The sequence below is a fragment of the Labeo rohita genome, chromosome 18 (genome assembly GCF_022985175.1).
Source record: "Labeo rohita strain BAU-BD-2019 chromosome 18, IGBB_LRoh.1.0, whole genome shotgun sequence".
Lineage (NCBI taxonomy): Eukaryota > Metazoa > Chordata > Actinopteri > Cypriniformes > Cyprinidae > Labeo > Labeo rohita.
Genome location: NC_066886.1, coordinates 6,808,654 through 7,385,369, shown reverse-complemented (window position 1 = coordinate 7,385,369; position 576,716 = coordinate 6,808,654). Strand labels below are relative to the sequence as shown.

Sequence of the window (576,716 nt, the reverse complement as noted above, 5' to 3'; positions counted from 1 at the left end):
CAAATACCAAAAAAATGTGATTATAATTTAAACAGACGTTGGAAAATTCCACAGAGAAAATACATTTTAATTCACATTCACTGAATATGATGGACGTCTTCACTGTTTTCACATCAAATACTGGTAACTGCTGCTATAGAGGGTTTGGACTTACATCACAATTTGGTCAGTTACCCGGATTCGCAGCCATATTGGCGATACTCAGATGTAAACAACAGCATGGATTGCACAGTTAATGTACTACTGAATATGTTGTTCTGCTAATTCATGCTGTCTAAACCATGGAAAAAAATGTGGAAGCTGCTAAATCATATAGAGAAAGACTTAGTAAACAGGAAAGGGCGCAATATTTTGACAAACTAAAGTTAAAAGGTGGTAAAGATACGTAGCAGCAGTATTAATTAAGATATTAGCCTAATATTTCACATACCTGATTGGAAATTATAAGAACAAACACTAATGATGTCAAGATTCTTGCCCTGGAAATCCTGGTTTGCCAACTACAAATGCTTTTGTTCCTCAGACAGTTTTTTGCACTCTCCTCCTTGATTTGTTTTCACTTTTGGCAGTCTGTAGTACTCCAAATGTTTTTCCCAGTCTGACCGATTAGTACAGCCCAAAACATGACAATAATTGACCATTTTCAGCAGCAATCATCAGCAAAATATGCGAGTTTCGTTCAGTTCAGTGGCATTGTTTACATTATGTGCCGCCAATATGGCCAATTATTGACGCGTCCAAAACACTTTATAGGACGCATTACACCTTGTATACTCTTTTAAAACCACAAAATATTCAAACTTTGCAGAGAAGTTTACTAATAATGATAGACACTGCTTCATGAAACATTTGCGAAAGATTTGTTTCAAAACAGTGAATCATGCCAGTTCATGGAGATGGCCCCCTAGCGGTGAACCGTTGAACCAGCAAATTTTTACAGCAATTTTTTTTTCTTTAATAGCGAGGGTATATTTGTACTAATAGCCAAAAATACACTGTACCTACACTGGATCAAAAAACAATTTTTCTTTTATGTCAAAAATCGTTAAGATAATAAGTAAAGATCACATTCCATAAAGATATTTTGTAAATTTCCAACTGTAAATATATCAAAACATAACTGATGATTGTATGCATGGCTAAGAACTTCATTTGGACAACTTTAAAGGTGATTTTCTCAGTATTTTGATTTTTTGCATCTTCAGATTCAACATTTTCAAATAGTAGGTTTTGACGCTGGTTTAAGCTGGTCCTTTGCTGGTTTATGCTGGTCCTTAGCTGGTTTAAGCTGGTCCTTTGCTGGTTTTTGATGGTCATGTTGCTGGTCAAGGACCAGCATGAACCAGCAAAGGACCAGCTTAAACCAGCATCAAAACCTACCTAACCAGCATTCCAGCATCAAAACATACCTACCAGCATATGCTGGTTTTTTCACCAGGGAAGCCCTGCAAATGAATAATAATAATAATTTAAAAAACTTAATATTTAATGGTATTTTATTATTTTAATTGCATTTGATATATAATACTTTCAAATTAACATTTGCAATGGGTTTGTAAAATGTTTTTGTAAAATGTAGATACATAGATAGACAGATAGATAGAATTACAGAATGATAAAGAGATAACTAGATAGAACTACAATTACACACTGGGGTTAAAAAAACAGCCTTCATGAAAAGTAATTTAAATGATGGGGGTGATCTATCACTTTCAGGCCGGTCTGTAATTTTCCTCATCAGAGAAGCATTTATCATTAAAATGTTATGTCTAGCTAAGTACACGGTAGCTGATATTTCCTATATCTACATTGGTTGCTATAGTAATGACTCTAGCACAATGCTGAAAGATTTTCCTCTACGACATCTGTGATTAGCTGTCAGCATGGAAATGGAGTACAGAAAACTTGAAATGTTCCTTCTGTTCATGCCGATCCATCAGGACATTTTACTGTGGTTCTGACCTCAGAAAGCATATCAGATAAAAATAAGCGTTCATTCACCATTCAGTACACAGTAAAGGCCTCATGTGAGGCATTTCTAAAACAGATGTAGACATTTCTGATAATGAAACAAACTACTAGACAGTAGGCGTTCAATCGGAAATGCATTTCTCAACATTCAGATGTCAAACTATGTATGCATTTCATGTGGTTTTTGCTGATCAGACTACAAACAACTAAACAGACTCTAGATGGATAAACAAAAAGAAACAATTTTTGTGGCCTGTCTGAACAAAGGCAAAGAAACCCATCTATTTTCTCAGAAGGACAGACTAATGGCTTGTTACAGCTGACTCCTTTGTTCCCATGCAGTCTGGCCTGTGATTGCTCTCGCTCTCTCTTCTTCTCACTGTTTCCATGCTCTTTCAGAACTGAGAGGCTTGTGGAAATTGCTCCTGTGGGTACCATTTCACTCTTCTACTGTTAGGTGTTAGTGCTGGAAACGGAGACAGTAACTGAGCTTGTTTAAAAGCACAGATGAAAAAAATGTTGAATAAACCTTTGCTTTACATTTGTATATTTCACAAAGCAACATGTGATTCATAAAGTACACAAATGCTTTTAAGTGAAGTGATTGCTAAAGTGTGTTTACACTGAATCGACTGGCACATGGCATGTTTTTGATGAAACGTAAACTTTTTCTTGCTGTCAAACAAAATCAGTGTTTTTCATCTGAGGAGCTGAATAAATATCACCTATAGCCTCTTAACAGCTTGTCAGTAAACATCTGCAAGCATTTTCTTGCAAATCCACATTTAAATAATCTAATCATTTGGCGCCATCAAGTGGAGGGTTAAGGTAAACTCAAGTGTAATTCTTAAAGACTACAATATATATATACACACACACACACACACACACACACACATATATATATATATATATATGCATTTTTTTATTATTTTATAAATAACTTTTTTATTTTAGCTAGTTGATAAAGCGACATTTCTCATTATTATTATTATTATTACTATTATTATTATTATTTGGTAATCTCATGTACAGTACTAGCTAAAACTTAAACTCAAAAACAAAAAATAAAAACAAAATAAATAAAAACATTTCGAAAAATATAAAATAAACTATGTTAGTAGCTCAATGATGCTAAAATATCAGCATGCCAACAAATAGATAATTAATTAATTATTTATAAACAAAAATACAATCTAAACGATACTAGAGAACAATGTTCAGAAGTAAAACAACTAAATTTGCCAATAAAAACCCAATAAATTAAAATGTAAAGAGCCACAAACAGATGTCTAAAAGAATAAAATGTATCAATAAATAGCAATTTGTACCATTTATCCTGATCTCAGTGCATGCTGGGAACTCAAGTCATAAAATACAATTTACATTATTAAAATCATTACAACTATATAAATTATGAAGAATTTACGTAATTAATCTAATGAAAGAAATCAAGCCAAAACCTCTAAAACAAAGTAGAAATGGCCTTCATTACTGGCTTAAACTGTGACAAGTCAAATGAATGAAAAAAAGGTCAATATAACAAAATAAAGAATAAATACAATATATATTTATTTCCCACATTTAGTACTTCAATGGTGGGCAAGAAGTCAGGAGGGGATGTTATTAATTCTGCAGTTTACTAATCACCACTTCCTTTGCACAACCACAAACCCCCACTAGCCAGTGCTCACGTCACTCTTTCTTTTTTGAACGCGCATAACCACAGGTGCATGTGCAACTGTGCAATTACTATTGTCAAGAAAGTAATTCAGAGAAACAATGCCTTGGAGAAAATGGAAATATTTGCATATTTGTTTTTAGACACAAAATGCTGACTAATGCTAAGATGTTCACATTTATACTGCAACATGTAGTGCAGGTAAGCAGCTCTGATGCACATTCATAGAAGGGTTAGTGCATTACAGACAGGAAACCCAACATGGGCTGTGTTTCTCAAAAGCATCATGAGCTAAGTTGATCGTAAAGACCACTGGTGGCAATGATTCAAAAATCTACTCACAATGCTTTTGGGAAACACTGCTGCTAAATGAACTAATGTAGTTGTGCATAAACATGACTGAGGAGTCCAAACTACCAGGGCCTACTACTAGTAATAGGCCTAGTCAACCATCTGTACAAAAATAATTGATATCCACCTTATTTTTCAACCCGGAAGTAAGCTGGTTTCTGTGAATGTGCAAGACTTTCGGTTCATTAGTTACAGTCGAGAAATAGTGAAAAGAATGACAAAGTGCAGTAAACGGTAAAACTCCTTGCACTACAAACGTGTGTGCATAATTAAGATAATTATTTAAAATAATATGGTAAGACACACCAGTTGACAATATCAAGCAGCAAAACGAATTGTTTTGTACAGCTAAAAATAGCTGGAAGTGAGACTGGAAGCCTTGCACACAAAATTAACAAATGGCCACGCCCACTTTTACTTCAAAAATAAGGTGGACATGCTGCAATTTCTCAATTCTAATATTAAAAATATTAGCTCAGCACAGAAGTTTTAGTATTTGATGCTACCTTAAAATATATGTGTATTATATGTGTAAAATGTTTGTGCCTTAAGAAGAATCTACTTAAATAACCACTAGATGGCACTGTACAGATTACAGATCTTCTTCCTTCATATTAGAATAAATATAGAATCTATATTAGTATATGTGTGTGTGTACCTACTTAACCATACAGTATTTTAGACAAAAAATTGAGTAAAACCTGATAAAACCACTAAAATCCTCTCTTTGGGGACGTCTTCATTTATAAAACTGATACAAAAATAAAGTAAACAAAGTTATTCTAAAATTGTACAAATTCAGAAAGTGTTCTGTAAGGGGTAGGTTCAGGTGTAGGGTTAGTGTAGGGCAATAGAAAATACGGTTTGTACAGTATAACCTGATAGCACACGTAGGCCTACATAATGGAGACGTCTATTTGCATTTACATCTGCAAGACATATTATGTAGAGTGTTTGCTCATCTGAAATATGTCTATAGGACGTCTCCTATCAGATGTCAAATAGACGTCTATTAGATGTCTATAAGATGTTTATGGTTTAGAATGTATGTAAAACTGACATCTTACAGATGCAGACGTACGTGGGCTATCTGGGTAAAAACCATTACACATATGGAATGCCCCCCTTTCGATAGTAAATGACAGTAAACATGAGTATGAGTACTTCTTTTAAACCTACTTTAAATAAAATACTAAAAAACAAGCAGACAACAAGTTATTATTTGTAGTAGTAGTATTGAATAAAAGAGTAAAGTTCGAAAACAAACTTTGAAGTTGGCTTGAGAAAGTCAGACAAGAAGGTTAGAAAAAGTTTTGATAGTTTGAAGGTTGAAAGTTTACAGTAGTTTGAAGTTTAAAATAGTTTAAAAGATTGACGTTTGAGTGTTTTGAAGGCAATAGAGTCTATTAGAAAAACAGACCCTGGTGAAAAAAACAGCATATGCTGGTAGGTATGGTAGGTATATTAGGTAGGTTTTGATGCTGGTTTAAGCTGGTCCTTTGCTGGTTCATGCTGGTCCTTGACCAGCAACATGACCAGCAAAAACCAGCAAAGGACCAGCTCAAACCAGCTAAGGACCAGCATAAACCAGCAAAGGACCATCTTAAACCAGCATCAAAACCTACCTAACCAGCATTCCACCATCAAAACATACCTACCAGCATATGCTGTTTTTTTCACTGGGGAAAGATTAGCATGCTAGCATGTTGCTAGTATGTTTTATAAACATAATCCTGACATGAATGAAAAATTCCAGCTAAATTCCAGCTAAAACCAGTTGATTTAGCAAAAAGCCAGCTATAAAACAATTAAAAACAGCTAAAAACAGCTAAACCCTGCTGAAAAAAACAGCTAAAACCAGCCAACCAGCTTAGGTCATCCAGCCTGGTCTTAGCTGGTCATCAGGCTAGTTTTAGAGGTTCTTTCGGCCACTTCCTTAGCTGGTCAGGCTGGGAGACCAGCTAAAACCAGCTACTTCTATCTTAAACCAGCTAAGCCTAGGCTGGTTTTACCTGTTTTTTTTTTTTTTTTTTTTCATCAGGGAAACCATCTGATTTAACAAAGCCAGCTAAAATCCAATTAAAACCAGCTAAAACCAGCCCAGGCAAGTTGTCTAGTCTTAGCTGGTTTAGTCAAGTCTCCAAGCTTGACAGTAGACCAGCCTGACTAGTTAAAAAGGTGCCAAAACCACTTTAAAACCAGTCTGGAAGACCAGCCAACGCAGCCAATCAGCTAGATTAAAAATAGAGTGGAAGCTTAAATGAGTCTAAATGGATTAGAAATAGTACATAGAATGACAAATAGTACATAAACTAGCGTCTAATTGGATTTTATTAACATTAATGTCTGTCATTTGGAGCTTGATGAGTCTTGGCTCATCTAAACATTCCGTCAGTGTAAGTCTATGGTTTTTTAATCGTCATTTTTAGGAAAACCTTGAGTCCTATCAGTTAGAAAAGATAATAGACACACTCGGTCAGATCAGTCTGAAGATCTGGGGTGAGTTTGGAGTTTGTAGAGTTAAATCTAAAAGAGAAGTTAACGTTTTTAGTAAGAATATTAATAAGTTTAAATAGTATTTCAGTCAAGCCAACTCAGTTATTAGTAATTTTATGAATAAGTCACTTATAAGTGGTAGACAGACTTCCGTGTGCGTTCTTCTGTTGCTATAGAAACAGACGGATGCAGGTCCACGTGGACGCGAGTCCCTCCCTGTGAACGCGCAGAAGTGAGTTATTGATCAAAGTTGTCGGCAGCTTTGTGCAGTCGTGAGTGTTTAACGCGAACAGCTTCAGTTTCAGAATCGCTCAGTTAAACTTTACTCTCAGTTGCTTGCTGAAAATTTCTGGACTTAATCTTAAATTGTGGAACGTTTCACACTTAACACTACTTTTCAACAAGAGGTTGTCGCTTCATGGGTGGACTTTGTGAAGTAACATCAGCGGCTGCCTGTTTAAAGGTACAACAAAGTTATTTTTTACCGTCATCTGTCTGTTTAACTTGACCATTTCTGTGTTATGTGCTGTGGCAACTTTGAACAGGAAGTGTGAAAGAAAGTGTTAGAAGGAATCTCCTACTGAGAGGAGGAAACAAGTGTTCCTGTTTTCATCAGCTGCTTGTAGAGTTGCGTAGTGTTTTTCATGTAGTACATGACTTTTCTTTCCACTACGGTCCATCTGTGAAAGTGCATTGGCCTTGTCTTTGTCTCTGACATTGCATTTCACTTTAAGTGACTTTCAAGAGCTGTATATTTAGTGACATGGCATTTGTTTTGTTCCTTTTAAATTTAGAAACTATTCAAGAGTTGATTCACTAAGCAAAGCAGCATTGTCTTCAGCTGTTGTAGGTGTAGTCTAACTGGACTGACAAGAAGTACTTTTCATTTGAGTTTTGATATAACAAAATGTTTGCATAGTGTAAGATGAATGTACAGTGGCACCTAAACTTCTGTATGTGGATGATTTGTGCTAAACTGCAGAAACACAGATACAGGCTGTATTAAAAAAGCAAATAGCATCTATTTGTAAATTGTTTTTAGATGTAATGTGTGACCCTGGACCACAAAACCAGTCATAAAGGTCAATTTTTCGAAATTGAGATGTATACATCTTCAGAAAGCTGAATGTGTAAGCTTTCCACTGATGTATGGTTTGTTAGGATAGAACAATATTTGGCCGAGATACAACTATTTCAGTATATGGAATCTGAGGGTGCAAAAAAATCAAAATATTGAGAAAATCGTCTTTAAAGTTGTCCAAATGAAGTTTTTAGCAATGCATATTACTAATCAAAAATTAAGTTTTGATATATTTACAGTAGGAATTAAAAAAAAATATCTTCATGGAACTTGAACTTTACTTAATTTCCTAATGATTTTTGGCATAAAAGGAAAATCAATAATTTTGACCCATACAATGTATTTTTGGCTTTTGCCACAAATATACCCCAGCGACTTAAGACTGGTTTTGTGGTCCAGGGTCACATATGTGAGTGAAGCTAGTCTGTCCATGCACCTGAACATTACACTGTTCTCTTTATTGACGTGAGAATAAGCATAGATAAAGTTTTTATGCAAAGCAGTAGTGGTGTTCCTTCTGAAGGAAGTTTGCAGAGGGAGGTTTGTCTAAGATCAATTTTCTTTTGTATTTTCATGAAATGTGGTAAATATGTATATTACAAAACAAAACTTTACTTTTTGAAGATCAAACAACCCTCTGTAACATACGTTACCATTCAAAAGTTTGGGTCAGTAAGATTTTTTTTTTTTTTTTTTTTTTTTTAAAGAAATTGATCTTTTTATTCAGCAAAGATGACTCAGAAGTGCCAGTAAAAATATTTATAATGTTACAAAAATAAATACTGTTCTTTCTATTCATCAAAGAATCACGTTTTTCACCAAAACATTAAGCAGCACAATTTTTCAACATTGATAATAATGAGAAATGTTTCTTGAGCAGCAAATCAGCATATTAGAATCATTTCTGAAGGATCATGTGACACTGAAGACGAATAATGATGCTGAAAATTTAGTTTTGCATCATAGGTATAAATTATATTTAAAATATATATATGAAATAGATGACAGTTGTTTCTATTATAATAATTTTTCACAAGATACAATACCAGTCAAAAGTTTTTGAACAGTAAGATTTTTAATGTTTTTTAAAGAATTCTCTTCTGCTCACCAAGCCTGCATTTATTTGATCCAAAATACAGCAAAAGCAGTAATATTTTAAAATATTTTTACTGTTTAAACTAACTGCTTTCTATTTGAATATATTTTAAAATGTAATTTATTCCTGTGATCAATTCAAAATTTCCAGCATCATCACTCCAGTCTTCAGAAATCATTTTTTATATGCTGATTTGCTGTTCAAGAAACTTTTACATTATTATTTTTATTATTATCAATAATTAAAGCAGTTGAGTACTTTTTTTCAGGATTATTTGATGAATAGAAAAATCCAAAATTAAGTGTTTATCTGAAATAAAAAAAGCTTTTGTAGCATTATACACTATATCATTCAAAAGCTTGGAGTGAGTATAATTTTTATTTTTTTTGGAAAGAAATTATATAGAGTAATAATTCTATTTAGCAAGGATGCTTTAAACTGATCAGAAGTGATGATAAAGACAAAAATAATGTTACAAAAGATTTTTATTTCAAATAAATGCTGTTCTTCTGAACTTTCTATTCATCAAAGAACCTAAAAAAATCTACTCAGCTGTTTTCAACATAATACACGTTTTTTGAGCAGCAAATCGAATATTAGAATGATTTCTGAAGGATCACTCGAGTAATGATGCTAAAAATTGAGCTTTGAAATCACAGGAATAAATTACACTTTAAAATATATTTAAATAGAACGCAGTTATTTTAAATAGTTAAAGTTTTTCAAAATGTAGCTGTACTTTGGATCAAATAAATGCAGGCTTGGTGAGCAAAAGAGACTAAAAAAACATTAAAAATCTTACTGTTCATCTGCGCCATTAGCCTTGCGGTTAGTGTGTCGACATGCAGCCCAACTGCGCTCACGGCGATCCGAGTTCAATTCCCGTTTTGAGGTCCTTTGCCAATCCTGTTGCCCTCTCTCTTCCCACTGCTTTCCTGTCACCTCTCAACTGTCCTATCTACAAAAATGCATAAAAAGCCCATAAAAATAACTAATAATAATAATAATAATAATCTTACTGTTCAGAAACTTTTGACTGGTAGTGTAACTGTATGTTCGGTCAAATAAATACAGCCTTGGTGAGCAGAAGAGACGTTTTTCAAAACACTGAAAAAAAAAAAAAAACTTACTGTCTCTGATGAATGGTAGAGTATTGTATAGAGTCCATACATATCATTTGTAACTTTAATTTATAATGCGGGTGGGGCAGTTAAACTTTTATCTGAACTTCGCTGCTTAATTTTTTTACTTGGTTGAAGTTCACCTAATATTGTGTTCTTGCCTGTGTCATAATCTTGGTCTCTCTTTAGTGGGCTAGTATGGAGTTTGTGATTGATGGTTAGGGTTTACTCAGGCTACTGAAAGCGTCATTCTGTGTCGCTGCACTCAGAAGTTTGAAACAGCAAACTTGTGGCTTTCCCGGTCAATACCCAGAGGAAATGCGCATCACCACTCTCGTATCTGTGGCATGGCTTGTCGGCTCCCATCAATCCCATCAACTTTTAACCTGTGGTCACTGCACAAATAACGTTTGTATTCCACTAAATAAGAGAGACGTGCATTCCAGTCCACTAGTTTCTGCTATTCTCAAAGCCGAGGACGTATTGCTTTTTTGCCTGCCCAAGTGTGTTTTTTTTCCCAACAAGACCCTGATGAAATTCAGATGTTGTACGCAAGTGCCACAACTAGTTTATAAGGGCTGATTCAGCCATAAAGTTCAATTTGAAAAGTTTGGGAGAGGCATGACATCAGTTTTTACTAAGAACCCATCATGAGGCCTTTTTAGTGACTATATATGTTTATTACAACCTTAAAAATAGGCTTCAAAGGATTGTTTTTGCAGTGATGCCATATAAGAACCATTTTTGGTTCCCCAAAGAACATTTTTGATAAACATTTAAAAAAATCTAAAGAACCTTTTTTGACTATGCCTACACTGTAAAAAACAATTTGTTGAGTCAACTTAAAAAAATTTGTAACCTGGCTGCCTTAAAATTTTAAGTTCAGTCAACTCAAAAAAAGTTTATTCAACTTGAAATGTTAAATTATACTAAGTGACAACTTAGATATTTGAGTTGAATCAACTGAAAATTTTAAGGCAGCTGGGTTACTTACCCATCTGTTAAGTTTAGCAAACACAAATAAAAAAAAAAGTTGTTACTTGTATAAAGAACCTTTATTTTTTAGAGTGTACTAAAGAAATACAAGTACATATTATTTAATATATATTTAGTGCTTTAAATTATTCACGTATTAATGGATTGAAATTAAACAATAGACAATTACCTCTAATATTTGTAAGTCTTAAATATAGGCCTAGCTATTATAGTTATAAAATTCACATTTTGCTGAAAATAATGTCATGCTTTTCAAAATGAAGGTTAGTCACCGTTTTATCGCCTGTGTGGCAATTTTTAGGAAAAACAAATATTCAATCAATATGGAACCTAGATAACTTATCATGAGTCTTTGACCACCTTAAAATGTGATAAGCATAAAACATTTTGCTTGCTTAGCACATTTTTACACAAACATAACTGTAGGATATGGCTGACTGTCTTCCAAAACCTTACCTGCGATATTACAGCCAACTAACTCAATTTGTAGGCTGTCAAGAAGCTGTCACAGAAAAGTTGTCAGAAAGATGTGATGCTTTGCATGCTAATGGGCTTTACTAACTTTGAAATTACTTTTGTGCAGCAGAAATGCAAAGTAAGTTTAATTTTTCTTGTTAGTCAAAGAAAAGCAATATTGCACACGTTCAGGCTGTTATGACAGGCAAACAAAAGTGTTAATCAAAACGTCTGCCAAGAAACCCAGGGGTGCAGTCATTATCATAAATTTATTTCTTATTTATTCTGCTTTATTTTTCTGCTCCACTTTTGAAGTTCTTGGGAACACACTAAAGTGAAACACACTAAAGATTTAGAAATACTAGGAACCGTTTGATTTCTAGAGGATTCTTTGCATTAAACTCTTTCTGCTTACAATGATTTGTCATTCAAAGATGATTTTTGATAGTACTTCTGTGGTCACAGCTGGCTTTGTCCTACTAGCTATCTTAAGAACAAGACATACTAGGGAACAAAACATCATATTGAGGTCAGATTATTTGACTTGATTAGTAAACTACAGCATGGTGACATTTTTAGTTTAGACAACAAAAACATTTCATTTGTCACTTAAATTAACATGAAGTAACTTAAGTCAGCGGGGTAACAAATTATATTAAGTTGAAACAACTTTTTGAAATATTTTTTTTTACAGTGTGGAAAGTCTCACACTCCATCTTAGCATATTACTGTGAGTTTAGGTTTATTATAACGTTCATCTGGGAACGCAGTTTCATCAAGTTTGTAAGGTGAATAATTTATAAACCTATGCAAACACAGGAGATTACATCAGTGTCTTTCTCTATTATGCTAAATAACATTGCAATTTTAAAATAAAAGTTCAAACCCTCACTCTGAGTTTACATGTTTTAATGTCCACATATTCAATAAATTACAGTGGGTTCAGCATTTCTGTCTTAAAAACATGGCCAAATATTAAAGGTTAATGGACATTTGAATTAAATGTTGTTTCACGAGTTCACACTTGCATATAATAAACAGAGTAAAGGTTATGCGTATTTGGCGTGCTGTCCGGGAGAGGGCTCCGAGCTAGGCATTTTAGCCTCCCCGCCCCCGGAGAAGGAATGGGCTAAAGGTGAGGAGTCGGGGTGGTGGAGGGGTGCTGCGAGATGAGAAAAATGACGATAAGACTGGTTTGGTTATTTGTAGGGATTCTCTCGTGCTGACTGGATAGGGAATGTGATTGCAGATGATGAATTGGCCGTGTTAATTATCTGTGCGTGCTCCTCCCGAAATTTGTTAATCACTTAGTCAATATTAAATAACGATTAGATCACACAGTCAACTGTAAAAACATTTGTCAGGCCGTTGGCACTCTCTGCAGTAATTTATTGTAATGTGTAATGTATATTAGCTCTATTGTTTATAATACATGGTTATGTATTTTAACATTTTTGTTCAGTAAAACCATATGTGACCCTGGACTACAAAACCAGTCATAAGGTTATTTTTTTTTTTAATTGAGATTTATACGTCATCTGAAAGATGAATAAATAAGCTTTCCATTGATGTATTGTTGTTACGATAGGACAATATGAAGCCGAGATACAACTATTTGAAAATCTGGAATCTGAGGGTGCAAAAAAATCTAAATATTGAGAAAATCGCCTTTAAAGATGTCCAAATTAAGTTCTTAATATGCATACTACTATGCATATTAGGAAATTTACAAAAGATCTCAATGAAACGTAATCTTTAATTAAAATCCTAATGATTTTTGGCATAAAAGAAACATCAATCATTTTGACCCATCAATGTATTTTTTGGCTATTGCTACAAATATACCTGTGCAACTTAAGACTGGTTTTGTGGTCACATGATTACTTGCTTTTGATACTTTATTTGAACTAATTGCTATTATATATGCATTTCGAGTTATTTTAAAGGCCATTGTTTACTTAGGTCTATTTTTATTACCACAAAAATAACTATAGTAATCCAAATACTCGATTAATCTTCAAAATAATCGTCTGGTTACTCGATTACCAAAATAATTGCTAGTGACATATCTAAGTAGTATATATCCTATATATTTAAATAGTATTTTTTGCACCATAGTAAACAAGTCCTGTAACTCCAGGGTCTCCTAGCGATCACTTTGTGGTTTCCCCTCTTTAATATTATTAGCTGTTAATGCAGTAATTTTATGATAACTCAGCTGTGACACACATAATGGGTTGTAAATGCAGTGATGCTTTCTGTGAATTCAGAAAATGGACAGTTCATGACCGTCTGTACTTCAATAACCCGAATATTCACCTCTATCTTCCTGTCTTTTTTACGTTCTTTCTTTTCCTGTGCCAATCTCAGTGCTCTCGTTGTCTAATTAAAGAGGTGGTTGCTAAGAGATGGCGCTCGGCGGCACTCTAAGAGGATGTGATGTGGTGTAACTCAAAAGCTTTGTTCTCTCTTCTCTTCTGTCAAGGGCTGACCCATGTGAGGAGAGTGGAGTTCGCACACACATACATACGCACACACGAACACACACACACATGGACGGCATGGCTTCTTTCTCCAGCACCTGTGGCTCCAAGGTGGACCGGGCGTCCCATCATAGAGGTGAAGACAGGCAAGGGACGCCCAGTGACAGCGACTGCAGTGCTGTGCTTGAGAAGACCAGAGAGTTTTTTCAGATTTGTGACATCGAGGGCAAAGGCTTCATTACACGACGGGACATGCAGGTAAGGATGTTGGGAAGGACGTCCATGTCGTTTGTTATTAGGCCTGGAGTTTTATTGGTGAAGAAGACCAAAAACTCCACAAACTGTCTGGAGTCATCCGGTTTTCCTGGCATTGTTTCAGCTACAAACCATGAGCTAATTGAGCTAATTTGTGTTTGCTCACCCTTATAAATTGTTTACTTACAACAGAACACAAGCAGCAATCTGAATAAAGTAATTAACTGACAGCGAAACCTAATTAAAGGCATAGTTTGTTAAATATCTAATTGGTAATTTGTTGTGAAAAAGCAAAGTTAGTAGTACATTTCATTTTTTTCTTTCTTTTTTTGCCTTACACAAAAAAAGGAGTTCTCACAGTCATGGAAAACTTGGAAATATCAAGATTTTTTTATATTTTATATTTTTATTTTAATAAAATCGTTTGTTATTAAAATACTATAGAAATCTTTAAATTATTTTAAGCTCTAAAAGACTTGAATATTTGAATATTTATAATATAATTATTAGAATTATATATATTTCTGTATATAGTTATTTTGGATTGATTTTATGTTAAAAGTTAAGTCAGCTGCATTTTTAAAGGCATATCTCTATAAATAAATAAGCAGGTAGGTAAGTAAATAAATAAATAAATAAATAAGCAAACTTTATCTGCAAAATTTGTTCATACATTTTTTTTTCAAGTGTGTATTTATTTATTTTTTATTTTTATTTTTTATGTATGTTTTCATTATTTATTTTTGAATGATTTATCCAGGAATCACAAATGACTGAAAAATTCCATGAAAAGACTTGGGAACACTTTTTTTTTTTTTTTTTTTTTTTTTTTTTGGACATTTTACCATTGTAATCCTAGTTTTTTTGTACATTTGTTTGTTGTCTGTTTATTATTTTTTTAAATTGTTTTTTTGTTTGTTTGTTTTTTTCTGGACTTCATATAAATACCATGGTACATTACTACAGTAATAATTCAGTACCCTCATATATTTTATATCAAAATACCGTAATATGGCATGAGATACCAATTAATTAATTAATTACTTAATTTTTAAATAACACCACTTGGTCATATCTATCAATCATCAATAAATGCTGTTATGATTTATAAAAACTAAGAATTTTCACTATTCGAGACACTTGTGAGACTATCCTAAATTTGTGGTGGGCATTTTGAAACCACCCCTTCAGTTGTATTATTGTGCAGATTTGATCACCTCTTAGATTTTCCATTCATTGCACAGGTTTCCTTTGAAGTCTGGCTCTCGGGCCTTGCTCTGAAGAGCCTTTTTCAAAAGCATCACACCTTTGATCCAGTGTCTATGGAAAAAGCATTAATAAACATTGGTTCCTCATCTTTATTTAAATGATGCCTTTTGTTATCTCAACCCATTTGGAATAAATAGATCTCACAAATCCATACGTAATTAAATCTTTCTGTTAAACGATTGTGTATATGCTATTGTGAAGATCGTGACAAAACATTTACGTCTGTAGCAAAGTAACTTGCATCATGGCTCCACCGCATGTTGGTCTGGCAGAAAGCGCTGACAACACTGTTGGGGTTTCAAAGAGCAGCATTTTGTAAACCTTCAGGCTGTCAGAAAAAACCACAGGAGTTTTATTACTGTTTTTAGAAGCTGTCACTTTGGTTTACCGGAGGAACTGGGTGACGCCTTGCAGTTTGTGCTCATTTTTACGCAAATGTTTTCACACGTCCATCGGCGTTTACAACTGACTTTTACAAGTACAGAAAAAGCCACGCTAAAGTCACACAGAAAAGTATGTTGTGTTTTATGGGACATCCGATCCCAGAGCATATTTGAGCAAACATGTGTCAGGTTCCCACGCAGGGTGTGTTATTTGCGTTCTAAGAATAGTAGTTCTTACTGTGTGTTAACAGGGTTGATCACTGAAGTCTACAGCCTGAGTGTTATTTAAAGGTGTCAAACATCAACCTAGTTTGAGATGTTACTCTGGTAACCTGGTAAAACACTGGAGAATATGTGGTTGTGTTTGGTTTTGTAGTGACATTCAGTTCATACCTTATAAAAAGGTATGAACTGAAGGTATGTGTGTTTATTCATATATATATATATATATATATATATATATATATATACACACACACACACACACATACAGTGCACAGCATAAATAAGTGCACCCCCTCTGAATAAATCTAAAATATGTATTTTCTTAATGATCACTAATATAATTAATGGAAAGATGGCAAAATTTAAATGTATTAAACATATACTTAATAGAAACGACAAAATATATGCCAATATTATCTGTAAAATAACTAAATTAGCCAGATTTGTTTAAACGAAGGATTGTGTACTACTCTGACCCTTCTTGCCACTGAGTGTACAAATGCTCAATAATGCAGGAAATGAGGGGAGGGTAGCATCTTCTGTTTCAGGTTTTTGTATTACATCACACAGCGGTGTGTGAAATCATAGCAGCGTTGATAAAGCACAACTCCCTCACACCTTCAATCCTCATACATTCCTATATAAGAGCTTTACTACCACTGAACATCACCTTGGCAACCAGACACTTCTCAGTGTACTCCTCCTCTAGCAACAGCAGAACATTTTGGATGCTTTTGAATGACTTGGTCTCTTGAGACCAGAGTATGGATTCCCAGAAGTCTATATTTTGAAGTCTATAAATATGGGCCTTGGAAGTGGTTAAATGTGTTTATGGCTTTGTTTAAATGAGCTTTGGCTGCAGTAGGTAAATCTAGTGGTGACAACAACCATGCATGTCACTTCTGCAGGCTGCATCATACTCTGTAAGATAAAGTGTCACTCTCTTCATAGCTTTTCTGGCTCTGAGACACTTGCATGCATTTCTCCTGCTCTTCTTCTAGCAAAAATTCACTCATCACTAAATGAACATGTAAAGTGAAGACCTGATTATTTCAGGAGCCTTGTCACAAGTCCATTGTTTTTGAAAGTCGGTGTTACTTCGTACTGCGTAATATTTTTACACTTAAAACGATAATTTGTTACTCCTCTTGTTCCGCTGTCCTCTTTTATGCTAAGAAATAAGTCACCTGGCAGTTTTTTTCCCCAAGTGGTTTCATTGTTGCCAGCTTTATGTCTAAGTATGATTCAGTGGACTAGATAACACAAGTTTTGGTTCAATACACTTAACCGTTGATCAAAAATAGCCTTAAACCTACACTTTTTTGTTGTTTTTGTTTTGTTTTGTTTTATTTAGTAACTTTTAGGCGGGTGTACTATTTTTTGCAACACAACATTTAACACTTTGATAAGAATGGTGACATGTAATCTCTCCAAAATTGTGTCATTTTTTTTGTCACATCCATAACACATGATTATTTCCTTTTTTAGCATAGAAAACTCATGCATAGACGTATATTTTTCTGATGTTTAGACTCTATCAACAAGGGTTTATAAAAATATAAACAAATGGTTTAGTATATATAACACATACATTTTCTAAGCATTTATATGTCACATCCATAATGCAAAATGTCACATCCATAATGTTGGACTTGCCCTTGCTTTTCATAACATGTCTTTTTCATTTGTCATGTGCTGTAGAGGTTAAATGGAGAGCTTCCTCTTAATGCTGAGGAACTTGAGAACGTCTTTGACACTCTGGATGCAGATGGCAATGGATATCTGACCTTTGAGGAGTTCTCCTCCGGATTTAGTGAGTTATATATATATATATATATATATGTGTGTGTGTGTGTGTGTGTGTATACGTGTTTTCAATTATTAAAACATCTGATTAATGTGGTATGTTATATTTTGTTTTGTCTGTATCATTTAAAAGTTCGCTAATCTACTTATGTCTCCCATTCAGGTGAATTTATGTTTGGTCCAGGTGTGATGTCAGTAGATCCACATGCAGGCAAGGAGCCAGTCTCAGGAAAGACTCCAGAAGTGCTGTATGAGAGCCAATGGGAGGAGAGACTAAGCATAGGAGAGGATGAGGAGGAGAAACACTTCTGCATGTTAATGGAGAACTTGGGGGCAAGCAACATCTTTGAAGAGTGAGTCATTTATATATAAATATATATATAAATTTTCTCTATTAAAGTTTTTTTATTCTGATTATTTTAATATCTACTTTAAGTTTGCCACGAAAATAGCCTGCTGATATGGTATTAAATATATAAAATAATCAAATAAATAAACAGACAGCACAATCCCAAAGGAAGACACCTTTGATAAAATCAAGGTTTTTTTAATAAAGGTCGATACTTGTCTTCACATTGACCATATGGTGCGTTGAGCCTGTTTTTGTAACACATGACCGAATTCAGTTTCAGCGAACTACCGCCACTCGTAAAAGTCAAACGGTGATGGTGGAAGACGTCAATTATAAAAGTTAATCCTTCTGACTGACTGTAATCCTATGTGTACAGTTATTGCTTTTTCAAAGGGGAGTTGACAGTTTGGATTAAATTCTGATTACATCTCATACAGTCAGCTTCTTTTGATTGTGTGATAAAAGCAGCATTCTGGTTATTTTTTTATTTCTTTTATGGTATTTCTACAAAGGAGACCTATTGGTAGTGTACGCATTTTTCTGCAATAGAAAAGACTGTGAATGTCTTTACTAAAAGCCTCTATGATTCTGAATTAATGCATTTCCAAGACCAAGGTTACTGTACTGAAAACGCTGGTGTAAAAATTAGTTTTGAATTTATCCGACTGTGGCCTTTGTACAATTATAGTTATTTTTAACAGTGGCGCACACTTCTTTTAGAGTGTGATACAAGATAGTATACTAGATAAAACTTACTGCAAAAGCATCACTGAGTTGTCATTTTTTCTCCAAGCAATAATTTGGTGAGATAAATGATGCAGTAAGTGTGTTGTGATGTCTTAGTCCAGAAGAGGTGCGGAGTCTTTGGGTGCAGCTCAGAAGAGACGAGCCTCACCTCCTGTCCAATTTTGAGGAGTTCCTTGCCAGGGTCACTTTTCAGATCAAAGAGGCCAACCAAGAGAAGAAAGAGATGGAGACAGCCCTTAAAAGGTCAGATGTCAATTATTTTAGGATGTGAACATTCATACATTTTAAAGGGATGTTAGTTTTATAGACTGTTGTAATGGAAAAAATTAAAATGTTTAATATTTAGACACTTTAGACCAAGTAGACCATTTAGAACGAGTATATATATATAGATAGATATATATATATATATGTATATATGTATATATACATATGTATGTGTATATATATATATATGTATATATATATGTGTATATATATATATATATATATGTGTGTATACACTGTGTGCAGAATTATTAGGCATGTTGATATTCTGGTCATATTTTTTTTCCAAACACATTTTACCAATTCCAAACCACATCAGTCTTAATAACTACTGTCAATTTTGTATTTAATCATTTGTAAGTGATATATAACTGTCCGTGAAGGCTGGAAGTGAAAAACTCCTTATATTCAGGTGTGCATAATTATTAGGCATGTTTTCTTTTACAGATAAAATGAGCCAAAAAAGATATTTAACCCAGACTGAAAAGTCCAAATTATTAAATGGCCATGAGAAGAATGCAATACTAATGCATTACAAGAATTTGCAAAGTTAAGGCTTGACCATTGGACAGAGAAATGCTTGTTGAGTCTGCATGGTCAGAAAAAACAGGTGGACAAGAAAAGATGCATATTAACTGCAAAAGAATTAGGAATTAAGGTGAAGAATTAGGTGTGACACCATCAGGAACCGTTTAGTCTCCAGCGCCACCATTTTCCAGAACTGCAACCTACCTGGAGTCTTCAGAAGTTCAATGTGTCAGGTTCTCAGAGATTTTGCTTGGTAAAAAATCCTAAAAAATGCCCCTGACTTAATAAGAATAACAAGCTGACGTGTTGTGAAATACATGAAGACAGGTTTTTTTTTTTATTTTTTTTATAGGCTTTATAGACAGATAAGTTGAGAGTGACTCTTGAAGGACAAGCATCACATTCTCTTGTACCTCTGATTCAAGAATTCATCTTCCAAAATCTGGCAGTAAGTTTTGGGAGTTCATGTTTAGTCTCCTATCCTGAAAAGTCTGACTTGAGGAGATGGACTAAAATGAACTCCCAAAACTTACTGCCAGATTTTGGAAGATAAATTCTTGAATCAGAAGTACAAGAGAATGTGATGCTTGTCCTTCAAGAGTCACTCTCAACTTATCTGTCTATAAAGCCTATAAAAAAAAAAAAAAAAAAAACCTGTCTTCATGTATTTCACAACACGTCAGCTTGTTATTCTTATTAAGTCAGGGGCATTTTTTAGGATTTTTTACCAAGCAAAATCTCTGAGAACCTGACACATTGAACTTCTGAAGACTCCAGGTAGGTTGCAGTTCTGGAAAATGGTGGCGCTGGAGACTAAACGGTTCCTGATGGTGTCACACCTAATTCTTCACCTTAATTCCTAATTCTTTTGCAGTTAATATGCATCTTTTCTTGTCCACCTGTTTTTTCTGACCATGCAGACTCAACAAGCATTTCTCTGTCCAATGGTCAAGCCTTAACTTTGCAAATTCTTGTAATGCATTAGTATTGCATTCTTCTCATGGCCATTTAATAATTTGGACTTTTCAGTCTGGGTTAAATATCTTTTTTGGCTCATTTTATCTGTAAAAGAAAACATGCCTAATAATTATGCACACCTGAATATAAGGAGTTTTTCACTTCCAGCCTTCACAGACAGTTATATATCACTTACAAATGATTAAATACAAAATTAATAGTAGTTATTAAGATTGTTGTCGTTTGGAATTGGTAAAATGTGTTTGGAAAAAAAATATGACCAGATTATCAACATGCCTAATAATTCTGCACACAGTGTATATATATATATATATATATATATATATATATATATATATATATATATGTATATATATGTATATATACATATGTATGTGTATATATATATATATATATATATATATATATATATATATATATGTGTATATATGTATATGTATATATGTATATATACATATGTATGTGTATATATATATATATATATGTGTATATATATATATATATATATATATATACACATATATGTATGTTTTGTTTTTTGTAACATTATAGATGTATAAAAAAAAATACATACATACATATATATATATATATATATATATATATATATATATATATATATATATATATATGTATGTATTATTATTATTATTTTTTTTTTTTTAAATCAGCAAGGATGCATTAAAATTGTTTAAAAGTTATGGTAGAGACATCTATAATGTTACAAAAGATAACAAAATCTCAATACTTTTTGGCTTAAAAATGTATTTATGCTATCTTTCAAATAAATACTACTTGGTTTGATATTTTATTTATTCAGTGGCATTCATACATTTTTTAGCATCAGCTCACTGTATGAATCCCATGTTGGTTGACTTAACAGTCACATAGTACTGTATCGTGACTTGTAATAAGACCCAGGGGACGGATGTGATGCAAGGACTGTGTAAGTTGGCTTTTGCATAAATTTTCCACATTTGAGCCTGACCATACAACTGGTAACAGAGTTGGCTTTTACTATGCTCCAGAAGTTCATTTTCTGAGCATGAGCAAAGGTTAGATTTTGGTGCAGAGGTTGGTTTGCAGCATTCTATTAACTATTAAAGGATATATGTGACCCTGGACCACAAAACCAGTCTTAAGTCGTTGGGGTATATTTGTAGCAATAGCCAAAAATACATTGTATGGGTCAAAATGATTGATTTTTCTTTTATGCCAAAAATCATTAGGAAATTACCTAAAGATCATGTTTCATGAAAATATTTTGTAAAATTCCTACTGTAATTGTATAAAAACTTAATTTTTAATTAGTAATATGCATTAGTAAAAGCTTCATTTGGACAACTTTAAAGATGATTTTCTCAATATTTTGATTTTTTGCACCCTCAGATTCCATATATTCAAATAGTTGTATTTCAGCCAAAAAATTGTCCTATCCTAACAAACCATACATCAATGGAAAGCTTATTTATTCAGCTTTCAGACGATGTATAAAGCTCATTGACCCTTATGACTGGGTTTGTGGACCAGGGTCACATATTACAAGCAAGCCATTTTTTTTTTTCTAAAAAATTCTAATGATAACATTAAATAATGTGTAATGCATGCTTACATTATTATGAGGATCACTCTATTTTCTAATATATTGATCCCTTCAATTCATAAAAGACAACATTTGTGACCCTGGACCACAAAACCAGTCATAAGGGTCAATTTTTTTTTGAATTTATACTTAATCTGAAAGCCAAATAAATAAGCTTTTCATTATTGTATGGTTTGTTTGGATAGAATATTTGGCTGAGATACAACTATTTGAAAATCTGCAATCTGAGGGTGCAAAAAAATCAAAATACTGAGAAAATCGCCTTTGAAGTTGTCCAAATGAAGTTCTTAGCAATGCATATTACAAATCAAAAATTAAGTTTTGATATATTTATGGCGTCACACCGACAGAGGCCGCTCCCATGATAGTTGATTGACATGAGCGTCTTACCTCAGATCAGCTGTAACAGTCCGACCTCCATTGTTTCGATGCCGGAGCAAGGATGTAAGTTAGACAAGAATATCTCCGATTGAGCGATTGAGGTGTTGTGTTGCTGGATGTAATAATGAACATAGTGGTCGTCATTTACTCCCAACATCTGAGCCGCTGAGGAAGCAGTGGATTACGTTTGTTTGTGGAGGGAATTCGCCTCCCTCATCCCTCAGAATGGGATGATTTTTGCAGAGCTCATTTTGACAAGGTAAAAAGGGTGTTGTTTTACAAAACCATTGAGAATTTTTAATCAAAGTATGTTATAGACTTTTCATTCTTTAGACTTTCCCTAAAGAATCATATCAACTTGTGGAAAATAGGCATCTGAGAACCCCTTTATAACAGGTTTTGTGGTCCAGGGTCACATTTATTCTCTTCTGATCAAATTGGAAAAAATGTACTGAGGCTTGATAGTCATGTCTATTGTGGCATTTAAAGATAAATCTTTGAAATATGTCAGTCTGACCCGCTACATGAACATGGCATAAAAGGTAAAATCACGCTGCTTTTTCTTCCAGAAGATTTCTCTGGCTGCCTTTGTCACCTGATTTGTATCTTTATTATTCTCTCCTAGCAAACCAAAAAATAGCCATGGGAATGAGTTGACAAAAGATAAATTGCTTCTGAATTAAATGGCAGAGAATAATGCCTTTGAATGTTCCATGTACCCAGTGAATAGTGTTTCATTCTTTCATACGACTAAGTGACTTAAAAGCTTTTTGAATGATCATGACATCTTTTATAGGAAAGCGGCGACACATGATGATGAAATCCAGCGGCTGTATGAAGAAATGGAGCAGCAAATCAAGAATGAGAAAGACAGGATAATTTTAGAGGTAAAATCACATGTCCAATATTACTTATTATGAATTATTCAAATTGGAATCATTTGAATAAACCCCAAACCTTAGGTTTTAAAGGGATAGTTCAGCCAAAAATGAAAATTCTTTTGTGAATAGTGGCAGAGAATGACACAGAAGAGAAGAAATTGTTGAATAAAGCCATTATTTTTGTTTTCTTTGTGCATGAAAAGTATTCTTGTAGCTTCATAACATGGATGTCACATGGACTATTTTAACGATGTCCTTACTACCTTTCTGCCTTGAACGTGCTAGTACCGTTGCTGTCTATGCAGGGTCAGAAAGCTCTTAGATTTCATCAAAAATATCTTAATTTGTGTTCCAAAGATAAACAAAGGTCTTACAGATAAGAAACTGATAGAATTTTCATTTTTGGGTGAACTATCCCTTTAAATGTGTTACCATGTACTTCAAATTGTAATAATTTACTTAAAGGAAATTAATGAAGGTCTATAAAAAGGTCTATATGTAGAGACCAGAATATCTTCAAGATTTAGGGAAAGGATCTTTTTACTTGGTCCAATAAAGAACCACCCAGAAGACCCACTGTCATCATCGAAACTAATTAAAATAAATACGATTCTGAAAAGTTGTTACACTCGCAATATCATATGTGATCCTGGACCACAAAACCAGTCATATGGGTCAATTTGTTGATATTCATCATCTGAAAGCAGAATTAATAAGCTTTCAGGACAATATTTGAAAATCTGGAATCTGAGGGTGCAAATCAAAATATTGAGAAAATCACCTTTAAAGCTGTCCAAATTAAGTTCTTAGCAATGCATATTATTAACCAGAAATTAAGTTTTGATACATTTATGGTAGGAAATGTACAAAGTATTTTCATGGATTTTAATATCCTAATGATTTTTGGCATAAAAGAAAAATTGATAATTTTGACCCTGCTACTAAAGGTTTTGTGGTCCAGGGTCACATAATAAGTTATGATTCTACACTAGAAACACTAACTGTTACTCTGTACCATGGTAAACTGTATGGGTCATGTGATCTCTGTGTTCTCCAGGATTCTGAGCGTTTTTTGTCTCGCAGTCAAGATTTGGAGCATCAGCTTTCTGCTAAAGAGAAGGAGCTGGAAAATCTTTCAAACAAACAGAAACGGGTGGGTCACAACAAATTCCTTTGCTTGTCACCAAACCAGTTTAACTGGTAATATTTATAAAGCCATTGCACATCTATTCACTATTTGAATAATTCATTTTATGTAGAGTAATGCGTCTAAGGAAATGACAACCAACTGCAGTTAAAGATGTTTGAATTGGAATTAGAGAGTGAGATCATTTCCTGAGTGAAAGGTCAAGGAAAGGCTGAAACTTGAACTCAAGAACAAACTAGCATCTATATTTTAAGGACTTCGACTTAAATGAGTCTTAATGCTCAGAAGTTGCTCATGTATTACTGTCAGATTGTGTAGCATTGATCATTTGCAGGAAATTTGTGTTCAACTTTCAAAAAAACACATCTGACTGTGCTGACGCACGCAAAAATAGACGTTGATCTGTACATGCAATAAACAAAAACCCAGCATAGCCTTTTAGTGCTAATGAATGAACAAAAAGTAACAAAGCTTCCTTTGCCTCTTTGATTACAAGCTTCATTTTCTTCTCTGTGCATTTGTAAACAGCTAAAGCGAAGTAGTTTCTTTATTGTGCTCTTTGCTGCAATGCAACTTTGCAAACAAAACTGCTTTTCTGCTGTGGGGAGCTGAAGTGTTGTTCTGTATGTTTGGGTATAGATGTGGTATTGTGTCCTATTTTGTGTCTATATTTAGCAGCATAGCTGTTTAAAAGCATGTAAGAGCTTTCTTATCAATTCATTCCTCCCACAATATCCCATCCAAACATTCACATTAACACTTCCAAGGTTATCCTTCCAAGTTCTTGATAGTGGTGTAAACATGCATGGTTGGCATCTAGCACGATTTGTTTCAAAGAGATTCTTGTTCTTTAGTTATTTTTATGACAGCTTATGTGTTGATTGTTTTATTTACATGTGCGTTTTGGTGTTCATTAGCTGGAGCATCAGTGTCGAGAGCTGCACAGCGAGCAGCGGGAGACGGCCGTGGAGAATGTCAAATTAAAGCAGTATAATGAGGACTTGAGCCGAGAGCTGGAGAACACCACGCAGGAGCTGAGTCTGGCCCAGGAGCAACTCATGCTGCTGCAGGAACAGGCCTCACGTCTGCACGAGGAGAGAGAGATGTGAGGATTATATGACTATTACTGCTATGACGATATGCGCTACATACATACAATATAGTAAAATAAATGTATTAATTTGAAAAAATTAATAATAAAATAACATAAAATAAAATAAAATAGAATAAAACAATTGTAATACATTAACAGTTTCTTTTTCCAAATTGCCTACTATTTTTGTAATTATATATTGTCATTTATTTATTTTTTGTTATTTTTGTAATTCTTATATTATATATTAACTGTCTCTAATAATTATATTATTTTTACTATAATATAATATAATATAATATAATTAACAAGTTTATTACAATAACAGTTTAATGACATTTTTATTAAAATATTATTTTAATTTGTTCAAACTGTATCAGGGTTAGATTTCTCACCAAAATTAAATAAATAAAATAATAAAATGTAAATTATATATATATATATATATATATATATATATATATATATATTTTTTTTTTTTTTTTTTTTTTTTTTTTTTTCACCCAAAACTGTCATTCCCTACAATTATTGTAATTCTTTTTTGTAACTGTCATTATTGTCCTATTTATTTTTCATTATTTTTGTAATTATCATTATTTTTTATATATAATATAATATTATATTATATTATATTATATAATAAACAATTATATTTTTTATTACAATTTAATGACATTTTTATTCAAATATTATTTTTACATAGTGTTCAAAGCATATCATGGTCAAATTTCACAATAACAATTAAATTAGATATTATATATATTTTATTATTTTTTTCCCCCAAATTGTCATTCCTTACAATTATTTATTTTTCATTATTTTTGTATATATTATTTTCTAATAAAGCAATTATATTACAATAATAATTTAATTGAATTTTGCATTTTGCATACATTTTAAATTGTAAATTTTGCATAAATGTAATTATTTTTTGCAATTGCCATTATTGTCCTGTTTATTTTTCATTATTTTTGTAATTATCATTATTTTTTATATAATAATATAATATAATATAATGCAATATAATGTAAAGTAATGTAATGTAATATAATGTAATATAATATAATATAATATAATGTAATAAACAATTATATTGCAATAACAATTTAATTACATTTTTATTCAAAAATTATTTTACATAGTGTTCAAAGTATATCAGGGTCAAATTTCACACCAAAATTAAATAAATAAATAAATGAAATGTATAACATTTAAATTTGATATATATTTTTTTTATTATTTTTTTCCCCCAAATTGTCATTCCCTACAATTATTTATTATTATTTTTGTAAAAAAAAAATTTTTAATAAAACAATTACATTACAATAACAATTTAATTACATTTTTATTAAAACATTATTTTCACACTGTGTTCAAAGCATATCAGGGTCAAATTCCACACCAATTAATTTTGTAATTATCATTGTTTTCTCCATGATTTTTATTTAATACAATGATATACTTATTGAAATCATCATAAGTTTAGAAATGCATCACAGTTTATTTCGCATTACATTTAAAAATATTTTTATGTATTTTGTTATTTATTTAAACTGGAGTCTAATAATGACAAAAATATTATCAATTTTTTTTTTCTTAGGGAGATTTATAGGGTTACAGAAAGCTTGCAAAGAGAAAGGGCAAGTCTTCTCAAGCAGCTTGATTTGCTAAGGTAAGAAACAACTATAAATGAGGGGGCATGTCTGTATATTTAATCAGATTTCACATGTGTTCTGTTTTATTCCTCCTAGGGAAATGAACAAACACTTACGAGATGAAAGAGACATGTGCTATCAAGTATGTTCTTATGGATGTTATATTAGACATTGTACATTAATACAGATCCTGCATTTGCCAATTTCAAGTCATTGTTTGCTGTCCTTTAGAAACCAAATCCTTCTGCTGCAAAACTCTCATGGAAACAGAGGTCTGAATCAATTACCATGAAGTACTCTGAGCGGAAGCAGTCATCTAAGAGGTACGGCTGTGTGAAAATGCCATCTGTACACTCAAGATGAAAAGATACAGTGGATCTGCAAAATCAAAAAGCATCTGACTCTCCTTTAGACTTGAGTTTAATCAAAGCATATTGTGAAGATGTTTTCTTGATATGTACAGTTCGAGTAATCAGAAAGTACTACTCCATCTTGCTGATGTCATTTTGGTGAATCAATATAAGCACACATGTGGCTGTTGTCTTCTCCAGCGACGAGGATGAAGAGGTTCTGTCGCAATCTAAGCGGAAGAACGTGATTGGAGTAAATGGGCACAGCGTGGACCTGGAGGACATGGTAGATGGACGTCCTCCTTCAAAACACCAGCTCCAGAGGATCATCTCCATCGAGGAGGACCATCTTCCTCAACTCCTTCAACAGGGTTATCAAGCTCAGCTCAGGGAATGGAGTGAAGATGAGGAGTTGGAGGAGGGCATGGACCTGCAGATGAGCAATATTTACCCCACAACCAGCACTCCTACCTCTGTTTCACCTCCTCCAGGAGTCGCACCCACACCCACCTCACCCAGGGGACAGCCTGTGGGCAAAGAGACAGTTCAGTCGGTGAGAAAAAACACAATGATTTGGACAGAACCTTGGACATTTGTGAAGGTTTCAAAATGAGTAAACTAAACATAAAGGTTCTTTTTGGGCATCATCGATGAACCTACATTACCAGTCAAAAGTTTTTGAACAGTAAGATTTTTAATGTTTTTTTTAAAGAAGTCTGTTCTGCTCACCAAGCCTGAATTTATTTGATCCACAGTACAGCAAAAACAAAAATTAAAAAAAAGTATATATTTTTATTATTTAAAATAACTGTTTTCTATTTAAATATATATTTTTTTAATATTTTTAATTTATTCCTGATTTTAAAGCTGAATTTTTAGCATCATTACTCAAGTCACATGATCCTTCAGATCCTTATTATTATTATTATTATTATGTTGAAAAGACATAATAATAATAGAAAGTTCAGAAGAACAGTATTTATCTGAAACAGAAATATTTTGTAACATAAATGTCTTTATCATCACTTTTGATCAATTTCAAGCATTCTTGCTAAAAGTATTAATTTCTATAATTTCTTTCCACCAAAAAAAGTAAAAATTATACTGACTCCAAGCTTTTGAATGGTATAGGGTATAATATTACAAAAGCTTTTTATTTCAGATAAATGCTCATCTTTGGATCTTTTTATTCATTAAAGAATTCTGAAAAAATTTACTCAACTGTTTTAAATATTAATAATAATGTTTCTCAAACAGCAAATCAGCATATTAGAATGATTTCTGAAGGATCATGTGACACTGACGACAGGATTAATGATGTTGAAAGTTTAGCTTTGATCACAGAAATAAATTACATTTTTAAATATATTCAAATAAAAAGCAGTTATTTAACATAGTAAAAATATTTCACAATATCCCTGCCTTTGCTATATTTTGGATCAAATAAATACAGGCTTGGTGAGCAGAAGAGACATCTTTAAAAAACATAAAAATCGCACTGTTCAAAAACATTTGACTGGTAGCTTATAAAATCCATGAAATATTTTGAGTGCGCAAACTTTTTTTTTATAGTGGAATAAAGTTCTTTAGAATATTGAAATGATCAAAAAATGTTTACTACTTGGGTGTACAATATGAGCAGTTTGATCTCAGGGATCCTCCTTATTAAAGCTTTTCCCCTCTTTTAATGGTGTTTTTTTTCTTCTTTCAGGAGGAAGGGGCCAGTTCAGGCCCAGATCGTCTGTTTAAGATTGTTATGGTGGGGAATTCTAGTGTGGGAAAAACATCTCTTCTACGTCGCTTCTGTGACAACAGTTTCCACACTGGTACATGTGCTACTGTAGGTAAGTGGACTTCCTTTTCACATGTACGAGTGTCTATGGATAATTTCATTTATTTAAACTAAATAGCCCTCAACATTAAGTCGCTCATTCACCCAAAATGAAAACTCTGTCATTAGCGGCTTACCATTCTTGCTGCTCCAAAGCTATTTGTTTGGGTGTGAGTCCACAGCTTGTTTCACAATGGGGTGGCGTGCTGTTTTGTCTGTTCGTTCTCCATTTGCTGATGGCAGCAACACTGTTAATGATCAATATTCAGTCTCACACAAGTCTCTGCACTATTTCTGCAGTATGATCATATGACCAAAATCTTATATCACAATATTTTATTTAATTGTATTGATATACAGTTGAGATAAAAATAAAAAAAAGTTTAAATACACCTTGCAATGTTAAATATTTTACCAAAATAAGAGTGCTCATGCAAAATACATGTTATTTTTTTATTTAGTACTGACCTGAATAATATATTTCACGTAAAAGACGTTTACATATAGTCCACAGTTTATAAATGACCCTGTTCAAAAGTTTACATACACTTGATTCTTAATACTGTAGTTACCTGAATGATCCACAGATGTGTTTTTTTGTTTAGTGATAGTTGTTCATGAGTCCCTTGTTTGTCCTAAACAGTTAAACTGCCTGCTGTTCTTCAGAAAAATCCTTCAGGTCCCACAAATTCCTCATTTTTTCAGCATTTTTGTGTATTTGAACCCTTTCCAACAGTGACTGTATGATTTTGAGATCCATCTTTTCACACTGAGGACAACTGAGGGACTCATATGCAACTATTACAGAAGGTTCAAACACCCACTGATGCTCCAGAAGGAAAAACCAAGCATTAAGAGTCGGGGGTCTAAACTTTTGGAACAAAGTAAAGATGTGTACATTTTTCTTGTTTTGCCTAAATATCATATTTTTTTTCATTTAATACTGCCCTCCAGAAGCTACAGAAGATACTTGCATGTTCCCCAGAAGACAAAATAAGTCAAAATTACCCTGATCTTCAAATTCCAAAAGTTTTCACCCCCCGGCTCTCAATGCAGTTTTGTTTTTATTTATATTTAGCTGGTTTTAAAAGGTTATCAACAACTTGGTATTGACTAAATCTACAAATCAATTCCGTCTGGTCTTTAGGGCTTGTGTGTGTGGAGCTGCTTCTTGGATGAACAAAAAAAAAAACACAAGCATAAATGGCATAAATTAAATGGCAGACTCCTTTCCTTCTCCTTCAGACTGACTGCTTTCATTTGTGTGCCGTGTGCAGGTATCGACTACAGTGTGAAGACTCTGACAGTGGACAACAGCCAGGTAGCCTTGCAAATGTGGGACACAGCAGGACAGGAGAGGTGAGTGGTTTTATTGATGTTTCTATTAGATTTATGGTTCTATTAACAATCCTAATTAATCATAATCAGTATGTTTTCAGAGTCCTAATTGTTAATTGATCACTCCATTGCGTCTTTTAACTACAAAAATAAGTGAACGCTAAAGATGGTTTCGTTCTGGGAATCCACCGACAGGTATCGCAGCATCACCAAGCAGTTTTTTCGCAAGGCTGATGGTGTGGTAGTGGTGTATGACATCACGAATGAGCTGACTTTCACAGCAGTGAGGCAATGGCTGGCCAGCGTGCAGGTGAGTGATTCATTTCCACTTTCTTTATGGATAAAAGACTCCATTTGAATGATAACTACCTGATTCTGACTAGTAATAGCAAATATAGCAATTGGCAGTTTCGCTAACTGTTCACCCTCCTCTTCTCTATTAGTTTTAATTAGTGGTACAAGTGTGATTTTTCAAAAGGCTTTGATGTTAATTATCTATTGGTCTTTCGGCCTGAATAAAATGTTTTTCAGTTTTAATGGGAAATGGTTATCATTTTCCACATTACAGGAAGGAGCAGGTGAGGACATTCCCATCATGCTCCTGGGGAACAAGACCGATCTAGACAACCAGAGAGAGATTCCTCTGGGAGTGGCAGAGAAATTAGCCAAGGTGAGTAAATCTGGGCCCTGGAGTGGCACTAATGGATCACCATTAAACATTTTAAGCATGGCGGTCTTCAAATGAGCATGTAAAAGTGTTCTGACTCAGGCCTAAATTAGCTTTCAGCCAAGAGGAAGTTCTTTTTCCTTTCCGTGTGTACTTTCAGTGAAGATGCATGAAGTGGCTTCCTGTCAGTTACTGTTGCATGAACTCAGCAGATAAAGAACCACACTGAATGGCATTCAGTAAAATGGCCCATTAGGCTAAAAGTATCTTATTTTGCCATTTTCTTTTCACTCTTTCAGGACTTTCAGCTGATTTTCTATGAGTGCAGTGCTTTTTCAAGCCACAATGTGACCGAGTCCATGATTCACATGGCAAGGTAAGAGGTTAACCAGTTTATTTTTTAACCAGTTTTCTTTTTTTAAGTTCTTTCTAAAATCAGTATACAGAAGTATTTAAGTATAGAAGTTGGTCCACTTCAGCAAAACTTAATATTTTCAAACATTTTATGCCACCAACCTTACTTTACAAGCATAAAATCCATTTTTTTTAAGCCTTACTGTGGATGTTTTAAGCATGTGTGTTCTTGTGTTAATATTAATGAAAAAAAAATATATATATATATATATATATATATATGTGTGTGTGTGTATATGTATGTGTATGTGTATGTGTATATGTATATGTATGTGTATGTGTATATGTATGTGTATGTGTATGTGTATGTGTATGTGTATGTGTGTGTGTGTGTGTGTGTGTTTATTTATATATATATATATATATATATACACATATATACACACACACACCCACACACATAAATTATATACACAAACAGATTATAATAATTATAAAAAATACTAAAAAATGTTTTTAAAGTGACAAAAATGATACAAAATCACTAAAACTAAAATCATGAAAAAAATGTAAAAAAAAAAAAATATATATATATATATATATATATATATATATATATATATATATATATATATATATATATATATATATATATATATATATATATATATTACTAGAAATAAATTAAAAAGCAAAAATTAAACAGATTATAATAATTAAAAAATAATTTAAATAATTAATAAAAAAAAATAATTTTAAAAAGTGACAAAAAAATGATGCAAAATTACTAATACTAAAATCATTAAAATCAAAGTGAGATACTATATATATATATATATATATATATATATATATATTACTAGAACTAAAAAATCAAAAATTAAACTGATTATAATAATTAAAAAATAAATACAAAAAATGATCAAAATCTAAATTATATATATATATAGAGAGAGAGAGAGAGAGAGAAATGATATATATAAATTATTAGAACTAAAACTTAAATAAAAAAATTATAATAATAAATGATAATAAATAAATACAAAAAAAATATTTTAAAAAAGTGACAAAAAATGATACAAAGAGAGAGAGAAAGAGAGAAAGAAACATTATATATAAATTACTAGAACTAAAACTGAAATAAAAAATTAAAGATTATACTAATTAAAAAAAATAAATACAAAAAAAATTATATTGTAAAAAAAATACAAAAATACTAAAACTAAAATCTAAATTTTACATATATACATATACATATACATACGCACACACACACACACACATATACAGGGGTTGGACAGTGAAACTGAAACACCTGGGTTTAGACCACAATTAGTATGGTGTTTGGCCTCCTTTTGCAGCCAATACGGCATTATTTCATCTTGGGAATGACAAATACAAGTCCTGCACAGTAGCCAGAAGGATTTTGAGCCATTCCTTTCGCAGAACAGTGGCCAGGTCACTATGTGATGTTGGTGTATGAAAACATTTCCTGACTCACTCCTCCAAAACACCCCAAAGTGGCTCAATAATATTCAGATCTGGTGACTGTGCAGGCCATGGGAGATGTTTAACTTTACTTTCATGTTCATCAAATCACTCTTGTCACCAGTCTTGCTGTGTGTATTGGTGCATTATCATCCTAATTAGGGATGGCGAAAACTAAAAAATTTCTTGACCGACCACCGAGCCTCATTAGCCGGTTGAAACCGGTTAACCGATTAGTTTAAAATATGGTACGCTATTTGAAATAACAGCCATTTCGAGCCGCGCCTGCAATTTCGCAACTCTGTCGCATCTCTCTGCCGCTCTGCCTCCCGCACACACACACACACACTGCCACTCACGTCACTTTTTTAAAATCCCCTACAGCGCGAAACATGAGTCCCGCAAACGCGGCGCCGAAGAGCTTGTTGTATGTAATCGTAGGACAAATGGCTCCTTAGTTTCAAATGGTTTGGGTACAAGGTGATCGCTTTGAAAATAAAGGCGTTTGTCTAGGTTAGAAGCTCATTTGAAACATTGCCACGGCTCATTTAAGAAAATGACAGCTCCGAAGAGACGCCGCTCTAACCTCGAGTGTTTTAGCCTGTTGCCTTTACTTTTCGCGAACCCAAACGCTGTGACCTCGCGCCAAATGTTTTTATTGGTTTATTTAGTACAAACAGGCGAGTTATGAAAAATTGAGTGTGAGGGATAATTTGTTCACTTAACACAAAAAGATGAGGAATGAGATGGCTAACTGTAGTAGCGTATAGTCCACTGTCTATAATAGCCTAATTTAGATATCACTTTTTTTTTTAACCGACTACCGACAACTTTGACCGGTTAACGTTGATACGGTCAACCACCGGTCAAACGGTCATCGGTTAACATCCCTAATCCTAATACACGGCACCACCTTCAGGGTACAATGTTTGAGCTATTGGGTGCACATAGTCAACCTTCACACTCTGCTCTTATTGGTGGAATGTGCGATCAGTAAAGACTGGCCACCAGGCTGCATAAATATAGCCATGAAACCTCCAACACTATATTGGCCAGTGTTTCAGTTTCATTGTCCAACCCCTGTATATATATATATATATATATATATATATTACAACTAAAACTGAAGTCAAAAATTAAACATTATAATAATTTTAAAAATTACAAAAAAAAAATACAAAACAATTAGTAAACAAAAGTAAACAATTTCAAAATACTGATACATACTATAATAATATATAAATTATAAATAATAATAATAAATAAAACAGACTTTTGCCATCACGCTTCTTAATACCTGTCCAACTGTATAAAACAGCTAGGTTATTCCCAGGTACAGTTTTTATTTTTGTAGTACTGCATCTTACAAGATGTGCAACTTTTTTCTCTCTGTCAGAGTTCTAAAGGAACAAGAGGACAGAGAAAAAGAGAAAACCGTGTCACTAGCAGACAGCCATGCTAAAAAGAAGTCCTGCTGCTAGTAGAAAGTCACCCATAAACACTCACAGACTTTTTGCTTCTGCATTTTAATGGTTTGGTGTTACTCCTTATCTGTTTTTCTTCATCTTATGTTCCTGTTTTCTCTCTTTGTACGGCTACTGTGGAGTTCAAAATGTTTGGTCTTTTTATACACCAGTACCTCTTTATAGTGTGAAACGGATGAGTTTTATCATAACAGTTAGATGCAGGGCTTTAAGTAGAGCACTATAGTTTCGTACATTACTACAGTCAAACATGTCCCTATTAAGGTTATTTAAATCACCAGTCACACTATTGAAGTAAACAAATCTGTATTTTTGTATTGACAATTGTTGTAATTTATCTTTTTAATATGAAGGTCTAAGAAAGTGTATTTTAGATGAGCAAAATAAGCTCCTACACGCTAGTTTGTTTACAGCACAGTCATTTGCACAAATGTGTTATTTATTACTTATGTGATGAATTGAAGATATTGATATATTTCTTTATTATTCCGACATATTCTGAAAAATGGCTCTATTTGCTATCATCAGCATGAATATTTTTAATACACTGCCAAGAAGTAAACATACAGTTTGCATAAGGATTCGTTTTTAACAGGGTTCAGTGTTGTACTGAATAAATCATTTATCTGTTGAAATAGAGTTAGTCTAATATTGATTTCAGGTCACTTTTTGATTTTGTGCCAACAGTAATGTGTATATGTAGTCTGTATTTGCAATTTAATGCAGTCAGTGTTAAACCAGTGCAAAATGTCTCAAAGCAGTTGTTGATGTTCACACTTATTTTAAATAATATAAAATGCATTAATTGTCCACCAGGCAGTGGATTTATGCACATCTGTGATGAGGTCTACTGTATGCTGTGTTTTTCACAATGTGATTCTTGATCTGTAACTTGAGTTTTCATATTGATTCACACATAATTACTGGCAAGTTTCTCTATCACAGCTTCTGTATGACCACTGGGCAAAATGACACTAGAATTGAACGCAATGTGGATGTTTTAAATAAATAATTTCTCACTTATTTGGTCTTATAAATGTTACAGCTTTATTATGTACATGTGTAATGTGTAAATACTAAATAGAAATGTATATTGAGTGAAATGTTTAATAAAGAATACGATGTTTGCATTAATTCCAGGTCGTTCTTTCGGGGAAATGCCAAGAGGCATTGCATGCCAGCTAACAATAAACACAGGAAAACAAGAATTCAAATATTTACGCCTTTGTTCTGAAAGCTTCACAGGTTTTACCAGTTTAAATAAACTCTAATGTTTAAAATTTAGCGTGGCATATTTCATGTTGCCCTTATGAACAAATGTACAAAAATATACCTGCAAGCAGCGATTACCAGGGTTCAAACACTTTAAGGCATTTAAGCACAAAAAAGACATTATGTAGCAAGCCTGTAACCACCTAAATCAATGATTTTAAAAAAGCATTTTTGGCAAATCCAGGTAATGTACTACAGAAATATGTTTTTTATTTAACGTTTATGACTCTTACAGCAGCAGCTGTGGTCTAATCTCCTTAAAACTTTACATGCTTGTTTAGAATCACCTGTTGCATTTGTTTACCAGGTTTTGTGAAGTTTTGAGTTTTCATTTAGACTTTATAGGATTTTGGGTACGTTTTGATAGACCCCTTTTCTAAACAATGCCGTTATAGCTTACCAAAGGGTAAATTCCAATATTTTTTGATAGTTTTTGATAGTTTTTTTTTGATAGGACTAGTTCGTAAAAGTAGTTTTTTTTTTTTACATCTTCTCAATCATTTAACAAATGATTTGATTGACAGCAGTGGTTCTAGAGGCAAAGTTGTCCAGAATGAGGATTTTTTATCATATGATACAAATATCGCATGTATGTGCGAAAAATGTACAATCGTTTATGACCTTGAAAATTTGATATCGCAATCTCCACGTAAAACTGTAAGTCATAGAGACTTGAAACTTGGGGGGGATGGTAGTACTCACACCGCCTACAATGTGACCAAGACTTGCAGCAATCAGCCTGATGGGGGCGCTCATAAGAAATCGCACATAACTGATAAACCATCAGACGCAGACTCAAGTGTCATATCATTGGAATCCATGGCTCACGTCGTGTCGGACAAAATGCATGCATTGATTTTATTGTGAGCAAAATTTTCGGATATTTTTTATTCTACTTTTGCAAACTATTTTGTAAGATTCTCTGAAGAGCAAATAACAATAATTATCAAAAAAGGTCTAACTTTCGACTTCAACAAAAGGGACGCCAAAACATTTGAAAGGGGCAGGGCTACTTTTAGTAAAATGCCTGTAACTCCTAAACTGAATGAGATATCTCCGCCTAAAAATCACTGAGCGTGGCCACTTGGTGGCGCTATTAGAGGGAAAAAACATGAAAATGGTTATAACTGCGTAACCATTTTGTCCTTTCAAGATGAAAATCGGTGTGCTCGGTCTTGGTCCAAAGTGCCACAAGTGTCTATAAGGACATTTGCGTATCTCAAAAAACATGCCCGCTATTGGCCGATGAAGTTTGAGCACCTGTTAGACAAGGTTACTGGAGGCCTATCGGAATGAAACTTGGCGGGCTTGCGTTATCCTTGGCGGGATAACGCATTTTTAAAGGTCATAAACGATTTTACGTTTGCACTTTTTTTTTTTCGCACATATGCGCAATATTTGTATCATATGATAGAATTCTTCATTCTGGACAACTTTGCCTTTAGAACCTATGATGTCAATCAAATTGTTTGTTAAATGATTGAGAAGATGTCAAAAACCTACTTTTGTGAACTAGTCCTAGGTTTTTTGCTCAGTCTGGAAAAAAAAAAAAACACTGCAGTACAATTCTCTGCACTCTCTAGATCAATAATTATCCAAAAAATGTTGACATTGTGGGTCAAATTACAGGTCACCCTGCTTGGCCTCACTTCCTTTCCTTTTCTTTTTTCCTTTAAGAGGTCATTTAGAAAAAGGGGCCTGTCCAAATTTACCCCAAATCCTATAAAGCCTAAATGAAACCTCAAAACTTCACGAAACCTGGTGAGCACAAGCGACAGGAGATTCTAAACAAGCATGCAAAGTTTTAAGAAGATTGGACCACAGCTAGTGCTATAATAGCTATAAACATAAAAAAACCCATCATATTTCTATGCTTAATTATCTGGATTTGCCAAAAATGCTTTTTTAAATAATTGATTTTGGTGGTTACAGGCTTGCTAAATAATGTTTTTTTTTAAATGTGCTCAAATGCCTTAAAGCGCTTGAACCGCAGTAGTCGCTGCTTGCAGCTACATTTCTTCTCTTTGTTTCCCAATAGTGGCTAATGAACCGGAAGTCTCACCCCTGTAGAGAAGTAAATAGGAAAATGAAGCCAAAACCCTTTAGACTATTTAGAAATCCTGGCCAGCATAAAGAGGACGTATGGTCACTCTAAATACGTCAGACTTGTCATTTTTTTAATCATCTTTTTACACCCCCTTGTGGACTACAAGTAGTACTACAGTTAGAGCACTAAGTATTACACCGCACGTTAATGGACAAATGACTTTTATTTGCTTCACCATCTCACATCACCAACGTTTCATAAATGTTCAGTCTTTTTTGTTTCACTTTCATGTTTTTATCACAACAGCAACATGTCATCATAAACAGCCAAATATGCTTTCAATAAGGCATGCTATTGTACACCTAAACATTTTACTTAGCTTTAATTAGTTTACTATTTTCTTGATAGATGCTCAAATCATGGCAGAATAATCAACACCTCAAATTTCAATACCAAACACCTTATCAGTTGAAAATACAATATTGGATGAGGAAAACATTCTTTGCACAAAAGATACAGATAGTCACACTTCCCAATATTGCACAATATTCCAGCAAGGAATCTGATAAATACTACCTATAGAAAAACAAACTATGAACAATAAATATAACGCATAATGAACAATGTGCTTTGCAAGTGAACTGAATGTCTTTGGTGAGGACTTGAACAGTATAATCAGCTGTGGCACAGGGGTCACAGATGGACCGGGACGATCCCAGTCATGCCTTGGCAAAGACTCTAATAAGAGCACAGGTGAAGAGCAGCAGGTGCCATCTGAGTCCAGCTCATCAAGATCTCACCGCAGACAGAGCCAGCATTTCTCATGCTATCTTTATGTTGATATGTATCATGTGCTTTTTCTCTTTCTCTGTGCTCAGTTAGCAGATGCAAGTGGAAATGTAAGTATCACACATCTAGGATCATAAATAATACTAACACTACATATTGCAGTCTCATAAAGCTACTAGAAAACAAATTTACATTTTCAGCACATCACTGTATTGCAGTCTTGTGTACTCTCGTGATTTCCATTATTCGCTTCTGATTCGTTTTCCTCTACGCAAGAAACATTTGTTGGTTTATAACTGCCCCAAATCTTTTATCTTTTATGATTGATGTGTCATTCTCAGGAAACGGTGTTCACATGTTGTTTTATATATAAATAAAGGGTTACTCCACCCCAAAATGAATATTTTGTCATTAATCGCTTACCTCCATGTCCTTCCAAACCCGTGAAAGCTTTGTTCGTCTTCGAAACACAATTTAAGATATTTTGGATGAAAACCGGGAGGTCCCATGATTGACTGAATAACTAAGTAACGAAATTAGTTACTTTTTCAGGGAGTAACGCAAAATTGTAATGCACTACTTTTAAAAGTAACTTTCCCCAACACTGGTCTTGACAGTGGTATTTACCTGGCAGTCAATGGGACAGTCAAAATCCTCCCAGTTTTCATCCAAAATATCTTAAATTGTGTTCTGAAGACGAACGAAGGATTTAGGGGTTTGGAACGACATGGGGGTAAGTGATTAATGACAAAGTTTTCATTTTTTGGGGTGAAGTAACCCTTTCAATAGGATGCAGAACCTACTGATCTTCATATTATAAAATTAAATTCATAGTGTAATCGGATTTCATCAAAACCTGATTTAAATCTATGAGATTACTCTACTACATTGAAATAGTCCAGCACTGATTAAATTTAAATGAATTATTACTATATAAGTGGAGTTATTCTCTTAATATCATATGTTACATTGAAATATTCTTAATGCCTTTGTTTTGGAAGCACAACCTTCAATATGAAACATCTTAACTCACACTCCTAATGTAAATGCAAAGTAATCATAAACTAACACTTAAACATTCATAAGAGCATGACATTCTTTTGTTTGCAGTGGGGTGTTGTCATAGTTGGCCCCTGAACAGTCGGAGAGATGGCGCGCTAGTGCAGGCTAGAGTTGGTGAAGGCAAGGCTGCTATTGCTAGAAGTGCCACCCCGCTCCAAAAACACTGGCAAGACTCCCAGAGATAACAACTTCTGTCCTGGTCTTTCTCATTCTTCATCTCTGTCTCTTCCCAGCAGTGGGGCTGTAGCTGTGATCCGGAGCGGCCCCTGCCACTGCTTCTCTGAGTGCTGTCAGAAACCGTCTCTCGCCACTGCTGGATACTTAACGCATCTTGTAGTCGTGAGCGATAGCGGCCTCACAGAGCTGACCTTTAAAATCCAGCTCAAAGGTAAAGTCCAAATCACGCTGGATAGATAAACAAAAAGCAGAGATGTGAAATCGCATTATAATTATAATATATATATATATATATATATATATATATATATATGTATATAGGAAAATTGCATTGAATTATACAGTATCATTAAAAAGTTTAAGGGAATGTTTTTTTTTTCGAAAGAAGGTAATACTTTTATTCTGCGAGGATGCATTTAAAAGACTTTTATAACATTACAACAAAATTCTATTTCGAAATTCTATTCTTTTAAACTGCTAAAAAATTCAGCTTGAGACATGACAAATAAATTTTTTAAATGGTAATAATATTTATAAAATAAATAAATAATATACACACACACACACACACACACACACAAATATATATATATATATATATATATATATATATATACATATAGACCCAAAAACTTTTGAATGGCACTGTATATTTATATATACATATATATACATATATATATATATATATATATATATATATATATATATATATATATATATATATATATATATATATATATATATATATATATATATATTTACAAACATGGAAACATGTTTTTGGCTATACTTGTATTAACCAATGACTGTTTCTAAAGTAATAAATTAAATTAAATCAAATAATAAACTTTTGAATGGCAGTGTATATTTTAAAAATAAGGAAAACATTTTTTAGCTATACTTACATTAACCAACCGACTAGTTTTAAAATAATAAAATAAAATAAAATAAAATAAAATAAAATAAAATAAAATAAAATAAAATAAAATAAAATAAAAATAATAAACTTTTAAATGGCAGTTTATATATATTCTTAAAAATATGGAAAACATGTTTTTGGCTATAGTTATAGGAACCAATTGACAATTTTTAAAACAATATAACCAACCCGCTATTTTTAAAATAATAAAATAAAATAAAATGAAATGAAATAAAATAAAATAAAATAAACTTTTGCGCGGCAGTGTATATACATTTTAAAAATATGGAAAACATGTTTTTTGGCCATACTTATATGAACCAACTGACTATTTTTAAAATAATAAAATAAAATAAACTTTTGCATGACAGTGTATATATATTTCACAAATACAGAAAACATGTTATTGGCTATACTTATATTATATATACTTATATATTTTCGAAATATGGAAAATATGTTTTTGGCTTTATTTAAAAAAAAAAACTTTTGAATGGCAGTATATATTATGATATGGCAGTATATATATTTTTATATATATAAAATATGGAAAACATGTTTTCATGCTTATATTAATTGACTATTTTTTAAAATAAAATAAAATTAAATAGGGTTGTGAAAGCATAATATTATTAATTAGGTGGTTTCTTACTGCATTCTTCTCATTTGGCTTCATGCTGACCGTGCCGACTATCTCCTCTCCTCTTTTCACAGTCAAATATTCTTCCAGATAAAACACTGTCTGCTTCCAGTGTGTGTATGGGGCGTCTGGTGCTATGGCAGAGTAAACAGAAGAGAAAATATATACAATAAAATATTAAACACATAACACACACTGTTACATGGCTATCTGAAACACCTGATTCTGATGGTCAGTTGCAGGATTTGGAGGTCAAATATAATGCCCTCTACTGATCACTCCATGCCTTCTTTCTCCTTAGCTTATATATAATTTAAACTTAAATATCCAGATCTATATTTCATGTCCAAGTATATAATTATTTCATAAGCAGCCGTGCAGTAAGAAGGATAAACTACAGTGTGCAGTGTATGATCAGTATTACAAAATATCAGAATCTTTATCATCCTGTCTGTTTATTTTGCAAATAGACATAACGCTATACAACATAACAAAATACAACAGTGAATCTTATACTAATGCTGACAAATTCACTTCACAAATTCAGATTTTCAAGCTTTCCCAGACATAAACCTCTGTAAGCCTGTATTTATTTCAAGACCGCTGACAAATAAGATGCAAACGTTATGTGTGTGTGCAGTAAGGACTATTAAGTTTGTGTCTGAGTGTTAGTTTTCTTGCCAAGGAAAGATCACTTGTGCTTCCACCCATGAGGAAACAGTGCTGACTGGCAATACGCCAAACCTCAAAGGTCAATAGAAGTTAACAGAGCCCTCAGATCAATGTGTCTGGGAATCACACAGCACCTTACAACACTGCAATTTTAACATCCATGAATCAGGTGCTCTCGACTATACAATACATCAACAGAAGAAAAAAAAAACAGTAAAAACCACAGCAGTCAGACATAACCAACAGAGGCCGCTACTCGCCATTGTGTTAAACTGAATTTAACTAAACAAGAACAAGAGCACCATCGTCATGTCAGCTTCAAAGTAGGTACATGACAACACATATAAACTCCCTAATATAACCTCATACACAAACTGCGTTTAACATCGCGTTTTATGAATAGAACTAGATCACGTGTGACATAAGTGTTATCCCTGGTGAAAAAACCAGCATATGCTGGTAGGTATGTTTTGATGCTGGGATGCTGGTTAGGTAGGTTTTGATGCTGGTTTAAGCTGGTCTTTTGCTGGTTTATGCTGGTCCTTGACCAGCAACATGACCAGCAAAAACCAGCAAAGGACCAGCTTAAACCAGCTTCAAAACCTACCTAACCAGCATTCCAGCATCAAAACATACCTACCAGCATATGCTGGTTTTTTCACCAGGGATCCTATCTGGCAAACGTCGTGGAACGTAATTAATAGGCCTATTAATGAGCAAACTCAGTAAATGCTTCATGTTAAAGAATTAGTTCACTTCCAGAATAAAAAATTCCTGATAGGAAAACATTCCAGGAGTTTTCTCCATATAGAGGGTTTGCAGTTATGTCACCATTTGGTCAGTTACCCGGATGCGCTGCCATATCGGCGATACTTGGATATGAACAACAACATGGATTGCAGGGTTAATGTACTACGTTGTTCTAATTTATGCTGTCTAAAATGTGGGAAAAACGTGTGGAACCTGCTAAATCATATAGAGAAGGACTTAGTAAGCAGGAAAGGGTGCAGTATTTTGACAAACTAAAGTTGATAGGTGAAAAAGATATGTACAAGCAGTATTTTTTTAAGATATTACTCTAATATTTAACCTACCTGACCGGAAGTGATAAGAACAAACACAAATGTTGTCAAGATAATTGCCCTGGAAATCCTAGTTCAGTTTGGCCAGCTACAAACGCATTTTGTTCCTCATCTTTTTTGCACTTTTCTCCTTAATTTGTTAAAACTTTTGTAAGCCTGTAGTACTTTAAAGGTTTTTACTGGTCTGACCGATTAGTATAGCCCAAAACATGACAATAATTGACTATTTTCAGTAGTAATAATCAGCAAAATATACGAGTTTTATTCGGTTCCATGGCATTGTGTATGATCAGTCCTGCCAATATGGCAAATTGTTGGCGCGTTGTGAAAATACTCTATAGTGAACTTTAACGGGGATCAAGGTCCAAATAGTAGTTTCAATGCAGCTTCAAAAAGCTCTACACGATCCCAGCCAAGGAATAAGGGTCTTATTTAGTTCAACAATTGGTCATTTTCTTAAAAACAAAAAACAAAGCATAACCACAAATGCTTGTCTTGCACTAGCTCTGCAATGCGCATGCACGTCTTCACGCATTGCGTAATCACGTTGGAAAAGTCACATGCAGTTGGTTCTTTGTCTTTGTACTTTGGTTCAAAAAGGTAAGGAAGGTGAAAATTCCATTTCATTTTCTCCTCCAACCTCAAAACTGTCCAACATCATTGTTTTACCTTTTTTTGTAAAGGGCTTTCTTTGCATTGTCGCTTTATAAACACTGGGTCGGTGCTTCCGCCTACATCACACTTGCGTGATTACGTAATTACGCGTGAAGTGGAGCTAGTGCAAGATGAGCATTTGTGGTTAAAGAGTATATAAATTACTTTTTTTGACAGATTGTTTCGCCAGATAAGACACTTATTCCTCGGCTGGGATCGTGTAGAGCCCTTTGAAGCTGCGCTGAAACTGCAATTTGGACCTTCAACCCGTTAGTCTCCATTAAAGTCCACTATATGGAGAAAAATCCTGGAATGTTTTCCTCAAAAACCTTTATTTCTTTTTGACTGAAGAAAGAAAGACAAGAACCTCTTGGATGACATGGGGGTGAGTAAATTATCAGGAAATTATTATTCTAGAAGTAAGCCAATTTTTTAAGTATAGACTCCAGTTTTACATGTGAGGTAGTTTATGTGCTTTTTATGTAGCTGGTTTTCATTTTAGAAATCTTTTTACCTTATTCTTGGCGGCTGTTTTGGTTGAATGTAATGTCTTTGGAAGTCCTATGTCAAATCTGAGCCACTAGAGGGCAGACATCGACCACAAAGTACACATTCACATACACCACTGTGCCCCATGATGCAGAACATAGAGGTTTTAAAACAGGACACCTGTAGAGAAGCCAGTCTTTTTATGACACTTGGTGAATTCGATATTGAAGTAGGTGACCAGAGCGTGGACATAATCATTCCTCTGGATCTGCAGACAGAAGGAGGAGGTGAAGGATAGTTCCTCTGGCTTCACTGTATAAATATCCACTTCCTGAGAAAAGATTGATAAAAAGAAAAGTTGCTATTTCATGGTCTAAGGAATTTAATGACATTCTCAGTTGGGTTTCCTTTAAAGGAATAGTTTAGCCAACAATGAAAAATTGCTGAAAATGTACTGACCCTAAGGTCATCCAAGTTATATCCAAGAGGCATTTTAACTTTAAACCATTGCTTCTAGCCAAAATAAATGTGAATTTTCCTCCAGTGGAAAAGTCCATCCCCTGTTGCCCTCTCACATCAACATCCACTGATATGTTTGTTTAGAACTATTCTGGACTGTTTTCGCTTACAAACAGTGGTTATCTGTGCCTATTTCTCTTCTGATTCAGACAAGAGGTCTTTATCACTGGATTTTAGCTGGAAACAATGGTTTGAAGTGAAAAACATAAAATAAACACAGCTTATTACTTTACAGAAGGCTAATTGATGGACTGAAGTCATGTGGATTAATTGTTGATTGTTTTTATCAGCTGTTTGGAATCTCTTTCTGACAGCACCCATTCACTGCAGTAATCCAAAATTTCTCCAAATCTGTTCCAATTGTGAATCAAACTCATTTACATCTTGGATGGCTTGAGGGTAGGTACATTTTCAGCAAAGTTTCTTTCTTTTTTTCTGAAATGTCATACTGTACTGCTAGCATTTCAGTAATCATGTTAGGATGTTATTACTGCTCTTGGATCAGTACGTTCAGACAGCTGTTTCAGACTCCATCATTTCCCGACAGTAAACTGAGCCCTGCCTCCACCACTGATATATTTACCTGAACAACAACAGGAAACTGTTATTTAAGTTTAAAACCTTTTTCTCTTTCTCTGTGGTTGTATATTCCTCTCACTTCCATTAGACATCAAGTCTCCCATTTATAAACGTGTCCGATCTACTTTCGATTAAATTATAAAGATGAAAGTTTGAAATGGGGCATTAATCACTATATCAAACAAACCAATAGTGTGTGTGTGTGTGTCACACTTCTATTCACCACTTAATTTAAGTGCTTTCATCCATTATGTCCCAGCTCTGCTTCATTTGGCAGATCTAATCTTTAAAATAAGTTACTTTATAGAGACTTTAAAGAAAGTCTGGAGTAGAATAGGCCGAAATATCAAGATATAATTTCCTCTAAGGTCAGTTCAGGACATCAGTAGAAAAAGGAACAGCTTCAAATGGTATATGGCCAATGAAATGGCACTTAAAAATGCATAAATGTCATCCAATTAGATTTGAAATTTCTCTTATTTTAAGGAAAGACAGCAAAAGTGTGTATATAGTAATATAAAAGTAATATATATTATTAAATAAATAATAATTTAGTCTTTAAATAAACCATTAATATCTTTTATAAAAGAAACATAACATTTGTAAATTAATATAATCTTTTTCATTGATTCCATATGTTATAATGTAGTGAAAAATTAATTAATCAGATTTTTTTATATTGGTGCATCCTTTTTTGCTGGTAATTGCTAGTAGTTTTGAGACAAGGCTAGCATTATTTGATTGTACATTTTGGTTTGATATTATGTTGATATTAAAACTGCATGATGTAAACTCACAGTTGCGAGAAATTAAAAAAATGTTGGATGAAAACTCGCAATTTAGATTTTTTTTCATGCAATTGCAAGTTTGTATATTGCAATTCTGACTTTTTTTCGCGATTGCGAAAAACTCTGAATTTTAAAGTCGTAATTCTGAGTCATAAATTCTGAGACATAAAGTCAAAGTCACAATGCTGACTTTTTTTTCTAAAAATTGCATGATATAAACTCATTGCAAGAGATAAAGTAACAATTCCGAGATAACTTGCAAATCAGATTTTTTCTCACAATTGCGAGTTTATTTCTTGCCATTTTGTTTTTTTTTTCCTCATAATTGTGAGATATAAACTCGCAATTTTGAGAAATAAAGTCGCCATTCTGAAAAAATAAATGCAGAATTGCAAGATATAAACTCACAATTGAGAGATATGAACTTTTTTGTATCTTTTTTGTATCTCGCAATTCTGACTTTTTTTCTTGAAATTGCAAGTTTATTTCTCGCAATTCTGAGAGATATTGCAAGCTATAGACTTGCAATTGCGAGTTATAAAGTCCAGTTTTGAGGGAAAAGGTATAAAGATATTGATAATGCAAGATATAAACTCACAATTCTGATTTTTTTTCTCAGAACTGCAAGTTTATATCTTTCAATTCTGACTTAATAACTCGCAATTGCGTGTTAAAAAGTCACAACTGTAACATATAATCTCGCAATTCTGAGAAAAAAGTCAGAATCGTGGGTATATATCTTGCATAACTCGCAACTGCTTGTTCGCATCACGCAATTCTAACCTAATTTTTCAGAATCGCGAATTTGTATCTCACGATTCTGACTTTATAATTTGCAATTAAGAGTGTATATCTCACAATTCTGAGAAAAAAAAGTCATAATTGCAAGATGGAAACTTGCAATTGCTAGAAGAAAAGTCCGAATTGTAAGATTAAAAAGTTGCCGTTACCTTTTTTGATGTTTTATTCAGTGGCAGAAACAGGCTTCCATAAATTGTTTTCCAGCTCTGATTTACACAAAAGTTTTAAATTGGATTAGTTGTGACAGAGCTACTAAATTCATATCTGTAAACGCTGAAATGCCTTTTGTTTCAAATATATTTCTTTCATATTATCCTTGAGCAGTTAAAATGAGAGGTTAGCAGATGCATTTCACAGTCCATCTGTGGAGCCATAAACTTTCCAGGCTTGATGAATCCGATTCAACCAATAATCATCTCATCAGCACCTTCTCCTTTGGTTTATAATGAAATGAAATTGCATTTCAACGGATCATTATGTAACTGTCACACTGAGTGATACAGCTAATGATCAGTTACATACTAATGCTGCTGTATTCTCTGTGGATCTCACTTGATCTTCTCGTCTACCGCACACGTGGTGTGAAACACGAGCATATGTGATTTCTGTGAAGTGTAATGGCTGACCTTGATCAGGCAGGCGTTGGATACCACTTGTTTGGAGTCCACGATGTCCACCAGTGGCTCTTTCATTGCTACGTTCCTGATGCAGGTCATGTCAAAACCATAAACGTTCTCCCACCCTGCTCAAACAGAATGTTTTTCACATAGGATTTTAAACTAAAAGATACGCTAAAAACGTACGATTGTACGAAACATGGCTATATTTGGATAGATGAAACCCCCTTGAAGAATATGAGATGTTTGTGTGTCCATGTTTTGGACTCACAGTGAATCTTGAAGTCCTTGTACTGTCTGTCTTCAATGGCCACCACATATAGAGCAGCCCTGTCTGGAAACATCAGACCTCCAGGTTTCTAAAGATGAAGAACACAGAGTGTTTGTTCATTCTGTTGGAACACTGGCTGTATATACAGTACACAAGTGCTTTCTGTACTATCAAACACACACATAAACACTGACCAGCCATTTATCCCTGGCGTAGATGACCGTGTTGAGCATGGACTCATAAAAAAGGCAATAACCCATCCACTCTGAGATGATAATATCCACCTGGTCTACCGGTAGCTCCGTCTCTTCCACTTTCCCTTTAAAGATGGTTATAACTGGAACACAGACAAATAAGGCCACAGAGACACTTGACAGATCCTTTCTACTCTTTGAATTTTTAAGGCCAGTTAAAAGATGTGGGTCAAACCGTGCGTGCATGCGAGAGAGACTCCAGCTAAGATTGCAGCATCAGCTTTTGTTGAACTCTCAAGAAAGGATACCGCAGTGGTCTAATGCCTGATTGAAAATGGAGCATCATGTTATAGTCATGACTTGTTCTAACTAATAGAAAGAGCCTTAAACTATTGGCAATGTGCTGTTTGCTTGCTAACCAAAGGCTAACTGAAAACATGAACGGGAAATGTTTAATTTGACCTTTGACATGTTTTCACGACTTTGAGTAATCACACTGAAATTTTTTTTTCCCTCTTGGGCCATTCTACAGAATTGGTGCAAACTTCTGTCCCACAACCAAGAAACACATCTAAAAAGCATTTAAGTATTCAAATCTCAGATGTTTATTAAGATCCTTATATTATCTATTGAAACCAACAATAATATTTAAAATATTAGTAACCCTAATAAATATAAAATCATCATTTATTGGGTACTTTTAATTGGGAGGTGGCAGTCCTGAACCCTAACCCCTAAATTTCAACTTATGAAAATGATCTTGAACTAATTTTTGTATTTTTTTCCATAGTTGTTTTTATAAGTATCTGTTTGATTCTTTTAACAAGTGAAGTTTAAAAAATATATATTCTATATTTTCTTTGTAAATTATGAAATTTTATGTAAAAAATGTGTCCTGCATTTTTCATGTCACTACTGAAACAGTGTATGTTTTAGTCTAGTGGTCGATACTGATTTTAACTAAACCCATAAGTTTATGATCAGGAAATATTCCTGTTTACCCCTCTCTCATAGCTATAAGGTGTGAGTACATCATCATTTTGAGGTAAATGTGTTCAAAAGTCTGAAAAAATCTGTGTGTAACTTTAAGTTTAACGTCAGCACACTTTTTTGGGAGTTATTCCTTAACATTTAGTTTTTATATGTATACCACTGTTCAGAACTGTGCTAGCTAACCAACCATGTGCTGATTAGCATCTTCAAAAGTATCTAAAATTGTCAGTACCAAAACATTTGGTGGAGTTTCTGTAGTGACATCTTTGTTTTTTAGGTGTTATCCCATAGAACTGTCACTACGAAACATGTCATCATTGTTTCAGTAGTGACAAAAAGTAACAAAATCTTCATATTTGGGGGAAATAAACAAAATTTTAGTACAGTTATGCAATTTTTTTTTGTATTTTAGTATGTTTAGTGTTTTAGTATCTGAGTTAATATTCTGTAATGTGATGTGGTCACTACCAAAGCTTCACTGACACTACCGAGAATGTGGTCACTGAAACATGGGATGTTTTGTCAAAAATCAGTATGATCAACTTTTTGCCTTTTACAAAGAAAAAACGGATTTAAAAATCAACAAATCTCATCAATTACACTTGAAATATTGTTAAAAATGTAATTGTTATGGATTTACCTCTGAAAAAAATGGTAATAAAAGAGCAAACAAATATATATTTACAATCTAGATGCAAGTAAAATCTTAATAGATCAATATAACCCTTCTTATTACTGTGTTTCAGTAGTGACAAATTTGGGGAGAGGACAAAAATTTCAAAACTTTCTGAAAATACAATATGAAAATTAACTGCACAATTACTAGAAATGTGTACCTTGGATATTATACAATTTGCATACATTTTTTTTCAAGACGTTTCCAACTCTGACTTTAGACCAATTCAATTAAATCATTTTTTAAAAAAGTAAAGTAACATTTAAGAAGTTTATCATGCATATATACTGTATTTTTGTATTTTGTCTTGTTTTCCAGTAAACCATTAATATATCCAGTAATATATTTTGTTTTGGGGTTAGGAAGGGTTTTTATTTGTTTTTTGAAGGATATTAATATTTTTATTCAGCAAGTATGTTTTAAATGGGTCACAAGTGACAGCAAAAACTTTTAGATTAAAAATATTAAGCAGTACAACAATTTTCAATATTGATTAATATGAAGATAAGAGTTTTTTGATCAACAGATCAGTGCATTAGAATGATTTAATGTGACACTAAGGACTGGAGTAATGGCTGCTGAAAACTAGAGGAACAAATTACATTTTGAAATATATTAAAATTGACGACTGTAATATTTCACATAGTGTTGTTTTATTGTATTTTTGCCATGGTAAGCATGAAAGAAAAAGACAATAGTGATGACCCCAAACTTTTGAATGGAAGTGTATTTTTACTGGAAAAGAAGACAAAAATACTGATTAACATGCCATTTATAAAGCATAGTGAATTTACAATTTAAATTCTCTCTTAATATTCTGATACTGCAGAGGTTTTAAATTATGTATATTTAGGGGGCTGAATGGAAGAATGCTCGACAGCCACTCTTTATCCTGTCGATGTCTCATCCTATTTGTCATTCTGTTTTTCTCACACACCCACACAAGCAAGCCAACTACACAGCAACACACACTCATGCAATATCTACACACATCAAATCTGCTTACCACTGTCCAGATGATTGGCCTTGATGATTTTCTCGGAGTATTCTGATATGCTTGAGCATTCAATCTGAGGGGGGAAAAAAACAGAGCAATATGAGGATTTAAACTTTCTAGTTGGTTAATTCTGTTAGATCTTCTCTAGCCTTATAAGACTGAAATTGATTAATCTGATTTGAATCCCCGATGAATAAAAATAAAAAATCGTACAGACTCCGAACTTTTGAACAATAACGTATCTTGTTTTTGATCTGTTACACAGACGTTGTCCTTCCCCTTACAGTCTCTCAACACTGAGGCCTTCTGATTCTTGCAACCTACAGTCCTGCCCATTAGACATGTTCCTCTGATCAGCCTCCAGCCACCCAAAGAGCCCTATTTAGTATTCACAAACAGTCCAGATTCCTGTCCCGTTGTCAGACAGAAATATACGTAAACGAGCACACAGAGTAACGGGTCTGTCAGTGGCCCGAGGCTAAAGGGAAGAGGAGAGATTAAGTAGGAAGCCGTCAGCTGTATAAGTGAGAGGCTGATTCCAGACAGCACAGAATCCTCTGCCTCGTGACGTCCCTTGTGTTTTCCCAGCCATCGTTAGTGTCCATAGCCATCGCCGTCAACTCAAGTGTAGCACATGGAGTCAGTCAGCATCGCTTCAACGGACAAATAATCGGAGCCGTCGCTTTCTCCTACATGGCAGGCCCACCTGTTTCTGGAAAAGTTTCACGTACTGCAGTGGGTCAGCATTGAGTTTTAAAGTAATCAGAGAAGCCCTTAACACAGTCAGCACATTTCCATTTGCAGAAGAAAAGTGCTTGATGTATATGATCAAGGCGAGAGGAAAGTGCCTGGGTCTGAGATGCGGTAAACAGAGATCAAGGGCAGAACTTTGCAAACAAGGCAACTTTAAATATGATGATTTTATCTCATTTTTTCAATCACAGTTTGAGTTATCTGATGGAAATATCAATTTTAGTAATTCAGCAGCTGCTAGCATGCTTTATATGTTCATTCAGAAATTTTTTGCTAAGCACAAATGCACTTTTCCTGGTTCAATACTGTACGTTTTCACATAAAATCACAGTAATGCACTTTCAATGTAAGACTATGACTCTGCATCAGGGTAAATGTTAAAATACTGTAGATACTGTTTCGAAAACAGCTTAAGATGGCAGAATTATGTTAACATGCTCAAAATGATTTTTTTGATGTTCACTTTATTTAAACAATTCATTATGATTCAACACTATTGTATCAGGTTTCTCATTCAAGCATATTTCATGTTAAACTTACTGTGTCTCAAGTTCTCATGTTCTCATAAGTTTGTCAATATTCTCATGACAATTTTATGAAAATAAATTAAGCAAGTTTTGAATGGTGTGTGTACAAAGTGGCTGTTATATACGAAAAATATATGCTGGTAACACAAAACCAGGAGTTCATCCATCTAAAACAGCAATTAAAAACTGCTAAACAATTGCTAAACATTGCATTTCAAAATACCATGCATTTTTATACAGACGAGTAATAAAAGCACAAAATTGTAAGTCTTATACACATCTTGTGTTTTACAATAATGTAATTTTTTTTTTTTTTTTTGCAAAGCAATGAGTCAAAATTAATTTGTGATTAATTTGCAACCGTTATATGTGCATGTTACATATGAAAGCAATAATTATCTAGTTTTAAGCCTCACTGACATCCATAAAGTCAAGAGCTATAGTGGGTCTTGAATATTTTATATTTACATGTATGAATTTGGCACTGTTATCCGAAGCAGGTTATATTGCATTTTATAGCATACATTTTATCAGTTTATAAACTGAACCCATGATTTTGGCTTTCCTAACATCATACTCAATTTTTACATAAGTCATACAAAATGTAATATTAATTCTAAATAAAATTTTTTAAAACATAACATAACTACTCAGTTTAAAAGTATTTTTATAAAATAAACATATTTAAATAATATAAATTGTTAATTAACATGGTATTTATTAGTAGGACTTAAAATACACTATTTCCCATACTTTTGGGTTAAAGAAAATGTCCGTAATCAATGGATAATGTCCTGGCAGAAAATTACCAGTACATTTTACTTTTTCTACAGATGTTGTTTTTATAATGTATTATTATTCTAAAGAGCTATAAACATGTGCTTTTTGTCTAACATACTGTAAACTGGACAAAAAAAATCCTGAAGACTTACAATAAAGAACAAACAAGAACCATATATTCACCTAACTTTTCAGTGCTATAAGATATTTCCTGTGAAATGTGCGAGACTTCAAATTCATTAGCCACTGATAAATAACAAGAATAACTACACAGTAAACTGTTAAACTATTTCCGCTATTTTTTTTACATTGCATGTTTTTGATTATGATAAAGAATTACTGAAGGATTAGTTCACTTCCAGAATAAAAATTTTCTGATAATTTACTCACCCCATATCTTGTCATCCAAGATATTCATGTCTTTTAGTCAAAAAGAAATTAAGGTTTTTGAGGAGAACATTTCAGGTTCTTTCTCTGGACTTCAGTGGTATCCAACGGGTTGAAGGTCCTAATTGCAGCTTCAAAGGGCTCTACATGATCCCAGCTGAGGAATAAGGGTATTATGTAGTGAAACAATGGGTTATTTTCTAAAAAAAAAAAAAAAGTATATACTTCTTATCCACAAATGCTCATAAAATGCACTAGTTCTGACTTCACGCATTACGTAATCAGACTGGAAAGGTCACGCACGGTTAGTTCTTCGTCTGTGTACTCTGGTTTAAAAAGTTAGGGTAGAGTGAAAAGCTCCATCTCAATTTCTCCTCCATCTTCAAAATCGTCTGACATTTTTGTTTTACCTTTTTTTGTAAATGGCCTTTCCAACGTGACTATGTAATGCGCAAAGTCGAGCTAATGCAAGACGAGCATTTGTGGTTAAAAAGTATTGTTTCACTACATAAGATTCCTCGTCTTATTCCTCGTCTGGAATTGTGTAGAGCCCTTTAAACCTGCATTGAAGCTGCAATTTAAACCTTTAACCTGTTGGCTCCCATTGAAGTCCCCTATATGGAGAAAAATCCTGGAATGTCTTCCTTACAAACCTTAATTTCCTTTCACCTGAAGAAAGAAAGGCCAGAGTACTGTGGTAGAACATTTTGCACTGGCAAACATCACTCACATTTTCCTCAGAGAATGTAATTGCTTATATTCTACTGTACATTGCAATTTCAAGCAAGTGGTATTTTTGAGTTTGTGATGAGAACTGTAACACAGACACTGAGGAGAGTTTTCGCTCTCTGGCATTTAAATATGATGGAGCCATTCAGAGATTGTTCATTATCACGGTGCAACTGGATAAGAGCAGCGAGGTGCAAATCATATCAGCTCAATTACAGCAGAGACCACGGCTCAGACAGACACCCGCACGCGGCTCGGCTTCCCGAGGTAGTTCGCTCTCTTCTGAAAACCGAGAAAAGCTCTCAGAACATTCTGTCCCAAGAGGTTTCCAGGACACATAAAATCAAGAGTTTCTCTCTCTCTACGTACTCTAACTTGGCTTAACAAGCTTTGGCTTTAGTTCTCAAAGCGAAAGTGCAAAACAAGCACCACATGGTTAATGTGGCCTTTCTGACCTTTACTGCTTTTTCCACTGTCTCTTTCTCAGATTTATCCGAAGAGCCAATTACCACAGCCTCACAATGTAGTGTGTTAGAGCCTGATATATCAGCACGGCCAATAAAGGCTGCCCGCTAAGAACCTTCACTAACCACTGGGGAGGAATGCATTGAGAGGGAGAGTTCTGAATGGACAGGAAGTGAGAAAGAGAAATGGAATGAAATCGGGGGAATTGCAAGACAGAAAAACAGAAGGGGCCCCTTATAAAAAAGTACTATGATGGTGTTATGGTATAGTGCTGGTATGATAGTCCGATTACATGCATGTATAAATATATACTGTACGTATACCAAAATAAACTATTTATACTATTGATTTTACTGTAAATCTCCTTGAAGTAATGTAAAAATTAACTTTAATGGAGTATTATGCCAGCAAAAGTAAATGTAAAAATGAGAAAATTAGCATGCAAAATTAATTATCTAATATTGGCTGATATATAATGAGCGAATGAATATATAATGAATAATTAATGAGTTACAATGTGTATCTATCCACCTTTTTCTTCAATGCAGATGTAAGCCTATGGGCAAGACTTCCGGTTCATTAGCCGCTATAGGAAATGACGAGAAGAATAACAACATGCAGTAAACGCTAAAACCGTTTGCATTACAAACCAGTGTGTTCATAATTAAGATAATACATTAAAATAATTAAAAGTAAGACACACCAATTTGCAATATCAAGCAGCAAAACAAGCAGTTTTGTACAGCTAAAAATAGCTGGAAGCAGATGAGACCGGAAGTTAGACCCATAACATTTACAAATGGCTGCGTCCGCTCTTACGGAAGAAATACAAAAACGTGTATATAAAAAGACTAGAATAACATATATGTTGTTATGGCCTTTAACCAGGTGATTTTCTTTTTTTGAACTGCTTTGAACTTATATTTAGTATCCTTATGAAATAAGTAGGTGGTAATATGTCATCATATTTCCCTACAAAAGAGGATTATTCGTTTGCACCTTCAAAAGCTCTTGGTGCGACTGCCACACATGATGCTATTTTGAGCTGTGCGAATCGTTCCAGCAGGGTAGGAGGCTACAGGCTCATGCGGTTTTAGGCATAAGGAGGGCCGCCCTCTTACCCCATACACGTGCTTGGCTCCGGCCTTGGCAGCAAACATGGAGAGGATGCCAGTACCACTCCCCACGTCCAGCACGATCTTGTCCTTGAAGATGTGTTTGTTATGGTACATGGAGTTTCTGTATGTCAACGTTCTCACTTCATCCTTTAGCATTTCCTGTACATTAACACACAGATATGCAAACACATGGTCACACTTTATTTTAAGGTTCAATTCTCACTATTAACTTTTCCTAAATAAGCTCCTAATTTGCTGTTTATTAAAGGGATAGTTCACTCAAAAATGAAAATTCTGTCATTAACTACTCATTCTCATCTCGTTCCAAACCTGTAAGAACTTTGTTGATCTTTGGAACATAAATGAAGGTATTTTTGATGAAATCCAAGAGCTTTCTGACCCTGCATAGACAGTAACACAACTACCGCTCAGTTGCGTTGCTGTCTTGCTTTTGTAAAGGGTATATAAAATATTGAAACGCACCCAATGAATTATTTAGTCTTTACCCTTAAGCAAAAATGTACCAAGGTATTATTTTTTTGGACACAGACATATCTTGGTATATCTTATGTATTACTCAGTTTTAAAACACAGCCAACAAACTATAATAATAGGAGTTTTAAAGATGTTTAAAGCCTTGATTTTTTTTTATTTGATACACAGAACTTTAAATTATCAACATAACCAGTAAATATGTTCTTACTAGGACATAGTATTAGGAGATATAGATTGGCAACTGATATTTATATGTATTTTATGTAGTCTGCTATACTGTTTTAAAATTCACATTACAAGACTTGTATCTTACTTTCTAGCTGTATTACATTAATATACCTTTAATTTTAGCAATATATGCCTAATAAATAATAATAAAAAACTATGAATATTTAAAAAATACTATAAAGGTACTATAAAACATTTTATCTGAATGATCTACATCTGTGTTTTTTGTTTTTTTTTGTTTAGTGAAAGCTGTTCATGAGTCCCTTGTTTGTCCTGAACAGTTAAACTGCCCGCTTTTCTTCGGAAAAGTCTTTCAGATCCCACAAATTCTTTGGTTTTTCAGCGTTTTTGTGTATTTGAACCCTTTCCAGCAATGACTGTATGATTTTGAGGTCCATCTTTTTACACTGAGGACAACTGAGGGGCTCATATGCAACTATTACAGAAGGTTCAAACGCTCACTGATGCTCCAGAAGTAAACCCAATGCATTAACTTTTTGAATTTGAAGATCAGGATAAATTTTCACTTATATTGTCTTCTGGAAAACATGTAAGTAAGATCTGTAGCTTCTGAAGGGCAGTACTAAATGAAAAAATAAAAATGAAATTCAGGCAAAATAAGAAAAATGTACACATCTTCGTTCTGTTCAAAAGTTTTCACCCTCCAGCTCTTAATGTGTCATTTTTCCTTCTGAAGCATCAGTGAGTCTTTGAAAAGATGGATCTCAAAATCATACAGTCAATGCTGGAAAGGGTTCAGTTACACAAAATGCTGAAAAACCACAGAATTTGTGGGACCTGAAAGATTTTTCTGAAGAACAGCAGGCAGTTTAACTGTTCAGGACAAACAAGGGATTCTTGAACAACTATCACTATAAAAAAAAAAAGCTGTGGATCATTCAGGTAACAAAACAGTATTAAAAATTAAGTGTATGTAAACTTTTGAACAGGTTCATTTTTATAAATTCAGCTATTATTTTCTCTTGTGGATTATATGTAAATGTATTTTATCTGAGATATATCTTATTCAGGTCAGTACTAAATAAAAAATATCATGCATATTGTATAATCTCTCTTATTTTGGTAAAATAATTAACATTTTGCAGATTCTGCAAGGTATATGTAAACTTTTGACTTTGTCAGCCTATACTGGGTATATATGGAATGTGATAATTAAATCTAATCAATAAAACCAACAATTTAGACATTATAGGTGTGTTAAAAAATACCTATACTAACAAAGCAACATGATATTGTCTTGGTTTTTTGGTCAAGATTCTTATTTTGTAATACTTTGGAGTACTACTACATGGTACTTTAATAAGATATTCATTCACAGCTGTGGATATTATTAGCAATACTGTACAAACCAAAAACAAGATTCTACTACACGGATCTCTTACAACCTGTGCGAACATGAAAAACTCACTGTCACCTCTACAGCATGTCTGCTCCCATCTATGCTGCTTTTTGGATGCACTCCTCTGTCACACTGAGATGAGGGAAGGGAAAAAGATCTGACCTATATACTAAAAATGAGTCTGAACAAAATTAATCTTGCAGGTCTCGCCTGAACCTCCTGTTCTCCGCGCTCTCTCATCCTATAATTCAATGACACCCCCCACCCCGTCTCTCTCCTGCTCCATTTCTCTGCATACTCTGCATTATACATAACACCCGGGATAAATCAACATGACTGATGTCGATTACCACGAGTACTTATATCCTACATCACATGTATCAGCATCGCTGTTAAATGCAAGCATCTGCTGCTCTGATGTGCTCGTACCTCATGAATGCCGAAGTGAGCGTACGAATCAAAATAGTAATCCCTTGAGGTCATTTCGTCGGGGTTGAGGAACTTGGCCATTTTTCCTCTGCCTGGGCAGCTGGGTAAGCTGGCTGAGTGAGGGGTGTGAGGCGCGTGGGATGGGTGTGTGGGACGCTGGGCATGATGGACTGATGACACTGGTTTGGGCAGAGGAGATGGCTGGACCGACTGGGATGGGGCGGCACTCAGGGGCTGTTGCTAAAAGGGAGGAAAAGAGAAGTTCAACAGATGAATCTAATAAAGAAATGCTAATTTATTCACCGCAAAATAAACAAAAAAGAAGATGTTGGTATGATAATGTGAAAGAATAATGACAACAATACAGTAGCACCCAAAAAAAAAATTGTTTATGTGTAAACCATCCTTAAAATGTAAACATTGAACTAAGAAATATGTACGGTTATAATGCAAAATAAATACATAAATTAATAAAAAAAATAATATATATATATATATATATATATATATATTTAATAGTTTAAATTAAATTATTATGAAAACCTGTTTCCACCATGGAATAAAAAAATAAAGAAAATTATTACATTTTACCTCACAATTTAGACTTTTTTCCTTGTAATTAGATTCTTAATAATAAGATTTTATATCTCACAAGACTGTATTTTTGTACTTGTTATTTATTTATTTATTTTTTACATTTTTTATTTCATGGTAGAAACAAAACAAAAATGTGTAATGCAAACTTTGCGAGAAAAAAGAAATAATTTTTAATATATCTCGTAATTCTGACTATTTTTCTCAGAATTTCAAGTTCATATTAAGTTCATATGAAACTAAGAAAAGGTCTAACATGCTTTTTTTCATATGCTATTTCGTTTGACGTGTTTCTGATGCAATAACATTCAATAACAAGTGTTCGAATGCTTATCAGAGTGACTGTATTATATAAATGTAAGGTGTTTATAGATTATTTGGGTAACAATTTGCAATAAGGTTCATTAGTTAACATTAGTTAACTACATTAACGGACTAAGAATTAAGAACACTTCTACAGTACTTATTAATCTTAGTTCACAAGTTGTGTTTGTTAACATATAGTTAATGCTCTGTGAATTAACATGAACAAACAATGGATGACTGTATTTTTTTAATTAATATTAACAAAGATGAATATATAGTGTAATAAATGTATTGTTCATCGTTCGTTAATGTTAGTTAATAGAAATAACTTATGTTAACAAACGACACCTTATTGTAAAGTGTTACCATTGTTTGTTATATTACGGTATATATTTTTGTTGTTTTGTTATATTACAGTATATATTTTTGTTGTATTGTCATTTTAGTATTATTTTATTTTATTTTATTTTATTTTATTTTGTTTTGAAACATGACCTGGAGTGTTGTTAATGATATCACCCTTCAAAAAGCACACTGAACAGTCTCACTATATTCAGTGCTCTTTAAAAACTGTCCTCTAGCATTTGTCTCTTACAATTCTCAGATCTGGCAGAGGCAGTTTGTGCCCTATGAGCAAAGGGAGCACAGGACAGTTAGACTGGCGTGGAAACGACTTAAGACAAGCATTGCATATGGTGAGCCTCTCGGACTCTGATTAGCACATCTACATCCTGCAGAGAAGCTTGGCTCTTCCTCTACCTCGCAGAGAAAATACTAATGAACTGTTGTCGCACATTACAGACAACAAACGGGTATGAAACTGTCATTAGAGCCACTGAAAGCTTTGACATGCATAAAATATTTGCTATGTTTCATATATAATAAAATAATACATTTTATAATACTTTCTCTTTTCTTTTTCTTTAAAAAGGGTCCTGGAGTTGGTTTCAAAACCCCTAATAATTTTTTGTCATATTGAAGCACAAAATTTAATCTTTGGCCCTAATATCTAATATATCTCATATTGCAATATTGTGATAGTGAAGATATGTGTCCCTTTTTTTGTATTTGCATAAGCGTACCTATATTTGCTTGTGGGTGTGTATGTGTGTGTGCAGCCTCTCGGCTCAGGGGATTTAAAATAATGAGTGTCAGCAGAGGGGAAGAGCAGCTGTATCAAGAGGCATAAAGGTGTTCGGATTGCATCTATTAGAATGATAGGAGGGGGAACACATGTCCTTGCCCCTTCCAGTCAGCTAACAAATCTCATTCGTATTCTATTTTTAACCTCAACAAATGGTACATTTCGGCAACACTCCACCTTTCAACCATGCTCTTGAGAACTATAATAGTTTTTTCGTGGCATATCTAGATTGATGTGTGAGAGGAAAAATAGCTGCTCTTGGGAACCTTCACAAATAGAACTGCCAGCATTTTTCTAGTGTTAGTTTATGACAGGAAACACCTTAAGAGTTGTTTTGCATTGCATAATGCATATCTAAATCATTAATGTGTTCAGAACAGCTCTTATGAATTTTGCAGATTTATGGGCAGCCCTCTCTTGCTTTGGCTGGGCATTGTGTAATAAAGCTCCAACTGCCAGTGTGCATTTCAGAGCTAAGTGGTGGTTTCTCAAGCAAGAACCACAACTGTAAGCTCCTGACCTTGCAGAGCACAACAGCTCCTTTTTTGAAAGGGTATAAAAGCTTTCAAACAATTGCATGCAATTGTATATCCATTGGAGAACATTTAGATGCAGTTATTCTGTCAACTAGGAAATTCTGTGTCAACTCAACCAGAGGTTCTTGGCTACAACGAAATGCATAAATGCAAGGCAAAATATTAAAACAGACAGACTAACAGCCCTAGTGCAAAGCAGTCTTCAGTGTACCTGCTATTTTGGGAGAGGTTTCAGAGGTCAGGCAGCATCCATCAAAGGGTTTTAAAGATCCCTCGACATTATACGGTGACCTACTGCTGCACTGAACTTTGAGGAACTTATAAAAAAAAGCTTCCCTTTCTTCATCCTGTAATGAACATGGATTAGATTTCATGCTCAATACATTCCAGCTTGCTAATCCCTCATTGAGGATTGCATAAAGTTCAAGGCCACTAATGAAACTGGAATTCATCAAAGTGTTTTGCACAGTGGCAGCGCTGGATTGCAACCTCACTAACCTTTCCGTCCCATGATTGTTTCCACTCCTTGGTAGTCCTGAGAGTCCTGATGACTCAGATATTTAGCTTTCTGCCCTACTATAAACAGACTTCACTGGCCTTCACTGCCCTCCACTAAAACTCTGGCCTCAAGCTGATATGGGACACTCAGGTGTGGGCACAAGGCCAATTCCGATTTTAAGATTTTAAGATGTCTTCCTCTATACGACAATGCAAAGTGATTCCAAAGTTATCACATAGTGCTTGTGATCTCAGAAACAAGGTTTTAAGTCAATAATACAAGTGCAGTTATGTAAATGCTTTATATTTAAGCATGTGGCTATCTTTAACTTCCACTGGGGTGGGACCTTTTAAAAAGGTGCACTTTTATAAATGTGCATATTGATATCTTATAAATATATTTTAGTACCTAAAACCAGCCTAAACTGGGGTGCGTTTCCCAAAACAATTATAGTTGCAAGTTCAGGTCATTACCAACAGAGTTCAATGGAACTCGTGACCATAGTTAGCCAATGATGCTTTTGGAAAAAACACCGCTGGTTGGCTCGTCTTAGCTGGTTTTAGCTGGTCTCTCAGCTTGGCTAGGCTGGTCAAGCTGGTTTTAGCTGGTTGTTCCAGCTGGTCTCCCAGCCTGACCAGCTAAGTCCAGCCTGACCAGCTAAGGAAGTGGCCAAAACCCCTCTAAAACCAGCCTGCTGACCAGCTAACACCAGCCAACCAGCTTATGCTGATTTCTGAAGTCAAACTGTCTTAAATAAGGGCATCAATGAGTATTCGACAATAGGATATGTGACCCTGGACCCTGGTCATGAGGGTCAATTTTTTGAAATTTAGATTTATACATCATTTGAGCTGAATAAATGAATATGGTTTGTTAAGATAGGACAATATTTAGCCAAGATACAACTATTTGAAAATCTGGAATCTGAGGGTGCAAAAAAATCTAAATATTGAGAAAAATCACCTTTAAAATTGTCCAAGTGAACTTCTTAGCAATGCATATTACTAATCAAAAAGTACGTTTTGATATATCTATGGTAAGAAATTTACAAAATATCTTCATGGAACATGATCTTCACTTAATATCCTAATGATTTTGCCATAAAAGAAAAATCAATAATTTTTGACCAATACAATGAATTGTTGGATATTTCTACAAATATACCAGTGCTACTTACGACTGATTTTGTGGTCCAGGGTCACATACGTTCAAACAAAGTTTAGCTATATAATCAAGGTAATTTTTAACCAAAAGTTATGTCAGGTTAGTTCAAGTTGCCACATTTACATATCAGTACAAGATCTTGTGCATGTTAATTATTTTTTTTTTTTTTTAATTATTATTGTATTTTCCCCACCTTTTTCATTTGTGCTTTCAAGGTTTATTTATACTAAGTTTACAATATATTTAAAATATTTTAATATTGACTTATATTAAAGACAAGTTTTTCAGGACAATGTCAAATATATATATATATATATATATATATATATTTTTGACATCGTCCTGAAAAACTTAGATATATATATAAATATAAATATAAATATATATATATATATATATATATATATATATATATAGTGAAAATAAGCTCTTTTTCTAAAACAGCTGTTCTCCCCGTCGCAGGTGCAGCACCAAGGACAGCGACCAGACTCCGCAACCCCTAACCCAACGATCACAGAACATTAGCAGCTTTGCTCAAGACACTAATTACGAATCAATCACTAATTAGTCAATTCGCTTACCCTTTATACAAAGTGTCTAATAGACAGTACACTTATTACGGGAGCAGTCCCTCTGGAGCAATAGATCACTCAATAGATTACTCAATTACTCAATAGATTAACCTTTGCAGAATTTGAACCTACAACCTTTTGGTTGATAGCCCAGAATTTTAGCCAGATACGCAGCCTTTAATTACGCAACCAACTTGAAAGTTCGCACAGGAGTGGGTTTACAAACTTGTCATGTATATGTAAATACATTTAACAGCAGCGTTTTTAAATAATATTTCATAACCATAAAAGTTAGCGAACACGTTATTTTCACCAGAACGTTTGTGAAAATAAGCGTAGAACAGAAGGCTCGTACACCTGCTAAGGTAACCATAGCAACAGAACGCGTTTGGACGCTTTTCGTTAGCACCGTTATTGACTAAACACAAATACGGTCTGTTAGCACTTTATTTATTATAGATTTACATGTTATTAAAAATGTTTTCTTAACAAAACAAACAAAACAAAACAAAACAAAAAAAAAAAAAAAAAAAAAAAAAAAGTGAGGCGACCTGTGCTAGGGATTGTTTGCGCGAGAAAAACCTCATCCATTTAAGGCGCGAAAAATAGCTGTAGAAGTTCGTTAAATGCCGTTGACCAACTTAAAAGTTCAGTATATAATTCGTGACATAAACACGTCGAAAACTCAATACCTCGAACGTAGTTGATTTTAAACGCAAACTATGATCTACTAAGGCTTCGTAATTCAAAATAATAACAATATATTTATTTTCTCGTTAAACTTGAACGGTTAACCCACGTCGCTTACCTCAGTGCTCTCCGAATCCGCCATTTTTCTCCTGAGGAGCAAACAGCGGGAGGAGTGTTTAATTCCCATAAGAGCCGATGAGATCTGCTCCGGATCGTGCGATAAATGAATGACAAAAACCTCTTCAGAAGTCTTCAGAAATCCTGCAGCCTTTGCGTAATTACCTCAGCTTCAATTCGAATCACGTTCCAGAAGATAAACGAGCCCTAAAACTTGTTGAAAGCCCTCCTGAATCCATGGTATAAAAGTTACCTACAGCAGCGGTTCCCAAAGGAGCGCATGGCGAACTCTCCATATCGTCGGTAAAATATAATGAAGCTACTTATAAAAAAACGTCCCATTGTTCCATGACTTGAGTAATACGAGATCAGCTGATCAATAAAAGTGTTAATCGTTCATATCTTTTGGGTCTGGAAAAAAAAGTCTCTTTAAGTAACCCTATTGAGATCCCTCTTGCATTATAGCCAGGTATTTTAGTGAGGCAAGAAATATTGCTTTGCCTGCTCTGAAATCGTCGATCACTGATGAGATTCTCTTACGTAGGCTGTGTATAAAAGTGGCTCAAAGACGTTGCTCCACGCTCCAAAATGGATCTTCAAAGATTTATGGTCCCTTTCAGAAAATAGCGAACGTTTAAAGTTCCTCCTATGACATGCTGAAGGATCTTAAAGGACAAACCAGTTGGATTCCTTTAAATGGACCAGCAGGAGCCAATGAGATGTGTGCTCACCTCGCCTCCATCCTCTGACCGGCTGAATGTGATGAGGAGCTGAGCAGGTCCCAGTGCTGCTGCGATACGGAAGCCCCCCCACACACGGTAAACTTCAATTAGTGCACACACACATAAGAATCTACTTAAATTAGCGGAGGAGAAACACATCTGGAGTTGTTCATCAGTTTCTCTCTTTCTTTTGCATTTAAATGTGCAATTAATAATTAATTCATTAATTAATTCATATGAATTTAAAGGTGTTATACATACGATTAGCACTTTAAAAACATTATTAAAATGTTTACAGTCACAGCTAAACAGAGACATGTCGGTCTTCTGAAATGGATGTTTGTTTCTGTAGTTTTATTGTGGGTTGCATGTTGATATAAATATTTATTTAGTAGTTTTTTCATTACTAATTATATAAAGCTGCATTTTATTTATTTATTTATAATTAAAACTATGTACATAATGAAACGATTAAGAATTTTAATAAATGTTATTAATGTTCTTTATTATATATTTATTTTTATTGCTTTCGTTTTATTGTGCACTGCCCAATAAACATTAGTATTTAATTTTTCTTTTAATAATCGATAATTTGTCATTATTAATTATATAAAGTGTTATTTCTATGTTTATGTATGTATGTGTATAATTAAAATTATATATATAATGAAACAATTAGCAATTTTAAAAAAAAAATATTAATACAAATACTTTTATATTTATTTTTTTATTTTATTGTGCACTGCCTTGTTGACATTAGTATTTTATTTCATTTATTTTTTCTTTTAATAATCGATCATTTGTCGTTATTAATTACATAAAGTGTTGTTTATTTATTTTTATTTTAGTCTACAATCACATAAGCTGAAAAGTCATGTCAGTCTTCTAGAAATAGCCATGTTGACATTTAATTTATTATTATTATCATTATTGTTGTTTGTTAATAATTTATATTTTTATTTATTTATTTTGCTCCTTTATCATTATTAAAATGTGTACAATCACATTTTTTTCTTTTGAAATATTTTTCTTATATAAGTGTTTTTATTTTCATTTATTATTATTATTATTTTTATTATTTATTCTTTTTTTTGGCAATGATTCTTTTGTCATTACTAATCATATAAAGCTGCATTTATTTATTTATTTGTTTATTTATTTATTTATAATTAAAATTATATACATAATGAAACGATTAGCAGTTTAGAGAAATATTCATTTTAAAAAATATTTTTATATTTATAATTATTGCTTTTATTTTATTGTGCACTGCCATGTTGACATATTTAATTTTATTTTTTTCTTTTAATAATTGATCATTTTTGTTATTAATTATATAAAGGTTTATTTATTTATAATTGAAACTATATACATAATGAAACAATTAGCAATTTAGAGAAATATTAATAACAAATATTTTAATATTTATTTTATTGTGCACTGCCATGTTGACATTAGTATTTTATTTTCATTAATTATTATTTTTTTCTTTTACTAATCGCTCATTTGTTGTTATTAATTATATAAAGGTTTATTTATTCTAATTACAAAGTTTTGTACATAAAGAAACAATGACTGAATGATTGAAATGTTTACAATCACGTAAGCTGAAAACTCATATCAGTCTTCTAGAAATAGCCATGTTGACATTTCCTTCATTATTATTATTTGTCATTATTAATTGAGGTAATATTATTATTTTTATTTACTTATTTATTTATTTTGCCCCTTTATCAACCCTCTTTATGCTTAAGCAGTGTCCCCATATTTACATTATATCTCTCATATTCTTTTTTAACACCGTAGTATATCTTCTAAACCTGCTTGGCTCCGCTTTGAATCTTGTTGCCCATGATGTTTAATGGAGCTCATGGTTCAAAGAGCTAATGACAGCAGGGTGGAAGTAACATCCACTCTCTCTTTGTACTGCGCTGAAGAGCTGCTGTTAGCTGTGATGTTCTATGAATTACCTCTCTTGGCCTTATCAGATCGCTCTCATCTTACAAAGTGCAGTAATTTAAGATATAGCCCTCTCATCTCCCAGCATAGGTGTGAAAAAAGCAACACAGTGGAACAAACAATAATGGTATTCTCAACAAAAGATCCCTTGTGTTTGACCTTGATGGATGTGGTGGATACGCCATCTTTCAACTGCAGAATATATACAATAATGTCTGTGTCATTGCATTGAATGTATTATGCAACATGATGTTGAATGCTATTTTAAACTGCATTTATAATATTTCAGAGAACTAAATATAGAAATGGAGTGTGGGAAATGAGTGTGGGTTTTCGAGTCTTTAATTATAAAAGTAGAATGATTATTGTAAGTCACTTGAAATAATCTGGCTTTGCTTTTACTTGCATATTAAGATAAGAATTGCAGCAGCCAAGAATTTTGAGAGCCGCATGAGGGAATATTCTGCACTCTTTTGAGAGCTGTGGGAGTTGTGGTGCTAGAACAGGAGCACGGGCTTGTGGGTGTTTCGGGAAGATTAAGCCGAACTGTGCACCAAGTGGGTGGACAGGCGCGGATATGCCAGGTTTTTACGCAATCTCAGAGTTTACACAAAATATATCACGCTGACTGCCACCATCCAGGCTGAAGGAAAATAAGTTTGTGTATAGGTGTAAAGAGGCAGGATGAATTTTGGTTTGTCTACATGAGTTCAAGAGAAGAGGAAGACTATTTGATGCTTTAATGGTAATTCAGAAAGCGTTGGCTGCTAGGTTTTTTGGTCATTTGTGGGGTTTGTGTTGAAGAAAGTCATGCTCCAGGTTCAATGGGTTCATCTCACACTTCTCATGAGCGCCCCCTGGTGTTTAGTAACTCCATTGGCACGTATGGTGCAAACCATAATTTGCTGTTGATAAGTTAACAAGTCGTTAATAAGATATTTCATTATGAATATTGAATGAAAAAAAAATTGTATAATATAATATAATATAATATAATGCAATCATTTAGTTTAAATTATATTAAAATAAATATTTAAATATTAAATATATATAATAAATATATTTAAATATTTAAATAAATATTATATTGTTCTAGGTGTGATTATTAGATATTATTAGTTATTAAGGGAGACAGAAAATTATATTTTTAACAATAACATATTTGATTTCCTATAAACACGAATTCAAATACCAAAATTTATAAATTTTAATATTATGATATGATAAAAATTAAAAATAAAAATTATATTATATTATATTATATTATATTATATTATATTATATTAGGGGTGATTATTAGATATAATTAGTTATTAAGGGAGGAAGAAAATTCTATTTTATAAATTATAATTATTGATTTTTATTTCATGCCAAAAATTATTATATTAATTAAAGATCATGTTCCATGAAGATATTTCGTAAATTTCCTACTATAAATACATCAAAAATTTTTGATTAGTAATATGCATTGCTAAACACTTAATTTGGGACAACTTTAAAGGTGATTTTCACAATATTTTGATTTTTTTGCACCCAGATCCCAAGTTTTCAAATAGTTGCATCTCAGCCAAATATGATCATATTCTAACAAGATTATTTAAACTTATATATTCAGCTTTTGTATGATATATAAATCTCAATTTCATTATATCATTATTTATTATATTATCAATGGAGGTCATTATAGATATTATTAGATACTAAAGGAGAAATACTATTTATTTACAGCAAGATATATGATTCTCTATGAATATACCAAAATAGGCATATCTGTATTTACCAGTGATGTTCGTTTTTATGCATAACCAGCCATGGCACCTGCTAACCCACAATTGAGCCATCAATCTAAGCCCAAGAGAGCTCTTATAATTGGATGATTGGCAGTTGGATATGGCATGTGTGAAAGCTCATTAAGCTTGTTGCATGTGGCCAGTGTGATGAATGTAAGTTTTATAATTTGTTTCCATGGAACTATATTGATGTAAAACACTCGAGACACGAACCCAAAGTGTTTCTATTTAAAGAATGACATCAAGGCTGTACACCAGCTGTAGTAGTTTAGCCAACAGAGTTGGTTCTTTGGGATCACTAATGCATTTGTTCTGACCTTTTAAAAGACCAATGACATTGTCACTATTACCTAAAGTTCTGGTCTGTTTTAAAACCTTTGTTTATTCATCACGTCCAAACCAATGGATCCTCTACAGTGAATGGGTGTCGTCAGAATGACAGTCTAAACAGCTGATAAAACATCACATTAATCCACAAGTAATCCACACAATTCCAGTCCATCAGTTAACATCTTGTGACTTTAAAATCTGTGTGTTTGTAATAAACAAATGCATTATGACATTTTAAACTCTTTTGGGTTGTAAACGCTGCATGATTTGAGCATAATTCTCTCCAGAGAAGACAACTTTTAATTGATGGACTGGAATCATTTGGATTACATGTGGATAACTGTGATGTTTTATCAGCTGTTTGGACTCTCATTCTGACGGCACCCATTCACTGCAGATGATCCATTGGTGAGCACGTGCTAAATTTCATCAAATCCTTTGAAATTCTGGTGAAGAAACAAATTTTTGGATTTAAATAAACACTCTCTGAACTGTTTTTTTTGTTGTTGTTGTTGTTGTTTTTTTAAGCAAGGCAGTGCTGATACAGTAGAACATTCTGTATGTTGACAAATCTAATCCATGCATGGTAAACAAGAACATTTACATACTATATTTTTCACAGTTTCAGCAAGGTTGGTGCAACACTTAGTAATTAAGGAGTGGAAAAAAGTTCTGAGTTGCGTCAGAGTGTTTTGTATCCTCTGTGCTTTTTATTGTTATTATGAATCTGTACTGTATGCAATCGACTGTCGCAAAACCCAAATAACAATTCAGCTTATTAGCAGTGTGGCTTGGTGTTAATAGAGTGAAATGTCAGGTACTTTTGAAGAACCCCCTTTCACAATAGGGGCAAGCTGCTCTTGTTTATCAGTAATTGACTCTTCTGTGCATACTTCTTTTTGAGCTGCTGCAACAGTGTTGCGCTTTCATATTTGCATCCTTTGTGCTTTTATCTTGTGAATATTCGAGTGTTTGAAATGATTTATCAGTTCCTTTGACAAGCAGGAGTGCATACAGTGCCTCACAGAGCAAAAATATATCTTGAAAGCATTTGAGCTGTTGCCTTCAACATAACAAATATATCAGTGTGATCAGAAATTGAACTTTTCCACAAGAAGTGAAGAAGTAAACTCAAAATGCAGTAGCAACTGCACACATCCACTCAGTACAAGAGGATAATTGTCATTCAGAAAGTCTTGGCAGAGTGGATGGCATCCATTCGCCCCATAACCTATGCCCAGCTGCGACTTTGAGAAATATCGTTGTCTCTCTGTCTCGAGCATATATTTAGCGTGGCAGCCCCATTGACACTGACTAATCTGTCCCTGCAGGAAGAGCCAGCTGAATGTGTGTGATGTAAAGGCCATCTAGTCTAGTATTTTTCACCCGTAGACATGTGCTCTGTTCCAAAACTACTGATCTGTCTCCACTGGCGGTGTTTTAAGGCATCATAAATGCATCCCGAATGCGAAGGCCTTGCGAAAGGTGTATATCTTCTAAAGAGCCATTCACAAAGTAAACATTTTTCCGTTCTCCTGCATTACTTTTAAAGCACATATTTTCCCAATTCCACTGCCTGTGTTCTGTGAGACTGATATATTTATTGTAAATGTATTTTTCATGCAATGGCAAAAAGTTTCCACCTTATTCTTCAATGTGGAAGAAAGCCTATGGGCAAGACTTTTGGTTCATTAGCTGCTACCAGTAATCAGTAAAACTGTTTGTACTACAAACCAGTGTGTTCATAATTAAGATAATACATTAAAATAATATTGTAAGAGACACCAATTTGCAAAATCAAGCATTAAAATGAGCTGCTTTGCTAAATATAGCTGGACGTGGATGAGACCAGAAGCCATATCCATAAAATTTACAAATGGCAGAGCCCACATAATTAAATAAATAAATGTATTATTAATTATATTAAAATATAAGTTAATTAAATAAAATTATAATAAATTATTATTATATGAACTTATAAATTAAAGAAGTTCACTTCCAGAACAAAAACTTATTTTTTAATTTGCTCACCCCCTTGTCATCCAAGATGTTCATGTATTTTTTTCTTCAAACGTAAAGAAATTATGTTTCTTGAAAAAAAGATTTCAGGATTTTTCTCCATATAGTGGACTTCAATGGTGCCCGTGAGTTTGAACTTCCAAAATACAGTTTACATGCAGCTTCAAAGGGCTCTAAACGATCCCAGCCACGGAAGAAGGGTCTTATCTAGTGAAACGATTGGTTATTTTCAAAACGAAAATTACAATTTATATATATTTAAACCTCAAATGCTCATCTTGTCTAGCTCTGCGCATCTCGGTTCAATACAGTTAGGGTAGATTGAAAAACTCCCATCTCATTTTCTCCTCTAACTTCTCTAACAAAATCGTCCTACATTGCTGCAGAAGTACCGACCCAGTGTTTACAAAGTGAATGCGCAAGGAGGGTCAAACACCTTTACAAAAAAGGTAAAACAGAAATGTTGGACGATTCCGAAGTTGGAGGAGAAAATCAGATGGGAGTTTTTCAACATACCCTAACTGTATTGAACTGGGATGTGCAGTGTTCACACAGAGATGCTTCTTTTCTGCTTCTTTTTACTTCTGGAGAGTTGCTCTTGTGAGATTTTCTTTAAGATTCAGTAGTCAGGAGTCTGCAGGATGAAGATGTTAGTGCCACTTTGAGTGATTCTGCTGATCTATCTAGTTCGTCTTTGCTACAGATGCAGGGATATTATATAAATGATACTTGTCAAAAATTGCAAGAAAACAGATTTGCTGTCAAAATGGAATGGCATCTTACTTTTAATGCCAAATTTTTTTAATAGCAAAATAATGCCCAGACTTCCTGCAGCAGGAACACTGTTAGTGTTAATGGGGCTTTAGGAAACAGTTGCCTATGTAGGCAATAGACAGCAAGGTAGCTCACTAGGATTTGGAACACAGCCATAGACAAAATGCAAACTCATCGTTTAAAGTGCTATATGGATTTGCATCAATGCACATCCTGCTTTCTCTCTCTCAGTGTGTGTGTGTTTGTGCTGTTTGATGGAAGGAGTCCAGGTGGCATGTTACTCTCAGGTTAATTAGACTGCTGTTGTGTCATGTTTAGCAGTTTGTGAGTGTGTATGCCTGCGTGCATGTTGTGTGAGTGTGTGTGTGTACCCACACTGGAGTGTGTTACCTTGTGGCATTGACATTGTGATGTATCTGACATATTTAGCACTAGGCATCTGGCCCTGGTTAATGGTGTTAGAGAGAGAGGGCTGGGGATTGTGCAAAAAAATCTCTGCAGCTGGTGTTACCCTGCAGTGCTGGTGCTGATTCAAACCGTATATACATGCAGAGAGTGTGCTGGAATATTGGATTTAAAATCAGACCGGAGATTTCATAAGACTAACGAAGAGATGTGATGAATATGGCATTTGGTTATTCTCACTTTCTTTCTCTCCCCCCCATCTGTCTATTTTGGTATGTGACTCTTTTCCTCTCTTTACACTTTGACGGGGTGGGATTCATATTTAATGATCCATGAGAAATGGGCCACTGCAGAGCTAACCTGAGAAAAGAACAGCACTCTCTTCAATAATACAGTCTGCCGTTAGCCTTTTTCAGTCAGGCAGGAAACCTGAGGTAACGCAGCCACAGTAGATCTCTGAATCAAATCTGTTTGACGGCTGTAAGCGTATAGGTGAAAAGAAAAGTCAGGGCTTGCCTTTACCCTAAATGACTTCAGATACAAGGAAATTTTCCAAAACAGCAGTATGTCCAGTGTTGCACATCGTGGTGCGTGACTAAAATAAAAAATGCACTGGGTATATCCAACTTTTTCTTGAACAAAGAAGTACGCCTATGGGTAAGACTTCTGGTTCATACACCATAGGGAAATAACGAAAAGAATAAGAACGTCCTGTAAACTGCAAATTGTTTGCACTACAAATCAGTGTGTTCATAATTAAGATAATACATTTAAAATATTTGGTAAAGCACACTAATTTGCAATATCAAGCAGCAAAACGAGTTACTTTGTACAGCTAAAAATAGCTGGATGCGGATGAGACCGGAAGCCTGATCCATAAAATTTACAAATAGCCGTGCCTGCTCTTATGGGAAGAAAAAGGTGGATAAATTTCGACCACTCATTTCCGCATTGACACGGTTGACAGCTGTTATTGTACAATCATCGTTTTAGACTAACTGTAATACTGTATAATATTTCTGTTTGAACCGAAAGCATAAATATATCTATGGAATGCTGGTTTAATAGCATTTCATTCACTGATGCTCTTCACTCGCCGGCAACCCGCCAAAATAAAAGCATATATATATATATATATGTGTGTGTGTGTAAAGAAAAAAAAGAAATAAAAAAATTTAAATATTACTAATGTATTGTATTTAGCATTGTAAATTATAAAATGCACTGTAAAATAATTGTAAATTTATTTCATATTTATTTTTTATTTTAAAATATAATAGTATTAAAAAACTTTATTTCTTATTTTGTTATTTTATAAAAAAGTGCAATAATACTACTATTATATATATATATATATATATATATATATATATATCAAACCAAAAGGTTTTTTTTTTTTTTTTGCACAACATTATATTTCTGCTAACTAAAGCAATATACAGCTGTAGTTTTTATTCTTTCTATTTCAAGAAGGCATTTGTATGAACTACTGTACAATGGAACCATATTCACAAAATATAATAAATTTCTAGATTAAAACATTTATGTGACCTTGCCTCAAGTCATGTGACTGAGTAATTTGTTCATGTGATTGGCTACGATTATAGTTTGTTTCAATTTCCAGTTTCCTTTAAATTGATTTTATTTTCTTGAACACATGGGATAAAAACACTGCTTTATTCACAAGTTGTTTTGGATTTTTTAGTTCGTTTTACATTTTATGTCACACAAATCACATAGCAGTCTTTACTCTATGATATATTTGATTACTTTGACAAAAATATATGATTTGATTGCTTGTAATTTTTTTTATTTACAATATTACTATTTATATACACTACTTTTCAAAAGTTTGGGGTCAGTATGATTTTCATCATCGATTTCATTTCATCAAACAAATGCTGTTCTTTTAAGAATTCTGAAAAATATTGAGCAGCACATCTGTTTTCAGCACTGATAATAATAAGAAATGTTTATTGAGCACCAAAATCAGCATATTAGAATGATTTCTGAAGGGTCATGTGACACTGAAGGCTGAAGTAATGACTGCTGAATATTCAGTTTTGCATCACAAGAATAAATTGCATTATAAAATATATTAAAACAGAAAATAATTATATGGAATTGCAATAATATTTCACAATATGACTGTTTTTACTGCATTTTAATCAAATTAACTTTTAAAACTCTCCTTGACTCCTCTGAATAGTAGTGAATGTTATGAGAGTTTGGAGGTTTTGCATTTACATCAGAAATGATCTGAGATGAAGTTGAAAAGATCTAAAGTTGAATTTAGCACCATTCTGTAGATGAAACAGAAATCAGGTTGTTTTACGGTTTCGATCAGATACAACCTTTCGCATTTACATAAAAAACACACCACACACATGCCTTTTACATGCCTGTTTCAAATCAGTGCAGCATAGTTTTACCAATGCAGTTGTCATAGTGACCTACTTGTCACTAGGACTCGAAAACTTCCCTAGTGAATGTAATGCCAGCGAGACAATTTTTCACAAAAAGTGTCACATTCTGGCGTCCGCCTACCGAGCCAGCAGATTTCTCCACCGATCCTTAGAGTGCACGGATCAGTTGCTTTACAATCTGTTCATTCTGAGACACTTAATACAACTGCATTTACTGAAGAAAAACCCATCTAGTATTCAAAAGTGCATGACCTCACTGCTTGCGTTTGGAAATGATCCCTAGAGTCATAAATGAATGTTTTCTTGTGTTTTATTCAGAGGGCATAATGGACTTAGCTAACACTGTTCAGTAGCATTTTCTTTGATTTTGGGGAAACGTATCAACATGCTATATCTTGCCTTCAAAAGGGTTTTCGTAACAAAAAAGTTTGATTCTACCAGAGGCAGATCTCACACAGTCATCTTGCAAAATCTGATTGAAGCCGTCAAGCCAAGTTCACACCGAATTTGCAACGCCCCTTTTCTAATTATGATTCTCTTTATAATAAATCGCTTATCTGAGTGTTTTCATTTTAGGCCCAGGATGTGTGGAAATTGATTGGGTTCTGTGTTGAAATAGAGCCAGCTGTTTGTTTTGCAACCTCTATCATCTTTGATCTTCATCTCATTATGGAGAAAATGAGGCGAGGACAGATTAGTCCTGTGTGCTCAGCTCGGTATTCTGAGACAAGAACTTCCATCCTCTGAGTTCATTTGTTCACGCTGGGAAAAATGAAGATGACTCCACAAAGAGGTCTGGAAAATGATATGTGTGGTGCTGTTTAGATATGTGGATACATAAAAGTGAACATTACATTCTAAGTTTAGCTCCTTCTTATCCATTAACGCTAAAACAATAAGTGTAAGATTGAATCTCTTTATTAAGAAAATGCAGCGTGTTGAAATTATAGCTCCAGGGGGCACAACACAACAGCATTAGCCGAGTAAACAAACAGCTCTAGTCTTCAACAGAACCACATAACGTGAAACAAAATGGCTCTCTTTCAATTAAAATTACTTTAGACACTGCAACTGCATAAATACACATTAATAAAAGCCAAATGTTGGTTTTATGAAGCAACTTTCCTGAGCTGAAATGAAAACTAGCAGACTGGAAAAATGTGCTATATTATATTATATTATATTATATTATATTATATTATATTATATTATATTATTTAATGAAATATTCATATTTATTTGTTTCTTGCATTTTTCCTCAGTATGCATGGCTATTTTTGAATGGATGTAAGGCAAGACACTACAGGTGAATAGGGTAAAAAATTAATTGCTTTGCAAACTGATAATTGCAAACATTTGCAAACAAGTGTTTTTTTTTTTTTAAATGTTAGGTTTAAATATGCAAATGAGGCATTATTTAATGAAATGACAATAATTAGTTCATATAATAGTAACTAATTTGCATAAACATTCTTGTTTAATTTTTTTGACATATTAGAGTCAAATGTTTTTACACAGGGAATTTTATCATGCCATAATTCAGACAAAAAAAAACAGACAGAAAACAACATTTTTTTTTATTTTTTTTTTTACAATTTTGGGGGGAATAAAATGTTATTGTAATAACCTTCAGGATATAGACAGGAATAAAAACGTAAAGTTTGGTGTGTGTAAGTGCTACTGAAGTAGAGATTTATGGCTCAGTGAAGAAGAAAAAGCTAATTTTGAGAAAATGGCCTTTAAAAATATGTATTGTAATTGAAATCTATTGACACAAATAGATAAAGTGCTATAAAAGAAACACTTAACAGTGTCTTTTGGATGTTTTCTTTCCACTAGTCTGAAAAAAACACTTTATGAAAAAACAAAAAGCTTAAAATCTCAAACTTGACGGTGCATGAAAAAACAGCGTTTTTGCCTACAGTGTCTCCCCTTAAAAGAGAAATATTATTTTTGGTTTTAGATGGTGTAGTTTTCATATCTACTAGTAGCGGTTGTTGTTATTATTGTGGTTATTATGACTGTTGTGCCTAGCAGTAATCTAACTGTGAGTATATCTCTGGGTAACAGGGATCACTAAAGCTGATTATTGCTGGCTTAATTGTTCCATGAACATATATTGGAAAACTAATTGTCCAAGGTCTAGTCGCATCAATGGGACTGAGTGTGATCTAATTGTGCAATCAATAATTCACTAATGCTATTGCATTCATTACATCACATTAAACTGTCTCTCTTGGGGATTCTTCTAACAAGTTTATGTGGCAGAAGAAGTCGTCCTATTTATTTAAACAGTAGATTTCCATCCAGTACATTAACTCTGAGCATCCAGGGTGGTCCTGAGCACTTCTGATGTTTCTTTATTTTGAGGCAATCCAGTTGTATTGTCAATAATAGTGTAGTGCTTAAGTATTTGTAGTGTAGTTTTTTTTCTCTCTGAATACAAGAATATTTTACAAAGATTTAATTTCTGTAATTAAAAGGATAGTTCACTCAAAAATGAAAATGATCTCATGATTTATTCACCCTCAAGCAATCCTAGGTGTATATGACTTTCTTTTTTCAGGTGAATCCAATCGGAGTTAATGGCAGTTAATGGCAATAATGGCAGTGAATGGCTGTTAGGATTTTGAAGCCCAATAAAGTACATCCATCCATCATAAAAAGTACTCCACACAGCTCCATGGGGTTAGTAAAAGCCTCCTGAAGCAAACTGATGTGTTTTTGTAAGAAAAATATCCATATTTAAAACTTAAAATTGTAATCTCTGGCTTTCACTGACTTTCATATGCGCATTTACAAGAAAGTGGCGTTCCAGTGGATGATGTTGGACGTAGGTGTAGCGTAAGCTCTGGTGAAAATATGCTAGTCTTGCGAGAACCAAGTTTTGTAAACACACCCAAAGTAAGCAAAGCAAAGGAAAACAAGTCTCCTCTTGTTTTATATTGAAAACCTCTGACATTTTTCTTTATAAAGTCCTCATTTTGTACTTTTAATTCATGACCGGCATGGGCGTAAATTTCATTTAACAGTAGGGGGGGACAATAAATATAAAATTTCTCATGAGCAATTTTTGAAGGGGACACAAATAATACAGTCAAATTGTACTTATAAAGATATGTCCCCACAGTGAAAAACTTTGCTTCTATCATTATTATTGTAGCATGGAGACTGCGCCATTATGGTTATTTTCAAAGTTTTTCTCAGGTTCAATGACAAAGCAGATTTTTCTTCAAAACTATTTATTGCATTGTTTGTTATGTTGTTTACAGTCAAGCCATCAACATACAATAAAATTTAAACATGACTGTTATTGTGAAAAAGATATATAAAATAAGTAATGTTTTGTAACAAAATCAGTTATTAAATAATATGGTAATTCAAATTGCTTTACATAAAGAAAGTAAAACTATCATAAAAAATAATCACAACAATAAAAACAAGGACTTAAAAAAAGGTTTAAAATTGTATTTAAAATTAATTAAGACACTTAGAACGGAATAGATATTGATTATACAAAAAAATACAGTGGGGTCAGTTCGGACGTAGCACAGTGCTCATTTAGTAAATGCACAGCTAAACAATATGCTAATTGTGGCCGTTAATGTTAAGTTAACATTATGCCAAGTCGTCACAAATAAAACAATGCATGGGAAACGGCTTTGTCGTGTTAGTTGTAGTGCACTATGCAACAAGCTATTGTAAACAAGCTAACGTTAACTAGATAAGTAATAATTTAATCGCTAATATAGCAGATTCATGGAAAATTACATCGGTAATCAGCATTTTTGCCGCAACTAATTTATGAATGAGTCTGCATCAACTACATTAAAGAGAATCGCTTTATTTGAAGTGAATAAAATACCCTACTTACTCAACATTAATTGAGCCGCAACCACACCCCTGACTTGAACTGGGAAAGCAGTGGGCCAAACCACTGTGAGGATGGGGAGGGGGAACTCAACTGTTTCTAAATGCATTTTTTGCGGGGGGTTTTCTCTACTTACACAATTATTTTAGGTATACATACATATATTTTTCACAATAGAGAGTGTGATTTTTTTTTTTTTTTTTTAATTTTTTTTTTTTGGGCGGAGGGGACATGTCCCCCCCCATCCGAGGGTTGTCCCCCCCGTCCCCCCCGGGATTTACGCCCATGATGACCGGTGTTTTGTTTTGCTCTTTCCTTTGCGTTTGCGCATTCATCACTTTTCACCGGAATGCCACATAGTTAGCGGAAGCTAGGTATTATGGCCTATTAAGTTTTAAATTTTGATATTTTTCTTACAAAAATGCATCGAAGGCCTTTATTAACCCCCTGGATCTGTGTGGAGTACCTTTTATGATGTATGGATGAACTTTATTGGACTACTGAATAATAACACCCATTCACTGCCATTATAAATCTTGGAAGAGCCAGGACATTTTTAAATATAACTCAGATTGGATTTGTCTGAAAGAAGAAAGTCATATACACCTAGGATGGCTTGAGGGTGAGTAAATCATGGGGTAATTTTCATTTTTGGGTGAACCATTCCTTTAATGGTGTTGTATTGTATATGTGAAGTCAAACACGCTCTCAAAACGAATTGCTGCCATTTTACATTTAGCGAATTGGTGGCTAATCGTTTGATCTCATTTATGTTTTTGTATGATCTGTTAACTCCCCATTGACAGCTACTGTAGGTTTTGAACCTTTATGCTTACTTTTTTTCTAAAAAAACTCCTCATTAGGTGACAACACATTATTTAACAGGTTAGTTGTCCCAAAAACTAAACACAAAAAAAGATATTTTGAAGAGGGATAGGAACCAATGTTGGTGGCTATATAGTGGCCCTTAACCAACATGTGCATTTTACATCAATGTATGCTCATTTTAGTAAAAATGCTTACGGCATCCAACCCACCATGCTGCCTTTTACACCTTTTGACATTTACTGCAATTTAGCAGCGGTCAAGTTTGTCCTGAGGCATGTGATGTTTTTTTAAGGTAGTTGTATATTTAGCGCTCACCCGTAACAGCCACACAATCACAAACCATTAGAGTCATAGTGCTTGACAGAAACAATGTAGCATCCAACAGTGTTCAAGGTTCACATCTTTCCATACATATGAAATTAGTTCCCCTCATGTTTACATTTATAGCTGCTCTACCTCTACCATCAGGTTTGTTTTAGACCATTCCATAGTTTCATATTCACAAATGACTCAAACAGAGCCAATATTCTTCAGCGGTGTGACAAGTAGGCAATAATTCAGGGAGCGCAGATGAGCTGCAAATCCATATTTGCCTTGATGGCACAGATGCAGGTAGCCTTACTGGTTGTCAGACATTTCTGATGTTCTCGCCCACATCTTGGCTATGCGAGACAGCACAGTGAACAAGCTGGAGATTGAAGTAAATTGAAGTCTCGTGTTCTTCCAGCTCACTGTCCCATAGTGTAGCTGCACTGAAATGAGACATGATTAATTGTCATACCGGCTACAGGCAGACAAACACCAACTGTCGATGACAGAGATGGATATTTCACAGATTCCACATCCTGAAGACAAAACGTAAACAAGATTTATTGCATGTAAACATTAGATGATCAGTAAACATAGCCAATAGTGTTATGAAGTTGTTGGGGGACATAAATTCTTGAAGTTTTATTGTTTTGTCATCTATTGACCCTGACGTCGTCCTAAACTTGTATTCATTTCTTCTTGTGAAATACAAAAGGCGATATTTTGAAAAATGTTTTAGTGTTTTTTTTTTTTCATTCAATGAAAGTCAATGGGGACTAGAACCCACATTCTTCCAAATATATGTATTTGTGTTCTACAGATAAAAAAAAGAAGGTCATACAAGTTTAGAGGGACATGAGAGTGACATTTTTAGGATGAATTGTTCCTTTATGACTGAATTGTCCCTCTGGTACACATAATGTGGTACCAGCTTTTAGTTTATTTTTAGTTAGACAACTTTTTCCTGTACACATTTCTTTGAAAAGAAACAACTCGTAATGTTCTTTTATTCAACCTGGTTCTGCAGTGTGTTTCCTAGAAGAGAGAAAAAACACAACAGAAAGAAATATTTGTCTATTTATTACTTTTGTACTGCTGTTTCATGGCATCTCTTTCATCACATCCAATCTAAACAGCAGACTCCCAACTAAAACAGATTTCCAGACTACAAAAACAATGAGTAGCATGCCGTTGGCTCCTAAAATCAAATGGTGGTTTAGTTCTCATTTGATTTGGTCATTGTAGAGATCCTGATTGAATATGTGCCATTTAAATGTCACTCTGCTTCCCTTTTGGGGAAAAAAAGGTCAGATTATATATTGATTATGGTTTCAACGTGGTTTCATTTAAAGTTTTAATCTACAAACTATGTTTCCCCTAGAATCGATTTTTAATATTGTTGGGCCACTAAACAATGAATTATTTTTGGTGAAATATAAAAAAGAAATTGTTGAATAATGTATGTTTTCTTAGTGCCCACAAGTATTCTCGTAGCGTCATAAAATTACAGTTGAACCACTGATGTCACATGGACTACTTTAATGATGACCTTACTACCTTTCTGGGCCTTGAATGTGGCATTGCTGCAGGGTCTGAAAGCTCTCGGATTTTATCAAATACATCTAAATTTGTGTTCCAAAGATGAACGAAGGTCTAATAGGTTTGGAATGACAGGAAGGTGAGTAATTAATGACCAAATTTTCATTTTTGGGCGAACTGGCCCTTTAATAAGTGTGATTCAAGCAGCTAAACTCATGAGTGTGGATCTTTTTGAATGGTTCATAAGAGTCATTTGTTTGTGAAACTAATATTTTTTGCTTGTAGGAAACATCCCACTTTATAGAAATTATATCTGAGGCAAAATTAGAGTTAAGACCAGATTTTAAATTTAAAATGTTTTTTTTTTTAGTTGCATTTCAATAATTTTAGTTGCAATCATTTCTTTTAGAAAACACCCCGCTATAAAGAGATGATATTTGACGCAAAATTAGAATTAAGACTAGATGTTAAATTTAAAAGGATTTTTTTCTGTTGTTTTTCAACTATTTTAGTCGCAATATAGTTTCCTTTGCCATATTAATGTAAACGCGGCTGCAGTGGAGGTTAGTTCACCCAAAAATGAAAATTCTGTCATTAATTACTCACCCTCATGTTATTCCAAACCTGTAAGACCTTTTTTCTTCTTTAGAACACAGATTAAGGTATTTTTTATTACATCTGAGAGCTTTCTGATGCGTTGTGGTACTCTTGTGAACGCGCGTTGATTGGCACGGAAGATATTGTTGAATAAAGTCGGTATTTATGTTTTCTTTGCACACAAAAACTATTCTCGTAGCTTCATAAAATTACGTTTGAACCAATGATGCCAAATGGATTATTTTAACAATGTCCTTACTACCTTTCTGGGGCTTGAACGTGTCAGTTGCGTTGCTTCTATGCAGGGTTAGAAAGCTCTTGGATTCATTAAAAATATCTTAATTTGTGTTCCAAAGGTGAACGAAGATCTTACAGATTTAGAATGACATGAGGGTGAGTAATTAAAGGAGAAGTCCACTTCCAGAACAGAAATTTACAGATAATGTGCTCACCCCGTTGTCATCCAAGATGTTCATGTCTTTCTTTCTTCAGTCATATAGAAATTATGTTTTTTGAGGAAAACATTTCAGCATTTTTCTCCATATAGTGGACTTCTATGGTGCCCCGATTTTGAATTTTCAAAATGTAGTTTAAATGCGGCTTCAAACGATCCCAAATGCGGTTGTAAACGATCCCAGCCGAGGAAGAAGGGTCTTATCTAGCTTTATTTTCATTTTAAAAAATACAATTTAAATACTTTTTAAATCTCAAACGCTTGTCTTGTCTTACTCTGCCTGAACTCTGTATATGCTGAGAAATCTCCAATTGTATTTTCTCCCTCAACTTCAAAAATAATTTCAAAATCATGCTACACTGCTGCAGAAGTACCAACCCAGACTTGAAAAGTTGCAAAATGAACATGCAAAGAAGATCAAACACCCTTAACAAAAAAAGTGATATAGGACGATTTTAAAGTTGAGGGAGAACATGAGTTTTTCGACATATCCTAACTGTCATGAACCGGAAAAAAAGAGTTCAGGCAGAGTAAGACATTACTCGTTTGACATTAAAAAGTATATAAATTTGTATTATTTTTATGAAAATAACTGATTGTTTTGCTACATAAGACCCTTCTTCCTCGGCTGATCATTTACAACCCCATCTGGGATCGTTTGAAGCTGCATTTAAACTACATTTTGGAAATTCAAATTCGGGGCACCACAGAAGTCCACTATATCGAGAAAAATGCTGAAATGTTTTCCTCAAAAAATTTCTTCACAACTGAAGGAAGAAGGACACGAATATCTTGGATGACAAGGGGGTGAGTACATTATCTGAAAATGTTTGTTCTGGAAGTGAACTTCTATTTTAATGCCAGAATTTAGATTTTTGGGTGAACTATCCTATTAACAGATCCGGACGTTCCAGTTCCAGGTTCCATTGGTTGTCAAAAACAGAACCGGGAAGAACTGGTTCTCAAATCCCTGTGTGTATTTGTGAGGATAACGTCCAGGGGAGGGGATTGGATCAACGTTGATCTGTAGATTAGAGATTACAGCGGTGCCGTGTGTCTGACAGGAGGCCAGTGCTTGGGTTGACAGCCCTGTTATTAACCAAGTCCAAATGAAGGGCAGATAACTAAGTCTGGCTGAATTGGATCAAAAATGATTAAAGGGATTTGTGTTTTTCCTCAGGGAATTCATGAATCTCGGTTGATCTAATTAAAGCATTTCAAATTGCCATATCATGATCTTCAGATATTAACTTTAGACATCTTCTAGTCCTGTGATAAAAATCAATAGATTTTACAAAATGATCAATAAGAAGTGACCTCCTTTTCTTCTCATGTTTCCCACTGTGCAACAATCAAAGCCTTGTCAAAATATCAGTTACACAACTGAATGTTTTGAACAAGACTGCACTAGCTTTTTTTTATGAATCTGCGAATGTTTTCTCCCCCCACTGTCCTCTGGGCTTGAACTGGATTAACACCCCTGGGTGATTGTGTGAGTTAAGATGCGCATGATTTCTCAGCCATTTGTGATTTATTGCTGCGCCATTATCCGTGGAGTGGCATTATGGAGCGCTTCCTGATGGTTGAAGCCTTTGAACTTCAGCTCGAGGCAGGAGGAGTCCTATCTGGAGCGTGCTGATAAAACCCTCGATCGACTCGGCAAATCTGACAGTGCTGTCAAACACTCTCTGGGACTCCGCCATCACCTAGCTAGCAAGGACACCTGGAACTAAAAGGCTAAGAATACCACCTGAAACGGCTAAAAATAAGTCCATCTGATGGCTAATATTTCTTGTCCTTGTGACATTTTAAGGGCTGCAGAGTCTCACTCGAAGAGAAGCGAGTTGCATTTGGCACGGTGTGTGTAAAACGAGTGGAGAGGAAAACGGCTGTGGAAAACATTTTAATGTTTTACAGAAATGTTCTCTGATGCCATTTGTCTATCAGGGTCACCTAAAAAGTTTTTCAGTCTTTTAAAAGCCTATTTAAAAAGACATAGTTCACTTAATTTAAAGGAGAAGTCCACTTCCAGAACAAAAATTTACAGATGATGTACTCACCCTCTTGTCATCCAAGATGTTCATGTCTTTCTTTCTTCAGTCGTAAAGAAATTATGTTTTTTGAGGAAAACAGGAAAGGATTTTTCTCCATATAATGGACTGATATGGTGCCCCGATTTTGAACTTCCAAAATGCAGTTTAAATGCGGCTTCAAACGATCCCAAATGAGGTTGTAAACATTGAAAAGTATATAAATTGTACTATTTTTATGAAAATCACTGATCGTTCCTCTAGATAAGACCCTTCTTCCTCAGCTGGGATTGTTTACAACCGCATTTGGGATCGTTTGAAGCCGCATTTAAACTGCATTTTGGAAGTTCAAACTCAGTCCACTGTATGGAGAAAAATGCTAAAATGTTTTCCTTAAAAAACATCATTTCTTTACGACTGAAGAAAGAAAGACATGAACATCTTGGACTTCTCCTTTAATCACTTTCATATCGCTATATATTATGTCACTATATAATAATATACTTCACATAATATATAATTTATTAAGATTTTCTTATAGAATTTTGATGTTATTTTCAGCAGGGTTATTATATTCAACTAAAGCTAAAATTAAAACCATTAAAAATGCATTTTTGTAAATTTAAAAAAAAAAAAAAATAAATAAATATTTACATTTTTTTTATTTCGCTATTTGCCAAGGCAACATTTCGTATTTAATAGTAATTTAATTTAACTTGATAACTAATAGTAAATCTGAAATTAAAAAGTAATAAATAATTATATAGACATATAGTTAAGGTCAGACGTTTGCAGAATCCACAAAATGTTAATGGTTTTAATAGTAATTTAATTTAACTTGATAACTAAAAGTAAATCTGAAATTAAAAAGTAATAAATAATTATATAGACATACAGTTAAGGTCAGACGTTTGCAGAATCCACAAAATGTTAATGGTTTTACTAAAATAAGAGAGATCATACAAAATGCATGTAATTTTGTATTTAGTTCTGACCTGAATAAGATATTTCACATGAAAGACATATACATGTAGTCCAAAAGAGAAAATAATAGTTGAATTTATAAAAATGACCCTGTTCAAAAGTTTACACACACTTGATTCTTAATAATGTGTTGTTACCTGAATGATAAACTTTTGACACCAAATGTATATAACAGAATAAAATAAAAAATAAATAAAAAATGAAAACAATACACAACAAAAATTAATAAAATTTGAACAAAAATTAAAATGAAAACCCCAAAAAATCTTTATTTGTTTTTATTCAAAATAATAATAAAAATTATAATAATATCTCAGTGGTGCTAAAATAATATTGAGTATCTGCCATATTCCTTGCTTATCCTGACAAAAGATATTTTGTTTTGCATTTACAAAATTCAGTATCAAAATTATTTTTATTTTTCTTATTTTACTGCATCATCATCTTTATCGTTATTATTATCTAAAAGTGATTTGTCGGTTTATTATGTTAACATAACGTTAACTGTGAAAAGTATAAAATTAAGCAGGGTTAAATATTTAAATAGATTGACAGCACTAATTAAGATTATTTGCACATAAATTGGTTCATTAATATGCATCACGCTCTGTTGAACTTTCATAATAATTGACTTCTATTTTCACAGTATCCTTGTTTTTTGTTTTTCAAATGTAATCCAAAAAAAAATGAATGGAGCATGATTGTGGGGAGGCAGGATTCCTATCAGTGAAATAATAAACTGCCAGCTGTGTTTGTTTTTGTCTAGCGAGGGTTTGGATGCTTTACAGAGGCTGAGCAGAATGCAGGCCTTCATCAGACTGTGGATGTCGATGCCATTACTCGCTTCTGCTGCTGCCGCACTCATGCGGTGGGCCATGTATTGTGGTATCACATTTGATCACTTATGTTATCTTGATGTTATGAGGATGTTTGTGCAGATGGGACCTCCTATGCAACTATACAATTCACAGCGGCAGCCTACATCAGCTATAGAAATTGAATTTGACTGCTCATATTCACAGGAAACCAGGAGAGAATTGCATATTTATTTCAAGTTTGATTTTTGTTTCACAGGGTTGTGTTTGCATACACCAACTCCCAAAAATATGAAATGCAATTGCATTTGATAGTATCAAGTGGCGTCTATTTTAGATTTCATGCAAAGTGTTACACAAGAATCCATTTGATGGGGAGTGTCTTGACTCGTGATTATTAATTAAATGACTTTATTTGCTGAAACACAAGTATGGTAAGCAGATAGAAGCCTTACACATCCTTGACCTTGATTCAAATTAAGTTAAAAGTCACTGCAAGAATAGCTAAAAAAAGAATGTTCTAAATGTGATCAGTGTCTGTCTCCCTAAATAATAACGAAACATAAACCCATCATACATCCATTTGCGCCACAAGGCAGGGTGTACCACTTTATTCCTTCATGCAGCATGTGAGAGTGCTGTCGTTTGGTAGAACCAAATGTGTTTATCTGCTTCTAATGGTTGGAATCTCTCTGCATCTCAGTGATGGGAAAGAAAAGCCACAAAGCTGTTTGACTGTCAGTCTATTCTTGCCTCTGGTGATGGTGGTTTGAACATGACAGTTCCCACAACTTTAAAGTGGTTGTTAGTTGCCCTTGGATTTTTTGATTACGAAATTCAAGGATTTTCCTCTTGTGATACCTCCATAATGTGCGGTATAGTGTCACGCACTCACACATCGCTTCTAACTTTTCCTTCACGTTCCTCACTGACTCATCCCAAACTTGTTGGGAGATTTAGACACATCTCCACCCATTTCTTTTTTTTTTGCTAATTAAAAACTTTCCAGCCCTGTGGAGAAAGATTTATGAGCATTCATGTAATGTCTGCATCTTCTCATGAATATTTTTGTGTGTGTGTGTGTGCAAAATTTGCTCTTTTGTAGTTCAGGAGATTTGATGAAGTTCTCATTCACGTTTCTTTTAAAGAGACAGTTCACCCAAAAATGGAAATTCTTTCATTAATTACTCACCCTCATGTTGTTTCAAACCCGTAAGACCTCCGTTCATCTCTGGAACACAAATTAAGATATTTTTGATGAAATCCGAGAGCCTTCGAACCCTGCATAGACAACAATGCAACTAACACGTTTCAATTTCAATAATTACAAAGAATGAACAAGTCACTAATTGAATTAAAAATGAAATTCTGAAGTAAAAATCATTGTACAGTGTTCATTTAGATTATTTAACTAATTTATTTAGTTACCATTCTCTGATATTACAAATCTATGGCAGAATGTGGTTACATGAGCATCTTTGTGTAATGAGTGAGTCACTGAATTATTGAACTGTTTTGTTTAAAAACATTTAAACAAGTAGATGCTTCATTAAAATGTGAGTATTTTGAAATTTGTCTACAAATCTGCTGTGAGCATTATTAATATACAGCGCCTTGCAAAATTTAAAATACTTTTTCCCCACATCAATCTACACTCCATACACCATAATGACAAAGCAAAGAACAGCCTTTTAATATCTTTGCAAATGTATTAAAAAGAAAATGCCTAAATCATTACATTGCATAAGTATTCATACCCTTGTCTGGGACAGTTAACATTTAGTTCAGAAGCATTCATGTTTCTTATAGATGTTACTACACTTTAAGTGCAGTTAACCTGTGGCAAATTCAGTCGAATTGGTATGATTTGGAAAGGCACACATGTCTTAATAAAGGGTCTAACAGCTGAAAATGCACATCAGAACAAAAACCAAACTCTGAGGTCAAAAAAACGCCTGTAGGCGTTCAAAGATCCGCTGAGTTGTGTATACTGAAGGTATTCAATATTTTACACATTTCCTCCCACCATGTTTAGATGTGCAAATGAGGTGTCACTACACAATGCTATTTTCTGATTGTACAATTGAAAAATAGCTTTGCTTTTCACAGTACTGCAATAGTACTGTGCCATTTCCAGAATTACTTACTGTCTTGAGAGCAGTGGACCTTGTGTAACTCTCCTCCCAGCAAAATGGAGCCACTCACTGTATTTGACAGGGCCCGTAATGAGTTCCCTGGGAGACGGGGCTACATATCAGACCGGCCTCATTAACACCTCATCATGCAGATGGGCATAGAAGCTCCATTCCTGTTCTCTTGCTGTCTGGAGGACATCTGCTGGAAGCTGCTCGAGGGCCAGACAGGTGGCATTCCGGGCCCCCGTGACATTTTGTTCGCTGACATGTCATTTTGATGATGACACATCATTTCACTCGATCCCTCAGCTCCACGCTTGAAAAATACAGTCCTCGGAAAACACTCTCTTTGCTTAGCCTTTTCCAGTCTGAGAAACATATAGTCATTACCGTGAGGACAGAGAGAGTGTTGTCTGGTGGTTCCAGTGTGGTCTGCTGAGCTGCTGCCTGTAGCTCTGTTATTCTCTAGTTTATTAGAGAGGGTGTTCAGAGCGTTGGCTACTGCACAAAAGCAAGTTTTCTTCTCATATGTCTTTTACTTTTCAGCATATTTTTTTCTGCTTTTTCTGTATAACCTTTGGGATTGTAGGATTGCAAGTATTGCAGGCTCTTGTATAATAAATTGCTTGTGATGTCCTCATTTGAGAGCTACTTTGAATAAAAGTGTCTATTGAAAGACTAAACATACAGTACATTCAGTAGACACTTTTATCCAGAAGTCTTGACACCAAAATACCTTATTTATTTTCTTAATATACATTTGTGATCTTACTGTGCACAATTCATCAGTAAAAAATTGAACTGTAATTGTTCATAAGAATGTGCCTAATAATAACTTGTCCGTTAATAAAACTTTTTTGGTTGATGCCAACTTCTTTAACAATAGGTAATATATTAGGTATCATATACACTACCAGTCAAAAGTTTTTTAATGTTTTATTTAAAGAAGTCTCTTCTGCTCATCAAGCCTGCATTTATTTGATCCAAAGTACAGCAAAAACAGTACAATTTTGAAATATTTTTACTATTTAAAATTAAAAATTCTATTTAAATATATTTGAAAATGTAATTTATTTCTGTGATCAGAGCTACATTTTCAGCATCATTACTCCTGTCTTCAGTGTCACATGATCCCTCAGAAATCATTTGTGTGTGTTTTTAAAGAAATGAATACTTTTACTGTTCAAAGATGCATTAAACTGATCAAAAGTGGCATTAAAGACTTCTAATAAAGTTTTCTGATTAATCAAATCAATAATGTACTTTTGAACTTTCTGAACTCTGAAGAACTCTATTCTTCAAAGAATCCTGAAAAAAGTTTTCATTTAGAAAATATGATGTTTCATGAGCACCAAATCAGCATATTAAATGATTTCTGAAAACCATGTTACACTAAAGACAGAAATGAATATTTATTAAAATGGAAAACAATTTTAAATTGTAATAATATTTCAGAATATTATGTTTTTTTATTTTAAAAAAATACTGTTTCTGATCAAATAAATGCAGTGTTAGTAAGTATAACAGTTATTTCAAAGTCCCACAATACATTATTCTCTTATTGAATATCCATTTGATAAATCAGATTATGGAAACAAAAACCTTGCAAACAACATTTCATTTTAACTTTAAAGGATGATTCTAGGTCTACAATAAAACTATTCATAATTCCAGAGTTTAAAGTGTATACTCTTAGAACTAAAGGTACTTCACGATGCCATAGAAGAACCTTTAACATCTGAAGAACCTTTCTGTTTCACAAAAGGTTCTTTCTGGTGAAAGAAGGTTCTTCAGATTATAAAAAGGTAAGAAAGAACCTTTGACTGAATGGTTCTTTGTGGAAGCAAAAATGATTTTCTATAGCATCGCTGTGAAGAACCTTTTAAAGCACCTTTACTTTTAAGAGTGAGTGTAGCAAATAAGAAGAATATAAATAAATTAGCTATAAAGGCATGCAAAATGAGTTTAATTTGAGCATCAGACAAGCAGTGATTTTCTTCGGTTTGTTTTGCTAGTTTGGAAAGGCTGACTTTGTGCTCTGTTGTTACTTATGCAAATTCAAGCTTTATTATTTCTTTTAATGACTCTCATAAGATCAGATTGTTTTGCTCTTTGTTTTTTAAAGAGGCAAATGAGAACTCCAGACACATTTGACCAAATCAGATCCAGTAATTGCATACACACTTGGCAACAGCTTAAAATGCTTAATGAAAGGTCATCGTTCACAAAGAGACACGATCTGGCTCTAAAACTAGAAATATCTAAAAATCTCTCAGCGTGTGTGTGTAGTGTAATGAAAGAACTTATGTCTTTCTCTGACAATAACGATCTTGGTCTTATTCAGGAGAGAGTGCCTTTTAATACTCATTTCTGTAGGGATGGGGAAATTTAATTTCCACTCTGCCCCTCAGTCATTTCCACATCTTTTCAATTTTTTATTATTCTAATTAAAAGCTGAACTCCAATCTGAATTTAAACAAGTTAAATATAGAGACTGGCTATTATGAGATACTATGCACAGAAGAATGTCTGAATGCATCTGTTTAAAAACTACAGAGCTTGAGTAAATGCTTTATTTTATCTGAAAAGTCTCAATGCATTAGTGGATTTTATTTTGTCAGGATGTGCAATCATGTGGAACTGAATTTTATTTCATTTTGATCTCCTTCTATAAGCCGCTTTATTAATCTTGTTAATGAAAAGCAGTCAAATTAACCTCTTATTCATCACTTTCCAGTTCTCCTCCCACTCTTTATCTCCCATTCCACAGTGATGAACGTTAAAACTGTCATAAGCCTTATTGCTTCTAGTATAAATCAATTTTCATCCGATATTATTCCCCACCTTATTTTGACAGGCTTTTAGCCATGACACCAGTGTCTGCACTATCAAATTGCTTTAAATTTTGAGGCAAAGTGCAAGCACAGAATTAACACTGCTGTCTGAACCAATCTCACGGTTTATATCAACCACTCATATTTCATTTTCATATTTTCATTTCATATCTCATTTAGGGGGCACAGTTGAGAACCTCTAACATTTGCAGCTCTCAAGTATTCTGCAAATGTATTGTGTTTTGTCAGACCAATGTCAGCTTGGTTGCAAAATAAAGATGAGTGCAGGATCTAAACACAGCAACTTGTGTTTATTAAACAAAAAGAACTCCTGAACAGAACAACCAAACTTACATGCAATGAGAACTGAAAAAGAACAGAAAAAAACAGCTAATCTTCTACTGTACAGATTATACTAAAGCCTTCCTTTCCATTAATATCTCTATCTTACAGCAACATTTGAAGGTTCAAAGTAGGACCACAAGCCCACCGCAGTCCAAGCATTACCCTCTGGTGACGGACAGAACATTTTCCCTGAGTCTCAAAGCCCTGATGTTTCAGCCTACATAATCAGTAGGGCTCCACCTGTTCTTAGACAAATGAGCTGACAAACCTTTTGCCGTCCTCTTTTTCCAAAATAACTTAAGGGAAACTAAAAAGTAGGGGAAAAGAAAAGCAGAGGAAAAGAGAACAACCTCTGCAGTTGGGCTAAATATAGAAGGACCTAAATGTGACACATGCTGCTGCTGCTGGAGCACTGTATGGAGATGAGGCTGAGGTTAGGATTCGCTGCTACTGCCAACTTCCTGTTCCTATATTAAACTGGGCAGAGAACAAAGAAGAGAGCTATAAGCGGTCATACTTGATACAGACTTATCTACTGTAAGAGGACAACAGTATTTTAAGCTCAAAAACTGCAATAATGCAGCACTGATGCACCATACAGTGCATCCTTAGTCCTGTACAGTCAAGGTCAAAAGTTTACAGACTTTGCAAAATGTTAATTATTTTACCAAAATAAGAGGGATCATACTAAATCCATGTTTTTTTTAAATTTAGTACTGACCTGAATAGGTTATTTCACATAAAAGAGGTTTACAAATAGTTTACAAGAGAAAATAGATCATTTATAGGTCATTTATAAAAATGACCCTTTTCATACACTTGATTCTTTATACTGTTTTGTTACCTGAATGATCCACAGCTGTGTTTTTCTTTGTTTAGTGATAGTTGTTCATGAGTCCCTTGTTTTTCCTGAACAGTTAAACCGCCTGCTGTTCTTCAGAAAAATCCTTTAGGTCCCACAAATTCTTTGGTTTTTCAGCATTTTTGTGTATTTGAACCCTTTCCAGCAATGACTGTATGATTTTAAGATCAATCTTTATACACTGAGGACAATTGAGGGACTCATGTGCATTTTGAGCTGGGGGGTGTTAACTTTTGAACAGAATGAAGATTTGTACTTTTTTTTGTTGTTTTGGCCAAATATCATATTTTTTCATTTAGTACTGCCCTTCAGAAGCTACATAAGATTCATACATGTTTCCCAGAAGACAAAATAAGTTACATTTACCCTGATCTTCACATTCAAAAAGTTTTCACCCCCCTTAATGCATCATCTTTCCTTCTGGAGCATCAGTGAGCATTTGAAACTTCTGTAATAGTTGCATATGAGTCTCTCAGTTGTCCTCAGTATGAAAAGATGGATCTCAAAATCATACAGTCAGGGTTCAAATACACAAAAATGATGAAAAACCAAAGAATTTGTGGGACCTGAAGGATTTTTCTGAAGAACAGCGGGCAGTTTATCTGTTCAGGACAAACAAAAAAAAAAAAAAAACACAGCTGTAGATCATTCAGGTAACAACACAGTATTATGAATTAAGCATAAGTCAACTTTTGAACAGGTTCATTTTTAAAAAAAAAACTATTATCTCTTCTAGACTATATGTGAACATCTTTTATGTGAAATATCTTATTCAGGTCAGTACTAAATGAAAAAAAATAACATGTATTTTATATGATCTCTCTTATTTTGGTAAAATAATTTACATTTTGCAGATTCTACAAGGTGTATGTAAACTTTTGACCTCAGCTGTAAGTCTAACTTGCCTTGTCAGTGAACCTGAATTAAAAGGATCAAAAGTGTTTAGCTTCTCTGCTCTCAGAAAAGTCAATTGAAAACACTTGTGTCTTCAAGCAAACTCTGATAATCTTCCCTCAGTAGTGAAATTGCATCAAATGTGTTTGTTTTAGAAAGAGCAAGTTGTGTTTGGATTAAATGTGTTGTATGTCTTGGCAAATCATCTCAGTAGCACTACTCACTCAGTGTCTTTTCTTTCGACCTGTGTGGTCTGAGATCTAGGTTGGGCTTCCTGTTTTTACATTGTGTCAGTCTGGCAAACATTAGATGTTGCAGTATCAAACTCCAGTGAATACTGTAATGTTCTACCAATGCTGTCATTTAAAAGGACATTTTAGTGTAAGCCTTTTCTTCGCTACGGAGTCAGAAAATCTATCCGTGCATTTAAAAAGTGGTCTCTTGGAGCTAAGGTTACGCATCAAATGTTTCTAATGCATTTCTAGTTTCCTGTCCACGCAAATCCTGAAATCTTGTAGAAGTGCTTCTTTGGCTTTGCCTTTTACGACATGTAATTAAACCTGGTGCATCTTTAATTAGAAGTGATTTGTTTCTTTAAGGGGTGCTTGCATGTGTACATGCAGCTAGACAAATAAATCAAGAGGCTGCCAGTCACTAATTTACCCTTATTCTTTGATCATATACAAATCTTAATCTAGTTTAAGCAAAAGCCTGATGCCTTTTTTCCATAGCAGTCCACAAAGGGCTCCCTTACACCAAAACCAAAAAGGGCTATATAACCTAGAGCTATTTATATTCAAAACATTTAGATTCAATCATAGTTTACCACTAAGTTGGGGTTTGGTATCCAACCGTATGTCAGTAACCTGTCAGGATGATGACAAGATTCTACCACCTCTATCAACTGAGTCAAGATTGCAATCATTATTTTGAAGTATGCTGGGGTCTTTCCATATCACTGTGCCTGGGGTGTATTATTGCCTGAATGTTCAATGAATTTATTTACAAACAAAATGTGGTTTCAATTTCTTTGTTCTAGTGCTTTGCAAACTATATTCTTAGAAACTTGAGTTTGCATGTTTTTTATATTCACAAATGACTGAAGTAGATTGAAACAGCCTTGGTCAAAATAAAGACTGCATGCACAGCACAAAAATAGTCTAAGATTTAGCAAATAATGCTTTTTTATTTTAAAAAAACAGTGGATGAGCTAGATTAATGCATTTTTGGTTCAGGTAGGTTTACAAAAAATAGTTCACATTTGGCCTCTTCCCAGCATGCACTGGAGCATGAATTGTTAATACAGTTACATTGACTGCTTGATACATTAATTTACATTTTTATTGATTTAGCTGTCATGTTTAGTAACATGTTTTCTTGTGATGCCCAAATTTGTTTGTTCCTCTGTTAAAATGATAATTTAGTTGCTTGTTACCCTTATCACGATTCATGTATCAAGTGTTGAGATCTGTATTCATGTGGTGCTTTAGCTGTTTTGTGGCATTTATATTTCACATACACAGCTTTTGATGATGATTCCTGTCATTTTTTTAATTAATCATTTTAGTTTTTATTGAAGCTCTGCTTAATCTTGCACTTTGGGTTAGGGTTAGTGTGTTTTACAATAATATACTAATTCAGTCTTTCTACTTTAAAATTTCACATTTATGTAATGTGCTACTTGGATTTATTTGTAATTATTTGTGATGATTACTAACAATTCATAACAATTTTAATTTTTGTTCAATGTGCAATCATAGCAAGCTTTAAAGGAACACTCCACTTGATGAAAAATCGCAACTTTTCATTTTCCGTCAGTCTTAGTACACAATGTAATTACAGAAGAGTCAAGTTTTCAATTGGAAAAATGTCGAAACTCTTTGGTCATTTTTGCCCGAGATGCTAACGGTCTAATCGGATTCAATGATCTATGCTAAGCTATGCTAAAAGTGCTACCGCCAGACCCAGAGATTGGCTGAATGGATTCGAAAATGGTAAAACTTTAACTGTTTAACTCTAGGGGAGTTGGAAAATGAGCCTATTTTCAAAAAAGTGGAGTGTTCCTTTAAGTCATGACAACTTGACATTCTAGATTTAGTCAAGAAAAAAAAGCAAATTTTTAACTTTATTAATCACCTAATTTAATGACGAAGTAGATGTGCTAGATTGCTTTTACTTCTCTCTCTTAGAAACAGATGCACAACCATCTGATTAGGACAGACAGCGGTGATGAAGCGAGTACTGATATGACAGAATAAAAATAAAGTAAGATTTCTTTATTAGCATTTAACATCTGTCAGAAACATCTTCATGCGTTAACAATCCCACTCTTTTTTTCCTAACCTCACTGTATTATATATCTTTACTGATTTCTAGCTCACTGTCTTTGAACTCTGGCTTGAAATATTTCTTGTAGCATGCTTTACATTATTGACCGTGTGCCTACCGTTCTATAGTCTTCTGTTCAATTCTATTTTTATCCTCAAAACCACCGCTATATGGTTATCAGGGCAGCTACAGATTGCTTTCATTTACCCTGAATAGACCTTTCTCGCCACAGCTGGTGTATCTTTCAAGAAATAGCAACATCTGATGAGACAACGCTGTGTTTGTGAGAACAATATCTGGGTTGGTGGGATTCTTGCTCTATCAATCAATGAGGTCACAGAGAAATAAGACTCAGTGTTTTTTTTGAGACCTGGGATACGGGTGGTGAGATGCCACAGAAAATCACAGTGTTTGTGTGTTTATTTAGTTAACCAGCCACTGCATGAAAACAAAAAGACTGTTTAAGAGACTGACCCTTCAAATTGATCTTTAAAGTAGTAGTTCATTTCCAGAACAAAAATTTACAGATAATGTACTCACCCTGTTGTCCTTTAAGATGTTCATGTCTTTCTTTCTTCAGTCGTGTTTTCTGAGAAAAAATATTTTAGGAATTATCTCCATATAGTGGACTTCTATGGTGCCTGTGAGTTTGAACTTCCAAAATGCAGTTTCAATGCAGCTTCAAAGAGCTCTAAACAATCCCAGCCAAAAAATAAGGGTCTTATCTAGCAAAATGATAGGTCATTTTCTGAATTTTTTTTTTTAATTTATATACTTTTTAACCTCAAATGCTCATCTTGTCTAGCTCTGCCATACGCATGCGTACTCTGTGCAGTCCCTTTCAAGACAATTAGAGTAGCCTGAAAAACTTGCATCTCATTTTCTCCTCCAACTTCAAAATTGCTGTTTTAACTTTTATTGTAAAGGGCGTTTGACCTTCATATGTTCACTTTGTAAACAAAGTCGGTACTTCTTCTGTACTTTGGGTCAGTACTTCTGCAGTGATGTAGGATGATTTGAAGTTGGAGGAGAAAATGAGATGGGAGTTTTTCAACATACGCTAAATGTACTGAACCAGAATGCACAGAGTACACGAAGCGCTAGACAAGACGAGCATTTGAGGTTAAAAAGTATATACATTTTTATTTTTGTAGAAAATAACCGATCGTTTCACTAGATTAGACCCTTATCCTCAGCTGGGATTGTTCAGAGCCCTTTGAAGCTGCATTGAAACTGCATTTTGAAAGTTCAAACTCACAGCACTATAGAAGTCCACTATATGGAGATAATTCCTGAATTGTTTTCCTCAAAAAACATTATTTTCTTCACGACTAAAGAAAGACACAAACAACTTGGATGACAACGGGGTGAGTACATTATCTGTACATTTTTGTTCTGGAAGTAAACAACTCCTTTAAGTTGCTTTAGAACTTTGTGTATGTATGTTTATACATTTTAATCTTAATGCAACTCATTATTTATTCGAACTGATAACTTCTTGTATGTTTTATTATAACCATCAAAGCTATTTTTTGCCATTTTCTAAAGGAACTGGTGGTTGATACTCCCAGTTCCCCCTCTAAAAAACAAAAGAACAACCCTTTTAAAAAAAGGATTTGAACAAAGAGCTCCACGGCCCCAGAGAGCAAGAAAAAGAGTAAGAGTCACATGTGGACCCATTCAGTGAAAGCTAGTTAATTCTCCTTTAAAAGCCAGACTTCCAATGTTCCTCTTCCCAAAACCCCGTTACCATCTCACTTTCATTCCCTCACCGCCAATAGTCAACCGAAAACGCAATTTCAATTAAATCTGTCCTCTCCTGCTCATATTTCCATCTCTCCTTGTGTTGTCTCCCCAGATTAGCATTTATTTTCATCTCCATGCCTTTTGGTCTCGACTCAAAACGTGCTGTTAGTCTATCAAAGCAGTGTTATGGAAAGTGCATATTATACCTGCTGTGATTACATCAGTAAAAGTCTCAGTGTTTGCTGTGTTTAGTTATTCACAAAGAAGCTGATTGCAGATTTGTACAAATTACATGCTGGTTATTGCATATGGAGAGAATGATTTGTTTGTAGTTTGAGTATTACATTCACATTATGCATGTTGTTTGCTACTACAGCAAGAAAGACACTCTTTTTTTGGCCATTTATATCAGTATATAGTCCAGTAGACCCAATATTGAACTGATAACTAATATTGACATTCTTTAAAGGGATAGTTCATCCAAAAATGAAAATTCTGTCATTCTCACCCTCATGTCATTCCAAAGCTGTAAGACCTTCGTTCATTTTTGGAACACAAATTTTTAATGAAATCTGAGAGCTTTCTGACCCTGCATAGACAGCAGTGCAACTGACAAGTTCACTTGTCAGAAAGGTAGTAAGGACATTGTTAAAATAGTCCATGTGACATCAGTGGTTCAACCGTAATGTTATGAAGCTATGAGAATATAAAAAAAAACTTTATTTAACAATATCTTCTCTTCATTGTAGTACTCTCCTGAACATGCGGCAAAGACACGGAAGAGAAAAAAAATGTTGAATAAAGTTTCTGTTTTCTCATAGCTTCATAAAATTATGGTTGAACCACTGATGTCACATGGACTATTTTAATGATATCCTTTATACATTTTTGGGCCTTGAACGTGTCAGTTGCATTGCTGTCTAGTGCAGGGTCAGAAAGATCTTGGATTTGGAACGACATGAGGGTGAGTAATTAATGACAGAATTTTTACTTTTGGATCAACTATCCCCTTTAAGAGTTCTTGTCTGGCCCTGATTAGGCAGAATAGTTTATTCTTCATATAAATACATCTTCATATAAATAGATACATGAACTGTCTCTCTGGGATACTTCTTATTCCTGTGGTGGCCTGGAATTAATTTGACATAGAAATCAAACCGACCTGTTGATGCGAGCATTAAGTTGCTTTTGTTTATGCTAATGGTTAATTTCAGTCATTGTTATTTAGCTCTCTGGGTCTTTTATACAAACATGTTTGACTGGAAGCTACTGAAATGTATGAATGGTTTTGCCTTTATTAAATGATTGTACACCTCATAAGCTTTTATTCAGTGAGTCAGACATGTAAACAGCCAGTGTGTTTGTGTTTAGAGGAGGGTGGTATATGTGCAACAGATGAGGCAGGGTTTAATGAGACTGGGCTTTAGCTGCGAATGAATGAGACTCGGGGGATATAACTAGCTTTATGCTTGAAGAAGAGGAGGCCTGGCTTTTACGCTAATATGATGCATACATGCCAGCAATTCTGGCAGCTGAAGCTGTTTAGCATTGATAAAGTAGGGGACAGGATGTTCTACCGTTCTTAAGGAAATGTTTGTGTGTTTTGTGCTGAATCTTGTTTGCAAATTGCAATATCTCCTTTTCAAGTTCCTGAATGAATGCAGTGTGCTAACGAAACAGACAGGGCTCTCCAGGGCTAAACTTGTTTTGGTTTTGATGGATTAGAGTGTTTTAAAGCTGTCCGAAGATGGAGTTCAATATTGTAAGAATTTATTGGTGTATCAACACTGTGTTTTAGCTTCAGAAAGAGCCTCTGTGTTTTTTATTGTAGCACTTCTTATATTAGGATGAATCACTTGTGTTGTTAAAGTTGTTTTTGATAAAACTGTCTGCTTTTGAATAAATGTGAAGTAACTTTTCAGATGAACATCCAGCTGTCTAAGGTTTACAAAGGTCAGAGTCTCTCTTTAAAACGTGAGGTTATGGCCATTTTTTTTATAGATACATTTCATTGTTTTTTTTTTTTAAACTAATGGTTGTGAGAAAATATTTCATCATTTTGAAGTTTCCTATTGCGTCTACCCTGGGAGCCCCTTAGTAGCTTTGTGCAACTGAAATTTTTCATCGGCCAGAAACAGCAGAGCGGTGGACAAAATTTACTGTTCAGGAAATTAAAACCAGGTTCATTTGAGGGCAATGATTTTTCACTGTAACATAAGATTGGTATCCTTAATTTAATGTACTGTCTTATTGTCGTTAAGTAAGCTCCGGTGAATGCTTTGGCTAATTGCTTTGGGTTTGCTGCTGTTTTCAGAACAGTCAAGGATATTCATCGAAGGACTTGTCAAATTAAAGTTGGGATGAGGAAAATAACATCAAACCATAGGAAACACAATATCCTTAATGAGAAAGAGAGACAAAAGGGAGGTAGAGGATATTTTAAGTCTTGATATTTTATTACAGAAAATAATGAATATAAAGTCCCAATCACGTCTTGGAATAATAAAATAAAATAAAATAAAAGCAAGTAAGCAAGTAAATAAATACACAAAGCAGAATATATATATATATATATATATTACTGTACCTTTAAATTCAAATCACATCACAGTAATGACTCTTAAGTGTATTAGAATAGCAGAATGTTTGAATTAGCTAAACTAGCATCAGTGGTCCTTTGAAATTTGATCTTAAACCACTACTTAGGTAATTGGAGACACAGAGAGCTAGACAGACAGAGGAAATAGAGCTACATCATAAATGACAAAGGGGTGAAAGTATTGTAGAGGTCTCCAGTCCCCCCAGGACCCCCATCAGTTAGAGGCCTGTGGGACGGCCATCCAGAGCTCAGACTAATTTTACCATCTGAAAGTGTGATCCCTGTTCTCCTGCACGCACTGACACTGGGCTGCTCAGAAGGGGAATAGTCTTTCACTATGAAGTGGTGTGTAGCCTTTTAAAAGTGGTTTACACAGCGGGTGTGTGCTTTGATCTTAGAGTCATTAGTGTGTGTGATGGACTTCATACTGAATGTCACCCTCAGCTGTTCAACAGGCTGTTAAAGACCTCAGTGATGTCATGTGATAATTACCCCTGTGCTTTGTTTTGATGTGTTTCATCTATCTATCTATCTATCTATCTATCTATCTATCTATCTATCTATCTATCTATCTATCTATCTATCTGTCTGTCTGTCTGTCTGTCTGTCTGTGTCTATATGTCTATCTTTCTGTATCTATCTTTCTATCTATCTATCTGTCTATCTGTCTGTCTGTCTGTGTCTATCTATCTATCTATCTATCTATCTATCTATCTATCTATCTATCTATCTGTCTGTCTGTCTGTCTGTGTCTATATGTCTATCTTTCTGTATCTATCTTTCTATCTATCTGTCTGTCTATCTGTCTATCTGTCTGTATCTATTTATCTGTCTGCCTGTCTGTCTGTCTGTCTGTCTGTGTCTAGCTGTCTAACTGTCTGTATCTATCTATCTATCTATCTATCTATCTATCTATCTATCTATCTCTCTATCTATCTATCTATCTATCTATCTATCTATCTATCTATCTATGCATCTGTCTGTCTGTGTCTATCTGTCTATCTATCTGTCTGTATCTGTCTGTATCTATCTATCTATCTATCTATCTATCATCTATCTATCTATCTACCTGTCTGTCTGTCTGTCTCTATCTGTCTATCTGTCTGTATCTATCTATCTGTCTGCCTGTCTGTCTGCCTGTCTGTGTCTAGCTGTCTAGCTGTCTAACTGCATCTATCTATCTATCTATCTATCTATCTATCTATCTATCTATCTATCTATCTATCTATCTATCTATCTATCTATCTATCTATCTGTCTGTCTGCCTCTAGCTGTCTGTCTATCTATCTATCTATCTATCTGTCTGTCTATCTGTCTGTCTATCTATCTGTCTATATCAACTCTCATTGAATTTAAATGACTTCCAGGTTTTTTATTTGCTGTCAGTGTGTATGAGGCTTTACACTCCACTCTTTTCTAGGTTCACCAAGGTCAGAGGATGATAATGTCAGCATGTTCTTCTGTGGTCAACAAGTGACTCTTGTTCTGAGCCTCTGAAACAGACTTAAAAGCTTCCTGCTGGGCCACACAAAAACACACATGTAGCCACACATGTGTACAATGTATGACCACAGATGGCATCACACGCCCCAAACAAACATACATATCCTATTCTTGTATACTTAGATCCACAGACACATATGGACATATCTAAAATGCTATTAAGAGGAAGGTAGGAACAGCTAGATGCTGTTTGAAGTCTTTTCAGACACATAAGTGTGTAATGAACAGAAATGACCTTCCTTGGCCTAATGTGAGTTAGAAAAGAATTGAATGTCATAAATTTTGGGCCTGATTAACAGATGGAAAGCAGATGCAAGACTAAATTAACGACATACAGCAGCAAGGATGAGAGCATGTGTTATTTGATTTAACCCATCAGCTATTTCATCAAAGAGAGATTTTATATTCTGTGGCCAATACTAGCTTTCAAGCCAAGTCACCTTCAAGACTCTTTTCTTTTCATGTATTCATTAATATCTTCTGTCATTTAACATCTTTGATGAAGTAATGTGATCTTGGGTTTTATTAGGCGAGGGGGAAAATGTGTTCTTTGTAACTATATTATGTATATTTTGAGCAAAATTTCATTAGATATAATGGATTAAGAAAATCCTTACCATGATTCACTATCACTATACTAAGCCTATAGTACTGATTTATATATTACGGCTGTTGAGATGCATTTTAAGGGAAATTGCATACTTGTTTACATCATATCCATAAAAATTACTGGCTTTCATAGTTGATGAATAGTGCAGTAGAATACTGTATATGTTTATATCTTTCGAATATCCGTTTGTTTGGTTATTTATTTTCAAGGTTAATGTTGTTTAATGGCATTTGCACCTTAATTTCCTCTTCAAGTAACTTTTATGCTTAATCAGTTCAATTCTTTAACCGGTAGAGGAATAAAAGTTGCACGGTGTAGTTTTACAATCCCATCTAAACTGGCTAATTTTAAACATATGAATATGACCACTATAACTAAACAATTTTGTCCAGTTAACAATGAATATGAAATTACTGACATCACCATGAAGTACTGTAGGTAAAAGCAGCTGCATTTTCAACATTGCTTCATAATATAATGATCGCATACTAACATGTATTCCAGTGATGGTTTTATTTGGTGTACTCATGATTTACAGTAGCTATACAATTACTGTACATCTGGATTTATCCCAGTGGGATGTGACTACAGGGAGTCATGAACCAGCCTCTGATCTGAAACAAATGGCAAAACGCTTGTATTAAATTGACTTTAAGAAGCATTCAATTATACAGTGATGAAAATTATAGATTTGCCTTTCAAACCAGCTTTAACAAACTGCACTAAAACTACAGTTATAATTTAGTTTAGACCCCAGGAAAATGCCACTGGGAGGAAATTCACAAAGAACGTCTATAAAGAACAACCATGAAAGGCTTGTTTTTTTCCATCCGCTCATATGGTTTCAGTAAGATCGGATATCTCCTGAGATCAGATGAGGACAACAAATGATCACCTTTAAACAAATGGATTATAACTCTGAAATTCATCCTGAGGTTTTAAAATCTTTATTTACCTTAATTTGAAACATTAAATATGTTATTTTATTCCATTTGTCACTTCAAAAGTTTCTTAGATGTTGCATTTAAAGTATCTGCACACAAGCTTTTTAAAAATTAGATTAGCTTAATCTATAGTATTAATTAATTGTGGTTCTGTGCTTTCTCTACTAAATCAGTCATTTCCTGAAGCCCTGGCCACCTGACTGCATAATTTCAGCTTGAAAACTCTCAGTATAAGCAACTAAAGACCATTAATGCTTGTATTTCCCCAATGAGGAATTCAGGTTGCTCTGCGTATCACTTATCTAAACCACTATAATGGCTGAGTTGGTTAGCTTTCCAAGCAAATCATTGCCATATGACACAGTGGCCGTATCGTTGCAAGGTGGGTAGCTTTAGGTGCAGGGTATAAAGTTTCATCGCTGTTATTGAGTATTCACCCGAAGGTTCACATGTGTGTCTGTTTAAACAATGACCCTGTCATCAAGGGCTGACCGATGCATAACTTGCTCTGTTAGACTCGGTGGAAACAGCTTGATTTAGCATGATTTAAAATAATAATCCAGTATACATTTATAAAGTGCTGTATGTAATTTTTGACTGTTTTAAAGCATAAAAATACCTTAGATAGTTAGGAAACATGCTAAGTTCACATACTTGGTTCTCCAAAAACAATGCAACAGCCAGTTATTCTACTTTGAAATGTGTGTTCCGTTTCGGAATGTCTGTTTTTGTTTTGGTTTGTGTGATTCCGCTCACTGTTAGTGTGAGTTCACAATTCTGAGAAATAAATTTGCAATTTGAGATACAAATTCACAATTCTGACTTTTTTGTCACAATTGCAAGTTTATTTCTTGCAATGCTGACCTTTTTTTTCAGAATTGTGAGATATACCCTGATAGCACACATACATCACAGAGACATCTATATGACGTCTACGTCTAGTACATCTGCAAGACATATTTTTTAGAGTGTTTGCTCATCTGCAATATGTCTATAGAACTTTCCTACAGATGTCAAATAGATGTCTATTAAGTGTCTTTGAGAGGTTTATGATTTAGAATGTATGTAAAACTGACATTTTACAGACGTCTGTCAGATGTTTGTACACAGCGGATGCTTTCCAAATCAAGTGATCTTTAATAGACATCTTGCAGGCATATGTGTGCTATCTGGGTACACTCTAAAGACTATATTTATGGAAGCCAGCTGCTGCCACTGAATTAAAAAAAAAAGGTACTTGCAACTTTTTTCACTTTTTTTCCTCAGAATTGCATGATACTAACTCACAAATCTAACTTTTTCTAAGAACTGCAAGATATACATGCAATTGAGAGTTATAAAGTCAGAATTGTGAGATGTAAACTGAGAAATTCTGAGAAATAAGTTAGAATTGCGTGTTACAAACTTGCATGTGCAAGTTACAAAGTCAGACATCTTGCAGACATACGTTTGCTATCTGGGTAAACTCTAAAGACCATGTTCTAGGAATTTATATATATGCTTAACTTGCAATTGCTAAGAAATTCTGAAGAAAAATGTCATAATTGCAAGATATAAACTCACAAAAAACTCACAAAAGTCAGAATTGTGAATTTATATCTCGAATTGCGACTTTATTTTTTCAAACTTTGTAACTCTCAATTGCATGTTTATATCTCGCAGTTCTTAAAAAAAATTCGAATTGGGACTTTGTATCATGCAGTTCTGAGAAAAAAAGTCAGAATTGTAAAAAAAAGTCGCAATTACCTTTTTTTTTATTTAGTGTACCCATTTCAACTGCTAGCTGTCAATGTTACATACACTCAACAAATTGTAAAAAACAATTTGTTGAGTCAACTTAAAATAATTTGTTACCTGGCTGCCTTAACATTTTAAGTTCAGTCAACTCAAAAAAAGTTTATTCAACTTGAAATGTTAAATTATACTAAGTTACAACTTAGATATTTGAGTTACTTCAACTTAAAATTTTAAGGCAGCTTTAACCCTACTTACCCATCTGTTAAGTTTAACAAATACAAATATCTAAGTTGTTACTTAGTACAACTTAACATTTCAAGTTGACTAAACTTATTTGAAATTTTAAGGCAGCAGGGTAACAAATTATTTTAAGCTGACTCAACAAATTGTGTTTTTTTTGTTTTTTACAGTATACTGCACCTTTAAACAACAGAGTGCTATCATAAAAAATGCTTTTCTTAAAGAACATATGATTGTTTGTTTCTCATGTAAAAGGGGTTGCTGGGTGTATTGTGGGGTTGCTAGGGTGGTGGTTAGGTCTTTGTGGACAAAGGGGTTTTATTGGTCAAAAGAGCCAAACCTTGTCGGTTGTCCTGGGTGATTAGGGTCCTGTAGAAAAAAAAAATTGTATGAGCAATAGTAATAATGTTGCTTGCCTCAACAAAAAACACGAATGGCACTGCATCAGTCCATGTATTTGTACACTTTAAGAGGTTGGGAATTCAGGGAGCTGGGAGTGTACAGTGAATCTCTTTCTGTGTGTCTCTGTTTAAGAAAACGAGAAGGTGATTTTGAATGGCCACAGCTTTAGGCAAAAAATAAACTAAAGCAAGAGACAAATAAATAACCAAACAAGGAGCGGAACAAGGAGAAGAGAAGTAAAACTCTATTCTCTCAGTTTCTCTATGACTTTATGCTCTATATAAGAGCAGATCCTAGTGTTTGCTGATTGCTTCCACATGCCGCTAAACACACACAGGCGATAGGGAGCAGACTTTCAATGTGTGCCTGTACATATGAATGTGCCTATTAAGAGAGGTCTCTGAGACTCTATTAATCTCACACTATGTCGCAGGCAGCTTGGACGTCTGGTGGCTTCATCTGTTTTGACCTATTGGGATGAAAGAATGTGCTTGCTTTATTTGGAGACTTGAATGAGAGAAATTTTTGCATTTTTCTCTTCTGCAGCTACGGCATGACTTGTCTAAATGAATTAACCTGCCGTTTGGCACAAGGATTTTGATTACGATCTTAAATTATGACTCGTTGTTTCTCACATTGAGAAAATGATATGTGTTAGTTTCGTTATACAGTCAGCAGTAGGTTGTCAAAGGAAATTGAATTATTTAATAATTCAATATGACTTTATTCATTGCCATTTAAAGTGCAAAGAATGAACTTGCATACCTAGTGTCATAGCACTTCAGTGAGAAATTGTAGAAAGAAATTGATCCGTGAGTTCAAATCACACATTCATTTTCCTTCAAATGGAGACAAGACTATGGACCTGGAATAAAAACAGGCAGCAATTTGTAAGTCAATACAAAGGTCAATTTTACCTCATCATTGCTGTTCCCCAGCAAACGAGTGCAACATCATTAATAACAATAGATCTTCCAGAGAGTGAAAGAAATCTTGAATAATGCTTGATGAATAGCGTTTTATATGTAACGTCACTTTGCCTTTTATTAAGCAAACGATTAATCACAGTTAATCACATACAAAATAAAGTTTGAGTTTGCCAGATATATGTGTGTGTACTGTGTGTAATTATTATGTATATATAAATACACACATATTAATGTGTATATTTAATGTATATATTTCACAGTACACACACATATATTTGGCAAACTAAAACTTTTATGTATTTTTTGTATGCGATTAATCACGATTAATTGTTTGACAGCCCTAATTCAAAGTCATTTAATTTAAATAAAAATAACGAAATGCTCTTTGGAAAATATTGCATTTAATACATCTTATTTTTCATGCAGATCTGAAATAGAATTACTAGTGGATGGGTGCATGGAGAGTTTACCTTTCAAGAAGCTATAAAACAATAGGCTAGTGTTAGTTTGAACCTTTTTTAATCTTAGACATGAATCGACACAATATCTGTAGTTTGTTTGAAGCTGGAAAGCAGATGTATATACTAATACTAATTGGTTTGTGAATTACTTTTTATTTTTGCAATAGCTGAAGATGTAAAAAGTGGAGTACAGTATGCACATGATCTGTGGAGCTCATTAGCACTGCTGTATGCTGTATTGAAGAAACATTCCTGAAAAAATTTGTGACTAGTGAAGTGTTTTTCTCATAGAGGTCAGACTATAAGCCATGTGGACTGCATGTGTTATGCATGTGATAGTTGAAAAAGCAAATTAGTCTCTCTGCTCTTTGTTCCCAGTCCCATTTCTTATCTAATACCTCTTATATATGAGGAATTGCAGCGGATTTTTCTTGATTCATAGTGCAATTACATTTTTCATTCCCCATTCAGTGTGTTCCAGCTATCTCGTAAACCCTTTCTTTTCTAATGGATTGTATTTGGAGGAATGACCGAATATGTGGTTAACATCATTTTATATTTGTTGTTGGGCTCTATATGCACCAAAGAACTTTTATTCACGTTTCCAAAACTCATTTCACGTTGTGAGTAGTTGGTTTGGTGGATGATTCTAATGGATTTTTTTTTAAAATCCATCTTATTTATTTTGAGCACCGCAGCTTTCAAAAACAACTAAGTTTCTCATCAAAAAGATCACAATAACAAGTAAATGAAACAAAATGAAAAACAACATATTGCTTTGTCCTTCTGACCTTTTTTCTTCTGTATCTCAGATGTTACTTCAGAAAACTCATTACGTTGGTAACGAGAGGCCAAATATCCTGTAGTGCTTCATTATGGAATTGGTACTGTCACGGGGGCGGAGCAAAGCGACAGACACAGTGGGCGTGACGTCAGGCCTCGGAGAGGCTTTTATTAAACAATAAAACAAAGTGTCCAAAAAAGGGGGAAAAAGTGTCCAAAACAAAAGGGGGATCTGGTGTCCTCGAAGTGACGGGGTTCCGTGAAGGAGGGGTAGTGTTCCAAAAGGGAAGGGTCCAGGTAAGGGGCGGAGTCCGGCGGCCGCACGCGCTCCCCGCTCAGGTCCGGGGTGCGAGGGGCGGCGGCTTCTCTAGCGGCATCGTCCTCCTCCACCTACGCGGCGCTTCTGGGGGATAACACGGCCCGGCATCCTGGCCCGTCAGCCGTTACGGGTGCGGTCCTCATCCGGACCCGCGGGGTCCGGCAACTCGTCCTGCGGCGCTGGTTCCCTCGTCAGCCCTTCCTGGACCCACGAGGACACCAGCGTGCATGCACGGGGAAGAGACCGGTCTCCTGAGGAGAGGCGCGCTCGGCATTTTAACAGCGGCGGTGATGAGGCTTCATTCACATCAGGTGTGCCTCATCACACGCCGCCAGACCTGGATGTTTCGGCGCCCCTCCTCCTCCCACACGCCCACTCCCGTCGGGAGCCTGGTGAAGGGCGGCGATTACCGACGGGGTGCAGCTGACAATAAGGGGGGGAGGCAGTCGACTCGTCACATTCCCCCCCAAGCGACATCCCCGTCATCCGGTCGCCGCCCACGCAGGAGTGCTACCTTCCTCAACCAGGCTCCAGCGGTCGGAGTGGGCGGGGATTCCTCTCCGGGCGACTCCCTCTCGCAACGCCACCGGACCGGGGACAGAGAAACCGGAATTTAGTCGACAGCCTCAACCAACCGCAGGGTAAGTGATATTAAATGAAACAAGTCACTTACCCCTTTAGCGGCTGGGAGGCCGTCACCGTCGTCTCTCCGTCCTCCGGGTCCGAATCTCCATTGACTTCTTTTGCGAGCGAGAGGGGATGACGTCACCAGGTGATTCCCACTGCGCTGCCTAAGCTCCGCCCATGCCCGCATTCTCCACCACTTGTCACGGGGGCGGAGCAAAGCGACAGACACAGTGGGCGTGACGTCAGGCCTCGGAGAGGCTTTTATTAAACAATAAAACAAAGTGTCCAAAAAAGGGGGAAAAAGTGTCCAAAACAAAAGGGGGATCTGGTGTCCTCGAAGTGACGGGGTTCCGTGAAGGAGGGGTAGTGTTCCAAAAGGGAAGGGTCCAGGTAAGGGGCGGAGTCCGGCGGCCGCACGCGCTCCCCGCTCAGGTCCGGGGTGCGAGGGGCGGCGGCTTCTCTAGCGGCATCGTCCTCCTCCACCTACGCGGCGCTTCCTGGGGGATAACACGGCCCGGCATCCTGGCCCGTCAGCCGTTACGGGTGCGGTCCTCATCCGGACCCGCGGGGTCCGGCAACTCGTCCTGCGGCGCTGGTTCCCTCGTCAGCCCTTCCTGGACCCACGAGGACACCAGCGTGCATGCACGGGGAAGAGACCGGTCTCCTGAGGAGAGGCGCGCTCGGCATTTTAACAGCGGCGGTGATGAGGCTTCATTCACATCAGGTGTGCCTCATCACACGCCGCCAGACCTGGATGTTTCGGCGCCCCTCCTCCTCCCACACGCCCACTCCCGTCGGGAGCCTGGTGAAGGGCGGCGATTACCGACGGGGTGCAGCTGACAATAAGGGGGGGAGGCAGTCGACTCGTCACAGTACCAACAATAAGAAGTCTTCTTTCCACACTAGTCACTTCAAAGCTGTGCCATTTTTTTAGGATTAAAATACTTTCTGTTCCAGCTCGATATGCAGAGATGACTATAAATATGCAATTTATATAATGTGAGCAGGGTCATACATTTCGCATGTGTTAAAATATTTTTCCTCCAGTTCTCAAATCTCATTTGCAATTGCAAAAAGTACACTGCTTTGTGATCTGTGACAAGATGCAAAAGCCAATGATTTTTCATGCCATTGATGTCAAATCTCACATACTTTGTCTAGAAGCTTGAGATGTTAATTTGTGCAAATGGGAGTTGAAAGCTGCTGGAAAAGGGGGAAAAATCATTGAATAGCAATTTAAATGTTGGTGTCCTTTTTCCTTTTGGAGCAGTGTGAACATTCTTCAAAAAATTTCCTTTTGTGTTTCACCCAAAAAGGTTTAGATGACATGAATGTGAATAAACAATGACTATACTACACTCATGCAGCACATAGATTAGCTATAGCTTTTCTTAGTGATTTTACAGTTATTTGAATCATTTCCAAGAAGCATAACCTAATTGCTGAGTTTCTGAATATGAAATCTTATGCCTTTAATATATTCTACATCTCACATACCTTGGACATGTAAATTATATATTATATTTATCACTCCATTGGAGAACCGTGGCCCTTTCCATTAAGCGTAGGATGAAGTGAACCATTTGGCTTGATGCTCATGGAGCTAAAAGTAGATTCGAGGCATCACGATCTAACGAAGCCATCTGTACCAGCGAGGCACAGCGCTCATATCTCAGAGCTGTCCGTTGGCTGTCTAACACAGCTCATTATTGTTTGTATATACGCTACTGTATGTTTACGGCCTGTGATTATCCAAGCACAGCTGCCAAGGTACACCAGTGATGTCCAGATGGCTCAGGCTGTCTTACTCGTGCAGACTGACTGTCATACGCCATGTGTGAAACTGAGAGATGCTTGTTCTTCCCTTTTCCTCAAGGGAAAGGGTGACATTTAAACAGTTTAACTTTATGTTCATGCGACATAGAATATCTATAACATAGTTTATCAGGAGGAATTAATCTAGAAGTTTCTTATTTATGTTCTCTCAGATATGCAGATATTGACATCGGAAAATATTTTTAATCTACCACAATACATTCTTTAAAATGAACAGATTACAGATTAGATAGAACCTAAAAGCAGCCAAAATTGCACAGTCGCTTGATAAAGAACGAATTTCGATTCAGTTCGATTCATTCATTTTTTTCTAAACTTTTATTTTTAAGAAATTATTGTGCTTATTTTTTTTTTTATAGGGGTTCAAGCGCATAGCGCTGAAACCCTATTATAATTGTTAGAATGGTCACGGATGAGTGATTTCCACGTAAAACTGATCATGCAGACCAAACCGTAAGACGTAGAGACTTCAAACTTGGAGGGATGGTAGTACTCACACCACCTACATTGTCACCAAGGCTTGCCCCAGTCAGCCTGACGGGGGAGCTATAGCGAACAAAAGTACAAAATCACTCATAACTCATAAACTGTTAGTCGCAGACTCAAGTGTCTTATGTTGTTGGAATCCTTGGCTTACGCCGGATTTGTCATAAGCCTGGCGAAATTGGGTATTTTGGATTTTTTTGAAAAACCTACTTTTGCGAACTAGTCATATGTTCCGCCCAATTGGAACCAAATCAGTGCAGAAAGATTCTGTAGAGAGTGAATATCAATAATTATCATAAAACCGTTTGAAAGGGGTGGGGCCACTATTAGTAATATGCCTGTAACTCCTGAATGGAATGGGGTATTGTCGCCAAACTCAGAGCATGTATGTATGATTTAAATGTGAGGTCACAGGAAAAAATTGCGAAGCTTAGCCACTTGGTGGCGCTATTGGAGGGGAAACACGTAAAAATGGCTATAACTGCACAACCATTTGTCCTTTCAACATGAAAATCGCTCTGCATAGACTTGGTCCAAAGTACCACAAGTGTCTATAAGGACATTTGCGTATCTCCAAAAAGAACATGACTATTAGACCTATTAGACAAGGTTAAGAGGCCAATCAAAACAAAACTTGGTGGACCTGTTTGACTCATGGCTCCAAAGGTCTGTGAGAATTTTGAAAGAAATTGGCCACTTGGGGGTAATATCACATTTTCCAAGGCCATAGACCAGCGGTGGCGAACTCCGTTCCTGGAGAGCCGCAGCCTTGCAGAGTTCAGCTCCAACCCTAATTAAAACTCACCTGCCTGTAGCTTTCTAGTAACCCTTCAGACCTTGATTAACTTGTTCAGGTGCGTTTGATTATGGTTGAAGCAAAACTCTCCAGGACCGACATTCGCCACCCCTGCCATAGACAACTGCACATTGTGGTTTTTCACACATACATGCAATGTCCTCATTCTGGACAGCTTTGCCACTAGAACTACTGCTGTCAATCAAATTATTTGTTACATGATTTAGAAGATGTAAAAAAAAAAATAATACTTAAAGGGGTCATCGGATGCTAAGTTCACTTTTTCATGTTGTTTGAACATTAATGTGTGTTGGCAGTGTATGTGCAAATCTACCCTAATCTGTAAAAATAACATACACTTTTTCAAATCGAGCCATTCTCAGATGCCTCAGACCAGCTGTCACAGTCCAGTAACTTTCCTTGTTTCGAAGATGGTCATTCCACAGAGAGAAGAGAGGGGCAGGGTGAGCAGAGCTCATTTGTATTTAAAGAAACAACCCCTTAGAATGAGATGATTTTTGCAGAGCTCATTTTGACGGGTAAAAAGGGTGTTGTGTAACACTACCATTGAGAATTTTTGATCAAAGTATATTAGAGACTTTTCATTAAGACCCTAAAGAATCATATCAACTTGTGAAAAATGGGCATCCGACGACCCCTTTAAAATACTCCTAGGTTTTTCATGCAGTCTGGAAAAAAAACACTGTGGTACAACTCTTTGGACTCTCTAGGTCAATAATTATCAAACAAAAATGCTGAAATTTACCATTTGGGAAGCTATAACAGGGTCATTTAGAAAAGGGGCCTGTCCAAATTTACCCAAAATCCTACAAAGCCTAAAGGAAAATTCAAAACTTAACAAAACTGAGCACATGCCACAGGTGATTCTAAACAATCATGCAAAGTTTTAAGCAGATTGGCCATAGGTGGCATTATAACAGTCATAAATGTTAACAAAAAAAAAAAAAAAACAACAACAAAAAAAAAAATAATATTTATATGGTAAATATAAAAAATACTTCCTTAAATGATTGATTTAGGTGTTTACAGGCTTGCTAAATAATGTATTTTTTCATATGTGCTGCTTGCGGCTATATATATATATTTTTTGTAATTGGCCAAGCCAACAGCCTCTCAAATTTCCATTATACATAACAGAAAATATGACTGAACATACCTGCTCCCTCAACAAAGCTTAAAAACAGTGACATACAGCACAAATCCTCTGTGTTGAGTCAGTTGACTTCTCTTTTCCTTTTACACTTCATTACTTGCTTTATTAAAGTCACTCACAGCATTTCCTTCCCCAAACTTACCAAATTACCGCATCGACACAGGAATAACTCAGTCCCTGTTCCCATGGTAGCCATAACATGCAAGCTTGCAGGTTGTTAACAGCCATTTTAGTGACCAACCCACCTCGTTTTACAGGGTCTAAGATTTTTCACAGCTCTGTGGTGCAGATTATGTTCAACACTACACTGCTAATGCGTGCCTGCAGATATGGGGACTAGGTTTTACTGGGCATTAGATTTCTTGTCCGGAAATAGAAATTTCTGACAAAACACAAGTGACAACAATGCTTTCTCCAGATCCATGCACTTGCACGAACTCCTAAATCATATATTTTTAAACTCATTTTTACATCATTTTTGCCAGGGGTCTCAGTCATACACAAACACACACTGTTTAACATTAAAAACTACTTCTAAACACAGCAGACCTTTTGACATTTCAGTTATTTGACAAAATGATGGAGAAGAGGCGAGGTTTGTTTATGTGTACGACCGGTCGTAGCAAGACCATCAACTGTGTTTATTTGTTTTTAATCACCGTATGTGTTTACAGTGCCTTTGTGCTGTACTCAGAGTGTAATTGCTAAAATGTGCACTTATGCACTGTTCATTATGATTTGTCTTTGATAGTATGGCGACGTGTCCCCACCAGCTTTTTGTTTGTGTTATACTTCTTTTTTTATAAATGATATAAAACTTCAAAAGGAAAGCTTGACTGGATTTAATCAGTGTAATAAAGTTTTTTTATTTTCACCATTAACATAGGGGGTAAAAACACAAGGGTGGAATTAATTAGTGACTGTGAGGGCAGAGAAACTGTAAACCTAGTAAACCGTGGGCTGCACGAGGGCTGAGTGGCCGTAAATTTGTTTAAGCAGTCATGTGCAGTCATATTGCTTTTGCTCTCAAGCTATTTGTTGTGGAAAAAGTGCACTTAAACATATTGATTGTATACTTGAAATCTAAAAGTGTATTCTGTAACAAGTTTAAATAAATAATACAATTTTAATCGGTTTAAAAGAGGTTTTGGAAATCGTAATGGATACTCACCTTCAAAATATTTAGTCAACAATATATATGTGTATATATATATATATATATATATATATATATATATAGTTCAGATGCAAAACCAGCTAAAAGCCATCTCGGTCAAAAATGAGATAATGATACTGAGTGAATGCTCTCGACACATATTATACGTCCATCAAATACTTTTTCTTCAAACTCGTTAAAAAACCAGCCTCAGCCCAATCAGAAATACTGGTACTTACATAGAAACCTATACATCTGAGCCTGATAAAAATGCATTTTTTAAAGAAAGACGTCAGATGGATTTAGCTGGTTTTGCATCTGAACTCTTCATATATATATATAAGATTAAAATGTTAAACTTAAAAAGAACAGTATTTATTTAAAATGAAAGCTTTTCTAAAAAATATACTGTCCAAAAGTTTGGGGTCAGTACTCTTTTTTTTTTTAAAGAAATTAATACTTTATGACTGGAGTAACAGCTAATGAAAATTCAGGTTTGCATCACAGGAATAAATTATATTTTAAAGTATATTAAAATAAAAACCATTATTTGATATAGTAATATCATTTTGCAATATTACTGTGTTTTTTCTGTATTTCTGATCAAATAAATGCAGCCTTGATGAGCATAAGAGACTTTAAAAAACATTGCAAGTCTTACTGATCCCAAACTTTTGAGCAGTATGCAATTCTATATATTTCTAACTAATATTTCTGTGGCAACTAAAATGTTAATTACCAAGAAATATTTTCAAATAGTAGTAATAAAAGAAAAAAAAAGAATAAATAAAGAAATATTTATTAATTAATTATTAATTAATTTTAATTAAAAAATAATAATAATTAATTGTAACAGTTCTAATTATATACTATATTAAATATCAGGTATATATATCACATACATACCATATTTTTCTCATTCTACTACATAATACAGTCTAAGCAAAGTAAAAATGTTTCTAACTTCCATCTTGCACGTTGAAATTTTTCATTTTTAATTGTTTGTTGGTTTTTAGGTTTCATGTACTTGTACACTGTGTCATTTAAAGATTTCTGGAATGAGCCCATAAATTCCAACTATCTGAACCCCAACAATTTAAGTCTGCAGTAGTAAAAACAGTGATATTTTATTACCTCCGACAAAATGCATTGGCATCTTATGAGGGCATTTATCATGCTAATGGTCTTCCAACTCCAGCTCTCACAGGCTGTGCTTATACTGCCAATAAAGTCAGCTTTGCTGTGAGATAAGCTTGAAATGAGACTATTTTCACACTCCAGGGTCTGCGAAACACCGGTGTGTGCCCACCTAAAGCAGGTGCGAGTGTGACCTCCAGATCATTCCCCCTCCAGAACAGCCATTGTTCGATCTCACCTCAGAACCCTGTCACCTCATTCAGCCTTAAACCTTGTGCATGTTGAGCAGTAATGATCCACACTGGGGCTCAGTCTCAATAAAGATAGTTTGTAGGGTAAGGTCAAAAGCGATATAATATGAGCTTTGATGAAGAGCATCATTGTCTTTAATGATTGTGATTTGTGCATTACCACTAAAATGTCCTTCAGTGTTTTTTTTTTGTATCTCACTCTCGTTTTCCACTTACTGCCATGCGCAATAACAGCACCACAAAAACCATTCGATCGAATGTTAATGTGTGACTTGAGTATTAGCCTAATGCTTTTAACAGCAGCGTAATAGCACAAGCGTCAACCGAACAGGCAGCCGTTGTTCACAAACAGCTCAATCTTAAAACCAGGGAAATTGAGCAATCTAAGCATGTAATTGAATATGACCAAACTGATTTAAGGAGCCGTTTGACCAGCCTGAAATGAATCCCTGCGGGTGTTTGAACGGCTGTGAAATCAACAGTTGCTGCTGCAGATTTTAGCACATCTTAAGTAGGGGGTTAAACCAAGGCCTGGTGTGGAACCACAAGATTACTCCATCCCAAACACATGGCCGGTGTGCGGTCAGAGGATTAGGTAAATGCTCACCAATACTGCTGTAGGAGACACTGTGGGCTTTGACTGAGGTTATAGATGTGATTCGAGTAAATGACAAGTTATGCTGTGTAAGTGGTAAATGACAAGTTATGTTTTAATATCAAGGATTTGATTGTTTGTAAAGCAACTAAACGCACTTACAGTGTTTGGATATGATCACTGATGATATAATGTTTATATTGGATATGTTACTGTAATGTTTTCCATGTGTCATTTTACCCACTTTATTAAGGTCACACTTCAACACAAAATAAAGAAACATGAAATAAAGGTTTTTATTACATTTTAAGACCCTCAAGTGAATTCCTTTTTTAAATTATTTTGTGATTTTAAGAAAAAAAGTCAGAACTGTGACATAAACATGAATTATGAGTCATAAACATAGAATTGTGAGATAAAAATGCACAGCTATCAGAAAAAAGTCTGAATTTTGAGATTTAAACTCAGAATTTCAAGATATAAACTCGCAATTGTGAAAAAAATCTAGAACTGTGAGGTTTATACTTAGGATTGTGGGTATAAACACAGAACTTGTAGTTCTGAAAAAAAAAAGTCAGAATTGGAAAGTATCAATTGCAAGTTTATATCTTGCAGTTGAGAGATATACAATATTCACAAATGTGAGGAAAGGTCAGAACTGAAAGAAAAAAAGTAATAATTACCTTGTTTTTATTTTATGCCAAAAACACAATTTAAAAAAAAAGTCAGAATTGTGAGATTTAAACTTAGAATTGTGGGTATAAACTCAGAATTACAAGATATAAACTTGTAGTTCTGATAAAAAACTGATAAAAAAAATTAACTATTGATTGCAAGTTTATAACTTGCAATCGAGAGATATAAACTTTTAAGATAAATCCAGTCAGAAAAGTCAAGAAAAGTCAGAATTCTAAGTTCGCAACTGTGAGGAAAAGTCAAAATTGTGCGGTTTAAACAGAAAAGATTTGAAATGTCTGGATTGTAAGTTATAAATTTGCAATTGAAAAGAAAAAGAGAAAAAGAAAATGAGACTAAGACTCAGACTTTTTTTGTGAGATTCACCCATTACTGTATTTATACCAACTGTACTTGCAAGAATCTTACAATATTCCTACTTTGAACAAGGTAATCTGATGATTAAGTATTAAATCACATAATAAAATTGCCTCTATTCACCAGCTCTGTAGCAAGCAAAGTAACACATGGGTTGCCATGTTGTGGTAATGGTTTTGCAGTAGCCAACTGTTTTTCACATCGAACACAGAACGCACAACATGTCACATGGCATAACGATCAGATCAATCACATTTTGTGCACCCATAGTAATAAAATACAGCATGCATTACATTGCATTAAATTGCACTTGCACACTGACACAGTGTATTAATAGGGTGGGATTTAATAAAAGCAGAAAATATATGGCGCCACTGGTAAATACCAGTCGGCTCAATATCACAAAAAGTGCATTACCTAACCATTATGTTTTTCATGTCTCTCAATCCATAGGTTGCTTTTAAGGCCTCGTGTGCATTTTCTTGCGTTGGGTGAGTAATGGGATGCTAAGTGAATGGAGTTTATATAAGGTCTCCAGTTCTATCTGTTGGCAGACACAAAGACAGAAGACACCTTCCACCTGAGTCGCACCATCTGAAATGGAGGCCCGGCTTCTACAACAACAAACACGCCACGACTGGATAGCGGTGGGATTCAGATTGATGTGATTTGCCTGATTGTTGCTGATTAAACCAATCACACCCAGAGACATTGTGATATAGGTGAAGACATGCTTTTTATTCTAATGTAAGTATATTGTCTAGAGAGGGAGTGTAGATGTCATGGTTGTCCTATGCGTGATACTCTGCTTTGGTGATGGATCCATATACCTGAGTAGACTGAATGCACCATAAAAAACTTTAATTATTGCAATTGATCTTAGACGCAAGAACTGCAATTGATCTTGTAACCAATTCTTCAACCGGCAGCTGTGGGAAATCAAATTTTCATTGATCGTTTGAAAAGATTTGGATGTATTATGTAAACATTTTGTAACTTTCAGAACTCATAAAGTTTAAAAAACATGAGTTATTGCTAAATTAAATAGCAAAACTTTCTGAAACTTTCTGACAGCAAGCAGGTGCACATCTGTGCATATTTACAAGTCAGCGTCACCTGTTTGGTGTTAGGAAACCTGGTCTGCTCAATCATGGAAAGGTAATGAGAAAATATATGCTATTTTTCCTAAACAGCAGGATACTATAAGAGAAAAATGTGGGAGAGTCCACCAAATCTTTGCTGTTCCTAGATGTTTACACTACCAGTCAAAAATGTTTGTTCTTTGTGCTCACCAAGCCTGCATTTATTTGATCCAAAGTACAGCAAAAACAGTGGAATTTTTACTATTAATATTTTTACTATTTAAAATAGCTGTTGTCTATTTGAATATATTTTAAAATGTAATTTATTCCTGTGATTTCAATGTTGAATTTTTAGCATTTTGCTTTTACCAAAAAAAAAAAAAAAAAAGTTTTTAATATTGATAATAATAAGAAATGTTTCTTGGTTTCTTAATCACCAAATCAACATGTTGATGCTGCGTAATGATTTCTGAAGGATTATGTGACACTCAAGACAGTTATTTTGAATTGTAAAATATTTTAAAATATTTCAGTTCATACTTGGAAATGAACAAGTAATGTATGACACGACCCCTATAAGGTCAATAGTGAAATTTAAAATGTTAAGAATATTACTGATGTTAATCTAAATTGAACCACTGAACGAGTCTATTCGAACTAGCAGCGTCCACTCATACAGTGTGTAAGGTCCCATAACAGCTTAGCTCAATTAGCCTGCTCTTGACTAATCTAATGATTACGCTTATCATTAACTGGCCTGTCCAGTCTCATTCCTCAAGGGTGCAATAGGTCAAGAGGAAAACATTGGCTTTAAATTCACAGAGGTGGTATGTGTATGTTATAAATGCAGTGAGTTTCTTTTAGAGGGCACAAGTGTGTTTACAGTAATGACTTTGAAATGAGGCGGGTAATTGAGCTCTGTTTCCAGTCGCTGTTCCAGGTGTAAACCTCTGTGGAAGACAATTAAGTCATTAGTTCAATGTACCTGAACAGAGACCCACCACACGTTAACTGATTACACCATCCAGCAGGACTGATCAGTACCAGCAGAGCACAATGCAAGCGACGTCATGGTCATTGATTTGAATATCAGAAAACGGATGTTGTTGAATAGAATCATTTGCTAAATGCATTAATAGAAATGCATAATAACTGAATGTAAATATTTCACTATAAGTAACTGACTGCATTAAAAATAGCTAATACGTAGCGCCAGTAGCTCACCAAGTGCAGCCATTTCTTGTCATCAAAATAATGGCGCCCCCCATAGTCCAAAATATGTATAAAACGATATGGATTTTTTAAATAACGTAAATCTTTCATGGGCTTTCTACTACATATTTCAGTAAGAGACATCATCTAATGTATATTTGATGTTTATGTATGTTTATATAAGTTTGGGGTCGTTAAAAATTTGGGATTTTTTTTTATGTTTTTGATTATTAGGGGTTCAAGCGTGCAGAGTGGCCAAGGATCAGCAATCTCCACATAAAACTGATCATGCAGACCAAACCATAAGTCGTAGAGACTTGAAACTTGGAGGGATGAGTGTACTCCCACCGCCTACAATGTCACTAAAGCTCGCCCCAATCGGCCTGTGCTACAGCGATCCAAAGTACAAAATCGCTCAGAACTCCTGAACCATTCGCTGCAGGCTCAAGTGTCTTATGTTTTAGGAATCCTTGGCTCATGCCGGACAAAACACATACCTTGGATTTGTCTGTCACCATGCAAAATTTTAATGGTATTTTGTGTTTTTTGAAAAAATTATCTTTGTGAACTAGTCTTAGGTTTTTTGCCTGATCAGAACCAAACCGGAGTAGGAAGATTCTCTGGAGAGTGATTATCTACAATAATCAAAAAAAAGTTGAACTTCCGACTCTCTGTCGCAAAGGGACGCCAAAATGTCCAAAACGCGCAGGTCCAGCTTTACTGAAATGGCTATAACTATTGAATGGAATGAGATATCTTCACCAAACTTACAGTGCGTATGTAAGAGCTAAATCTGAGGTCACATGAAAAGAGTCGCAGAGCTTGGCCACTTAGTGGTGCTATAAGAGGGCAAAAAACATAAAAACAAAAATCGGTACATATGCTCTTGGTCCAAAGTGCCACAGGTGGCTATAAGGACATTTGTGTATCTCCAAAAACATGGCTGCCAAAGGCCAATGAACTTATTAGATAATTAGCACCTATAAGACAAGATTAAGGGAAGTCGACTGGAACGAAACTTGGCGGGCCTTTTTGACTCATGGCCCTAAAGGTCTGTCAAGGCCACTGGGGGCAATATTGCATTTTTTTAAGGGTGTAAGTAATTGTCTATTACGTTGTGGTTTTTCACACATACGCACAATATTCATATCGTGCGATAGATCTCCTAATTCTGAACAACTTTGGCTCTAGAACTACTGCTGTCAATAAAATTGTGTGTTAAATGATTGAGAAAATGTATAAAAACCTACTTTTGTGAACTAGTCCTAGGTTTTCTGGCTCGATCTGGAAAAGACCACTATAGTAAAACTCAAAACTTCACAAAACCAGGTGAGCATATGCGACAGGTGATTCTAAACAAGCATGCAAAGTTTTAGGGAGATCGGACCACAGCTGCTGCTATAACAGTCATAAACATGGAAAACATTATATATTTCTATGGTAAATGCCGTGGATTTGCCAAAAAAAAAAAATTATTATTATTATTTTTAATGCATTTAATGCATCCTTGCTTAATAAAAGTGTTAGTTTCTTTTAAGTGCTACTTTAATCTAAATTCACTGTTTAAGGGCGTAACAGAACTACAACTGAAAAATCTAAATCTCTTTACCATGTGCACTTCTAATGACTGTATTTGTAAACTCCACCAATGTCCCATGTCTCCTCATGATTAAGGAGAGATACCTCACCAGAATCATTACTGTCGTCCTCTGCCAGTGCTCCTTTACAGGGCCATTTATAAAGAAAACTAACAGGAATGATTACATTCGGACACTGACTATCAGGCTAATTTAAGGATGAGCGAGTCAGCGGAATCCAATACACATGTGTTGTAAATGTTCTGTGGCGCTGATTTTAGGGACACTGATGAACATGCAAAAGCTGTTTCAGCTATGGAGAACACCAATTAAAGTTACTTCCACTAGAAAAGAATGAGATGTATAATACAGGCATATGTAAGCTATATATACATGCACTGCAGCAATAAATGTCTTGCTGATTGAGTATGCAGTACATCACACTTCTATGCTGCATGGGACAAAACTGCCTTCATGAGCAAATTCTTTTTTAATGCTATCTGTAGGGAAAATCCTAAACAGATGAAAAACAATGAGATGATGTAAACAATGCACAGCGGGACTGAAACAATTTGTAATACTAATGTTGAAGTCTGAGTTGCAAGAGCATCGGGTGATTAATTTATACAAGCTACTGTGCAGCAGAGTTTTTAGTACATTGTGCTATTAATACAACCCAGACAGCTTTCTGGATCTGGATATGGAATGGATGCTACCCTGACAGTACATAACACTGATTCAGGCCAGTGGCTGGCACAGTTATGAAATAAAATATGGCTTAACATCTTTGATTATAGACAGATATTTCATTAGCCATAAACTAAGCATTATGTTTTTGTATGCATTCATTTATACACTTCTTTACACAAACCCATTAAACAGTTTTATGCCAAGGAACCACAGTTTGTAGTAATAGCTGGCACATTAACAAAAATGTTTATTTATGTGCACTGCCTCGGTTAATTGAAACGAAATGATTTTTCTGATTATTCTTCAACGCAGGACTGGGTGAGATTTCCTGTTCCTGTAGCGGCTTACAGGAAATAACGAGAAGACATTTAGCTGAAAGCAGCAATTACCAAGGTTCAAGCGCTTTAAGATATTTAAGCCCATATGAAAAACGACATTATTATTCAACAAGCCGGTAGCCACCTAAATCAATGATTAAAAAAGCATTTTTGGCCTGGTCAAATCCTGGTCATTTACTCTAGAACTATGATGTTTTTGTAACGTTTATGACTGTTATAGCACCAGCTGTGGTCCGATTTTCCTAAAACTTACTTGTTTAGAATCACCTATCGCATGTACTCAGGTTTCGTGTTTTGAGTTTTCGGCTTTATAGGCTTTTGGGTATATTTGGACACGCCCCTTTTCTAAACGACCCCGTTATAGCTTCACAAAGGGTAAATTTAGCCTTTTTTGATAATTATTGTCCTAGAGAGTCCAGAGAATTGCACTGCCATGTTTTTTTCCAGATTGAGCAAAAAACCTAGGACTAGTTTGCAAAAGTAATTTTTTTTTTACATCTTCTCAATCATTTAATAAACGTTTGATTGACAGCAGTGGTTCTAGAGGCAAAGTTATGAATATTGTGTGTATGTGTGAAAAAACGCACAGTATACATAGTTTATGCCCTTGAAAAATGCAACATCGTCCCCCAGTGGCTGATTTATTTCAAATTTCTTACAGATCCTTAGGGCATGTTTTTTAGAATAACCACTTGTGTAACTTTGGACCAAGACTGTGCATACCAATTTTCATGTCGATAGGACAAATGGGTGCATTGTTATAGGGATAGCTTGGTACCATCATTTTGGCTTCGGTACGATACCAGACTGTGATACCTGGGTATCGATACTAAATCTATACCATAGGCGACAAATAACGAGCCTTAAAAGATAAGTGAATTGAAAACAATTTAGTAAGTAATGTTAACATACTTAACATATTAGTTCATTGATCATTTATAACTAATTATTGACCTAGATTAATAAGTGCTGTAATACTGTTAGGTCAGCTTACATAATGAATTCTAACAAAGGCTGCTTTACTGTAAAGTCTTATTCTAACAGTCAAAGTAATCAAAATCATGTTATCATCTCTCTCTCTCTCTGATGGTTTTCAGATTTCAGACTCAGATAGCTAAAGAAAAAGCATATGGTTTACACATGATTTATAGCAATGCTTGCATACAGGTGCAGTAAGGTCAGCTCGTTCACCTTTATCATCTGTTATGTATGCAAAATAATGCCAAATTTAACTTCTGTTGTCTTTATGTACTAGTATCGAGCGCGTTGATGGAGTTTCATCTGTTTGATAATCCATCGCGTTGTTCTGTTGTCACGTTTTGTTTCGCAGCAATTTGGGAAGAACTTCGGAACAGCAGCATATAAAAAGCTGAATTGATCAAAATTATATTATCGAACCGTCTTACCGGTATTTTTCCAATACCGGTATACCACGCATCCCTACATTGTTATGGCCGTTTTTATGTTTTTTTCCCTCTTATAGCACCACCAAGTAGCCAAGCTCTGCAACTTTTATTTCCACGTGACCTCAGATTCAGCTCTTACATGCATGTTGTGAGTTTGGCGAAGATATCTCATTCCGTTCAAAAGTTACAGCCTATTTAGTAAAAGCGGCCCTTTCCATTTCAAACGTTTTGGCGGGCATTTGTGAGGGAGGAGTTCAACTTTTTTTTAGTAATTATTGAAACGTCCTGCACTGGTTTGGTTCCGATCGGGCGAAAAACATAGGACTAGTTTGCAAAAGTAGATTTTTAAAAAAAAAAATGCAAAATACCCGAAAATTTCGTTTTGTGTGTTTTGTCCGGCATAAGCCAAACTTTCTGTGACATAAGACACTTCAGCCTGTAACGAAAGGATGAGGTCCTCATCAGCCCGATTGGGGCTTGCCTTGGTGACTTTGTAGAGGATGTGAGTACTATAATCAGTTTCAAGTCTCTACGACTTACGGTTTTATCTGCACAATCATTTATCTGCATTCTTATGGCAAAAATAGGGTAGAAAAAAAATGTTCTAAGAACAAAATTGAAAATGTTATTAAAATTTTAGAATGTCTTTTTGATGTTTTTTTTAAAAAAAAATTCTTGGTTATGTGAATTTTCCATTGTATAATTTTGTAAACATTATGGGAATGTCACTTTTGAATGTTCACAGAACCATCTGAAACCAATTAGTAACATTTAAAAAGGTTCCACAGAGAGTGTAGGCCTATAAAGACTAGATAACTTTAAATTAACGTTCTTTTAACATTACTGGAAGATAACTTTTTGCCAGAACGTCCAGCCAAAGTTCTGAGAACGTTCCCTGTTGGATTTGTAACCAATAAATACTCCTCTGGGATAGCATATCTTATATAAATAACATACCGTTTAATTTATATAAGCTTCAAACGTTGAAATGCACGCCAAAACTTCATATGGCAAGCATAAGACTGTTTCATTTCTCTTCAGGATATTTAGTGAAAGCAGAGAACGTGACCCTGTTAAACTTCATCCATAAAGAGAGCAGCAGTCACGCCTGTAGGAGTCAGTAAACCTCTTCCAGCCGCTGCGCTGCATTTCCGCTTCCACTGGACTCAAGAGTCCCTGCAAAAAGAGCTGTGAGGGGCTCAGAAGCACGACAGGGTTCGGTATATGTCAGAAACACATTTATGCCTCATAGTAGTGACTCCGAAAGTTTGTAGCTCAGTCGGAATGCAGAGTTAAAGGGAACGCGGAGGAAAGAGTTTCACCAACTCCAAACTTTGTTTTGGTCTCTGAGTGGTTGACAGAAGCTTCCAGGAAAAGACGTCGGACAGGTAAGAGCATGTAATGTAATGTAATGTACACTGATAAAGGCTCATGATGAATGAGCTTTATTGTGCACTGGTGACGATGAATACTTATATGTATATCGATTGTTTTTTTTGTTTTTTGTTTTTTTAATCTTCTGAGGGCTCTTTAAGGCTATTTACCTGTTGAAAAAGTTCTACTGATATCTTTGTGCCTTTGATGTGATGATTAATAGCCTTAAAGAAACATTTACGAAGTTGCTTTGAGAATGGAAAAAAGAATGTTACAATGTAACTGTTTGCTGAAATTCTAAGTCCACTAACAATGTAAAAATGATTTTAAAAAAGGGGGTTTAAAATGATACAGTTAAAAACCTGTTAATTTGTTAACTAAAATATTCTATTTTACTAAAATGTTTTTCTTTCAAATATTGAGAAGTAAGAAAGGATGAAAGGACATATATAATGTATAAAATATTTCAATGTATTACGTATAATAATTAATACATTCATTCAGATAAAGCATATCTATCTATGAATCATTTTCATTAATCATTTTATTCACTTTTTTGTCTTTTTACAGTATAATATACAGGGTATATTCTAAATAAGCAATGGTAACATTATAAACATTTGGATATGAACTACTGATCTGTTAGGACTTCTGATCATTTAAGTTTATATATTGCCAGAAACAGTATTATACAATGTAGCATGTCATAAAATGTTATAGGTGTAAAGAGAGTTGTAAGAGTCTGAGATCTTAGCTTGACAAGAGGGAGGAATGTTAGAGCGCAGACGCAGAGGTATTTCAGGAATCAAAGCTTAAATTCAGAGCTCTTTGAGAGACAACAGCTGAGCAGAGATCAATATGCTCTAAAGTGGCCAGTGGAGACAATATCTACTTCAGTCGCATGTTTTCAGCTGTCACATCACATGCACGGTCAAACCGAGACTTATAAAGCTCACAAGGATATTCGGAATGATTTAGCCAAGCTGAATGATTGATTCTGGTGTTTTATCAAATGTTTCTCATTTGGGATAGTTTCCTTTAAACCTTATTGCCCTGCACACTTAATGGCCCTATTTTGAGGAATGCTGAGGTTATCTGATGCCCCTTTTAGAGCCGTTCGTCCACAGCAGGACATTTTTGTCCTTGCGTAAACAGTCTCCCATTCTGGTTTTGTGTCCATGTGGTCTCAAACCGGCCGTTGTGTTTACAGTCTAGAAGATCAGCATGTATCCCTTTGACCCTGACCCTCACGTTCCTATTCTGCATCCTGCCTGGAGCAGGCGGTCCCCATGACCACTGCTCTCCAAGGCCTTCTGCCGGGGGAACACATGTGGCAATATCCTCTGCGCTGCAGGGAGGGCACGTGGCACAAGTTTTTTGTTTTTTTTTGTGGCTGATGAGTCCCCTCCCCAACAGCTTCATCGTCCTCTCTTTTTAAAGAGGCTGTGATTAAACTCACCACACCGAGTTTTTGGTCTAATCAAACCCTTCTGCTGGATCTCATTGTTTTTTAGCTCTTTATTGGAGTTCCCGTTGGAAGATTAAAATGTCGATATAACAGGCATCAAAGCTTTTCATTGTGGATGCTCGGAATGAGTATCGCCAGTTACGCCAAATGAAAGCGTATGCTGTAAACAATGATTTTACAAAGTTTTAAATAAAACAAAGATTATAATATAACACTGATGTCTATGGTAGTGATCAAATTGGAGTAAATCTCCCTTTAAAAGTAACTTGATGCTTAAAATAAAGATTGTATCAATTACGTTAGTAGGTGGCGACAAGTGACCGCTAAAAAAGTATTTGTCCTTGAATCATTTAGTCAAGAGATTTATTCAAAAGCACTGATTTATCCAGTAATTAAGCAAGTGGAGGCTTTATGAGTGAGTCGTTGAATTGTTAACTCCAGATTTGTTCAAAAACGCTGATTCATCCAGTAATGAAGCAAGTGACGTTTCTGTGAGTGAGTCATTGAATCGTTTACTGAAGAGATTTGTTCAAACATACTGATTCATCCAGTAATGAAGCAAGTGAAGTTTCTGTGAGTCATTGACTCATTCATTCAGGAGATTTGTTCAAAAATACTGATTCATCCAGTAATGAAACAAGTGAAGTTTCCGTGATTAAATGAATCATTTATTCAAAATATTTGTTCAGAAATGTTAATTAAATCAGTAATGAAGGAAGTAAGGTTTCTGTGAGTTAGTCATTGAATCGTGTATTCAAGAGATTTGTTTAAAAACACTGATATATCCAGTAGGGAAGTAAGTGACGTTTCTGTGAGTGAGTCATTGAATCATTTATTCAAGAGATTTGTTCAAAAATGCTAATTCAACCAGTAATGAACCAAGTGAACTTTCTGTGGGTGACTCATTGAATCATTTACTCAAGAGATTTGTTCAAAAACACTGATTCATCTGGTAAAGAAGCAAGTGAAGTTTCTGTGAGTGAGTCATTGAATAATTTTTTCAAGCAGTTTGTTCAAAAACGCTAATTCAACCAGTAATGAACCAAGTGAAGTTTCTATGTCATGGAATCGTTTACACAAGAGATTTGTTCAGAAACACTGATTCATCCAATAATGAAGCAAGTGACGTTTCTGTGAGTCATTGAATAATTCATTCAAGAAATTTGCTTTAAAATGCTAATTCAACAAGTCCTCATTTAAATCATTTATTCAAGAGATTTGTTCAAAAACGTTAATTGAAAGAGTAATGGCCAAGTAAACTTTCTTTGGGTAAGTCACTGAATCATTTACTCTAGAGATTTGTTCAAAAACACTGATTCGTTCAGTAATGAAGCAAGTGAAGTTTCTGTGAGTCATTGAATCGTTTACTCAAGAGGTTTGTTCAAAAATACTGATTCATCCAGTAATGAAGAAAGTGAATTTTCTGTGAATGAGTCGTTGAATTATTTCTTCAAGAGATTTGTGCTAATTCATCTAGTAATTCATCTAGCAAGTAAAGTTTCTGTGGGTGAGGCACTGAATCATTCACTCAAGACATTCGTTCAGAAACAGTAATGAAGCAAACAAAGTCTTTGCTTGAATCATCGAATCATTCTTTCAAACCAACTTAAAAAATGATATATATGTAGTGGTGTGTGCAAAAATGTGGGATTCCTCCAAAACCGTACAGCTCTAAACAGCTCTAGGTCTTTCTAGTAAAGTAAAAATTGTTTCAAAATAAATCTTACACTAATCTTTTTTTCCAGTGTACTTGTTTTGTGATTCACACTTTGGAATAAATGAATCATACACTAGTGTTTTTTGTACTAGTGTAGTTTACATCATCTCTAGCTCTAACTCATCATGCTTAATTAATTGCTTTGTTTTTCCAGCCTGATGTTCACGAACATTCCCATTATCTCCAGCCGACTACACAACTACAACATCTACACGTTCTGACACCCACACTGAGTCCACAGTTGTTAAATCAACAGTTTTGTTCTCCCTTTGACCTCATTGACTCATTCGCCCAGTGCCAGGCTGTTCAGTGCGGGGTAGGATCACTGGCCACAGACAGGAACAAGAGCTGCTCTGTGCCTCTGTGAGTACGGGACAGCATCGGCCTTATAGTTCAAGCTATGACTTAGCAGAAACAGAAGAAAGCTCAGCTTAACACTTCACTTACAGCTGTGTGACATAAGCACAGATAATGACATTTTGAGCAGTTAGTCTGAATGGCATTTGGGCTCTGTGACATCACTGATATAAAGTAGATGTCATGGTATTAGATAATGTGGAGCGGACAATATACAGTACACTACAGGTTTGGAAAACAAACAAAATCTAAATATTAACTGAATTCTCATAAATTTGTTAATGAATTTTTTAGAAATTTATTTTAGAGGAAAATTTGTGGAATGCATCCAAGCATGGCTAAAATGTGTTGACCAGAGCTAGTGTATATTTATAGGCATAATAATTTCTCTCTACTCTGTCCACTATCTTGGCTGGTGGGCTGTTTGCAATGCATTCTGGCATTGCCTTTTTTAGATATTTTTTAGACAGCTCACTAAGTATTAAAATGACTCCAGTGTTTCCCCTGCCATTATATTAAAAAATAAATATTACAACAAGATTAACCACCTAATTGTAGAAAAAACACTACAATTATTGTTAAAAGTTTTTTTAACAGAAAATTCACACAATTTTTCTTCCATGTATTAATTTTAAAAGAAAAACCTCTGTTTGTTTGGCAACAAATAAAAGGGTTTAATTTTCGTTGATTAAAAAAAATGTTTAATGCCTTCATTTGATTATCAGAAAAATGAAAACGCACACGAATTTCTGAAAAAAGAAAAGAAAACAATTGTAGGGCCCTATTGTTCAAAATGTTGAAACTGTGATTTTTGGACTTATTTTTTCACTGAAATAAATGTTTTTGTTATTACACAGAGAGTAAAGTACCGAAAAAAAAAAGTACCGTACCTTTGGTATCCTCCCCCCTCCACCTCCAAAACTGGAATCCTAGGGGAAACACTGTACTCTGTTGACATGTGCACTCGATAAGACATTTTCAGTTCTTTTATCAATCCATCCATCCATGTAAAATGACATTTGAAGTTAATGGTCCCTGATCCCAATTCTTCTTCTTTTTCCCCCCCTGTAGATATTCTATTATATCTCAGTAGCATAGTTCAGTTATGGTGGTAACTATATGGCAAGTACATTCTTGTCTATATTTTGACGCTGTGACTCAACCACATGCTGTTGTTTACAGTCTTTCTATTTTGGAGAGCAGACTGTTCTAGTTACACAGGAAAAAAAAAAAAAGAGTTTTAAATATTACACTTTGTGGCCCAACATGAATTCCTAAGAATGTGATGTTGATAAGGTTGTTTTTTCATAAATGTGTTTGTGCATGTGTCGCAGGGTAGATAACTCACCGATGCCTATAGTGGTTGTGGCATGTTTTTTACTGAGTCAAGCAACCCTGTTTCAAGTATGTTATTTGTTCTATGTGTGCTTGTTCCAATTAAATGCTCTAAGAGAAGTTGCCCACATGTTTAGCGTTTCCCTGTGGAGAAAACCTTCCAGTCAGTTTTTCATAGGCAGTTGAAAGCAATTGTTCTTCGTGTGGGTTTACATCTGTTTTGACCTTTTTCAGCAGCACCGCAGTTGATGTGTTAATGTGTGCCTTACACACCTCTGTGATGTTTGGGTGTTTTGGTGTTCAGGTTGGTTTCCGAAGCATTTCTGTGCAGTTGTAAGGTGTTGTGAGTGTTGTAACATGTTTCATGGAGTTTCTAGGGTGATCTAGTTGCTGTATAGGTTGTTAAATGACGCAAGTTTGACCCAAGTCTGGCTCTAGTCTTATAATAGCACACCACTCAACAAGCAGTGTGATTTGAGACATTATTCATGCTGGTTGCCCAAAGGTGCAGAGGTTTGTTCAGATACCTAAACTTGTCTTTTCAAGCACAACTAATAACTAGTAATTCTGTGTACTTGGCAAATGATGATGTTTTCATGGTTATATATAACTTGAAATTGTTCTCTGTTCCTGGTTTTTGGTATGTTCAATTCAGAATTAGGCCTGCAATAATAAGTAATATAATAAAGTTCAAATCTTTGGGGTTGGTAAGCATTTTAATGTTATTGAAAGACATCTTTTATGCTCAACAAGCCTGCATTTATTTGATGAAAATACAGTAAAACAGTTATGTTCTGAAATATTATTATAGTTTAAAATAATGTTTGCTTTTTATATTTTATTGTAAATTTTAATGTCATGTTTGTCAATGTTTAATTATTTTTGTGATGCCAAAGCCGAATTTTAAGAAGTCATTACTCCAGTCTTCAGGAATCTTTGATGAATATAACATCAAACTAACAGCATTTTAAAAAAAAAAAAAAAAAACCTTTTGTAACATTATAAATATCTTAGAATGAAAGTGTAAGTTTCTTTAAAATAAATGATTTAAATAATTAATAAAATTTGATAGTCCTGTGCAATGAATAAATAAAAGTATTTGTTTACATAATGTGTTCACTGTGTAAGTACACACATACAGTAATATATTCCAAGAATATTTACATGTACTTATTTTTATGAATATAATTCATATTATATATAAATTTATATATTCATATATATCATTTTTCTATATTTACCATTGTCATAAAAGCATGACTGATGAGGCAGTAATAAAACAAAAAAGAAATTATGTATGCAAATATCCATTTAAGAGTCATATTATGGAAAACAATAAATTAATTAATTAATTAAAAAAATGTGTGTGTGTGTATATATATATATATATATATATATATATATATGTGTGTGTGTGTGTGTGTGTTTATATATATATATATATATATATATATATATATATATATATATATGTATATATGCATATATATGTGTGTATATATATATATATATATATGTGTGTATGAATTATATTCATAAAAATATATACATGTAAATATATATACATATTTTCAAAATATATACTGTATGTGTGTGCCTCTATACATAATAAATATACACAGTAAACATATATATTATATAAACAAAAAATATTTTGAAAATATAGTATTTACATGTATATATTTTTATGAATATAATTTTTATTATATATAACTTTAATATATAAACACAACATATTTTTCTTAAAAATATCTATGTGTGTATTTATATGTGAATATATGTGTATTATATAAACAAAAAATAATTTTATATATATATGAAATATATATATGTAAATGTGTATATGTGTATATGTGTGTGCGTGAATGTGTATATATGTGTGTGTGTGTGTGTATATATATATATATACACACACATACACGTATATATACAGTATTTTGAAAATATAGTATTTACATGTATATATTTTTATGAATATAATTTTTATTATATATAACTTTAATATATAAACACAACATATTTTTCTTAAAAATATCTATGTGTGTGTATTTAATATGCTTAATGAATATACACAGTACACACACATATATTATGTAAACAAACTTTTATTTTGGATGTGATTAATCACGATTAATCGTTCCACAGCACTAGAATTTGAACAGTAGTGTGTATTGTAAGGAGACACATTTCGGTTTATTTGGAGAAAGATTTGAATGGAACTGGAAAGATTGTCTGAAGTGTACTCAGTGCTAGAAGCCATATCACGTCAGCTGACATTTTTAAGTTTTGTGTTTCACAAAAGTTATGACAATTATATTCCATCAGGCTCCTGGTACATCTGACACCTATAGAGAACATTGACTTACATTGCTGTAATCCAAAGCATATGGATTCTTCTGATCAGACTGAAGTGTGACTTTTATAGTCTTTAGGTTGGCTTTTGTCCATTGCATCATCAATTCAACAGCACGTTCTGGTGGGTCATGTTTTATTGAGTTGGAAATTAGATCATCGTTAGGGAAAAATGACCAAGAGCGGAGATCTTTGAGCCAAAGGTTCCAGTGCTGCCTTCCATCCCTCTGTTTCTACTCCTGATATGGAGGCCAAAGCAGTGTGACAGTTTGTTCAGAGCGTGTTTGAGGGCACATATGATGGTGTCATAGACAATACGAGAGTTTGACTAACTGGAGCCAGATGCCTCAGACTTTAGCCTTGGATGTGTCACGCTGCAAATTGAGGGAAACCACACGCACCATTGCAACAGACAGTTTATTGCAAGGTTTTCAAGGAAGGGTTATTATGAGTCATTTATTTTGGGGGATTTCTAATTGGATCTCCAGCCATAAAACACGTTTTCAGAGTCTGTGAGATGTTCACTCCATTAATATTTTCAATGTTGCTTGTTTAATTTCCATTTCTTACCATTGTCCATTTACCATTTCTTTTGGAATTCTAAAATTCTTGCTTTTTACCCTGCCGTCCCAATCAACCTGTTGAGTTCGTATTGCAATAATGACTTTACGGTTGGCCATACCTTTTATGGTACTTCTACAATAAGTAAATCTTTATTGTATGTAGGGATCCATGATAACCAACCCAGTATCATGAGATTATGTAGCTGTTTTACAAATTGGCAATTTGGTTCGAATTCATGCAATCTGATTAGTGCATGATTTTTAAAGGGGAAAAAAGCAAGGAAGAAGGTCCAATCTCAACCCTAAACTTAACCCTCACTGGGGCGTAAACGGATATTATGAAAACCTGTGAATAAGACTCTACAAATTCATGTGAGCCAATGTGCTTAAAGGATTAGTTCACTTCCAGAATAAACATTTCCTGGTAATTTACTCACCCTATGTCATCCAAGATGTTCATGTCTTTCTTTCTTAAGTCAAAAAGAAATTAAGGGTTTTGAGGAAAACATTCCATGATTTTTCTACAAATAGTGGACTTCAGTGGGAGTCAACGGGTTGAAGGTCCAAATTGCAGTTTCAGTGCAGCTTCAAGGAGCTCTACACGATCCCAGCTAAGGAATAAGGGTCTTATCTAACAAAACGATTGGTCATTTTCTGGAAGAAAATACAAATTTATATACTTTTTAACCACAAATGCTTATCTTGCACTAGCTCAGCTTCACACAATTATGTAGTCACACTGGAAAGGTCACGTGTTGGTTACGCAATGTGAAGCTGTAGATGCGCATTGCAGAGCTAGTGCAAGACAAACATTTGTGGTTAAAAAGTATATAAATGTAAATGTAATATTTATTTATTCATTTATTTATTTCAGAAAATGACCAATTGTTTCACTAAATAAGACCCTTATTTAGGGTTGGGTGATATGGCCAAAAAGACTATTACAATAATTTTTTTTTTTCATATCAGTTGATATTGATAATTATCATAATAAATGTGTAAAAAACAGGTGGTTAATTCTGGCTTTAAACTATTCTTTATTGTCAGAACATGACACACTTCAAAAACACTTTTTCCAGTAATTTTTCCTTAACAAAATAAATATCTTAATAGAAAAAAATAATTTCTTAGTTCTGCATGTTTTAATGAGTAATATTGTTTCAAATTAAGAAACAGGTTTGTGTTGCCTGATAATGTTAATGAAGTTTTTCTTTAGTAGTTTTTTTTTTCTCTAGTTTAAGACTAATTAGCAAAACTACTCTTTCAAATATCAACAATTTTCCCAAAATATGAATTGAATGTGAAAAAATGGACTTCTGTACCTAGAAATGCATGTAGAGTGGTGCATGTGAGCACAGTGGGATGGAGAATGGGGCCCTGGAGAGCCATCCTCACTACCTGAATGAAACCCAGCTAACTGCACACAAAGGGACCTTATTGGCAAGGCATAACCATCCCTTGCGTCCCTCTCTGCCAGCACTCTGTTCAAAAGCACTTTTGTGAGGCTCTACATAGTTCAGGCCTTTTTGGAATTACTACCTCACTGTGGCGATTAAAGACGTGGATAGCTATTACTTGGCCCGGTCCACTTCGCTGTACTATTATCACTGGGAATTTGATTCTTTATTCTTAACAGACAGGAAGTGAGTAGTTTGAGAGCGTAATGTACGGTGTGTGCTGTTGTTGACATGTTCAAACCTGTCGCTGACAGTCTCGGCCCACCAGTAACTGATAGTATTTCGCTTATCAGATAGGCAGCTTTGTACAGTCGTTTCGTGAATGCATAACAAATGTGTTTTCCCTGTTTTGCCTCAGCTTTACCTCTTAAAAAGTGCAAGGCGTGTTTTTGGATCCTTTCCTGGCCCTCCAGAAGGCCTGTTAGATCTTAAGAGAGCAACTGAAGGCGATTTGTTTGGCAGCTACACGGCCACGTCTGTCGACCTGATATAAACCATATTTGACGTCGCTTTAATGCAGTCATTAGCGTATCAGAAGGCAGCAGAAAGCTTTTTGATTGCCTCATGTCCCTGCAGAGCTGGTAGTCCTGGGCCATTTATTTCTCAATCACACTAATTCATTCCTGAGGTTTCTCCTGTATTACTGGACATACGGTATTGGCAGATTGAATGCTTGCCATTGCTCACCCTGCGAGTTTCCCAAGAGATTGCCTTGTCATTTAGTCATTCGGACACTTTTTTAAATGTCATTCTTTATTACAGGAACACATCTGAAAAATACAGAGATCATTTTTTAGATTTAGTTGTCCTCAGGTGAACTTTTTCAGGTCATGTGGAATTAGATGCTATACGAACCATTTCTGCTCAAGTGAGTTGTAATATCAATACCATATTCTTCATACTTTGTCGCCATGCGGTACATGGCATTCGGCACGAGTCTGGAACACTTGAATGCTGAGTTCCTATTTTTTTTCCTTCCCCTTTTCCTCTTTTTAAGTGTGTTTCTTTTGGCCTAACCTTTGTGCATGTGTATGGACCTTTGGATTGAAGGATAGCCCACTATATCATTTTTTTGATCATATGCCTGCATTTTTATGCCCTGCAAACATAAGCATTTGGATTTCTGTGGCATTGGTTGTGAATTCTGCTTGTCGGTGTTATTTTTGTTTTCTTGGCGGGCAAAAAGTATTCTTGTAGCTTCAGTTCTTGTAGCTTGTTGGTTCTCGAATTACATCATAAAAGATGAACGAAGGTCTTACGAATTTGAAATAACAGGGGGTGAGAAATAATGACAGAATTGTCATTTTTGGGTGAGCTATCCCTTTAAGAACAGTCTGATGTTCCTGCCTCTATTTAAGAGTCTAAAGGCACTTAACATTGACTTCCATTGCATGAGTCAGTGTTTAATTGGCTACACTGCATGGAAATTCCAATAGTGTTTGTTACTGCATAGTTTCCTGTAAGACTCATCAGAAATTATTTATATTACAATCCTTAACAGCATCAAAGATATTGGGCATTACGTGACATTATGTAAATGTTTTGTGTCTTTGAGAAAGCCTGTATTTGAACTGAAAGTAAACAGGTTACAAAATTGTAATTGTATTTTAAATTCAAGGAAGCTGAGTAATTGTTGAAGCTGCTATTGTGTGGCTCTAGGCGACATGAGGTGGTTTATCAAAGCTCAAGCAATCTAGTTGTTTTTCTCAATTCGTACAAAAGTACATCAGCCAGACCTCAAATTGTGGGATTTACACCAATGCCTCCCAGCAGAACAGCCGTGGTTGGTGAAATCAGCTAGTATGTGAGGTTGTACCACAGTTTGATTAGTACACGGGCCATAGTTTTTCTTGGAAGACCTCAAAAAGGTTGCCTTCATAAGAGTTTGCGTCAATTCTGTCTGATGGACTGTGGTGAACTGTTGGCTTGGTGAACCACTAACCAAAACTGCTACATTAGTTTTACAATCACACCGTAACACAATCTGTTTGATTGTTGAGAGATAATGTGCTTTTAAGTCAGTCTGCAGCAGCTGATGAATTTCAGGTGACAGACTCATGGTCTTGATACATTTGCAAAACTGAAAAGTTCAGTGCTTTTTTTTTTTTTCCCTCCCCTTTTCCTCTTTTTTTTTTTTTTAACACTAAAGTAATTTTTTAGCCTTTGCACGATTCCTTATTATGGTGCATAAATGGCATCAGATAATAATACTGGATGATTACCATATTCATTTACTACACTTTTAAAAAATAAAGTTTCCAAAAAGGTGTTTTTGCAGTTATGCCATAGAAGAACCATTTTTGGTTCCCAAAAGAACCGTTTTGAAGAACATTTAAAAAATCTAAAGAACCTTTTTCAACTATAAAGAACTTTTCTGCGTTTGAAAGGTTCTTTGGATGTTCAAGGTTTTTCATAGAACCATTGATGCCAGTAAAGAACCTTTATTTTTAAGAGTGTATAGTATTTCCTTTAATGATTCTTCAAAGAATACCTTGTTTATTTTGTTGCGCATGTCTAAAAACATTGTATTTCAGCAGTATCATAAAAAACGCCAATACAGTGATAACGTCTGTATGTGATTTGGATTCATCCAGTTATAATGATTTTATTTTCTTGATTTTTTTGTTTGGTTTCTGTTAGATCCTGCAAACTGTGTATTAGAAATGTCTTGTCTGTGATGCCCATTGAAAGGCAGTAATTATGTACTATGTGCAGACTCTAAATTTAGACCTGATTGATATGCATAACAGGGTCAGTCTAATGTGTTCTGTAATTCTAGCCTGGTTTTCATGTCAATCATTAGCCCTTGTTTCAGTAATCCATTTTCATTTTTAAATAGCTAATAGATGTATGTCAATAAAGCCAGTAGACAGATTGCAGATTTTGCACAATGTGTAAAGAATATTTTGTGCACAGCTCAGCTCAGCACAAATGACTGATTCATTCTTTAAAAGATATTGCCAGAATAAAGACGATCAAGCAACCATGCAATATAATCCAACAAAAGTGATATGTATTCAACCCTATTGTTGAGTTCCACGATCATGATTTCAGTTTTTTTTTTTTTTGAGTGTGTATAGTTTTCTCTCAGGTTTTGGGTAAGAAGTCTGCTCTAGTCCTGTGTTTTGGAATGCTCTTCATAATTGCTATGTTGCTTTGGCTGTTTCTGGAGAGATTGTTTTCTATTCATAGGTGTGGCAGCGTATAGTTGTGCTATGCAATTTCGCCTCTGACAGTCATCATGGAGATGTAGGGCAGGACGTTTCAAGAAGTAACATACCTCCACTAAGTATAGAAAAGCATTCTCAGTCCCGTTTTAGTATAAAACTCACTAAGGTCAAATGAAACTAGATTTACTCATTCTACTCATGCTTGCTGAAATCACTCCTACAGTTCTAGGGTGTTTGTGGTGTTTATGAGGTTACTAAATTCTGTCATTAATTACTCACCCTCATGTCATTCCAAAACGTTCCCGTAAAACCTTCATTCATCTTCAGAACACCAATTAAGATATTTTGGATGAAGACTGACACGGAAGAGAAGAAATTGTTGAATAGAGTCGTTATTTTGTTTTCTTTGTGCATAAAGTATTCTTGTAGCTTTATAACATTACGGCTGAATCACGGTCACATGGACTATTTTAACGATGTCCTTACTACCTGGGCCTTGAATGTAATAGTTGCATTGTTATTTATATAGAATCAGAAGGTTCTCGGATTTCATCTCAATTTATGTTCTGAAGATGAATACATTTCTTAAGCATTTGGAATGACACGAGGGTGAATAATTAATGACAGAATTTTCATTTTTGGATGAACTATTCCTTTAAGTAAAAAGAACCAAGGCCTTATGCTATTCTAACCCTTAGATAAGGAAATTTACAAAACATTTATGTTTACACACCTCATTTTTGAGAGAATGTGCAATAACAAATGCATGTACACTGTAAAAAATAAAAAACACAATTTGTTGAGTCAGCTTAAAATAATTTGTTACCCTGCTGCCTTAAAATGTTAAGTTCAGTCAACTAAAATAAGTTTATTCAACTTGAAATGTTAAGTTGTACTAAGTAACAACTTAGATATTTGTGTTTGCTAAACTATGGTAACAGATGGGTAAGTAACCCAGCTGCCTTAAAAATTTTAAATATCTAAGTTGTCACTTAGTATAATTTAACATTTCAAGTTGAATAAACTTTTTTTGAGTTGACTGAACTTAAAATTTTAAGGCAGCCAGGTTACAAATTATTTTAAGTTGACTCAGCAAATTGTTTTTTACAGTGTAGGAGACATCTTCTTATATTATTAAATAGTTTTATTAAAAGAAATTACACATTTTAGCTTTAAGCTAAACTATATTAGTCGCACCGTTCCATAGTTTAAATCCCTAGTAGTTCTGATAGTGTGCTAGCTAAGAGCAGCATTTAATATGCTTATAATAACCACTTTTCACTTTGTTGTTTTGTTGATTAACTTCATTTTAAGTGCCTAACGTGGCAGATTTGAGGCCGCAAGACATTTAAAACATAAAATACCCAGTTTCAGTGTGGTCGTGGCGCGCTCTCTGCTACTACTATTTTTCATGTGGTTCACGTTTAGTGATGCCTGCTGTTGACCTACTGTTGTTTGAAAAGAAAACATTTAACTCACATTTAACAACAGAGCACAATGCAAATTTTGGACTTACTAATGGAGATCAATGATATTACTAAAAACAAGTCTGGGATAACATTTGATCTATTATTTGATGGCTTGAATAAATGTTAATGTATTTGTCTCTTGGAGAACAGCCGGCTTTCTGTCTTTCCGACATGAAACATTTGTGATCGTGATGGACTGAAGCCCTGTTTTTACAGCAGTGGTTTAACCAGCTCCAGATGCAATTCCATAAATCTTATCACCTCTTTTCTAAGCCTTTTAAAACTTATTCAGAAGCTCTTATGCAAAGCCAAGAGTGCCCCCCTCTCTCTCTACATAGATTTATTAGCTGTGGTGGGGTGTGCAATCTGCCCAGTTTGCCAATGTGAGAGGAAAACAGCTGGACTAGTGTGAACTTTGCTGTAGATCTGCACAAGATGAAGAGTGGCACTTTGGTTTTCCAAAAAAGAAGGAAATAAATGGGGAAAATTATAGATGCATTAATTTTAAAATAAAAACACAGCTTTATATTTGATGAACACATAATTAAAACCACTGATTTATTTACATTTTATTCTTTAATTTTTATACTTTTAATATTTTGTGTCAAATGCAGTGTCATTCGTACGTTTAATGTGGATTAAATTAAAATTAAAAGTCCACATGCATGGCTTCTGCACAGGAAATTCTTTTATTAAATATTTTAACATTTGTAGAATATGCTTTCTGTTCACTCAGCTCGGTTTAAACATATTTTAACATTAATATTTCCTTCAAACTAAGCATAGAAATGTCTGCAGATTCTGTTATGCAGCACTTTTTAAATGACATCTTATTTCTTGGAAATAAGAGTTAGAAAGTCTATAGGGCAATTGCTCGTATTTAATTAAATTTTTGGACTTTTAACTTATTTTATAGCAGTTTCATATTCAGAGCAATTAATAAAGATGGAATCACTCAATAAAACCTTATTTTTGGATGAAACAGATTCTTTGTTCCATTGCTTAATGTCATCATTCATTTCTAAGTTTATTTTAACATTTAAAAAGTGTGATCTTTAGGATTTAGAATGTTTAAAGGAGAAGTCCACTTCCAAAACAAAGATTCACATATAATGTACTCACCCCCTTGTCATCCAAGATTTTCATGACTTTCTTTCTTCAGTCGTAAAGAAATTATGTTTTTTGGAGAAAACATTTCTGCATTTTTCTTCATATAATGGACTGATAAGGTTTGGAACTTCCAAAATGCAGTTTAAACGATCCCAGCGGCTTCAAACAATCCCAAATGCGGTTGTAAACAATCCCAACCGAGGAAGTAGGGTCTTATCTAGCGAAACGATCGGTTATTTTCATTTAAAAAATACAATTTAACCCTTTAACTGTGTGTTACAAATTATGTAGGAAAAGTAATAGATTAATATATGTCAAGAGTGCAACGTAAAATAAAAATCTACATCATAACATGAGATCTGACCTTTGTCACAAAAGACTTTCTTCGTTGCCTTTTCCCCTATCACGTTTTAGAAATCATAAATGATAGAAATTATATAAATTATATATCAGTTCAAAACTTAAAATCTCAAAATTCATCCTTTGAAAGACATTTTAAAATCAGACATTGCATTACCACGGAAAATGTACATCAAAATCATATCACAAAATGTTTTCATTCATGAATTATAAAAATTTAAATCTGGATAGTGCATTATGTCTGTGTTCAAAAATGGGAGTGACAGTTAAAGGGTTAAAGGAGAAGTCCACTTCCAGAACAACAATTTACAGATAATGTACTCACCCCCTTGTCGTCCAAGATGTTCATGCCTTTCTTTATTCAGTTGTAAAGAAATTGTGTTTTTTGAGGAAAACATTTCAGCATTTTTCTCCATATAATGGACTGATATGGTGTCCCGAGTTTGAACTTCCAAAATGCAGTTCAAATGCGGCTTCAAACAATCCCAGCCGAGGAAGAATGGTCTTGTTTACCAAAACGATTGGTTATTTTTATTTAAAAAATACAATTTAAATACTTTTTAATCTCAAACGCTCTTCTTGTCTTGCTCTCCCTGAACTCTGTGTATTCTGGCTCAAGAAACTCCAATCGTTTTTTTCCCCCTTAACTTCAAAAATCATTTCAAAATCATCCTACATTGCTGCAGAAGTACACTCTTAAAAATACAGGTGCTTTGAAAGGTTCTTCAAGCAGTGCCATAGAAGAACCATTTTTGATTCCACAAAGAACCATTCAGTAAAAGGTTCTTTAAAGAACCATCTCTTTCTTACCTTTTTATAATCTCAGGAAACTTCTTTCGCCACAAAGAACCTTTTGCAAAACAGATAGGTTCTTCAGATGTTTAAGGTTCTTTATGGAACCATTTAGACAAAAAAGATTCTTCTATGGCATCGTGAAGCACCTTCATTTTTAAGAGTGTACTGACCCAGACTTTTCAAACTGAACATGCAAAGATCAAGCACCCTTAACAAAAAAGTTAAAACAGCGATATAGGATGATTTTGAAGTTGATGAACATGAGATGGGAGTTTTTTGACATACCCTAACTGTCATGAACTGGGAAAAAACAGAGGTTGGGAAGAGCAAGACAAGACTTTTGAGTTTGAGATTAAAAAGTATTTAAATTGCATTTTTTAAATGAAAATAACTAGATAAGCTAGATAAGACCCTTCTTCCTCTGCTGGGATTGTTTACAATCACATTTGGGATCGTTTGAAGCTGCATTTAAACTGCATTTTGAAAGTTCAAACTCGGGGCACCATATCAGTCCATTATATGGAGAAAAATGCTGAAATGTTTTCCTCAAAAAACAACTTCTTTATGACTGAGGAAAGAAAAACATGAACATCTTGGAAGACAAGGGGGTGAGTACATTATCTGTCAGTTGTTGTTCTGGAAGTGGACTTCTCTTTTAAGTAGTGGGCAACACCATCTATGTTCACGTTGTGAGTGTTTTTATTCTGACTTTTATTTCATCTTTCGCATTTTGTAAATAAAATTCTCATGTCAGCTTTAAAATGATCTAAAGCCTCTAGTCCACGCCTGACTGCTTTTGACAGCAGTTATATTTTTTTGCACCTGAGGTTTCAGCCATCTGGCCACACTGCCGTCCACCGCTACTGACCTCCCATGAATGATATCCTCATAGTGATGACCGTCTTTAGCCACTCCATCCCTCATTTCTCAGCGTGGTGAATAGCCTGTCTGACTGATTGATATGGCGTATCCTTGGAGAGATCGCACTCGAATAAAATGACACGACACAGCTGTATATCACCGTTCAAAGTTGGATATTGCTGTCGAAAACCATTTTTGATGTGAGCGTAATTCAGCATGGTTGGCGATTAATCTCTCTTTATATATTATTCTGTCTCTTCTGTATTACGCTTGGAGTGTTTCTACTAGCTGTGCAAAAATAATTTAAATGTATGTGCTGCATACATATATTTAAATAGATTTTGTATGTTTTATTTTTAATAATGTCCTTATATTTAATCATTGTTTATTTTTTAAAATTATTTTTTTGTATTTATTATTTATTTATATTAATAAAATTCTTTCTTTATTTACTTTATATATATTAATTAAAAGTTTTGGAATTTTAAGGGTTTTTTTTTTTTTAATGACTCTTATGCTTATAAAAGCTATATTTGTTTGATTTAAAAATACAAAAAAAAAAACTGTAAAATTGTGAAATATTATTGCAATTTAAAATAATTGTATTCTATTTTAATATACTTTAAAATAGAATTTATTCTTGTTATGCAATGCTGAATTTTTAAAGCTGAATCACACTGATTAAAGTAGTTTGATTGATCTAACCCATAGGGTTTGCATGTTTCACATATGTATTTTGTACAATTACTGACTTAATTAAGTCCGCTATAAACACATTTACAAGTTGTGTTCAACCTCTGCCAGTTGTTCCATGATATAGTTGGGTGGGGAAATGAATGATCTCTCTCAGATAATGCATAGAAATTTTTACACAAACCTTATGTGACTGTCTCTCATCCCATGATGCTTTGCTGCTTCATATGGGAGATTGAATGTCTACTGGCTGGCTTTGGCAGGATGTGTTGTGATGCATTGGCTGTGTTTGGATAAGACTTTCAATGAGGGGGAACTGAATGAGCTCCACACCCATTGTCCGGCGCTCAGCAGCAGACCAATGAACAGAGGGTGTCAAGGAGAGGGCACGCAACTGCGCTGGTGTGTTTACTGAATATAAGCCAAGTATAAGCAACACTGATGGTTGGTCTTCAGAGGGTAAAGGAGAGCAAATAGATGGAAATATTTACCACAATCTAGAAATACAGGACTGCCAAATTCGGCAAAGTGTGACCTAAGCATCAGTGGTTTTAACACAAGACTGTGTTGTTCTGCTTGAAGGTGCTTCCTGCATGCATTGTTCTAGTAATTGCTTTCGGACAAGGTTAACAGGCAGATGCTCGCCTACACAAGTTTATTAGTCGGACTATTTATATCACTTGCCCTCTTTATCTGCCAGTTAGCCTTGTTTTCAGGGTCGTTTTGTTTTATGGAAGGTTAAAATGAATGTAAAAAGATGATTTTTTTTTTTTTAAGGGGTCATATCAGTCAAATTTTCCTTCCATGTTTTGAAATAATAGGAGTTTGATTTATAATAAGACATTATTATTTTTATTGATCAGCTGAAATTAAGTCTGAAATATGTATTTGTATTTTTTTAAACCGTTTTAGATCTGTTTTGTTTGTGATTCCCTTTAGTTTTGAACCACATGTATAATTAATACAATACTATTATTATTATTATTATTATTATTATTATTATTATATTATTATTATTATTATTATTATTATTATTTATTGTATTATTAAAAAATAGTAAAGCAGTCATTTAAATTAATATTTAAATTCATATATTATATAAATTATTCATTATAACTTTATATTATTATTATTATTATTATTATTATTATTATTATTAAAATAATTGCACAACATTTTATGATGATGATTTAACAAAAAACAACAACAAATAATAATAATAATAGTTGTTGTTGTTGTTGTTAATAACTAAATTAATAATAATAATAATAATAATAATTATTATTATTATTATTATTATTATTAATGATTGCACAACATTTATTATTAATAATTAAAATAATATTTAGCAACAACAAATAACAACATTATTAATAATTGTTGTTGTTAAATAACTAAAATAATAATAATAAAAATAATAATAATATTACTGTTTATTAATTAATTTATTATTATTATTATAGCAACAATATAACAACAAATAATAATATTGTTAATAATTGTTGATGGTAAATAATTAAGTTAATAATTGCTGCTGCTGTTAAATAACTAAATAAAAATAATAGTATTATTATTAAACAAAGATTGCACAACATTTTTCATTATCATTATTCATTATTTGACAACAATTAATACAACAACAACTAATAATAATAATAATAATAATAATAATAAAATAAATAAGTAATAATAATTGGTGTTGCTGTTAAGTAACTAAATTATTATTATTATTATTATTATTATTATTATTATTATTAATAATAATAATAATAATAATAATAATAATAATTTGTGTTAAATAACTAATTATTTGTATTATTAATAACAACAACTATTATTATTATTATTATTATTATTATTATTATTATTATTATTATTATTATTATTATAGTACCTCTGAAGGTCCCCAGTGTTAGGAAAGGTTGCCAAAATTTAATTGTAGACTGTAAAGGTTTGCACACTGCAAGATGGATTGGTTTGTAAATGTGTCTTTATTTAATACAGGCTTTGAAATAGGCTATTATTGAAGGATGGGACAGTGCAAATTGTATTTGTCCCAACAAGAAACTTAGCATAAACGTAGCATAATAAATGATTTTTTTTTTTTAACATGTTTTTGCACAAAAACTTTTTTTTAGCTTTTATAGGTACAATTATTTAAGGAAAATGAGTCATATGACCCCTTTAACTTTTAAAGGCCTTTTCAGTTTTAGGAGGTAATATCATAGCTGAAAAAGAGATTTCCATTGTAGTCTGTAATTGTATTTAAACATCTCTGCGTGTGTCCCAAGTCCACAGAGACACTTCCAGAATTCTCCCTCTGGTGCAGGAACAGAGTGTTCTGTTGTGTGACACAGCGTTTCCCAAACAGGATCAATACAAACAAGGTTAAGCAGAATAAAAATTACTGTCGCTGTTTCTGTTTTTAAAACCGCACACTGTGCAGACCTCTATTCCAAGCCACAACAACTACAAAAAAACAACCCAAAGTCATTAATGATATAGGCTTTCACTGGAAAATTCCAAAATAAAATGTAGGAATGGTTCTATTAAAAATGCCACGTATGGCGCTGTACTTTTTCTCCCGAAAGACAGAGAATAATGCAAAGGGATAACAAGGCAGTGCTTTGCGGTTGAGCTGTAAATAAAGTATTCGGGCATGTGCTGCGACTCAGGACAGGCTGTGGGCATAGGAACGTATACCAGGATTCAAGAAAAGGGGGAAAAAAGGAAATAAAAATGGTCCACCACAGAGTCACACAGCAGCTGCTGAGGGGAAACTCGTGCTCGTCCAGTCATTCAGTATGATCGCATGGAATGCAACCCGGCTCTGCTTTTGGTCCTGTCTAGTTTAGCAGCACTAAAGACAGACGCCTACAGGATATTGATCACATACCACACAGTTTGCTTTGGGTCAAATATGAATGCCTCACTGCTGTGTTCACCTTTGTCAGAATGAGCGAGGTGCTTGTCATCCAAGATGTTCATGTCTTTCTGTCTTCAGTCATAAAGAAATTATGATTTTTGAGGAAAACCTTTCAGGATTTTTCTCCATATAATGGACTTTATTGGTGCCCCGATTTCGAACTTCCAAAATGTAGTTTAAATGCGGCTTCAAAGGGCTCTAAACGACCCCAGCCGAGGAAGATGGGTTTTATCTAGCGAAACGATTAGTCATTCTGATTTGCTGCTAAAAAAGCATGTAATATTATTATGCTGAAAACAGCTGAGTAGAATTTTTTTCGGGTTTCTTTGAATAAAAAGTTCATAAAAACAGCATTTATCTGAAATAGAAATATTTTGTAACATTATAAATGTCTTTATTATCACTTTTGATTAAATTAAAGCATCCTTGCTAAATAAAAGGTATTCATTTCTATAATTCCTTTCCCCAAAAAAAAAAAAAAAAAAAAACCTGACTGACAAGCTTTTAAATGGTATAGTGTATAATGTTACAAGCTTTTTATTTTTGATAAATGCTGATCTTTGGATCTTTCTATCCTTACAAAAAGTACTCAACTGTTTTAAATATTTATGTTAATATTAATAATAAATATTTCTTGAACAGAAAATCAGCATATAACAATGATTTCTGATCATGTGATACTGAAGACCAGAGTAATGATGCTGAAAATTTACCTTTGATCACAGGAATTAATTACATTTTAAAATATATTCAAATAGAAATCAGTTATTTTAAATAGTAAAACATTTTTGAATTTTATTGTGTTTGCTGAATTTTGGATCAAATAAATGCAATGGTGAGAAAAGACTTCTTTAAAAACATAAAAAATCTTACTGTTAAACTTTTGACTGGTAGTGTGCATACATTTTTTTTTTTTGTTTTATTTTTTATATTAATTCTTTATTCATTTAGTTCGCTTTTTACTTTTATAATTTTTTTTTGCTTTATTATATTTACTCTTTTTATTTTTTTTTACTTTTGACTTATTCATTTATTTTATTGTTTTCAATTATTTTTTTACATTTACTTATTTAGTTACCTTTTTTCTTATTTCAGAGTGAAGCAGGATATAAGAGTTAACTATGTTAAAAATCTATTTAGTATTTTAATATTTAGTATATGTATTGCTATTTGACATCTTCAACTTATATGGTTGAGTCTAGTATAATAGTGTATTTAGAAACTGCATCTTTTCTAGACTGGCTTTGTTATTTTTTTTTACCATACTTTCAGCATTTTGATCAATATTTGGTTCAGTTTGTTGAAAACAGACTATTATAATGCTATGGTCTATTGATTTGTCCCATCAATTGTAATATGAGCCCATCTTCACCACATTGGTTTTCATAGGCTATGACTGAGAAAGGTTTCAGGACCATAAAGCACATGTGGAACACGGAAAACCATTTTGTTGGGAGCCATGTGGTATTTTGTCATGCATAAAGTTCGCAGGGCATTAAAATTGTAATATTGTTGGTACGATGTCCTAAAATAGAAGCTGTTATTTGATTTTAACAGCACAGCCCCTGGTCAAGAAAATGATTTATGCTTTTAATGCTCAAATTTTTATGGATCAATGAATTCACTGCTGCCAACAACAACAACCTGCACGTTTGAACAGTCAGAGTTTCCCCTTCATCCTTCAGAGGAATAACCAGAGGACTAAAAATGAGTTGTATTATTCTTTTTTTTTTTTCCCAGCACGTTTGGTTCCACATCCTCTCCCACCTCCATCAATTTCCCTGTCAAACCTGATGAGAGCACACCATGTTCTTTTAAATCAACGGTCAGAAGTGACCTTGACTCTTTTGTAATTATTTTTTGCACATGACCTACTTATTAAGAATTTGGTTTCATTAAACATTTCCCCTGTAAACCAATTAAGAAAATGGGTTAGTATGCCCTGTTGAAAAATAACATAAGGGAGTTATTAAAGTAATTAGGTCATAATCAGATTTTCATGTGTTTTTCTTTATTCATACTGTAAGCGTCTGTGGACTTTTCTGTGAATGGGACGGTTTGCTGAAAAACTACGGCGTGAGACTGTGTTGCTTCCAATCAGGTAGTCTCTTTGGGCCAGTTTCCATTGTGGAAAGGAAACAGGTTTCCGGTTTTCTCCACTTGTTCTCCTCTGCAGGGAAAGTTTTACTTACATAGCATTAAAAATTGAGCAGGACAATATTAAAGTGCATCTCGGTAGGGTAGTAATTAATGTCTTATGTAAGCGGGGTGTTTGAAAGGATGCAGTACAAATCTTAAAGTGTCAGCAAAACACTAGAGGCTAAATTAGACATTAGCTTATAAATTACAATAATGCATTGAGGTCAGGCTCAAAGTGAATGTTAATTTGGTGTAATTTAATTTTAAAAGTGCCCTTGGTGCAAAGGTAAGAAAAGTGTCAAGGCTATAAATGGATTTAAAGTGATCGTTTACCCAAAATATGCATTTTCGTGTTCTAGGATGATTTGCTTTCTTTTGTGAGACAGAAAAGATGATGTTTTGAACAATGTAGTTGGTTGGTGAACTGGTTGTAATGGAGTGAATGGCTTAAAATATGCAAAATGACCATAAAATCATCATAAATGTCTTTTATGGTATAACATATAATTCCTTTGTGTGAGGGACAGACTGAAATTTAAGTCATTTCTCTCTTAAAGTCTTGATATCCTCATGTTGAATCAACCTTTTGAATTGGATCTTTTTAATAAATCATTTGAACTATTTCACATAATCAATCTGAATTATTTGTTCACAAAGATTGTAAGTGAATAAGGACTTACTATTGGATGACTTAAAGGGGTCATCGGATGCAAAGTTCACTTTTACATGTTGTTTGAACATTAACGTGTGTTGGCAGTGTATGTACACATCTACTTTATAATGATAAAAATCCATGCAGTGGTTTTTAATTCATCTGTAATTTTTCAAATTGAACCATTCTCAGATGCCTGTCGGTGTGGTGTCACACCAACAGAGGCTGTTCCCACGATAGTTGATTGACATGAGCGTCTTACCTCAGACCCGCCTTAAATCAGCTAAAAAGTCCGATCCATTGTTTTGATGCCGGAGCAGGGATGTAAGTTAGACAAGAATATCTCCGATTGAGCGATTGAGGTGTTGTGTTGCTGGATGTAATAATGAATATAGTGGTCGTCATTTACTCCCGACATCTGAGCCGCTGAAGATGCAGTGGATTACGTTTGTTTGTGAAGGGAATGCGGCTCCCGATCTACATATATCCGTCTATGTTCACATAAATCATTCGTGATCCAGCTTTACTTACAGCAGAAGTGAGTATAAGGGTTTTTTATGGATCTCTGCAATCACCTTTCCTAATAACATGCTAGTAAGCAAGTTTCGCGGCTAAAGTAAACAATCTCTCATCATTCCACAGAGAGAAGAGAGGGGCGGGGCAAGCAGAGCTCATTTGCATTTAAAGGAATAATCCATCAGAATGGGTTGATTTTGCAAAGCTCATTTTGACAAGGTAAAATATGTGTTGTTTTACACTACCATGGAAAATTTTTAGCCAAAGTATATTATAGACTAAAGAATCATATCAACTTGTGGAAAATGGGCATCCGATGACCCCTTTAAAGGATTAAGAATAAAAATTACCTAATAATTTACTCCAGTATTTCATCCAATATGTTCATGTCTCTCTTTCTTCAGTTAAAAAGAAATTAAGGTTTTCGAGGAAAACATTCCAGGATTTTTCTCCATATAGTGGACTTCAATGGGAGCTGATGGGCTGATGGTGCAAAATGCAGTTTCAGTACAGCTTCAAAGGGCTGTACACAGCTGAGGAATAAGGGTCTTATCTAGTGAAACAATGTTGTTTTCTAAAAAAAATAACAAAAAAAAAAAACTACAAAATACAAATTTATGTACTTTTTAACCAAAAATGCTCATCTTGCACTAGCTTGACTTTGCACATTACATAGTCATGTTGGAAAGGCCACACGTTATGTAGGCGGAAATACCAACTAAATGTTTACAAAGCGAACGTGCAAAGAAAGTCAAACACCCTTTACAAAAAAGGTAAAACGATGTTGGACAATTTTGAAGTTGGAGGAGAATATGAGATGTTTTTTGGCCTACCCTACCTTTTTGAACCGAAGTACACCGGCGAAGAACCTTGTCAACGTGATTACATAATGCTTCGTAGACATGCATCGAAGATTTGTGTTTCAAAACTTTTTTTTTTTTTTTTTTTTTTAAAGATAAGACCCTTACATAAGACCTAGATAAGACCCTTATTCCTCAGCTGGGATCATGTAGAGCCCTTATGTAAAGCTGCATTGAAACTGCAATCAACCCACTGGCTCCTAGTGAAGTCCACTATATGGAAAAAAACCCTGGAATGTTTTCCTCAGAAACCTTAATTTCTTTTTGACTGAAGAAAGACAGACATGAACATCTTGGATGACATAGGGTGAGTAAATTATGAGAGTTTTTATTCTGGAAGTAAACTGATAATTTAAAGAAAATCCTTTTTAAACTTTGTAGTGTCATTCCCCATGAAAAATAACCAACTTCATTCTCCAAAACATCTAATTTGTATTCCTACCCAAAAAAGTAAGGCATTAATGTTTGAATGAAAAAATGTAAATTGATGGATTTTCATATTTTGGGTGAACTATTCTTTTGTTAAAAGTTAAAAAGGAGTCTAGAAAGCTTATGTATTCACGCGCACACACACACACACACACACACACACACACACACTCACAATGTGTTCTGTCAGGACTGAATGCTGACAAAATTGCTGCTAAATTTAAATCCCAAAATCTGCTGAGAATATAGATGCCCTGTTTGGTATGCTGGACTGGCAGGTTTCTGAAGATTCTGATTGCCCACTGTGACGGTGGTTCCTGAGGCAGGTAACCAAAGTGTTCACTGCCTGGAGCTGAGACGCATAGTAACATTTGGCTCTCTGTACAGCTGTGCGAATGGGCATTGCCAGGAAAGAGACCTACACCCAGGCTTTGTCAGGTATTTGTACTAGGAGGGAAAGCTAATGAAAGCAGTTTCAGAACAAATTAAAGTTGATCATTCTTCCTCTACAACTAAAAGTTGATGGCAACTTTTTGCAGTTTGAAAAAAAAAAAAAGGCTGGAAAACCACAGCTCCAAAAATGTTCATTTCATTTTCTCACCACAGGTGACGTTTCGAGCCGTGTGGCTCTTTATCAGACAAACCTTTTGCAGTTTGCAATGTGATCAAACACATCATTTGCGCTTATTGATGTGTTTGTTGTTTCTTCAGATGCTTCAGATTAAGGGTTAAGGTCAGGTTTAATTGAAATGGAATGCTGAATTAAATTACAAAAGGCACGGAACAAACAAACAACGAGAGGCTTGTAAGTGTTTCGGGTACCTTGAGGGCAACTCAAGTGGTTTGCATTTAGCAAAATTTCCATTTCTGCTCTATCCAGTTGGGGCCTTGCACAAGTGTTTTTGTTGGATCCTCAAGTCATATTATGAGCAATCAACATTTACTTAATATTGTCAGATAAAAGAGCTTGATGAATGCATTAACACAAAAAACATTAACACTTATGTGACCCTGAATCACAAAACCAGTCAATATTTGGCCAAGATACTATTTGAAAATCAAATCAAAATACTGAGAAAATTGCCTGTAAAGCTGTCCTTATGAAGTTCTTAGCAATGCATATTATTAATTAAAAAATAAGTTTTGATATATTTACGGTAGGAAATTTACAAAACACCTTCATGGAACATGATCTTTACTTAATATTCTAATCATTTTTTGGCATAAAAGAAAAATTGATCGTTTTTGACCTGTGCAATGTATTGTTGGCTATTGCTACAAATATTCCCATGCTACTTATTACTGGTTTTATGGTCCAAGCCTGTGTATTTTATTTTTATTTTTACCAAGGTACATTATCATTTCTGTCTGTTATTTTTCTTTAATGAGTATTTTTTTGTGTCAGTATCAGGGAAGAATGACACAGAGCCTTCCTCTTGAAAGCTTCCTCTGCCTGTCTCTCTTGAGGGTATGAATTATTCAGCATGTAATACAAAAACAACTGAAGTTTCTTCTGTGGCTTAACTAGTGAGAAAATAGAGTGGAGGAAGTTATCAGCTTAGGAAATGTTTTTGTTTTAAATGCCAAAATATCTGTGATATTTGCGCTCAACCCTTCAGCCACTTTGTCTGCGGCATATAATGGAACAGAGCTAAGCACTTCCCGCAGTGGGGGATGATGATGGTCTATGAATTACATTTGCCAATTTTGTTCGTCCTCATGTCTCAGAATTAAACTTTTTGAAAAGAAACATGGATGGCCCCTGAGGGACCATATGAATGTAAAAATCTGTTGTTCTTACCTTTGACTCACCTTCGCAAAACTACTTGAATCAACTAGAATTCATTTTCAAATCAGCATGTTATACATATATTTAGTGCTGGGCAACAATTAATTGCATCCAAAATTAAAAGATTTGTGTACATAATATGTGGGTGTGTACTGTGTATATTTATTATGCATATATAAATACACACACAAGAAAAGTATGTTTATATATTGAATATATTTATATATAATATAAATGTAAATATATACATGTAAATCCATAATATTTTCAAAATATATACTGTATGTGTGTGTCTTTATGCATAATAAATATACACAGTGAGTACACACATATATAAACAAAAATGCGATTAATCACGATTAATTGTTGCCTAGTAATTTCTTTTTGTTTTATTACTGCCTCTTCACTCCAATTCTTATTCTTCAATGATAAATAGAGAAAAATGAGCATATCATGTTAGATTCTTTTATTAGATTCATGCAGGTGCCTTCATCGTTTGGGAAAACAACTATTCAACTACAAACTAGGTCAGTCATACTCTAGTGCCTTGTATTAGCAAATAACACGCCCTGAAGTGCCAATTTTGGAGCTTTTGGAGAATTCATGATCAGGTAACATTTTTTTTTGTTTGTCTTGTTTTTGTATTTTTTTGGGGATATGAACTTTGTTGCGTTTACCTGCTAATGAAGACCTAAAGTGGCTGTATCAGCTTTGTTAGGAAAGGATATGGCGATCTTTATCGCACTATGGACACCAGGTTTGACTCAGTCTTAATGGCTATACGTGTTTAGTTTAAAGATTCCTTTCCATGTAGCAGACACTTTTCATCCAAAGCAATTTAGTATCCTGATTGCAGTTAGCGTCCCCCTGGAGAAGGCGGCCGAGGACACAGTGTTGATTGTGATGGCAGTAATAAAGCCTGCAACGTTTCTGTTAGCAGTCCATGTTATTAACCATAATGCTCTTGTTTTCTTTTTTCTTTAACCTGATGTGTTTGCTTTCGCTGTGTCCAGCCTCCAAAAGATCACGTTCAGAAATTGGACTTAACCTATTGACTACTTTATGTATTCTCTTCATAAAGCTCCCCTTTCAGCAAAGCTCTCCAGTCTGCTCTAATGTTTTCATTGCAATTTTCAGTGAGGGTCAAAGTTGATCTCATGTCTTTCAGCAAGAAAGGTTTCTACACGATCAATGTTGCCAGTCTCTCTTGTGTATGAACAGAGGCAGTGTGCTTTTAGTTGAGGTGAACATGGAGACTGCATTAGTTTCTGTTTGCTTAGTGGTATGTCCCAAATTCACCTTTCCACCTTATTTGCTTTAGATTTTCTGGTTGCTCTTTTATAGTGGCAATAGCAATATGATTGTGCTATTTATTTATTTATTTATGTATTTAATATTTTGAAGATAAGTTTCTCATACGGAAGCTCATTTTCGCCACTGAATAAAAAAAGATGGAATTGCTACTTTATATCTCACAGTTGTGACTTTTGTTCTCAGAATTGCGGGTTCATAGCTCACAATTCTCACTTTTTTTTCTCAGAATAGCAATGTATAAACTCGCAGTTCAGTTTTTAAAAAAATCAGAACTGCGGGTTCATACAATGCTGTTCTGAGAAACAAAAATGTCAGAATTGTAAGATTTAAACACTTCTGAGGAAAAAAGTCAGTTTTGAGATATAAGCTCACAATTCTGAGAAATAATATCAAAATTTCAAGATACAAACTTGCAATTGTGAGTAAAAAAAAAGTCAGAATTGTGAGATATAAACATAATATTTTGAGAAAAAGTCAGAATTGCGAGTTTACATCACAATTCGGAGAAAGCCAGAATTGTGAGATTTAAACACTTTTGAAAAAAAAAATTGTGAGAGAAACTCACAATTCTGAGAAATAAAGTCACATTTTTGAGATACAAACTTTGGAACTTTGCAATTGGGTAGCTGACGTATCAATGTGTCCTATGGTGTGACAGAAACAAAACAAAACAAAACAGTGGTTAGTGTGCCGACACATAGTGCAACTGTGCTGCCGGCGACCCGAGTTCGAATCCCGTCTTGAGGTCCTTTGCCGATCCCACCCCCTCTCTTCACCCAATGCTTTCCTGTCTGCTCTCAACTGTCCTATCAAATAAAGGCAAAAACCCCATAAATATATATATATATATATATATATATATATATATATATACTCTCTCATGCTATTTGTAACTGTAAGAATGAAGATACATATTTTGCATGTTATTTGTATGTTAAGTTTTTTTTTTTTTCTAAATTTTTCCTATGTCACACCATAGGACACAGTCCAATTTTTATTCGTCAACTACCCAACTGCGAGATATAAAGTCAGATTTGTGAGATATAAACTCACAGTTGCAAGAAAAGTACTATAGTGAAAAAGTCAATTGTGAGATATAAACTCACAACTCTGAGAAATAAAGTAAAAATTTTGAGATACAAACTTAAAATTGCGAGTTACAAAATCAGAATTGCGAGATACAGACTCACAATTGCGAGAAAAGTCCGAATTGAAAGTTTATACCTCTCAGTTATGAGAAAAAAAGTCAGAATTGTGAGATATTACCTTGTCGACTTTTTATTTATTATTCGATGACAGAAATGGGCTTCTATACTCTTAATGTTCCTATGCTCACCAGAATGGATTTAATCGATATAGTAAAACGCTAATACCATTTTTTTTCCAGGATTCTTTGAAAAGAAATGTCAAAAGAACACCTTTTTTAAGTATTTCCGTCTCTTTTAATCAATTTATTACACCCGTTCTGAATAAAAGCAATCATTTCTTTTAAACGTAGAAAAAAAACAAGTTTGGCCCCAAACTTTTGAAGAGTAGTTTTACATGCCTAATAATAATAATAATGTTGCCAGAAATCAGTTAACATACACATTGAGTGTACTCAAATGTGCATTATAATACTGTAAAACTGTGCATCACCAACCTATTTCCAGGTTTTTCTTGAACATTTGTTCTTTAAGTTGGAGTAGTTATGTAAGAGTTTCCATTTCTGTAATATCTGCACCATTGATCTATAGCAGGTAGATCCTCCTGGTGCCATTTATGCGCTTTAGGCTTTTTTTTCTTGTTTTCAATAATGTTTTAAACAGATACTGTATTAGCACTGGGGTGTGGGGGGAACCCAAGAAGGGCATTTGGAGAGTAAAAACATGACTAATAATAAACCTTACATCCTCACAGAAGGTATTTATCTCTGAACATTGCCAAAATGCGTTTTCATATAATTTCTCCAGCACACAAACACAGTACCGGTCTATAAAACTTTTTCTCTTGGGGTAATAAAAACATTTCCAGCATAAATTGCGCTTGTTCTTATTGGAATCAAATAAACTGTGCTATTTAGATTGCAAATGTTCAAAGTGTTGCTTGAGTTTATCCACAAGTAGTCGGCAACCCTCCCTTTGTGCGAACTTTCACTCGAGGAAGTCTGTCATCTGTAGCGGAGTTACACAACTGAATCCAAGTTATATCAATCCTGTTTTCCATGTCTGGGGCTGCAGGGCCCATTTCTCCTAATCTCGCTTCTAAATTTGGAGAGAGCGCAGGATGATGTGCCTCTATCAGAGTGAGTCAGAGAGGTTTGATTATGAGATATAATAGCATGTGTATCATAGTGAGTGCTCTTGGAGACAACTCTTTGCTCTGATCATTTTGTTAAGTACACATCTTGGATGTTATGTGAGCTGTGTTTCCGACCGCTGTACATTCTTTGCCACATGTACTATCTCCAGTTAGGGAGTCAGCGTATTGACACGAACCCCCCCATAGCATGTGTCGGATGTCCAGGCTTGATTTAGCCAGGGTGTGGAAGTACAACTGGCTGATTCCATAGTGGTTTCTATGATTCAAGCTGTGTTTTTCCTGGCCTCTCACTGACCCTCTGCATGGATGTATCTTCCAGAGCAGGAACTCTACACGTGATCTGGGCTGGATTGAGTCTTTGACCTTAATCATATTTGCCTGTGGGTGTGCTCAACTGTTAGGGATGAGTGAGATTCTTAGGGCTTTATTCACTTGGGATGATATGATCATAGGATTGATGACCAATACCTCAGATTTGAAGGCCAAGAAAGTGCATTTGCATATACTCAAGGCTCTAGTAAATGCCTCATTCTGTGTTAAAGTCACAGTAAATGTAGCAGAAGTTTGGTTGAGTTTAACCTCAATAACTTTTCCTCATAAGAATGTGGAGGCACTTAAGCTTGTGCTTGTGCTTATGTGAGATATACAGTTAAAGTAAAGTTTACATACACCTTGCAGAATCTGCAGAATGTTAATTATTTTTACCAAAATAAGAGGGATCATACAAAATGCATGTTATTTTTTTTATTAAGTACTGACCTGAATAAGATATTACACATAAAAGACATTGCATATAGTCCACAAGAGAATAGTTCAATTTATAAAAATTTACCCTGTTAAAATGTTTACATACACTTGATTCTTAATACTGTGTTGTTACCTGAATGATCCACAGCTGTGTTTTTATCCTTCAGGTCCCACAAATTCTTTGGTTTTTCAGGTTTATTTAAACCCTTTCCAACTATGACTGTATGATTTTGAGATCCATCTTTTCACACTGAGGACGCTGACTTTTCAGAAGGAAATACAATGCATTAAATGCATTTAAATTTGAAGATTAGGGTAAATTTAACTTATTTTGTCTTCTAAAAAAAGTTTGATATTTAGGCAAAATAAATAATTCTTTTCAAAAGTTTTCACCCCTGGCTCTTAATGCATATTTTTTTATTGTGAAGCATCAGTGAGCATTTAAACCTTCTGTAATAGTTGCATCTGAGTCCCTAAGTTGTCCTCAGTCATTGTTGGAAAGGGTTCAAAAACACAAAAATGCTGAAAAACCAAAGAGTTGATGGGACCTGAAGGATTTTTCTGAAGAACAGTGGACAGTTTAACTGTTCAGGACAAACAAGGGACTCACTAAACGAAACAAACAAAAATAAAACCGCTGTGCATGATTCAGGTAACAACACAGTATTAAGACTCAAGTGTATGTAAACTTTTGAACTGGCTCATTTTTATAAATTCATCTACTATTTTCTCTTGTGGGCTATATGTGAACATATTTTATGTGAAACATCTATTTCAGGTCGGTACTAAATAAAATGTATTTTGTATGATCCCTCTTATTTTGGTAAAATAATTTACAATTTAACTTAGATTTTCCTGAGCAGAGTTACAGTGTAGTTTCCTTGTAGTGAGTGCCATCTAGTGATGACAGGCTGGCAGTATCTTTCCAAAATCTTATGTGCAATCCCACAAAGCATTATTGGGCTCAATGTAGAACTGAAGAAAATGTGTTTTTAATTACATAAAAGCATTACTTTGGGTTTAAACTGTGACAGTGCAAAAAGTGTCCTGAAGAAAAGTGTGCTTTAACTTAAGTGATCAGCCTAATGAACCATAAAATAGCATCATAATTCCACAGAATATAATGTAAGGGGGCTGAGGCATATCTAGGGACCAAAATATCATAAATGTCATCTTGTTCCAATAAGCAACCACCAAAAAACCCCCCAGCTGCAACTGCATATCAATGTTGTGGCAACCACTCACAACACAATATAGGATCATCTTTTTTTAATTATTAAAAGTAATCCAAACTTGATTTTTGGTAGGAAAAAAAAGATAATTTTAAGGAAGTCCTCAATTGTCATATCTATGTTGTAGTTTTTTGTTGACTCTATGGCTTTATTGTGAGGTTAGAGTTCAACAAGCTATTGTAAGGAATTGGAAATGCTTTAATTTAGGTTAAATCATGTCTTTAGCTATGTGTGATGTTTGTAGTAAAGATATCATCTAGCAGAACCTCTGCAGCTTGTGCAAAAATCAATACCGCTCAAATTGAAATCTGTCGGCACCTCTGTTGTAGTGCTGCAGGAAGCAGTCGAGGTAATTGGAAACTTCAGAGGCAGCACATTTGATATTTGTGCACAGGCGAGGAACTCCCACGGGCCATTTATTCATATCATATCATGGGCACAGGATGGGCATCCCTGGCTCAAAATCAATGTGATTGTTCGATTACACTGAAGACAAATTATCCTTCTTATTAGACGCTTATGAGTGATTCCGATTCCATTCACTAGAGGGCAGCATACAGTTTGGGTTCAGTAAATGAGCTTGACTATAATCTGCACTAGCATACTCATAATATAGCAAGGCAAGTCACTAATAAATAGGCTACGACATTGTACCTATTTGTCCTCCCATCTAACATCTGTTTAACAAGCTGTTTCCACTTTGCAAGGTCCTTCTTCATTATACTTGCAGCCAGACGAATGAGACAAGTGTAAGTAGTCGAATTAGACTAAATCAGTGCTGGGAAAGGCAGATCCATTCATTAAATGGCTTAAAGGAATCGTTCAGCCAAAAATTAAAATTTGCTGAAAATGTACTCCCCCTCAGGCCACCCAAGATGTAGGTTGTGTCTTCATAGAAACAGATTTGGAAAAATTTAGCATTACATCAAGCTCACCAATGGATCCTTTGCAGTGAATGGGTGCCGTCAGAGTCCAAACAGCTGATAAAGACATCACAGTAAAAAAGTGCACTGAAGAAAAGTGTGCTGTAATTCAAGTGATCAGCCTAATGAACCATAAAATAGCATAATAATACCATAGAATATAGTTTGAGGGATGAGGCATATCTAGGGACCAAATTATCATAAACATCATTTTGTTCTAATAAGCAACCACCAAAAATGACTGCAGCTGCATATCAATGCTGTGGCAACCACTCACAACACACTGTAGGGTCATCTTTGAAAGAGTAGTTCAGCCAATAATGAAGATTTGCTGAAAATGTACTCACCTTCAGGCCAGCCAAGATATAGTTTGTTTCTTCATAGGAACAGATTTGAAAAAATGTAGCATTACATCGTGCTCACCAACAGCTGTCCAAACAGCTGATAAACACATTACAGTAAACCATAAGCAGTCAACCCAACTTTAATTAAATAAAAGCATTACTTTGAGTTTAAAGTGACGGTGCATAATAATACAATAGAATATAATTTAAGGAAGGATGAGGCATATCTAGGGACCAAATTAGCAAAAAATGTCATCTTGTTCCAATAAGCAACCACCAAAAGAAGCGGCTGCAACTGGATATCAGTGCTGTGGCAACCACTCACAACACACTATAGCCGGGTGGTGAACTCCGGTCCAGAAGAGCCGCATCCCTGCAGAGTTCAGCTCCAACCCTAATTAAAACTCACCTGCCTGTAGCTTTCTAGTAACCCTTCAGACTTTGATTAGCTTGTTCAGGTGCAATTAGGGTTGACCCAAACACTGCAGGGCTGCGGCTCTCCAGGGCCAACGTTCGCCACCCCTGCACTATAGGGTCATCTTTTTTTTTTTTAATGATTAAAAGTGACCCATACTGTTCATAAAATTTTAAAACTTGGTCTTTGGTAGGAAAAAAGATAATTTCAAGGAACTCTTCACTTGTCTTATCTATGTTTTAGTTTTCTGTTGTCTCTATGGCTTTATGGTGAGGTTAAGAGTCTAACAAGCTGTTGTAAAGATCTGGAAATGCTTTAATTTACGTTAAATCATGTCTTTAGCCATGTGTGATGTTTCTAGTAAAGATATCATCTAGCAGAACCTCCATCCATTCATTAAATGGCTTAATGGAAAAGTTCAGCCAAAAATGAAATTTTGCTGAAAATGTACTCACCTTCAGGTCACACAATATGTAGTTTGTTTCTTCATAGGAAAAGAAATCGTGCTCACCAGTGCATCCTTTGCAGTGAATGGGTGCCGTCAGAGTCTAAACAGCTGATAAAAACATCACCGTAATCCATAAGCCAACTCCAGTCCATCATTTAATGTCTCATGTTTTAAGTACATAAAAGCATTACTTTGAGTTTAAAGTGATGGTGCAAAAAATGCACTGAAGAAAAGTGTGCTGTAACTTAAGTGATCAGCCTAATGAACCATAAAATAGCATAATAATACCATAGAATATAGTTTGAGGGATGAGGCATATCTAGGGACCAAATTATCATAAACATCATTTTGTTCTAATAAGCAACCACCAAAAATGGTTGTAACTGCATATCAATGCTGTGGCAACTACTCACAACACACTATAGGATCATCGTTTTTTTATGATTAAAAGTGACCCAGACCGTTCAAAAAATTTTGCAAACTTGGTCTTTGGTAGGAAAAAAGAGCATTTCAAGGAACTCTTCACTTGTCTTATTTATGTTTGAGTTTTCTATTGTCTCTATGGCTTTATTGTTAGAGTCCAACAAGCTATTTTAACAAACTGGAAATGCTTTAATTTACGTTAAATCGTGTCTTTAGCTATGTGTGATGTTTCTAGTAAAGATATCATCTAGAAGAACCTCCGCCCATTCATTAAATGGCTTAAAGGAATAGTTTAGCCAAAACTAAAAATGTATTCACCCTCAGGCCACCCAATATGTAGTTTGTTTCTTCATAGGAAAAGATTTGGAAAAGTTTAGCATTACATCATGCTCACCAATGGATCCTTTGCAGTGAATGTGTGCCATCAGAGTCCAAACAGCTGATTAAAAACATCACAGTAATCCGTAAGTAATCAACCCAACTCCCGTCCATCATTTGATTTCTTAAGAAGCGAAAAGCTTTGTGATTTATAAGAAACATCCATCATAAAGATGTTTTACCTTTAAACCTTCAGTTCTGGCCAAAATATGAGTCCATAGTCTATAATAACGCATCCTCTAGTGAAAAAGTCCATCACCTGTTGTCCTCTGACATCAAAATCCACTCACATTTTTGTTTACATTTAATTTGTAAATATTGTGCATCTGTGCATACTTCTCTCCTGATTCAGGCTAGACAACTTTTTCACCATAGAGGACTCGTATTTCAGCCAGAAGCAAAGTTTGACATTAAAAACATTTAATGATTGGTTTGTTTATTGCAAACATGCAGCTTTTCACATCACAAGATGTAAACTGATAGAGAGTTGATATTTTTATGAGACTCATTCTGACGGCACCCATTCACTGCAATGAATCCATCGGTTAGCAATTGATGTAATGCTTCATTTTTCCAAATCTGTTCTGATGAAGAAATTCATCTACATTGTTAATGACACGAAGATGAGTACATTCTCATTTTTTGGATGAACTGTTCCTTTAAAAACAGGGCGAGACCCTTCCCTTGACTTTGCTAGTGGTCTCAGCATCTGGTCTGCATGTGATAGCTAGATTGAATGCGTGCGAATGCGACTTGTGATCGTAGCTCCCACAGCCAGCAAGTGTGTGTGTGCGCATCTGAGTAAGAGTAACAGAATCCCAACGTGATGCGCCGGGATGCTTTAACGGAGTAAATATAGCCACAGCGGGCAGGGCGAGAGGCCCTCATTGCCCCTGACTCTCCTTCCCAAAGAGTGAGAGGAAATCGCCACTCTTACAGTATTAATCGCCCATCTCGACATACTTCGAGGCAGGATGTATCGTGTTACGGAGCATCCGTACGATTTGGAGCCCGATCATTAATAAATGCATTGAACTGGTGTGGTCGTCTTTGCTTTTTAGGTAGGTCCACACATCACTTTGGCAAATCAGGATGCGGCTCTGTTTTTTATTGCTTTGCATTGGTTAATGAAACCCGGCTGCTCCTAAATTGGTCCTGAATTAAGGCCACCCAGCGTCTCCGGGCTGCATTACCTCAACCAGCAGGTCAAGGCTCGTGACTGACTGCATACAGCCTGGAAGGATTGATTGGCGAGCTGCAGGTCATAGCTATGTTGATGATGCCACGGTAAGTCTATTATTATCACCGCCGGCCAGATCACCGTTCCTTTTATGGGCTCATTAAATGTGTTGAGTCGTTATGGTCGTACATCAAGGTGACTCAAGGGAAGGGTCATATTTTTTCAAGTGCGAAGGTTCATAGTCAAATATCTGCTGATGCTAGGCAGGATTTTTTATTTTTATTTTTATTTTTGAGTCTTGGTCTTTGAAAGTATGTTTGTTAAAGAGTTACAGCACGCATGGATGCGTTTATCAAACTCTGTTGACATCCTCTGTAATTCAAAATGCATTAAAATATATTTATTAGCCCATTAGGTTGCACTTGGTAAACAGCATCTGTGCTCGCTTTAGTTGTCAAACGCTCTTCCAGCTCCAAATGAACTTCTTGATCAAATGACAGGAAGCATTTTTGATCGTATGACAGGAAGTCATTTTTTATTTGATCATATGCAGTGAAAATCTCATTTGTAACTTTTAGATTTAAGTATAAACATTAAAAAAATCCTTCAGACTACCCTTCAAACTTTTGGGGCCTCTAAGAATAAAGTTCATGAAATATCTCTCTTATGCTCACAAGGCTGCATTTATTTGATTTAAAAAATACAGTAAAATGAGTAATATTCTGAAATATTATTACAATTTAAAATAGCTGTTTCTGTATCAGCAAACCTACATTTTCAGCAGCCATTGATCCAGTCTTCAGACTCACATGATACTTCAGAAATTATTCTAATTTGATGATTTGATGCTCAGAAAACATTTATTATTATTATAAAAATTGTGCTGCTTAATATTTTTGAGGAAGCTATGAAATAGAACTCTTTTGTAATATAAATCGTTTACTGTCACTTGATCAATTTAATGCATCTGTGCTGATGATAATTATTAATTTCTTTTTGTTTTATTTTATTTTAGAAAACGTTCACAACAAATGAGTTTTGTGCAGTTTCGAACATGTGATTAAACCGCCATGATTTGAAAGAAAATGTCTAATAAATATTGTGATAAAAATAATACTAAAGAATTACAGTAAAATATTCAAGTACTAATATTTCTTATTTATTCATTTTATTTACCTCATAATAATAAATAAAATAATAATAAAATATTTATTATTTTACAGCGATTTTTTTTCAAATAGTAAAATTTCTTATTTTAATAATAATAATAATAATAATAATAATAATAACAATAATAATAATTTTCTTAAATATTTAATTTACAGTGATATTTTCAAGTAGTAATAATTCTTTAGTTTCATGTTTTTAGTTATTAATAATAACAACAACAACAACAACAATAATATTCTTAAATATTATTTTATTTGAGAAAACATTCACAATAAAAATGTTTTGTGCAGCTTCATACATGTGATTAAAACAGCATGATTTGAAAGAAAATGTTTCTAATTAAAAATAATAAAAAAAATTCAAGTATTAATATTTCTTATTGTTTAATATTTTTAGTTCATCATCATCATCATCATCATCATCATCATCATAATAATAAAATATTTTTGATTTTTTTTATATAATAATTATTGTTTTGTTAAATATTTAGTAAATATTTGTTAATAATAATCACAACAATAATCAAAATATATTTTTTAAACATTTTATTTTACTGTGATTTTTTTTATATTTTTATAATATTTCTTTTGTTTAATATTTTGGTTTATAATAATAATAATAATAATAATAATAAAAATTGTTTTAAATACTTAATTTTACAGTTATATTTAGTAGTAGTATTTTTTATTTTGTTTAATATTTTATTTAGTTCATAGTAATAATAATATTAATAATAACAACAACAATAACAATAATAGTTGTCTTAAATATTTAATTTGCAGTGATATTTTCAAGTAGTAATATTTCTTTTTTTGTTTAATATTTTAGTTAATAATTTTTATTTTATTTTATTTTATTTTATTTTATTTTATTTGTTATGCAGTCATTGCAAGGAACCACAATCTCCCTGTTTTCCTCTGCAAGGTCAGTTGCATGGCTCTTTTCCACGTGTAGATTTTTCCTGTGGTCTTATTCTGCGGTAGCATTTCTTAGAGCACTGGGTTTTGGTATGTTCACAGGGAGCAGGCGAATTTGCCTTATCATTTGCTTCCCAGCATGAAGGTAACTGCATAACTGGGATCGAGTTGCATGTAATACCAGTCTTTGAAATGATGAAAGACACCCATAAAGTTGGAATCTTGTTGCCACAGAAATCCGTCACACATGTTGGCCGGGACTTGATTAATACCCTTGTGAAAATTCTTCTCAACATGACTGGGGTTCGTTTCTGCAAACTGAGCATGCCATTTTAAACCGAATCAAGAATTCCTCTATAAGCACTCGGGGCGTTTATCGCCTTCCTTGGTTTCCTATGGCCAATGATACACTACCTGATAATGATCTCCACCCGTTCAGAGCTTTAAAGTCCTCAGCATGGAAACATCTAGTAGTGTCCTCTATTAAGAATAGGCATAAATATGCAACAATATGTTCTTCTATTCGGAAGGTCTGTCAGGACTCATTAAGGATGGCATGTGGCCATTGTAAGGCCGTTTTGGACCAATAGCTTGGGAATCTTTAGAATCTTGATGTTTTTTAAGCAGCAAGTCAGAATATTAGAATGATTTCTGAAGGATCATGTGACTGGAGTAACGATGCTAAAAACTCAGGTTTGAAATCACAGGAATAAATTACATTTTAAAATATATTAAATACAAAGCAGTTGTTTAAAATAGTAAAAATATTTCAAAATTGGTCTGTTTTGGCTGTGCTTTGAATCAATTAAATGCAGCCTTGGTGAGCAGAAGAGACTTCTTTAAAAAACATTGAAAAACGTTTGACTGGTACTGTATGTATAATTACATAAGAGAAATGGTAAAATATATATGTATATGTACATAAAGAGAAAAGCTATTCAAAATGTGTTTTTAATGTTTTTTTGTTATCCTATATATAATATATTTCTGACCATGCTAGCAGTAAACAGTCCTTATTGTTGATTGTGATTATTTTTGTTCTCTTGGCAAGGAAGCTCTTTTGGCAGTCACAGCTATCAGTGACTGTTTTGCAGTTTGTAGGTAAATAATAAAAGCTTTAATTAATTAAATAGCAGTGCTCTGAAAAGCCCTTCTTTCATTGTACTCTATTATAAAGCACTGAAAGGCAGTAATTAAAGCTCTGCTTTTCTTGGCTTTAAAGTTTGGTGGTTTCTAAAGTTGAGGCTCTATGCTGATAGCCTGAAGATTGCAGGTATAATCCATTGGAAGAGAGATCTGTAAGCTATAGAGCTACCTGTGTCCTCTATCATGATTGTGCCTTTGAGGGAAGAAGCACTTAAACCCAGGTTTCTTGAGGTGACTTGTCCCTGCAATGTACTGTAAGTCACTTTGGATAAAAGCATCCGCAAACTGACTGGTAACTACAGAACATTGTAGCAAACACTGTGGTCTTCTACTCTGTGTTTCCAACATGAGACAGAAGCGCAATCTGTCCTTGGTTGAGAACATCAGATGTTTCGGAGTTTCATAACTTATATTGAGAAATGTTATGTGAATATCCACCTTACAGCTCAAGGTTTATAGGAATATTACTAAAGTGCATAAATGTTTTAAAGTAAAAGTTAAAAAAAAAACAAAAAAAAAAAACCGATTTGTGCAGTTTCGAACATGTGGTTAAAACTGCACAATTTAAAAGAAAATGTAAAAATTGTTATTTAACAATAGTAAAAATAAAAAAATACTACACAATGTGGTCTAAAATATCAAAAATATTTATTTTACAGTGATATTTTCAAGTAGTGATATTTATTTTGTTTTATTTACAATAATAATAATAATAATATTAATGATAATAATAATCTTAAATATGTACTTTACAGTGATATTTTCAAGTAGTAATATTTCTTTATTTTATTTAGTTAATAATAATAATATTAATAATAAGAATTGTCAAAAGTATTTATTTGACTAATTTTCTAGTAATATTTCTTATTTTGTTTATTTTTTATTTATTAATTTATTCTAGTAATAGTTCTTTTGTTTAATATTTTTTGTTAATAAACATTTAGTTAATATGTATTAGTTAATAATAATCATAATTGTCTTTAATTTTTATTTTACAGTTATATTTTCAAGTAGTCTTTTGTTTAATATTTTAGTTAATAAATAATAATAATGTTTTTCTTATTTATTTTACAGTAATATTTTCAAGTAGTAATATTTCTTATTTTGTTGGATGATTTTAGTTATTAATAATAAAATAATTGTATTAAATTAACATTTTACAGTGATATTTTCTAGTAATATTTCTTATTTTGTTTCATATTTTATTTAGATAATATTAATGTTTGTATTGAATATTTATTTTACAGTTATATTTTCTAGTAATATTTCTTATTTTGTTTCATATTTTATTTATTAAGTAATAAAATATTTGTCTTAAATATTTATTTTAGTAATATTTTTAGTAATATTTCTTATTTTGTTTAATATTTTATTTAGTTAATAATAATAATAATAATAATCTTAAATATTTATTTTACAGTGATATTTTCATGTAGTAATATTTCTTATTTGTTTGTTTTATTTATTAATTAATAATAACAACAACAATAACAATAGTAATTACTAAATAAAAATACAAATAGAAATAGTGCTATTGAAAATTTTTACTGTAAAATATTTAAGAAAAACATTAATGTTGTCAATAATAATCATAATAATAATAATAGTAGTAATAATAATAATAATAAAAACTTTGATTGGTTTGGCTCTTTTAAAGTGTCCAGGTAGTAGTATGTGTAAGTTTGTGGAGTCGTTGACCTCTGTTGACCTTTGTTCTCTCTCCGCTAATGCAGCTCTTCACCTCCGTTCTTTAAGCATCTCCATCCATAAGAGTCTAGACGGGTTTTCACTTACTCTGTGTGATGCCGGGGCCGTAGGTTTGTGCTGTTTATAGCCGTCTCACTCCCAGACAACAGCCCTGTATTCCTTTAGAGACTCCCTGGGTGGCCACTCTACTTGACAGTACATTTCTCGTCTAATCTTTATGCTCAGCAGGGGATGTGAGGGTATGTCAGAGGCCGTTGTCGTGAATCACTTCGACTGTGTGTATGTGTAATGATTACGGTCGCAACCCGCCGTCCCGGTTTTCCACCTCTGGTGTACCTGCTATCTGTCACTTACATCTTCGCAAATGATTATTCATCATCCATTTCATTTCAAGTTCAAGCGTGCAATGTAGAGGTTGGAAGTTTTGTATATTTTATGATTATTCGGACATGCTGATTTAACTTGTCTCTTTCCGCTTTCCGCAAGGTGCCTTCTCACTCCTGGCCTCCTTTTGATCAGAACTTGTGTTCTCTGCTCTGAAAAGTCCATTACTTGAGTTTTTTGTAAGATGGTAATATACCGCAAATCCAGAAATGGGACATTTCAGCAAGATTGACGGTCGTCTCTACGTACTTTGCTCATTTCATTCACTCACTCACTTTTCCTTAATGGTGTCCCAGTCTGTCACTATAACACCAGAGAGCTTGCAAGACTTATGGGTAATGCAGACGAGAGTCGATGATGAAAGCATAAGTCGAGATTAAGTGTGAATCCTGCAGTTGCAAGATGGGAAAAACATTGAGCCTTGACGTTCTTACCTGCTGTGAGGTTCTTGTAAACGTTTCGCTTCTCCTGACAGACATGGTTTTGCTTGTCTTGTTTTCATTGTGAAACTCTGACTCATTTTTGTCACTAAGGTTTTTAAAGCACAAATAGTGGCCAGGTGTGTGCCTGAGCATCTGTAAGCATGTGAACGCTGACAGGATGTAAAGTTAGAGCTGCGATCTGCGTTGTGGCACGTTACTACGCCATTCACTCTGAATTAATGGTGAGAGTTAATCATTAACAGTTGCCCATCAACCATTGCACTTTTCCACATGCCTCCCTCCTAAGGGTGTCTGAGATATTTATATCATAACATTTTTGCTTTGGTTTTGAAAAATCTTGGTTTGACTTTGGTTGGTTACAATATACTACCTTTGGAAATGTTGGAATTAATAATATTTTTCAAATAAATTAGTGTTTTTATATTTAGTCAGGATACAGTTGAAGTCAAAAGTTTACATACACCTTGCAGAATCTGCAAAATGTTAATTATTTTACCAAAATAAGAAGAATTTATTAATGACCTGAAATTTCACATAAAAGACATTTACATATAGCCCACAAGAGAACATGGTTGAATTTATAAAAATGACCCCATTCAAAAGTTTACTTACACTTGATTCTAAATACCATGTTGTTACCTGAATGATCCACAGCTGTTTTTTTTTAGTGATAGTTGTTCATGAGTCTCTTGTTTGTCATAAACAGTTAAACTGCCCACTGTTCTTTAGAATAGTCCTTTAGGTCCCACAAATGCTTTGGTTTTTCAGCATTTTTGTATATTTGAACCCTTTCCAGCAATGACTGTATGATTTTGAGATCCATCTTTTCACACTGAGGAGAACTGAGGGACTCATATGCAACTATTACAGAAGGTTCAAACGCTCTTGTAGGAAAAACGATTCATTAAGAGCTGGGGGGTGAAAACTTTTGAACAGAATGAAGATGTGTACATTTTTCTTATTTTGCCTGAATGTCATATTTTTCTTCATTCAGTACTGCCCTTCAGAAGCTACAGAAGATACTTACATGTTTCCCAGAAGACAAAAAAAGTTAAATTTACCCTGATCTTAAAATTCAAAAAGTTTTCACCCCCCAGCTCTTATACATTGTGTTTCCTTATAAAGCATCAGTGAGCGTTTGAACCTTCTGAAGTAGTTGCATATGAGTCCCTCAGTTGTCCTCAGTGTGAAAAGATGGATCTCGAAATCATACAGTCATTGTTGAAAAGGGTTCACATACACAAAAATGCTCAAAAACCAAAGAGTTTGTGGGGCGTAAAATATTTTTCTAAAGAACGGCTGGCAGTTTAACTTGAGGACAAACAAGGGACTTAATGAACAACTAGCACAGTATGAAGAATGAACTCTATGTAAACTTTTGAACGGGGTTATTTTTATAAATTCAACTATTATTTTCTCTCGTGGATTTAGATTTTTGAAATATCTTATTCAGGTCAGTACGAAGTAAATAACATGATTTTTGTATGATCCCTCTTGTTTTGGTGAAATAATTAACATTTTGATTCTTTGAGTTCATTCAGTAAAGGATTCGTCAGACTGGTTCAAACCCGTTTGTGAGTCATTTTGAATGATTCATTAGAAGAATCGGTTTAGTCAGTGCGTAAATTAATATACTGGGTGCTTAGACATTTTCTTGGTATTATTATGCAATATATGTTCTTTTCTCATCATATTTTGTTAAGTTAAACCCACATTCACAACTTGGATATAAGATTCAAACAATAAATACCGTTTTGGCGCTCTTGAACGTGACATGACAGATCGCTTCAGCGGCCTCAGTTCAAGCAGCACGCATGAATCGATCGTCTCATCCGCTATACTGCTAAGCTAACTTTAGTTACAGCGCAAAATGAAAATGAATGGACATCAAAAGCTATGTTGAAATATACAGTAAAACATACTGAAATGTTTAATGTCTAATGTAACCGCCTTTTAACCGCGGCAAGACCTCAATGAAACAGCCCGTAAACAACATGTTGTACAATGCTGTACGTTTACCTCAGGAAAGGCATTCATTGTCCGTAATTCGTTAGTTCTCTAGAAAAAATAATCCTAGAAAGGAACATTTTGCTAAATATATGAACTTCATTATATATTCATTATGTTTTATGTTTTGAATTCAATGTTTTGTATAATTTATTCAATCTATGTTTGAACAAATCTGTCATGAAAGCGTTTGATACTGTTTAAATGTTTATATTTCAACAATGAGCTGCAGTAGAGGCATAATTATGTTGATATAAAAACTGTTTCTCATTTTCAGTTCATTTAAACGCACATTCACAACTTTAAAAAGCTTATTTCTTTTACTTTGCTGGTTGACAAATTTCTGTCGAACTCAACTTCAAGTTCAGATGCCCTGTTTATGACAGAGTCACTGTCCATGAATTGAGCAAAGCCAGTTATGGGGTCTGTCCCCGGTGACCTGTCCTGGCCTAGCCTGTGTATGTGCGTGCGTGTGTCAGAGACAGATTTCATGAGCTGCCATATGCTCATGAGGAATCTCGCCATGGCCAAGTCTACATTTACAGGCTGCTATAAAGCCATTTGAGGGATAAAGGGAACCGGGAGGTCGCTGGACTGTATCCGGTATCTCTGTGTGAGTGTACTAAATAAAAGAAAAGGAAAATGGAGAACCTCTAGTGTGGAACTCAGTGTGTAGTTTTGCACCTGCTTGTTGTGAGAAAGCAAGGCATAAATGAGCAGGCAGCATCAATCTCACAGTTCATCAAGTCGGCCCTAAGCCTATCTCCTTATCCCACAGAAAGCAGCCATTCCTTTATTTCATGCAGGGCCCATACTTTAAAAATGGCAAGGGAACGATCGGCTGCTTAAAATGGTGCATTAGGAAGCATATTACCTCTTTAGTTGCCAAATTACATAATCGCTCGATAAAGATGGATGTTCAGATAGGGTGTAGTTCATTGAGTTCAGTGTGTTTACCTTTGAATAACAGTCACTGCTGGATAGTTTTTACTGGGAGTGAGTTTTCCCAGTTTAATCAAGTTTAATTTTAATGCACAGATATTGCTTATTAAATCCTAGGATTGATCTTTCAGTTACGCTTTTTTCAGTTGATGCGTGAATAAAATGTAGCTAAATATTATTTGTAGCAAGCCCCTTGCAATAAACATTGTACTTGGTTGCATTTAATGAGAAACAAGTCGCGAGAAACAAGTTTTGACGCTCTTTGATCTGATCACTGTAGCCGCCTCAGTTAAAGCAGCAGTTTATGTTTTGATTTAATCTCTGTTTGAATAAATCTGTCATAAAAAGATTTGTTAGGTTCAGATGTTTTAATTTCATCTAACTGGCGTAGAAACTTCATTATATCTTTATAGTTTATATAAAAACTTTTATGTCAAGTTTAAATGTTTGTACATAAATATTTAAACATTTATATATTAGAAAATTAATTATTATATCTAAAAATAAATAGCCTAGCAATAAATAGTACTTAGTACTTATAGTACTAAGTGAGATAGTTCCATGTATAGTTTACATTAGATGAGAGAGATTTTTTTTATTTATTTATTTTTTTCCTGATGTGTATTTAAAATACTTCCATATGAATTTATGTCGAATTGATTCGAGATCAGAATCAAATTGTGAAATGTTTGTATTATCGCAAATGTTTATAGTTAGTTTCTGCATTTGTATACATTTTAGTCCCAGTCTGAAGCTCTGTCTTATCCCTTTGTTTCTGTTATAAGCTCGATCTGTCTCTGGATCCATTATGCTTTCTTCGTTTACAGCGCTGCAGGGTCGTTGTATGACACTTCATGCATCTACCTGAGCTCTGTGTATTAATGCTTGTGCCTGTTTAGACTCTCTGCAGCGATCCCTCAATTCAGCCCGCTGCCCAAACAACACACAGCGCTCAGCCGCTGGGGAGACGCTAACAAACTCCAGCAGAGCTCTGTACTGGGGGTGCGCCTTTAATTCATCCTGGAAAAGTTGTCCCTTGAGAACAGGTGGCTGTGTCAGCCACACAGAGCTTGAGGTGCCAGAGGTCATTACTAGCTGCTTTATTGTCCACAGCAGTCTGTGAAGGGACTTGTGGCGTGTGCTGCAAAATCAAGGTTATGGCCAGGGGTCAGATGACATGGGCTAGTGCTATGTGGCTCCACAGGGCAACTAATGAACTGTCTGAGGCAGTGAAATGCCTTCTGGCATGAGAGAGTGCATTACATGTGCATCTAGTGGTTAAATGCTTAGGTTTATTTCTTTCCTCTTTTGCATATTTATATGATTGGGCATGAAAGTGGCAGTAGTGATTAATCATAAAAATTGCGTGATTGGACGAAAAAGCATTTCATTTTTAATACTTTGATTTGGGAAGTTGGGACAGAAAATGAACGCAGCCTGCATTTTTACTTGCATTGTAAATGTTTAATTTCAGCTGGGCTAAAACACTCATTTGTCTTTTTTAAATTTAAATTCTTTAAACTGAAACTTTTGATTTTGACTGAGAGTCCTGGATAATGTGATTAAACAGCAGAGCACAATGCAGTGGTTAAAGGATTAGTTCAGTTTGAGAATTAAAGATTTCCTGGTAATTTACTCACCCCTTGTCCACCAAGATGTTCATGTCTTCTTTCTTCAGTCGAAAAGAAATTAAGGTTTCTGAAGGAAACGTTCCAGGATTTTTCTCTATATAGTGGACTTCAATGGTGTGTAACTGGTTGAAGGTCCAAATTGGAGTTTCAGTGCAGTTCAAAGGGCTCTAAACGATCCCAGCCAAGGAATGAGGGTCTTAGCTTGAAAAATGATTAGTAATTTTCAAAAAAAAAAAAAAAAAAAAAAAAAAAAAAAAACTGTATATACTTTTGGGTATGGTTTGAATTTTATCAATTCCGATTCTGCTTGTCGATTCTGATTCTTTTCGATTCCCACTTTCGATTTTCAATGTATTTAAAAAATGATATCAAACAGATTTATTCTGTGTCTCTTCTTATGTTGAATGATTCAAGACATTTTAACAGCCCCTTTCGCGACCTACTAGGGTAACAGCGTAATCGATAAATCTTTATTTGAAGTGTCAAATTACTTTCAAAAGGTGATTTAGCTCCTCTATTTTGATTGCTAACGTGCAAATCAGAGTTAATATCCGAACTATGAACTTTCATCCTTGTACTTCCGTGATTATTTGAATGTTTGTAACAGAAATAATGATACTGTGTGGTTGAAAAGACTGTGAAGCTGTCTCATTCATATACATGACAGCTGCTTTCTTCAGGTCTGCAGCAGCGAAAATGCACGTTTAAATGTTCAAATCACATTGATGTCGCCATCTTTAACAATCTGTTAAAATAAAGTGCTTTTTGTCATGTTGGTGGTGACACCTCTTTTGCAACATGTTTAGCTTATCACAAATATTATGCTTTTTCGGCCTCTGATCACAAGTGTAGCCAAATTTAGGAGCGCTTAGTTTAGCGAGCAAGGTTCTGCCGGATCGCCAAGTCGGGTCCTCACAGATGGGGGAAAAAAAGCAGCAGACAAAGGAATCGATAGGCAGAATCAAAATTTTACTACAAGTATCCGATTCCTGAACCTAAGTATTCGATTCTGGAATTGGAATCGATTTTCGATTCCAAACCCTACTTTTTAATCACAAATGCTCGTCTTGCACTGGATCAACCTCATGCATTATGTAATCACCCACATGTGACATAGGTGGAAGTACCGACCCAGTGTTTACAAAGTGAACATGCAAAAAATGAAACGTTCTTTACAAAAAATGACGGACAGTTTTGAAGTTGGAGGAGAAAATGAGATGCAGTCTTTCGTCGTACCCTGCCTTTTTGCATCCACATCAGAGAGCTAGTGCAAGATGAGCATTTGTGGTTAAAAAGTGTATACATTTTTATCTATGTATTATTTTTAATAAAATGGATGATCGTTTTACTAGATAAGACCCTTATTCCTCAGCTGGGATCGTGTAGAGCTCTTTGAATCTGCATTGAAACTACAGTTTGGACCTTCAACCCTTTGACCACCATTAAAGTCCACTGTATGGAGAAAAGTCCTGGAATGTTTTCCTTTAAAACCTTAATTTATTTTCGACTGAAGAAAGAAAAACATGAACATCTTGGATGACATGGGGGTGAACGAATTATCAGGAAATTTTTATTCTGGAAGTGAACTAATTCTTTAAAGACGTCTGAGCATTGCAGATGTAAATATAAAATACCGCAGATGGTGCTTGAAGTCAAAATGACCCACATGCTCATCCCTTTTCTGAATATGATTAATATTATAGTTTAGGTCTTCAGTATTCATCTGCTCTATTCTGACCTTTCAGAGTTCTTTCAGTATTCACAGTTTGACTTCTCAATAGCACTTGCCTTACCAGATCCAGTAAGTGGAAGCTGAAATCCACATCTTGTCTTCTGACAGATATGCTCATGTATTTATTGTTTTCATCTTTTTTTAAATTAATCTCCTTATCTCTCTCGTGCCTTGAGTGCTCGTCCCCTTATTTAGCCCTTGTTGTGCTTTTCTGTGGCACTCAACTCTTTAGCACACAGCTATCATGCTACCAAGCAGGGATGTTTGAATCATGGGTAACGAGCAGCCAAAAAGCTGCTATTTATAGCGCCTGCCCCACAGCCTTGGAGCGGCATGTCAGAATAACGTAAACCTATTAATCTTTTTTCTCTGCTTGTTTAACTCGTACTTGTTCATCCCAATACCCATTCCTGTAGAATTTTAAATAAGCATGAGTATTGATGTATGTTATTATCTGCTTGCATACTGCTGTGAAGACAGTGCTCTAAATCTCTTCTCAGGCTGTTCCACCACTGGTTAGGTAAATTGTTTCCTCAGCACACAAATCACGATCATCTGGTACATACACTGACTCGATTTTCATTCAAGCCTTTCGTTCATCCTCTTTAATCCTTTCAACCTAGAGTCTATTAGTTCAAATAGCGCTTGAGAAGTACACTGGGACATTTTTTTTATCCCACAATGTACAAAGGCTTACATCCCAGTGGAAACTAAGCAAGGGCCGGTTTGTTTTATCTGAAGAATAGCTCAGTGAGTAACCGAAGCTCATTGAAAACAATTTCCCCCTAGTTCACGGAGGAACTCTGGGAGGCTTGTGCGGTGATGTCATGCTGCCTTTAGGATGATGGGCCGTATCAGGGCTCTCGCAAGGTGCTGACAGCTCATCCTGTAGTTATGCCACACTCGCTGCTCACTGTACAGTGCCACGGCGAGTGTCTGAGCGGGATCAGAGGGGCTGAATATCTTAGGCTTGTTGGGGGATGGGGAAAGATTCACAGCTGCTGTTCACTACTCAGAATTCCACTCAGAATTCCACCGGCTCCTCGACCATTCACATTTGTGTAGAATTTGGCCAGTGGTTGGAATCTTGGCTAAGTTGCAGTTTCAGGTGCCAGCATTTGCACGGGGATCAGGAAGGAAATTCCTTGTAAAAGGGGATGGATGGTGCGGCTGTGGACTGGTGTGCATTTTCAGAGCTGACTGCTGAAGTGCCTTTCCTTGATTACGTTATTACAGGAAAAATTATGATATAAAACTATGGATTTGTGTTCATTATGTTTATGATACACTACTGGAGTTGTCAAAAGGTACCGGGTTCGATACTTTCGGTACTGAAATTTTAAAAACGCCCATTTCCCGCTTACATTCGAGCGCTGTTGAGTCGATTTTTAAACATCGCTGATTGGCCATAGTGTTCACGCGCTCAACAGACATGACTGTGATTGGCTACAATGATAAACGGGAGCGTTTGAAAGCCAATCACAGTCATGTCTGTTGAGCACGTGAACACTATGGCCAGTCAGCGATGTTTAAAAATCGGCTCAACAGCACTCAAATGTGAGTTTTTAAAATTTCAGTACCAAAAGTAAAATTTCAGTACCGAAAATGTCAGTACCTCTTTGATCAATAAAAAAAAAGAACAGCATTAATTCAAAATAGAAATCTATTTTACCAATATTTGTCTTTACTATCACTTTTTACCCATTTAACACATCCTTGCTGAATAAAAGTATTAATTTCTTTAAAAAAATTTTTTTTACTGACCCCAAACTTTTGAATAGTATTGTATATTGTAGCACAAAAATTCTATTTTGAATAAATGCTGTTTATCTTTTTATCTTTTTATTTATTAAAGAATTAAAAATAAAATATTACATGTTCCAAAAACTATTAAGCAGCACAACTGTTTCCAAAGTTGAGTATAAATAAGCGTATTAAGATTTCTGAAAATCATATGACAATGAAGACTGGAGTAATGATGCTGAAAATTCAGCTTTGCTTTACAGGAATAATTGTATTTTAAAGTATATTAAAATAAAAAACTGTTAAATTGCAATAATATTTCGCATTTTTTCTGTATTTCTGATCAAATAAATACAGACTTGATGAGCATGAGAAACTTCTTTAAAAAACATTAAAATCTGATCCTAAACATTTGAACTGCAGTGTTCCTGTACATATATTTTCTGATAAGGTTTCTGATGATTAGATTTCTGAAGGATCATTAAAGACTGGATTAATGGTTGCTGAAAATACAGCCATCACAGGAATAATCACTTTTTAAAATGTATTAAAATAGAAAACAATTATTTTTAGTTCTTACTCTATTTTTAATCAAATTAAAGCAGCTTGGTTAAAATAAGAGACTTCTTATAAAATAATTTAAAAATCTTACCAATCCCCAATGTTTTGAAAAGTAGTGTGTATATATTATTGATTAATGCAGCTCTTCATTTAGCTATTAAATCCATTTAAAAACGAAACAAATTGAAATTACACAGACTGATGGCTTCACCGGAATCACATACCATCAGTTGCTAACCTCAGAGCCCATGGTAGTTCTGTCTGATGAGATTTATACAGATTTGTTAAAAATCAATATCTCTACAGACAAAATGAACAGGGATTTTGACTTCAAGAACCCAACTGTTGCACTCTGTTAGCCATGCGCTGTTATTTTATTGGCAGAGATCCTAATATACAGTGAAAAATGCATGCTGTTTGTTATTTCCAAGGTCAGATGCTAAGCTGTAAGCTTATTTTGCAAAAGGCTCAATGTAAACTTTTGGACAGCGCTGGTATGATGAAAATTATAATAAGATTTGTGAGTTTTATAACTTCAGTGTAATATTTTTTAAATGACACATGGTCATGCATATGTCATGCCATATGCCATATACACACATTTTTATTTTTTTCCCCCCATCCCTGATCTTTCCAGTACCACTCTTCACATCTCTATCTGAAACACAACAGCAACAGAGCCTGTGTCAAAGGTGACTGGCTGCTTTGTGGCATAATTATAAAGCAGAAGGGGAAGACAAGGATCGCCCGCCCTCTTACGCCCACCCCACTCCACGGGGTTAGTCTTAATAAAGATTACCTTCAGATAAGCCTGCGTTGCCTCGGGTATGTTGGGTGCAGTTTGAGGATGCGATCTCGTCGGCGACAATAAAAAGCTAATCACAGATAATCACCTCGCTGCAGGCAGTCAGCGCCTATATCTTCCCTTTCCCTGAACTATTGAGTTTGCGACGTACGGGAGAGGCTTTTCAATCAGCCCACCATCTGCTGCTCAGGTGCACACAAGCCGCACTTTATTTTGACTGTTTTCTGAAAAACACTTTCATAAAGGAGACGTATGAGTAATTGACAGAAGAGACTAGACAGTATTTGTGTAAACAAAAGCTTTGCTTTGTCTGCTTTTCTTTCTTGAAGAGCTGTTTTTTTTTTTTTGTGAGCTTCAAAAGCTTAGCTTTTTTCAGCATATACCATCGAACGAAATACAAAGAGGCATTGAGAAATAGAAAAATCAATGAGCCTTTTGTGAAATTATTTTTTTCAGGATTAATTCGTCCGTATAAGTCTTTTCCTTGCCTCTTTTGTTCGCTCTCTTGTTTTATTTCTTCACGCTCTCCTCCATTATAAAAACTGGATGAGCTCGCGGCCACAAACCGTTAATTGCCTCTCATACATAAAGCCTCATTCTGGGTTTAATGTGGCACTGTATCCTCAACACGCATCCTGGCCATGACGCTAGACAACCCTCTGGTGCTTTTTCCCTTTGCATAATCTTAACAGGCAAAGCCCTCGTTACATCCCCGCAGCTGCGGGGACGTCACTCATAGCACTAAGAGTTTATTCTTTTTTCTTCTCCACAGCAGTTGGCAAACTTGAGTCCTCACTTCCCAATCCCCCCCGTAAACGACATAAGAGCAGACATTTACATAGCCCATTAGGAGTGGCTCTGAATGGGAGAGTCCGCAATGTTTAATGGAAAACATTCTATTGCAAATGAATATTTTATGGAGAGGATGCTGTTGACATGTTGTGGGCATGCTGTGCTACTGTGGCGTACATTACTCGTGTTAGACTGTGGTGAGCGCTCTTCTACTGACAGCAGATTAGAGAGTCACCCATCAGAAATGTTCATGTCACCACAGGACTGTTGCTTGATGTCTTTGATCAAGCTTCAAATTGGTGAATTGATATTTTTTGATTTAGCAGTTGATGTTAGTACATTTGAAACAGAATTGTGGATTTCAGTATTTTGTGATCATGCAGTACACTACATTTTATCAATCCATAGTTTATTTTATTTTATTTAGTTTTATTTTATTTTATTTTGTAGTTCTTTTCTTTTTTTCTAGTTTTTATACAGCACAAAAGCTTGTGTAGCACAGGCTCTGGGATGCGCGTCCACGACACTATGTACTATTGAATCACGTCGAAAGGTCATGCAGAACGCGCAAAGACTAAGGAAGTGCATGTAAGTCAAACGCTGTTTACAAACAAAAAGGTCTGATGATGTCAGACGATTCTGAAGTTGTAGAAGAAAATGAGTTTTTCGCCATACTCTACCTTTTTGAGCCGGAGTACACAGACGATGAACTTACACGTGATTCGTAGTGTCGTTTACGTGCATCCCAGAGAACTGTGCTACACAAGATTTTGTGTTTAAAAAGTATAAAAAATTTTATTTTTTTGAAAAAAAAAAAATGACCGCTTCGCTAGATAAGACCCTTCTTCCTCGGCTGGGATTGTTTAGAGCCCTTTGAAGCTGCATTTAAACTACATTTTGGAAGTTCAAAATTGGGGCACCAATGAAGTCCATTATATGGAGAAAAATCCTGAAATGTTTTCCTCAAAAACCATAATTTCTTAACGACTGAAGACAGAAAGACATGAACATCTTGGATGACAAGGGGTTGAGTAAATTATTTGTAAATTGTTGTTCTGGAAGTGGACTTTATCAGATCGGTTATTTTCATAAAAAAAAAAAAATACAATTTAAGTACTGTGACGAGTCGGCTGCCTCCCCCCCTAATTGTCAGCTTCACCCCGTCGGTAATCGCCACCCTTCACCAGGCTCCTGACGGGAGTGGGCGTGTGGGAGGAGGAGGGGCGCTGAAACATCCAGGTCTGGCGGCGTGTGATGAGGCACACCTGATGTGAATGAAGCCTCATCACCGCTGCTGTTAAAATGCCGAGTGCGCCTCTCCTCAGGAGACCGGTCTCTTCTCCGTGCATGCACGCTGGTGTCCTCGTGGGTCCAGGAAGGGTGCGTAAGGGGACGAGCGCTGCCGATAGGATGGACTAGCTGCCGGACCCGCGGTCCGGACGTGAGCCGCATGGAAATGGCTGCGGGCCAGGATGCCTGGCCTTCTCACCCGCCTGAGGAAGTGCCGCCGCTAAGGAATGGATGAAGCCGCTAAAAGAAGCCGCTACCCGTCATATTGCCGCGGACCCTGGTGGGGAGCAAGTGCGGCCGCCGGACTCCGCCCCTTACCTGGACCCTTCCCTTCTGAACACTGCCCCTCCTTCACGGATTCCCTTCACGTCGAGGACACCAGATCCCCCATTTATTTTGGACACTTTTTCCCCCTTTTTGGACACTTTCTGTTTATTGTTTAATAAAAGCCTCTCCGAGGCCTGACGTCATGCCCACTGTGTCTGTCGCTTTGCTCCGCACCCGTGACAGTACTTTATAATTTCAAACGCTCATCTTGCCTTTCTCTCCCTGAACTTTGTGTATTCTCTGTGTATGGCTCAAGACAGTTAGGGTATGTTGAAAAACTTCAATCGTATCTTCTCCCTCAACTTCAAAAATCATTTCAAAATCATCCTACATCGCTGCAGAAGTACCAACCCGGTCTTTGCAACATGAACATGCAAAGATGATCAAACACCCTTAACAAAAAGCGATATAGGATGATCGCTGAAGTTGAGGGAGAACGTGAGATGGGAGTTTTTCAACATGCCCTAACTGTCGTGAACCGGAACAAAAAGAGTCCAGGCAAGTAGAGACAAGACAAGACGAGAATTTGGCATTAAAAAGTGTATAAATTGTATAGTTTTTATTAAAATAACCGATTGTTACGCTAGATAAGCCCCTTTTTTCTTGGCTGGGATGGTTTACAACCGCATTTGGGATCTTTTGATCTTTTTAAAATGCATTTTGGAAGTTCAAAATCGGGGCACCATAGAAGTCCATTATATGGAGAAAAATGCTGAAATGTTTTTCTCAAAAAAACATAATTTCTTTACGTCTGAAGAAAGAAAGAGATGAACATCTTGGATGACAAGGGGGTGAGTACATTATATGTGAATTTTTGTTTTGGAAGTGGACTTCTCCTTTAAGACTAGCCACAGTTCCTAAAGCCACTTTGGAGCTGCATTGTGATATCAACATATTGTAAAGACATGGAAGATAAGAAGTACTGTTCTTGTTTCGAGTTACCCGATGCAACCAAACGGCTGCCACTGAGCATGTCTTCCATCACTCAGCACTTGATGTCTGGCCCGTGTTCAATGCCACAGTCGCCGGCTTGCATTGAACCCATCTCCTTTACTGCATAGATTGCCATATGCTGAGAAGTTGATTCTATGATACTGTACTTCACACTTATGATACTGTAAATACTTAAAGTTCTTAAAATGTAATCTAAAGTAGAATTTACAGAGACAAAGCAGATTGATTCTTTTTGTTCTGTAAAAGTCAGTGACTTGATCGATAACTTGCGACAGAGTTAACCAATTTTAAATCCAACATTTAAAATTGGTCTATAATCCAAGAAGATTATAGACCTCTTTAGTTACTTCCAAGATAAAGGTTAAAGACTAATCAGATTTTCTTTTTCTCTCCAAAACTGTTTATTTCCATAACTGTGGTGTCAATTTTTATTTTTTAGTTCTTTAAGACTCAGAGATCTTTGAGTAACAGTTGAATCCCCCATCTAACATTCCACAAGCATGTCGTAATGTTCCGGTGTCCTTCATGCTCTTCCTGCGTGAAGAACGAGGAGGAGAAAGTCCGAGCATCCTGACCTTAGAGAATGACTGCAGCTGTTTGGGATTTAGGTGTAGTAGCCTTCCCTATGGAGCTGGATTATTAGAACTGCCTCGGAGACCGTATAGTGAGCTAGATTGTGGCATGGCACTGATGGATGAGAGCGTGCACACGTGAGCGCATCAGCTTGTTGACTTAGCGTGCTTGTGTCTGTGCTGTGTGCAAATGAACTGATGCGAACAGCTGTCGATCCCGTGTTTGGCACCAAAAAAAGTGCACCAATCTGTTGTTTGTACAGTGTGCGTGCAGATATGACCTCGGCAGGTCGTATCAAGAGTGGCATTATTTGCACGAATTCCCTGCGCCTTGCTCAAGGAGCTTTTCACAGCATAATCAATGAGTCTTACTCCTTCACATCAATAGAGCACGGTGCATATCACTTACAGATGTGCTAAGCCTGCCCCTCTCCGGCTCATGTCCGTACTCCGCTGAATTTTCAACCCATATCGGATTTGTTTCTAAGCAGATGCACGTTCTCTCGAGAGCTGTCCTGGAGCACCCTTCTGTACCTTGACGCACAGCTTCTCTGACAAGGACAACTGCTGTTGTCCTCTAAGCCCCTCTACTGCCCAGCATGCACTGCTTGAGATGAGCTTACAAATCAAGCCCCATACATTTTAATTCTCTTTCCTTTTTTAGTCATCTTATACTTTCCATTTTTTGTGAAAAGAACAGATCTCAGTTCATTGTGAAAAGGTCACATCGGTCACTGTTTCGTATTTACCCTTGAGGCTATAATCTTGCAGCACTGAAGCTCATTTTGATGATGAGTGGTTTGAGTTAACAGACAATCGGCCTTTCAACCCCCACGCAGCTCTTCTGCTTGGTGTAATGAGCATGTGCTGTGAATTTTTAAAGATGTTCAGTTGTCATTGGACTGCTAAGAGACAGAAGTCCACTTCCGGAGTGCTGCGGATTGTTAGAATAACATCGGAATTGAGTAATGATGTCTCTGAGTGCACTCCTGTTTATTGTCCTTGGATCAGTGTTGATTGAGACTGGTTTATATAGCAATTCTAAGTATTACGCAGAACAAGCTGAATTTCATTTACTCTAATTGCGAATCTTTATGTATTGTATTTACTTAATTTTGCTTTGATGTTTTAACCCTTACTTTATCACTTGAAAACCAGTTTTACTGATTGCATGGGTCTAATTGAGGAAATTTCACTCAGCAAAAGCACACAATGGCTGTTATTTCATGTTTGCCTAAAATGGCTAATGAAAGAGGCCTTTCGTTCCTCGCGCAGTCGAAAAAGACTTTAACCACCCTGTTCTTGTCAGATTCTTCTCAAAAGATGAACAGTACGACTTTAAAAGCAAGGTTTCGCAGCTTTATAATGAGAGACTGTGTCCAAAGAGATTTTGGTGAGGGCGAATGCAGCTTTGGTCGTGCAGATGAAAGACTAAATTCAAAGAATGTTCTGGCACCCTGGATAGTGAAATGGATTGGTGATGTCGATCTAGTGTGTGGAGAGCAGGAATGATTGGGAAACGTTTGGATCGTCTTTAGCAGCCCCACAGCTGCATTTGTAGCTCTCTTAGATGGAGTCTTTCCATGTAATTTAGGGAATGCCGCAAAACCGTTTCTCATCTTAGGATGGAAATGGAAGGTGGAGGTGGCGCTGTTGTAACTCGCGCTTCAATAGGAGAGAGGTGGCCCAAGCTGTGCGTGCATGCGTGTGTGAGATTGGGGTTTTAAATCTGCTTGTAGACATCTTCTGCGCCCCTCATCTTAGCCGTGTTATAGAGAGCTATCATTCACTCAACACTGCCACAGCTGCTTTATTGCGCTCACTGTATCCTGTAGCCTGCAAATGAATCCTCGACTGAATGTGTTTGATTGTTTGCTTCTGAATTCACACGTTTGCCTTTTATCTCATTCCTCATCAAATTTTTAGACGCAAATTTACGAATTTGTACAGTTTTTAACCATTTCAAGCACTTTTTTTGACCTTCACTAGTTTGTTTTGAATATAATTTCATATTTAAATTAAGCAAAATAAAACTGCAAACATTTCATAGTATTTTAATAATATGAGGAAATTAATTCTAGAACAAACTTACGTGGTTGTTGATTAATATTATTTTTCTTCAGTTAATATTATTTTCCCTCCGACCTTGGTTATGTCAGTAGAAAGGAAGATATTAAAATGAATTATCTTTGACATAACAAGCACTAATGAATTATGCACAATAAGTCCAAGGACTTTCATTAAATAAATTAATTAAAAATTATGAAAATAAAAAAGGTACATATATACGTATACTAGTCAAAATTCTTGAATAATACGATTTTTTAAATGTTTTTTTATTTTTTTATTTTCTGCTCACCAAGCCTGCATTTATTTTTTTTAAATGTTTTTCTAGTTAAATATATTTTAAAATGTAATTTATTCCTGTGATTTCAAAGCTGAATTTTTAGCATCATTTCAGTCACATGATCCTTCAGAAATGCTCAAAAAATATTTATTATTATAATTATGTTATAATACTCCGTTATCAGCCGAGTAGAATTTTTTCAGGTTTCTTTGATGAATAAAAAGTTCAGAAGAACAGCATTTATCTGAAATATAAATCTTTTGTAACATTATAAATGTCTTTATCAGTACTTTTGATCAAATTAAAGCATCCTTGCTAAATAAAAGTATTAATTTCATTAATCCCCACCCCAGAAAATGATACTGACTCCGAGCTTTTGAATGGTGTAGCGTATAATCTTACAAAGTTTTTTATTTCAGATAAATGCTGATATTTGGATCTTTCTGTTTATCAGAGAATCCCGGAAAAAATTTACTCAATTGATTTAAATATTGATAATAATTATAAAAAATGTTTTTGAACAACAAATCAGAATATTAGAATGATTTTTAAAGGATCATTAGACACTGAAGCCTGGAGTAATGATGCTGAAAATTTAGATTTGATCACAGGAATAAATTACATTATAAAATATATTCAAACAGAAAACAGTTATAGTATATAGTAAAAATATTTCACTTTTTTTATGTGCTGTACTTTGAATCAAATGCAGGCTTGGTGAGCAGAAGAGACTTATTTAAAAAAACATTAAAAATCTTACTGTTTAAAAACTTTTGACTGGTAGTGTATATGCTGGTGTATATAGTCTACTTTCATAATTCATAAATATGGTGTGTGTTTGTGTTTCAGGAACCTGCTTTCTGTGAATTCCCCCTTTGTTTTGCGGAGGCAGCGGCCAACCTTCATTTGTTGTGAGCAGGACGGGTAAGACCACCATTTCCAAAAATACACCAAATCAAACAATGTTCATCAATATACTCAAAATTCTAGCTGTATGAAAGTAAGTGCCACTTTCACTCACTTTATTGATTAATGCATTGTCTGGTCTTTTTTTCTCTAAAATGTTCATGTGTCTTAGTTGAACCTGGACCTTTGTATTTTTTGCATGATTCTAGTTAAAGAAGCACAATTTATGACGCCATTGTTGTCAGATTGTATTTATAACCGACTTGCCCCAATGAAAACTTTTAAAGATGCTGGGATGACATTACATTAATGATAGTTTATGACACGCCTTAAGAGTTTCCTCTAAATGAGAAACATCCATTCGGATTTAAGCGATATACCAGACTGGCCTCAAAGGATCATAAATTACATAATTCTCTGATTAGCGTTGAAATCTATTAAAATGATGTCTTACCATACCATCACATAATGCTGACATGATTTACAGAGATTCTCAAACGTATCTTAAATCATCTCTCGCTGCCTTCCTGTACTCTATGAATAGCCTGACCCTCTATAGATAGTCCTGCATCTCTTGATTGGGCCTCATACGAGACTCATGCTCTGATATTTGACGACATGGTTGCCTCGCTCATAGTGCTGCTGCTAGCGGTGCGCTTTGTAAAAATAGTGCATGTGATCTAACAGGACCTCTCACTCTCTCTGGGGCTCCTTAAATGCAAAGCAAGTGTGTGTGTGTGAAAAGGTGCTCTAGTTGTTCTCCTAAGCGCCCGAAGGCCGGCACATCAAGGCTAGTGTAGCCAAACAGGCCGGCTAAAATTAGTGTGAGGCCAGATAACCTGCAGCAGCGGATCAAAGGCGAAATGAACTGGCCGGCGTCAGCATGGCTAGGGATACATTTATGTGTTTGTGTGTTTGTGTGTGTGCTTGCTAAACGTCAAGTCAGTGTTGTTACCAAGCATGCATGTAGACTTAACAGACTGTGATGTGATAGAAGTGACATACTGGTTGAAACTGAAGGTTGGTAGTTGCTGTCCTGGGATAAGATTACAATGGTATAAACATGTTTTTTTTGGACTAAGGTAATGCCATATTCTATGAAGTGCCTTGGAATGGCATGTTAATTGCGTGGTCTGTAAACGATAATCGTAGAGTTGTCATTTGTATTTTAGTAGTCAAAACATATTAAGTCGTCAATATTTAAAAAAAAAAAAAAAGTATAACATTTTCCACAAAAATACTTAGCATCAAAAACATTTTTCAGCTTCGATAATAATCATTATTCATAATTGAACACCAGTCATAATTGATAATAGAGCACAAATATAGCATATTAGAATGATTTCTGAAGGATCATGTGACACTGGATTAATGTTGCTGAAAATTCAGCTTTGCCATAGGAATTAAATTACATTTTAAAATATATTCAAATAGAAAACAGTTATTTTGAAATGTAAAAATATATTGCAATATATTTCTGTTTTTAGTGTATTTTTGATCAAATAAATTCAGCCTGGGTGAGAAAGAAGAAAGGAAGTGAGCAGTGAATGTTTTTCTGTTTTACTTGCCAATATTGCATTTTGATTAACAGTAACAACATAATAGTGAGCAGCGGTTCTGTTAGGTGTGTTTACATTGCATGCTTCAATGTACAGATCTGATATTTTGACAGATGTTCAGTTCTTTCCTCCCTGTTTACATTCACTGAACCACCTGCGTTTACATTAACATCTTGACAAGACAGGCGTTTTGACCGTAAAAGTGCATTTGACTGTTTACATATGTACTGTATTTGTATTATCATGAGATGATACTTGATTAGTCTTTAAATGTTTTTTGTAGCCTGCATTATATTTGTTGAATGTAGTGAATTTTGTAATAAAAATGGTACTTTGAAAACTGCAGTAGAGGTGCTTGAAAGAAAATGAATTGGGAGATGCATCTTCTCAAAGACTGTTTTACCATGCTGCAAATGCTGTACGCTAAAGAACAGCGTGCAGAAACCGTCTCTGAACAGTTACAGTTTAAATTCATCCCTTTTAAATTCACTGCTCCTTTAAATTATTAAAGCTGGAAAACAGATGTAGGCTGTCAGACTACAAGTTTTCCCATTTCTAGTACTGCCTAGTCTGATACCATCAATGGTACTATTACACTATGTTATTGTTTTGTAAGGGTGGCTTGATCTCTGTAAGTAGCAAGCCATGAACCAATGCTTTTGTGCCCTTGAGAAAGGCACTTAACCTCAGGTTATTTCAGAGGGATTGTCCCTGTAATAAGTTCTGTAAGTATACTGTAAGTGTTGGCTAAATGACTATTGCAGGGCATTTCCTGAGCATGTTTGAGGACTCATTTTACATTAGGCTTTTGTGTCAGGATGTGGTCTAGTGGTGTGATGTGCACACGCTCATTTATATATACCTATCTGTTTTCATGTGTATTCAGCTGGTGGATCAGCATATTGACAGCGGAGGTCACTTAAATATCACCATCTCTGCGTTGCGCTGCCTGTTCCGCCCTGACCACAGGCATGCGGCACAGCTCCGGCCGCGGTACAGGGAGGTCACACGTAACTCAAACCCAGAGAGGACAGAACCAAACAAGGCCTTCTAGAGGCAGTAGTATCCTTTTTAGGGGGCTTTCACACTTGAGCGTTTGATCGGACCATAGCTTGTTTGATGTTGTTGTGTTTTGGAATTCCAGTGTGCATCAGTGAACCACTCCCGATTCTGCTTGAAATGGGTTACTCGCTGAAGTTAACCTCTATTGATGATGTGTGTTTGACACCTGTGGATTTTTTTAGAAAATAAAGTCTCTTAAAATGTTTTTTTGACACTTTTAGTACACTTTTACTTTTTATTTTCTTTAAAGGAAAAGTTCACTCCCAGAACAAAAAATTCCAGATAATTTACTCACCGCTTTGTCATCCAAGATGTTCATGTCTTTCTTTCTTCAGTGTAAAGAAATTGTTTTTTGAGGAAAACATTTCAGGATTTCTCTCCATATAGTAGACTTCTATGGTGCCTGTGAGTTTGAACTTTCAAAATGCAGTTTAAATGCAGCTTCAAAGGTCTCTAAACAATCCCAGCGGAGGAAGAAGAGTCTTATCTAGCGAAATAATCAGTTAAAAAAAAATGACAATTGATATACTTTTTAACCTCAAATGCTTGTCTTGTCTAACTCTGTGTGTACTCTGTGTATTCTGGTTCAAGACAGTTAGGGTAAGTTGAAAACCCCTATCTCATTTTCGTCTCCAACTTCAAAATCTTACTACATACTACATGTATTTACTTACTACATGTATTTTGTTTAATTACTATTTACTTTGTTTAGTTACTATTTTCGAAAATAAAATACAATATTTTCATGCTTAATTTAATGATAATGTCTTGAGTGGAAATGATGCACAAAATATTCTGGTGTGATTTACATCACTTTCTTCACTCATACACTTAGGGGGAAGAAAGGAAGTGGTGTAGGATTTCCTTTAAAGCAGTCAGAAATTGCTAAATGATTGTAAATAATTGGGAATGTGCACTATGATTCATTTCAAAGTCATTTTTTTATCATAATTTTTAATTTTTTAATTTTTTTTTCTTATTTTTTTTTTTATTGTCATAAATTTAAGTATGCAATGATTCATTTCTTGATGATGGATTTTTATAGTTGGGGATTGGAAGTATAAGTCTACAACTACGCTCTTCTTTCTTAAATTAACCATTTTGAAGAACATTTTAAAAATCTAAAGAACCTTTTTCCACTATAAAGAAGCTTTCTGCATTTGAAAAGTTCCATGGATGTTTAGTGTTCTTCATGGAATCATCAATGCCAATAAAGAACCTTTACGTTTAAGAGTGTAGGGTAAAACAAGATACATAAAACTCTCTATTGGGAGCTCAATGTGCTTCTCTGTCCACTTAACTCATATTTTAATGTTTCCTTTCAAAATTAAAAATACAATAACGTCCAAAGCTTGACTCAGCTCTGTTTTCTAGATATTTATAAAATTAGCAAAAAAAAATAAAAGGCACAGTAAAAGTTTCCAAATTCAAGAAATATTTCAATAACACGTTCAATCTGGCGTCTTCTCCATTAATCATTTATTTTCTAGCTCCTGCTAGTACTCGTGGTTGTACTCGCATCGATGAACAGTACAGTGTGAAAAGAGACTTGCGGACGCAGGGGAATCGACCCAAACAGTCGAACCAAGTGTGAAAACAGCCTTATACGCCATTTGCATTTAAATTTACCTCGAGCACTTTGTCTCATGGACACTTGCTCAAGGGAAAACGGCCGACTCTGCTTAATTGGGTATTGATTGACTACGTTTCGGCAGGGGAGACAATGAATTACCGTCTGGAAAAATGGCGGAGAGGCCCTAGACACAAAGACAGGCGGAAATACTCATTCACTCAGCATTTATTTATACAGCTGAGTAATTAATGATGCAGGAGGAGATGCCTGATTGGGCTAAAGATTCGTAAGATTGTGTTTATTTGTGGATGTCATGATGCAGCAGCAGCGTGCATGATTGTGGTGCAGATCGGTGATGCTTGAGCTAGAAATGGTCAAGTTTTTGTTTGTGTAGAAGAGAGAGTGAGAGAATGGAAAGGAAGACAAACGCGTGTGCGTTACCCTCTGAGGATATTAATTTGGCCCTAAATTGGTTCCCTGCATTGGTTTTCATTGTCCTGGGAGTAGTGATGAAGTTTGATACGCTTGCGTGGTCATGCTCATTTAGGCACAATTTAAGCAGACTTGTTCATTCGCACTGGCACAGCAACTGAAACCGTTTAAACACCCTATAGCTTTTGTCTGTTTATGTAATACATTCACGGTGGAAGAACAAAATGATAATAAATGGCAAAATGATAAACTGACAGCTAATTTTCATTGTCGTGAGTTTAATTAGCACTCATTGAGTCAGTCGGAGCACAGGAGAGTTCACGTCTTTGTCTTCACAATGCTCAAATGAAGCTGTATACCAGCTTCACTATTTCTCAGTGCCAGTCCATTTCCATTTTAAAAATATACAGGGGAATTTGTGCTGGAACACAAGGTTAATTTCTTTCGTGCTTCTGTTTTGTAGTACCCTCAGTGCATCATCCAAATGCCTGAAATTGAAAGTGAAATAAATGGCGCAATATGTCTGTTTTTATTTATTTATTTTTAAGCTATGCAGACATTAATTCATGTAATAATAGCTGTCTTTGCTCTCACGGTCTGTTTCGCGCAGGTGCTTTTTGTTGCTATTTATCTTAATCAGCCTTTTGTAATAGGATTCCGTTTTAAGCCAATTTGTTTGAAACAAAATATTTTTGTAGGTAGTATACAGAGATAGGAACAAGGACATACACAATTGTAGAAAGGTGTTTTTTTACATACTGAATTTTAGTCTGTCTCTCTCTGTCTGTCTGTGTATTTATCAGCTGCAACCATTTCCATCATGTTTAGCATATCAAATCCAATCAAAATTTCTGAAAAGTAACCGTTGCACTTCTTATATATTTGTTCGGTTATCTCTAAACGTCACTTGCCCTAGATTCTTCCAAAATCATGAGGCATGATGCACTGGAAGTGTGCGTGAAATCACTTTCTTATAACGACACTGACTGGGATTGGCAGCTGCATTCAGTTTGAGACACAGCCAGGATGTCATAACAGAGTTTAAATCATTTGATTATGAGAAATGGCCACACGCAGTCTCTGACACACACAGCTTCTTTTATTAGAGTTAGCTGGCATCCTGCTGTTTATCTATTCAGTAGTGCTCATGTTTACCCAGCCTGTTTCTCAGCAACAGCCATCAATATTACAGGATTATAAATACGGTTTATATTTTAATAACCATGCGATATTGGCTATTTTTATATTGTCCGGGGAATGCAATACTTGACAGATGAAAGGTGTTTTATCTCAATTGATTTATATTCTAATTTTGTTACTTGGTTATTCATAACAAGCGATAAGCATGTGGAAATATGTAACATTTATAACACTAAAATTGGAAAAAGAAAACACTTTTTTTTCTTCTCTGCACTACAGTGTGACTGTGCCTTTAAGATAGCACACAACTTTCTAAAGCAATGTCGTTTGAAAGTTGCGGAAACATTTCACCAGCCCGGTATGTGCAGTGATAGATAAAAGATTGTATTCTATGTCTCATTATTTCTTTCTCAGTTCTCCTCCGTAGGAGCAATTGCTCCAGTCCCCCATGCTGAAAGGACCGCCTCTCTCCTGCAATTGCCAGATACAATTCGATTGTGGCATTCTCTAAGGACTGAGTTTGCCTTGTATTGATCTGTCACAGACTAACATCCATGGCCCTTATTGGACGCTTTAGCCCGTATGTATTACAATATAGCATCTGTATAGCACGCGTCCTCAAGATAGACACGACAAGGAAAAAATTCTGCACAGCAAGTGATAACGTCTTATTTAACATGTTGGAATGGGACCATTTTTAAAGTTGTCAAATCGATTTATGCGTTACTGTATTTCAGAGAATTGGGGGAAAACCTTTTTGCGCAGGGAGTCTAATATAGTTTCCAATCTCGCGGTCGTATTAGATTGACTGCTGATAGAATAAACCCCAACTCTGAAGTTTGTGCAAAAACAATAACGGCTGGCAAAATAACAGGCTAGTTCCTGCCGTGGGTTCCGATTGACTTTTTATAACCTGCAGTGGGAGAAGTTTGTTAAAAGAGACCTTTCTCACTTCACCTCTGTTTCACCTCACTTTCGGACCACCGGTGAGATGACCTCTGTCACCCTGTGCTTGAGCTCCAAGACTCATCTCACACCTTTCTGACAGCACAGTTGCACATTTCCTAACAGGAAGGACTTTTTTGTGCCAATGATTTGTCAATCAGACCTTTCAGAGATGAGGACATCTTAATGTAAAACAGCTCTTGACGATGAACTGCAGAACCTCATTAGTATTTTAGGCAGGTTTTGTTTTTGTTTGGTTTATGCTGTACTCAAATGAAACCTGTTTTGTGTGAAGGGTAGTTTTCAAAGACAAAGTCTGGATACAGAAAACTCAGAAATAATCTATTAAGTCAGCCTTGAAGCAAAAGAAGGTGGTATTACATTATCACTTTAAAGGTGGTATTTTATCATTTCTCTCTTTAATATTTATAGACAACTATAAGTCATTCTAGGTTAGAAATCCTAGAATATGTAATGTAAACTGACTTAATCAATGGTTTGAGTTTAGGGCAGATGTATCTGTTTGCCTGACCAATGGCAGATTTGAGAAGTGGTCTATGTGTTGCTGCTGATGCAAAAATTACACAAATTAACTTTAAAAATAGAGCTGGGAAGGGACTCGGAATGAATGTTAAAGCTTGTTTGATTCTGTATTCTAGATTGGATGTCACACAGAGTTGTTCAGGCGGACAGACAGTGGCATTAGTAGTGGCAGCTGATGGGCATTGGACATTATTGCATTTTTAATTTGAAAGGAAACACATTAAAATGTGAGTTAGGTGGACAGAGAAGAGCGCAGAGCTCCCAATAGAGGATTTTATTATGCAGATCGCATCCAAAAGAAGGTGACACAGAGTGGTAATGTTGTTAAAGGAATAATTCAGACAAAAATTACAATCTGTCATCATGTTGTTCCAATTTGTAGGCTTTTTCTAAAGAAGCAGCTAACAGAGTTTGTACTATTGACGTCAAGCATGGCGTGACCCGCCATGTTTGAGTAGATGTAGACTGCTGTTCAGAAGTTTGTTTTTTCAAGATTTTTACTGTTTCTTATTTTTACTGTTTCTTATTAAAACTGCATTTATATGGTCAAAAATGCAATTAAATTTTAAAAAGACATATTTTCGGCAACTGTCAGCTGAAAAACAATATTTGAATTAGTTAAAACTATAATGTTTACAAAAAAGTTTTACAAAACAGTCACTTTTGATAAATTTAATGCATCACTGATGATTAAAAATATTCATTTCTTTAATAGTAGTAATAATAATAAAAACATACCAAACCTTTAAACAGTAGTATAGTTTGGAAAAAATATAACTCTAAGTCTAAGACATAGCATGAATAATTTCTCAACGTACTTTAATTTGACTGATTCAAGCTTTTAACTTATTAGAAGATGGGTGATTTTAAAATAGATGGTAATCAGTATGTGGATGGCATAGGCATTTCTTTTTCTTTCTTTCCTTGAAGCAAATTACATGCAGTGTGGATTAGTGTATCATTTTGGATAATAACCACACATTTTGACAGCAAGGGGCCATTTGATTAGTACAGTGATCAACCACAAACTGTAAGTATTTTATAAGCGAATCTTTGTAAGAATGCCAATTAGCTTGAAAAAGGTCAGACATGGTAGGACTTTATGGCCTGGATGTTGTTTCTATTGATCAGTTAATTCTCGTTTCATTAGGAATTTTCAATTCAATGTCTATTAAAGTTTCTCATAATTATTCAGGTGAAAATTTTGTCTAGATGTGTAGCAGTGTAGCACATAGACGGTGTGGCTAATATTCATTTGTGATTATTATTTTAAAGGTCATTTTATTGAGATTGCAGAAATGTCCTAACATTGGAATTGGCACTGAAGAATTCTGTTTTCTGAGGCGGTAAGCGGCATCCTTTATGAAGACCTGTTCTGTCTGATAAGAAATGGCTATTAGCCAACAACATTTAGCGCTTAATGGTGTTACATGATGTTTAGAGGTGGGCAAATCTGAAATCAATATTCCTGCATTTATATACTGCTGTTCAACAATTGTGCCTGAGGATATCTTGTTTACGTTTGTACTCAAAAACTTTTGAATGTCTTGGTAAGATTTATTGGGACTGACCTCACAAGCTTTGGCAAAGCCAGCAACTAGATCTTCATTGGTGTACAAACTGGTGTACAAATAAAACCTTTGCAATCTTTGCAAACCTACAGATTTTGTTGCATTTAAACATTTTGCCAGCTCTTGACATTGTGCAATGTGAGTTAGACAATCCATGAATGCATTTCACACAAAAATGAGCATTGTCATCATTTACTTATTCTAATGTTGTTCCAAATCTCATTTAACTTTAAAGGAGAAGTCAACTTCCAGAACAGAAATTTACAGATAATGTACTTAACCCCTTGTCATCTAAGATGTTCATGTCTTTCTATCTTAAGTCGTAAAGAAATTATGTTTTTTTTAAGGAAAACATTTTAGTGGACTTCTATGGTGTCCCGAGTTTGAACTTTCAAAATGTATTAAATACGGCTTCAAACGATCGCAAATGTGATTGTAAATGATCCCAGCTGAGGAAGAAGGGTCTTATCTAGCGAAACGGTCTGCTATTTTCATAAATAATACAATTTATGTACTTTTAAATGTCATACGCTCGTCTTGTCTTGCTCTGCCTGAACTGTTTTGTTCTGGTTCATGACAGTTAGGGTATGTCAAAAAACTCCCATCTCATGTTTTCCCTCAACTTCAAAATGTTCACTTTGCAAAGACTGGGTCGGTGCTTCTGCAGCAATGTAGGATGATTTTGAAATGATTTTTGAAGTTGAGGGAGAAAATACGATTGGAGTTTTTCGACATACCCTAACTGTCTTAAACCAGAATACACAGAGTTCAGGCAGAGACAAGACGAGCGTTTGCGATTAAATGAGATTTTGAATTGTATTTTTTTTTAATGAAAATAACCAACCATTTTGCTAGATAAGACCCTTCTTCCACGGCTGGGGCCGTTTACAACCGCATTTGGGATCGTTTGAAGCTGCACTTAAACTGCATTTTGGAAGTTCAAACTCGGGGCACCACAGAAGTCCACTATATGGAGAAAAATCCTCAAAAAAAAAAAAACAATTTCTTTGTGACATGAACATCTTGGATGACAAGGGGGTGAGTACATTATCTGTAAACTTTTGTTCTGGAATTGGACTTATCCTTTAAGGGTTCAGACAGCACTGGAACCCGTAATTTGTAAAATAATTAATAAAAATTCCTTGTCACAAGCAATGTTTACATTATAAGCACAATGAAAGCTGCATGTACTACATCCTAACCAAGGTTTTGATTTAAAACTGTATTCACACATGCATAAATCTCTTTTATGTAAAAATATGTATAGGACAGTTTTATCAGCAATGTTTATTCTAACGTTGACAAAGTCTCTCATTTAACCTTGATATGATTCATGAATTAAACTTGTGAGCATATAGCAGAGCATTCTTTGCATCTCATAGAGATAAAAACTGTGCTGAGCTGCTAATGAGACTGAATTACAAATTGCTATTAGCAGTGTTTCTAAATCTTGACATCTTTGGTTCAGAGCACATTGATGAAACTTAATCCTAGGTTTAATAATCAATTATCACAATATTTCTGGATGCACAAGGTGCAGCGTGACTTCCAAACACTATTTGTCATCACATCCAGGGGTTTTTGCACCGGAGAATGTTTTCATAGTTCCTGTAACCATTGGTGGGAAAACACGCTTTTTGGCACGTTTGCACAGCAGGAGCTAATTAATAATTTTAGGAACACCTTTTGGAGGGACTAAATTACCGCTGACTTCAAAGTAGGGCCTTGCCTAGTACAATAGGAACTACTACTGACATGAATAAACGCTGATTAGCCGAACACATTCCATACGAAACACTGGGACCTGCAGTTTTTAAAAAGAAAAATGTAGCAACTGCTCAAACTGTAGATGGGCTGATGCCAAGGTCCAGGCACTTCTTCATTCTTCATCCTCCAATTGTTGACATTGTTGAATGCCTCGCTTAAGTGACGCTGTCGGCTGGCTTATGTCAGTTCAGAGTTCCCACCGGCAGTGCAAACACAACCAGGAAAATAGTCTTAGGGGATAAAGTAGTTCTCAGGGGACCGTCCTGGTGGCTAGTTCCTATAACGGAGTCCCTACCTGGTGTGAAAGCCCTTATATATGCTGCAGTGCTACCAATGTTGGTTAATCAAAGCAAGAAACTACAAGGAGAGAAACACTTTGATGCCACAGTGAACGATAAGGCTTGCTAGGTGAAAGGAGTATTTTGAAATTCTATGATGAAGGGCTGCAGTGTCTTTGCACCTCATGGGAGTGATTATTTTGTAGCTTTTCAGTTTTTCCATCCAATCTTTAAATTGCACACTTGATCTTTAGACAATAATTGGTTCTATTTTGACAGTTAGACGTTTATCCCATTGATTTGGGGCTTAAAGAAAAGGGAGAAAGAGAAAGAAAATGGCAATAGTGCAACAAAAGGATATGAAAAGAAAGCTCTAATAAAACCAACACAGCTAAATCGAGGGAGACGCAGAAAAACAAAGAAAAGCCAAAGAGTCAAAAAGGACATTTGTGATCAGTGGAAGTTTATGGGAATATGGCTTAAGGCGAAATGAGCAGTAATGGCATCTCCTTGTCGATGTGCCCTCTGTGAGAGTACCGGGCCAGAACAGAGTTGAGACGACCTGTTTACACAGTCCTGAGCACAGCAATGGAAAATGTACCTGCGTGGGAAGGTGACGCCTCTGCAGTAACCTTCACAGCATGCAGATTGCTGAACAACACCACTCCCATTGTTGCTGTCCTAGTGTAGATGATGGCAATTTGTGTTTGTGAATGGTGATCTGAATGTGAAGAATATTTAGGCACATGATCACATGTTCTGTCATTATATCTACAGGTTCAGTCTTCTACATATCTGTCATTCTGTTGTTCTGTCATTGTTCTGTCATTGTATCAGTCGTTCTGTAATTTTATCTATTGAGTTCAAGCATTGTCATCTATCTGTAGTTTGTGCAGTCCATTTTTTCTCTCTTTCCAGTGTTCTATTGTTCTGTTATTGTTAGTCTGCCATTCTTTTGTAACATTCTGTCCTGTTGTTCTATTTGTTCTTTCTGTTGTTCGGATCATTCTGTAAGTTGTTATCATTCTCTATATACTCATCTCTATATTCTATCGTTTTATAAATGCCGTTCTGTCATTGTTCATCTGTTTGTCAGTCTAGCTGTTGTTCTGCCATTGTATCTGTCAGTCATTCTGACATTCTTTTTTTAATCGTCTACTTATATATCTGTCTGTCGTTCTATCCATCTATTGTTCTCTCGTTCTATCTGTCATTCCATCTATCATTTTGTCAATTGTTCTATTGTTCTGTCATTTTATCTGTCGTTATTTATCATCTATCTATCTGTCTATCTATCTATCGTTCTATCGTTCTATCTATCATTCTATCTATCATTTTATCTGCCATTGTATCTAGAGCATTCTATCTTTCTATCATTCTGTCTAGAGTTCTATCATTCTTTCTGTCTATCTATCTATCTATCTATCTATCTATCATTCTATCATTCTATCGTTCTATTGTTCTATTGTTCTATCTGTCGTTCTATCTATCGTTCTATCTATCCACCCATCTAGCATGTATAGTGTGCTAGCATTCTATCAATTGTTCTACAGTTGTTCTGTCTGCCTGTTGTTATATTTATCTGTTGTTCTATCTATCATTCTATCATTCTGTGTAGAGTTCTATCATTCAATCTTTCTATCGTTCTATCATTCTGTCTATCATTTTATCTGCCATTGTATCTAGAGCATTCTATTTATCAAGCATTCTGTGTGTCTATCTATCTATCTATCTATCTATCTATCTATCTATCTATCTATCTATCTATCTATCTATCTATCTATCTATCTATCTATCTATCTATCTATCTGTCTGTCTGTCTGTCTATCTATCTATATCATTCTACTGTCGTTCTATCTATCTATCTATCTATCTGTCTATCTATCTATCGGCCTATTAGCCTATCTATTGTTCTATCTTTCATTCTATCTATCTATTGTTCTACCATTGTTCTATCTATTGTTCTGTCATTCTCTTTGTCGTTCTATCTACCTGTCGTTCTATCTATTTATTTATCTATTTAGCTATCATTCTATCGTTCTATCATCATTCTGTCTATCATTCTATCTATCGTTCTATCAATTGTTCTGTCATTCTGTCTATCGTTCTATATATCTATCGTTCTGGCGTTCTATCTATCATTCTATCTATCGTTCTATCAGATGTTCTGTCAATCATTTTATCTGCCATTGTATCTATCGAGCATTCTGTCTATCGTTCTATCTATCATTTTGTCGTTCTATCTATCATTCTTTCTATCTATTATTCTGTTGTTTTATCGTTCTAGCTATCTTGTTCTATCTATTTGTCATTCTTTCTCTTTATCATTCTATCTGACGTTCTGTCGTTCTATCTATAATTCTGTTGTTGTATCTATCATTCTGTCGTCCGATCTATCTGTAATTCTAGGATTGAACAGATGCAGTGAGAGGCTTTGACAACATCAGCAGTGAAGATGTCAGGGTGTGGGTGAGACTTCCCTTGGAACAGTGTGTAGTTGGAGGAAGGAGATAGGCACGTCCGTCCGCCATGAGCTGCTTTTGTCTGCTGCTGATCTGCGTCAAAGAGGATTAGCTGTGTTATGACATTAAAGTTGAAACGACGTTATCATCTGTAGCTGACAGGCAGGATTTGCTCTCTAATCGGACTACTAATGCACAGGGAGGTGAGACATCGTTGCACTGTGATTGGAGAAGGATTTTTTTATTTATTTGTTCTATTTGCGTTCGAAGACCTGCCTTTTTTATTTACTTAATCCACTCAACGGCCGCCGGCCTCAAAATGTAGACATTTCTATTGCACTGATCTCAAAGACCTTTTGTGAAGAAACAACAATTACCACATCCAGGAAATGGAAAGGGTAATTGTCCTCCTCAGCTTTTTTATTCAACAGTGAAATTTGAATTTAAATACCTGCACGGTACCAAAAACCCCCAGCGTTTTTGCATCAGCAAACACTTGAAGTGTTTTCTTTACTTAATCTCACTCTAAAGTTCCTTTCACCTCAGGGTTTGCGACATTTAAACGGATGTCCTTTCTTCTCACCTCTTGGAATTCTCCGGCGTGCCGTTGCCGCCTGGCCTGCTGCTGATAAATAGTCTTATATTTTTATAACTAATGTTTTTATGGTGGTAGACCACACAGAGGGCAAAGCAGCACCTTTTTAAATTTATCTAGTCTCAAATGGTGAAGGCTTCAGCGAATGTAAAACGCCGTACCTCACGGATATGTCATTATACAGGCAAGGGGGCTCACTGTAAATCACACACACCATAACCTTGATGTCTTTGTAAAGGCAATAAAGCTCTGGCTGTTTGTTTGTAGATGGGTGGGGGTGTTGGAGGTTAATTTTGGTGCTTCACATATCCCTGCAAGTAAATGTAAGTTAGTGGCGGGGGGGTTTGATTTCACCAGAATGTAAATCGGTACTTGTCAGGTCCACATGAATTTAAAAGGTATTTTTAGGAAGCCAAAGAACAGTACATGTACAAAAGGGATGGAGTCTTTTCAAAAGGTACACCTCTGTACCTTATTTATCTCCAAAAGGTGCATCTTAGTATGTTGAAGGTACACAGTAATACCTCTAGTGTACATATTAGTATCTAAGTAGTTTATATTAGCACCTTTTGAAAGGACACTGCCACCGTTACAAATTTTGTACATTTTTTTTTTTTTTTTTTTTTTTTCTGAGAGTGTTAGTCGTCTACCGATACTGTCACAAGGCAATAATACAGCACAAAACACTGTGACACTAAGGTTTGTTTATTTTTGCAACAGACGAGTCTCCAGTGCACTTTATTTCGAAGAGCTGTTTTTTTGTGTGATCTGACTCATACAAAAACTAGTAATGAAATGACACCATGAAGTTCCACCCCTAAACCTGTCCCTCAGGGGGAAAAAAAATCAACTCATTGTGCTTGAAAATATGTGATTCTGATTTCTGAAAATTATGGGTTTATTAAACAGCCCAGTATAATAAAAAAAAAGTAAGTACAAAATGGTCGCAAATTATTTGCACAGCAGTTTTTAAAGCAAAACAGATAGAATAGGCATTAAATAGAGGGCTTAATTTTCCCTGAAACAGTTGTGACCATGTTTTATGTTTTTGTTTGTGTCACGAAAGTTTAGAAATGAAACATCTGGTGAGTGGCGCTAAAAGGTTAAAGCTCTATCGCATTTGAAATTAACATACCACTCATACTAAACATTAAAATAAGCAAAATAAGCAAACGTGAGATAAATATGCATTTGCTGAAGTAACCATACCGTTTTAGCTTTCATACCAGGAAAGGCATACATATGGAGCTGGTTATGTGATGCGAATATTAAAAAAAAAAAGTATTTTGAGGTCTAAACGTAGGATTGTATATGGAACCATGCAAAAAATAAGTCTGTAATTATCGATTATCTGCCCCGTAATCATAATTTGTATGAAAAGGAAAAAAAGTTGTTGGTGTTTTACTACAGATAGTGTTCATTTCACCTGGATACATAAGCCCTATTTGGACGGTAATTGTTTATGTGGGCATCTGTAAAAATAAAAAAAGCATTGTACCTGATAAAAAAAAATGATGGATTTACATGGTGTTTTTTTTAATTTATTTTACAGTGGAGAAGTGAGTTCTGTGATCCAACAAATCCGGGAAAGCGTTGCTCACGTGGTCAGTCACATGATTATCTTATTTATTATTTGTGTATGATTATTTTGATTATTTAAATCTTCTTTTTGATAGGAAATAGGAAAATAGACACGCTTTAGTTGTATATAATTAGATGCTATATAGTTATGCATTTTACTGTATATAAAACACATTTTTAAATTGTATTGCATACATGCTGCTGCCATAATAAAGACCCATTTCGAATGTTTACATGTTTTTTTTCCTCTTTCTGCTCCCACTTGCTGTGGTGGAGCAGTTATGAAATATTGTTCTTAGGGCTGGGCGATATGGCCAAAAAACTACGATAATTTTTTTCATATCAGTCGATATTGTTAATTATCACGATAAATGTCCATTTTTTTTTTTCTTTCAAACCTTAAAGGCATATTTTTTGCTACCGTGTAAAAGTTATAAAAACCAGACGGCTAATTGCTAATTGTGGCTTTAAACTATTCTTTATGGTCAGAAAATGATTTTTCCTCGGGCAGTAAAAGATAAACACAGACATTCTGGATTCGAATGGCGATAGTCACCGACTACCCCCTATAGTAGGGCTATAGTGTGCTTGGAATGCTACCAGTGTAGAGTCTTTTATATGGTTCTAATAAAATTAGTAAGTGTTTTTTTCCTGCTACAAGTTGAATCATGTACACCACCACTAAGCCAAATAATATTCAAAATGGTTTCTTTTTACTTAATTCAGTTTCTTTTTTATAGACCCTCTATCTGACCCATGAGTTTTAGAAAATGTACTGTATTTATTTGTCAAATGAAGTCGACAATATCACCCACCAGGCTTAGTAACTGTATGGTTTAATCTGGAGGATGGGGAGGTTATAAAAGTACAATTTCAAAGCGCCACACTGGGTTACTGCAGGGCCATAAAGACGTTCCTCTGATTTAGACTTACTGCAGATTTGGGCCTCTGTGCCACATTTTAGCAGCAAAGTTTGTTGCTTTTAAAACACCTTAGTCCTAGTATTAGTATGCCGTTTGCGTCTGGCTAACTTTTGACTGGACTAAAGACCGTGATGCAAGCTTAAAAAGATATGCTTAAAGCTTTCAAAGAACAGAACAAAATTGATTTTTCTTGAGTCATTTAGCCAGGCTGCAACACTAATAGCTTTCCATTAAGTCACTATGCCCTCTGACTGCAGCCATTGAAGTGCCATTTGGCACACAATTAATTAAATGAAAGTTCGTGTCAACACAACATTTGATTTATAAACAAGCATTATTTATTCTGATCGTGAGACCGTTTGGGCTTTGATTAATTTTGATACTCAGGTTGCTATTACTGAGCAAATAAGCCGTGTGGCTTTTATGCGTAGGCAATGGTGATGTGTCCGTTTGTAAGCTGTGTCGCTCCATTAATCTAGCAAACAGGCAGAAGTTCTGTCACATGACCATAAATGTAGAACAGAGTTGCGTGTCAGAATAAATGACGGGTCTTTAAAGGTCTACATATGATTTTTATCTATTTCTTTTTGCCCACATGTACAGTGCGTTTCTGGATCAGTGGTTTCACACCTTAAGTTTTGCTTTGCCCTTTTGTAATAGCCTCCGGTGGTCCTTGTTATTCTTTTTAGAGTGTGAGGATTGTGTCCAGAGGGCTTTGTCAAGGCCATCACAGATCACTCACACACTCATCCACCCGCTAGAGGACCTATTAGCCCACCACTGATCCTGGAAAGACCTCGTGCTCCCATTCGATTTAAAACTGTGGCTTTTCAACCTGCACAGGAGTATGTCATTACTTACCCATTTCATTATTTCAGAGTGTCCATTAGTTAAAGGCCTCACTCATTAAACGCTCCTTTTTTGGTTTTAATAAGCCAGTTTTAAATGGCTGCTTCACTCACCTGTAGCCTAATCGCTTTTTGAGTGATCTAGGATGATTAATCCACATGAAACTGGAGCGAGGACATTGTTTCATTACAAGGCAATCTTGCAAATAGCATTATGTCAAGTGTGATATTTTTCTTTGAATCGGTTTTTCCAAAGACAGCCACACAGGTTGTCCCAGGTGGTGCGTCTGCGAGTGGGAGATTATGTGATTCTGATGTAATAATACTTGAGTCTTAATAATGGAATACAGGTGTGCATGTGTGTGTGCGGTGTGGTGACTGTTTATTGTGGCTTTCAGCAGTGTGAATGGTGGCTGGACTGATAAGATTGTTACTTTTTTAATTCGCACAGAGAGAAAAGGACCACAGCAACTGCAACAGGTACTCAAAAGCAGACATGCATATAAATAGAAAGAGAGAAAGTTGCAGCAAAAAGAACAAGAAAAGAGCCTCATACACACATTCTTGACAGCAAATGTTGTTCCAGAAGCCAGGAAGCAAAATTATGCTGTCTTCTAAGACGCCTTGTTTTGACCATATTCATTGGCAGTGTCACATGCATGTGTTGCGACAAGCTGATTAGAAAAAGCATCCAAGATTATTATAAGCACTTCAATACCAAAAAGTATCAATTAGAAATTTGTAAATTTTATTTATTTATTTATTTAATTTTTATTTATTTTTATTATTTAAATATTATTTAAATTATTTATTTTGTCTTACTTGCTAGTGCACCATATGGTTCAACAGTAAAGTAAATTACAGAATTTACTAGAAAAATTTATTTGAAGAAAAATTATTTAATTGTGTCTTTACTATATTGATTATTAAGATGATTAAAAGTACTTTATTCATGACCAAAAGGTATTACTAAGAAATTGTTCTACCAAAATTTAATTTAATTTAATTTTTATTTTATTTACAATTCTCCACAAGCTTCACAGATGGACCCTGGGCATACTATTTTTGCAATTTTTTATTTTATTTTATTTTATTTCACAGTTCTCCACAGTCTTCACAGATGGACCCTGGGCATACCTTTTCACAATTTTAATTTTATTTAATTTTATTTAATTTTATTTAATTTTATTTAATTTTATTTAATTTTATTTTATTTTATTTTATTTTGCTCTGTCTTGCTAGCGCAACATATGGTTCAAAAATAAAGCAAATCACAGAATTACCCTGCTCAAACTATGGTACTGTTCTAAAAAGTGTGGTCAATTAACAGTGAAAATAAAAAGTTAATTTTAGTTATTAATAATACATTTTAGCTTTAAATTGAGCCTGGTTTGAATAACAATTATGTTAAATTACATTTGCATTTGGAAAAATCCTGTTGATTAACTTCAGCTTCTAATAAATACATTTTAGCTGTAAATTGAACTTGGTTTGTATTGCATTTCCATTGTAATGTTAGCCTCAGCTGTCATTTGTATCTCATCAACCTTGGATCTACCTTTGCACACTATAATCAATCTATGCGAAATCATCTCAAAATCATTAAGCAGAGCTTCAGCTGATTTCCCTTCATTGCTTTTTTGCTTTTTTTATAGGAGCAGCTGATTGACTTGAGACGTGCGAATAAGAGGGTGACGAACTCTGTCCGTTTACTGAAAACCCTTTGACAGGTAAATTAAAGACTCTGGTGTTTACATTTTCTTCCGTAATAAGCCATTTAATTTAAGTTTTAGCCCATCCTGGGGTCTCTGCAGACGTGACATTGCAGTTTCTTTCCTCAATTCCTTGGCTCTCATCCCATCTCCTCTTTGTAGTCTTAACTTCCCCTCCCTGTGCATGTGGGGTGAAGTCAGGTTAACACATGAGGTGATCTGGAGATGGATGAATCTGCCGCCGTTTGTTGGCTTTCATTTTTGCCACTGCAGTGGAACGATCTGATCTTTCATCACACTTTCTTTCTTTCCGCGTCCCTCTCCTCCACCGCTATTTCCAGCTCTTCGTCGACACAACACAGATGCTCGCACTCGGCAGTGCGTCAGCCCTATCTGTCTGTGTGTGTATGTGTGTTTGTTTTTAGCAAAGAGCCTGTTTGTTGGTTTGTTGGTGTATGTGCTTTTTGCGTTTGTCTTGCAAGGCCACTGACAGAACAGATTAAAAGCATGTTGTACCTCAGGGAAAGAACAAAAAGTAACCGTCTGTCTGTCAAAAGGATTGACTTCCTTGTCATACACAGGTATTCTCTCCAGCAGTTCCTGTTCTTTTTCGACGCATGAATCACAGGCTGAATGTTATTTTGGGTAATTCGTACCTGGGAGGTGCCATGCCCTCAGTGTAAAAGGTGATGTGGTTTTTATAAAACCATGAACAAATGCAATGAGCATGGGGTCTGAGAAACAAAAAATATAGGTAAAAACAAAACAAACAAACAAAAACCATTACTTGATGGCTTCCTAATTTTATGTGATTTGTAAATAAAATTCAAAAACCAAATTAAATTGGCTGTGGCTAGGTCAGATGAAATTATAGATTTTTAATGAATTATGTTAGAAAAAAAGTGAAATATTATTATTTTTTTTATTTATTTCAAATTTTAGAAATTATACTTTATTAATAAATTATATTTGTAATAATTATTTAAATACAGTTGAAGTCAAAAGTTTACATGCACCTTGCAGAATCTGCAAAATGTTAATTATTTTACCAAAATAAGAGGGATCATACAAAATGCATGTTATTTTTTATTTAGTACTGACATGAATAAGATATTTCACATAAAAGATATGTACATATGGTCCACAAGAGAAAATAATAGTTGAATTTATAAAAATGACCCTGTTCAAAAGTTTACATACACTTTTCTTAATACTGTGTTGTTACCTGAATGATCCACGGCTGTTTTTTTATTTTGTTTAGTGATAGTAGGTCATGAGTTCCTTGTCTGTCCTGTACAGACAAGTACGCTGTTCTTCAGAAAAATACAGTTTTTTAGCATTTTCGTGTATTTGAACCCTTTCCAACAGTGACTGTATGATTTTGAGATCCATCTTTTTACACTGAGGACAACTGAGGGACTCATATACAACTATTACAGAAGGTTCAAACGCTCACTGATGCTTCAGAAGGACACACAAAGCTGTTGTAGGAGTAAAGACTTTTTGAATTCGAAGATCAGGGTAAATTTAAGATATTTTGTCTTCTGGGAAACATATAAGTGTCTTCTGTAGCTTCTGAAGCGCAGTGTTAAATGAAGAAAAAAAAATGTTTAGGCAAAATAAGAAAAATGTACACCTCATCATTGCATTCAAAAAAGTTTACACCCCCGGCTCTTAATGCATCGTTTTTCCTTCTGAAGCATCAGTGAGCATTTAAACCTTCTGTAATAGTTGCATATTAGTCCCTCAGTTGTCTTCAGTGTGAAAAGATGGATCTTGTAATCATACAGTCATTGTTGGAAAGGGTTCAAATACACAAAAATGCTGAAAAACCAAAGAATTTGTGGGATTTGTGTGTGTCAAGTGTATGTAAACTTTTGAAAGGGGTTGTTTTTATAAATTCAATTATTATTTTCTCTTGTGGACTATATGTAAACATCTCTTATGTGAAATATCTTATTCAGGTCAGTACTAAATAAAAAATACCATGCATTTTGTATGATCCCTCTTATTTTGCATGTAATCTTTTGACTTCAGCTGTATAATGCTTATTTTTACACATGTATTATTGAATCTCCAGGACCCCAAATATAGTTATTTTCAACGTAAAAAAATAAATGCATTAAATGTAAATTAATATAAAAACATTGCCCAAAAAATATTGCCCAAATCTTTGGAATAATTGATTCTGATTGGTCATTTGTGGCATACAGTGATCAAATTATTCTAAAATAATGACTATCATCCAGGACAGTCTAACCAATGGCAGACCAACCTGCTTGAAAATCATTGTTGTGTTTGCAGTTGGCACAAATTACAAACGCCACCTTTAAAAAGACATTATTTCTGTTGCATCAGGCCTTGATGCAGGAAAACATTGCATTTGATTTGCATGTTAATGATGTGTTTGTACACTGGATGGTGGTTCTTCAGAACTAAAATACATGATTAATAAGTGAAAACCACAGTACCGTTACATATGGACGGTTTGCTTGTAGAATACAAGACACAAACTTGCTGTGTATTTTTCCACTTCTTTGGCTTAAAGCTATAACAGATAATTTGTGCTCTGCATTCATCACACCATTTGGGCCAATTCTACCTGTCTGCCATTCGCTAAATATTTTAAGTTGTAAAATGATGTGTTAACATATCTGAGTAGCAGAAATAACCTTATAAAGTGATAAAATTGCATAGCTGATATGTAAAGGTTCAGTTTGATTCAATAATATTTTGGTTATATTTAGCTGTAATCGCATATCAGACCATAACTGTCAGGTATTTACCTCTCTTAAGGTATAAACAGGATGCATTACACTTTAGTTTACTCAAGGTAATGGAGAACACAAAGATGAAGGAGAAACATCAAACAGGTATGAATGAAATCAAAAAATGTTCACCTCACTAAAAAGGGCTTTTGGTATTGAAGTGGTGCACATTAAGGGAACTGTGTAAAGGTTTGATGTGGGGCAAAAAGCCTGATGGAGTGAACCTCATGCCCAATCACTTCAAACTGTCATTTCATATCTCCAGAGACGAGTCAGAGCCCTTTAGCCTCGAGAATCAGTTTTAAATCAGTCATTACTGTTTTACCTCAAGTGAACCTGAGAGAAGAAACATGTTCCTTCCCTCAGTTTTTTGTATGGATAAAGCTACGAGGAATTAAATTAAAATCGAATGGGATTTCAAGAGGCTGAATGCTTGTGGAAATGATTTATGCCCCTTTGTACTGCCACTTATAAAGGATGCCCACATCTTTGAGATCTTCATGCCACAGTCTTCTGTTTTGAGGTTGCAAATATGGTTTCTTTCTAATAGTGTTTTTTGTCTGTCTAGAAAAGGTCACCGTCATTTTTCCACTGTGTGTAAGGTGTGGAGACATTGCTAAATGAGCGGTTTACAAAGCGCTACGCCCACCTCCCTGTTGTTGTTCTCCTGTTAGACGACAGGTCTGCGGGGTCATGTGAGACCACTGTGCTTGCTTTCACATCATGTTGTAGCCTATTGTTAAAAAAGAGCTCTTCGGTGGCACCTGTGTCAGTAAAGAAATCAACGTTATTTATGAGTGAAGCTAAATGTCATTGGACTCCCTTTAGAGGCTGTGATGACGCATGTCAGCGGTGCAGCTTTGTAAATTCTGCAAGGTTTTTTCATTTTATTTCTAAATAAAATGTCTTCTGACTGCCATTGTCAGTCTCTCTCTATTTTTTCCTCTTTTTAAAAGTTGTGAAAATCTATCTTGAAGTTTTTCTTTTGCTATTTGAGCAAATGGGAATGCAAAAAAATATTTGATGTTGTTCTCTGCTCACTGCTATAAAAATTTACGCAATCATGATGGCTTCTGAGAAACTCAGAAATGTGAAAAGGGTCCATTTTTTGTTATTATGGTCCCCAAACCCATTTTTTAACACACATTTTGCAATAATGTTCTGAGAAACAATCACATTTAAGTGATTGTATTTGCATGTTTCTGCAAATTCACAACTGGCACATCAGATTTGACATGATGATTTCAAATTAAGTCAGATGTTGTTGGCTCTTGTGTCTTGAACCATCATGACACAACAGGTTTAACAGTGCTGTTTGTGTATTTTCAATTACAAACACAGTCAGGGTGAATGATGCATGGTTTTTAGCGGTACATTGCATTACCAATTTTACGAGCCCTTTTCTAAAAAAGCACTTGTGTTGTCGTGGATGCATGTGTTACTGCTGTGAGTCGTTGCTCCAAGGATTTGTCTGTATGTGCATCATTTGCATAAAAATGTCTGATTGGATGAGATGCAGTCAAAAATGTTTGCTTTAAGGTTTTGAAAAATTGGGGTAGCTCAAACATTCTGGTCTGCTAATTGATATCTGCTGAGTTCTCTTGAACTCGTCTTTTAGATTTGCATATGAGGCACTTTGATGTATTGGGCAGTGCAGCAATTCATCATAATCATTTGATGCCCTGTCAAAACATTTGTAACTGGCTTGATTTGGTTCATGGGATTACTAGTTGATGATCCCTGATTTGGGCATTTATTAGTTAGGATGTGTCATTCATTGGTTTGATCCGTCTTGTTAGATTTCAGCTTTGATCTCACTTGGTATGAGGACTTAATTTTACCAAGACAAAACAGACTATTTTAATGTCAGCTCTCATTCATGTTTCTGCAAATTCACAATTTTTAATTGTATTGTGTGTATTAATAATATTAATAATAATCATTTTTCAACATTCAGTTGTTTCAATTTAATTGGTCAGATTTATGTATTTGTATGTGTTTATGTAAATGCTGTATGCATGTATAGTACACTACCAGTCAAAAGTAAGATTATTAATGTAAAGTCAGAAAGAAGTCTCTTCTGCTTACAAAGCCTGTATGTATTTGTTCCAAAGTACAGCGAAACAGTATATTTTTGAAATATTTTTACTATTTAAAATAACTGTAGGGGAAGAAATTATAGAAATTAATACTTTTATTTTGCAAGGATGCTTTAAATTGACTAAAAGTGACAATAAAGACATTTATAATGTTACAAAAGATTTCTATTTCAGATAAATCTGAATTTTTTATTCAAAGAAACCTTAAAAATATATATAGTCCACTGTATTCAACATAATAATAATACATGTTTTTTTGAGCACCGAATCTTATATGCATATTAGAATGAATTCTGAAGGATAATGCTACTGGAGTAATGATGCTAAAATTCAGTTTTGAAATCACAGGAATAAATTAAATGATAAAATGTATTCGAATAGAAAACAGTTATTTTAAATAGTAAAAATATTTCAAATTTTTACTGTTTTTGTTGTACTTTGGATCAAATAAATGTAGGCTTGGTGAGACTTCATTAGAAGAAAAAAAAACATTAAAAATGTTACTGTTCAAAAACTTTTGACTGGTGTGTGTGTGTGTGTGTGTGTATATATATATATATATATATATATATATATATATATATATATATAGACTACTGTATATACTACAGTTCAAAAGTTTTGAGTCGGTAAGATGTTTTTGAAAGAATTCTCCAGTATAATTCTCCAGTGCTGATTTGCATTTTTGCAGAAACTGTGATTAAAAAGGTTTTCAGGATTCTTTGATAATTATAAGTAATAATGTAATTTATTTTAAATGATCTTTACTGTCACTTTTAATCAGTTAAATTTTTCTTTACTGAATAAAAGTGTTCATTACTTTGACCGGTATTTTAATTTGAAAGAACATCTGACCTTCTTCTAGAACTTAAAGCTATATGTCCATAAATTAGATGGGGTTTTATATCCCTAAATTTCAGTGTGGTCTCAGTTTATAGACACTGACTACAGTATCTCGCCCACAAAGGGAAGGAATTTTGTATCAGCCTCCGTTTGCCTCTATGCATACTTATTATTGTTATACAAGATCTCCAGGTTAGTAGTTTATTTGTTTGAACTTGGTTAATTTAGCTGGTATTGAATGTGACATTGTTTTTATTAAATCATTCAAATGAATTGATTGAGAGGTCTGGTAATTAAACCTTTTATTAAGGAGCGTGAGATGGAAAAGCTCAGTTCAGGCCTGCTCAGAAAAGACGTCAGTGATGTCAAGTGATCAAAACCCCATAGTGCGCTTATGAAAAGCGGTATATCAACTACATTCTGAGTGGTCAGCTATGACTCTTTTATACCTCCCATTATAGGTTTTCAATTCCCTGCCACCTCCTCCTTACCAAGCTTAATTTGCTCTTAATAGATTTAATTAGCTTTGGAACATGGCCGGGCCAGACCCAGCAGGATAATTATGACGCAGTTGGTGGTACAATGGAGTGGATGTGCAGGATTGAGCCTCACTGGCCCAGTGGTGGAGGAGATGGAAGAATGAAAGCACTATATTGTCAGAATTGACTTACGGCTGTACTGATGTTACTTCTCTCTCTATCCTGCCCTCTCTCAGTGTTCTTCTTGATTCCATCTTGTTGGCAACATAGAGAGCCATTGGCCATGTCCAGAGTCATCACCGTCTAAATGTCCTGATAGATTCAAAGTGATGTACCATCCATCAGAAAATGTATTGAATTGCTACTGTCAAGACAGACTTGACAAAGGCGATAGACACGCTCTAACTTTAGTGGTTTCTCTGAGGACATTTTCTGTCTGAAGACTACCTATACAAGGTATGAGGCCCTGCATACCTCTACAAACTTTTTGAGCCAAGCCAAAAATATGCAGTTGCAAAATATAAAATGTGCTCAGTTTTTCAGTGAAAAAAAAAAAAAATAATAATAAATGAGAACTGCAAACATTTTTGCAAGGCATTTATTTATGTATTGTATTTTTTAAAAAATAATAATTTATTTTCCTGATGCCATTTTGGTGCATATAGCATACAGGTTTTAGATCGTGTATATATACATTGTAGTAGGGCTGTAGCTATCGATTATTTTAGATATTGAGTATTCTTCCGATTATTCTATCGATTAATCGAGTAATCGGATAACAGGTCATTTTTCTTTATTAAAGAGCAATACTAACTATACAAGACAAAATAAGATAGGCTGTTTCCTTTTTAGAAAAACTAACATTTTTATTGCTGAAATTGCATACATTAATAACCATGAAAACTAAAGCCATTTAATGCTTTTTTTTGCCAAATTACCTTCAAAATGCAAATACAAATATATATATTATTGATGATTTTTTTGTATTCGAGTTACTCAAGTTACTTGAGGAATCGTTTTAGCCCTACATTGTAGATTTTGTTTTTCCATTATTAATGTCTTTTAAAACCATTTTTAGGTAATTTATTAAAAAAAATCAGTCCTTTGTATAAATAGGCCATCTGCTGGCAAATAGTCAAGACAGAAATTGCCGCACACTTGAGTTGATTTATCCATCTAGTACTCGAGTAGTCAAAATGACCAAAATGCTCATCCATTGCTTCTACCAACCATAGGATTGTAAATTATCAACAGATTTTAGATTTTCCATTTCATGCTCAGGTCGCCAAAGACATTCATAATGTTAAATTTTTGTGCGCTTGTTTGTCATTCAGGGCAGGCTTCAAGCGCAAACCAGAAATCCATGCAGCATTTCAAGCAGCGGTGAGAACATACAGCGTGAGTGATTGATGACTTCCACGCTCTGTAAAATGATACGGTCCCCCCACCTCACCATCATACCTGTGATATTGCATTGCAGATTGTCTCTGCATTAGTAATGGGGTGAATATAGCCATAAATCCAAGGTTCTTCTCACCTCGTAGCATGTTTCTCACAGTCTTTAACATGTTGTCATTAACTTTCCAGAACAGTTTTTTTTTTTTTTAATGTATCACAGATTAAAATGCAAATTAAATTCAGCGTTGAGCTCTGTTTCCGGTCATGAATGTGTGCCTACGCAATCATTTTCATCAAGGAGAGATTTAGTCATATGCCCACCGTCTGTTCACTTTCTGAGGGGCGGGTGTTTTTGTTCAGCATAGATGATTTCGAGCAGTTCACTGATCATTTATACCTTTTAACTCTTGCTTTAAAAAAAAAAAAAAAATCCCATTTTTCCTTGTCAGTTTATACCTTTACTTCTTGGATCTATTAGTTCTTTTGTGTGTTCCTGTGTCCAGTAATATTTTATCCCAGATACAATTAATAAAAAAAAAGTTTAAAATGCATGTTTTAGGACAGTTAAAGGAGAACTCCCCTTCCAGAACAACAATTTACAAATAATTTACTCACCCCCTTGTCATCCAAGATGTTCATGTCTGTCTTTCTTCAGTCGTAAAGAAATTGTTTTTTGAGGAAAACATTTCAACATTTTTCTTTATATAATGGATTGCTATGGTGCCCCGATTTTGAACTTCCAAAATGCAGTTTAAATGCGGCTTCAAACGATCCCAAATGCGGTTGTAAATGACCCCAGCCGAGAAAGAAGGGTCTTATGTAGCGTAACGATCTGTTATTTTGATAAAAAAGAATACAATTGATATTTTTTTTTTTTTTTTATGCCAAACGCTCATCTTGTCTTACTCTGCTTGGACTGTTTTTGTTCCGGTTCGTGACCGTTAGGGTATGTTGAAAAACTCCAATCTCATATTCTCCCTCAACTTCGAAATCATCCTATATCGCTGTTTTACCTTTTTTGTTAAGGGTGTTTGATCTTCTGTGCATGTTCACGTTACAAAGACAATCTGAGTTTTTCGACATACCCTAACTGTCTTGAGTCAGAATACGCAGAGTTCATGGAGAGAAAGGCAAGACGAGCGTTTGAGATCAAAAAGTATTTAAATTGTATTTTTTTAATGAAAGTAACCGATTGTCCTCAGCTGGGATCGTTTACAACCGTGTTCGGGATCATTTGAAGCCGAAACTCATTTAAACTGCATTTTGGAAGTTCAAAATCGGGGCACCATATCAGTCCATTATATGGAGAAAAATGCAGAAATGTTTTCCTCAAAAAACATAATTTCGTTACGACTGAAGAAAGAAAGAATGAACATCTTGTATGACAAGGGGGTGAATACATTATATGCAGTGTTGGGGAGTAACTAGTTACATGTAACGGAATTACGTAATTTAATTACAAAATAAATGTAATTGTAATTAATGTAATTAAATTACAGTTACTTTTGAAAAATGCCAGTGATTACAAAGGGGATTACTTCTGAATTTTTTCACACACCCACCCCCACTTACAGATTTAATTGACTTCTTTTAAATTGCATTGGCTGCTCTAAAATGAGACACCAATGTTTCAGGAGTTTAGGACACAGAACAGGACACATGCTTATGCGATAACTGTTTTATTTTCTAGTTGGGTTTACGCATAAACTTTATTTTTTAAGATTGTTTTTTTTCCAAGGCATTGTTAGATGATAGTGCTTTCTGTCATAACTATGCAAACATTTGATTTCAAACCCAGTATCATAGCTATTAAATTATTTCTTGTTATGATGTTATTTATATTATGATCTTGTTATGACATATAGCATAACTGCGCTCACGGTGACCCGAGTTTGATTCCCGCCTCGAGGTCCTTTGCTGCTCCCCTCTCTGCTCCCAGCTCTTTCCTGTCATCTCTCTACTGTCCTATCACAATAAAAGGCATAAAAAGTCCAAAAATATAAGTAAAAAAAAAGGCAGTGCTTTATATGCTTGATCATTTTTCTTGGCGGAAGCTTTGCCTTTTGTTAGCTAATAAAATATTAAAGCTTAATTCAATATTATGTGTGCAATTTCTTAATTCTGTCATCATTTTTTTTGTACATTGTAATGGATTATAAGATAACAAACTAGTACTAGTACTTAATTATTTATGTGGTGAAATGTTGTGTAAGAAAACTGGTACTGCACTGTATCCCTAAAATGTCTATTTTGAACTTGCCATTTGCTAGCAACTGATTTTTTCACGGAAGCTTTGCGTTCAAATATTTCAACTCAGATCAGTGTTTCGGGTCTAATAATTTTGACACAAAACATCTAATAATCTATCAAACAGCTGTGTAATAAGTGGGATAATGTACATTCAGCCAGTTGTTATCGCAAAATACAGATGTATATTATCCCTTACTTATTATAGTCTTAATTCAAGTGATAAAGGATTTTGAAAGTCTGACAGTGATCAGTGTTGAGTGCTACTGTAAGTTTAACTCTGCCTGGTTTAAATGTTTCAAAATGATTAACAGTTGAAAAAATTAGAAATTTAGAAAAGTAATCAAAAAGTAATTAAAAGTAATAAGTTACATTACTTTAATAAAGTAATTGAAAAGTTACACTACTTATTACATTTTAAATCAAGTAACTTGTAATCTGTAACCTGTTACATTTCCAAAGTAACCTTCCCAACACTGATTATATGTGAATCTTTGTTTTGGAAGTGGACTTCTCCTTTAAGATTATTCTTTAGTTTGACATTTTGACAATTATGCTATACTCTATGTATATTAAGTGTAAAAAAGTGTTTTTACATTATGGTAATGTTTCTCTATTAAAAAAAAACAGTTACAAAAATAATAATGTAATGAGAATCAGCAATGACAATAATGGGAATTTAAAAAAAAAGGGTAAAAACTTTGTCACTGCAATACCCTTTATCTTAGTATCACTGAGATACTATTATAGTTTTTAATATTTTAATTCATTTGTATTCTTATTTTCTGTCTTAAATTGTTCATTTTAATTAGAATGTTTTAGTATTTTTTTTTAAAGCTGTTTGTTTATATGCACTACCAGTCAAAAGTATTTGAACAGTAAGATTTGTAATGTGTTTTTAAAGAAGTCTCTTCTGCTCACCAAGCCTGCATTTATTTGATCCAAAGTACAGCAAAAACAGTATGATTTTTACTGTTTAAAACAATTGTTTTCTATTTGAATAAATTTTAAAATGTAATTTATTCCTGTGATTTTAAAGCTGAATTTTAGCTGAATTATTATGATGTTGAAAACAGCTGAGTAGAATTTTTTCAGGTTTCTTTGATGAATAGAAAGTTTGGAAGAACAGCATTTATCTGAAATAGAAATCTTTTATAACATTATAAATATCTTTATCATCGCTTTTAATCAATTTAAAGAATCCTTGATAAATATCAATTTCTATAGTTTGTATAGTTTTAAATTACTGACTCCAAGCTTTTAAATGGTATAGTGTATAATGTTACAAAAGCTTTTTATTTTAGATAAATGCTAATCTTTGCATCTTTCTTTCCATACTTTTGTTTTACTACTGTTTTAAATATTGACAATAATGATAAAAAAAAATGTTTCTTGAACAGCAAATCAGCATATTAAAATGATTTCTGAAGGAAAACACTGAAGACTGGAGTAATGATGCTGAAAATTTAGCTTTGATCACAGGATTAAATTACACATTTAAAATACATTTAAATATAAAGCAGTTATTTTAAATAGTAAAAATATTTTACAATATTACTGCTTGTGCTGTATTTTGGATCAGTGGATAAATGCATGCTTGGTGAGCAGAAGAGAATTCTTTAAAAAAAACATTAAAAATCTTACTGTTCAAAAACTTTTGACTGGTAGTATGTATATATATATATTTTTTCTATTTTTTTTTTTTTTTTTTTTTTTTTTTTTTATCAAGATAAATGCAAAAGATTGTTTTGTGGTTTTCGTTATAGTTCTATGTACCTATTATAGCACTAGTGCAATACATCTTAATTAGTCTTAAAAACATGCTTTGTTTTCTTTTGGTAAAATATATGTATTTTTCACCTTTAAATTGTAGGGAAATTGTAGCATCTGATCTGCTAGTCATGTTGTAGAGGAAATCTGTGGAGTGCACTGGGAAAGACTTCAGATACTCTGGTGTTATGATTGGAATACTAATAATGGCTGAAGATGCAACTGACTTCGCAGTCCTCACCCTCGGGGGCCAGTGCCGTGAGACCAGAGTGAGAGTACATGGCTGCATTAGAGTGCCGCTACCTCCTGTAACCTTGAGGCTTGTTGGCAAGTTGGTGCACAGTTTTGCTGCTGAGGATTTAAACATAACTATAAATATAAGGCTGATGGCCACCCCAGAGAAAAGTGAGGTGGTGTGGTCGATGAACTTGAGTACTGCATCTTGATGCACAGACACTCTGCTCATGGATACACAGTATGCACAAGATGTTTTCCCCCTCTCCAGCACAATAGCTTTAAGGGCTTTATTCCCTTGTAAGCATCTGTGTTATGTGCACAATCAATCAATAAGACAATGTGAAAGACGAACAAGGCTTTGTGTGAATGAAAATGGCAAAAGTGCTTGTGGCAGATTATTTGGTGGAGGAGAAATCATGAAGGATGCACATGTGCAAATACAAGGATGAGAGACATAAAGAAGGACTATAAAATAAAAGAAAAGCTGAATGTATGCAATATGCAGCTGTTTTCTAAAGCAGCAACTTTCATGAAACTTAATATGCTGTCCGCTCTACAAAGTAACCCTCAATGTACAAAATTGTCTCTTTAAGGGTACTGCCCCAATGTGAAGCTGTTGTACCCTGAAGGTAAATTGTGCATGTAGCCAACTCATTATGTTTTAGAACAGGGATATAGTGTGAGAGTAGACAGGAAACACCAAGTAGATTGATCAGACATGAAGAGATATTCAATTTCTAGTCACCTGCACATGAGCACTGCCAAACAGCATGTCAGAGCACGTTTGTTACCCACCAGGCCCACAGACAGTTCCCCTGGAGCGTCCTGGGTTCAGACGTTTTGCTCAAGGGTAGTCTCAGCCTCAGGGTGCCATGCCTGCAGGACGTTGTGGACCCATTAAAAGCAGTGCACACAGAAGAGTGTCAAGTAGTGTCCAAAATCATTGGTGAACTGATTTTGAACTTCCAAAATGTAGTTTAAATGTGGCTTCAAAGGGCTCTTAAAGTATACAAATGTTTATTTTTAATAAGATATAAGATAAGACACTTCTTTCTCAGTTGGGATTGTTCAGAGCCCTTGAAGCTGCATTTAAACTGCATTTTGAAAGTTCAAAATCGGGGCACCAATGAAGCCCATTATATGGAGAAAAATCCTGAAATGCTTTCCTCAAAAATTTCTTTACAACTAAGGATAGAAAGAAATTAACATCTTGGGATGACAAGGGGTTAAGTAAATTAGTTGTAAATTGTTGTTCTGGAAGTGGAGTTCTGCTTTAATGTGTAATGTTACTTTTTTTTTTTTTTAAACAAATTTTGAGCTCTAAAAGATTTTCTGAATTTTTAAAATTCTTTTGCTTTAGACGATCTACAAATGTTAAATCTTAAAAAAAAGTTAGTTACCAGTGCATTTTTCTTAAAAAAAAAACAAAACAAATAAAATAAAATAAATGGAAATATCGCTACATAAGACCCTTGTTCCTCAGCTGGGATCGTGTAGAGCTCTTTGAAACTGCAATTTGGACCTTCAACCCATTGACCACCATTGAAGTCTACTTCTTAATATGTGCATCAATGTTTTCCTCAAAAACCTTAATTTCTTTTCAACTGAAGGAAAAAAAGATATGAACATCTTGGATGACATAGGGGTGAGTAAATTATCAGGACATTTTTATTCTGGAAGTGAACTAATCCTTTATTTTTTTGGAATGAGACTTGACCACTAGAAAGTGGTTTGCCTCTGCAAAATTAGTTTCTTTAAGACTATCGCACAAGTACAGTCGTGATACAGTAGCTCAAGGATACAGGATGTGACCCTAGAGGTAGCAGACCTAATCTTCACCCCTAGTCTGTAACACCACCTCCTCATAATGGAGACTTATCCACTGTATCGCACATTTAATGAATATTAAGTACCGAACGCTTCGAATCAGCAATCCATATCTGCACATGAATCTGCAGTTACAATCCATCCCATCATTAAACTCTCCATCAACCTCTCTGTCTCCCTTTAATGATCCTCGTCTCCTTTCTTTCACACTCTTCCACCTCCATCTGGTCAAGGGCTTTCTTCATTCAACCTAACTCAACCTCGTTCATGCACATGGGGCTCCTCTGCTATTTCAAAACTTTCAAGAGTTTTCCCTTGAGTAATGAGTGTCCTTGCTGCTTTCTGTGACACGCTTGTGTACGTATGTGTGAAAGGGACCAAAACCAAAAATAAACTTGAGGAAATTGATGAAGTGGGCATTCAGTTGGTGTTCTCTGAGGTGACTGATTTTAATGATCTGACGAGATGGCGAAGCCTGTCCGTGTGCATGTATTACAGACTCTATCATAGATCATTGAGTAGAGGAGAAACAGACAGAAAGAGAAATAGGGAAGGGGGGAAATGCATAGCAGCTGTTCATTAAAATGCAGTTGGGGCTGCATTTGGACCCCAGGCGGAATGCCAGATTTGCACATCTGAAGCCTCTGGCCCAGATTAAACTCTCACCACTTTGCGTTTCTGATTTGCGTTTTGACAACGGCTCCAATTACCAACATTTTCAGGGAGGGTTAAATACATCCGCCTGTGTGAAAGCTCACACCCTCTGTTGCCTGATCCTTGCGCTTGGGTTTGTGGTAGAACGTAGGCACTGAAGCGCAGATTACAGCACAATAGTCATGTGCTGTACACTTCCTCGGTTCTCTGTCCCAGCTCAAACTCCTCTGAGCTCAGTTAAATTGCTGCTTTGCTTAACTAGAGTGCATTTATTAATTAATGGAGCTTAATAAGGCATGCAGCTCATCAGACGGTTTATGCTACAGACATGAAAGCTACATTATTGTGTTGCTTGTTTAGGAGATGCATTCTATTGCTTTTCAGTGTGATTGCACTAATGATTTTGCATAACAATCAACAAACAACTTCATAGAGGCCAGTAAGCTAGTAACCAACAAACAGTGCATTATAGCAATTGCACGTTGGAGAGTTGGGAAGGTATTTTATGTTTTTGTAAGATATGTCATATGTGCATCAAGGCTCAAAAAACAGTAATACTGTGAAATATTTTTGCAATTTAAAATGATGGTTTTATATTTTAAATGCATTTTAAAATACTATTTATTTCTGTGATGCAATGCTGAATTTTCTTCAGTCTTCAGTGTCACATGATCTTTCAGAAATCATTCTAATATGCTGATTTGGTGCTCAGGAAACATTTCTTGTTATTTTCAACTTTAAATAGTTGTGCTGCTTAATGTTTTTTTTTTTACTTTTTTGCATGAATAGAAAGTTTAAAGAACAGCATTTGTTTGAAATAGAAATCTTTTATAACATTAAAAACGTCTTTGCTAAATAAAATATTTATTTATTTAGAATTTAATTTATTTTATTAAGAGTCTTACTGACCCTCTTACTGGCAACTTTTAATTTGTAACTTATTTTAAAAAACACATAAAGATATTAGCAGTGTTTTGGCGAAATCAGAATTCAAGGGATAGTTCACCCAAAAATATAAATTACCCCATGATTTACTCACCCTCGAGCCATCCTGTGTATATGACTTTCTTCTTTCAGACAAATACAGTTGGAATTGTATTAAAAATGTCCTGGCTCTTCCAAGTTTTATAATGGCAGTGAATGGGTGTTGAGATTTTAAAGGCCAAAAAAGTGCATCCATCCATCATAAAAAGTACTCCACATGGCTCCAGGGGGCAATCAATAAACACGACTCTGTCATGTATGTGCGTACAGCACAGTAGTGCAGTGTGCAAAAGCTGGAGATTACGGTTTATAAAGCTTTAAATATAGATATTTTTCATACACAAACACATCGATTCACTTTAGAAGGCCTTTATTAATTCTCCACAGCCATGTGGAGTACATTTTATGATGGATGGACGCACTTCGTTGGACTTCAAAATCTCAACAGCCATTCGCTGCTATTATGAGGTTTGGAAGAAGAAAGACATATACACCTAGGATAGCTTGAGAGTGAGTAAATCAAGGGGTAATTTTCATTTTTGAGAGAACTGTGCTTTTAAAAAGTTTAAATTGATTTTAAATTGAATTGGCAGCGCCCCCAGGAAGTTGTATTGGAAGAAGAATTTACTTTATTGTGACTCAGAGAAGTTTGAATTGCATATAATTCATTCTGAGAGATTAATCTGTTTTTGTGCTAAACAAAGTGTCACAGTTCTGACTTACTTAAGTCTCTTTTTGCTCTTTTCCCCTTGCAATTTGTATGCCTTCCTCGTCTCTTTGCTTTGCTGTCTGTAGACGTCTTGGTGTCTTCTAGGTATGCACACAGAAAAATGCTAGGATGTATTTGAATATAAAGTGGAAAAGACACTGAAGACTGCCATAATCTCTCAGCCACTCTGTGTGTGTCACAAGGGGGGCCTCATGAATACTGTAGATGTCAGACGGAGAAATGACAGCTTGGTTTTCTCAGTGACTTGAAACTATTCGGATGCTCTTCCTCTGGACAGCATCACACCCACTCGCCCTTCTGCTCAGTGTGACTGAAATCAAGACTGAGGAAACTTCTCCTTGAGAAACAGAGCCATTATTCTGTAAATGGTGCCATGCAGAGAGTCTATTTTGAACTTGTTTTTGTTGTGTTTGTGTTTGTCTTTCTTCAACTATTGGCTTTCTAGAAAATAAACTCCCTTTAAATTGTCAAGGCTGTTTTCACAGCTAGTGGTTTAAGTGTCATAGCTTAAAAAACTAAATCTTATATACAGTTGAAATCAAAAGTTCACATACATCTTGCAGAATCTGCAAATGTTAATTATTTGACCAAAATAAGAGGGATCGTACAAAATACATGTTATTTTTTATTTAGTACTGGCCTAAATAAGAAATTTCACATAAAAGACATTCACATTTAGTCCACGAGAAAATAATAGTTGAATTTATAAAAATGACTCTGTTCAATGGCTTACAAATATACTTAATCATTATGAAAATACCCAAGATGGCTTGAAAAACACAGATAAACCATATATTATTGCAGACGAGTGTTTATTGTCCTTACATTTCATCATTCGAAACGTTTAATGTTATCTTGTTTTTATTTAGTTACAGCAGTAGTGATGCCTTTATCCATATTAGAGATTTCCTGGCTGGAACATCATCAGTGTTTTCTCTTTGACGCATGTGGATTTTCTGCACGAGGGCGCCCTCTGGCGTCCAGTATAAATGAAACCCATCCTATTTTGCGTAAAAATCAATGTAAAAATAATGTACTTATCTTTATTCTGTTCAAAAGTTTACACCCCCGGCTCTTAATGCATTGTTTTTCCTTCTGAAGCATCAGTGAGTGTTTGAACCTTCTGTAATAGTTGCATATGAGTCCCTCAGTTGTCCTCAGTGTGAAAAGATGGATCTCAAAATCATACAGTCATTATTGGAAAGGGTTCAAATACACACAAATGCTGAAAAACCAAAGAATTTGTGGGACCTAAAGGATTTTCTGAAAGGATCTGAAAAACAACGGGCAGTTTAACTGTTCAGGAGAAACAAGGGACTCATGAACAACTGTCTCTTTAAAAAAAAAAAAACCAGCTGTGGATCATTCAGGTAACAACACAGTATTAAGAATCAAGCATATGTAAACATTTGAACGGGGACATTTTTAGAAACTCAACTATTATTTTCTCTTGTAGACTATATGTAAATGTGTCTTATAGCTGAAATGATTTTTTTTTTCAAGTACTCGATTTTAAAAAATCCTCGATTGCATTTTGCCTGTGTCGAGTAATCAGCAAAATACAGGAAATGGTGCATTCCACATGTTAAACCCATTTAAAAATCACAATAAAGCATAATGCTATTAAGAATTCACAAATGCTACGATTCAATTAAATATATATATGCGATGCAGGTTTAACATATGCGCTTTAATTATTAACATTCCTGTATGTTATATAGCCTACATGTGTCTCAACACAGCTGCTTTCACAGTAAATGCTGTTACACAAATCATTTACATGTGTGGAGCATCTTAAACTGCATCTCTGCATGTTGTTGTGAGTTTGGGTTTATTATAACGTTCATCTGGGAACGCAACGTGTGCTGTTTCATCAGATTTGTAAGGTTAATCGTTTATAAACCTACGCAAACACAGGAGAATACATCGTTATCTTTAACAATATGCTAACTGTTCATCGCAATTTCACAATAAAAGTTTAAACCCTCACTCTGAGTTTACATGCTTTAATGTCCACATATTTAAGAAATTACAGTGGCTGTAGCTTTTCTATCATACAGAAATGGCCAAATAATAAAGATTAAGTGGAAATTTGAATTAAATGTTGAGTCAATACTAAACAGATTAGATCATGCAGTGAAGTGTAAAAACAATCGTCAGGCTGTTGGCGCCGTCTGTAGGCATTTGATATAAAGCATAATGTACATTAGCTCTTTTCTTTATAATGCCTTATGTATTTTAACAATTTAACAGTTGTTCAATAAAACCATATGATTACCTGCTTTTGACACTTTATTTGAACTATTATTGCCTCATTGCTAATATATATGTATTTTAAGTAATTTTAAAGGCTATTGTTCACTTAGGTCTTTCTTTTTACTAAAAACAAAAAATACAAAAAAAAAAAAAAAAACTCACTGATTAATCGTCAGAATAATTGACAGATTACTCGATTACCAAAATAATTGTTAACCAAAAATTTTACTAAATAAATAATTTTCATGCATTTTGTATGATCCCTCTTATTTTGTTAAAACAGTTAACTTTTATGTATGTATGTAAACTTTTGACTTCAACTGTATTTACTCTTTTGGATTTTTTTTGTTTTTAAAATAGAAAGTCTACAAAATTTACATAAAGTATTTGAAAACCACCAGCCAAAATCCAAGACCAATTTAATCTGACCTTCACAGGTTACCTACAAAAAATAACACTCTTAGTTGAATAAAAATCAACCCCAGGGACCTTAAAGTACTCAAGGTTAAAGAGACGCCCGTATGTACTTTCAAACAACAACAGCATCTCTTGTCGTGCATTCAGTCTGCCTAAATTAAGTCTGCAGCCATCTCTTCCATTCGTCTTGGGACCTCTGAGACCTCAAAATGGGGTGCCCTTACGAAAGTAAACACACGGCATACTGCACAGCACTGTGCCCTGTTTATCCAACAAACAATTAAGCAGTAACATGAGCACAGAGTTTCCATCTCTTCTGTTTTCCCAGAGGCACAGCCCTGGCAATATGGCAGGGGCTCCAGTGTCTCTCAGCACTTGTATACAGCATCATTGCAGCTGCGGTTGCATCGCCTTGGATGGATTAGGCCGTAACCTACTCACTCACGGTTCTGTTTGACGTATGTGTACATCTGCAGCTCCTGCTTTTTAAATCTCACAGAGACCTGTTAAAAAAAAAAAACGTTCTTTGCCAAAATAGTCATGTCACAACCGGCTCCCTGTCACACATTCTGTCTTCCATTCTCACACTTCTTCCTCTTTTTCCCACTTTCTCTTTTCCAGTCTCAGATGGCACACCCTTAGACCTCCCACAGTCTGTTAACTGACTGCCTGATGCATATTGCACACAAAATATACAAGATCTGGCTGTAACTTCCGTTTCTGATGCGGTTGGCTGACTTTATGCAACATTGTGCTATGTTTACAAGGTGCCGGCTGATAGAGTATAAAGTTGTAAGGAAGAAGTAATGATTGGATTTGCCAAAGTTTCCAAGGTTAGAGACATTTAAAGAGAAGTTTTGAGGCACATATAGGTAAACTAGTCCAAGGGCGCAAATATTTTGCTTTATATAATTAAATAATAAGTAGTTCTGTTTGCCATTCAGTTATTATTATAAAGAGCATGCAAAAACAAAATAATTCCTTTAGTCGCATGTTGGTTTTGCCAAAATAAACAGTGAAGTGGACTATTATGACGTTTAGTGTAATTTATATACAGTTATAGGATTTATTGTTTAATTTTTTTATTTTTCAGATTTATTTATTTACATTTTACTAATTTTCTTTTTTCTAATTTTTATCTTTTTTTATTGTAAATGTTTTTATCTAATTTTAGTTATTTTAGTTCTTTAACTTAAAGTTGCAAGGTATTATTAAATTCTAATTTTTTCACTTTTATATTTTTTATTTCAGCTGTATTTTGTTTAATGAAAACAATAATGGTTTTAGTTTCAGTTAACAACACTGAAGTGAAAAACGTGGCTTTGTCAGTGTTATTCATTCTCATAAACCTTTCTCCAAATTATTTGGAGGCACACCATAGCTGTTCTCTCCCAGAAAAGGTGCTCTAGTCTGGGTCAAAGCCCTGAGGTCGTAGAAGGTGTGATCCTTGCCTTATTACATGCTGAGAGTCTCCTTCCTCCAAGTAAGCTCCTGCGAGCCCTATTGTCTCCCTGCAACAGCTGCGCTTGACAAAGCCAATAAATCACTGCCTTAATGTGAGATTCTGAGGCCTGCGTTCACTCCAGCAGTGTGAGAATTCACCTCATCTCTCTCATCACCTAGAGAGCCGAACTGCGTTCCTGACCCCTCTGCGTCTCCGCTTAGTTTGATGTCATTCTGCACCGTGTCATCTTTCTTTTCACTGTAAGCTTAGCTTGATGTCACAGTGTACAGTTGTTGGGCGGAATTGCTACACTTGCCTTTCATTTGTCATTTTTTTTGTCAGGTTTAATTGTCACAGCGCTGGTGAGAAGCTGCATGAAAGATGTCTTGTTCACACGTCAGGGTTCCTTTTGGAGAAGAAACCTGTTTCAAGGAATCGCCCTGAAATCCCAGAGGACGTTTTTATTGCTCAGAAGTTGCTTTTGCAAAGCTCTGGAGAATTCATGGTGATTCTGTAATAAAAACAAATGAAACATTTTTAACCATTGTACATGTTTTTCTTTGAAAATTCTTTAAAAAGTAAAAACAAACATAAATGATACTTCTACATTTGATAAGCATGAGAGATTCTTTGCTTTAATTACTACACACATACTGAAGTGCGTAACGCTCGCAGTGATTTGAGCCTCTGCCGCCTCAATATATCAGTACATGAACATTATCTTTATAACTGCTCTGAGAGTCACTTCATGAGCATTTTACCATTTCTTTTGAGAAAAACTATCTCCATATCATATACAAACAGAAATTCAAACTTCACAGCAGCTTGTCAAAATAAAAGTTTGGTTTAAGTTGAAGAAACTGTGTCAGAAATATACGACTTAATGTAATGATAGTACTATTACTAATAGTAAAATTATTATTAAAACATTTGTTTTTTTAAGGAATATTATAGCAGAAAAATTATTTACCAAAATTTATTTACACAAAAAATGTAAAAACATCAAAATAAGTAAGTAAATAAATAAATTATTTTTTAATGCAATCAATTAATTAGAGATGCTTTTGATTATTAAATTTAATGAATTTGGTTTAAAGAACATTTAGGTTTAAAAAAAAACATTAATTTTGGTCTAACTTTAACTTTAAATTGCTGTTAAATTTTGCAAGTTTCATAGTTTCAAATAATTAGACATGCTTTTTGATTAATAATATATCATTGAATTAATAAAACAGAGTCTAGAGAACTTAAAACGAAAAAAAAATGAATTCAGAAAAAATGTATTGGCAAACGCACAATAAAACAAAACAAAACAAACAAAAAACATTCAAATGAAATAAAACAATCTATTTTTTAAGCAAACAATTAATTAGAGATGCTTTTGATTATTACATTTAATGAAACCATTAAAATGGAATTTAGCAAATTAATTAAATATTTAAAAAATTCATAGAGCCTTAAATTCATTTTTGTTAAACTTTTAAGAAATTGCTATTAAGTGCAGTTTCATGGTTTCAATTAATTAGACATGCTTTTTGATTATAATATATACGTATGAGTCTAGAGAACTGAAAATGGAAAAAAAGAGAATCCAGAAAAATTAAATTGGAAAAGAAAAAAAAAACATAATAATATTAAAAATTCAGTAAACATATTTTAATGCAGCCAATTGATTAGAGATGTTTTTTTTATTATTACATTTAATGAAACCATTAAAATGGAATTTACAAAATTAATGGAAAACACAGAATTTGTGTTTTTTTTTAAAAAACAAGAGAGAAAAAAAAGAAAAGTTTAAATGGAAAAAAATTAAATTTGGAGGAGAGAGAGAGACAAACAAAAAACATTTAACTGCATATGTTGGTGTGTTGGTAAATTCAAGTACAGTTTGATCCGTTGTTGAGAAGCTTCCAGTACATTTTAGAGTGGATGTGAGATTACTTTTTTCTCTCAGTGGAAAATTCTCCAAAACAGGAAACTTGAGCAAAATCTCAATTTTCTCTCTAATTAATATAATTTCCGGAGAAAACAATCAAGATTGAGATTAAATTTCCTTGGTGGTTTGCCTTCTCTGTAAGATGGAAAATTATAGTTTCTTTGTAGCTTTTGTGTGTGTTGTTTCAAATACCTTGGAACTTCTTTTAAAAAATACAGAACTATTTTTATATTAAAGAAAATACCCAATACCCATATGTGGCACACTTCAGAAATGAGTAAACAATCCATTTAGTGACAGGAATGAATCATTGAGGTCTAGGGAACGTCAAGTTTGCTTGTGGGGGAGGAACGATTCATCAGTGAGTGCAAATTACATTTTGTTCCCCTTGTAAATATTTTCAAAACACTCGCTCGAGATGAATGTCACAGTTCTGAGGGTCTCCCACTGACTGATCATCTGTTTCAACATGTGTTGTGAAATACAATTACTTGCTTCACAGATTTGCCAGTATTTCCTATATTTAGTGTTACTCCTCTAGTGGTTTCTCGCTGGATTTTTTTTCACTCATTCTCATCCTCTTTACCTTGTTCTCTCTCTGCGCTGTCAGCAGACTTTAAAGAGAATTCAATCAAGGTGTGTTCCACACTCCATGGTCTTGCTGATTTACTTGGGACACCATGAAATATGACTTGAGGCGGAAAGACGCGACAATAGGCGGAAATGTTGCCACCGAACGCAAACCACTGCTGAGTATGAAGGAGTGCAGACGTCGCTAGTTTCATAGACGCAGCTTCTTCAGCTTGACCTTTAAGTCATCTTCGGTTTTTGCTTTTGCTTTTGTTCCGAACTGCCTGCTGTGTTTTATTCACACACAAGTGCACGTCATATCACTGAAATCCCTTAACCTTGTGACTCAGTCCTGGCTTTTTCGGCAGAGGTAATTATGAAGCTCCTTCCGTCATACCTTGGGAGTTTGAAATGATGGGTGTTTCACCTTGGACAACACGCCACCTTGAGCAATGGAAATTTTGGCATAATTAGCATGGCAAAATGACTTTAAAATTGAGCATTAAAAAGACAGACCTCTAAAGTCAGCGGGGCCCTGAAATGTTGGCATTTCTGTCACGTCCTTGTCATTCACAGATGATGAATCAACATATGTATTTTATCCCTTGAATTTTGTTTTATGCTTCTGCCGTTGTTCTAAGGGTCAAGCGGAAGCCAAAGAAACTATAAATCATGAAATTCATGAGGCACTCTTCCTAAATCACCTCACACAGCAAGGTGTTCTCATAAATAAAAAGGTAATCAAAGGCTTCAGGTTACAGATACCCAATAGGACATAAGCACACACACTTAGACACACACACCTGTGGAGTATCAGGAATAGCAAAGAGACGCAGACATCCTGGAGCCAAGGGACCCAAAGCAGACATCTAGAGCTAGAATGGAATCACTGAGCTGACTATGCAAGAGTGCAAGTTTTACACACACACACAGACACATACACATATATATATATTTTTTTTTATCTAAATGACTACACTTCTGTTGTTTTAATGCATATACAAATACATTTACTTCTTGTTTTATTTATTAAGACTTTACAGAGTTACAGTTATCCTACTCTTAATAGGGGCTTGTCAACTAAGAGGCTCGGCTGACCAAAATTGTATTAGTCGCTTAGTTGCATAAAAAGAAAATTCCACAGGAAGTGCCGAAGTCATGCAGTCCATGACGGACAAATCATTAACAGCTGGTCTATGTAATATAGTACATTGGACAGGACATCCAAACACTCACCTATCATTCATCAGCCTCAAATATGGCTTTTCATCTGAAAGATGTATGTAGTAGCAACTTTACATGGAAGCTCAGTTTAATGTTGACCTAGAAAATGTGCTCTATTCAAGTGTCTGTGCGGAGTGTGGAAGCTGCATGACAGATGGAGGCCCCGGTGCAGTCACTTAAAATACTCCCTCATTTTTCAAATCTGTAAAGACTCTACAATTTTTTGTGTGCACTGAGAATAACAACGAAATGTTGTGCTTTTGTAAAATAAAGCAAACAGGATGCATTTTCTGCTGTCTCAGTCTCTGAATGTAAGCACGAAGCTCCGAAATTCTGTGTATATTTGCCTTACAGACTTGAAAAATATGTCTGTAGAGTGAAATGTCTATTTTTAAATGAACCAATTCAAATAGAAAACAAATATTCTCAAGTATGTAATCCGTATGAAACATGCATACAGGCGCATCACTACTGCGGAGATGACGGGTTTGTCGCCGACTTCATCTCTTAAGATGAAAACAAAGAAAGCACTAGTTTATCAGTAAGTTATTAAAATGTTAATGCATCCTCTTTGCTGTTTTTCTGAAATATTCATAATTATTATATCTGCTGGTGTGCTGTGGCAAGCTTTATGCTTGCGCTTGAGCACTTATTAGGCTATGTAGGCAATTAAATGCTCATTATTATGATTTACATAGTTTATTAATAAACGTGTGTCTAATAATCAACTAATGCTTAAGATGAACGACTACTAGTTGACCAGAAAAATCTTTAGTCGAGGGCGACTTAATAGTAAATCTTTTTGCAGCTTTAAATAGAATAAAATTAAATAAATAAAATGGTTTTGGGTTAGTTTTGCCGTTGAAGTACAGCTAAGCGAGTACACACACTCTTGATTAGCTGTGAGGCATTTTTTTGAAACTACAAATAGCCGTGTACTTTAATATGCTGCGGTTCTCAATAAAACCAATGGCTGAGCAATTTTAGACATTTACTGCAAATTGTAATATTTCAGGCCTAGAGCAAAGTGTTAGAGATGCACTCGTGTGTAAACAAACTCCATGTTTTCTTAATGTGATGCGTGGAGATTAGCTGGAGATGTTTTCATTCTGTTGAAGGTCAATGTGGGTAGCGGTTTTGGAGGGCATTAAAAATACAGCACCTCTGTGGGCAGGTTGTGAGCACAACCTGGTATCTGGTTTCTAATGGTGAGGGTGCTGGGACAGAACTTGAGGCTTCCAGCATCATCACCGCTCAGTGTAATGCCAACCGTTATATCATGTTTTTAGCCATTTGAAAATGTCTATAATATATCTATATATCTATATAACAGTTGCATGCATTTATTTATTTACTTAAAGGGGTCATCGGATCCTAAGTTCACTTTTACATGTTGTTTGAACATTAATGTGTGTTGGCAGTGTATGTACAAATCTACCCTATAATGATAAAAATCCATGCATTGGTTTTTAATTAATCTGTAAAAATAATATTCCCTTTTTCAAATCGAGCCATTCTCAGATGCCTGTCAGTGTGCCGTCACACCAACAGAGGCCGCTCCCACGATAGTTGATTGACATGAGCGTCTTACCTCAGATCAGCTGCAACAGTCCGCCCTCTTTGTTTCGATGCCGGAGCAGGGATGTAAGTTAGACAGGAATATTGCCGATTGAGCGATTGAGGTGTTGTGTTGCTGGATGTAATAATGAACAAAGTGGTTGTCATTTACGCCCGACATCTGAGCCGCTGAAGATGCAGTAGACTACGTTTGTTTGTGAAGAGAATGCACCTCCCGATCTACATATATCCGTCTGTGTTCACGCGAATCATTCATGATCCAGCTTTACTTACAGCAGGAGTATAAGGGTTCATATATGAGTCTTTGCGATCGCCTTTCCTAATAAGTTAGCAAGTTTAGCGGCTAAACGTGGCTAAACGTGGCTAAATGCGGCTAAAGTAAACAGACTCGTCTCTCCACAGAGAGAAGAGAGGGGCGGGGCGAGCAGAGCTCATTTGCATTTAAAGCAGCCTCGACCAGAATGAGATGATTTTTGCAGAGCTGATTTTGGCAAGGTAAAAAGGGTGTTGTTTTACACAACCATTGAGAATTTTTAACCAAAGTATATTATAGACTTTTCATTAAGACCTTGAAGAATCATCAACTTGTGGAAAATGGGCATCCGATGACCCCTTTAACATTTTATTAATTTGTTTGTTTTAAACATGGAATAGGTAAATCCAAAAGCACTAATTTGTAGAAACTAATTACTAAATACTAACTTGTCATTTTGATCATGAGGTTTAAATAACACATGCTTATGTTCTTATAAGCATAAATTGTAAGACTGGCGCAGACCTAGGAAATGTAATGGACAAATAGAAAACGCATATGTTCATTTGTATTCGTAACAATGTAATTTTGAAAACCTTGTCATCCAGCCCTAGCATCCAGCAATATAACACGCACGCGTGCTCATGCAGCAGAGGTTTAAATCAAAAATGATACAAAAAGCACACAAGCTCATTGCAGCAGCCAATACAACCGTTTATAAGAGAGCAGTGTTACTCTCGACCTTAAGAGAGTAGATTTTTACCTTATCCGCACACATAAGCACTCACATCCAGGGTGTTCATCGGAGAATGTGAAAAAAGCCAACGGCTGATGTTACTTAACTCGAGGGGTCTGCTTTTTGCAACCTGTTGGTTGAGCCCCATGCCGTTTTTATGGCAAAAGATCGCCTGCGTGAAATTAAACTTCCAGCTATGAGTCGAACAATCAAAGACAGATGATAGCTTGGCTGAAGCACACTTTTTTCCTCCTAAATGGCTTAATTTTTCATGACACAGATGATGATTTTTACACATGGGAGGCAGATATTGTAATCTGTAGCCAGTGGGTTCCAGGGATGTTGTACTTTGACTATAAATCATTTTGAGTGAGGTTTTGCGCCTCTAGAGAGTGATTTTAAAAATGATGGTACCACGGCAAGAAGGCTTAAATATTTTTCCTCATGCACACGTCTCTGAAGTTTGCGGTGATCTGTCAGACCTCATTTGGATCACTGTTGCTCAAGATATGGAATGATGGTGTCAACGTATGCAGAAGATATTATATGTGCTATTGGCCTTTCTAATGTATTTCAGCCGTCAGCAGGTGTCTGCAGATTGGTTTCCAGCTGCTTGGTTTTGCCTGTGTCTCTTAGGCTGCCTCTAAGTCCTCTTGGGAATTTGCAACTTAAGAATTTCAGAAATTGTAATGTGAAGGATTCAAATTATTTTAGTATCTGGGAATTTCATAATTCCCAGGAAACACAGAAAGCTTTTTTCAGTATCTATCTATCAACAGTTTTCGTATAGATCCTGTAAAATGAAATTCCAGGACTTTCAAGGACTTTTCAAGCACTATTTTTTTTTAATTTTCAAGGATTTCAATCTGAGGTCTCACTTATCCAACAATGTCTTCCATTTCAAATTCTAAAAAAAGAAAAATAGATAAATAAATAAAATAACTAATAAAAAAAGGGCAAAAATAAAGCACATTTGAACTATTACTACTGAAGTATTACAAAGTATACTACGCTTTTACTATAGTAAAACCTCTGTTAATAATCTTAAGGGATTTGTATTTTTTTTGTAGTGCATTAATGGTTTGATGTTTTCTACTGTTTAAGAAGAAAAAAATCTGAAAAAAAAAAGACTGGCAAAATCGCTTCGAAATCCTGAATCTAAAACAAATTATTCGCGAAACTGAATCAAAGTCCCAATCTAAATCAGATGATTTGCACTACAAAGTTCCAATCTAAAGCAAAAGATTCATATGACTTGAATCATTCAGTTCACTAAATGATTCACAAACCTGTTCCAATCTACATCAAATGATTCGCGATACGTAATCCGTTTGGAGTACTACAAAATAGTGAATCATTTTGTGATGCAATGGTTTAACTGATTCTGAGTTTCTAAAAGCTTCATTTTACCCATCGCTACATGCTTTTTAAAATAGTTTCAAGCGATGTTGAAATTAGAAATAAATGGCTCTTTTAATTTAATCTGGCTTTTGCTAGTGAATCGCTTGAAATTAATGATTGAAGTCACGAGTTTGAATCAATCGGAGCAGTTCCTGCATAAATGACTCAATTGATTTGGTTCATCTGTTCCTCTTTTCACATATTCAGCCATGTTTACATGACACAGTCAGTACTACTAGTTGCTTAGCTCGATTTGTTTCCTGGCATTAGCTGAAATAAGCAAAAAAGGTAGATGTTTTTTGAATTGCGTGAATTTTGCATGAAAAAATATGTGCTTATTGACAAAATTAAACACTTTTTTCATAGATACATTTGTCTTTTAATAATTCAAGTACTTTTCAAGTACCTCTTCAGGAATATTACTATTTTCAAGGGTTTTCCAGGCACTCTAAAAACCTTGTACAAACCCTCCATCCATCCATACCATAAACCTCTCCATTTCAAGGCTTTTTAAAACATTCAAACAAGTAAAAATCAAAACATCCTTTAAAGCTTTTGACAAACTTTGCTTTAGTTAAGTTAGTAATTTGAATTTTTTTTTTGCTTTTAAAATGATACTCATTTTAATTGTTTCATTACATTCAAATTCAAATTGCATTTCTGCATCCCATTGCTACTTGCTGCTGTTTCTAATTCAAATTCTGTTCAGATTCAGATATTAAATAGCAATTTTAAAAATGATTATTAACTCATTTCTCAGTGGTGCATTATCAATGTACAGCAATTGGTGATTCATCTAATATTTTAGTATTCCAAGATATGCTACAACATAGATTGGTGAGAAGTATAGTTTAGTTGTGCAAGGCTGTCACCTCATCAATTGCCTATATGAGCTTATTGAAAGTTTTTTTTGACAAGCTTTAGAACTATTTTTAATCAACTGTACATTTTCTATAAATGACTCTGTGCAGTGCTTTAGGCATTCATAATGGCTGCTTAACTCACAATAGTTTATTTTAAACTCTTTTGACTTGGAAACCCAAAGAAAATGCAGGCATTCTGGACTATGGCATCACATATGTGAATATGTGAATTTAGATGCAGTTTAGTTTTCCAACAAAGCACTTTGCAAAAGAAATATTGGAATTTCATCATCTTGCGTTTGCACGCACAATAATCGATATGCCAAAGAAGTAACATCATTTATAATCTGTTGTACCTCAGACATATTATTAAATGCCTTGAGACTCATTTGAAATCCCCTTCTGAATGCAGACAAGGGTATCTGACTACAGGAAAGGCTGTCAACAGAGAGCCAAGTAATGTTTCCAAACACCTCATAGTGATTACTCAAAGTCAATAGACTTGTTAACAATGTCATCACTTTTGTTTATTCGCTGACATTGTGCGAACCAGGGGTTTGACGTGTTTGTAGAACACGTTCATTAGTAATAGTGACAACTAAATGGTTTTTGTGTTAACATCTGCAGACTTATTGTGGAGGTGGGTGTGAAGAATCTGTTGCTATTTTCATTGAAGTGTTTACTGTGGTGGTATACAGAGGCTTTAATGTAACTTTGCGTAAATCTGCTTGGGTGTGCTTCGGGACATTAAACCTATGATAAATTACTTTTTTTACTTTAGAGCTTTCATGATCAATAAAACCAGCTTTTGAGAACTAGATGTCGTTTAAAACACAAACTTTGAGTTTTTTTGAGTTATGCATTCAAGATTCATCTTGATCAGCTTAGTTTCATCCCTGGAGAGAATCCGTAATCCTCCATTGGATGGACTCACCGATGCAAATCCGAATTGAAGGTTTCTGGGGCGTGATGTTAGGCTCCACTGCCTGTCCTGCTTGCCTCTCCATGCCATCTGCAGTCCTTTTTGGTCCCTGTGAAGAACGAGCAGCTTCGTTGGACCTCAGTAAACAGTGGATGGTCCCACACAGGACCTATCGTCTGCCATAGATTGAATCTCTGGTCTTAAGCCAGCTCAGATCATGGACTACAGGGAGCTGGCCATATTGCAATGCTGGGTAGGCCAGCTGGTGGGTTCACGTCCCTGACACCAGTGACCATTGTCTCCTATGCTTGTCTGAAACTAATTTCCTCCTGGTTAGCATAGCTGTGGTCAAATACTAAGTAATTATAGCTGTGAAGTAGTGTGGAGTGCAGTAATTATGTCTTTTGTGAAGTTTGATTGCTCTAGAACTAATAATAATTTTCTCGTAAGACATTGTGATGCTCATCTTTACTTTAAACTTTATTTTTCAGTCTTATAGTTTCTTCATAATGCCAGGGGGCTGAGAACTTTATGCCCGTGTGGCTAAAATACACAATAATCGAGTGACTTTCATAGTGAAGACTTCTTATAAACAGGGAGTATAAAATATAAACAGAATCCAAGAAAGCAGACACTTTTCTTTGAAATGCATGAAGGCCAGTTGTTATTATCCACATTGCAGTTCTTCTAGGATGGCTCAGCCTTACTCAGTATGAACCAGTCTGGCTCTTTCTCTTTTAAAAGTATTTTCTTTTTTCCATATTATTTTGTGATTTCACGAGTGCTGTGTGCAAGCTAGTGTTCATTTTTACAACTTTTTTAAAGTCATAGTTTTAGTTTGTTTGTCACATGCACTGTTTTCATCAAATGTGAAGTGGGAGTACATGGAAATTATTATTTAAATTTAGAATTTTAAAATTTAATTTCTTTGATTGTAAAGCTACATTTTCAGCACCCATTTCTCCAGTCTTCAGTGTCTCATGATTCTTAAAAAAGTTGAAAAGAGTTTATATTTTTGTGGATGCATTGATACATTTTGTTTTTATGAATAGAAAATTGAAAAGAACTGTTGGGAATATAAGTCTTTTGCAACATTATAAAAGTATTTTGATCAATTTAATGCATCCTTGCGGTATAAAAGTATTGATTTATTTAAAAAAAAAAAAGTTTTGCTAAAATCAAACTTTTTAATGATAGTGCATGGATGGATGATTTCTGTGTTTGCGTCTAAATTGTAATGAGTTTTCTGAGTAATATTGATGTGATATAAATAAATCTTTCCTCTTGTGGTACAGGACAGAAAATCTCTATAGCATCTGCCGTCTTATGTCTAATCCATATTTCCCTTTTACCTACAAACATGAATCCTTATCCACACTAATTCTGGGTAAGCTTAATGAATAGACTCTATATAATAGAGCTTTGGATATAAGAGTGGTAAGCCACAAGCCTTCCCTGCTGTGTTGCAACCACCGTTGTAGAGGCAGTGATGTATTGTTATAATGCTTTTGACCTCAAGGAGCTGTATCAGCAGCTCCAGTTCCGACAGACCAGCTGCTCCCATTGAACCGCATGTTAAAACACCAAAGACGAGGCTGGAGCCAATGGGCACCATGCCTACCTCCAAAGTTTCTAGACTCCACCTTGTGCGCAAGTAAGCAGTTACCTTAGACAGCTTGTTTCCTGATAAGCTCCATTTACAAAACTTTCCCAAAAGTTTCCAGTCCCTCTACGGACGTTTGTGTGTTTCTATCTCCAGACCTCCTGATGTGTTTTCTATTGCTGTTTCCATGAAACACAGAGGAGGATTAAGTGTGTGTCGAATTGCCCGACAGGCGCCACAGGAATACTGCCCCTTATAGGCTTTTGCGATGGCGGAAGGGATCATTGGTATAATCACATAGCTGCAGAGCTGGAAATAGGTTGTAGTTGTGACCACAGCATCCGCAGGTTCTTCTGAAAAGGTGAAGGGGACCGGCTGGCCGGCGTCACCCTCTCCAGGGATGCACACGTGGTGGGGAACGTTAGCCATAAACCACAACGCTTTTATCCGCCTCGCCCCCCTCTCAGATTCCCAAAATAAAAGTACCCACTCTCTCTTTCTCCTCTAATCTTGGGGGGTAACGGATGACTGACTGTGCCTATCTATAGAAGGGGGAAGTGTTATTCTGGTTGTGGTCCTTCGGTTTGTGTTTGACGCTGGAGACGACACGGTAATCTGCAGACAGCAACCATGTGTCCGTACCGACAGTTATTTGATGGATGAATTATAGTTGTACCATAAAATGCCTCGAGCTGAATGGCATGTTCCATGCTGAGCAGATTTTAGGCTGCAGGTGCAGGAAGAGGAACCTGTTGTAATGTGATGAGTGAAGGTCATCTTAACCATTTTGCAAGGTCTAACTTTTTGACAGTTTGACAGTTCCATTACATATTTTTCACAAATCTGACTGATCCCATAGTCGTGTGCTGGTAAAGAATATGTGCTGTTTCTATCTGATTTCATCATTCGTGCGCTTTAAGAAGCCTTCAAATAATCAATTTTTGGAAGTAGATGTCTGAGATGGTCTGATTTTTAACAATAGTTATTAAAGCAGCAGATTGAATGTTCTTGATAATTTTAATTCAGGTTTCAATTGCTTGTCATTGGGGCAGTGCCTCGGAGGTATACAGTTGTACTTTATCTACATTTATATTTATGCATCTTGCAATAAAGAAGCAAAAGCAATTTGTCACAGAGCCAACAACATTTGCAGTATACAATGTTTATTAGAAAGCTGGATTAGGAAACAAGTTAGAGCAGGAGAATTGCAGAGATAAAAAAAATGCAGAGAATTTATTTATTTATTTTTTAAATGCATTTTTTCTACATGTGTTGTTAAAGGGGTCATTGGATGCCCTGTTCATATGATTCTTTAAGGTTTTAATGAAAAATCTATAACATACGTTGGTTAAAATTTCTCCAAGGTACTGTAAAACAACACTCTTTTTACCATGTCAAAAACAGCTATGTTCTCAGCGACCCGTTTTGGTGCATGTCTCTTTAAATGCTAATGAGCTCTGCTCACCCCGCACCTCTCTTCCATGGGATGACGAGCAATTCTTTGAGAAACTGTAAAACTTAACCGCATTTAGCTCTGGAACTTTACACATTAGGAAAGGCGATTTGTAGATTACTTGTGTAGGTTAAGCTGCATCACCAATGATTTGCGCAAACATAGACGCATTTAGGTAGATCAGGGTAGAGCTTAGATCGGGCCCAAAAAATTAAACCCGATCCTACCCGAGCCCGTGCACCTTGTGTCCGAGCCCGACCCGGTCCGACACATTAACTGTAATTATGAGCCCGAGCCCATTTTAAACCCGACTATTTTTTAATAGGTGAGCCGTTATAACAGACGTTCTCAACTACAATTCTAAGTTGTTTGAACTACAGAAATTAGTTTAGATTTATCTTAATGAAAAAATGCAACAAGGACGAAGCATGTAAACTGCATTGTTTGTTTATTCAGAATGGATCGCAAATAGATCTGAATGAAAAAAAAAAAAAAGCCTAAAAAAACGTGAACAATGATAAACACAGAAAATGAAAATGTTTCCGTACCTCCGACTTTCCTCCAAACTTGCTCAAAGTTAATTCCCCCGTTTTAATTTTTTTTTTCTGTACGTCTTCAAGCTCCATGTTGCACTTAGGCTATACACATACACAATACAGCACAGCTGGCCCGGTGTTATGTGTGCAAGTGGAGGAGACGCTGTCGCGGGAGCTAGAGCGTTGCTGCGCATGACACGCGTTGCAAATTGCGCAACTTTGTAGACCTACACGTGTTGCTCAGGCCGACTTTGCTAAAATATTCGTATAATATTTATAATTATGGCATAGCTCTCCACCCAATTAGGCTAATTAAGTAATGATTAAAAAAAAAACACACACACAAATGCTTGATCATGGCCCCGCCCAGCCCGGCCCGGCCCGGCCCGGCCCGAAGATAGTGGCAGGAAATATCGGCCTGACCCGGCCCACGGGTCGGGTCGGGTCAAGTCTGGGCTCGGTCTCGGGCAGAGAATCTAAACTCTAGATCAGGGGGCGCATTCCCTTAAAGTAATCATCTGCATCTTCAGCGGCTCAGATGTTGGGAGTAAATGATGACTTCCATGCTATTCATTATTACATCCAACAACAAAACACTTCAGTCGCTTAGGAGACATTCTTGTCTTCCCCTGCTCAGGCGTCGAAACAATGGCGGACAGTTTACAGCTCACTCTAAATGGTATTCCTTTAGCTGCTGCTTGGAATTTGTAATGACTTCAGCAGTTCAGGCAGAGCAGAGAGAATGAAGGTGCTGGAAAGCGACTTTGTGTTTAATTGCAAAGGAACAAGTCACCCCTATGTAACTTCTGATTTAAAGTCTCTTCCAAAGGTAGGCATCTTAATTATGTTGCCATTCTATGCCTAATTATGTTGCCATTCTATAATGCATTGCAACAAGCTCAGTGACAAACAAATTAAAGATGGTTGATGAGTATGACAAATTAGAGAATTCCAAAAGGTAGCCATCTTAATTCAATAAAGCATAACAGCACGCTTAAACAAATAAGTCCCATATGGTGGACAAATTCATTTACCATTGAGGTGTATGGTTAAAATAATTTGGTGTATCTAAAATCTGTTGTTTTATACAATTTTTGTGTGTGCAATGCATTTTTGTGTATCAGAATGTAATGCTGTTAGCTTCAATCAATTGAAATCAATTGGAAGTTGAGTCTTCAGTTTGGTATGCGATTTTAGTTGTTGTCCAATGTAGAACCTTTCACTTCAGTCATTTATGAGTAGGGTTGGATATCGTCTGAATTTTATAGATTCCGATTTCAATTCTTAACGATTCCTTGTTCCGATTCCAATAACAAAAAAAGTCAATAAAATATTAAGTCAAACATTTTTATTCTGTGTTTTTACAAAGCTTTCTTTTGCAGCTGAATAACATGAGCAAAAATCATCAGTCTACAGAACATTTAGGCCTAAAAGGAACTTTGCCTGTGTTTTTAACAAAAAATACCACAGCAAAAAACAACTAGACTAATATAAATTTCAGACATTAAATTGTTAAAGACAAGTAAACAGTCAGTAATAAAATTGGAATGAGCTAATTAATTAGCAATAGCATAAATAAATACAACTGAACAAATGGCAGGTACAGAAATTTAAATCCAAATTTTAAAAACACTGCGTAATTTTCTTTTGATTAAAAAAATATAGATTAATCCTCATTAAAGTTATGACAGATATTCAGTCAAGATCAGTAAATGATTTTTTTGTTCTTGGATTAAGATTAATGACAGGCAGCACGTTTATTAGGCTGCTGTCTCTTTAACACTGAATGCACGTGGATCTAAAAACACTGTTACACATGCATTTTCATTCTCATCTGTTTACTTTAACTTAAGACAAAAAACGTCTGTGTTTATGATGATATGCTGACGTATTTTTGATTGGTGTCTTATCAAATACCCTGTTCTTGGAAATTTGGAAATGATAACCAACTGTATTTATGATTCTCTCTGATCATTAGTTCGTATAATTTTAAAGAAAGCTGTTCTAGTTTTATGTGACTTGTATCACTCTGCAGCCTTTTTCTTCTTGCATAATAGAATGATTTCAGCTCAGATAACTCAGTAATTCTTGTCCATATGTGTACAGTATTTATGTGGTAAGCAGGCATGTAATTAGCAGGATAATATACAGTCAGTCAGTCATTATCTCAAAATAAACCCCTTCTGGGTGATACAGTCAGGGTTATTTTGTGATAATGACCAGTTGGCTGAACATTTTACTAGCGGTGCTGTTTTAATTGACCATTTATGTACACAGTTTGTAGGCAGTGTTCAACATTCAACATGTCCCTGTGTCATAGTGTGCATAACACTTTTATCAAAAAGTCATTTTTCAGAATACGCTCTGTGAACATCAATTAAACTCAGTGATGATAAATGAATAACCGACATCTTTGACTGAGTGGGTTTTTCTCATGCACAATTATTCATAATAGTGAATAATTTGTTCATAGACACTATTATTATGCATTGACGCCCTGATCCGTTGACTTGAAGGGATGAGAATTCCCTCTTGACCAAAAAGTGGATGCTTTGCTCATTAATCTACACATGCTTCAGGCTTTTTCATCTTGTTTATTAGAGAATTCATATACAGTGCTTGAACAAGTCAACTTCAGTTATGTTTTGCAGGCCAAACGTTTCCTCTGAGGCTGTAAATGTAAATGTCGGGTTGAAGTTTGTTTGCTCTACTTTGTTTAGGTTGTTCTGTCCTCTCGCTCTTTTACACGCTTATCTGCTGTTACGCTGATGGATGGGGCCGCGGGTTTGCTGTTTAAGCTGGAGATTGAGGTGCCGGGTCCATGTTTCCCTCGTTCTTTCATTCACATTTTCTCTCTCTCTTGCCCTGCCTACCTGTGTGGTCCGCTGCTTTGTCAGCACTGAGCTGACAGGAGGCCCAGCCCTGTCGTTTGTCTCCCAGTGCCATTCCTTGTTTGCTCAGAGCTCTGAGGTCATGGAGTCACACTGCTTGCTGAAGAGTTTGGAGTAAACTCGATTTCAAAACTGACAGTCTGAAGTAGGCTTTAAGATGCTCTGACAAAACTGACAATGTGAAAATATACTTTTATTATAGTTTCACAGCAGGACTCAGCAAGACCCCTTCATAACTGCTTCTAGAGCATGTAGGTTTTTGCCTGCTTGATTTCAGATGTGATTTTGCTGAAGACAGCACACTTTGACAGCATTGGTGGCTAGTGGATTATTGAAGGAATAACTTGGACTCATTTTAAAAATTGAAAGCATTGGTGTGCATGACCACTTTTACTTGCATTGAAAGGGCCTTAAAGGAATAGCTCACCCAAAAAATGAAAATGTCATTAATTACTCACCCTTATGTCGTTCCAAACCCGTAAGACCTTCATTCATCTTCGGAACACAAATTCAGATATTTTGGTGATATCCAAGAGTTATCTGACCTTGCACAGACAGCAACGCAACAGACATGTTAAAGACCCAGAAAGGTACTAACGACTAGGGCTGCCCCAAATAGTCAAATAACTGGTAGTTGACGAGAAGAGGCTTGACTGATCAAAATTTTATTAGTCGCGGAAAAAAAAAATCCTCAGGAAGTGGTGAAGTCATGCAGTCCGTGACGGACAGATCATTAACGGCTGGTCTGTGCGGTAATATAATACTCTGGGCAGGACATCCAAATGGTCACCTATCATATCACCTATCTCTCCCTGAACTCTGTGTATTCTGGTTCAAGAGTTAGGCTATGTCGAAAAACTCAACTTCAAAAATCATTTCAAAATCATCCTACATCGCTGCAGAAGTACTGACCCAGTCTTTGCAAAGTGAACATGCGAAGAAGATCAAACACCCTTAACAAAAAAGGTAAAACAGCGATATATTTTGAAGTTAAAGGAGAACATGAGATGGGAGTTTTTCGACATACCCTAACTGTCATGAACCAGAAAAAAACAGAGGTCAGGGAGAGCAAGACAAGATGAGCATTTGACATTAAAAAGTATATAAATTGTATTATTTTAATGAAAATAACTGATCGTTTCGCTAGATAAGACCTCAGCTGTGATCGTTTACAACCGCATTTGGGATGAAGCTGCATTTGAACTGCATTTTGGAAGTTCAAATTGGGGCACCATAGCAGTCCATTATATGGAGAAAAATTCTGAAATGTTTTCCTCAAAAAACATAATTTCTTTATGACTGAAGAAAAAAAGACAGGAACATCTTGGATGACAAGGGTGTGAGTGCATTATCTGTAAATTGTTGTTCTGGAAGTGGACCTAGAAAAATGTGTGCTGTTGAAGTGTCTAAAATTCTCCGTCATTTTTGATCATACAGATAAAAGTAATACATCTTTCAAATCTGTAGACTCTACGTTTATTCGTTATACTCAGAATAACAACAAAACGTTGCGCTTTTGTAAAATAATTAAAGCACAAAGAAGATTCATCTCAGTCTCTGTGAACTTGAATGCAGTATGTTTATAGAGAGTGAAATGTCTACTTTTAAATGAACCAATTCAAATAGAAAACAGATATTCTCAGATTATGTAATTCGTATGAAATATGCATACAGGTGCATCCACTACTGACGAGTCAGTGTCATAGACTTCATCTCTCAAGTTAAAAAACAAAGAAAGCACTTGTTTACCAATAAATTATTAAAATGTTAATGCAGTCTCTCTGCTGTTTTTCCCTGACACATTCATAATTATTGTATCTGCTGGTGCACTGGGGCAAGTTTGAGCACTTATTAGGCTATGTAGGCAATTAAAAGGCTCATAATTATGATTTATATGGTTTATTAATAAACATGCGACTAATAGTCGACTAATGCTTAAAATGAACGACTATTAGTCGACCAGAAAAATCCTTAGATGAGGGCAGTCCTTGTGACATTAGTGCTTCAACCATAATGTTATGAAGCTACGAGAATACGTTTTGTGCACAAAGAAAACAAAAATAATGACTTTTTACAACAATTTTTTTTCTCTTCTGTGTCAGGCTTCGACACGTGTTTGCAAGAGTTCCACAAGGCATTGAAGCTAATCAAATATTCCTCCATAAATGCTTATTTATTAAGCATCATCAGAGCAGCACAGTGAACAACATCTTGTTTTCTTTGAAATGATTTGTGCCCTGTAGTATTATATATAGACTTTATCACCTAATAAACTCCTAATTTTCCCTCTCTAGTAAACACGATTACTGAATGTCCACCTTATTTCCCTGAATCTCTAGATAATGAGTTAGAACCTTGTTATCGACTTGTCTACTCAAACGAATTATCCAGACGCCACAAAAGGCCATGCTTATCAGCAAATATCACATGAAATCGACATCTGACTTGAGTCAAGCGATAGAGTTCTGATTGTTCACTTGTGTTTGAGAAGAGACATTTAACGTGAATTTCTAAATATAACCTTTGCCGAGATCTGTTATTAGCAACAAAATGTGTGACAGTCATCTGTTTGTTCAGAGAGTTCTGTCTCTTTATGGAGGTGTGTCATCCAATTTGGGAGTCTTGTTGTTTTCCCACCTGTGTATGTACACAACACACTAGCAACTGTTTCTGAACAGCTCACTGTGCATTTTCAAGGCCTCATTCGTGTAATTATTGCAGTACTCTACATCTTGCTGTTTAAAATCATATAGAGGATGAACAGAAAATAGATATTGATCTTTTTTGAGATCTTAGCCTTTGGTTTCAAATGGGTTTCTGAACAGACTGTTATGTCTAGTTCACGAAAAAGGCCTTGACCTTGAATGGATTTATGCCTCTGACTGTTATTTGATTGTCTTCCTTAAATGTAACTTGTTTTTGAATATTTCTCTTAGCTGCTGAGACCAGTCGTGCTTCTGAGAACTTGTAAGACTTATGGAATCTGCTGTAGGTATGTCAGATGAATAATAAACCATATCAACATGGTCTGCATCTTATGAAAATCAATTTTGACAGGCACTGGCCAAGAATTATGTTTCACCTATGTGTCTTCAACAGTCCTATTCTCAACAGTTTAGAGCATGTTTCATAATTAAAGCATTTACAGATGACCTAAACACTATTCAATCCTCTTTGCTGCAAAATTAGATTGGTTAATCTTTCAGATAATGTCTTGGGAAAGCTAGCACAGATCTCAACCGCAGCGCAATTAAAGATGTTCAACTTATGAAAGCAACAAATTAAGATTTAAGCGAGCGGAGATAAGGTTCTTGCACGTGCATCAATGTCTTTTTATGTCTTTGTAATCACTCCACCATGTAGCTTTACAATAATCCACTTAGGCAGACTTTGAACTTGGTTTTTTAATGGTTCTCAGTGGATCTTAGAAGTATCTTCTTCCCCCACTGTTTTGTGCGACTGTTTGGCCTTTTGTGGAGAGAACTGTCAAAAACGGGAACAACTGAGGCGGAGATCACTCTGTTTTATCTTTTAGGCTCCATTTATTCACATTGGCATGAGGTCTGTATGATTGTATTGTAGTGGAACAGCAGTGTAAATTCAGTTTTTCTTGTTCATGATTCTTTACTTGGCATTTGATCTTTCGGAGTCCCTTGATGTATGTGTTAATTGAAGGTGTCAGAGACACATGTGCACGTACATATACCCACACAAAAACTATTACCATAGATATTCATTGTGTGAAATAAAAAAAAAAAACCATGGCGACCAAATGGCTTTTGGATTATGGCATGGAATGATCAAAGTGTCACACAGGGACTTCTGATAACATCCTTTTACAGTTGTTTACTGATCATAAATCTGTGTATTATTCGTCCATTTGTTTTTTGATTTAATATTGAAAAAAGAAACATAAGAAAATGGCTCCTTTTTGGTTTTTTCATTTTTTCCAGAAAACCGAAAAACAAGAATTCAGCTTGATTTGTCATTTTACGTTCAAGGGTGGAAAAATGAATAACAGCTTTGAATATTCGATTTCTACACATGGGTGGGAACGAAACGCCCCTTTCTGCTGATTGGTCAGCTGAGGTTCAAACCATTCAACTGTCATTCTGACAACCGGAGGACAACAGAGATATTAAAATGCATACTCTTCTAAGGTTTATAAGGCCTTGTGTTTTATTAAAACACATTGTGTTTGCGGCACTATTAAAACTGTTATTTTTCTCAGGTTCCTGAAGTCAGTTACTCCCCTGTGAAAAACCCTAAAATCCTTAAAGGATTTAAAGGAGACCTATTATGCCCCTCTTTACAATATGTAATAAAAGTCACAGGTGTCGCCAGAAAGTGTCTGTAGAGTTTCAGCTTCAAATATCCCTCAGATCATTTATTATATCATTTTGAAAATCCCTATTTTGAGTGGAAGCAGAAACACGTCATTTTCATGCATTTCTCTTTAAATGCAAATGAGCTGCTGCTCCCCACCCCCTTTTCCAGAACAGGGCTGTGCCTTTATAGCTCATAATTGAGGTACTCTGCTAAAAAAAAAAAAAAAAAAAAAAAAAAAACATCAGTTTGGTTATCATGTCTGTTGCACTGAAATCATGCGTTTTACACCATATTAGTTTAAAGAAGAATTCCATTTCCAGAACAACAACTTCCAGATAATGTACTTACCCGCTTGTCATCCAAGATGTTCATGTTTTTCTTTCTTCATTCGTAAAGAAATAGTTTTTTAAAGAAAACATTACAGGATTTCTGAAAGACAGTTAGGATATGTCGAAAAACTCAAGACAGGGTATGTCCAAAAACTCTGATCTTATTTTCTCCCTCAACTTTAAAATCGTCCTATATCGCTGTTTTACCTTTTTTGTTAAGGGTGTTTAATCTTCTTTGCATGTTCACTTTGCAAAGACTGGGTCGGAACTTCTGCATTTGGGGTCGTTTGAAGCCACATTTAAACTGCATTTTGGAAGTTCAAACTCAGGTCACCATATCAGTCCATTATATGGAGAAAAATCCTGTTTTTCCTCAAAAAACACAATTTCTTTACGACTGAAGAAAGATGGATCTTGGATGACAAGGGGGTGACTACATTATCTGTAAATTGTTGTTCTGGAAGTGGACTTCTCCATTAACAAATTAGGAGGCACGTGCACAGAAAGCGTCTGTCACACTGCATGTGAGTACTAAACTAAGTTCTCTTTCATGTCTTATTGCGCTTAAACTGTCAAATACTCACAAGTATATGTTAAAAACGCAGGAGTTACAAAAACAGTCAGTTAAGTCCATGAAAGTAAACAGCTGCGAAAGAAATCACATGTTTATATTAGATCTGTGTGGCAGCAGCACAATATACAGTAAATAAATCAATAAATCCACTGCTCTCTTGTCTCTTCTGAGGCAGGGAGTGCTTTGCTCGAACTTTTGCCATGGTGTTAGAACTGGTACGCCGTTGTCGATTGCAAAAAACAAACTGACTGTGCTGTGGGTGGAAATGTGCAGATTAAGGGGCGGTAATATTATAATAGGATCCCCCTGTTTCAGTACACATGCAACATGCATAAATATTTAGATATTGTATAATTTTCCCATATTAAAGTAATGAGAATAAGATGATTTCAGATCTGAGATTTTTATGTAATTGTTACCAGTTCATACAAATACATGTCTTTAGGAGAGTGCTGTAAATTGGAGTCCTATCAATCCCTGAGTCACCGCCATTCTCTTCAGAGACAACTTTTGTGTGTGTGTATGTGTGCACATGTATGCCTACAAGACAACTCGTGCTTACTTGTGTGTTTTTTGTCAGTCATTATGAGCATGCTCTCTTGTGGGTATCGAATTCAGTGTGTGGTCTTGAGTGTGTGCTCTCTGCACAGAACGGAATCAGGAGTAGATGGCCCGAGGGGTGGCCAAACGAATGCCCGTCAGCCTGCGTGCCAGCATTGACGCAGGCGATATTGAATCGGGCATTAGCAAACTGATAACTTCAGCCTGAAGTGCTCTGCATTTTGTAGCTTCCACATGGGGTTTCCAGCTCTGAATAAAGCCCGATTCTTCAATCAAGACCTTCCACAGCGTTGTCAATAGCATTGATATTAGGGGCTGTTTAAAGCTGTGAATCATGCTACTAAATGCGGGGGATATCTGCAGGAAAAAGGCACAGTAAATTAGAGGCGGTATTGTGATTAAACTAAACGATCGATGACAGCTGACTGATTCGCTGATCAAAGTAGCCAAATTAACCGTTTCACACTTGCAGCTTGAAAAGCTTCATTAGTGCCTACTGACCATTTAGTCCAGGGTCTCTGAGGCGTGACAGTAGAGCGAACTAGAATTTTACTTTTTTGTGGTAAATGTGAGGGGTGCTCACCTGAGCAAATGTCACCTACACCATCTACTACAAACAAATAAATAAATAAATAAATAAAAATACACACACTTCACACACTATTATGCTCATAGGCAACTTTAAAGAGGTATTTTTGGAGCATAGTGACTAAAAGAGGTACCACCAGATCTCTTGAGATTTACTGTGTAATATGCTAAAAGTGGTTTAATATGTGGTTAATTTTCAATAGAAAACATTGTTATATTCACATTTTAAGAATTTGCTCCCTTTTTACTTGTAAATTTGATTTTTTTGCATTTTTCATTCCACAAGAGGTTGAATTAGAATTTGAGTCTGAATTATTGAGAGAAAATTATGGCTTGTTCTGCATTGCTTGAAAAATCACCCTGTCTGTCTCTTTTTAAAGGCCTTTAAAACCAATAACCTTCAAAAAAGGTTCTTAAGCCAACATTCAAAGTGTCCTTTTTATTAATAAAATTACTTCTATTTCAGTTCATTTTTTTCTGATTTGAATTTAAATGCTAGTTTTGTTGTCTGCCTTAAAAACATTCTTTCATCAATTCTGACTAGTGCATAATCCTGATAGAAAAGTAAAAGCACAAACAGTATGGGTCACCTTAAAGGTTTTAGGATTCTTCAACCCAAGTATGAGCAATATTTATTTTAGCTTAGCATGCACAGCTTTATTTTGAGTTATTATTTATTTATTTATTTTTTATTTTATTTTACGTTGTTTTATTTTATTTTATTTTGGGCTTTTTGTCATTATTTGTAGGATAGTTATTTGTAGGATTATTTGTTTTTAAAAGATATTTACCCAATCTTGGTCTTAACTATTATTCTTTAGATATGAAAAGGTAGTTTTTGTTTTTAAAGAATTCTCTTCTGCTCACCAAGCCTGCATTTATGATCCAAAATACATATGGAAATACAAAATACATAATAATAAATGTTTTTTAGCAGCAAATCAGAATATTAGAATGATTTCTGAAGGATCATGTGACGAGTAATGATGCTTAAAATTCAGCTTTAAAATCACAAGAATAAATTACATTTTAAAATATATTAAAACAGTTATTTTAAAAAGTAAACTATTTCAAATTTTTACTGTTTTTGCTGTACTTCGGATTAAATAAATACAGGCTCGGTGAGCAGAAGAGACTTCTTTAAAAAACATAAAAAAAAACTTTTGACTAGACATAAAACATGTTATTTTTCAACACCCCAATTACTGGATTTTTTTCAAGTGAACATGGACAGAGAGAACATAAAGTCACAATATTATAGAAACAAATCTGAAATTTTGCCAATTAAAATAATATTTGCACTTATCTAAATCACATTTTTAATTAACAGATGTTCACTTGCAGCCAGTACATCACATTAGTATCTCTAACAAGAATCAGATACTGATATTACAAACATTAAATTGCCTAATTGAGTACTTACTTGATATATAAACTCTTTAATTGAAATAATTAAACTAAATTAAACAAGACACATTTACAGTCTACAGTATGTATAAAACACATGATTGGTGTGAGCACACGGCATGCATCAGGTACTTAAGATGTAACCCTTATATTCCGCAGAAAAGCCTGAAGTATCTCCAAGCTCCTATCCAATGTCCATGCTTGAAATGGTGCTATAATTCCTGAGCCTGATGCACTGCCAAATCACCCATGCTCCTTACACGACGACGGGAGAGTGTGGATAAAAGGTTTTAAAGTATATTTCTCTATTTGTCACAGTTATATTAAATTAGCCCATGAATACAACTCACAGGCAACTTATTCTGAGTCTTATTTTTGCACGTTGCAACTCAAAGCTTCTTTTTTATTAACGTACTCACTAGACATGTGCAGCCGTGTGCTTGTTCTCATATTCATCTCCTATCACCACACCTCCCCCTTCCACCATCAGCTCATGATTTTTTTTTAATTCATCGTTGCCCTCCCAGACTTTCCTCTGGCCAGCCTGTGCAGTTGACAGCACTGAACTTGTATAGGCATAAAGCACAGTGATGATAAGCACATTAAAGCTGCTGTATCGGCTGGGGGAGGGGCTAGCACCAGCAGCTGCTGCCTTATTGGTGGTCTGAGTGGCAGGGGAGGGGCAGAGAGAGCGAGAGAGAGAGAGAGGTGAGAGCTTAGCGTTAGGTTGGGAGGGAATGCCCACTAGATGCGGCTGCTGATAATAGCGTGTATCGGCACCAGAGCAGTGATTGAGAGCGCAGACAGAGAGAGGAGGAGAGGAGCAAGGAACAGCATGCTCTGCCAGAGATTGGTTAAATCACAGCAGCGTGATTGATTCAGGCAAAACGGGGATAAAAAAAATAAAGAGAGCTCTGGAGAGTCTCACGGAGCATAAAATCCTGAGAGGAGAACGGGGGTGGAAGTTAGAACGCTGTGGGAACTCATCAACTCCTCGTGGAAAGGCAGAGCTGAGGTCAGCAGGCAGGAGTGTGGGATCGAGCAGCAGCTGAACCAAGTCGGACACTGCTTGGGCTGGGGGTGAACACTCTTAGAGGGGTAACGAGGGTGAAGGAATACTGCTGAAACTTCAGTTACGCTCAACGTGCACCTGCTTGTGGGAGTAACGCTTCTGGATATTACAGCAAGGCTACGGGGCAAGCTGCCACATCCACTAGAGCGATTTTGCAAAGCTACTGTCTGATTGACTTAGAGAGAGACTAGCACTTTTTGGAACACTAGAGCGCAAGTTCAAGGTTCTGCTCAAGGGCTATTCTAAGAGACATGATAGAGAATGAAATAAAGAACGCGGCTTCCGTTCCAGAGCATGGAGAAGTCAAGTAGCGAGGAATCCGCCATCCACCGTAGCCCCTCTGTGGACAGCCGCGACTCAGACTTTGCCCAAGCCTCCACCTCCGGACGGCCGTTCGGAGGACGAGGCTTTACCGCCGGCGCCTTTTACGGGTCCACTGGCCCACGTGCGCAAACCGCTGCTCAGAGCACGGCGGCCGGCGACGACAAAGGCAACAATAAGTACAAGTCTCCCAAAGGCAGCAAATACGTGGTCTTTTATCTGGATCTATCCTTTGTGTTCCTTCTAGAGTTCAAGAAGTGCAACATGGCTAGAGGCTGCCTGTGCTGTCTGAAATACATGATGTTCGTCTTCAACCTCATCTTCTGGGTAAGTCACTCTTTGAATTTCTTTGACCTCTGCTCTTCTGTACTGACAGTTTTTGGTCACTTGGTCAGAATTTGGTTGAATGGTAACAAGTGTATGTTGAGATCTCATGGTGCATGCTTCTCAGAGCGACCCGTGCCGGTACTGGGACTTTCCTGTCATGTGTTTTTCCCATGTTATGTCAGGCTAGCCATGCTCTCATTTACATACTTGCTACTATTTCTGGCTGCCTTTGAGTCTCCTGGGGCACCCTGGGAAAACTGTGCCACTCTCACGAAAGGAGTTTAGCTTGCGACTTGCTGATAGGATGCTGTGATGTTTACATACGTTTTGCTTAAATCACATTCAGTCATAGCTCTTAACAACTCTTAAGTTTGCTTGGAAACTTGAACGTTCAGTTAAATGCATTTAGTTTTTCCTTGCTTCAACAAATACTTAATTTATGGTGTATTTTATTCAGTTTTATATGGTTGATATGATTGGTTAGTCAGTTTGCCAACCTCAGGGCCATTTTTTTTGTCAATTCCATTTGTTTGTGAACCACATCTCAGAAAAATGGATGCACTGGTTCCAAATCTGATTGGAGAGAGTGTATGGAGGACATTGGGCTGAGTCTTTTGTGCGGAGGCACTCATGCATAAACGCTAATCGCTTAAGCTAACAAGGTTTGCCTCACACTCGTACTCTCAGAAACTAATATCTGGGGCGCGTCTGAGTCTCTGTTAGAGGTAAGGAGTCTGCCAGACCATGAAATGCTTCCCCCATCCATTCATCTCTCTGTCTATAAGATGTTTGAGTTTATATATGAATCCCAGAGCTTCAGTAAAACCTGGCTAAGTTGTGAGATGTAGTTCAGGATTGGTGGCCCGTCATGTTACCAGAGTCCTCAGACTTGTTTTGATATTGAAAAAGGCTTAAGTATAAAGGGAGAGGAACATGTGGCAGGTACTAGAGATGTTCCCAGCTTGTGTGATCCTAGTGTTTTTCACCCAGAGTGACACCCCAACAGAAGCTCTCACAGCTCAGCAGGGCATTAACCCCTGCCTTAGCTATGAGAAGAGACGGTAGATTCCAGTCAAAGGTTGTGAGCTTTGATACAACGTACTATCAGTGAGATCTTGAAATCCTTGAATTGCTGTCTAAGAAACAAGGTCTAATAATAAGGGTTAGTTGAGAGAAAGTGTCTGTACATTAGTAGAGAGCCGCTGGCGACGCAGCTCCTGCTGAGAGGTAATTTAGATGTTCTGCTGGTAATATTCTTTTAATGATTCTTCACACGACCCTAGTCGAGTCCCATGAGGTCATTCCTACATGGGCGGCAGTCAAAGTCCCAGAGCTATGCGTGTGCAGTTACCAGCGTGAGTGTGATTTAGGGTTACGACATGCCTCAGAGAGTGATGGCGATCGAAGCTTGGTGATCTCCATAGGAGAGTGTGCCTCTGTATCATGACACCCCTGGGACCGCACTTCTCTCGCTTTGGCGCTCCAGGAATCGCAAGGTTACCATTCTGTGGAACGTTAAAGCCTGTCACCTCATCCGCTTTAGAGAGCCAGGTGCTGCCGCCTGCTGCTGCTTCACAGGGCTTACGGGTGTAACTCGAGGCACTAGGTAAATAGAAGCAGGAACCTCAGGCATGTCATCGGGATCCTGTACAGGACAACTTCAGCAGTTGCTCGTGACCATCTGGCTCATCTTTCTTAGGTGGATTAGCTTGGTTTGAGCTGGACAGCATCAGCACAGATTAGAGCATTTAGTGGGGAGCTTGGTCTCACCATGCTGTGTTCCTGACTCTGAATGGTCAGGACTCATCATGTCTAAATGGCTCACTACATTTTTATTTATGGAGAATGCATTTAATTTGGCCCAGTAGCATCAAGCAGAATTACACAGATAGTGACTATTTCCAAACAGGTTTTTGTTTGTCTTTTTAATCCCTATTCTAATCCCTATGATAACATGGCATGCGTAAATAGAAAAATAGCATGCTGTTTTTAAAATAATACAACTCTATTGTTATTGTAAAGCTGAAACATTTTTTCCTTTTTCTTTTTGACTGGCTAATATTTGATTTGTATTAAGTCGCTAATGTATCTTTTTTTCTGCTCATTATTATTATTATTATTGTTGTTGTTATTATTTTGTAATTATTTGATTCCAAATTACATGACAAAAATTGTAGACATGTAATGTAATTACACATTTGTGACCCTGGAAAACAAAACCAGTCTTACATATCACAGGTATATTTGTAGCAATAGCCAAAAATACATTTTATGGGTCAAAATTATCTATTTTTATGGCAAAAATCATTAGGATATCAAGTAAAGATGATGTTCCATGAAGATATCTGGTAAATTTTTCTACCATAAATACATCCAAACTTAATTTTTGATTAGTAATATTCATTGTTAAGAACTTCATTTGGACAACTTTAAAGATTTAGATTTTTTTTGCAATATCAGATTCCAGATTTTCAAATAGTTGTATCTCAGCCAAATATTGTAACAAACCATATGTCAATGGAAAGGATGATGGAAATGGATGATGTATAAATCTCAATTTCAACAAATTGACCCTTATGACAAAACCCTTATGGTTTTGTGGTCCAGGCCCACATTTTAGGTATCAGACTACTTTTTGATTATTTTTAGATTAAATCAAAAAATTTAAATAGGAAAATATTGTACTATATTGACAAAAATGCAACGAGTATTAAAATATATTCCATTTGTTGTTATTAACAACATAAAGGGCATTAAACATTATAATACGTCAAGGTTTCCCAACCTGGTGTTTGTGATGGAACTGCAGGGGGTTGATGAGTTTATTAAAACTAATATTTAATTAAATTATTAAAAAATATTTAATTAAATTAAACAATTGTAAAATCAATCAAAATAAAAAGCTTTCTAAAAAAATGTATTTTATTTATTTACCTGCATGTCATGTGACCATAACCAACATCTGAGAACCAATGAAAATGCAAATGTAATACTTAATAATTAATATATATATATATATATATTTATTTATTTATTTTTTTATTTTTTTAAATCTCAGGGGTACTTCAAGTAAATATATTAGGTGAAAGAGGATCAGATGACAAAAAAGTTAGTGAATTTGTAAATTTTAATGTCTTTAAAGGGGTCATCGGATGCAAACTTCACTTTTACACGTTGTTTGAACATTAATGTGTGTTGGCAGTGTATGTACAAATCTACCCTATAATGATAAAAATCCATGCAGTGGTTTTTAATTAATCTGTAAAAATAATATCCCCTTTTTCAAATCGAGCCGTTCTCAGATGCCTGTCGTTGTGGCGTCACACCCACAGAGGCCGCTCCCACGATAGTTGATTGACATGAGCGTCTTACCTCAGAAATTTAGACAAGAATATCTCTGATTGAGCGATTGAGGTGTTGTGTTGCTGGATGTAATAATGAACGTAGTGGTCGTCATTTACTCCCGACATCTGAGATGATGAAGATGAACCTGTGCAATCACCTTTCTTAATAACATGCTAGTTAGCAAGTTTAGTGGCTAAACACACTAAATGCGGCTGAAAGTAAACAATCTCTCAGAGCAGCAGAGAGAAGAGAGGGGAGGGGCGAGCAGAGCTCATTTGCATTGAAAGGAACAATCCCTCAGAATGAGATGATTTTTGCAGAGCTCATTTTGACAAGGTAAAAAGGGTGTTGTTTTACACAACCATTGAGAATTTTTAACCAAAGTATACTATAGACTTTTCATTAAGACCCTAAAGAATCATATCAGCTTGTGGAAAATGGGCATCCAATGACCCCTTTAAAAGACAAGAAATACAAGACATAGAAATACACGGTTGAAAAACATACCGAGTGATAATTCAGATTAAAATCAATGTGATCATCAGTAGTTGATGCAATGCTGAAACATTTCTTAACCTAATCCATGGCAAACGCTGTCGTCACCTGACTAGTGAATGATCTTTAAATGTAAATGTCCACAAAATTTCAAGACTGTATTTAATCAGTAGACTATTTTAGAAAAGACCATTTAAAAGATGAAAAAGAGGAATTATGTATAATTTATTGCTGTTGTAAATATGTAATCATGTACTCCAAAAATGAACTGTAGTCTGATTATGAGTATTTTAAAATGTAGCAGAAGTACTTTTTTGAGTCTGTTTACGTAATCCAGATTACATGTAACCAGTTGCTACTCATCTCTGATGTTAGTAAAAACAATTTTAAATTTAGTTTTCAATAATATATTTTTTTTTTTTTCAGGAGACTCTCTAGCACCTGCCCTAAACATTTAGTTCTGCAATTTACATAGTTGTCTATGCACATTAAGCTGAAAAATTACATCAGCTCTGATTACATCACTTATTAATTGTTAATGAATATTGATTGCTAATTTTTGCTTTGGCTACCCTCTTGTAAATGGCGCCAACAGCCTCTCAGATTCGGATAAGCTCACCAGATTCGTTACAACCTCATTTAATTCTAGTGAGCTGGTGTAATTTGTCTGTATCATTCGAATCAGGCTGAGCCATATTTCACAGTAATGTTTCAGTGGCTCTGTGCTTTTTCTTTGTCCACCTCCTATCCTGTTACCGTAAAAACACTAAAGCATGGATGCCCCACAACATCCTAAATGCACAGCCTTATTTTGCCGCCATTATCATATTACATCAAACACATTCTTATTCAAACAGTACTGCCACCTCAGCAGTTTGCACCAAAGGTGCGCTGCTCCTTATCAAAGCCGCTCCTTCTTTGTTTGCGCCTTTGTATTTATGAATTCTGAGTTTCACTCTAGGGATTGCAGGGGATTTATCTGCCATTTGGTCCAAGGTAGCAGAAGATTAGGATGCCTGTCGATTTAATCACCTGCGTTGACATTTTGAAGTTTGAAATGTTGGTGTAGGTTGGTGCTTCTGCAAAGCTCACAAAGTGAGTGGCAGTCTCAGGGTGCTTTGGGAAGGAAAGGGAGGTGTGTGCTATAGAATGAATAAGGGGTAGAGTGGAGGTCCACACTGCGGCAGTGACACACTCCCTCCACCCTCCCTACGACAAAGCTTCTATCCAACGTAGCAAAGCAGCTTTTCTTTATCTTATTCTTTCTTTTTGTTTCCTCACTTCTCCATTTAAGGGCTTTAATCGTTCTTTGCCGTTGGAAATTGCACATTTAACAAACTTTCACAAATCTGTTCTCACCTTCAACACTTTCTCCTGACAGGTTTGTTAATCTGCATCTTTTATTCTGAGAAGAAACACTTAGAATTTTTTCATCGTCTTCTTAGAACGATATTTTCTAAGAAAAACAGAGAACTTCTAGTAACTAAAATAAAAGACTCCTGACTCAGAATAAAGATGATTGTGTGCTTATTGACAGTGAGGATACGGATGTGATTCATATTTTCTCAACTGTAAAGGAAAAAAAAAACAAAAAAACACATGGCCAAGCTCTAATTTGCTAATTTTCTGATCCATGACAATTAAATCATCACTTTCAGCTTCATTAAATAGGAACCTTTTTTTTATTTTTTTTTTATCATATTGAACGACAGCAAAAGCTAAAAAATTAACATCACAATAAAATAAATAAATAAATTATACAATTTTTAATGTTTTTAAAGTAGTCACTTATGCATACCAAGCCTGCATTTATTTGATCCAAAGTACAGCAAAAACAGTACAATGCTGAAATATTTTTAATATTTAAAATAACTGCTTTCTATTTTAAAATATATTTTTTCCTGTGATTTTGTTACTCTCCGGTCACATGATTCTTAAGAAATCATTCTAATATTCTAATTTGCTGCTCAAAAATAATTAATTATTATTATTATTTTTTTAAATATATTCAAATAGAAAGCAGTTATTTTAAATCGTAAAAATATTTCACAATATCACTGATTTTGCTATATTTTGGATCAAATAAATGCAAGCTTGGTGAGCAGAAGAGAATTCTGTAAAAAAACATTACAAATCTCACTGTTCAAAAACTTTTGACTGGTAGTGTAATCTTTAAAACGATTTTGTGAGTGAATAATTTCAGGAGTGAAATTACAGATTTTCTCCTGTGTCTTGCAATTGAAATTTGTAGTGAAAGAGGTTAATTTCTCCTTACAATACAAGGTCAAACTGGTCAGGAGAAAGTGTTAATAGTAACAATAGACTGTTGAAGGTTTTAAACTAAAATTTCACACTGCAGAGAATGAGTGAATGAGTTCTGCACAAAGAGAACTGTATTGAGGCAACAACCAAGACAAGTTCCACTTGTTTTGATCATCACTGTATTATTGTCCTTTCCATTTAGAAGCATTTGCCTATTCCTTTTGGTTTTTGTCCGCACTACAAATTTAATATGAATTGAATGCGACAGATTTGTAATTAGTCCTGTTTGAGCATCTGATAAAGTTGTTTACCACTTTCTTGCCTTAACATAATTTACTCAGCTTCTTGGTTTTCTGCGTATCTGGGGGAAATTCTCTCAATAAGCGCATCTAGACATTCGATTTCCTGTACCGTTGTCTCTTGGCTTCTGGAAGGGCTCATTAGCTCTGGGATATGGTTGAATCAGCTGGAGATGTTTCTTTCCAGGGGGGCTAACTCTGTGGAGTGGTTAGGAATCTTTATATATAATTAGTTCTGCACAACTCCACATTACTTAAATGCATAAGAATTAAAGCTGATGTGACTGTTAATGGTCCGTTTTCATTTTTATTTGTACCTTTTTGTGTTTGAGCCAATTCTCAGCATCAGAGCAGATCTGTTTATGCCTTTTCGGCCTCAGCTCATGGCCCAATTAAAAATAAATTCACCCTTAAAAGCAAGAAATCTTTTTAAAAGTCTCCATAACACCTTGAGCGACATATCAGTTGTTTAATCTGTCATTTTATTTTGCTTTCTCCTGCCTACCCCCATTAGAAAATCCTTTTACCTGTGCAAAAATAATTCAAAGAGCTATACAGGGCGTATACAAAGGCAGCCATAGAAACACAGACCTATGTGTCAAAATCTTAACTGTTCTTAAGACCTTGATGAATGATGTGTTTTAGAAGTGTAAGGCATTCAGCATTTTATTAGCTGTTGTAATTCTGCTGAAGTGTCATGTAATGCAGGAACTAAGTATGTGCATTTTCATTGCTTAATGCTTTAGCAGCATCTGGTAACATAAGCATCACGTTATTTTAATAATAGTTAAAAATGAATTTACAAGAACCTTGTAAATTATATCATTCAGCTGCACTTTGCTTATTGTTGATAGGACGAAATGTAGTGGAGATAAGACTGGGTGGAGTTTGCTCATGAATAATAATAGTGAATATGCAATTGTTTTCTCTGGTTTGTTAAAAAGCACACATTTACTATTATTATTATTTTTATTATTTTTCTTTTATGCATCCAGCTGCAAGTTCGAAACTCTGGACTGTCAATTTTAACAAAATTTTGTGCAGTCAAACAAACAATTAGGGCTGTGAAATGATTAATCATGATTAATCGCATGCAAAATAAAAATTGAGTTACCTAATATATGTGTGTGTGTACTGTGCAATTATTATGTATGTATAAATACAAACACATTAATGTGTATATTTAAGAAATATTTACAAGTATATGTATATATTATAATGTTTATATAATTTATATTCTATATAAATAAAGATATTTTGTACATAACATATTTGTCTTAAATATATACATTAATTTGTGTGCATTTATATATACATAATAATTACACACAGTGCACACACATATATTAGGCAAATTCAGACTTTTATTTTGTATGCGATTAATTGTGATTATTCGTTTGACAGCCCTAAAATAGATAAAGCATATATTTAATTATCCTGATAGGCTTATGTTAAATACTAAAATTCTAACAATTAAATGACTTTTATCTTTATTGTCGTCATATGGAGTTTTTCTGTTTCTCAATTGGTGTAGAGTCATTATCTCCCAAAAGGTATGGAAGGTGCTAACTTGCTAGGTTGTTGCCTTTTAAGGTATGAAATGTGTCAGGCAGGTGGAAATGCTTTCTTTAAAACGATTTTCTGTATTCCAGTCTATGTATATAAAGCATCTAATTATAATGACTGTTGTGGCATATTTTTTATTTTATAAAAAGCAGGCACCATCATAATGCTCCATCAGTGTTAATGCAATTACCTCATGGGTGCTCATTCAGGACACATGGGCACCAAATGTGTGCACTCTCATTGACTTTTATGAAATCCTAAAAATAGCAAGATTAAATGTGCAGCATAGATGTTTAGAGCTAATATTAATTTAGTCTACTATTTTCTTCCTAAAAGAGAGAAAAAAAGCCTGGGTAGCAGAAGCCCTCCATTTGAACAAGATGATTTTAGCATGAAAAGACATCATATGGAAGATGTCATGGCTCATCAAGAAGCATTTACTGATAATGACATCATGATGCCTCTGAGGACTACAAACCAGTTGAAATGAAGGTAAAGACAAAGAAGCGGCACACTGCTCAGAATGAAGCTGTTTATATATGGGTATGCATTCATTTGCAATTTATTGAAATTAACTGACCGTACTCCGCTTTATTGTGTAATTGGTAATATCACATCTCTGACTCTCAGGTTGCTGGGTAAATCCCCGCATGTTGGTTTTGGAGGTGGCTGAAACCATCATCATTATGCCATGTGACTATGAAGTGGTTTGAAATGTTCCTTCAAAGTCATTCTTGATTTAGTCTTTCATAGATCATTCCTGAGTGGGGAAACTTTCACCATCCCACTCCCAGCTCAACCCCTGGCAGAAGAATCAATGCTAATCTTCACCTAACCTGTGAATTAATGCAGATTGCAAGAGTAGCATGCCCCAGTCAGCACTTTCCCTGTCACCCGCAAGCAAATTATGCAGGAAATCAATGTCAACATGTCAGATCGTGCCCGACTCTCCCAGCCTGCACCTTTCACCTGGTGGTGGGATATGACACCAGAGCTTGTCATGGTTAGCGCTGTGCTGTTTAATTAACAGTAAAGAGGATACTTAATGGACCAACAGCAACTGGGGAACTGCATTTTTAGCAGGGTTGTGCAAAATGTAAAATTTGGCTGCCTTTCAATTCATGTATTTAAATCTGTCTGTCTATCTATTTATCTATCTATCGTTCTGTCTGCCGTTCTCTTGTTCTATCATTCTGTCATTCTATCATTCTATCGTTCCATCGTTGTTTTGTTCTGTCCATCTATCTATCTATCTATCTATCTGTTGCTCTCTGTCGTTCTATCGTTCTCTCGTTGTATCTATTGTTCTGTAGTTTTATCACTCTATCGTTCCATCATTCTTTTGTTCTATTATCCCATTGTTCTATCTATCATCTCCATCATTCTATCTATCTATCTATCTATCTATCTATCTATCTTTCTATCATTCTATCATTCTATTGTTCTATCTATCATTCTATCTATATGTTGCTCTATCGTTCAATAGTTTTTTGTTCTGTCATCCCATTGTTCTATCATCTCCATCATTCTATCTATCTATCTATCTATCTATCTATCTATCTATCGTTCTGTCGTTCTATTGTTCTATCTATCATTCTGTCTATCTGTTGCTCTATCGTTCAATCGTTTTTTGTTTTGTCATCCCATTGTTCTGTCATCTCCATCATTCTATCTATCTATCTATCTTATCTATCTATCGATCGTTCTATCGCTTTATTGTTTTATCTATCATTCTATCTATCTGTTGCTCTATCTATTGTTTAATCGTTTTTTGTTCTGTCATCCCATTGTTCTATCATCTCCATCATTCTATCTATCTATCGTTCTATCGTTCTATCTGTCGATAGATCTATTGTTTTATCTATTGCTAGTTCTATTGTTCTATCAGTCTTTGTCTATCTATCATTCTTTTGATCTATCATTCTATTTATTGTTCTATCACTTCATTTATCTATTTATATCTATCTTGTTCTATCATTCTATCTATCTATAGATATTTGATTTCTTGTTTTATCCTGTAATTTTTTGCTTTTATCATTTCATCATTCTATTGTTTTACTGTTTTGTACTTTTATCATTCTGTTCTATCTAATCACTCATTCTATTCTTCTACCATTCTTTCTGTTTATCTCTCTCTAAGGTCTATAATTCTCGTACTTCCAGGCTTTTGAAACATTTTTAAAACTTTAAAACATGTTTTAAGGTAATTATGCTTTAGCTTTAGGGATCATTTAAAACACGCTTCCTGCATTGGCCAGTTTATTGTATTTGTATTTTCCAAAATTGAAATTCAAATCACAAATTTAGGAATTAAATCTGAATTGTAAAAAAATTCACTTTGAATAGCATCTGCTTTTGGGATGGTCTCACCAGCAACCCAAAGCATATGTGTCAAGCCTCCCATTCAAACATGCAGCATTCTTCTGCTTGGTTTCTGTCTGCTAGAGTAATGATTGAAGAACCTCACGTCAAATTTATCTCTGCCATCTCCACCTCCAAAAGGTCCTCCGGAGGGCTCATTCAGTCGTTAACAGAATCTTCACTCCATATCCCTTGGGCACAACCTCAATTGGCTCTATTAGATGTGATTGCATTTCCACCAAAATCTCAAAGGCCTGGATATGATTTTTGTGTTGGGATACACTTATTTTTCAGAGAGAGAGAGTGAAAAACCCTCTCAGAATCGACTTACGACAGTCCGTCCATTTTGGCTCTCTGGGACATCATGCATTCAGGAGACAGGTTTTTGCACAGCTTTTTGATAAGGACCATTCTGTCATCTTGTGTGCAGTCTGGAGTGAGTTGTTGTCACTGTCGGAATGAGAATAGACTTGAGTCCAAGCTCAGCATGGATATGGGCCCTCTCCAGCCACACTATGAATGCCAGACACTGCGGTGTCTTGAGTAACGAAGACTATATGAATGGCTAAATCATTATTGTGGTCACCGATTTATTTCGTATAGTCATATAAACCTTCGTTGTTATATTTCACCGCCTGATTGGAGTGCGCTGAGGATAGGAAAGTTAAATCAAAGGCACTCTGGGAGGTAAAAAATTACCTGGCATGAATCATCTCTCTATTTTCGCAATTATTATTTAAGTGGGATAATTCTATCAGGTAGAACTTGCTAAATCTTCCCCACTTTAAAGCTTATGTCAATCAACATGATTGTCATGAAGTCCCAAGGATGAGTTATCCAGATGTCTCAAATTATTCTATATTTGAATTGAAAGCTGAAGGTTTGCCTATGCAGCGGACTGTGCTCAAGTAGAGTGCAGCAGCCCTAAATATGTTGAAAATCTAAATTCTGCTACATGATCGGAGCTGTTTTTGTTTTGCAACTGACCTTGCACGTCCTCATCAAAGCCCAAGCATCTCGGCATCTTGTCATTTAATTCCAAATCGAAATTACGCTCAATCAATAAAGCCCTGCATAAAGCAACATTATGGTTTGGATATCTCTGCACTTCAAAACTGATGGAAATGTATTTGTTTTTCAGTTTCTACTCTCTTTAAAGGAGCCTGGGGTTTTCTGCAGCAGTGAGATTGCATTTACAAGGTGTTGTCCATCATTTTATGTACATATCTAGGGCTTTTTTTTTACCCATGAACAATGGATCATATAGCTTTACTGCAAATAAGACAGATGCCACACGTTTAACTGCAGGGTTAATTGATTGAGAACGCTCTCTTCCTCCTAACAGATGCTCCAGTTGCTCGTATTTGGCTTTTAAAAGCGATCAGGTGTGCATAAAGGATGATTCTATTTGAATTACAGGCACGACCCAACGAGTGCCAAGCAAGAGCAGCATGGGGTTTCATCGACTAATATGGGAACACAAAACCACGAATGAGCTCACACTCAAGTTAGTTTGAAAAGAGACCTCTGCTTTACTTGACACCCACATAATCATAAGACCTAAAAACATTTTCACAAATTGGAAAAGATTTGCATTTCATTGCCTGTATGCCTAAAAAGATTTGTGGATGTATTTTGTATCGGTCTCTTTGGAACCTTTGCTATGCTGATAATAATCGCTCATGCTCACTGCTGATGGTAGTCTTTCAAAGCCTTTGGCTTTTTTCTCAAAGGTCTCTGGAAAGACTCTGAAAAGACTTCTCTACAGGCTGTATACTTCTTGTAAAGCCTTCTCTCAACACAGCAGTCCGTTTGAAAAAAAAAAAAAAAACACTGAATCTTTTTGTTCCCTTTTAATTTATCATGTTTTGCTCAATCGAAATGAGACAGCAGGAAAGTGGTTTTGTGTTTTAAAGGAAACGGGTGGCCTTTTCAGTAATTAACCGATCAGAGTGACGGAATTCACTTCATTCTTTTATCAGTTTTTCATAAAGGTGTTTCATACTCCCATAAATCGTTCTTTATTAGAAAACAATTTGCCGCAAGCTATAAATGACACATCCGCACCAAGAGACTGCACTCATTTGATTAGACGGGGAAGGTGTGTTTGTAATTTGTGCTGGTAGAACGCACAAACTCCATAAAGATTTAATGATGTTGATAAAAGTTTGGAGTAAAAGAAGAACAATGGCCAGTTGATTAACAGAAACATCAAAAGCAGCTTAATTTGCTCTTAAGAGTGAAGTGGTGAGCAGAACTTTGCTGACTGTACTTTTCAACCCTGATTGCATGGTGTTATTTTCACTAATTATCTCAAACTGCTCATTAAGTTGTTTGGATTGAATTGGGTGTTTGACAGAATTGCATTTATTTAATTAAATACGCAGAAATTAAACAGTAATAGTATGAAATATTTTGTTTTGTATTTAAATATATTTTAAAATGTCATTTATTTTTGTTATTACTCCAGTCTGCAGTTCACATGATTCTTCAGAAACATTCTAATGCGATGATGTCGAAGCTTTTAAGCATTTAATCCATCATGCATTTTGACTGCACACATTACCCTTTCACCTTTTTTATTACCGAACGTGATGTTACAGCTCCACAAATGAATAACCAGTGACCAAAGGTCAGCAAGTACATCAGGCACCAACCTTAACATAGGCAAATGGCCTGGATAATTGGGTCAATAGCAATTTATGATGCCATTCTCCAGAAATATCGGTGGACAGCTGGGCAGGATGTAACTAGAGAAGCTACAGGAAAGGGCGAATGCGATGTAAAGTCATCCCGCTGCCTCACGTGTGCTCAATTGACATATTCATCACCGGCCTTGAAGCGTTTGCTTCTATATGCATGATGGAAAAGAGACTCTCCCAGAGTGACCATTGAGCCTCACAACAACTCTGAATGTAATGAAACCGCTTCACCAGCAAGAAAGCGATGCGAGCAGCACTGTAACTTGACACAAATTCTTAGGAGCATGTAAAAATCTGGAGTAGAGATGACAGAAATACCTTTTTAAGCTCCCATCAGCCACTCTGTGAGTATTCCAGAGCAACAGCGCTTTAATAGCATGGCACAGCTTTTGCACGACACTACAGGGAATTTCTGGTTAAACACAGTCATTTGAAGCCCTGAGAGTGAAATCTCACTTTATTCTAGTGCTTCTGTCTAATCTGAAGCTGTGGGAAGAGGAATATTCAATTGTTTAATTCATGTTTCTGGTGCTTAATTTGAAGGAAAACCCCCTTCTGTCAACAGGACTGTACACTACACAGTGTAAGTCATTATTTTTGTATTCTCATAGCTTCATAAAATTGTGGTTGAACCACTGATGTCACATGGGCTGTTTTTAACGTCCTTATTACCTTTCTAGGCCTTGCACGTGGTAATTGCATTGCTATCTATGCAGGCTCAGAAAGCTCTCGGATTTCATCAAGAGTATCTTAATTTGTGTTCCTAAGACGAACATGTTATTTCTTACACAGTGGGTCTTTATACATGTACCATACTTCTACCTTTTAAGAGGATCATGAAGTTTAGGAGGTCTTGGCGAATTTGAAAACCTCTAAAATAGTCTGATGGCACTGAATCAGAACGGTTCTGTAATCTTCTGTTTCCGTTTTGCTTTACACAAAAAGGCTATTGTGTAAATAAGTTGGACAAAAATGGTTCAGTAAACAGGAGGAATAACACCAACTGAGCAAGAGCATATCAATACGGCCTTGAAAACACATATGTAGTGCTCACAAGTGAATTGACTGAAGGTTTAAAAACTCCTGAACAGCATTACAAATGAATTTGGCAAATGCATCTAGTGGCATTTTAAATCTGAAGCCTTGCAAGCAGATCCCAGCCTGACACTGTGGGGCTGCTTCAAGAAAGCACAACACATATTTATGCATGAACATGAACTATTCAGAAGGTCAAGTATATGTTCCTAGCATCTTTAGCCCTTGATGCCCCTGACGTGAGTGACTGTCTGGTCAGTAAGATTTCATGCATATGTCAGTTACTTTGCGCTTTAGCCTTGACAAAAAGATGGTTTTTCTTCACAGTGGCCTCTGGAATCCCTCTGATAATACACATTGTATGGCTCACCGTCTTTGTGTGGCCGTTTGATCCGTTAGTTGAGCAGCAGGAGAGCTCCTGAAAGAAAGGTCACGTGACGTGAGAGGAAGAAAATAAGGTTTATACAAAGGAAGCTTTTCACAGGCCTTGTTCGGGTCTTTTTGCAGCCTGGGTGACCTATTCTTAAAAAGACCACGAGTATGTCATGTGCCCAATGCCCTGGGAGATGAAGCGATTGCCCTTTTCGGCTATTTTGAGTAACAAGCGGCCCAAATGCGCACTCGCAGACTCTGATAATTGGAGGCACCTGGCTTCGTACATTATTTTGGTGTTTGCATCAGGACTGCACGCATGTATGCACTACGGTTTCTCATGCTGTTTGTTGAGATGTTACAAGAACATGTGTACCAGCTAGAAAAGAATCATTTGTATTAGGAATAATGCCTCAGGCATTGATGTAAGTAGTGAGTAATCTGTTTGGCCAGACTGCAGTTAGCATAAGGTGACTGGTAGACTTTCGCTTGATCACATGCTTTGTAAAAACCCTCCTTGTCAGCTTGATAAAGAGCAGAAAACCTGTAGAATGGAATTGGCCTCTGCAGCTTCATGAAACACTGGTACAAGGTATATATCCAGCTGTCTGGACTCTCATGCAGCGACATACAATACTAATACTAAGTACTAATGCTGGATGAAATGTAGTCATGCCATTTAACAGTTTTTTCTGCTTCCCCTTTCTGAAGAAGCTGTGCTTTTTGTGCAAAACTGACTTTAGGTAAAACTTTAGTTTACTGATAGTTGTTCATGAGTCCCTTGTTTGTCCTGAACAGTTAAACCGCCCACTGTTCTTCAGAAAAATCCTTCAGGTCCCACAAATTCTTTGTTTTTTCAGGATTTTTGTGTATTTGAACCTTTTCCAACAATTACTGTATGATTTTGAGATCCATCTTTTCACACTGAGGACAACTGAAGGACTCATATGCACATATGCTACTATTACAGAAGGTTCAAATGCTTACTGATGCTTCAGAAAGAAAAACACAACGCATTAAGAGCCAGGGGTTGAAAACTTTCGAAGATCGAAGATCAGGGTAAATTTAACTTATTTTGTCTTCTGGGAAACATGTAAGTATCTTCTGTAGCTTCTGAGGAGCAGTACTAAATGGAAAAAAAATATATATGATATTTAGGCAAAATAAGAAAAATGTACACATCTTCATTCTGTTCAGAAGTTTACACCCCCTGCCTCTATATGTTTTTCCTTTTTTTAGCATCAGTGAGCATTTGAACCTTCTGTATTAGTTGCATATGAGTCCCTCAACTGTCCTCAGTGTGAAAAGATGGATCTTATAATCATACAGTCATTGTTGGAATGGTTTTAAATACACAAATGGTGAAAAACTAAAGAATTGGTGAGACCTAAAGGATTTTTCTAAAGAACAGCAGGCAGTTTAACCGGACAAACAAGGGACTCATGAACTACCACTAAACAAACAACAACAACAACAAAAAAGGATTGTTCAAGTAACAACACATCATTAAGAATCAAGTGTGTGTAAACTTTTAAACAGGGTCATTTTTATGAATTCAACTATTATTTTCTCTTGTGGACTAAATGTAAGCTTCTTTTATGTTAAATCAGGTCAGTACTAAATAAAAAAATAACATGCATTTTGCATGATCCCTCTTATTTTGGTAAAATAATTAACATTTTGCAGTTTCTGCAAAGTGTATGTAAACTTTTGACCTCAACTGTATGTAGAATATTCCTAAAATGTGTTTTTGCACCTGTTTTGCTCTTATTTGCAGTACGCAAGACTTGAGCTGCTGTTCTCCAGAGATGAAGTTCTTAATGATATAGTTAGTATGCTGCATTTCCACCAATGCACTCGCTGACTCAAAATCAATTCACATTTTTTGTGAATTGATTCTGAGCCGTTAAGTAAAGAATTGCAATGTAGGTTTGATTAAGGTATCATTCATTTCAGTATCAATTAGTGTGGTATCAATTATTGTATTAGAGAGCTTTCCACATTAAGCTATCAATATTATCTATTCAGAAGGATACTCTTTATGTTGTGTACTAACTTAAACAATCCAGCTATTCATAAAATGTGCAGTACGTTAGAGTAGCTGTGCTTTATGCTATGCTCTTTGCAAACTTTTCTCTGCCATTAACAGCATTCATTACATATAAACAATACCATAGCAGGTTTCAGGGACATTAAATAGTCTCATTGGTGTCTATGACAATGCAAGTTGCTTCTCCATTCATAGTAATGGAATGAAAACCAATAGACCTGGATTATGGTGCAGAAACAGCACTTTAGCACAGGATGACAGTAGCTATACGACGCTGAGCTGTAATCCAGAGGGTGTTTGGCGAACGTCTGCATGCGGCCTGATAAGTCAACAGAACATGGATCAGCCTGACATAGAGCCAGTAGGGCTTATTGTTCTCACAAGCCAGATTTATATGTGCCGTTATCAGTGTATCCTGCGCAGTTTGTGTGTATAGGGCTATGAATTTATGTAGGCCTCCGGTGACAATGACGTGCGCTCCTCTGGGGCGCATGTGTTCGGCGTGCATAATTACTAAGTGTGATTCACCTAGTGTTTCATCTCTGTGTAATTAGACATTAGTATTTCTGCTAATATTAGCTTAAAAAGCACTGACTACTGGTCCCATAAGCCCATTCCTGTGGATTTCACCCACAACTGCTTCTCTAAACATGGTAGTCGTCAAAGTAGGAAAGCTTGGGAAACGTCGCCAGAGAAACATAACTAGAAGTGTCGTAGGCCAGCCTGTAATGACAGAACATGGTGGTTGGTCTCAATACCCATCTGTATTGTATATCGATTTACTCTCTAGATGCTCCTTCAGCATGCGAAGTAGCAGCAGATGTCTTACACCAGCCAAATAATGTTTTACAGCTTACTAAAGTGCTGCTATCCTTTCTCCTCGCTCTAAGCCCAGACCGAGAGATGTGCTCTGGGGACACAGAACAGTGTAATTGGGACTTTTGTGTTGAAAATATAACTGAATTAAGTCTCAGGAGTTCAGCTTGTCTTTGGGTCAATGATGAAAATGGCTGGACTTCAATATGCTGTGGCTTTCAGTGTATGTGAGTACTGTATGTGAGGCCTATTCTCGTTCTTATGTATGTTCAAGTAGGGATGTATGATATTTTAGATACATATTGTTTATGGAGTTTCTATTTTTAATAAATGCTGTTCTTTTTAATGTTTTATTCAGAGAGAAAAAAAAGAAAAGTATGATAGGTGCCAAAAAAATTGTAAGCAGTGCCAAGCATGTTAGAAGGATCGTGTGACACTGAAGAATGTAATGATGCTGAAAATTCAGCTTTGCATCACAGGAATAAATTTTATTTGAAAGTATATTAAAGTAGAAAGCCACTATTTAAAATTTCAAAAATATGTCACAATAATACAGATTTGTCCTGTATTTTTAATCAAATAAACACAGCCTTGATGGAACTTCTTTAAAAACATTTAAACTCTTACCGATCCCAAACTTTTGAACAGCAGTGTATGTTCAATGCTCTTTATAAAGATAAAAAGTGGCCAAGAAATATTGCAAATATGCAAGTAAGACCTAATAGAGCACATCTCCAAGCACACTTCAAAGCTTGTTGTTGAATCCTTTATTAGTAGCTGAACACACAATCAAATTAGCTAAAATATTTAATAAACGAACATAGGTGTGTGAATAATGGGCGTTTTGACTGACTGATTGAAAGTGCGTCATTGGGGACTCAGGCATGTTGTTCAGTGTTGTTTGTGAGATAAATAAATGTGAAGTGATCCTTGTGATCTAAATCTGCTTATTTGGCTGACGCATGGAAACACGATGAGTCAAAGCTTGGTGGTTTCAGAGTAATCTGACATTTATATTCATACCCTGGTTGGTGAGATGGCCTATTTGTGGTGCTGACCAGCCTGGCGTCCTGCTTATGGTGCTGATAGTTGGTCGGGTATTAATAGCAGAGGAGCCAGCTGATATTTCCTGAATCCTGTGTGGTTTTAGACGAGCTACAAGGTCCAATATCATCAGTGGAGAATATGGATATCAACATGGAGAATATCACACCCACGTAATGTTTGGCATATTATACCAGGGGATGAATCATCCAAAACAGGCACTTTAACGACTGATTGATATGGAAATGCATCGGGATTGGTAATGAAATGAGCTGATTTGTTGCTTTTTCCTTTCTTTTTTTCTAATATAATAGAGGATTTGAATGTCTCTGTCTCTTTGTGATCACGATTGCACATTATGCTCCAGCTCATTAGCTCCTCTCCTGCAATATGGCCCTTTGTGTTCATAATTGACAGAGCGTTTACAGTTGACCAACTCATTACAATATCTCTGCACGCCCCACTGACATGGCATTCGGCCTCCTGGGAGCTTTTTAAGCTCAGGTGATAGCTTGTTGATTCGAAGACAATGGCTATTTAAGGAACTGAAAAGGGGGCACGGAAAGGACAAAGCATCTGCGGTGGTTTGCATGGTTTCTACAGCTGCTCGAATCTCTTTCTTGGTTGTTTGCTGTATATTTTTTTTCTCCATGAACTTAACATCCCAGCAGACTTCCTTGCGGTTCAGTTTGCTCAGTTCCATTCTTTTGTTGTATGCCTTTGGCACTCTGCAGCTTGTGATAGATTGCAGTTGTTCCTTGTAGAAATGCTTGTTTTCACCAAGTGGGCGTTAAATCGTAAAACCTACACAACTTTCGGTGTACATTAGTTGTGACTTCGGAATAGGAAGGAATGGATCCCACGTTGTGTCTGTCTAACTGAGGTTTATTGATGTTTCAGCTGGTCATTTCAGCAACATAGTTAGCTCAGGGAATTGCTCTGGGAGGAAAGCTCAGTTTCTCTTAAATTTCTTTCTAAATCTTGCCAGATACTTTTAAGTTTGTACCCTAAATTTTTGTGTGGTTTAAGTGTAGACTAGTGTACTGACTTGATTTGACCTGTTCCAAAAAAGAGAGAGCTACCCTTATGCCCTCTTCTTACACGTTATTGGAAAAAAAAGGTATATAACACTTTTTTCATTACGCACCAGTCAAATGTTTTTAAAGAAGTCTCTTCTGCTCATCAAGCCTGTATTTATTTGATCCAAAGTACTGCAAAAGCAACAAAATTGTGAAATATTTTTACTATTTAAAATAACTGTTTTCTATTTAAATATATTTTTAAAATGTAATTTACTCCTGTAATTTCAAAGCTGTTTTTAGCATCTTTACTCATCATTTTAACCTTCTGATTTGCTGCTCAAAAACATTTATTATTTGACTGGTGTGTGTGTGTGTGTGTGTGTGTGTGTGTGTGTGCACCTGGTATTTATCACGTTATGGGGACCAAATGTCCTCACAAGGATAGTAATACCAGTAAATTTTGATTTTGTGGGGACATTTGTGAGGTCCCCATGAGGAAACAGGCTTATAAATCATGCAGAATGAGTTTTTTTGAGAAAGTAAAAGTGTGCAGTCTCCGGTTTGTACAGTATAAAAACCATTACGCCTATGGAATGTCCCCATAAAACATGTAAACACAACGTGTGTGTGTGTATATACATATATATATATATATATATATATATATATATATATATGCGTGTATGTATGTATGTATGTATGTGTGTGTGTGTGTGTGTGTGTGTGTGTACATATATACATATATACATATATATATATATATATATATATATATATATATATATATACACATATATATATTCTATTGTTTATTGTTTAGCAGCTTTGAGTTATTTTTAAACTAATACAGTCAGCATTGAATAAATTACAATTATTAGTTTAAAATAATTAAAAAGTGACAAGATGCATTACCAAGAGCTCAGTGAAAACATAAATCCAAGATGGCAGATGATGTGACAGGAATGTTGATTATGGATTTAATTTGCTTTATATTGAAAGTATATGAATAATCAGCATTCTCACATCATTTTTCATTTATATATTCACTGAGCTTGCTGTTAAAATATAGCCAAAAGAAGTTATTTTAGGAGGCAAGATAATTAAGTCAACACTTTAGAACAAAAATGCCTCAAATGCAAAAATGCCTGCGAAGCCTCAAAATGCTGCCTACAGAGACAGCTCACTAGGTTTTGGAAGAGAGCCTAATGGCAGTTCTGTGACTTTTTTTGAACGCATGTCTCTTCTGTTAGAATATGAATTCCCAGTTTTCCCATCTTTCATATTCCACGCACAGCATGGTGCCATGTAAAATAAGGTTGTTTTGTGTCTCATATCAGATCAGAAGACACATTGGGGTATACGGCAGCTCCCAGCATCAACCCGTGACTGATCTTGGCGCTCAGCAGAAAGCATCGAACGCCGTGAGAGCATTGAGGGAATCTGCGGGAGTGCCGAAAGCCCTCAGGGAAATCGTGTTTACTCCCCCCGTCCTCCCAGATCTATGGTGCTTGCTCTCCCCCTCTCCTGTTTATTTTCCTCTTCAGAAGTATAGGCTAAACATTCTAAACTGCACATATGATGAAACACTTCAAACTGCTTTTGGAATGACGCCCAGTAATAATTTGTGAATATAATTACAGTCACCCTTTCTACACCTCCTTTTTGTGCAAAAAATGTCTCCAAACATTGGCTGGAGGGTGATGTGGGAGACTCGATGAAAGAACTGGCAGTGACAGAACCTGGCGCAAATGAATAACACCCGCAGAGGTGATGACACGAGCAGATGGGCTGGTATGGTTGGGGTGGACACCGGAATACATCTTTTGGGCAGCACCTCTGGGAATCTACTGCCTACACCTCTGTGTAAGCTATTAGCCGGTGCCGACTGCATCCACCCGAGAGCTCAGATTGCGTTGGCCGCAAGGCAAGAGCTGAATGGAGTCTATGTTTATGTTGAGTTCGTGTCGAGATGAAGTGCTTTGCTCAAGGCCACAACATAGTTAACCACAGGAAGAAGAAAAGGGTGAAAAGGAATGAGCGATGAGAGATAGACAGCAAAAGAGTCTTAACATGAGGCCTCCCGCCTCTGATATATCTTTAAGGCATGGTTCATCCAAAAATGTTAAATTCTGTCACCATTTCTTTTCTTTTTTTTCAAATGACTTGTTTGCTATTTGAAGTCCTCCTAAGACATGCGATAACTTTGTGTTAGAAACAAATTGAAATTAACTTTCACTGAGTCAGTGAATTTATTTATTTTTTCTCAATTTATAGGAACTACTTTTGTGATACTTTATAATGCTTTTGTGTCTCTTTAGAAGCTTCCAGTCTTTCTACAGAATAAAGGAAGAAACAAAGAAAGTCTGTTCTGCAGCCAAATTTGCAATGACTCTGGCAGCTTTTACAGGCATGCAAGACCAACACCTGTCTACTAGAATGGGGAAATACTGAAATTTTAAAAGCTGCTGGCCAAACTTTCATATAGATAACATATTTAAACACAAATTGTGCCATAAATGTTGTTCCTATGCTGAAATATCATTAAAAAGGCACATATGTCAGGTAGGGCCTGCAAAATAAGTCATCGCAAAACGATAAATGGTTTTGCATAAATTCTAAGATTTTCCACGATTCTCTCTCAAATTGATCCTGAGCTTAGTTTTTAACAGCAGATGGCACTGCATGCTTTAGAAACAGCCGAACTGCCCCACCTTGTACTTGTTCCGAGTGGGACTCGAACCCGGGTGGCATCAGACGTTAGTGCGCCTCTTGAGATAAGGGGAGAGAATAAAGGTTTACCTGTACAGCACCTACCGCTGCCCTCCATTTAACTCACCCCCCTAAACCTCTTTCCCATCTGGGTCACGGCACCAATGTAACCCCCCCAGGTCCTAACTTCCCCCACCTTGTTCTTGTTCCAAGTTGGACTCGAACCCGGGTAGCATCAGTCGCTAGTGCGCCTCTTGAGATCAGGGGAGTGAGGTTTAACTGCCCAGCACCTACCGCTGCCCTCCATTACATTAACCCCCCTAAACCTCTTTCCCATCAGGGTCATGGCACCAATGTAACCCCCCTGGGTCCTAACTGCCCCACCTCGTTCTTGTTCCAAGTGGGACTTGAACCCGGGTAGCGTCAGTCGAAAGTGCGCCTCTTGAGACCAGGGGAGTGAGGTTTACCTGGACAGCACCTACTGCTGGTCTCCGTTACATTCACTCGCCTAAACTTCACTCCCATCTGGATCACGGCACCAATGTAACCCCCACCTCGTTCTTGTTCTGAGTGGGACTCGAACCCCAGTCGCCGGCATGCGAGGCGGGCGCACTAACAAAAAAGCCTAAAGACTGCAGCCACTGGCGTGACTCTTGAGATCAGGGGAGTGAGGTTTATCTGCACAGCACCTACTGCTGGCCTCCGTTACACTCACTCCTCTAAACCTCACTCCCATCCGGGTCAGGTCCCATGCACCCAGCATGGGAGGTGGGTGCACTAACAAGGAGGCTGAAGACTGCAGCCACTAGCATCAGTTGCTAGTGTGCCTCTTGAGATCAGGGGAGTGAGGTTTACCTGCACAGCACCTACTGCTGGCCTCTGTTTCACTTACACACACTTTAATCCCTAAAATAATAATTCATAAAGTTCAGGTGGTGCAACGTACAAGCGTTCTTCAGTGCTCTTCTTCATGAGCTGTTTAGATTAGAGCGCCATCTGCTGTTAAAAACTGAGCTCAGGATCAATTGTCTTATTTGCACCACGATTGTCTCTAGAATTCTGAAACAAATCTTTGAATCGATCTGCGAATCGCAGTTCATCAATTCATCATTGCAGCCCTACTTTCAGGTTGGTAAAACCAATGCGCATTTCTAATTACAAGTATGCATCTGCTTGTTGACTTTACCAATTGACTATTGCCTCTTTTATGTAGAAGGTGGGACTTGTTACACCATGTTGCGCATTGCGCATTTTCCCATTCATAGTAAACTTTCGTAGTGAAACATCTTGCACTTAAACGTTTTCTTGATATATGTTCAGTCTTGATTAAGAGTGTTGCAGCATTGCCCTCTTTGATTGACCATCTCAACGTTGGCTCTTGCACTAGGGTGACGCCCTCGGTTTTGTCTATCCGTTTTGCAGCGAAGGCCCCCATTAACCTTTTCCTCCAAATTAGCATTTAGAGCTACAGTCCTTATCCCATCCTTGCATTGCTCTGCATGCGGAATGGCTGCTGACCTTTTAGAGAGCGACTGAGAATAGCTTTTCTTGCTCAGATTTGAGATGGCAAATAATTGGCTTGATCAGCGCCTGCATGCATTCCAGAGGGTGACAGTTTTTGTGTCAGATGGAAACATAAAAACCCATACAGTGTAATCATGCTAGAGATTAGTGTCACTTTTAAAGACGGGCCATAAGCATCGACTCTCTGTCCGTATGCTCTCTATCTCACCACCGATGCAGCTTTGCACTAATTAGCTTTTGCACCTTCTGCTGTTGGACCGGCAACAGATTTATGGGGAGTCCTGGGAGAGAATCGGGAGATTGGGTGATATCGATCCACTCAACAAAGCTTCACACACCACTGGCTTTTCCCAGACTGAGTCCTTCTCAGGGATGCACATATACACTCACTCACACTTTGACACTTGGATACAGTGTTGTTATCTATGCCCTTCCCCACCATTTTCAAATTATTGGCGTAAAAATAAACTCGGTCACAGCTTTAATAAATGCATATGTGTCTCCTCATGATTAATGCAAACGGCTATGTCTGTACAAACATCTTCGTCATTTATATGAAATATGGATGATGGATGCGTTGTCTCAGTAAACAGCATAGACGCATGGCTTGCAAATGGGACTGTCATTTGAAGTCTATCTCACATAGGGGTGGGAACTACGTAAGGTATTCACAAGAGTCCATGAGCTATTATTATTCTCAGGGCAAGCTAATTAATGAAACTGTAATCAGATCACCTTGTGACCTTTTATACCCTTTTGTGCACTTTAGGTCCTGGGAGAGAGATGAGTGTGACCGTCTTATTAATATTTCCCAGTGATCCTGCTGGCTTTTACTTAGGCTCTATTTCAAGTCTGTTTGAATTCCAAGTGCATAATTTAAAGAATATTTCTGCCAAAAAAAAAAAAAATCTCATGTAATTTCAAGATGTTTATGGAGTTTTCCTCCACAAAAGGAGATATTTAACAGATTGTTCATGCTGCTCTTTTCTGTACAATAAAAAGCTCCAAAAATGACAAAAAGCACCATAAAAACTTCTTCAAAAGCCATATGATAGCTGTGTGTGAGCAATCTGAATCTCTGTACGGGTTTGAAATAACATGAATCTGAGTAGCTGATGTCAGAATGTCAGAATTTTTTTTAACCCACTATTATGTTTTTTTTCTACACCTAGAATTAAAATAGGCACAGTTTTTGAAGTGTGAAGTACTCAAATGAAGTGCAGAAGTTAAACCTATTTGCATTAAAGCTATTAATGGCTTGTTGGTTAGCATATAATTATAAATTTAACAAAAGTGAAAATGAGACTGTTGTAGAACAAAATGTGTCATAGAAGTCATAAAGGAACTGATACAGTAACTGCATATGTTACATACATTGTGCTCTCAAAATAGCAACACAATCACACATACTGAACTGCTTTAATGTTCAGGATTGAAGAAGCGATGGCACTAATCAGTGTGCATATCCCATCGGAGAACTGTGTGACTGTGTAATATAGACACAGAGAAGTAAGCGAGCGAGCATGATAACAGTGTAAGTTTAGCATTGTTGGTGCGTGAGAAGTTAGAAGATATGCAGCGGGGGTATCTTAGGGGTGTTTGTGTAGTTAACGGTAATTATCTTTGACTGATAAGTCTGGAAATCTGCTTTTCAATTAATTAGCGGAGAAACGTTCACCCTCTGCTGTGCTCAGCTGTTTCCCAAGTGTCAAACGACTGGAACTCACACTTTTAAAAAGATGCCTGGCATTATTTTCCCATTACTTGTTTGGGATGATATACTACTTGCTGAAATCTGTATAGACGGAATCAGTTTGTCAGTAATGAAAAGTCATAACTTCCTATTTAGAAATATGCAAAAGCACTACTGTTGGATTTCAAACATGGAAAGATGCTAGTGTAAGAATGAACGTGGTGGCACCCAGTGATTTGTTTACAGTTTATGGTAAACTCTTGAAATGCCTCAATGAGTCAAAGTTCCTTCATGACAAAACAACAAACCTTGCTCAGCAAATGTTTGCAGAAGCAGGTGTGTTAAATAATTCTCTCTTGATAAGTTTACATCTGCAAAACAAACGCTACCATTGTTCGTCCTCCGCAAATTTGTTTGCCGGGAGACTTTATTGTTGACAGTCAGAATCAGACACCTGCAAAGTAAATGGCAGCAGTGCCATTTTGATATCAAGGAGTATCTCACTTTCAACAGTGCATGGAAAGCAGCATACATAAAATTTGATTAGAAACATCTTGTTTTAGTCCCGTTAAAAGTCATGAAATTGACTTGCTGTAACACTGAACATGGAAGGTCAGTTTGAGTACATTGCATTATGGGATTGAAATAGACAGAAGTAGTGGTTAATTTGGATATTTCATGCAGAAAGTGGACATATTGTACACTGTTTCATACTGCAGAAATAGTATAGACTGTAAAAATGAATAAATAATATTAGTAATAATAATAATACAGAAAAAAACAGTGATGTTGTGACATTTTATTACAGTTTAAAATAATGTTTTTCTTTTTTAATATATTTTAAAATGTAATTTATTCCTGTGATGACTGAAGTAATGATGCTGAAAATTCAGCTTTGCATCACAGGAATAAATTATATTTTAAAATATATTCACATAGAAAACAGTTATTTTACATTTAAATAATATTTTACAATATTAATTTATTGGATTTTGATCAAATAAATGTGGCTTTGATGAGCAGAAGTCTTGGAGTATTGGAGTATGTTTTATAAGAAAATACTGCACATTAGCACGCTACTCTCATTATTTGAGTTGCATGTTATTTTATATTGGATGGAACTGGAATAGCATACTCCTATCCTATCCTGGCCCTACAAAATCAGTTTTAATTTTTTTCCAAATTCAATTTTTTTTTTTGTTTTCATTTTTCTACACTCCCTTTTATAGTTAAATGAAAAAAAAGAATAATCAAAAAAAGCATGTCTAATTAATTGAAATCATAAAACTTACACAATTTATCAGCAATTTATTAAAGTTTAACAAAAATTAAATTTTAAGGCCCTATGAAATCCATTTTATTTCTTCTCAGATGCAGTTTTGTTTTTACTCAATTCTGTGTTTTCCATTAATTTTCTGGTTATGTATTTACATTTTTCTGATAAATACATTCTGGTAAATATTTTATTTTTTTCTGGTAAATATTTTTAAAAATAAGTTTTTAATCATATCTGTTTTGTAGTAGTAGTACTATCATTACATTAAGTAATATATTTCTGCCATAGTTTCTTTGAGTAAAACTAAACTTTTATTTTGAGGTGTTGCTGTGACATTTAAGTTACTGTTTGTATATGATATGATGCTAGTTTTTCTCAAAAGAAACGGTAAAATGCTCATGAAGTGACTCAGAGCAGTTCCAGAGATTTAGTTTATGTGTTCATGTACTCATATATTGAGGCGGCAGATGCTGAAAACGCCGCTAGCATCATGCGCGCTTAAGTATGTGTGTAGTAAACGAAACTGCGCGTCTGTGCCATTCATTCACACAGAGAGACAGAACATGCAGGAAATAGTAAGAGTATGCACTAGAATGCTAATCTGAATTTAGCCAATTTCTCACTTTAGTTGTTGAATCTGACTCAGCCTGCTGACACCTGTGCAGTCCCAAGTACATCTGCTTCCACATACTTTGAAGACACACACAAACTTTGGCTCTCATCTCAGGGTAAAGGGCTAGTGGGACAGCTGGTGGTAAAGAAGTATAAGGAACACTGCTGGCCCTCTTCCTGTTTACTAATCACAGTTTATTGCAAGTGACAATAACTAAAGTGAGCAGCAAGCCTGTAGCACCACTGCTGACGTTAACACCTGTAAGACTCGCTAGAAGAGGAACAAAAGAGAATTAAAAGGAGGAATAGCTGCTGCGAATGTTCCCAAGGATGCCAGTGGATGGCACCGTTAATTTTGCTTGGGCCGATCCCAAGCAGCCTCCTTTCAGAGTCATTTTCCTGAACATTAGAGGATGAATAAACAGCCGATGAATGCATCTCCTCCGACTCCATCAGAGCTCCTCCTTGGTTTCATGTACTGCAAGATTGAATGAGAAAGATATAGAAAGTGAGAACGAAGAAGCCCAGTTTTGTTTTCGCCTGAGATACTGAAGATGGATAAAAGATCCCGGTCCGTGTCTCTTAGGCAGGCCTCGATAGGTGCACTTCATCTTTTATTCATGTCTTTAATGTACTGTTGCTCTGCTTGGGTGCCAGAACATACTCAGCTTGCTGTTAATTAACATCTATCATATGTATACAGTGATTCTCAAAGGTGCTGCATTTATACTGTATCTTTATTTTGGGTTTGCGCTGTTGCTTCTTCAACACTTGGAGGGTTGTGGGGTGACCGGGAAAGGTCACAGTGGTTGATGGTTGTTTTTTGAAGTTGACTAGTTTATCTTGTTTCCTTTTTATATTTTTAGCAGCTGTGCTTGAATTAGTGTGCTGACAGCGTGTTGTGCTTTAGTTGTTTGACAGGTTGCATTGTGAAACTCCCTCGGAGGAGTTGTCATTCATCCTCTTGAAAGGACAGACTTCTTTTGCCAAAAGATTTTGCCAAAACACATTCTCAAGAGACAGAGATTTAACAGTACAGTCTTATAATTAAATGAGCAACATTCAACATTGTTATACTATGTCAGATTTTGTGTGTTGTTTGGAAGTATGATTTGTTTTAGTAAGTTGTTTGTTTGAATGGTTTAATTCTGTAAATTCATGGGTTCATTTGAATCATCACTAAGCTGTGTTTCTTGAACTCTTTTGGTAGTTTTAAAAATAGTTATAATAATAATATAATATATAATATAATAGTATAATTATAATAATGTATTATAATAAATATTTAGAAATATTTATTGTAGTAATTCATAGTATAATATAATAAATATTTGAAATATTTATATTTTTTATTCACTACCAGTCAAAAGTTTTTGAACAGTAAGATTTTTAATGTTTTTAAAGAAGTTTTTTCTGCACACCAAGCCTGCCTTTTTTTTTAGATCCAAATAAATTTTGCAGCAAATATTTTTACTATTTAAAATAAGTTTTTATATTTGAATATATTTTAAAATGTAATTTATTCCTGTGATTAAAGCAAAATTTTCAGCATCATTAAGTCTTCAGTGTCACATGATCCATTCTAATATGCTGATTTACTGTTTACGAAACATTTTTATTATTGTTATTATTTAAAACAGTTGAGTACATTTTTTTAGGATTTTTGACGAATAGAAAGATCCAAAAGATCAGCATTTATCTGAAATAAAAAGCTTTTGTAACATTGTACACTATACCATTAAAAAGTTTGGAATCAGTATAAGAAATTGGAGAAGTTAATACTTTAATTTAGCAAGGATGCTTTAAATTGATCAAAAATGATGATAAAGACATTTAAAGATTTCTGTTTCAGATAAATGCTGCTCTTCTAAACTTTCTATTCATCAAAGAAACCTGAATATATATATATATATATATATATATATATATATATATTTAGCAGGAAATCAGAATATTAGAATAATTAGAATTTAATATTTGAATGAAGGATCATGTGACTGGAGTAATGATGATAAAAATTCAGCTTTGAAATCACAGGAATAAATTACATTTTAAAATATATTCAAATAGAAAACAGTTATTTTAAACAGTAAAAATTGCAGTACTTTGGATCAAATAAATGCAGGCTTAGTGAGCACAAGAGACTTCTTTAAAAAACATAACATCTAACTTTACAAAAACTTTTGACTGGTAGTGTATATATTATATTTTTATCTTTTTTTTTAATATAAAAAATGTCTAAATTTTTTGTTTCTTATTAGTCATGGTAACTGTAAATATGTATTTTCTTTTATTAGGTTTATTTCTGTCACCCTAATTGCTTTTGTTGTAGATACTGGTTTGGAACCAGTTATCTGAGAATTGTCATTTAATATATATCTTTAATGCAAAAGTGGCTTTTTGTTGTTTTTTGAACTACTGGCACATCTGTAAAATTTTTGCTTGACTATACTTGACCTTTATTATTTATTTGAGTATTTAGGTAGTACTCAAAGTCCAACACTGCTGACACAGTGTTTAATGTGTGAGCTACATCTATAGTGACTACTTAAATGTAAGGGAAATATGAATAATGACATTCATTCTTTCATGCAGTTATTAATATTTAACTTTTTTTTCCGTAGGTATGAAGTTGCATAATGACTTGGATGCTTGGAAGATTAATCATATGCTAAAATGATCTTCCCCAGTCCTGTAGAATCTCTGAACTGTCACTTGGTGCGTACAAGAAAATTATTAAAAGGCCCAAGCCACTCTCATTCGCGAGCAGTGTCACGTACAGAAAAACGACTCTCCCTGAAATTTGTCTTCCATTAAAGAGAATTAATCGCTGGCCACTGCTGAGAGGGCAGAGAAGTGTTGTGAAGAGAAGAGGCCGGTAGCCCAGCACTGTGTCCTAAATTGGATTTGGCTAAATCCAGGGAGAATCCATTGTTTATCTCCTCCAGAACAGCAGAGGAGGATTATCTGCAGGCTTTAGGGGAGGGTACATGCTCCAGGTGTGAACGACCAAATAATTTAATGTAATAAAGAGGTTGAGAGAAACCTTGAGGTTCATTCGCCTATAGGGAGCCGAGGCCACTTTATGAGGATGAATATAGTTCATTTATTTCCACTGGAGCGTGCGGTCCATTACACCGCAGTGTTTTTTCTTTGGTGGCTTTCAGAGATCCCCATGTGGCAGGTGATCGCAGTGAATGTGGACTGGATGGATGGAGTTAAGCTGGGATTTAGCACTGGCTTGGTTCTTAATGACCCAAGAGAGCATAAAACTTAAATCTTCCTTCAGATATGAGAACGTGGATGACTCTGTCATCAAAAAGGGTGGAGGGAATTGCCTCTGCTTGCAGATCGACTCTTAATCTTAATCTTGTAATGCCACATTTCATCATGCGAGACCAAAACCACTTTTTGGTGGTGTAATTACTACTGGAATATGAATAAAATTATCATAAAAATAAATAAATAAATAAATAAATAAAGAGATATGATATGAATCAGTGTTATGTTAGTGAGATGCTATTATAGTTTTTTTATTAATATTTTAAATTAGTTTTATTTTCTGTTTTCATTAAAGTTTTAGTAGTTTTTTAATCATTTTTATTAGTTTTATTATGTAGTTTTTATTATTTTTTTAGTACAATGAGTTAAATTAAATGATAATGAAAAATGTTGCCTTAGCAATAGCTGAAAAAATGAAATAAAATACAAAAAAGTCATTTCATTCACATTTTGTAATGCCACACTGCGTCATGCTTGACTGAAACCAATTTTTTGTAGTTTATTTACTACTGAAATATAAATAAAATTATCATAAAAATAAAGAGAATAAATTAATACATTTTAAAGAGAAGAGACAGTTTTATAATGTCAGTGAGATGCTATTATAGTTTTTTTATTAATATTTTAAATTAGTTTTATTTTCTGTTTTCATTAAAGTTTTAGTAGTTTTTTAGTCATTTTTATAGTATTTATATCATTTTTATTCATTTTATTGCAGTTTTAGCTATTTTAGTACAGTGAGTTAAACTAAATGGTAATTAAAAATGTTGCCTTAGCAATAGCTGAAAAAATAAAATTAAATAAAATAAAATGCAGAAAATAGTCATTCTATTCACATTTTGTAATGCCACACTGCATCATGCTTGACTGAAACCATTTTTGTAGTTTATTTACTACTGAAATATAAAATTATCATAAAAATAGAGAATAAATTGAGTAATTAACATTTCAAGAGAAAAGACAGTTTTATAATGTCAGTGAGATAATATTAAAGTTTTTAATTAATATTTTAAATTAGTTTTTTTTTTTTAAGTTTTAATAGTTTTTTGTCATTTTTTATTAGTTTTATTAAATATGTCTATATAGTTTTTATAAATTTTATTGCAGTTTTAGTTACTTCAGTACAGTGAGTTAAACTAAAACTAAACATAAAAAATGTTGCCTTAGCAAAAGCTGAAAATGTTTTAATTTAATTTAATAAATGGTCATTTTACTCACATCTCATAATTTTCACATTGCATCATGCCTGACCAAAACCACTTTTTTGTGGTCTAATTACTACTAAAATTTGAATAAAATTATCAAGAAAAATAAAGAAAATAAATGAATAAATGTAAACAGAAGAGACAGTGTTATGTCAGTGAGGAGATTTTTATTTAATATTTTAAATAAGTTTTATTTTCTGCTTTCAATAAAGTTTTAGTAGTTTGTCATTTTTATTAGTTTTATTAATTATGCCTCCATAGTTTTTTATTAATTTGCAGTTTTAGTTATTTTAGTACTGCAACTTAAACTAAATGAAAACGAAAAATATTGCCTTAGCAGTAGCTGAAAAAATATTAAAACAAAATAAAATAAAATAAAAAGAATCATTTTACGTGCCCTAATATTGTTCCAAACCTGTATGACTTTGTTTGAAAATGACTTTCCATGTTTTTTGTCCACTAAAAGTCAATGGGGTCCGTTGTTGACTTTCATTATGCACAATAACATTTGAAACGATCTTCAAAACCTCTCCTTTTTGTGTTATAAAGAAGAAAGAAATTCCTACAGGTTTGGAACGACATGAGGGTGAGTAAATGATAACAGCTACAGTCAATGCCAAGAAAACAATTGGATGTGTGATATAGCTGACAATGGTGTTAAAATGAGCAGCCTAACAGGTGTAGGAGGTTTGTTTAGGAATGGGTGTTGTAATTAAGTCCACTGTGATGAGAAAATAATCAACATGTAGAGAAACACCGGTCGCATATGTTTCAATTATGTTCAATAATGAGTTGTAGTAATATCGAAGTGAACTAGCAAGTCCCCGGCCTTTAGTTCGCTGACAGAAATGCATATTAGACCATTGATTTGATTCTTTATTGCTGTTTGGAAAGTCATATGGGAATCTGACTTGCTCTCTCAAAAAAGAAAAAAAAATCACCCAATTCTTTTCCATTTCCTGTTTTTAATTCTCTCCTGCTCTTTCTGTGATTTTTAATTAAAACTGCATCACGGATCAGAAGGCATATGCTAATGAAAAAGATAGTGGAGTGAGAATGTAAACAGCATGTTCAGATCTAGAGGGATATACGCGTCTTTGAACGCTGACTATGACACCGTGAGTCGGCGAACGCGTCTGTCTTCACGCAGTGATGTCCCTTGTGTGTGTAAATAACTTGAGGCTCAAATCCAGGAATTCATAATGTGTACATACAAGTCAGCATCCTTTCGGAGGTTCACATGGATTCATAATTCAGTCTGCCTTTTGTGTTTAGTGTTTTGATTTTTAGGTTCCTTATGTTTTGATTTAGGTTCATAAGCCATGCCATTCACATCGTTTAAAATTTATGGTCAGTAAGATTTTTTTTTTTAAACCTTTTTGGCGGATGTCTCATTGATAAAAAAAAAAACATTTGTAATTATTATAAATGTGAAAATATTTGTGCGATGATAAAAAAACAGTGTTTGTTTGAAATATAATTTTTAACAATGTAATTGTATTTGTCATTTGATGGATTTTTGCTAAATAAAATTATTAATTTATTTAAAAAATAAAAATTAAAAAATAAGGGGCAGTATTTATTTATTAATTTTATAATTTATTTTCTACCCCAAAATATGCTGATTTGATTATTTGAATAAAAAATAGCAATATTCTGAAATATGACATAAATTTTAAGTATCTGTTTTCTGTTTTACTATATTTAATATGTAATTTATTCCTGTCATGACAAAGCTGAATTGAAGCAGCCTTCGGTGTCACATGACCCTTCAGAAATCATTCTAATATGCGGATTTGGTGCTCAAGAAAATATCTCATTATTATAAATGTTCAAAATAGTTGTGCTTCTTAATATTTGTGTAGAAACTGATTTTTCAGGAATCTTTGATCAGTAGAAAAGTGTTTATTTGAACATTTTTAGTAACAAATGTAAGTGCATTTGTCATTTGATCAGTGCAATGCATTCTTGCATTGAAATACAAAAACATGCAGACCACAAACTTTGTAATATGCTAATATATTGGTTTTATGCGATGCCAGAGCTTAAATCTGGTGTTATCAAACATAATCTTCTTAACACTTTTGCACATTTATGACTGACTTGATATGTCTTAGATGTAAAAACAGTTTAGTAGCTAGAATGGTTTAATGGGGTGTCTATGATTGAAAGACAATCACGCCGTGTAATCTGTGATACTAGGGCAGAGACCCATAAAAATCAATGTTATCAACATTAGTGTACCCTCAGTGGAGAGCACAGTTATTAAATGGGCTCAAACACAGCATGGTTCTGCTAATCAGTATTCATGCTTCAATGAGTTTCTGGGTTTATTTCTGGAAATCTTTAGCTTCTTAACATCTGATTACCTTTCTGAGCTGAAGTCCCAAAAGTTACGCTCCCGAATTCTGAATAAGAATTGACTGCCATTTTGAATCTTGAGAGTTTTGAAATGCAGCCTAGATTATTTATATTAATTTGAGGAGACAGTCAAACTCAGGAATATGGTAAGAGCCTTTAGAGATCATTGTAATAAATTAATGTGTCACTATCACAGATTCCTGGATGGGCGAAACGTTATAGTCTCGAGTTCTTGACATATTTCTGAGGAACTCCTGCAGGGTGCAGACTCAGCAGTAAGCAGCCTCTCCAGAGGAAGAAAGAGTAGTACTAGTTAATTCGTGGAAACATACGGACTTCAAGAGGAATGGGGAGGATGACATATACTGTAATGTCAAATTGCAAATATAGCCTTGAAATCTGCCCGGCCGCCTAGAAGTGATACAGCCATGTCAGAGCGAATGTTCCGGGTCTGATGGATGAGGCGGTCAGCCCTGTTGATCACAAGAGCTCCCATTTCCCATAATAGATCACAGCTCAGCCCGAGAGGCCTGGGTCTCTCAGAACGGCCCATAAGTTCAGGAAACAAGCCTTGGAGGCTGACACATGAAGGGTAGTCTTTCTGTGGAACGTCAGTCTTCCAAAGCCTTTAAAAGTGGAAGATAAAAGGTTGGTGAAGGTTAAGCCTCTAAGGTGCTGAGTTGTTGACATCTTACTGAATCAAATAAAAAAATAATAGTTTTAAAAATAAGAAGAATTTCAGTTTGAATCTGCTTTGAGCACAGTAGCTGAGAGATAACTAAGTCGACAAATCCTCCCATAGATTACTTCAGGCTTCGTGAAGTGGTTTGGGGGGCGAGCTGAATCAAAACATTCAAGCCTTTGGGATGAGTCAAAATTGCTAAGGTTACACTAGTAGGGGTTTTGAATCGTTTGATTCAGTCCTAATTCTGATTCAGTTTATGTTTTTGGAATGAACTGATTCAAAAGGTTGTTGGATGAATTAAGATTTCATCTGTAGTAGTATTAGTTATTTGTGATAGTGACTCAGTGATTTGAATCTTATGATTCAGTTCTGATTCTGAAATGAACTGAATCAAAACATTCCAGTTTCAGGGATAAATTAAGATCCCTACTGTAGTGGTAATAGTTGAGAAATTGATTCATCCAAGTTACCTTGAATATTTTGATTCAGTTCACCTCGAACTTTCTATAGGCTCTATACCCTTTGAGTTTCCTTTTTCTTTTTGTTGAATGGGATAAACACTCTCTTTCTTTTCAGTCATTATTCTTTAGTTCTTCAGTTGTCTCAGTTTACTGTCGGTCCACTCTTTTTCAGTGTCTCTCAGACCTGACACTTAGCAATCCATTTGCTATTTCAGCTTAAACACTCAACTATATTGACCATGTAACTTCAGAACTTTCTTTAAATGAAACAGACTCTTGTGTGCTCTGGTGAAACTTCATGAATCTACTTCAAGCACAGTAGCTGAGAAATAACTAAGCCAACAAACCCTGTTAGAGATTACTTCAGGCTTCGTGAAGTGGTTTACCAATCTTGGGGGTGAACTGAATCAAAACATCTAAGTAGGATGAGTGGAAAGTACTACTGCTACACTGGTAGGGGTTTTGAATCTTTTGAGTTCTGATTCTGATTCACTTCATGTTTTTGTAATGAACAGATTCAAAAGATTCAAGATGGTGAGATGAATATAAATTCCTTCGGTAGTTATAGTAAAGGTTTTTGATTCATCCCAATGAATTGAATCTTATGATTCAGTTCTGATCTAGTTTGTGTTTTGCGAACAAACTAAATCAAAACATTAAAATTTCAGAGACAAATTAAGATCCCTTCTGTAGTAGTAGATTTGAATCTTTTGATTCAGTTTACCTCACAAACTTTCTATAGGCACTATCCCCTTTGTGCTTCCTTTTTCTTTTTGTTGAATGTGATAGACTCACATGCCAAACCGAATGAACAGCATGCCCTTTCTTTTCAGTCGTTATTCTTTAGTTCTTCAGTTGTCTCAGTTTAATGTCAATCCGCTCTCTCTCAGTGCCTCTCAGGCCTGACACCTTGCAATCCATTTGCTATTTTGGCTGATACACTTTAACTATATTGACCGTGTAACTTCAGAACTTACTTTAAATGAAACAGACATTGTGTGCACTGGTGAAACTTTGTGGTTTAACATCCTTCATTCTGACAAAAGTGTCCAGCATATGTCACAGGAAATGACATTAGACACCCAAAAGTGGAGGGGATTTCTGGAAAAAGCTTTCTGTAGAGTGGTAGTGTTGGTTGAAGAGCCTCACAGCACTTGTTCCAATATGCTTGTCAGGAGAAGACCACCGAGGCGAGTTCTCCACGTCTTGAGCTAAATTAAGCGAAGTGCCTCAGCATGTTCCATTTAAGTCACTGTGAAATACTTATTCACTCATAAAGAAAAGCCTAACCAGACTGCTAAAATTACAACTCAATCCTTTCACTCAGCCCTTTTAGAACTTTCTTTCTTTTCTTTGTATCAGTTATAGGACTTCCGCAAGGTTTTCTATCAGGAGGCACGGCACGAGGTGACTGTCCAGATTTTAGGCAGCGCCGAAATTGCTTTCTACTATAATCCTACAGTGATTGGATTTTGGGACATTATGGGAAGTGTTAGCCATAGAGAACTGTCAATTTAAGTGGACTCTGGGGCTTTAGTGTCTTGTTAGAAAAAGGTGATTATAATATTGTTATTTTTCCCCCTTGCTACTCCTGTGGTCATATAAAATCATCTGCGCAGACTTTCACCTGATTAGTTAGGTCAACTGAGATGATAAATAGTTTAAAAATGAACAAAAATATCCTGTTAATAATCGATTGAATGATAGTTAAAAAATGAAATGTTTACAGGGTTCGTACAGACACTGTAAAATTAAATTCCAGGACTTTCAAGACTTTTCAAGCACTGCTTTTTTTTTTTAATTTTCAAGGGTTTCAATCAGATGTCATAATTATTAATGTCTTCCAGTTCAAATTCTAAAAAAAAAGAAATATATAAATAAAAATATACTAATAAAAAATGGCAAAAATAAAGTGAAGCATTACTAAGTATTACTACTAAAATATTACAAAGTACTTACTTTTTTTCTTTTCCATCTATTTTTTTTTAATAACTGTACTCCATTAATGGTTTGATGTTTTCTGCTGTTTAAAAAAAAAGAAATCAGAAAAAAAGATTGGTGAAATCGCTCTGAAATCCTGATCTAAAATAAATGATTCGCAATTCACAGTCTCTGGAGCTCTTTAAAATAGTGAATCATTTTGCGATGCGGTGGTTTAACAGATTCAAAAAGCTTGCTTTTTAAAATCATTACAAGCGATGTCGAAATTAAAAATGAATGGCTCTTTTCATTTCATCTGGGTTTTGCTAGTGATTCGCTTGAAATGAATGATCAAAGTCACGAGTTTAAATCAAGCGGAGTAGTTCCTGCATAAATGACTCAATTGATTTGGTTCATCTGTTCCTCTTTGCATCTTCATGTATGTGTACATGACACGGTCAGTACTGCTACTTGCTTAGCTCGATTGTTTTCTGACATTAACGGAAATAAGCAAAAAAGGTAGATGCTTTTTTGAATTGTGTGAAAAGAGATGTGCTTATTGACAAAATAGATACATTGTCTTTCAACAATTCAAGCACTTTTCAAGTACCTTTTCAGGAATATTTCTATTTTCAAGGGTTTTCCAGGCCTTAAATTTCAAAAAGTCAAATTCAAGTACTTCAAGCACTTTAAGCACATTGTACGAACCGTGTGTTTAGCAATGTTGATTTTATTTATTTTATTATTATTTTATTATGATTTGAATTTTTTAAAACACCTTTGAACTTTTGTTTTAATTAAAAAAAAAAAAATTACTGAGGCACAGGAACGACTTTCTGCTGTTACATTGTGGAGTTAAATGGCTGGTTGGCATCCTGGCACAATCAAGGTGGCCACTGGTGGTCATGTGTGCACACTGATCCTCTCTCTGGGCAGTGGGCGCCACATCAGACTTTATGTAATTGCCAGTGTTTAGCCAACATCGCATTTGCCGGATTATGCATGCCATGCGTGCTATGCTGGACCAGGCCATGAATTTAGCGCCAAGCTGCTCTGCAAGCAACAGCTTCTTGTTGGCCCACTGGGCTGGTGCTTAACCTTTGAAAGAAGATAAAGCGAATATTCAAATGAGTGGGGTTGAGATCACCAGATAAGAAGTCTGCTAGGGAGTTTTTTTATTAAATTAATCTAACCTTCCTCTACTCGTCACTTAATCACGTGAATTATTATTAGTTGATTCTCTCCAGAAGCATTAGGTTGCTGAAAAATGGTTGTTTGCGGTGCTGCTGATGTATTTGTAACAGCATTTATGACAGTAAATCAGGCTTTTGCTTTGCTTAGCATTTCAGGTCTTTCCCTTTAAATGGCAATGCTCCCATTATACGTTGGATGAGCGAGACTAGGTGAGATCTGTTCTCTAAACATCATTTATTCATGAGACATGGTGCCTTTTGAACATGTGAAAACACCCTGGGAGCGTGTTTGCATACGCATGTCTCTCTAATGAATGCATGACTTCTTCAGATGTGAATTTTGTGAAGAGGGTGCCAATTTGACAGGGAATGTTGTCACACTATGACTGGTGAAGGAAAAAAAAAACTCTACACTGCTGTGGGAAATTCAGAAACATCATCTTGACTGATTTGATTTGTTCCTGACTCAGGTTGCTGTTGTAATCGCGTAAAACCGCTTTGTAGGTTTTGATGCATGGTAGACGCGTACGTTTCATAGCCCTGCGGGAATGTACGTACACAGTAAACTCCGCTGACCGGCCTAATCGCCTCGCCGGCTGCGTCAAACACGAGTGTCAGAAATCCTCCTGAAGTAGCTGCAGCTAGATTAGAACACTCTTCCCACACGGACACGTCTGCCTGACAGGTGTGGCAGTATAGATTTGGCCAAGCATTAATGGAGACCATATCTCTTGCTCGCTCTCTCTCGCTCACACACTGACATTAAGGTCAGGAGCAAGCAAACACTGAGAACGAACATAAAATGCTTTTTTACACAGATAGACACTGTTAATCCAGAGCCATAGGAACTATCAGAGAACAAAAGTCTGTCCGTTGTCAACCGCTTCCCTTAGGGCTTTCCGTTTCTTGCCTAAACTTTGCTTTTTCTGAAGATTAACTCTACTTTTCTGCTTTTCCGTAGCTTATGTTTTTGTTATTGCTAGTCCAAAATTGAACCCGGAGTGGAAACAAGTTAATGAAAATGTTCATTAGATTCATTTAACTGGAACCGTATCGATCATTGAATGCTCTCAGGATGAAAATGAAGAGGGGGAAAAAGCTGCAATCAAATGCAGGCTACCAGAGCGGCTTTACAAAGCATGTCGTTTTAGTCATAATTTCCCACCTGAAAATCACATAAACAAAGTGAAGTGGAAATTCTAAGTGCTAATATTTCACCCAAAGCCCAGGATGTATTTTCTCGTTCCTAATTAGTACTTAATTTATAAAACTGCGAATAGATTTTCTCATTTCTGTTTCACAGATTCAAAGCGGATGTATTCAGGTATTTGTCAAATCACTAGAAAGACACAATTTGATTAGATTGACCATTTTTATTATTTTTTTTTTTAATGCCAATATAATTTTAACTTAATTTAACACATTTGTAGGTTTCTTTAATTTTTTTTAAATTAACTGATTATTGTCCAATGCAAACAATTAACTTCTGAAAGTCATATTTTAAGATTAGTGCATATGAATTAATTCAAATTTGATACATCAAGTTGCAACCGTAATTTGCAACAAAGAGAAAAAAATAATGCTAATTTTTGTTCAAGGTGATTACTTTATTAACTGTCATTTGTCTCCATATTTCCTCCAGTCCTGGTGTTACATACTCTTTATAAATGCACTTTAGCAGTAGTTTAGTTTCTCACTAAATCTACTGTAAGTACTGACCTTGATTCCACAGAGTTTTATTTTGAATTAACAGTGGCATTTGTTGGACTTTGGCCTCCAAAATTGAGAACTGTTTCCCGTGCCTGAGGCTTTATTGTTTGGCCCATAAAGTGAGCCCTTTTCGACCCCCGGTTAGAGCTAGGATCTAAATTTACCTCCCATCAGCTGAGAGCCTGGCTGGACTTTAGATGACCTAACAGTGTGATTTGGGTTAGAGAGGCCGCATGGCTTTACAGTCAAAGATACGGTCACCAAGACCTTCCCTGTCAAATAGCTGCGGCTTCTGATTCTGCTGAAACGGCTGTTCATTCCTTCCATTTTTACAGGACAACCAGCTTACAAACTCTGACACTGTCCTGTAGAGATAAATTCTTTCTGTTGTCCTTAAACAGTGATTGAAGTGTTTTCCAAAAACAAGCCTTCTCAGCAGAGTTGTTCATAGAAAAGTTGGATTGTGATAGAGTGGGTGCTTATTGTGTCTCAGGCAGCATTTTCTAGTTAAAAAAAGCACTATCCTCACTTGGAGGCAAAAGAGACAGTGGTTTGTCATGTCATGTTTCTTGCCATGTGATGTTCCTCAAATTGTTGACCCAGCTGCGAGACAAACAAGGCCATAGATGGCAGGCCTGGCCAGCTGTACACATCCAGGAATTTTCCCATGAGGCCCAGTGAGAGGAAGCACAGGTGACTGGCCCCTAACCTTTGACACATGAACCTGTCATGAATATGACCTCAGCTGACCCTGTTTTTCATGTGCACCATGCCAAACGTGGCTTACATCATCTTAGCACCAATTAGTTCCGGTCTGAAGAGAGGAAGCTTCTGTTATATGGTTTGTGGTAGAAATGCTGATATGGTGACTAGGCCAGTTTGTGACTGACAAGCGCCAAATGTAACACCTTGACAGTTCACATCAGAGCCAACAAGCTGCATTGCTTTATGTGACTTTATTTCTCAGATTTTTTATTTTTGTGGAAAAATGCAATATTGTTTTTTTTTTTTTTTTTTTTTTTTCTTCAATTATGTAAGTAAAAAAAAATTCTCCAGTGTCACACGATCCTTCAGAAATCATTCTAATATTCTGATTTATTATTAATGTTGGAAACAATTGTGCTCCTTAATATTTTTTTGGAACCTGTGATACTTTTTTCAGGATTTGATGAATAAAAAGTTAAAAAGAACAGCATTTATTCAAAATGGAAAACGTTTCTTAAAATATAAGTCTTTATTATCACTTTTTATCGATTTAACACATCTTTGCTGAATAAAAATATTGATTTCTTTCAAACAATGAAAGAAATAAGTCAGCATATTAGAATAATTTCTGAAGGGTCATTTGACACTGAAGGCTGGAGTAATGATGCTGAAAATTCAGCTTTGCATCACAGAAATAAATTCTATTTTAAAGTATATTAAATTAGTAAACCACTATTTTAAATTGCAATAATATTTCACAATTTTACTGTTTTTTTCTGTATTTTTAATCAAATAAACAGCCTTGATGAGCAGAAAAGACTTCTTTCCTTCGTGGGTTTTTTTTCATGATTGAGTTTTTTTCTCTACAGTTTACAGTACCATTTATATTTAAATATAACATTTATGATTAATTATAAAGGTTGCAATTTATAACATTTATGATTTATATTTCATAAATATAAATTGTATTTATATCAATGTATTTAGATTTTTTTCTACAGTATACAGTACATTTAATATTTATACAAGTTAAAAATATATTTTATATAAATATTTTCTTCAGTATACTTTTTATTCAGATGTTTGTTCAAAATAAATAGGTTTTTTAAATATAAAATAGAATATTACAAATATGAATAATTTAGTATAGATAAATATTACATATTATGCAAATATGATTCAGAACTTCTTAGCTGATGACTGAGTAAATTATTGTTTCTTCAAGTTTTCATAGTTTATACTCTCCTTGATTTCAGAGTCTCGAATGCACATTGTCAGCACAGTTGTCAGTTCAGTTATTCTGCGGCAGGCAAAGAACTCTGAGCTTTTTTTAGATCCCGTCTAAAGGGATGTATTTTGATTATGACATCTATTCATTACCAAACCCTTGATTCTGAAATATTAAGAATCAGACAGCGTTCTCAAATTGAATTTGCTGCGTGCAAAAGATATAAATGACGGTTGCCTTTTTAGTCATTTTAGATTAGGCAGTTCCTGTCGCAACCATATGTTGGACTAAATCAGCATTCCGGCATCAGCGTTTCAGTGGGACTCTTTGTAATCAATGTGACCTCTGAAGATTCTTCGGCCTGTCACACAAATTTCCCTTTCCAGGAAGTAGGTTAGCAGGGACTAGAGTTTCTATGTTCGAAAAGCCCATTGAAGGATGTCCGGCGCCGACGACCATGTGTTCGCGCAAGCTCGGGAGGCCTTTGAAGATTAGAGTGCCGACAGAGGTACGTCGGGTCAGGGTTACTTGTGTCCGCGCATTAGATTCACTTCATGTGGGACTTCTAGTTACTGTGCGGTACCGTGGCTGCTTCTCACACAGCCTGCTGAGATGGAAAGACATGCTGGCCGCATCAGAATAGATCAGTGGTATTAGACGGATATGGAATAGAGGCCAGTCATTCCAGACTCTCTGCTACCTACAGCCAATTACTACCCTGTGGGCCCCTGCTAGTCACACCAAGGTTGTTTGAATGGGGAAGTATTTTCTGTCCTGAATTTCAAACCCATTCACAAGCCTGAAGAAGCTAGAAATCAGGTCAGAGCTGTTTGATTTTTGCACTTGCACAGCAGACTGAAATATTGGCAGCTCTGAAGGCTTTGATTATTAATCCACACACACACCTTTTCCTGTTGGTATGTGATGAATATTAATTTCCGTTATATACTGCGGTCTTATCTGGCTGTCCCGAGGAGTGTCTGTATTCTCTGCTTCACATCTAGCCTATAGTCATATGCCAGCTAATCTGCACAGTCTCAGTAAACAAAATTACAAACTCCTCTTCTCTGAAAGTCACCCAAATTGTATAATTAACCCTCTTCTGGACAAAAAAAACCCCTGAAGTTATGTCCTTTCATTTTGATGTTTGCCTTCCCAGAAATGTTAATTAGGCAGACTGAGTCTTAGAAGCTGTCAGAATGTCTTACATTTTTGATGATGACTGCTTTTGGTGAAAAAAGCCTTCGCTTGGCTCCAAGCATCTGCAAATATCAGTGTAAATGCTATGTCTGATTTTTACTTTTTATTTTTTTAAAGTGTTAGTGACATAAATGAATGCAAATATTCTGGTTACAGTATATCAAGTGTGAAAAATGCTGTAAAACAGTAAATGTGACAGGTAAATGTTACTCCAACCTCCACGGAGGTACAGTTTTATGCAAAAGTTCGGGAACCCCTTGCAGAATCTGTTAAAATGTGAATAATTAACAAAACAAGAGCAATCATACAAACTTTTGAACAGGATAAAGTCCAAAATTTTTCTTATTTTGTTGAAATATTTTTTTTTTTTCCCATTGAGTACTGTCCTTTGGAAGCAACAGAAGATACTTGCATGTTTCCTGGAAGACAAATTAAGTGCAATTTAACTTGATCTTCAAATTCAAGAAGTTTTCACCCCCCGGCTCTTAATGCATCAGTGGGCTTTTAAACCTTTCTTAATAGTTTTGTTTGAGTCCCTCATTTGTCCTCAGTGTGAAAAGATGGATCTCAGAAACATAGTCACTGCTGAAAGGAGTTCAAATATGCAAAAGATGCTGGAAAACTGAAGAATATGAAGGATTTTTCTGAAGAACAGTGCTCAGTTTAACTGTTCAGAACAAAGAAGGGACTTATGAACAACCATCACAAAACAAAAAAACAGTCGTAGATCATCCATGTAACCACACACAGTATTAAGAACCAAGGGTTCCCAAACTTTTGAAGGGGCTTATTTTAATAATTTCAGCTAGTTTTTGTCTTGTGGACTATATGTAAACATCTTTTATGTAAAATATCTTACTCAGGACTGTTCTAAATAAAAAATAACATGCATTTTGTATGATCTATCTTACTTTGTTAAAATTATTGACATTTTCACAGATTTGCAAGGGGTTTGCAAACTTTCGCATACAACTCTCTTATTTGTTATTTGTGTTATTTGTGTTCTTGAATGAATCATGGTCATTTAACCTTCTGGGGTCGAAGACCGCACTGTTTTTAAGATACTGAAAAAATCCACAAATGTCACGTCATGTCAAAACTTCTCCAAAGCCTCAAAACCCCCAGACCCCAGAGGGTTAAGTGAACAATTCAGTGACCCATAAAGACATTCATTTGTTGAGTCAGGATTTTTTAAGTGATTTAAGTGATTCGAATGACACATTCATGAAGATCCTATCACTACCTACTGGCATAACAATATATTATATATTATATATTATAGTATATTATAGTATATTATCTCTTTTTGCCTATTTTGGATAATTGAGTGCAAAACATAATCATTTACAAGTGAGAGGTATGCAATAAATGTGTTCTTTTTATTTGGAACTATATGGGAGCCAACTTTTGATATTATTCATAGCAAATGAATGTCTTGGATCATTGCAAAAGAATTGCATCATTACAGACACAGCTTCACATTATTCAGCATGTCAGTTCTAGTGATTTATATTTAAAGTGGTTGTAAAATAGTCGATATAAGCTACTAATAGGTATCACTGGATGTAGCAGTTGAAACATCTTCACCATATCAAATAGCCTTGCTGAGTATATTGAAAACAGGTTCATGTTTCATCAGAGGGATTTGCATAATTTATTGTTCATATGGGACCACCGACAGGCATGCCATATTTTGCCAGTGGTCTAAGCCTTGGCGAATGCCCATGATCAGCTACGGTATGAGGGTCAGTCCTTACATACTGCCACAATGCCTTGCTGAATTAATCTCTCATGCTGTCATTGCTTCTTTGAGCCAAAATCTGTGCAGCGCTGCTGTGTATGAAAGCTTGATACCTCAACTTAAAATTGTCTCAGGATGGAGCCTTCAGGCAATTGCAGGTTTGCTGTACTGGTATATTAGATGTCTCTGTGCTATTACTGATCACAGGCGGTTGTTGAGTCTGTTAATGCATGTGGTGTTACAGCTAGAGGAACGCTTGTTTATTTAGCGTTGCCCAGTTTCATTGTGATTCACAAGCTTGGCTTATAAAATGTTAATGCAGATGCCCTCAAAGCGGACGAGAGTGGACTGGTCAACTTGATATATCAAATGAAGCTCCAGATATGGCATATTTTAAAATGCTGTTATTCTGCCCAGTCTTCGAGTAGAAGCGAATATAATGAGTATTGATTAATTCTGGACCAGTCATACGGGAGAACAGGAAACTCATAAATTTCTTCTAACTCCCTGCCCTGACCCTCATGTTAACCTTGCCGCAATAAAACGAAATTGTATTATTACAACAAGGCTATCAAAACCTTACGTTGTTGCACGCCTGAGGTTGACGTTATCGACTTGACCAGAACACCGCAGTAAGACATGCACATGGCTCCTCTATTTATGACCAATTTCTCGGACCCCCGCCCATGTGATCTGTATCTGTGAGATATGACCTAGAGGGCCACGAGTGGGTGTTTGATAGCCACTTCATCATTGTCCCCTTATGTGACTTGGCTTCCCCGCCGCTTCACACTGGAGGTCACCCTCCATATCACATTACTGCATGAGCTTCAGCATGGACATAACTGCCAGGGCAGACACGCATGAGCTCATTTGGTTTTCTACCTCTTCTTCTCTGATGGCCCTATTATACTTCATGAATAGGCTCTGTGATTCATACAATACCTCCGCTTTATGAAAGCCATCCAGATACGGAGGAGTCTCTGAGGCGTGAGCGTTGAGTGACAGTTATTCATCGTGATAGACAGGCCTTGTATTTTCACCAGAGCACCAGAGTAATTAGCATGTCAGCGGTAAACTGTCGGGTATGTGTCTTGAGAAGGTGCATAAAATAGAAGAGGGGTTTTTCTCTGCTTTTAATTCCAGCTTCTTTTCAGGTCAAAGGTAAGCTATGTGCGTCTGCTGGCGGAATTGACTCTCAGACCAGGCCTAATGGGAAAACTGTATGCGGAAGCAAATATCTTCAAACACTCGCATGCATACACATGCAGAATTTATCCTTTTGCTTATCCGAGCTAGGTCTTCTGGGAATTAATATAGAGTTCAGCCCGAAATAGAGAGCGGGATGCTTGCAGAAATTCAGGTTAAATATTTGGATGCAGGATTCGCTCAAGGACTTCCTGTTTCTTCTTATCACATCGAGCGGTAGGGGATGTTCTTGAGATAAAATCAAAACATTAAAAACTTTATCTTTCCACACGATGGCAAAGTTATTTTCCTAAAGACGTTTTTCGCTAAAACTTGTGTTTGTCCTTAAAGGATGAAAGTGTGGTTTCGGGGGGTGTGTTCATAGGACCTTGAGGCTTGTTTTCATGGGAAAAGTCTGCCTGTGGAGTTTGGATTGTTGCTGTCTCAGCATGCTAAGCATTCCCTTAGCACCCGCGGCGGCATTAGTGCCTCATGCATACAGATGGAGGCACTTTCGCTTGGCCTGTTTACGTTCAGAACTGATTACCTGTAAACTAAAACTAGTTTTTTGTTCACATACTGTAAGTAATGATCGTTCACTTTGTGTGTTTGTGTTAGCACACCATCACACATGCTTTCATGTTTCATAGCCTTAGGCAATTGTGGGTTTTTATTGAATCAACTAATAGATCATGTTGAACTCTGAGTAATGGAAAGTTTAAAAACAGCTTTTATTTAAAATAGAGATATTTTGTAACATTATAAATGTCTTTGCTTTTGATCAATCCTTGCTGAATAGAACTATCAATTTCTTTAAAGGGAACCCTAGTTATTAAGACTTGCATGGCTTAATATAACATAAACGATGTCTCTTACTGAAATATGTAGTAGCTGTTTTCACCTCAACACAACTACTGCTACTGCCACAGCTACTGAAATGGCTTGCAGGTGGCGATGGATATAGGCGTAGACCTAAAACAAATGCCATACCATCATTTTTTTTTCCCCACGAGGAGTCTAAGTGTCCCTGAATGTCGAGAGAAATCCATGCTGAAAAACTCCTTCAGTGGCTGCGGCGTCACGACAAACCTTTGCATGTATATATCGTGCCAGGATGGCATCTAGCGTTTCTTGTCTCTGCCATTTGTAAGCTCTTTCAGTAGCTGTGGTCTACTAAAAGCCTCAGACGCATCAGGGCTAAAGAGGAGAGAACAAATATGCGGGTCTTTAAGAAGTTTTGTTCATCCACAGGCATCTTCCTTTTATTTTCTCCTCTTCTTATCATTAGGATAGCAGTGAAGACTTCAGTTGTCTCTCTTCTTGCCCTTCAACTGAAAATTACAACCATATGTTGCACAATGTGGCATCGCATCAGTATTTTGTTTTCCGAGTTGTGTTGTGGTAAAACTAGCAAAAGGTAGCACCAGTAGCTCACCTAGTGCAACCATTTAACGCCATCCAAATGTCATGGGTTTTCTACTACATATTTCAGTGTGAGACATCATTTACATTATATTAAGCAATGTAAGTCTTAATACCTGGGGTTCCCTTCAAAAAGAGAAAATCTTATTGAACATTGGTGTATAGTAATGTACATTTTAAGAAATACATTCAAAATCTTAAAAAAACAAGTAGTTACAACTTCAGGGGAAAAAATGCTGCATACTTTATTCGTTTGACTGACTAAAATCCCTGTTTCCTGCTTAACACGACAAAAAGGCAATGAAAAATAGACAGGGAGCAGAGAGAGAAAGAGGTTTGTTGTATGCTGCACGCATGACAAATAGTGTCTGCCAGGACAGCGTTCGCTTGGTGGCGTGTGCAATGCAGGAGAGAGACAATTAGTCTGAAAAACATGCTGTGTAATGTTGAAAACAAGCTGAAAAGCAGTCAACAGTGAAGCTAAGGCTTGTCACGTTGATGCTGGCACGAAATTCATTGTCAGTGTGCATCAGAACAAGTGAGCATCTGTCACTCATCTTTTTTTTGAGAATAATCTCTCTCACTTGCTCTCTGTGATGTTATAACTAGCGACGGCAGATACATTCTCCATTTAAAGACCTCACTAAGAGTCCCGGCCTCTCCAGAACGGAAGGAAGTTGTCTACTTTCCGCCGTCATGCAAAGTGACTATTGATTATGCTGTATGTCTTTGATAGCGGATTTCCCCTCTGTACCAGGGAAAGAAAGATCATCCTTTAGCACTTAAGCGGATGTGCATATTTAACAGCTCTGGTCCTGCGGGGCTGTGTAATGCTATGATGTGCATTGCTGTGTTGTTGTTGTAGCTGCAGGGGCTATTGTGTTGCGTGATAAAAGCCCATAAATTTATTTGCATCCTGTTGGTATGCATGCAATGCATGCAAGACGTACACCTCTTTGAATGATTCGTGGATTGTTATTGCACTTCCAGCATAGGGAAATCCTGCACAGACGTCGTACTGCTGAGTGGATTAATATAATAGCTATTTTAGCATCGATTCTGGTTTGGATTTCAGCCACTTAGGCCTCAAGTATGTTTGCATTTCAAAACTGGAGTTACATGAGTGCAGAGTACTCTCCAGATGAGTGTCAAGATGGAACTTGGGTGGGAAATTGAAGTACTTCAAATAAAAACGTGAGGCGAATATTTCATCACCTCGGCTTCGTTGCGCTATAAAGCCAAGGTGAGCAAGTCCGGCTCACCTCCCTACCACCTTCTGATGAAATTTCATCACCACGTCGGCTTCAGACGGAGTTGACAGGTGCCAGTCTGCGTCTGCGTGTCAACTTTTTCCAATATCATTTTATTTTCTCTGTGACCTGGTAGTTCAAACAATGTTTTTGAATTAAAAATGAACTTGGAAACCACCAATGGTTGCTTTTGGGGATAGACAGAGGATCCGTTTGCCAAGAGCCCTACGTCCTTCAGATGAATCAATGGGAAAAGAATGTTTCCTGCTCATGACTTTGTCAGTTAGATGAGCGAAATGCTAGAAAAAGAATAGAAAATATGCATTGACATCTCGACTCCTCCAAATCCCAGCCTGCGCCTTAAGTTTCCGTGAAGCTCAGGTCTACGTTTGCAGACAGCCAGATAACACAGCATTCTTGAGAGTGAGGTTGGCAGCAGGTCTCAGATTAGAAGATAGATGTGCACTTCTTGTTGAATAAGGGAAGAATTCCAATAACAAGAGCTGTTCCTCAAACACAACAGCCTCTGCCTTGACAAAACCCTTTATTTATATAAAGGTTCAGGATTTTTGTTGCTGTTCACAGTAAAAGATTGATTTTTTTTTTCTCCGGTTTGAACGACTGTGTGTTATTTAAAATATAGTTTATCCTAAGATGAAAATCATTTACTCAACTGTAATTTCCTGGACCACGAAACCAGTCTTAAGTAACAGGTATATTTGTAGCAATAGCCAAAAATACATTGTATGGGTCAAAATGATCAATTTTTCTTTTACGCCAAAAATCATAAGGATTATGGCTTATAACTGGTTTTGTGGTCCAGGGTCACATTTAGTATTGTCTTTGTTAATTATTTTTTGCAGGATGTCTTGCTGAGCTACAAGATGTCAAAAAAGTACCATTAAAGTCTCCTGAAAGCCATATGACAACTTTCTGTTCCAGATGGAAATTTAAGTTGTACTGTTATAGTTTGTTTATCAAATTTGTTTGCAGTAGTTTATTATTTATTCCCATCTGTTATAGCTTTAATATCTCATTCCAGACTTAAAGGAAAAGTCCACTTCCAAAAGTGAAAAGTGAACATGCAAAGAAGATCAAACGCTGTTTTAACGAAAAAAGTTAAAACAGCGATATAGGGCAATTTCGAAGATGAGGGAGAACATGAGATGGGAGTTTTCAACATACCCTAACTGTCATGAACCGGAACAAAAACAGTCCAGGCAGAGTAAGACAAGACGAGCGTTTGGCATTAAATAGTATATAAATTGTATTATTTTAATCAAAATAACCAAGAGTTATGCTAGATAAGATCGTTCTTTCTCGGCTGGGATCGTTTACAACCGCATTTGGGATCATTTGAAGCCGCATTTAAACTGCATTTTGGACATTCAAAATCGGGGCACCATATCAGTCCATTACATGGAGAAAAATGCTGAAATGTTTTCCTCAAAAAACATAATTTTTTAACGACTGAAGAAAGAAAGACAAGAACATCTTGGATGACAAGGGGGTGAGTACATTATCTGTAAATCGTTGTTCTGGAAGTGGACTTCTCCTTTAATATAGTTTTACATTTTTTGTTATAGATTTGGTTTCCATTTCATTTGTTTTTTAAATGTTTTTTAGTTTTATTTCACTTTATTTAATTCTTATTTTAGAGCTGCCATTAATTGGTATAATTAAACATTTTTATAGGTGTTTCATTTCTCTGCACATTCTAGTGTTATTGCTATTGTATGTAGTTTCTAGGAATTTTCATTGTTAATGAAGCAAGCTGTGAGCATTTCAGGTTCTGTGATATACCATGTATATGTAGCTAAGATTGTATGTAGTTTAGTTTCAGTTCCTAAAATGTATCCACCTCTAGACACATTGCGATGTCAATGAAGTCAAATGTCATTGCCTTTTATGTCTGCTCACCATGTGTTCTCTTATTGCTGAAGACAGAAATGACCTTTTTAAAGTTTTAAATGAACTATTTCTTTCAACCACAGCTATAGAGATTTGAGGTCTTGTAAAATAAATGTCATTATTTAAGCTCTGCAACTGTGTTGGACTTGTCCTCTATCATCTTTGGTCCTCTGAGTCCAGTACTGCTCATGTTCTTGGGCTCTTTAGACCCATATCCGATGCTCTTCAGTCCTGGCTCTGTTCCAACATCCCCTCTGGTTTCCCAGGCCTGTGTCTCTTCCCGAGATGAGAGTGCTGCTTTTTCAAGGCCGAACAAACTAGTGTTTGTTGTTTGTTTGCCCAGAGCAGCAACAGCTGTTTGTCTTGGGGAACTGCAAGCACTATAACTCTAGCACCATTTGGACTTTGGGTTTATAGCCCTATAGAGCCATTTTGATGGTGTGTTCAAAGCTTTTTAAAGTCAAGCACACATACAGGCACCTGTGGTCCCAATATTTTTTTTATGAGACATTGAGGGCATAATAAAGAGTATCCATTGTTTAATGGAGCATTTATGCATTACAATTTTGTAACCATAAACACAAACTTTTTTTTAATCATCTCATTTACTGCTTCTCAGAGAATTGTGTTGGTAGTCATGTGATGTGCACTACTGTTCAATAGTTCAGTGTTGGTAAGCTTTTTTTTTTTTTTTAATGGTTTATAAAGTCCCAGTGAAATCAAAATTGAAGTTCTTTGTTTGTTTAGTATGAAAACGTTAGCCTCAAGGTTATCTATAAGCTAGTGTGCTCCAAAGCAATGACAAAATTTACATAGTTTCGTGCATGGATCAACAATTTTGATGACATCACCCTGCACTTCAGCTTCTCATCAAATTTTGTCCAATCAGATGCTCTCTAGAATCTGAAGAGTCCCGCCTCCTACACTATAATTAGACGCGGAAGCTGTGGCTGAAATCAGTCGCTTGATTACAGAATTAGTATTGTCTGTATGGTGAATGGCATATAGTGCACTATATAGGGGATAGAGAACGATTCAGACTTTTTGTGTTATGCGAAACGCCGCAGTTTGCTCCAATCCAGAGACGCGATAGGACAGAGTGGATCATATGGGCGAGTCGAGTTTAGTATCAGTTTAATATTGAGTCTAAAAGGGAAATCTGACAGACTGTGGCTGTCATAAGCTGTCATATGCATCTCAGCAGCTCTGGGTCAAGCTTTTATATAATAAAAAATGCTATTGACTATTTAAAAGGGGCGGGGCTGTTCAATATGTCCCGCCCTGTCCTTTTGTTTCATTTGAAATTATGTCAACACAGAATAACGCTGTGTGTTTTAAAGCACTTGAGTGGATCTTTTAAGTCTGCATTTAAGGCTTTAAGGCTGCATTTATTAATCAAAAATACATTTAAAAAGGAATCTTGTAAAGTATTAAAACATTTAAAATACTACATTTTTTTTAAATGGTTGTGTATAGCAGCTGTCTCAGAAAAGAAAAAAAGAGCTTCCATTGATGTTCGGTGGATGTGTATGTTTTCCTTTATCACACATTCTAGCTTTCATCTTCTAGATTCGTCTGCTCTATCCTAATTTCAATTCATAATTAAAGAGTCCTAGTAAGTATTCTGTTGAGCTGCCAGAAATCTGCGAAGCAGAGAGGCACAAATTAGCCGACAGTATCTAATAGTTTTCCCCCCTCTTGCTCCAATTCCTGTTCCTTCTCATCCTCCACTGTGGGAAAGTGAGCTGTGATGGCAGGTGTCAGCTGAGCGAGCCGGCTGCTGATTGGCAGAGATGTTCAAATTGATTTTGAGTCGTTGAGCCCATTTAATGCCAGATGTGAGATTCAAGATAAAAACTGAAAGCACCAAATTTCTGGTTCTATGTTATTTCTTACTTAAAAATTCTGTCAGAAAAATGTCACGTTGCATGGTTTTTATCTTGACAGTAGGCAATTCTTTTTTTCTCATCATTACATGTTTGTAAAAATCAAATCCATGGCAATGAATACATACTACACGCAAGCTCTCAAACAGTTTGTATAAATCGGCACAAAGCAATTTTCTGTCTTCGTGACATGTGATTTCACTCAATTCCATCTTCCCAGATGATACCGTATGAAACTTTAAACTGTAAGTATTCCTGTTTAATCTTTCTATAGCGCATCTGTCGGCTTTTAAGGCTCGCTACTTATTCTCTTCAGCAGTACATTTTTCCCACAGTTCTGCTGCATTATTCACTGTCAGGCTTCTCTTTGAGACACTGCTACGGCAGACTTGACTCTCTTCTTCGCTGTGGGGGGGGGAACTGTGCTTTGTGGAAACAACGGGGGGTTTAGTCAAAAGCAAAGACAATGTGAATTTGTCATGACTGTTTACAGCTGTTTTTGTATTAGTTTACCAAAACCACTCATGTAAGGAGCCCCACACTTCTTTTTTAATTCGTTTGACTGAGACGGCATGATGTTTTGGTGCTCATTAATTCTTCAATAATTGCCAGAAGAAGCTGCAGGCAAACGATCTGAAGAGCAGCAATTTGGAGCCATCATTCTTGGCTTTGTTATCTGTAGGTTCTGGTTGGTTTGAGAGCTTCAGTCCATTATTTTTTTAAATAGAAAGTTATGATCCATTTTGATTAACCTCCTGAGAGCTGAACCTCCTGGGAACCTTCTTGAAAGTTTTAAGTAGTTCCTAATTTAGATAACCGCAAATCCAGATATATTTTAACATTCTGATAACTATTTGTGTTTACATTATGGATTTGGCACACAGCTTTATCTGACGTGACTTACAGTGCATTCAGTCAAACCAATGACATTGGCATAGCATCATGTTAGCAATATGAAATATAACAAAATGAAAAAGAAAAAACTCAAACACACACTCAAAAAATAAGCCAATGCAGCATTCAGCTAACTTAAATCATTTTTATCATCTGTAATACTCTACAAAATAAAAATGATTTATTTATTTTTTCTTGTATGCCACAAAATATTATCAATAGCCATATTTTTAGTAAATCAGCGGAACGTTTTAGATTTTTTTTGTAAGCGCTAATATTTTATCATTCATATTTATTTTATTTATGAACATCCTTGTTTTTTGAGTGCAAGACTCCCATGTATAAATTGCTGAACATTGTTTATATCTCTTCCTCTCGAACTAAATATGTTTTGTCTATCAGTTCAGATGAGCAACTATTCAGACTTGGCTTTTTCTTAGCCACTGGATGCCACTGGCTTGATGAATGAAAAGCAATGATCGATTGCTCTCTAAGGACAGTTTCATCAGATCATCTGCTCCATCTGATCTGTACATGGTATCAAAGAGATGTCTGAATCTCCCAGATCTTTTAAATTAATATCATATCAAGTTAATTCAATATTTCTATCATCACTGGGAGATTACAGAACTACATTCTGTACAAATAGTACTTACAGCCTTTAATGTGATTTAAAACTGCATTACCTGATGCTAGGGACTCTCTATAGTCTGTCTGAGTAATAAAGCGCCGTGGTCATTTGAACAGGATGAGGCCGATCAGTAATGGGGTATCATTTCCCTCTTGGTGCAGAGTGCATACCAGCCTTTGTGTCTTCATTACAATAGACTGTTTTATTTTAGTGTAAAATCAATGACGACTAACTGGCTTCTTAAAGCGAAGCCTGCAACCCTCTGGGGCGGTGCGACTCTTCGTTTTTCTTAATCTCTATCTCTGCCTCTTTATTTCTTTTTATCACCCTTGTATGAAGAAGGTTATAAATGCTGCACACCGGAGAAAATAAGCATGTTTCTTTAAGCGATAGATTGTTATTCAGTATCTTCTTACCTTTAAGGCTACAGTCTGTTTTGGTTTCTCTAATCTGTGTTTAGTTAAGCTTTATCAAGAGCTGCTGTGGCTAATGTATGTTGACTTGTCCTGCACTGTGATTTGCTATCATATTTGATAATTATTTTGTAATTATCCATGACCTCATATCACATGAAACATTATCACACCATTTAATCAACTACTGAAGGAAAAAGATGTTAGAAAATCATATAAATTGTGAAAAATTAAAATTGCTGATTTATTGCATCCAAAATAAAAAAAAGTTTGTGTTTACATAATATATGTGTATATTTATGTGTGTACATAAATACACACACATGCATTGAATAAAAAACAAAACATAAAGAAAACAGTTTTGAAAATGGGGGGAAAGTACAATTTTATAAAGTCTTAGAACTCATAGAAATTTTAACAAACATTATTTTCAGTAGTAGTAGCAGGTAATAATTGACTACTACATTTTTGTGATATATTTTATAATAATAAAAATGTATTATGTAATTTATTATGTAATAATTTGACTATAATATATATATATATATATATATATATAAACCATAATGGTCCATTTTTGGAAATTGAGATTTATACATCATCTGAAAGCTGAATAAATAAGCTTTGCATTGATGTATGGTTTTGTTAGGACAATATTTATATGTATATATGGATAATATGTATAGGACAATATTTGGCCGAGATACAACTATTTGAAAATCTGGAATCTGATGATGCAAAAAAATGTAAATATGGAGAGAATCGCCTTTAAAGTAGTTAGCAATGCATATTACTAATCAAAAAATATGTTTTGACATATTTACGGTAGAATATTTACAAAATATCTTCATTGTCTTTACTTAATATCTTAATTTTTTAGCATAAATGAAAAATCGATAATGTATTTTAGGCTATTGCTACAAATGCTAATTATGACTGGTTTTGTGGTCCAGAGTCACAATTATTTAATAATATAACTACCACAGATTTTCTGTGATAAACAACAGCATGTTGCAGCAGCTGTTGATAAAACTCAACTTTTATACCTGGAACATTCCTTTAATGTCCTTCAAAAATGCACATGCCCACCGTTTTGAGTTACTCCAGGGCTTGTATGTCCTAATAAATCGTAAAGACGTGTGGGTCAGAGTGATATAACCTCTCATTAAGGCTGGTTTGCTGGACACTCACACTTTGACCCTCTTCTGAGGCGGAGCATGAAAAGGTTAATCGCTCTCTCTCAGCGGACCCATACACACACAGACCATTCTGGAGGCCGTGTTAGTCACGTCCATCACTTTGCTGCAATAAGATTGAAGTTGCATGAGTGCGTGTGAGTGAGCAGGTTTCTGCTGCAGTTGATATAGTGGTCAGAGTGATGGATAAGTTTCTCCCTCAGCTCCCGAAGAACCTGTTCCATAGTTTCAATTACACTGACCTTGAGTTTAAACCGCATGCGTCTTTGCAAACCCCTTTCATCCATTTAAATTGAGTTGTCTTTTAAATCTCCAACCCTCCTGTTCTTTGATGTAAAATCCAAGAGTAAAATTTACATTCATAAAACTTGTAGAAAGCCAGAATTTTTTCCTTTTATTTACCCACCAGTGTTTTATGTTTGTCAGTATATTATAAAAGGTGCTTTTAAATATTTTAATACTTAAGTAGGTTGGTATTAAAATTTTATCACTTAATGAAGTGTTTATAAATGAATAAATTTAAATGCAGTTCATAAAACCTTAAATGCATATTTTTTTATGGGAAAGATCTGGCAACCCTAGTCGTTTTTTTTTTTTTTTAATTACACACTCTGTGTCCTCTTTGTCCTGTGCGAAATCGGAGGTGAGAGGCATTGTGTTTATGCGTCCAGTGTTTATTCCTTGGGGGGCTCTGCTTAAGACGCACCAAGTTGGGTACGGTGTTGCGAGACAGGCTTCCCATGATAAATGTCCTTTCTGGGACACTTTGTTTACTGAGGAGCCTGCAAACTGCCATGTCGCATTTTAACTCCAGCGGCAGCTTAGCGTTAGAACTGTGCCGCTGTAAATATAGCACAGTGCTTTTCAAAACAAACATTCGCCATATAGAACGTCAGATGTGAACATCCCCTGCAACCTTGAACAACATTGATAGACTTGGGCACATTTTGCATGTTGCTTCTAATCCAGTGAAGTGCATCTGTTGAAAATTTAGCTTTGAGAGTCAGATGCAAGGCTTCTCCCACACACATTCAGTAGTGTTTAAGATGCAGTGGAGTACTAGCGCAGGAGCAGTGCTGAAGCGATGTCTAAGTCTAAGCCTCCAGCCGCAGCTTGAATTGTGACTGACACCTCCATCTCCAACAGAGCGACGCAGGCATCACTCAGTCTTATGGAAATGATATGATTCAGTTTCCTCATGAATATACCATGTCATACCATATACTATCTATGTGAAGAACTTTGTTGGAGCTATATATATACACCGTTGAAGTCAAACGTTTACACACACCTTGCAGAATCTGCAAAATGTTAATTATTTGACCAAAATAAAAATGCATACTTTTTTTTTTTTACTGACTTGAATAAGATATTTCACATAAAAGACATTTACATATAGTGCACATGAGAAAATAGTAAGTGAATTTAATAAAAATGACCCTTTTCAAAAGTTTACATACCCCTTGATTCTTAATACTGTGTTGAATGCAGTTTTTTTTTTTTTTTTTTTTTTTTTTTTTTTTTTTTGGCGATAGCAGTCCCTTGTTTGTCCTGAACAGTTAAACTCTCCACAGTTCTCCACAAAAAACCTTCAAGTCCTTCAAATTCTTTGGTTTTTCAGCATTTTTGTGTATTTGAACCCTTTCCAACAATGACTGTTGTCAATGTTCTGTTCAGAAGTTTACACTCCTTGCTCTTAATGCATTGTTTTTCCTTCTGAAGCGTCAGTGAGCGTTTTCTCACCCCTTAAACTCTCTGTGCACTCAGCCACATCAGCACTGGCTTTTTTAATTCCACTTGAATTTGAACTTAAGATATGACAACTTAAAAATGCACCTATGGCATCGATTTACCTCTCCAACTATGTTTTTTTAAAGAGAGCTTAAAATACTACAAACAGAAGAGTCAAGAAAGGATTCTTGGAGTGCTGAGCTCAGTTGGGTGTTAAATTATTAAGTCTGTCCAGCGAGTCGGTCCAAAACAAGTGAGAACTGAAGCAAGAGGCCAGAATCAGCCTGTCTCTCTTTCTCTCATCATTTTTTTCATCTGAGACTCATCAGAGAAGAACAAAGCCTCCATTTATGTCCCCCGTCGAGGCACACACTGCTAATGCACCATTATGAGGCACTCGCCTCACCCCACTCACGTCCTTTTCCTAGGCTTTCAGGACTTTGCTGTAGCTCAGAGGACACTTTTTTTCCTGTCTTTCCCTGCACGTTGCACCCCCGACCCCTGTCTTTTTTTTCTCCCGCTAATGTGTTCGCTCACGTTCTGCCCCTGCCTCTCACCTCTGCTTCTTCCTGGAGTTTTTGATGTGACGGCACAGGCTGCCGTTTCAATCACAGGAGTGGTTTTACAAATAAGGTAAATGAGTTAAAATTGCACACAGCCTGAAGGATAGTCGGAGGGGCCCGGTAAGCAGCACGGTCGATTTTTCCCAAGCGTGCTCTGACTTTCTAAAGTGTTGGAGGATGTTTTAAGCAGTGCTGAGGTAGTACGACCATGCTAATACTAATGACCTTCAGTTACTGTTACACATATAAATGCTGCATGATGGATGGACACAAAATGGCTTAGTGATTTGAGAAATGATGTTGTTAATGTAGATAAGTCTGTTAGCTTAACCCTCAATCGTGCATTTATATACAGAAATATAGTGCTCAGGCAACTTCTAGTAATTAATTTGTATATATTTTAAATGCAAATGAGCTTTGTGGTATATTGTTGCAACATAATTTAACAAGAGAAAGAATATTTAATGAGGGGGAAATGTAGGACAGTGCTTTGTCCATTTGGATTGTGAAAAGTAGCCTCTTTACTATATTTCTATGTTTTTATATAAAAATATTTTAAAAATTATATATATACAGGTGCATCTAAAAAAATTTTGAGTATAATAAAAAGTTTATTAAAAGTTAATAATAAATAATTTACATTGTTATAAAATATTTATATTTTGAATAAACACTGTACTTTTTAAACTTATTCATTAAAGAATCCTGAAAAAAAAAAATCACAGGTTCCAAAAAATATTTGGCAGCACAACTGTTGATATTATCCAACACTGATCATTCTAATAATAAATCCGCATATTAGAATGATTTCTGAAGGATCATGTGACACTTAAGACTGGAGTAACAGCTGATTAAAAATTCAGCATTTCATCACAGGAATAAATTCTATTTTAAAGTATGTTAAAATAAAAAACATTATTTTATATTGTAAAAACATTTTGCAATATTACTGTTTTTTTCTATATTTTTAATCAAATAAATGCAGCCTTGATGAGCATAAGAGACTTCTTTAAAGACTATTACAAGTCTTACTGACCCCAAACTTTTGAACGGTAGTGTAGATATATTTTTTTAATGCATTAAATTGATCAAACATCATTGTGAAGGCATTTACATTATTACAAAAATCTCTTTCAAATAAATCAGCAAATTGAACGATTTCTTACCGATCATGAGGCACTGAAGACTGGAGAAATACCTGCTGAAAATTCTGCTTTGCCATCACAGTAAAAAATATTTTTCGAAATATAGTAAAATAGAAAGTAGTTATTTTAAATTGTAATAATATTACAGAATATTAGAGGTATTTGTATGATCTTTACATTTGGTATTTTTTATTTATTTACATGTGATTCATATCATGCAGTTCAATAATCAGTGTGAATAAGCATAATCTGGACAAGAGTTATGTGAACTGCAACTGGCAACACAGTAGCTCTCTTGTTTTTTGCAGTTTCAATTGTTTCCAAATTATGATGATATGATGCATTGCAACACATTAAATTGAATCATAACGTATAATTATGTGCACAGATATCTCTCAGATCCTTGTTTTTATTTGTGTCAAATTAAATAAGTAATCTACTCGGACTAAGGCTTGTAGAAGTGGGTTCTTCTCAGGTTATTTGACAACTCGCTGCTTCACAACATGGATGTTGATACATCGAGTTCTTCATGTTACATTAGCACAGAGCCATTTCTCACCTCCCAGGGCATTAAAAATGGCCCTCGCCCTCAGGCTAAAGTGCTCCCTCACCAAATAGAGCATCAGCGCCTACTTTTAACCTGCCAAGTGTGAGATACACACAGCCTCCGTGTCTCTCACAGCGTTCTTTATCTCGCCCGTGGTGGGAAAGGTTCTCGGCAGAAGAGCGTGCTGATAATTTCAACCACTGTGACTGAAGGAATTTGTTTCACTGGGTTTCAGTCCTCAAGTTTTCTGCGTCAATCTCAAAAGCATTGTCAGGCAGTTGAGTTAACCACCTCGTTTATGCCTGAAATTAAATTAATCATTTACAACATCAAATCGAGGATGCGACTGTCGCGTTTGCTTTTAGCGCCATTGGTCGGTTGTCGAACACGTTTACACTTCAGCGACACATGGGGAAGGCACTCGTGATGCTTTTTGATTTGCCGCGATTGCGTATTCACGAGGAGATTGCTTTGGGTATTCCAATAACAGCGAAGGAAATGTCAGCCGCTTCTTCCTCGTCATCTCTGCAGGCATCACTTTGTGCCCTTATCGCAGATTGATGGGGAAAACAGCCTCTCCTCTTAGCGTTGTCAATCAGAAGCTCCTATAAACATTACAGATACGCCACTGCAGTCACGCAGCTGGACTCTGTGTCTGGACACAAATGTCAATGGACAGTCTTTTGTTTTATCAAACTTATGCTGTTATGGCCCTCAAGGGACCAAGATGGCAGGGTGTTTGTGCCCCCTAGAGGAACCTAATGGCATGGTAAACTGTTGCTGCATCAAAATCTTTACAAAAGACTTTTGAGACACGGAAAAGCTATATATTAGGTGCATAGTGAATCTCATTTTTCCGAACAACAGCTTTCGCTCTGAATCGATGTTCCAGAATGCATTAATATCTTATAATCTTCTGTTTCTCTCTGCAGTTGTGTGGCTGTGGGCTGCTGGGAGTTGGAATCTGGCTCTCTGTGTCTCAAGGCAGCTTCGCCACCTTCTCCCCCTCCTTCCCCTCTCTCTCCGCTGCCAACATGGTCATCGCCATAGGCGCCATCGTCATGGTGACGGGCTTCCTAGGTTGCCTGGGCGCCATCAAGGAAAACAAGTGCCTGCTTCTGAGCGTAAGTCATAACACACCTACACACTTTTACACTCCTGAGGTGTAAAAATACAGTAATAGCCTGCTGTAAGTAGAAAATTATTGCAATTAACTTTTAACCTTTTAATGTCTAGTCTTAAGTGTTTTTTTTTTTTTTTTAATACGTTTCATATTATATATACATTGATTTATATGTTCTTGTGAGTAATTGTACTAGGGCTGTCACGATTCTTCAATTCGTGTACTCGATTTTTAAAAAATCCTTGATTGGCGAGAATACATGAAATGCATTATTAGACCGTTTTCCAAGGCTGCATGACCCATTTATAATCATTATAAAGCACAATGCTATTGGGAATTCACAAATGCTGAGTCGTTTTAATTATTTACATGTGTGTAGGTTAAGTACATCAGTCTCGCAGCGGCTCCGTTCACAGTAAATGCAGCTCCACACCAACTGTTATCATTTACATGTGTGGAGCATCTCAAACTCCATCTCTGCATATTGCTGTGAGTTTGGGTTTCTTATAACGTTCATCAGATTAAATAATTAATAAACTTACACAAATCCAGGCGAAGGCATCAATATCTTTCTATATGCTAAACCCTCACTCTTGAGTTTACATGTTTTGATGTCCACATATTCAAGAAATGGCTGTAGCATTTTTGTTATAAAGAAACGGCGAAATATTTAAGATTAAGTGGGCATTTGGATTAATGTTGTCAATATTAAACAAAGATTAGAGTGCAGTAAAGTGTAAAAACAATCGCAGGCATTTATTATAATGTGTAATGTACATTAGCTCTATTGTTTATAATACATTATGTATTTTAACAGTTTTGTTCTATAAAACCATATGAATACTTGCATTTGATACTTTATTTGAGCTAATTATTATTGCCTCATTGCTATATGTATTTTAAATGATTTTAAATGCTATTGTTCACGTAGGTCTATTTTTATTACTACAAAACAGTTTATTATAGTTATCCGAAATCATTTATAAACCTATGCAAACATAGGAGAATGCATCAATATCTTTCAATATGCTAACTGTTCATCATAATTTTAAAATAAAAGTTTAAACCCTCGCTCTGAGTTCACACGTTTTGATGTCCACATATTCAAGAAATATTCGTAGCTGTAGCATTTCTGTGGTAAATAAATGGCCAAATATTAAAGATTAAGAGGACATTTGAATGAAATGTTTTTTGGTCAATATTAAACAGGGATTAGATTCCGCAGTAAAGTGTAAAAACAATCGACAGGCTGTTGGCGCACTCTGCAAGCATTTATTATAATGTGTAATGTATGTGAGCTCTATTGTTTACAGTGTTGTTTATTAAAACCAGATGATTACTTGATTTTGATACTTTATTTGAACTAATTATTGTTGCCCCATTGCTATTATATATTTATTTTAAGTCATTTTTAAAGCTATTGTTTGCTTGGATCTATCTTTATTACCACAAAAAATGACCAGATTAGCCATCAGAATAATCAAATGATTACTCGATTACCAAAATAATCGTTAGACGACCCTGAATTGTACCACAATAATAGTTTTGCATTATAATAAAATTCTTAATTATATCTTTAAAGTGTGTAATGCATTAAAATGCATTAAAGCACATTAAGTAGCGCTAATTTTCATGTATTTATAAAAAGATGTGATTTAAAAAAATTGCAGCACTGTACACATTATGCAAGTGTTTTTATAAAAAATTTACAATCGACTCTTTCCCCAGTCAATTTACAGTTCCCTACATCATTGTGCTAGTTTCATGGCTCATGTATTGGTCTGCAGTCTCTTTCTTCTCGCATAAAACAATAATTTCAGCCAAATTAACATTTCATGTCCTTTCATTTATTTATTTAGTGAGTTGCTGTGTAAAAAGTGGGATAATGTACAGCTGGCCAGTCATTATCCCAAAATAAGCCCTGTCAGGATGTGAAGTGGCTTTATGAATACCTTTTATAATGCATTATGCATACAGGCTTAAAGTAAACTGTTAGCAGAGAGGTTTGCTAATTATCAGCATTGCAAAATGAGTCTCTTCATTGCACTCAAGGGTTTTGGTTCAGAACTAGAGTTAAACCACATGCCTCTTTATTTTTTTCCCTTTTGGCTGCCAATCTTTCTTTGATTTTACACTCATTTTGACTTTCTCTCCCCCCCACCACCACCAATCATTTGGCTAATGGTGTTAAACACAGTCTAATTGGAAAAGGTTGTCACTCGCATGCTTTTCTGTCATTTGCAGAAGTGAATAATGCGTATGTCAAGTCTTATTGTTTCGTTCTGGTAAACGAATATTAAATACTGCGCTGTCCGCTTGTGAACTTGCCATGTGATTCGAAAAGAAAAAAGTCACGTTAGATTCAGTTCAAGTGAAGGAAGAGACATTTGGAGAATTCACAAATCCAGTCAAACCCAGAATCATCATCTCCATCACTTTTTAATGTCAATCTCCAGTTCCTACGGTTCACTAAATGCCTATTAGATAGGAGCGGTGTAAATTCGTATGGCCTGACCTTTAGATTTTACTATCTGTGCTGTATATATGCCGTGTCCATGGCTGTGAGGGAGAGTGAGACATCAGAGAAGGGTTTTCGCGTCACTGGATTTGAGATCTAAGCATCCGGCCCTGTTTCTGGATGTGGTGTAGCACGCTCTTCCCCCAGAGGTCTAGGAAGGAAGAACCTTCAAAGCTTTTGCCGTCTTCACATCCATTCCTTCAACTTTGCTCTATTTACGTACCCCATATGGCCCGGACCAGCGAGTAAAGTCGCGGCAGAGCAGACGTATACACATATTGTCATTCAGCGGTTGGCGAGGCCACACGTAGTCAACGCAATCGCTCTCACCCTCCTCTAATGGCAGAAGGGAACTTATTTTGCGGACCTGTCAATGTCGAGGTTCAATAAACAAGTGTCTTAAAGGCTTTCAGATGGCCCGAATCTGCGTTTCAGATGCACTTTGACAGGAACGGTCATCAGGAGATGACTGGAAAATGTACTGAGCACTCAGCGAAATAGTGTTTACTGGCTGACAGGCGCATGCTGTGTGGAAGACTGTGTAAATATTTAGCTGAAGAAGTGAAATAGAATGAGAGGGAGAGAGTGAGTCTAGAAAGCTGAGATGATTCATTCAGACAGGTCTTTCCCTTTGTCTCAACCGTACCACTCACTTTCTTTTTTGTGTGTTTCTTCTTGCAGTTCTTCATTGTCTTGCTGATTATTCTGCTGGCTGAGCTGATTCTGCTCATTCTTTTCTTTGTCTACTCTGATAAGGTAAGCCTGTTCACCAGTTTTATATTGTGCAAATGATTTTACTGTATTTCTATCTAATCTCTAATTAGTGGCAAATACTTCGGCTTTGATTTTGCATGGCGGATAGAAAAATCCCATCAAATTGCATCTTATCCTAACCAGGCATTACGTAAATCATTAAACAATTAAAATCTGTAAGCAAATGAGTAGCAGAACAGTTTGGGTTGTGCTGTTTAGCCACGCCCACATGAAATCTCCAGAATGTCCTGTAAACATCCATTATTGATTCGGGAATGTATTTTCATTGTAGTTTATGTGCATGTATTTTTACTAGTGTTGTCAAAATTGTCACATTAATGCAGTTTTTTTTTAATGTTTAAAAACATTAAAAAGTATTTAACGCAGGGGCAGAGCTAGGGTCACCATTTGTGACCCTGGACCACAAAACCAGTCATAAGTAGCATGGGTATATTTGTAGCAATGGCCAACAATACTGTACATTGTGTGGGTCAAAAGTATTGATTTTTCTTTTATGCCAAAAATCATTAGGATATTAAGTAAAGATCATGTTCCAGCTTAATTTTTGATTAGTAATATGCATTGCTAAGAACTTCATTTGGACTACTTTAAAGGTGATTTTCTCAATATATATATATATATATATATATATATATATATATCCTAACAAACCATACATCAATGGACCCTTATGACAGGTTTTGTAGTCCAGGGTCACATATGTCAGTAAAAACAAATTTTCCTGTCCTTTCCTGTGCATAGTGCGTGCTCCTCAATTGCACGCACAAATACGGTGGTGCACACTGTAACCTGTATCATTTCATATTAAAGCACGAATGAAACTTTGAGCATGCGTGTCCGATCCGTGTCATGTTCAGCAGAGGTAGCTCTTAAAGTGATAGCAGCCAAATCTAATAACCCAGCTGCTGTGATGTCTGTTAACCAAAGAACAAAAGAAAAAGGAAATCAATGACTTTTGTAGCTTAAAGGATTCATCTATGTTTAATTTAGAATTTAGTGTTTGATAACTTTATTTAATTTCTGTATATTTCTGTATATGTATGTATATTGCTTCAGGGCACAGGTAAATATGACATTTATTATAATGGGTTTATTTGAAGATGAAGTTCACCTAAATTAGAAGTTATTTTTTAAAGTCTAATAAATGTTAAAATTGATAGCTCTCACTTATACTGTAATGTTGAATGGCTATAGTCAATGGTTAAATATTACAAAAAAATCCTAGAGACTAAAGAGTAATACTGGTATCAGTAATAAAAATCTTTATGAAGTTTCTACATTAATTTAAAGATTGAATGTGAAATTATTGCAATATAGAAGTATATTTAAAAACTTTAATATTAGGTGGGATTAATTAATTTTAGAAAAATGCAATTAATTGTTTTGTTTTTTTTATTGATTGATTGACAACACTAATTCTTACATAGCAAAAATGGTCAACCTCAAACAAACATACATTTTCTTATGTTAATTTTTTTTTTCGGTCATCCACTTTATGTAGTATGTCTGGATGAAAACCCAGCTATAAACTGTTGAATGTTTGTCCCATTTCCCCAGCTTAATCAGGTCAGCAAGTTCTTTAAAGAACAGCCCCCTCTCTTGTCTTGGGCAGTGCAGGTTAAGAGTTTTCATCACCAGGCGAGCACTCAAAGGTCAGAGGTCACCCCACACAACAAGGCCTAATCCCGGCCAGTTGTCACCAAGTAATTGACGCTGAGCTCTTTCTCAGTCAGTCCTTCCACCTGCCTCAGCGTTCAGCCTCTTTCTCATGGCCTTCGGGGCAGCACGCACGCACACAACTGGAAGCGATACTGTGCCAACTGGAATATCTAAAACAGGGCAGTCTGACCTTTTGACACCATGAAGATCCTGGTGGATTACTACCCACCCAGAGCACGCAGAGGTCTCGTTTCCTCTTTGATGAAGTTGCGAGTGTCACCAAACAGATGCTTCAGTCTCCTTTTCAAGGGCACTTCCCAAATGTACGGCAGGATGCTTGGAGGTGTTGAATCCCGTCAAGGATTTCTGGGTGGTTCATTATTCACTCCGTTTGCCATGCTCTCTGTGGAAGCTAAAGTAATTCACTTAGCCACAATCCATTTAGAGATTAGGATCTGCGTATCTCCAAGGTACGAGGACTGCTTGGTTGTCTTATCAGAGCATGTAACTCACACTCAAGCGTGGACTGCAAACTGAGGCTGTGTTTTGGTGGCAAAATGAACGCCATGTTTTTTTCAACCATAAGACTTGCTTGCTCCTGTCTGTGTAAATTTGTTTCTGCAACCACACTTTTTTTTCCATTGTGTACCGACTCAAGGTTGTACCTTTATATGACGAAAGCTAGGCTGAAGGCAGTGTACCCAACATGTATTAGTCTTTAAAGACCACTCTGAGAGCTCCAGCCATGTACTGATGTTGTTCGTACTACCGATATGAGATACCTATATGACCTTTAACACAAAGTGACGAAGGAGATACTTCAGAGAAGAGCGAGGGAAGATGAGATATAGAGATTTGTATCAACCGCACAGGGCTGTGAGCACGTCTCTTTCATTTCTCTACCACATGAACTGGGCGGCAGGGGTACCGCCGTCACTCAAAACCTGCAGCTCGGTCTGCACAGAATGGCGTGAGTGATCAGAGGAATGTTTAATTGACTCCATTATTTGATCTTCAAATCACAAGGCATTCATTATCACATCTGAGGGAAAAAATTGTGCTGGCAGTGTATGAAAGCACGCTTTTTCTGTACAAACCACAAAGTTAAGCCAAGCATTTAGCTCAGGTAGTACTGGTTAGGATGTTCTATAGAGCTAGAAAAAAACTGAATTTAGAATTTTTAAAATTTAGTATTTTGTAAATTTGAATTTTAGACATGTGACATTTAATAAAATGTAGCTTTTTGGTAAAATTTGAGTTTTGAATATTGATAATAATAAAGTTTTTGGAACGGCAAATCAGCATATTAGAATGATTTCTAAAGGATCATGTGACACTGAAGACTGGAGTAATGATGCAGAAAATTTAGCTTTACATCTCAGGAATAAATTACATTTTAAAATATATTCAAATAGAAAGCAGTTATTTTAAATAGTAAAATATTTCAAAATGATACTGCCTTTGCTGTATTTTGGATCAAATAAATGCAGGCTTGGTGAGCAGAAGAGACTTCTTTAAAAAAACATTAAAAATGTCCAAAAACTTTTGACTGGTAGTGTATTTAATATGATATATGTTTAAATACGCCACACAAAAACCTAATTTGTCAAATTTACAAAATTCAAATCTATTTCTCATTGTTACAGCTTCATAATGTGAGATCTGTAAAGTTTCACTCTTGATGTTTTGTGCCATCCTCGATCTTTAACTCAGCAAGATGCTTCCCTCCTGCAGATATGTTGGCGAAACAGAGGTATAGTAGGTCTCCACCTAACTGAGCGTACGTGAACGCGGTGGATTAAAGCACACACGTGGGTCCTGCAGTGACCCACCATCTGACTGCAGCAGATGGCGAAGGCTAGGCACCAGATTAGAGCATCCGTCTTTACGCTCATGATCTCATTCCTGCGCGTGTGCCGCAGGACGGCGGCCAAATGAAGCCATATTAGCTGGTTTGAAAAGGGGGAAGCACGGTAGCGTGATTTTTTTCGGATAGGCTTACAGAGACAGATGAAGAGCATTACCGTGCACTTTCGCCTCCTCAGCTGTGGCTACGATTTAATCCGCAGATGACTCACAGTTTTTAGTCTCTAATGTTGTGCCATTACATGGTAAAAGCGACACAATTAGTGATGTTCTAAAAATTAGTAGCAACCCACATGTGCAGGGAATGGATTGAGAGTGTCATTTGCTATGAAGTCCATTTTAAAGGTCCCCAAACTCATATCATAATTTAGTCGAACAAAACACTGGTTGTCCCTGTATGTCCTGTTATTTTCTGGTAGTGTGAAGCTTGTGATGTCATGTGGCAGCATTATTGTGGTTGCTTGTTTACTTGCCGATTTTAGCTCTGAATTACTCACATTAAACAAATCAACAACAAATGTGCCAGTGTTGAAATGATTTACGTCAGGCTTGACTATATAAACAGCCATTTTCCACTTCATAAGCTTAAAGCAGCAAATGTGTCTTGTAAACCACCTGAACAGGTGAGGCGGTCAGCCAGGGTTTTGGGGACTTCGAGCCAGGTTTCGAAGCACCTGACGGCGTGACAGTAGGACCCACGCTGAGAGTATCTTGCCAGCTCACAGCATGGCCAGACTTTCCCTTGCTGATCAAGAGTCTGGCCCATCATCTGGGCTGGAAATTACCATCCCATGACAGGCACTTACGTCGGTAGGCTCTTATGTGTGCTAATGGAACATTATTTCCAGTGTGGAAGTGGTTGTTAAAGGGATAGTTCATCCTCAATTGTGGAAATTCAGGCACTAACTCAGCCTCATGTTGTTTCAAACCCTTCCAGCACAGAGGAATTTTAAATGATGTATTGGTCTTTCTTTTCATGTAAAATACACATAAATGCATGCAAAAAGATACAATAATACCATAGGTTGTCTGTATGATTTGTACATGTTAACTGTTACCACAAGAAAATCATAGAGTCAGTGAGTTCAACGTGAGTTGGAATTTGATTAATAAACAAATCAGTCAGATCTGTTTTGTGAACTGGACTGACTGATTGATTCATTGAAACGATCCAACTCATTATTCTCATGAACTTGAATTCCTATTAGAAGAGCTAAGCAATGAAAAACAGCTTAATTTTGGTTTGTTCATCACATTAAGATTTTGTACGATTTCAAAAGATTTGCAATATGGTGTCATATGGACCAGTTTTATTGTTTTTTATGGCCCAAGCACTGATGGGGTGAGGATCCTTTTGTGACAATAAATTGCGAAGATCTTTAGTTTTCGTTGAAGGGTGTGTCTATGGTGGCCTGACAAACTTTGATGTTTCGCCATGACAAAGGAAGTTGTTATAATTCATGGAAACGATGTCTGATCTGCACCACAATTCGTGTTTGAAAAGAGACACATGCCGACCATATTCAGTCATAGCCATAGCGCCACCTGCTGGCAACAGGAAGTGGCATGTTTCATGCTCTAACAAGCTCCTCATAGAGATTTGCAACCTTATATTTTTATATAATATACTACTCTAAAGGCCGTCTGTAGATGTTTCGCCATGGGACTAGAAGGTATTGTAGCTCAGCCATGTAATGTCCGATCTGCCCCAAACTTCACACCTTCGATAAGAATCCTGGCCTGAACACATCTAAAGGTTGATATTCTGTTATACAGTAGTCAACATTTAAAGTGGATCAAAAAAGTTCATCAAAGTTGTCCTAAGACAAAAACATTGTTTTAGGTTTAGGACAACTTTGAAGAAAGGTTTTGATGGCAATAGGATACGTCATGCTTTGTGCTAACTCAAACATACCACTTTCAGTCTGCACCAGACTTCGTATGTTTTAGAAAAGTGCTGGCCTGAAGACATCTACATGCCAATATCCAGTTGTAGACATAGCGCCGCCGCCTGGTAGCAGGAAGTTTGGAACCATATAACTGACTTTGACATATTTCTTCTATATTTACCACTTTAAATGCATATTGCCCACCTTTTGCTATTTTCATAAGGCCACCGGGCTTGAGCAAGGGCCCTTTCAATGCTGCTTGCAGCTTTAATTTACATTTTGAAGCTTGACAGATTGAAAAGAGTGGCCAAAAAAAAAACACTTCTTTCATAAACTCCTAGAAGGAGAGCAAACCAATGAATAGTAACTTCATTTTGGTCTGTTCTCTGTTGAAAAGAGTGGCCAGAATTCACTTTTTGAGTTCCACTGAAAATCCTGTGGTTAAGAAACGACTTGAGCAAATAAACAAAACCTTTTCCTCTTTAAATTGAATTATCCCTTGAAGTTAGGATTTAGGGGTGTTTGTTTACAGACTGTAAATTGCTCAAAACTTTTTTTGTTGGCGTAGCAGAGGTGATGGACGAATCTTCTGTCTGACCTCATCTTTTTTTTACTCTTTAGCAAACAGCAGGCTTTCCTCAATGCACACATTGTGCTGACACATCTCCACAAACCCAAGCCCCCAGGGCAAAAATATGACAAACCTGTCCAAACCTGTCCACACTCCGGAGACTCAAACACACACAGACGAGACTTGAAGAAAAGCACACGGCTTCCTCACTATATCACCATTCACTCTCATTTCCACTCCCAGTTCAACCCAAGAATTGTTGGTATAGATAATGACATCATCTGTTAGCTACATCTAACATGTGACCTTAAGGTCAAACCCTCTACGTTCCCAAACAAACACCAACATCTTTACATTCACATGTTGCCTGAGAACATAGGAAACTAACGAGAGGAATGATTACAAATCAAACACCAAGAAGCCGCTAGGTCATTCACACGATCCAGATGCTTGCGCTGGCTGAAATGGCTTTGGACTGTGCATTCATGAGACTGTATCCAACCGGACAGACATTATTTAAACACAACCCAAAGCCAGGTATACAAACTCCTAATGAGCTATGCATTAGCAACAAGCAGCCACAGGCCATGGGAAACATATGCTCCTTTCGCTTTTTGAGCGCTAGTATAGTATGTAACAGTGGATTTAATGGCTCTTGAGATTTTTGCAATATGCAAATGATTGTTTTCCAAGAAAATGCTATTTCAGATTCTCTACTTCAAAATTTCACATTAATTCAGTGTGTTACTGTTGAAATTTGACATTTGCTAGCAGGTTCTGAGTAAAATCTTTTTCTACACCAATTTCCACTAAATAAGAGATTGTACGTTTTGAACCCTTGAACCCTTTAATAATACAATTTTGGCCTTGGTTGTGCAGCTGACTATTTTATCATTGTCCCAAAACAGATAAATCACTGCAAACCAATTGGGCTGCAGTTCATCCTTCTTGATTTGGATTGACAGTCATGTCTGGACTTCTTTACAGTAACCTTTCATTCACACTGGCACTCTTCCCATGAACTCAATGTCTGAGGAAGGAACTAATTAACTTTCTGCATAATATGATGCTTCTAACAGTATGTCTCATTAGCATAGCTCGTCCCTTAGGGCTTGCAAGATGGCGACTGGAGCAGAATAGGATCTCACCAGTACTTTTCATTTCAGTGACAGGATATTTATCATCGCAGATAGCGTTCGCCTCTGAGGATAGGACAGCTTCCCTTTTGTTGTCAGAAGTTGTTTCAGAGTCCTCCGCTAGCCCTGTTTGTGGGTTTTTGGATGAAAAGAAAGATGACTAGATTATTTGACATGACTGCTGCATTTCAACCATGACTTTCAATAACTTTTCCAGAGGTCTGTGATTACTAGATACATTTTTTAAAAAATGCAGGCATGCTTGACAGGCTGTTGCTAAGATGTTTGGAGTGTTTTCTTATTTCTTAACCCCATCTTAATTTTTTTTTTTTTTTTTTTGATCACAAGTATTGCATTTATTCAATTAAAAATACAATAAAACAGTAATATTGTGAAATGTTATTACCATTTAAAATAACTATTTCAATATATTAACAGTGTAATTTATTCCTGTCGTGAAAGATATCTAAATTTTCATCAGCCATTACTCCAGTCTTCTACTATGCTGGTCTGCTGCTCGAAACATTTTTATTTATGTTGAAAACTATTTAATGGCTGCTTGAAAATTTTGTGAAAACATTAATATTTTTTGATGTATAGATGTTTTAAAAGAAATGTGTATTTTTTCATAACAAGTTGAACATCTTTACTACCATTTTCAATGAATATAAAGCATTGTTGCTGAACAAAAGCATTAAAAATCAAAAAAAGCATAAAATGCTTACTGAGCACAAACCCGTTTCAGCTTCACTTGACTCTTTGTTAATAATTAAATTACGTTTTATTAATAAAAAAGCATTAAACTAAAAATCATGAAACTTGCACAATTTAAGAGCAAATTATTAAGAGTCTAATAAAAATTTAAATTTGAAGGCCTTATGAAATGTTTTATTTTTTCTCAAATTCATTTTTTAACCAAATTCTGTGTTTTCTATGAATTGTTTAATGGTTTAATAATCAAAAGCATCTCTAATTAATTGACTGTAATACAAAATATTATTATTATTTATTTATTTTTTATTTTTTCCAGAAATATTTTTGTGTATTTACATTTTTCTGGTAAATATTTTTTCTGCTAAATTATAATTTTTTATTAGTAGGAGTACTGTCATTAAGTCATATATTTCTGTCACAGTTTCTTCAAGTTAAACCGAAATTTTATTCTGTCTGGTTGCTGTGAAGAAGTTTAAGTTTCCGTTTGTATACGATATGACAGTAGTTTTTTCTTAAAAGAAACTGTAAAATGCTCATGAAGTGACTTTCAGAACAGTTTTATAGATGTTCCTGTATTCTTAAAGGCTGAAAACACAGCAAGTGTCAGGCGCGCTTCAGTATGTGTGTAATAAACAAAACCTGTGGCATTCATTCACGCAAAGACTTTTGTGGCTTAATATTCATAGACACTAGTCCATATCGCATTTTGGTTTAAAAGTACTGACGTACTTTTAATTTATTCATCCAAACTTTGGCAAATTCCATGACATTCTGCGTTATACTGTAAATTCCATTTTTATGACTAGATTCCACGATTCCGTCCGCGTTTTCCACATCACGGAAATCATAGAGCCCTACCTTTAAAGTACTTATTCAGCACTGTCTTTTTTTATGACCTGATACTGTACTCTGTAAGAAAAATAATTCTTGTCTAAAAAAAAAACAAAAAAAAAAAAACAAGTTTTCTAGGAATCCTACTCAGCTCATGGCATTAGGGAGGCTTAGTCGGACATGTAACATCCCTCCATTAGACATGCTGTTTTGCTGTTTGAACAGGATGGAACAGAATTGCGTGACTTTTTCAGGCACAAGCTGATTAAGAATTTATTGTAAGTCCGAGTCTAATTGTAATTGGACCTTGTGGGATATGGAAGTCTCGTGTACTGGGTAATTGGGACGCTTTCTTTAGTTATAAAAGAACAGCCATTACCAAACAGTTCTGATCATCATGTGTTCCAAGCAGGACGTGAAAGGAATGATGTCACAGTGTACCCTGATGGAGCCGAGAGTGTGCTTTGATGTATTCTTGTATAATGAGACTCTGAGGTCTCGAGATTTTTCCGTAGAGAAGGATGATGGTGCTTATTCACCTTTCATTTTATTCTTTCCATTCTAAAACGTGGCTACTCACACAGCGTTACCCACCACGAAGAATATCTGGGTCTAATGAGTGCACACTCCAGCGAGAGAGACATATGCCTTCTACCAGCTTTTTAATATCTTGTTTTGACTTAGTATTATTGCTGCTGTTCTGCATCATTGGATGAATTTATTTCATCATGGCATGACTGGAAAGAATGTAAAAAGCATTTCACATGACGGAGGTCTCCAGAGGACATTTTAGGCCAATTTCCACATATATTTAAAAGATTATCAGAATTAAAATTTTATACTCTTCATTAAATAATTTCCCTCAGCATTCAAAGAGGTTTCACAGCATGAATGTTTCAATTTGTTTTATTATTAGTGCTGTTTGCTAAGGCAAGCCTTTCTGTTACTCGTACTTGTACATGCACCCTGCAACTTCACACTTTTATCATAAAAAGACACTTTTATCCAAAACATGCATTTTTAAATTTATTTTAACCAGTATGTTAGCTGGTACATGAATGATACCGCAAATTATGCGGCTTATTGAGCAGAGCTGTGTTAGTACTTTTATAAGTGATTTACTTTACTTATCATTTCTGCCTGGAAGATAAAAAAAGTTGGCAAAAAAGATCCCATAGACTTGCACCAATGAACATTTCCAAACCGTTTATATTATAACCCTTTTTACGAATCTAGAATATGATAGAACTCGAAACCATCCACAACATCCTAGCATCGTGCACGGAAAAACGTTTTCTTCAGAAGTATTTTAGATCAGAGTAAAACACTGAATGTTCGCAATATGAAGCGTGACAATAAATCATCATTTTAAAGTTGTAAGTGCAGATATTATCTCTATATATCTTATTTATTGGTCTGTGTGAGAGGCATTCACTGAAATATGCCTGAAATTTAAGGGTATGGTATTTTGTCTTTTCTCTGGGGTGAAATGATGTTAATCTAGTGTGCGTCTGTATCAGGACCGGCGCTCTGTCAAACTCTAATCATCCTGCACTTCCGTCGCTCTGGGCCAGAGTGCGCTGAACCACTAATGTGAGATCGTACACCTCATTAAAACTGCCAGCGAAATATTTATCTACCCCAGCCGAAGGGGAAATGATAGTGATTCCAGCACGTCGTATACGAGTATGTTGTCTTCCAGAGTCAACGTTGGCATGCTTTTTAACGCTCTGCTCACTGTGGCAGCCAATGAATGATGCTAATTATATTAATTTGACGCAGTAGGCGAGAACCCGATGACAGGTATTGACTAAACAAAGACTGCTTATTAGGATAGACAAGGAGGTGAATTTCTCTTAGAACTTGCTTATGGTTTTTCACTATTTGCAATGCTAATATTTATACATATTTGCTTTTATTTATTCAAACTACTTGAATGAATACATACTCCAGTTAAAATACATATACAGTTAAAGGATTAGTTCACTCACCTCTGTGTCATCCAAGATGCTCATGTCTTTCTTTATTAGACTAAAAAGAAATTAAGGCTGTTGAGGAAAACATTCCATTTTTCTCCACATAGTGGACTTCAGTGGTGGTCAACAGGTTAAAGGTCCAAATTGCAATTTCAGTGCAGCTTCAAAGGGCTCTACACGATCCCAGCCAAGGAATAAGGATCTTATCTAGTGAAACAATGTCTTTTTCTAAAAAATAATACAATTTTATACACTTCATAACCACAAATGCTCATCTTGCACTAGCTCAACTCACATAACATAGTCACGTTGTAAAGGTCACACATTATGTATGCAGACAACCCAGTGTTTACAAGAAAATCAAACGCCCTTTACCAAGAAAGGTGAAATAACGATGTTTGACGATTTTGAAATTGGAGGAGAAAAGGAGATGGGGTTTTTCACCCTACCCTACTTTTTTGAACCAAAGTACACAAAGAACTAACCGTTCATGACTTTTCCAACGTGACTGCATAACGCGTGAAGTCGAGCTAGTGGAAGATGAGCATTTGTGGAGAAAAAGTATATACATTTTTATTTTGTTTAGAAAATGACCAGTCGTTTCACTAGATAAGACCCTTATTCCTCGGCTGGGATTGTGTAGAGCCCTTTGAAGCTGCATTTAAATTGCAATTTGGTCCTTCAACCCACTGGCCACCATTGAAGTCCATTTATGGAGAAAAATCCTGGGATGTTTTCCTCAAAAACCTACATTTCTTTTCGACTGAAGAAAGAAAGAAAAGAACATCTTGGATGAAATGGGGTTGAGTAAATTATCAAGAAAATTTTATTCTGGAAGCAATCCTTTAATTGAATTTTTGCAGTTGTGTAAGTGTGTTATTTAGTGAAATATGTGAAATTGCGTATGTACCTCTATATATAACCAAGTTATAAAAGTATTCCTGACTTACAAATATATTAAGCTTTTTGTTTGCTTGTTTGTTTAATTTGTCAAATCTACTTGTCAAAATGATCAAATGTAGTTTTGGTGGTCTGGATGCAGTTTTGGTATTCTCAAGATTATGTTTGTTATTGTCTATAAATAACCTTGTCCTTCTGTTCACAGGTCAGTGAGAATGCAAAACAGGACCTGAAAGATGGTCTCGCTCTCTACAACACAGACAACAACATTGGGCTGAGAAATGCCTGGAATATCATCCAAGCTGAGGTACTTTTTTGTTAACAATCATGAAAATATTGTCACAGATCGATACCTAGAACTTAATCTAGTGTGGTAAAAATGTAAAAACAATAATAATAATAATAATTTTACCTTCGCATGACAGTGGAAGTGTTGTGGCGTAACTGGCTACACAGATTGGCACGAGGCTCTGAAAGAAAAGGTTGTGCCTGACCGCTGCTGTCAAGAGCATTATCAGGAGTGTGGCCGCAACTCCACCAACATGTTCTGGACACGGGTGAGTGGACACCTGCACTTCAACCAATGATAATGGTGGCATAGTTCCCTAGACTTTTAATCGCCATGACGTGTGCAGTGAACTTTACGTATACCGCATATCAAATGCACGACTTTCCATTTAATCATCCCCATTTTGAATACATCTGAATTGTTGCATCTTACATTCATTAAAGAACATCTCTGATTCGAGACAGGATCAAAGAGAAGACAGTAGGTAATAAGTGAGAGGATTTCTTTTCTGTCCTTGAAAAGAGTTATTATTAATAAATGAAAGGCAGTAAAAGCCATAGATTTAAGACATCTCTGTTGGTAGGAGCTCTAAGTGCGTCTGTAAAGTGCCAGAGTCATGTATCTTTATGTATTCCGCTCACTTTTGGACACGGGATGCGTTTGTCTTCCCTGTGGGAGCTGATTTAACTTATGAAAACTCATTTTAATGTACTGAATGTTTAAATGAGATTGCGAGAGGGCAATGGTCTCTCGAGGGAATATTTTTTTTGTGCCATTGACACAGCCGTGCATCAGCAGATGATGTTACACGTCAAACTGTCACGTTGTCTTTATCTGAAGCTTTTAGTTACCACAGAGGTACTAATGGAGTGTTTGTGGATGAGGCATTTCCATTTGGTGAATTCTCAATGTTCTTTTTAAAAGCATTTTTCATTAAAGCAGAACAAGCCATACTTGAAGTTGTGAAGCTTCTACGAGAGTAAAAATTTCGAATAGATTTCACCTTAGTGTCGTCGTCTAGGGAAAGAAATTACACAAGGATGCATTTGTAGTCAAGTTAGCCTGAAACCGTAAGCCGTTTAATTTTTGAATTTATCTTCTCCCCCAGAAGTTAAGCAGCTAGCCAACAAAAGGTCTTAAATTGCTTTAAATTTACAGAACAAAAGGAATTAGTCAAATTTTGACACAAGGCTATTTGCACAGAAGAATTTTTTGAAGGTATTATGTTGTGTTACCGCCACAGTTTTGGGTTTTGCTGGAAATGGATTTCCTTTTCAGAACCTTAGTGTGAAAAGCAGCCCACAACACCGCCAACTCAAAGCTGTTTTGTCTTTTTTCCCGCATAGCCAAATACAGTATATCGCTGAATGTGCTTTTTTCAGTCACCGCACGTTAAAAATGCAGCCGCAGCAGTCAAGCATGTGCTCAAAACCAATTTTTTGCTGCTGCTGGACCTTCAGCTCATTTTCACTGGATCAGAATTAACAACTAGCAAATTAGAAAGTGAAACATGCACAATCTCTTTGTACTGTATTAGTGCTCTCGCCCAGAAGATAAATCACATCTCATGACTCTTCCTGTCTTGCAGGGCTGCTACGAGAAGGTTGAAGAGTGGCTTGAAGATAATAAGCACCTACTCGGAACCATCGGCATGTGTATCTTGGTAGTTCAGGTAAGATTGTGCGCACCAATGTGTTTTGCCATCACTCAGTGTGTCAAATGCAGTGGTGATAATGAGCGCACCTGTCTCGTCTGGTTCTGCTGAAACAGTGAAGCGCATGTGTGGAGCGCCACAGTCAGAAAAGGTGAACCGCTCATTAGGGCTTGCTGATATTCGAATATATAAAAAGTGAACCTGTCGGCCCCACATGATGTCTTGCAGCGGTTTGTTATAGCCCTAGAAAACCCATGGATTCAATGTATTTGATTATCGGTGCAGCCTTGTCTAATGTGTACATTCTGCGGAGGCGCTTTGCATTCATGTCAGGCAGATTTTTTTCCTAGATGTTTTAAATATAGTCCATGCTTTAGCGGTATGTTACACTGTATGTTTCGTTATGTCGCTTTGTCACTTTTAAAGTTAGCAAACTGATTTTGAGAATATCTCTTAACAGTTTCACTGGTAGTCAAAGTCAAATAAGGTTTGCTGTCATTTATCGTAAATAGTGAAAGAATCCCACATCAGATTAGTTAAAATGGACTCTCAATTAATCTGTGAGTTCCTGTAAGCCTGTGGTCGGTAATTACCTGTGGTTTATTGAGGATAATAGTGCACAGGGGTCTTTGCTAAGTACTTTTCTCAGTGTGGACCAAGAGTTGACCGCAGGCTTGTAAGCAAGCGCTTGCCACATAATCCTTCTCACAGGCTGAGCTGGGGCAAAAATCGCAAGTGATTTACTTAGATCTCATCCAGTAAAAGCCAGCCATAATCTGGTTTTTAGTAGCTAAACTGTGTGCTCTGCAAGTGTTTTGTTGTTTTAAAATATTAGTGAGGCTTGCTAATGCAGTACTTAGGGATTTGAACAAACCTCAAAGTACCATAAATGAAAAATGATTTAAAAGGTGATTTTTTTTTTTTGTAAGCAAGGGCACAAAAGTAACAGTAGACATTTTCATAATGTTAAAAAAGTATTATTTTTTTCAAATAAATGCTGTTAATTAGAACTTTTTATTCATCAAAAAATCATGGGAAAAATGTGTCAAGGGTTCTTCAAAAATCTTAAGTAGCAAAACTGTTTCTAACATTGGTAGTAATAAGAAATGTTTCTTGAGCACCAAATCAGTATCTTTAAAAAAAAAAAATAATAATAATAATAATTATAATTATAATTCAGGCTCACTGAAGACAAGTTAAACAGTCAGCAATTTAAAAAAATTAAAAAAAAAAAATTACAAGCAATAGAACAAATAAAATGCTACATATATTGTATAAAGTAATCAAATGTATAAAAACACTGCTTATTCTTCACTGTGTAAATTATATATATATATTTCTTCTTATTAAAGATACAAAAGTGATTTAGTCAACATAATTGGTACTAAGTATTAGACTGCTGTCACTTTAAGAGCTGCCCACCCGAATCCGATATACTGTTACACGTGTTTTTCTTTTTTTTTTCTCAGCTGCTTTCACTTAAGACATACAGTGCTGCTTGAAAGTTTGTGAACCCGTTAGAATTTTCTGTATTTCTGCATAAATATATCGCAAAACATAATCCACATTTTCACACAAGTCCTTAAAGTTGACAAAGAGAATCCAATCAAACAAACAAGACAAAAGTATATACTTTGTCATTTAGTTATTGAGAAAAATGATCCAATGTTAAATATTTGTGAGGTGCAAAAGTATGCTTTCAGTATCTGTTGTGAGTGACCCCTTTTTGAAGCAATAACTGCAGTTAACGTTTTTTGTAACTGCTGATCAGTCCTGACTTGTAGGAATTTTAGCCCATTCTTTAGTACAGAAACACTTGAACCCTGTGATGTTGGTGGGTTTCCTCACAAGAGCTGCTTGCTTCAGGTCTGGACTTTGACTCGGCCATTCCAAAACATTACCTTTCTTGTTTAACCATTTTTTGGTAGAATGACTTGTGCGCTTGGGGTCTTTGTCTTGCTGCATGACCCACTTTTGATTTTAGTTCAGTAAACTGACACCTAATTGTCATCCTATTGACTGAAAACGCTTCTGAACAGACAGACTATAATTTCAACTTCACATTAACTGCTAATCCTAGAGATTCACATACTTTTGCAACTCACAAATATTTAATGCTGGATAATTTTCCATAATAAATAAATGACAAAGTATATATTTTCATCTCTTTGGTTTAATCGGGTTCTCAAAACTTGTGTGAAAATCTGATGAACTTTTTGGTCATATTTAATAAGGTTCACAAACTTTTAAACAGCACTGTACATTACTGTGTTTATGAGGATACTTGCAAAGATGGGCATTTTGACACAAAAAAGTATGTATTTAACCATTCAAGCCCTATAAAGCGACAAAAATAACTTTAAAATTCCAGCACTCTATGACCAACGTCTTCACGTGTAAAATCACTTAAAACATGCAAATGAGCACGTAGCACAGCAACATCATGTGAGCATGTAACTGTGATAGAGATAATAGTCCACAATCTCTACCGGTTGACAAATTTCTACTGGTCACCCTTGGGTAGAACCATGATACAACATCCAGAAAGCTTTACAATACTATGGTACTTTGTTAGTGTACTGTAATTCTTTCTCTTAAGAACGCATGGATTCTAAAAGGAGACTTTTCTCTAGTTGTTCTGACCACAGTGCATCTCTAGATGTCAGACATTGCTAGGGGGCCTAGACTTCACCACTAGACTCACACTGAAGTCTGTGTGAGAGTCTGCCAAGATTTATAGTTCAGTTTCTGTGGGAATTGACAGTGTAAAGTAACAGCAATGCGATACTTTTCAAGCTCAAAGATGTGAGAGAATCTGATTTAATCCACACACACAGAGTCTGATGGTGTGTCCCGCTCATGTGATAAAAACTGCAGGTTCTGCAGCTTTAAGATAATGACTGTGGAATGTCGACCACCGCTGTGTGTTTGATGTATCAGGATGGATCTAAAAATGAACTTCAAAGAGGCAGTGTATTTGCAACACGTTTCCGTTTACCTCCGTGACACTATGCTTCACATCACCAAACCCATTTTTCTAAAAAATGAGGTCAATTTTACAAAGGTCTGTAATACCTGGAGAAAGCGATTCACTGGCAGCTGCTGGGCTAATGCATGCAACCCAGAAAGTATGTGACCTGTTTGCTGCCACCTTTACTTACTGAACTCTTCAGATAAACTGGCCAATGGTTAAAAAAATCTATTATAATATAATGAAAATAATGCTAGAATGAAAGAAACATATAAACACTACCAGTCATACGTTTTTTGAAGATTTTTATTTATTTTTTTAAGTCTCTCAAAGGGCAACAAAAACAGTAACATTTTGAAATATTTTTACTATTTAAAATAACTAATTTCTATTTGAATATATTTTAAAATGTAATTTATTCCTGTGATTTCAAAGCTGAATTTTTTGTATCAGTACTGCAGTCACAAGATCCTTCAGAAATCATTCTAATATTCTTAATTGCTGCTCAGACAACATTATGATGTTGAAAATAGCGGAGTGGAATTTTTATCAGGTTTCTTTGATGAACAGAAAGTTCAATAGATAATACTGACTTTAAGCTTTTGAATGGTATAGTGTTTAATGATACAAAAACGTTTTATTTCAGATAAATACTGATCTTTGAATCTTTCTATACATCAAAGAATCCTCAAAAAAGTAGTGTTTTAAATATTGATAATAAAGACTGAATTCACAATTATATTTTATTATTTATTCAAATAATAATAATAAAAGCAGTTATTTTAAATAGTCAAAAAAAATGTTTTTTATTTTACTGTTTTTGCTGTACTTTGGATCAAATAAATGCAGGCTTGGTGAGCAGAAGAGACTTCTTAAAAAATAAAAATCTTATTCTTCTTCCTGTTCAAAAAGTTTTGATTAGTAGCATATATGCCAAATAAAAAAGAAATTACTATAATATAGTAAAAATAAACAAATAAATGTGATATGTGTGGCTTTCAGAAAATAAACGTAACATTATTTAATGCATTGTGTATCATAAAGAACTGTTTTACAACATTTATTAATCATGCAAAATGTTCATTTCTATACATACTATTTTTTTAAAAAGAACATACTATGAACATACATGGGTGAAACTTCCATATTTATAACATGAAATTAATAAATGTTAATTGTTACATCACAATATCTAATGCTTAAAAAAACTGTAATTAAATGAATATGGTAAATCCATATGGCAACCAACCAATGGTTGTGTCTCCCTTGACTTTCCTAGTGTTTTATGAGGAATATGTTCAATGTTTTGTCTCCACTGACCCAGGCCATCTGTGTTTGCTGACATATAGCTCATGTGTTCCACGCTAACCTTTACATTTGGATTTTGTCATTCCAGCTCCTGGGAATGGCCTTTTCCATGACACTGTTCCATCAGATCCACAGAAGCGGGAAGAAGTATGATGCTTAACGAGGCCGTTTCTCAAGGGAGGAGCCCCGGTGCATTATGGGACAGACTTTGGAGGACAGCTCCCCCTCTTGTATCTAACGTTCACCACTGGCCAACCCCTCTTCCCATTAATTCCCCAGCTTATACCTTACCATCTTGTATAGACTCCAGCCATGGTCTGTCTCTTTTCCACTCTTTTTCTCTCATCTGTTCATCTGCCAAAGAGACCCGGGGACAGAGAGGAACGAGAGGACAGACTCTTGGCCAGAATCCTCCCCATGAGGCCTCTGACTTTCTTCATCTCCTCTAGAACCTTTATTTTACGCTTGAACTAACTAACGTTTGCAGGAAGGAGAGTAATGACGACAAACTGTGTGGCTTTACTAATACGTAAATCCTTCCGCTCAACATACAGAATGACAAGAAGACATCAGACTAGAAACCTTCAGTGTGGATGAAATTGAAAAGCATCGCTTATCATCACCTCCATCTACAGTGTAAATGACAAACAGCTCCATTTTAGCATGATGCGGTTTTGTACGAGACAGAAAACTTTGTCATTTCGGCTCAAGACTTTTTTGTTTGCTTGTTTTTATAAGTGACTTTGCCCCAGCCCCATAATTGTCATTTTGTGCACCTAAGGATTGGAAGAAGCCGGTACAAAGCGTTTAGTGAGGTATGACCAGGAATTTGAGTTTGTCTGTGTGTGTGTGTGTGTGTTGGTAATCAAGCCTTTTCTTATGTTTAAAGGTTTGTGATTTGAGGACGCATCGAAGCGTGACACAAGTTTCACTGATGAGAACCATCACAATCTAATGTCAGTATAATACATCAAACAGGGACTGTGTTTCCATAATTAGCCAGCGTACATGCAATATTATCCTCTTTGTAAAGGTCATTTTAACCAAACTGCTACTGAAACTCGTAGCATAGACAATTAAGTGAAGCTTTTATAGAAGAAAATGGTGGAAGGTTACAAAAGTAAGTAAACCAGGCAGGTTTTTAAAGTTTGACCATTTCCCCACATTTTGCTCATTAAATCCAAGTCTGTACTCCAAAGAATGCTGAGACCGAGCTTAATGACGCAGATTCCTCTTAGTTCATGTTTGCACATTTTTCTGGAACAGTAATGTTTATATTTTTGCCTGACTTGAAGAGTAAAATGAATTTACTCACCTTCATGTCAAACCTGTAGGACTGACTTTCTTCCATGGAACACAAAAGGAAACAGTTTGAAGTTGATGTTTTGTTGCTCTCTTCTGTACAACGAAAGCAGACCTGATGCTTTCAAAATCTAAAAAGGAGGGAATAAATAATGCAGCAATAAGTCATATGGCTTGTGCTCTACAGTATTTTTCAAGTTTTCTGAATTTGACTTCATTTCAAAACTTCCCTACTTACTGAGTAACAGACAAAAACCCTCTAGGGGTGTGAAATATATATCGCCTACGATAATATTGTAATTGTTGTTTAAACGATTTGCGATTTGACATTATCGAGTATATTGCAAAAACCAAACAAAAACATCATCACTTTTGATCAATTTAAAGTATCCTTGCTAAAAAAAAACTTGCGCGAGCACATTTAGAGTTCATGCTTTCATTGTGTTATTTAGTCTATTTAAGTACATTTAATACTCAAAATATCAGCACAATTGCAAATGTGATATTGATTTGATGAACAGGGGAAATAGTTCGAAACAAAGCCACAGCAGAATTGTTTTGCGTTTCTGAGCAACACACAACAGTGTTTTGTTACTGAATCAATCAGAAGTTTGAACGAATCTGTTGAATGAATGATTCAGTTGGCTCATTCCTTTGCGCCACCTACTGGCGATTCATATATAAAGTATATTTCCCTTTTTTTCCCCCCGAATAATTTCAAATTAAAACTAGGGATGCACGATCTTGGATTTTTGCTAATATCTGGTATTTTTCAACTCCTTTTTGGTTGATACCCAATGCTGATAGCAATATATTTATTTTGTTTGAAAACAATACCAAGTATCTCCTGTGTGGAAATTATTTTTAATTTTGGTTAGTTTTTAAAAAGAACGTATTTGTTAGCATTAAATAAGCAATAATTAAGTTATTTTATAATGACAGTCCATTGAGGCTTTGAAAATAACTATAAATAAACTAAATATCAATTGCTGCTTGAATATAAATAAGTATATATAAAAATGTTTGTTCGATTTTTTTTTTTTTTTTTTTTTTTTTTTTTTTTTTTTTTCATTTAATTCATGTAAACTATAGCTTCTGACCTTTAAATCAAAACATACTCATGATTTTAGTGCTTTAGTTAATCAGAAACACAGTCTAAATGTTGTAAATTTGTGAATTTTATTTTATTTTATTAGAAATATTACATGTGAGTTATTTCTCTTATCGGCAAGACATATCGGCATAATTTTTCATACCAGGCCAAGTAAAATGTACATTTATAGCCATTATCGGTCCAATAATATTGTGCTTCCCTAAACAAAACATCATGCATTTGTACCTGCAGGTTAATTGCATTCATGTCCTGCATTAAACAGTCTGTGTGAGATGTAGATTCTGTGCCACCTCTGCACTGCAAACACAAATTTTGTTGATACTGATTTCATTTGATTGGTAACAGCCCTATAGTGTCTGACTATTTAAATGTACTGATTAAATTTGTGAATGTGACACAAAAGAAAAATCAATTTAAACCTATTGGAAAAGTTAGTTCCTTGGTAAAATCTTTGGGATTCAGCTGTCCACGGCAGTCTCAAACCTGTCACAGTACCAGCACAATACCACACAAAATATCAAGATATAATTTTTTGTCATTATCGCACACCCCTACCGTTCACCAGCTCTCATTTTTGCATATGCATATTCAAAATTGGTGTATAAATATGTATATGTTTGATGCTACTGATGCTTCTTGAGGCGCTTCTTCTTTTAATATGTAAATGTGCTAAGCTGCAAGATGGTTTAAAGGTGGTAATTTCTAGAACTTTGTGATTGATGGGCGTTGTAATTCTTCAGAAATGTTCTGACCTTTCTGTAGGCAAGTTTTACATGTGGGCCAAATAATGACTTAAATTAGTGGTCTGTTGTCCTTTTGTGTCCTACGGAAGAAAACCACAGGGTACGAGTGACATGAGGTGACAGAAATGTCCTTTTCAATGAATTTCTTTAAAGTAGGAAGTCTAGCACTAATGCCAACGAAACAGAACTGTGAACATTGTCAGTACCGCTCAGAAGTATTCAAATGAAACCGCATATAGTACAGCAGAGCAGAACCAAATGCGAGCACAGTCGCAGTGTTAGTTAGAGTGGTAGACTGTAATCCACCAGCCATAATTCATCTTAGGAAAGAGCGTCTGTGGTGTTTCTATTTCCGCACACCTCAGCTTTATAGCCTGTGCTGTTTTTCTGTCTCTCTCGGCTCTTTTCTATCTCCATCTGTCTTTTAGTTTCAAGCATCAGGCTGGAACGGTTACATTCCTGCTGAACGAGGTGATAATGCTTCAGCCTAAAGGGACTCGCTTCAAAGGAAATGCATCTTGACGAGGAAGTTTTGAAGTGAAAGTGTGTTTACCAGTAGACACTTTTAGGGGTTTAAAATCACTGAGCAATAGATGGGGCGTGATGATGGCTGAGAGACAACCAGAGTGGGGTCACCCAGTGGTCTGCAATCCAGACTGTCACAGAGACTACGTGTCGTCCCTTAAGAGCTCGCCGTGCACGCGTCGTTTTTGTGTGACCGAGAGGGACGTAATAGAGCACTCGAGATAGAGAGAAAAATAATAACATCTCTCATCCCATCAAACACTCACTGACACACAATCTTTGTTTACTGTATTTTTGAAAAATTGCTTCATATTAAGAAACAGTTGGGACCAGAAGCGACAGCTACTTCTGATGTTCATCCTGTGTTGAAGTGGAGGGGAAAGAGTGCTTCTGCTCCGGATGAGTGTAGGAACTCTGTCACTGAATACTGCTGCTATAAGAGCCACCTGTGGTTATTACAATAGTGGAAAAAGCAAAAGACTGAGAAACTGCAGTCGCAATTCACTCACACTCTGCCTGCAAGCATTTAAAGTCAACATGAAGCCAAAATTGAGCCCATTTACTTTTTCAGGTCTTACCTAGTCATTTAAGGGGTTATATATATATATATATATATATATATACGTCATCAAACATTCAGAAAAAAAGCTGTAATATTGTGAGATATTATTAGTTTAAAACAATGGGTTTCTATTTCAATACATTTTTAAATAAAATGTATTCATGTGATTCAAAGCTGAATTTTCATCAGCTGTTACTCCAGTCTTCCAATGTCACATGATCCTTCAGAAATCATTCTAATATGCTGATTATTGCTTGTATTATCAATGTTGGAAACGGTTGTGCTGCTTAATTTTTCATTTTTTTTAAACCTTTTTTTTTTAGGATTCTTTGATTAATAAAACGTTAAAAAGAACAGCATTTATTCAAAATAGAAATCTTTTCTAACAATGCAAGTCTTTGCTATCATTTTTTATCTTAAAAGTGTTAATTACTTTCAAAAAAAAAGAAAGAAGAAAAATGCACAGACACAAACTTTTAAATGGTAGTTTATATTGTTACAAAATATTTCTATTTTAGGGAAATGCTGTCCTTTTTTAACTTTTATTTATTATATAAAGAATCCTGAAAAAAGTATCACAGGTTCCAACAAAATATTAAGCAGTGAAACTGTTTTCAACAATAATAAATCAGCATATTAAAATGATTTCTGAAAGATCAGAAGACTAGAGTAATGTTGCTGAAAATTCAGCTTTGCATCAAAGCAATAAATTCTATTTTAAACTATATTAAAATAGAAAACCACTATTTTAAATTACAATAATATTTCAAAATATTTTTTTTTCTGTATTTTTAATCAAATAAATGTACCTTGATGAGCAGTAGAGACTTTAAAATGCATTAAAAATTACCAACAGTAAAAGCATTCATGTAATGTTGGTTAACTACTAAATGTTACAAATAATTATAAATTTGAATAGGGAGCATTACCTTTGGAATATGTTCAGAGAGGACGAATTTAGCTCCATCCTGTCCCAACCTCCATTTGTTTTAATCGATAAACGTTTCACTCATAAATGTCACAGTACAGATGTAAAATGGGTTGTCGAGGGTGTTTCACGTTGGCTTTAAGGCATTTGTATCAGGAGGACTGAAATCTACAGCATCTTTTAATCAATTCCGCACGTTCGCCATCGCTAGCAAACGGAAACAATGCAAGAAAATGTTCTAATATGCAAGCCTGTCTCCAGTAGGCCGCAGTCAACATTATTACCATCATAAATGAAAATGTTTTTTGTGTGTTAGGCGTGGTGGTCTGGCTTCAAACCCATTTTTGCTTGGAGAGCACCGTGGAGTTAGTCAATACCAGCTCTGATTAAGTTTGCACTGATGCGCTCCATCTGCTCAGTGTACTGTCTCTAACCCCACCGCGCTGAACTTCAATGACGTGTCCCAACCCTCTTATCTGACTGATTTACAAACTTTGGCCGCAATATAGCATCCTGTGAACTAATCCCGTGTGTAAGCGTTCCAAGGTTAGAAACTATTAAGAGTTTGGAAATATTTTTTGGTTCTTGTTTTTAATTTTTGAAAGATGTCCTTAAACCCATCTCTCACTGTTATTCTTCTTTTTCAAAAAGTATAAAGTAATACACTTTTTTCTTTATATTCTTCCACTGATATAGGCTACGTTGTGTATTTAAATCTGAAATAGTCAGATGTTGAGTTGGTAGTGTTAAATGACGGTATCAAGCTGAACAACCAACAACAGTTTGGCATTAGCAGTTTTCTTTTTTTTTTTCAGTCTGTTTTGAAATGCATTTGTGTCAAGCTTAATGCGTGTAAACATTTCACCACGGATCATCTCATAACTGTTGCAAATGTTTATGACATTTGGAGCTTATCTGTTTAATATGCAATGAAAATATTGCTTTTTGCCAACTGTCTAAATATGTCTGTCAAATTTCTAAAGGTTGCAAGAGAATCTCAGTGCTTGATACTCCAACACAAGTGTTGTAATGTCATCTTTAGTTGTTGGGGGGGGTTTTTTGTACATTGTTCATTGTTGTATGTTGTCATTGTTTTGTATCATATATTTTGTCACGCATTGGTTTTAAAGGTGTTGCTAAGCATAGACTGATAATATTTTGCATTATAAAACTTTGTTTTCTAAATGATTTTTCCTTTTCTAATCTCTGATTAGAATTAATTTATGTTGGGTGGATACTATCATGCTGCACATGCAAATTCTCATTATAGTTTCTAGCCATTGTAAAGTACAAGTTCATTATCCCAAATGCTAATGAATTGCAAAGGTCTCTATATTATATTGAAGATGGCCCAGAAGAATATCTTCAAAACATCTAAAAGCTTGCACACCCATGCCATCTGATTGTATATTTTGGGATATTTTTTCAACAGTCGTTGAAACTACTAATTTTGTACCCAGTTATTGTGTTTTAATGTTTCATTATTCGTTTCTTTAGTTTTTTACCTATTAATTCAAGAACTTAAGTTGTAGATCTGAACGAAATGTTGGCATTTGTTGGTACTGAACAATAGACAGTGTTGCAGGGACAAGAAAGCTTTTTAATGGTGATTTAAATGACCACAGCGCAACTAACTGAATTATTGAATTTGTTCTCCCATTAAAAGACACTGCCATAAAATGAGCTATTAATTTGGGGTGAAAAAGGGATCTAAAAGGTAATTGAGTTCAATAATCACTGTCATATCTGTATTTTTATACTGCCATCCTAACCACCACCAGTAAGCTGCATATACAAGCTGTAGAAACGTATGCTCTCGAGTGACGTGTTTAATGTAGTGTCCTGGTGAGTGGCAGTTATCAGATATCTTGTGAACCCAGATTTGTCCTGTGGAGTATTTTGCTACATGTAAAGCACTATAAATATATTAGGTGGTGCACTAAATTGCATTCTTTAAATCCAACTATTTTTTAAATAAAGGAAAGTGTGTTGCCAAACCCCTGTGAGAAGTGTTTATTGCCTTTTTCATTTTTGTACATGCTTTAGATGTCTTATAGAGGCTTGAAAATGGTATCAGAATACAGGCCATTTTATAATGGAGGTGGCATTTCATTATCTTTCTCATTTAATGTAGAAGCACACTGTATTTAACCCTTGTATTATGTTCAAATTCTGGGTTCAGTTGTAATGTTGCAAGTCAAATTGGATTCAATAAATGAAAAAAAAAAAAAAAAAAAATTATAATAATGTAAAAACAGTAAACCTTTAACCTTAAAGGATTAGATGACTTCCAGAATAAATATTTCTTGATAATTTACTCACCCCCATGTCAGCCAAGATGTTCATGCCTTTCTTTCTTCAGTCGAAAAGAAATTAAGGTTTTTGAGGAAACATTCCGGGATTTTTCTCCATAGTTGGCTTCAATGGGAGCCAATGGGTTGAAGGTCCAAATAGTTTTCAACGCAGCTTTAAAGAACTCTACACAATCCCAGCTGAGGAATAAGGGTCTTATCTGGTAAAACGATCGGTCATTTTCTAAAAAAAAAAAAAAACTATATACTTTTTAACCACAAATGCACGTCTTCCACTAGTTCTGCGATGCGTGTCCGCAACTTCATGCATTATGTAATCACGTTGGAAAGGTCATGCATGGTCAGTTCTTCGTCTGTGTACTCCAGTTCAAAAAGGTATTTCATTGTTTTACCTTTTTTGTAAAGGGCGTTTAACTTTCTTTGCACGTTCACTTTGTAAACACTGGGTCGGTATTTTCGCCTACGTCACGCGTGACCTTTCTAACGTGACTACGTAATGCGTGAAGTTGAGCTAGTGCAAGATTGAGCATTTAAGAAGTATATTTTTAGTTTTTTTTCAGAAAATGACTGATGACTGATAATTTCGCTTTGTAGATACACTGAAACTACAATTTGGATCTTCAACCCGTTGGTTCCCATTGAAGTCCACTATATGGAGAAAAAAACTTGGAATGTTTTCCTCAAAAATTTTATTCTGGAATTGAACTAATCCTTTAATACCACACATTACACATACATAGAATATAAGACTTTTAAAACTGTATTTAACAACTATTTTACAATTCCTTAAAAAAAAAAAAAAAAACATTATAAACAGTATTGTAATGTTTATTTTAAATGTGACCCTGGACCACAAAACCAGTCATAAGGGTAATTTTTTTTTCAAATTGAGATCTATACATCATCTGAATAAATAAGCTTTCCATTGATGCATGGTTTCTTAGGACATGACAATATTTGGCTGAGAAAATCTGGAATCTGAGGGTGCAAAATTGAGAAAATCACATTTAAAGTTGTGCAAATGAAGTTCTTAGCAATGCATATCACTAATCAAAGATTAAGTTTTGATATATTTACAGTAGGAAATCTTCATGGAACATGATCTTTATTTAATATCCTAATGATTTTTGGCATAAAAGAAAAATTGATAATTTTGACCCATACAATGTATGGCTATTGCTACAAACTTAAGACTGGTTTTGTGGTCATCATAATCATAACAAAAATTTTAAATGCATATTTGCACATTTCATATTTTCAGGCATGTTTTTGAACAAGTTTATCAAAAAAATATCATAAATCAACTATTATTAGCCAAAATACACAATTACCTTTTACTAAAGATCAAAACAGTCAGGGCCTTTCTAAAACCCAATATGCAAAGCACTGCTTTAAAACAGAAAGCTTTGTATTAGTCCTATAAAGTGAAGTCATTAAACAATGCACAGCAATGCTGTTCTTGGCCGGATCAATACTCTTATAGCTACAGTATATTCTAAAAAGCTACTGAGTTGCGTCTGAATGTGGTAATACGAGTATTATGGCAGACTATACAGGATCCATATCGGATCCAGAGGATGCACACAGTGTATTTGTGGACGCGAGCGGAAACAAACAAATCAATGTCTTGGATCTCATGAAGTACACGGATCTGTCTCCAAACTTTCAAAGCCTATCCTTTCAGGGCCTGGGAGAAAAAAAACTCAACAACCCGATTGATTGTCCTTCGGCCATCGTGAATCAAGCATTCAATGAGCTTCACAGATGCAGTCCAGAGAAACAGCAGAGCTCCCGGTGGGAAAAGCCAGTCAGACGACCAGCAGAGCCCAAACTACTCCTGAAACTGCAGTTTCACGATGGGTCATTTATATTTAGAACGGCTTTCCAGCAGAAGAGGAGCTTGCGCTGCCTGCCCTGGTTTCACAGTCCTTGATCTACCAAGAGTCTCGCAGCAGCCCTGCTAATAAAATCATCACTTTGAACCGAAAAGCAGGCAGGTGACAGTCAGATTCATTGAAGTCTCAGGGTCTCTTTTTCTTTCCAGTGTGTCTGTCTATTATCACACGCTGCTATATCTTCTCATACTGAGACTGAGAAGAGAATACTGTCGAAACTAGGACACCGAAAAGCCTTGTCTGTTTTGCCTATAACTGCAAATTCTTGCCCAGGCCGTACTGGTGATAGAAAACAATGGAACGGAGCTTTCAAAGCACCCACAGGCAGCTTTTATGTAACATTGGTGCTCTGGCCATTTCCACAGACACTTGCGCAGTCCATTTCAGGCTATAGTTGTGGACCGAAACGCACGTTTCATGGCATCTGTTTGGCCTGGCCTACTTTGCCACTGCTGATTTTTTAAATCACCTTCAGCCTCTAACAATTTGTGGTAATGGATAGGCAGGTTAGCCTTACCACGACGGAAATGTTCTCTTTCGTCAACCCCTGGATTCGGTACTTCCTGTTCTTCTTCAGCTTTTTATTCTGGGTAAGTGAGGCCGCTGACACCAGCTCCAAATGTTGTTTTGCTAAGGGAGAGGACGTTTCCAGGCCGCGGAGCATAAGCTCTTTGGCCAGCTTTGAGATGAATAAAACATCAGGGGGTGTAATTTAGTCTTTTCAACAGACTGTTGCAATTGTTCTGCAACCGTGATGTTTTTGACACAACACGGCTCGTCTCAGAGCACTCTATTTGCATACAATTGCAAGGAATTTTATAGCTATAGAAAAAGTGTAAAAATACCACTCTCTAGCATGTAATCGTGGAATATGATGCAGCGGAAGGCTTGAATCCCCCAAAGAAACGTGCAATCAAAACAAAAGCATCTGTTCTCATGTTCCTCTTCTGTTCGTGGTGTTTGTGTTGTGTTTTATCAGTGCATTGACTGTGATAGAGCCTGCACAGATCCGCCTTTCAGAATCAAGTGAATTGCTCACAGTGCACAAATTGCCTCGGATTATGCTATTGTTCAGGACTCTCAAGCTTCCTGAAAACTTACCATCGGATTAAAGATCCTCCGCTTTGACCAAGACATCTACCTAAACCTTACTGAATTTTTATATTATACACTGTCCCCTGCAGGCCCAGTTTGTTTGTTAGTATTTATTTATTTATTCATTCATTTATGTTAAAAGTTAAACATTTTATTTTTAAGGTATATTTTATTGTTAAGAAAACATTAACATTTATATTTCTTTCCTTATCTTTTTGGAATTTGGGGTCAGTAATTTAAAAAAATATATATATTTAAATTAATATACTTTTATTCAGCAAAAATGCATTAAATTGCATTACATTTTTGTGACATTTTTTTTTTTTTAAGTTTTTTAAAATCTTATTAAAAAATCTGAAAAAATGCTTCACGATTTTTTTACAAACATATTACGCAGCACAATTGTTTTCAACATTGATAATAATAAATGTTTCTTGAGCAGGAAATCAGCATATTAGAATGATTTCTAAAGGATGTGACACTGAAGCCTGGAGTAATGATGCTAAAATTCAGATTTGCATCACAGGAATAAATTACATTTTAAAATATATTCAAATGGAAAACAGTTATTTTAAACTGTGATATTTCTTATTATTACTGTATTGCATTCTGAGCAAATTATTTGCAGCCTTGATGAGCAAAAAGAACAGCTTTCTTTAAAAATAAATAAAAAAATAAAACTTTTTGTCGGCACCAATAGCCTTGTTGCGCTGCAGGAGACCCAAGTTCGAATCCTGGCTTGTGGACCTTTCCCGATCCCTCCCACTTCACTTCTTGTCCAACTACACTGTCCTATCCAAATAAAGGCATAAAAACGCAAAAAATAAATCTTTAAAAAATGTAATATTTTTAAAAAATCATACTGAGCCAAAACATTTAAACACCAGTATATTTAAATACAACATTTAGGTAACAAAACAAGAACATTTTTCATTTGCAAATTAAATGACAATAATGCAAATCCCATTGTAACTGAGGTTTCTATCACGGTTTGAACAAAACGTCATCTGTTAGCTTTTTAGATAATTTGATGACATTATTAAACAAACCAAAAACTAAAAGTTCCTGACAAATAATTGATTCAACATTAAAATAAATGGAAATGAAATAAAAGCCACACACTGTGCATTCACATCATTTAAAACTCAATTTTGTCACATTACCAGCAGTCGCTGTCACTCAGTTTGCCTCAAATACATAACTCTCATTAATTGTCTTTTGTGAGTGAGTGTTGTGCTGGAACTGTGACCACCACTGCCAAATCACACTGTTCACATTAAATCAATATTTGCGCACAACAGACGGACCTCTGGACTGAGTGTGACGGCATAATCCATTAGTCGTTTGTTCCAGCCGCACTAGCTTGCTGGGTTTTTCAGAAAAGCACAAAACCGAGTGGCTGTTTCTCCACTGCACCAAAAAAGCCTCTGAATGGCTCTTTAACCTAATTCCTTGTATTTCATATGCAAGCTAAGTACATGGATGCTCTGAGAGTATTGTCATCGACTCTTGAAGACTGAGATGATAGGATTCAACTGTTTTTATAATCTCAGGTGAAAGACTCTTCAGCTGCATAATGAAACTGCAGTGGCACTCATACACACAAAAACCATATACTGTGCCACACGGTGACCGCAATATTACTTTAGCACTGCCAACAGACTCTCAGGACCAGACTATTGCTCAGAGACTCTTACACTTTAATTCTGGGAATGCAGCTTTTGTTTTAAATAATAATAATAATAATCTGTAATAATATATTTTATGTGGAGAAACCAATAAAATCCAAAATAAAATCCAATAATCCAATATAAATGTCTGAATGTGATTTCATTAGATAAAACAATATCAAGCCAAGTGTCAACTGAAAACAAATCATTCCAGTGCTTTTCCCAGAACAAACTTCATATTTCTGAGCTACGTTTTCAATAACTTATAAGGAGCTGGTGCAAGGATGATTTTTAGTATTTTTTAGATTTATGAAGTCTGCTTTCCTTATATTGTATGTATATATGTGTGTATATGTGTGTGTGTACTTGTTTTTGCTACATTGTGGGGACCAAATGTCCCCACAAGGATAGTAAAACCTGAAATTTTTGACATTGTGGGGCACAATGTTAAAAAATTATTACAAATAGTAAATGATGTTTATCTGAAAGTGTAACAATGCAATCATGTTTTCTGTGAGGGCTAGGTTTAGGGTTAGGGTTGGGTTAGGGGATAGACAATATCATTTGGTCAGTATAAAATTCTATGGAAAGTCCCCACAATTCACAAAAACAAACGTGTGTGTGTGTGTGTGTACATATACACTGCAATTTTAAATGTTTGGGATCAGTAAGATTTTTCATGTTTTTCGAAAAGAAGTCTCTTAGGCTTATTAAGGCTGCATTTATTTGATCAAAAACACAGAAAAAATAGTAATATTATTGTAATCTAAACTAATCGTTTTCTGTTTGAATATACTTTGAAATATAATTATTTGCAGTGATGCAAAGCTGAATTTCCAGCATCATTACTCCAGTCTTCATTGTCACATGTTCCTTCAGAAATCATTCTAATATGCTGATTTATTATCAGTGTTGTAAACACTGGTGATGCTTTTTATTTTTTTGGAACGTGTGATACTTTTTTCAGAATTCACTACTGGGGTCAGTCATTTTTTTTTTTTTTTTTTTTTAATAAACCATTACTTTTAGGATGTGTTAAATTGATACAAAGGCTTATGTTGTGAGAAAAGGTTTCTGTTTTGAATAAAGTTTTTTTTTTTTTTTACTTTTTATTCATCAAAAAACCCTGAAAGAAGTATCACAGGTTCCAAAAAAAAAAAGACTGGAGTACATTAAAATAGAAAACTGGTATTTTAAATTGCAATAATATTTCACAATATTACATTTTTTCTGTATTTTTGATCAAATAAATGCAGCCTTAATGAGAATATAGGGCTTTTTTAAAAAACATTAAAAATCCTACTAATCCCAAACTTTTGAACAACACTGTTTGTGTGTGTTGTTGTTTTTTTGTTTATTAGCAGTTGTCAGAAATAAGTTTTTAAATAAATATAAATGCAATCAAATTTAGCACATTAAATTTTTCTTTTATATAGTTTGGTACAGGTCTGAATAATAATTACTTACATATGCAGAATAATAATAATTATATTGCTTAATTATATATGTTAACATTCATTACGCTTTCTATGTATATAAAATCACTTTTGTACATTTAATTTCCTGCAGACATGAAAACAGTATGTATATACATACAGCATACACACACACACACACACAAGTCATCCCATTTTGTGTTTTGACGATAATCAATGTGCAGTTGATAATTTCATTATTTTGTTTATTTCTGTTCTTTAATGCATTTTTAGGTGTTTTCTCTTCTTATTGTAGCCATTGGAGTATATGCGAAAGTTCAGAAAGCGACAGGTATGACAAATGTTATGTGTTCCTCACCTCTGAATAAACTGCAGATGTGTGCGGATCAGTCGAGAGGTTAGTGGTGTTTCTGTGTTTTTTCGACAGACGCAGTGCGTGACACGTTCGTCATTGATCCTGCCGTGATTCTCATTGTGGTCGGGGTGGTCATGTTCTTCATCACCTTCTGCGGATGCATCGGAGCTCTGCGAGAAAACATACGACTCCTTAAAATTGTGAGCATTAATGCACATTTTTATTTAAAGTGACTTACAAATTAAGATTACACTCTATCTTATTTAGTAGATCAAAACTCGTTTCATATCTATCTTACTTTTCCTGGCCACAGCCATTTGTAAATTTTATGGGTCTGGCTTCCGGTCTCACATCCAGCTTTTTTTAGCTGCACAAAACAGCTCATTTTGCTGATTGAAATTACAAACTGCTGTGTCCTACCATATTATTTTAATGTATTATCTTAATTATACAAACAGTTTTACAGTTAACTGCATGTTATTATTCTTCTCATTATTTGCCTATAGCGGCTAATAAACCAGAAGTCTCACCAGCTTACATCCGTGTTGAAATATATTGGATATACATATAGGGAAGACTAGCACTAGTTGTCACATTAGGGTTATTAAAGCTGTTAACTAAAATTATTTAAATTGTTAATCAAAATAAATTAGAAATAAATAAAATAGAAATATTAGATAAAAAGGAAATGTTAACTGAAAATAGCACTAATATTAGACCAGAAATTAAAAAAAAAAGGAAAAAAACATAAAATTACTACAATTTTATGAACAAAAAATATACAAATAAAAGCTAAATATTAATTAAACATCAATAGCCATGACTTTAAAATGTCAAAAACAAATCAACACAGTGAAATATTCACTGAAGTACAGCGTGTGACAACTAGCCCCAGTCTTCTCTATACATAACAATGTGATCAATTACTTATATTGCAGTTAAAGACAATTATGACTTCCTTCGTTTTCTTTCCTGTTCCTCTCTAGTTCTCATTTAGTCTTACTCTGGTCTTTTTAACCCAAATGGTCATTGCGATCCTGGGCTTCTTCTACTCTGACCAGGTGGGCATTCACTTGAAACTTCATTGTATGAACTAGACAGGTTTTCTGCAGCACTGATATGGGATACGGGCTATCATATGAAACATATTTTTTATTGTTATGACTTTCACACACTGCAGGTTGTTAAAGATTAATTGAAGCATTAGGCTTTGGCTTGGTTAGGGAGGGTTAACCTCTTATAGCAGACATAAGTCAATCTCATGGGACAGCAAGTCCATTTAAAAGCAATCCACTATTCACTTCCATTGTTCATCTTATCCTTAACGTCAATTCACATATATAGAGTTTCCTATCGTTCTACCATTACCTCATCCTACGAGTGAACTCTTGAAGTTCTACAGTCCAGGAGAAAGTGTATTACATCACACTATTCTTCACCGTCAGAGCACACGGTTAAACAGGGCAGTTTAACGACGTCGCTTCAAGCATCTTCGCTGTTTAATGATTAAAGAGCTTTGCCACATCAAAGTGGAACCAAATGTTCCGTTTCGATGGAGGCTTTCTAGAAGGCTTCCTGTTAATGACATTCAGAGGTGCTTGAACATGCCAGCGTTAGAGGAACTGACAGGGGAGAAGCAGAGAACTCAGGGGGGCCCCAAGAGTTAATTACAACACTAAAACATATGCTATTAGAGCCGCCATGGTGAATTAGCGCTGTCGACCTGTCTCCCATAGCATAATTACATATGCATATACAACCCAGATGTAAGTGTTTGATTTTAGGTAGGTATGGAAATATACTTGGTGGCTAGACTGTATGAAGTGTCGTGTTCACAGACACGCGTTACTTTGGGGAAGTTCGTGAAAAAAGCCATTGTGCACTATCGAGATGACCTGGACCTTCAAAATCTAATGGACTACATCCAAAAAGAGGTACGACTGTTATTTTGTTCAGACTTCGCAAATTTAGCATTCATCAGGCCATTTGCATTTTTACAACCAAAATTAAAAATAAAACAAAGTAAATACATAAAACACCCTCATCTATACACTTGATTTTCTCTTTATTGTCAAACTTACAATTTTTTTATGTGTCGAATATACATTTGTAGATTGTAAATATTGTGTGTGTATGTGTATGCTGTCATTTTCCAAACCGATTTGCCGATAAAATATCATGTACACATGTATACACTTTTATATTGGTGCCGATAATAGATAATCAGCTGACCTCTAAAATAATTTATATATATTATATATATATATATATATATATATATATATATATTTGGGGTTGGCCAATTATCGGTGCCAATATTAAGCAGTTGAATGGTTATCATATTGGTCATTTTCGAAACCGATTTGCCAATAAAATATAATGTATACATGTATACACTTTTATATCGGCACCAATAACGGGTAATCTGCTGACCTCTAAAATAAATTATATATTATATATATATGTATGTATATATATATATATATATATATATATATATACACATATATATTTATATATATTAGGGGTTGGCCAATTATCGGTGCCGATATTGAGCATTTTAATGGTTATCGCATTGTCATTTTCAAAACCGATTTGCCGATAAAATATCATGTATACATGTATACACTTTTATATCGCCACTGATAACAGATAATCAGCTGACCTCTAAAATATTTCATATATTATACATATATATTAGGGGTTGGCCAATTATCGGTGCCAGTATTAAGTATTATAAAGCAAAACCAATTTGCTGATAAAATAATTTAAATGCATTTTTAAAAAGCTTTTGTCAGAGCCCTTGTTATTCTTAATATTGACAATAATTTTCATTTTTTACACCAGACATATATATAAATATATATATAGGTTCAAAATATTGATTATCGGTCTACTTTATCTAAAAAAAAAATCGGTATCTGCCCTGAAAAAAAACTGCATATGTATAGACTTAAAAAATACAGTAAAATAGTGTATTTAATATTATGATATTATATTATATTATATTAAATATTGTGAAATATTATTACAATTTCAAATCAGTTTACTATTTAATTTTTTTTTCTTGTAATAGTCTAATTTTCAGCAGCCATTACTCCAGACTTCAGTTACACATGATCCTTCAGAGATCATTGGTGCTTTAGAAATATTAATAATTACTATCAAAGTTTAAATTTAAATGCATCCTTGCAGAATTAAAGTATTATTTCTTTAATAAAACAAACAAATCCTTTGGACCAATATTACAATATTAATTTTTTAGGTTGTCTCAGCTTGGATGGTCTTTAAAACATTTTATTTTGTGAATAAAAATATATACTCCCTCATGTTGCTTGCATATTAATATATACAATTATATATATATATATATATATATATATGCTACATGAGGGTTAGTACGTGATGACAGAATATTCATTTTTTGGTGAACTGTCACTACTTCATGCCTAACTTTTGTGCAGATTTTGGTAAATATGGCGATGTGAACTCAACACATGCATGACGCTCTAAATTGGAAAATGTTCTACTCTCCAATACAGCACAGAATGTTCTCCTGTGTCTTTGTCCTTCTCACAATGAAAAATCCTTATGGGTCCAGCAAACACAAGGTGAATATGTGGTCTGAAAGACAGTGTCTAAAAATACTTTCTCTCCGTTCCTTCCTTCCTCACTTTTCCTTACAGTTCAAATGCTGTGGCTGGAGCAACTACACCGACTGGTCCTGGAACCTCTACTTCAACTGCACCCCGTCAAACCCCAGCAATGAGAGATGCGCGGTTCCCTTCTCATGCTGCACCCCTCTACCGGGAGAGGTGAGAGTCAAGCACCTACACCTACTGACTGAACTTTAATCTGCAGTTATGAATATCCAAAATGAAATGGACATAGAAATAGAAGCAGATATGAGGTCTGCGTGTGAAGCGAGGACTCATATGGCGCTTTATGAGTTGAAATAACTTTGGTGCGACTGAAGCTCTAAATCATTATAATTACATCTAACTTTACAATACTGTTTTATATTTCCCCAGTTTCACCCCTTCAAATTTAAATCATTCTCTCAAATGTTCTTGGTGGTAACACATGTACAATAACTGCATTATCTATAATCATCTCTGCATAATTATTTTAGAAACCCATATATTGGGAGTATAAAAATAGCACCTACTGTGGATATCATTTAAGTTTGGAGTCAGTAAGATTTGTAATTTTATTGAAAGACATTTCTTATGCTTATCAAAGCTGAATTAACTTGATCAAAAATACAGTAGAACTGTAATATTGTGAAATATTATTACAATTTAAATGAACTAATTATATTAGAACATATTTTAAAATGTAATTTATTCCTGTGATGCAAAGCTGAATTTTCAGCATCATTTCAGCATCAAGCGATTAATCGTGATTAATCGCATCCAAAATATAAGTGTGTGTTTACATAATATACATGTGTGTACTGTGTATATTTATTATGTAATTACGTATATATAAAAGCACACATACATAGGGCTGGATGATATTATCTAAAATCAATTGGTGCTGCGTGTGTTAACTGACACTGCATGTGCGTCCCAAATCACGTATGCACTATTTTATAACGGGTTGTAGTATAAATGTAGTATATATGAAAATTCCAAAAATCGAAAGTGCAATTTAAATACCTTGATGATGCACTTAAATAACTAAAAATGAATTAGGTAGCAAAGGGAGAGGGGCTATCAGACTCCATTTATGAATGACAAAACAACCTTTCTAACCATTCATTACTACATGGTTGATTACATAGTGCATAAGTATATACTGTATAAGTGGAGTTAGAGGTTCAGTTACGTTTCGATTACGTCCAGCTCTACACGTGCATGTATGTATTTAAGAAAAATGTTATATTTCTGCATAAAATATTTATATTTCTATATAAATTATACACACATATATATTATGTAAACATATATTATGTAAATAATTTTTGTGGAATACATGATTATTATTATTTTTTTTAATAGAAAGTTGGAAAAGGACAATTTGTTTAAAATTTTTGTTTCATTTTATATTGTTACTGTCACTTTTGATCCTTTCTGAATAAATATTTCATTTTTTTATTTCTAATTTTTATTTAGTTTCTTATTTTATTTTTTTACTTATTTATTTTTTTAAATTGGAGACCTAACGCATGCATAATTTTAATTTGTGGTGCTAGTTACTGAAGTTTTACGAGTATTAATATAGCCCATTCCTTAAACGTATTTGCTTTCTTTACCTAATACATTAAACTTATTTGTTCAAATTCATAACATAATTCAGAGGTTTTTCTACGAGATCAGAATGCATTTTCACCTAGCGGATGATAAAATGAGCGTGGGGAAAAAATGCCACCAGGACCCAAACCATATTAGAACAAAAAAAAAAAAAAATTTAGAAAAGAAAAGAACACTGAAATGGACACAGATATCCTTTATGTATTTAATCCCATTTTATTAACCAACGTCTTTGCTGATGACCTTCGATGCTCCAATTCAACAATACGAATAAGCAAAAATTACTTCAGATAAACTACTCATTTTCACTTTTGGTGTGAAAGGGCTTTACATTTGCCAAAATGAGAAAATTTTATATTACAACAAAATAAGCAAGCCCTGCCCAGATTTAAAAAGTAATGCAAAAATCCATTAAAAAAAACTAACGTAATTAGTAACTTTTTTAGGGAGTAACACAAAATTGTAATGCATTCCTTTTAAAAGAGACTGGCTGGTCCATGTTTAACTAATCATCCAGAATACCCTAGCAAACACATAGCAACATGTTAAAAACCGCTCAACCGCTTTAGCCACTGCAAAACCCCAACAACCAACTAAATCACTCTATCAAACATTGCACGTGCAAACACCACTCCAAATTTCAAAAACTGTAAAATTTGAGTTCGGTTATACAGTGATCCTTCATTTTGATCCTTTATTTCAACACAATCCTTCCCCGTTTGTTCTCCTTCTTTGTAGTCTAGCATTAGCGCAAAGGCAAAAATTATTTTTCATGTCATCAGCTCAACAAAACTGTATGTGGTCATTGGTTTATTACACTCTGCAACAAAGTGCCAAAAAAAGACGGATTCAAAGGGTCGAGTCAGCCTGTGCGCCTTCAACTTTAACAATGATGGCCTGTGCCGCTAATTACCCCGGTTATAATCACATCAGTACGAGCTTTGTGAAGTTAAACAGATTGGGTTTACCAAACGTATCAGTGATACAAAGTTTCAATTTCGGCACAGTTGTCACAGCAGCAACTCGAGAAGAATTTATGAGTTCTGAATTGCTTTTTTGTCTCTCAAGACAGCGAATGACCGAGCTGTGCCATTTTGGCATGACGTCCAAAGCAGCTGCTTGGCTGAAATGCTAAATGTATGCTCCAATTCAATCCGTGAGACGTGTCTAAATGCTGATAAGATACTCAAACAGAACATAGATCACCGATTTAGAGCGACTCCTTGGCAGACCTAAATATTATGATCTCGGTTCCCTTGGCAAATGTCTACGGTGATTGCTGGATAAACACTCTCTAAACAGGTCAGAACGGACGAAATGCAATTCTTTCAAACAAAAACAGAAGGAAATCGAGCAGCTATGTCACATTTAAAGACGCTGATGCTTTATGGGTTTAATTGTTTTGCAGTATTCAAACATATTGTTTGAAGTGAAAGGAACGATTGAAAATTCAGTGATTCATCCAAACAGATGTTCGGCGGCGCTGCTCTATGGCATCTGCTCAAAACAATATGAAAATGAATCATAACGTTATTTCAGGGAGACCTGCTGAGATCACATGTATTTAGTTAGTTAACCATCAACACAAAATACCCTTATAAAAGTGATATTTATCTCCTTTCAGACATCTTTCAGATGCAAGCGTGTAGGTTTTTTTGTCAGTTGTAAGTCATGGATACTGACAGCTGTGTGAAATCTCTGTAGAAAAGGGTGATGAATGTTAAACTACACATTAAGGAAATTCCTGGTGCAAACATTCAACTGAAAACTGCATATGTCTACAGATGTGACCTTGACCTGCATTCTACATCTGCAGCACACTAAACAAAAGGGAATTCAACATCCTCAGGTTGCGTGGTAAAAGACTCACACTAGAGTTGTAAAAAGCTTACGGGGAAATGACCGGCCGTGACACATTAGATAACGTAGGATGGAGTAAAATCAAAAGATCCAGTAGGCTTGGGAATGTATTATGAAAGTGCATGCCAGACCAAAAGAAAGAGAATAACAGAATGAAAAGCACTAAAAACCTCTACATTATTAACTAGTTGATAGAGTGCAAGTCAGGACAGCTCCTAATGTATGCAGGTGTTGTTATTACCCTGTTATGAAGATGCTAAGGCGTTTTGGGTGGTTATTAGATGCTCACTTACTCTCCCAAAATCACCTCAGATGAAATTCTAGTCCCTAGATATGGCCAAAATATGCATAGTATTAATAATGCTGCTTGTTTTAGCAACACTACTAATTAATCATGTTTGCATTTGTATACTATAGATTTAAAATGAGGTGCATTAAGTAAACATGTCTAGAATGAGGCTAACACATCACTGCCCCCTGCTGCTTATAGACTAAAAAACATCTTGCTCTATTTTAGACTGTGATCAACACCATGTGTGGTTTTGGGGTTCAAACACAAAACCACCTGGACGCCACTAAATCCATCTATCCAGTGGGTTGTGCAGACAGAGCTGTGATATGGATTGAATCTCACCTGCTGTTAGTTGGGGCGCTGACTCTGGGTCTCGCTTTACCACAGGTAACATTCAGCTTCTAAGTGGTTTCAGTTTCTCAAACAGACGGCAATCTGATCATGGGCGCTGACTGGTTATTTTTAGCAGTATTGCTGCACAAACAAAAATTGTACTCAATATTAATGTAGAAAATTCTGAAACTTGTGAGTTTCTTTCTTCTGTTGCACATGAAGATATTTTGAAAAATATGGGTAACCAAACATTTGAACCCAGCTGTCTTCCAATGTAAGTTCAAAAACACTATATTCAATGGGGGCCACCCACATTTCATCAGAAGAAAGAAACACTTTCTTGTTCAAAACGAACAACACTGAAATAATGAGTACATCACACAAAACAATCTGCCAAATCACGTTGGTTAAGCCTATCCACCTTATTTTTCCTGTAAGAGTGGCCACGGTCTCTGGCTTTCGGTCTTATCTGTGTCCAGCTATTTTTAGCTGTACAAAACAGCTCATTTTGCTGCTTGATATTGCAAACTGGTGTGTCTTACCATATTATTTTAATGTATTACCTTCATTATGAACACACAGGTTTGTAGTGCAGTTTTACCATTTACTGCATGTTGTTATTCCTCTCATTGTTTCCCTATAGTGGCTAATGAACCGGAAGTCTTGCCCAAGGTGGATAATAATTATTTATGTTTTAGACAATGTTCCTTTAAGGAAAGTCATATCACTCGGCGGCCATCTTTGAAACGCCTCGGTCAGGCAAGTGCAATGGTCAGTATAAGTGAAAAGTCTTGGGTATTCTATAGTCTTTGGTTAGAGAGAAATATAGAGAAAGACTTAGAAAGAGCACAATATTTTGACAAACCAAAGTGGTAAAGATACATACGAACAATATTAATTAAGATATTAGCCTAATATTTCACCTACCTGACTGGAAATGATAAGAACAAACACGAATGCTGTCAAGATTCTTGCCCTGGAAATCCTTATTCAGTCTGGCCAATCACAAACGCCTTTTGTTCCTCAGACAGTTTTTTGCACTCTTCTCCAATTGTTATAACTTTTGGCAGTCTATAACACTCAAGATGTGTTTCCTGGTCCAACCGATTAGTACAGTCCAAAACATGACAATAATTGATCATTTTCACCAGCAATAATCAGCAAAAGTTTTGTTCAGTTCAGTGACATTGTTTATGTTCAGTGCCGCCAATATGGCCGACTGATAATGTGTCCTGAAAACACTCTATTGGTAACAGTGTCGATCTCTAAACCAAACAGCCAAGCTAAATTAATAAGTTATAACTGTTTTACCTTTTCGTTATGACTAGTGCCAGTATTGTCAAACTTCTGTAACAGAATTTTTAAAACAACTGTCATCAAAACAACAGCAGCATAGAGATACCTGGCTCAGCGGTGTTCCTCACGTCATCAGATTCATCCGCACATAGTGTATCATTATAATTACGTTTTAGCCAAAAAATGCAGTCAAACCAAAATGTATTTAGACACCTTCAATATTTCTCACATTATTAGTTTATTCACTTTACTTTTGAAAATGGCAAAAAAAACAAACATATATATATATATATATGAAGAGTTCAGATGCAAAACCAGCTAAATCCATCTGACGTCTTTCTTTAAAAAATGCATTTTTATCAGGCTCAGATGTATAGGTTTCTATGTAAGTACCGGTACTTCTGATTGGGCTGAGGCTGGAATTTATATATATGACAAGAACTCTGAGTTAAGCTGTGTCAGAACAAATTCATTTTAATAATGCCATCCTTCTGTTTGACTGTCTCACAAATGACTTAAATTGAATAGCTGTCAGCAGTCCGCTGTTAAATTTAAGTACACAAATAGATAATACCGATTTAGGTCAAACAATTACCAAGCAATGCTTAATTTTGTTCAGTCTGTGATGTAAAAAGGTCACATTTGCAATTAAAGAAAAAACACTTAAGCAAAACATGGTCAGGTTAAAAAGCGTCTGAATAATTTTTGGTCCCTATTTTTTTTTTGTTTTAATTAATTTTACTGGTAGTCCACTGTATGAAGAACTTTTGGATATAATATGTCAGTTTAAATGAACTATAGTGTCCTGCACCCACTAGTAAAAAAAATTATATCTGGTGTCTGAATAATTTTTGGTTTGACTATACCTCATATGTGACCACTAAACCAGTTATAAGGGTCTTTTTTTTTTTTTAAATTATGATTTTTTTAAATTCATCTGAAAGCTTGATGTATGGTTTGTTAGGATAGGACAATATTTTGCAGAGATTTTGAAATTTGAAAGTCTGGAATCTGAGGGTGCAAAAAAATGTAAATATTGACAAAATCACCTTTAAAATTGTCCAAGTGAAGTTCTTAGCAATGCATATTACTAATCAAAAATTCAGTTTTGACATATTTACGATAGGAAAATTTACAAAATATATGGAACATGATCTCTTCTTAATCCTCTTATCCTAATGAAAAAAAAAAAAATTGATAATTTTGACCCATACAATGTATTTTTGGCTGGTGCTACAAATATACCCCTGCTACTTCTGACTAATTTTGTGGTCCTGGGTCGCAGTACATTCTTCCATTCATTCTCCAGCCCATTTGTCCTTTGTAGGGTCACAGGGGTATATTTTTGCGAATGTGCCCTGCTGGGGAAAAAAAAAAAAAAAAAAAAGCAGAACCCATCACAGAAATTCTAATGGTTTCCACTACAAATACCATTAAAAACCATCAACTTAACCATTAAATGGTTTTCTGTAGGGTGTTTTTGGGCATTTTCCATAGAAGACAATCAATTACCAGTAGAAACCCATAGGGTCAATTACAAATTTTGTGATGGTGTCTAATTTTATCTTTCTTTTTTTCAGTGTAATGGGACAGGCCCTTAGTTTGTAAATTGTGTCAATTTTGCCTTTATTTTTTTTTTTTTTTTTATATTTTTTTTTTTTGCATGTGACATAATTAAAACAGTAGGAGGTGACAATTTTTAAATAATTGAATCATTCAGCCAGTTCATTTAAAACAAGCAGGAACAAAACATATAATTATCTCTGAGTGAGTTTTTCAATCGTTCACTCAACTATTCAGATTTCATTCAGAAATTAAAAGCACTTTCCCTAACGTTTGCTCAGAGACTCGCAACTGCTGTGGCTTTGTTAGAAACTATTCTCGCTGGTGGAACAGAAACAGACAAGTTACTGGCAATACCGTGTCTGTTCATTATAAATCAGTGAAGCATGTATCTCTATGTGTGTGTGCCCTTTTTAATAATTCACATAATTAAGGATATAGATACAGGCAACCTGAATTATACACACATTCCCAAGACACAGTCAAATGTAATCCAACAAATCCATGCACCTCCCATATACATATATATCCCTTTCTAAGAGCGTGATCCTTTTGAAATGAACGTTGTGTATTCGTATAGCGCATCACTCAATGCAATGAACTGCATTTCCATTCATGAATTTTTCAGTGGGCGTTGGGCAGAAACTGAAATTACGATCTCTCTCCATGCACTCTGCTGTCCTGACACAGTGCTTCCGTTTGATCTACAGATCGCAGGCATCGTTCTGTCTCAGATCCTCATTTCTGAGATCCAGGAAGAGATCGGATCCGTCATGTAGAGGCAGCAGACAATCACCGGCGGTGTTGCCAAACTCTCACATTCTGGAGTGATGCTTTCATTATGCTCTCACAGTTTCCTAACAGTTTCATTTCACTCAGCCTTGGAGCCAGTTTTTCTTTATTTGCTATTTTAGTTTACATTTTCTTGTTATTTGATTAAAAATTTTGTCTGTAAAGCTTGTGAGATTGTTTGTTATTTCTTCATTACACATTCAAAAGTCTGGAGGCATATTTGTACGTTTATTTTTAATGCACACAGCATTGAATAATCACGGTCATTTGTTGCATTCCTACTGTTCGGACTTGAATAACAAGTAATGCAAAATGAAAATCTCATTTCAAAGAATTTCCATTTCATTTATGTCTTGCGACGTAGGAGGAAGAGACTAGACGTGGAGGAGTGAACCCATTAAACACAAGACTTTGTTCAATGCAAACTCTTCGGCTGCACTCAGGCTCTCTGATCTGATGTCTATAGTTAAATGTGTTAGGAAAGCGGCCTGTAATTAAACCAACAGAGAACAGGCTGTTAACCGTGTAGGGAATGGGGTCTGCATTTAAACATGTAAGGAGTGGGCTCTCTGGATCAGCCGGTTTGTGAGCAAGGAGTTTGGCCGCACTGCGTCTCTCTCGATCAGCATGCATCTAGGGACAAAAACACACAACACCTGCTTCCTCAGAAAGAGTCCAAGAAAATCCCTGCAGGAGAACGTTTCTGTGTGAATGAGGCATTTTAAAAAATATTCACATGCACTTCATTTTATGCACAACCTGTGTAGAACAGGTGGGAGTTTGCAATTTGGAAGGAGTTTCGATTTGCATTGCATACTAATGAAATGCAACATGTAAATTTCTGTTTGAATCTGATATACACAGAAATACCTGGCATCCGCGGACAGTTTGGTTATAATTAGCACATCAACTTACATGACAAGCGATATTTAATGGGAACCCTGTGGCCTTGTATGGTGGTTTTATTCATTTCTACATGAAAATGACTGTGCACGTCTGTTGTGTGCCTTTGTTCGCAACCAGTTCAAAGAAAGCAGAGAATTTTCACAGAATTTTTCTTTTTTAAAAGGTATTTGGCCATGGTTTTTGATCTATTGTTCTCTTCAGTGAACAAAATTATTTTTTTGCACTTGGAAAGACATCTGTGTTTATAACACAGATTAGTTGACAGTGAGTAGAAGAAAAAAAAATGATTAACTTCCTTTAAAATTCCCAAGTTGAGAAACCTAGGTTTAATGTAATGTTCCCAAATGCTACATTTTACTTTTGATTTTCTCACCCATGTTTATTTAATAAATAAATAAATAAATAAATAAAAAAAATAAATTCTCTTTTTATTTTAACATAACAAAAAGAGAAAATAAAATATCATTTATTTATTTTTTATTTACTTGTTGTCTCAGTAAAGCTATTTGACAAATGCAAATGCCAATTTTTCAACCAGATATATTTCATTTATATATTTCACAAAAAAAAACTGAACTGAATGATAACCATTTATTTATTTTTTATTGTAACTTAGTGGAACATATCAGCATACCTGTTATGTCAAATAACATTATTTATTTTATTATTATTATTAAAATTAAAACATTTGATCTCTCTAATCTTCAAAATGCTAATTATCTTCTAGATTCTGCCAGAGGTATGTAAACGTAAACTTAACATACTTTCAATGTAAGTTAAAAGGACAAATTATAGTAATGCATCTCAAGCTTAAACTGTAAGCATAAAGTGCATTTAAAGTGCAGCATAAAAGCACAAAAGAGAACAAATGAGCTATTTGAAAACCATTTTTCACTTAGAGGGGTGTAACGCAACCTTTACCTGGCAAATCGCTGGTGTTCTTTGTCGCCTGACTTCATGGCAGCGTGAATCAGGAGCTGATTGAAAACATCTCTCTGCAGCAGAACAAATAAAAAGGTTCTTTAGAATGGAAACACAGCTTATCTTATATGTACCGTAGTGAAGTGGTGAAAGACCTGTGCGTCACTGCCCCCTATCTCTACGAAGCGGTCTTTGATCGGTTTGAGGAGCTCCACGGCCTGGCTGTAGTTCCCCTGGTCATACTCCAGCAGAGCCCGACACATGGGCAGCCCCACACGCTCTGCTATCTGGAGCTGACGGCTCTCACCTGGGTCTCTGAAGAAGGAAATGTGTTAAAATGGACATTTTCTGCCATTTATTTATCCTCAGGATATTCCATACACAACAAATCTGACCCTAGACCACAAAACCAGTCACACGGGTATATTTGTAGCAATAGCCAACAATACACTGCATGGGTCAAAATGATCGATTTTTCATTTATGTTAAAACTCATTAGGATATTAAGTAAAGATCATGGCGTAAAGATCATCTCGGCCAAATATTGTCCTATTCTACCAAACCATACAACAACAGAAAGTTTACTTATTCAGCTTTCAAATTATGTTTAAATCTCTATTTCCAAAATTGACGCTTATGACTGGTTTTGTGGTCCAGGGTCACAAATATGACTTTTTTTTGGAGTTTGCCAGCCTCTGGTCATTGTATGTTAACCGCAGCAAGAAGGTGAACTGACTTTTTATTCAAAACAACTGGTTTTGTGTTAGTAAAAAGTGACATAATTTCAGAATAAATGTTTAGAAGCTTTATTCCTTGCCTGAAAAATGTCCATGAAAAAAATACAGATAAGACAAGGTTAAAATAATATTAATTAAAATATTCTTATTATTTCAAATGTAAATTTTATACAATTTAGAAATCATAGATTAAGAGGCCACTCACACAGAAAGTGTTTTTTGTGTGCAGACCACAAATAGTGGATATCAAAATATGTGAGAGACAGGGCACAGGAATTTTGGATGGAAGCCCAACTATTGTCAAAGTTGTAAACACGACTGTGTTCTTCCATGAGCGGGTTTGGTATCACAGCATCTTTGGAACGTTAAAGAACACAACACACATCTACCAGAAATCCTGTATAATTCAACCAATCTGATGACGACTTCGAGACTCCTGCAGTGTTTTCAATTTTGTGTGCCATATGCATCAAACATTCAGCCAATGGTCCCGCGTGTTGTCTAAGGTTAAGACTACGTTTTTCCTAACAGTACTCTAATATTGAGTAGAAATAAAATACTGTGTCAACTTAATAGAAACAAAATATTATCTGGATTTTTCAGAGTGTAAATTTGTGCAGTATATTAAAATACATAACTGCCTTTTATATTTTAGGTGGTCTGTGGCATCTAAATTTTTGAAAACCCTGATTTTACGCAACAATTTCAGTGTGTGTGTAAAGTTGTTACCAAAAGCCTAAAGACAAAGAGCGGGTTACAAAAAGCATTGTGCTCTTTGTGAAAACACTGTTTTCTTTGAACAGATGCCGTGCTGAAAATACAGCTCCCAGAGGATTCCTCTCCATCATGTTATCTTATAAAACACAGCACGCTGACAAGAAATGTATTTCTGTGCTCGGTTATACACTCTGCGTTCATTCTGTACAACCTCTACCGGACGTTTGTTTTGGCTGCTATGACAAATTGGAATAAATATGCATGCTGCGCAACAGCCCTTAAAACCCTAGTCTTCCCCAGAGCAGGGAAATTTCTAAGAAATCTCACACGGAGCCTGAAGACACGCTACATTCATCCATAACTCAGCCTCCCACCCATAGGCAGAACCTGGCCGTAATGTAATCTCTCGAGTGGGTTATGCAATTTTTGCAGCTCACTTAGCCAGTTCCTGGAGACTCTCCAGCAGGCGCTGAGTGGTGGCGGTCTCCTTGCTACCCAGGGAAACCATGAGGAAGTGCAGGTCGTTGAAAAGTAACGTGTGGTCCTCTGTATGCGGCTGGGTCACCTGCAGCAGCTCTCGGTAGCGGTCCTTCACGCTCACACCTGAAATGAAAAATAATTTATACATAGAAAACAGTTGCACCACTTTTGGTGCATTTCAGCATGATTATTCCTCTTGTCAACCAACCATAATGCAACACATCCACTTTCACATTCCAGCTCATCTGTGTTTCTGAACCATGCCTACCGGCAGCTAAACCGGCCAGACAGCCAGGGACGCTTCACTGATTGCTACCAGCTTCCCTCCAGCTGTCTTAAGGTGCAGTCACGACAGATTTCACACCCCATCCATTTTCATGTGAATACGAGAGAGCAGAAAGTTCAAGTCTGCAAAACCAAAGTTCAAGTGAACTCTAGCCTGTGAAGTAGCATAGTATAAAAACATCTGAGCTTTTTTTTTTTTACATTTTTAGTAATTTTGCATGCTTTAGATGGTGTTGTAATAATAAACACAATAAACAACACAATAAATAATAATATTTTTCTGTGTTTCTAGCTGTGTTTCTTTATAAAACTGACTGTAAGACCGCAAACATATCCTTGAAAACAGATCATGATGTCCTGTACTTCAACTGTGCCCATAAATAGGCTAAATAAAATAGAGCAAGAGGAGTTTTATATAACGTTAGTCATTTTTCAAACAACATCACCCTAAGATCAAGAGCGGAAAGGTTGAACTTCCCTTTATCTTCCATTTATCTTCTCTGTGGTATGTCACAAATCCTCAAGTCCCAATAGATAAAACACCTTCTAGATGACCTCCTGAACCTCATAGTTTGCACTGTAAACATTTCTTCCTGCAACTACCATGTTCCACAAGCAAACATGAAGAGAAATATGTTTTTTCAAGCCTTTTTTCTGCAAAACCTGACTCTTGCTTTGTCTAAACTTGATGTAAAATTGTGTAATATTGTGTAAATATTCTTTCTTCAGAGAATATATTTCATTTTTTCTTATAAGGCAAAACTGTTTTAATCTTTTTTTCTTTGTGTTTAAGCATAAAACAAGACATTTTTAAAACATAAATTATATAGATTTTTATTTTACTTTATTACAAATCAAACAAATTCAGTTTTTCATTCATCAGTTTTTTTTCTTATAAGGCAAAATGTTTTAATATTTTTTTCTTTGAGTTTTAAGCATAAATCAAGACAGTTTTAAAAATATAAATTATATACATTTTTATTATATCGTATTTTATTTTATGGCAAATCAAACAAATTCAGGTGTTTTTTCTTTCTTCAGAGAATATATCACATTTTTTCTTATATGGCATTTTTTCTTTGTGTTTTAAGCATAAATCAAGGCATTTCTTAAAATATAAATTACATATATTTCTTTTATTTTATTACAAATCAAACCAATTCAGGTGTTGTTTTCCTTCAGAGAATATCACTTTTTTTTCTTATAAGGCAAATTTGAAAATCTTTTTTCTTTGTGTTTCAAGCATAAATCAAGACATTTGTTTTTTAAATATAAATTATATATTTTATTTTATAACAATACAAATTAAACAAATGTAGGTGTCTGTATTTGTTTAGCAATAGCCTACTCCTGTTACACACAGTATAATCCATGACCATATTTTAACGTGGACATCAGAGCAAAGCAACAAACTGGCTGCATGTTTTCATCTTTTCTGAGCTGGCAGACGAAACGCACAAAAAAGCCACAAAAAAAAAGAAGAAGAAGAAATTAAAAATAAATGTCCTTTTAAACCCATCTGTTGTGTTCACCTTCACCAGTCTAGTTCTTTACCAAAAATACACTTGTTTTCAAGGTTCAGAAACATGCCTAATGTTTTTCAATCACATCAGGGCTTTTCAACATGTCCGATTCACATTATATTCCAGCACAAACTCAAGACACAACCTGCCTTGATTAAGCAGTGAAATGCAAATGTATTCAGCATGTGCTGGCTGCTGATGGATTTTTAACACAAATGGACTCTACAGAAACATTTCTCTGCTCCTGCTCAGAGACAGCGAGGTGTATTGTATTCAATCTCTATTTTGAGACTTGATATCTCACCTTCCAGCTCCAGTCTGTAGAGCATTGAACAAGCGTCTACGACGTCTAGCATGGCTCCAGACTTCAAACAGCGCCGAGAAACCTGGAGAAAGGTTTAAATAGTCACATTACCAGAAACTTCGACTGCACATTCATTTCAACTTGCATTAACATTACGTTATCTCTGACAGGTCATGAAGCTAATTCATATACACCACAGTGCTGTCAAAAAAATCGAATTTCGAATATTCGTCGAATTTAAAATAAAAATCCACATTCGAATGCAAAAAAAAAAAAACATTTTATGGCGGGACGGGTCTCTCATTCCACTGCATCTCATGTTTTAAATTAAGAAAAGTAGCGTTACTCTTTGTGATTGGTTTTCCGTGCTTTGTATTAAACTATGTATTCATGATGCTGTTTTGTTTCTAATTGTTTGAGCAACTTAATTCATTATATGTGGTTTATAAACATTATTTTAAACATTATGCAAGTTTTTCAAAGATAGTCGTGTTATTATTTTATTAGAACAGTGGATTAGTAATATTTTGCCCTCTTGTGGCCTTAGGAGACAAGCCAAAAGCTTCCAGCACCAAGTAGAATTCGAATATTTGAATTCTGATAATACTTAAAGGAGAAGTCCACTTCCAGAACAACAATTTACAAATAATTTACTCACCCCCTCGTCATCCAAGATGTTCATGTCTTTCTGTCTTCAGTCGTAAAGAAATTATGTTTTTTCAGAAAAACATTTCAGCATTTTTCTCCATATAATGGACTGATATGGTGCCCCGAGTTTGAACTTCCAATGCAGTTTAAATGCGGCTTCAAACGATCCCAAATGCGGTTGTAAACGATCCCAGCCGAGAACAAAGGATCTTATCTAGCGTAATGATTGGTTATTTTAATAAAAAGAATACAATTTATATTCTTTTTCTTGTCTTACCCTGCTTGGACTGTTTTTTTTCCGGACTGCTTTTAATGAAAATAACAATCGTTTCGCTAGATAAGATCCTTATTCCTCAGCTGGGATCGTTTACAACCGCATTTGGGATTGTTTGAAGCCGCATTTAAACTGCATTTCAGAAGTTCAAACTCGGGGCACCATATCAGTCCATTATATGGAGAAAAATGCAGAAATGTTTTCCTCAAAAAACGTAATTTCTTTACCTTGGATGGGGTATTTATTCTGTTCTATTATAGTTGGCAAAAAGAGAAGTCTGTTTTTATAGAGGAACTTGACTGGCTTTTTTCTTCACATCTAAATTCAAAAACATTTGAGGGGGGGAGGGACAGCAGTAAGTGAGGCCCAACTCCATATCAATATTAAATTTTCAACAGGCACAGATGTGGTCACGAATGTTTGCTCATGTAGATTCACAATATGAATATACACTGTACTTTAACTACTGGTCTTTATATAACTAAGCTTTTATGTTATGTAATGTTTGTTAATGGCTTATGAAAGTTATTACAGAGTGTTATCTACATTTTTAACAACTTTCTAAATATAAAAGCTTAATGGTATTTGCCGGAAGAGTGCTGTGTCTTCACTGTGCCTTCTTGGAGACTGACTAAATGCACCTGCTGAGATGAATGTAGAAATATTCTGGGACTATCACATCAACCCTCGCGTTCAAGATGAAGATTTTAAAAGATAAAGAAGCATGAGTTATTAAATTAGTAATAACTTTAGCCTTCAATATTCTCATTTCCATGTACTGATGGGCTGCTGACAATGTGTCCCTGCTGTAAATGAGTTCTGATTCATATAAATTGAAGTGGGTGTAGTCTAAAGATTTTGCCTTGACACCCATATGCTCCTGTCTACACTTTCACCAGCTTGAATTTTGTCACATTCCATATGGGACACATGACAGGATTTACACTTCTCCCCTGTAGGGACTAATTACATTCACTACATGCCTGTAAGGTTTATCCTACTCTTGAAAAAGAAGTACTGTGGCGGTACCATGGGTGGTATCGGATGCCACTATCTTTGATATATACTGAACGTTGTAATATGTTCATGTGCTTTGGTGCCTTGGTGACTTCAGAGAATACCATGCTATTATATTGGAAACCAACATAGTACCATGCCACGTTAGCAAACATAATGTTTATAATGCAGCGCACTGACCTGCTCATCAAAAATCTTCAAAGCTGCTTCATAATTACCCTGTGGAAGAAAGAAATAAACAATTTACATAGAAATAAATAAAAAAGACATACATATATATCCCATTCGAAAGTTTGGGATCAGTAAGATTTTTAATGTTTTTAAATAAGTCCTCTATGCACATTCCATTTCAACTTCCATTTATTTGATCAAAAATACAGAAAAAAGTAATATTATGAAATATTATTGCAATTTAAAATGACAGTTTCTTTTAATATACTTTAAAATTAAATTTATTTCTGTGATGTAAAAATGAATTTTCCTCAGCCGTTACTACAGTCTCCAGTGTCACACGATCCTTCAGAAATCATTCTAAATGTTGATTTCTTATATAACAGTTTTTTTTTTTTAACTTTTTAGAATTCTTTGATGAATAAAACGTTAAAAAGAACAACAGTTATTCAAAATAGAAATCTTTTCTAACAATATAAGTCTTTAATATCACTTTTGATCAATTTAACACATCCACATTGAATAAAAGTATTAATTTTCTTTCAAACAAAGAAGAAAAGAAAAAAATACTGACCCCAAATGGAGTTTATCATGTGTCATGTGGAGTAATGATGCTGAAAAATCAGCCTTGCATTACAGGAATAAATTCTATTTTAAAGTATATTAAAATCGAAAGCCACTATTTAAAATTGCAATATTTTTTCTGTATTTTTAACCAAATAAACGCAGCCTTGATGAGCATAAAAGACTTAAAAAAACATTAAAAATCTTACCGATCACAAACTTTTGAATGTGTATACTGTATGTAATTAATGTATATACAATTCATACATCCATACAATTTATTCTGAGATGTTTATATAACGCCTGAGGTTTATAAAGTGCATGATAAAAAATTGAAAATTGAAATTACAGTATATACAAACAAATAAATTAAAATAAAAAATAAATTAATATAAAACATTTTGCAATTGGGATGTAATTTTGTTGCCTTCCATGTTAATAGAATTTTACCTTTTCAACATGATACAGAGCCCAGTGCCAGTAATTATGACACGCCAACATGTCACACACCTTTAGGGGAGAAATAAGACATCATATGACCTGGATTTTTTATAATACACACATATGTACATGTTCTTCTCCTTGTTAATATTTTGAGACTGACCATCCAGTCTTTCTCTGTAGAGGCCATGAAATTTAGTCCCTTGTCCATCTCTGCCTTCATCTCATGGACATGAGCCACAGCGTGGACACTCCAACCATCCTCAGGGGTCAGAGCCAGGGCCTGCAGGCATAATGCATTGCAAAAATAGTGCATTCAGTTAATAAGGAATTATCAATAAATCATTAACAAACATTCTATAATGTTTAACTGATTATTAGTTAATATATATATATATTTAAATAGTTAGAAATATGAGATGAAGTACTTGTTAATGTTTACTAATACATTTATGAAACATTACCTGATGGCTAACAAATCATTATTTCAAGCAAATACATGTTAATGATATACAGTAGTATATTAATATAAGTGTTGAAGCAATAAAAAGCATGCATTGCACCCAAATTACAATGTATCTTTTGTCTTCAGCAAGCATTTCACACAAACATTGTTACAGCAGCCAAAGCCCATAAAGATACTAAATTATTAGAAAACATTTAGATGACTGCTCATAAAGGTACTAAAGATTATTAAATGTTATTAACATTGTTAACATATTAGCCTATGATCTGTCAAGCATTGCATAATGTTTATTAAGGATTTATTAATGAAAGGTATTAGAAAGTGTTTCCGAAAATACTTTAATAATTACTTAATATATTTTTATTTACTTTTGCTGGTGCAACACTCTCAGTAAAAACAAAAATTAAAATATATATAAATTAAACTGTTCTAATTTTCTGTGTGCGGAACTATAAAATATTCATTGTCCAGTACACTGCACTTTATTGGGCTTGTGAAAATTAAATCTGATTACATTATTCTCTTTATTTTCACCAGTTTTGCAAGACAAGCACAGCTCATTTAATGTGTTTACTGCATGAAGAGGTTTATCAGATAAAATATTAACACAATTATAATTAATAATGCATGTTTAATAGCATAATTAGTCATTTTTTACATTATAGTGCCATACCTTAAGAAAAGAGTGAGCAATACTAATTAACAACATCCATTTAGTATGCAGATAAACAAATCTACCTCTTTTGCCATTTTTTCAGCTTCGTCGTACAAACGTGTCTCAAGAAGCCCGAAGGAATACATCCCTTTAAGATAACTGGAAAAAACATCCAACGGAAAATAATTACTAAAATTAAAAAATAAATAAAATAAAATAAAATAAAACTAAAACTGATCAATTATTAATAATTTCTCAAATATTATGTATATCACACATGTTATATATTTATATATTCTATTTATTTATTATTATTAATTGATAATATTATTCTTTATGTTTGTTTTGTTTTGTTTACAGTTATTGCACAATTCAATACATCTTAAGCCAGCATTCAGATTGGCTTTGGTAGACCATGGGCCGGGCACCTGCCTGTAAAACGGCATATGCGGTTTCCAGTGGGGCATAACCCTGGCCACCGAGTCCCTCATTTGAGTCTGTTCACCCAGGTAGAAGAGTCCATCATGGGAAAACTTCAGTGCCAGCATGTCTGTGGGATGATCCGCCAGAATACCCTCCCAAACCTCACAGGCCTTGTGCAGGGCTCTGAAACACACCATACAACCTAATTCATTCATAACAATTAATTCTGCATTTACATCTTACAAGTATAGGGTAGATTACTTATAAACTGTAGTCTGTTACTGATTACTTGATGAAAGCTGTAGTCAGTAATGTAATCTAGGTTACTCATTCTAAGTAAAGTACTCTGACTACTTTTTGGATTATTTTTTACCTAATGTTACTGTTTTAAATTTATCTTTGTTTTTTTTTCCCATATTCCGAAGCATCCACTGCAAAATTATTTACATTACATTTACATGGCCATTATATATTGTGAATATAGTCAAAGCTAAATGGTATACTTTCTTAAATAATAACTCAATAGACCAAATACAGTGAAAGATAAATAGTTGGTATTCCAGATGTACAGATGTGGTATGTCACCTTTATAGTGTTTTTTTTTTGTTTGTTTTGTTAAATGCAAACCCTGGTTTGTATATATTTACTGTAGGCCATGTATGTTGGATTTGTTCTACAATAAATAAACAATCAAAAAAAAAAAAAAAGAAGGATTAGGGAAAAATCAACAAATTATGAATAATTTGCTGCCATTTTATGAATAATGACATATGCATTATAATATAATACATATGTAATATGCATTCATGTAATCCATAAAAAAGTAATTATAATCTGATTATGAGTATGTTAAAATGTAATATAATCCAATTATGAGTACTCAATTTTTATAATCAGATTTTGTAATCTATATAACATGTTATTAGTTACTACCCATCACTGCATATTACACCAGCGTTGTTTTAATACTATTTTTACACTAGCACAGTATTAAGATTTTTAATTAGCTTTTATTTTAGCTTTTTAATATTAGTTTAAGTTTTAGTAACTAACTAATATATTTCTATTACATTTTTTAAATAGAATTTTAGTACTTTAACTTAAAAATACCCATTTGGTTTGTCAGGTTTGTCAAGTTTTTCATCTCGTATTTATATTTTATTTATTTCAGCTCTATTTAAATGATTTTTAATCATTTTAGCTTATGATAACACTGCATTACAGTCAAAAGTATTTTGACTCTACTCTCACAACAGTCCTTTTCAAATCTGAAATTAGTTTTTTTAATCACCTAAAATGCATGAAACATATTAGTCACCTTTGACCGCTCTTTAAAAATTAATCTTTTGACAACAGTATTGGTTTTACTAAAGCAAATTAATTAGTGCTGAGAACATAAATAATGGGAAAACTTCAGGACGAAGGCTTCTTTATTCAAGAACTTTAATCAGGCTAAAACTTTCACATGACAGTCACAAACTTTACTGCCCAAGGATACAGTAAAGTCAATGTGAATCTTAAAAGAACCAATTCATAACTGCTTGTAGGCCAAAGGCAAATTTGCTTGAAATGAATCAGAAATGGGCTCAGAAATGGACTGAAAATGTCCAATACAAAAAATCATGTGAAACGTTCATAACATCACCTGTTGAATGTTTTCGTACAGCTAGAATGTTTCATGTGATCTCACCCTTTAGAGAAGAGCTCCACGGCTTTCACATGGTTCCTTTCTCTCGTCGTGAGCTCCTGAGAGTTTGCCAACTCCACGGTCCTCCTCACTGCGCTGGCCAGTCTCTCATCCCGCAGAACTGAACTTCCTGTTCCCACCAACTCCAACCCAGTAGAGATCACATGACCCATCACTGCAGCACAGAGGAGAGAATGTTGGCTGGCTTGTATCACCGTAAAGGAGTTTATCTTGTGATAATAACCAGCTGAATGCACATTATCATACTTATTACATGGCTACTTACCAAATAAATAAAGGGACGTTGTTGATTTTGAGATCAAATTACTTCAATATTACGTGGGAAATCACTGTGAAGTGATATAAACTATACTACAATTTAAATCCAGAAGCCGTTTAGTACTTACAACCTTTACAGTGACTTTTAAGATTATTCAGTGTTGTAATCACATACCAAAGTCCGGGTCTGCAGCTTTGACGGCTGCCATACAGCCTTCGATTCCTCCCAGTGTCTCATTATTACGCCAAGTCACATACTAATCACAAGAGATAGTCATATTCAGGTTATACTGTAAATGCAAAAGCCAAGGCACACAGTTATCATTATATATATACTGTATATGTACCTGAGATAGTATAGCATCGTATAGTTTACAGGCCTCATTACTGCTGGTGGACAGAGGCAGACCTTCTGAAATCCATGCCTGACAACATATGCACAACAGAAATGACATACTGCATTAAGTATAACTGTAAATGTCGGCTAGTAAGATTGCTTGAATTAATTTTGTGCCCCCAATGCAATATTTAATACAATATCTAATGCAATATACTGTGCAAAACAACATGCAAAAGACTTTATAAGAAGTAAAAAGATCTGTTGTGATATACAAACTGCTGACAAATCACAAACTGAAACCTGAAACCAGCTCTTATAGTGAGCATTACATGTTGTGGTTTTGTTTTTGCAGTTACTGTTTGTGTTGCATACAAGATTGTATTGTTTACAACGTTTTTGTCTTGTTTATAACGTGCACTGCAAGCATGGTAAAACATTTCGTTTCACCTTTTAGTTTAATAAAGCAAACTAAACTAGTTAAACGCCAATGACCAGGTCACCAGAGTTCAGCTAACTTTTTACAGACATTGTAACGAGTTGAGGATTTGCAGTTTGCTACTTTTTATCTCGAGAAACCCATAAAAACTGCATTCGCATTGCGATTTACATATTGTCAACACATTTCTAACTTACCTTGCAGTCTCTGAAACTCGACACGTTCATTCTCACAGCTAGAGGTTTCCTTCAGCTTTGACAGACTCGTGAGCTTCGTGAAGCCTTTTAAGTCGGATCTTCCCGATGAATCATTTGAATTAGTTCACAACACCGGTCTGAGTGATTCGTTCACGAATCGAACGAAATAATGCGAGCAGTTTTCTATCAATTAACAGAATTATTGAATCAAAAGCTCTCCTTTGCACACGTCCTACTCTCAGTGTTAATATTTTTAAACCAATATGTGTAAAGGAAAAGGTCCTAAATAGCATTATGGACCGAATTATGTCTGAAATAAAATGAACTTGGACACATGAAATTACAACAAACACCATTTAATAATAAAGTTTTATCGAAAATGTGGTACTAGACTATTTTAGAGCATCATATGTCAAGATAACGTGATAACGTACAAGAATGCAGCGATTCGTTTTCTGAACCAGTTCTTTGAACTGTTGAAATGAACTGTTCAAAGGAACCGATTCGCGGAAATGATTCGGACTTCCCACCGCCATTGTCTTCTTCTGATAGTGTGGTTAATGTTTACATAGAAAGCGTGTTTTTGTGCTGCATAATGCCAAATAATTTTTACACGTTCCCTCTTCCAAAGGTCAAGATTTACTACAGTTTTCGTTGTATTTACATTTTAAATCATACAAGAATTGCTTAATGGATTTTTAAAGATTTGAATAGCGAATTTCCCTTTGCTGTAGCAAACAGCAGTAAATACAAATATACATATGAATAGTGGTGAAGTTTAAGGTAAAACGATACAGAACAACATTGAAATACTGGATGGACAATTATAGGCTATGTTATATATATATATGTGTGTGTGTGTGTGTGTGTGTATGTATATATAAACTTAACTATGCAAATGAAGACTAAATTTACAATTCATAATGCAAATACACATTAAAAAAAATCATTTGCAAATTCATATTCAAATATTATAATCTTAATGGGTTAGATTTTGAAAGCTGACTAAATTTAAATTTCTTGAATAAATTTGAATAAAGCTTCACATTAAGTAATTTAAGTGAAGTAAATTGCAAAAGCATTTAGGGGAAAAAAACTTCAAGCACAGTAGTCTTCATTTGTAACAACTGCATTGTTTTATTGCCTCTGCATACATCCAATACCCTATATGCAAATTAGCAACATGAAGCATTTTCAAGAACCAACAACATATTTTTTAAAAATTAGGATTCATTTACTTTACATATAATACATTTTTCACACATGTTAATAAATACCATAAAATCTGTCAAACATTTTACAGTCTAAATAACTATCGTTGACCATGTGTACGTTTGCATTCACAGTTATCTGTACTTACAAGGAAAACAAAGAAAACAAAATCTGTGCCCATCTATACAGCATAACGGTGACTAAAATGAAATGTACACTTAGGAAAAAGGCATGTTCATTTGCAATATCCATATTTCGAGCGTGACTACAAGCTCCTGCGGTTAATCAGCACCGGTGTCGGTCGACAGTGCTGGAACGTTTTCACGTGATACAAAACTTTACAAAGACGATTATAAATAACACTCTGCAAACATAAGAAAACTCTGTGGATGTGAAGAGCGGTTGCATGAGAAGTTCAAAAAAAAAAGGCATGTCGCTCCAAACCTGGAGAAAGTGGAAAGTATGACACCAAAACCTTTGTGGCAGATAATTAAAATGTGAAAATGGGCATTTCTCCATCTCATTTGATAGTAAATAAAGTCAGAAAAGCTGTGGGTGCCTTACCTGTTCTTGAAACCACAGAGCAACCAACAAAATGCATAATGCATTTGATTGTATATCAATCCATATTGTGTGTGTGTGTGTGCATATATATATTCTTATGAACTATCTGCATCGGGGGAAGTTTATATACTAATATATACTCCACTGCTTTATGTAAACTATAATACAAGTATTAGATATTCATGGATTATAAATGATTGTAAACTGATTTTAGGATATATGTGTGGCAAGGTCACTCAAGACAAATGGAAACCAACATCAGTGACGTACGTAACATCGAGAACGTCCCAGCGTACACCAAAAATCGTATTATTATTAAGTGGCTACTGACAGGTTGAAAATTGTACAATTGTCGATGCTACAAACACAACACGTGTCGGTCGCTGAAGATGTCTGTGAGAATTACAGAAGTCCATCACATGCTTATCTGTGAAGCACACCTGAAGATTTCATTCATCTGTTGCGTGGAAATCTGATGCTTATAGTGTGTAGTGTATATTAAACGGGAGAGGAGTGCGAAGGGAGAGAAAACATACTTTTTCAGTCAGTAGTCAAAGTAGAAAATGCATTTTAGGAAATCAAGTCCAAACGTCGTAACAGTTGACCAGACGTTCACCGGAAAACAAGACTGGCTTTTTGTAGGATCATCATTAGTCTCAGACTTCCTCAACATCAGCAGGATTGATATGTCCCTTTTCAAGACCGAAAACGTAAAAACAAAATCTGCAAATTGATGCATTCTCCCATTCTGAATGAGAGAACGTCTTGCACAGAACCAATGCCTTGGCTGCCGAGGGACAAAACGCCCTGAGTCGTGCCAGGAGAACTCGTAAACATCATCACGCCGCTCATGAGTGGATTTGTAAACGTTGTTGACATGCCCAATAAAACCAAGGGGGAGACAGACCGACTCATTCTGCAATTTTTTACACTTCCTGCAGTGCAAGCGGGAAGCACTGGCGGTCAGAACCGTTTCGGCATTGTTATGCTAAGCCCAGTTGAGGTTGAATCCCTTAGAGAGCATCACCGCCTCCAGGTCTTTATCTTCTTCTTTCTCCCTGAGTCTCTGCTCCTCCAGCAAGGCCACCAGAGAATCTCTTTGCTCGACTACCTCTAACATCTCATTCAGGATCTGTTTTTCCTCTGCAAGTTCCTCTTCGGTCTTCAGATGGTCTGCAGAGGGCGAAATATTGATTTAAAGACAAACCACATAATTTTTTGGTGTTACAACATGATCAGGAGTGCAAAGTACCATCTACTGCCATGCGTTCTCGCAGTTCCTGTTGCAGTCGACTCTGTCTGTCCTCCAACTCCAGCTCACGAGCACTGCAGAGAGGAAAGAAGAAGTATAGTTGAATGGAAGAACATTACATGGGTCTGGTTTCCAGTCTCATCTGCGTCCAGCTATATTTAGATGTACAAAACTGCTTGCTTTGCTGCTTGATATTGCAAATTGGTGTGTCTTACCATATTATTTTAATGTATTATCCTTTTTACCATTTACTGCATGTTGTCCTTCTCGTTATTTTTCTATAGCGGCTAATAAACTGGAAGTCTCACCCATAGGCTTAGTTCCAAGTTGATAGAGTTTGCATAAAGGTAGTTTAAAAAATCTTTGATGTTCAAAGAATCAAGGAACCATCTGCCATTAAAGCACCATGTTTGGTTTATGCTTGACACGTTCACACAAACACAAGAGTGTGGATTAGCAGATGCGCTTTTAAGCCACATACTTTGAGCAGAACTAAAGCAAACATTTAAATCACCGTTGGATCTTCTTTTATTTGGTTGATCAGTTGTTTCTGTTATTAAACGCCCTGCACTTATTAACAATTCTTATTAAAATAATTATATTATAGCTACTAAATGGCCAATTCTAAAACTGTATAGCATTGTCTAAATTATTCAAATAATATATAGGGCTTTCATGATTCCTCAATTCAATTCAGACCCTTTTCACAAGCCTGTGATGACGCGTTTTAACGGTCATCATCATAAATCCTTCAAACTTTTTAATATTTTGATTTTTAAAAATATGCATGTGCATTTATAACACTATATTTTGTATTATACCACCTTTACATCAAGTTACCAAAAAACTAGTTAACTCTATGCGAGGGTGTTTCTAATGCCGCCTCTATGGGAGAGACGGTAAATTTGACATTGTTCTCTCTTCTGACTGCCGATATAAGTCTCTCTCAATTTTTTTCCTTTGAATGAAAGTCGTGAAAACACTATTGTGTAGTTTTTCTTTTGTTATTTGAGCAAATAGGAATGCAAAAAATATATTTGTGGTACTGTCCCATTCACTGCTATCGGATTTTACCCAACTATGACGACTTCCGCTATGAGAACCTGGAAATGTGAGAAAGGTCCATTTGAGTAAATAAAAAAAATACCGGAAATGGCGCATTCCACACCGTTTCCCAAGGTTGAATGATATATTAAACCTATTTAAAAATCATAATAAAGCATAATGCTATTGAAAATGTACAAATGCTACGCTTCAATTAACTAAACATGCGGTGCAGGTTTAATTTATGTCCTTTAATTATTTACATGTGTGAAGGTTACGTATGTGCGTCTCAGAGCGGCTCCATTCATAGTTAATGCGGTTACACAAACTGTTATCATTTACATGTGTGGAACGTCTCAAATTCCATCTCTGCATATTTATGTGAGTTTGAGTTTATTATAATGTTCATCTGGGAACGCAATGTGTGTCATTTGATCATATTTTTAAGGTAAATCATTTATAAACCTACGCAAAAGTAAGAGAATACATTAATATCTAAACTTGCTAACTTGTTCAGCGTGATTTCAAAATAAAAGCTCAAACCCTCACTCTTCAGTTTGAACGTTTTGATGTCCATGTATTCAAGACATTACAGTGGCTGTAGCATTTTTTTGTCATACAGAAATGGCCAAATGTTAAAGATTAAGTGGACATTTGAATTAAATTTTGTTTAGTCAATATTAAACAAGGATTAGATCGCGTAGTAAAGTGACAAAATCGTTTTCGAGGCTGTTGGGGCCCTTTGCAGTCACTTGTTATAATGCGTATTTGTTTTATAATACTCTATTGTTTATAATACATTATGTATTTTAACAATTCTGTTCAGTGAGACCATATGATTACTTGCTTTTGATACTTTAAACTAATTATTATTGCCTATTATACATGTATTTTAAGTCATTTTAAAGGCTATTGTTCATTTTTGTTTTTTATTACCACAAAAAAGTAGTTATAATTATCAGAATAATCATCAGAATAATCAAGCTATTACTCGTTTACCAAATCAATCATTAGTGACAGCCCTAATAATATATTAAAGTTTAAAATGAAGTGAATTCAGGCATCTCAACCCTAAATTGAGTCTTATAAATGTATTAAATATTAAAATCTAAATGTAAAAATAGGGGAAACAAGCACATACGATTACATAACCCGTACTGACCGAATGAACTTAGAGCTGATGACAAATGTGATACAGCCTGTTACTGCAAAACTGTTAATATCTCCCTATGGAGAGGCCACAAACACAGTTTCTCTTTTCTGGAAGAAATTGTGCCTTTGTAATTTGGGTTTTGTTGATGAAACTGTCTTTTTGCCTGAATGTATGGACCATTTGGTGCTCATCTTTGCAAACAAAGATACACAGTTGATTGCATCTGAGTCACAGTCACTATGTAATTGCATCTCGTATCCACATAATGTAAATAGAAGAAAACAGAATCAAATAAATGCATCTGGTATAATCATTCAGGACCATGTCACTGCCTACAGCAAATTTGCCTGTTAGAGAGCACCAGTTCTTGTTTAAAAAGAAAAATAATCATTTGTTGCTTTTAGACAGTGAATAAAAACATCCAGACTCCAGACAACACACCGGAGTTTGTTAATATTACAATTTGGAAAAACAAACAAACAGAAAAACTAAATTAATTAAAAAAAGTGGGGGAAAATGTTTAATTACTTACAATTTACATTAGTTAGTTAAACTGTTTTTGTGTGTGTGTGTGTGTGTGTGTTTTATTTTTACCTTAAAAACGTTTTTGGATTATTTAATACAGTTTTAAAAAAAATCATAACATTTTATAAAATTATTACAAATGTAAAAATCAAAGCACCCTAATCCTAAAAATGTGACCAAAAACTTCTAGCTGGATCAGCAAATATTTCTTCACACTTTTGGCTGTTGTTTTGGAGAACAGTGTAATGGAAAATGAGTTGATTATAACAGATTTTTGGACACTGAGAAATATTCACATTAAGTATATGAATTAAACTCATATTCTTGAAAATAAAATAAAATATATAAGTTCTTAATGTAATAGACAAAAAAAAAATAAAATAAAATAAAATAAAAACAACAACATAATAAAATGACAAAAAATAAAATAAAATAACAAAACTAAATAAAATAAAATAAAACAAAATAAAAAATCAAAAACAAATAAAATTAAATTAAAAAACAAAATAAAAATAAAAATACATTTTCACAGTATGTGAATAGACTGAAAAAAATAAGTCTAAATTAAAGAGGAATGTCTATTCATAAAACCATCAGCTTGGAAACTCAATCTTAAACTAAAATGAAATAAAATAAAAATTATTTTTATAGTGTAGAAAAAGTTCTTAAAGTGAACAGACTAAAAAAAAAAGTGTTAAAATTAAAGAGGATTAAGAAAAAAAATGACAAGCATTAAGAAATGAAGCTTACATTGGGTTGTCTACTCACAAAATCATCAGCTTGGAAACTCATAATCTCTAAAATAAAATAAAATAAACAATAAATCAAATAAAACAAAATTAAATTAAATTAAATTAAATCAAAAACAAAATAAAACAACATGAAATAATTTAAAATATAAAACAACATAACATAACAAAAATAAAATAATTCAATTAAATAATAATAAAAAAAATAGAATAGTACAGGAAAAAGTTCTTCATGTGAACAGACTAAAACAATTAAGTCAAAATTAAAGAGGATTAAATTTCCCATTTCCCATTTCCCAAAGAAGCTTAAGCCACTGAAGCTTAAATTGGTTGTCTACTCACAAGATCATCAGCTCCGATTCATAGCGCACCAAGGCATTCTTCTCCTGGACCAGTTTAAACCATTCCTGCATCAGCTTTGGATCGTCCTTTTTACCCATTCCTGCAAGAAGCACAGCGGAAAAGCATGAGGAACCTGGCAGTCAACCGCTCGCTGACACACAGACCTGACACAGACACCCACACAGCAAATGCGATGACAGCCAAGCCAGGATGTCTTTGTCAGGGCAAGAGTAGGGTGGGAATGTGGGAGACCGTGATATGGTCGAGCCTGCCGGGTTCACAGAGGATGGCGTGGAGGTACGGCTTCTGATTGGACAGCATGTCGTGATCAATGCTGATCAGACTGGACTTCTGAGGCATTTGGTCTTTTTCAAGGCAGTGGATATTGATTCAAACTTTAAAACCTTCTTTTGTAAGATTATGTTATTGATTATGACAGCTACCCTATAATCCAAGGCAATGTCACAGGCGTGTGTTGAAAAGTGTGAACATCTTAATTCAGCTAAACTTGGTTTTACCTTTGTGGGTCCATAGCTTGCTCCAAGGAGGTTTCCTCCAAAATTATTAATGGCATATTATAAAGAAATGTTACAGTTTCACTACAAGTTCAGCTCTACTGACAGTATTGGTAGGCAAAGTGTTGATTACCACAAGAAATAATATTGACTCTTCTTTTAGATCTTATGCTAATTATTTCTTACTAACAATATATATAAATAAGCATAAATAATATACATACATACATACATACACACACAACAGTTCAAATGTATTTAAAGAAACATTTTTCAGTTAGATGAATTATATTTAATTTAATTATAACATTAAATCAAGAGACCATAAAGAAATATTACAAATTATTTTTCATTTCTAATAAATATATTTTTTTCATTTTAAAAATCCTGACTTTTACAACATAAAATTAATAAAATAAAATAAAATACATTAAGATATAATTTAAATGTAATAATAATAATAATAATAATAATAATAATAAAAAATAATTACAATAAATATTTAATTAACATTCTTTTAATTACATTAAATAATAAAAAAAAAAATAAATAAATATTAGAAATGATTTCGTACCTCAAATAAATGCTGTTTTTGTTATAAAAATCCAGATAAAAAAAAAAATAAAATCAAAAACACACAATAAAATGTAATTTAAATATAATTGCTATATAAAATAATGACTTTTTTATTATAATAACGAAACGTTTTTCTCTACATAAAATGTAATTCAGCTTAATTTCATTAAAATCAAAAGAGACCATGAAGAAATATTACAAATTATATTCTATTTTAAATAAAGGTTTGTTATTTTAAAAAAAATCCCTATTTTTTTTTTTTTTTTTTAAGTAAAATCAATTCAATAAAATAAAATACATAAAATAATTTAAATATTTTTAATAAAAAATAAATACAATAATTGTTTATTAAACTAACGAAAAGTTAGATTTTTGTCTACATAAAAAGTCATTTATCTTAATTACATTAAATTAAATCTTTTTATTTTAAAAATGTTAAGTTTTTAAAATAATCAATATAATATATAAATTATATATAATTAAATAATTACAATACATTTGAATAAAATTAACAAAATTAAAAAAGAGACCATAAAAAAAGTTACAAATTATTTTGTATTTCAACTAAACGCTGCTTTTATTTTAAAAATCCTGATTTTTAAAAAAAAATCAATATAAAAAATAAAATACATAATACACTTTAACTATAATGCTTATATTAAATAAATACAATATATTTTTTATATTAATTAATTAATTAAGTTTTTTCTCTTCATAAAAAGTAATTCATCTTAACTGCATTAAATCAAAAAGAGACCATAAAGAATTAGTTTCTATTTAAAATACATGTTGTTTTGTATTTTTAAAAAATCTGATTTTGTAAAAATTCAATCAATACAATAAAATAAAATACATAATATATTTTTTTTTATATATAAAACAATTATTTACAAGAATTGTTTTTTATTAAATTAATAATATAATATAATAAAATAAAATATAATAATATTTATATAAAATATATAATTACAACATACTAACATATATTTTACTTAATTAATGAAAAGTTTTCTTTACGTAAAGAGTTGTTTATCTTAATACTCTATACATTCTACACAGAAATGGTTAGTATCACACAGGCTTTTTAAAGGCTTTAAAACAGCTTTGAACTTTAATGTTCATTTTATTGTCCCATTTATTTCCACTATAAGTGCCTTAACACACCCACAAATTTTTGCTTGTTATAAAAACAAAAAGGGCAAGCCAAAATAATTTCCTGTGGTAATCAACACTATGCAGCAAAAACGTGCAGATATAACTTGCACTGAACCTGGAACATTCCTTTAAAAAGTACTGACTCGATATTCTTTACCTGCAGTGCAGTTAGACGTTCCTAGACGTATTGCATGAGGTAAAAAGCCTCATGGCATGTGCTGAAGTCCATGATCAATGCAGAATACTGTCAACCGGCTGTATATGGGAACAACTGTACATGTCAGCCCATGCTAGTACAGTCTATGAAAACCCCATCTCCCATCCTTACACACACAAACATAAACACACGAGTGAAGCCAAGCGCGGAGATGAGCCATCGCACGGCAAACCTGGATGCAGCATGACGTACTTAGCTGACGGAGAGGCGGCTCTTGCAACACAAAAGGGAAAAAGACAGTACACACATAAATCGAACGGCTGTGTTCGCGGTTGCTGGCCTTGACTGTTTTAAACACACAGAGGCAAAGTAGAGGTCCTCAGACATAAAAACAGTGAGAGACACGGACAACAGAGGACAGGGAGGCTAAACTTATCCGGTGGGACGCACTGTGAGTGGCCTCCCCCACACTCAGCCCCATGCTTTTCCCAAGAGGAACAGAGAAAGAAGAACCACAGTTAGAACAGTCGGAGAACAGCCACGCTAACGGCGTGCCAAAAGGGCACTGTTATATACAGGCATAGTTACACACACCAGAATACAAACTGACAAAAAACACAATGTCGCCAAACATTTGTATTTTCTGCTAAAGCCTTTAAAGTCAACATGAAATGTCTTACGCGACCATTTCACTTATATATTGTTACAGTTCAACCAGAAACATAATGAGAAAACTGATTATCAAATTCATTAAACTGTATAACTCAAATAGTACATAATATAAACTATATGATATTATTATATACAGTACAAATATTAAGTATAAAACAAATTAGTAACCTAATATGATATTGTAATACTGATTATATATCTATGTAAAATTAACTAATGAAACTAATGTCTTTAAAAGTCTTTGAAAAATGCATTACTTAAAAACACAGAAAAACCAGCAGTTTTTTAGCTAATTTGGGCAAAGTTATTTTCCCCAACATATTGGCCTTGATTATGTTATCAGAAACAGAAATAACTTTTTCTAAAATGAAATAAAATAAAATAACATAAAAAAAAAAAAAAAGTAAAATTAAATAACATAAGATAAAATAAATAAAATAACAAAATAACATAAAATAAATTAATAAAATGAAACAGCATAACATAACATAAAATAAAATAAAATAGCATAACATAATAAAGTAAAACAACAAAAATACAAAATACAAATAAAATATAAAATAACAAAATAAAATAAAATAGCATAACAACATAAGGTAAATAAAATAACACATTAACAAATTAAAATAAAAAAAATATAATCAAATAACAAAATAAAATAATAAAATAGCATAACATAATAAAATAACAAATAAAATAAAATAGCAAAAATAAAATAAAATACAATATAAAATAAAACAAAATAAAATAGCATCACATACATTAAATAATAACAAAATAAATAAAATAAATAATAAAATAAAACAGCATAACATTACAAAATAAAATATAAAAATCAAATAACAATAAAATAAAATAAAAAATAAAATGCAAATAAAATATAAAATCAAATAAAAATAACATGACATAAAATACAAAATAACAGCATGAAATAACATATAAAAACATAAAATAAAACAACAAAATAGCATAATATAACATTCAAAAATGAAATAAAATAAAATAAAATAAGTCAGATTTAATTTCATGTTGACTTTAAATCTGAATGTAATGGTATGACAAAGACATTAAAAGGACTACCAAGTTTGGAGACCTCACTTTCCTATTGTGTTCCTTTTACACATGCTATCTTTCATAACAAATCATCAGTGTTATGGAAACACATGAACACAGTGAATATAGTCTATGGATTACCAAGACACAGCTCTATTAAGAAGCTGTGAGGTTGGGACAGGTAAAAGGCTGACAGTTTTACATCTCGGTAAGAGCAAATGACAATCATGCTGTTATTCAAATTCACACTTACAGTCAGCAAAGCAGTTTCCCCCATAATACACTAATAATCTGTATCATCGGCTCTCTAATCGGTCTGCTGTCCCTTTAAGAAATTATGGATTTTCTTCTAATTACCACCACAAAATTTGAAAAAATGCTTTGTGATACTAAATGTACAATAAATTGTCATATAAATTATTAATAAAATCTATTTATATATTAAAATACACAGCAAAAATTATATGTATAAATTCATATATGGAATAAAATATTGGCAAAAGCCGAAAAATATCGTCCAGCCCTACTACTGCTACAAATTTGAATTTTTAGATCAGAAGCGCTGACGCAATATGCTGGGGGAAATCCACTAAGCCTGGACACAGATGGGCAGGGGAGAGGAGTAGACTTTGTAGTTGAAGGGCAAAAGCAATACTCCACAGGTCCAGTGGGTTGTCAAAGTTAACGCCGCTGGCCATGTTGTTATGGTAACACAGCTGGCTGGCGGCAAACATGACGGGGTTTACGTTACCTTCAGGGGCACAGCAGGGGCAGAGGTACAGGGCTCTTCGGCGAGGGGTCCCGACATAGGGCTCAACTTCCACAACACAGGAAAGGAATGTGAGCGAGAGAGATAGAGAGAGAGAGAGAGAGAAGAGTGGTGGAGATGACCAGAAGAGTGAAATCAAGAAAGAGGAGAGAAAGAAAGAGATGTGGAAGAGAAAAAAAGTGAGGAGCGAAATCAAAAAGAGAAAGAACTCTAGGGAGAAACTGAAAGCAGCAGTGCGATGCGACATATTGGGAGGAAATGACACGAGACGGAGCGCAAACATGAATGAACTGAGGTAGAGAGGTGAAATATCACACTACTCTTTGAACTTTTCCTTCTGTGCACTATTGAGGGCAAATAAGTGGCGTCTCAAGAGCAAACCTAATGTCTGCACAGGCTACATCAAAGAAGTACAGTATGCAGCTGTAGACTTTCTGAAAGTGGGGCCTAGAAAAGAGCTAAGGTTGAATTATTATATCATCTTTGGGGATGTTTTTGGTGCAAAATAGATTTCTCAGTTCTCTCACAATGTCTGATGTGGAAATCAGCAATCTATACAGCTGGTGTCAATTCAGCCACAAAAAGAAAAGAACTCTAGACAAAAAAAAGCATCAAATGGCCAAAGATTTGGCCAATGATACAAGGGAGCAAATTAAAGTACCACTATTATGCCATTTTTAAGGTTCCTTATGCTGTTTTGGGAGTCTCCTACACGAGGTTTACATGCATGCAAGGTCAAACAACGCTTTCTTTTTCTCAAAATATGCTTTTAATATCACCTCAAATGATTAGTTTGAAGCAGTTCAAAAATTCAGTCTGTCTAAACCCCTCCTTTCCATGAGCCTACTCTGCTTTGATTGGTCAGATGGCCCAGTCTGTTGTGATTGGTCTACCTCATCCTGCGCATGCCAGAAATGAATTTTCTATATTTTGAAAGCTGTTCAGGCTGTTCAGAGCTGATTCTTTCGTGGGAACATGTATTATAATGCCTTTTATAAGGTTGCATTTAAGTATGCATTTAATATCACCTAATTTTCCAGCGCTTCTCAAATGATTCGTTCAAAGCAGTTCAAAGATTCAGTGTCTCTAAACCCCCTCCTTTCCATGAGCCATCTCTGCTTTGATTGGTCAGAAGGCCCAGTCTGTTGTGACTGGTCTACCTCATACTGTGTGTTCCAGAAACGATACGTCATTATCGTATTTCCATATTTTGAACGCTCGATAGAAAATATAAACATCCATTATTTATCATACTTACAGGTTGTGATTCAGTGGAGCTAGCTAGTATGAATAAACTGGGTACCGATCCATCTTTCAAGAGCAAGATTAAAGAAGCAGTCGTCCATAAAATGACATGTTTGAGGACAGGTCAAGTTGTTTGTGGCCGGCCAGCATAGAACGTAGGTGGGTATTATGCAAATGTGTTACATTCGAAGTAGGATTCGAATTACTAATGACTGGTTCAGGCTGTTCAGAGCTGATTCGTTCATGGGAGCATGCATTATAATGCCATTTATAAGGTTCCTAATATTGTTTTGGGAGTCTCCTACAATACATTTACATGCATGCAAGGTCAAACAACATTTTTCCCCCCCTCAAAATATGCATTTAATATCACCTCTAAACCTACTCTACTCTGAATGGCCCAGTCTGTTGTGATTGGTCTACTGCATACAGCGCGTGTCAGAAACGATAAGGTCAATAAACGCTTAATTTTTCCTCAAAGTATGCATTTAATATCACCTCATTTTCCAGCGCTTCTCAAATAATTCGTTCAAAGCAGTTCAAAGATTCAGCGTCTCTAAACCCCTCCTTTCCGTGAGCCTACTCCGCTCTGATTGGTCAGATGGCCCAGTCTGTTGTGATTGGTCTACTGCATACAGTGCGTGTCAGAAACGATTAACACCGATTATCAGAATTCTGTATTTCTAGTATAAATAAACAGGGTACTGAGATATCTTTCAAGAGCAAGTGTTTTGTGAATCCCACGTTATTCTCCTCAAAATTAGAGAAGCAGTCGTCAGTAAAATGACGTGTTTGAAGGCGGGTCAAGTTGTTCGCGGCCGGCCAATGTAGAACGTAGGTAAGTATTATGCAAATATGCAAATATTACATGTGAAGTAGGATTCTAATTACTAACGACTCATTCAGGCTGTTCAGAGTCAATTCTTTCATGGGAGCATGCCATTTTTAAGGTTCCTAATATTGTTTTGGAAGTCTCCTACAACACGTTTACATGCACGCAAGGTCAATAAACGCTTAATTTTTCCTCAAAATATATATTTAATATCACCTCATTTTCCAGAGCTTCTCAAATGATTCGTTCTAAGCAGTTCAAAGATTCAGCCTCTCTAAACCCCTCCTTTCCGTGAACCTACTCCGCTCTGATTGGTCAGATGGCCCAGTCTGTTGTGACTGGTCTACTGCATACAGTGCATGTCAGAAACGATATGCCGATTATCAGAGTTCTGTATTTTGAACGCGCGATAGAAAATATAAACATCTATTAATTATCATACTTACAGGCTGTGATTCAGTGGAGCCAGCTGGTCCAAATAAACTGCATACTGAGCCTTCTTTCAAGAGCAAGCATTTTGTGAATCTCCCCAAGATTAGAGAAGCAGTTGTCAGTAAAATGACATATTTAAAGGTGGGTCAAGTTGTTCACAGCCAGGCCAATAGAGAACATAGGTGGGTATTATGCAAATGTGTTACATTCGAAGTAGGATAAAAATTAGTAACGACTCGTTCAGGCTTTTCAGAGCAGTTTCTTTCTTCTGGGAGACAATAACTTTATTTATCGTGCACTTTCGGCTTTACAACTTTCCCAACTTCACAGTACACACTGAATGAAAGGCAATATTCGAAATGGCATAATAGGGGCACTTTAAAGCCAGATTCTTGTCAAATTCTTTGTTCTGCAAAGCTGGGGTGACAGAACAGTCTTTAAAATGTTAATTCACAACAAGAGACCATCACAGAGAGGTTTGTCAACACAACCCTTGAAAGCTCGACTGCAACCTTGCTTGAATTCAGAAGTGGTTGAAGCTAATCAGCACTAATACAACCTTGTCTTATGTAAAGGCTGAGAACATATTAAGTTGCCTATTCTAAGTGACCCTTATTCTGACCTCATCAACACGTAAAAAGCAAATAAACATTAAAACGGCTATTTCACTGAAAGGATCAATTTCAATTTAATATGCAGAATACTCATCTTAAACCGCATCATCTCATATTGCTGGCTCATCCTCTGCAATTATGGGAAGAATCAGGGAACTAATTATCCATGAAAAGCAACAAGCTCACATTCTTATGCAGACATGCATGGAAACGACCCACGGGAAACAGGCCATAAACAAATGCACACTGATGCAAAGTTACACAGAAATCAACAAAAGCTTTCTGAAGTTTAGTTAATTGGCTACAAAAATGGGGACAACTATATTGTTTGGAATATGACAACCAAGTTTTCCCGCCAAAGGAGTGGGCGTAGGCCTCAGAACGCTGACAGTAATTATGCAAAGTGTTTCTGAGCTAGGATTACAAGAAATCCACCAACTGTTAGCAGGTCTGCCACCAACTAGGTTGTGATGAAACAACTCACTTTTACATGAAAATCAATCCAAGCGAACAGCTCACATATTAGCCGCTTAATCTCTGTGCAACTGTTACAAAAATGAAAGAAAATGTAGCCACAAGAAGCAGTTATGAGGTTGCAGCATTTAAACGCCAAACAAGTTTAGTGAATTTAGCTTGCTTTTGGATTTCAAATGCTTTTTCCATCAACGCTGTGACCAGAGCATTTATAAAATATCAGAATATGTTGTACTTACCTGAGTTTCCTAACTAAACAGCTGTTGATAAATGCTCGTAGCATATGTAAAGACCCATTAACTAACACCTAAAATAACCTTCTAACATGCTACTTTTAAGAAACATCTTGTTGCATTGAAAAAGATTTATAAGACTGATTAAACAATGCCTCAATGTCCTTTAATAACAATGGGTGATTTATACACCATCGCAAACATTGCTCCACGCTATCTCCTGTCTGCGTGGGTGATCTCGGCATGGCTTGCTTGTTACTTCACGGTGCGATCAACGAAACGCCACAAGATGATACACTCATTCAAACAAGCACTCAACAGATCCACAGCAAGGTTAGGGAACACAGTGAAGACGAACCACACATGATTGGATCAATGAGGAATGATGCACTGAACACGGGGATCTCTCGGGGTCCGGGGCCCCAATGCAACTGAGCAGGTATGGGAGGAAAATATGAAAGCTAAAGTGCTGGCGGGTAAAGCAGACAGCCATAGGCATCTCGAAAAGGCTAGAGGGGAGGGGCTTAATCAGGATTGCAAGCTAGCTACATTTATTTGATTGTTTAAGCATTTTGGATTTCAGATGCTGCTATATCATGTTTTAGTTTGCTAAGATAAAAAAAAAAAAAGCAAATATAATGCCAGGGGCATTTGCAAGCGAGAAATTATTGGGCAAAAATTATGTTAAGAAAACATATTTTTGGGTTGATTCTAATGACTGTCAATTAAAAACAAAAACACTAAAATACATTAAATTATTCTATAAAATGTTTGTTTATAAAATATATTGATATACACTACCAGTCATTCAAGTTTCTGAACAGTAGAATTTTTAATGTTTTTTTAAGAAGTCTCTTCTACTCACCAAGCCTGCATTTATTTGATCCAAAATACAGCAAAAGCAGTAATATTGTGAAATATTTTTACTATTTAAAATAACTGCTTTGTATTTGAATATATTTTAAAATGTAATTTATTCCTGTGATCCAATCTAAATTTTCAGCATCATTACTCCAATCTTCAGTATCACATGATTCTTAAGAAATCACTGTAATATGCTGATTTGCTGTTTAAAAAACATTTTTATTAGTATTATTAATATTTAAAATAGTTGAGTACTTTTTTTTTCAGGATTATTTGATGAACAGAAATATCCAAAAATCATCATTTTTCTGAAATAAAAAGCTTCTGTAACATTATACACTATACTATCCAATTCACTACACCACTCCCATTCATTGGGAAACTATATAAACTAATAGCTTTAAATTGATCAAAAGTACAAAAGATTTCTATTTCAGATAAATGCTGTTCTTCTGAACTTTCTATTCATCAAAAAAAAAAAAATCTAAAATTCTACTCAGTTTTCAGCATAATAATAATAATAATAATAATAAATGTTTTTAAGCAGCAAATCAGAATACTAGAATGATTTCTAAAGGATCATGTGACTGGAGTAATGATGCTAAAAATTCAGCTTTGAATCACAGGGATAAATTACATTTGAAAATATATTCAAATAGAAAACAGTTATTTTAAATAGTAAAAATATTTTAAAATGTTACAGTTTTTGCTGTACTTTGGATCAATTTAAAAACTTCTTTAAAAACATTAAAAATCGTACTGTTCAAAAACTTTTGACTGGTAGTGTATTTAAATAAATAGTTTATGAAAATTATAGAATCATTAAAAATGAAACATGCATATATAATAAAATACAAATAACTAATAACATTTTGTAAAATACATAAATTACATCAAATGATTTAACATTAAATATCGCAGGGTAAAATGACAGAAAATTTAGGCAGAGGGAAAACTCAGTAAGTACAGGGGGAAAAGAGAGGGCGTCAGATGTTAGTCCATTTCAAGCAACAGATTTGAAATACATACCGCCCAGATGCAAATCCAGGATCTCACTGTAATTAGACTCTCCCCAATAGTCTATAATAAGGATATATTAGAAACATGTTACTGCACACACAGGCACAGCCAGTAGCTTCAAGTCATGCATATGTTGCACAGAAACACACACGCTCACACAGTAAGGTATGCCGAATACAAACTCATCACACTTGTTATTTGGCATGTAAACACATGTAGTTAATTGCATTTAAATTACATGTCCTGTAATGGTAGATGAGCACATAGATTTGTTGCATTGCTGTGTTCTGCCACAACAGACTCTGGAGTGCGAGTACATTTTTGTATCTAAAACCCTTGTTTTGTTTAAATACCTGAGAATCTCTCTAAAACTCATGTTATGCAATGTATATCAAAGATAATTTGTACAACTTGTGAACATAAGTTATGCTGGACAACAAAACATGAATATAGCATTTAGCAGACAACTTCAAAACTGAAGAAATAGCCTAAAATACTGCTAAATTATTTATAAAGGCCCACATCCAGTGAGGAAGCATACAAATCTATGTTTGGCATGACCAGACTGACGGGGCATGCAGTTGAGACACACGTGAGGAGAGACCAGGAGAGACGATGTTCGACATGAGAATGGCACGATACGCTTAGACGACTACAACAACTACTAGAGTCATCACCACTGATACCTGAGAGCCTTTTACGCTGTTTTGGACTAACACTAGAACCTTTATACAACCCTTAGAGAGAGTAAAGGATAAAAAGAGATTAAGAAACACTAGATATATAAAAGATGGGATGGAGAGGGGAGGGGAATGTGAGAGAGGAGGCAATAATTCATAACTTTTCTTCTGCTGCCTATAATTACCCCACTGTCTAGAAATCACAAATCAGCTTCATAAATTTCAATTTGTTACAGCTAGAGCTACTTGGTTTTGTTAATATTATCTGTTTACATATTGCAAGGAAACTTGTCATGTGCAATTTAATACACTATAAGAAACAAAAAACACAATTTGTTGAGTCAGCGTAAAATAACTCGTTACCCTGCTGCCTTAAAATTTTAAGTTCAGTCAACTCAAATAAGTTTAGTCAACTTGAAATGTTAAGTTCTACTAAGTGATAACTTAAATATTTGTGTTTGTTAAACTTAAAAGCAAGGTAAGTAACCCAGCTGCCTTAATTTTAGTTGAATCAACTTAAGTATCTAAGTTGTCACTTAGTACAACTTAACATTTTAAGTTGAAAAAAAACAAAAAGACTGAACTTAAAATTTTAAGGCAGCCAGGTAACAAATTATTTTAAGCTGACTCAACAAATTGTTTTTTACAGTGTATTGAAAACAAAAAAACAACAAAAAAATGAAAAGCCAGTCATAATTTTGAAATAACTACACTACCAGTCAAAGGTTTCTGAACAGTAAAATTTTGAATGTTTTTAAAGTCTCTACTGCTCTTCAAACCTGCATTTATTTTTACTCTTTAAAATAACTAAAAACTTTCTATTTGCATTTTAATAAATGTAATTTATTCTTGTGATTTCAAAGCTTAATTTTTAGCATCCGTACTCCAGTTACGTGATCTTTCAGAAATCATTATAATATTCTGATTATTATTATTATTATTTTTATTATTATGTTGAAAACAGATTTTTTTTCAGGTTTCTGATAAATAGAAGGTTCAGAAGAACAGTATTTATCTGAAATAGAATTTTTATAATTGTCTTTTGATTAAATTAAAGCATTCTTGCTAAAAAAAAAAAAAATAAAAAAATAATAATAATTTTTTATAATTTCTTTCCCAAAAAGAACACCATATTAGAATGCTTTCTGAAGGAGAGACACTGAAGACTGGAGTAATGATGCTGAAATTTAGCTTTGATCACAGGAATAAAAATAAATAAATAAATAAAATAATAATAATAATAATAATAATAATAATAATAATTTTTATATATATATATATATATATAATATTATTATATATATATATATATATATATATATTTTATTTATTTATTTATTCAAAGACTTCTGGTGAACAAGGAAAATTATTGCAGGCGCTGATCCAACTTTATCGTCAGGTACAAATCCTTGGTCTTAGCAGATTTAAATGATTTTTTAAATATAAAAATGTATCCAAGAAAACAAAAAATGCCTTAAGAGTTGCTTGCAGCTTACCTAGAGAGCTCAAAAAGCAATTTTGACATATAAATAATTTAGAGCTGAGCATAACTAGAAAAAAAAAAAAAAAAAAAAAAAAAAAACATATTTACATTCACTACAAAAATAATTATCATTGCCCATTCCAGGCCTGGAAATTACAATTTTAAAATTCTCTGACATTTTTAGGTTTTCCATAACCACTGGAATCCTGAACGTAATACTAATGTTATGTCTATGCGGAGCCCGAGAGGGTGTTGCAAATTTAGTAATGAGATAAAAGCTTCTAGCAAAAAGTTCTTGTAGACAAGGCATCACATTACTATGCATCAGAATTCTAACTAAGCCAAGTTAACGAAATGGTTTTTAATCATGAGGCAAATGATGCATAAACATTTGACATCATTTTAAGTCTGTAGTTTGAAGCTAGAATCTAGAAACAACAGCAAGCAGCGCTCTGACCTAAAGGTCAAAGTATAACTACATAGAAAAGCATGAGTTATGAAGATCTGCTACAAGGCTTTAACCCTCCAGCAGCGCATCTGAGAAAACAAGTGAGAATGAAAGAGAGTTACCTGCTTCCCCTCGCAACGCCTTTTCCACGGCGACACCTCTCTCCTCTAACTGCCTCTGTTTCTCTTCCACCTGCTCCAGCTGCCTCTGAATGATCTGTGCAATCAAAATAGCAGCTTCTAGTAAATTTTTTAATTTCACACTCTCTTCTTCTGCATGAGGATGGCTGAAATTCAAATTTCTGACAAACTCATGCTAAGAAGTCATTAGTATGCTCTCACCTGAGCTCTGTGGAGTCTCTTGAGCTCCTCTTGCTTGGCCTGCCGCCTTGCAGCTTTTTGTACTCTTCTTGTCAGCTTGGCGTTCAGTTCCTCCTCCGTGTATGTCTTCTGCAATAGGAAATTAAAAATCAAATCCAGCACTTCTGTAAGCTATATCCAGGTCAGCGGTGGATGGATCCTTGTCAGGCATCTCATGGATGTCTACAGCAGGGGTTTGTGTAATAGAAGACTACAGTAGAGTCTAAAACAGAGCCTAATGTCAAATCTAGGTAACTACTACAACAGACTGAAGTGGTTCTGATTTACAACTCCACACTACAGCACCGCAAGTATGATAAATATAATCAAGTATATCAAAGTACAAGTAACTTTTTATCACAATAATGGTACTTTATGTGCATTTATAGACAGATAGACAGATAGATATCCATGTATTTCATTGTGTATTTTAAGTGTAAGAAAGACACAGAAAAAAAATATTGACTGGAGATGCTTCAAAAAAAGTCTAGAAGCAGCTATGAAAAAAGAAAAACAAGTTGCATGTAAACCAGTGAGGTACACAGTATAGAAAACAGTATGCAGGTAAACAGCCAGAAAGCCTTTTGAGAATGTCATGTGATACAGTTACATCCTCCAGCAGAAAGGGGACGCTTTAGCCTTCACCATGCTGCAGAAAACGGTTAGTAATACAATAAAGCAAACATATGTTTGGACCAACAATAACAGACAGGGGTTAGGCATGACGGTGTGATATGACATGCGTAAAACGGGTAGACCAGTGGGAATGAATGAACACACTACCTTTGTGGCATACGATCTCTTGAACGCCAATGCATGAGGTACATAAACAGACTTAAGAAAATAAATTAAAAAACAAAACAAAAATGATGTGATTAGATGGGTTAATGTACAATTAAACAAAATCAGGATTCTACGGTAACACACAAACACAAGACTTCACATTTAAGGACGCTGGGATGAGTGCAAATTATGTACAAATTATTGTGACTGTTTTGTGCAACACAACTATACTTGAGGTCCAAAATTAACCCCCGCCAACCAACCAAAACATTAAACAAAACCACGGTTTTTAAGACTTTTTAGGACTTTTTTTTAAGACGTGCACAAATAAAATTAACACCATAGCAGGGTAAGGCAATGTCTATGATAACACTGAACCGTAAATCATGCTTTTTACAGTCATTTTACAGTTTAGATACAGGTTTTAATAAAAACAAAATGTTTTATAAAATTATGAACATCACATTTCAGCTTTTAAAACTATCAATTATTATATTAATTAAATAAATATATTTTACTGTCTTAACTGTTTAGATTTCCATAATGCAATCTTCTTGTTAAACCACCAGTTCACATTTACAAATCTGCAGCGTAAAAACATGAGTTGATTTTCTGAACAAAAACAACAGACGGGCTTATTGGAAACGCAAAAACTCATTCTCTGCCAGCAGGTGGCGCTTTCGGAACGGCAGAAATATAGTGCTTTCCCTGGAAACTGCATATTTAAAACCTCTTGAAATCATAATTAAGACTTTCTTGTACCATTTAAGACTTTTTATGGCCTTAAATTTGATACAACCACATACTAAAAAAAAAACCTAAAAATAGGTATGAAAAGGGTTAAAAATATCTATAAGTGTGGCAAAAAGGTAATTTTGGACCTTTTATACTAAAGATTATTCTATAAAAGACTTGCTGGAGGGTAAGAGTACATACTAAAACATTGCTGCATTAGTTACTAAAACAAAGGCAAATTTGTCTTGAAAAAACTACATTAATAAAAAAAAAAAAAAAAAAAAATTGGACAAAAACAGAACTCTTAAAAAAAAAAAAAAAAAAAAAAAAAAAAAAAGAAAAAAAAAAAATCACAAAACAAACTACTTGTGTCACGACCACAGCTTCATATACACAACTAGGCTAGTTATGAAAGCCAGATGATCACTGCACTCTAAAAGTGTATACTATAGCTTTTTTTTTTTCAAATTCTATGAATTCTGTTGGTGGACACTATGATTTTTTTATCCTTCTACACATCTAGCCCTAGTCTCTCTGTATTCACCTTCACACAAACACAGCAAGGCTGAAGATACTTGATTTCTTACAGGTTATGAGTGAAACAGAATGCTGTACAATATTTTAATACATTTTTTTTTTATATTGGTTTGTTGGCATAGTGTTGCATTCATGTTCTGTCTGAAACCCAGTATCTTCTAGCTGCTGTGCAACACATCACTGAAATACCTCTTCCTCTTTTCCTTTCTCCTGTTTCACATCATTCAATTTCACCCTCTTTTCTTTGACTCTTCTTTCACTCTCTCTCTCTTTTGACCTTTCCTTGCCCTTCTCTGTTACTTTTTTTCCTTTTTCCTTTGCCCTGTCCTTGTCTTTGGATTTCTCCTCTTTAATTGCCTCTTTTTTCAAATCTGATACCAAGTCAAACAGGTCCACATGGCGCTAAGAAAAGTAAAAGATTTCATTAAAATTCGAGACTTTGCACAGAGAAAACATTTGACTCAAATGAGAATAAAAGAAGCTCTTTAAATATTATATACTTACATCACCCTTGGACTTCTGAGAGGATCTTTCCAGAACATCGTCACAGGAGAGATCAGAGTCCTCAGAAAAGCTGAGATTTCTCCTCAGACGTAAATCTACATGAGTAAATTAGAGAGAACTTTGCATAAGAAAATCGCCAGTTGAAAGAGACTTTGAGAAAACATGTGTAAGTTAAACTAAACTTATGCAAAAAATTATGCAAGATTTTAACATAACCCATGAGGGTCTGAAATGAGCCGTCTCACTGGTCAGCATTTTCACAGGCACGCTCCTGGCATGAAGGCTGTGCCAAAAGGTAATTTAATGATGCCTCTTAAAGGGATAGGTCATACAAAAATGACAAGTCTGTCATTAATTACTCACCCTCATATCGTTCTAAACCCATAAGACCTTCGTTCAGCTTTGGAACACAAATTAAGATATTTCTGATGAAATCCAAGAGCTTTCTGACCCTACATAGACATCAACGCAACTACCATGTTCAAGGCCCAGATAGGTAGTAAGGACTAAAGTTGTCACTAACGATTATTTTAGAAATCGAATAATTGGGCGATTATTCTGACAAACGCATAATCAGATGATTATAATTATTGTTTGTGGTAATAAAAACAGAGCAAAGCAAACAATATCCTTTAAAATAACTTCAAATACATATATAATACTAATGAGGCAATCATAATTAGTGCAAAAGCAAGTAATCATATGGTTTTATTGAACAAATCCTTAATGCATATTAAACTAATGTACTTGACTGTAGAGGGCGCCAATGGCCTGACGATTGTTTTTGCACTTAACAGCTCTATCTAATCATCGTTTAATATTGACTAAACAACATTTAATTCAAATGTCCACTTAATCTTTAAAAATTGGCCATTTCTTTAAGACAGAAATGCTGTAGACACTGTAATTTCTTGAATATGTGGAAATCAAAACGTGTAAACTCATAGTGAAGGTAGAGCTTTTATTTTGAAAACGTGACAAACATTTAGCTTATTAAAAAAGATACTGATGTATTCTTCTGTGTTTGCATAGGTTTATAAATGATTTACCTTACAAGCCTAATGAAATCACATTATAATAAACATTATAATAATCCCAAACTCACAGCAATATGCTTAGATGAAGTCTGAAATGCTCCACACATGTAAATAAAAAACACTAGTGTGGAGCAGCATTTACTGTGAACGGAGCCACTCTGAGACGCATGTACGTAACCTACGCGCATTTAAATAATTAAAGCACATAAATTAAACCTGCTTGAATTGAATTAAACTGAATTGTAGCAAAATGACAGAAGAGAAGAAAATGTTTAATAAAGTGTTTTTTTTTATTTTTTGCACAAAAAGTATCCTTGTAGCTTTAAAATTAAGGTTGAACTACTGATGTCACATGGACTATTTTACCAAATGTCCTCACTATCAGGGCCTTGAACAGCCTTTCTGGGCCTCTCAGATTTCATTAAAAATATCTTAATTTGTGTTCTGAAGGTAAACAAAGGTCTTTCAGGCTTGGAACGACATGAGGGTGAGTAATTAATGACAATTTTTATTTTTGGATGAACTCTCTCTTTAATAGCTCAATGTATTTATATTAAAAAAATAATAATTTGTGCAATGTACTTTCATGCTTATAAAAGGTACCACACAACTTTATCTTAGCAATATGCTAGCAGTGCACTCCACTGAATTCAACTGCAAGGCAAATCCACCATGTGGAGTGTTATGATCCTGTCTTGGAAAGAAGCTGCCTATTTAGAATTCATACTAGAGTTTTGAACAGAGCTAACATAGCTAAGGAGGAATTCTGACAAAGGTGTAAGTCCTGACCTGAGGACCTGTCCAGAGATGATTCTTTCTTCTTCCCTGAGTCTGCGGTTGTAGAGCTTGAGGGTGTACTTGGGCATGACTTGTCATCTTTCTTCTTTTTGTCCTTCTTGTAGCCAGAGAACACTGCCTTCCATAGTGACTTGTGTTTGGGTGGAGTCTCTTCTGTGCCAGAGAGCCTTTCACTTTTAGCTTTCTTTTCTTTTTTGTTCTTGCGTGGAGAAAACAGTGAGCTGCGCTTCTTGCTTTTGCCTCCTGTTGAGCTCTCGGAAGATGTGACAGAACTGTCCAAGTTCTTACTGGTCGGTGTGGTGAAGAAACGGTCAGGTAGTGCGTCTGTCTGCTTTTTGGACTCCAAAGCCTTAACTGCAGAGTCCTTGGGGGCGTTCGATTGCTTTTTGTTTTTCCCTGTTGTCTCAGGAACATTCCAGGCTACTTTTGCCACAGCACCCTTGGCAGCATCTGATTCTTTCATCTTAGTAAGCTGCTTGGCCATGGCATCTTTCAGAGCTTGGCTCTTCACAGACTTCTCCCGTGCTCTCATTCGCTCTTCTGCAATCTCCTTGGCTTCGGGAGAAAATTGCTGGGAGCCTTTCCCTGTCCGGGAAACTCCACCAGCAATGTTGGGCTTGCCATTCTCCATTGCCAGTGCCAGGTGGAAAGGCGGCTTCTCCCGGTTGACCTTGCTGGTTGGCGGGGTGTAAAATTTTTCCAGACCGCTTGTGTCCGGGCTGCGGTCATCGTATGTGTCTTCAACGTCGTCAGCAAACGGTATCTCGTCTACACACTCCACAAAAGACTTTCTCACTTCTTCACGTCGTGGTTTATTCGGTTCCTTTACCCTCATGACAACAGGTGGGTTAGTTCTAGGCTCTGGAACTGGAGCTGGAACTAGAGCTGGAACTGGTTTTGGTTGAGGCAGACTAACTGGAGTCTTAGGTTTAGGGGGTGTAGCCTCAGGTTTAGGTTCCTCTGTGGCTTCAAGAAGGTTGTCCCAGGATACCTGAGGCCTTTTGTTTTGGAGAGAAGCTGGCTCCTCATTGGGCGGAGGTGGTGGAGGACTGGAAGGAGGGGTTAGCATGGTAGAATCAGAGTTGTTGTAGCTGTCACTAGCTGCTGTCTGACTAGTAGTCACGCTTCCGTTAAGACCCAACCCTGAACTGCTGCTCAAGTCCTTCTTCTCAGAACCACTACTCTTAGGTTCAACCGGAGATATAACCTGACCCTCCAAGGTAATGTTGATCCTGCGTATGATAGAACGGCCTGTGAAAGCAGGCTTCTGCTCTTCAGACAAGTCTTCTGGGGTGTAAGACTTTGGAGATGATGAATCAGGCGTTGGAGTTTTCACAATGCTCTTCTCCACTGTCGTTCTGCTTCGATCCAAAGGAGTGAGTCCTAAACTCTTTCGGATCTCTGCACTCTTTAACCAGAACTCCTCAATGAGGTCTGTTTTCTTGACTGGGGTTTCCGCAGGCACCAAATCTTTCAAGGGTTCATTAGTTCTCCTCTCAGAAGAAGCAGGTTTAGCCAAAGGAGTGGAAGTGACTGCTGGGACTGGCTGAGTCCTGACAGGGGAGCTTGTGGAGAGGGGTGAGGGTGGCTCATTGCAGGGTTGCGATTGGGTACATATTGGAGACAAGGGATTACCTGTTGGAGAGCAGGCACAAGGCTCGGGTTGGACAGGAGATTTGGGAGACGCCATCTCTGGTTGTGAAACAGGTTGGGAGCAGATGGGCGATAGCGCAACTATTTGAGAAACAGGCGAACGGGGAATTTTAGAATCAGGACTCTGAGGTGGAAGAATACTTGGTTTGACATTATCAGGCAGATAGGGCTCAGGGAAAAAACGTGTGCCAGGAGATTTAACTAGTACAACAGGAGAAACTTCTTTCACCTGTAGAAGGAGAAAATTAATGGTAGAATTGTATAGTACATATTTAGATATTTAGATCTTTAGATCCCACAACCCTGTATTACCTCTTCAATGGGTAAAGCAGGTTTTTGAATTGGAGACAGCACAACGTCCACAATCAGTTCCCTCGGATTTGCAGATGTTTTCTCTGCAAGGAAAAACAAAATTGGCTCAAATATTGATGGACATGGAAAATCTCCTTGTGTTGAGATTTTAATCATCAAAGCCTGCATAATTATGAAGCAAGACATTGATGTAATGTGTTCAGAGACACAAGTTATGCAAGTGCATGAACATTTGCAATCATCAGTTTCTAACAGAAATGGAAAAGGCATGAATTTATATGATTGTGATTAGGTTATGATTACCAGTGTTGGAAATATGTCCCTGGATTTCTGTTTCGCCATTATCCACTGGAAGCATCACCATTTCATCTATGCAACGCGAGCGAGCTTCAGCCTCTGCATCTGAGGGAATGTCCTCTGTGACATTAAAGAAATTAAAACAGTGTGAGAGCCTGTTTAAAATATGTGACCCTAGACCACAAAACCAGTCGTAAGTAGCACGGGTATATTTGTAGCAATAGTCAAAAATACATTGTATTGGTCAAAATTATCGTTTTTTCTTTTATGCCAAAAATCTTTAGGATGTTAAATAAAGATCATGTTCCATGAAGATATTTTGTACATTTCCTACCGTAAATATATTAAAACGTAATTTCTGATTAGTAATATGCATTGCTAAGAACTTCATTTGCACAACTTTAAAGTCGATTTTCTTAATATTTTGATTTTTTTGCACCCTCAGATTCCAGATTTTCAAATAGTTGTATCTCAGGCAAATAACGTCCTATCCTAACAAACCATATATCAATGAAAAGATTATTCAGATATTTGTTTAGATATTTATTTAGACAATGTATAAATCTCAATTTCTAAAAACTGACCCTTAAAACTGGTTTTGAGGTCCAGGGTCAAATATGGAAATATATTTTTATGGAAATATATTTTTAAAAGCATGCATTTGGCCGGTGTTAACTTCTATAGACAATGTATTATTAAAAAAGCACCAGGTTGTGTCAACCCTGTTACCAATCTACTTCCCTCTTTTTAAAATAATTTACAAAATTTACATAATCCTTTAAAAGTAACTTGCGTAAAATGTTTGCCTGTAGGAGATTATCTTTAAATGTCAAGTCTGTTAACCTAATTTTATTTGGCCAAGTAGTGAAACTTTCAATTAATTAAATTCTAACACCTAACTCTGTAACCTTTCTGAAAGCATAATGATATCACAGCATAAAATGGCACATGAACTTGACAAACCTTGATCTATTTCAGTGCCAGGCTCAAAGTCAGGACTGCCTGCTTCTGCTTCTGGATCATCATCCTCTTCACAGGGCTCTGGGGTCAGAGAAGAAAAATAAATCAAAATAATCTAAATAGATTGGACAGAAATCTATACTCGTGAATATCAGAAGACCTTTCATGTGTAGGTTTTAGCAACACAAAACAGCTAAATAATATAGAATGTGTGCAAAAAAAGCAAAGAATACAACCATCATGTAGCTAACAAATGATGGTCTTCAGGGAACTTTAAAGCAAACATACAATGAGTGCACATGACAATGTAGAAATAAACAAATTGTATTAGTAATTAAACTCATGCAAGTATCTATTTACACACTTTAAATCTGCAGCTGCTGAGAACGGGTGAGTAAAGAGTTGTGAATGAAACGCAATGACACCAAACTGAACATTGCAAACATAAATAAAGAGGGAGATTTAGCCGAGACACCCCCTTCCACACGCCACCACTTTTTTTACATTCAATAATGGACAAAAGTTTTGAACTTTTCAAGTTTTGGAATCATATGCAACCATTTTCAGTTTATTTGAGTCCTTCCTGCACATGTGACATGCTCAAGGCTGTCGTATTCAAGGGTTTTTTGAGTGTCCGTTCTCTGAACCACAAAAATACTTATAAATGTTTTTAGTTCTTTCAGTTTTGACCTCTCTGTGGCCTTGCGCTGTACTGATAAAGTGCTTTGCAATTATGTCACAACAAGCTCTTTGGGCTCTCCAAAGATGCACCACATGCATCCTGGACAATAACCTATAAATGTGTTATTTTAACATTCTGAACGGTGGTTTTACTTTTAGGAAGAACACTAAAGGAAACATATCAGATGCATGCATTAGCCAGTGTGTGTTTGGATTAAGCTGAACGATAATAGCTATCACACCAGGCACCGTCTCACCACTCTAGCATGCAGTGGCATTAACTTGTATCTGCATGTGGCGTTTTAACATGCAATCAATGTTTAACTGATTGCAGTGGTGTTAAGTGTTCAATAGCATTGCCATGCACTGATGTGTGTATGTATTAGCACTAAAATAAGCTTCTGGATTTGTTTTTCTTCTCTACCTCCAGACATCGAGTCCAACCAGGCTCTGACAGCCTCATGACGCATGGATTTGTGGGAGGGGGCTACAAGTAAACCAATGGAAAATGACAATGGGAAGAGGTACATGAAATGCACAGACACAACATAACATAAAAACACATACATTCATGAATAAATTAAAGACATCAACAGAAAAAGGGCATTTACTTCGTTAGCAATGCCCCAATATCCACAATGTTGATAAAGTGAGATATAAGGAAACACAAAACATTGGAAAACAAAATAACTCAACCGGTAAAAGGTCAACATAATGTCACAGCAATGATAAAGAGCGATATACAAAAGGTATTAAAGCAAGACGAAAGACTGCAGAAAGTATGATAAGCGAGCAAAACGCTATCGAGGATGAAACCAGAAAAATAAATTAACATCAAAAAGCCACCACACATGCAAATCACACACACATAAAACTCATTTACACCTGGCAACATTCATCTCGAGTGAGTCGGCTATAAGTGAATAGTGATAAATACTAGGAATTAAAGGAGAACTCCACTTCCAGAACAACAATTTACAAATAATTTACTCACCCACTTGTCATCCAAGATGTTCATGTCTTTCTTTCTTCAGTCGTAAAGAAATTGTTTTGTTTTTTTTTTTGAGGAAAACATTTCAGGATTTTCCTTCATATAATGGACTGATATGGCGCCCCGATTTTGAACTTCCAAAATGCAGTTTAAATGTGGCTTCAAATGATCCCAAATGTGGTTGTAAATTATCCCAGCCGAGAAAGAAGGGACGTATCTAGTGTAACGATCGGTTATTTCAAATAAAAAAAATACAATCTATATACTTTTTAATCCCAAACGCTCATCTTGTCTTACTCTGCCTGACTGTTTTTGTTCCAGTTCATGACAGTTATCATCTCATGTTCTCCCTCAACTTCGAAATCATCCTATATTGCTGTTTTACCTTTTTTGTTAAGGGTGTTTGATCTTTGCATGTTCACGTTGCAAAGACTGTGTCAGAACTTCTGCAGCGATGCAGGATGATTTTAGCCAGAATACACAGAATTCAGGGAGAGCAAGGCAAAACGAGTGTTTGAGATTAAAATTTTATTTTTTTTTAAAGAAAATAACTGATCGTTCTGCTAGATAAGACCCTTCTTCCTCGGCTGGGATCATTTACAACCTCATTTGGGATCGTTTGAAGCCACATTTAAACTGCATTTTGGAAATTCAAAATCGGGGCACCATATCAGTCCATTATATGGAGAAAAATGCAGAAATGTTTTCCTTAAACATAATTTCTTTACAACTGAAGAAAGAAAGACATGAACATCTTGGATGTCAAGGGGGTGAGTACATTATATGTCAATCTTTGTTTTGGAAGTGGACTTCTTTAAATTCTGACAATTATTTTGATGCCCAATTATACATTCTGTACCATTACAACCTTCTAATGTATAGTATGAAAAATAAATTAGATTAGCTAAAAATGAACAGTTATTAACTTTGAGTCCTACAGCAGATGATTGCACAGGTAATCTAAATGTAAAAATAGTAGGGCTGTCAGTCAATTAAATTTTTTAAATCTAATTAATTACATGATGTTTCGATTAATTTATCCACCCACAAAAGATTTAAAGCTATTTTTGTGTTAAGTAAATTATTAAGTAGACATTACAAATTGTGGTAATAGAACATAGAAATATTTCATTTGATTCAACATAACCGTTATTACACAAACATTTATGCTGCAACAGCCTAACGTAAACTATGGAACATAAAAGAAGATAATTTGAGAAACTTAGTATTTTTTGTTCATTAACTGAAAGTCACTGGTAACCAAAACAGCTTTGTTAACAACAGACTTCAAAAAACCCTTTATGTTCCACAAAAGGAAGGTTTGAATGGTTTTGTTTTTAATGTTGTTGTAATGTTTTTATTTGTATTATTTTTTTTTGTTATATAAAATGATACTCTAAATAAGAAATTAAATGTGCTAGCAGGTGGTGGTAAATGTCTTTATGAGTCATTCAATATTCATTCGATTCGTTCAAACGGCTGATTCATTTAGGAATGAAGTACATGGTTCCCTTTATAAATGGGTCTTGGAATCATTCGTTCACTCGATTCATTCAAAATGCAAATTCAAGATGTGTTCTTTGCAAAACGGAGCAAAAACACATAATATTGTGTTTAAAATATAACACCATATAAACTTCTTATTTACTGAACTGCTGCATAAAATCACATTTAAGTTTGTGATAGACGGGGACAAAATCAATACTTGTGTCATATTACTCTTGCTGCCTGTGTGATATTGTGTGATATGTGATATATATATATATATATATATATATATATATATATATATATATATATATATATAAATAGGAGACAAAACACATACAAGGGCATTTTTTTTGCACCAAAATGTTACAATTTAGGGCATATCTGCATTTATGGAGTTTAACTGCATCATATTTGTCAACAGTCAACTATATGAAATAGACAATGTAAAGGTCTGGGGCGGGGTCAGCGCGTTAACCATATCAAATAATAACTATATGAAATAATTTCACTGCGTTATTTTTTCATAACTAATTAAAGTTAACGTGTTAAACTGACAGCCCTAAAAAAAATAGAAGAGCATGCATATAAAACATACAATATTGACCAAAAACTGTCAATAAAAATGTATTTTACTCCTGAAATCCAATTACACAGAAAAACATATGAGATGCATGTTAATACCAGGTGTAAACTGCACCATCTACTACCCCCCAAAAGCCACAGGGCCCAGGTATGACTCCTCCACATGGGGTTACCTGTGGAGGAGGTGGGCTGTGTGAGCTGGGTGTTGTTCAGCGAAGGCTGAGAGCCTAAGGGTGACAGCGAGGGGCCCTCAAGCAGCCCTTCAGCCTGTTTGGATGTCCAGTGGTTGTCCATCTGGATGTCCAGAGGGTCTACTGGATCTATGACTTGCTGGATTTGCAGGTTCCTTGCTGCATGGTGGCATTACGGGTAGCCATTAAGGTGATCATATTGTAGGATTTATTGGCGAGTCCATTAGCACAGAGCAGGAACAGAAAATCCAATTTGTTCAAAAAGTAAAAAAGGTCACAAAAAAGTCCCCGTAGGCAGCAATGAAAGCCCAACGTGAGATTCAGCAGCCATAAATGGTCAGACAGAAACATTGAAGACAAAAAGAAAGGAGAACATTATAGTTTAGAACAGACTGTAAAGTGCAAAGTTAACACATACTTTAGAAAAGTAGCATGCGTTAGAAAAGGCTCCTTCATATATGACAGCAATTTTAAAAAAGGAACAATCAACTCTGCGGGTGCTTTCACACTTGAGCTTCTGGTGCGAATTTGAGTACACTTGACAATGTTCAGTGCATTTATTTGGCGTGATGCCGCAAACCTTGTGCGAGTCAGATTGAAACTGTAGTTCACGTATGGGTCACAATCAGGCCGAATTAGTGAACTGCTAATTGTGACATAATTTGATCATTGCAGTAGGCCTACAATATATTTCTCATATCACCTTGTTGCCAAAATCTTATGCATTCTTGCATGTGTTCTTTGCATTTTAAATACATCTGGAGCAATTAAAAGTTCACTCAAAAATGCAATTTGTCTTCATCTACTCACCCTTTAGTCAATGCTAACCAAAATAGTTTGGTCACCAACATTCTTCAAAATATCTTTATGTTCCAAAGAATTAAATCATACACATTTGTAGGGCAGCAACAAACAATTATTTTGATAATTGATTAATCTACCAATTGTTAGAATGATTAATTGACTAATTGTCGATTATTTCATTGATTAATCAGTAGACTTTAATTATTCAGCTTTTGCAATTAGTTAAATAATTGATTTATACATATTCTAACAAGTAAAGAAAGGTCACTTCATCTTTTTAAAATAAAATAATTTTATGTAATTATTACCATTATTTTACTATTCAAATTTTTTAATTTTAAATGTTTCAAAGAAGTGTCTTCTGCTCACCAAGCCTGCATTTATTTGATCCAAAGTACAGCAAAAACAGTATAGTTTTGAAATATTTTTAACATATAAAATAACAATTTTCTATTTGAATATATTTTACAATGTAATTCTGTAATTTCAAAGATCAAACGACTACTCAACAACAAAAATATTTGTTGACATTGTTGATAATGTCAACATGTGGGTGAGTAAATAATGATAAAGTTTTTATTTTTGGGTGAACTATCCCCTTAACGTTTGGTAAACAACAATAAAAACATGAATAAATCAAGTCTTCTCTTCCTGTTACCCAGATGAGTGATAAAGTGATAAACAGATGCCGCTAGTAGTAACTGTGATACTGGTGTTAATGACATAAGCTCAGTTTTAGACCATACAATCAAAGCAAGTGTGAAAACACCCTGAAAATTCTCATTCAAGACATGGTGGTGTGAATGCACGCCATTTTAACCACAAACATTATTGCAGAAAAGAGACAGCAATAATAATTATTTTTATGTTAAAAGCTTCATAGCTTTATAAAGCCAAACCAAAAGCTAATAAAAGAGAAGGAAAGCAAAAAAACAGGCAAATTATGTTAGCTTAATTCGTCAGCTCCTGATGAAGTTACGTGATATCAGCGTGTGCTAAAGCCAAACGCATCCACAGGCATCACTACCTTTAAATATACCCGTATCCTCTTCATTTGTGAGATTCTCCAACCAAAGACCTGACTGAAGCTCCCTGTCCCAGGGGAAATACTCTCCCGCTGTCATCCCATACAATTACCCCAGCACACACACACATACACACAGACACACAGTGATGGAAAAGACGAAGCAGAGGATCAAGAGACAAGTGACAGGCAAAAGATGGGGGAAAAAATAATATTGTCACAGTACAGGATGACACACAGAACAAGGAACCTCCAATAACATTCAGAAGTACTGAGTAGTATCAGCTACAGTATGGACTTGCTGATTTATTTTATTGAGTTAAAGCAATGAACTGACAAAATATGGCAAATCCTTAATACAAGTACTTTATACTGTTGTCTAAAAAATATTATACCATGGCATCGTTCAGCCTTTGATACTAATTGGTTGACAGATGCTCCATAATTCAAAAATTTAAATAATTCAAAAGGTACATCGCCAATTTTTCCTTAGCTATTTGTTAGATTTCACCATGTAAAATAGTTTTGACTTATTAAAAAGTTAGTGTCAAGGGAAGTTATAAAAGGTTCTTTTTATAAAGGAGAAATGCACGACACATAGCTGGAAAAGGAAAACTAGTTAATTTGCCAGAGATGTTGTAAACATCTGAAAACGCCGAAGGTTGGAAAGGCGAGCAACAGTGGCACATTAGTATAAACAAGTTCAGAATCGCTAAAACATTCAGCGTCTCACTGACGAGATATATCAGCGTAAAAAAAATTATATATCAGGGGCTGTAGCTCTGGGGTTAGAGCAATCTCTTGGGAAATCTTTTGTCTTACATTTTTCATCAGAAAAAGTCTTACTCAAAGAGAAAATGTAATTTCAGAAGTTCTCTGTGAATATGAGACAGCAGACAACCCTGGTGAACATATAATATCTAATCAGGGGAGCTAGACACCACATACATAAAGATGATACGAAGTGGACAGAGGAAATGAGACTCCGCAGAGCAAACACATTACAGTCTTTCTATTCCTTTAAAATTATCTTCTAAAAAAGAAAAAGAACATAAGCTACTTCTAAAATCAAATGAACCGCCATCAAACAGGCCATTCTGTCCAGGACAGCCATCTACATCCATTATTCATTGTGTAGAGACACTTTGATCACCTTCACAAGCACTGATGCGACGCTTACCATCGCTCGATTCCTCCTCTTCCTCCTCCTCGTCTTCATCTTCCTCATCATCCTCCTCCTCTTCATCCTCGTCCATCTCTCCATTTCTGTCATGAAGGCCATCGTCGTCTTCTGCCGCACCAGGGTCACTTTCTCCCTTTAGTTTAGCGTGGAGCTCCACTGCCTCTTTCCAGGGAACCCCACCCAGATCCGATGGGCCGGCCGCTTCCGGTTCTTCATCCTCTTCTTCCATATCAGACTCTGAACTGCTGCAGAGGCGAATAAGTGTGTTAAAATCACCACTGGACTCCCGTTTGCTCTTTTTACATACAAATAAACACTCAAAGCAAGTTACCAACACTACAAATCAAAGGCTTTGAGGTCGGTAAGATTTTTAAATGTCTTAACCTCACCAAAGCTGCATTTATTTAATTAAAAATACTATTTAAAAAAAAAACAAAACAAAAAAAGAGCAAACAAACATATTTTAAATTATTATTACATTTGTGACCCTGGACCACAAAACCAGTCTTATGTCACTGGGGTATATTTGAAGCAATAGCCAAAAATACATTGTATGGGTCAAAGTTATTGATTATTGTTTTATGCCAAAATTAATTAGGACATTAAGTAAAGATCATGTTCAATGAAGATATATGGTAAAATTCCTACTGTAAATATATTAAAACTTAATTTTTGATTAGCAATATGCATTAAGAACTTTCTCTGGACAACTTTAAAGGTGATTTTCTCAGTATTTTGATTTTTTGCACCCTCAGATTCCAGATATTCAAATAGTTGTATCTCAGCCAAATATTGTTCTTTCATAGCAAACTATACAACAATGGAAAGATTATTTATTCACAGGTTTCAGATGATATATAAATCTCAATTTGGAAAAACTGACCCTTATGACTGACTGATTTTTTTTTTTTTTTTTTTCAAGATATCCAATTCTTTCGCTTCTTCCTAAGCTGGGATGGTTTCAAGCCCTTTAAAGCTGCATTTAAACTGCATTTTGGAAGTTCAAACTTGCAGGCATCATAGGAGTCCAGTCCACTATATGCAGAAAAATCCTCAAATGTTTTTTTTTTTTTTTTTTTTTTTTTTCAAAAAACAGTTTCTTTATGACTGAAGAAAAAAAGACATGAACATCTTGATGACAAGGGGCTGAGTACGTCATCTGCAAATTAGTGTTCTTGAAGTGTAACATTTCTTATTGACAACAGCTGTGCTGCTTAATATTTTTGTGGAAACTGTAAAGCAATTTTCAGAGGTTCTGTAAGGAACAGAATGTTAGATTACTTTTTTTTGTAAAAATGTTAAAAGTATTTTTTAATTCACATCTGATCAATTTAATGCAAACTTGTAAAATAAAATTATTATTGCATTCAAATAAACAAAACTAAAGTCTTATTGAAAGTCTGAAATAACAGGATTAGCAAAGAATCACTCAATTTTCATTTTAGTTATAGAATGGAATGACAGATCCTGTATTAGAAGTTTGTTCAATAAAACCAGGAATGAGTATTAAGAAACTATTTTGATTTAAATGTTCACTTTAGGACACTTGCCTGCATATTTAAAATATTTGATTCCAAGCAAGAATATTTGAAATTCAACAAAGGTAAAAAAAATAACAATGGCAACACTGGGTCCTCAAATTATGAACTTCAAAGTAGTTTAAGAACCTTGTTGTTGATATTAAGTCACTTTTCTTGAACAAATTACCATATGCCAAATTTAAAGTTCATTTTAGCTTCTGCATTAAAAAACACTTTCAAACTTGTTTCTATCATGTGAAACAGGAACTAAAGAGCATGGAAAATTTTAATTATAAAAACGCAAACACTTCCGTCACACATTTTAATTACAGCAGAATTATATTAGCAAAGTACTAAGGAATACTAATGAACAAGCACTGTTTTCATTATATTATGTAATGGCTGAAAATTACTGATAATTAGTGGTGCTTGCATGATAGAAAAAGCATGGCAACATCCTACAACAGATATGACGATACCTAGATCCGTCCTCAATGTCGGTGGCTTTATCAAGCACACTGCTGAGGTTGTGCTCGGCCAGCGTCTCCTCGGGCACCTCCTGCAGCTCCTCCTCTCTCATCATAGATAGACGGTAGTTCTCCAGCTCGATCCTTTCAGGAGTCCCTTTAAGACGTTTAGCCACGCTGGGCTCTGTAACCCCGTTCACCTCTGTTGCTGTGATGGACAGAAAAGAGAAGAGAAAAAAAATGGCTGGTATGTAGGGGTGTAATAATAATAATCATAGACATAACTCACAAATTCTTGATTTAGTTAAAGCTTAAAGCATTACTTGTCAATACAAAGCTGTATAAGGACTTTAACTTTATTATTTAATATACTTTACATCTACTGTCCACCCACCCTACCTTCGTTTAAGGTTGTTTTTGAAAATAATAAATACAGGGATTCATTTCCACTCATACAAATAAGACAAACACAGTCAAAGTGATAACTTATTAGCTTTATTTACACAAGCAATATTTGGCCTTCATGACCCCACATATATTCTAGATTTAAATAGATTTAAATATGTTCTCAGTAAAATACTCTTAAATATATCCTTAAATAATAAATACAAGTTATGGTTACCTTGCCTTTTTCCCTTCCTATTAAAGCATCTCAGATAGATTAGTTTTAATATTAATGAACTTTTTAACAATAACGAACAGGTGGACATGTGTATGACTAATACATCTATCCAGTGAAGCAAATCCCAAAACCCAAATCAAGCAAGTGAGAACATTTTGTGCATGTAATTAAACAAAAAAAACATGACTGTGATTGTGAAAGTGGTTAGTGGAATGAAGCATGCAATTCATAAAAAGAATCGATTGAAAAAACCTGCCACCCGAAACTGAATTATGACTGATGTATTCAGAACTCACTGAATAACGAATATGCCTCACACAGTGATTATGTAGTGACAGACCCCATGAATAAAATAGTGTGTCGTGTTCATTTGATGCATAGCTATGATTCCACACTAATCTGATCATATCATGCAAGGAATACTAAAAATAAAGGAAATAAATAATATAATATTCTTATTCTGACGCACTCTACTAGGGTAGACCTTTCACATTTGTAATTTTTAGCCATATTTACAACAACATCTAAAAGTATAAAAGACATTGTTTTGCATGAAAAAACTGAAGTCTGTTTTTAAATTATATGTTCTACTGTAAACCATTAATATATAACTTTCAGTATTGCATTAAAAAATATATAATTAATTTGAGCTGCAAAACGATTAGTCGCGATTAATCGATTCAAAATAAAAGTTTGTTTACATACTGTGTGTGTAATGTGTATATTTATTATATACATATATATACACACACACACACACACGTTAAAATATATTTTTGTATGTATTTGTATGTAAACACTTGTATATAAGTTATATTATATATAAATCTAAATATTTTACATATTTTTCCTTAATATATACATGTATGTGTGTGTATATACATAAATATACACAGTACACACACATACAGCATGTAAACAAACTTATTTTGAATCGATTAATCGCGACTAATCATTTTGCAGCTCGAAAATAAACAGGTCAGGTGATAATAATGCCATTTTCTTATTTTCTTAGACATAACAGTAATAAAAATTACATATTTTTTGCATTAAATTAAAACTTAGAAAATAATTTCACAATGAAAACCATCTTAACAGTTCTAAAACTAAGCTTAATTTTTTTAATGCAAAACTATTTTCTTGCTATTTTCTTGTTATTTTGAGGTAAAATATAACTGAACAATTATTCATGAGATTCACACCTCTAAAATATATATGATTAATATATTAATTTTGCTAAAACTTCTCAATAAAACAACTGTATCTATTTACACCTTATATATTTCATCCTAAGTAGCACAAACTCACCAGGCATTTTGTATTGTAAAACATTCTCATTGATACACATTTGACGGATGCCACGAGCAGTGGTGTTAGTACTATGCAGAGGAGAATTAGGAGGTGAACAAACACTAGGACAGAGATGCAAGGACTGATGGGAGTGTAGACCAATCACAGGCACAGATGCAGGCACTAGCTCAGCAACAAGCTGCTCTGATAGGAGAGGGGAAAGGTAAAGCTTACAGAGTCCACCAATCACAAGCACTGATACAAGCACTATGTTACAAAAGGTGCACAGGTCAGAAATTACAAATCACAAACTTAAAGGCACTAAATCACAGATCTATACAGAGGAAGGACAGAAAGGAGAGCAACAAAAACAGGCAATAAATAAAGAATATTTATAACACATGCAGGCAAAAAAGCTTAATTATTACACTTAATATGTGTGTTCACTATTTGAGCAACTTCACACTTTTTAAAAGCTCTAAATTATGCATTTAATTAAATTACGGTTGTTAACACTTAATTAGTATGCTTTTTTGCCCGGATGGTTTACTCATAATCAAAAGAAGAAATTGATTTAGGCTGCACCACTCTGAATAACATACATATTATTTACATCCAAGCGATTTACAATGAGTTAACCATTTGTGACATTATCAGGGATACACACAACAAGCATAATATCACTCTAAATCACAGCATGTGCGAGTAGCTCAGAGGCTGGAAGGGGGTCATGCTAGAGAATATTGAGCAGGATGTTGAGAGTAAAGCAGGAGAGCAGATAAACGCAGTAGGCGAGGAGGAAAGGAGAATCTAAAGGATTGTGCGCCACCTGGTGGCGGGTCCAAGACATCGCTCGTCTCAACGAGCGCAGGGTGCCCCCTACTCCTCGAGAGAGACACGGGACGGGGCCTAAGGAGGAAAGGCGGGTACCTGAGGGCCGGCGTTCCACAGGGGCCTGAGAAGTTATGGCTTGGCCTGGGGCATCCACTGTGTTGGGGGTTACCGCCAACACCTGGGGCTCCTATGACAATAACAAAAAATATCTGATTATATTTTTGTTATTAGATCACAAAAAATTGGAAAACAGTGCCAGAAAAACAACACTCTGACTAAACAGACACTAAAGAAGTCAGTACCTTGGGGTTTACGGGAGCAGCAGCAGCAGGCGCAGGCCGTTTTCTCTGTGCCAGACCAGAAAGTCGGTAGCAGTAGTGTGGTTTACAGTAAAACTTCCCTATAGGAGCGAAAACACACATCTGTTTTAGTACATAATTCACAGAAAAACTCAAATCAAAAGCGAAATGCAACAAATGTGGGTGATTTCCGCCTAACGTGCATATCTACGCCATGTGGGAGTATACAAAACAGCCCAGAGCTAATAAAGAATCGTTGATGATGTAGAGAAACGCTCCCTCTGTCTTGTACAACAATATCCCACTGTGTTGGTTACAATGCACATCTCATGACAGCAAACTATGAGCAAGCAGGAAATTAAAGAGTGCTTACATTAATCAAAAAGGCTCTATAGAGTATTCTATGTAAGCTCGTTTCTGCCACTGAATAAAAAATTAATAATAAAAAAGGCAACTGCGATTTATCACAATTCTGACTTTTTTTTCCTCGCAATTGTGATCTAAAGTTCTGAGAAATTAATGCAAAACTATAAGATACAAACTCAAAATTGTGAGTTCTAAAGTCAGAATTGTGTGATATAAACTCCCAATTGCGAGTTATAAAGTTAGAAACTTGCAATTCCAAGAAATCAGTTGCAATTCTGTAAAATAAAGTCAGAATTTCAAAATATAAACTCATAATCCTCACTTTTATCTCAGAATTGCAAAAAACAAATCATATTTTATCTTGCAATTCGGAGAAAAAATTCTGACTTTTTAACATGCATTTGCAAGTAATTAAGTCAGAATTGTGAGATTGTATAAATTCGCAATTCTGTGAATGTTGGTCTTTTTCCCCCTCAAAATTGGACTTCATAACTCCCAATTGTGAGTTTATATCTCATTTCTGAGAGAAAAAAAGGTCAGAATTGCGAGAAAAAAAGGTCAGAATTGCGAGAAAAAAAGGTCAGAATTGTCAGACAAAGTCTTTCTTTCTCATATTTATCAAGCAATTCTGACAAAAAAAGTCAGAATTGTAAGTTTATATTTTGCAATTCTGACTTTATAATACACAATTGCAAGTTATAGAATTGTGATGTAAACTTGCAATTCTGAGAAGTCTTTTTTTACCATCAAAATTGGAGTTTCTCATTTTGGAGAAAAAAAATATCAGAATTGCAAGAGAAAAAGTCAGAATTATGAGATATAAACTCGCAATTGTGGGGAAAAAAGTCAGAATTGCAAGATACAAACTCGCATCTGTGAGAAAAAGTCAAAACTGTAAGTTTTTATCTTGCAATTCTGACTTTATTTCTCGCTATTGTGACTTTATGCCGCAACTGCGAGTTCATATCAGGCAATTCTGACTTCATAACTTGCAATCGCAAGTTTATGTCACGCAACTGAGAAGTCATAATTGCACGTTTGTATCATGCAATTCTGAGGAAAAAAAGTTAGAATTTTGAGTTTATATCGCAATTTATGTTGCAGTTGCAAATAATTAAGTCAGAATTATGAGATATAAACTTGCAATTCTGAAAACATTAGTCTTTTTCCCCCTCAAAACTTTATACCTCCCAAAAGTGAGTTTATATCTCATTTCTAAACAAAAAAAGTCAGAATTGTGAGAAAAAAGTCAGACTTGCGCAATATAAACTTGCATTTGCGAGAAAACCTTCTTTTTCGTAATTGTGAGTTTATATCTCGCTATTCTGACTTATAACATGCAATTGCAACTTATTAAGTCAGAATTGTGATATAAACATGCAATTCTGAGAACAGTCTTTTTTCCCTTGTCAAAATTGGACTTTATAACTCCCAAATGCAAGTTTATATCTCATTTCTAAGGAAAAAAAGTCCTTAGGGAGATACAAACAAAATTGTGAGTTTATGTCTTAATTCTGACTTTATAACTCACAATTCTGACTATGTCACACTTGCAAGCTTATGTTAAGCAATTTTGACCTTATATCTTGCAACTGTGAGTTTATATCACGCAACTGAGAATAAACTGAACTGAGACTGTTTCAGAACTGAGAGTTTGTTTCATGAAATAAAAAGTCAGAAATGTGAGATAAAAAGTCGCAAAAACCGGGCTTCCATAGTATTCAGATTAAGTTAATAAACACTACTTAAAAAAAAAACAAACATAGGAAAAAATAATGGTAACTTGTAAGTAGCTACAGTATGAATAATCAGGAGGGATTTTAATTCCACTTGGGTTTCGTACCGTCCTCAACATCGAAGGCGTAGGAGGACAGGCGGAGGGTGGTGCCGCAGTAGTCGCACTTGAAGCAGCTGCGGTGGAAAAACTTTCCCTCTGCGCTGAGACGCTCCATCACATAGACGCGCTTCCGACAGAAGAAACACACATCACTGCCTCCAATATTCTGAGGGAACTCCTTCCGCAAGGAACCCTGCAGAGTCAAAGAGACAGAAGCGAGACATGCTAATTCAGGTCTTTTTTTTAAGTGAGAGCAAGGAGTGGCACATAAATGCTTAGAAATCTGCTGAGAGAGACTGCATGCACCAAAATAATTTATGATCTTCTGTGCTTCAAGGAACTGAAGATAAAACTTTTTGTGTAAAGTCTGGTGCATGGCAGAGAAGATAGTTACCAAACATTTGTAAATTATGTACATTTAGAAATTATAAAAATTAAAGATTTAGAAACTATAACAATTTACAAATTATAGAAAATACTGAATACATCAAATTATAATGATAACATACTATAGTAGTTTACAGATATAGAAAAAAAATCCAGTTCAGTTTTATCTTAGCTCGGCATTGACACAGTAAGCCTTTTTCTTGGAACAAAAGCTGTTGCAGTATAAGAGAAACACAACAACTTTTTAGGCTTATATTGAATCTTGTAGGTGTTATTCCTGTTTGGTTGTTGTTGCTGCAGTATCTTGATCCAGTTATCAGTGCACTGAATCATGGTATATGCTTTGTGATCACAGCGAGTCGGTGATACCCAGCGCTACATTTTAGCCATGTACCAAAGCAAAAATACAACACCCATAATTCTTACCAAATCCCTTTTCTCAAGCAAGGGCCTCGGGTCGTCCTTAGCCTGAAGCTGATTGGCTATTTGCTCAGCCAGTGAGCTCACACCCCCTGTGTACATCTTTACACAGTGCTACGGGTGGTGAACAGAACAAAATAGTTTTTAAAGCATAGATGGTTGAAAGCTGAGTGAGATGCTGTAGCAGTTTTCAAAACTATGAAAGATTAAAAATGAATTCAATTCAGATGTTGCAGGGTTATTTGTGTAGATGACAAGGCACAAGGTGTAATTCAGCTCAAAGCAACTCAAAGTGCTAAAACGGAAAAAAAGGCTGTCAAGATCTGAGAAACAAGTAAGAAAAACTGTTAATTGAAATTTTAACCTATAATTACAATTTTAGATCATAAGAAACTTCAAGGCACAAACATACACTAACTTTCAGATTAATTTGAAAGAAATTAATACTTTTATTTAGAAAGGATGCATTAAACTGAGCAGAAGTGACAGAGAAGACATTTACATTGGCGCAAAATATGCATATTTTTCTGAATTGGCTGCTGAAAATTTAGCTTTATCATCACAGAAAAATAAATTGAAACATAAGTAAATAGAAAACTGATATTTTAAATTGTAATAATATTTCACAATATTACTATATTCATTAAGGTTTTGACCAAATAACAGCAACCTTGGAGAGTACAAGGGACTTTCAAAACATAAAATACGTACACTACAAAAGTTTTTGAACTGTAAGATTTTTAATGTTTTTTTAAAGAATTCTCCTTTGCTCACCAAGCTTGCATTTATTTGATCCAAAATATAGAAAAAGCAATAATATTGTGAAACGTTTTTACTATTTAAAATAACTGCTTTCTATATAAATATATTTTAAAATGTAATTATGGAAAAGAAAATTATAAAAATTAATACTTTTATTAAGCAAGGATGCTTTGAATTGATCAAAAGTGATGATAAAGACATTTATAATGTTACAAAATATTTCCATTTCAGATAAATGCTGTTCTTCTAAACTTTCTATTCAACAAAGAAACCTGGAAAAATTATACTCGGCTGTCTTCAACATAATAATAATAATAATAATAATAATAATAATAATAATAATAATTATTATTATTATTATTAATAATAATAATAAAAATGTTTTTGAGCAGCAAATCAGATTAGAATGATTTCTGAAGGATCATATGACTGGAGTAATGATGCTAAAAATTCAACTTGGAAATCGCAGGAATAAATTACATTCGAAAATATTTTCAAATAGAAAACAGTTATTTTAAATAGTAAAAATATTTCAAAACTGTACTGTTTTTGCTGTACTTTGGATCAAATAAATGCAGGCTGGGTGAGCAGAAGAGACTTCTTTAAAAAAAAAAAATAAAAAATAAAAACATTAAAAATTCTACTGTTCAAAAACTTTTGAATGGTAGTGTGTGTCTTACTAACCACAAAATTTTGAATGGTAGCGTAAGTGTTTCAGGGCCATGAAGAATTAAAAAATTCAGATTTTCTTGCATGGTTCTTTGAAGCAGTCAAGTTGTACCAATGAAAACTGCTCAATAATTAATTTCACTTGTAAACAAATTTAAAGAAGCAAACATTTTTGTCAGCATCTCCTGAAATGCTATCCCCACGTTTTAACAATCATGCTTAAAGTATGTTAAATTAAAATTCAATTTACAATTTTAATGTTGCATAAACATGCAGATTAGTTTCCAGAAATAGCTTTTATGCAGCTTGTGAATATAGGTCACATCCAGCTTACAGTACTCGTAAATGTTTGTTTTCCGATATATTTTCCACTTCACACACTGATACATACATCTGGTTACACACGTATGGAGAGAGACACTCCACACAAAAGGCTCACAAAACAGCAGCCCTCTACCTTTAACAAAGTGTTTTCGAAAGAGTTATACAAACGCATGCATGCAAACACATGACTCCAGAACACAGCAGTCATTAGATGCATCATTGCTACCTGCCGGAAAGAGCTGGGAGAGTGCAGAGGGCTAACAGAGCTCACATCACGCGCTCTGTACCACTGCTCTGTTAAGAAGTTTGACGCTTTTTTCTTAGACTTTGAATGACACAGAGAGACACAGAGAGAGATGAGGGATGTAAAGGCAAGTCGATGAGAACAGCAGGTAGGCAGGCAGAAAAAAAAAAACTAATCGACAGTCTTAAAAGAAATACTGCAAGCTAACCTCCACAGACAGCACCCAAAAATAATAACAGTACTTACAATCATTTTTACAGTAAAATTATTTTGGCTGCTGCTGCCACTATTAGAAAATGATTATGATTCCACATTTGATGCCACACTTAAGGAGTGTTACCTGTGAACACAATATATATAGGAGCTTTATTTAACCCGGAACATTCCTTGAAAACAATTTCCACTCTATCTTTGCTAAATCTGTGTTGCGACAAGGCCAAAAGACTGCGTAACTGCTGAAATACATCAACCGTTTAAGGCTGTGGATGAAAAAAATGTGTGTTTTCAAGGACACCCAGTGCTGAGAGTTCACCTTTGGCTTTGCTGGTTTGTCTTTAAACTGAGAGGTTAACCTCTCGGCTCTCTCCTGAATGCTGGGGATGTGTAAAGGCACGTGATCATCAGTACGCAAAACCCCACTCTGCTGTGAGAGAGATGCAGTCTTAAGTCAAGACGTTAGGACAAGGAATATCACCGATTTCTGCAATACTGTGAATAAAATCCTTTAGGAAACAATGAGTTAAGTTGTGTAGAGTTACATATAAAGCATTCAAACCATTATAGGTTAGCTGAACTATGTGTTTAGGGTACAGACATGATGTCCATGCATAACTCTCCATGCTCAGGCAGGGCTACCTGATGCTGGGGGTCAGAAGGATAGAAGGGTTGCTCAGGATTGAGGCCGTGGGTCAAAAGCCACTGCTCAATAAAGAACCGTGATGGCTTTTTCATAACCTTCACAAAGGAAGATGCAAGGAAATTAATATAACTATTAATTTCTATATATTTGGGGAAAGAAAGAGCGCAAATGTTCAAGACAACTCAAGGCCACGACTCAACCTGGTTGTGCTCTTGACCAAGCTGTCTGACAGTTCACCCAAAAACGAAAATTCTGTCATTAATTACTCACCCTCATGTCGTTCCAAACCTATAAGACTTTCGTTCATCTTCAGAACAAATTAAGATATTTTTGAGGAAATCCGAGAGCCTTCTGACCCTGCATAGACAGCAACACAACTGACACGTTCAAGGCCCGGAACATGCAAGACTGACACGAAAGTAGGGCTGTAGCTACCGATTATTTGAGTAATCGAGTATTCTACTGATTATTCTATTGATTAATCGAGTAATTGGATAAGAAGTCACTTAAAGAGCAATACTAATATACAAGAGAAAATAAGATAGGCTTCTTAAAATAAACAACTAATTAGTTTCCTTTTTAGAAAAATTAACATTATTGCTGAAATTGCATACATTAATAACAATGAAACCCATTTAATGCATTTTTTTTTTTGCCAAATTACATTCAAAATGCAAATACAAATATATCAATAATATATATGAAAACATAAATGAATAAAAAAAAAAAAAAAAAAAAAAAAAAATACACTACTAAAAAGGTAAACATTACAACCTAAAACAAAAGGCATAAATCAAGAAATTGAGGCATTTAGATGTAGGCCTATTTACCCACTATTTAATTCAGCTCAGAGGGACATGAATGCATTTAACTTGCAGTTACAAATGCATAAATAATATTTTGTTATTTTAAACAAAACACTGAATACTGATATTTACATGTATTTTTAAAATAAATATACTTTAAATGTGAAATCAATACCACCAATAGGTGGCAGCAAGTCACTGTTAAGTAAGTGAGTCACTGCGATTGAACCGAATCATTTAACGGGTGATTCATTCAAGAACGAATCACCGTCATGTTGCTCAAAGACGCAAAACAGTGCTGTGGCGGTGTTTGGAATGACTATTTGTTGGCGAAATACAGCAAAAACAAGCAATATGCTGTCTAAAATGTAAGTTTCTTAATATTAACTTCTTGTTTAGTGATTAACTGTTTCATAAAATCAGTATCACATTTGTAATCATGCTGCGGCACTCTTCGTTTGATATTGACTAACTTTCTGTGTGTCACAGAGAGAATGAGACAATAAATAGCACTTAGTCTTTCACAAAACATAGCTAACTTAGGGACATCATAACTAACCATTAATTTACGGTCTTAAATATGTCCAGCGTTTATCGGTTTGTGCGTCAGTAATAATTTGTCTCGATTTTTTGTATTCGAGCTACTTGAGGAATCATTTCAGCCCTATACGGAAGAGAAGAAACTGTTGAATAAAGTCGTTATTTTCATTTTCTTGATGCAAAAAAAGTGTTCTCATAGCTTCATAAAATGGAAGATTAACCACTGATGTCACATGGACTATTTTAACAATGTCCTTACTACCCTTCTGGGTCTTGAAAGTGGCAGTTGTGTTGCTGAATATGCAGGTTCAGAAAGCACTCAGATGAACCAAGGTCTTACAGGTTTGGAACGACATGAGGGTGAGACAGAATTTTCATTTTTGGGTGTACTGTCCATTTAAGAGCATGCTGTTTTCTCTTGAATTGCTCTACCTGTGGCTTGTCCTTCCTGTCAGGTTTGCCTTTAAACCTAGCGACTAGAGTGTCTGCTCGCTCTTGAATGCTAGGGATATGTATTGGCTCTGGCTTGTCCACATTAGGCAGGTTATATTCCTGTAAATGAAAATGCTGATGAAACTGTAGCTTGGGTTTGAAATTTTTTCTGGATGTTGTATTGTGAAATCAAACCCCAAAAGACTAATTTGCCATGGTTTCAATACAAGTAAAATATGGTCCGTGGTAAACATAACTTACATTTGGACGTTTAGTTGGAAAATGTAAACTGTACACACTCAAACTTCAAATGTTCTATGTTACTTATTACAAACAAACAAACAAACCAACAAACAAACAAACAGCTGTGTTTATTTTTTTTAAATAAACTTAACTGCTTCAAAATTTGATTTTAATTTACACTGTAGAGCAAAATGTCCAAGTATCATTAATTTATATGTACCACAGACCTTGTTTTACTTATAAAATTGAAAAACTCCATTATAAAAACCCATAGGAAAATCTCAAGGGAACCTATGGTGAATTAGTCTTCTTGGTTTTGACGTCACATCTGTGGCACTCTATAGTCCTCATGCATTTGTGCGGCAAGTGTTTGTAAAACGTCACTTTAAAGTTCTCCAAACACAGATGCATGCACATTCATGTATATAAAGATGTAAAGGAAGGTCAGATCTTCAAAAGATTTTTTGACGTAGGTTTGAGAAAAGCCCCATGCAGTTGTTCTGGTTACCCTGTAATAGATTGAAGGGTCCTGGATCTCATTCTCTTCATCACCACCACCATTACACTTGTTTATCTCTGACTGGTTAACATTATGCTGCAGAGAACAGACATAAATCAGTTCCACCCTATCATTAACTGGCAGATCTCAGACTAAACGAACAATCAAAACTAAAAGGGTAACAGCCCTACGTTTCTGAAACAAAAATGCAACAAAAGCATGGTGGTCCATTCCAATGTTTTCATAAAAAAAAAATGCTGAAATGCAATTTTAACTTTATCAAACACCATAAAACACAATGACAAATTTTTGGTTTCCAGAAATGCACAAAATATAACATTTTTACATCTGGGTAAATTGGTCATGTGTAGGGACGTGCAAAACTACATATTTCCAAAATTGACAAGCTGGAATAAATGATAAATATTTAAAGATAAGTGAATTATAAATAATTAGTGCTGTGCAACGATTAAATTGCATTCAAGATAAAAGTTTTTGCTTACATAATATGTGTGTATATTTATTATGTATATATAAATATATATACACATGCATGGATACATTTAAGAAAAATATTATTTTAATTATACCAATAAAACCAATACCAATAAAAATATATACATGTAAATAATTTTTTTTTTTCAAAATATATACTGTATGTGTGTGTATTTATACATACATAAATATAGACAGTACACACACATATAATATGTAAACAACAACTTTTATTTTGGATGTGATTAATCGTGATTAATCAACGCACAAGACTATTAATAATAATTTCACTGCAGCAAATCTATTAAAACAAAGGAAAAAAATGCCTAAACTAGGCAAACTAAATTTAATACACATTAAACTGACCCATGATTGAAAATTACACTAAAGACATTAATAATGTCTTTAAGATTTTTATTTTAAAATAAATGCAAAATGCTTTTCTTTTTAACTTTTCATCAAAAGATCCTGAAAAAAAGTATCACAAAAAAAAATTGTTTTCATAAATAAATCAGCACCAAAATAGCATGTTTGTTTTATTTTATTTTAGATACTGATGTGAGCTATTAAAAACGATGTATTAATATGTCAATAATAATGAAAATAGTGAAAGTGAAAGTCTTTACTTTTCATTATATGTACTTAAAGGGTATTTGCTGGTATTTACCAATAAGCTTATCAATATTTTTTTTTGGTGTATGTTTTTTTTTTGTACAATTGCTTGCAGAGTTCAAACCATTAAAGCATTTAAAAAAAAAAAATAAATAAATAAAAATAGGGATGCACAACATTGGATTTTTGCCAATATGACGATATTTTCCAACTTATTTTGAAAATGAGTTGAAATTCCAATGCTGATACCAATACCGATATTTTTCCTTTTGTTTGGAAACAACTCCAAGTCTCTCCTGTGCAGAAATTATAAGCAACTTATTTTTAATTTTGGTAAGTTTTTAACAAAAACGTATTTGTTAGAATTAAATAAACAATAATGAAGTTAATAGGCTTTGAAAATAACTATAAATAAAATATATATCAATCGCTTGGCTTTTTTTTTTTTTTTTTTTTTAAATTTCTTTCAGAAACATGCAGTAGTAACCTTAACATTTTATTTTAGGATTTAATATCTGTAGATGGTCTAAAGCAAAAGAGTTCTAAAAATTCTAGCTTCTGACCTTTAAAGCAAAACATACTCATGATTTTTTCAACATCAGTAGGCCAGCAGCACCCCCTACAGAATTAAAACGCTTTACCGAATGGCCATTGGGACCCAGGGAGGCTGCCTCTGCTATTGCACTTGCTATTACAGTTTACTCGATCATTCACAGATTAAATGCAGTGATCTGAAACAGTGAATCTAATCATCGTTCAAGCTAAACTTTGCTTCAAGAATGAGCAACACTGTCAACGGGATCTACAGTAGTTAACATTTGAAGTGCATGAAAAAGTTAATCAAAGTTAATCAGCACACCCTGAGCACAGGTGAATTATTCCTCTTATCGGCAAGACATATCGGCATGATTTTTCATATCTGACCAATGCCGATATTTACATTTTAAGCAACTGCTGGCCCGATTTCTATATTAGTCCGATAATATCATGCATTCCTTTGCTGATTTACACTGACTTTGCCATGAATAAGCCAGGAGGACTGATCAAAACAAACAGTTCTGCACCCTCAAGTCTAAATTTCTACAAAAACCTCATCTCAAGAAACTGCAATAGGAGAAGATATGTTAAAACCAGCTCCTGTGAGAGATGCTGAGGTTAGTACAGGAAGACAGGAGAGTGTCACCTGTGCGTGTGGAAGAAACGATGAAGAGAATGAGGAAGATGAGGGTGAGGAAGAAGAAAGGAGAATGGTTTTCTTAGGGCAGCTCCTCAAGACCTCAGTGCCGCTGCTGGCCTTAAGAGACACAAGAAAGGAGAAACCCGTTCACATAATATTACACAAATACAACACCTCTGCAGACTACAAAAAAACCTGCTAATACCACCCAAACATTCAATCACCTACTATACACAAACACAGCCGTAGTGTTGAGAGACAGGAACGTTGTGTTAGAGAACAAACAGTGACCCATTAGAAGCAGAAAAACACAGTTGATAATCAAACCCAGTGACTTTAGTGACACTTAACACACACACAGACCTCCCATGCACATGGAATGCTATCAAAACCACATCTGAACCTCTACAATCTGAGAACGAAGGATATCACAGCACCAGAACAATAAGCAAAGGATTCGGCTCATTCATCTCAATCAATCTGGAAACGCAAACAAAGTGCACCAAAGCGCGGTGTGGAAAGATATGCCTCTAAGTCTCTGACACATGAGTATGTCTAGTCAAACAGGAAACTAACAACAACAAGGTACACAGGGGACTAAATGTTCACCTCATGGGACTATTCTCTTGGTTACTACATAAGGAAGGACACAGGAGACACTATATTGTAACTGTAAAAAGCTTTTCTACAGCTGTGTACCTGCTCCTGTTTGATGGGGAGAGTTTGACACTTCAGTTTTTCCTTATAGCGGAAACTCATCTGCTCCTGTAACTGTGTGCGCCTCTGAACACACACATAAAACATGAATTCAAGGTGTCATGTTTTCCTCTCACACAAGCACAAGCCTTCATGTTCATATACCAGTTCTGTCATTAAAACAAGTTGAAACTTAGCTCACCAACTGACATTAATAAACCCAGTAATAGACCTTAGAGAAGAGAAAAGGCTGAATTACTATTCAGAGTTTGGGGTGTTTTAATTTAATTTAATTTTTAAATATTTTTATTTATACATTATATATTTTTATTAATATTTTATAAAAAAAAAATATTTTATGTTATATTATTTTATTGTTTTTTATTTTATTTTATTTACATTTTTTTTTTTTACCTGTAATCAGCAAGGATGAATTTAAACATTACGTTTCTGTTTCAAATAAACTTAGGTTGTTGTTGTTGTTTTTGTTTTTTTTTACTTTGGATTCATAAAAATCCTGAAAAAATTATCACACTTTCTACATAAACATTAAGAAGCACAACTGTTTTTAACATTGATGATAATAATTCAAAAAAGCACCAAATCAGTATATAAAATTTCTGATTTCTGAAGGATGTGACTCTGAAGACAAGAGTTGTGACGCTGAAAAAAATTCAGCTTTGCCATCACAGAAATAAATTACATTTTAAAATATATTAAAATAAAAAATATATATATTTTATTTTATTTTATTTTTGCAACCTGTAATCAGCAAGGATGAATTTAATTCATGAAACGAGATGTAATTGTTTGTAATGTTACTGGTTTCTGTTTCAAATAAATGCTGGAGTAATGATGCTGAAAATTCAGCTTTGCCATCACAGAAATAAATTACATTTTAAAATATATTTAAACAAAAAAAAAAAAAAGGTCATTTTAAAATTATAAATAATTTAACACTATGACTGTTTTTACTGTATTTTTGATCAAATAAATACAGCCTTACTGAACATTTATTTAAAAAACATTTTACAAATCTTACTGACCTCAGACTTTGTTACGGTAACATGTATTTATTTTTGCGCAAATGAAAACGAAACCATGAAGAAAGGAGAAGGCATATTCTGTTCAATATCTTGTAGTACTATATGTCTGAATGACAGATACCCAGGTATTTATGGTGCATGAGCAGAATGATTTCTATGTAAATTGGTCTATGTAATTTAAGGTCTTTTGACCTCAATTTTGTTAAACATATATCTATAGATGATGTATCTATAAGGCTACTTCAACTCGACAGCATTAAGACTAAATGAAGAAAAATAGACATGTCAGTCATATTTCAATCAAGCAAGCTTAGTTAAAACCCAAGTTCATTTAGTCACAAAGACAATAACAAGTACAGATGAGTAGAGAGGTGAGTAGGTACTTAGAGTGTTAATGGTTGATGGGAATCTGGGAACGTGGGATTGTACTACACGCTTTACCTTCCTCCATGCAGGAACTGGAGCCAGCCGCACTGACTCTTTCACAGAGGGAGCGGACGGAGAGGGGGTCAGAATGAGCCCCAAATCGGGCATGGAGTTCCCCTGTAACCGGTGCCACATACGTAATGGGTAAAGTGACCAATGTAAAGTGAGGAAGTGCCAAAGCCATTAACATCCAATGGAGTGAGAAAGAGAACAGAAAAGAACAGAAATGAGAAATAAGCACAGGCGTGCAGAGACAAACTGAAAGTGAATGACTGAACTGACTGCAGAAAAAAAACACCTGTGATGTGCCATGCATGAATAAAACCTAAAAATAACAACTAAAAACATGTGACCAAAGTTTGAGTCTGAAACAGTTTTTTATGAGGGAAGTAGAAGGAAACAGATGAATGATCCGACATACAAATGAGTCAGTCCATGTATGAGTCAGACCACAGACATCTCAGAAAAACACTACCCTTTAAAAGTTTGGGGTCGGTAAGATTGTTTTATTGCTTTCGAAAAGTCTTTTATGCTCTGCAAAGCTGCATTTATTTTAACAAAATACAGTAAAACATTTTGAAAAAATATTTTGAAATTTATTACAGTGAAGAAAAAATTCTATTTCAATATACACAACAATGTAATTGATTCCTGTGATGGCAAAGCTGAGTTTCCAGCAAAATGTGTCCCAGCTATTACAGTTGAAAACTGCATATTGTGCTGCTGAATATTTTTGTGAAAACCAACATATATTTTATTCAGGATTCTTATATTAAAAGAAAATTAAATGGAAAAGTATTTGAAATAAACTTTTTTTTTAACTTAACAAAAGACTGTAGTTTCTAATTGATTTATTGCATCAAAAACTATTTTACTGACCCCAAGCTTTTGAACAGTAGTATATACTGTAGATAACCCTTTATCTTGCATGGCTCCAGTAGATAACAGTGTCAAACACATCAGCCTCACACTGTGACTGATGCAGAGCACAAAGGGTTTAGCTTCCTATAAAAAGCTCCCAAATCCTCTCTCATGCCAGTCATTCCTGCTGGCTACTCCATTAGAATAGATCCAGCATGAATCTGAATCAATTTTCCTCTACAAACCTGATCATTTCAAACAACTCCAGCACGCTGTGCACTTCGAGCATTAAGTAACAGCAGTTTTAGGACAGGATTCTTCCTGCCTGGTTAAACAAACCTTATAACCACATGGGTTTTATGCTTCCCGCATATATAAATCACCCAAATAGCACTGCAAAAGTAATGATGATTCACAACATGATATTCTAAGACTAGCCAAGACTACTTGAACATATACACTGCTGTGCTAAAAATCACTTTGCCTATTTCCTGGTAAGTTAAAGGTTAATTTTTAAAGAGATGAAAATTCTGTCATTAATTACTCACCCTCATGTCGTTCCAAACCCTTAAGACCTTTGTTCGTCTTCGAAACACAAATTAAGATATATTTGATGAGCTTTCTGACTGTTCAATGACAGCACCACAACTACCACATTCAAGGCCCAGAAAGGTAGTATGGACATTGTTAAAATAGTCCATGTGACATCAATGGTTCAACCGTAATTTCATGAAGCTACAAGAATACTTTTTGTGTGCAAAGAAAACAAAAATAACAAATTTATTGATGGAGGAGAAGAAACTGTTCATGCCATTACAGTTCAACCACTGATGTCACATGGACTATTTTATTTTATGGCGCCCTTAATACCTTTTTGAGCCTTGAATGTGTCAGTAGCATTGCTACGGGGTCTGAATGCTTTTCAATTTCATCAAAAATATCTTAATTTGTGTTTCGAAGATGAACAAAGGTCTTATGGGTTTGGAACGACAATGACAGAATTTTCATTTTTGGGCTATCCCTTTGACTAAGTTTAAAAATGAAACAGTCTCTACAGATTGAAGGGATTTAATGTACATTCTAACGTTACTGTTAACTAAAACTTTAAAAAAGAAGTACTAAAATTACAGAAGCAAAAATAAAGCAAAATACTTAAAAAAAAAAAAACGCACATAAAATTAAACTAAAATGAAAACTGAAAATATGAAAATAAACCTAACTCAAAATCTTAATTATACTATAATAATATATAAATAATAACAAAATAGTGGTACAGTGAGCCAAGAATTACTGCAGAACACCACACATTTTGTCACCAATTTTGATTACGAAATTAACACATTCCAACAAAGCAGTTTAGCCTGTTGATGAAGACAATGCTTTATTACATTTGTTATTTTAAAAATATCCACACGTCACAGAAACTGCGCAAAAACACAAATTCTAACCCACCTGACGTTTGAGTCCGGTGGACTGCGTCGGGGCGTTCTCCTCAAACTTCGCTAGCAGCTGTGTGGCCATTGACTTCACTTTGTTGTTGTTGTTCACTGCTGCAGCAGAGTCAATTTTACGTTCTGCCAGAGCTGTTGCTATAGAGGGCCTGTCATCTCGATTAACCCTCTGCAGCTCTTCCTGTGATGTTGGACAACAGGAATAAAAGGATTTAGACAAGTACACACACAAAGCAATATGTTGCACATCCATTGATCCAACAAGATATGGCCTTACATCCTCTGATTGTCCAGCCTGGCTGGTCTTTCTTCTTTTTCCCAATCCATCCAGCTCCTTTTCTTTTTTATCCTACACAGGATTTGAAAGGAAACGTTGAGATCAGAAGAATCAATAATATTGCAGTATCAAAAAGAAATGTGACTACCTTGGGGTTTCGTTTGCGGGAGATGGCGATGCTTTGACCTAGTTTACTGAGGAACGAGATGGGTGATTTAGTGCTGGCAATCAACGCAGCCTTCTCCTCAGGGCTCAGATTGTGGTTTTCTAAAACACAAAAATATGAATAATAACTACTAGAGCCTATGAATGAATTGCATGCTAGATGAGCAGCATAATCACTGCTATAATAGCTTGAAATTCCTTTCTCTGGATGCATTGATGTAGAGCTGCAACTCACCACCAGGTGGCACAGTGTCCTTGAACATCTCGTAGAACTGGCTGAGGTACATCACCATTGAGAGCTTGTCAGGCTCAACTACAACAGACATCTCCTTCCCAGTCATGATAGGAGAAATCCCAAACTCTTTTTCAGCCACGTCAAAAGCCAACTGGTTGTTCTTCTCCAGGTCTTTCTCATCCAGCGAGTCAAAGTCACTACATTTACAAGACATTGCAACATGAGAATCATCTCCATATACCATAATCATGTTATTTAGCAAGTTAGAAAACACTGATCCCAGATAACACATCAATGATACTATAAAGAAAGCATAATCTAGAAAGCAGTAGAAGACATCTTCAAATCATAAATGTCACAAGAACATGACCCGTTCACATTAACAGCGTGGTTGGTATTACTTGGTTGCTGCAAACTACATAAGGTGGTGGATCACACAAGCTTCACTTTCTGGACTGCTGGTCACAGCATTGCATTCAACTTTAAAGATGAATTTTGCTGCATTCCCAACAGCCTATGTTGCTTATATTGCGTAAACCTAGCAACTGTCATTGAACACTGCTTTATTGGCACATATCTGAAAAAAAAAAAAAAAAAAAAAAAAAAAAATCACACATTTTGACTATGATTGTGTCAATCCACACAGCCTATTTTATATGCATTATCAGAAATATACTTCCTATAGTATGTACACTACCAGTCAAAAGTTTGTGAGCAGTAGGATTTTTAATGTTTTTTAAAGAATTCTCTTCTACTCACTAAGCCTGCAATTATTTGACCCAAAATACAGCAAAAGCAGTAATATTGTGAAATATTTTTACTAATTAAAATAACTGCTTTCTATCTGAATATATTTTCAAATGTAATTTATTCTTGTGATCAAAGCTAAATTTTCAGCATCATTATTTCAGTCTTCAGTGTCACATGATTCTTCAGAAATTATAGAAATTAATACTTTTATTTAGCAAGGATTCTTTAAATTGATCAGCAGTGATAAAGTCATTTATCATTTTTAAAAAGATTTTATTTCAGATAAATGTTGCTTTTTTGAACTTTCTATTCAAAGAAACCTGAAAAATTCTACTCTACTCTAAAACTCTATAGCTGTTTTCACATAATAATAATAATAATAATAATAACAATAATAAATGTTTTGTTTGTTTTTTTTTAGCAGAAAATCAGAATATTAGAATTATTTCTAAAGGATCATGTGGCTGTATACTTAATGTGAAGTATCAATGCTAAAATTCAGCTTTGAAAATCACAATAAATTACATTTTAACATTTTTCAAATAGAAAACAGTTATTTTAAATAGCAAAAATATTTAAACATTTTACTGCTGTGATGTGCTTAAATAGATTAAATAGATGCAGGCTGAAGACACTTTTTTAAAAAAAAAACATTTAAAAAAAATCTTACTGTTCAAAAACTTTTGACTGGTAGTGCATATGAAAACTGAACTAATGCACTGCGTAAGTGTCTGGATTGAGCTACTGAAAAAGGCAACTGTCGGCGCGTGGTATCCTCCTCAGAGACTTCCACTAATGCTGCTATACAAACACAAATGCAGACTAGTTTAGCTGACCATAACAAACAACTCATAAGCAAAAGCTTTTAAAGGTCACTCAGCAGCTGCTCTAATGGAAAGTTATGATAATGCTAATGTGCGTCTCAAAAGCTAATGGGGCTTTCAGCTGGCTCTACATAACAGTGTAAGTATAACTACAGCACGAGTTTCTGGCCTTCTGCAAAAGAGAAACTTCCCCAGCCACACTGTTTTTATAGTATGCTGTACTGAACATATGAGTAGGCCAAGTAAATAAATACTACATGGTAAACAAAGCTATAAATAGCTTATCAAATGTAATGAGGTGAGGACAATTAACCTAACACAGCTGAAGAAACATTTGAGTAATATTAGCAATGACATTATCGCTTAATGGTGCACTCTATTTTTGCTGACTCATATTCCACAGCTTAAAGGGACAGTTTACACAAAAATGAAAATACTGACATAATTTGCTTATTCTCAAGTTGTTCCAAACTTGTATAAGTTTTTATCTTCATATCAGCTATTTTGAAGAATGAGAACTATGATTTCCACGATGCAGAAAACACGAAATGTCACAAAATTGGCAAATTTTGTATAAATAAATCAATAAATGTCTGTGAATATTAGGCTGCAAAAATGCTATTTAAAAATTTAATTACCCATGTTCTACTTGTCTCTTGGCCAAAGAATGGGCAGTCGAGTGGTTTTAAAACACTCGCAGTGTTTTTAGCCTCTGCCACCCCAATTTATGAGTACATGAACACACAAACAATCTCTAGAACTGCTCTGAGTCACTTCATTAATATTTCACCTTTTTAACAAAACCTTTTTAAAATAATAACATCATATCACATACAATCAGAAACTAATTGTCTTCACAGCAACCCGTCAAAATAAAAGTTTGGTTTAACTTGACGAAACTGTGACAGAAATACTACTACAAATAATAAAATCATTAAAACATTATTTTTAGGGAATATTTACCAGGAAAAAAAAAAAAAGTTTACCAGAAAAATATAAATACACAACACATTTCTGAAAATAAATAAATAGAAATAATATTAAATAATGAAAATGAAATAATATTAAATATTTTTTTTTGTAAATTAATTAATTAGAAAACATTAAATGGAAAAAACTGAATTTGGAAAAAAAAAAAAAAAAAAACTGAATTTGAGGGAAAAGGAGGAAACATTTTATAAGACTTTTAAAATTTTCATTTTTGCTCAACTTTAATTAAATTGCTGTTAAACTGTGCAAGATTTCAATTAATTAGTCAAGCTTTTTGATTAATATTTTTTAATTTAATCACTAAAATAGAGTCTAGAAAATTAGAAAACAGAAAAAAATTAAAAGGAAAAAAAGTTAATAAAATAATAAAATAGATTTTGAAAAAAAAAAATTTATATATAAAAGGGCCCTACAAACAATTGTTGGTCCCCCAATGGCTTCCATAGTATGGAACAAAATACTATGGAAATCAATGAGGACCATAAACTGTTTGATTACCCACATTTCACAAAGTATCTTCTTTTGTGTTGAGCAGAAGAAAGTAAGTCATGAAGTTTTGGAATGACATGAGGGTTAGTTAAAAATGACAGAATTTTCATTTGCAGGTGAACTATGCTTTCAATAACAAGCTGTTAAATCTTGGGCTCATCAGATCTTTTGTTTTGTGTCTAGTCTCCTATTACAAAATAAATGTTAGAAATGTCATTTCCAGTCGATTTAATGTATCCTTACTGAATAAAATTACACATTTCTTAAAAAAAAAAAAAAATAAATAAATAAAATACTTTTGAACAGTAGTGTATCTTATTTGAGTCTACACCATTTTAAAACCTTTCAATGATGGAAAAAAACAACAGTACAGAGTGCATCTTTTATGATTACAATTCCAAGTTCATAACCATATTTCAAAAGCTCAAAACTTTCCAAAATGTCAAACATTTTTCCTTTTAACTTTCCTTGATCTCCTGTCTTCACACTGCGGGGGCATATGACTTACACGTCCTTTCCAAATCAAGTTTTGTTATTCTTTGCATGTACTGAATCTCTGATTCTCTGCGGCAGCACTTTCGTGCTCTAGTCCTGGATCTCTAAATATAGCAGCGTAATAACACAGGGCTTTTGTTGGAATCAGCATGTGGCATACTGCACTTACATGAGGTCTGGTCTGTATCGGTGGATGAGCGCGCACAAGGCCAGGCCGCTCTTCCAGGACATGGTGAGATCAGACACACTGACACCTCTGTATCCCTCCGTCTGCCTTTGACACCAGTTTAGCAGCTTACTGGAGCGCACGATGGACTCTGATGGGGAAAAAAACAAAGTCAAGTGGTGCCTAAGCAAGAATGTGCATATTCAGTAACGGAATGCGCCAACATCCAATCGGATCGGAGTTAGTCACATGACCAGAGCAGCGTCTGAAGAACTTTCACGGTGCATTTCATTCCTTTTTGAGAGGTTACAGAACATTCAAGACGTCGACGGAACTGCTAATAGTTCTCAGCTTGTAAAAATCCACAAATATTTGTTAGTGCATAGTTGCATTTAATTCTAAAGCGCTCAAAGACAACTTTCCATTCCATGTCAGACTCTTTTCATAACTGCACAAAGCTTGTAGAAGTCTTTAGAACGTCATGCATTCGGATTAGAGTGGCCCACAAAATTACCTTGCAATTGCTTCTCAAGCAGAATTTCTAGGATGGAAATAAATCAAGTTATACACATTTATATATGAGACTATACAATGTATATAAAGGGGACAAGGCTAAATAAATATATGGAAAACTAATGTATATCCACAGCTGATGCACAATAATAATATGATACTAAATCTACCCACCGTTTCTTGTGAGTTTAGGAGTTGAAGAGTTGACCACATTCTCCATGTCGACACGCAGATCTCTGGTTTCTCCGGTGTCTAACAAATGCCGTACCTGGAGACAATTATATTGTAAAGTTATTAGAGCTCACATTTATTTCGTAGGAGGGTTACTATTATTCAAGATACCTAGCTGCCAACCACTTTTTCTAATGCCAATATATAGGAAGCAGGCAGAAGGCAAATACAATGCCAATATGTGCATAAAGTGGCAGCACATTAGCTGTTCACAAAATGTATTACCCTATTAACAGAATATTTACTCAAAAAAAAAAAAAAAAAAAAAAAAAGAATAAAATCAGATACTTTTTTGGGGGATGCACCAACATTAAAATGATTTTTCTTTAGTTATCAAAATGTTTTTTTAAAGGTTACTTACTTTTCAAAAAATACTGAAGCTGTATATCAATTTTAAATACTAAAACTGAATTTAGGGATCACAATGATAAATATAGCTGCTAGCAGTGATTGCCAGGGTTCAAGCGTTTTAAGGCATTCAAGCACATTTGAAAAAAGACAAGCTTGTAACCACCTAAATCAATTATTTAAAAAAAAAAAAAAAAAAAAAAAAAATTATTGGCAAATCCAGCTAATTTAACATAGAAATATGATTTTTTCTAACGGTTATGACTGTTATAGCACGAGCTGTGGTCTAATCCGCTTAAAACTTTACATGCTTGTTTAGAATCACCTGTCGCATGTTTTTAGCTAGTTTCATGATGTTTCAAGTTTTCCTTTAGGCTTTATAGGACTTCGGGTAAATTTGGACAGGCCCCTTTTCTAAACGACCCCATTATAGCTTCCCAAAGAGTAAATTTCAACATTTTTTTGATAACCATTGGCCTAGAGAGTCCAGAGAATTGTACTGCAGTGTTTTTCCAGATTGAGCGAAAAACCTAGGACTAGTTTGCAAAAGTAGGTTTTTTACATCTTCCCAATCATTTATCAAACGATTTGATTGACAGCAGTGGTTCTAGAGGCAAAGCTGTCCAGAATGAGGAGTTCTATCGCATGATATTAATATGATACAGTCTACGTTAACCTTGTCTAACAGGCGTTCAAAATTCGTCAGCCCATGGTAGCCATGTTTTTTAAGATACACAAATGTCCTTGCAGACACTTGCGGCACTTCAGACCAAGATTGTGCACACATATTTTCATGTTGATATGACAAATGACTGGGCAGTTATAGCCATTTTTATGTTTTTTTTTTTCCCCTCTTACAGTGCCACCAAGTGTCCAAGTTCTGTGATGTTTTTTCCTGTGTCCTCAGATTGACTTCTTAAATAAGTGTTCTGAGTTTGGCGGAGATATCTCATGCCGTTCAAAACTTATAGGCATTTTACTAAAAGTGCCACAGGGCACAAAAAGTGCCCTGCCACTTTAGAAAGTTTTGGCACCCCTTTGCAATGAAGTTCAACTTTTTTTTTTTTTTTTTTTTGATAATTACTGATATTCACTCTCCAGAGAATCTTTCTGAATTGCTTTGGTTCAGATTGGACAAAAAAAAACAAAAACAAAAACCTAGGAGTAGTTTGCAAAAGTAGGTTTAAAAAAAAAAAAAAAAAAAAAAAAACGTGAAAAATTTTTGTCGGGCTCACGATCAAATCTGAGCCATGCGTTTTGTCTGCCATGAGCCAGGTATTCGAATGACGTAAGACACTTGAGTCTCAACTGTCGGTTTAGGAGTTATGAGTGATTTCGTAATTTTAATCATAATAATCCCCTAATGAACAGTACAGAAAAAACAAAAAAAAAAACAATGCTTTGAGATTTTCTCAAGATTATATTTACGTAATATTAAAATTATTCAAATAAATATTTAGCAAAAATATCTAGATAAAACTTGCATCTGGGTTTTCTGATGTGTCTGATGTGCATAAACCCACCTGGTTGGGTCTCACTTGGTGAAGGCTTATGTTGGGGTACCGTGTAGTCGGGTCCACGCTGTACTGGCTAAAGTTCTTGCTCACATTCTCTGGTGTCGTTTGAGGCAGCAGTCGATAGATACTTTCGCTGAAACCCAAGGGAGACGTGCTCATGATTACTACACACCATGATTTCAGTCCCAAATACCCTTCATTTTGGCGTTCATCCCATTAGTGATGTCTCAAGATGAGACCCTAGAGACATCATGCAAGCTACTGGCTCATAAAACACTTCTGCTTCCCCGCAAATACTTATTGCGTACAAGTTGAAAATAACCCTGCAGTATGCAGCAAAATAACAGTGCAGGAAGAAAACGAGCGCCACAGTAAATGACTGCCTGCAGGGACTTGAGCTGTTTACGGCTCAGTTTGAAGACACAATCGCTGTCAACCTCATCATAAGTTCTGGATCACTCTGGATGCGTGTGGAATAGCATAACACCATACTACTCATTTTATTTTTTACAGTGTGCCAGAAGTTAAAATATTCTGACACAAATTGGACGAAAATGGAATATAATTGCATTTATTTCCATTACCATAACTTGCCAATTGCTAAACTGAACAAGCAACATAGTGAGGCTATGTGAAAAGAGTCAAACATCTTTTTGAAAGTCTTATTAATGCATACTTTGGGCCCTATTATTTATGCGATGCGGATAACGCAGACAGAAACGCGGAATCCTTTAAAATGGAATTCAGAAAACTAATGGAAAACTCTAGAAAAATTTAAACAAAAAAAAAAAAAAAAAAAATGGAAAAATGGAAAAATTAACGGAATTTAGGGGAAAACTATTTAATAAAAATAAAACTTCATTTGAGGAAAAAAATAATAAATTGCTGTTAAATGTGACCATGGACCACAAAACCAGTCATAAGGGTCAATTTTTTACAATTGAGATTTATACATCATATACAGATTTATACTGCAGAATAAATAAGCTTCCCACTGATGTATGGTTTGTTAGGATAGGACAATATTAGGCTGAGATACAACTATTTGAAAATCTGGAATATGAGGGTGCAAAAAGAAAAAAAAAAAAAAAAAAAAAAGAAAATCGCCTTTAAAGAGGTCCAAATGAAGTTCTTAGCAATGCATATTACTAATCAAAAAATAAGTTTTGATATATTTACAGTATGAAAATTTACAAAATATCTTAATGGAACATAATATTTATTTAATCTCTTTATCTTAATGATTTTTGGCATAAAAGAAAAATTATAATTTTGACCCATACCCATACATGTATTTTTGGCTATTGCTACAAATATGCCCATGCTACTTATGACTGGTTTTGTGCTTCAGGGTCACAAACTGTGTATATTTCATTATTTAAATTAGACATGCTTTTTTTTTTTTTTAATTTAACCACTATAACAGAGTCTAGAAAAATTTAAATGGAAAAAAAATGGAATCTAGAAAAAATTAAGACGGAATTTAGGGAAAAACAATACAATATTGTTTACAATAAAAACAATAAAATGGTTGCAGTATGCAGTATATACCGCACAGCATGCTGTAAGCAGCACACTAGCATTCTATTCTGATGTCATGTCTTACCGTTCAGCCAGCACCTCCAAAGGGGAGCTTCCATGTGCCCAACTCCGCACCATCCACGCTGCATCCATGGCTGCCAAGAAACCTCTTGCTATTCCAGTGCCCATTGGCCAGAATGGCTATACTCACACACACACAGACAGACAAAAAAAAAAAAAAAAAAAAAAAAAAAAAAAAAACATCAGTCAGCTTTTTCCGCATACACCAAGAATGATAAATGAACAGCTGTACAGTTCATATTAGAAATCAGTCACCTTCTGTTTGGAAGAAGATGGAAAAACTGCCCTCACAGTCGCGGTCTACCTAGTGTAACTGAGTGTGGTGTTTTAACTTAAGGCTTTGATTACCACAGCTTCTGAAGTGGTGGTTTCAGATTTATGTGAGAAAATGTATTTTCAGAAGTTGAAATTTGTCAAAGGAAGACATTGGACAAGAGCAAAAGCCAAATCTGCGGTATTTCATGGAAAAACACCATCTGGTTCTATTAAAGAAGGTTTTAACTAATAGCAAACTCCCTTACATGAACATAGTCTTATTTCTCTCCTTCACATCAGTTTTTCACTCACCTCTAGAAGGCTGTCACCCACCAGGGCTACTAGCAGCTTATGGCCGTTGCGCTGGCGGACGAGCGCCGCATTCTCTGAAGCGTACATACAGGTGAAATCGAACATGGCGACGTCAGGCTGGCCGTAATGGTTGATGGCAAAGTCAAGCTTGGGAAGCTGATGATTGGTAGAGAAATCAGCTGCCTCTCTGGCATAGGATAACAGAGCCTTCTGGTCAACATTGGCCCTGGAGAGCAGCATTTCTGTGTCGGCATAGTCCTAAATAAGAGCAAGAGCATAAAATAAAAATACATTTTTTGCAATTTTGTATATGATGTATTTTATGTAAATTTTATATATATTTCTTTTTTTTATGACCCATATTAATGTTTGTGGCATCTTTTTTTAAAGACAGAATTCATCTAAAATAGTCAAATATAATTATTGGCACTGAGAAAAATATATTTGTTAAAACTTTTAATGGAGGTTTTGATATTTTAAAACAAAAGTTACACAAAGTTTTCTGCAACTGAAGAGCACTACGAGGCATATAATTCAGTCGTAAGTGCCTGTGGGTGTGGTAATGGGATATTTGAGAGGTCTTTTCCTCTCTGATTCATGTTGCTACGAGTGAGCAGTGTTTGTTTCTCCTAACAGTCAGGCTCTTTAAAACAGACGAGGACTCTCAGCGCTGACACTTATTTAAAATGCTTTATCCTGAGCACCATTACAGTTAAGGCATAATCCTACGCATTAAACACGATCCAGCGGGATTCTGTAATACTCATCTTGAAAAACGCAAAGTAAGCCTGCCTGTCTCGCTACCTATCGGGCTATATTAATTGGTGTCATTACTGTACATCATTATATCAGCTGTACTGTGCAAGAGTTGATGTGCGAGTGTGAGAGAGAGAGGGCTGGGATGGAGGCTCCCTGTTAATGATTCAACAAACTTGGCAGTGCTGGGAACAGAGCAGAAGAGCTCATTGTGAATAAAAGGGAACAGGCTGTCCGCTCTAAGTAATGATTATTTACACTCCTATGGCCAAAATCCTCCTAAAGACAGAATTAAACACCTAGAACTTTCAGAAATAAATTTTATTATGCTATTTGGAGCTCAGGAAACTTTTCTTCTTATTATCAGCATTGAAAACTACGGAAGCTAGTTTCTGCCATTGAATAAAAACGTTAAAAAAGGGTAATTGTGATCACAATTCTGACTTTTTCTCACAGTTGTGGGGTTACATCTTGCAATATCTCAGAATTGCGTGATACAAACTCACAATTAAAAGTTATAAAGCCAGAATTGTGAGATATAAATTTGCAGTTCTGAGAAATAGTCAAAATTTTGTAAACAAAAAAAACAAAAAAAAAAATCAGAATTGTGAGATACAAACTTGAATTTGCAAGGAAAAAAGTCAGAATTGCAAGATTTTATCTTGTAATACAAACTCGCAATTCTGACTTTTTTTCTTAGAACTGTAATATAAACACAGTTGAAAGCTGTAAAGTCAGAATTGCGAGACAAACTTGCAGTTTTTTTTTTTTTTTTTTTTACAAAATTGCGCGATATAAGTCAGAATTGCAATATGTAAGCTCGCAATTGAGTTTTTTTCTCAGAAATGCACGTTTGTGTCGCAATTCTGACTTTACATCAATTGAGTTTATATTACAGTTCTTAGAAATGAAGTCAGAACTGCGAGTTTAAATCTAGCAATTGTGAGATATTAAGTCAAAATTGTTAAATATAAACTCGCAATTCTGAGAAATAAAATTGCATTTGAGAAAACAAAAGTCAGAATTGCGAGTTTTTATTTTGCAATTCTGACTTTATTTCTCGCAATTGCAAGTTTGAATGTCGCAATCCTGAGGTTTTTTTCCTCGCAATTACAAGTTTATATTGCGCAATTCTGAGAAAAAGATAGAACTGCAAGTTTATTTCTCTCAGTTCTGATTTTATAACTCTCAATTGTTTATATCGCACAATTCTAAGAAAAAAGACAGAACTGCGACTTTATTTATTGCAATTCTGATTTTTTGCGGGTATCACAATTCTGAGAAATAAAATCAGAACTGCAAGAATTAACTGCAACTGAATTATGAAAGATTGTAAGAAGAGAAGAAAAAAAAAAATTGCAATTACCCTTTTATTTATTTATTTATTCAGTGCCAAAAACAGGCTTCCATAGAAAACAGTTGTGCTACTTAACTTTTTTTTATTTTTCATTTTTGTGGAAAATGTTTTTTCTGAGGCTTTTTTTAATAAACAGAAAACTGAAAAGAACACTATACATTTCAAATGCAACATCATAAATGCCTTTACTGTAACTTTCGACAAATGTCGAATTCAGCATCCTTGCTGAATAGGACTTAATTTCTTTCATATATATATATATATAAAAAAAAAAGTATCTGACCCCAAACCTTTGAACGGTAGAAAATTATTGGTTCTGAATTCTTTAGTCTCATACTTTGGCATGCAACACCCAAAACACATCTTAAACCAGATGTTTCTGCTGGTCTTGGTTTAAGAGGTTCCCCCAGCACCAAGCCAGTGTGTATCAGGCTGGTAACTAGCTGAAAAGTCTCAAATATCATCTAAAACAGACAAACCAGGCCAGCTAAAACCAGCTTCAGCTGTTCAAGCTTGTTTTTTTTTCCCCATTCACATTTGTGCTGCAACTCAAATCATCTGCCTTGAGCAGAGGTGTGCTTGTACTTTTTGTATGGGACAGAGAAAGGCAAACAGGAAGAGAAAGAGATAAAAAGGGAGGGAGAAGTGAGAATAAAAGAGTGGAGATTAGTTAGAAAACCAGCGCTATTCAAACTTTACGATCACTCACATGTAGAATGACGCCCTTCTCCAACAGGCTCTGCTTTTTGGCAGTCATTACAAAGTAATGTGTGTCATCCTTATAGTAGACAATGTTTTCCAGGTCAATTCCTGTGGAGGCAAACCAACAGAGAAAAATACTAAATAAGCGAGCGGGAGGAAGAGATTGAAGTGTAGATGTGACAGACAGCATGTCAACGGAGGAAAAGTGGGACAGAGATAGAAAGAGGAAGTTGTTTGCATCCGTTCACAGATGTAATTAAGTTCCATCCGTGCAGTGCTTAGTGCACCCACTCCCCATCAACAGGACAGAGAGAGAGAGAGAGAGAGAGAGAGAGAGAGAGAGAGAGAGAGAGAGAGAGAGAGAGAGAGAGAGAGAGAGAGAGAGAGAGAGAGAGAGAGAGAGAGAGAGAGAGAGAGAGAGAGAGGGGAGAATAACAGTGATTATACAACTCAGAAAACAGCAACAAAGACTGCCAACTCAGCACAAACCACAGCGTCAGCTCTTCAAAAAGAAATTCTTCAAGTATTTGTTTCCTACACTGCTGGATCTTATAAAAGTACCACAAAAGAGTTCATCTGTTAGCTTTGAGCTGTAGCTGTTGTTGTTACATCAAAGATCTGACATATATGCAGAGTGCTTTTTATACCTGTGGCTTCTCTTAGGTCCTGAAAGAACTTCTGGTTGAAGATGAAGGCTACTCCACTGATCTCCTCCACCTTTGCTTCTGCAGTCGTGTTGCGGTTAATGAAGTTAGCTGTGATAGCAATTGCCAATTTGCCCCTGAACTCCTTCCTCCTGAACCCTACAAACAAAAGACAGCATAAACATTCATAAGAATGATCAACAACAGATCTGTCAGATTTCCAACAATAAATGTGACCCTGGACCACAAAACCAGTCATAAGAAGCACGGGTATATTTGTAGCAATAGTCACCACTACATCGTACAGGTCAAAATTATCCATTTTTCTTTTATGGCAAAAAACAAAACAAAACATTAGGATATTAAGTAAAGATCATATTCCATGAAGATATTTTGTAAAATTTCTACCGTAAGTATAACAAAACTTTTTTTTTTGGATTAGTAATATGCATTGCTAAGACCTTCATTGGGACTTTAAAGGTGATTTTTTTCAATATTTAGATTTTTTTTCTCCTAGATTCCAGATTCGGTATCTCGCCCAAATACTGTCCTATCATAACAAACCATACATCAATGGAAAGCTTATTTATTCAGCATGAGGTATAAATTTCATAAAATTGACCCTTATGACTGGTTTTGTGGTCACAAATGTCAGCAATGGCCAAAAACTAGATTTGTACATTTTTTTTTAAAAAATGTGAGTGGTGTTGCCAATGCAAAACCCACCATCATGTTACTAGGTTGTTATAGGTGGTTGCCAGTTTGTTGCCAAGACATTTTGAGTATTTTTAATGTGTTACTACTCAGTTGTTAGTTGTTGTTTTTTTTGTTTTTTTTTGGTCAAAAGCCTCCCTACGCATATGTAGCAGAAAATCAATTACAAGATTTGAGTGTCATCTTTAAATATATACTAACATTCAATGTTTTTTTTTTCAGCAGCCAATGGCACATTAAACTGTTCAAAAGTGTCAGTAAAGAATTTTACACCCTTACAAATTACATTTATATGTAATAAAAGTATTTGAATGTTCTACTCAAAGAATCTCGAAAATGCGTCTAATTTTGAAAATGCATCTAATGCACCAAATCCGTCTATTAGAATGATTTCGGAAGGATCATGTAACACTGAAGACTGGAGCAATGGATCCTGAAAATTCAGCTGTACATCACAGGAATAAATTACATTTTAAAAATAAATAAAAAGAAAAGTTATTTAAATTGTAAAAATATTACACAATATTACTCAAATAAATGCTGCCTTGGAAAGCATAAGAGACTTCTTTCAAAACCAATTAAAAATCTTACAAACATCCTACAAGCATTTGAATGCTAGTGCAAGTCTACAGGATTTTTCACCCATTTTGATTTGCCAAGTTTGATCAGCTAGTTAAGTAGAAGCACACACTTCTCTTACATAAGCAACATGATTTGAGGTATCATTCATGTCTGCAGGGACAAATGGTGCACGTTACACACAAGTTACACACTGAGGTTGTTCAAAACCCTTAGTACGCACCACTAATTATTTTTTTCCTGTCTAGACAAGAATCAACGATTCAGTGAGAGGACGTTCTCAATTATGATTTCAGATGAAGTGCTATATTCTTACCTGACAGCGTGTTTCTCCTCCCATCAGCCCCAATTATGACATCAAACTCCAGCTCATTGACTGGATGTGTTCTGGGGTGGACCTCGGCTCTCCACCCAATTCCTGGAAAAACCGACAGCATGTTCAGCAATGACAGACAAATCCTTTCTTCACAAGACTTAGTATCCGTTCAGGATATGCCTGGTCTCTTTAGAACGACTGGTATTTATGTGGCAATAGAAACAAACTAATGGAACAGCTGAACTTTAGCACGGAAAGGACGAGAGAAAGTCTTCTTACTCTCATTCTCTTGGTCTTCTGGTGGCTCAATGAGGCCTTTGAACTCCACGTTGACGTGAATCTCGATGCCGAGGAGAAGAGCTACCTTCAAGAGCATCAGCTGCAACTGACGAATACCTAAATACAAAAACCACATCTGAGACCCCATTTGCACATAATATTAAAATCTCAAGATGTTCTAGAGAAGTTTCTCTGATTAGATGCATCACTTCCACAAGTCCAATTTTTTTCTTCTTGGCCAATACTGTTGCTGGCAAAGTTTAAAGACCTTGTTTTGGCAGGTTTTCCCCAACACATCCCACAATGATTACATGAGTAGGCAGCCATTCAATCTCTGGGATGAATCAGTACGCATTATTATTTACGCTTCACATGCTGGGAGTCCCTGAACACCTCTGAAGGTGGTTTGAGTAATTGAAAGTCTCCAATGTGTGTCGTAACCCATTTTCTTTCTACAGTTGAAGTCAAATTTTTTTTTGCAGGGATCATACAAAATGAATGTTATTGTTTATTTAGTACTGACCTGAATAAGATATTTCACATTAAAAGACATTTACATATAGTCCACAAGAGAAAATAATAGTTGAATTTATAAATATGCCCCCATTCAAAAGTTTACAGACACTTGATTCTTAATACTGTGTTATTACCTGAATGATCCACAGCTGTGTTTTTTTGTTTGTTAATTTTTTGTTTAGTGATATTTGTTCATGAGTCCCTTGTTTGTCCTTACAAGTTAAACTGCCTGCCGTTCTTCAGAAAAATCTATCAGGTCCCACTAACTCTTTGGTTTTCCAACATTTTTGTGTATTTGGACCCTTTCCTACAATAACTGTATGATTTTGAGATCCATTTTAATCACACCGAGGACAAGTGAGTGATTAATATAACAATTACAGAAGGTTCAAACACTCACGGATGCTCCAGAAGGAAAAATGATGCATTAAGACCCGGGGGTGAAAACTTTTGAACAGAATGAAGACGTGTATATTTCTCCTATTTCGCCTAAATATCTTTTTTTTTTTTCATTTAGTACTGCCCTTCAGAAGCTACAGAAGACACGTGTTTCCCAAAAGACAAAAGTTAAATTTACCCTGATCTTCAAATTCAGAAAGTTTTCACCCCACGGCTCTTAATGCATCATTTTTCATGCATCAGTGAGCATTTGGACCTTCTGTAATAGTTGAATATGAGAACCTAGTTGTCCTCAGTGTAAAAAGATCAAATTATATATCATTATTGAAAAGGGTTCAAATACACAAAAAAGCTGGAAAACCAAAGAATTTGTGGGACCTAAAGGATTTTTCTGAAGAACAGTGGCCAGTTTAACTGTTCAGGACAAACAAGGGACTCGTGAACAACTTTCAGTAAACAAAAAACACAGCTGTGGATCATTCAGGTAACAACACAGTATTAAGAATCAAGCGTATGTAAACTTTTGAACAGAGTCATTTGTATAAATTAAACTATTATTTTCTCTTGTGGACTAAATATAAACTTCTTTTATGTGAAATATCTTATTCTGGTCAGTACTAAATAAACAATAACATGCATTTTGTAAAATCCATCTTATTTTGGTAAAATAATTAACATTTTGCAGATTTTGCAAGGTGTGTGTAAGCTTTTGACTTCAACTGTATGTTTAGTGCTGTCCACTTGTAATGGGATTTGTAATAGATGTCTGTACTGTAAAGGTTCATTTCTCTCTATGAAAAAGATAGTTTCATATACTACTCACTGATATGGTCGATGGCTCCAGCACAAAACTTGCCGTAGAACTTCTTGGCTCCGAGACCCCTCAGATCCTGAATGGTGAAAGGCCAAAGATGGAGCACATTGTTTCGAGAGAATGCATCCCTCTTCTCCAGCAAAACCACCTTGGCTCCAAGGAAGCCTAGCTCTATGGCTGTACGCAAACCACATGGTCCCGCTCCAATGATCAGACACTGAGAAACACAATCCGTAAGGAGTAAAAACCAAATCATCAAGCCACAAAGAATCTATTTTAAGCAATACCAGAACATTGCAAGTTTGAGAACTAATAACCGAAACATTCTCTTTCGCCCCAGGGAAACTTTCATACCTTGGTGTTTGTACAGGCCCTTCCTTTTTTGTATTCTTTGTGGCTGGCACGCTTGTCTAACTTGGCCCAGAGAGCTTTGGCTTTCCAGTAGTTGAGCTTGGACTTGAGTTTGTGGTAGAACACACGGTATTCATTGGGCTTGAGTTCCAGGAAGTCACAAAGCTCTTGAAAAGCCTTGAGAGTGCCTTTACAGGTGGTGGCCTGGACGAAGCGATCAAAGAGCACGTGGGACTGATTCACCCCTTCTCCCACCGCATTGACGCCTCCATCTCCCATGGTCCCTTGACCCGACTAGCGGGGATTATGGGACAGGCCCCGTCCAGCTTACTTAGAGTCTCTCTGTTTGCAATTCAGCTTCCGCCATAGGTCATTTTCACCCTGAATACAAGAAAGAAAAAAGATTTTACCCATTTCTGATTTGCCAAGTTCTATCAGCTAGTCAAGTAGAAGCACACACTTCTCTTAAATAAGCAGCATGATTTGAGATATCATTCATATTTCTCACACTCATAGCAACCTAACGGTTGGAGGTGTGATTAAGTAGGGCCCTATAATTTCTGTGATGCGAAAAATGCAGATGGAATTCTGGAATAACGCAGAATGTCACAGCAGTTGCCAAATTTTGGATAAACAAATCCAAAGTAGGTCAGTACATTTTGTGCTGAATAAACACAATATAGACTACTGTCTGTGAAATTTAAGCCACAAAAATACTATTTAACCTTGCATGTTTTGCATGTTTCGCTTCATGAGCCTTATACCGTTTCTTTTGAGAAAAACTATCATCATATCATATACAGACGTAAAGGTCTTCACAGCAACCCATCAAAATAATAATTCAGTTTAACTTAAAGAAATGGTGACAGAAATATATTACTTAATGTAATAATAGTACTACTACTAATAAAATTATTATTAAAACATTTAGGGAATATTTTATTAAATACACAAAAAAGAAATAAAATAAAATAATTTATACAATCAGTTAGTTATGCTTTTGATTATTACAATTTAATGAAACCAAAAAATTATATCATAGGACCTTAAAAATTTAATCTGTGTCCAACTAAAAAAAAAAAAAAAAAAAATTGAAAAAGTTAAACTGTGCAAGTTTCATGATTTAAATTAATTAGACATACTTTTTGATTAATATTTCTTAATTAACCATTAAAACAGAGACTTGGAATCCAGTAGAATTAAAACAGGGGAAAAAATGCAATCTGGAATAAAAAATAAAACTGAACTTGGGAAGAAAATAAAACCCATTTTATAGGGCTCTAGTCAAGGATATTCTGCCTAAGCCAAGGCCCAAGCCGTCAAACTGACGTCAAAAGAGAAGGAATGCCATTCCAGAGCGGAAGCAAATGTTCCAATTTTGATTAAAGATTACCAAGACAAACATTTTTATTATTACTTTTTTTTTTTAAACTTTTAATTGTTTAATTGATTAATTGTTCACCTCTAGATTGGCAATGTGCGCTAACAAAGTAAATAGAGCCTATTTTGATTTCATAAGGACTTTGAGATATCACTACACTGTTAGAGCATGATATAAAGCAGCTACGTAACACATACTGTGTAAAACCAGTCTATAAAGTGGGTTTAAAAGCTAACACCTTTCAACAACAGAGTGGGCTGCCAAAACTTTGTCTGGAAAATTTCATGTAGCCTAAAGGACCTGTAAGCTTTAATAAAGACTTGGCATTAGAAAGAGCAGAGAATGCCCCATGCCCTTATCTAAGAGTCAATGACCACAGGAAGTCTGATGAACGCAGAGAAACCCTAACAGGAAATTCTGTAATATTGGAAGTTCATGCTGTGAAAAAGACCCCAGGCATGATAAACCAACCACAGCGCTGCGTGAATAAGAAAAACCATTGACACTAAGTCCTAATCAGGTGTGAAATAGTCTTGCATTGCCAAAATTTGTTAGTGTGTACCTCTTTACAGCTTATTTTGGTCCAGAACTGACCATTTAAACAGGAAGAGACCTCCTGACATGTAAAGCAACCAACCACAGTTTTTGCATTTAAATGGTGAGAAAGAGCCTCACAAATATACAGTTGAGGTCAAAAGTACAAACACCTTACAGAATCTGCAAAATGCTAATTATTTTACCAAAAAAAGAAAAGAAGGGCCATACAAATTGCATGTCATTTTTTATTTAGTACTGACCTGAATAAAATATTTCACATAAAAGATGTTTACATATACGTCCACAAGAGAAAATAATAGTTGAATTTATAAAAATGACCCTGTTTAAACATTTACATACACTTGATTCTTAATACCGTGTTGTTACCTGAATGATCCACAGATGTGTTTTTTGTTTAGCGATAGTTGTTCATGAGTCCCTTGTTTGTCCCAAACAGTTAAACTGCTCACTGTTCTTCAGAAAAAAAAAAAAAAAAAAACTTTCAGCTCCCACAAATTCTTTGGTTTTTCAGCATTTTTGTACATTTGGACCCTTTCCAACAGTGATTGTATGATTTTGAGATCCATCTTTTCAAGCACAACTGAGGGATTCATGTAACTACTACAAAAGTTTCAAATACTTACTATGGTTCAAAATGGAAAAAATGATGCATTAAGTTTTTTGAATGTAAAGATCGGGGTAAATTTAACTTATTTTTTTATTCTGGGAAACATGCAGGCCTAAGTATCTTCTGTAGCTTCTAAAGGGTATTGCTAAATAAAAAAAATATGATATTTAGGCAAAACAAGAAAAATGTACACATCTTCATTCTGTTCAAAAGTTTTCATCCCTGGCTCTTAATGCATCGTTTTTCCTTCTAGAGCATCAGTGAGCGTTTGAACCTTCTGTAATAGTTGTATATGAGTCCCTCAGTTGTCCTCAGTGTAAAAAGATAGATCTCAAAGTCATACAGTAATTGTTGGAAAGGGGAAAAAAAAAAATTGTTGGACCTGAAAGATTTTTCTGAAGAACAGCAGCCAGTTTAACTGCTCAGGACAAAAAAGGGGCTCATGAACAACTATTACTAAACAGAAAAACCAGCTGTGGATCATTCAGGTAACAACACAGTATTAAGAATCAAGTGTATGAAAACGTTTGAGCAGTGTAATTTTTATAAATTCAACTACTATTTTCTCTTGTGGACTATATGGAAACATCTTCTATATGAAATATTCAGGTCAGTACTAAATAAAAAAATAACATGCATTTTGTATGATCCCTCCTAATTTGGTAAAATAATTTACATTACAGATTCTGTAAAGTTTTGACCTCAACTTTATCATTACAGAATGTTGCATTCTTCAATACAGACTGACAAATACCAGTATCGTTGACATTGGCCAACAAAGAAAAAACAAAAGCAAGATTTTTTCTAAGATGCTCTAAAGATGTGAAGAAAAGAATCAAAAAAAAAAAAAAATGTGTTACATAACACAGGCCCATCAAAAGAATCACATTTAGTCTGTTTCGCAACTGCAAGTGACCACACAGTTAACTGTCAACCACTGAAATAGAACATCTAAAATATCACAAATTAGCAGTTTGTCAAGGCCAAGGACATGTACATGCACACACTCCCTTTTAAACGAATTCAGATTCACACACACGGCTAAGGTGTGGTCTAGATGAAGGAAATTCCCACCTCACAGAAAGCCAATAAAAGGGAAGGTAGGTGAAGGGTTAGTGTGAGGGCCCTTTCACTCAGTTCCAGCTCTAGTGTGCTGTGAAAACACGCTCCTGACCTCACCGCTCTCAAACTGCTGCGCCAGCAATCAGCTCAACATCACGGTCAGCCGCTAAAAGCCTCAGTGTCACAAAGCCACAAGACGTAATGTAATGATATCAGCCTTGCATGTAGGGCAGTCATAACAATGAAATTTTAGCTGACAGCTGATTGCAATACAAATAATTACAAACAAGTTTTGTCTTGATTTTGTTGCTGGGTATATCAGTATATTAGAATATCAGATTTACCTAAAATTCCCTGATTGAATAGCACTGTTATCGCCATCAAGTGATTATGAAATAACGGCCTTCAGTCATATGAAGTGCACCAAGATCTCATGTTTTCATAATAAACAAACTGATTTCACAGTCATGAAGTATTTCGTCCACTAGCTTTCTTTACACGTCAGCTGTCGCATTGGCTTTGAATACTGGAAAGCCGTGTGAATGCACTACTGAGGCAGATGGATCTGGTTACCCATTTCCTCTCTCCATTACTCTATGACATGGCATTAATGGTTCAAAGGGTTGAACTTTTTTGCTAGGTAAACAAATACGACACTGAAATACTGTACACTGGCATTCAAAGTACAGCTCATTTAACGAAGGTTGCTGAATTAAGGAAAGAAAAACTGTTTTCTAATGCAAGGTATGCAGAAATTGACCCTCATAAGACAAATATAGATTTTTGTTTTATTTCTGGTTGTCCTCATGCGGCTTTAATTCTTATAGCCCCTGAAAGGTGAGAACTTCGGCATGTATATGATATCAGAGAACCTCGGTGGCGAAGCTTGGGTTACACTGAATATCATGTGAACCCAGCTGTGTTATGTATCAGTGTGGACTAACCTGTTTAAAGCCCTCAAGTAGTTAGAACTGAGGAGACTGACTCATCAACAGCATGGGAAAGAAGCTGGTTTCCAATATACATGTATGCAAACATGGTCAGCCATAAGATCCATATAGAATCTGCATACTTTTTGGTGTTGATGGTGGCAGAACTTCGAAAACAACACTGTTGAGCTTTTTATAGAATTCTGTGGATTCCGTTCAGGACTGGACATAAGCCGAAAAGGAAGCATGAACACGTGCATGAAACTACAACCATCTGAATATTGTGAAACATGGGGTTTAATTCTACGGAGATCATTTTGTGGAGGATGTATGTAAACTATAAAATATAAAACAAAATATATAAGTAAAATAAGTCTAAAATAAAATAAAAAACAAAATACAATAAAATATAATATAAATTATAAAATAAAATAAAAATAAAATGAATTAAAATATAATAGTGAAATAAAAAAACTATATAAAAAAAATATAAAATAGCAAAATACTAAAATTAAAAAATACAATAAAATAAAAAAGTATAAAACAATATATTTAAAAAATATAGAACAAAATATATACACACACACACACGTATATATATATATATATATATATTATATATATATATACACATATATACATATATACACACACATATACATACATACATATATATATATATATATATATATATATATATACACATACACATACATATATATACATATATATATATATATATATATATATATATATATATATATATATATATATATATATATATATATATATATATATATATATAATTAAGTTCAATTAAAATATTCCCTGATATTTTCATTTCAAACTTATCCATGACAGTAAAAACCCTGAATATTTCCTCTCAAATCTATATCTATCACTACATTTATAAATTCTAGTACAACTTGAAGTACCTCAGAACTTGGATTCATTAAAAAAAAAAAAAAATTCTTAAAAATATCTCAGGATAAGAGAGACTTTGAACACTGCAACAAACCAACACTAAAACGTTCCTCACAGCACTGACTCGTGGGAAGATGAAGAGCCAGGTTATGTAACGCTGAAATGCCCTATAGCCACGTTAAAGCTATAGCATAACATTATACGAAATCCCAGCATGCCTGAACACTTCCAAAACAGGGCCTGCTATAATTAAAAACAGGTCTATATCCAGTGCCTCTTTTTCACAGAGGAAACTGCGCACATTTTTGCCATGGTATGACCTGTTACTATGGGTGCATTAAATTTCAGACACAGAAATCTGTCCCTCGTCACTCAGCAATGTCAGCAATGTGGTGTTAGTGATATAGCAGCTATGAACACACACTGAACTTTGTATGACGTGAGAGAAACAAAAGACAATCATTATAGACATGCTGATACACAGCATTACAGAGACGAGGCATACTGAAACAATAAACCGCAATCTGTTGAAATCCATTCAAAGTCACAACAAGACGACCTGAATAAATAACCAATTAGATAAATATACAACCCACCTTCACTCGCCTGTGACGGTGTACATAAGAGGGAATCCAAACGGGCTGTTTCAATTCAGAGCACACTTTCTAAAACACACACAGACCATGCAATTTTTAACTTTATGGAGAGGTTGTGTCACACTCTGGGCTAAAAATAGGCTACATTACATGTCTGAATGGACCGTACAAAAGCTGTCTCCACACTCTTCCTGTGGGGACCTCATATATTTCCAGTATGTTTCCTGTATGGACATGTGGAAAAGAGACATGTGAGAGTTTTAGAATAAAGAGGAAGCACTTTGTACTCTGAGGACTCTCTTTGATGACAAATATTAATAACTTGAGACACTTAAATCACACAAGAGAGGGAAGTACTATAATGATACTGCAGTTGTATCTCTTAAATGTCTGCAAGTATCTCTTAAATGTCCATGACTTTTTCAGTCATCTGGAAAAACCTGGATTTAATTAATAAAAAAGCTATTTCTTATGGAAGCCCATTTCCACCAAAAAAATAAAAAGGTCATTGTGACTCTCACAATTCTGACTTTTCCTCACAATTTCTAGTTTATTTCTTGCAATTCTGACTTTTTTTCAGAATGCTGAGATATAAACTTGCAATTGTGAGTTAATTCCAATTTTGAGAGAAAAATAACACTGATATGTTCTTAGAATTGAGAGTTTATATCTCACAATTCTTACGTAACTCGCAATTGCATGTTATAAAGTCAGAACTGCGTGATATAAACTTTCAATTCTAAGAAAAAAAGGTCACAATTGCGAGATATAAATCCTGAGAAAAAAGTCAGAATTATAAGTTTACATCTTGCAATTCTGACTTAATTTCTTAGAAACATGAGTTTACAGCTCACAATGGCAAGTTTATATCTCACAACTGCGAGAAAAGAAGATGAAAAAAAAAAAAAAAATTACCTTGCTGTGGCAGAAATGGGCTTCCTTAATTTCTAGCCAGTATAAGGACAAAAGAAAATGACAAAAAAAAAAAAAAAGTCACAAAAATATATATAATTAAATAATAATTAAATGATAAAATGTATAAAATAAATACATAAATATAAATACCCTTAAGATAAAAAAAAAAAAAAAAAAAAAAAATTCTAGAGGGTGTTTATAATTATGTATTTGACACATTTATACATTTTATGGTAACTTCTGTACTTGTTAAAATTATTATTTATAATTATTACAAATTACAAATAAATCTAAATAATAATAATAATTTATAATATATTTATAATTTATAATATGTTTTTATGTATTATTAAGCATTGACAGCATGGGTGGAAAACAAAATTAACAATAATTTGAACCATATATGGGAACCTGGACCACAAAACCAGTCATATGTTGGGATAGGACAATATTTGGCCAAGATACAACTATTTGAAATCCTGGAATTTGAGGGGAAAAAAATAATAATAAAAATATTGAGAAAAACGCCTTGAAAAAGCAATGCATATTACTAATCAAACATTAAGTTTTTATATATTCACAGTATGAAATGTACAAAATATCTTCATGGAACATGATCTTTACTTAATATTCTAACGATTTTTGGCATAAAAGAAAAATCTATAATTTTGACCCATACGATGTATTGTTGGCTATTGCTACAAATATAAACATGCTACTTAACGACTGGTTCAGCAGTCCAGGGTCACAAATATGTTATCAGCCATATTTATTTTTTGAAAAACTACTCCATGTATTCAGCAAAGCCGGCACAGTTATCACCCAAATCTGATCATTTTACGGCCAAACATCTGCTGATCAGAATTTAGGGCTGCTGATATCTTAACAGAAATGCAAGTCATGGTGCAGTACACATTTACCACTGTCACAATTTAGACATACCTTCTCTATCTAAATTTAGTCGAATGATATCAAGCTTATATAGTCCTTGTTTATATTGTTTCTGGTTCCTAGGAATTCACCAGGTCACATGCAACACAAATAAAATCACTTTCACATGACAGACTCTGAGGGGAAAGATTAAAGTTTTTAAGACTACTAGCCTGAGGGACATAAAACACAATTCACATCTCAACTCTCATCTCGCAGCAAGAATCTGCACATTTATCTTCAAGTCCCTTTTATTCTTTGTCTGGCTGAGATTTTCCCCTGAGAGCGAAGGGCAGCGCATAAAACATTAGGCTGTGCCGTCTATCAAGCAGCTGTGACGTCTCCTCCTCCAACCGTGTCTTTCCCTCCAGACAATCAGGTGAGACGGAGTGCTGTCGCTATGGAAACATCACCAAAGGAGCATGACATCATTATACACACGCTGTAATGATGGAGGAGGGGCGCCAAGTCAACAGAGCCGCATGTGGGCAGGTAAACAAAGCAAACTGATGTGGGCGAGGCAAACTGGGCCATTATACACCTGAAATTAGCTGCTTTTTCTTTTGTCTTTTAAAAGACTGGCGACAGTTGTAAATCTCCTGATTTAAAAAGTAGCCGAACCTTTCAAATAGAGTTATAAAAATGCCTCTGTTAATATTACCCATCATTACCATCTGAACACTATCCACCACACCTCAGTGATTGTACACAATAGTTGGATTCATTCTTAGAGTATCATCTGCACTTTGAATCTTCAGGCATAGCCGTTTCAATTGAGTTAGTCATGCCAAACAAACACATAACGGTACTAAAACAAAGATGAACTTTGTTTTAAAAAGTTTAAAAATGGAACAGCTAGTGAAAAATTACATTTGTGAAAATAATGACATTAAACGTTTGAAAAATCTGCAAAACCTGTATGGTATAAAGATTTTAGAAACATAAAAGACGACATTTTGGAGCTTGACAGTCACGATCATTTATGAACTGTCATTTTATGGAAAAGAAAGAAGTCATGCTTTTATGTTTTATGGAAAAATTAAAAAATAAAATAAAAGCAGGGTTTGGAACGACACAGCAGAATTTTTATGTTTGGGTGAACTATTCCTTTAGACAAATCAGAGCTCAATATATATGTCTAATCCACAGATCATGATGTACACATAGCAAGAACAGGATTAAAGGTCATGAACCACAAACACAGTCTGCACAGAGACACATACATCATCATGTAAATATTAAACTCTTTTCCTGACATGTATTTTTAAAAAACAAAGTGTTGATATTTTATGAGGCAAATATATGCACATTTTGCAGTTATTTGTGAGATAATAGCAATTTTATGGTTATACAGAGATCCAGAACAATACAAATTTGTTCGTACAACTTTAAAATAGACCTGTTTTCATTAATTTCATTAAAATTAAACGAGATTGTTGTGTGCTATTTGGGATTAAGGTGCTATTTGAGACTAAGGGTTGACTGATATGTGGTTTCCAGGGTCGATGGCAACACAGATTATTACAGATAAAGCAGACTGTTATTTGAACCCATATATATGTCTGGTGTAAAAAATAAAATTAATATCGAAACAAGGGCTCTGACAAAAAGTTTCTTTAAATGCCGTTAAATTATTTTGATCAACAAATCGGTTTTGAAAATGGTCGATACCAGTAACCATAGAAATGCTTAATAACGTTGCCAATAATTGGCCAGGGTGATAATCAGTTGAACCATAGCCCAAGGACAGCTAGATTTCTTTACTGCTCTCAAAAATGCTACAATGTTGATAACTGAATATTTTTAATGGTTAACCATTTTTAATTATTCTATCTTTTTCATAAAGCAACTATAAAATATAAGCAAAGTAGCGGTTCACAAAATTCACGGTTCTTCTTCAATACACAGCAAAAACTACTAGCCTAACTACGAAAGGTCAAACATGATTAAAGACAAGTGAACAGCCAGTAAAACCGGAGCAAATACACAAATTACAAGCTAAATACAGCAAAACAAAGTAACAAATCAAATAATGTTGGTAGTATTCAAGTACAGAAATGTAATAATTAAGTTTTAATAATTAATTTACTCACCCCCTTGTCATCCAAGATGTTCATGTGTTGTCATGTCTGTTATGAAGAAATTATGTGTCTTGAAGAAAACATTTCAGGAATTCTCTACATATAGTGGATTTCAATGGTGCCCGCAAGTTTGAACTTCCAAAGTGCTGTTTAAATGCAGCTTCAAAGGGCTATAAACAATCCCAGCAGATGAAGAAGGGTCTTACCTAGTTACACAATCAGTCATTTTCGATACTTTTTAACCTCAAATTTTGAAGGTGGGGAAGAAAACAAGATAGCAGTTTTTCGACATACCCTAACTGTCTTGACCATATTGAACCGAAAAAAAAAAAAAAAAAAAAACAGTTCACGCAGAGTTGTACAAGACGAGTGTTTGAGGTTAAAAAAAAAGTATAGAAACTGTCAATTTGTTTCGAAAATGACAGATCACTTTGCTAGACTAGACCCTTCTTCCACAGCTGGGATTGTTTAGAGCTCTTTGAAGCTGCATTTAAAATGCATTTAAACTGCATTTTGGAAGTTCAAACTTGGGGGCACCATTATATGAAGTCCATTATATGAAGATAATTCCTGAATTTTTTTCCTCAAGAAACAATTTCTGACGGAAGAAAAACGCGAACATCTTGAATGACAAGAGGGTAAATTTATCTGTAAATTTTTGTTCTGGAAGTGAACTTCTCCTTTAAATACAGATTAATCGTTGTCAAAGCTGTGTTTCGTTGTTTGATTAGCATTAATGACAGCAGCAGGTATTTACAGGCTGCTGTTACTTTAAAACCTGATGCACCTATCCAATACAATGATTCAAATGCAAAGAGATGCGGGTCCAGTTGGGTGCGCAAGTACCACATCAAGTCCTCTTTCGCCTTTTCTTGAACTGGAATGTGTAAACATGTACAAATGACAAACTTTCACTCTATTATGCTTAAATTTTGCAATTAATCCATGGATCACATGCATGCCAAACCATTGGGTCTGGTCCGTTTGGATCACAGATCAACTACAAACCATTCAACCCTTATTGCAAAGTCTCTTACGCCCTTATGTAGCCTTACTCTTCATTTAAATGTCTGACTTCCTGAATTTCTCTAGACATGCTCATATTTGCATGGCTTTGCATAAACAGAAATGTGTGGTCGATAACAGCGATATTGGCACCAGGATTACACCAATAACCAAAACACCTGGATTCATTCAACAAACCTTTGTTTGAATCATTTCCAACAAAAGATTTGCTCGAAGTTTTAGCTTGTACAAATACTTTAAGCATCTTACTGTAATTAACTCTCCACTGTGAAACGGCAAAAGCCGGAAACTTGTACAGTTGATCCATACAACAATAGAACAAACAATTTTGCATAAAACTTTTGCCACACACTGATTACCACCCACATACACACACACCACATTACAATTAAGCAGCTATCATTGCTAAACTTGTGCAGAATTCCAGATGGTTGTGACCATCAACCACAAATTGTACAATAAATTTCAAGGCAAAGGAAACAGTGAATATTATATCCCCACTGCTCCATCCTGTCATGTGCGTTTAGGCTTAATAATGATTTATAGATGTTAAAATATCTGCTGCAGTAGTTATTTTAGTACGCCAACTGTTTGGAAAAAAGCACAATACCCGAAATCTTATATCATATCATCTAAAGCTCTAACAGTAACCAACACAATGGAAGTTTTGGGCACGCTTAGCCAGGTGCAAAGACTTTTCATGCACTAGTAAAACTTAGAAACTGATGATTCAGTTTTGTTCACAACTAAAGAATTTCATTCATGAAATCCAGACACAAATGGAAAACATCTGAGTAACTGTAAACTCTCGTTCAACCTCAATAGAACACGTTTACTCTGTCTGATAGGTTCCATTCCAGAAATGTAAATTACACCAGACACACCTTTTAGACTGAAACCGGCTGAGGAAACAACCGCGTGTCATCTTACATATCATCTCCCACCTCAGCAAAGTAAACAGACATGGTAGTTACTGTACGTGTGCTGTGAACAGTTGCCTAGTCTAAGAAAAAGACAACAAGACTAATCCGGTGAATACGGCATGCTGATCTAATCCCACACGCTGTGGGTGGGGTTAACTTGGACTCGCAGGGTAAACAAACTGCCAGACAGCAGGGCTGAGACTGTCGCTGACCCAGACCCGCCCAAGCTCTGGATTTACCTGCATCGATAAATGACCAAACAGATGCAACCCTGATAAGAGATCAACCAAACCAATGACAAGGGTAAATCAGTGATTACATGGCAAGAACCCAAGTTAAGTGAGACTACTTAAAGGAATAGTTCACCCAAAACTGAATTATGTCATCATTTACTTGCATTTGGATTTAAACCTGTGTGACTTTCTTTTGTGCAACACAAACGAAAACTATTATTGCTGTTATGGTAGTTTCAATTAACTTGGAACTGGAACTGTCAAGGATTTATTATTTTATATTATATTTACATATGAATACAGTAACAATAAGGTGTCATTTGTTAACATTAGTTAATGTATTAACTAACATGAATGAACAATGAACAATACAGATTTATTACACTTTTATTAATGTTTAAAAAAATAAAAAAATAAAAAAAATAATTGTAAATTTGTTAATGTTAGTTAAGAAAAATGGAGTCATACATTGTTAGTTGACTAACGCAGTTGATTAATGTTAACTAATGAACCTCACTGTAAAGTGTTACCCATAATATTTAAGTATATTTAAATTATATTACTTTAACTTAATACAAAAGGGAAGCGCTTCACCAGTCAAATTTCATGTGTGTTCATTCAAACAAATGCTGTGTTAGAACAACCAATATAACAGACATATTAACAAGTTAGTTAGGTAGGTAAAAAATAGTTGAAAAAAAAAAAAAGTCATTAAAATAATGTTACCCTGCTGCCTTAAGATTTTAGGTTCAGTCAACTTAAGTTTAGTCAACTTGAAATGTTAAGCTGTACTAAGTGACAACTTATATATTCGAGTTGACTAAACTTAAAAGCTGTGTTTGTTACCCAGCTGCCTTAAAATTGTAAAGTGAATCAACTGAAATATCTAAGTTGTCACTTAGTAAAACTTGACTAAGAGTTGACTAAAATGTGACTAAACTTTTTTTTTTTTTTTGAGTTGACTGAACTTAAAAATGTAAGGCAGCGGGGGAACAAATTATTGACTCATCAAATTGTTTTTTACAGTGTAGTTAGCAAGCAACATATTTAACATTATTATAACTGGTGCACATAAAAAAAAAATGTGCAAGAGAATACAGAGATTAAATTTGTGCAGTGAAAAAGATTCCCCCCCTCCCCTCAACAAATACACACATGGATCCAGTTTGTTGTTTGCATTGCCATAGAGACAAATAAATGCAGAGGATGTAAACAGCCCTTAGTATTGCTAACCTAAGAGTTTCCATCTCATAATTATGTGTACTAATTATTGTAATTCTAACAGGACATGAATGCACCCACAATGCTCAATGTGTACCCAACTACTTCAAGCAGAAAAGCAGATCATTAGAAGGAACTTTAATACTGGTTTGACAACTCATCTCCGGCACAGCAAACATACAGACAGAAAGCTGACAAAAACCTCACAGAATTCCAACGCAGAAATTAAAGGGATAGTTCACCCAAAGATTCTGTCATTAATTACTCACCCTCATGTCATTCCAAACCCCCAAGACAAACAAATTAAGATATTTTTGAAGAAATTGGATGACATGGAACAAGATGAGGGTGAGTAATTAATGACAGAATTTTCAATTTGGTGTAAACTAACCCACATTCCCACCCCTTGCGTAATTGTTTATTCAATATTTGGCTAAATTTAATTTAACATTTGACAACGAGAGAATGTATAAGATTGTACATTAGCACTCTCTGCAAAAATATTTTACAAATCATAATCCACTCAAACAAATTCAGTTCGAAAATTCAATCTGGACCTGTAGGCTATTACAACAGCATCAGTCGTTATTCTGAAAAATAACAATATGGAAACATAACTGTATGAGCAACATAAAAATGAACTTATGAGAAATTTTCTTTTTGGCCAAACTTCTGCAGTCTTAAACCTTTCCTGCTTCGACATGCACGTAACTCCAACATCTGTGATCTCTCGCCACCTTTAACTACGCCAAGGGGCCGAGGATAGATTTCTCCTGAAGTACCGGTTGAGGACCGACCTCCATGGTTCAAATCCTAACCTCAAACATTGTAAGGAGGAAAAAAATTCAAAACTGGCCTGAAGTCAGGAGCTTGCGCCAACCAAGCAGAGGAAAAGGGTGGACTCCAAGTGTGAATGGAATACAAAATGATCTTCAATAGGTCTGTAACCCAAAACTCTCAGACAGATGCTAAGCACTTCAATGGACTTTCATTAAAAGGAAAATAGACACATACTGAATTACATTACAATCCAACAGCAATTTCGCAAACTACAGGTGACGGGTGAAATAAAAGCTGCTTTTGTGGAGTCAACTAGAGGACAACTGCAAAAATAAAGGAAACTGATCTTAAAAAGGAAGACTGGCTCACTACTACTATCCCAAAAGCACTCACGAAAATAAAACAAAATAACACATGTGATGCCAAAGCAGGAACAATTCCCATCATCCAAAGGATGACTGTTCAGTCCAAGATAAGATACTTCTGAGCTTCATATTAAATGATACTCCTTAAGATTGCTCTAACGCCAAAAGTAAGTCTTAAAAGAACATTTTACATGTCTGAAATCATATTAAAATAAAATTATAGGTGCTTAAAAAGGTCATATTGTCAAACAGCTTGATGCTATGAAAACATACAGTAATTTAGAGAACTAAAACCTTAGTCCAAAAAGACCATTTACTAAAATTAAGCCACAAATAGGGCTTGCTCTGAACTTCCACAACTTTCTAATGTCAGGTGAATTCAGCGCATCACAGTTCCAGTTAAAACATATTCATTATCAATATTAAGTACTGTATTGGACACAAAAACAACAAAAGTATGAGACACTATTCCATTTAAGCTGACTCATCAAATCCAGCAAATCACTCCACCAAGCAAGAGTTCCACGGCAGAAGTGGTGGCAAAGAAAGCAAAGCCTCTAGCCAAAACCAACAGAACGACGTCTGCATCATTGGGTCCTTCAGGAAATCACCATTGTGTCTCTCTGGAGTCTTCCAAATAAACAGCATGTGTGGAGACGGTCGCTTAGGAGGTGTAGATGAGGAGGCGGCAGAGAGAGGAAGGAAGAATCCTTTGCCGGTTGCTTAGAAGTGAATGTGGGCAGAGTGTGGTGGCACCCTGGCACTGTAACGTCTTATCTGAGTGAGACACGCAAGCATTCTGGGGAATTGGCTGGCCGATCAGTCGTAACACTGTGAGGGAAAGTTTTTCCCACCTCTTCTGTTTTTAAGATAAGGACAAAACAGGGTCACTGGGAACTTTAAAAACAGTCAATTTACTGAAAAATGAAACGTGTGTCATTGTTTTTATACCTTAAACGTCTGCTAAATGACTAAATGTAAATGTAACACCCAAAAAAATGCCCTTGGTCATTTTTTGCAGTATAGAAAAGTATTGTGCCTGCCACAGGATTACAAAAAAACTTTTTTTTTGTCAACTGCAAGTTTATATTTCACAATTCTGTTTTTTTTTTCTCTCAAAATTGCAAGTTTGTATTATCCAATTGCAAGTTAGAAACCCATACTGGTGAATTTACATCTCAAGATGTTGACTTTTTTCCTCGCAATTCATTTTTGTTTCCACCATTTGCTAAAAATAAAAAAAGGTCATTCTGATTCCTGATTATAATTTTTCCCCCCACAATGGCTAGTTTATGTTCCACATTTCTAATTTTTTGTCAGAATTGCAAGGGGAAAAAAAGTCACCTTCATTTTTTATTCCATGAGTACCATGAAAGTAAATGTATTATGGTTTTGAGTGACATGAGCGTAAGTAAAATTTAAAATTTAAGGGTGAACTATGCCTTTAAAGGGAACCCTGTGTATTAAGACTTATATGGCTTAATATAACATAAGTGATGTCTCTTACTGAAATATGTAATAGAAAACCAATGACAGTCTTATGTTATTTAAAAAAAATACACATTTTATTCATATTTTGGACTATGGGAGGCAAGAGAAGCGATGTAAGCCTTCACTGGTTTTCCCGTCAATAAGAGGATAAAAGATTGGGAAGATGCCTGTGGACGAATAAAACTTTCTAAAGACCTGCGTCTTTGTTCTCTTCACTTTAGCCCTGATGCCTCTGGGCTAAATAATAGACCACAGCTACTAAAAGAGCTTACAAATGACAGAGACAAGAAACGCTAGATGCCATCCTGGCAGGATGTAAACATACAACACTTGTCATGGAGCCATAGCCACTGAAGGAGTTTCTCAATGTGGATTTCACTCAATATCCAGGGTCATTTAGACTCCTTGTGAGGAAAATCAATGGTACGGCATTTGGTTTAAGCCTACGCTGATATGTATCAGCACCTGTACGCTTTTTCAGTAGCTGTGGTCATCGTATCAGTATTTAGATTTTCCGAGTTGTGTTGTGGTAAAAATAGAAACAGATACTGCCAGAAACTCACAGATCATGCAACCATTTCACGTCATAATTGTTCAAAGTATGTATAAAACGATGTGGATGTTTTAAATAAGGTAAATCTTTCATGGGTTTCCTACTACATATTTCAATAAGAGACATTATTTGTGTTACATTGAGCTATGTCTTAATACCCAGGGCTCCCTTTAAAGACAAACAGCAAGCTAGTAAAGTGAAATTGTTGGCTGAGGTGGTAAACAAGCAAATTTAACCTAATGTTATTATTTGAGAACCACCTGAGGCCTAATGCAGTGTATAGGCAATAAACAGCAAGAAGAGCTAATGTCCTGTCTGGAATATGCTGTGTGTGCATGCATCCATTACATCATCTTGCTTAAACGTATGCCAACAGCATCAAGTGTCCAATCTAGCCTTAAACCCCTCATCTCGTTGGGTTTTACACAGGTCAGAGAGTTCTGCAGATTCAGGAAGAGTGTTTATGCAAAAGCTTTTAGGGAGTAATCACATGCTATTTGCCAGTATCAGCTGACACACTTTACCTGACCTTAATGAAGTACAGCATAGCAGGATGATGTCATCGAAGACACGCTAGCACAGATAAAGAGTGAAGGTTAAAGTGGCACTGTATAAATTTCGTTTCTTTCCAAACAAGTTTGCCATTGATTGGAAAGACAGAGCTTAGGCCAAACTCAGGCCACTGATTGAGAATAACTGCTGTGCAAAGCTAGTCTGGATTTTAACATTTAAAAAGTTAAAGAAAAATGACAGGTTCCTTAAAAGCAAAAAAGACTAGGTGACACTGATTGATTACAATCAGTTCAAAGGTCTTTTGAAAAACACAACCACATTCCTCAATCCTGAACAAACATCCTTTTCACATAAATCTGACATTTCAGTAGGAACTACATTACTTTATCATCTAGTTCTCAAAGGTTATTGCTCATAACACAAGCGTTAGGTCATAAAGCAAAAAGCTGCCATGTTTCCAACGATTCCAACAGTACACAGGCAACATTTTCAAACAGTCACAGGAAAACACGCCGGGCTAACGTCTCTGGCATCTAACGTGACTCATTAGATTCCACCGATGTTCAAAAGTCAACAGACGCAGGGGCAGTTGAGCAGTGAGCTTGAGGAAGTGCTTACACGGTCTTCCTAATTTAAAACAAGTTTAATTAAATAATCTACTGCAGAGCAGCTACAAAGGCTGTTCTTACCATTAGAGCTCCAAGAGTCCCCTGCCAATCAGAAGACAACAACTTACATCTTCCCTATACACCCACAGGCATATAAAATTTATAACAATACAGACCATGTGCTGTGTGATCCGGTTTTACATGATGGTGAGTTTATAAAAAAGCATGAGCACATTGTTTGCATCCATAAAAAGCAATAAGAGCTGCACCAAGCTAGATAGCAGCTCTTATCTTTGATGTCCATATAGATCAAATGACATTAACAAGGAAGAAACTGATGAATAGATGCCTGATCTGTGTAGCCATTATTCTACTTTGCATACTCTATAACCATGCCAAATTCACAACTTCACAAATAGGAATCTTTAAGAAGAAAATAATAAAATAAACAGTTTTTTTTTTTTTTACTTTTTAAATTAATGATCATTCAAATGAATAGAAAACATTCAAACAGAAGACATGAACAGACATGAACAGAACTTACTCCGTCCCTACATTCACAAGTAAACCAATCCTTTTAATTCCACTTCCGTGACATTTCCGTTACAACCCCTGGCGAAGCCTGTGCACAATTTGAAAATCAAAAATGTTGGCAATCAATCCCTGCAGTGCCTCTGCCTAAACAATATAGCCAAAAGTAGCAGACATCTCCTTTTAAGGCCAGCACAGTGCCCACAGCATGATCTTTCTCTATCTGCCAGCCCGCAAAGGAGAGCTCTGTTATAAATAAATCACACTGGACATCCAAAAAGGCAAACTACTCGGTCTTCTTACTAGTAAACTTTCATTTAACCAGTCACAGCTGAGTAGATCTACCCCACAGTCTTTTCATGTCTGGTTCCCAGGTCAAAAAAACAAACATACAGCTTTCTCTCATACTGATGGCTGCTGTTAGAAAGTCAAACATCTAATCTAATCTAAGCCTGGTGTACATGCCAAAATAATCAGCTGGGTTTGAGCTGAGTCAGCTAAAGGGTCTACCTCACTCTAGTTTTTCACTGACCTGACTGTGAACAAAGACGCAAGGATGGTTTATTGTATAAAAAGGATCCATCAGGATAATATATGCTACTTAATGATCATGTCAATAACATTAAGACATTATAACATTACTAATGCAAACTAATTGCATGTAAAACAGCATGCTTGTAAAGGCAGATGTCAAATTATACAGTCTCAGTCAAAGTCAAATTTTACATTATCTTATGTTTGGTCACGGGCAAACATCACAGCATGATGACACTATTAGGCGATGATGCAATAGCCACCCCACTAACGGGTTAGTTCAGTTAGGACATAACACATATTTCTCCCTAAAGGTCGAGAGGAATCCTGCATGGAATGCAGCAGTCTAAACAAACACATGCATAATTCACTAATATCATATTTCACATTTTGTAGACAAAGAGTAAACCATCATTTGTTGTTTGTGTATAACTCTCTGGAAAAGTGAAATATGTGCTATGTCCAACTTACACAAGCAGTAAACAAACTTTTGTTGTTCTGCATTTCTGGTAACACTAATAAACATTATACATATGAGTTGATGGGCTTTCAAATAGCAGACAAACAGCTGACTTAGTACTTAATCAAAAAATAGCTCACAGAAAAATGAAAATCCCTATTTACTCACTGGCAAGCTTTACACTCTTGTTTTAAACACAAACTATGTCATGCCAGACTCAAGACACCGTTCATTTTCACTGTATGGAAAATATGAATGTGAATGGTGACTGTGGTTGTCATGCAGTGTACTTTTTTGTATTCCACATCAGAAATAAAGCAATAAAGGTTTGCAACAACATGAGGGCGAGCATTTTTATTTATAGGTGACCTACTTCTTCAATATGAATGTTATTACAACATGTAAACAAACCGGCGTCTAGATTCGCGGGAATTTTTAACGTTAAGCGAGTTATTTCAAATTTCGTTATGAAACGAAACTCTTATGAAGCGTTAAAACTTAACGTTAAATAATAAATCAAAACCTTTTCATCTTATTCTAATGTTAGTCAGTGTGTTAACAGATTTAACTATTTATCTAAGCAAGCTAGTTTGATAGAGCACACGTATCATATACAATGTTAGCCAAATGTATGTTCTTATGGGTCGAATCTTATGAATCTGCAGAACCGAACGATTCGTTCACGAATCGGACTGAAATGTTTTGGATCCAGAACACCTAAGAGATGATGCCAACCCCTCAGAGCACCTCAGATGATGCCAACCCTGAAACAACATACAAAACTACCGAAATTTGCTATTATGTTGATTGCAACATATACATGATTACTGTTAATAGTGTTCATTTTCTGTTTGATTGTCATTAACTGATGTTTACCATTCATCTCTGCCATATGTATGTCAACTTGACATAGTCACCACTAAATATATTGTGGAAACTTTAATTTTCTGTAGAGCTGCTTTGCAACGATTTGTATCGTGAAAAGCGTTATACAAATAAACTTAACATGAATTGAGTCGAACCGAGCTGTCCAGTCAACAACTCACTGATTCAATGACCCGAGAAGAGTTCATTTCATCAAACACGTCCGATATGTAATGAACCGACAACTGATGACCGATCTGATACTATGAGCATGTGGGTGAACCGAGGATTTGACAGATGGGATGAAATTACTTCAGCAGCTGAATCGCAGAAACGTTAATAAAACGTTCTGGGAACAATTTTAAGAAGCGGTTTCATCCACATATATAAGAAACAGTTACATCTAATAAAAAAAAAGTTAATCAAAACATTTCTTTGACCAGAAATGAATATGAGCTTAGTATCATGCAAGTAAAAAGATGTTTAGGTTCTAAATAACTTTTGTTTTTATGAGCTGAATCATGGCTGAGCTGGGATACGAGATTACACTAAACACACTTATTAACAAAACTTAATCAAAAACAACTCATTAAACACCAATATATGACATGCTCAAAGAATACTGAGGTAAAAACTAATGAATCTCTTTTTGACCCGGTTCTTAAAAACGAACCGTTCAAAAGAACCGGTTCGCTCAAATGAGTCGGACTTCAGCAAAGTACTCGTTTCTGAACAACAATCACCGCAGTCGGTGCTTACCTTTATTTCACGGATCCTATAATAAACAAGGACACGCTTTTGCCTGTGCACTTCCCCAGAGTGAATTTCAGAGCAATGACATTATTTACTATTCCACGTGTCCGTCTTGAAGTCGTTCCCAAAATCCCAAACCAGCGCAAAACATTTTAACCGAAATACGCGTGTACTAAATCAGCCCGCCTGTGTGTCCGTTCATACTGCAGCAACAGAAAGGCGCTAATGCAAGAGAGACGGAGGATCCCACACTATGGAGCAGCACAGGGGGGGACACAAAAATCCAACGTTAGTATTTCTCGTACGCGTGTCACGTATCAAATAATAATAGTCCACAAGGTAATAAAGTATACCTTTCAGTCCATGTTGAATTTATTCCTCTTCAGTTCACTGTAAGAGCACGGCGGTTAAGAAAGAATACTTCTTGGATTCACTCCCCCTACTTCTGGCAGCAATGGGCGGAACATTGCCACAGTTTAATCTGATTGGCTTTCTCATAATGACGTCACTGGGCAAGGTCGTTTACAGGTTTAAAAATGACTTGGGACTCCTCACTTTGTAAACTGTTAAGTGTTTCGAGACTAAATCTGTTTTTTCTTCTTTATTTCTGTTTTGAGGTCAATGACAAATAAAAGAAATAAAAAAGTGGCTTATTGGAAAACCACAGGTGAATAATATCATCATACTCCTCTAGGTGATTAATTCACTGTACATTAAGACAATTGTTTTGTATTGCAAAAGACATGTTTAAATGTGCATTAAATGTGAATTAAATGTGAACCACTTTGCTTGCATTTCCAGAACAGAAACCTGACCAATGGATAGAGACAAGTTCAAAATATTTTTCATATTTTGCTGATTAATGCTGCTGCTGCTGCTGCAAATGGTCAATTATTCTCATGTTTTGGGCTGTACTAATCGGTCGGACCAGGAAAAACATTTGGAGTACTATAGACTGCCAAAAGTTATAACAAATCAAGGAGAAGAGTGCAAAAAAAAACTGTCCGAGGAACAAAAGGCGTTTGTGATTGGCCAAACTGAACCAGGATTTCCAGAGCAAAAATCTTGACAACATTCAGAATCAGAGAATCAGAATCAGAACAGCTTTATTGCCAAGTATGCTTACGCATACACGGAATTTGTTTTGCTGTCACAGGCTTCCAGTGCACAGAGACAACAACAATAACACAGAGAAAATAATATAAGTTGAGAATAAAAAAATACACATATGTAAAATATAAATAGACAAAAATTGCAATGTAAGATTTAAGAAAATAAATAAAGTGTATATACAGTTGTGCTACAGATGATAGAAAAAGAACAGAATAGAATAGATCAGAATAGAATAGAACAGAGTAGAATAGAATAGAATGAGATGGGAGAATGAGATGCACAGTGGGGGGGGTCTGGAACATTTAATTGTTCATAATCAGAAAACTTTTTATATACAGTAATATGCCTCGTACTGATATGAATGGTGTATGCTCTTGAATATGACTCAAAGGACAAATACAAAGATAGCATTATAAAAATAGAATAGATCAGTGTGCCTTTTTTGCAATGGAGTCAATGTGAGTGTCCCACTTCAGGTCCCGGGAGATGATGGACCCTAGGAACTTCATGTTTGTTTTTATCATTTCCGGTCAGGTAGGTGAAACATTAGGCTAATATCTTAATGAATACTGCTTGTACGTATCTTTACCACCTATTAACTTTAGTTTGTCAAAATATTGCACCTATTCCTGCTTACTAAGTTCTATATGATTTAGGTGCTTCCACACGTTTTTCTGTGTTTTAGACAGTATAAATTAGCAGAACAACCTATTCAGTAGTACAATAACCGTACAATCCATGCTGTTGTTTACATCCAAGAATACTGCCAATATGGCCACGCATCCAGTTAACTGACCAAATCACGACGTAAGTGCAAACCCTCTATTCTTGTTTTATTATGCTAACATTGAAGGTTTTACAAAGAGCATTTTGGATATAGATGCCCTACAGCAACAGTACAGTACATCATGTGTTATTCAGCAAAGCATGCTCTGTCTGGACAGGGAAGAGCCAGTGTCGTCTGTGGCAGTTTAAACAGCAGTGGTTAGGGTACACCGAACCGCTATGACCTCTGTGATTTTGTCTTATGGAGTTATAAATGCCAGCCGGTTTGAGAGAATTCAGTGTCCCTTCATCCAACCAGTCTGGGAAAATGAAAAAGTCTTAGTTCCTTGATCATTCTCTATGGTTTTCTAAACCAAATACAGGCCCAGAAAAGGCGAGGACATCTTATAAAAGCTGTATTTATTTTTCTGACAGACTTAAAGCCAGTTAAATTCATTGTGTTGACAGACTTTAAGCAAATATCTGAAACTCCCAAAAAAAATAAACATACTGCATTAGGACTTGTTTTTCTTTCACAGAATCAAAAAATGTCAGATGATTGTGGAAAAGACAGAGAAAGACTGTTGGGAAGTCATCGCTCACAGGAAGCAGCTGAAGCAAACAAATGTTATGAACTTCAAAAATATTATGCTCTGAAAGAAGCTTTCTAAATCAGAAAACTTTTTATATACAGTAATATGCCTCCTAATGATATGCATGGTGTATGCTCTTGAATATGACTCAAAGGACAAATACAAAGATAGCATTATAAAAATATCCACTTATCTGTTGATGTATAACTGTTTGAGCTGTTTGTGAGTGCATGCTTGTATACCTTTAAATGGAAAACACTGTTCCTCTCTTTGAGTGTTGCGTTCTTATAATACTATCAGCTCCACACCAACACTCTCTGAACACCCACTTAAAAAAAAGTACACTGGCGAGTGATTGCAGAGCTAGGGAAAGGGTGTAACTTTTTTTTATATAAAGTCTATTTTAAATTACACCTTCAATCTGCTGCTATGCCTTAAAAAAGTATATAGGATTCAGATTACTATGCAATGAAAATCAGTAACATACTGATCTGTAACAAAGCATGTATATATGTAAGCCAAAACTACTCCCCAAGGGTATGCACCATATTGTGATCTTCTTTCTTCTTTTAAGTGCATAGATTTTAGTGCAGATGGTTTTAGTTTATCTCTCTATGTTGAGCAAGAACATCAACTGCAGCTTTAGGCTGCCTCTGTTATGCCACACTAAATCTGCCGTCCATCAACACAAGCTGTTCTGGGAAACTTTCTTCACTCCATAAGTGAAGATGATAACTTTTAAAGAATGAAAAATGCACTAAAACAAGTAAAACGGCTCTAGGAAGTCTATATAAAAATTGACCTTCATTCAATCATTTATATACACATGGGGTCAGTAAAGACATTAATACTTAAAATAAACATCAATATACGTGACCCTGGACCACAAAACCAGTCTTACGTCGCTGAGGTATATTTGTAGCAATAGCCAAAAATACATTGTATGGGTCAAAATTATTGATTTTTCTTTTATGCCATAAGGATATTAAGTAAAGATCATGTTCCATGAAGATATTTTGTAAAATTCCTACTGTAAATATATCAAAACCTAATTTTTGATTAGTAATATGCATTGCTAAGAACTTCATTTGGACAATTTTAAAAGTGATTTTCTCAATATTTTGATTTTTTTGCACCAGATCAGATTTCAGATTTATAAATAGTTGTATCTCGGCCAAATATTGTCCTATCATAGCAAACCATACGTCAATGGAAAGCTTATTTATTCAGCTTTCAGATGACACGTATGACTGATTTTGTGGTCCAGGGCACACCAAATCAGCATATTAGAATGATTTCTGAAGGGCCATGTGACACTGAAGACTGATGCTGAAAATTCAGGAATAAATTACATTTTAGCATATATATTTAAATAGACTGGAATTGAAAAAAAACTGAATATTAATGTTTTATACTATACTTTTGATCAAATAAATGCAGCCTTGGTGAGCATAAAAACATCTTTAAAAAAAATCTTAACAACCACAATTTTTTTTTCCATAATCTAGTAGACCTGTTCACAAATCTGAAACCTCACACCTTCAAATTCGACTGCCTATTAACATTTTCTGTCTCCACAGTAATAGATTTACACTCCAAGTCAAAAGTTTTTGAACAGTAAGATTTTTAATGTTTTTAAGAAGTCTCTTCTGCTCACCAAGCCTGTATTTATTTAATCTGAAGTACAGCAAAACAGTAAAATTTTGAAATATTTTTACTATTTGAAATAACTGTTTTCTATTTGAATATATTTAAAAATGTAATTTATTCCTGTGCTTCAAAGCTGAATTTTAGTATCATTACTTCCGTCACATGATCCTTTAGAAATCATTCTAATGATTTATATGATGAAGCAGATTTGCTGCTCAAAAACATTTATTATTATTAGTGTTATGTTGAAAACAGCTGAGCAGTATTTTTTAGGTTTATTTGCTGAATAGAAATTTCAGAAGAACTGCGTTTATCTGAAATAGAAATCTTTTATAACATTATAAATGTCTTTATCATCACTTTTGTTCAATTTAAAGCATTATTGCTAAATAAATTATGCTGACTCCAAGCTTTTGAATGGTATTGGGTATAATGTTACAAAAGCTTTTTATTCCAGATAAATGCTGATCCGATGGCTTAACTGTTTATATATTGATAATAATGATAAAATATTTCTTGAATTGCAAATTAGCATATTAGAATGATTTCTGAAGGATCATGTGACACTGAAGACTGAAGTAATGATGCTGAAAATTTAGCTTTGATCACAGGAATAAATTTCATGTTACAATATATTCAAATAGAAAGTGGTTATTTTAAAGATTACAAATATTTCACAATATTACTGCTTTTGCAGTAATAAAAATGCAGACTTGGTGAGCAGAAGAGAATTCTTAAAAAAAAAAAACTTTACAAATCTTACTGTTCAGAAACTTTTGACTGGTAGTGTACAATCACACTTAAATTGTCCCAACTAAATTTAAGCATTTCTGCTTTCTAGGCTGATTTAAAGAGTGCTCCACATCTTGTGGAGATAGCACATTTCACAGCTTAACTAATGTGAAAAGAACATTCTTTGGTAGTGAAGTCATTTGGAAAGATAGCAGCATATTCCTAGAATCCGTTGCACACATTCCTGTGGTTCTTATCTAAAATGCATCACACTAGAAAGTCAGATATAAAAAGATTTTATTTAGATCTAAATCTTTATCATCCAGAATGATGCTAGCCTGTACAAAAACACACTGATAGGATGTTGTGTTTTCAAGGGTGTTCTGGAGGGCTGCTTGCTTACTGACCTAAGTCAAACAAATATCGATCTCTGATCTCTCCTTCAGTGTAAGTCTATTAGATTTTACAAGTTTTCATCTAGAAATTCATATCTACAGCGCAAACAAAAATGTAACATCTACAGGACATTCCAAAATGTAATAAATGAGGTTAATTGTCTCAAATCCCAAACCCTAAGGATGAGTACTAGTAATAGTGATACTTTCGTCAGCACTAATTAGGTCATTATTGCTCATAGAGGGATAATATGAGGGCTTTTAACCTAAAATCTAAATTAAGTATGAGCAAGAAAGGCTAGACTTTTCAGACTAGACACATAATTCATCTGATTACTCAGTGACGGCCTGCATCTGTTCGGTGTTACTGCACAAAGAAAATCATTTACGCAAGAGAATCTAAACACAGCATTTCACAAAGAAATCTACAGTTTATAGTAAAAAGAAATGCCTGTGTTCCTGTAAAACAAAGAAGCCCAACAAAACCCAAAAACAAAGGCTCAGTCTTTAAAGATGAAAAGATGGACCAACAGCTGTTACAAGATTTACAGATGCAACAGATATAAAGCTGTAGTGTTTTATGTGATTTACTGAGGAGTACAAAACAAAACACTTGTAATGAAAACTCAATAGAATAGTACAACAAATATTATGGTTACTGTTATCAATCATGGCCTATTACATTAATGATAAAATAGCATTTTAAATCATTTAGATCTACATTAAGCAGTATCAAGTCACAGCTTGACATCTGATACTATCTTAAGAGACAACAATAACTCCTTTCGGTGTTGTGGAAGGTGAAATATTAAAATATGACAAACTGTAGGTGAAATGATTTGATGTGTTCATGCTTTGGCCTTGTGTTTGGATCTTTCATATATAGGTGAATCTCACAAAACCTGTCAAAAACATGCCCAGGTCACAGCAAAAGCAACAGCAAAAAATAATAATAGTAATAATAATACCTCTTTTGAAAAGATTGTTTGCCAATATTGTATGCAAAAAAAAAAAAAAAAAAAAAAAAAACTGCATTATTTAACAATATAACAAAAAATCAATTATATTATACTATTAGAATATTATACTATTCACTTTCATAAATGTATTATTATTATTATTATATACAAGTATTTAAAAATACATTAAAATATTTTTTATAATATTTAAATTATTTTTAATACTTTGTTGTTGTAAAAGTCATTGTATCAGTAAATACATAAAAATTATTAAAATGATATAAATGAATCAACATTGAATTGAATTTATTGAATTTAAGAATTAATTGTGATGCTTTGACCTTGTTTTTGGATCTTTTTGGATCACAAAACCTGTCAAGGTCACAGCAAAAGCAAAAAAAAAAAAAAAAAAAAATCCTCCATACTTTTTTAACCAATACCATGGTTTGCCAATATTTAATGCAAAAACATCTGCATTATTTAATAATTAGACAAAAATATTATAATGTTAATATATATTATTATTATATATTGCATTTACGTATTTAAAAATGCATTTAAAATGTTTAAAAAATTATATTTTAATTATTTACAATAGTTTGTTGTTGTAAAAGACATTGAATCAGTTAATAAATATAAATTATTAAAATAATACAAATGAATCAACATAAATTTAATAGCAAAACCACAAACTATTTACATTTTTATTTTCGGCATTTAAAAAGTAATTGTCATGCTTTGACCTTAAAGTTTTTTCTTCATATTTTTTGCCAATATTTAATGCAAAAATTATATGTATTTCAAATTAAATGTAAAATATGTAAATTAATAATAAATGTAAAAAGAATATTTAAAGTATTTCCATTAGTTGTAAATGTCATTGTATATCAATTATTACAATAATATAAATGAATCAACATAAATTTTAAAGCAGAACCACAAACTATTTACTTTTTAATTAATAATTTAAAATGTAATTTTCATGCTTTGACCTTGTGTATCCAAAGAAGTTATTTTCAGCTCTAGAAAGTTATTAGAAATTATTCCATAAAAAAACTATTCTCAGTATATCACTGCTACTTTTTGTAAAATGACATCAAACGCAAATGATTTACAATGATTTGCAAAATGTATTGAATTATATGTTGATCACATATACCTCATGTTTATATTAGATTATGTATCTACACTGTATCCTGCGCATCTAAATGCAATAATATCTTATGTTTCATTCTTTACATCTTATGTTTTATTCATCAAATAATCAGATTCTCCTCAGATACGGTCTGCTGATACTTCATGCATCAAACGATGACTACATTCAGCTCTCTCTGCAATATAACAACACTGTATCCTCTTCCAGCACCACAAGGACGTTCCACATATGGATGCTCTACAGCAGAACAGGGTGACCCAGAATTATGCCTGTATTTGGCACAGTAGGTTTGCTAATTAAACAGAGCAGGCCCAGTCCCTCTATCACAACCCGAAGAAAGCCGTGCTGCCATAGAGGCGTTATAAAAAGCTAATGGGAAGCACGCATCCCACTGAGACTTCATCCCAGGTTATGACAACGCAGTCGCAGGGATCCACCCATAATATTCCAGCTAATCGTCTATATTTGCAACCATGTTTCACTAGCACTTGCAGCATTTTATATTTGAGTTCATATGTAATGATGTCATCCACCATAACAAAGCAGCCAGTAAGGATGCTTCTGATTTATTCTACAGCATGCACACTAAACAGTACGCAGTCAAAGCAAAGAAGCCAAGTGAACAACACTTACTGCGATCTCTGACAGCTGCTGGGAAGAGTGTGTTTATTTTGGGCTTTCTCTCCTCTCTTTTTCTTTCTCTTTTCCTCCCCTTCTCATAACAGCAAGATACAGGCTGGACCAGTGCTGGTTGCCTTGGTTACTGGAAGGGGAATGTGTCACGTGACCAGGAGGGGAAGCAAAAGCAGGCGGTGGCCCCTCCTCCCTTCAATGTCACTGGTTTACAAAGACACAAGACACAATGGGTGTCTTGAGGAGGTGGGTGTGGTGATCTGAGGAAAGGCAGGGGTTAAGCTTTGACTGACTCTGCTGCGTGCACGCGCCTTACGTGTACGAAATGTACCGGCAGCAGGCTGCCAGGATACAGAAATAACACACAACAAGACGGCCAGGCATTCCTGCACCCTCCCAAGAGCAGCAGCTTGACCCGTTGGCCGTGATCAGGCACTCCTGCCGAGAGAGGTTATTTAAATCACTACAGACGTCGGACAGATGCAGCGACGTTATTCACCTGGCTAGTGGCCGAATGTGAGATCTGTGAGATATTTTATGACGCATACAAATGTAGGCAACGCAGATATGAAAAGCAACACACTGTAACCTGCATACGCTGCATAGCTTTGTGTAATATGTGGTGTTTGAAGATCTGAGTTATATATGGGAGAATCTCACAGAACCTGTCAAGAACATGGTCATATTTCATCTTAAAAATGTCAGAAATAATACTAGAAAAAAGTTTATTAAGTTTAAAGTCTATTTTAGGGCCAGTATGAAAATAAGATTAAAACACTTCACCCAAAATTCTCATACAAAACTCTAAACCACAAAAGATCGTTAATAACAAAAACAAAAATATATTACATATTAACCTTAATATATTAATACATTAATATTATTATATATGATATATTATTAATATTATTTATATTATGATATGTTGTTGTAGAGCTTGTCATTGTGTTAGTTTATTTAAATAACTTATAAAAAATCTAAATATTAAATCAATTTAATAAAAACATGATCTGAATGAATTAAAATGAAAATGAAGCAGAACAACAAACTAATTAAAATAAATTAAATAGTCATTTAAATACTGTAATAATGCAGTGATGAATAATTAAATGTTGAGGAAAAAATAAATCATCTCTAAGAATAATAAATTATAATAGTAAAAAGTATACAAATATAAAAAGATTAAGAAAAAAATTTGATATGTATGAAAACTATAAATAAAGAATAAAAAAAATAAAATTATATATATATATATATATATACACACACACACACACACACACACACACACACTTTAATTTTATTTTATATATAATTGTGTTTTTTATTGTTTATTTATAGTTTTTATTATTTAATTTTAGGACTATTAAGATTACATTACATTACTGTATATCATTTTATTTGTTATATATATATAAATATATATAGAGATAGATAGATAGATAGATAGATGGATATGTATATGTATATATATATATATATATATATTTTGTTATTTATTTTATTATTTACTATTTATTCAGATAAAAATTAATAATCTCTGAGAATAATGACTTATAACAGTAAAAAGTATAGAAATGTAAATACATTACAGTAATGAAAATGAATGTCCTTGATTGCCATGAATGCAAAATTAAGAAAAAATTTAACCTGGACAAGATTAACCCTTTCAGTATCTCCTGTATAGTCAAGATGGACTGACTAGTTTGGGGAATGAAACCCACATACTCAAAATAGACTGAGGTACAGAGCCTCATGTCTGGTTTAGTCTCCAAAGTCTGGTCGTTGTTTGTATAGTCTGTAAGCAGCATGAGAACTGAAAGAATAACAATTACGAGGCCAATGACGTGAGTAACTTGTGAAACTTCTTGTTTAGCAGTTTGTGACTGATGATCTGTTCCTGCGTGACCTGTAGCAAAACAAGCCCTGTACCAATAAATCAGTGATTATTCTTTTATCAGACGATGGTAAGTGGGAGTTGTACACAGAGCTACCTGTTAGTCCATCTGAATGAGCTCTTTAACACAGTCATGTTGCCTTTTTTAGCCTACGCCACTGTTTAAGTAAAGATAAGAAAAATTCTACACGGGACAACATGGCAAAACAGGCACGCAAATGAAGTTAAAGTGCTGCAATTACATGATAAGAAACAGCCACAGATTTGTGGTACTTTTACAGGCTGGAAAACTGAACTGCGGTCAGAAAGCAGAGCTGTTAAAGTCATTTAAATGCCTCGCTGAAAACAGAAAAAAGACATTATACACTGTGGAACGGTTCGCTTCACACTTGGTTTGAAAAAGCTCGAGTCTGTTTGTAGGAAGTGGCTTTTTGACTTCACAAAGACATAAAAGATGTGGCTGCGGTGGTCATAGATTGTCGTGGGACAGTTGTGGGCTCTGATCGGCCTAGGGTTGTTAAACAGTAAGGAAATGAAGGATTGCTTTTGTTTTTCAAATACAGTGCAAGATCCAGATTACCCTGTCAGGATTTATTATTGATTTATATGACCTATTTCCTGACTACCTTACCAAATAAATACATAAAAGGACACAAAGTATGATTTATTTGAGTTTAAATTATTTATAATGTTGGAAAAAAAATGTTAGAAGAGACCACAGAGAGATACTAGAGACAGAACGTACACAGTTACAGTAGTTGCTGGTCAGTTTTGTGATCGTTATACAAAAACATCTGCCAAAACTGGCCAATCAGAATCAGAAGTATTCTGAGGAGCCATAATAAATGATAGATAAAGCTGTGCAAGTCAACATAAGTTTGTGTTTGCATGTTAAACTTAATTAAATGGTGTTTGGTATGCAGGTACATGGAACCATTTGCTCTTAAATTTGATTTAATGGAAGTAAATGAGGCTATTAACTTATCGCTCCACCTAAGTGTGCGTGGTTAAGATAATTATCATTCCAGCATACCTGTACATCTCACTCTTCATAAAACACAGTGGACTTTTTGCCTCTAACCCATTTGCACCACCCAAACCAGAGATTAACAACAGTCTACAGCTGTAACCAGTCAAGAAAGGACAAGGCTAGCTTTTCCAATAAAGACTGTATGACTAGTTAAAATAAAATGTTAAGAAGTTTTTCACCAGTGTGACATCCCTAACCATCACAGAAAATTCTAATGGTTTCCACTACAAATACCATTACAAACATTACAAACCATCAACTTTTAGCCATTAAAAATGGTTTTCTGTAGTGCGTTTTAGGACATATTCCATTAGGATATATTGGTTTTAACAAGCCACCAACAAAAGGTGACCAATTACCAGTAGAGACCAACAGGGTCCATTACAGCTTCCATTATAACCAAAATTTGTAATGGTGTCTATTGTTTTTTTCAGCAGGGATGCTACACTACTTCATCAAAAAAACTATTATGACTAGCATTATACTCATTAGATATACATTTATGCAGTAAGATATCATATTAGTTACATGAAATACATAATAGTCTGTGTAACTATTTAAGTAAACCACAAAAGATAATGAGGTAAAATGTGATTCAGTATGGTGAAAAACAATGTAATCCAGTCAAATCCACCTAAAATATGGAGTGTTTTCATGATGCATCATCAATCGGCCATATACTGGCGGCACTGAACATAAACAATGCCATTGAACCAAACGAAACCTGCATATTTTGCTGATTATTGCTGCCGAAAATGTTCAATTATTGTCATGTTTTGGGCTGTACTAATTGGTCAGGCTGGGAAAAACATTTGGAGTACTACAGACTACCGAAAGTTATAACAAATCAAGGAGAAGAGTGCAAAAAACTGAGAAACAAAATGCGTTTGTGGTTGGTCAAACTGAACTTTTCAGGGCAAGATTCTTGACAACATTCATCTTTGTTTTTAAGGTAGGTGAAATATTAGGCTAATATCTTAATTGATACTGCTTGTATGTATCTTTACCACCTATTAACAAGCAGAACAACCTATTCAGTAGTACATTTACCGTGCAAACCATGCTGTTGTTTACATCAGAGTATCGCCAGTATGGCCGCGCATCCAGGTACATAAGTGCAAAACCTTCTGTTGTCATTGATGTCCTGTCTTTCTGTTCCCACTGAACTTCTGTCCAAAGGACTCAGACAGGATGTCCAAACCAGTGTCTCCTGTTGCATGCATTATGTATTGACTTCTGTCCCACCACTCTAAAGCCATTGGCCAGGTTTGCCTCAGCCATGAATAAAAAATACAGAACCTGTCAACACAATCAGGCTTCAGTTTCTCCCTGACTGATAGCAATGGGCACAAGGTTAAGAAAATAATGCATTCATATATTAATATTACTCCCTGCAGATTGTTGTTTGTAATCTGTGATTAGCAAAAGATGCAGAAAAGAAACTGATAACCTTGTAATTGATATAGGAAAAACATTTAGTATGTCTATCTGTGTATTACAGTGTTATGAATCCAGATAGAATTCCACAAAAAACATTTCCACATAAAAATATTAAGAAGCACAAATGTTTTTAACATTGATAATGTAAGTCACTTTTAAACAAAATCAGTAAATTAAAAACAGACCCATGAAACAGAACATTAATATTTTGTGAAGTGTCATCCGTACACTCTAAAAATGCTGGGTTAAAAACAACTCAACTTTGGTTATTTGGCAACCCAGCGCTGGGTAAATATTGGACAGAACACATGCTGGGTTATTTTGACCCAGCTGGTTGGGTTAAATGTTTTTACCAAACATGCTGGGTTATTTTATTTAAGTCAACTATTGTTTAAAAAATATTATATTGCTGGTTTAAAATGGACTGGAATTTATAAAAACACAGAATTACTAGAGGCAACAGCAATAATCAAAAGATGAACATTTATTATTAAGCATGAACACAATGCTTATTCTCATGCCGGTATGTAACCGAAATCTGACCGCAGCCTCACGTTTCACTCGTAACTGAAAGATACCATGACTGACTCCAAAAACTGCCCATAAACAAACAGTACTGACATTAGCGAATAAAATCTTTTTTATGCAAGGCAAAAGGCGTTTCCATCACGCAAAACAACTGCTGCTGACGCAGCTGACATCTCATCCTTTTGTTTCATTGTGTAAAATATTACAATTTACAGCACAGTAAAGACTTTATATATTAAATAAAATGTATAAAAGCCTTTATTTTGCTGAAGAACTCCAAATAGGTGGCACTGAGAACCGCTCTCTCCTGTAGAGGACTCAAAAATCCAGCGCTCTGACTGACTATAATTCAGCAACTGGGTTGTTTCGTCAGAGACAGGCTTAACCCAGCGGTTGGGTAGAAAAAAAATAACCCAGTGTTAAAAATGACCCAGCACTTCAGTTACAGAAACACTACTCAGCACCTGGGTAAAAAATATTAAAAACAACCCCCAAAAAATGACTCAACAAGTTGAACCCAGCATTTGGGTTAAAAAAATTAACCCAGCATTTTTTAGAGTGTACAAAGCAACTTCCACACATTAAACACATATTTGTTTTCTTCCTCGAAGAATGAGCAATAGTATCAGTGACCACAAGAAAACCTCTGACGCAGAGTAAGCACAATAGGTTGCAATGAACCCGCTTGTTCTCTTTGTTCTCTCTCTGTCCTCCACACCATGCATCACTCCTTATTAGACTAAATCTGCTGCATTTAAAGGTCACAGTTGAGATGACCTTGCATTTGCCCCGATTTAGAGCATACTCAGATGGCAATGCACTCTTTTTGTCCTCTTCTGAGTAAGCAGTGCATCAGTGTGTGTGTGTGTGCATGTGTGTGCCTAAGTGCCTTCTTCTCATTTTGTCACACTCAAGGCTCTCTGCATTAAGCTTAACAGTCCGTGACTCATGATGGTGCATGTTAAAGTCACCACGCTCATCATCACGGCTCCCATTTACGAGACTGTTTATTGAGCTGTGGGTGGGGCTGGATACATATATCAAACTAACAGAGCACGGCACTGGACTTGTCAAGCCTCAGATCAGTGCCCTTCAGAGAGACAATGAGACCTACAATATTACTATCTACCAACATTATACAGTATATAAAATGTATTTGAACACTTAATGCATTATCGTTACAGAACGCCAGCTCCTGCGTCAGAACGCCTTGAACGTGTCTTTGCATTCCTGTCCATGCAGGGTCAGAAATCTCTCGGATTTCATCAAAAATATCTTAATTTGTGTTCTGAAGATGAACAAAGGTCTTACAGGTTTGGAACGACATGAGGGTGAGTAGGCCTAATTAATGACTGAATTTTCATTTTTGGGTGAACTATGCCTTTAATACCAGTCAAAAGGTCCAAAGGGTCTGTTATAAGCAGCACAAATCTGAGTGAACCTACAAGATGAAAATTTAATTTCCTCTGATGAAATCCACCAAAGAACCTGCACGAAGATCTCCTAATCAGGTTCAGAACAGAGCGCTCATCTCCGCTCATCTCCTGCCCTGTTTGTGGCCTGAGAGAGATCGTCATTACAGGATGTGGATTACTGCATACAGGATAAAATATCTGTCCTCCTAAACACTGCCAGAGTTCCTTGAAACTAAACATGCATCATTTCAAATATGTTTGGGCCAGCCAAAGAAATGTAATGCTCTCTCTTCTCAGACACATTATAATGCCCTCAAGCTGATCATTCATTTAACCACATTTTTCTAGGACAGAGCAGTTGCTAAAGTATTCTAGAGGAGATTTCAAAGTTCCCAGGGGCTGTGCAAGGGTCAACTGTCATTATTTATAAGTGACTGCCCTACATCAAAATCAAAGTCTGAGAGTATAAATAGTAACACTGAAAGCGAAAACGTCTGAGTTTTTCTGTTATGTTTATTGTAACAACAAATGAGCTGTTTCATTTGGACCACATGCTGGCAACCTGTTCTGTAAGACATAAGGGACTGGTTAGTATTGATCAGGGTGAGTCAGGCTATAAGACTGTGAGGACAAGAATTGATTTAAAGACACCTGGATCAAGACTGCAGATCAATGTCAGATTGGCAGAACCGTCCTGCTAAAATCTGGGCTCACAAGGACTTACAGTCAATCAAGACATCAATCTGCAGCTCAGTTTCCAAACAGAGACAGAGGTTTCTACCAACCAGCTAAAAGCTAATATTTACAAGTAGTCACAGGATTTTATAAGGAATTAACAGATTAGGGTTTTGAGTAGGGCTGGGTTTTGACACAAATTTTATGGTTCACTTTGATTCTGATTCACCAGCCTGCAATCTGATTAAATTTCTGAATCAATAATTATTATTTTGTACATTTATCAGGTACAGTACAAGGCAAATTTTCTCCAGAAAAAAATGAAAATCTCTCAACTAATGCTGTAAAACATACATGAGAGTCAGTTGGTACTACATTACTATAATATTGATGGTCAAAATAGACTGATTTGTATACTAATGCTTAAATTACACTCAATTAAGTTTTTATAATAATAAAGTTACAATTACATAATTATATTTAAACTCTAATTCACTTTTTTGCAATATTACCATTCAAAAGGGGACTTTCATAAAAACTTGACGGATTTATTTAAATTAAACACTGAAGAACAGTAAAAATCATAATGAATTAGCAAAATTCTTCTCTCTAGAGGTAACATTTCAGGCTGACTAAGGAGTTTATAGTCAGCGAATATGTTTTTTTCTGAGGTAAATGTAACATTGTTTACAAGCTGTTATACTGACGTCTTTCCACAGTTGAAACACTGATTGAGTGATTACATGAGTTCATTCATATTTATTTTGTGCTGTAACTTGTATTAAAGCGGAGGAGATGATCAGTTCACGTGCACTTCGCGCTTCAACTTCTCTTGAATAAAGGCACTACAGCGCCAAAACAGCGTTTACTGTATGAATACTGTAATAAAACAGAAAGAATTTGAAATCTATGAATTTGTTTTATGTAAAAACTAAAAAAGCACAATGCTTATTACGATTTATTGCATGTGAGGCGTGCTACAATGTTCAGTTCATTAACTGAAAACAGGCTATACTAATTGATTATTGGGATTTAAGAATCTATTCATAAAAATGATAACTGATTTAAATCCAGATTTGTTTTTTTTTTTTTACCCAGCCCTAGTTTTGAGGATGATAATCATATTTGCATAATTAGGCCCTAACTACAATACATGATTTAATATATATATATATATATATATATATATATATCTTATTATTAAGAGGCACTGTTTTCGCTGTCTAAATGCAAATGTTTAACTTTTTTTTTTGATAATTATTGATCTAGAGAGTCCAGAGAATTTTACTGCAGTGGTTTTATTGATTTTGAGTTAAAAACCTAGGACTAGTTTACAAAAGTAGGTTTTTAAAATAATATCAAATATTTAAAGAACAGTTGGATTGACAGCAGCGGTCCATAGACAGCTTGTGTTTTTAAAGCCTTTTTAACTGTCATAGCGCCACCTATTTTCGTAAAGATTTGAGTTTTTGGTTAGGTTTTATAGGCTTTTGGGTATTTTTGGTTACACGTCTTTTCTTATTGACCCCTTTATAGCTAACCGAAAAACAAAATTCGACATTTTTTTTTATAATTATTGATCTATAGAGTCTGGAGAACTGCGCTGCAGTAGTTTGATCGAGACTGAGCGAAAAACCTAGGACTAGTTCGCAAAAGTAGGTTTTTAACATATTTGTGAATATTTAATGAACGATTTGATTGACAGCAATGAGAACCATTGAGGCAAAGTTGCTCATTATGAGGAGATCTATCAAATATATATAAAATTTTACTAAAAATGTACATAAAGGCTACAACATAGCACAGGTTCTCAGACTATTCATTTTGAAAACTTATTGCTATATTTCAATGCAAAATCTGTTGCATAACACAGTCACTTTTAATTATGCTCTATCATAACACATGCTATAATTGAATGGATCGTTGCTTTGTGTGGCCAACCGAAATGATGTTTTATGTCATGCCTACACAAGCACAAACAGATATACAAAGTATTTGCCTGTATTCAGATTCAAATAACTGGCATCGTTTAAAGAATAGCCCTTTGGGACTACGCATTCTTTATTTGATCATTCACAGCATTTTAATTGCACTTCAATTCACTGTTGAATGAGTTGAGACTCTCTCACCCTCTCGTCCACCCTCCCAGTAGCCAACATTCCCCTCTGTCTCTTGATTCACTCTTACATAAGTAGTACACAGTCAATCGCTGTCACTACATTTCAACACAAGCAGTATTTTAAAGAGCCCTAATTGCTACTTAGCCACCAATAGTTACAAAATGACCTTAAATCACAGTTTATGGTCAAGTCAAGTGGTCTATATGTTTTAGCTACAAAACACTTTGCCCATTTCTTGTAAACAAGTCACAGGGACAGTTCTTGTGACTTCGCCCACTGACTTTGACAAGTCTAGGATGAAAAATATCAACCGGATGTTAATAGAATGTTAAAATAGAATGTCTTTAGAGTGAAAAATCTGATATAAAAAGTTCTAGGTTCTGATGAATAGAATCAGAGTGCATTGCAACATTTGGGTGAGCCCTCTTTGTCTGCTCTCAACGGACTGATGTAACATTATAAATATGTTCTGTTAAAAATGATCTCAAGCTTCCAGTCAACTCAAAAAACAAACAAAAAAAAGTGGACAGTTAAGAAACACTTTTAAAATTGTGCAAAACTTTGCATGCTTGTTAAGAGTCACCTGGCACATGTTCTCACAAATTTTCATGAAGTTTTGATTAGTTTGATTAGTTTTTGGTTAGGTTTTATAGGCTTTTGGGTATTTTTGGTCATGCCCCTTTTCTAATTGACCCCTTTATAGCTAACGAAAAACAAAATTCAACATTTTTTAAATAATTTTCAATCTAGAAAGTCTGGAGAACTGCGCTGCAGTAGTTTAATCAAGACTGAGCGAAAAACCTAGGACTAGTTCACAAAAGTAGGTTGTGCCATTGAGAATGATTTCTTTCTTTAATAGAACACACACATATTTTTAGGCAGGAAGAGGTCCAAGACTAAAAAATAAATAAATAAAAATAATAAATAAAAAAGAAAGCATCATAAAAAATAATCTATTCAATCATATGTGTAATATTTTATTAAATACTACACTGAAGACATTTAATTGTGTTAAGAGCTGACTGAAATATGATTTAAATATTGATCATCTCACTCAAATTGAAAATAATGCACAGAGAAACAAGAACATACCGATGTGGTCTACTTTTATGTTGTTTTTCCATTATTTTCCTAGGTTTACATTTGCTGTCATCATTCTTTTTCATTGTATGGAAAACAGTGGCTAGGATATTCTGGGAAATCTCCTTTTGTGGTCCACGGAAAAAAAAAATTAGATGGGATTGACATTAGGGTGAATAAATGATGACAGAATGTTTGTGCAAACTATTCCTGACATTTAGCTTTGTTATGGGCAGTTCACACAGAATGCGTTTTTGCGGTTTAATGTGTTTAACCACAATGTGTTTTTGGTGTTTTTGTTAAAAGTTGACTTTTAAAAGTTTAAAAGTCAAACACATCCATCTAGTGCATGTTTACATAGAAAAGTATTGGAAAAGAAGTACAGTGGAACACAAAAACACGTTCTGTGTGAATGGCCTCTTACTGGCCCGAATATGTGGTAACTGTACATTCCATTAGTCAAGTCAAGTCAAAGTGTATTCATCAGACACACTACAATCAAATTAAGCAGAAGTAATTGCAAGCAATGCACTTATAAAAGCAAGTTCAAGAAATTCATAAAGCAAACATCATGAGGTACTTTTGCAGGTTAACCTTGTACATCGCACTGTAAAGTTGTACATCCAGTGTCCTACTGTACACAATCTCCACATCACACCCACTAACACACACTGCAGCTGTTCAAATATTGTGACATGTGATCTCAACTGGACACAAAGGGCCTTTTTAACCAAGAATCGAGGGACAAAAGGGAGAGAGGAGAGGACAAGTCCACCATCATACTGTCCTCTATCTTGGCAAAGAATAGGAAGCATTGTGCAGCGTGCGGCACAGCAGTACACTAGAGTTACTACACCACAGACAGACACACAAACAAACTACATTCCATCCAGCAGCACAGAATTGCACACATAACATCAGTGCTCGACACACACGCCATGACATCAGTGCATCAGACAGAGCAGAGGGAATGCTGGGACACACCCTTTGTTTCAGATGTTCAGCTGTTTTCTTGTTGAAGCTACAGATAAAGTATTTTCAGATTAAGTCATTGCCTACCAATGACACATATACAACCAATACAACCAACAATGTCTTTTCTTAAAAAAAATCTTTGGCATTTGCCAAAGATTTACTCACCCTCAGGGCATCCGAGATGTAAAAGAGTTTGTTTCATCACTGAAACAGATTTGGAGAAATTTTGCATTACATTACTTTCTCACCAATAGATCCTCTTCAGCAAATGGGTGCCCCGTCAGAATGAGAGTCCAAACTGCTGATAAAAACATCACAATAATCCACAAACAATCCATACAACTCCAGTCCATCAGCTAACATCTTGTGAAGTGTTTGTAATAAACAAATGCATCATTTCCATCTGACGGCACCCATTCATTGCAGTGGATCCACTGGTGAACAACTGATGTAATGCAAAACTTTTCCAAATCAGTTCTGATGAAGAAACAAACTGATCTACATCTTGGATGGTCTGAGGGTGAACAATTTTTCATTTTTGATTTTATTTTTAATTTGTTATTTATAATTAAATAGCTTTTTATTAGACCATGATACAACTGCAGTTATATAAGTGTGCATGAAGTGAAACCCGCATAAAAATAACCATGACACACCACTACCAGGTCAACACAGGCATGTGTGCCAGTTGCTAAAAGCTGTGACACACCACCTTAAAATATTAAGTTGACATGCTGATGAAAACAACAAGCCTACACACATGCAACAGGTTTTTAATGAAGCAACTCGCTTTCAAACATTCCTCTCAACCTCAAATACAGTATGTGCATTAGAGACGATTACTTCCAAATGGAATAAATTTGGAAAATTAAAAGCAGATTTGAACGCGATATACACGTTATGCTACAGTAACATGAAAACAGATGATAGCATGATCTAAATATGCAGATAAACAGATATGACTTACAACAGCCAGCTAAGGAGACCTTAAAATGTCATTCCCGCTTTCGTTAATAGCTTTGAGATTTAACAGAGCGCAGATCTCTCGTTATAGGATCATAATATTATTCGAACAATATTTGATGTCTCAAGCACTTTAAAAGGACTGGAGCAATATGGGCAAACAGTGTTCTAGTTGGCTGAAGAAACTGACATTTTTATACATAGTGCCTGGTTATTATTTAAAGACAATTGTTCTTTTCATAGTGTGTTACAACCAAGTGTTGAAATTAATTGCGATGTGCAGCTGTAAAGTACAACTTGATGTTTTATATATATATATATATATATATATGTATATATACACATACACCACACACACACACTATAAAACTCACCAAATGTAGCTCTTAACAACCCACTGAAAGAGATGATTATCAGTTAATGATGGCCTTATTTTGGTCTCCTTCCCACACAAAGCATCATATCATCTCAGAAGACTTAAAATATAACACACAGATTGTATGGTCCAGTTTTTGATACCATTATGGGGCATTCAAGTGGGTTTGGAGCAACATGAAGGTGAGTAAATGACAGAAATATCTTTTCTTGTGTGAGCTATTTTTCACATGATTTCAGTGGTTTGGTTTTATGAGGTGACTAGATCGTTCTGTATGAATCACACTTGGCGCTCAGCGCTGCATATGACATCAGTCAAACATGCTGTGCTCAACATCCTGTTCCAAGAGACATTCATCCCTGCCCTCCTCATAAAAATAAATAAATAGAAAAACAAAGATATCTGTTTAACAAGACTGGATAGCGTTGACATAAGAGTAAGTGTGGATTCATAATTTCCTGAAACAAAGCTAACATCTTCTGATGGGAAGATTTATGGCAATCAAATTTATATCACATAATCTATGTAAAGATCATCTAGTTTGTCTCCAAATTAATAATAATGTTATTCAGACCGTCAGACGGGGAATCTGCCAAATAAAAAGCTCAGAGCACTCACCAAGAGAGCAGATATCCCAGCCAAAACAGCTCACAGCCTCATCAGGACAACCAAATGATACCACACACATAGTAAGAGGATCTTCCTTATGTGAGCAATCATGGATTAAAGATGGGAATCTTTAGTTGCCTTGTTTTACTGTAATCCAATTAGAATCTTTGTAAAGATCCCCAGGCACAGAATGGCTGCTCTGTGATGCAATTTTCAAAAAAGCTATATCTAATTTGCATCTTTTATACAGTATAATGGCAGACTTTTACATCTTCTTAAAGGGGACATATCATGTAAATCTGACTTTTTCCATGTTTAAGTGCTATTATTGGATCCCGAGTGCATCTACCAACCTAGAAAATATGAAAAAGGACAACCCAGTAACTAAGCCTTTCTCTGCAAGCATGTGAAAAAATGAGCTGCACAGATTTCGTTCCCCCCATGACATATAAAGTGGTTCTTATTAAAGTTTTACTGCCCCCAAATCTGCATGTTTCCACCCACTGTGCGGTATACCAGTTCTAACGCCATGGCAAAAGTTTGAGCAAGGCATGCTAACTGTCTTTGGCTGCACAGACGAGCACAGAAAACTATTTAGAGTCCCAGCCTCAGAGGAGACAAGAGAGCAGTGCATTTATTTAATTTATTTACTGTATATTACACTCCTGCCACACAGACTCAATATAAACATGCAATTTCTTTCCCAGACATAACTGACTTTTTTGGTAACTGATGTGTGTTTTTAACATAAACTGTGTGTATTTAACAGTTTAAGTGCAATAAGACATGAAAGAGAACAAAGTTTAGTGCTCAAATGATGTGTGATAGCCGCTTTCTGTGCTCTCAAAAAAAACAAAAAAAATGTGTATCGGAAGTTTAAACTAATATGGCTTTAAAATGCATGCTTTCAGCAGGATAGACATGATAATCAAAACAGAGTATCTGAGCTACAAGCTGTAAAGGCACAGCTCTATTCTGAAAAAGGGGGCAGGGAGCAGCAGCTCATTTGCATTTAAAGAGACATACACAAAAACATGTTTTTGCTTCCAATAAAACTATGCCATTTTAAAATGATATAGTACATGATCTGTGGGCTATTTTGAGTTGAAACTTCACAGACACATTCTGGGAACACCTGAGACTTACATATTGTAAAAAGGGGCATAATAGATCTCCTTTAAAGTAAACATAACCCATCTGTAATGTGATGCATAGTAAGACAGGACCTTACTTTCCTCATCAGGAATTGATGGAATGGTGAAAAGCAGAGCAATTTATACCAGAAAGTGAGTTTAGAAAAACGGTATTTCAAAGGAAAAGTAAACAACTGTATTTTAAATTATTATGAAGCCAAACATTTAAATCAAGACCAGTAACAAGCATTTAAATTGATAGTTTATATATAGCAACTGATAACATCAGGTTTTATGCCACTGGAAACCTTCTTAATCTGATTTTATTGCACCTTACATGACTCAGACGCTGATACAGTATGTGAAGATGTCAGGGTGGAGTGACTCTGGTATCCTGACATGCATGTGGGTGGAGAGAGGAGATTGTGTATCTATTCGAGCGAGGACCCTTCTTAATCATCTGTGTTTGCACTCCACCAAGGAATGTATTGCATAAAGCATATGACCTGTCATGAACAAGTGCATGCATGCATGCATATACTGGTTCGATAATGCCTAGAACACACACGTGAAATGTGATCTTGGTGGGTTTGTACTGTAGAAGAACAACTGTTGAACAAATTGGTTGCCTGTAGCTCCATCCCTGCCCTTTCTGCTATACCAATTACAAACACTCTCTAGTTGTTTCAAGATACAAAACACCTTTTAATAAGTACTCAGTTTCTCAGGATAAAGATTTATGAGTTAATGGCCATGCACTAAGTAGAATGAAGTCATTAGCTTGTAAAGATTACAAGCTCAGAGTGTCAGACTTTGGTCAGACTGGCACTGAAACATAAAAAAAAAGATAATTACAAATTATTAATACAAGATTTAGTGTAAACTCTAAGCAACCCTGTTAAACCTTTCACAACAAAAGACTACATACTGTATATACGAAGTGACTGATTATGAAGAAAAAAATAAGCTGTATATGCCTTTGATTTACTAAAAAGTACCGGCTCACAAAGAGTCATTCATTTAGGAATCAGACTGCACTGATCGTGCTGTATGTTTTTGATTCCCTAAAAGAACCGGCTCATAAAAGTCATTTGTTTGGCAATCAGACTACATTGTTGCTGATTTATGGTTTTGACTTAGCAAAAAAAAAAAACAGCTCTTATTAAATGACTACACTGGTCGCATTGTATGTAGTTTTTATGTTAAGTCCGCATGGACAACTCAATAGAAAGACGTTGTCATTATTTTGTGGTACTGTGCTTTTTAAAGCATATATATATAAATATAAATACACTTGTGCATTTGAATGCACTTATGATAAAAGTGTCTCTCAAATGCATTTTTCCCTTCAAGGGAAACTAAAAAACCGACCTTGACCCGATCTTACCTTAAGGTGATGTCAACATGACTCACTGCTCTGCTGTTTGCCAAAATAAAGTCATAGGTATTTTATCCGCACAAACTCCTGAGAGTCATTTTACAGCGACAAAAAAGCACAGGCATTTAGTTTCTCATAGTGTGGGCTCATGAGTGCTGCTTTGTCCAGCAAGCAACGGAGGCTGACAGCCCCCAGCATTGGGTCTGGAGTTGTCCTTGGCTGAGAAAGTGCCCCCTGTCTAAGGCTTTAAATGGTGGAAGTACGTTTCTGGCCCAGACTCACCACAGCTATCCAATGCCACTTGACTACATACTGACAGAAACACAAGCCATGTGGGGTAATAAAAGGCAGGAAAAAGGGAAGAAAGTAAGACATAAGCATTTCAGTGCTTTTGAATGTCTCTTATGCTTACCAAGGCTCCATTCATTTGATCAAAATGACAGGAAAAACTGCAATATTGTGAAATATTATTGCAATTGAAAGTAAGTGTTGTTTATTTTAATATATTTTAAAATACTATTTATTTCTGTAACGAAAAGGCTGAATTTTCAGCATCATCCATTCTTTAGTGTCACATGATCCTTTAGAAATCATTATTATATGCTGATTGTGCCCAATAAACATTTCTTATATTATCAAAGTTAGTCTTTTTGTGACAGTGTAAATGTTTTTACCATGACTTTTGATTATTTTAATGCATACTTGCTGAAAAGTTTGATGCTGATCATTCCAATCAGTAAACATGTGAAATAAAACTAAGCAAAATAGGAAGCAGAAGTTATTTGTTTTCTTTGACAGCTGGCAGTTTGAGGCAGTTTGGATGACTCTTTACACAACCGAGTGCAAAAACAAATGTTATTGATTGGAAATCAGGAACAAGGATTATTTTTTACAAGGATTGCATTAAACCACAGTAAGGAAATAAACAGTGTGTGCTTGAACCCAGTGTAAATCATTTCCACAGATGATCTGCTCACACTCTGAATTATTTTTGATGGTCCAGACGTCATCATAATCCGACAAAACCTTTCCAACCTGCTTTGTGCCCATGAGACTGAAAGACTTGGACCATCTTAAACAGTCCCTCTCCAAACCTGTCTGATTCAATTTCCTCAGACTGTGCTATTTAATATGGGCAAATCAAACTTTGAGAAAGCATTTTTAGTCTGAGTTAAACCTCCAGGCTCGATCCAGCCTGAAACCTGAGCATGCCCACAATTTATCAGGTTTATAATTTAATCCCATGATTATGGACTTGTAATATGATAATATCCCCCATCTGCTGCTTAATTCATAACGATAAGCTTTGGTTTCTATCAAGCTGCTTTTGAACCCAAGCACACTGCTAAAGCTCTGGATAAGTGGCCTCAGCCACAGAGGCACAACCAAGGCAGTGATTCACAATCATTCACTACAGACAAAAAAAAACAGCCTCGAATTGGGTCCATGTGGGCTGTATGGCTTTGCACTGGCATCTGAAGCTGACCCACAGACAAAGGAATCAGCCTCATGGAATGATTAATGCTTCTGGGTTGTAGAGGATACGGCCACAGACGGGGTTACGGCAGGGTAATTGGGGGGTTGTGAGAATGAATGCTGACGTAAAGGAAGGCCTGTAGGCAAGGAAAGAATATGCCTATCTGGTTAGAGCAGAGATGAGGATGAAGTATGAATTGTCCACGTCAACAGGCAATCTGAAAAAACAGCCTTACAGAGTCTAGTCCCGTCTGTGTTGACAATCAAAACATAAATCTTAAAACTGCACAGTCTCACACGACTCAGAAACAAATGGAATGAAATTGTTCTCTTTGAAGGCTATAACTTATATGATTTATAACATATGTAACTTATATTACAGCTTTAACACACACAGACCTCCACAATAAATGTTTATTATGAAGTTTATTTTTGTATCCTATACACCTTTTTCTTCAAAGCAGAAGTAAGCCTATGGATGAGATGTCTGGTTCAAATGATAAAACTACAAAAAAGTGTGTTCATAATTAAGATACTAAATTAAAAATAACATGATAAAACACACCAATTTGCAATATAAAGCAGCAAAATTAGATGTTTTGTACAGCTAAAAATAGCTGGATGCGGATGAGACCGGAAACCTGACCCATAAAATTTACAAATGGCCGTGCCCATTCTTACAGAAAAATAAGGTGGATAATGGTCAGATTCAGTTAATCTAATTATGAAGAAAGTGACTATAAAGAAAACTAAATATTATTATTATTATGTAATCCGATTACACTGGTGGCGCTGTATGTTTTTGATTCACTAAACTGAACCGACTCATAAGAATCATTTGCTTGTGAATCAGATTAGACTGGTTGTGAGTATGCTTTTGAATCACCAAAAAGAACTGACTCATATGAGTTATGTTCATGATTCAAACTACACTGGTCGTGCTGTATGCTTTTGATTCACTAAATGGGACCGGCTCAAAAGAATCATTTGCTTGTGAAACAGATTACACTGGTTTTGTGTAAGCTTTTGAATCACCATAAAGAACCGACTCATATGAGTTATGTTTGTGATTCGAACTACACTGGTCGTGTTGTATGCTTTTGATTCACTAAATGGGACCGGCTCAAAAGAATCATTTGCTTGTGAAACAGATTACACTGGTTTTGTGTAAGCTTTTGAATCACCATAAAGAACCGACTCATATGAGTTATGTTTGTGATTCGAACTACACTGGTCGTGTTGTATGCTTTTGATTCACTAAATGGAATCGGCTCATAAGAATCGTTTGCTTGTGAAACAGATTACACTGACAGCGCTGTACATTTCTGAAACACCAAAATAACTGCCATATGAGTTATGTTCGTGATTCAAACTACACTGGTCATGCTTTATGCTTTTGAATCACTAAATGGAACCAGCTCATAAGAATCGTCTGCTTGTGAAACAGATTACACTGGTTTTGTGTAAACTTTTGAATCACCAAAAAGTACCGACTCATATGAGTTATGTTTGTGATTCGAACTACACTGGTCGTGCTGTATCCTTTTGATTCACTAAATGGAACCGGCTCAAAAGAATCATTTCCTTTGAAATCACATTACACTGGTCGCGCTGTATGTTTATGAAACACTAAAAAGAACAGGCTCATATGAGTTTTGTGCGTGATTGGAGCTACACTGGTCGTGCTGTATGCTTTTGATTCACTAAACAGAACCGACTCATAGGAATCGTTTGCTTGTGAAACAGATTACACTGATTGCGCTGTATGTTTCTGAATCATTAAAAGGAACTGGCTCATATGAGTTATGTTCGTGAGTAGAACTACACTGGTCGTGTTGTTTTTTCCCATAGATAACTCAACAGAAAGACGTTTCTTGTCATTATTTTGCGGTACATCCTGTTTTTTTATAATATCTTATTCAACAGAGGCTGCAAACTCATTCACAAAATTTGTATGTACTGTATTTGACATTGTTCAATAACAACTGTTATATGTTTTGAGATACTCACAGAAACAGTCGCTTTTCCATCTTGTTTTGATCTTGCTGACGCCATTAATGCAATGAAACGTCAAGTTTAAAGTATCGAGCACGTCGCTTTGGGGAATGAGGGTCATTCAGTTTAGAAGAAAAGCTTTCCTCTCATCTACAGCGAATTCTCATTAGTCATTATAATAGTTGTGTGTTGTTAATGTCGCTAATAGCATATGCAGATTTATGTCTGATGACCCATAAGACGCCTGTGTAAACACCCACCCTGGCTCTAGAGCCTCACACCCCCCATTGAGACCCTCCATATGGTCTCTGTCTCAGGAAACGCCCACACAATAACGAACAATGATCAAGACATTATGGGACTATGGGAGTGAATTAATGGCTAATTTCGTATGTCTCATAGGTTTTCTTTAATATAAACGCTTGGCAGCAGTATGTGATTACACACACACACATCTTGACTGAGGCTCATACTAGTGTACATCATTCAAGATGCCATCACCATTTTTGCATCTGTATTTAAAACAACAAATGATACTGTAAATGAATTATCATAAATAACTGTCTGACGCACATGTGTCCCTCAGATGTGTTCATTATGCAGTACTGCAGGCATGATTGTTCTTTAGCCCTAGAGCATTACAGCACAGCAGTGATGCTCACATCACCAGTATTGTAATAAAAATAAGTCATTGCACTCCAGCATGTTCAAACAATAAATCCATAAGTTGTCAAACACTATTAAAATTTAATTTGTTTTACTATAAAGAATTTACTACAGAAATCCAATAATTATGATTATTAAGGCACTATAAAACATTTTTGTAACTATATAACTAACCATACTATGTACTATGTTAGCATTATATAGGCCCTCATCCACCCATTTTTATATATAAAGTACAGAGAGAGTAACTAGGGCAGCTTAGTAAGCAAAGTAAGCATTTTCTGTCTCCCAACAGTGGCAATAAAAATGCTCTGCTGTTTGTAGTGGTGGGTTGATTCAGTCAGTGAAAAGAAATCATTTGCATTCATCAGTCCCTCATCACATGAGTCTGAACTCTCCCACTCAATGCACTGCCAGCGTGGGTTCATACAATATCCCACTGTCCCACTCTGCTGTCCTCTGGCAAGGTTATTCAGTAATGCAGCATTAGTCTAAATTCATATAGATAGATAAATAGACAGATACAGTGTAGATAGATAGATAGATAGATTCCATATGAGTGTGCATTCTGTGTTTTTCCTCCGTGTTTAGCGCTGTTGTGTTTGGCTCTGCAATGCACTGTCCTGTCATTCAAATCAGTGCAAGAAAAATATCTTTCATAACTTCCCCTCCTACAACCTTATTTTAAAGCACCACCAGAGAGAGAGAAATGTATGACCCATTTACAGAATCTGCGTCAACACCAAGATCCTGCTGTGATCATAAATGCAACTCGCTGTCACATGAATCTATAGTCAAAGAAAACATGAATCTACACATGACCTTGCCTTCCCCACAGTCATATTACTTGGCAGTTAATTCTAAACTTGGTGACTCAATAGCTGTTGAATTTTCACATCAGAATCCATATGCATTTCTACATATTTTCGGCTCTAAAACACAGTTACACTACCAGTCAAAAGTTTTAAAAAAGATTTTTAATGTTTTTAAAGAAGTCCCTTCTGTTTACCAAGCCTGCATTTATTCGATTCAAAGTACAGCAAAAACAGTAAAATTTAAAATAACTATTGTTTTCTATTTGAAGACATTTAAAAATTTAATTTATTTCTGTGATCGGGGGGAAATATAGAAATTAATGTTTTTATTTAGCAAGGATGCTTTAACTTGATCAGAAGAAGATTCATAATGTTACAAGATTTCTATTTCAGAAAGGCTGCTTTTCTGAATTTTCTATTCATCAAAGAAACCCGAAAAATTCTACTCAGCTGTTTTCAACATAATAATAATAAAAAAATGTTTTTGAGCAAATCAGAATATTAGAATGATTTCTGAAAGATCATGTGACCGGAGTAATGTTGCTAAAAATTCAGCTTTGAAATCACGGGAATAAATTACATTGTAAATATATTAAAATAGAAAACAGTTATTTTAAATAGTAAAAATATTTCAGAATTTATTGTTTTTGCTGTACTTTGGTTCAAATAAATGCAGGCTTGGTGAGCAGAAGAGACTTATTTAAAAAACATTAAAAATCTTTTTTTCACTGGAAAGAAAAAACAGGTTAGTTTTTGATTAAAACAGCTCATTATTATTATTCCATCAGTCTACTAATCCATTAGTTATTATATTGTGAATATTATTATGACTAATTTACAGTAAAATCAGGAACGGTAATAAATATGGTCAAAATTGATTTAATGTTGACTTTAATATGACTATGATGTTGTAGCATTTCATAAAGATAAAACTTGTGTTACATTAAAGATCAGTCCAAATTTAAAATATTGTTTCTCTTCCTCCTCCTCCTTAGATACAACACTCATGCGGGTTGCGAGATTGAAGATGAGCGCAGCTGACAATGGAAGACAATGAGCCTTGCAGTGCAAGTTTAAGTGCTGATTTATCCGTGTTTTAATATGCCTTTGGTCATAGAGCTTTTTAGATGGATGCAGAAGCTTTTTAGGTCGGGTAGAAACTACGATCTCTGAGCCAGTTTGCTTGTTGCCTTCAATGGCTTCAACACGCAGTGTTTTCCATCAACTGGCAACCCGGGGTGTCAAAATACTTTTGGTTAAACTGGCAGTGGGCGGAGTCACACAGACTAAAACACAACAGACATTCCAACACAGAATGCATAGTCTTTTTAAAGTAGAATAACTGGCTGTTGCATTGTTTTCCAGAGAAACAAGAATTTATGCAACATATTATTCTGGTTATATGGTAAAATGTTGTAAAAGCATTTCATGACTGTTCACCTTCAGTCTTCCATCAATATATAAATATTAAGCGGATGCCACCCACATGCAAGAGAGAATCTCAATTTATACAGATGAAATGCAATAATTCAATCCACAGCATTACCACTGTCTCCTTCATGCATCATTTGTGGACTTATAGAGTTCAAATAAATAATGCACGCTTTCTATATGTGCACTGTGTGATAAGAAAGTTGTGCTAATACTTACATAGGGGTGTGTCCAAAGTGCTAAAGCGAAGAAATCACACAAACACACTCATCAAACAGCGTGCTGTAGGATCCTTTCTCCTGGACGCTTGTGTAACTGGGCCTGGAGCCAGTCTCTGCTATGTCACTGTTGTCTCTTGGTCTCTCTCACTTTCCTGCAACACAAGAATGTTTGCTCTCCTGGTGAGTTCTGTCTCTTTACTATTGCTTTCTGTTCTCCAAGGTCAGATAAAAGACAATCTCCTTCCCCATCATTTGCACATTGTGTCATGTGAATGCATTTGTCACCTCCATGGAGGTGGAGATGGAGATGATGAAACCTCAGCAGTCTTTTCATGAACGCACTATACGCGCATCCTGGTAATTGCCCTTCGGAGGTAGATTAACCCACACTTTGGGCTAAGACACTTACCAGACGGGATTACAGGAAAGGGTGACAAAGGAGAGCGAGAGGACAAAGCATGATGTCTATGTGATCAGGTGTACCAACACAAGCAAAATCAAGAGAATTAACACATCTGAAAACCTCTTTCATTTCAAGCATGTGTTTAAAATATGTTTGTGTTGGTTCATTTTGACTTGGTAACATCTGAAACAATTAACCAGTGTGTACTGAACTTGCAGAAAATACCAAAATATGCTTCAGGGCATTGATTTTTGCCCAGCAGAAGAAGAAAATAGAATGCCTTCAAAATTCATATTTCAAGCGCACAAACTCAGAAAGCAATTGCAAGTTTGTACATATCTGTACAATACAAAGCTATATATATACCTACCAGTCGAAAGGTTTTGAACAGTAATATTTTGACTATTTAAAATAACGGCTTTTCATTTGAATATATTTTAAAATGTAATTTATTCCTGTGATCAAAGTGAAATTTTGAGCATTATTATTCCAGTCTACAGTGTCAAATGATCTTTTTAAAATCACTCTAATATGCCGATTTGCTGTTCAAGAAACTATTATTATTATTATCAATATTTAAAAGAGTTAAGTGCATTTTTTCAAGATTCTTTGATGAATAGAAAGATCCAAAGATCAGCATTTTTCTTTTTTTGGGAAAGAAATTATAGAAATGAATACTTTTATTAAAGCAAATATGCTTTAAATTGATCAAAAATGATAATGAAGACATTTATAATGTTACAAAAGATTTCTATTTCAGATAAATGCTGTTCTTCTGAAACTTTCTATTCATCAAAGAAACCTGAAAAAAATTCTACTCAGCTGTTTTCAACATAATAATAATAATTAACAATAAATGTAGCAAAATGCAGCAAATATGAATATTAGAATGATTTCTGAAGGATCATGTGACTGGAGTAATGATACTAAATCACAGGAATAAATTACATTTCGAAATATATTCAGATAGAAAACAGTTATTTTAAATAGTAAAGATATTTCAGAATTTTATTGTTTTGCTGTATTTTGGATCAAATAAATGAAGGCTTGGTGAGCAGAAGAAACTTCTTTAAAAACATTAAAAATCTTTCTGCTCAAAAACTTGACTGGTAGTGTGTGTGTATGTATATATATATATATATATATATATATATATACACACACATATATACATACATACATATAAACACACATATAATATATACAATTACTTGTTTTAAATACTATTTTATTTTATATATTTATTTTACTGTTTTACTATTACTTGTGACTTTTTCTGTTATGTTTTAATGCATTCTACAGTGTGTAAAATTATGACAATAAGATATTAAACTTTGAGTGGATGTTGTCGCCATCTAGTGACCAAGAGCAAAAAGACATTAAGATACTCGAAGATTTAATGACAAAAGCAGCCATAAGGACTCCACTACATCTGTATTTTTTCTAATAAAATTTAAAAAAATGTATAAAACAAACCTAAACTAAACTAAAAAGTAGTACTGTCAGTAGGTGCAAGTTAAATTTACCTAATTTTCTTGTTTTCAGAAGCTCTCTGTAGAATATGTCACAGGTTGGATGTTTTCAAAACTTGATCCTTTAAAATAAAACACATTTTTATCAAACGTTGATTAAAAAATATTTAAGAAAAACAATTAAATAAATATTTCCGTCATTATTTGCACCGTCATCGTTTAGTGGAACACAAATATTTTATATTCAATATAATTGGTAAATAAAGACCTCAAAAACGACACAAAATCACCATAATTCGAATGCTCAATTCGAATGTTTGTTTGTGTCGGATCTTTTTAACAAATCAGTTGATTCTATTCCAAATTTAACACGAATCGGACTGATCTTTTTTCGAATATTCTACACTATTTCGACCTGTTCCTCACACAGCTGTCATATATACGCACACGAGTCATTTGGACTACTTTTATGCCGATTTTATTTCTTGTTTGGGCTTTGACATCTCAGTATTGTCAAAAAACACCTACCCTGACACGCTACTCCAGACCAGCAGGTGTCAGTGTTGTAATTTACCGCGCGGTGCCACACACACGAAGAAATTTCCATCATGACAACTTCCTGCAGAGCAGAAACATGTGAGAAACGTGCCTTCGTACTACTTCACTGTTTACTGATATTTATATGGCAAGATCTTTAATGTTATCGCGACTTGTATATAACAATATCTGCCATAGTCAGTAATCAACAGTGTTGTTTTAGAGACGTTTGGCGGCTGTGAAGAACAGCTGAACACGTGTTGAAAATGCCTGCAGTTACTTTATTTGTCAATAAATTACCTGCAACAGCCACCAATGAACAACTGGCTGAAGTTTTCTCTGAAATAGGACCTCTGAAGAACTGCTTTGTTGTCAGGGATAGAGGTAAGATTTAACGATTGAAACCCGTACGTTTTAAAATGTAGGGGTTTGAGTTTTATGCTAAGGTTTAGTTTAATGGAAGAAAATTCATGTCTTTTCTACGAGAGTTAGTGAAAATGTGCTTTATACTTGATCGTACACTGTCAGTCAAAAGTTTTTGAACAGCAAGATTGTTAATGTTTTTTTTTTTTTTTTTAAATAAATCTCTTTCTGCTCACTAAGCTTGCATTTTTTTATCCAATACACAGCAAAAACAGTACAATTCTGAAATATTTTTACTATTTAAAATAACTGCGTTCTATTTGAATAGATTTTAAAATGTAATTCATTCCTCTGATTTCAAAGCTGAATTTTTAGCATCATTACTGCAGTCACATGATCCTTCAGAAATCATTCTAATATTCTGACATGTATTCTAATATAATAATTTTAAATAGTAAAAATATTTCACAATATTTTGTTTTATTTTGGTTTAAATAAATGCAAGCTTGGTGAGCAAAAGAGAATTCTTTAAAAAACATAAAAAGTCTTCATTAAAATATCAAAAACTTTTGACTGTTAATGTATGTGACACAAAAATGCTCAGTAATACCAATGACATTTTAAATGACAAAGTCACTCTCTCTTAAAACTGAAAAATTAAGGGTGTTTTCCCTCTAGGCCCTTTTGACACTTGTCTTTTTAATAATCAACTTAATTACTGAAGTTAAAAATAGTGGTCATCGACAGTTTGTGTAAAAAAATATATATATTATTGTTTTTATTTAAAAAAGAAAAAAGAAGAAACTTGTTAATCACAAACTTTTGAATGGTAGTGTACAATATCACCACTCTCTTTTTTTTCCAAACTCGAGAAAAAAAAAAAAAGATCACAAATATAGTCTGAATTCCTGTGTTCTGTTTGCAGAGACTGAAAAATGCCGTGGCTTCGGATATGTTACGTTTTCAATGGAAGATGACGCACAGCGGGCCATAACAGAAGTCAAAGAGTATGAAGGCAGGAAGATAGCTGTAACTGTGGCTAAGAAAAAAACCTGATGATAAGAAAAAGAGGAAAGTGAAAACAGAAGAAGGTTAGATGCTCATGCTTATATTTTACTCCTGGATTGTTTTTAACTCTCTTTGTGGTCTGTAAGAAACAAATTTGAACTGTTCATGCAGATTCAGAAGATTCAAAGAAACCAGAGGAAGCAACAGAAACCAAAAGTCCTGCAAAGTCTACAGGCGTAAAGAAGAACAAACTGAAGGCTCGACTGATCATCAGAAATCTCAGTTTTAAGGTAAGTCGATGAAATGCTATTGTTGTATAAAGGACAAATGCATAGTGTTGACTTTTGACATGTGATACTAATGGGATTTATGTGCAGTGTGAAGAAAAGGATTTGAGACAAATCTTCTCAGAGTTTGGAACCGTGATTGAGTCCAAGATTCCCTTAAAACCAGGTAAATGTTTGGCCAACAAGTGCATCTGAATGTTTCTAAGCATCTGTTAAGTTCAACAGGCTTCCATTTCTTATTTGATGCCATTATGTTTATGCAGATGGAAAGAAGCGAGGTTTTGCATTTGTGCAGTTTAAGAACATGGCCAGCGCTGGAAAAGCTCTGGCTGCGATGAATCTGAAGGAGATCAAAGGTGAGTCTGAAAGGCTGCTGACACTTCAGCTTTGCCATCACAGAAATAAATTACATTTTATAATCATAGCAAACAGCTTTTTAAACTGTAATAATATCATTACAGCTATATTTTCAAAGATATGTAGCCTTGAAGAGACCTCTTGCAAAAACATCATAATATATATGTAAGAATAGTTATGCATATTAACACATTCTGTTCCTGTTAATCACAAAATGTATTTTATTTCTTTCTGACAGACAGACAGGTGGCTGTGGACTGGGCCGTTGCAAAGGACAAGTTTGTCGGTACTCAATCAGCTGGAGCAGCTGGTAATGTGTATTTTCATTTTACCGATTCAGCATTATTTATTTATGTGCATGTTCTTGTAAAAGCATTGAAAGTTTATGTATCCTGGATATCCTGAAGGAACCATCAAAGAGGAGAATGTGAATTCTGAAGGTGTGGGAGGTGATGGGAATAAAGGTGGCAAGAAAAAGTAAGTACAGGAAGTGCAACAGATCGGATGTACGTGAAGGTGAATTCCTTGAATTTAAGATGAGGTCTGTCTTGCATTAAGGCCCATATCACAGGAAGTTAAGGACGACTCGGAGTCAGAAGAAGAGGAGGCATCTGAGGAAGAGGAGGCACCTGAGGAAGAGGAGGAGGAGGATGATGAAGCCAATAGTAGTGAAGAGGATGATGCAGAAGGTGACTCTGAATCTCAGCAAACAGACAGTGATGACAGTGAACCTGATGATGACGATGATGACGATGATGATGACGATGACACTGAGAGAAAAAGTAATTGCCTTATTCATTCATATAAAGCAGTGTTATTTTAGTATGATTGATATACAATGTTATTTTAGTAAGATTGAAGTTGTAGTTTATATTTTGAGTTAAATTGTTCATATTTTCTATATATATATATATATATATATATATATATTTAATGTTCTGTTTTTATTTTTATTTATTTATTTATTTTAGTTGTTTTTATTTATTATTATTTTTATTTTATTATTTTTATTTTATTTTTATGTTGTATGTCTGTATAGTTTTTTTTTATATTTATTAGTTTTAGTTTAAGTTTGTTATTTTAGTAACTTAAGTTAAACTAAGCTAAGATACAGTTTATTGGACATGCTGAAATAGTTGATAAATAGAAATAAATAAGTAGGTGATATTCCTTTTTTTCTTATTTTATTATAGTCAACATTTATTTCAAGAAATGAAAATGTTTTTATATGTGACCCTGGACCACAAAACCAGTCATAAGGGTCAATTTGGAAATTTATACATCATAAAGCTGAATAAATTAGCTTTCCATTGATATATGATTTGTTAGGATAGGGCAATATTTGAAAATCTGGAATCTGAGGGTGCAAAAACAAATATTGAGAAAATTGCCTTTAAAGTTGTCCAAATGAAGCTCTTAGCAATGCATATTGCTCATCAAAAATTAAGTTTTGATATATTTACAGTAGGAAATTTACAAAATATCTTCATGGAACATGATCTTTAGTTAATATCCTAATGATTTTTTGGCCTAAAAGAAAAATTGATCATTTTAACCCATACATTGTATTGTTGGCTATTGCTACGAATACACTTGTGCGACTTATGACTGGTTTTGTGGTCCAGGGTCACATATGGTCTCTCTGTTTTAGTTAACCATAATAAACCTGCTGATTCATAGGCACTGTTCATAAATCATATGTGTCCATCGGTGTGACTGTCTGTAAATTTTTATCCTTAGCACTTCCAAAGAAGAAGCGTGACCCTCTTTCTTCAGACGTGAAAGAGGGAAGAACCGTCTTCATCAGGTGAGAAACATATAATGAACTTCTCTTGTAACTAAACAGCAGTCCTGTCTATAAACAGTTGTTTTAAATAGAAATACGTGTTTATGTTAACACATCTTCAATTTGGGTCCTGTCAGAAATCTGTCTTTTGACACAGAAGAAGAGGGTTTGGAAAAAGCGTTGCTGCAGTTCGGTGTGCTAAATTACGTACGTGTGGTGATGAACCCAGACACAGGATATTCAAAAGGTAATTTCAGTCACCAAAACCCCAGTCTGCATGGAATCAAAGTTCTTTCTCCATAGCAATTCTCTCTTTTTCCTTGTGTCTGTGTTTAGGTTGTGCTTTCGCTCAGTTCGGAAGTAAAGAAGCAGCGGAGAAATGTATCGCTGCTGCTACTCAAGATGAAAAAGAGGTGAGTCTGTGGTGCAGCAGCTCTAGCAAGAGTTCTTGTTCTTAGATCTTCATCATATTGTCCAAATAAACATTGGATCATTGTGCTGATGCATATGTCAATTTCAGTTTGGTGGCATTAGGGTCGATGGCAGGAGATTGAATATTTTGCCCGCCGTAAATAGAGATGATGCTGCAAAATTCAAGGACAAGAAAGTGAAAACTCACACAGGCGCCAGAAACCTTTACCTCGCCAGAGAGGGCTGTGAGTAAAGCCAATACAAAATGCTGCCAATCAGCTGACCAACAACAGAGCTTTAATTAAGTTAGCCAATAGTAGTGAAGCATACATGTGCATAGTACTTGGACTGACCTGTTACCTCTTAAACTTTCTCCAGTGATTCGTCCCGGATCCAAGGCTGCAGAAGGAGTTTCAGAAGTTGATATGGCCAAGAGGACAAAGGTGAGAACAGAGAGTGTGATTTTGGGCATCCTTTTCATTATTAGCTCTTGAATTTGAAATATATAAATATATATAAATATATATATAAATATATAAATATATATAAATATATATATATATATATATATATATAATGACCCTTGACCACAAAACCACCAGTCATAAGGGTATTTTCTTTTAATTTAGATTTATACATGATAGATTGGACAATATTTGGCCGAGATACAACCATTTCAGAATCTGGAATTTGAGGGTGCAAAAAAATCAAAATGTTGAGAAAGTCACCTTTAAAGTTGTCCAAATGAAGTTCTTAGCAATGCATATTACTAATCAAAAATTAAGTTTTGATGTATTTACAAAAAGAATAAAGAGGTTTACAAAATATCTTCATGGAACATCATCTTTACTTAATAACCTAATGATTTTTGGCAGAAAGGGAAAATTGTTAATTTTGACCCATACAGTGTATTTTTGGCTGCTGCCTATACCCAGGCTACTTATGACTGGTTTTGTGGTCCAGGGTCACACACATATGTGTGTGTGTGTATATATATATATATATATATATATATATATATACATACATATATATATATATATATGTATATATATATATATATGTATATATATATGTATGTGTGTATATATATATATATATATATATATATATATATATATATATATATATATATATATATATATATATATATATATATATATATATATATATATATATATATATATATATATATATATATATATATATATATATATATATATATATATATATATATATATACATATATATATATACATATACATATACATATATACATATATACATATATATATATATATGTATACATTTATACATATATATGTATAAATGTATATTATGTACACATTTAATTTTTGTAATTATATTTTCAGTTATCATTCAATTTTTTTTTTATTTAGTAAATTCTCAAAAAAAAGTTATTTTTTGTTATTTAAAATATTATTTTAATATGGTTTTATACATTTTTTTTTCCACTATAGTTTTAGCTATTTCAGTATTTGATTTAGTGCCAAGGCAACATATATTTTTTTTCTATTTTAAGTTTTTCCATCTAATATTACAATTTTATTACAGGCACTGAAAATGATTTTTAATTTACATTTAATTTAATAATAACAACACAAAATTTTAATACATCCAAATCAATACTGCTGCATGTTTACATTCATGAGTAAATAAAAATCACTCTTTAAACCTGGGATTAATAAGCACTTTGTAAGCAGATGGTGTCTGTATAGTTTTTATTATTATTTATTATTCAGATATCTGATTGCACTTCCCACACAAAATGAGAAGTGGCATGTACATATTGTATGTTATGCTTACAATTATGTTAATTAAAAATAATAACAATGATAAAAACAGTGATTTAAGATATGTGCTATCATTTTAGCAGATAAAAAATAAGATATCAACCTGCTATATTACTCTGTATTGCTATAAGTGCTATATAATCAGCCAGGTGTAAAGGGGGCCAAAGTGTATTTCTTCAGCATGTTTATTGATTTCATGTGGGTTTTTTTTGTCAGTTTGAGGAGCTGAAAAGGACCAAGTTAAAGGACATTAACATTTATGTGTCTAAAACACGGCTGTGTGTTCATAACCTGCCTAAGAATGTCGATCAGAAGAAACTTCAAAAGCTCTGCTTCTCTGCTGCTGGTGGTAAAGGGGTCCGCATTACTGAGGTAACCCACTTTATCTGCAAGTATTGCTTTTTTCATCCAAATGCTGTAAAGAACCAAGAACAAACCATTCTCACAGTTCTTCCTAGTAACACTAGAGGGCAGGACTATGTTACATGGGTATGAGTATAATCTAGTTTATTAGTTATTTAGCTGACAGGAACAGTAATCTATGAAACAGTCATTTAAGAAAGTCTTATTTAAGCGCACAATTGTTATAGTTCATGGTGCAGCTTTTGGATGGTCGTCGTTGTCATTGCCTGTAGGTTTAAGGTGGTGTTTATTTACTTTTTGACTAATGCCAGACATAACTTTGTCATTATGATCTGAAAGATATCACTGAATTAACCCTGTGACAGGCTTAGCCAATCAAAAACTCTCTCTGCCTATCAGTCTTTTTGCTTGTCAAAAAAAGCATGAAAAAAGTATATGTGACTCTGGACCACAAAACCAGTCATGGAGACAGAGCAACACACGTCATAATCTGAAAACCACACCCACCGGAGGGGAAAAAATCCAACGCTCTCCATTGACTATGTATTGCGGGAAACTGTACAGTAAACAAGCTAAAAAAAACCCAGAACTCCATTTTTATAAGCTGTTGACCCAAAAAACAAGTGTTTAAGCACACAAAAGTAGAGCGCAACGTGTCAGATTAAGTTGAGAACTACGCCCACTCGAGGGAAACTTATTCACGCCAGGAAACAATCATTATTTTTAACCATGTCAAATGATTATTTCACCACCCTACGTAAATCGGAGAGGAGGAGATATATTGAGAAACTAAATTTTATTGGTCTATGTCAGTGCTCCTTTTCCTTACCTTCCTTTTGCTGGAGAAATGATCCAACTGAATGGCTCAACGTAAAATACCCTGACTTTCACAACTATTTGTGTCCTTAAACGCTTGTTTTTTTTGGTTGATAGCTTATAAAAACTTAGTTCTGGGTTTTTTAGGTTGTTTACTGTACAGAGCTTGTTTTTTAGCTTGTTTATGTGGCCTAAATGCACTCTGTCTCTATAAGTATATAGGGTATGTCTGTAGCCAACAATACATTGTATGGGTCAAAATTATTGATTTTTTTTTTCTTTGGTGTATGCCAAAAATCATTATGATATTAAGTAAAAATCATTTTCTATAAGGATATTTTGTAAATTTCCTACTGTAAATATATCAAAACTTCATTTCTGATTAATAATATGCATTTTTTCAGATAGTTGTATCTCGGACAAATATTGTCCTATTCTAACAAACAACCCTCACATCAATGTAAAGCTTTCAGATGACGTATGAATCTCAAGTTCAAAACATTGACCCTTATGAATGGTTTTGTGGTCCAGGGTCACATATAGTATACAGTATATGGTAACACTTTACAGTAAGGCTCATTAGTTAACATGAACTGAAAAAAGAACAAGCATTTATTAATCTTAATGTTCCTTTTAGGATTATTCAGTTAAGTTAATGTACTGTGAAGTAACATGAACAACAGTGTGTGTGTATGTATATGTGTGTGTGTGTGTGTATACAAAAATGTTATGATTATATATTAAAAATATTTATATATAATATCAATATGAATATAAATGTATGCATTTATTTATTTCTTTGTTTATTTATATATATATATATATATATATATATATATATATAATATATATGTGTGTGTGTATGTGTGTGTGTGTGTAAATGCATGTAAATATTTTCAAAATATATACAGTACACATGTAAACAAAAACTTTTATTTTGGATGTAATCCACATTTTTGGATGTTATATTTGGATTAACCGCGATTAATCGTTTGGCAGCACTACTTCTAAATTCTAGATAAATAAAATACATTTGTTAAGTCATAGCATTTAATGTTGCATGCACTGGAAAAAATGTAATGCAAAAAATACTCTTCCTCAGAATTTTTGTTTTCCCATATCAATATCTAAACATCCTTAAATAATGAAGTTTAAACATGATTGAATGAAGATTAAACATGAAGTTTTGTTTTCTGAGAAACTGAACAGAATTTTATTCTTAAAACAAGAACAAGGATCTGTCAATGTGTATATATGTTTTCACTTTAAATTAAGTATATTTTTATGAGCCCATTGGCAGATATTTTTCTTGTTTAATCCTAAACATGTAAAATTGAATTCATAATATAAAAAATAAAAAAATGTATTAATTTTTCATAGAACAAAGACTTTCTTTAGACTTGTAATTTTGCTTCTTAAGTACATCTATATTCTTGTAAGAATCTTTTGCACTGGAAAACAAGACAAATACTGATGAAGAACATTAGTTTGTTTTGCTATAAGCAGATGGTACAATAAAAGTTATTTCCTTATTTTGTTGGTTGGGAACAGAGGTAGTTGAGCTGAGGTGAAATGAAATTGGAAATAATGGAAATCTAAATCTAAGTGGTGTTGTCAATTTTTAAAGCGTTGCTCATACAAGACAGTTACATTTAGACACCATATTGACTCTTTGAGTTTCTTTAGTTGAGATTAAAAAGATCTTAAAGTGTTACCTAAATGACTGAAAACGCCTTTAACTGCGTAACTTACATCGGTGGTTTTGTTAGCATAAAATAATTATGGCATAACATTTTTCAAATATAACAAGAATTCCTGTTCCTGATTGTCTCTTCCTCTGTATATATGTACCTACAGTGTCGTGTGATGTATGACAGGAAGCCTGTTCGGGGGCAAGTGATCGGCAAGTCTTTGGGATACGGCTTTGTGGAGTTTAAGGAGCATGAACATGCTCTACAAGCCCTACGGTACCTCAACAACAACCCAGACATCTTTGGACCCCAAAAGGTAGACCACCACAGCTTTGTTGTTGTTCAAATCCAAAAATGAGGCCTTATTTTGAAACCAATTCTCAGTGTTTGGTAGAAAAAAGAGATATTTGATAACCTGTTTGTTGTTTTATCAAGTCTAGATTATTCCTAGAAAGACAAATCGAGCCACTGAGACGACTGTCTTAATTCCTAGAAGTACGTTCGGGTTCATTGCGTTAGGGAACGGTATTTGATGATTTAAGCTATAGCTTGCTGGTGTGTAAACACACTTTGAGGGCCTGCTATTAAGGGCTTTAGTGCCAGCTTCACAGCAGTGGCTCTTCAGTGTTTTGCAAAAGAGGACAAAGGAACGCACTCAAAAGCAAATCAAACCATGTGTCTGCCTGTCAGTCTTTCCATGCGTCCTATAAACATGCATTCCTCTGACGCTCAATGGAATGTGTTTTGGTCTGTATTGAATGTAACTTCTCAAAAATAAGATGAATCGTTCTTTTCCCCAGCGCTTGTGGCTAAGACTCATTGCTGTTTCACTTAATATAAATTAGAAAAAGATTCAGTATTGAGCAATAGCAGAAGATTGAGCAAGAGCAGTGTTAAAGTATGAATGTTTGATGATGTCTTTCCTGTGTCATTCCCATCAGAGACCCATCGTGGAGTTCTCTCTGGAGGATGGCAGGAAGCTGAAACTTAAAGCTGTGCGTTTGGAAAACAGCAAGGTGAGGCTCGGCTGCATCTCCGCTTTCTATCAATGTGACGTTTTGTATCAATTAAATTGCCCCTTGATGTGTTTTCCCATAGAAGCAACTCAAAAAAGGCAGCAGCCAAAAAGGAGAGCAGATGCAACAGCAGCAGCATTCGGGGAAGAAGAAAGGACCTCTGAAGAAAGGAAATGCAGCTAATGCTTTTAAACAGGAGAAGGAACAAGGAAACCAGTACAGCGGCTTTAAGACCAAACCAGAGGTAGAGCATGTAGAACTGCAGGACGGCAAAAAACGGCTGAAGGTTCTGCACATGCCATCACACAAAGGCCCAAAGATCAGGTACAACTCACTGCACAAGTGAAATAGAGCCTTTATTGATTTAATAATAAAAAATTATAACGTACAATGACCCCCGCACTGTTCCTCAGGGCACGCGATAAAGGTAAACGACCCATTGTACAACCCAAGAAACCGAAGAAAGGGCCCAGCAAGCAAGGGAGAAAGACGTCTACTTTCATTGAGAAATCCAGCATGAACAGGAAACAGGTCAGCAAAAGAGTTGAAAAGATACTGGAGTTGCAACCAGTTGTTACTGGTTACAGTTGTTTATTTTAATATATGCTTTATGTATTAAAAATATATTGTGTATATTTTTAGATTTTTAGGTTTTTTTTTTTTTTTCATTAAAAAAAAAAAAAGTTTAAAACTGGTTAACACAGTATCACCACAAATTAGTTTTATTTAATAGGAAAAAATATCTTAATGTGATCCCCGCTTATATTTTATATATGAAATATATAATATATAATACTGGTGGTGCAACCAGCTGTTACTGTGAGATTTAAATATATTTTTTAATACATATATTTATTTTAATATAGATTTTATATATTTAAAATATAATGTGTATTATGTGGATATTTTATATATATTTATTATTTTATATTTTTCATGCAAAAAAGACAACAGTTTAACAAAAAAAGGTTGGGAACTGATTAACAGTATTACCACAATTTTTTTTTAATTAAAAATATCTATCTATCTCTCTATATATCTATATATCTCTCTATCTATCTCTTTTATTTTGTTTTGTTTGAGAAATCTCAACGTGATGAACAGTATTACATATATACTGGGTGTATGTGTATATATTTAAAATATAATATGTATATTTTTATATATATTCATTTTTTATTTTTTATGTAAATGACAAATGATTGGAAACTGAGTAACACTGTATCCACACAATTTTGTTTTCATTAAAAAAAAATCTATCTATCTCTTTTATTTTATATTTTATTTCATTTCATTTTATAGGAAAAAAATCTCAACATGATGAACAGTTTTAGATATTAGATGTATATTTGTTGGTTGTACCACCAGTTTAACCCATTGTTATCTATCTATTGTAATTTTTTTTGTGTTTATTCTGTTGCAGAATGCCAAACCTGCAAAGAGAAAGTTCCAGAGCAGAGAGGATGTCCGCTTTGATGCTTTGGTGAGCCAATACAAAAAGAAGATGACAGGAACATCAAACACACAGACTGCACTCAAAAAGACCAAATGGTTCAGCTGAACATGTAAAAATGTTAAAAACCTCTCAGAGAAGGACTGAATCTAATATTTTGAGCTTTTAAAATGGAAAAAGTCAGGTTTTTTTAACATGTGGTATTGTTTGTTTGTATCAGACGTTTATATCTGTTACAGATATATAACAGAATACGCAACAGACTGTGTTTTGTTGAGACGTCTCTTGAACTACACATGTGTATCAAGAGAGTTCCACGCCAAGTGTCTGTTTCCTGCTGTTTTGGCACGGAGAGTTTTTTAAACATTACAAAGTTAGTGCTTTTTGTAACCGGATGAATCGTCAACTGTTATCGACATGGACTTTGCCTTTATAGTTCGGCTGTCATTATTTAACTGCTCTCCTCGAACTTTGGAAACAGGTGTACTTGATTTAAACACCAACAGGCAGTTCCTGTCACCCCTTGTTAAATAAATTATGTAATGCTCCTTTGTTGATAAAGTCTGAAAAAAAGAAACTTGTTTTTATTGCTGTATAAAAAATTAAGTGATACCAACATCCGAAACTGATAACAGCAACAGATTGTGGTTTTTAATGACTTAAATGTCCAGAGCAGGGTTGCTTATGGCTATTATAAATAATAACAGTAACCTCAGTAAATAAATTACAAAACACTTATTAGATGCAATATTTAAAATGCACTAAAAGAAGACGCTTTGTTGTGGTGGAACAAAGCTGTGGATTTGACATTACAAAAGCTAAATAAACATGATATTCAACTGCAAATGTCAAAATTGTTAGTTATGTGGCTGGTCTTGCTCATTACTTACAGGTATTTATAAATTGTATGATAAAAGAACATATGTTTGAGATTTACCTGTAAACAGGGTTTGTACAAATACTGCAAAATGAAATTCCAGGACCTTCAAGGACTTGATTTTCAAGGACTTCAGTCAGAGATCTCACTTATTAAATGTCTTCTCTTACAAATCAAAACCACAATTATTTTGTTTTGTAAGGGATTTGCTTTACTCGTTTGTTTTCAGAAAAATCTGAAAAAAGAAATCACGAAACAACTCCAAAATCTGATCTGAAACAAATGATTCGCGATACATGCTCTGAAGGCCTAAAGTGAATCACATGATTTGCAAACCTGCACCGAAGTCTCGATCTGAATCAAATGATTCGCGAACCCACTCTGAAGTTTTAATCTGAATCAAATGATTCACAATACACACTCCAAAGTTCTGATCTGAATCAAGTGATTCGTGATCCACGCTCCATAGTTCTGATGCAAAGCAAAAGATTTCCGAACCTTCTCTACAAAGTTCCAGTCTAAATTAAATGAGCTGTGATATGTGCTCTTAAGTCTCAATGTGAATGAAATGATTTAAGAAGCTGTACTGAAGTCTCAATCTGAATCAAAAGATTCTTGACCCCACACTGACGTTCTGATCGGAATCAAACGATTCATGATCCACGTTCCATAGTTCCGATGCAAAGCGAAAGATTTGCAATCCTTCTTCGAAGTTTCTATTTAAATTTCCGATACGTGCTCTGAAGTTCCAATCTGAATCAAATGATTCATGAACCCACTCTGAAGTTCCAGTCTGAATCAAATGATTCGCGATACACTCCAAAATAGGATGCAAAGCAAAAGATTTGCGAACCTTCTCGAAGTTCCAGTATAAATTAAATGAGTTGCGATACGCACTCTGAAGTTCCGATCTGAATCAAATATTTGTGAACCCGCTCCAAACTTCTGATCTGAATCAAATGATTCACGATCCACGCTCCATAGTTCTGATGCAAAGCAAAAGATTTGCAAACATTCTCTGAAGTTCCAATCTAAATTAAATGAGTTGTGATATGCACTCTTAAGTCTCAATCTGAATGAAATGATTTGCAAACCTGCACTGAAGTCTCGATCTGAATCCAATGATTCATGAACCCACACTGAAGTTCTGATCTGAATCAAATGATTCGTGATCCACGTTCCATAGTTCCAGTGCAAAGCAAAAGATTTGCAATCCTTCTTCAAAGTTTCTATCTAAATTAAATGATTTGTGATCCGTGCTTTGAAGTCCCAATCTGAATCAAATTATTTCACAAACCTGCACCGAAGTCTCGATCTGAAACAAATGATTTGTGAAGCTGCTCCATAGTTCCAATGCAAAGCAAAAGATTTGCGAACATTCTCCGAAGTTTCAGTCTAAATTAAATGATTCGCGATCCACACTCTATAATTACGATGCAAAGCAAAAGATTTGGGAACCTTCTCCGAAGTTCCAGTCTAAATTAAATGATTTGCGATACGCACTCCGAAGTCCCGTTTTAAATCGAATGATTTGTGATCTGAAGTCACAATTTGAATCAAATGATTCACAATACGCAATGCAACTGGAGCGTTTCGACACAGTGAATCACCTTGCAATGCAGTAGTTTAAATGATTCGGAGTTACTCCATTTCTGAAAAACACTGTTTCACCAATCACTACGTGCTTTTTGAAATTGTGCAATGTCAAAATTCAAAAATTATTGGCTCTTTTATTAGATCTGTTTTTTGTTTGCTAGTGAAATTAATGATCAAAGTCCTAAGTTTTAATCAATTGGAGCAGTTCCAGTGTAAATGACTTCAATTGATTTGGTTAATCTGTTCCTCTTTTTCTAGTTTTGTTTTAATATATATATATATATATATATATATATTACTAGTTTTATTTACTTAAGTATTTTGTTTTTTGAATTGTGTGAAAATATAGTAAAGATATATAAAAAATTAAACGCTTATAGATGCATTGTTTTACAATAACTCAAGGGCTTTTCAAGTACCTCTTCAAAACTTGCTATTTTCAAAGGTTTTTAAATTTCAAGAAGTCAAAATCAAGTACTTTAAGCACCTTGTACGAACCCTGTGTAAAAACCTTCAAATGATGCATTTATCATTTCGTGTTTCACTGGGAATTGATGAAATGGCCATAAACAAACAGAGCCACAGTAAATAGTAAATGTCCATGTAATTTAGACATTTCTTTTATTGGTAACATTTGATAAAAAATACATCAATACACAAAATACAAAACTAATAACAATAATCAGGATATTCAAAGTGCATAGATTCATACTGTTTAGGAAAATATGTTTCCCCCCACCCCACATACTCTCAGAAAAAGGTACAACAGCGGTCACTGGGGTACATCTGTACCTTATTTACCCCTAAACGGTGCATGCAAGTACCTTAAAAGTACCACCCTAGTGACAGCTTTTGTAGCTGTTTTCAGCAAGTGTATAATGCTGGTGTTGCAGCAAGAAGTAAAAATGGGAACATGATTCCAGCTTCCCAGCAGAGTGTGACCTGGCTGCTTCTGGTAAACACAGTGATGTCATTGAGCACGCTCAGCAAATGCTGATGTCATTCTGAAAACTGCATGAAGTATGACATGGCAATGTGTGTTTACGTGGCAAGGACATATTGTTTGGCATGCCATGATGTCACAACAGCGTTTTAGCTTCCTGTTTACAATATACGTGTACATATCAAAATGTGCCAAAATGCTGCTTTGGTCTATAAATATACAGGGTTTCAAATAAATATAATAAATAGTATATTTATAATGCTACAATAATAACAAATTAGCAGCTCTTCAACTGGTCCAGGTTATTGATCAGCTTTTGCATGAACTCTTTCAGTCGGTCTAAAACAAGGTACCCCAAAGTAACAGGGTGAGTGGCATTCTTTTCTAATAAAGTGTCCAGTGATCTCCCATTGGCTGGCTCCTTAGGTGTGCAACGCATAGATGTCATTCTTTCCTTCAGGTGACCCAAAAGGGTGGACAAATCATTGCATATCTGGCTCGCGTGCCCATTGGGCAGCTTTTGAAGAACCTTCTGGAAGGTATTTAGGGTGTCCATGATTGACCTGAGCCCTTGGATGGGTTTATCAGCAGGAAGCTCTGGATCCCCAATAACAACCTTCGGAGATAGTTTCAGCTGTGAGAGAAAACACACGTGAGCTCAATGAATTTAACAGAATAGAAGCCAAGCAAACAAGTTCACTGAGTTTTAACCCATTACCTTCTCATTGTGATCCTTGATTCGGAGGATGATGGTGTCTGCCTGCAGTTTGACCAAGTTTTTCAGGTTATCCTGACGAATGGGAATGCCATGAACCAGACTGAGCATGCTCAAAATGCAGAGGTTGAGAAGAGCTGGAAAATACATGCTCTCTGTGTTGAGTGGTCTTTGCCTTTGCAACAGTGCAGCAATGCCTGCTGAAATAAAAGAAACATTATTCTGTGTGCTCACCAAGGCTGCATTTATTTGATAAAAATGCTGTAAAAACAGTAACACTGTGAAATATTACGTTTTTAAATATTACGGTATATTTTAAATGCAATTTATTACTGTGATGGCAAAGCTGAATTTTCAGCAGGTGTTAAAATCATTTTAATATGCTTTAGTATGGTTTTTTATGTATAAAAAATGTACAAAAAAACTAAAAATTAAAAATGCATCCTGTTAATGCATTCCTTACTGAATAAAACTATTAATTTCTTTAAAAAAAAATCTGTAACACTTTCATTAGTTAACAAGTTTAGTTAACTTAAACTAAGAAATAAGAATGAATATTATTCAGAATGAATGAATTTACTAATGCATTATTAAAATCAAAAGTTGCTTGTTAACATTAGTTAATGCACTGTGTATTAACAAGAACAATGAACAAGGTTAATAAATACTGTAATAAATGTATTGTTCATTGTTTGTTCATGTTAGTTAATACATTAACAGTAACTAATGGAACCTTATTGTAAAGTGTACCCAAAAATCTTTCAACAGTGTCTATAAAAAATAAATACAGTTTACTGGCAAAATGCTTCATTATTCCATATGTGCATTCTCTCAAACTGCATTAAAAAAATTCAAAAGGGTATTTGTATATCTAGAAACAATCTTGCAAATCGTGGTTTGATATTTTAACTGATCCGGCTTGTACATGACACTTAATCTCCATTATCAGATCATCAAGTCAAACTGCTAATTCAAATTAAGACAAATTAGGCATTAAAAAGTGGGTTTCCCTTTCACATGAAAATACATCTTTAAAGTGATGGAGCCTGTAGCCCTCACCAGGCCTCTCCATTCTGTAATGCCAAGCAAATAAGCACTCCACTGCGTTCAGTCTCACTTCTAAATGAACTAAACGACGGCCTCTGTGGCCGAGTTTGGATTTCAATATCTGGTCAATTCCCCAAAGAACATGTTGCCCTTGTATAAACAATGATTGCTTCATTCTAAGTCTAATCTGATTCCCTGTGTGGAGTATTAAACTTAGTTCCCCCATAATATAAATGATAAAAATAGCTTTTAAAGCCTATAAATAAAGTTAAACTCTAAAATCCACATTATTAGCGAGAGCGTTAGTGGCATCAGAGATGCATGGAGTGGAGAAAGAGAGAGAGAGAGCGAAGGGGACTTACCTTTGTGATCCGAGGACTGTATGATGCCTAGGCTCCATGAGTGGTCAGGCTTATATAGCTGATAGCTGTTGACTCATAGGCTGTGAATCACCTCAGCCTTTTCTTCCCTGGTTCTCTCAATGCAGAACAGAATGAGGGGGACAACACCCCCACTGGCACCTCAAGCACAACACAAACCCATCTCACGCACACGTGTACTACAAATATTCGTCATTGTAATGCATACCAATCATGTGGAGACAGTGGTGGGATGTGATACAATTCACTATGGATTTGTAGCTTGTAAAACAAGAAGCTTGTCTTACAACAGAATTGTCCCCAAGGGGACAACTTTGTTGAGGAACTCGCCAAACTAAGTAAAACAATTTTTACACCCACTTATTGACCTAATGCAAATACATACTGTGGGTAATATCAGGGATGTATGAGCATTTGAGGTATAATTAGTTTAAACAGTGCGATAAAAAGCAAATATGTTTTTTGGTGAAATGACCAGATTGAGTTTCCAGCTGGTCTTTTGCCAGGTAATGGCAAAAGGCTCAAATAGATAGAGAGAACTAGACAGACAGACCGGTTCTGGTGCCACTTACACTCTTTATTAGCATATGGTTCCATGAAGAACATTGAACATCCATGGAATGTTGCCATTCCACAAAAGGTTGTTTAAACTGGGCATTTTTTCGCTCAAATTTGTGAGCAAAAAATGATTCACGCTGAAGCTGGTTGGATTGGTTCAAAGATCAAAACTCCTAAATAAAGAGTTTTTTCCTATGTCTATGTAGAAAATTAAAAACACTTCTGAAAAGCAGTCTGCTGGACAAGTGAGAGGTCATTTCATTTTGCTAACTATGGTGTGGCAGTGAAATTTTTTGTTCTACAGATATTTTAGTAAAAGCTTCCATAAAGAACTTTACATACCTGCTGTCCACCCCTGCAGATGGCCATTATCCAGCATCCCTGTTCAGCCAAAACTGCACATTTAGGGTGTTTCCTTATATTTTACACAGCCAAATCACTTTTAATGACCTGATCAGTAGATTCAGGTGTATCAAATAAGAGCAACATCCAAATTACACAGTGCTCGGTTTTCCAGGAACAAGGTTCAGAAACATTGATTTAGCGTACTGAGCAGTCAGATGTTGGTGTTGTGAGTCATGGAATGGCCCAACTGTGGGTGGTCAGGTTGCTGAAATGGACAGATCTTGCGGTGTCACCTGCAAGCAAGTTCGCAGAGCCCCCACAATGAACACTCTGTGACTGATTTTGGCCAAAACAACAAAAGTTTGGATAACGACACTGAAATGTTAAAATGCATAAGATTTTTGAAATTTCATCTCTTATGTCAAATGAACAACAGACAAGAACAGTAAATGTTATAAATAAATAAACAATGGATAGACAGATAGATAGATAGATAGATAGATGGACGGACAGACAGACAGACAGACGTACGTACGGACAGACAGATAAATAGACAGGAAGATGGACGGACGGATGGATGGACAGACAGATAGATAGACAGAAAGATAGACGGACGGACGGACAGACTGACAGGCAGATAGATAGATAGATAGATAGATACACAGACGTACGGATGTATGGACGGACAGACAGACAGACAGATAGATAAATAGATGGACGGATGGACGGACAGACAGACAGACAAACAGATAGACAGATAGATAGATAGATAGGTAATAAAATGATAGAACGAAAGGTAGAACGATAGATAGAATGATAGATAGATAGACAGACAGACAGACATACATACAGACAGATGGATGGACGGACAGACGGATGGACGGACAGACAGACAGATGAACGGACGGACAGGCAGACAGATAGATAGACAGACAGACAGACAGATGTACGGATGTATGGACTGACAGACAGACAGATAGATAGACTGATAGACAGACAGAAAGTTAGACGGATGGACAGACAGACAGACAGATATGTGACAGAACAATAGAACGACAGACAGACAGACAGAAAGAAAGACAGACAGACGGACAGACAGGTGACAGATAGATAGATAGATAGATAGGTAATAAAATGATAGAACGAAAGGTAGAACGATAGATAGAACGATAGAATGATAGATAGATAGATAGACAGACAGACAGACATACATACAGACATATGGACGGATGGACAGATAGATAGAAAGAAAAACGGACGGATGGACGGACAGACAGACAGATGGACGGATGGACAGGCAGACAGATAGATAGACAGACAGACGTACGGATGTATGGACTGACAGACAAACATAGACAGACTGATAGACAGACAGAAAGTTAGAGGGACGGACAGATGGACGGACAGACAGACAGACAGACAGACAGACAGACGGACAGACAGACGGACAGACAGACAGATATGTGATAGAACAATAGAACGACAGACAGACAGACAAAGAAAGACAGACAGATGGACAGATAGGTGACAGAATAGATAGATAGATAGATAGATAGATAGATAGATAGATAGATAGTGATGAGCTTTGTATTGCCAAGTAATATTTACTTTTTTGAGAAATGTATTACCTGGATTCCCATAAATGGCCATGAGTAACCTTTTGCTTCTACAGAAAAAATGGGAGGAAGATGCAAAGATTTACAGTTGATGGAATGTGAAGTTACGGCTGGGAAATGTCCTCACCAGTATGTATTATTTAACGCTACATCCAGCAGCACTCTGCAAATCAACCACATGCGTCCAGCTAAACATGTGCAGCTGCGTGTGCATTTAGCGTTTCAGACTCTCTTTTTGCATTAGCTTAACAGATAACCAGATGTTGCGCCACATCTGCTGCCTGTTGCGCTAATTATTTTAAAACTGACACCTGGTTTCTGCCATTCGCAATGAGCGCGTGATTCTTCACCTACAGCCAAAGTTACGGGAATCCAGCAAACAGGACCAGAGAGGAAATGTTTCTATTCCTGTAGTGTGTGCTATTTTTGGGTTTTCAAGGGGTTTAACTGTATGCGTGTTTCTATTTCTGGAGCTGGAGTTTTCAATAGGTCTCCAGAGACGGAGAGTGAGGCGAACACAGATTGCTCAGGAATGCTGCAGCTATGTATCTTTGTGTCAAAACTTTACACACAAAACGTTATCGTGTATTTTTACACGCTGTGGCTTAGCAAAAATGCAAAGAGGGAAGAGGAGTAAATTATCTGTTGTTTAACTTATCTTGTTGCAGTGATGCAGTTAGTACACGATAGTAAATGTTCTGACGTAATTACGCACCCTGGTGAAAAAAACAGCATTTGATGCTGGAATGCTGGTTAGGTAGGTTTTGATGCTGGTTTAAGCTGGTCCTTTGCTGGTTTTTGCTGGTCATGTTGCTGGTCAAGGACCAGCATGAACCAGCAAAGGACCAGCATAAACCAGCATCAAATCCTACCTAACCAGCATTTCAGCATCAAAACATACCTACCAGCATATGCTGTTTTTTTCACCAGGGCAATGCAATAAAAACCCATTTGACAATAAAATTTGATTAAAAAGGGGGTTTTTTCGAAAAAAAAAATATTTTCATCTCACAATTTTGACGTTTTAATTGCAATTCTGAATTAATATCTCAAAAATCTGAATTGTAAGATAAAAAAGTCACAATTACCTTATTTATTCATTCATTCAGTGGTGTAATCGGGCTTCCATAATCCAACACTGTGTGAAACTGAAAACAAAACTAAAAAAACAAACCAAAAACTCGGATTTTTATTATTTTTGTAGGCTACAATAGGTCGTTATATTTTAATAGTTGTGATAAAAATATTACGAATTGTGTTGTAGCCAATTAACAAAAGAAAAAAATAAAAATAACAAAACAGTCTAACTAAACAAACACGAGGGATACCGCTTATACATCATGGTATCGGCTTATTTTTGCTGTAAAAGCAGGCGCACTATTTGTATACGAGTCTGGCTTCCGGTCTCATCTGCATCTAGCTATTAGCTGTACAAAACAGCTTGTTTTAACGCTTGATATTGCAAATTGGTGTGTCTTACCATATTATTTTAATATATTTTTTTAATTACGAACACACTAGTGCAAACAGTAGTGCAAACAGTTTAACCGTTTACTGCACGTTGTTATTCCTCTAATTATTTCCCCATAGCCGCTAATGAACCGGAAGTCTTGCCAAAAGGCTTACTTCCGCCTTGGAGAAAAGGTAAACTAGTACCTCATTGTATAATGTCCAAAAACAGTTATTTTTTAAGTTAGCCTATATGTAAATATAAATATACACAAACTGAAAGCATTTCATTCAGTTCAGACGTCATCTTTCTGCCAATATTTAATTTTTAGTGAAACATGCCAGCTAAGTGCTTACGTGCTAAAGCGTACAAAACAGCCAAAACAGTTTTTCAGCCTCCCACACAAAAAATTCTTTCTCAACATACTGAACTGATTAAAACAGGACAATCGTTAATAACATCGGTCCAAGCACCAGCTAAAAATTCCAGAGACAAATTGGCTTCGAGATCAGGTCAGTGTTGATTCTGGAAATGCATAAGATGTTTTTTGGATTGGCCAAGCATTTCTCAGAACTGCTCACGAGATATCCATAATGCAGAGTTACAAGAAAGAGAGAGAGTGCGGAAAGTGTGACAAAAGAAAAACAAACTTGAGCCACGAAACCCATTATAAGGGCCGGAGGCTGCGTAATGATTTCAGCGACTGGCGTCATTGCCGAGCTCTACTTGGTCTTTTACGTCACGCAGGACAGGAAATTATGTGTTTTAGTCACCTTTGCAGTCTTCTGTGAACATCAGTCATGTATCACCAAATAAGTCCTTTGCAATAAAAACAACTATTCACAAAATGACCCATGATGAAGAAGCACTGGCTGAACTTTTACAGTAAACAAGGAGTCATTTAGATGTTTTTATGCAGATATAGATAAGTGACTGTTCTCCATCATGACAAACAGTTGGGGTTAAGTTATTTTTGGGGTACATTAAAGAGGTTTCAAGCATTTATTCTTATATTTCACCTAATTCAGAGAATCAATAGAAGATTGACACAGAGATGCTTTTTGTGTAGTTACGCATTTATCAGCAGGGGTCAGTGGGGTCATGCTACATAACCTTTACTGACCCCTTGGGAATACATTAGTTTTTATGCTGCTTTTCCAAGCCACTGTATGAAAGTGTAGCAATAAAAAGATGAGCAGTTGGGTTTTATTGGAGCATAATAAATGAAGTCTTAGTCAGTGTTATAAATACATGCTATCTCTCATCTCCAGGTCCGTCGGTTCCAGCAACCACATGCATTTTTTCCAGCTCAACCATGTGAGCATTCTGAAATCACTACCATCACTCACAATGTTTATGCTATTTCTTTTGAAATGTCATAATCGTTATTACCAAATTTGACGTGGTACAGCTCAGACACACAAACTCAATGAAATGATCAAGGATTGTAAACATGCTCGAGAAAGTAGCACAATGTCTAGGAAACTTGTCAGTTCCGTGTCATTTTGACCTCGTTAACCTTGCTAACTGAAAACCATATGCTTCAAAATCAGAAGCAGCTAATGTTAAACATATGTCAAGTAAATATTTCAGACAGCACTCAGTTGGGTTACTGGAAATTTTTATGTAAACTCTTGTGAAATGTTAACCATAAGAGACTTTTAAAAAACATTAAATAGTTTAAATGTATAAAATATTTTTGCTTTTTAATAATTTGTATTTTTTTATTCATTTGAAAAAAATTAAAAATTGTATTTATTTATTTGAAATATACATTAATAATAAATATTAAATATATGTTTATTATAATAAATAAATATATTTAAAATAAATAAATACAAATAATAAATAAATAAATAATGTACAGGAAGCTTTATTTTGACTTTCTACAAACTGTCAATACTGTGCCACTGTAAAAACATTGATCTTTTTGTCTGAGCTTTCCAGCATGTCAACAAATGGCTCAACCAATGATGTGGGTTTGTGGGCGGGACTAGCTGCTTGTGGTAACAGGTGAAATAAATCCACCTTATTTTTCCCATAAGAGTGGGTGCAGCCGTTTGTAAATTTTTTGTGTCTTGCTTCCGGTCTCATCTACTTCCAGCTATTTTTAGCTGCACAAAAAGCCTGTTTTAATGCTTGATATTTAAAACTTGTGTGTCTTACCATATTATTTTAATATATTATCTTAATTATGAACACACTGGTAATGAACACACTGTAATGCAAACTGTTTTACCATTTACTGCACTTCAATATTCTTCTCGTTATTTCCCTATGGCGAATTATGAACCGGACGTCTAACACATTACCAAAAAACAGCGTACTTCCGCATTGAAAGATAAGGTGGATACATGCTAAAATATTCTAAATACCTACACAGTTCTGACCAGGCTTTTACCTACTGTCTAATAACATGTTTCAACAATTTTTTTTAATCAAATTATTTAATCATTAAAATACACAATAGACAATAATTATCATTCAGACAATATAAGGATAGATGCACTTGCTATGATAGGCCTTTAAGATTACATTTACACATACATACACACACAGAAACACTATAATACTGTGATTTAAAAAGCTGCTGGGCATAACATGGTCTATTATCCAAAATGGGACAAGCTATTAAAATATGACTTTAATTTATTACTATAAGGACAATAGCACCACCATGTGGCTAATTTTGTCATGACATACAGAGACGCATTCCAAACCAGCAAAGGCAACAGTTAGTTTTGATGTCCAAGTACATATCATACAAATGTACAGTACATAGGCCTATTGTTTAAATGTCTCATATGACTGACAGACATATAGATAGACATATAGATAGATAGATAGATAGATAGATAGATAGATAGATAGATAGATAGATAGATAGATAGATAGATAGATGTCCAGAGGTCCCAAGAGAAAGAAGCCGTGAAATCCCATCCTCAGCGGTCAGGACCCCACACAGATACTTTTTGGGGTAAGGGCTTCCTGACTAGTGAGTTATGGAACAGCAAGCCCAGACCGCAAAAAGACCCGTGAAGGACAAGCGAGAGAGACAGGGAAGAAGAGGAAGAGAAGGAAAGGAGCAGGCAACAGATGTGAAACTAGTCATCAATTCATCTGAAACACATAAAGCACAAATTATTAACGTGTGCAATAATTCTACAATGCGAAGCAGCTCTATTGCAATGGAAACACATGCGGTGCGGTTACGTAACTCGTAGAAAGAACATCTTGCAAAACCTGGTTTGTATTTTGCTAATCAATAACATGGTTAAATACACTAGAAAAAAATAAAAAGAGACAACATTCTGATTCTGGAGGTCTGTATGAAGATGTAATCTGTCTTGCAAGCAAACTAAAAACAGCAGGGCTGTGTGATTCTAATCATGTTTCTGACAATATTAAAAACTAGAAACATTATTTATGTGTTAAGTATGGTCTTCATTACTGCTAATCACCTATGAATGCAAAAGAAACAGAACAAATCATGAATGAGGGGCTTTTCCAAACAATTCATTAAAATATTTACCATAATACACCAAGGTTTAACAATATTTGTATCTGGAGCACTGAATGTAATCAAGGAACAACAATGTAACCTGCTTACATTATTAAAAATAAAGAGTCTTTATTGGCATTGATGGTTCCATGAAGAAGAAACAGAAACTTTTCACCACCCAAAATGTTTTTTCAGATTATTCAAATATTCTGAATTATTCACACACACAGACACAAAAAAATGGTTCTTTTAATAACTGTTCACTGAAAGGATCATTGAGGAATCAAAAATTGACTTTTTGAAACCTTTATTTTTAAGATTGTAGGCCAATCACACTAAAGCAAATTGTTTACACTTCCATTACTTGTAATTTTCCATAGATATCCTTCAGGTTAGTAACATATGCAAAAAATGTATAGGTCTAATTTATTCAGTGCCACATGTGCTTTTCTGTGTCTGATAAAATGTGTACCATGAATGCAATATAAGTCACTTTGGATAAAAGCATCTGCCATATACATACAAGTAAACAGTTTTTATTATGGTTTTTGCTATCTCTGTGCCTTTCTTAACATCATTACTCCAAAATAATGAGAGATTTTAGTGCTACTTTAGATACGGTATCTCGCTGTGCATTGTTTAAGTATTCACATATATTTACAGTACATACATTCAGTGCTTTTGAGGTTTTTTTAAATAGCAAACACAGAAAAATTACAAAACTTTGCACGCTCTTCTCTACTCCAGCATTAAAATTTACATTCAAGACATTTCCAAATTAAAACTGAGTTTGCATATAGTAATGATCCCTACATGTTTATGAGTTACACTAGTTAACACTGAAACACATCTGTATGAACAGAACACTGTATGAACATCTGATTATTGATAAAATATATAGAGTAAGATAAATGGAAATGTTCATTTACATCGTTTACACACAATGGCCAAACTTAAGCATGAAGGACTTTCACTTCCATTCTACTGAGTGTGAAAGGTGGACACTTGTTATATTATGATTAAAGAGCATCCAAACATATTTTTTCTTAAAAAAGCTTTTTAAATACCTAATAATAAAGACTACATTAAAACAGGTTGTTTAACTGATTTTCCAGGTGTGGTGTACACTAACACAGGTGTGTGAATCTAGTTCTGAGAAATACTACTACTATAGATCAGGCCTTAATAGTTATGTAATAGAAAAATCTGTGATTTGATGATTAAATCATTTTGTCCATTTGCATAAGACTACATGCTCTTTGATAGTGTAATAATGTTTGTTTATACATATTCTCTCCTCATTTCTTTTTACAATCACGTTGTGGCCTTACTTAAATATGAATATACAGATGCATTATAGTACACGTGTTACATGTTATACATGCACACTGTACTTTTTCGTCCATTGTATATACATACATAATATACATGCATAGACATTTAACTTGTCACAATAATTTATTTAATTTTAATTACATTTCATTTTTCAGACATTCAACTTTTTTATGCATTGGTAATTCAATTAAAATCAACAATCGCCAATGAACTTTGGCACAGCTTTATTTAGACGAATTTATGGCTTTTCAGTTTTAAAGGGTTTCCGTGTCACTTCACTACACTGTAAATAGTAAAATCTCAACATTCTCTTTTGTGACTACAATTACACAAATGATGATCAGTAAAACATTGATTTGACATTGCAAGAATATCACAGGATTACTTTTAATTCAGGAGTACACCAAAAGGTGTAAAATTACATTTACATCTATTTCTTTATTCCACCAAGATTTATACAAGTTAATCATATTAATATACATCTCAAGTCTGTATATATTTTTAAATGATTGGTAAGGAGTGCTTGACTGTTTGACTTTGCCTTTATCAGTATGAACAAGAAAAATCAAACCCGTATCTTTTCATTCTTATTCAAACTAGGATTGTGATGTTGGATGGTGAGAATTACTCACTCCGTGTCAGCGTGTGTGACTGATGGAGTGTGTGTATGTGCCCAGAGTGTCAGGGAACTGTCCGTGGTGCTGAACCCGTCGGTAACGCCCTACATATGAGAACGAACGAGGAAAATAACGCAAAACCCCAGTTCCCCAGCACTCACGTCTGAATGACAGCAACAAATACTATTACACGCCTCCAACACGTATGTAAACCCATGCACACGATCTGTTCACAATAGTGCTCAATTTTCCAAACAAAATGTGCGTTCACAAGCATCTGTTGGCAGCTCCATCAGGGTCAGATGATTCTTCAACATAGTAAAGCAGTAGATGAATTAAATGTGCACTGATTGGTATTACGCACGCATGCTTAATGAAATAATCAAAAGAAAATTGTACGAGCATCATATTGTTATACATGTTTGTATACCTGCCTGTGTTCTCATCATTCGCATCACATGCACTCACAGTCCAGTTTGAGTAACTCGTATTCTGTCATGCATTACATTGAGTTTAACAGCGTACCTTATGAATATGAATAGGGGACTACACTACTAAATGATATTCTCCGAAAAATTAAAATACCTTTTTCCGATCGTAGTCGCTTTGTGGTTGTTCTCAAACGAGGGAGAGAAAGCAAACAGATCTTCTGCATTGATGCCATCAGGACGGAGTAAATCTCACCCAGTGAATCCCATCAGTCACTGCATGAGCAGTATGTGAGCTTTCAGGTGGAGAAAAAGCAAAAGCTGCCTGGTCTTTCTCCTATAGACACCATTACTCCACATTACAGTCCAGTGGAAGGAGAAAAAAAACCCCACTCTCTCTCACACTCCTTACTACAGCCGTGGTGACGCTGCTGTACGTTCTGCGTTTAAGCTTTATGATGTCGACGTGTATAATGTATGAAAAATCCCTCTATGTTTCAGAAGATACTGCAAAATCTAACGGAAGCGCTCAATTCCTCCAGTCAGCTATTGACCTGCATTGACGTCATTGCGTCATTAGGTTTCCCCTGGAAACACTGGCGTTCTAAAAATAGTAACACATTAATTCAGCGCGCGCGACTATTTGTATCAATCCATAACGCCGTATCTGATGCTTTTCATTTTTTTGAACACATCGGCCTGAGTAATACGAGTAATCGTGCGACGATTATGAGATTCCCCCTTCATAATTCAAGTCTCTCATTCATGCTTTTGTCATTAAAACCGACGTGTCTACCTGCAAACGTATAAGATGCCATAAAAATAATAGGTTGAGAGCATGGACATCCATAAGCGCAATGACTCTGAATATATATGTGACCCTGGACCACAAAACCAGACATAAGGGTCAATTTTTTGAAAATCGTCTAAAAGCTCCATTGATGTATGGTTTGTTAGGATAGGACAATATTTGGCTGAGATGCACCTATTTGAAAACCTGCAATCTGAGGGTGTAAAAAAAAAAAAAAAAAAAAAAAAAAAAAAAAAAATTAAATATTGAGAAAATCGCCTTTAAATGTGTCCAAATTCAGTTCTTAGCAATGCATATTATCGATTAAAAATTAAGTTTTGATATATTTATGGTAGGAAATTTACAAAATATCTTCATGGAACATGATCTTTACTTAATATCCTAATGATTTTTGGCATAAAAGAAACATTTTGACCCATACAATGTATTTTTGGCTATTGCTACAAATATACCTGTGCTACTTAAGACTGGTTTTGTGGTTCAGGGTCACATATAGTGGGGTCCACAAAGGGTCCAAGTGGACATCAAACATTTGAATTGGATATTGGAGGTGGTTTTTGAATTTTGATGAATTGTATTTTTACTAGGTCACTCAAACAAGCAAATTCACGACACTATCATGTGAATATTCTTTGTGTTAAAGGTCAGATACTACAGCAAACTAATACATTTTGAAATTTAAGTACATTTTAAATTCAGTTTTAACCTCAGTTTGCTATACTGCACAATAACATAATTTATAATAAAAGAATGGCATTGGCAAAATTCTAACCAGAAGCATCTCCAGCAGTGGTTTACGATTTTTAACCATCAGTAGAATATATTAGAATACAATAGAACCAAACAATCTGAAATTAACTGATACATGTTAACAATTACAAAGGACAATTACAATCTGCACATACGTTTCCTATTTGGGTTTATGTATATGCTTTATTTTTTACATTTAATGTTGAGTACTACTGTAAGATTAATCATGCCTGCTTTAAATGTTTGAAAACAAATAACAGTTTAGAAAAATGACATTTATATTGAGAAAAGCAATTAAAAAGAATCAAATGTAATCAGTTACGTTAATAAAGTAATCTGTAACCTATTACATTTCCAAAGTAATCTTCCCAACACGTTAATAAATGATAAATAAAAATGATATTTTAACTCACACTCTAATGTCCCTTAAAATAAAGATTCAGTAATAACAATAAAGTTTAAATCAAGTTATTGGAATATTTTAATAGTGCCAGTCATTGTCTGTTGAAACACACAAAGTCTTTTAAATTTGACACATTTACAATCACAAAAAGATAATTCTGCATTATATATCAGATCACAATCATTCATCTCCAGACCAGAAGTAGTGGTCAGTGTAAAAAATAATGATGAACCCATACTTGTCCAATAAGTCCCAAATGGCATTGAGATACAGTTTTGCCATTGAGATTACTAGGAAATTAAATATCCCAGTAAACCTGAATTTACAGTATATTTTTTCCTTTTTTTTTAATTTTACTTCATATATTTTATTATACTTTAAGTATACATGTAAGTCATTATATGTATTTTATACTTTAAGAGTAAATTTTTTAAAATTAAGATTTATGCATCATCTAAGAGCTGAATCAATAAGCTTTCCAATTGATGTATGGATTGCTAGGATAGGATTTTATTTAAAAATCTGGAATCTGAGGGTGCAAAAAATAAATAATCAAAATACTGAGTAAATCGCCTTTAAAGTTGTCCAAATGAAGTCTTTAGCAATGCATATTACTAATCAAAAATTAAGTGTTGATATATTTATGACAGAAAATTCACAAAATGTCTTATCTGATTTTTGATTTTTGGCATAAAAGATCATTATATATACATATATATATACATATGGTTTACTTGTTAATGACTACAAAATGGCTCCCTACATGTTGGAATTTGTCAGAAAAAGGTCTTTTTAAATAATATTTTAAGATTAAACTGCTTCACTGTTTTTCTAAAAAATAAAAATAAAAATAAAAAAATATTTCAAAATATCTTATATCTTAAAATTATTAAACAATTTTCTCTTTATGAAAATCTTAAAATCTCCCTGACCCATATCTCATATTCAAGTAAATTTAAAAAGAGACATAGCTCCAAGTAAAAATATGAATCTATGAATGCTGATTATGCCAATTGTTTTATTTATTTTAATGCAGTTAATATTCATTTCAGCTTTGAAACTCTTAAACCATTGATCTTACTGACAGACACGACTCTTGTCTGTCACACTGAGAGAATAAAGAGTCACGACTTAACTTCTGCTGCCATCTGCTGGCGGTCAAATGCAACTACACACTGACTTAGTGACTAGTTTTGTACATAACCATTTAGTCATACATGGCTTCATCACAAGGTGTAACGCTTGTGTGTTTGTGTACACCAACACAAACTAGAACAAGCAAAATATTTTATCTGTCTAGTGCCAAGCACATATAGCTGCATGGTGAAAAATGATGCCACTTATACTTTTAGTGTCATGCAATAACCGCAGCTTCTGGTATTAGCTGAAACATAAGTAGATGAATACTTGAAATGAAAGCAATATGTAATGCTGAACATTTTATTACACAGTTATGTGGTTGAAATAATGAGAAGAATAACAAGGATGGAAAATCTGGATCTGGATAAGAGGGAAAATGTCATGTAGGGAAACAAGGAGCTTGGCAACTGGTAGTGACCGATCGTTGCAGCCTGGCAGGGTGAGTGTGGTTTGATGAGGGCAGTGGAAGTCCAGCACTGTATGCCAAGAATGAGTGTGTCTTGAATTTTACTCAGAGTTATTGGCAGCCACTGTAGAGAAATGCATCATGAGGGAATTCAGGAGGTCAAAAAAAGTCAAGCAGCAGTGTTTGGATGTGCTTGAGGCGAAATATGACAGATGCAGGTGGACCGAGGAGGAAGTTACAGCGTGAAATAACTACAGCCCGGGCGAGAAGCGGAGTAGAGAAGTTGTCTCGAGAAAGGTCTGATTTCCTCGTGGAGCATGAAGCAGGAGAACAGGGCAGTTGCTGAATTTGTGGTCGGAAAATTGATTTTCGTACTATGTTTTATAGCATTCTGAGAACATCCTAAAAGTCCTCATAACTCTCGAGTTGTTTATAAGCTGATTTGAGTGTCTAATGTAGTTCTGTGTGGGCATCTGCAGTGTGGCAGGAGCTCAACTGGATAGACAATATTGCAGTAATGGATCTGCTTTGTGAGTAAAGAAACTGAGAAGCTGGACATGCTGGCATAGATACTTTTTAAGAGAGACTAAAAATTGCACTCAGTTTATCTCCATGTCCATAGGGAGCTCACAATCTACACATTGAAAACTGTAGGGCACTTCAGAGAAAAGAGCTGGAAGCACATTTTGTGTTTTTCCCATGTAGTTAGAAAACTCAGCTTGAGCTATAGACATGAAATGAGGAAAACACTCATTAGGCCTTGCAAAACGAGATGATGACCATCAAGATAACGACTGAATATGTAACAGTAGTAATAAAAAGTATTAAAAGTTTCATTTAAAGTTTTTAATTTATACATATAAACATAAATGAGCCTTTTATCAAAACAAGTTCAGTCCAAACTTTTATGTACACTACCATTCAGAAGTTTGGTGTTGGGAAAATTTTCTTTTGAGACTGTATTAGTTTGATAAAAATACTTGAAATATTTTTAAAATGTAATTTATTCCTGTGATTTCAAAGCTGATTTTTCAGCATCATTACTCCAGTCTTCAGTGTCACATGATCATTCAGAAATCATTCTAATATTCCAATTTGGTGCTTAAGAAACAATTATTATTATTATTATTATTATTATTATTATTTAAAAAACAACTGTCCTGCTTCATATTTTTGTGGAAACCGTATTCATTTTTTTCAAGATCCTTTGATGCACAGAAAGTAAAAAAAAAGAGAAAACAATTATATGAAATACAGTAGTCAACATTTGAAGTGGATCAAAACTTTTCATCAAAGTTGTCCTAAAATTAAATTATAAATTTTGTCCATTCGGACAACTTTGATGAAACTTTTTAATCCACTTAAAATGTTGACTACTGTATATTTATTTTTGAAATATATATTATTTTGTAATACACACACACACACACACACACACACAATATATATATATATATATATATATACACATTAAGTTTGGGATCAATAAGATTTTTAATGTATTTTTAAGTTTCTAATGCACATCAAGGCTGAAAAACAAAAATTATATTGTGAAATATTATTATGATGTAAAACAACGTTCTTCTATTTTAATATACATTAAAAAGCTAATTTATTTCTGTGATCAAAGCTGAATTTTTCAGCATCATTACTCCAGTATTCAGTGTCACATGATCCTTCAGAAATCATTTTAATATACTAATTTATTATCAGTGCTGGAAACAGTTGTGTTGGTTAATATTTTTTTGGAACCTGTGATACTATTTTTTACGATTTTTTGATGAATAAAAAGTTCAAAAGAATATAATTTTTTTTAAATTACAAATCTTTTCTAACAATATACACTACTGTTCAAAAGTTTTATTCACCAAGGATGCATTAAAATTAATGAAAAGTGATAGCATAGATTTACATTGTTAGAAAAGATTTATATTTTGAATAAATTCTGTTCTTTTTAACTCTCCTGAAAAAAGAATCGCAGGTTCCAAAAAATATTTGGCAGCACAACTGTTTTCAACACTGAGAATTCTAAAAATAAATCAGCATATGAGAATGATGTTACACTTAAGACTGAAATAACAGCTGATTAAAATTCAGCTTTGCATCACAGGAATAAATTATATTTTAAAGTATATTAACTTTTATATTAACTTTTATAAACTTTTAAATGGTAGTGTGTGTGTATATATATATAGTCAGTAATTTTTTTCTTTGTTCAAATCTTTCTTTGTTTAAAAGATATTAATACTTTTATTCAGCAATGATGTGTTAAATTGATAAAAACTGATAGTAAAGACTTACGTTGTTAGAAAAGATTTCTGTTTTAAATAAATGCTGTTCTTTTTAACCTTATAATCACCAAAAAAACTGTGAAAAAGTATCACAGTTTTCAAAACATAAATAAATAAAAATTAAGCAGCACAACTGTTTCCAACATTGATAATAAATCAGCATATTAGAATGGTTTCTGAAGAATCAAGTGACACTGAAGACTGGAGTAATGATGCTGAAAATTCAGTATAGTGAAGTATATATAAATAGAAAACTGTTATTTTAAGTTCCAATTATATTTCATAACATTACTGTTTTTTCCCTGTATTTTTGATCAAATAAATACAACTTCAATGAGCATAAAAGATTTTTTAAAAACATAAAAAATCTTACTGATCCCAAACTTTGGAATGGCAGTGTATATAAACATTTTTTTTTAGATTAATAACAAAAACCTGTTGTGTAATAGTTACTTTTATGATTATAATGATCTCTATAATAAATCAACCATAATAATATAAATTAATAATTCAATGTTTACCAAATGTTTGAGCAAGCTTGATCTCTCTTAATTTCCTGCCATAAATAATTAACTAAGCTTACACTTGCAAATTAATCACACTCAGAAGTACTTTTTTTCCCTTTAAATTGATTTGATTCCAAATGAAACATTTTATGCATAACAGATAATATATGTGACATTTCTTTTTTTGGTTTTGCAGTATCCATTCCCACATTCACATAAAAAAGGATGCGTCATCATCTCCTGCAGTAGAAAGCACAGCCTACAGCCTCTCCTCAACACTAAATCACACAGACTGCAGGCAGCAGGTTGAGATGTTCTCATATACTGTCCTGTCGCTCTGATTTATTATGAGGAACATTATCTAATCTCATATCCACCTGCAGGTGATTACATTAAATATTGTTTTTTTTTTTTAAAAATGTGCATGTCTATATTAGTAGTAAAACTGTTCTTCCTCAATACAGTGTATGCCACAGATACCATTCATGCTTACTGTATAACTATGGGACATTGTTATTACTGTATTGCACTAATGCATAGATCTTTAAGCTCATCCTTATAATATACAAGATAAGTACAACTTTAAACAAACTCCAGTGTAAGTCAATGTCAGTATCTGTCCCATTGTGGCTGTTTAACTCAAAGTGCTGAATCTGTATGATAGCGGCCTACTGCACTTCATTAGGTGTGAGACAGACTCTAATGGCCGTCTAATGGAGGAGCTGCACTGTAACGGCCTCTGTTCACCTGCACAGGGCTCTTTGAAAGGACGCTTCATAAATCTGCTGTTTAGCCAAGCAGAGAGATCTTTCCCCTCTGCCGGCCTGAAGGGCCCATCATCACGGCACCTAATCATAATGTGTCCACCTCTCTGCTTCTCAGAAATATGAGAACCATTTGAGCAATCAAAACGGGCTCCACAGAGCACTTCATAGTGTCGGAAATAAAACAGCAAAGTTTACGACACTGATGTTTTAGGTTAAAATAAGATAATTCTGGAATTAAACAAGCTGAATTTGATTATTATAAAGATTTTAGCTTGAGGTTGAGTGCCAATTTAACTCTATAATTTTTAAATTATTATTATTATTATTATTATTTATTTTTTACTTTCTGAAATGTTCACTGGTCTCACTTTACCTTTTTTAATTATTATATGATTATTTAAATAATGTAAGATGTACAGGATATTTTGTAAGGATGCATTAAATTGACCAAAATGTAATATTAAAGACAATAATGTCTATAATATTGTTAAGTAAGGGACTAAGAACTATTACTTTACATTTTAATGTCTTTTTAACATTTTATCAAAATGATTTCCTGCAAGATATTACCACAAAACATACTTTTTTATATTATACGTAATACATATTCCCCCAAAACATGGTTTTATATATGGAATATATAAATATAAATATATAAAAAATTAAATATATATTTTGTAGTAAAAATATGCCCCAAAACCATGGTTTGTTTGAAACACACCGATTAAGCAATTAAAATAAAATAATAAAATAAAATGATAATAATACAAATATTTTAGAATTACATTTTTATATTCATTAAAATATTCCACAAAAACATGGTTTTATATATAAAATATATAAATATATATTATGTATAATATAATATATAAATATTCCCAAAACTATAGTTTGTTTGAAACAACCTGATTAGAGTAAACAATTAAAATGAAATAATAAAATAAAATAAAAATATTTTTAGAATGAGATACCACAAAACTTACTTTGTAACTAAAAAAAGTATACTTATTTAAATATATATTATTTGAAACAGTCTGAGAAAACGATTCAATTAATAAAATTATAATGCAAAATAATAGTATAGTAATACATAATGACACAATAAAAGTGATATTGTATGTTACTATGCTGTATGTTTAGCACACAGCGGACTAACAAAATATTATTTTTATTTATGTAAAAAAATACATATATAACATCCAGATTAGAGTAAACTATTAAAATAATAATAATAATATTTTATGATATCACAAAATTTTGTTTGAAACTTATTTAAATTAAAATGGATTAGTAATTTATTTAGTTTATTTGAAACAGTCTGCGAAAATAAAATAAATATAAATATATAAAATCTAATAATCCTCTAATAAATCTAATAAAATAATATATATAAATATAACATTCTGATTAAAGAGTTAAAATAAAACACTAAAATAAATAGTAATAATACAAATAATAATAGTATAATATATAATAATTAAAAGTGATATTGCATGTTCATATGTTATTCCAAACATAGCCTCAGTCTTGCAAAAAGTGTTTTATTTTACAACACACCTATAATATTCAATACACAGAAGACTAATTATTTCTTATTTATGTCAAAAAGAAATTATATAAATATTTTTATATTTATAAAATATATTCCCAAAAACACATGGTTTGTTAGAAATGTCTGATTAGTGAAAATAAAATAACAAAATAAAATAAACAATAAAAAATAAATAAATAAAAATAATAATATAAAAATACATGACAGGGCCATGATGTACTCTTTCGCATCAGCGAACCTTCAAGTTTTTATTTAGAGCAATTTGTTGGCACATATGCTCTCATAATACTATCCATATGTTTCAAAAAACAGAAGATGCTTGTACATTACTTCATATTATCACACATCTGGGAATAACGCAATATCTGTAGCGCAACCCAATCTGTTTTGTTGCCCATTAATTGGCGTGGTCTAATTTTCTCAGGTTAGCTAATAAGCAACATGCCTGATCTGTTTTTTTTTCCTCCAAACAGGCATAATTACACCACAGTGTAAAGTGGTGCTTCATTTTCAATTAACAACTGGCCTTACATTAACGAAGGGAAGGAGGGAAACTGAACTCCCAAAGCAAACCGGCTGTGAACCACAGATGTTGAATCAGCAAAAATCAACAGAAGCTGACCCACCTAAACACTTTCCCTGATCAGCGATTGTAAAACCTTTAGAGGGGAAAGAAACATATAGATCTGGGGAAATAAAAGTGAGAGAAATAGAGAGGTCAGAAAAAACGAAGAAGAGAACAGTTTATATGAGCAATATCACACAAGCAGCCATGAGATACGGATGTAATTCATTTTCAAATAGGCGTTATGTTTATTTACAAACTGCATGTTTGAAGTCTAAACAAGTACATTCTCACCTAAAAACTCTTAAAACTACATTCTGTGACACAAAACAGTATTATTTTTAAATTATAGAGGATCCACCAAGTAAACTAAATTACAGCTGAGGTACTCATATGCAACTATTACAGAAGGTTCAAACACTCACTGATGCTCCAGAAGGAAAAAAACATGCATTAAGAGCCGGGGGGTGAAAACTTTTTGAATTTGAAGATCAGAGTAAATTTTTTTTATTTTGTTTTCTGGAAAGCATGTAATGATGTTCTGTAGCCTCTGAAGGGCAGTATTAAATGAATAGACAAAATAAAAATAAAAAACGTTCACATCTCTATTCTGTTCAAAAGTATTCACCCCCCGGCTCTTAATGCATGGGTTTTCCCTTCTGGAGCATCAGTAAACGTTTGAACCTTCTGTAATAGCTGCATATGAGTCCCTCAGTTGTCCTCAGTGTGAAAAGATGGATCTCAAAATCATACAGTCATTGCTGGAAACAAAAAAAATCACAGCTGTGGATCATTCAGGTACCAACACAGTATTAAGAATCAAGCATATGTAAACTTTTGAAGCAAGTCATTTTTATACATTCAACTATTATTTTCTCTTGAGGACTATATGTAAACATCTTTATTGTGAAATATGTTATCAGATCAGGACTAAATAAACAATAACATGCATTTTGTATGATCCCACTTCTTTTGGTAAAATAATTAACATTATTAATGATTCTGAAAGGGGGATGTAAGCTTCTGACCTCAGCTGTACTGTATATCCAACATAAATGTTAAGAAAATATTCAATACACATTGGACTACGACTGTTCCCATTTCTTTAAGTAAAATTCATTGTTGGATGTTTCCTGTGTGTATTTGTATTTGCTCGTGCACATACGTTTTTTCTCAGCCTGCTGTGATTCGGCGAGCGCACAAATGCACACATACACGCACGTCGCTATATGTGGTCATCTAATGCGAGTTCACGGTGAGCTCCTCCTGCTTATGCATTCATATGACTTCAAACCATATCCAGAGGGTATTTGGGAGGTTTGCTTGGCATGTCATTAGGATTCACGCAGCCGGTTTGTGGGGGAATGTGCAGCAGATAGTGCGAAACTGTCAGCAGAATCATTTCAATGTTAATTCTCCCCAACATTCCAGATCACTTGAAGCAAACTTCCCGTCAGAGAAGAGCAGCAGGAGCCGCATTTCTGCTGCTGCATCAGAATCACAGACAGCAGCCTGACATACACTTGATTTATAATCACACCAAGAGTGTGTGTGTGTGTGTCTAATCTGATGCCTTTTCTCTAGCTTGCTTGTTTCAGAGCCACAAAAACACACAAATGAACTAATTTGACCCTCTGTTTTTACTCTCCCCTACAGGGTATGCCGAGACATTTCTTTATCTCTTTGCCGGCATTTTCATCTGCACATTTGATCCCTGGATGTTTAGTGCATATTGGAGTTATCCATCAAAATGTGCTCCCCTCATCTTTCTCTCAGAAGTAGAGCTCCTTCAACTCTTCGAACACTTTTTATCAAGGCCACTGGGGTTTGTATGACTTTTAGGAGGACAAAAATACTGATATGTTACAAAAAAAGCATTCTGAAGGAATCCATAATCCGTCCGCTTTGTAGTTTCTTTTTGCAATCTGTTTACTTCATGAGACTGCCTTCATATCAATTTTTACATTTCAAATACTTCTTAATAAGATTTTTGCACTAGTCCACTACTAGGTTAGTAATGTACATTATTTATGGTGCTTACTAAGCCTAGCATCACTATTACTCATACTTGGGGTTAAAAGATTAGTTCACTTCCAAAACAACGTTTGATGTACAGATCATGTACTCACCCCCTTGTCATCCAAGATGTTTATGTCTGTCTTTCTTCAGTCGTAAAGAAATAAGTTTTTTTTAAGGAAAACTTTTCAGGATTTCTCTTCATGTAATGAACTTCTATGGTGCCCCCAAATCTGAACTTCCAAAATGCAGTTTAAACACAGCTTTAAAGGGCTCTAAACGATTCCAGCCGAGGAAAAAGAGTCTTATGTAGCAAAACGATCTTTTCTTCTTTTTCTTTTAAATTACAATTTATATATTTTTTAACCTCAAACCTTCGTCTCGTCTAGCTCTATGTGAACTCTGTCTTTTCCGGTCATGACAGTTAGGGTACGTCTAAAAACTCCCATCTCATTTTCTCCTCCAACTTCAAAATCGCCCTACATCGTTGCAGAAGTTTACAAAGTGAACATGAAAAGAAGATCAAACCTTTACAAAAAAAGGTAAATTAAAAAAGCGATGTAGGATGATTTTAAAGTTGGAGGAGAAAATGAGACAGGCATTTTTAGACGTACCCTAACTGTCATGACCGGAAAAAACAGTTCACACAGAGCTAGACAAGATGAGCGTTTGAGGTTAAACAGTATATAAATTGTAATTTTTTTAAGAAAATAACTGATCGTTTTGCTACATAAGACCCTTATTCCTTGTTTAGAGCCCTTTGAAGCTGCATTTAAACTGCATTTTGGAAGTTCATATTTGGGGGCACCATAGAAGTCCATTACATGGAGAAAAATCCTGAAATTTTCCTCAAAAACTATTTCTTTTACGACTGAAGAAAGAAAGACATTAACATCTTGGATGACAATGGGGTGAGTACATTATCTGTAAATTGTTGTTTAATGACATGACCAAATTGTACCATATTATACAATATTTTCACCTGTCAAATAATATAACAAACGCAAGACAATATTTAGACATAAAATATCATAGAAACTAGCAAAAGACCTTTCTGAATGCATACTGTAGCACTGCTAACCACTCACAACAGTATTAAAATCAATATAGTAGACAGCAAAAAAGTATTTTTACACAATACATATTTTAAGTATCAGTACTTAAAGAAATAGGTCAGATTTAGAGAGATTTTGCATTACATCACTTGTTCACCAATGGATCCTCTACAGTGAATGGGTGCCATCAGAATGAGAGTTCAAACAGCTGATAAAAACATCACAATAATCCACAAGAAATCCATACGACTCAATCTATAAACATCTTGTGAAGTGAAAAACTGCATGTTTGTAAGGAACAAATCCATTATTATTGCATAGTCCATTCCGTGTTATCCTTTCACATCAAAATCCAATGACATATTGCTTTTTTTTAACTGTTTTCCTTGTAAACGGTGATTGATCTATGCATATTTCTCACCTGATTCAGACAAGACGACAAACAAACAAACTCATCTACATCTAGGATGGCCTGAGGGGAAATAAATTTAACTATTCTATTATTTCTATTACTATTTTCATTTTTGTAAACTTTTGCTTCACTATTATGTTCTATAAAACACGTTCCTCTTTAAAATAAGGCACTCTATGTTGTCAGATTCCGGAAAACAAATCATCCAGTCGATTCTTTTAAATGAATCAGTCAACAAATTGATTCACAAATCACACTGAATGATTCATTTATGACTTCAAATCACTGATTCATCGATTTGGTCAGAATGAAACTCAAGTCAACAAACCACTGAATGTACCCATCTAAAAAGAATTACAAAAATATCATATTACTCTTGTTCTTGGCTCAAGCAGAACTTTATACTGGACTTATTTTTTTAGCACAATAACTGTACCTCAACTCAAGCAACCTACATGATTTATGTATCCGTTTCACCAAAAATAAATAAAGTGCAAAACAGCTGTGTACAATCTGACGTGAATCAATACAGCTCAAACATAAACTAATAAAATTTTAAGGCAAGCTTTAAGATTTCATTATGATTTGCTGTTTACCCCTCTGAGTCCATAAGGGGATTTGTGTGTAGCAAGTATATGGGTTAATATAGTATATGTGTGAGTGTATAATGGGAATGATTCCTCACTAGAGTACTACAGTCTGATATAACCCACTTACTCTGAACAGACAGACATGATTTACTGACCATAAAAAGACATGCTGAGTCATATTCAGAACATACCCACACACCCAAATGAGAGAGAGAAGGGGGTCGATTAAAAAAAAAAAAGAGCTGCTTCTGCTGCAGTTGCAGCTTCTGTCCTGTGAGGGGCAGCAGAGATACAGAAGCTCAAACAATCACCTCTCTGTATTAACAGTCGCCTAGTCAAAAGCACAGCACTGACACATACATGATGTGTTAAAACAAAACACGACACAAGAAAGGAAAAAAACAATGGAAAATCCCTCAAGGAGGTCGAGGAAAAGGTCACGGAAACTTCCTCCGACTTTAGACAGAATGCCCTGCGGCTCGTTTGCCTTAAGTCTAGATGAAAAATCCTCACTGTGAAGCTCTTATCGCTCTCACGTTAATAAATATCTGACTGGAATGAAAGCTAATGGAATAATGTAAAGAGATAATGCTGAATTCTCCTGCCCCGTGACCCCTCGGCATTTCATCAAAGAACTCGGGCGAAAGTCCTTCTTTCATCACGAGTTTTAATAAAACGGAGCGCCTGGGAAAAAGCCTCGCCGACGTGTGTGTAACTGATTAATAGCTGGTTTGGTGTTAGCCTGGGGAAACTGAACAGGTTCATATCAAAGGAAGCTTTTTTTATTGCCGGATGAGGTAAAAATAGAGGTTTATTCTGATTCGAGATACTTTGAACATTATTTCAACAGGATTTTAGCATAAAGCGAAGATCATTTCAGAGAGTGCTTTCCAATCCGTATTTAGAGTGACTGACAACCCGTCATTCTGTCGTTTAGGCGAACAATATAATTAGACTCTTCACGAGTAAAGTACAATCTGCGTCCTTCAAGCCCAGTCTAATTTAAGCTCAGCTTTAAGATCTGATCTTTCTACACAAAGGCCGGAGACTTGATTAATGTCCTATCAGCTGCAGCCACAGACAGTGGAGGCATTTATATAAATATTTCCTTTACCTTAATTCCCTTAATTAATGATATGGGGAAACGTGCTGGTTGAGCCTAGCCGTGGTCATATATTAGAAAGGACTGGTTGGTTTTTGACAGTCTTGTTGCCCAGGCGTTTATGGGCCAGTTCCCCCTCAGCTGCAGGTGACTCATCTTGCACATTATTAATGACTGACCCAGAGGGACGAACCACTGTCTGCGATATGAGAGGGAGAGGATCGCACCATTTGCTTCTAGTCGAGGGGAATAAATGCGATCAGTTGAACCTGCAGGGACAGTGGAGGAAATCAAGTCTGGGATGGAGGTTATTCGTGGCACTGTAAACACAGCTGAAAGTGGTAAACAATCTACCCAAAAAACTAAGCAAATGGTAGTGCTAAAATATATGCACCTATTTTAATTCTGACATTCAACCAAACCAAAAATAACAAACACTTTGAAAGAGTACATCTAAAATGCACCATCCTGGGCAACCCAGAGACATTACTTTATTTCTCAGTGTTGCTCTTTCATATCTCAGGAGACTTACTGGTATTCTTAGTCATGGATCATTCAAGTATTTACACGGTAGTAGATGTTTCTCCAAAAGTCATTAAAAAGAAATAAACAGACACAAGTGAGACTACTGTTGACATACAGTAATCATATTGAGACCCAAATGGGGAAACTTTGTTCTGGATTTAACCTAATTGCTGTACAAAAGAGACTATTAAGTATTAAAGATGAATTATTATTGATAGAAACATTTTCAATTATTAAAATTAATTATTATTGTTGTTGTTGTTGTTGTTGTTGCCATCAGTGATTTATTTCCCCAGGATCTCAGGGAAAGATAGATCCTGAATATATAAGTTACATTAATAAATAATGATAATAATAGTAATAATTATTATTATTATTATTACTATTATTATTATTATGCATATCTTCTTTTATTTTTCACCAGGATCTCAGGGAAAAAAGATCAGAATATATAAATTACATTAATTAATAATAATAATAATAATAAATCTGCAACTTAATCTATTTAAATGATTTTCAACAACACAGTTATTATTATTATTATTATTATTATTATTATTAATAAACATCTCTACATCCTGAATATATAAATTACAATATTTTTATATTGATTATTTATATATATATATATATATATATATATATATTAAAAGAGCAAGAAGAAGAAGAAGAAGAACAACAACAACAACAATAATAACAACAACAATAAAGCTGCCACTTTAAACTACTCAAAGAATTTTCAATAAATATTATTTCATGGATAATAACAACAACAACAACAACAATAAAAATATAAAATAACATAATATATAATATATATAATATTGTTAATAATAACAATAATAATAATAATAATCTCATCTGTGATTTTTTCCCCAGCCTCTTATAAAAATAAAAATCCTGAATATACAAATCACATTAATATTAATGATAATATTAATAATAGCCACTTTAAGCAATGTAAATGATTTTCAACAACAAAAATAATATGTAATTAATAATAATAATAATAATAATAATAATACATTATTACTGTTATAATAATAATAATAATAATAATAAAAATAATTAGAAATTTTCTAATTATTGTTTATTGTTTAAACAATTTAAATGATTTTCAGCAACAAAAATATTTAATTAATTATAATAATAATTATACATTATTACTGTTATTATTATTATTATTATTAATAATAAACATCTCATCCATCATAATTAACACAACATCTGATCTGTGATACTAATACTACTACTACTAATAAAGTTGTCACTTTAAACTAAATAATTTTCAACAACGAAAAAAGTATTATTAAAATTAATTAATTAATAATAATAATAATAATAATAATACTTTTTTTTTAACATTTTAACATTTTAACTTTTTTAACATCTTTTTTAAACATTTTTTTTAATTTTAACAGTTTTTTAACATTATTACTGTTATTATTATTATTATTATTATTATTATTATTATTAATAATAATTAACATCTCATCTATCATAATTTACATAACATCTGATCTGTGATACTAATACTACTACTAATAATAAAGTTGTCACTTTAAACTAAATCATTTTCAACAACGAAAAAAAATATTATTAAATTAATTAATTAAATAATAATAATAATAGTAACACTTTTTTTAACATCTCATCTGTGATTTTTCTTTAGATCTCAGGAAAAAAAGATCCTGAATATATAAATTACATTAATAAAGTGACAGTGACTATAGAATTTCCTTATTTTTACCCAACAACCCTATTACTTCCTTTTTAAACCAACAGTCTAATTCACATGTATTTGAATAATAGAAAGACAACATGGAAAAAAACTAATGAATTATGCACTTATATTATATAAAGCAAGGTGAACAGGAGCCGTAATCTAGACACCATAATTAATAGCACTTCATTCTCTTAGGGAACGCTGTTGCTCTCCACCCACCAGTTGAGCTAAATCAGGTTTTTCCTCTGCTGTGAATCTAATAAAACATCCTCACGGGGAGCGGCACGGCGGCCATGTTCAGGTGGGCTCTCCGCAGGGATGTGGGACAGAGTTTAGCAGCTTGTTAGAGGCACGAGGGAGTCGGGGTGGTTGACAGCGCAGCGGGAAAGTTACGCAGAGAGGCGGTGCTAAATAGTCACTGGCCTGCTGAGCTGTTTTCCCATCATCCACCACTGCATCCTAGCCTGAGCATGTCTCAGGAGACGACGGAACGAGACAGAAGCTGAATTAGAGGGAACGATGGACGGGCAGGAGAGTTTCCCAGCTGGAGTATTAATTGTGAGGCTGGCAGATGGAATCAAGGTGTTGGTGATTGAGTTTTTTTCTGTCCCTCTGAAAATTTTTGTTCTAGGATGCTTGAAATGCTCCACTTCACCCAAAAATGAACATTACCCCATGATTAACTCACCCTCAAGCCATCCTAGATGTACAGTTAAGGTCAAAAGTATATGTACACCTTGAAGAATCTACAAAATGTTAATTATTTTACCAAAATAAGAGGGATCATCCAAGACGCAAATTATTTTTTATTTAGTACTGACCTGAATAAGATTTACATATAGTCCACAAGAGAAAATAATTTTATTGGACTTCAAAATCTTAACACCCATTCACTGCCATTATAAAGCTTGGAAGAGCCAGGACTTCTTTATATAACTCTGACTGTATTTGTCTGAAAGAAGAAAGTCATATACACCTAGGATGGCTTGAAGGTGAGTAAAATCATAGGATAATTTATATTTTTGAAAATCACCGAAATCCTTGGACCGTTTTGGGTCCCACTGACTTTTATAGGATAGACAAAAAATTCAATGAAAGTCAATAGGACTCAAAACTGTCTGGTTACAAACATTCTTCACAATACTGTCATTTATCATAATGATTTGAAACAACATGAGGGGGAATAAATGACAGAATTTCATTTTTGGGGTTGACTATCCCTTTAAAATGAACATTAAAACTCCATTTTATAGTTTTAAAAATGGATATTTTTCTTACACAAATGCATCAATTTGCTTCTGAAGGCCTTTATTAACCCCCTGCAGCCATGTGGAGTACTTTTTATGATGGGTTTATGCACTTTATTTCACTTTAAAATCTCAACACCCATTCACTGCCATTATAAATCTTGACCTGACTGTATTTGTCTGAAGGAAGAAAGTCATATACACCTAGGATGGCTTAAGGGTAAGTAAAACATGGGGTAATTTTAATTTTTGGGTGGACTATCCCTTTAAAATTAAGATTAGTTGACAAATGCAAAAAATCAAGGTCTTTACAGTAGCAGAAATCATTTGTTTCCTTAAAGGGATAGTTCATCCAAAAATGAAAGTTACCCAATGATTTACACGCTCAAGCCATCCTAGGTGTATATGACTTTCTTCTTTCAGACCAATACAATCAGAGTTATATTAAAAAACATCCTGGCTCTTCCAAGCTTCATAATGGCAGTGAATGGGTGTTGAAATTTTGAAGTCCTATAAAGTGCATCCACCCATCATAAAAAGTATTCCACATGGCTCTGGGGGGTTAATGAAGGCCTTTTGAAGTGAACTGTTGCATTTGTGTATGAAAAGTACCCATATTTAAAACTTTATAAACTGTAATCTCTAGCTTTTGTGCATTCACATGAGAGTGGTGTTCCAGTGGATGATGTAGGATGTAGGCGTAGCATAAGCTCCAGTTTATGAAGTTTTAAATATGGATATTTGTATTACACAAATGCATCAGATTGCTTTAGAAGGCCTTTATTAACCCCCTGAAGCCATGTGGAGTACTTTTTATGATGGGTTTATGCACTTTATTTCACTTCAAAATCTCAACACCCATTCACTGCCATTATAAATCTTGGGAGAGCATATTTTTAAAAATATAACTCTAATTGTATTTGTCTGAAAGAAGAAAGTCATACACACGTAGGATGGCTTAAGGGTAAGTAAAACATGGGGTAATTTTTATTTTTGGGTGAACTATCACTTTAAAATTAAGATTAGTTCATGTATGTAAAAAACAAGATCATTATAGTAACTAAAGAGGTTCTCAAGGTCATACAATGACTCAACGAACTCAAAGTTTTGTAATGCTTCACACAGGTAACGAATAAATAGACAACGTTGCCCCTTGGTGTTTGATTAAAATGTCAGACTTTTATGAATCGGTAACATCACCGCTTCCCTTGAGGTGTGTGACTCGGCTCTAAATGATTTTGTGTGTGTGTGTGTGTGGGCTATATTACATAACCGGGTGTGATGGAGAGGAATATTAGCTTCATTTTTTCTCGCCGTTTACCCGTCTCGCAGGTCGTGAGGCATAAGCGGCTTATGTCACTCTCACGTCATGTGAGGCCACATGCAGTCAATATAAATACAGCTAATATTCAGCATCTGAGAATATTGCCGCCCATGGGAGTCCAAAGCCTTGAACACAGCGGGAGGTGACACGCTCTTCATCTATCATATCTTATTTTTAGGTGTCAGTTATGCTGTTCTGTTCAGAAATCAGCAGTTACTATGTTCCCATTTTAATTTTAGCACCGCAGAAACCGCAGCAAATCCCTGGTGATCTCAGATGTTCTAATACATAAAGAGGAGACAATTTTCAACATTTGGATAGACAATGAATTGTACAATATTAACTGACAACATTTAAATGTAAAGCCTTCTCATGCACATTGCAAAGCCAAAGCACATACATGCTAATTGCGAAGAATTCAGCCCCGAACTGTTGTTTTCCCAAAGAAAATCTCCTCAGCAGGGGCACGTTTCCTCTGAGCTGGGCAAGGCCTCTGAAAAATGTTGTTTTCCCGACGGCCCACTCGATAAAGCTTCCTGAACTCTTCCCCAGGACGTGCGGCGCGCGGCAGCAGACCTTCATGTGCTCCTCACATCAAAGACACAGTGAACCACAGCCGAGCTCCAGCTTATGAGGGATCATCCCGTTCCTCTAACCCTGCTCTCTGAGGCCCCGTGTGCATCGGCCCCAGAACACGCAGGGGACGTGTCCCCCTCGCTTTAAAGGTATGTGTGTATGTGTATTTCATCAGGCAGCTGTGTATGTGTGCAAAAGAAGATGATAAAGTTCATTTGTCAAGTTGTTAAAGAGAATGTCATATATATGCTCTGTTTTTGGTGGATTAATTATTGTTATTTATTTATTTTACTTATTATTTGATAAATAATAATGAAAAGGAAAATTTGGTAATTATTAACTCAACCACATGAGGTTCCAAAACGTTAAATTAAATTAAATTTAATTAAATTAAATGTTGACTCATTAATCATAAAAACTGGGAAATTAAAATTCTTTCTTCATCTACAAGTCACGTTGCTCCGAACCTTAATGATTTTCTTTATTCTTTATAAAATTAATTTAAATTAAAACTGTAAATTTATTTTAAATAAAATAAATATTATATTAAATATTATTTTTTAAATTACATTATTGATTTAATACATAAAAACTGGGAAATTAAACTTTCGTCATCATCTGTATCACATGTTGCTTCAGACCTGCATGTGAAAGTGTTTTTTAAGAATATCTATTCCACAAATATTAAATGAAATGAAATTAACTTAATGGTTAAATTAAATTCAACTGTTGATTCATTAATCATAAAAACTAGGAAATAAAAATCCTTTCTTCATCTACAAGTCATGTTCCTCTGAACTTATTAAATTAAATTAAATTAAATTAAATTAAATTCTGTCATTATTAACTCATCCTCTTGTTGTTACACAAAAATTAATAAAATAAAATAAAATTAAATTAAATTAAATTAAATTACATGTTGACTCATTAATCATAAAAACTAGGAAATTAAACTTCTTTCTTCATCAACAAATCACGTTGCTCCAAGCCTTAATGATTTTCTTTCTTTTTTGGAAGTATTTTTGAAAAAGATCCATTATTTTAATGTACATAAATTCATAATAATGTTAAATTAGATAAATTAATAATAATGTTTTTTCATTTAAATTATTATTTAATAAATTCAGTAATAATAAAAAGGAACAATTCTGTCATTATTAACTCAACCTCTTGTTGTGACACAAAAAATAATTAAATTAAATTAAATTAAATTAAATCAAATAATGAATGAAATGAAATGAAATGAAATGAAATGAAATGAAATGAAATTAAATGTTGACTTATTAATCAAAAAAACTGTAAAATGAAAATTCTGTCTTCATCTACAAGTCACGTTGCTCCAGACCTTAATGATTTTCTTTCTTTTTTGGAAGTATTTTTGAAAAATATCCATTAGTTTAATGTACATAAATTCATAACAATGTTAAATTAGATAAATTAATTTTAATGTTTTTTCATTGTAATTATTATTTAATGCATTTAGTCATAATAAAAATTCTGTCATTATTAACTCAACCTCATGTTGTTACATAAATATTAAATTACATTTTAAATTAAGTTAAGAAGAATATAAATTATTTTTAGCATAATGTAAATAAATTCATAATAATGTTAAATTAAATTTCCATTGTTCTCATTATTTAATAAATTCAGCAATAACAAAAAAGGAAAATTCACTATTAACTCTGAATGAAGGTGAAATGAACCTGTTAAATTACATTACATTTAAAATTACATTTTAAATGAAATAATTTGTTTATTCAAATCATAAAAACTAAGAAATTAAAATTCTGTCATTCTATACACTTCACGTTGCTCTGAACCTGAATGACTTTCTTTCTTCTGTTGACCTCAAATGATTGTTTTGAAGAATTTTCTGGCCATTCTTTTGGATATAATGTATGTGAACAAAACCTGAGGCTGCCAAGCTCCAAAATAACCAAAAATCACTCATGCACAAAGTCTTCCTAAAGCATACAATAGCTTTGTGTCAGAAACAGACTGAAATTTTCATTATTTACAACAAAACATCTTGAGGCTGTGAAATTTGTGCTGCTGTGGAACTTGCATCAGCTCAACATGCTCTGGCTGCTTCATAACAACAAAATCCTGTGCTGGCAGAGGTTTACAGGGAATTTTATCCAAATACAGTCATACTATAAATACAATTAGAGAATCACTCGATCAAAAGTGATCACTTGATCAGTAGCCAGAAAATCCGGTTCAGTCATTGCTTCTGAAATGACTGCTCGTGCATTTGCTTATGAGAAGCAAAAGAAAAAGAAAAGAGAGGTGAGAGAGTGGATAGAGAGAAAACTAGATGTCCTCAGAGCATGAGAGTTGCTCATGCAACGCGGGCATTTTTGGTTTGTAGCATAGTGCATACGTTGCGCTTGTTTATTTAATAGTTGATTTATCTATCTCTGAGGTCCAGTGATGCACTGCTGCTCTTGCATTTTAATGCAGCTGATGGTGAACTCAGCAGCCCTGCAGCGCTTCCTGCCTCAGTGGCCGTCGCAGACTGTTAATGCACTTTAGGGTGTTTCTGTCTCAGGAGAGAAATAATAAACAGCTTCAGGTCACCTTTCTTCTCTACTGACGGATCACTGCCAAAGCACACTAACAAAACCTACAGTGTGCTTCTCAATGAAACGCTTCTCTCGGCCAGATTTATTTTATGTTTTAGTGATTGCTTTGTATCTGACGGGGTTTAACCTCATGAATAAGATATTTTAGTTAGAAATGTTTCATGCTTCATTGTTTTATTGCAGATCGATCTGATGTAATAGGAACATTTAACTGTCTCACCTTGTACAGTCGTAAGCAGTCAAATCTGTCACGTTCTTTAACGTGCTCTGTAATGAAATGACATTAGACGCACAGTTTTCTGTGTTTTATGCTCTGTAAGCTTTTAAAAATCAAGTGCATGTGCATGGGTGTTTTCTTTTAAAGTAAAGATAAGAACATGAATTTACTCTGGCTTTTACACAATATTTTAATAAATAGTTTTTTTTATATATTTTAATGATATTAATAAACTAAGGAATGATTTTTCATAATTTACAATATTATTTAAAAATGCAGTTATTAACTCAGCATGTTTAATAATAATAACAATAACAACAATAACATCAATTCTGAAAATACATCAAACTAAATAATAAAAAATAAAAAAAGATTTACACAATTTATATTATTATTTAAAAATGTTATCATTATGAACTCAACCTCATGTCTAACAATATTCATAATAATAATTTAAAAAATACATAAAAAACAATAATTCTATTTTTAAACCACTAATAATAATAATAATAATAATAATAATAATAATAATACATCAAACAAATACAATAGTTCTATATTTAAAAAAAAAAAAATCAATATTTTTTTTCACAATTTATATTATTATTTAAAAATGTTTTAATTATTACCTCAAGCCTCATGTCTATTATTATTATTATTATTATAATCAAAGAAATACAAAGAAATACAGTTCTATTTTTAATAAAGAAATAAATAAATTAAATAAACAATGATTGTTCACAATTTACAATATTATTTAAAAATGTTATCATTATTATTATTAACTTAACCTCAGGTTTAATACTACTACTACTACTACTACTACTAATAATAATAATACTAATCATCATCATCATCATCATCATCATCATTAAAAAAACATCAAACAAATAATTTTTTTTACAATTTACATTATTATTTAAAAATGTTATCATTATTAATTTATTAATTAATAGTATTATTAATACTAATAATAACAATAATAATAATTTTTAAAATACATACATACGAAGAAATACAGTTGTTCTATTTTTAAATGAAATAAATGAAATAAATAATTATTTTTTATTATTTAAAAAATGTTATTATTAATTTAACCTCAGGTTTATTATTAATAATAAAAATAATAATAATAATAATAATAATAATAATAATAATAATAAACATTAAACAAATAAATTAAAAAAATAAATGTTCACAATTTACATTATTACTTAAAAATGTTATCATTATTAACTTAACCTCATGTTTAATAATAATAATAATAATAATAATACATTTAAAATTAAAACAAATACAATTGTTCTATATTTAGAAGAAACAAATAAATGTAAAAAAAATCACAATTTACATTATTACTCAAAAATGTTATCAATATTAACTTATTTAACATGTTTAAAGATAATAATAATAAAAAATGTATCAAAGAAACAGTTGTTCTATTTTTATAGGAAATATATAAATTAAATAAATAATGTTTTTTCACATTTTTTATTATTATTTACAAAATGCATTATTAACTCAATATGTTGTTAAATAATAATAATAATGATAATTATTATTATTCATTGTATTGTAATTATTTAAAATAATTAATGATGTCTGAAAACTGTTCTGATCCAAAATCATCTTTGAAGTTTGAAAGCATGAGTCCACATTCATTCTAACTGCATAGAAATCAGCAATAACATCACATTCATCTTTAAGCAAACTCATTTTACACCAGCAAAGGGACTAGTCTGAATCAGAATATCAGATGATTTACATAGCACAGAAGACTCTGCAAGCAGTCTTTGGCTTCCGTTATGTATTTTCTCCCCACAAACAACAGTATCCAAATACACATAGTGGGCCAGAAGTATTGCTTTCCAATTCTTTTGTAATCTCCTTGGTGCCAAGTTATTTTCTTATGCAAATGCACTATCACAGACAGTATCAGTATGGACAGTCTGCCCTGTATTAAAGCTGACTATGGCAAGTCGGGCCAGAGAGATAAAAATGGAGTTTTGACATCCGCACAGAAAATCAATCAGAAACTCCGACATAAAGACACCGATCATACCGATATCCATTTCCACCTCCTGTCACGCTAGTCAGCTCCTCTATAGAATATCACAAAACAAAGCAAATAAAAATTGAATGATGGAGAATGATGGTGCCAGTGAGTAAACAGTATATTACTCTCACTCCTGGAGTTTTGTCTGTCCAGTTGCTCAGTGCTTTCTCAAACTCAACCCTTATGAACCCGCTGCTGACGCATTTGGTCGGTCTGATCCCATAAGAGACACACGCTATATAAGACAGACAGCAAAACGACATCCTGACAGTTTTTACTGACTGCATGATCTCACAAAATCTCCCTACACACTGAAAAAATGCTGTAGGATTTACTTTGAAATAATTTTCACTCTGTGAATTTCATAACTGCAAAAAATGCAAGTAGCACATTGAATTTGAAATAGAAAGGTGCATAAGCCAGATACTACCAGCATACGAGCAGTGAATAACTTTAGTTATTATAATAAACCTGGAAAGTTAGTAAGTTAGTAAAAAAACAATGTCTGGCTGCTGTTCTGCTGATATTTCTGTGCACTGTTGCATGTCGTTTATTCATATAATTCTATGAATTAATTATTAAAAATAAACTCCATGAATTATGATAATTATGAAACAACATAAATAAAACAACAGCAAATACACACCACTGGGAGCCTTCTGTCCCAAATCTCAGCGGAGAATCTTACGCCAAGGGTCTAACTTTAACTTTTCACTTTTCAAACAATTTGTAATGGTACAAATCTAAATGAATGAATGCATCCACAATCCCCATTTAGAAATACAAATAAAAACATACAGATAAACAAGAAATGCAATCTATGGAAGCCTGTTTCTTAAAAAACAAACAAAAAACTTGGAATTGCAAAAAAAAAAGATTTTTTTTTTCTGAATTGTGAGATAAAATGTTGCAATTACCTTAAAAAATAAAAATAAAATAAAAATAAAATTAAGAAAATACAAAAATAATAAAATAAAATAAACTTGGAAATGTCAAAAAAAGTTCAGAATTCTGATTCTAAATCTTGTAATTCTGACTCTTTTCTCAGAACTGTGAAGTTTTTTTCCCCAGAATTGAAGATAAAAAGTCACAATTACCTTAAAATAAAATAAAATAAAATAAACTTGGAATTCCGAAAAAGGGTCAGAATTCTGACTTTATTTCTTGTAATTCTGGCTATTTTCTCAGAATTGTGTTCCTGGATTGTGAGATAAAATGTTGCAATTACCTTAAAAAATAAATAAATAAATAAATAAATAAATAAATAAATAAATAAATAAATAAATAAATAAATAAATAAAATAAAATAAAATAAAACAAAATAAAATAAAATAAAATAAAATAAAATACAATTAAATTAAATTAAATTAAAAACTCAGAACTGTGAGGAAAAAGGTCAGATGTTTTCTCAAAATTGTTTTCCTGAATTGTAATATAACAAGTTGCAATTACCTTAAAAAAGAATCAATCAATCAATCAATCAATCAATAAAATAAAATAAAATAAAATAAAATAAAATAAAATAAAATAAAATAAAATAAAATAAAAATAAACTTGGAACTGTGAGAAAAAGGTCAGAATTACCTTATAAAATAAAATAATAAAAAATAAACACTTTATATTTTGTAATTCTGACTGTTTTCTCGGATTGTTTTTACTTAATTGTGAGGAAAAGTCTTAACTGTGCAACTACCTTAAAAATAAAATAAAATCAAATGAAATTTGTGAAGTAAAACGTTGCCTACCTTAGTTAAAAAAGTAACTAATTAAATAAAAATAAAATAAACTAAAATAAATAAAAACTCGGAATTGCAAGAAAAAGGTCAGAATTCTGACTTTATATCTTGTAATTAACAGTGTTTTCTCAGAATTGTGTTTTCCCCCCTGATTTGTGAGATAAAAAGTTGCAAAAAAACTAAATAAATAAAATAAAATATAAAATAACATTAAATTAAAAAAAGGTCAGAACTTTATATCTTGTAATTCTGACTGTTTTCTCAGAATTTAGTTTTTTTTTTCCCTGAACTGAGATAAAAGGTATATATATATTAATCTATTTTATATATATATACATAAAATATATATAACATCACTATAATCTCAAAGCTGTTCAACTGTTCAGGTGGAATAAATCTCACAAATTATGTTCAGATGAAAAGTCATATTTAGTAAGAGCAGTCATTCAGTAAATGTCTTGAGACTTATACAGTTGCAGCTGATGCACAAACTGGTAAACAGCATTTTATCACACATAATACCACATTTTGCATTAATTCAGAAAGACATGCAGCTGTCTCTGTATACCTATGATTTTAAGACAAAACAACAGCCATCAGCAATGAACTGAATAAATATGCAATGTTTACAAGTACACAATGTCAATAAAGGCATTCAGTTCCATAGCTAGTGTCTGCTTTCTTGCCTTCCAACTGGCCGAATGTCACATCACCTCATTAATATTCATGAGCCAGGCAGATGAGGTTTATAATGTGACCTGACCAATCCAGAAAGTTCAAAGGTTGCCTAATTAGCACCCAAAGTGCTTCTCCTTTGTTTTTATGATATGACATGCACAGCTAACCAGAACAGCTCTGTTTTCTTGCTACAGCTGTGCTTTGAGCTTGAACTTTCTGACAGCTAATTCAAGTCTAGCATTATGACAGGCCGTCAAGGAGGATGAGGGGTTAAACAAAAGCAAACACCATGGCAAATGTTGACTGAGAGCCATGCAGAATCTCGGCTGCGAACGTCAGGCTAATCAGCACTACACAAGCCGGCTTCCTCCAACAGTCAATTTGTTTTGACAATGTGCAGAGAGAACACACACTTCAGCTAACACTTTGATGTTTCAGACATACGGCCTCATCCATTGATCACTTGCCCTGTTGGCTCCTTTGGATCAACTGGCATCGTTTTATTTCCCGATTAAAGGGAGTGAGACCATGTTGTGGTCTAACGAAGACTTCTGTTTGACTGGCGAGCTGCTCCACATGACATCTCAGCACAAACGTTGCAAGTCCCGAATGTGACTACAATGATAACTGGCTTAAAATTAATTAGTCATGTTCTTCAAACAATCACCTCACAGAATTCATTAAATGCGCTGCTAATAGCGACAGATGTTTGTGCGCCAAATATGGTCACTTCCTGCAAAATGATGTCATTATAAACCGGTTTTTGTTTTTTAAAGACGTATTACATAAGAAAAGAAGATGAAAACACACATTGAATATTTGAACATTTAAACAAATGGCCAATTAATAATTTTAGTAAAGTCACATTATTTAAGATTTACCCACATTCACTTAGCTGTAATATTGTGATGAACAGAAAAATATAATATGATTTAAACATTATATTTTATTCAATATTTTAACAAACAGTTCAGGTTCAGTAAGATTTTTTTTTTGTATATTTTTATTAGGCAAAGATGCATTATTGTGAGAAAATGGTCAGAATTCTGACTCTATATCTTGTAATTCTGACTGTTTTCTCAGAATTGTTTTGAGTTTTTATTTTCAGAATTGTGAGGAAGTAAATAAAAAGTCACAATTACATAAAAATAATAATAATAATAAAAATAAAAAAATAAAATAAAATAAACCCAGAATTCAGAGAAAAAGGTAAAAATTCAGATTTTATATTTTGTAATTCTGACTGTTTTCTCAGAATTGTGAGGAAGGAAAAGTCTGAATTGTTAAATAAAATTATATATTATATATTACAATTATATATATATAAAAAAATAATAATAATAATAATAATAAATAATGAAATTTTATTTCGGAATTGCGAAAATTCTGGCTATTTTCTCAGAACTGTGAGATAAAAAGTTGCAATTACCTTAAAAATAAAATAAAATAAAATAAAATAAAATTCAGAATTGTAAGAAAAAGGTCAGAATTCAGATTTCATATCTTTTAATTTTCACAGTTTTTTCCCCCAGAATTGTGAGGAAAGAAAAGTCTGAATTATGAAATAAAAAGTCACAATTACATAAAAATAATTACATAATAATAAAGTCACAATTACCAAAAATAAAAAAAAATAAAAAAAAATAAAATAAGAATTGTGAGAAAAAGGTCAGAATTCAGATTTCGTTTTTTTCCCCCAGAATTGTGAAGTCTGAACTGTGAAATAAAAAGTTACAATTTCATGAAAAAGGAAAAGGAAAAACAACAACAACAACAACAAAAAAACTAGGAATTGCGAAAAATGGTCAGAATTCTGACAAAAAATTTTGTTTCAAGTAAATGCTCTTATTTTACATTTACATTTATTCATTTAGCAGATGCTTTTATCCAAAGTGACTTACAAATTAGGAGTTTTTTATTTTATTATTTTTATTATTTTTAAATATTCAATGATTCAAAGAATCCTGAAAAAAGTATTATGGCTTCCATAAAAATATCAAACAGCAAATCAGCATAGTAGAATGATTTCTGAAGGATCATGTGACACTGAAGACTGGAGTAAAGATGCTGAAAATTCAGCTTTGCATCACAGAAATAAAATCCATTTTACAATATATTTAAATAGAAAAGAGTTATTTTAAATTGTAATAACATTCCAGAATTTTACTGTAATTGTTTTGATTAAATAAATTCAGCATTGGTCAGCATAAAAACTCTTTTGGTAGTGGTAGTGTACGTAATGGGAAAATTAGAATGTACTGCATAATAAGAATGACCCAGGCGTTGAGTGATTGTCATTCTCGTCTTAGACAATTTAAGTTATATCGAATTTCGAGACATGTGTTGACGATTTAAATCAGCTTTAACACGATCATATCTGATAACCGTCTGAGTCACACTCAATTAGGTCATTCATGGGGAAGAGCGTTACAATAACACGCTAAAGCTATTCTCAGCATCCTATTAACTAGCCTGCGCGCACTGTTTCTATAATTCCTCGCAAAGGTCAAACCAATGAATGTTTTATTTCCTGTCAATTAAATGATGGTTTATGGGTGAAAGAGAGGAAAAAGAACACGAAAATAAAGAAAAGAGGACTTGGGCTAATCCCCTGTTCTGCAGACGTATTTAAACCAGCGTTGTCAGCTCATATTTATTCATGTCATTGTGTTGTACAATTACACTGACAAATGCTTGACTGATTTTCTGCCGCACTTTCATTAAAATAAACCTCCTAAAGAGAGGACGAAGATAAAGTAGTAGAATAAATCGTCGTTCTATATCTCAGCCTGTACTCATAAATATTGTAATTGTCCACTGACGGAGAGAGTGAGAGAAATGGTAGATTAGCCAAATTGATAACTTTCAGCACAGCTTGGAGCTTTTGTATTACCAAGCGTGTAGTCCTCCGCACAAAACGCGCTTGAAGATGTTTGTGTCAACACCTGTGGTGCATGATGGACTATATATGAGGCTTTCTCAGCTGGAATAGCTTAGCCTGACAAAAAAGTAATGTGCCACTACCAAGGTAAAGAGATGGTGTTAGGCGGTAAAACTGTGTAAAATTTACTTACTCTCTGTAAAAAAAGTTTGTTTAATCATCAGAAAAGATTTGGAGAAATTCAGCATTACATCACTTGCTCACCAATGGATTTGTAGTAAACGGGTGCCGTCAGAATCCAAAGCCAAATCATTTAATGTCTTGTGAAGTGAAAAGCTGCATGTTTGTAATAAACAAATCTGTTAAGACGTTTTTAACTTTCTCTGTCCATACTAATGCTTTCTCAAGTTAAAAAGTCATCTGAATCAGAAGAGAAATATGCACAGATTTTGATATGAGAAGAAAACAGGGGTTTTGACTTAAGGAAGTGTTATTATACTTATTTTGGCCAGAAGTGATTCACAAGAAGTTAACTGATGGACTGGAGTCATATGGATTACTCGTGAATTATTGTGATGTTTTTATCAGCCGTTAGGACTCTCATTCTGACGGCACCCATTCACTTCAGAGGATCTATTGTTGAGAAAGTGATGTAATGATGTCTGTTCAAATGAAGAAACAAACTCATTTACATCTTGGATAGCCTGAGGATGAGTAAATGTTCAGCAAATTGTCATTTTGAGCAAACTGTTCCTTTTAGACCTTCTCAAATTTGAAGAAAGAGGCAATTTATTGAATTTTCAATATCACTGTATTGTTAACAAAGAGCGAAACACGAAGAATTAAATGTTCACACATTTATTCAATCTAAAGTGCAGACCTTCTGATTTCCTCAGGCTGCTTTCATTGACTCACAAACGAGATAAATAGAACTGGTATATCTGAGAAATTTGGCCTCCCAATGGCCTTAATTCATCAATGACATTGCAGACTGATCGCTAATTCAACAAAACAAGGCGTCATTACCAGCAGAGAATACAAAACAATCATTTTCAGAGCTGCATCTTGTTTTGCAAGCTAAGTGCTTTGGCCATTCACAAGATGAATGTGTCTGGTGAAAATGGAAATGTGTTAAAATACCCACAGAGTTTTGTCGATGCCGTTTTGACAGATGATTTGTTAATCTGACTCATGACTGCCCACGAAATTGTTTGCTTGTACTATTTAAGCATTTTGCACTATTTGTCAGATAGATAATTAATAGGGAAACTCTTATTCAATTATGATTTTATTTGTGCCGTGAAAAATAACACTTTCAGTTCTGTTAGAACAGGGACTTTAATCTTTATATCTGTCATTACAGATTATGCATCTATTGCATTTATGCATCTGGCAGATGTTTTTTGTATTCAGAGTGCATCCAAGCAGTGCATCCAAGCCTTTTTTTTTTCTTGATATTCTATCTTGAAAAATGTGGAGTCGGTAAGATATTTTAATGTTTCTGAAAGAAGCCACTAAAGGTCACCAAGGTTGCATTTATTTGGTCAAAAATACAGTAAAAATGGTGTTATTGTGAAATATTATTACAATTAAAAAAAGTGTTTTCTATTTAAATGTATTTTAAAATATAATTTATTCCTGTGATGTAAATCTAAATTTGCAGCATCATTACTCCAGTCTTCAGTGTCACATGATCCTTCAAAAATCATTGTAAAATGCTGATTTGTTGCTTTGTAACATTTGGAACATTTATTATTATTATTATTATTATTATTAATTTTGAAATCAGATATATTTATACAGTTGTGGTCAAAAGTGCAAAATGTTAATTATTTGACCAAAATAAGAGGGATCATACAAAATGCATGTTATTTTTATGTGGTACTGACCTGAATAAGATATTTCACATAAAGGTCTACATAAAGTCCACAAGAGAAAAAAAAATAGTTGAAGTTATAAAAATGACCCTGTGCAAAAGTTTACATACACTTAATTCTTAATACTGTATTGTTACCTAAATGATGCACAGCTGTTTTTTTTTTTTGTGATAGTTCCTTTTTTGTCCTGAACAGTTAAGCTGCCTGCTGTTCTTCAGAAAAATCCTCTAGGTTCCACAAATTCTTTGGTTTTTCAGCATTTTTTTGTATTTGAATCCTCTCCAAAAATGACTGTATGATTTTGAGATCCATCTTTTCACACTGAGAAGACTGAGAGACTCATATGCAACTATTACAGAAGATTCAAACGCTCACTGATGCTCCAGTAGGAAACATGATGCATTTAGAGCCGGGGGGGTGAAAACTTTTGAACAGAATGAAGATGTGCACATTTTTCTTATTTTGCCTAAATATCATATTTTTTTCATTTAGCACTGCCCATTAGAAGCTACAGAAGAGACTTACATGTTTCCCAGAAGACAAAATAAGTCAAATTTACCCTGATCTTCAAATTTAAAAAGTTTTCACCCCCCGGCTCTTAACGCATTGTGTTTCCTTCTGGAGTATCAGTGAGTATTTGAACCTTCTGAAATAGTTGCATATGAGTCCCTCAGTTAACCTCAGTGTGAAAAGACGGATCTCAAAATCATATAGTCATTGTTGGAAAGGGTTAAAACACACAAAAATGCTGAAAAACCAAAGAATGTGTGGGACCTGAAGGATTTTTCTGAAGAACAGCAGGCAGTTATACTGTTCAGGACAAACAAGGTACTCATGAACAACTATCGCTAAACAAAACTATCACTAAAAAAAAAAAAAAAACACACAATGGTGGATCACTCAGGTAACAACACAGTATTAAGAATCAAAGAGATGTAAATTTTTGAACAGGGTCATTTTTATAAATTCAGCTATTATTTTCTCTTGTGGACTATATGTAAACATCTTTTATGTGAAATATCTTATTCAGGTCAGTACTAAATAAAAAAAAAATCACATGCATTTTGTATGATTCCTCTTATTTTGGTCAAATAATTAACATTTAGCAGATTCTGCAAGGTGTATGTAAATTTTTGACCTCAACTGTATATTTTTTTGTATCTGTAGTGTCACCTTTGATCAATTTAACATGTCCTTGTAGGAATATTAATTTCTTTCAAGAAACACAAACGTCACTGATCCTGAACGTTTGAACAGTAGTGTACACATTTTTATACATTCCCTGAGAACTGAACCCATTACATTGCACCATTCTCTATCAGCTGAGCTATACAAACACTGCATCATGGACTGATTGCTATTATTACATGTGTAGGGCACATGTGGACAAGACCAATTTTCTCTCTATCTACTCAGATCTAACAGGTCAAATTCACAAGCTGACCCTGTTTCACCCGTGTTTATCTTCCTCTGATTTAGATTACACCTCCTTATGTTCCATCACAGGGTCACATTTCCTCCTGAGCACACATTCAGAGTGCTCGTGTGGGCTGTATGTGGATAGCGCAGATACTGACCTAATTAAGAGGAGACACCACTGAAATACTGCAGACATGGCAGAGATACCTTATCAGTAGATGGTCATTGGGCAGCGCGAGGAATTCTCATCACCTGAGCATAATGCTTTATGGATTTCCGAGGAGAGAACCTTTATCAGAAGGTATACTGAAGCTGCTAAACATCAGAAAGACAGATTGAAGATCCCTTTCGGGAGCTGGATCTTAAGCATCAAAGGCTTCTGTGTACCACCTCAAAGCTCTAGAGGCTAACAGCTAACCAACACACGGAATACAGAATCTTCCTTACGTATGAAATATTCCTCATCCAGCTGATCCGGATTTTAAACATCAGAGACTTGCAATTCACTGCTGCATCTGGCCACTATTGATGTGAGTTTTGAAACTAAGGCCTGTTTCACATCGCACAAATATTTATGAAAGCCCATTTCAGTGACGAAATAAAAAATAAAAAATGTAATTGCGGCTTTTTATAGAACATTTTTGAGTTTGTCTTTGCTTCTCTTTTTTTCAGAATTGTGGGATATAAACTTAGATTTGCAAAATGTTACTCCTAATTCTGAGAAAAATCTGAATTGTGAAATATAACAGAATTAACATTCATATAACAGAATTGCGAGGTATAAACTCAGAATTATGTGATACTGAAAACTCAAAATTCTGAGTAAAAACTGTGATTTTTCTTCCTCACAATTCTGAGTTTACATAGCAATTCTGTGTTTATAACTTCACTAATTCTAACTTTTTTTTTAGTTTACACCTTCAATTGTGGCTTTTTTTTTTGTTGTTTCTGCCATGAAATAAAACGAATAAAAAGGCAACTGGAATTTTTTTATCTTCCAATTCAGCTTTTTTTCCCCCTGCAATTTATATCTTGCAGTTCTGACTTCTTTCCTAAATTCAGAGTTTACATATGTCAGTTCAAACCTTTTCTCTGAATTGTGAGTTCATATCTATGGTAGTCCATTTCCACCACTGAATTAAAAAGAAAATATAATTGTAACTTTTTACCTCACAATTCAACATTTTTTCTCTGAATTGCATGATACAAACTCGCAATTTTTTTTTTTTTTTTTTTGCGTTTTTCATGAAAGGACAGTAGAGATATGACAGGAATTGAGTGGGACAGAGAGAGGGGAACAGGGTCAGGAAAGGTCCACGAGGTGGGACTCAAACTCGGGACACCCGAAGCGCAGCTGTGCCATACATCAGCACACTGCCCACAAGGCTATCGGTGCCGAACAAACTCACAATTCTTACTTTTTTTCTTAGAATTGTGAGACATAAACTCACAACTGTGAGTTATAAAGTTAGAACTGCAAGATATAAACTCACAATTCAGACTTTTTTTCTCACAATTGCAAGTTTACATCTCACAATTCTGACTTTTTTTCTTATAATTGTGAGATCACACTTGCACTTGCAAGTAATAAAGTCAGTACTGCATGACAAACTCGCAATAGTGAAAAAAACAAAACATAATAAATGATAAATAAGATATATAATATATGATATAAACTTACAATTCTGACTTTTTCTTAGAATTCCACTTTTAAAATGTGCAATTGTGACTTTATTTCCTCAGAATTGAGAGTTAAGTCAGAACTGTGTGATTATAAACTTTTGTACTTTTTAACTTGCAATTGCAATTTTATATTTCAAATTAATTTCCAAAAAACAAAAAAACAAAACAAAATTGTGAGCAAAAAAATTGTCTTTAATTGCGAGTTTATATCCCATTATTCTGACTTCACAATTGTTTATATCACGCAATTATGAGAAAAAAGTCAGAACTGCAAATTTAAACGCAGCTGCGAGAAAAAAGTCAGAATTATGAGACAAAAACTCGCAATTACCTTTTTTAAAAATTTGTATTCAGTGGTTGAAACGGGCTGCCATATACTTCTCACAATTCTGCCATGGGAAAAAAAAAATCACAATTTACTTTTATTTTTTAATTTGCAATTTCAATTTATCTCTAAGTCAGAATTGTGAGTAGTCCTGTGCAATGATTAATCGTGATTAATTTCATCCAAAATAAGTTTTTGTTTTGTTTAAATAATATGTGTGTGTACTGTGTATATTTATTATGTATATATAAATAGACACACATGCATGGACATATTTAAGAAAAATATGTTATGTATCTATATGAAATATATTTATATATATTAATTATATCAATAAAAATACGTACATGCAAATACATGTAAATATTTTCAAAATATACTGCATATGTGTGTATTTATATATACATACATTATATATTACATATATTATGTAAACAACAACTTTTATTTTGGATGCGATTAATCACGATTAGTCCTTGCACAGCACTAATTGTGAGTTATAAAGTTTTTAGTTACTTATTGTTATCCCATGGTGGAAACAAGCTTCCATACATATTTTGACGGCCATACTGGTGATTTTGTTTCACCAAAGTGATTTGAATCTTTTAGTTATCATTCATCAGTCACTTCATTACATCCCTGAATAATAACTGTTTCTAATAACTGATCTGATTTGAAAAATCATACAGGCACATAATGTGACAGTAAATGATGATAGTATAATCATTTTTATGTGTGAACTCCCTTCAAAGAGCTTTTTAACTTTTCTCACCAGCTTTGTTTTGCCGCACATTTAAACATTACAGTAGAACACCTGTCACACCAATTCACGCAACAATCAAAGCCTCTTGTGCATCATTGCAGAACACCTGTCCTTTCAGAGCTGATCAGCTATGTTCTCTCTCTCGTGTGCATGTGTACTCTCAATAAAGTGGGCTATGTCACAGCGTCAAGTCCCTGTTCCTGTTAGACACGCTTGACTGCTGTTTGCCGAACAGGCAGCAGGATCCAGAGAACGCCGCTCTCTCGCGGGACCGGTTCAGCATCTGCACGTGCCTCCCGCGACCTTCTCCTGCGCCGAAGAACAGCGAGGCAGGAAAATGGATGCGACAGGAGCAACTGTCACGATGCAAATATGGGATTTTGTGGAAAAAGTCAGACCGGCACAATGCAAATAAATAATGTAACTTACAAGCAAAACATTCTCAAAAAACAATATGGTGTTGCACAGAAATGATCTGCATTTTCAAATAGAGCTAAAAGTACTAACACTAACCTAACTGCATTTTTAAGTAGCTCAGATGTGTTCAAAACAGATTAGCTTTTCTGTTCTAAAAAAAGAGAAAAATACATCATCTTTTTTCATAATGTATTGTGCAAACAGCTTTGCAGCCAAGTGAATTGGAGCAGAAATCAAACATGCTCCCTGAAATGGTTCACGCTCTCATATTAAATGTTGAGAAGTTCATTCAAGTTAGTCAGTGTGATTCAAATCAGGTCATTTAAGTCCTTACAAAGCATTTTTGTTGTATTGTTTGCAGCGTAAATAAATAAATAAAATCTCTTTTTTTTCCTCTCTCTATATATATTTGCTGTTCATCACTGTTTTTGATATCATTAAATAAAATTAGACAAAATTAATACAGATTTTTCAGGCTTTGATGCACTTTAAATGACAAAAAATATTAAAAGTGCTATTCATAAATAGTGAAAACAAAAAAGTTTTAAAAAAAACATTATCGTATACAGTTTTAAAAATGTTTTCATGTTTTAATTATTATTTATATATTTATTTATTATTTTTTTAAATAGTGTGATTTCTAGTGAATTGTATTGATTCAAATTAGAATGAATTTGACCTCTATAAAAATCATACAACTTTTTAGCTAATACTTTGGTTAAAATAGTTTATTTACACTACCAGTCAAAAGTTTTTGAACAGGAAGATTTTTAATGTTTTATAAAGAAGTCTCTTCTGCTAAACAAGCCTGTATTTATTTGATCCAACATACAGCAAATTATAAAATATTGTAAAATATTTTAACTTTATTTTTAATATTTTAATTAACTGATTTCTATTTGAATATATTTCAAAATGTAATTCATTCCTCTGATCAAAGCTAAATTTTCAGTATCATTACTCCAGACTTTAGTGTCTGATCCTTCATAAATCATTCTAATTTGCTGTTCAAGGAGCATTTGTTATTATTATTATTATTATTATTATTATCAGTATTTAAAACAGTTATGTTTATTTTTTCTGGGTTTTTTGACGAATAGAAAGATCCCAAAAATTACCTGAAATAAAAAAGCTTTTGTAACATTATACACCATACCATTCAAAAGCTTGGAGTCAGGATAATTTTTTGAGGGAAAGAAATTAATACTTTTATTTAGCAAGGATGCTTTAAATTGATCAAAAGTGATGATAAAGACATTTATAATGTTACAAAAGATTTCTATTTCAGATAAATGCTGTTTTTCTGAGCTTTCTATTCATCAAAAAAACTTGTTTTCAACATAATAATAATACTTGTTTTTTGAGCGGCAAATCAGAATATTAGAAGGATTTCTGAAGGATCATGTGACTGGAGAAATGATGCTTAAAATTCAGCTTTGAAATCACATGAAGAAGTTACATTTTAAATATAAAACAGTTTTTTTAAATAGTAAAAATATTTCAAATTGTACTGTTTTTGCTGTACACTGGATCAAATAAATTAAAAATCTTAAAAACTCTTTAAAAAAAATCTTCAAAAATATTGCTTTATTTCTAAATACATTTTTAAAGAAGGTAGCAGTTTAACTTTAATGAATTACAATAGTTTTTTAAGTTTAAAAAACGCAAATGCAATGATCTATCCCCTACAAATGCTTTCATCGACATTTTTGATTATGCTGAGACAACTCAACATGAGAAAAAAAAAGTTGCTGGTAAGCACATGAAAACCTTAAACTGCTGACATTCTGAGGTCATTAAGGGCCGCAAAGCTGCTCTTGTTTGTGGGATGTAAAAGCTGCTCGCCAAGAGGCTTCAGGCTGTTATTGATGCACGCGGCTCTCGCCAGGTTTCGTGAAATAAAAGGCTCAAGTCAATTTTCCCTACCTGCTCTGAAAGCCCAGAGGAACTCCAAGCTGAATTACTCACTTAATTAACCTAGCTGGTAACAGAGAGAGGGGGGGTAGAGACAAAAGAGAGAACGAGCTGTTATACAGGGGCTGAGAGGTAGAAGAGTTTAATAACGACTTAAGAACAGGATCAGCAGGAATCAAGTGCAACATACTACAGCACTTCAAATCATTTACACCCTCCTGATGGTGTTTAAGAAAAAAAGCAGAGGCGGCCTAAAGCACATCAAAGAACCACTGCGGCCAGACCGGAGGCTGTCGCTGAAATACAGCTGTCCAGCTCTTTTATGAGCGCCATTTGTTCCTAGAAATCTGCTCATTAAGTAGATTCTCATAAAACGAGCCAGTAATTACCACTAATTCGGATTCAAAAGTCTTCCTGGGTCCAATGAAGTAAACCCATTTAGTAACCAACCAAATAAGCAAAAATTGCAAGCATGCAAATATTTAAACACTTGTGTGGGTGTTTAGCCTGAAAATCAAAGATGATGTAATTTTTGCAATATTAAAATTGTGTTCTTATCCCAGTTTAATATGCAGAGACAATAAGTAAGCCATTAGCTTGATTCCCAATATAAGTCTAAATAACGTGGCTCTGTGACCCAAAAACTCTGGCTGAACCTCATACTGGTCTGAGGGAGTGTTTGGGAAACCTGTTTGAAAACAGTTATTATTTTGCAATTCCATTTGATGGCTTAAAAAAATCACATTTAAGCATGCACATAAAAAAAAAGTTAATAGATCACTTTATAAAATTACAAAACACATTTATTACAAAATGTATTTAAAACGGCTACTTAACCTTACTTGAAAATTACACTCTAATTTATTTTAATAAAATGCAATAAAATAAAATAATCTAATTAAAAACTAAAATAAGGCAATAAAATAAAATGTAATAAAATAATAAAATAAAAAAACAAAATAAAGCAATAAAATGCAGTAAAATAAAATCCAATAAAATGCAATAAAATAAAATACAGCAATAAAAAAAAAATGAAGCAATAAAAGAAAAGAAAGCAATCAAATAAAGCAATGTAATAAATCAATAAAATGCAATAAAACAAAATGAAATGCAATGCAATAAAAATAAAATAAAATAAAATAAAATAAAATAAAATAAAATAAAATAAAATAAAATAAAATAAAATAAAATAAAATAAAATACTTGCCTTCCCAATCCAGAACTAGGGCAAAAGTTGAAAATAAAATAGAAATAAAATAATAAAAACAAAATAAAGCATTAAAATCCAATGCAATAAAATAAAATGCAGTAAAATAAAATACAGCAATAATAAATACAGAAATAAAAATAAAATAAAGCAATAAAATACAATAAAATAACATAATAAAATAAAAAAACTAAATAAAGCAATAAAATGCCGTAAAATAAAATTCAAATAAAATGCAATAAAATAAAATAAAATACAGAAATATAAAAAATATATAAAGCAATAAAAGAAAAGAAAGCAATCAAATAAAGCAATGTAATAAATCAATAAAATGCAATAAAACAAAATGAAATTCAATGCAATGCAATAAAATAAAATAAAATAAAATAAAATAAAATAAATACGTGCCTTCCCAATCCAGAACTAGGGCAAACGTGGACAAACTGTGAGAATTCAATGCACAAATACATTTAGTATTTGTTGTAATAGTGATTTAGATTGTATTATTAGCAGAATGATGAATGAATGCACGGATAAATACATACACATGTAAAACCAGACATTCACAAGAAATTGCCCTTTTTTCTTGCCCTGCATATGGTGTGGTGTCAAAATATGCATATTTTATTTAAGACATTCTCATAAGGGATTTATTATGTAGATGTGAGCTTATAATGAATTGTAGGTATAAAGTAAATGGTAACTCTAGTACAGTAGCCCAAATCAGCGTGGATATGACATAGCAAAGGTTAGATGCATGTATTTGTTAAACACGAATGTCGTTGTTTCCACTGAGACCCGGTTGACTGAGCTTTATCTGTGTGACATTGTCTGTGAAAAATTCAGGATCGCCCCATCGGTCAGATAGTTGTTTCTTCACTGTAAGCACTTTTGGACAGACACCAATCCCCAGTTCTGTCTGTGTTCAGTGGGTCTGTCCTCCCCAGAGAGCAGCAGAAACTAGGACATGTGAAAAATTAAAGCTCCTCTCATACCAACATATGTTTCTCCCAGGCAACAGAATTCCTGCCCAAAACTGAAGGACACAAAATGCTTTACTTAAAAGCCAGAGTGAGTCTGCGTATTTTTTTTCACGCTCCTTTCATTGGCGTGTATTTCGCTTCTTGTAATTACTTGGACTGGCCCTTTCTAGTGACCCGCATCAATTAATACGCTTGTTCGTTTTATAATTAGCTGCCTAATTCAAGACAAAAGGGACGTCTGAATGAACCACAGTCGCTTTTTGTGTTGAGCTGGTCAGTGGATAATTGCACAGCCGGCGAGCACCTTTCAACAAAGTTTGATGGAGAAAAAGAACAAGGAGTTTATACTGCAGTATTCTCTCAAATGCATTGCCAAGTTTGTGGATCAAAGCAAAACACCTTCATGATTCCAGCCCCCTTTACCTAAAGAGACGTTCCTACACACAATTCCAAGCAGGGTCACATGGGGACAAGCTATGAAGTTTCTGTCAAACATAAAGCGAGGGCTTGAGGTAGAATGACTGCTGGGCTTTTTATCAATTACATTACATCTTAGAATGTAGGAGGACATTAAAAATATAGTTCACCCAAAAAGAAAAATTTGCTGAGAATTGGCTTACCCTCAGGCTGTCCAAGATGTAGATGAGTTTGTTTCTTCCTAGAAACAGATTTGGAGAAATTTAGCATTGCATCACTTGCTCACCAATAGTTCCTCTGCAGTGAATGGGTGCCATCAGAACGAGAGTCCAAACATCTGATAAAAATAATCCACAAGTTATCCACACAAATCCATTTCATCAATGAATGTCTTGTGAAGTAAAAAGCTGTGTGTTTGTAAGAAACAAATCCATTATTAAAATATTTTACCTTTAAATCGCAAACTGTCGCTTCCAAATAGGGCTGGGTTTTTGACACCAATTTCACAATTTGATTAGTTTTTGATTCACAAGCTTGCGATTCCATTTAGATTTAATTCAATATTGATAATTCTGAATATATATATCAGGTGCATTATATGGCAAATTTTCTCAAGAAACAAAAAAATCTCTCAACTAATGCTGTAAAATATACATAGGAGTCAGTTGGTAATACATTACTATAATATTAAAGATTAAAATGAACTGATTAGCATGCAAACACTTAAATTATACTCAATGAAGTGTTTATAATAATACTAACTTTACAATTACATAATTATATTTCTACTCCAATTAGTTTATGGAATTTAAACGGTGGCTGACGATCATTAAAACTTGACCGATTTATTCTAACATACATTAAATGTTGTAAAAAATGATAATGAATATATTATATGGTGCATATATTTTGCGAAATGCTCCTCTAGCTAACTAACGAGTTCATAGTTACCGAATATGTTTTTTTTTTTCCTGAGGTAAATGTGACATTGTGTACAAACTGTTATATTGACGTCCTTCAGCGGTTTAAACACTGACTGAGCGATTACATGAGACAGGATACGAACTTCGGTAAGTTGTACTCCTTCTTTTAACATACCTTCGGATGTTTATTCATGGTTACTTCGTGCTGAAACTGGTTAAAGCAGATGAGATGATCTGTTTACGTGCGCTTCGTGCTACCGCTTTTTAAACAGAAATCTGTCACTTAAATTAAACAGTGCCAAAACGGCATTTATTGTTTAAATATTGTAAAAAAAAAAGGTAGTGATGGGTGTAATCGAAGCACTGCTTTGTGAAGCTTCGAACGTTTGTGAATCAGTTGTTTCGAAACATTTCAAAACAGAACGCGTATGAAACTGCCAAAGTCACGTGATTTCAGTAAACGAGGCGTCATTATGTCATTTGGTGTTTTATTATTTTTATTGCATTTTATGTATTATACTTTCAATAAAACATTTGCAATGGGTTATTAAAAGCTATTTTTGTGTATGTTTTAGCCTGAGTTTCTGTTGCATTTACACAGTTTTAACCAGCAGGCCTCATTAGCGTGTGGTGTTTCGAGCGCTTCGAAACAGTGAATCATTTTGCGAAGCAATTGCTTCAATTGATTCGAAGCTTCGAAAAGGTTTGTTTCTCCCATCATTAATAAAACGGACAGAATTTGAAATTTGAGACTTTGTTTCGAATCAAAAGTAAGGAAGCACAAAACATACTGCGATTTATTGTATGGCAGGCGTGCCAATGTTCTGTTCATCAAACGAAAACAGGCTAGAGTAACTGATTCTTGCAATTTAAGAATCAATATTGTTCGTAAAAATGACAATCGTTTAAAATAGAGAAATCAATGTTCTTTTACCAGTACTATTTCATAATCCATTATAATGCTTCCTCCATTGAAGAAAGCCATCCCTGTTGTCTTCTCACATCAATATCCACCAACATCCCAGACAGCACATGTACGTCTACAAGATGTCCGTTAAAGATCACTTGATCTGGAAAGCATCTGCACTGTACAAACATCTGTCACTTTTACAACATCTTAAAGACATCTAATAGACGTCTATTTGACATCTGATAGGAAACATCCTATAGACGTATGTGAGCAAACAATCTAAAAAATATGTCTTGCAGATGTAAATGCAGACATCAAATAGATGTCTCTGAGATGTACCTGTGCTATCAGGGATGTTTTAGAACTGTTTTGGCTTGTAAATGGTGCTTGATGACTAGATGACCTTTGCACTGGAGAAAGCAACATGGTTTTTGTTTATTACAAACATGCAGCTTTTACATTACAAGACATTAATTGACGGACTGGAGTCGTGTGGATTACTTATGGATCACTGTGATGTTTTTATCAGCTGTTTGAACTCTCATTCTGATGGCACCCATTCACTACAGAGAGCAAGTGATGTACAGCAATGCTAAATTTCTCCAAATCTATTTCGATAAAGAAACAAATTCAACTACAGCTTGGATGGGCTGAGTAAATGTTCAGCACATTTTTTTCATTTCTGGCTAAACTTCTGTCTATTCTGACTTCTCAGGACTTTTAGGTGACATCAGGCATTGTTTATTTGACAGAGATTGATAGAGACGCAATTATCTCCTCTGGCACCTGCCAGGAGAGCATCAGCTGAGAAAAATAAGCCTAATGCAAATAGGACATTAGCTGTCCAAACGAGCTAATGAGAGGAAATCTAGCCAGTGAACCGATGACTAATGATATTTTTAGCCTCTATGTCCATGGGAACGTTTTCTCAAACCCATATTACTACGGCGCACAAATGTAAGCCAAAGCATTCTGTGCGTTAATAAAAGCGATCTCGATTTAATCTGACTTTTGAGGGCCAGAAATGTGAGTACAAAAGGTGGGACTGCGAAAAACACCGAATGTGCACGGTCCCATGAAACATGACCTAAATTTCTTGGCTCCGCACCGCTCTCTTGATATGCTAATTTGGTTGAGTTATTGTTTCGGGGTGGCATGCAGGACTGAGGAATGTGTGCTGATGTAAGGTGCAAACCATCCCTGAGGAGATTCCTGGAAAACAATAAAAGAGAGAGATAGGCCATTAATGCCATTTGAGAGATAGGCTGGGAGTAGCGCCAGCTCTTTTTAAATCGATGTTTAGTGGAAAACAGCAGCACAAGCTTTCTCCCCCCTCTTTTCTTTCTGACCTGTGGGCTTTGATTGGAAGAATATGACATGCACAAACTTTGGCAGTGGATTTTTATCTGTTCGCCGCTAACTGATTTGTAGATGGCAGGTTGTTTGCGAATGTTTATGGTGTGAGCTGTCAAGCCGTAGGGTGAACGTGATTTCACCAAGTATACCATGTTCCTGGATCAACATCCTTGTTGATCCTGGAACAACATTTCAATCAGCCAATCAGAATTGAGGGATAACTTTTCAGGAAATATCAGTTTTAGACTTAGAATAACAGTTTGATGCTTCTACACCTTTCTTAATTAGCTATCATTTCCTTCTGATTTTAGGAATAAATTGTGGTTATGGTTAGGTTTAGGGGTAGGGATTGGGTTAAGTCTATATTTTTGTACAGTAATGTTGATCCAGGATCAACAAAACATGTTGATCCAGGAACATGTCTTACTTGGCAAAATCACGGCGACCCAAGCCGTAGGAAAAATAGCTCCACCTGGGTGTGTGTGTGTGTGTGAGAGAAGTTTCTTCCACCTTCCCGACGACAATTTAAAAGAGCACAGGCTGTATTCTAGTTATTATGCTCTCTGAAGTCATTACCAAACAGGAAAACTTCAACTTTCTTGCTTAAAGGCTTCATTTGGAGATATAGCAAGTGACACCCTATTAGCATGTCAAGAGCTTTTGGCTTTTCACTACAAACTCCATGATGTTACCCGTCCTAAGAGAAGACAAATCTCCCATCTCTTTTCCTATTACTGCTTTTTGTCATCTCCCATATTGTATAGGCTGAAGCGTAAACAATAAACAGGGACTATGAAAAAGATGATGTTGTTTTTCTCTCCCAGCAGGCTGATTGCAGCGCGAAACCCGGCCAGAACACACAGTCCAAATCCTCTAGAGAAAACAGGCCATCTATCTTGGAGTCCTCCAGCTCAGCTCCAAGAGAAGCTCTTGTTTCCACCACAGCATATTGGCCTTGGAGCTTGTTTTCATTTCCTGTATGTACAGACATTGTCTAACTAACCATATCCTGTCTGACAGTCATGCTTTCTTCCTCTGCTCCTCATTCCTCCTTCCCTTCACACTCTATTTGGCCCTCGCTCCCCTGTGAAGGCTAGGCTGCGCTCTGAGGCGGCCAGTGTACTTCCAGGTTAACTACCCGCTTTGCCTCAATTGCTTCAGATACACTTGTAACCCTATTTTCTGGTCGTTCAGATTGAAAATAAGGGCCTTTGTAGACCCTTGCATCCTTAAGACCCATGAAATGGCTTGACAGACAGAATTTTCATTCCTGTATTGATCCATTTCCTGTTAAAAATTTCATTTTTAACAGGAAATATTTCATTAGACAAAAAGTTTAAATAAGCCCACAAATGCAAAATCCTGAATAATAATAAAAAAACAAATGCATCACAATTTTCATAAAAAAATATATAGGCCTACACATACAGTGAAGCCAAAAGTTTACATGCACCTTGCAGAATCTGCAAAATGTTAATTATTTTACCAAAATAAGAGGGATAATACAAAACGCATGTTATTTTTTATTTAGTACTTACCTGAAAAAGATATTTCACATAAAAGACGTTTACATATAGTCCACAAGAGAAAATAATAGTTAAATTTATAAAAATTACCCTGTTCAAAAGTTTACACACGCTTGATTCTTGATACTGTGTTGTTACCTGAATGATCCACAGCTGTTTTTTTGTCCTGAATGGTTAAACTGCCCACTGTTCTTCAGAAAAAATCTTCAGGTCCCACAACTTTGGTTTTTCAGCATTTTTGTGCATTTGAACCCTTTCCAACAATGACTGTATGATTTTGAGATACATCTTTTTACACTGAGGACAACTGAGGGACCCATATGCAAATATTACAGAAGTTTCAAACACTCACTGATGCTTCAGAAGGAAAAACCCATGCATTAAGAGCCAGGGGTGAAAACTTTTGAACAGAATGAAGATATGTACATTTTTCTTATTTTGCCTAAATATCAGGGTTTTTTTCGTTTAATGCTGCCCTTCAGCAGCTACAGAGAAACTTACATGTTTCCCAGAAGACAAAATAAGTTAAATTCACCCTGATATTCAAATTCCAAAAGTTTTCACCCCCAGCTCTTAATGCATTGTGTTTCCTTCTGAAGCTCTTACCAGCTCCAAAATTGGTTGTTTGTGGAAGCCAAATATATATATATATGTATATATATATATATATATATATATATATACATATAAAGAAAGGTATGGTGTCAAACACTCTGTTTATTGCCATCATTCAACAAGGGGTGCTAAAGAGCTAATTTAGCATGCCATTAAATGGCATTCATCATTCTACATGAAGAATCTGAATCGGAACTAAACTTTCTTTTGTATAACATAAGCCATTCCGCTTACGTGAATTGGAATGAAATGAAAGTGAATATTTGCTAATAATGTCAAGGATCTAGGATGGAGCAAACACAAATCCCTTTAATGCTGGTGACAGGTTGATTTACAACCTTTCCGCTGCTGCAACAATTTATCTCATTAGTCACAGTCATTGCTAAATGTCAGGCCTCTCCGAGCCTGTCTAATGTTATGCTACGAAACCCTCTGCTAAAACAATAGCACATGGCTGCTTCTTCATCCTCTCTGTTGGAATGCAGTAACATGGACATGTAGGGGTACTTATTCCAATCGACTGGATGTGGACTGAGCCTGGCTGCTGACCCATACCAACATTAGTGTTTTCCACAAATGTGAAGAAATGAAAGAAAACAAAGCCATAACTACTTATTTTAATTAAGCAGTCTATTTGGAGCTGTGGCCTATAGCGGTTAGCGGTCATGTGTGCAATGAAATTTAAATTATGTCCGTTTCTAACTACAGTACCTACCTGTATGAAAATAAGCTGCAAAAAGGTCAACAATACATTAATTCAGGTAGTCATTACTAGGGACATATCTTGCACCATGGTTGCTATTAGCTATTATTAGACATTTTTTTAATTTACAGCATATTGGATATTTAATTTTGCATGCTCATGTTTAATGTCATCTTTAAAACCACTAATAATTTAATAACACTTAAATGCAATCAAACTGAATATCCATTTTTCATGCACATCAAAATCTTGTGATGTCTAATAAAGTAAAAAATACACATTTATTTTTATTTAAAAATTGTGTATAATAATAATTATCAGCCAGAATTTTAATATCAAAGCATCCCTAGTCATAAAAAATGTGATCATATGTGATCTTGGACCACAAAACCAGTATTAAGTAACACAGATATATTTGTAGCAATAGCCAAAAATACACTGTATGGGTCAAAATAATAAATTTTTCTTTTATGCCAAAAATCATTAGGATATTAAATAAGGATCGTGTTCCATGAAGATATTTTGTACATTTCCTACTGTAAATATATCAAAACCTAATATGCATTGCTAAGAACTTAATTTAGACAACTTTAAAGGCGATTCTCTCAATATGTAGATTGTTTGCACCCTTACATTCTAGATTTTTGAATCAGCCAAATATTGTTCTATCCTAACAAACCATACATCAATGGAAAGTTTTTTTTTTTTTTTTTTTTTTTTTTTAATTGAGCATTATAATTATAAATGGTTTTGTTGTCTAGGTTCAAATATGATATTTATCCATATTTAGGAAGAATTACAAAAATGTAGCATGGTAATATAGCATAGTTTTAAGCTGTTTTTTCTTGTAAACAGTGCTTGATCTGTGCATATTTCTCTCTTGATTCAGACGAGATGACTTTATTATGGATAAAATTATATTTATTATGGATAAAAGCAATATTATGGATAGAAGACTCTCTGTTCGTTATTATTGCACATGTTTATTACAAACATGTAGCTTTTTACCTCACAATATTTTAATTGATGAACTGGAGTTGTGTGGATTACTTGTGGATTATTGTGATGTTTTTATCACCTGTTTGAACCCTTCTGACGGCACCCATTTACTGCAGAGGATCCACTGGTGAACAAGTGATGTAATGCTAAATTTCTCTAAATCTGTTCAGATGAACAAACGTGGACATCCCGAGGATGAGTACATTTTTTGGAGAACTATCCCTTTACCATATTTTGGGGTATGAGCAATAATTGTGTTTATTATTGGGTGCAACTGTGCTTAACATGGTCATTTTTCCACAAGGGTGGAAATTCAGTAGATTCTCTAAATCATTGCCAGGTGACATTGAAAATACAGCCATTGCTTAAAGCGGCAACATTCCAGACAAGCTAACCAGCAACTAAACAAAAACAGTTAAACCCATAAAAACTTTACTCTGGGCCAGTGTTGACACTGCAGTTCAGACAATTACGTGAAATTGAAAACAAGGCCCTGTGGCACTCAAAGTCGCAGCCACTGGAGAGGCCACACTGTTTCAATAAGAGTTTTTGGGACTCCGACTCAAAGTTTAGATTTCCCTAAAGTGCAAGTTGGCAGCATGAAGCAGAGAAAGCTGACTGTGGGTAGCGAGTTTGCGCTGAGAGTTTTAGGCTCAGAGGATCAGACGCTGGCTCCTTATGACACCGCACACCAGCGCGGACGCACACACGCTCCATCCGACCCCCCACTGCAGAACTGCATCCTGGGAGGGCAGCTTCAGTCTGCTGCTGTCAGCCTAGCGAAAGGCTGACAGAACTGGGGTGGCATCCATCACCCGGTGACACACACAAACACCAGTGCATAGGCGCACACACTCGTCTGTCCCTGAAAAACGTTCCGCCACCATCGCTCATGGGGTGGGACATATGGACAATGCGGTCAGGATGTGGCTGATTCTTCAGCTGAAAAAAAGCAGTCAGAAATAAAATGAATGCAAAGATGAACAGCGACAACATGGCTCATTTGAGGGAAGAAACGCCCAAAAAATGCACTACCAGTCAAAAATTTGAAATAAATAGGATATTTTATTTATGCACTTACATTCAAAAGTTAAGAGTAAATAATATTTAAAAACAGGGTAAATAATTCAGCTTTACCATCATAAATATCCACAATCAGAAAAAAATGCAAAGGTGAACGGCTACAATATGGCTCATTTGAAGGAAAATAATTCCATAAAATGCACTACTAGTCAAAAATTTGGAATAAATGTTTTTTTATGTCTTTTATGCTCACAAATGCTGCATTTATTTAATTACAAATGCAGTAAAATAGTGAAATATTATTATAATTTAAAATAATTGCTTTATATTTTTAATATATTGTAAAATGCGATTTATTTCCATGACGCAAAGCTGAATTTTTGGCATCGTTACTCCATTCATCAGTGTCACATGATCCTTCAGAAATCATTCTGATATGCTGATTTGCTACTCAAGACACATTTCTTATATTATTAATGTTGTAAAAACCGTGATATACTTGCATTCAAAAGTTAAGAGTAAATATTTAAAAACGGTAAATAATTCACCTTTACCATCATAAATATCAGCAGTCAGAAATAAAATGAATCCAAAGACGAACAGCTACAACATGGAAAAAATCCCCACAAAATGCACTATAGTCAAATATTTGGAATAAATAAATAAATAAATATATATATATATATATATATATATATATATAATGTCTTTTATGCTCACAAAAGCTACATTTATTTATTTAAAAATACAGTAAAAATAGTAATATTAATATATTGTAATATGTAATTAATTTCTGTGATGCAAAGTTGAATTTTCAAAAGGTTATGGTAAATAAAAAAGGAGGTAAAAGAATTCAGCTTTACCATCAAAAACCAAAAAAAAAAAAAAAAAAGATAACATTTTACAATGTAGAAAACAATAATATTGCAATAATATTTCACAATATTAGCATTTTACTGTAATAAATGCAGCCTTGGTAAGCAGAAGAGACTTCTTTCATAAACATTTTTTTAATTAAAAGGAAATTTTCCCTCATTAAAAAATACACAAAGACATTAATAGTATTTTTTAAAAAAGATATGTATATTTACAATGATGCACTTTCACATTTGACCTATCAGTGGCCTAATAATAGCAGATATCTTTTACATGATCACATATACAGCTCAATACTACACACTTTATCTTAGTAAACATCTTGTTATAGGACACTTTCACTTGCTGAACTAATTACTCGTTTTAATTACCAAAAAGCTGTGTGCACATATTGCTAGCAGACTCGTTACCATATGATTTCCCTTGTTGCAAAAAATACAATCTTTCTTAAAAACCTTGATAATAGGAAGTGATACGGTATAGTTTCCATTCTACATCATGGCTAAAAGACAAAAATAAATTAGTTACATTTTCTCAGACGCTCAACTGCTATTTAAAAAAGCTTAAAAAAATTAAAAATAAACATCAAACAAATATATTTCGTTACAGGAAACATCAATAACTTCAAACCAACGTGGCCTCAAACTTCAGACTGACAAACAGCTCAGTTCAAACCTTATAAAATGTGTCTGTTTAATCCTAAAAAAACGATAACTTAAAAAGAAAATAAAACTGCTCATGTAATATTTACTTTGATCTCCTGAGTTGATGATGAACATTTTCTTAAGGTGAAGCACATCTTCACTGACAGCTGAAAACTGGCAAAACTTATTTTTAAAGCATTTTCAGGTCCTATTTTGTGCTCTTCGTGTAGAAAAAGGCTACATTATAATTAAATATAACTGCATGCAATATATATGAAATGGAGGCTGTAATATAAACTATAAGTTACTAACATTAGGCTGTGACATGGGCAGTACTTTCCCCTGATACTCTAATTTCATATAAATGATGTTCCCACCTGCATCTGCTTATTATGGAATGAATGTTAGGGGAAGTTGTTCCCTAATGAGCAGGGCGTCACTGTTAACACTCCGGTAATTATGGGTAGGAGTTGAGTGGGACCCATCAGCATAGGGGGAGATTGATGCCCTGTGTGCCTCTCCTGATCAGAGATCAGTCTTTAGCGGTGTCCTCCTGACAGAAGCCGGCAGACTACAAATTCATCACAACTACTCAACGTGCCAGAGCTGGAGAGAACAAAACAACAGCTATAGGTGTGCAAACACCTCTCACAAACATCTAAGTCAAAATATCTATTACGTAATAACTCATATACACTGAATTTACACTCACATAGATACACAAATCCAAAATGCAATTATTTAGACAATTCAACCATGAACTACAGTTCAAAAGTTTTAATGTTTTTAAAATATGTCCCTTATGGAAGATTATTTCTGTAATTGTGACTTTTTATCTCACAAATCTTTTGAGTTTATAGCTCAGTTTTTAGGACATAAACTCACAATTGCAAGAAAAGTCAGAACTGCGAGATAAAATGTCACTATTACCCTTTTTATTTTGGGTATTCTGTGTTAATAAAATAAAATAGAATGTAAAAGAAAAAAGAAATGAGAAAGATTTAAAGAAAAAAACAAGTCAAAATTGTGAGATTTAAATTTATGAATTTAGAACGTGCAAATGAGCTAAATTTGCAATCTGAGAAAAAAGTATGTGAAGTTTTTACTTTTTAAAAATATATTTATTCAGAGCTTTCATACTCACAAAAACTGCACTGATTTGATAAAAAAAATGATATTATTACATTTTGAGATTTAAACTCAATTGCAAGAAAAGTCAAACGTGTGGGATAAAAAGTCACTATTACCCTTTTTATTTTGTTATTCTGTGGTAATAAAATAAAATAATGAATAAAATAAAATAATAAAATAAGAGAGATTTAGGAATATAAATTTGAAATTTAAGAAAAAAATTTGAGCGATAAAAAGTCAGTTACTTTTTTAAAATATATTTATTCAGAACAACCAAAACTGCATTAATTTGATCAAAAAGGTATTGATATTAATATATATATTTTAAATATAAACTCATAATTGCAAGAAAAATCAAAATTGTTGGATAAAAAGTCACTATTCCCCTTTTTATTTTGTTATTTTGTGGTAATAAAATAAAATAAAATAAAATAATGAGAGAGATTTAAACTTCTGAGTAAAAAATAAGTAAAAAACTGTAAGATTTAAACTTAAGAATTTAGAACTTGCAAATAGGGATATAAATTTGCAATTTAAGAAAAAAAGTTTGAGTTACTTTTTTAAAAAAATATTTATTTAGAGCTTCCATACTCACCAAGACTGCATTAATGTGATTAAAATATTATTGATATTAATATTTTTAGATATAAACTCATAATTGCAAGAAAAGTCAAAATTATAAGATAAAAAGTCACTATTACTCTTTTTATTTTGTTATTCTGTGGTAAAAAATAAAAAAAATAAAAAAATAAAATAAAATAAAAAGAATGAGAGATTTTAAACTCAGAATATGAACGAAAAAAAGACAAAATTGTGAGATTTAAACTTACGGAATTTAGAACCTGCAACTGAGGGATACAAGTTTGCAGTTTGAGAAAAAAAGCTTTTTAAAAATATATTTATTTAGAGCGTCCATACTCACCAAGACTGCATTAATTTGATAAAAAAAATATTATTGATATTAATATATATTTTTATATTTAAAAAGTTTAAATAGCTCTTTTCTATTTAAATATACTTTATAATGTAATTTAATCCTTTGATGGCAAAGCTGATTTTTTTTTAGCAACCATTACTCCAGTCATCAGTGTCACATGATCCTTCAGAAATTATTCTAATAAAATCACACTGACTCCAACCCCCAAATTTTATTTTATTATTTAATTTGAAAAGTTTGCTTGTGTCATCTTCTTTAAAATAAAAGTTATTTGGTTTGATATTTTATCATCTAAAGCAAAGACATGCATAAAAATGACAATTTTCAATTACTGTGTTTACCTTTTCCCATTGCTACAGCATTTGTTTCTGTCCCATAATGCTTAAAGTGGATAGACAAGTAAAAACAAGCCACAGTGTGTCTATACTTTTAAAATATTGCTCCAATTGTTTTAGCTCCTCCAGTGGCATACATTTGGGACTGTTTGTGTGATCAATGACAACAAAGCAAGAATATCATATACAATTCCTCTAAAAGACTACTCATTGAGCAAAACACAGGATATAAACATCTAAACGCAATGTCATCTATATATATCATATCCCTGCGCTTACCAAAAGGACATTCATCAGCACCGGACACAGGCATTGCAATATCACTGGGACCAAACAAAGTGCTGATTATTTCTGTGCATGTGTCCAGGTTTGCAGAGACAAAAATAATCTAAGACTTAGACTCTAAAAATAAATGCTGACACAGTCTTAGTAGGTACAACATTTGCTGGCTTTTTAAATTAGCCCCTGATATGGGACTACACAGTCACATTCAGTCCACTTTCATAGAGAGTCATGAAAAGAAAGTTGAATTTTCATGAATTTTCCGCACTATGAAACATCTGTCAGACCGCTGTTTTTTCTGTTTTGCTTGTCTTGATTGCTTTATTTCTCATTATATATTTTCCTGCTATCTAGGCCAGCCTTCACTCTGCGAAACAAACACTCGGAGGCAGCTAAATATAACCTGGCATCCTTTAAACTTGTCCTCTGTAAAACTTAGAGTTTAGCGGAGTTGCACGGCGATATTTATCTCCTACGGTGTCAAATGCGCACACATTTTTTACTAGGCAAAGCGCTGCTCATGTTTCACAAAGTGCAATGTCAAACACATTTGTCTGCTTCACCCGTTCATGCTAGCATGTGTGTATAAGAGAAAGTGACAGTCGGAGTTTCCAAAACACACACTGTTGCCATTCACTGTCAAGCAGTGAAAATCAACAAGGAAGAAACAAGGTTCACTGACCCAAAACAACCCTCACATCATCACGCATGTGACAAGATGTGTATATGTGCATAAAATTGGAGAAGATATCTATTTTGAGTGAGAGACATGTATTCAGGTGGCATCTATTTTGTTACTAAATCAGGAATATGACTCCTCTCTGAATAAATAATGCAATCTGTGTGTATGTGTGCTACTGCTTAAAATGATTACGATGACACCTGTGTCCCTGTTGCAATGGAGACGTGTACCCACACACACACACACACACACACAATTGAGTTGTAAAGTTCAGGCTTGAAGCCCGGGTCTCTGCTTTCCGTCAGCCTTGACATTTTGACAACATGTGGTTTAAGAACTGTTTATTTACTGGTTCTGGAAGTGAATCTCAGACTCTTAAAATGCACATTTGTGTCTAGCCTTGAGTTCTGTTAAGCAGCCCTCCTGTGATTTGTCTTAGCATTTTCACAAACCAAACTAAAGAGCATCCTTCAGGTTAGTTCACTTCTTTTTGCAATACATTTCTGGTTGCTGGCTACAGATTGAAAAATGAATATGTCCCCTGGTTCAAGGAGGAATGGATGAAACGGAATGCATTGCAGACCTTTTTGTGGAATTGCATTGAATAAAACACTTTAAATTCCTGCTGGATACGGCTAGCATAAAGAATGTCACGAAACCTGTATCATAGGCTTTTTTACTGTCTGTTTTCATGTCAGACAGCCAAGAATCCTGTGCTCAGGCATTACTGACCATTTTATCTAGCAATTCACATCTTTATTCGCTTTGAAATAGAAACAAGAAGACACAGAATGGTAGATCCATAAACAAAATGATCGATATCGCTTGCATCTACCACATACGGCGTCCCACAAACATTGGCGCCTCCATGTACCCTGCCGGAAAGAGATTGAAAACCTTAACTGCATGTTGCCTCCTATCCTGACCAAAACAATTAGGGTTTTCAGAAAAAGAACAGCAAGACTGAGGAATCGTCTCAGAAGGTTAACATATCACCAGAGCTTGTTTTAATGCTTCGCAATCACTGCTTTCTTCTCTATCTCAGTTAGTCTTTTACTAACCATGGTGGTCGGGTAAGGTCTGACATGGAGTTCAGGAATTGTTTGAGAAATGAGCATTGTGTCATCCAGGCAGCCAAGCTAATGAAAGCAGACTCAAAACAAAACAGTGAGGCATTATAGTAATCCTAGTATACAAAAAATAAAAACAAAATGAAGCCGAGCAAAGCAACAAAGTAAAATTTTAAAAATAATAACAAAAATTAAGTCGAGCAAAGCAACAAACAGCAAAGCAATAAAGCAAAACAAACAACAAAAACATACAAATGCAAAGCAAAGACAAACAAAAACAAAGAAATAAAAACTAAAGCAAAGCTAACAAAATCAAACAATAAACATAAAACAAAGTAACACACAACAAAACACATGCAAAACAAAAATCACAAAATTAGAGCAAAATAGATAAACAAATAAAAACAAAAATGAAGCAACAAAACAACAAAGCAAAAACAATACAAATGCAAAGCAAAGAAAAACTAAATAATGTTGAAAAATAAAAACAAAGCAAAAAATCAAACAATAAAAAGTTAAACAACAAAACAAAAGCATAACACAAAAAAATTAAGTTAAAGTTAAAAGTTAAAGCAAAACGAATAAAAACAAAAAACAAAAATGAAGCAAAGCAAAAAATTTGAAAAAAGCTAACAAAAACAAATAACTAAAGCAAAGCAAAACACAATCAAACAATACAAATATAGCAAAGTAACAAACAAAACAAGCATATCAAAAAATACTAAATTAAAGCAAAACAAAAATAAAAAAAGGAAGCAACAAACAAAGTAAAACAAAAATAAAAACAAGCAAAGCAAATAAACAAACAAACAAAAATTAAGCATAGCAAAGCAACAAATAGTAAAAACAAAGCAAAACAAACAAAAAGATACAAATGCAAAGCAAAGAAAAACAAAGTTAAAAAGCAAACAAAAACAAACTAATTAAAAACACTTACGCAAAGCAAAACAATAAGAACAAAGCAAAATAAACAAAAAAAGCACAAAAAAATACAAAATTAAAGTAAAACAAATAAAAACAAAATAAAAAGAAAAATGAAGCAACAAACAACAAAGCAAACAAACTAACAAAAATGAGGCAGAGCAAAGCAACGAACAGCAAAAACAAAGCAAATCAAACAAAAAGACACAAATGCAAAGCAAAGAAAAACAAAAGGTTGAAAAG

The 576,716-nt window shown here is 34.8% G+C and overlaps 8 protein-coding genes and 1 long non-coding RNA gene across 45 annotated transcripts; 5 read left to right on the top strand and 4 right to left on the bottom strand.

The window, feature by feature from the left end:
• Positions 1-6,728: 6,728 nt before the first annotated feature.
• cracr2aa (calcium release activated channel regulator 2Aa) lies at positions 6,729-35,931 on the top strand. Its single transcript, XM_051134996.1, has 18 exons — positions 6,729-6,962; positions 13,735-13,990; positions 17,566-17,677; positions 17,834-18,023; positions 18,866-19,012; positions 23,323-23,413; positions 24,465-24,560; positions 25,472-25,659; positions 27,248-27,319; positions 27,399-27,444; positions 27,534-27,625; positions 27,854-28,205; positions 29,364-29,496; positions 30,761-30,842; positions 31,017-31,131; positions 31,390-31,491; positions 31,788-31,864; positions 34,727-35,931. The coding sequence occupies exons 2-18, from the start codon at positions 13,802-13,804 to the stop codon at positions 34,809-34,811; spliced, it is 2,169 nt and encodes a 722-aa protein (XP_050990953.1). The 5' UTR covers positions 6,729-6,962; positions 13,735-13,801; the 3' UTR covers positions 34,812-35,931.
• Positions 35,932-38,348: 2,417 nt separating this feature from the next.
• Positions 38,349-64,750, bottom strand: LOC127180748 (protein arginine N-methyltransferase 8-B). Of its 2 annotated transcripts, none has more exons than XM_051134999.1 (10): positions 63,950-64,750; positions 58,327-58,566; positions 55,818-55,973; positions 51,065-51,128; positions 48,390-48,532; positions 48,196-48,283; positions 47,934-48,049; positions 44,801-44,888; positions 41,736-41,857; positions 38,349-40,389 (listed from the first exon to the last, which is right to left on the bottom strand). In XM_051134999.1, exons 1-10 carry the CDS (start codon positions 64,016-64,018, stop codon positions 40,306-40,308), a joined length of 1,170 nt encoding a protein of 389 aa, XP_050990956.1. In that variant the 5' UTR covers positions 64,019-64,750; the 3' UTR covers positions 38,349-40,305. The 2 variants fall into 2 exon arrangements, with proteins under 2 accessions (XP_050990956.1, XP_050990955.1); XM_051134998.1 differs by having other exon boundaries at positions 44,801-44,951; positions 63,950-64,749.
• A 59,265-nt stretch (positions 64,751-124,015) lies between these two features.
• Positions 124,016-335,794, top strand: tspan9a (tetraspanin 9a). 8 transcript variants are annotated; one of them, XM_051135003.1, is made up of 11 exons: positions 124,016-124,275; positions 183,304-183,378; positions 198,840-198,891; positions 202,295-202,369; positions 247,899-247,978; positions 308,562-308,753; positions 311,952-312,026; positions 323,792-323,893; positions 324,012-324,143; positions 325,464-325,547; positions 329,897-335,794. In XM_051135003.1, exons 5-11 carry the CDS (start codon positions 247,916-247,918, stop codon positions 329,966-329,968), a joined length of 720 nt encoding a protein of 239 aa, XP_050990960.1. In that variant the 5' UTR covers positions 124,016-124,275; positions 183,304-183,378; positions 198,840-198,891; positions 202,295-202,369; positions 247,899-247,915; the 3' UTR covers positions 329,969-335,794. The 8 variants fall into 8 exon arrangements, 4 of the variants coding, with proteins under 4 accessions (XP_050990960.1, XP_050990959.1, XP_050990961.1 ...); XM_051135002.1 differs by lacking the exon at positions 198,840-198,891; XM_051135004.1 differs by lacking the exons at positions 198,840-198,891; positions 202,295-202,369.
• Positions 335,795-339,602: 3,808 nt separating this feature from the next.
• Positions 339,603-355,202, top strand: tspan33b (tetraspanin 33b). Its single transcript, XM_051135739.1, has 8 exons — positions 339,603-339,779; positions 343,664-343,721; positions 343,818-343,945; positions 344,732-344,806; positions 345,584-345,679; positions 347,432-347,560; positions 351,378-351,539; positions 355,055-355,202. The coding sequence occupies exons 1-8, from the start codon at positions 339,684-339,686 to the stop codon at positions 355,121-355,123; spliced, it is 813 nt and encodes a 270-aa protein (XP_050991696.1). The 5' UTR covers positions 339,603-339,683; the 3' UTR covers positions 355,124-355,202.
• ttc38 (tetratricopeptide repeat domain 38) lies at positions 354,740-368,735 on the bottom strand. Its single transcript, XM_051135738.1, has 14 exons — positions 368,608-368,735; positions 367,982-368,059; positions 367,810-367,891; positions 367,359-367,530; positions 365,678-365,851; positions 365,329-365,404; positions 364,288-364,407; positions 364,134-364,193; positions 363,129-363,167; positions 361,010-361,091; positions 358,855-359,020; positions 357,119-357,278; positions 356,964-357,037; positions 354,740-355,769 (listed from the first exon to the last, which is right to left on the bottom strand). Exons 1-14 carry the CDS (start codon positions 368,635-368,637, stop codon positions 355,682-355,684), a joined length of 1,401 nt encoding a protein of 466 aa, XP_050991695.1. The 5' UTR covers positions 368,638-368,735; the 3' UTR covers positions 354,740-355,681.
• Positions 368,736-369,720: 985 nt separating this feature from the next.
• Positions 369,721-491,573, bottom strand: mical3a (microtubule associated monooxygenase, calponin and LIM domain containing 3a). 28 transcript variants are annotated; one of them, XM_051135464.1, is made up of 49 exons: positions 461,217-461,557; positions 440,376-440,753; positions 440,031-440,238; positions 438,293-438,409; positions 438,014-438,115; positions 436,408-436,563; positions 435,768-435,868; positions 432,946-433,203; positions 432,383-432,498; positions 430,783-430,909; positions 428,855-428,948; positions 428,682-428,708; positions 428,171-428,318; positions 424,454-424,650; positions 424,202-424,320; positions 424,054-424,125; positions 423,778-423,957; positions 421,480-421,581; positions 419,996-420,079; positions 419,303-419,413; positions 417,022-417,108; positions 416,271-416,390; positions 414,489-414,587; positions 414,166-414,276; positions 413,616-413,714; positions 411,641-411,748; positions 410,834-411,020; positions 408,628-408,725; positions 408,422-408,512; positions 405,592-405,787; positions 403,590-403,837; positions 402,413-402,502; positions 400,564-400,740; positions 397,751-397,813; positions 396,649-396,726; positions 395,692-395,805; positions 395,389-395,471; positions 393,415-395,305; positions 391,589-391,683; positions 391,274-391,486; positions 389,813-389,863; positions 389,012-389,119; positions 388,793-388,886; positions 386,746-386,796; positions 386,069-386,119; positions 380,328-380,393; positions 375,449-375,548; positions 371,636-371,709; positions 369,721-371,556 (listed from the first exon to the last, which is right to left on the bottom strand). In XM_051135464.1, exons 2-49 carry the CDS (start codon positions 440,649-440,651, stop codon positions 371,372-371,374), a joined length of 7,623 nt encoding a protein of 2,540 aa, XP_050991421.1. In that variant the 5' UTR covers positions 440,652-440,753; positions 461,217-461,557; the 3' UTR covers positions 369,721-371,371. The 28 variants fall into 28 exon arrangements, with proteins under 28 accessions (XP_050991421.1, XP_050991395.1, XP_050991399.1 ...); XM_051135438.1 differs by lacking the exons at positions 380,328-380,393; positions 419,996-420,079 and adding an exon at positions 461,564-461,650 and having other exon boundaries at positions 461,217-461,461; XM_051135442.1 differs by lacking the exons at positions 380,328-380,393; positions 419,996-420,079; positions 461,217-461,557 and adding an exon at positions 491,428-491,573.
• Positions 491,574-493,897: 2,324 nt separating this feature from the next.
• rbm28 (RNA binding motif protein 28) lies at positions 493,898-506,061 on the top strand. The gene is given in 19 exon segments (XM_051135471.1): positions 493,898-494,225; positions 495,130-495,330; positions 495,384-495,502; positions 495,590-495,665; positions 495,763-495,855; positions 496,095-496,166; positions 496,264-496,333; positions 496,415-496,638; positions 497,597-497,663; positions 497,780-497,889; positions 497,979-498,055; positions 498,163-498,298; positions 498,432-498,496; positions 500,084-500,239; positions 502,904-503,053; positions 503,679-503,753; positions 503,836-504,077; positions 504,167-504,284; positions 505,177-506,061. Coding segments are annotated over 19 exon segments (2,307 nt in total). The 5' UTR covers positions 493,898-494,107; the 3' UTR covers positions 505,315-506,061.
• A 2,198-nt stretch (positions 506,062-508,259) lies between these two features.
• lepa (leptin a) lies at positions 508,260-511,900 on the bottom strand. Of its 2 annotated transcripts, XM_051135469.1 has the most exons (4): positions 511,665-511,900; positions 510,747-510,905; positions 509,341-509,537; positions 508,260-509,256 (listed from the first exon to the last, which is right to left on the bottom strand). In XM_051135469.1, the coding sequence occupies exons 3-4, from the start codon at positions 509,485-509,487 to the stop codon at positions 508,900-508,902; spliced, it is 504 nt and encodes a 167-aa protein (XP_050991426.1). In that variant the 5' UTR covers positions 509,488-509,537; positions 510,747-510,905; positions 511,665-511,900; the 3' UTR covers positions 508,260-508,899. The 2 variants fall into 2 exon arrangements, with proteins under 2 accessions (XP_050991426.1, XP_050991427.1); XM_051135470.1 differs by having other exon boundaries at positions 509,341-509,534; positions 510,747-511,900.
• A 28,508-nt stretch (positions 511,901-540,408) lies between these two features.
• Positions 540,409-557,094, top strand: LOC127181179 (uncharacterized). The gene is made up of 3 exons (XR_007829739.1): positions 540,409-540,528; positions 553,919-554,361; positions 556,772-557,094. It is a non-coding gene; the product is annotated as an uncharacterized LOC127181179 (long non-coding RNA).
• Positions 557,095-576,716: the final 19,622 nt, after the last annotated feature.

Coding starts and splice junctions, on each gene's coding strand:
- tspan33b (XM_051135739.1), top strand. CDS start 339,684: ATGGATAGGCAGGTTAGCCTTACCACGACGGAAATGTTCTCTTTCGTC. Junction 343,946..344,731: donor ACATACGACTCCTTAAAATT/GTGAGCATTAAT, acceptor GTTCCTCTCTAG/TTCTCATTTAGTCTTACTCT. Junction 351,540..355,054: donor TGGGTCTCGCTTTACCACAG/GTAACATTCAGC, acceptor TTTGATCTACAG/ATCGCAGGCATCGTTCTGTC.
- LOC127180748 (XM_051134998.1), bottom strand. CDS start 64,018: ATGGGAATTAAACACTCCTCCCGCTGTTTGCTCCTCAGGAGAAAAATG. Junction 48,533..51,064: donor GGCCAATCATCTGGACAGTG/GTAAGCAGATTT, acceptor TCTGTGTTCCAG/TTATAACCATCTTTAAAGGG. Junction 44,952..47,933: donor CCAACGCCTGCCTGATCAAG/GTCAGCCATTAC, acceptor ATCTTTTCTCAG/GAAGTGGATATTTATACAGT.
- ttc38 (XM_051135738.1), bottom strand. CDS start 368,637: ATGAACGTGTCGAGTTTCAGAGACTGCAAG. Junction 363,168..364,133: donor CTCTGTATCATGTTGAAAAG/GTAAAATTCTAT, acceptor TTTCTTCCACAG/GGTAATTATGAAGCAGCTTT. Junction 357,038..357,118: donor TAGGGGGCAGTGACGCACAG/GTCTTTCACCAC, acceptor GTTCTGCTGCAG/AGAGATGTTTTCAATCAGCT.
- lepa (XM_051135470.1), bottom strand. CDS start 509,487: ATGTATTTTCCAGCTCTTCTCAACCTCTGCATTTTGAGCATGCTCAGT. Junction 509,257..509,340: donor TCAAGGATCACAATGAGAAG/GTAATGGGTTAA, acceptor TTTCTCTCACAG/CTGAAACTATCTCCGAAGGT.
- mical3a (XM_051135464.1), bottom strand. CDS start 440,651: ATGGGAGATGGAGGCGTCAATGCGGTGGGAGAAGGGGTGAATCAGTCC. Junction 414,277..414,488: donor CTTCTGACCCCCAGCATCAG/GTAGCCCTGCCT, acceptor TCTCTCTCACAG/CAGAGTGGGGTTTTGCGTAC. Junction 405,788..408,421: donor TGTGGAACGCCGGCCCTCAG/GTACCCGCCTTT, acceptor TGTCCATCACAG/CAACAGAGGTGAACGGGGTT.
- tspan9a (XM_051135001.1), top strand. CDS start 247,625: ATGGAGAAGTCAAGTAGCGAGGAATCCGCCATCCACCGTAGCCCCTCT. Junction 308,754..311,951: donor ACAAGTGCCTGCTTCTGAGC/GTAAGTCATAAC, acceptor TTCTTCTTGCAG/TTCTTCATTGTCTTGCTGAT. Junction 324,144..325,463: donor CCAACATGTTCTGGACACGG/GTGAGTGGACAC, acceptor CCTGTCTTGCAG/GGCTGCTACGAGAAGGTTGA.
- cracr2aa (XM_051134996.1), top strand. CDS start 13,802: ATGGACGGCATGGCTTCTTTCTCCAGCACCTGTGGCTCCAAGGTGGAC. Junction 28,206..29,363: donor GCAAAGAGACAGTTCAGTCG/GTGAGAAAAAAC, acceptor TTCTTCTTTCAG/GAGGAAGGGGCCAGTTCAGG. Junction 31,865..34,726: donor TCCATGATTCACATGGCAAG/GTAAGAGGTTAA, acceptor TCTCTCTGTCAG/AGTTCTAAAGGAACAAGAGG.